Source organism: Oryctolagus cuniculus, chromosome 21 (genome assembly GCF_051225735.1).
Source record: "Oryctolagus cuniculus isolate XC-2025 breed Fujian yellow rabbit chromosome 21, ASM5122573v1, whole genome shotgun sequence".
In the NCBI taxonomy this organism is placed as follows: domain Eukaryota; kingdom Metazoa; phylum Chordata; class Mammalia; order Lagomorpha; family Leporidae; genus Oryctolagus; species Oryctolagus cuniculus.
In genome coordinates this window covers 48,192,073-48,768,788 of record NC_142887.1, presented here as the reverse complement: position 1 = coordinate 48,768,788, position 576,716 = coordinate 48,192,073, and the positions used below count along the sequence as shown (strand labels likewise).

At 40.3% G+C, this 576,716-nt stretch overlaps 2 long non-coding RNA genes and 4 pseudogenes across 25 annotated transcripts; 5 read left to right on the top strand and 1 right to left on the bottom strand.

Moving 5' to 3' along the window:
- Positions 1-132,869: 132,869 nt before the first annotated feature.
- LOC149119988 (uncharacterized) lies at positions 132,870-475,238 on the bottom strand. Of its 24 annotated transcripts, none has more exons than XR_016226965.1 (4): positions 412,209-412,469; positions 286,421-286,556; positions 136,394-136,529; positions 132,870-133,302 (listed from the first exon to the last, which is right to left on the bottom strand). It is a non-coding gene; the product is annotated as an uncharacterized LOC149119988 (long non-coding RNA). The 24 variants fall into 24 exon arrangements; XR_016226952.1 differs by lacking the exon at positions 412,209-412,469 and adding an exon at positions 393,557-393,624; XR_016226968.1 differs by lacking the exon at positions 412,209-412,469 and adding an exon at positions 392,978-393,162.
- LOC149119991 (U6 spliceosomal RNA) lies at positions 133,572-133,639 on the top strand (annotated as a pseudogene).
- On the top strand, positions 283,600-283,667 carry LOC149119990 (U6 spliceosomal RNA; annotated as a pseudogene).
- LOC149119989 (U6 spliceosomal RNA) lies at positions 357,363-357,430 on the top strand (annotated as a pseudogene).
- On the top strand, positions 472,285-472,352 carry LOC138848305 (U6 spliceosomal RNA; annotated as a pseudogene).
- A 30,889-nt stretch (positions 475,239-506,127) lies between the features above and the next one.
- Positions 506,128-507,034, top strand: LOC149119987 (uncharacterized). The gene is made up of 3 exons (XR_016227497.1): positions 506,128-506,199; positions 506,298-506,464; positions 506,875-507,034. It is a non-coding gene; the product is annotated as an uncharacterized LOC149119987 (long non-coding RNA).
- Positions 507,035-576,716: the final 69,682 nt, after the last annotated feature.

The following is a 576,716-nucleotide window of genomic DNA, read 5'->3' as shown; positions in this document are numbered from 1 at the left end:
ATATCAACATATTACTAGAGGAAAACATTGGGAAAACTCTGCAAGATATTGGCATAGGAAAGACTTCTTGGAAAAGACCCCAGAAGCACAGGCAATGAAAGCAGAAAGAGACAAAAGGGATTACATCAGGCTTAGAAGATTAGTGCTGCAAAGGAAACACCATGCAAAGTGAAGAGTGGTAGAAAATATTTGCAAACTATATAACTGATAAAAGGTTAATATCTTGAAGTAACACCTTAACAGTAGGGACTCCAGGTTGGAGCACTTGAGACTCCATTCTGGAAAGGTGCCCCCCTCACACACCATGAGATTCTGCTCTGAAACTATGATCTAAAACAGTTGAATAATAGCAGTCCACTACATCACACTTGGCAGAGCACAGAAACCCCCTAGCATGATCGATCAAGCTTGGAAGCAGATAGACTACACATAGATTAATGATAAAAATGTAATTTGTCTATGTTCTAAGTATGATTAAAATCAATACCTGGATTAATGTCAAGATTATAATTGGAATTGTTAAGATTGTAACTGGTATTGTCAATATTATAATTGATACTAGTTTACTGATACTAGATTATTGATACTAGCTTATAATTGATACCAGTTTCACATAGGTTTTAAGTCAGTAACCAGTAACCAGATCTTGGATTGAGATAGCCACAACACACCAGATATTTCTGCATTCCTCCAGGCATATCCGAACAAAGTGGTGTGGAATTTGGGTGAAATTTAACCAAAAAAATCACCGTCACAGTTGTTTTGGAGAAAAGCACAATCTTTCTCTTAGGCAAGTGGAACCACTGACATGTTTACAAACACAAATATCATGTTTCCTCGGGTTTCTGAAGCTTTCTGCCAGGAGAACTTGAATGTGTGGAGGATTTGACTCCATGTGGAATCAATTAGTGTTTGTGGGCAGAAAACAAAAAGTTACATGGTAAAATTCACTCAAAACCTAATGTCCCTATATGATGTCCAGAACACACATACAAATGCAACGGTTGTAGCAAGACCTAAGATTGACATAGCCACAACACACAGATATTTCTGCTTTCCTCCAGGCATATCCAGACAAACTGTTGTGGAATTCAGGTGAAATTTAACCAAAAAATCACCTTCAAAGTGGTTTTGGAGAAAAGCACAATCTTTCTCTTCGGCAAGTGGATCCAATGTCATGTGTACAAACAAAATATCCTGCTTACTCAGGTTTCTGAAGCTTTCTGCTAGAAAAACTCAAATGTACCGAGGATTTGAATCCATGTGGAACCAATTAGCCTTTCCTAGCAGAAAACCAAAGGTTACATGCTAATATTCTCTCAAAACCGTAAAGTCAGTAGATAATGTCCAGAAAACACAAACAAACACAGAGGCTGTAGCAAGATATGGGATGTATCCTCAACAGACCAGATATTTCTGCGTTCATCCATGCATATCCGGGCAAGGTGTGGAATTTGGGTGAAATTTAAGGAAAAAATCACCATCAACGTGGTTTTGGAGAAAAACACACTCTTTCTGTCCGGTGAATGGATCCAAAGTCATGTTTAGAAACACAAATAGCATGTTTGCTCAGGTGTCTGGAGCTTTCTGCCAGGAAAACTTGAATGTGTGAAGTATTTGACTCCATGTGGAACCAATTAGCGTTTGCCAGCAGAAAACTGAAAGATTATAAAATTCACTCAAAACTGTAAAGTCCATAGATAACATCCAGAAAACACAAACAAACACAGAGGCTGTAGCAAGATCTGGGAATGAGACAATCACAACACACCAGATATTTCTGCTTTCATCCAGGCATATCCAGACAAAATGTTGTGGAATTCTGGTGAAATTTAACCTAAAAATCACCGTCAAAGTGCTTTTGGAGAAAAGCACAATCTTTCTCTTCGGCCAGTGGATCTAATGTCATGTTTACACACAGAAATATCACCTTTGCTCAAGTTTCTGAAGCTTTCTGCCAGGAAAACTCCAATGTTTGGAGGATTTGACTCCATGTACAGCCAATTAGCGTTTGCCAGCAGAAAACTAAATGTTAGATTATAAAATTCATTCAAAACCTAAAGTTTATAGATAAAGTCCAGAAAACACAAAAAAACTCAGAGGCTGTAGGAAGATGAGGATTGAGATAGCCACAACACACCAGATATTTCTGCTAGCATCCAGGCATATCTGGAAAATGTGATGTGGAATATGGGTGAAATATAACCAAAAAATCACCATCCAAGCATATTTAGAGAAAATCACAATCTTCCTCTTCAGCAAGTGGATTTAATGTCATGTTTACTAACAGAAATAGCATGTTTTCTCAGGTTACTTAAGCTTTCTGTCTTAGAAAACTCGAATGTGTGGAGGATTTGACTCCATGTGGAACCAATTAGTGTTTGCCAGCAGATAACTGAAGGTTACATTCTAAAGTGCATTCAAAACCTTCATGTCGGTAGATAATGTCAAGAAAACACAAACAAACACAGAGGCTGCAGCAAGATCTGGGATTGACATAGCCACAACACACAGATATTTCTGCTTTCATACAGGCATATCTAGACAACGTGTTGTGGAATTCAGGTGAAATTTAACCAAAAATCACCTTCAAAGTGGTTTTGCAGAAAAGCACAATCTTTCTCTTCGGCAAGTGGATCCAATGTCATGTTTACAAACACAAATGTCATATTTTCACGGGTTTCTGAAGCTTTCTGCCAGGAAAATTCAAATGTGTGGAGGATTTGACTCCATGTGGAACCAATGAGCATTTGCCAGCAGAAAACTAAAAGTTAGATTATAAAATTCACTCAAAACCTTAATGTCCGTAGATGATGTCCAGAAAACACAAACACAGAGGCTGTAGCAAGATCTGGGATTGACACAGCTACAACACACCAGATATTTTTGCTTTCATACAGGCATATCTAGACAAAGTGTTGTGGAATTCAGGTGTAATTTAACCAAAAATCACCTTCAAAGTGGTTTTGCAGAAAAGCACAATCTTTCTCTTCGGCAAGTGGATCCAATGTCATGTTTACAAACACAAATGTCATATTTTCACGGGTTTCTGAAGCTTTCTGCCAGGAAAATTCAAATGTGTGGAGGATTTGACTCCATGTGGAACCAATGAGCATTTGCCAGCAGAAAACTAAAAGTTGCATTATAAAATTCACTCAAAACCTTAATGTCCGTAGATGATGTCCAGAAAACACAAACACAGAGGCTGTAGCAAGATCTTGGATTGACATAGCCACAACACACCAGATATTTCTGCTTTCATACAGGCATATCTGGACAATATGGGGTGGAATTTGGGTGAAATTGAACCAAAAAATCACCTTCCATGTGGTTTTGGAGAAAAGGACAATCTGTCCCTTCGGCAAGTGGATCCAATGTCATGTTTACAAACACACATGTCATATTTTCACGGCTTTCTGAAGCTTTCTGCCTAGAAAACCCAAATGTGTGGAGGATTGAATCCATGTGGAACCTACTAGTGTTTGCCAGTAGAAAACAAAATGTTACATTATAAAATTCATTCAAAACCTAAAGTTCGCAGATAATGTCCAGAAAACACAAACAAACACCGAAGCTGTAGCAAGATCAGGATTGCGATAGCCACAACACACAAGATATTTCTTCTTTCATCCAGGCATATCCGGACAATGTGGTGTGGAATTTGGGTGAAATTTAACCAAAAAATCACCGTCAAATTTTTGGAGAAAAGCACAATTTTCCCTAGAGCATACGCAAACACAGGGAGATTGAACAACATGCTCCTGAATGAACAATGGGTCATAGAAGAAATTAAAAGAGAAATCTAAATTTTTCTGGAAGTAAATGAGGATAACAGCACAACATACCAAAACTTATGGGATGCAGCAAAAGCAGGGTTAAGAGGAAAGTTTATTTCAATAGGTGCCTACATCAAGAAATTGGAAAGTTACCAAATAGATGAGCTTTCAATTCACCTCAAGGATCTAGAAAACCTACAGCAAACCAGACCCAAATCTAGTAGGAGAAGAGAAATAATTAAAATCACAGAAGAAATCAACAGGATAGAATAAAAAAAAAAACATTACAAAAAATCAGCCCAACGAGGAGCTGGTTTTTTGAAAAAATAAACACAATTGACACCCCTTTGGCCCAACTAACTGAAAAGACCCAAATCAATAAAATCAGAGATGAAAAAGGAAATGTAACAATAGACACCAAAGAAATAAAGAAGAATCATCAGAAATTACTACAAGGACCTGTATGCCAGCAAACAGGAAAATCTATCAGAAATGGATAGATTCCTGGACACATGCAACCTACCTAAATTGAACCAGGAAGACATCAAAAACCTAAACAGACCCATAACTGAGACAGAAATTGAAACAGTAATAAAGGCCCTCCCAACAAAGAAAAGCCCAGGACCAGATGGATTCACTGCTGAATTCTACCAGACATTTAAAGAAGAACTGACTCCAATTCTTCTCAAACTATTCAGAACAATCAAAAAAGAGGGAGTCCTCCCAAATTCTTTCTATGAAGCCAGCATCACCTTAATTCCTAAGCCGGAAAAAGATGCAGCACTGAAAGAAAATTACAGACCAATATCCCTGATGAACATAGATGCAAAAATCCTCAATAAAATTCTCGCCAATAGAATGCAACAACACATCAGAAAGATCATCCACCCAGACCAAGTGGGATTTATCCCTGGTATGCAGGGATTGTTCAACCTTCGCAAATCAATGTGATTCACCACATTAACAGACTGCAGAAGAAAAACCATATGATTATCTCAATAGATGCAGAGAAAGCATTTGATAAAATACAACACCCGTTCATGATGAAAACTCTAAGCAAACTGGGTTTGGAAGGAACATTCCTCAATACAATCAAAGCAATCTATGAAAAACCCACAGCCAACATCCTATTGAATGGGGAAAAGTTGGAAGCATTTCCACTGAGATCTGGTACCAGCCAGGGATGCCCACTCTCACCACTGCTATTCAATATAGTTCTGGAAGGTCTATCCAGAGCTGTTAGGCAAGAAAAAGAAATTAAAGGGATTCAAATTGGGAAGGAAGAACTCAAACTATCCCTCTTTGCAGATGATATGATTCTTTACTTAGAGGATCCAAAGAACTCTACTAAGAGACTATTGGAACTCATAGAAGATTTTGGCAAAGTAGCAGGATATAAAATCAATGCACAAAAATCAACAGTCTATATATACACAGGCAATGACACGGCTGAGAAAGAACTTCAAAGATCAATCCCATTCACAATAGCTACAAAAAACAATCAAATACCTTGGAATAAACTTAACCAAGGACGTTAAAGATCTCTACGATGAAAACTACAAAACCTTAAAGAAAGAAATAGAAGAGGATACCAAGAAATGGAAAAATCTTCCATGCTCATGGATTGGAAGAATCAATATCATCAAAATGTCCATTTTCCCAAAAGCAATTTATAGATTCAATGAGATACCAATCAAGATACTGAAGACCTTCTTCTCAGATCTGGAAAAAATGGTGCTGAAATTTATATGGAGTCACAGGAGACCTCGAATAGCTAAAGCAATCTTGTACAACAGAAACAAAGCCGGATGCATCACAATACCAGATTTCAGGACATACTACAGGGCAGTTGTAATCAAAACAGCATGGTACTGGTACAGAAACAGATGGATAGACCAATGGAACAGAATTGAAACACCAGAAATCAATCCAAACATCTACAGCCAACTCATATTTGATCAAGGATCCAAAACCAATCCCTGGAGTAAGGACAGTCTATTGAATAAATGGTGCTGGGAAAACTGGATTTCCACGTGCAGAATCATGAAGCAAGACCCCTACCTTACACCTTACACAAAAATCCACTCAACATGGAGTAAAGACTTAAATCTATGACCAGACACCATCAAATTATTAGAGAGCATTGGAAAAACCCTGCAAGGTATAGGTACCAGCAATTACTTCTTGGAAAACATCCCAGAAGCACAGGCAGTCAAAGCCAAAATCAACTATTGGGATTGCATCAAATTGAGAAGTTTCTGTACTGCAAAAGAAACAGTCAGGAGAGTTAAGAGACAACCGACAGAATGGGAAAAAATATTTGCAAACTATGCAACAGATAAAGGGTTAATAACCAGAATCTACAAAGAGATCAAGAAACTCCACAAGATCAAAACCAACAACCCACTTAAGAGATGGGCCAAGGACCTCAGTAGATGTTTTTCAAAAGAGGAAATCCAAATGGCCAACAGGCACATGAAAAAATGTTGAAGGTCATTAGTAATCAGGGAAATGCAAATCAAAACCACAATGAGGTTTCACCTCACCCCGGTTAGAATGGCTCACATTTAGAAATCTACCTACAACAGATGCTGGAGAGGATGTGGGGGAAAAGGGACACTAACCCACTGTTGGTGGCAATGCAAACTGGTGAAGCCACTATGGAAGTCAGTCTGGAGATTCCTCAGAAACCTGAATATAACCCTACCATTCTACCCAGCCATCCCACTCCTTGGAATTTACCCAAAGGAAATGAAATTGGCAAACAAACAAGCTGTCTGCACATTAATGTTTATTGCAGCTCAATTCACAATAGCTAAGACCTGGAACCAACACAAATGCCCATCAATAGTAGACTGGATAAAGAAATTATGGGACATGTACTCTATAGAATACTATACAGCAGTCAAAAACAACGAAACCCGGTCATTTGCAACAAGATGGAGGAATTTGGAAAACATCATGCTGAGTGAATTGAGCCATTCCCAAAGGGACAAATATCATATGTTCTCCCTGATCGGCGACTACTAACTGAGCACCAAGGGGGAAACTTGTTGAAATGAAATGGACAGTAAGAGAAACAGTGACTTGATCAGCTCTTGTCCTGACGGCTGATGTACAATGTAATACTTTATCCATTTTAGTATTTTTTTTTTGTTCTAGTACCATTGGTTGAACTCTGTAATTAACACACAACTATTCTTAGGTGTTTAAATTTTAACTGAAAAGTGATCCCTGTTAGGAATTTGGAAAACATTATGCTGAGAGTAATAAGCCAATCCCAAAGGGACAAATACCACTTGTTCTCCTTGATAGGTGACAACTAACTGAGCACCAAAAAGGAAACCTGTTAAAGTGAAATGAACACTAGGAGAAATGGTGACTTGATCAGCACTTACCCTGACTGTTGCTGAACAACTTTATATGTTATCCTTCTTAGTAATTTTTTGTTTGTTCTACTTAATACTTTTGGTTGAATACTGTAATCAATACACAGTTATTCTTACGTGTTGAAACTTAACTGAAAAGTGATTGCTGTTAAATATAAGAGTGGGAATAAGAGAGGGAAGAGATGTGCAATTTGGGACATGCTCAAGCTGAATTGCCCCAAACGGTAGAGTTAGAAACATAACAGGTTATTCCAATTCAATCCCATCAAGGTGGCATGTACCAATGCCATCTCACTAGTCCAAGTGATCAACTTCAGTTCACAATTGATCATAATGATACGACTAAGAGCCCAAAGGATCACAGAAACAAGACTAGTGTCTGCAAATACTAGCTGATAGAATCAAAAAGGGAGAGAACAATCCAACATGGGAGCGAGACACACAGTGTGTACAGTGATGTACAGTGTGATTTAATGCTATAACTAGTACTCAAACAGTATTTTTCACTTTGTGTTTCTGTGTGGGTGCAAACTGTTGAAACCTTTACTTAATATATGCTAAACTGACCTTCTGTATATAAAGAGAATTGAAAATGAATCTTAATGTGAATGGAAGGGGAGAGGGTGCAGGAAAGGGGAGGATTGTGCGTGGGAGGGAAGTCATTGAGGGGGAAGTCATTGTACTCCATAAGCTGAACTTTGGATTTTATATATATTTAATAAAAGTTAAAAAAAGACTAATGTCTGCTAATACTAACTGATAGAATAAAAAAGGGAGAGAATGATGCAATATGGGAAGCGGGATACACAACAGACTCATAGAATGGCAGATGTCCTAAACAGCACTCTGGCCTCACAATCAGCCCGTAAGGCATTTGGATCTGGCTGAAGAGCCCATGAGAGTATTTTAGGCATGGAAAGCCAAGACACTCTAGCAAAAAAAAAAGGACCTAAATGAAAAATCTCCTCTAGTGAGATCCCAGTAGAAAGAACAGGCCATCAAAGAAGAGGTACCTTTCTCTTAAGGTAGGAGTGAACTTCCACTTTGACTATGACTTTGTCTAAATAAGATCGAAGTTGAAGAACTCAAAACGCTTCCATAGCCTTGGCAGCTCATGACAAGAGCCTAAGGAGATTACTGACGCCATAAACAAGAGTGTCAATTTGTTAAGTCAACAACAGGAATCACTGTGCACTGACTCCCCATGTAGGATCTCTGTCCTTAATGTGCTGTACATTGTGATTTAATGCTATAACTAGTACTCAAACAGTAGTTTTCACTTTGTGTTTCTATGTGGGTGCAAACTGTTGAAATCTTTAATTAATATATGCAAAATTGATCTCCTATATAAAGAGAATTGAAAATGAATCTTGATGTGAATGGAATGGAGGGAGCAGGAGATGGGAGAGTTGCATGTGGGAGGGAAGTTATGGGGGGGAAGCCATTGTAATCCATAAGCTGTACTTTTTTACTAAATAAAAGTTTAAACAAACAAACAAAAAAAAACAAAAAGAAGTGGAACAGCCAGGTCTCAAACCGGCACCCTTTTGAGATGCCAGCACTTCAGGCCAGGGCATTAACCCACTGTGCCACAGTGCTGGCCCCAACTTTTTACTAGTTCAGTGTATATAACTATGTTGGTACTAAACCACCTCTACTATATCATCAATAAGACCAATAAATACAAATTCAGACTTTATGTTTTACAAAAATCTAGGAGATTCTATGTTCCAATTTGAATAACATGATAAACATGTTACTGTTATAGCAGCACAGAGACTAGAAACAAATTTGATTTCAGGCTTGATATTTCTAATGCTTTATAATCATAATTTTATGTTGTCAAATATTTATTTCACAATTTTAATGAAATACACTCATAAATCTGCTATATCACAATATAATGCAAACAAAAATAAACAACTTACTGGTGCTGTGTTCATTTTCTTTGACCTGGGAAGACCACCTATTCTTAGGTGTTTAAATTTTAACTGAAAAGTGATCCCTGTTAGGAATTTGGAAAACATTATGTTGAGTGAAATAAGCCAATCCCAAAGGGACAAATACCACTTGTTCTCCTTGATAGGTGACAACTAACTGAGCACCAAAAAGGAAACCTGTTAAAGTGAAATGAACACTAGGAGAAACGGTGACTTGATCAGCCCTCACCCTGACTGTTGATGAGCAACTTGATATGTTATCCCTCTTAGTATTTTTTTGTTTGTTCTACTTAATACTTTTGGTTGAATACTGTAAGCAATACACAATTCTTCTTAAGTGCTGAAACTTAACTGAAAAATGATCACTGTTAAATGTAAGTTTGGGAATAAGAGAGGGAAGAGATGTGCAATTCGGGACATGCTCAAGCTGACTTACCTCAAACGGTAGAGTTAGAAACATACCAGGGGATTCCAATTCAATCCCATCAAGGTGGCTTGTACCAATGCCATCTCACTAGTCCCAGTGATCAATTTCTATCCACAATTGATTATAATGATAGGACTAAGAACCAAAGGGATCACAGAAACAAGACTAGTGTCTGCAAATACTAGCTGATAGAATCAAAAAGGGAGAGAATGATCCAACATGGGAAGTGAGATACACAGCAGACCCATAGAATGGCAGATGTCCTAAACAGCACTCTGGCCTCACAATCAGCCCTTAAGTCATGTGGATCTGGCTGAAATGCACATGAGAGTATTTCAGGCATGGAAAGCCAAGACACTCTGTGGGAAAAAAAAAACTAAATGAAAGATCTCTGCGAGTGAGATCCCAGTGGAAAGAATGGGTCATCAAAGAAGGAGGTACCTTTCTCTGAAGGGAGGAGAGAACTTCCACTTTGACCATGGCCTTGTCTAAATAGGATCAGAGTCAGTGAACTCAGGGGGCTTCCATAGCCTTGGCAGCTCATGACAAGAGCCTAGGGTGATTACTGAGGCCATAAACAAGAGTGTCAATTTGTTAAGTCAACAACAGGAGTCACTGTGCACTTACTCCTCATGTAGGATCTTTGTCCTTAGTGTGCTGTACATTGAGATTTAATGCTATAACTAGTACTCAAACAGTATTTTTCACTTTATGTTTCTGTGTGGGATCAAACTGTTGAAATCTTTACTTAATGTATGCTAAACTTATCTTCTGTATATAAAGAGAAACAAAAATGAATCTTGATGTGAATGGAAAGGGAGAGGGAGTGGGAAAGGGGAGGGTTGTGGGTGGGAGGGACATTATGGGGGAAAAGCCATTGTAATCCATAAGCTGAACTTTGGAAATTTATATTCATTATATAAAAGCTTTAAAGCAAAAAAAAAAAAAAAACAAAACAAAACAAAAAGTTACATGCTAAAATGCATTCAAAAGCATAAAGTCTATAGATAATGTCCAGACAACAGAAACAAACACAGAGGCTCTAGCAAGATCTCGGACTGAGATATCCACAAGACACCAGATATTTCTGCATTCCTCCAGGCATAACACGACAATGTGGTGTGGAATTCAGGTGAAATTTAACCAAAAAAATCACAGTCAAAATGGTTTTGGTTAAAAGCACAATTTTTTATCTTCGGCAAGTGAAGCCAATGTCATATTTATAAACACAAACATGTTTGCTCCGGTTTCTAAAGCTTTCTGCCAGGAAAACTCTAATGTGTGGAGGAATTGACTCCATGTGGAACCAATTAGAGTTTGCCCGCAGAAAACAAAAAGGTACATGCTAAAATGCATTGAAAACCGTAAAGTCTGTAGATAATGTCCAGAAAACACACACAAACCCAGAGGCTGTAGCAAGATCTCCCATTGAAATAGCCACAACACACCAGATATTTCTGCTTTCCTCCAGGCATATCCGGACAAAGTGGTGTGCAATTTGGGTGAAATTTAATAGAAAAATCGACGTAAAAGTTGTTTTGGAGAAAAGCACAATCTTTCTCTTCAGCAAGTGTATCGAATGTCATGTTTATAAACACAAATATCATGTTTGCTCGGGTTTCTGAAGCTTTCTGCCAGGAAAACTTCAATGTGTGGAGGATATGACTCCATGTGGAACCAATTAGAGTTTGCCAGCAGAAAACAAAAAGTTACATGCTAAAATGCATTCAAAAGAGTAAAGGCCATAGTTAATGTCCAGAAAACACAAACAAACAAAAAGGCTGTGGCAAGATCTGGGACTGAGATAGCCACAACACACCAGATATTTCTGCTTTCCTGCATGAATATCTGGACAATGTATTGTGGCATTTGGGTGAAATGTAAGCCAAAAATTACCGTCAAAGTGGTTTTGGAGAAAAGCACAATCTTTCACTTCGGAAAGTGGATCCAATGTCATGTTTATAAACACAAATATCATGTTTGATTGGGTTTCTGAAGCTTTCTGTCAGGAAAACTAGAATGTGTGGAGGATTTGACTCCATGTGGAACCAATAAGCGTTACACACATTCGAGTTTTCCTGGAAGAAAGCTTAAGAAACCCGAGCAAACATGATATTTGTGTTTGTAAACATGACATTGGATCCACTTGCTCAAGAGAAAGATTGTGCTTTTCTCCAAAACCACTTTGAAGGTGATTTTTTGGTTCAATTTCACCTGTTTCCACAAAACTTTGTCTGGATATTTATGGAGGAAAACGGAAATATCTGGTGTGTTGTGGCAATATCAATCCGAGATCTTGCTATAGCCGCTGTGTTTGTTTGCGTTTTCTGGAAAAAACCTACAGACTTGTCGGTTTTGAATGCATTTTAGCATGTAACATTTTGTTTTCTGCCGGCAAATGCTAATTGGTTTCACATGGAGTCAAATCCTCCACACATTAGATTTTCCTGGGAGAAAGCTTCAGACACACGAGCAAACATGATATTTGCATTTATCAACTTGACATTGGATCCACTTTCCGAAGAGAAAGATTGTGCTTTACTCCAAAACCACTTTGACGGTGATTTTTTGGTTAAATTGTACACAAACCCCATACCACTTTTCGGGATATGCCTGGAGGAAAGCAGAACTATCTGGTGTGTTGTGGGTATCTCAATCCGAGATCTTGCTACAGCCTCTGTGTTTGTTTGTGTTTTCTGGACATTATCTATGGACTTTACAGTTTTGAATGTATTTTAGCATGTACCTTTTTGTTTTCTGCCGGCAAATGCTAATAGGTTCCAGATGGAGTCAAATCCTCCACACATTCGTGTTTTCCTGGCAGAAAGCTTCAGAAACCCGAGCAAACATGATATTTGTGTTTCTAAACATGACATTGGATCCACTTCCCGAAGAAAAAAATTGTGCTTTTCTCCAAAACCACTTTGACGACGTTGATTTTTTTGGTTAAATTTCACCCAAATTCCACACCACTTAGTCCGGATATGTCTGGAGGAAAGCAGAAATACCTGGTGTGTTGTGGCTATCTCAATCCGAGATATTGCTACAGCCTCTGTGTTTGTTTGTGTTTTCTGGGCTTTATCTATGGACTTGACGGTTTTGAATGCATTTTAGCATGTAAGTTTTTGTTTTCTACCGGCAAACGCTAATTGGTTCCACATGGAGTCAAATCCTCCACACATTCGAGTTTTCCTGGGAAAAAAACTTCTGAAACCCAAGCAAACATAATGTTTGTGTTTGTAAACATGGCATTGGATGCATTTGCCAAAGAGACAGATAGTGCTTTTCTCCAAAACCACTCTGACGGTGATTTGTTGGTTACATTTCACCCGAATTCCACAGCACTTTGTCTGGATATGCGTGGAGGAAAGCAGATATATCTGGTGTGTTGTGGCCATCTCAATCCCAGATCTTGCTACAGCCTCTGTGTTTGTTTGTGTTTTCTGGACATTATCCACAAACTTTACGGTTTTGAATGAATTTTAGATGGCAACTTTTTTTTTTCTACTGGAAAAGCTAATTATTTCCACATGGAGTGAAATCCTCCACACATTCGAGTTTTTTTGGCAGAAAGCTTAAGAAACCCGAGCAAACATGATATTTGTGATTGTAAACATGACACTGGATCCACTTGCTCAAGAGAAAGATTGTGCTTTTCTCCAAAACCACTCTGACGGTGATTTGTTGGTTCAATTTCACCTGTTTCCACAACACTTTGGATATTTCTGGAGGAAAACAGAAATAACTGGTGTGTTGTGGCAATATCAATCCGAGATCTTGCTATAGCCGCTGTGTTTGTTTGCGTTTTCTGGAAAAAACCTACAGACTTGTCGGTTTTGAATGCACTTTAGCATGTAACTTTCTGTTTTCTGCCGGCAAATGCTAATTGGTTTCACATGGAGTCAAATCCTCCACACATTAGATTTTCCTGGGAGAAAGCTTCAGAAACATGAGCAAACATGATATTTGCATTTACAAACATGACATTGGATCCACTTTCCGAAGAGAAAGATTGTGCTTTACTCCAAAACCACTTTGACGGTGATTTTTTGGTTAAATTGTACCTGAGAACCATACCACTTTTCGGGATATGCCTGGAGGAAAGCAGAACTATCTGGTGTGTTGTGGGTATCTCAATCCGAGATCTTGCTACAGCCTCTGTGTTTGTTTGTGTTTTCTGGACATTATCTATGGACTTTACGGGTTTGAAGGCATTTTAGCATGTACGTTTTTGTTTTCAGCTGGCAAACGCTAATTGGTTCCACCTGGAGTCTCATACGCCACACATTCGAGTTTTCTAGGAAGAAAGCTTCAGAAACCTGAGAAAACATGATATTTCTTTCTGTAAACATGACATTGGATGCATTTGCCGAACAGGAAGATTGTGCTTTTCTCCAACACCACTTTCCTGGTAATTTTTGGTTAAGTTTCACCGGGATACTACAACATTCTGTCCAGATACTCTGGATGAAAACAAAACTCTCTGGTGTGTTGCGGCTATCTCAAGCCCACATCTTGCTACAGCCTCTGAGTGTGTTTGTGTTTTCTGGACATTCTCTATGGACTTTACGGGTTTGAATGCATTTTAGCATGTAAGTTTTTGTTTTCAGCTGGCAAACGCTAATTGGTTCCACCTGGAGTCTCATACGCCACACATTCGAGTTTTCTAGGAAGAAAGCTTCAGAAACCTGAGAAAACATGATATTTCTTTCTGTAAACATGAGAGTGGATGCATTTGCCGAACAGGAAGATTGTGCTTTTCTCCAAAACCACTTTCCTGGTGATTTTTGGTTAAATTTCCCTGGATACTACAACATTTTGTCCAGATACTCTGGATGAAAACAAAACTCTCTGGTGTGTTGCGGCTATCTCAATCCCAGATCTTGCTACAGCCTCTGTGTGTGTTTGTGTTTCTGGACATTCTCTATGGACTTTACTGTTTTGAATGCATTTTAGCATGTAAGTTTTTGTTTTCAGCTGGCAAACGCTAATTGGTTCCACCTGGAGTCTCATACGCCACACATTCGAGTTTTCTAGGAAGAAAGCTTCAGAAACCTGAGAAAACATGATATTTCTTTCTGTAAACATGACAGTGGATGCATTTGCCGAACAGGAAGATTGTGCTTTTCTCCAAAACCACTTTCCTGGTGATTTTTGGTTAAATTTCCCCGGATACTACAACATTTTGTCCAGATACTCTGGATGAAAACAAAACTCTCTGGTGTGTTGTGGCTATCTCAATCCCACATCTTGCTACAGGCTCTGTGTTTGTTTGTGTTTTCTGGACATTCTCTATGGACTTTACGGGTTTGAATGCATTTTAGCATGTACGTTTTTGTTTTCAGCTGGCAAACGCTTATTGGTTCCACCTGGAGTCTAATACGCCACACATTCGAGTTTTCTAGGAAGAAAGCTTCAGAAACCTGAGAAAACATGATATTTCTTTCTGTAAACATGACATTGGATGCATTTGCCGAACAGGAAGCATGTGCTTTTCTCCAAAACCACTTTCCTGGTAATTTTTGGTTAAGTTTCACCGGGATACTACAACATTTTGTCCAGATACTCTCGATGAAAACAAAACTCTCTGGTGTGTTGTGGCTATCTCAAGCCCACATCTTGCTACAGCCTCTGAGTGTGTTTGTGTTTTCTGGACATTCTCTATGGACTTTACGGGTTTGAATGCATTTTAGCATGTAAGTTTTTGTTTTCAGCTGGCAAACGCTAATTGGTTCCACCTGGAGTCTAATACGCCACACATTCGAGTTTTCTAGGAAGAAAGCTTCAGAAGCCTGAGAAAACATGATATTTCTTTCTGTAAACATGACATTGGATGCATTTGCCGAACAGGAAGATTGTGCTTTTCTCCAAAACCACTTTCACAGTGATTTTTGGTTAAATTTCACCCGAAATCCACAACATTTTGTCCAGATACTCTCGATGAAAACAAAACTCTCTGGTGTGTTGTGGCTATCTCAATCCCACATCTTGCTACAGCCTCTGTGTTTGTTTGTGTTTTCTGGACATTCTCTATGGACTTTACGGTTTTGAATGCATTTTAGCATGTAAGTATTTGTTTTCAGCTGGCAAACGCTAATTGGTTCCACCTGGAGTCTAATACGCCACACATTCGAGTTTTCTAGGAAGAAAGCTTCAGAAACCTGAGAAAACATGATATTTCTTTCTGTAAACATGACAGTGGATGCATTTGACGAACAGGAAGATTGTGCTTTTCTCCAAAACCACTTTCCTGGTGATTTTTGGTTAAATTTCCCCGGATACTACAACATTTTGTCCACATACTCTGGATGAAAACAAAACTCTCTGGTGTGTTGCGGCCATCTCAATCCCAGATCTTGCTACAGCCTCTGTGTGTGTTTGTGTTTTCTGGACATTCTCTATGGACTTTACTGTTTTGAATGCATTTTAGCATCTAAGTTTTTGTTTTCAGCTGGCAAACGCTAATTGGTTCCACCTGGAGTCTCATACGCCACACATTCGAGTTTTCTAGGAAGAAAGCTTCAGAAACCTGAGAAAACATGATATTTCTTTCTGTAAACATGACAGTGGATGCATTTGCCGAACAGGAAGATTGTGCTTTTCTCCAAAACCACTTTCCTGGTGATTTCTGGTTAAATTTCCCCGGATACTACAACATTTTGTCCAGATACTCTGGATGAAAACAAAACTCTCTGGTGTGTTGTGGCTATCTCAATCCCACATCTTGCTACAGCCTCTGTGTTTGTTTGTGTTTTCTGGACATTCTCTATGGACTTTACGGTTTTGAATGCATTTTAGCATGTAAGTTTTTGTTTTCAGCTGGCAAACGCTAATTGGTTCCACCTGGAGTCTAATACGCCACACATTCGAGTTTTCTAGGAAGAAAGCTTCAGAAACCTGAGAAAACATGATATTTCTTTCTGGAAACATGACATTGGATGCATTTGCCGAACAGGAAGATTGTGCTTTTCTCCAAAACCACTTTCCTGGTGATTTTTGGTTAAGTTTCACCGGGATACTACAACATTTTGTCCAGATACTCTGGATGAAAACAAAACTATCTGGTGTGTTGTGGCTATCTCAAGCCCACATCTTGCTACAGCCTCTGAGTGTGTTTGTGTTTTCTGGACATTCTCTATGGACTTTACGGGTTTGAATGCATTTTAGCATGTAAGTTTTTGTTTTCAGCTGGCAAACGCTAATTGGTTCCACCTGGAATCTAATACGCCACACATTCGAGTTTTCTAGGAAGAAAGCTTCAGAAACCTGAGAAAACATGATATTTCTTTCTGGAAACAAGACATTGGATGCATTTGCCGAACAGGAAGCATGTGCTTTTCTCCAAAACCACTTTCACCCTGATTTTTAGTTAAATTTCACCCGAAATCCACAACATTTTGTCCAGATACTCTCGATGAAAACAAAACTCTCTGGTGTGTTGTGGCTATCTCAATCCCACATCTTGCTACAGCCTCTGTGTTTGTTTGTGTTTTCTGGACATTCTCTATGGACTTTACGGTTTTGAATGCATTTTAGCATGTACGTTTTTGTTTTCAGCTGGCAAACGCTAATTGGTTCCACCTGGAGTCTAATACGCCACACATTCGAGTTTTCTAGGAAGAAAGCTTCAGAAACCTGAGAAAACATGATATTTCTTTCTGTAAACATGAGAGTGGATGCATTTGCCGAACAGGAAGATTGTGCTTTTCTCCAAAACCACTTTCCTGGTGATTTTTGGTTAAATTTCCCCGGATACTACAACATTTTGTCCAGATACTCTGGATGAAAACAAAACTCTCTGGTGTGTTGCGGCTATCTCAATCCCAGATCTTGCTACAGCCTCTGTGTGTGTTTGTGTTTCTGGACATTCTCTATGGACTTTACTGTTTTGAATGCATTTTAGCATCTAAGTTTTTGTTTTCAGCTGGCAAACGCTAATTGGTTCCACCTGGAGTCTCATACGCCACACATTCGAGTTTTCTAGGAAGAAAGCTTCAGAAACCTGAGAAAACATGATATTTCTTTCTGTAAACATGACAGTGGATGCATTTGCCGAACAGGAAGATTGTGCTTTTCTCCAAAACCACTTTCCTGGTGATTTTTGGTTAAATTTCCCCGGATACTACAACATTTTGTCAGAGACTCTGGATGAAAACAAAACTCTCTGGTGTGTTGTGGCTATCTCAATCCCACATCTTGCTACAGGCTCTGTGTTTGTTTGTGTTTTCTGGACATTCTCTATGGACTTTACGGGTTTGAATGCATTTTAGCATGTACGTTTTTGTTTTCAACTGGCAAACGCTTATTGGTTCCACCTGGAGTCTAATACGCCACACATTCGAGTTTTCTAGGAAGAAAGCTTCAGAAACCTGAGAAAACATATTTCTTTCTGTAAACATGACATTGGATGCATTTGCCGAACAGGAAGATTGTGCTTTTCTCCAAAACCACTTTCCTGGTAATTTTTGGTTAAGTTTCACCGGGATACTACAACATTTTGTCCAGATACTCTCGATGAAAACAAAACTCTCTGGTGTGTTGTGGCTATCTCAAGCCCACATCTTGCTACAGCCTCTGTGTGTGTTTGTGTTTTCTGGACATTCTCTATGGACTTTACGGGTTTGAATGCATTTTAGCATGTAAGTTTTTGTTTTCAGCTGGCAAACGCTAATTGGTTCCACCTGGAGTCTAATACGCCACACATTCGAGTTTTCTAGGAAGAAAGCTTCAGAAGCCTGAGAAAACATGATATTTCTTTCTGTAAACATGACATTGGATGCATTTGCCGAACAGGAAGATTGTGCTTTTCTCCAAAACCACTTTCACAGTGATTTTTGGTTAAATTTCACCCGAAATCCACAACATTTTGTCCAGATACTCTCGATGAAAACAAAACTCTCTGGTGTGTTGTGGCTATCTCAATCCCACATCTTGCTACAGCCTCTGTGTTTGTTTGTGTTTTCTGGACATTCTCTATGGACTTTACGGTTTTGAATGCATTTTAGCATGTACGTTTTTGTTTTCAGCTGGCAAACGCTAATTGGTTCCACCTGGAGTCTAATACGCCACACATTCGAGTTTTCTAGGAAGAAAGCTTCAGAAACCTGAGAAAACATGATATTTCTTTCTGTAAACATGAGAGTGGATGCATTTGCCGAACAGGAAGATTGTGCTTTTCTCCAAAACCACTTTCCTGGTGATTTTTGGTTAAATTTCCCCGGATACTACAACATTTTGTCCAGATACTCTGGATGAAAACAAAACTCTCTGGTGTGTTGCGGCTATCTCAATCCCAGATCTTGCTACAGCCTCTGTGTGTGTTTGTGTTTCTGGACATTCTCTATGGACTTTACTGTTTTGAATGCATTTTAGCATCTAAGTTTTTGTTTTCAGCTGGCAAACGCTAATTGGTTCCACCTGGAGTCTCATACGCCACACATTCGAGTTTTCTAGGAAGAAAGCTTCAGAAACCTGAGAAAACATGATATTTCTTTCTGTAAACATGACATTGGATGCATTTGCCGAACAGGAAGATTGTGCTTTTCTCCAAAACCACTTTCCTGGTGATTTTTGGTTAAATTTCCCCGGATACTACAACATTTTGTCAGAGACTCTGGATGAAAACAAAACTCTCTGGTGTGTTGTGGCTATCTCAATCCCACATCTTGCTACAGGCTCTGTGTTTGTTTGTGTTTTCTGGACATTCTCTATGGACTTTACGGGTTTGAATGCATTTTAGCATGTACGTTTTTGTTTTCAACTGGCAAACGCTTATTGGTTCCACCTGGAGTCTAATACGCCACACATTCGAGTTTTCTAGGAAGAAAGCTTCAGAAACCTGAGAAAACATATTTCTTTCTGTAAACATGACATTGGATGCATTTGCCGAACAGGAAGATTGTGCTTTTCTCCAAAACCACTTTCCTGGTAATTTTTGGTTAAGTTTCACCGGGATACTACAACATTTTGTCCAGATACTCTCGATGAAAACAAAACTCTCTGGTGTGTTGTGGCTATCTCAAGCCCACATCTTGCTACAGCCTCTGAGTGTGTTTGTGTTTTCTGGACATTCTCTATGGACTTTACGGGTTTGAATGCATTTTAGCATGTAAGTTTTTGTTTTCAGCTGGCAAACGCTAATTGGTTCCACCTGGAGTCTAATACGCCACACATTCGAGTTTTCTAGGAAGAAAGCTTCAGAAGCCTGAGAAAACATGATATTTCTTTCTGTAAACATGACATTGGATGCATTTGCCGAACAGGAAGATTGTGCTTTTCTCCAAAACCACTTTCACAGTGATTTTTGGTTAAATTTCACCCGAAATCCACAACATTTTGTCCAGATACTCTCGATGAAAACAAAACTCTCTGGTGTGTTGTGGCTATCTCAATCCCACATCTTGCTACAGCCTCTGTGTTTGTTTGTGTTTTCTGGACATTCTCTATGGACTTTACGGTTTTGAAGGCATTTTAGCATGTAAGTTTTTGTTTTCAGCTGGCAAACGCTAATTGGTTCCACCTGGAGTCTAATACGCCACACATTCGAGTTTTCTAGGAAGAAAGCTTCAGAAACCTGAGAAAACATGATATTTCTTTCTGTAAACATGACAGTGGATGCATTTGACGAACAGGAAGATTGTGCTTTTCTCCAAAACCACTTTCCTTGTGATTTTTGGTTAAATTTCCCCGGATACTACAACATTTTGTCCAGATACTCTGGATGAAAACAAAACTCTCTGGTGTGTTGCGGCCATCTCAATCCCAGATCTTGCTACAGCCTCTGTGTGTGTTTGTGTTTTCTGGACATTCTCTATGGACTTTACTGTTTTGAATGCATTTTAGCATCTAAGTTTTTGTTTTCAGCTGGCAAACGCTAATTGGTTCCACCTGGAGTCTCATACGCCACACATTCGAGTTTTCTAGGAAGAAAGCTTCAGAAACCTGAGAAAACATGATATTTCTTTCTGTAAACATGACAGTGGATGCATTTGCCGAACAGGAAGATTGTGCTTTTCTCCAAAACCTCTTTCCTGGTGATTTCTGGTTAAATTTCCCCGGATACTACAACATTTTGTCCAGATACTCTGGATGAAAACAAAACTCTCTGGTGTGTTGTGGCTATCTCAATCCCACATCTTGCTACAGCCTCTGTGTTTGTTTGTGTTTTCTGGACATTCTCTATGGACTTTACGGTGTTGAATGCATTTTAGCATGTAAGTTTTTGTTTTCAGCTGGAAAAGGCTAATTGGTTCCAGCTGGAGTCTAATACGCCACACATTCGAGTTTTCTAGGAAGAAAGCTTCAGAAACCTGAGAAAACATGATATTTCTTTCTGTAAACATGACATTGGATGCATTTGCCGAACAGGAAGATTTTGCTTTTCTCCAAAACCACTTTCACCGTGATTTTTGGTGAAGTTTCACCCGAAATCCACAATTTGTCAGATACTCTGGATGAAAACAAAACTATCTGGTGTGTTGTGGCTATCTCAATCCCAGATCTTGCTACAGCCTCTGTGTGTGTTTGTGTTTTCTGGACATTCTCTATGGACTTTACGGTTTTGAATGCATTTTAGCATGTAAGTATTTGTTTTCAGCTGGCAAACGCTAATTGGTTCCACCTGGAGTCTAATACGCCACACATTCGAGTTTTCTAGGAAGAAAGCTTCAGAAACCTGAGAAAACATGATATTTCTTTCTGTAAACATGACAGTGGATGCATTTGACGAACAGGAAGATTGTGCTTTTCTCCAAAACCACTTTCCTGGTGATTTTTGGTTAAATTTCCCCGGATACTACAACATTTTGTCCAGATACTCTGGATGAAAACAAAACTCTCTGGTGTGTTGCGGCTATCTCAATCCCAGATCTTGCTACAGCCTCTGTGTGTGTTTGTGTTTTCTGGACATTCTCTATGGACTTTACTGTTTTGAATGCATTTTAGCATCTAAGTTTTTGTTTTCAGCTGGCAAACGCTAATTGGTTCCACCTGGAGTCTCATACGCCACACATTCGAGTTTTCTAGGAAGAAAGCTTCAGAAACCTGAGAAAACATGATATTTCTTTCTGTAAACATGACAGTGGATGCATTTGCCGAACAGGAAGATTGTGCTTTTCTCCAAAACCACTTTCCTGGTGATTTCTTGTTAAATTTCCCCGGATACTACAACATTTTGTCCAGATACTCTGGATGAAAACAAAACTCTCTGGTGTGTTGTGGCTATCTCAATCCCACATCTTGCTACAGCCTCTGTGTTTGTTTGTGTTTTCTGGACATTCTCTATGGACTTTACGGTTTTGAATGCATTTTAGCATGTAAGTTTTTGTTTTCAGCTGGCAAACGCTAATTGGTTCCACCTGGAGTCTAATACGCCACACATTCGAGTTTTCTAGGAAGAAAGCTTCAGAAACCTGAGAAAACATGATATTTCTTTCTGGAAACATGACATTGGATGCATTTGCCGAACAGGAAGCATGTGCTTTTCTCCAAAACCACTTTCCTGGTGATTTTTGGTTAAGTTTCACCGGGATACTACAACATTTTGTCAGATACTCTGGATGAAAACAAAACTATCTGGTGTGTTGTGGCTATCTCAATCCCAGATCTTGCTACAGCCTCTGTGTGTGTTTGTGTTTTCTGGACATTCTCTATGGACTTTACGGTTTTGAATGCATTTTAGCATGTAAGTATTTGTTTTCAGCTGGAAAAGGCTAATTGGTTCCAGCTGGAGTCTAATACGCCACACATTCGAGTTTTCTAGGAAGAAAGCTTCAGAAACCTGAGAAAACATGATATTTCTTTCTGTAAACATGACATTGGATGCATTTGCCGAACAGGAAGATTTTGCTTTTCTCCAAAACCACTTTCACCGTGATTTTTGGTGAAGTTTCACCCGAAATCCACAATTTGTCAGATACTCTGGATGAAAACAAAACTATCTGGTGTGTTGTGGCTATCTCAATCCCAGATCTTGCTACAGCCTCTGTGTGTGTTTGTGTTTTCTGGACATTCTCTATGGACTTTACGGTTTTGAATGCATTTTAGCATGTAAGTATTTGTTTTCAGCTGGCAAACGCTAACTGGTTCCACCTGGAGTCTAATACGCCACACATTCGAGTTTTCTAGGAAGAAAGCTTCAGAAACCTGAGAAAACATGATATTTCTTTCTGTAAACATGACATTGGATGCATTTGCCGAACAGGAAGATTGTGCTTTTCTCCAAAACCACTTTCACAGTGATTTTTGGTTAAATTTCACAAGGATACTACAACTTTTTGTCCAGATACTCTGGATGAAAACAAAACTCTCTGGTGTGTTGTGGCTATCTCAATCCCACATCTTGCTACAGCCTCTGTGTTTGTTTGTGTTATCTGGACATTCTCTATGGGCTTTACGGTTTTGAATGCATTGTAGCATGTAAGTTTTTGTTTTCAGCGGGCAAACGCTAATTGGTTCCACCTGGAGTCTAATTCGCCACACATGCGAGTTTTCTAGGAAGAAAGCTTCAGAAACCTGAGAAAACATATTTCTTTCTGTAAACATGACATTGGATGCATTTGCCGAACAGGAAGATTGTGCTTTTCTCCAAAACCACTTTCACGGTGTTTTTTGGTCAAGTTTCACCGGGATACTACAACATTTTGTCCAGATACTCTGGATGAAAACAAAACTCTCTGGTGTGTTGTGGCTATCTCAATCCCAGATCTTGCTACAGCCTCTGTGTGTGTTTGTGTTTTCTGGACATTCTCTATGGACTTTACGGATTTGAATGCATTTTAGCATGTAAGTATTTGTTTTCAGCTGGAAAAGTCTAATTGGTTCCAGCTGGAGTCTAATACGCCACACATTCGAGTTTTCTAGGAAGAAAGCTTCAGAAACCTGAGAAAACATGATATTTCTTTCTGTAAACATGACATTGGATGCATTTGCAGAACAGGAAGCATGTGCTTTTCTCCAAAACCACTTTCACCGTGATTTTTGGTGAAGTTTCACCCGAAATCCACAATTTGTCCAGATACTCTGGATGAAAACAAAACTCTCTGGTGTGTTGTGGCTATCTCAATCCCACATCTTGCTACAGCCTCTGTGTTTGTTTGTGTTTTCTGGACTTTCTCTATGGACTTTACGGTTTTGAATGCATTTTAGCATCTAAGTTTTTGTTTTCAGCTGGCAAACGCTAATTGGTTCCACCTGGAGTCTCATACGCCACACATTCGAGTTTTCTAGGAAGAAAGCTTCAGAAACCTGAGAAAACATGATATTTCTTTCTGTGAACATGAGAGTGGATGCATTTGCCAAACAGGAAGATTGTGCTTTTCTCCAAAACCACTTTCACGGTGATTTTTGGTTAAATTTCACCAGGATACTACAACATTTTGTCCAGATACTCTGGATGAAAACAAAACTCTCTGGTGTGTTGTGGCTATCTCAATCCCACATCTTGCTACAGCCTCTGTGTTTGTTTGTGTTTTCTGGACATACTCTATGGACTTTACGGTTTTGAATGCATTTTAGCAGGACCCATTTTGTATTCTGCTGGCAAACGCTAATTGGTTCCACCTGGAGTCTAATACGCCACACATTCGAGTTTCTGGAAGAAAGCTTCAGAAACCTGAGAAAACATGATATTTCTTTCTGTGAACCTGACATTGGATGCAGTGCCGAACAGGAAGATTGTGCTTTTGTCCAAAACCACTTTCACGGTGATTTTTGGTTAAGTTTCACCTGAAATCCACAACATTTTGTCCAGATACTCTGGATGAAAACAAAACTATCTGGTGTGTTGTGGCTATCTCAATCCCAGATCTTGCTACAGCCTCTGTGTGTGTTTGTGTTTTCTGGACATTCTCTATGGACTTTACGGTTTTGAATGCATTTTAGCATGTAAGTTTTTGTTTTCAGCTGGCAAATGCTAATTGGTTCCACCTGGAGTCTAATACGCCACACATTCGAGTTTTCTAGGAAGAAAGCTTCAGAAACCTGAGAAAACATGATATTTCTTTCTGGAAACATGACATTGGATGCATTTGCCGAACAGGAAGCATGTGCTTTTCTCCAAAACCACTTTCCTGGTGATTTTTGGTTAAGTTTCACCGGGATACTACAACATTTTGTCAGATACTCTGGATGAAAACAAAACTATCTGGTGTGTTGTGGCTATCTCAATCCCAGATCTTGCTACAGCCTCTGTGTGTGTTTGTGTTTTCTGGACATTCTCTATGGACTTTACGGTTTTGAATGCATTTTAGCATGTAAGTATTTGTTTTCAGCTGGAAAAGGCTAATTGGTTCCAGCTGGAGTCTAATACGCCACACATTCGAGTTTTCTAGGAAGAAAGCTTCAGAAACCTGAGAAAACATGATATTTCTTTCTGTAAACATGACATTGGATGCATTTGCCAAACAGGAAGATTTTGCTTTTCTCCAAAACCACTTTCACCGTGATTTTTGGTGAAGTTTCACCCGAAATCCACAATTTGTCAGATACTCTGGATGAAAACAAAACTATCTGGTGTGTTGTGGCTATCTCAATCCCAGATCTTGCTACAGCCTCTGTGTGTGTTTGTGTTTTCTGGACATTCTCTATGGACTTTACGGTTTTGAATGCATTTTAGCATGTAAGTATTTGTTTTCAGCTGGCAAACGCTAACTGGTTCCACCTGGAGTCTCATACGCCACACATTCGAGTTTTCTAGGAAGAAAGCTTCAGAAACCTGAGAAAACATGATATTTCTTTCTGTAAACATGACATTGGATGCATTTGCCGAACAGGAAGCATGAGCTTTTCTCCAAAACCACTTTCACGGTGATTTTTGGTTAAATTTCACAAGGATACTACAACTTTTTGTCCAGATACTCTGGATGAAAACAAAACTCTCTGGTGTGTTGTGGCTATCTCAATCCCACATCTTGCTACAGCCTCTGTGTTTGTTTGTGTTATCTGGACATTCTCTATGGGCTTTACGGTTTTGAATGCATTGTAGCATGTAAGTTTTTGTTTTCAGCGGGCAAACGCTAATTGGTTCCACCTGGAGTCTAATTCGCCACACATGCGAGTTTTCTAGGAAGAAAGCTTCAGAAACCTGAGAAAACATATTTCTTTCTGTAAACATGACATTGGATGCATTTGCCGAACAGGAAGATTGTGCTTTTCTCCAAAACCACTTTCACGGTGTTTTTTGGTCAAGTTTCACCGGGATACTACAACATTTTGTCCAGATACTCTGGATGAAAACAAAACTCTCTGGTGTGTTGTGGCTATCTCAATCCCAGATCTTGCTACAGCCTCTGTGTGTGTTTGTGTTTTCTGGACATTCTCTATGGACTTTACGGATTTGAATGCATTTTAGCATGTAAGTATTTGTTTTCAGCTGGAAAAGTCTAATTGGTTCCAGCTGGAGTCTAATACGCCACACATTCGAGTTTTCTAGGAAGAAAGCTTCAGAAACCTGAGAAAACATGATATTTCTTTCTGTAAACATGACATTGGATGCATTTGCAGAACAGGAAGCATGTGCTTTTCTCCAAAACCACTTTCACCGTGATTTTTGGTGAAGTTTCACCCGAAATCCACAATTTGTCCAGATACTCTGGATGAAAACAAAACTCTCTGGTGTGTTGTGGCTATCTCAATCCCACATCTTGCTACAGCCTCTGTGTTTGTTTGTGTTTTCTGGACTTTCTCTATGGACTTTACGGTTTTGAATGCATTTTAGCATCTAAGTTTTTGTTTTCAGCTGGCAAACGCTAATTGGTTCCACCTGGAGTCTCATACGCCACACATTCGAGTTTTCTAGGAAGAAAGCTTCAGAAACCTGAGAAAACATGATATTTCTTTCTGTGAACATGAGAGTGGATGCATTTGCCAAACAGGAAGATTGTGCTTTTCTCCAAAACCACTTTCACGGTGATTTTTGGTTAAATTTCACCAGGATACTACAACATTTTGTCCAGATACTCTGGATGAAAACAAAACTCTCTGGTGTGTTGTGGCTATCTCAATCCCACATCTTGCTACAGCCTCTGTGTTTGTTTGTGTTTTCTGGACATCCTCTATGGACTTTACGGTTTTGAATGCATTTTAGCAGGACCCATTTTGTATTCTGCTGGCAAACGCTAATTGGTTCCACCTGGAGTCTAATACGCCACACATTCGAGTTTCTGGAAGAAAGCTTCAGAAACCTGAGAAAACATGATATTTCTTTCTGTGAATCTGACATTGGATGCAGTGCCGAACAGGAAGATTGTGCTTTTCTCCAAAACCACTTTCACGGTGATTTTTGGTTAAGTTTCACCTGAAATCCACAACATTTTGTCCAGATACTCTGGATGAAAACAAAACTATCTGGTGTGTTGTGGCTATCTCAATCCCAGATCTTGCTACAGCCTCTGTGTGTGTTTGTGTTTTCTGGACATTCTCTATGGACTTTACGGTTTTGAATGCATTTTAGCATGTAAGTTTTTGTTTTCAGCTGGCAAATGCTAATTGGTTCCACCTGGAGTCTAATACGCCACACATTCGAGTTTTCTAGGAAGAAAGCTTCAGAAGCCTGAGAAAACATGATATTTCTTTCTGTAAACATGACATTGGATGCATTTGCCGAACAGGAAGCATGAGCTTTTCTCCAAAACCACTTTCACGGTGATTTTTGGTTAAGTTTCACCCGAAATCCACAACAATTTGTCCAGACACTCTGGATGACAACAAAACTATCTGGTGTGTTGTGGCTATCTCAATTCCAGATCTTGCTACAGCCTCTGTGTTTGTTTGTGTTTTCTGGACATTCTCTATGGACTTTGCGGTTTTGAATGCATTTTAGCAGGACCCTTTTTGTTTTCAGCTGGCAAACGCTAATTGTTTCCACCTGGAGTCTAATACGCCACACATTCGAGTTTTCTAGGAAGAAAGCTTCAGAAACCTGAGAAAACATGATATTTCTTTCTGTAAACATGACATTGGATGCATTTGCCGAACAGGAAGCATGTGCTTTTCTCCAAAACCACTTTCACGGTGTTTTTTGGTTAAATTTCACCGGGATACTACAACATTTTGTCCAGATACTCTGGATGAAAACAAAACTCTCTGGTGTGTTGCGGCTATCTCAATCCCAGATCTTGCTACAGCCTCTGTGTTTGTTTGTGTTTTCTGAACATTCTCTATGGACATTACGGTTTTGAATGCATTTTAGCAAGTAAGTTTTTGTTTTCAGCTGGCAAACGCTAATTGGTTCCACCTGGAGTCTAATACGCCACACATTCGAGTTTTCTAGGAAGAAAGCTTCAGAAACCTGAGAAAACATGATATCTCTTTCTGTAAACATGACATTGGATGCATTTGCCGAACAGGAAGATTGTGCTTTTCTCCAAAACCACTTTCACGGTGATTTTTGGTTAAATTTCACCAGGATACTACAAAATTTTGTCAGATACTCTGGATGAAAACAAAACTCTCTGGTGTGTTGTGGCTATCTCAATCCCAGATCTTGCTACAGCCTCTGTGTTTGTGTTTTCTGGACATACTCTATGGACTTTACGGTTTTGAATGCGTTTTAGCAGGACCCTTTTTGTATTCTGCTGGCAAACGCTAATTGGTTCCACCTGGAGTCTAATACGCCACACATTCGAGTTTCTGGAAGAAAGCTTCAGAAATCTGAGAAAACATGATATTTCTTTCTGTAAACCTGACATTGGATGCAGTGCCGAACAGGAAGATTGTGCTTTTCTCCAAAACCACTTTCACGGTGATTTTTGGTTAAGTTTCACCCGAAATCCAAAACATTTTGTCCAGATACTCTGGATGAAAACAAAACTATCTGGTGTGTTGTGGCTATCTCAATCCCAGATCTTGCTACAGCCTCTGTGTTTGTTTGTGTTTTCTGAACATTCTCTATGGGCTTTACGGTTTTGAATGCATTTTAGCATGTAAGTTTTTGTTTTCAGCTGGCAAATGCTAATTGGTTCCACCTGGAGTCTAATACGCCACACATTCGAGTTTTCTAGGAAGAAAGCTTCAGAAGCCTGAGAAAACATGATATTTCTTTCTGTAAACATGACATTGGATGCATTTGCCGAACAGGAAGCATGAGCTTTTCTCCAAAACCACTTTCACGGTGATTTTTGGTTAAGTTTCACCCGAAATCCACAACAATTTGTCCAGACACTCTGGATGACAACAAAACTATCTGGTGTGTTGTGGCTATCTCAATTCCAGATCTTGCTACAGCCTCTGTGTTTGTTTGTGTTTTCTGGACATTCTCTATGGACTTTGCGGTTTTGAATGCATTTTAGCAGGACCCTTTTTGTTTTCAGCTGGCAAACGCTAATTGTTTCCACCTGGAGTCTAATACGCCACACATTCGAGTTTTCTAGGAAGAAAGCTTCAGAAACCTGAGAAAACATGATATTTCTTTCTGTAAACATGACATTGGATGCATTTGCCGAACAGGAAGCATGTGCTTTTCTCCAAAACCACTTTCACAGTGTTTTTTGGTTAAATTTCACCTGGATACTACAACATTTTGTCCAGATACTCTGGATGAAAACAAAACTCTCTGGTGTGTTGCGGCTATCTCAATCCCAGATCTTGCTACAGCCTCTGTGTTTGTTTGTGTTTTCTGAACATTCTCTATGGACTTTACGGTTTTGAATGCATTTTAGCAAGTAAGTTTTTGTTTTCAGCTGGCAAACGCTAATTGGTTCCACCTGGAGTCTAATACGCCACACATTCGAGTTTTCTAGGAAGAAAGCTTCAGAAACCTGAGAAAACATGATATCTCTTTCTGGAAACATGACATTGGATGCATTTGCCGAACAGGAAGATTGTGCTTTTCTCCAAAACCACTTTCACGGTGATTTTTGGTTAAATTTCACCAGGATACTACAAAATTTTGTCAGATACTCTGGATGAAAACAAAACTCTCTGGTGTGTTGTGGCTATCTCAATCCCAGATCTTGCTACAGCCTCTGTGTTTGTGTTTTCTGGACATACTCTATGGACTTTACGGTTTTGAATGCGTTTTAGCAGGACCCTTTTTGTATTCTGCTGGCAAACGCTAATTGGTTCCACCTGGAGTCTAATACGCCACACATTCGAGTTTCTGGAAGAAAGCTTCAGAAATCTGAGAAAACATGATATTTCTTTCTGTAAACCTGACATTGGATGCAGTGCCGAACAGGAAGATTGTGCTTTTCTCCAAAACCACTTTCACGGTGATTTTTGGTTAAGTTTCACCCGAAATCCAAAACATTTTGTCCAGATACTCTGGATGAAAACAAAACTATCTGGTGTGTTGTGGCTATCTCAATCCCAGATCTTGCTACAGCCTCTGTGTTTGTTTGTGTTTTCTGAACATTCTCTATGGGCTTTACGGTTTTGAATGCATTTTAGCATGTAAGTTTTTGTTTTCAGCGGGCAAACGCTAATTGGTTCCACCTGGAGTCTAATTCGCCACACATTCGAGTTTTCTAGGAAGAAAGCTTCAGAAACCTGAGAAAACATGATATTTCTTTCTGTAAACATGACATTGGCTGCATTTGCCGAACAGGAAGCATGAGCTTTTCTCCAAAACCACTTTCACGGTGATTTTTGGTTAAGTTTCACCTGAAATCCACAACATTTTGTCCAGATACTCTGGATGAAAACAAAACTATCTGGTGTGTTGTAGCTATCTCAATCTCAGATCTTACTACAGCCTCTGTGTTTGTTTGTGTTTTCTGGACATTCTCTATGGACTTTACGGTTTTGAAGGCATTTTAGCATGTACGTTTTTGTTTTCAGCTGGCAAACGCTAATTGGTTCCACCTGGAGTCTCATACGCCACACATTCGAGTTTTCTAGGAAGAAAGCTTCAGAAACCTGAGAAAACATGATATTTCTTTCTGTAAACATGACATTGGATGCATTTGCAGAACAGGAAGCATGTGCTTTTCTCCAAAACCACTTTCACCGTGATTTTTGGTGAAGTTTCACCCGAAATCCACAATTTGTCCAGATACTCTGGATGAAAACAAAACTCTCTGGTGTGTTGTGGCTATCTCAATCCCACATCTTGCTACAGCCTCTGTGTTTGTTTGTGTTTTCTGGACTTTCTCTATGGACTTTACGGTTTTGAATGCCTTTTAGCATCTAAGTTTTTGTTTTCAGCTGGCAAACGCTAATTGGTTCCACCTGGAGTCTCATACGCCACACATTCGAGTTTTCTAGGAAGAAAGCTTCAGAAACCTGAGAAAACATGATATTTCTTTCTGTGAACATGAGAGTGGATGCATTTGCCAAACAGGAAGATTGTGCTTTTCTCCAAAACCACTTTCACGGTGATTTTTGGTTAAATTTCACCAGGATACTACAACATTTTGTCCAGATACTCTGGATGAAAACAAAACTCTCTGGTGTGTTGTGGCTATCTCAATCCCACATCTTGCTACAGCCTCTGTGTTTGTTTGTGTTTTCTGGACATCCTCTATGGACTTTACGGTTTTGAATGCATTTTAGCAGGACCCATTTTGTATTCTGCTGGCAAACGCTAATTGGTTCCACCTGGAGTCTAATACGCCACACATTCGAGTTTCTGGAAGAAAGCTTCAGAAACCTGAGAAAACATGATATTTCTTTCTGTGAACCTGACATTGGATGCAGTGCCGAACAGGAAGATTGTGCTTTTCTCCAAAACCACTTTCACGGTGATTTTTGGTTAAGTTTCACCTGAAATCCACAACATTTTGTCCAGATACTCTGGATGAAAACAAAACTATCTGGTGTGTTGTGGCTATCTCAATCCCAGATCTTGCTACAGCCTCTGTGTGTGTTTGTGTTTTCTGGACATTCTCTATGGACTTTACGGTTTTGAATGCATTTTAGCATGTAAGTTTTTGTTTTCAGCTGGCAAATGCTAATTGGTTCCACCTGGAGTCTAATACGCCACACATTCGAGTTTTCTAGGAAGAAAGCTTCAGAAGCCTGAGAAAACATGATATTTCTTTCTGTAAACATGACAGTGGATGCATTTGACGAACAGGAAGATTGTGCTTTTCTCCAAAACCACTTTCCTGGTGATTTCTGGTTAAATTTCCCCGGATACTAGAACATTTTGTCCAGATACTCTGGATGAAAACAAAACTCTCTGGTGTGTTGCGGCTATCTCAATCCCAGATCTTGCTACAGCCTCTGTGTGTGTTTGTGTTTTCTGGACATTCTCTATGGACTTTACTGTTTTGAATGCATTTTAGCATCTAAGTTTTTGTTTTCAGCTGGCAAACGCTAATTGGTTCCACCTGGAGTCTCATACGCCACACATTCGAGTTTTCTAGGAAGAAAGCTTCAGAAACCTGAGAAAACATGATATTTCTTTCTGTAAACATGACAGTGGATGCATTTGCCGAACAGGAAGATTGTGCTTTTCTCCAAAACCACTTTCCTGGTGATTTCTGGTTAAATTTCCCCGGATACTACAACATTTTGTCCAGATACTCTGGATGAAAACAAAACTCTCTGGTGTGTTGTGGCTATCTCAATCCCACATCTTGCTACAGCCTCTGTGTTTGTTTGTGTTTTCTGGACATTCTCTATGGACTTTACGGTTTTGAATGCATTTTAGCATGTAAGTTTTTGTTTTCAGCTGGCAAACGCTAATTGGTTCCACCTGGAGTCTAATACGCCACACATTCGAGTTTTCTAGGAAGAAAGCTTCAGAAACCTGAGAAAACATGATATTTCTTTCTGGAAACATGACATTGGATGCATTTGCCGAACAGGAAGATTGTGCTTTTCTCCAAAACCACTTTCCTGGTGATTTTTGGTTAAGTTTCACCGGGATACTACAACATTTTGTCAGATACTCTGGATGAAAACAAAACTCTCTGGTGTGTTGTGGCTATCTCAATCCCAGATCTTGCTACAGCCTCTGTGTGTGTTTGTGTTTTCTGGACATTCTCTATGGACTTTACGGTTTTGAATGCATTTTAGCATGTAAGTATTTGTTTTCAGCTGGAAAAGGCTAACTGGTTCCACCTGGAGTCTAATACGCCACACATTCGAGTTTTCTAGGAAGAAAGCTTCAGAAACCTGAGAAAACATGATATTTCTTTCTGTAAACATGACATTGGATGCATTTGCCGAACAGGAAGATTTTGCTTTTCTCCAAAACCACTTTCACCGTGATTTTTGGTGAAGTTTCACCCGAAATCCACAATTTGTCAGATACTCTGGATGAAAACAAAACTATCTGGTGTGTTGTGGCTATCTCAATCCCAGATCTTGCTACAGCCTCTGTGTGTGTTTGTGTTTTCTGGACATTCTCTATGGACTTTACGGTTTTGAATGCATTTTAGCATGTAAGTATTTGTTTTCAGCTGGCAAACGCTAACTGGTTCCACCTGGAGTCTCATACGCCACACATTCGAGTTTTCTAGGAAGAAAGCTTCAGAAACCTGAGAAAACATGATATTTCTTTCTGTAAACATGACATTGGATGCATTTGCCGAACAGGAAGATTGTGCTTTTCTCCAAAACCACTTTCACAGTGATTTTTGGTTAAATTTCACCAGGATACTACAACTTTTTGTCCAGATACTCTGGATGAAAACAAAACTCTCTGGTGTGTTGTGGCTATCTCAATCCCACATCTTGCTACAGCCTCTGTGTTTGTTTGTGTTATCTGGACATTCTCTATGGGCTTTACGGTTTTGAATGCATTGTAGCATGTAAGTTTTTGTTTTCAGCGGGCAAACGCTAATTGGTTCCACCTGGAGTCTAATTCGCCACACATGCGAGTTTTCTAGGAAGAAAGCTTCAGAAACCTGAGAAAACATATTTCTTTCTGTAAACATGACATTGGATGCATTTGCCGAACAGGAAGATTGTGCTTTTCTCCAAAACCACTTTCACGGTGATTTTTGGTCAAGTTTCACCGGGATACTACAACATTTTGTCAGATACTCTGGATGAAAACAAAACTCTCTGGTGTGTTGTGGCTATCTCAATCCCAGATCTTGCTACAGCCTCTGTGTGTGTTTGTGTTTTCTGGACATTCTCTATGGACTTTACGGATTTGAATGCATTTTAGCATGTAAGTATTTGTTTTCAGCTGGAAAAGTCTAATTGGTTCCAGCTGGAGTCTAATACGCCACACATTCGAGTTTTCTAGGAAGAAAGCTTCAGAAACCTGAGAAAACATGATATTTCTTTCTGTAAACATGACATTGGATGCATTTGCCGAACAGGAAGATTGTGCTTTTCTCCAAAACCACTTTCACCGTGATTTTTGGTGAAGTTTCACCCGAAATCCACAATTTGTCCAGATACTCTGGATGAAAACAAAACTCTCTGGTGTGTTGTGGCTATCTCAATCCCACATCTTGCTACAGCCTCTGTGTTTGTTTGTGTTTTCTGGACTTTCTCTATGGACTTTACAGTTTTGAATGCATTTTAGCATCTAAGTTTTTGTTTTCAGCTGGCAAACGCTAATTGGTTCCACCTGGAGTCTCATACGCCACACATTCGAGTTTTCTAGGAAGAAAGCTTCAGAAACCTGAGAAAACATGATATTTCTTTCTGTGAACATGAGAGTGGATGCATTTGCCAAACAGGAAGATTGTGCTTTTCTCCAAAACCACTTTCACGGTGATTTTTGGTTAAATTTCACCAGGATACTACAACATTTTGTCCAGATACTCTGGATGAAAACAAAACTCTCTGGTGTGTTGTGGCTATCTCAATCCCACATCTTGCTACAGCCTCTGTGTTTGTTTGTGTTTTCTGGACATCCTCTATGGACTTTACGGTTTTGAATGCATTTTAGCAGGACCCATTTTGTATTCTGCTGGCAAACGCTAATTGGTTCCACCTGGAGTCTAATACGCCACACATTCGAGTTTCTGGAAGAAAGCTTCAGAAATTTGAGAAAACATGATATTTCTTTCTGTGAACCTGACATTGGATGCAGTGCCGAACAGGAAGATTGTGCTTTTCTCCAAAACCACTTTCACGGTGATTTCAGGTTAAGTTTCACATGAAATCCACAACATTTTGTCCAGATACTCTGGATGAAAACAAAACTATCTGGTGTGTTGTGGCTATCTCAATCCCAGATCTTGCTACAGCCTCTGTGTGTGTTTGTGTTTTCTGGACATTCTCTATGGACTTTACGGTTTTGAATGCATTTTAGCATGTAAGTTTTTGTTTTCAGCTGGCAAATGCTAATTGGTTCCACCTGGAGTCTAATACGCCACACATTCGAGTTTTCTAGGAAGAAAGCTTCAGAAGCCTGAGAAAACATGATATTTCTTTCTGTAAACATGACATTGGATGCATTTGCCGAACAGGAAGCATGAGCTTTTCTCCAAAACCACTTTCACGGTGATTTTTGGTTAAGTTTCACCCGAAATCCACAACAATTTGTCCAGACACTCTGGATGACAACAAAACTATCTGGTGTGTTGTGGCTATCTAAATCCCCCATCTTGCTACAGCCTCTGTGCTTGTTTGTGTTTTCTGGACATTCTCTATGGACTTTACGGTTTTGAATGCATTTTAGCAGGACCCTTTTTGTTTTCAGCTGGCAAACGCTAATTGTTTCCACCTGGAGTGTAATACGCCACACATTCGAGTTTTCTAGGAAGAAAGCTTCAGAAACCTGAGAAAACATGATATTTCTTTCTGTAAACATGACATTGGATGCATTTGCCGAACAGGAAGCATGTGCTTTTCTCCAAAACCACTTTCACGGTGTTTTTTGGTTAAATTTCACCGGGATACTACAACATTTTGTCCAGATACTCTGGATGAAAACAAAACTCTCTGGTGTGTTGTGGCTATCTCAATCCCAGATCTTGCTACAGCCTCTGTGTTTGTTTGTGTTTTCTGAACATTCTCTATGGACTTTACGGTTTTGAATGCATTTTAGCAAGTAAGTTTTTGTTTTCAGCTGGCAAACGCTAATTGGTTCCACCTGGAGTCTAATACGCCACACATTCGAGTTTTCTAGGAAGAAAGCTTCAGAAACCTGAGAAAACATGATATCTCTTTCTGTAAACATGACATTGGATGCATTTGCCGAACAGGAAGATTGTGCTTTTCTCCAAAACCACTTTCACGGTGATTTTTGGTTAAATTTCACCAGGATACTACAAAATTTTGTCAGATACTCTGGATGAAAACAAAACTCTCTGGTGTGTTGTGGCTATCTCAATCCCAGATCTTGCTACAGCCTCTGTGTTTGTGTTTTCTGGACATACTCTATGGACTTTACGGTTTTGAATGCGTTTTAGCAGGACCCTTTTTGTATTCTGCTGGCAAACGCTAATTGGTTCCACCTGGAGTCTAATACGCCACACATTCGAGTTTCTGGAAGAAAGCTTCAGAAATCTGAGAAAACATGATATTTCTTTCTGTAAACCTGACATTGGATGCAGTGCCGAACAGGAAGATTGTGCTTTTCTCCAAAACCACTTTCACGGTGATTTTTGGTTAAGTTTCACCCGAAATCCAAAACATTTTGTCCAGATACTCTGGATGAAAACAAAACTATCTGGTGTGTTGTGGCTATCTCAATCCCAGATCTTGCTACAGCCTCTGTGTTTGTTTGTGTTTTCTGAACATTCTCTATGGGCTTTACGGTTTTGAATGCATTTTAGCATGTAAGTTTTTGTTTTCAGCGGGCAAACGCTAATTGGTTCCACCTGGAGTCTAATTCGCCACACATTCGAGTTTTCTAGGAAGAAAGCTTCCGAAACCTGAGAAAACATGATATTTCTTTCTGTAAACATGACATTGGCTGCATTTGCCGAACAGGAAGCATGAGCTTTTCTCCAAAACCACTTTCACGGTGATTTTTGGTTAAGTTTCACCTGAAATCCACAACATTTTGTCCAGATACTCTGGATGACAACAAAACTATCTGGTGTGTTGTAGCTATCTCAATCTCAGATCTTACTACAGCCTCTGTGTTTGTTTGTGTTTTCTGGACATTCTCTATGGACTTTACGGTTTTGAAGGCATTTTAGCAGGTAAGTTTTTGTTTTCAGCTGGCAAACGCTAATTGGTTCCACCTGGAGTCTCATACGCCACACATTCGAGTTTTCTAGGAAGAAAGCTTCAGAAACCTGAGAAAACATGATATCTCTTTCTGTAAACATGACATTGGATGCATTTGCCGAACAGGAAGATTGTGCTTTTCTCCAAAACCACTTTCACGGTGATTTTTGGTTAAATTTCACCAGGATACTACAAAATTTTGTCAGATACTCTGGATGAAAACAAAACTCTCTGGTGTGTTGTGGCTATCTCAATCCCAGATCTTGCTACAGCCTCTGTGTTTGTGTTTTCTGGACATACTCTATGGACTTTACGGTTTTGAATGCGTTTTAGCAGGACCCTTTTTGTATTCTGCTGGCAAACGCTAATTGGTTCCACCTGGAGTCTAATACGCCACACATTCGAGTTTCTGGAAGAAAGCTTCAGAAATCTGAGAAAACATGATATTTCTTTCTGTAAACCTGACATTGGATGAAGTGCCGAACAGGAAGATTGTGCTTTTCTCCAAAACCACTTTCACGGTGATTTTTGGTTAAGTTTCACCCGAAATCCAAAACATTTTGTCCAGATACTCTGGATGAAAACAAAACTATCTGGTGTGTTGTGGCTATCTCAATCCCAGATCTTGCTACAGCCTCTGTGTTTGTTTGTGTTTTCTGAACATTCTCTATGGGCTTTACGGTTTTGAATGCATTTTAGCATGTAAGTTTTTGTTTTCAGCGGGCAAACGCTAATTGGTTCCACCTGGAGTCTAATTCGCCACACATTCGAGTTTTCTAGGAAGAAAGCTTCAGAAACCTGAGAAAACATGATATTTCTTTCTGTAAACATGACATTGGCTGCATTTGCCGAACAGGAAGCATGAGCTTTTCTCCAAAACCACTTTCACGGTGATTTTTGGTTAAGTTTCACCTGAAATCCACAACATTTTGTCCAGATACTCTGGATGAAAACAAAACTATCTGGTGTGTTGTAGCTATCTCAATCTCAGTTCTTACTACAGCCTCTGTGTTTGTTTGTGTTTTCTGGACATTCTCTATGGACTTTACGGTTTTGAATGCATTTTAGCATGTACGTTTTTGTTTTCAGCTGGCAAACGCTAATTGGTTCCACCTGGAGTCTCATACGCCACACATTCGAGTTTTCTAGGAAGAAAGCTTCAGAAACCTGAGAAAACATGATATTTCTTTCTGTAAACATGACATTGGATGCATTTGCCGAACAGGAAGATTTTGCTTTTCTCCAAAACCACTTTCACCGTGATTTTTGTGAAGTTTCACCCGAAATCCACAATTTGTCAGATACTCTGGATGAAAACAAAACTATCTGGTGTGTTGTGGCTATCTCAATCCCAGATCTTGCTACAGCCTCTGTGTGTGTTTGTGTTTTCTGGACATTCTCTATGGACTTTACGGTTTTGAATGCATTTTAGCATCTAAGTTTTTGTTTTCAGCTGGCAAACGCTAATTGGTTCCACCTGGAGTCTCATACGCCACACATTCGAGTTTTCTAGGAAGAAAGCTTCAGAAACCTGAGAAAACATGATATTTCTTTCTGTAAACATGACAGTGGATGCATTTGCCGAACAGGAAGATTGTGCTTTTCTCCAAAACCACTTTCCTGGTGATTTCTGGTTAAATTTCCCCGGATACTACAACATTTTGTCCAGATACTCTGGATGAAAACAAAACTCTCTGGTGTGTTGTGGCTATCTCAATCCCACATCTTGCTACAGCCTCTGTGTTTGTTTGTGTTTTCTGGACATTCTCTATGGACTTTACGGTTTTGAATGCATTTTAGCATGTAAGTTTTTGTTTTCAGCTGGCAAACGCTAATTGGTTCCACCTGGAGTCTAATACGCCACACATTCGAGTTTTCTAGGAAGAAAGCTTCAGAAACCTGAGAAAACATGATATTTCTTTCTGGAAACATGACATTGGATGCATTTGCCGAACAGGAAGCATGTGCTTTTCTCCAAAACCACTTTCCTGGTGATTTTTGGTTAAGTTTCACCGGGATACTACAACATTTTGTCAGATACTCTGGATGAAAACAAAACTCTCTGGTGTGTTGTGGCTATCTCAATCCCAGATCTTGCTACAGCCTCTGTGTGTGTTTGTGTTTTCTGGACATTCTCTATGGACTTTACGGTTTTGAATGCATTTTAGCATGTAAGTATTTGTTTTCAGCTGGAAAAGGCTAATTGGTTCCAGCTGGAGTCTAATACGCCACACATTCGAGTTTTCTAGGAAGAAAGCTTCAGAAACCTGAGAAAACATGATATTTCTTTCTGTAAACATGACATTGGATGCATTTGCCGAACAGGAAGATTTTGCTTTTCTCCAAAACCACTTTCACCGTGATTTTTGGTGAAGTTTCACCCGAAATCCACAATTTGTCAGATACTCTGGATGAAAACAAAACTATCTGGTGTGTTGTGGCTATCTCAATCCCAGATCTTGCTACAGCCTCTGTGTGTGTTTGTGTTTTCTGGACATTCTCTATGGACTTTACGGTTTTGAATGCATTTTAGCATGTAAGTATTTGTTTTCAGCTGGCAAACGCTAACTGGTTCCACCTGGAGTCTCATACGCCACACATTCGAGTTTTCTAGGAAGAAAGCTTCAGAAACCTGAGAAAACATGATATTTCTTTCTGTAAACATGACATTGGATGCATTTGCCGAACAGGAAGATTGTGCTTTTCTCCAAAACCACTTTCACAGTGATTTTTGGTTAAATTTCACCAGGATACTACAACTTTTTGTCCAGATACTCTGGATGAAAACAAAACTCTCTGGTGTGTTGTGGCTATCTCAATCCCACATCTTGCTACAGCCTCTGTGTTTGTTTGTGTTATCTGGACATTCTCTATGGGCTTTACGGTTTTGAATGCATTGTAGCATGTAAGTTTTTGTTTTCAGCGGGCAAACGCTAATTGGTTCCACCTGGAGTCTAATTCGCCACACATGCGAGTTTTCTAGGAAGAAAGCTTCAGAAACCTGAGAAAACATATTTCTTTCTGTAAACATGACATTGGATGCATTTGCCGAACAGGAAGATTGTGCTTTTCTCCAAAACCACTTTCACGGTGATTTTTGGTCAAGTTTCACCGGGATACTACAACATTTTGTCAAATACTCTGGATGAAAACAAAACTCTCTGGTGTGTTGTGGCTATCTCAATCCCAGATCTTGCTACAGCCTCTGTGTGTGTTTGTGTTTTCTGGACATTCTCTATGGACTTTACGGATTTGAATGCATTTTAGCATGTAAGTATTTGTTTTCAGCTGGAAAAGTCTAATTGGTTCCAGCTGGAGTCTAATACGCCACACATTCGAGTTTTCTAGGAAGAAAGCTTCAGAAACCTGAGAAAACATGATATTTCTTTCTGTGAACATGAGAGTGGATGCATTTGCCAAACAGGAAGATTGTGCTTTTCTCCAAAACCACTTTCACGGTGATTTTTGGTTAAATTTCACCAGGATACTACAACATTTTGTCCAGATACTCTGGATGAAAACAAAACTCTCTGGTGTGTTGTGGCTATCTCAATCCCACATCTTGCTACAGCCTCTGTGTTTGTTTGTGTTTTCTGGACATTCTCTATGGACTTTACGGTTTTGAATGCATTTTAGCAGGACCCATTTTGTATTCTGCTGGCAAACGCTAATTGGTTCCACCTGGAGTCTAATACGCCACACATTCGAGTTTCTGGAAGAAAGCTTCAGAAATTTGAGAAAACATGATATTTCTTTCTGTGAACCTGACATTGGATGCAGTGCCGAACAGGAAGATTGTGCTTTTCTCCAAAACCACTTTCACGGTGATTTTTGGTTAAGTTTCACCTGAAATCCACAACATTTTGTCCAGATACTCTGGATGAAAACAAAACTATCTGGTGTGTTGTGGCTATCTCAATCCCAGATCTTGCTACAGCCTCTGTGTGTGTTTGTGTTTTCTGGACATTCTCTATGGACTTTACGGTTTTGAATGCATTTTAGCATGTAAGTTTTTGTTTTCAGCTGGCAAATGCTAATTGGTTCCACCTGGAGTCTAATACGCCACACATTCGAGTTTTCTAGGAAGAAAGCTTCAGAAGCCTGAGAAAACATGATATTTCTTTCTGTAAACATGACATTGGATGCATTTGCCGAACAGGAAGCATGAGCTTTTCTCCAAAACCACTTTCACGAATGATTTTTGGTTAAGTTTCACCCGAAATCCACAACAATTTGTCCAGACACTCTGGATGACAACAAAACTATCTGGTGTGTTGTGGCTATCTCAATCCCAGATCTTGCTACAGCCTCTGTGTTTGTTTGTGTTTTCTGGACATTCTCTATGGACTTTGCGGTTTTGAATGCATTTTAGCAGGACCCTTTTTGTTTTCAGCTGGCAAACGCTAATTGTTTCCACCTGGAGTCTAATACGCCACACATTCGAGTTTTCTAGGAAGAAAGCTTCAGAAACCTGAGAAAACATGATATTTCTTTCTGTAAACATGACATTGGATGCATTTGCCGAACAGGAAGCATGTGCTTTTCTCCAAAACCACTTTCACGGTGTTTTTTGGTTAAATTTCACCGGGATACTACAACATTTTGTCCAGATACTCTGGATGAAAACAAAACTCTCTGGTGTGTTGTGGCTATCTCAATCCCAGATCTTGCTACAGCCTCTGTGTTTGTTTGTGTTTTCTGAACATTCTCTATGGACTTTACGGTTTTGAATGCATTTTAGCAAGTAAGTTTTTGTTTTCAGCTGGCAAACGCTAATTGGTTCCACCTGGAGTCTAATACGCCACACATTCGAGTTTTCTAGGAAGAAAGCTTCCGAAACCTGAGAAAACATGATATTTGTATTTGTAAACATGACATTGGATGCATTTGCCGAACAGGAAGATTGTGCTTTTCTCCAAAACCACTTTCACGGTGATTTTTGGTTAAATTTCACCAGGATACTACAAAATTTTGTCAGATACTCTGGATGAAAACAAAACTCTCTGGTGTGTTGTGGCTATCTCAATCCCAGATCTTGCTACAGCCTCTGTGTTTGTGTTTTCTGGACATACTCTATGGACTTTACGGTTTTGAATGCGTTTTAGCAGGACCCTTTTTGTATTCTGCTGGCAAACGCTAATTGGTTCCACCTGGAGTCTAATACGCCACACATTCGAGTTTCTGGAAGAAAGCTTCAGAAATCTGAGAAAACATGATATTTCTTTCTGTAAACCTGACATTGGATGCAGTGCCGAACAGGAAGATTGTGCTTTTCTCCAAAACCACTTTCACGGTGATTTTTGGTTAAGTTTCACCCGAAATCCAAAACATTTTGTCCAGATACTCTGGATGAAAACAAAACTATCTGGTGTGTTGTGGCTATCTCAATCCCAGATCTTGCTACAGCCTCTGTGTTTGTTTGTGTTTTCTGAACATTCTCTATGGGCTTTACGGTTTTGAATGCATTTTAGCATGTAAGTTTTTGTTTTCAGCTGGCAAACGCTAATTGGTTCCACCTGGAGTCTAATACGCCACACATTCGAGTTTTCTAGGAAGAAAGCTTCAGAAACCTGAGAAAACATGATATTTCTTTCTGGAAACATGACATTGGATGCATTTGCCGAACAGGAAGCATGTGCTTTTCTCCAAAACCACTTTCCTGGTGATTTTTGGTTAAGTTTCACCGGGATACTACAACATTTTGTCAGATACTCTGGATGAAAACAAAACTCTCTGGTGTGTTGTGGCTATCTCAATCCCAGATCTTGCTACAGCCTCTGTGTGTGTTTGTGTTTTCTGGACATTCTCTATGGACTTTACGGTTTTGAATGCATTTTAGCATGTAAGTATTTGTTTTCAGCTGGAAAAGGCTAATTGGTTCCAGCTGGAGTCTAATACGCCACACATTCGAGTTTTCTAGGAAGAAAGCTTCAGAAACCTGAGAAAACATGATATTTCTTTCTGTAAACATGACATTGGATGCATTTGCCGAACAGGAAGATTTTGCTTTTCTCCAAAACCACTTTCACCGTGATTTTTGGTGAAGTTTCACCCGAAATCCACAATTTGTCAGATACTCTGGATGAAAACAAAACTATCTGGTGTGTTGTGGCTATCTCAATCCCAGATCTTGCTACAGCCTCTGTGTGTGTTTGTGTTTTCTGGACATTCTCTATGGACTTTACGGTTTTGAATGCATTTTAGCATGTAAGTATTTGTTTTCAGCTGGCAAACGCTAACTGGTTCCACCTGGAGTCTCATACGCCACACATTCGAGTTTTCTAGGAAGAAAGCTTCAGAAACCTGAGAAAACATGATATTTCTTTCTGTAAACATGACATTGGATGCATTTGCCGAACAGGAAGATTGTGCTTTTCTCCAAAACCACTTTCACAGTGATTTTTGGTTAAATTTCACCAGGATACTACAACTTTTTGTCCAGATACTCTGGATGAAAACAAAACTCTCTGGTGTGTTGTGGCTATCTCAATCCCACATCTTGCTACAGCCTCTGTGTTTGTTTGTGTTATCTGGACATTCTCTATGGGCTTTACGGTTTTGAATGCATTGTAGCATGTAAGTTTTTGTTTTCAGCGGGCAAACGCTAATTGGTTCCACCTGGAGTCTAATTCGCCACACATGCGAGTTTTCTAGGAAGAAAGCTTCAGAAACCTGAGAAAACATATTTCTTTCTGTAAACATGACATTGGATGCATTTGCCGAACAGGAAGATTGTGCTTTTCTCCAAAACCACTTTCACGGTGATTTTTGGTCAAGTTTCACCGGGATACTACAACATTTTGTCAGATACTCTGGATGAAAACAAAACTCTCTGGTGTGTTGTGGCTATCTCAATCCCACATCTTGCTACAGCCTCTGTGTGTGTTTGTGTTTTCTGAACATTCTCTATGGACTTTACGGTTTTGAATGCATTTTAGCAAGTAAGTTTTTGTTTTCAGCTGGCAAACGCTAATTGGTTCCACCTGGAGTCTAATACGCCACACATTCGAGTTTTCTAGGAAGAAAGCTTCCGAAACCTGAGAAAACATGATATCTCTTTCTGTAAACATGACATTGGATGCATTTGCCGAACAGGAAGATTGTGCTTTTCTCCAAAACCACTTTCACGGTGATTTTTGGTTAAATTTCACCAGGATACTACAAAATTTTGTCAGATACTCTGGATGAAAACAAAACTCTCTGGTGTGTTGTGGCTATCTCAATCCCAGATCTTGCTACAGCCTCTGTGTTTGTGTTTTCTGGACATACTCTATGGACTTTACGGTTTTGAATGCGTTTTAGCAGGACCCTTTTTGTATTCTGCTGGCAAACGCTAATTGGTTCCACCTGGAGTCTAATACGCCACACATTCGAGTTTCTGGAAGAAAGCTTCAGAAATCTGAGAAAACATGATATTTCTTTCTGTAAACCTGACATTGGATGCAGTGCCGAACAGGAAGATTGTGCTTTTCTCCAAAACCACTTTCACGGTGATTTTTGGTTAAGTTTCACCCGAAATCCAAAACATTTTGTCCAGATACTCTGGATGAAAACAAAACTATCTGGTGTGTTGTGGCTATCTCAATCCCAGATCTTGCTACAGCCTCTGTGTTTGTTTGTGTTTTCTGAACATTCTCTATGGGCTTTACGGTTTTGAATGCATTTTAGCATGTAAGTTTTTGTTTTCAGCTGGCAAACGCTAATTGGTTCCACCTGGAGTCTAATACGCCACACATTCGAGTTTTCTAGGAAGAAAGCTTCAGAAACCTGAGAAAACATGATATTTCTTTCTGGAAACATGACATTGGATGCATTTGCCGAACAGGAAGCATGTGCTTTTCTCCAAAACCACTTTCCTGGTGATTTTTGGTTAAGTTTCACCGGGATACTACAACATTTTGTCAGATACTCTGGATGAAAACAAAACTCTCTGGTGTGTTGTGGCTATCTCAATCCCAGATCTTGCTACAGCCTCTGTGTGTGTTTGTGTTTTCTGGACATTCTCTATGGACTTTACGGTTTTGAATGCATTTTAGCATGTAAGTATTTGTTTTCAGCTGGAAAAGGCTAATTGGTTCCAGCTGGAGTCTAATACGCCACACATTCGAGTTTTCTAGGAAGAAAGCTTCAGAAACCTGAGAAAACATGATATTTCTTTCTGTAAACATGACATTGGATGCATTTGCCGAACAGGAAGATTTTGCTTTTCTCCAAAACCACTTTCACCGTGATTTTTGGTGAAGTTTCACCCGAAATCCACAATTTGTCAGATACTCTGGATGAAAACAAAACTATCTGGTGTGTTGTGGCTATCTCAATCCCAGATCTTGCTACAGCCTCTGTGTGTGTTTGTGTTTTCTGGACATTCTCTATGGACTTTACGGTTTTGAATGCATTTTAGCATGTAAGTATTTGTTTTCAGCTGGCAAACGCTAACTGGTTCCACCTGGAGTCTCATACGCCACACATTCGAGTTTTCTAGGAAGAAAGCTTCAGAAACCTGAGAAAACATGATATTTCTTTCTGTAAACATGACATTGGATGCATTTGCCGAACAGGAAGATTGTGCTTTTCTCCAAAACCACTTTCACAGTGATTTTTGGTTAAATTTCACCAGGATACTACAACTTTTTGTCCAGATACTCTGGATGAAAACAAAACTCTCTGGTGTGTTGTGGCTATCTCAATCCCACATCTTGCTACAGCCTCTGTGTTTGTTTGTGTTATCTGGACATTCTCTATGGGCTTTACGGTTTTGAATGCATTGTAGCATGTAAGTTTTTGTTTTCAGCGGGCAAACGCTAATTGGTTCCACCTGGAGTCTAATTCGCCACACATGCGAGTTTTCTAGGAAGAAAGCTTCAGAAACCTGAGAAAACATATTTCTTTCTGTAAACATGACATTGGATGCATTTGCCGAACAGGAAGATTGTGCTTTTCTCCAAAACCACTTTCACGGTGATTTTTGGTCAAGTTTCACCGGGATACTACAACATTTTGTCAGATACTCTGGATGAAAACAAAACTCTCTGGTGTGTTGTGGCTATCTCAATCCCACATCTTGCTACAGCCTCTGTGTGTGTTTGTGTTTTCTGGACATTCTCTATGGACTTTACGGATTTGAATGCATTTTAGCATGTAAGTATTTGTTTTCAGCTGGAAAAGTCTAATTGGTTCCAGCTGGAGTCTAATACGCCACACATTCGAGTTTTCTAGGAAGAAAGCTTCAGAAACCTGAGAAAACATGATATTTCTTTCTGTAAACATGACATTGGATGCATTTGCAGAACAGGAAGATTTTGCTTTTCTCCAAAACCACTTTCACCGTGATTTTTGGTGAAGTTTCACCCGAAATCCACAATTTGTCCAGATACTCTGGATGAAAACAAAACTCTCTGGTGTGTTGTGGCTATCTCAATCCCACATCTTGCTACAGCCTCTGTGTTTGTTTGTGTTTTCTGGACTTTCTCTATGGACTTTACGGTTTTGAATGCATTTTAGCATCTAAGTTTTTGTTTTCAGCTGGCAAACGCTAATTGGTTCCACCTGGAGTCTCATACGCCACACATTCGAGTTTTCTAGGAAGAAAGCTTCAGAAACCTGAGAAAACATGATATTTCTTTCTGTGAACATGAGAGTGGATGCATTTGCCAAACAGGAAGATTGTGCTTTTCTCCAAAACCACTTTCACGGTGATTTTTGGTTAAATTTCACCAGGATACTACAACATTTTGTCCAGATACTCTGGATGAAAACAAAACTCTCTGGTGTGTTGTGGCTATCTCAATCCCACATCTTGCTACAGCCTCTGTGTTTGTTTGTGTTTTCTGGACATTCTCTATGGACTTTACGGTTTTGAATGCATTTTAGCAGGACCCATTTTGTATTCTGCTGGCAAACGCTAATTGGTTCCACCTGGAGTCTAATACGCCACACATTCGAGTTTCTGGAAGAAAGCTTCAGAAATTTGAGAAAACATGATATTTCTTTCTGTGAACCTGACATTGGATGCAGTGCCGAACAGGAAGATTGTGCTTTTCTCCAAAACCACTTTCACGGTGATTTTTGGTTAAGTTTCACCTGAAATCCACAACATTTTGTCCAGATACTCTGGATGAAAACAAAACTATCTGGTGTGTTGTGGCTATCTCAATCCCAGATCTTGCTACAGCCTCTGTGTGTGTTTGTGTTTTCTGGACATTCTCTATGGACTTTACGGTTTTGAATGCATTTTAGCATGTAAGTTTTTGTTTTCAGCTGGCAAATGCTAATTGGTTCCACCTGGAGTCTAATACGCCACACATTCGAGTTTTCTAGGAAGAAAGCTTCAGAAGCCTGAGAAAACATGATATTTCTTTCTGTAAACATGACATTGGATGCATTTGCCGAACAGGAAGCATGAGCTTTTCTCCAAAACCACTTTCACGAATGATTTTTGGTTAAGTTTCACCCGAAATCCACAACAATTTGTCCAGACACTCTGGATGACAACAAAACTATCTGGTGTGTTGTGGCTATCTCAATCCCAGATCTTGCTACAGCCTCTGTGTTTGTTTGTGTTTTCTGGACATTCTCTATGGACTTTGCGGTTTTGAATGCATTTTAGCAGGACCCTTTTTGTTTTCAGCTGGCAAACGCTAATTGTTTCCACCTGGAGTCTAATACGCCACACATTCGAGTTTTCTAGGAAGAAAGCTTCAGAAACCTGAGAAAACATGATATTTCTTTCTGTAAACATGACATTGGATGCATTTGCCGAACAGGAAGCATGTGCTTTTCTCCAAAACCACTTTCACGGTGTTTTTTGGTTAAATTTCACCGGGATACTACAACATTTTGTCCAGATACTCTGGATGAAAACAAAACTCTCTGGTGTGTTGTGGCTATCTCAATCCCAGATCTTGCTACAGCCTCTGTGTTTGTTTGTGTTTTCTGAACATTCTCTATGGACTTTACGGTTTTGAATGCATTTTAGCAAGTAAGTTTTTGTTTTCAGCTGGCAAACGCTAATTGGTTCCACCTGGAGTCTAATACACCACACATTCGAGTTTTCTAGGAAGAAAGCTTCCGAAACCTGAGAAAACATGATATCTCTTTCTGTAAACATGACATTGGATGCATTTGCCGAACAGGAAGCATGAGCTTTTCTCCAAAACCACTTTCACGGTGATTTTTGGTTAAATTTCACCAGGATACTACAAAATTTTGTCAGATACTCTGGATGAAAACAAAACTCTCTGGTGTGTTGTGGCTATCTCAATCCCAGATCTTGCTACAGCCTCTGTGTTTGTGTTTTCTGGACATACTCTATGGACTTTACGGTTTTGAATGCGTTTTAGCAGGACCCTTTTTGTATTCTGCTGGCAAACGCTAATTGGTTCCACCTGGAGTCTAATACGCCACACATTCGAGTTTCTGGAAGAAAGCTTCAGAAATCTGAGAAAACATGATATTTCTTTCTGTAAACCTGACATTGGATGCAGTGCCGAACAGGAAGATTGTGCTTTTCTCCAAAACCACTTTCACGGTGATTTTTGGTTAAGTTTCACCCGAAATCCAAAACATTTTGTCCAGATACTCTGGATGAAAACAAAACTATCTGGTGTGTTGTGGCTATCTCAATCCCAGATCTTGCTACAGCCTCTGTGTTTGTTTGTGTTTTCTGAACATTCTCTATGGGCTTTACGGTTTTGAATGCATTTTAGCATGTAAGTTTTTGTTTTCAGCGGGCAAACGCTAATTGGTTCCACCTGGAGTCTAATTCGCCACACATTCGAGTTTTCTAGGAAGAAAGCTTCAGAAACCTGAGAAAACATGATATTTCTTTCTGTAAACATGACATTGGATGCATTTGCCGAACAGGAAGCATGAGCTTTTCTCCAAAACCACTTTCACGGTGATTTTTGGTTAAGTTTCACCTGAAATCCACAACATTTTGTCCAGATACTCTGGATGAAAACAAAACTATCTGGTGTGTTGTAGCTATCTCAATCTCAGATCTTACTACAGCCTCTGTGTTTGTTTGTGTTTTCTGGACATTCTCTATGGACTTTACGGATTTGAATGCATTTTAGCATGTAAGTATTTGTTTTCAGCTGGAAAAGTCTAATTGGTTCCAGCTGGAGTCTAATACGCCACACATTCGAGTTTTCTAGGAAGAAAGCTTCAGAAACCTGAGAAAACATGATATTTCTTTCTGTAAACATGACATTGGATGCATTTGCAGAACAGGAAGATTTTGCTTTTCTCCAAAACCACTTTCACCGTGATATTTGGTGAAGTTTCACCCGAAATCCACAATTTGTCCAGATACTCTGGATGAAAACAAAACTCTCTGGTGTGTTGTGGCTATCTCAATCCCACATCTTGCTACAGCCTCTGTGTTTGTTTGTGTTTTCTGGACTTTCTCTATGGACTTTACGGTTTTGAATGCATTTTAGCATCTAAGTTTTTGTTTTCAGCTGGCAAACGCTAATTGGTTCCACCTGGAGTCTCATACGCCACACATTCGAGTTTTCTAGGAAGAAAGCTTCAGAAACCTGAGAAAACATGATATTTCTTTCTGTGAACATGAGAGTGGATGCATTTGCCAAACAGGAAGATTGTGCTTTTCTCCAAAACCACTTTCACGGTGATTTTTGGTTAAATTTCACCAGGATACTACAACATTTTGTCCAGATACTCTGGATGAAAACAAAACTCTCTGGTGTGTTGTGGCTATCTCAATCCCACATCTTGCTACAGCCTCTGTGTTTGTTTGTGTTTTCTGGACATTCTCTATGGACTTTACGGTTTTGAATGCATTTTAGCAGGACCCATTTTGTATTCTGCTGGCAAACGCTAATTGGTTCCACCTGGAGTCTAATACGCCACACATTCGAGTTTCTGGAAGAAAGCTTCAGAAATTTGAGAAAACATGATATTTCTTTCTGTGAACCTGACATTGGATGCAGTGCCGAACAGGAAGATTGTGCTTTTCTCCAAAACCACTTTCATGGTGATTTTTGGTTAAGTTTCACCTGAAATCCACAACATTTTGTCCAGATACTCTGGATGAAAACAAAACTATCTGGTGTGTTGTGGCTATCTCAATCCCAGATCTTGCTACAGCCTCTGTGTGTGTTTGTGTTTTCTGGACATTCTCTATGGACTTTACGGTTTTGAATGCATTTTAGCATGTAAGTTTTTGTTTTCAGCTGGCAAATGCTAATTGGTTCCACCTGGAGTCTAATACGCCACACATTCGAGTTTTCTAGGAAGAAAGCTTCAGAAGCCTGAGAAAACATGATATTTCTTTCTGTAAACATGACATTGGATGCATTTGCCGAACAGGAAGCATGAGCTTTTCTCCAAAACCACTTTCACGAATGATTTTTGGTTAAGTTTCACCCGAAATCCACAACAATTTGTCCAGACACTCTGGATGACAACAAAACTATCTGGTGTGTTGTGGCTATCTCAATCCCAGATCTTGCTACAGCCTCTGTGTTTGTTTGTGTTTTCTGGACATTCTCTATGGACTTTGCGGTTTTGAATGCATTTTAGCAGGACCCTTTTTGTTTTCAGCTGGCAAACGCTAATTGTTTCCACCTGGAGTCTAATACGCCACACATTCGAGTTTTCTAGGAAGAAAGCTTCAGAAACCTGAGAAAACATGATATTTCTTTCTGTAAACATGACATTGGATGCATTTGCCGAACAGGAAGCATGTGCTTTTCTCCAAAACCACTTTCACGGTGTTTTTTGGTTAAATTTCACCGGGATACTACAACATTTTGTCCAGATACTCTGGATGAAAACAAAACTCTCTGGTGTGTTGTGGCTATCTCAATCCCAGATCTTGCTACAGCCTCTGTGTTTGTTTGTGTTTTCTGAACATTCTCTATGGACTTTACGGTTTTGAATGCATTTTAGCAAGTAAGTTTTTGTTTTCAGCTGGCAAACGCTAATTGGTTCCACCTGGAGTCTAATACGCCACACATTCGAGTTTTCTAGGAAGAAAGCTTCCGAAACCTGAGAAAACATGATATCTCTTTCTGTAAACATGACATTGGATGCATTTGCCGAACAGGAAGCATGAGCTTTTCTCCAAAACCACTTTCACGGTGATTTTTGGTTAAATTTCACCAGGATACTACAAAATTTTGTCAGATACTCTGGATGAAAACAAAACTCTCTGGTGTGTTGTGGCTATCTCAATCCCAGATCTTGCTACAGCCTCTGTGTTTGTGTTTTCTGGACATACTCTATGGACTTTACGGTTTTGAATGCGTTTTAGCAGGACCCTTTTTGTATTCTGCTGGCAAACGCTAATTGGTTCCACCTGGAGTCTAATACGCCACACATTCGAGTTTCTGGAAGAAAGCTTCAGAAATCTGAGAAAACATGATATTTCTTTCTGTAAACCTGACATTGGATGCAGTGCCGAACAGGAAGATTGTGCTTTTCTCCAAAACCACTTTCACGGTGATTTTTGGTTAAGTTTCACCCGAAATCCAAAACATTTTGTCCAGATACTCTGGATGAAAACAAAACTATCTGGTGTGTTGTGGCTATCTCAATCCCAGATCTTGCTACAGCCTCTGTGTTTGTTTGTGTTTTCTGAACATTCTCTATGGGCTTTACGGTTTTGAATGCATTTTAGCATGTAAGTTTTTGTTTTCAGCGGGCAAACGCTAATTGGTTCCACCTGGAGTCTAATTCGCCACACATTCGAGTTTTCTAGGAAGAAAGCTTCAGAAACCTGAGAAAACATGATATTTCTTTCTGTAAACATGACATTGGATGCATTTGCCGAACAGGAAACATGAGCTTTTCTCCAAAACCACTTTCACGGTGATTTTTGGTTAAGTTTCACCTGAAATCCACAACATTTTGTCCAGATACTCTGGATGAAAACAAAACTATCTGGTGTGTTGTAGCTATCTCAATCTCAGATCTTACTACAGCCTCTGTGTTTGTTTGTGTTTTCTGGACATTCTCTATGGACTTTACGGTTTTGAAGGCATTTTAGCATGTACGTTTTTGTTTTCAGCTGGCAAACGCTAATTGGTTCCACCTGGAGTCTAATTCGCCACACATTCGAGTTTTCTAGGAAGAAAGCTTCAGAAACCTGAGAAAACATGATATTTCCTTCTGTAAACATGACATTGGCTGCATTTGCCGAAGAGGAAGATTGTGCTTTTCTCCAAAACCACTTTCTCGGTGATTTTTGGTTAAATTTCACCGGGATACTACAACATTTTGTCCAGATACTCTGGATGAAAACAAAACTCTCTGGTGTGTTGTGGCTATCTCAATCCCAGATCTTGCTACAGCCTCTGTGTTTGTTTGTGTTTTCTGAACATTCTCTATGGACTTTACGGTTTTGAATGCATTTTAGCAAGTAAGTTTTTGTTTTCAGCTGGCAAACGCTAATTGGTTCCACCTGGAGTCTAATACGCCACACATTCGAGTTTTCTAGGAAGAAAGCTTCAGAAACCTGAGAAAACATGATATTTCTTTCTGTAAACATGACATTGGCTGCATTTGCCGAACAGGAAGCATGAGCTTTTCTCCAAAACCACTTTCACGGTGATTTTTGGTTAAGTTTCACCTGAAATCCACAACATTTTGTCCAGATACTCTGGATGAAAACAAAACTATCTGGTGTGTTGTAGCTATCTCAATCTCAGATCTTACTACAGCCTCTGTGTTTGTTTGTGTTTTCTGGACATTCCCTATGGACTTTACGGTTTTGAAGGCATTTTAGCATGTACGTTTTTGTTTTCAGCTGGAAAACGCTAATTGGTTCCAGCTGGAGTCTAATACGCCACACATTCGAGTTTTCTAGGAAGAAAGCTTCAGAAACCAGAGAAAACATGATATTTCCTTCTGTAAACATGACATTGGCTGCATTTGCTGAATAGGAAGCATGAGCTTTTCTCCAAAACAACTTTGACGGTGATTTTTGGTAAAGTTTCACCTGAAATCCACAACATTTTGTCCAGATCCTCTGGATGAAAACAAAACTCTATGGTGTGTTGTGGCTATCTCAATCCCAGATCTTGCTACAACCTCTGTGTTTGTTTGTGTTTTCTGGACATTCTCTATGGACTTTACGGTTTTGAATGCCTTTTAGCATGCAAGTTTTTGTTTTCAGCTGGCAAACGCTAATTGGTTCCACCTGGTGTCTAATACGCCACACATTCGAGTTTTCTAGGAAGAAAGCTTCAGAAACCTGAGAAAACATGATATTTCTTTCTGTAAACATGACATTGGATGCATTTGCCAAACAGGAAGCATGAGCTTTTCTCCAAAACCACTTTCACGGTGATTTTTGGTTAAGTTTCACCCGAAATCCACAACATTTTGTCCAGATATTCTGGATGAAAAGAAAACAATCTGGAGTGTTGTGGCTATCTAAATCCCAGATCTTGCTACAGCCTCTGTGTTTGTTTGTGTTTTCTGGACATTCTCTATGGACTTTACGGTTTTGAATGCATTTTAGCATGTAAGTTTTTGTTTTCAGCTGGCAAACGCTAATTGGTTCCACCTGGAGTCAAATCCGCCACACATTCGAGTTTTCTAGGAAGAAAGCTTCAGAAACCTGAGAAAACATGATATTTGTATTTGTAAACATGACATTGGATGCATTTGCCGATCAGGAAGATTGTGCTTTTTTCCAAAACCACTTTCACGGTGATTTTTGGTTAAATTTCACCAGGATACTACAACATTTTGTCCAGATACTCTGGATGAAAACAAAACTCTCTGGTGTGTTGTGGCTATCTCAATCCCACATCTTGCTACAGCCTCTGTGTGTGTTTGTGTTTTCTTGACATTCTCTATGGGCTTTACGGTTTTGAATGCATTTTAGCATGTAAGTTTTTGTTTTCAGCTGGAAAAGGCTAATTGGTTCCACCTGGAGTCTAATTCGCCACACATTCGAGTTTTCTAGGAAGAAAGCTACAGAAACCTGAGAAAACATGATATTTCCTTCTGTAAACATGACATTGGATGCATTTGCCGAACAGGAAGCATGAGCTTTTCTCCAAAACCACTTTCACGGTGATTTTTGGTAAAGTTTCACCCGAAATCCACAACATTCTGTCCAGATACTCTGGATGAAAGCAAAACTATCTGGTGTGTTGTGGCTATCTCAATCCCAGATCTTGCTACAACCTCTGTGTTTGTTTGTGTTTTCTGGACATTCTCTATGGACTTTACGGTTTTGAATGCATTTTAGCAGGACCCTTTTTGTTTTCTGCTGGCAAACGCTAATTGGTTCCACCTGGAGTCTAATTCGCCACACATTCGAGTTTTCTAGGAAGAAAGCTTCAGAAACCTGAGAAAACATGATATTTCCTTCTGTAAACATGACATTGGCTGCATTTGCCGAAGAGGAAGATTGTGCTTTTCTCCAAAACCACTTTCTCGGTGATTTTTGGTTAAATTTCACCGGGATACTACAACATTTTGTCCAGATACTCTGGATGAAAACAAAACTCTCTGGTGTGTTGTGGCTATCTCAATCCCAGATCTTGCTACAGCCTCTGTGTTTGTTTGTGTTTTCTGAACATTCTCTATGGACTTTACGGTTTTGAATGCATTTTAGCAAGTAAGTTTTTGTTTTCAGCTGGCAAACGCTAATTGGTTCCACCTGGAGTCTAATACGCCACACATTCGAGTTTTCTAGGAAGAAAGCTTCAGAAACCTGAGAAAACATGATATTTCTTTCTGTGAACATGAGAGTGGATGCATTTGCCAAACAGGAAGATTGTGCTTTTCTCCAAAACCACTTTCACGGTGATTTTTGGTTAAATTTCACCAGGATACTACAACATTTTGTCAGATACTCTGGATGAAAACAAAACTATCTGGTGTGTTGTGGCTATCTCAATCCCAGATCTTGCTACAGCCTCTGCGTTTGTTTGTGTTTTCTGAACATTCTCTATGGGCTTTACGGTTTTGAATGCATTTTAGCATGTAAGTTTTTGTTTTCAGCGGGCAAACGCTAATTGGTTCCACCTGGAGTCTAATTCGCCACACATTCGAGTTTTCTAGGAAGAAAGCTTCAGAAACCTGAGAAAACATGATATTTCTTTCTGTAAACATGACATTGGCTGCATTTGCCGAACAGGAAGCATGAGCTTTTCTCCAAAACCACTTTCACGGTGATTTTTGGTTAAGTTTCACCTGAAATCCACAACATTTTGTCCAGATACTCTGGATGAAAACAAAACTATCTGGTGTGTTGTAGCTATCTCAATCTCAGATCTTACTACAGCCTCTGTGTTTGTTTGTGTTTTCTGGACATTCCCTATGGACTTTACGGTTTTGAAGGCATTTTAGCATGTACGTTTTCGTTTTCAGCTGGAAAACGCTAATTGGTTCCAGCTGGAGTCTAATACGCCACACATTCGAGTTTTCTAGGAAGAAAGCTTCAGAAACCAGAGAAAACATGATATTTCCTTCTGTAAACATGACATTGGCTGCATTTGCTGAATAGGAAGCATGAGCTTTTCTCCAAAACAACTTTGACGGTGATTTTTGGTAAAGTTTCACCTGAAATCCACAACATTTTGTCCAGATCCTCTGGATGAAAACAAAACTATCTGGTGTGTTGTGGCTATCTCAATCCCAGATCTTGCTACAACCTCTGTGTTTGTTTGTGTTTTCTGGACATTCTCTATGGACTTTACGGTTTTGAATGCCTTTTAGCATGCAAGTTTTTGTTTTCAGCTGGCAAACGCTAATTGGTTCCACCTGGTGTCTAATACGCCACACATTCGAGTTTTCTAGGAAGAAAGCTTCAGAAACCTGAGAAAACATGATATTTCTTTCTGTAAACATGACATTGGATGCATTTGCCAAACAGGAAGCATGAGCTTTTCTCCAAAACCACTTTCACGGTGATTTTTGGTTAAGTTTCACCCGAAATCCACAACATTTTGTCCAGATACTCTGGATGAAAAGAAAACAATCTGGAGTGTTGTGGCTATCTAAATCCCAGATCTTGCTACAGCCTCTGTGTTTGTTTGTGTTTTCTGGACATTCTCTATGGACTTTACGGTTTTGAATGCATTTTAGCATGTAAGTTTTTGTTTTCAGCTGGCAAACGCTAATTGGTTCCACCTGGAGTCAAATCCGCCACACATTCGAGTTTTCTAGGAAGAAAGCTTCAGAAACCTGAGAAAACATGATATTTGTATTTGTAAACATGACATTGGATGCATTTGCCGATCAGGAAGATTGTGCTTTTTTCCAAAACCACTTTCACGGTGATTTTTGGTTAAATTTCACCAGGATACTACAACATTTTGTCCAGATACTCTGGATGAAAACAAAACTCTCTGGTGTGTTGTGGCTATCTCAATCCCAGATCTTGCTACAACCTCTGTGTTTGTTTGTGTTTTCTGGACATTCTCTATGGACTTTACGGTTTTGAATGCATTTTAGCAGGACCCTTTTTGTTTTCAGCTGGCAAACGCTAATTGGTTCCACCTGGAGTCTAATTCGCCACACATTCGAGTTTTCTAGGAAGAAAGCTTCAGAAACCTGAGAAAACATGATATTTCCTTCTGTAAACATGACATTGGCTGCATTTGCCGAAGAGGAAGATTGTGCTTTTCTCCAAAACCACTTTCTCGGTGATTTTTGGTTAAATTTCACCGGGATACTACAACATTTTGTCCAGATACTCTGGATGAAAGCAAAACTGTCTGGTGTGTTGTGGCTATCTCAATCCCACATCTTGCTACAGCCTCTGTTTTTGTTTGTGTTTTCTGGACATTCTCTATGGACTTTACGGTTTTGAATGCATTTCAGCAGGACCCTTTTTGTTTTCAGGTGGCAAACGCTAATTCGTTCCACCTGGAGTCTAATTCGCCACACATTCGAGTTTTCTAGGAAGAAAGCTTCAGAAACCTGAGAAAACATGATATTTCCTTCTGTTAACATGACGTTGGCTGCATTTGCCGAACAGGAAGCATGAGCTTTTCCCCAAAACCACTTTCACGGTGATTTTTGGTTAAATTCACCCGAAATCCACAACATTCTGTCCAGATACTCTGGATGAAAACAAAACTCTCTGGTGTGTTGTGGCTATCTCAATCCAAAATCTTGCTACAGCCTCTGTGCTTGTTTGTGTTTTCTGGACATTCTCTATGGACTTTACGGTTTTGAATGCATTTTAGCATGTAAGTTTTTTTTTTCAGCTGGCAAACGCTAATTGGTTCCACCTGGAGTCTAATACGCCACACATTCGAGTTTTCTAGGAAGAAAGCTTCAGAAACCTGAGAAAACATGATATTTGTATTTGTAAACATGACATTGGATGCATTTGCCGAACAGGAAGATTGTGCTTTTCTCCAAAACCACTTTCACGGTGTTTTTTGGTTAAATTTCACCGGGATACTACAACATTTTGTCCAGATACTCTGGATGAAAACAAAACTCTCTCGTGTGTTGTGGCTATCTCAATCCCACATCTTGCTACAGCCTCTGTGTTTGTTTGTGTTTTCTGGACATTCTCTATGGACTTTACGGTTTTGAATGCATTTTAGCATGTAAGTTTTTGTTTTCAGCTGGCAAACGCTAATTGGTTCCACCTGGAGTCTAATACGCCACACATTGGAGTTTTCTAGGAAGAAAGCTTCAGAAACCTGAGAAAACATGATATTTCTTTCTGTAAACATGACATTGGATGCATTTGCCGAACAGGAAGCATGAGCTTTTCTCCAAAACCACTTTCACGGTGATTTTTGGTTAAATTTCACCCGAAATCCACAACAATTTGTCCAGATACTCTGGATGAAAACAAAACTATCTGGTGTGTTGTGGCTATCTAAATCCCACATCTTGCTACAGCCTCTGTGTTTGTTTGTGTTTTCTGGACATTCTCTATGGACTTTACGGTTTTGAATGCATTTTAGCATGCAAGTTTTTGTTTTCTGCTGGCAAACGCTAATTGGTTCCACGTGGAGTCTAATACGCCACACATTCGAGTTTTCTAGGAAGAAAGCTTCAGAAATCTGAGAAAACATGATATTTCTTTCTGTAAACATGACATTGGCTGCATTTGCCGAACAGGAAGCATGTGCTTTTTTCCAAAACCACTTTCACGGTGATTTTTGGTTAAGTTTCACCCGATATCCACAACATTTTGTCCAGATACTCTGGATGAAAGCAAAACTATCTGGTGTGTTGTGGCTATCTCAATCCCAGATCTTGCTACAACCTCTGTGTTTGTTTGTGTTTTCTGGACATTCTCTATGGACTTTACGGTTTTGAATGCATTTTAGCAGGACCCTTTTTGTTTTCTGCTGGCAAACGCTAATTGGTTCCACCTGGAGTCTAATTCGCCACACATTCGAGTTTTCTAGGAAGAAAGCTTCAGAAACCTGAGAAAACATGATATTTCCTTCTGTAAACATGGCATTGGCTGCATTTGCCGAACAGGAAGCATGAGCTTTTCTCCAAAACCAGTTTCACGGTGATTTTTGGTTAAATTTCACCCGAAATCCACAACATTCTGTCCAGTTACTCTGGATGAAAGCAAAACTATCTGGTGTGTTGTGGCTATCTAAATCCCCCATCTTGCTACAGCCTCTGTGCTTGTTTGTGTTTTCTGGACATTCTCTATGGACTTTACGGTTTTGAATGCATTTTAGCATGCAAGTTTTTGTTTTCAGCTGGCAAACGCTAATTGGTTCCACCTGGAGTCTAATACGCCATACATTCGAGTTTTCTAGGAAGAAAGCTTCAGAAACCTGAGAAAACATGATATTTGTATTTGTAAACATGACATTGGATGCATTTTCCGAACAGGAAGATTGTGCTTTTCTCGAAAACCACTTTCACGGTGATTTTTGGTTAAATTTCACCAGGATACTACAACATTTTGTCCAGATACTCTGGATGAAAACAAAACTCTCTGGTGTGTTGTGGCTATCTCAATCCCACATCTTGCTACAGCCTCTGTGTTTGTTTGTGTTTTCTGGACATTCTCTATGGACTTTACGGGTTTGAATGCATTTTAGCATGTAAGTTTTTGTTTTCAGCTGGCAAACGCTAATTGGTTCCACCTGGAGTATAATACGCCACACATTCGAGTTTTCTAGGAAGAAAGCTTCAGAAACCTGAGAAAACATGATATTTCTTTCTGTAAACATGACATTGGCTGCATTTGCCGAACAGGAAGATTGTGCTTTTCTCCAAAACCACTTTCACGGTGATTTTTGGTTAAGTTTCACCCGAAATCCACAACATTTTGTCCAGATACTCTGGATGAAAACAAAACTATCTGGTGTGTTGTAGCTATCTCAATCTCAGATCTTACTACAGCCTCTGTGTTTGTTTGTGTTTTCTGGACATTCCCTATGGACTTTACGGTTTTGAAGGCATTTTAGCATGTACGTTTTCGTTTTCAGCTGGAAAACGCTAATTGGTTCCAGCTGGAGTCTAATACGCCACACATTCGAGTTTTCTAGGAAGAAAGCTTCAGAAACCAGAGAAAACATGATATTTCCTTCTGTAAACATGACATTGGCTGCATTTGCTGAATAGGAAGCATGAGCTTTTCTCCAAAACAACTTTGACGGTGATTTTTGGTAAAGTTTCACCTGAAATCCACAACATTTTGTCCAGATCCTCTGGATGAAAACAAAACTCTATGGTGTGTTGTGGCTATCTCAATCCCAGATCTTGCTACAACCTCTGTGTTTGTTTTTGTTTTCTGGACATTCTCTATGGACTTTACGGTTTTGAATGCCTTTTAGCATGCAAGTTTTTGTTTTCAGCTGGCAAACGCTAATTGGTTCCACCTGGTGTCTAATACGCCACACATTCGAGTTTTCTAGGAAGAAAGCTTCAGAAACCTGAGAAAACATGATATTTCTTTCTGTAAACATGACATTGGATGCATTTGCCAAACAGGAAGCATGAACTTTTCTCCAAAACCACTTTCACGGTGATTTTTGGTTAAGTTTCACCCGAAATCCACAACATTTTGTCCAGATACTCTGGATGAAAAGAAAACAATCTGGAGTGTTGTGGCTATCTAAATCCCAGATCTTGCTACAGCCTCTGTGTTTGTTTGTGTTTTCTGGACATTCTCTATGGACTTTACGGTTTTGAATGCATTTTAGCATGTAAGTTTTTGTTTTCAGCTGGCAAACGCTAATTGGTTCCACCTGGAGTCAAATCCGCCACACATTCGAGTTTTCTAGGAAGAAAGCTTCAGAAACCTGAGAAAACATGATATTTGTATTTGTAAACATGACATTGGATGCATTTGCCGATCAGGAAGATTGTGCTTTTTTCCAAAACCACTTTCACGGTGATTTTTGGTTAAATTTCACCAGGATACTACAACATTTTGTCCAGATACTCTGGATGAAAACAAAACTCTCTGGTGTGTTGTGGCTATCTCAATCCCAGATCTTGCTACAACCTCTGTGTTTGTTTGTGTTTTCTGGACATTCTCTATGGACTTTACGGTTTTGAATGCATTTTAGCAGGACCCTTTTTGTTTTCAGCTGGCAAACGCTAATTGGTTCCACCTGGAGTCTAATTCGCCACACATTCGAGTTTTCTAGGAAGAAAGCTTCAGAAACCTGAGAAAACATGATATTTCCTTCTGTAAACATGACATTGGCTGCATTTGCCGAAGAGGAAGATTGTGCTTTTCTCCAAAACCACTTTCTCGGTGATTTTTGGTTAAATTTCACCGGGATACTACAACATTTTGTCCAGATACTCTGGATGAAAGCAAAACTGTCTGGTGTGTTGTGGCTATCTCAATCCCACATCTTGCTACAGCCTCTGTTTTTGTTTGTGTTTTCTGGACATTCTCTATGGACTTTACGGTTTTGAATGCATTTCAGCAGGACCCTTTTTGTTTTCAGGTGGCAAACGCTAATTCGTTCCACCTGGAGTCTAATTCGCCACACATTCGAGTTTTCTAGGAAGAAAGCTTCAGAAACCTGAGAAAACATGATATTTCCTTCTGTTAACATGACGTTGGCTGCATTTGCCGAACAGGAAGCATGAGCTTTTCCCCAAAACCACTTTCACGGTGATTTTTGGTTAAATTCACCCGAAATCCACAACATTCTGTCCAGATACTCTGGATGAAAACAAAACTCTCTGGTGTGTTGTGGCTATCTCAATCCAAAATCTTGCTACAGCCTCTGTGCTTGTTTGTGTTTTCTGGACATTCTCTATGGACTTTACGGTTTTGAATGCATTTTAGCATGTAAGTTTTTTTTTTCAGCTGGCAAACGCTAATTGGTTCCACCTGGAGTCTAATACGCCACACATTCGAGTTTTCTAGGAAGAAAGCTTCAGAAACCTGAGAAAACATGATATTTGTATTTGTAAACATGACATTGGATGCATTTGCCGAACAGGAAGATTGTGCTTTTCTCCAAAACCACTTTCACGGTGTTTTTTGGTTAAATTTCACCGGGATACTACAACATTTTGTCCAGATACTCTGGATGAAAACAAAACTCTCTCGTGTGTTGTGGCTATCTCAATCCCACATCTTGCTACAGCCTCTGTGTTTGTTTGTGTTTTCTGGACATTCTCTATGGACTTTACGGTTTTGAATGCATTGTAGCATGTAAGTTTTTGTTTTCTGCTGGCAAACGCTAATTGGTTCCACGTGGAGTCTAATACGCCACACATTCGAGTTTTCTAGGAAGAAAGCTTCAGAAATCTGAGAAAACATGATATTTCTTTCTGTAAACATGACATTGGCTGCATTTGCCGAACAGGAAGCATGTGCTTTTTTCCAAAACCACTTTCACGGTGATTTTTGGTTAAGTTTCACCCGATATCCACAACATTTTGTCCAGATACTCTGGATGAAAGCAAAACTATCTGGTGTGTTGTGGCTATCTCAATCCCAGATCTTGCTACAACCTCTGTGTTTGTTTGTGTTTTCTGGACATTCTCTATGGACTTTACGGTTTTGAATGCATTTTAGCAGGACCCTTTTTGTTTTCTGCTGGCAAACGCTAATTGGTTCCACCTGGAGTCTAATTCGCCACACATTCGAGTTTTCTAGGAAGAAAGCTTCAGAAACCTGAGAAAACATGATATTTCCTTCTGTAAACATGGCATTGGCTGCATTTGCCGAACAGGAAGCATGAGCTTTTCTCCAAAACCAGTTTCACGGTGATTTTTGGTTAAATTTCACCCGAAATCCACAACATTCTGTCCAGTTACTCTGGATGAAAGCAAAACTATCTGGTGTGTTGTGGCTATCTAAATCCCCCATCTTGCTACAGCCTCTGTGCTTGTTTGTGTTTTCTGGACATTCTCTATGGACTTTACGGTTTTGAATGCATTTTAGCATGTAAGTTTTTGTTTTCAGCTGGCAAACGCTAATTGGTTCCACCTGGAGTCTAATACGCCATACATTCGAGTTTTCTAGGAAGAAAGCTTCAGAAACCTGAGAAAACATGATATTTGTATTTGTAAACATGACATTGGATGCATTTTCCGAACAGGAAGATTGTGCTTTTCTCCAAAACCACTTTCACGGTGATTTTTGGTTAAGTTTCACCAGGATACTACAACATTTTGTCCAGATACTCTGGATGAAAACAAAACTCTCTGGTGTGTTGTGGCTATCTCAATCCCACATCTTGCTACAGCCTCTGTGTTTGTTTGTGTTTTCTGGACATTCTCTATGGACTTTACGGTTTTGAATGCATTTTAGCATGTAAGTTTTTGTTTTCAGCTGGCAAACGCTAATTGGTTCCACCTGGAGTCTAATACGCCACACATTCGAGTTTTGTAGGAAGAAAGCTTCAGAAACCTGAGAAAACATGATATTTCTTTCTGTAAACATGACATTGGCTGCATTTGCCGAACAGGAAGCATGTGCTTTTCTCCAAAACCACTTTCACGGTGATTTTTGGTTAAGTTTCACCCGAAATCCACAACATTCTGTCCAGATACTCTGGATGAAAGCAAAACAATCTGGTGTGTTGTGGCTTTCTCAATCCCAGATCTTGCTACAACCTCTGTGTTTGTTTGTGTTTTCTGGACATTCTCTATGGACTTTACGGTTTTGAATGCATTTTAGCAGGACCCTTTTTGTTTTCAGCTGGCAAACGCTAATTGGTTCCACCTGGAGTCTAATTCGCCACACATTCGAGTTTTCTAGGAAGAAAGCTTCAGAAACCTGAGAAAACATGATATTTCCTTCTGTAAACATGACATTGGCTGCATTTGCCGAACAGGAAGCATGAGCTTTTCTCCAAAACCACTTTCACGGTGATTTTTGGTTAAATTTCACCCGAAATCCACAACATTCTGTCCAGATACTCCTGGATGAAAACAAAACTGTCTGGTGTGTTGTGGCTATCTAAATCCCACATCTTGCTACAGCCTCTGTGCTTGTTTGTGTTTTCTGGACATTCTCTATGGACTTTACGGTTTTGAATGCATTTTAGCATGTAAGTTTTTTTTTTTCAGCTGGCAAACGCTAATTGGTTCCACCTGGAGTCTAATACGCCACACATTCGAGTTTTCTAGGAAGAAAGCTTCAGAAACCTGAGAAAACATGATATTTGTATTTGTAAACATGACATTGGATGCATTTTCTGAACAGGAAGATTGTGCTTTTCTCCAAAACCACTTTCACGGTGTTTTTTGGTTAAATTTCACCGGGATACTACAACATTTTGTCCAGATACTCTGGATGAAAACAAAACTCTCTCGTGTGTTGTGGCTATCTCAATCCCACATCTTGCTACAGCCTCTGTGTTTGTTTGTGTTTTCTGGACATTCTCTATGGACTTTACGGTTTTGAATGCATTTTAGCATGTAAGTTTTTGTTTTCAGCTGGCAAACGCTAATTGGTTCCACCTGGAGTCTAATACGCCACACATTGGAGTTTTCTAGGAAGAAAGCTTCAGAAACCTGAGAAAACATGATATTTCTTTCTGTAAACATGACATTGGATGCATTTGCCGAACAGGAAGCATGAGCTTTTCTCCAAAACCACTTTCACGGTGATTTTTGGTTAAATTTCACCCGAAATCCACAACAATTTGTCCAGATACTCTGGATGAAAACAAAACTATCTGGTGTGTTGTGGCTATCTAAATCCCACATCTTGCTACAGCCTCTGTGTTTGTTTGTGTTTTCTGGACATTCTCTATGGACTTTACGGTTTTGAATGCATTTTAGCATGCAAGATTTTGTTTTCAGCTGGCAAACGCTAATTGGTTCCACGTGGAGTCTAATACGCCACACATTCGAGTTTTCTAGGAAGAAAGCTTCAGAAATCTGAGAAAACATGATATTTCTTTCTGTAAACATGACATTGGCTGCATTTGCCGAACAGGAAGCATGTGCTTTTTTCCAAAACCACTTTCACGGTGATTTTTGGTTAAGTTTCACCCGAAATCCACAACATTTTGTCCAGATACTCTGGATGAAAGCAAAACTATCTGGTGTGTTGTGGCTATCTCAATCCCAGATCTTGCTACAGCCTCTGTGTTTGTTTGTGTTTTCTGGACATTCTCTATGGACTTTACGGTTTTGAATGCATTTTAGCAGGACCCTTTTTGTTTTCTGCTGGCAAACGCTAATTGTTTCCACCTGGAGTCTAATTCGCCACACATTCGAGTTTTCTAGGAAGAAAGCTTCATAAACCTGAGAAAACATGATATTTCCTTCTGTAAACATGACATTGGCTGCATTTGCCGAACAGGAAGCATGAGCTTTTCTCCAAAACCACTTTCACGGTGATTTTTGGTTAAATTTCACCCGAAATCCACAACATTCTGTCCAGTTACTCTGGATGAAAGCAAAACTATCTGGTGTGTTGTGGCTATCTAAATCCCACATCTTGCTACAGCCTCTGTGCTTGTTTGTGTTTTCTGGACATTCTCTATGGACTTTACGGTTTTGAATGCATTTTAGCATGTAAGTTTTTGTTTTCAGCTGGCAAACGCTAATTGGTTCCACCTGGAGTCTAATACGCCATACATTCGAGTTTTCTAGGAAGAAAGCTTCAGAAACCTGAGAAAACATGATATTTGTATTTGTAAACATGACATTGGATGCATTTTCCGAACAGGAAGATTGTGCTTTTCTCCAAAACCACTTTCACGGTGATTTTTGGTTAAATTTCACCAGGATACTACAACATTTTGTCCAGATACTCTGGATGAAAACAAAACTCTCTGGTGTGTTGTGGCTATCTCAATCCCACATCTTGCTACAGCCTCTGTGTTTGTTTGTGTTTTCTGGACATTCTCTATGGACTTTACGGTTTTGAATGCATTTTAGCATGTAAGTTTTTGTTTTCAGCTGGCAAACGCTAATTGGTTCCACCTGGAGTCTAATACGCCACACATTGGAGTTTTCTAGGAAGAAAGCTTCAGAAACCTGAGAAAACATGATATTTCTTTCTGTAAACATGCCATTGGATGCATTTGCCGAACAGGAAGCATGTGCTTTTCTGCAAAAGCACTTTCACGGTGATTTTGGGTTAAATTTCAGCAGGATACTACAACATTTTGTCCAGATACTCTGGATGAAAACAAAACTATCTGGTGTGTTGTGGCTATCTAAATCCCACATCTTGCTACAGCCTCTGTGTTTGTTTGTGTTTTCTGGACATTCTCTATGGACTTTACGGTTTTGAATGCATTTTAGCATGCAAGTTTTTGTTTTCAGCTGGCAAACGCTAATTGGTTCCACCGGGAGTCTAATACGCCACACATTCGAGTTTTCTAGGAAGAAAGCTTCAGAAACCTGAGAAAACATGATATTTCTTTCTGTAAACATGACATTGGCTGCATTTGCCGAACAGGAAGCATGTGCTTTTCTCCAAAACCACTTTCACGGTGATTTTTGGTTAAGTTTCACCCGAAATCCACAACATTTTGTCCAGATACTCTGGATGAAAGCAAAACTATCTGGTGTGTTGTGGCTATCTCAATCCCAGATCTTGCTACAACCTCTGTGTTTGTTTGTGTTTTCTGGACATTCTCTATGGACTTTACGGTTTTGAATGCATTTTAGCAGGACCCTTTTTGTTTTCAGCTGGCAAACGCTAATTGTTTCCACCTGGAGTCTAATTCGCCACACATTCGAGTTTTCTAGGAAGAAAGCTTCAGAAACCTGAGAAAACATGATATTTCCTTCTGTAAACATGACATTGGCTGCATTTGCCGAACAGGAAGCATGAGCTTTTCTCCAAAACCACTTTCACGGTGATTTTTGGTTAAATTTCACCCGAAATCCACAACATTCTGTCCAGATACTCTGGATGAAAGCAAAACTATCTGGTGTGTTGTGGCTATCTCAATCCCACATCTTGCTACAGCCTCTGTGCTTGTTTGTGTTTTCTGGACATTCTCTATGGACTTTACGGTTTTGAATGCATTTTAGCATGTAAGTTTTTGTTTTCAGCTGGCAAACGCTAATTGGTTCCACCTGGAGTCTAATACGCCACACATTCGAGTTTTCTAGGAAGAAAGCTTCAGAAACCTGAGAAAACATGATATTTGTATTTGTAAACATGACATTGGATGCATTTTCCGAACAGGAAGATTGTGCTTTTCTCCAAAACCACTTTCACGGTGATTTTTGGTTAAATTTCACCAGGATACTACAACATTTTGTCCAGATACTCTGGATGAAAACAAAACTCTCTGGTGTGTTGTGGCTATCTCAATCCCACATCTTGCTACAGCCTCTGTGTTTGTTTGTGTTTTCTGGACATTCTCTATGGACTTTACGGTTTTGAATGCATTTTAGCATGTAAGTTTTTGTTTTCAGCTGGCAAACGCTAATTGGTTCCACCTGGAGTCTAATACGCCACACATTGGAGTTTTCTAGGAAGAAAGCTTCAGAAACCTGAGAAAACATGATATTTCTTTCTGTAAACATGCCATTGGATGCATTTGCCGAACAGGAAGCATGTGCTTTTCTGCAAAAGCACTTTCACGGTGATTTTGGGTTAAATTTCAGCAGGATACTACAACATTTTGTCCAGATACTCTGGATGAAAACAAAACTATCTGGTGTGTTGTGGCTATCTAAATCCCACATCTTGCTACAGCCTCTGTGTTTGTTTGTGTTTTCTGGACATTCTCTATGGACTTTACGGTTTTGAATGCATTTTAGCATGCAAGTTTTTGTTTTCAGCTGGCAAACGCTAATTGGTTCCACCTGGAGTCTAATACGCCACACATTCGAGTTTTCTAGGAAGAAAGCTTCAGAAACCTGAGAAAACATGATATTTGTATTTGTAAACATGACATTGGATGCATTTGCCGAACAGGAAGATTGTGCTTTTCTCCAAAACCACTTTCACGGTGATTTTTGGTTAAATTTCACCAGGATACTACAACATTTTGTCCAGATACTCTGGATGAAAACAAAACTCTCTGGTGTGTTGTGGCTATCTCAATCCCACATCTTGCTACAGCCTCTGTGTTTGTTTGTGTTTTCTGGACATTCTCTATGCACTTTACGGTTTTGAATGCATTTTAGCATGTAAGTTTTTGTTTTCAGCTGGCAAACGCTAATTGGTTCCACCTGGAGTCTAATACGCCACACATTCGAGTTTTCTAGGAAGAAAGCTTCAGAAACCTGAGAAAACATGATATTTGTATTTGTAAACATAACATTGGATGCATTTTCCGAACAGGAAGATTGTGCTTTTCTCCAAAACCACTTTCACGGTGATTTTTGGTTAAATTTCACCAGGATACTACAACATTTTGTCCAGATACTCTGGATGAAAACAAAGCTCTCTGGTGTGTTGTGGCTATCTCAATCCCACATCTTGCTACAGCCTCTGTGCTTGTTTGTGTTTTCTGGACATTCTCTATGGACTTTACGGTTTTGAATGCATTTTAGCAGGACCCTTTTTGTTTTCTGCTGGCAAACGCTAATTGGTTCCACCTGGAGTCTAATTCACCACACATTCGAGTTTTCTAGGAAGAAAGCTGCAGAAACCTGCGAAAACATGATATTTGTATTTGTAAACATGACATTGGATGCATTTGCCGAACAGGAAGCATGAGCTTTTCTCCAAAACCACTTTCACGGTGATTTTTGCTTAAATTTCACCAGGATACTACAACATTTTGTCCAGATACTCTGGATGAAAACAAAACTCTCTGGTGTGTTGTGGCTATCTCAATCCCACATCTTGCTACAGCCTCTGTGTTTGTTTGTGTTTTCTGGACATTCTCTATGGACTTTACGGGTTTGAATGCATTTTAGCATGTAAGTTTTTGTTTTCAGCTGGCAAACGCTAATTGGTTCCACCTTGAGTCTAATACGCCACACATTCGAGTTTTCTAGGAAGAAAGCTTCAGAAACCTGAGAAAACATGATATTTGTATTTGTAAACATGACATTGGATGCATTTGCCGAACAGGAAGCATGTGCTATTCTCCAAATCCACTTTCACGGTGTTTTTTGGTTAAATTTCACCGGGATACTACAACATTTTGTCCAGATCCTCTGGATGAAAACAAAACTATCTGGTGTGTTGTGGCTATCTCAATCCCAGATCTTACTACAGCTTCTCTGTGTGTGTTTTCTGGACATTCTCTATGGACTTTACGGTTTTGAATGCATTTTAGCATGTAAGTTTTTGTTTTCAGCTGGCAAACGCTTATTGGTTCCACCTGGAGTCTAATACGCCACACATTCGAGTTTTCTAGGAAGAAAGCTTCAGAAACCTGAGAAAACATGATATTTCTTTCTGTAAACATGACATTGGATGCATTTGCCGAACAGGAAGCATGAGCTTTTCTCCAAAACCACTTTCACGGTGATTTTTGGTTAAATTTCACCCGAAATCCACAACAATTTATGCAGATTCTCTGGATGAAAGCAAAACTATCTGGTGTGTTGTGGCTATCTAAATCCCAGATCTTGCTACAACCTTTGTGTTTGTTTGTGTTTTCTGGACATTCTCTATGGACTTTACGGTTTTGAATGCATTTCAGCATGTAAGTTTTTGTTTTCAGCTGGCAAACGCTAATTGGTTCCACCTGGAGTCTAATTCGCCACACATTCGAGTTTTCTAGGAAGAAAGCTTCAGAAACCTGAGAAAACATGATATTTCCTTCTGTAAGCATGACATTGGCTGCATTTGCCGAACAGGAAGCATGAGCTTTTCTCCAAAACCACTTTCATGGTGATTTTGGTTAAATTCACCCGAAATCCACAACATTCTGTCCAGATACTCTGGATGAAAGCAAAACTATCTGGTGTGTTGTGGCTATCTAAATCCCACATCTTGCTACAGCCTCTGTGCTTGTTTGTGTTTTCTGGACATTCTCTATGGACTTTACGGTTTTGAATGCATTTTAGCATGTAAGTTTTTGTTTTCAGCTGGCAAACGCTAATTGGTTCCAACTGGAGTCTAATACGCCACACATTCGAGTTTTCTAGGAAGAAAGCTTCAGAAACCTGAGAAAACATGATATTTGTATTTGTAAACATGACATTGGATGCATTTGCCGAACAGGAAGATTGTGCTTTTCTCCAAAACCACTTTCACGGTGATTTTTGCTTAAATTTCACCAGGATACTACAACATTTTTTCCAGATACTCTGGATGAAAACAAAACTCTCTGGTGTGTTGTGGCTATCTCAATCCTAGATCTTGCTACAACCTCTGTGTTTGTTTGTGTTTTCTGGACATTCTCTATGGACTTTACGGTTTTGAATGCATTTTAGCAGGACCCTTTTTGTTTTCTGCTGGCAAACGCTAATTGGTTCCACCTGGAGTCTAATTCACCACACATTCGAGTTTTCTAGGAAGAAAGCTGCAGAAACCTGCGAAAACATGATATTTGTATTTGTAAACATGACATTGGATGCATTTGCCGAACAGGAAGCATGAGCTTTTCTCCAAAACCACTTTCACGGTGATTTTTGCTTAAATTTCACCAGCATACTACAACATTTTGTCCAGATACTCTGGATGAAAACAAAACTCTCTGGTGTGTTGTGGCTATCTCAATCCCACATCTTGCTACAGCCTCTGTGTTTGTTTGTGTTTTCTGGACATTCTCTATGGACTTTACGGGTTTGAATGCATTTTAGCAGGACCCTTTTTGTTTTCTGCTGGCAAATGCTAATTGGTTCCACCTGGAGTCTAATTCGCCACACATTCGAGTTTTCTAGGAAGAAAGCTTCAGAAACCTGAGAAAACATGATATTTCTTTCTGTAAACATGACATTGGATGCATTTGCCGAACAGGAAGCATGTGCTTTTCTCCAAAACCACTTTCACGGTGTTTTTTGGTTAAATTTCACCGGGATACTACAACATTTTGTCCAGATCCTCTGGATGAAAACAAAACTATCTGGTGTGTTGTGGCTATCTCAATCCCACATCTTGCTACAGCCTCTGTGTGTGTTTTCTGGACATTCTCTATGGACTTTACGGTTTTGAATGCATTTTAGCAGGACCCTTTTTGTTTTCAGCTGGCAAACGCTAATTGGTTCCACCTGGAGTCTAATTCGCCACACATTCAAGTTTTATAGGAAGAAAGCTTCAGAAACCTGAGAAAACATGATATTTGTATTTGTAAACATGACATTGGATGCATTTGCCGAAGAGGAAGATTGTGCTTTTCTCCAAAACCACTTTCACGGTGATTTTTGGTTAAATTTCACCAGGATACTACAACATTTTGTCCAGATACTCTGGATGAAAACAAAACTCTCAGGTGTGTTGTGGCTATCTCAATCCCACATCTTGCTACAGCCTCTGTGTTTGTTTGTGTTTTCTGGACATTCTCTATGGACTTTACGGTTTTGAATGCATTGTAGCATGTAAGTTTTTGTTTTAAGCTGCAAACGCTTATTGGTTCCACCTGGAGTCTAATACGCCACACATTCGAGTTTTCTAGGAAGAAAGCTTCAGAAACCTGAGAAAACATGATATTTCTTTCTGTAAACATGACATTGGATGCATTTGCCGAACAGGAAGCATGTGCTTTTCTCCAAAACCACTTTCACGGTGATTTTTGGTTAAATTTCACCGGGATACTACAACATTTTGTCCAGATCTCTGGATGAAAACAAAACTATCTGGTGTGTTGTGGCTATCTCAATCCCAGATCTTGCTACAACCTCTGTGTTTGTTTGTGTTTTCTGGACATTCTCTATGGACTTTACGGTTTTGAATGCATTTTAGCAGGACCCTTTTTGTTTTCTGCTGGCAAATGCTAATTGGTTCCACCTGGAGTCTAATTCGCCACACATTCGAGTTTTCTAGGAAGAAAGCTTCAGAAACCTGAGAAAACATGATATTTCTTTCTGTAAACATGACATTGGATGCATTTGCCGAACAGGAAGCATGAGCTTTTCTCCAAAACCACTTTCACGGTGATTTTTGGTTAAATTCACCCGAAATCCACAACATTTTGTCCAGATACTCTGGATGAAAACAAAACTATCTGGTGTGTTGTGGCTATCTCAATCCCACATCTTGCTACAGCCTCTGTGCTTGTTTGTGTTTTCTGGACATTCTCTATGGACTTTACGGTTTTGAATGCATTTTCGCAGGACCCTTTTTGTTTTCTGCTGGCAAACGCTAATTGGTTCCACCTGGAGTCAAATACTCCACACATTCCAGTTTTCTTGGAAGAAAGCTCCAGAAACATGAGAAAACATGATATTTGTATTTGTAAACATGACATTGGATGCATTTGCCGAACAGGAAGATTGTGCTTTTCTCCAAAACCACTTTCACGGTGATTTTTGGTTAAATTTCACCAGGATACTACAACATTTTGTCCAGATACTCTGGATGAAAACAAAACTATCTGGTGTGTTGTGGCTATCTAAATCCCACATCTTGCTACAGCCTCTGTGCTTGTTTGTGTTTTCTGGACATTCTCTATGGACTTTACGGTTTTGAATGCATTTTAGCATGTAAGTTTTTGTTTTCAGCTAGCAAACGCTAATTGGTTCCACCTGGAGTCTAATTCGCCACACATTCGAGTTTTCTAGGAAGAAAGCTTCAGAAACCTGAGAAAACATGATATTTCCTTCTGTAAACATGACATTGGCTGCATTTGCCGAACAGGAAGCATGTGCATTTCTCCAAAACCACTTTCACGGTGATTTTTGGTTAAATTCACCCGAAATCCACAACATTCTGTCCAGAGACTCTGGATGAAAGCAAAACTATCTGGTGTGTTGTGGCTATCTAAATCCCACATCTTGCTACAGCCTCTGTGCTTGTTTGTGTTTTCTGGACATTCTCTATGGACTTTACGGTTTTGAATGCATTTTAGCATGTAAGTTTTTGTTTTCAGCTGGCAAACGGTAATTGGTTCCACCTGGAGTCTAATACGCCACACATTCGAGTTTTCTAGGAAGAAAGCTTCAGAAACCTGAGAAAACATGATATTTGTATTTGTAAACATGACATTGGATGCATTTGCCGAACAGGAAGATTGTGCTTTTCTCCAAAACCACTTTCACGGTGTTTTTTGGTTAAATTTCACCAGGATACTACAACATTTTGTCCAGATACTCTGGATGAAAACAAAACTCTCTGGTGTGTTGTGGCTATCTCAATCCCACATCTTGCTACAGCCTCTGTGTTTGTTTGTGTTTTCTGGACATTCTCTATGGACTTTACGGTTTTGAATGCATTGTAGCATGTAAGTTTTTGTTTTCAGCTGGCAAACGCTAATTGGTTCCACCTGGAGTCTAATACGCCACACATTCGAGTTTTCTAGGAAGAAAGCTTCAGAAACCTGAGAAAACATGATATTTCTTTCTGTAAACATGACATTGGATGCATTTGCCGAACAGGAAGCATGTGCTTTTCTCCAAAACCACTTTCACGGTGATTTTTGGTTAAATTTCACCAGGATACTACAACATTTTGTCCAGATACTCTGGATGAAAACAAAACTATCTGGTGTGTTGTGGCTATCTCAATCCCACATCTTGCTACAGCCTCTGTGTTTGTTTGTGTTTTCTGGACATTCTCTATGGACTTTACGGTTTTGAATGCATTGTAGCATGTAAGTTTTTGTTTTCAGCTGGCAAACGCTAATTGGTTCCACCTGGAGTCTAATACGCCACACATTCGAGTTTTCTAGGAAGAAAGCTACAGAAACCTGAGAAAACATGATATTTCCTTCTGTAAACATGACATTGGATGCATTTGCCGAACAGGAAGCATGTGCTTTTCTCCAAAACCACTTTCACGGTGATTTTTGGTTAAGTTTCACCCGAAATCCACAACAATTTGTCCAGATACTCTGGATGAAAGCAAAACTATCTGGTGTGTTGTGGCTATCTAAATCCCACATCTTGCTACAGCCTCTGTGCTTGTTTGTGTTTTCTGGACATTCTCTATGGACTTTATGGTTTTGAATGCATTTTAGCATGTAAGTTTTTGTTTTCTGCTGGCAAACGCTAATTGGTTCCACCTGGAGTCTAATTCGCCACACATTCGAGTTTTCTAGGAAGAAAGCTTCAGAAACCTGAGAAAACATGATATTTGTATTTGTAAACATGACATTGGATGCATTTGCCGAACAGGAAGACTGTGCTTTTCTCCAAAACCACTTTCACGGTGATTTTGGCTTAAATTTCTCCAGGATACTACAACATTTTGTCCAGATACTCTGGATGAAAACAAAACCATCTGGCGTGTTGTGGCTATCTCAATACCACATCTTGCTACAGCCTCTGTGTTTGTTTGTGTTTTCTGGACATTCTCTATGGACTTTACGGTTTTGAATGCATTTTAGCAGGACCCTTTTTGTTTTCTGCTGGGAAACGCTAATTGGTTCCACCTGGAGTCTAATTCGCCACACATTCGAGTTTTCTAGGAAGAAAGCTTCAGAAACCTGAGAAAACATGATATTTGTATTTGTAAACATGACATTGGATGCATTTGCCGAACAGGAAGATTGTGCTTTTCTCCAAAACCACTTTAACGGTGATTTTTGGTTAAATTTCACCAGATTACTACAACATTTTGTCCAGATACTCTGGATGAAAACAAAACTCTCTGGTGAGTTGTGGCTATCTAAATCCCACATCTTGCTACAGCTTCTGTGTTTGTTTGTGTTTTCTGGACATTCTCTATGGACTTTACGGTTTTGAATGCATTTTAGCATGTAAGTTTTTGTTTTCAGCTGGCAAACGCTAATTGGTTCCACCTGGAGTCAAACACGCCACAGATTCGAGTTTTCTAGGAAGAAAGCTTCAGAAACCTGAGAAAACATGATATTTGTTTCTGTAAACACGACATTGGATGCATTTGCCGAACAGGAAGATTGCGCTTTTCTCCAAAACCACTTTCACGGTGATTTTTGGTTAAATTTCACCGGGATGCTACAACATTTTGTCCAGATACTCTGGATGAAAACAAAACCATCTGGTGTGTTGTGGCTATCTCAATCCCACATCTTGCTACAGCCTCTGTGTTTGTTTGTGTTTTCTGGACATTCTCTATGGACTTTACGGTTTTGAATGCATTTTAGCAGGACCCTTTTTGTTTTCTGCTGGCAAACGCTAATTGGTTCCACCTGGAGTCTAATTCGCCACACATTCGAGTTTTCTAGGAAGAAAGCTTCAGAAACCTGAGAAAACATGATATTTGTATTTGTAAACATGACATTGGATGCATTTGCCGAACAGGAAGATTGTGCTTTTCTCCAAAACCACTTTAACGGTGATTTTTGGTTAAATTTCACCAGATTACTACAACATTTTGTCCAGATTCTCTGGATGAAAACAAAACTCTCTGGTGTGTTGTGGCTATCTCAATCCCACATCTTGCTACAGCTTCTGTGTTTGTTTGTGTTTTCTGGACATTCTCTATGGACTTTACGGTTTTGAATGCATTTTAGCATGTAAGTTTTTGTTTTCAGCTGGCAAACACTAATTGGTTCCACCTGGATTCTAATTCGCCACACATTCGAGTTTTCTAGGAAGAAAGCTTCAGAAACCTGAGAAAACATGATATTTGTATTTGTAAACATGACATTGGATGCATTTGCCGAACAGGAAGATTGTGCTTTTCTCCAAAACCACTTTCACGGTGATTTTTGGTTAAATTTCACCAGATTACTACAACATTTTGTCCAGATTCTCTGGATGAAAACAAAACTCTCTGGTGTGTTGTGGCTATCTCAATCCCACATCTTGCTACAGCTTCTGTGTTTGTTTGTGTTTTCTGGACATTCTCTATGGACTTTACGGTTTTGAATGCATTTTAGCATGAAAGTTTTTGTTTTCAGCTGGCAAACGCTAATTGGTTCCACCTGGAGTCTAATACGCCACACATTCGAGTTTTCTAGGAAGAAAGCTTCAGAAACCTGAGAAAACATGATATTTCTTTCTGTAAACATGACATTGGACGCATTTGCCGAACAGGAAGATTGTGCTTTTCTCCAAAACCACTTTCACGGTGTTTTTTGGTTAAATTTCACCGGGATACTACAACATTTTGTCCAGATACTCTGGATGAAAACAAAACTATCTGGTGTGTTGTGGCTATCTCAATCCCACATCTTGCTACAGCCTCTGTGTTTGTTTGTGTTTTCTGGACATTCTCTATGGACTTTACGGTTTTGAATGCATTTTAGCATGTAAGTATTTGTTTTCAGCTGGCAAACGCTAATTGGTTCCACCTGGAGTCTAATTCACCACACATTCGAGTTTTCTAGGAAGAAAGCTTCAGAAACTTGAGAAAACATGATATTTCCTTCTGTAAACATGACATTGGCTGCATTTGCCGAACAGGAAGCATGAGCTTTTCTCCAAAACCACTTTCACAGTGATTTTTGGTTAATTTTCACCCGAAATCCACAACATTTTGTCCAGATACTCTGGATGAAAACAAAACTATCTGGTGTGTTGTGGCTATCTCAATCCCAGATCTTGTTACAACCTTTGTGTTTGTTTGTGTTTTCTGGACATTCTCTATGGACTTTACGGTTTTGAATGCATTTTAGCAGGACCCTTTTTGTTTTCAGCTGGCAAACGCTAATTGGTTCCACCTGGAGTCTAATTCGCCACACATTCGAGTTTTCTAGGAAGAAAGCTTCAGAAACCTGAGAAAACATGATATTTCCTTCTGTAAACATGACATTGGCTGCAATTGCCGAACAAGAAGCATGAGCTTTTCTCCAAAACCACTTTCACGGTGATTTTTGGTTAAATTCACCCGAAATCCACAACATTCTCTCCAGATACTCTGGATGAAATCAAAACTATCTGGTGTGTTGTGGCTATCTCAATCCCACATCTTGCTACAGCCTCTGTGCTTGTTTGTGTTTTCTGGACATTCTCTATGGACTTTACGGTTTTGAATGCATTTTAGCATGTAAGTTTTTGTTTTCAGCTGGCAAACGCTAATTGGTTCCACCTGGAGTCTAATACGCCACACATTCGAGTTTTCTAGGAAGAAAGCTTCAGAAACCTGAGAAAACATGATATTTGTATTTGTAAACATGACATTGGATGCATTTTCCGAACAGGAAGATTGTGCTTTTCTCCAAAACCACTTTCACGGTGATTTTTGGTTAAATTTCACCAGGATACTACAACATTTTGTCCAGATACTCTGGATGAAAACAAAACTCTCTGGTGTGTTGTGGCTATCTCAATCCCACATCTTGCTACAGCCTCTGTGTTTGTTTGTGTTTTCTGGACATTCTCTATGGACTTTACGGTTTTGAATGCATTGTAGCATGTAAGTTTTTGTTTTCAGCTGGCAAACGCTAATTGGTTCCACCTGGAGTCTAATACGCCACACATTCGAGTTTTCTAGGAAGAAAGCTTCAGAAACCTGAGAAAACATGATATTTCTTTCTGTAAACATGACATTGGATGCATTTGCCGAACAGGAAGCATGTGGTTTTCTCCAAAACCACTTTCACGGTGATTTTTGGTTAAATTTCACCGGGATACTACAACATTTTCTCCAGATACTCTGGATGAAAACAAAACTATTTGGTGTGTTGTGGCTATCTAAATCCCACATCTTGCTACAGCCTCTGTGTTTGTGTTTTCTGGACATTCTCTATGCACTTTACGGTTTTGAATGCATTTTAGCATGTAAGTTTTTGTTTTCAGCTAGCAAACGCTAATTGGTTCCACCTGGAGTCTAATACGCCACACATTCGAGTTTTCTAGGAAGAAAGCTTCAGAAACCTGAGAAAACATGATATTTCCTTCTGTAAACATGACATTGGCTGCATTTCCGAACAGGAAGCATGAGCTTTTCTGCAAAACCACTTTCACGGTGATTTTTGTTTAAATTCACCCGAAATCCACAACATTCTGTCCAGAGACTCTGGATGAAAGCAAAACTATCTGGTGTGTTGTGGCTATCTAAATCCCACATCTTGCTACAGCCTCTGTGCTTGTTTGTGTTTTCTGGACATTCTCTATGGACTTTACGGTTTTGAATGCATTTTAGCATGTAAGTTTTTGTTTTCAGCTGGCAAACGCTAATTGGTTCCACCTGGAGTCTAATACGCCACACATTCGAGTTTTCTAGGAAGAAAGCTTCAGAAACCTGAGAAAACATGATATTTGTATTTGTAAACATGACATTGGATGCATTTGCCGAACAGGAAGCATGTGCTTTTCTCCAAAACCACTTTCACGGTGATTTTTGGTTAAATTTCACCAGGATACTACAACATTTTTTCCAGATACTCTGGATGAAAACAAAACTCTCTGGTGTGTTGTGGCTATCTCAATCCCACATCTTGCTACAGCCTCTGTGTTTGTTTGTGTTTTCTGGACATTCTCTATGGACTTTACGGTTTTGAATGCATTGTAGCATGTAAGTTTTTGTTTTCAGCTGGCAAACGCTAATTGGTTCCACCTGGAGTCTTATACGCCACACATTCGAGTTTTCTAGGAAGAAAGCTTCAGAAACCTGAGAAAACATGATATTTCCTTCTGTAAACATGACATTGGATGCATTTGCCGAACAGGAAGATTGTGCTTTTCTCCAAAACCACTTTCACGGTGATTTTTGGTAAAATTTCACCGGGATGCTACAACATTTTGTCCAGATACTCTGGATGAAAACAAAACCATCTGGTGTGTTGTGGCTATCTCAATCCCACATCTTGCTACAGCCTCTGTGTTTGTTTGTGTTTTCTGGACATTCTCTATGGACTTTATGGTTTTGAATGCATTTTAGCATGTAAGTTTTTGTTTTCAGCTTGCAAACGCTAATTGGTTCCACCTGGAGTCTAATACACCACACGTTCGAGTTTTCTAGGAAGAAAGCTCAGAAACCTGAGAAAACATGATATTTCTTTCTGTAAACATGACATTGGATGCATTTGCCGAACAGGAAGCATGAGCTTTTCTCCAAAACCACTTTCACGGTGATTTTTGGTTAAGTTTCACCCGAAATCCACAACATTTTGTCCAGATACTCTGGATGAAAACAAAACTCTCTGGTGTGTTGTGGCTATCTCAATCCCACATCTTGCTACAGCCTCTGTGTGTGTTTGTGTTTTATGGACATTCTCTATGGACTTTACGGTTTTGAATGCATTTTAGCATGTAAGTTGTTGTTTTCAGCTGGCAAACGCTAATTGGTTCCACCTGGAGTCTAATACGCCACACATTCGAGTTTTCTAGGAAGAAAGCTTCAGAAACCTGAGAAAACATGATATTTCTTTCTGTAAACATGACATTGGATGCATTTGCCGAAGAGGAAGATTGTGCTTTTCTCCAAAACCACTTTCACGGTGATTTTTGGTTAAATTTCACCAGGATACTACAACATTTTGTCCAGATACTCTGGATGAAAACAAAACTCTCTGGTGTGTTGTGGCTATCTCAATCCCACATCTTGCTACAGCCTCTGTGTTTGTTTGTGTTTTCTGGACATTCTCTATGGACTTTATGGTTTTGAATGCATTTTAGCATGTAAGTTTTTGTTTTCAGCTGGCAAACGCTAATTGGTTCCACCTGGAGTCTAATACGCCACACATTCGAGTTTTCTAGGAAGAAAGCTTCAGAAACCTGAGAATACATGATATTTCCTTCTGTAAACATGACATTGGATGCATTTGCCGAACAGGAAGCAAGTGCTTTTCTCCAAAACCACTTTCACGGTGATTTTTGGTTAAGTTTCACCCAAAATCCACAACAATTTGTCCAGATACTCTGGATGAAAGCAAAACTATCTGGTGTGTTGTGGCTATCTAAATCCCACATCTTGCTACAGCCTCTGTGCTTGTTTGTGTTTTCTGGACATTCTCTATGGACTTGACGGTTTTGAATGCATTTTAGCAGGACCCTTTTTGTTTTCTGCTGGCAAACGCTAATTGGTTCCACCTGGAGTCTAATTCGCCACACATTCGAGTTTTCTAGGAAGAAAGCTTCAGAAACCTGAGAAAACATGATATTTGTATTTGTAAACATGACATTGGATGCATTTGCCGAACAGGAAGCATGTGCTTTTCTCCAAAACCACTTTCACGGTGTTTTTTGGTTAAATTTCACCGGGATACTACAACATTTTGTCCAGATACTCTGGATGAAAACAAAACTATCTGGTGTGTTGTGGCTATCTCAATCCCACATCTTGCTACAGCGTCTGTGTTTGTGTTTTCTGGACATTCTCTATGGGCTTTACGGTTTTGAATGCATTTTAGCATGTAAGTTTTTGTTTTCAGCTGGCAAATGCTAATTGGTTCCACCTGGAGTCTAATACGCCACACATTCGAGTTTTCTAGGAAGAAAGCTTCAGAAACCTGAGAAAACATGATATTTCTTTCTGTAAACATGACATTGGATGCATTTGCCGAACAGGAAGATTGTGCTTTTCTCCAAAACCACTTTCACGGTGTTTTATGGTTAAATTTCACCGGGATACTACAACATTTTGTCCAGATACTCTGGATGAAAACAAAACTATCTGGTGTTTGTGGCTATCTGAATCCCTGATCTTACTACAACTTCTCTGTTTGTGTTTTCTGGACATTCTCTATGGACTTTACGGTTTTGAATGCATTTTAGCATGTAAGTTGTTGTTTTCAGCTGGCAAACGCTAATTGGTTCCACCTGGAGTCTAATACGCCACACATTCGAGTTTTCTAGGAAGAAAGCTTCAGAAACCTGAGAAAACATGATATTTCTTTCTGTAAACATGCCATTGGATGCATTTGCCGAACAGGAAGCATGTGCTTTTCTCCAAAACCACTTTCACGGTGATTTTTGGTTAAATTTCACCGGGATACTACAACATTTTGTCCAGATACTCTGGATGAAAACAAAACTATCTGGTGTGTTGTGGCTATCTCAATCCCACATCTTGCTACAGCCTCTGTGTTTGTGTTTTCTGGACATTCTCTATGGGCTTTACGGTTTTGAATGCATTTTAGCATGTAAGTTTTTGTTTTCAGCTGGCAAATGCTAATTGGTTCCACCTGGAGTCTAATACGCCACACATTCGAGTTTTCTAGGAAGAAAGCTTCAGAAACCTGAGAAAACATGATATTTCTTTCTGTAAACATGCCATTGGATGCATTTGCCGAACAGGAAGCATGTGCTTCCTGACTGCCTGTGGAATTCTGACTGAATTAACCTGAAAATCACAGTGAAACTCAGCTGGGAACATCCAGGAGAAGAGAACTAATTAAAACCAGAGAAGAAATTAACAGGATTGAATCCAAAAAAACATTACAAAAAATCAGCCAAGCGAGAAGCTGGGTTTTTGAAAAAATCAACAAAATTGACACCCCATTGGCCCAACTAACTAAAAAAAAGAAGAGAAAAGACCCAAATCAATAAAATCAGAGATGAAAAAGGAAATGTAACAACAGACACCACAGAAATAAAAAGAATCATCAGAAATTACTACAAGGACCTGTATGCCAGCAAACAGGAAAACCTATCAGAAATGGATAGATTCCTGGACACATGCAATCTACCAAAATTGAACCATGAAGACATCGAAAACCTAAATAGACCCATAACTGAAACAGAAATTGAAACAGTAATAAAGGCCCTCCCAACAAAGAAAAGCCCAGGACCAGATGGATTCACTGCTGAATTCTACCAGACATTTAAAGAAGAACTAATCCCATTTCTTCTCAAACTATTCAGAACAATCGAAAAAGAGGGAATCCTCCCAAATTCTTTCCATGAAGCCAGCATCACCTTAATCCCTAAGCCAGAGAAAGATGCAGCACTGAAAGAAAATTACAGACCAATATCCCTGATGAACATAGATGCAAAAATCCTCAATAAAATTCTGGCCAATAGAATACAACAACACATCAGGAAAATCATCCACCCAGACCAAGTGGGATTCATCCCTGGTATGCAGGGATGGTTCAACATTCGCAAATCAATCAATGTGATTCACCACATTAACAGACTGCAGAAGAAAAACCATACGGTTATCTCAATTGATGCAGAGAAAGCATTTGATAAAATTCAACACCCTTTCATGATGAAAACTCTAAGCAAATTGGGTATAGAAGGAACATTCCTCAATATAATCAAAGCAATTTATAAAAAACCCACAGCCAGCATCCTATTGAATGGGGAAAAATTGGAAGTATTTCCACTGAAATCTGGCACCAGGCAGGGATGCCCACTCTCACCACTGCTATTTAACATAGTTCTGGAAGTTTTAGCCAGAGCCATCAGACAAGAAAAAGAAATCAAAGGAATACAAATCAAGAAGGAAGAAGTCAAACTATCCCTCTTTGCAGACGATATGATTCTGTACTTAGAGGATCCAAAGAACTCTACTAAGAGACTATTGGAACTCATAGAGGAGTTTGGCAAAGTGGCAGGATATAAAATCAATGCACAAAAATCAACAGCCTTTGTATACACAAGCAATGCCATGACTGAGAAAGAACTGCTAAGATCAATCCCATTCACAATAGCTACAAAAACAATCAAATACCTTGGAATAAACTTAACCAAGGACGTTAAAGATCTCTACGATGAAAATTACAAAACCTTAAAGAAAGAAATAGAAGAGGATACCAAAAAATGGAAAAATCTTCCATGCTCATGGATTGGAAGAATCAACATCATCAAAATGTCCATTCTCCCAAAAGCAATTTATAGATTCAATGCAATCCCAATCAAGATACCAAAGACATTCTTCGCAGATCTAGAAAAAATGATGCTGAAATTCATATGGAGGCACAAGAGACCTCGAATAGCTAAAGCAATCTTGTACAACAAAAACAAAGCCGGAGGCATCACAATACCAGACTTCAGGACATACTACAGGGCAGTTGTAATCAAAACAGCATGGTACTGGTACAGAAACAGATGGATAGACCAATGGAACAGAATTGAAACACCAGAAATCAACCCAAACATCTACAGCCAACTTATATTTGATCAAGGATCTAAAACTAATTCCTGGAGCAAGGACAGTCTATTCAATAAATGGTGCTGGGAAAACTGGATTTCCACGTGCAGAATCATGAAGCAAGACCCCTACCTTACACCTTACACAAAAATCCACTCAACGTGGATTAAAGACCTAAATCTACGTCCTGACACCATTAAGTTATTAGAGAACATTGGAGAAACCCTTCAAGATATTGGCACAGGCAAAGAATTTCTGGAAAAGACCCGGGAGGCACAGACAGTCAAAGCCAAAATCAACTATTGGGATTGCATCAAATTGAGAAGTTTCTGTACTGCAAAAGAAACAGTCAGGAGAGTGAAGAGACAACCGACAGAATGGGAAAAAATATTTGCAAACTATGCAACAGATAAAGGGTTAATAACCAGAATCTACAAAGAGATCAAGAAACTCCACAAAAACAAAACCAACAACCCACTTAAGAGATGGGCCAAGGACCTCAATAGACATTTTTCAAAAGAGGAAATCCAAATGGCCAACAGGCACATGAAAAAATGTTCAAGGTCACTAGCAATCAGGGAAATGCAAATCAAAAGCACAATGAGGTTTCACCTCACCCCGGTTAGAATGGCTCACATACAGAAATCTACCAACAACAGATGCTGGCGAGGATGTGGGGAAAAAGGGACACTAACCCACTGTTGGTGGGAATGCAAACTGGTCAAGCCACTATGGAAATCAGTCTGGAGATTCCTCAGAAACCTGAATATAACCCTACCGTTCGACCCAGCCATCCCACTCCTTGGAATTTACCCAAAGGAGTTTAAATTGATAAACAAAAAAGCGGTCTGCACCCTAATGTTTATTGCAGCACAATTCACAATAGCCAAGACCTGGAACCAATCTAAATGCCCATCAATGGTAGACTGGATAAAGAAATTATGGGATATGTATTCTTTAGAATACTATACCGCAGTAAGAAACAACGAAATCCAGTCATTTGCAACAAAATGGAGGAATCTGGAACACATCATGCTGAGTGAAGTAAGCCAGTCCCAAAGGGACAAATACCATATGTTCTCCCTGATCGGTGACAACTGACTGAACACCAAAAAGGAAACCTCCTGAAGTGAAATGGACACTATGAGAAATGGTGACTTGATCAGCATAGCCCTGACTGCTAATGGACAACTTAATACATTATCCCTCATAGTATTTTTTTTTGTCTGTTCTACTTAATATGACTGGTTTAATTCTGTAATTATCACACAGTTATTCTTAAGTGTTGAAAATTAACTGAAATGTGATCCCTGTTAAACATAAGAGTGGGAATAAGAGAGGGAAGAGATGTATAATTTGGGGCATGCTCAGGCTGACTTGCCCCAATTGGTAGAGTTGGAAACATACCAGGGGATTCCAATTCAATCCCATCAAGGTGGCATGTGCCAATGCCATCTCACTATTCCAAGTGATCAATTTCAGTTCACAATTGATCATAATGAAAGGACTAAGAGTCAAAGGGAGCACATAAACAAGTCTAGTATCTGCTAACACTAACCAATAGAATAAATAAAGGGGAGAGTGATCCAACATGGGAAGTGAGATACTCAGCAGACTCATAGAATGGCGGATGTCCTAAATAGCACTCTGGCCTCAGAATCAGCCCTAAAGGCACTCGCATCTGGCTGAAAAGCCCATGAGAGTATTTCAGGCATGGAAAGCCAAGACACTCTGGCAAAAAGATCTCTGTGAGTGAGATCCCAGTGGAAAGAACAGGTCTTCAAAGAGGGAGGTGCCTTTCTCTGAAGGGAGGAGAGAACCTCCACTTTGACTATGACCGTGTCTAAACAAGATAAGAGTCGGAGAACTCAAGGGGCTTCCATAGCCTTGGAAACTCATGACTGGTGCATAGGGAGATTACTGATGCCATAAACAGGAGTGTCAATTTGTAAAGTCAACAACAGGAGTCACTGTGCACTTACTCCTCATGTAGGATCTCTGTCCTTAATGTGCTGTACACTGAGGCTTAATGCTATAACGAGTACTCAAACAGTATATTTCACTTTGTGTTTCTATGGGGGTGCAAACGATTGAAATCTTTACTTAATGTACACTAAACTGATCTTCTGTTAAAAAAAAAAAAAAAGAAAGAAAGAAATTATCAATTCCCAACTTGACTCTCACTGGGATTAAACATGACAATAGGTCTGATCTGATTTCATCATCATTTAAAAAAAAATCATCTATTATTTTTCACTTTATGTTTCTGTGTGGGAGCAAACTGTTGAAATCCTTACTTAAGGTATACTGAGCTGATCTTCTGTATATTAAGATAATCGAAAATGAATCTTGATGTGAATGGACGGGGAGAGGGAGTGGGAAAGGGGAGGGTTGTGGGTGGGAGGGACGGTATGGGGGGGTAAGCCATTGTAATCCATAAGTCGTACTTTGGAAATTTATATTCATTAAATAAAAGATAAAAAAAAATTAAAAAAAAAAACAAATGCAAAAAAAAAAATAAAAGGATCTGTGCTATCAAAAAAAAAAAAAAAAAGGAGAAAAAAGCCAAAGAAATGCAAGAATCCATAATGATATTGGGCTTGATTCAGTCGCAAGGAAACCGGCTGTTCCCGGATTCATCCACCCTCCAGCTGACTGCTTGGGGAATTCTCACTGAATTAATCTGAAAATCGCAGTGAAACTCAGGTTGGAATCCATTAATATCTGTCACCTCAGCCAAAGTGTTCCATTTGATTTTGCAAAACACAAAAACTCACCTTGTTCATGTTACCTGTAGATTTATAAGCTTCAAATGCCTATTTGTTGTGTTTTTTATTTCATAATGGCTACTCTGCCCAAACTCTTGTTTGTATTGCGTCCGAATACAAAATTTTGGTAGGAGGAAGGCAAAACCAACTCAGACCCAGAAAAAATTTAGGAAATTGCCACTCAAGAAACCAAAGGTCAGCTGAGGCACCCAAAACAATGACAGCAAGCCAGAATTGGAGCAAGCCAACAATGTGCCCTGATGGAAAAAGAAACATCCTCTTGTGCTCTGAACTCAAAATGTCAGCCTCAAAAGCAAAGCTCACATCAGAAAATTCATTACAAAGCATGATAAATAAGAAAAATGAGAATAAATCTAAAGAAATGCAAGATTCCATAATGATATAAGGCTTGATTTAGTCGCAAGGAAACCGGTTGTTTACGGATTCATCCACCCCTCCAGCTGACTGCCTGTGGAATTCTGACTGAATTAACCTGAAAATCACAGTGAAACTCAGTTTGGAGGCAAATAATATCTGTCACCACAGCCAAAGTGTTCTATTTTATATTCCAAAACACAAAAACTCACCTTGGTCATGTTACCTGTAGATGTGTAAGCTTCAAATGCGTATTTGTTGTGTTTTTTATTTCATAATGGCTACTCTGTCCAAACTCTTGTTTGTATTGAGTCAGAAGACAACATTTGGGAAGGAAGAAGGCAAAACCAACTCAGACCCAGAAAACATTTAGGAAATTGCCGCTCAAGAAACCAAACTCAGCTGAGGCACCCAAACCAATGACAGTAAGCCAGAATTGGAGCAAGCAAAGATCCGTGCCCTGTTTGAATAAGACCCTTCTTCCGTTGCCCTGAACTCCATATTGCAGCCTGAAAAGCAAAGCTCACATCAGAAAATTCATTACAAACCATGATAAATAAGAAAAAGGAGAAAAAAGCCAAAGAAATGCAAGAATCCATAATGATATTGGGCTTGATCTAGTTGCAAGGAAATCGGGTCTTCCCAGATTCATCCCCCCCTCCAGCTGACTGCCTGTGGAATGCTGACTGAATTAACCTGAAAATCCCAGGGAAACTCAGTTTGGAGGCAATTAATATCTGTCACCTCAGCCAAAGTGTTCCATTTGATTTTCCAAAACACAAAAACTCACCTTGGTCGTGTTACCTGTAGATTTATAAGCTTCAAACGCCGATTTGTTGTGTTTTTTATTTCATAATGGCTACTCTGCCCCAACTCTTGTTTGTATTGTCAGAATACAACATTTGGGAAGGAAGAAGGGAAAACCAACTCAGACCCAGAAACATTTAGGTAATTGCCACTCAACAAACCAAAATTGAGCTGAGGCACCCAAAATAATGACAGCAAGCCAGAAGTGGAGCAAGCCAACAGCTGTGCCCTGATTGAAAAAGAACCTTCCTCTTGTGCCCTGAACTCAATATGCCAGCCCCAAAATTCAAAGCTCACATCAGAAAATTCATTACAACCCATGATAAATAAGAAAAAGGAGAAAAATCCAAAGAAATGCAAGAATCCATAATGATATTGGGCTTGATTCAGTCGAAAGGAAACCGGCTGTTCCCGGATTCATCCACCCTCCAGCTGACTGCTTGGGGAATTCTCACTGAATTAATCTGAAAATCGCAGTGAAACTCAGTTTGGAGTCAATTAATATCTGTCACCTCAGCCAAAGTGTTCCATTTGATTTTCCAAAACACAAAAACTCACCTTGGTCGTGTTACCTGTAGATTTCTAAGCTTCAAACGCCTATTTGTTGTGTTTTTTTTATTTCATAATGGCTACTCTGCCGAAACTCTTGTTAGTATTGCATCAGAATACAAAATTTGGGAAAGAAGAAGGCAAAACCAACTCAGACACAGAAAACATTCAGGAAATTGCCACTCAACAAACCAAAATTGAGCTGAGGCACCCAAAATAATGACAGCAAGCCAGAATAGGAGCAAGTCAACAGCTGTGCCCTGATTGAAAAAGAACCTTCCTCTTGTGCCCTGAACTCAATATGGCAGCCTCAAAACCAAAGCTCACATCAGAAAATTCATTACAAACCATGATAAATAAGAAAAATGAGAAAAAAGCCAAAGAATTCCAAGAATGCATAATGATATAGGGCTTGATTCAGTCGCAAGGAAACCAGCTGTTCCCGGATTCATCCACCCTCCAGCTGACAGCCTGTGGAATTCTGACTGAATTTACCTGAAAATCGCAGTGAAACTCAGTTTGGAGTCAATTAATATCTGTCACCTCAGCCAAAGTGTTCCATTTGATTTTCCAAAACACAAAAACTCACCTTGGTCGTGTTACCTGTAGATTTCTAAGCTTCAAACGCCTATTTGTTGTGCTTTTTATTTCATAATGACTACTTTAACCAAACACTTGTTTATATTGTGTCAGAATACAACATTTGGGAAGGAAGAAGGCAAAACCAACTCAGACTCAGAAATCATTTAGGAAATTGACGCTCAAGAAACCAAAACACAGCTGAGTTACCCAAACCAATGACATTAAACCAGATTGGAGCAAGCAAAGAGGTGTGCCCTGATTGAAAAAGAACCATGCTCTTCTGCCCTGAAGTCCATATTTGCAGCCTCAAAATAAAGCTCACATCAGAAAATTCATTACAAACCATGATAAATAATGGAAATGTGAAAAAGCCAAAGAAATGCAAGAGTCCTTTGTGATACTTGGCGGGATTAGAAACAAGGAAACTGGCTGTTTCCAGATTCATCCCCCCATCCACAGACTGACTTTGGACTTCTGATTGAATTCACCTCAAAATCCCACTCACATTCAATTTGGATAAATTAGTATCTGTCCCCTCAGCAGAAGGGTTCCATGTCATTTTCCAAACCATAGAAACTCATCTTGGTCATGTTGCCTGTAGATTTCTAATCATGAAAGGCCAATTTGCTGTGTTTTTTGTTTTCTTTCATAATGGCTACTCTGTCCACAATCTTGCTTGTATTGCATGAGAATACACAATTTGGGAAGGAAGAAGGAAAAACCAACTCAGACTTAGAAAATATTCAGCAAACTGACCCTCAAGAAACCAAAACTCAGCTGAGGCACCCAACAATGACAGCAAGCCAGAATTGGAGCAAGCCAACAGCTGTGCCCTGATTGAAAACGAACCTTCTTCTTGTGCCATGAACTCAATATGCCAGCCTCAAAACCAAAGCTGACATCAGAAAATTCATTACAAACCATGATAAATAAGAAAACTGAGAAAAAAGCTAAAGAAATGCAAGAATCCATAATGATATTGGGCTTGATTTAGTCGCAAGGAAACCGGCTGTTCCCGGATTCATCCACCCCTCCAGCTGACTGCCTGTGGAATTCTGAGTGAATTCACCTGAAAATCACAGTGAAACTCAGTTTGGAGGCAACTAATATCTGTCCCCTCAGCCAAAGTGTTCCATTTGATTTTCCAAAACACAAAAACTCACCTTGGTTGTGTTACCTGTGGATTTCTAAGCTTCAAATGCCTATGTGTTGTGTTTTTTATTTCATAATGGCTACTCTGCCCAAACTCGTGTTTGTATTGCATCAGAATACAACATTTGCGAATGAAGAAGGCAAAACCAACTCAGACCCAGAAAACATTTAGAAAATTGCCACTCAACAAACCAAAATTGAGCTGAGTCACCCAAAATAATGACAGCAAGCCAGAAGTGGAGCAAGCCAACAGCTGTGCCCTGATTGAAAAAGAACCTTCCTCTAGTGCCCTGAACTCAATATGGCAGCCTCAAAACCAAAGCTCACATCAGAAAATTCATTACAAACCATGATAAATAAGAAAAATGAGAAAAAAGCCAAAGCAATGCAAGAATCCATAATGATATTGGGCTTGATTTAGTCACAAGGAAATCGGCTCTTCCCAGATTCAACCCCCCCTCCAGCTGACAGCCTGTGGAATTCTGACTGAATTTACCTGAAAATCGCAGTGAAACTCAGTTTGGAGGCAACTAATATCTGTCCCCTCAGCCAAATTGTTCCATTTGATTTTCCAAAACACAAAAACTCACCTTGGTTGTGTTACCTGAAGATTTCTAAGCTTCAAACGCCTATTTGTTGTGTTTTTTATTTCATAATGGCTACTCTGTCCAAACTCTTGTTTGTGTTGCGTCAGAATACAGAATTTGGGAATGAAGACGGCAAAACCAACTCAGACCCAGAAAACATTTAGGAAATTGCCGCTCAACAAACCAAAAGTCAGCTGAGGCTCCCAAAACAATGACAGCAAGCCAGAATTGGAGCAAGCCAACAGCTGTGCCCTGATTGAAAAAGACCATTCCTCCCGTGCCCTGAACTCAATATTGCAACCTCAAAACCAAATTCACATCAGAAATTTCATTACAAACCATGATAAATAATGGAAATGTGAAAAAGCCAAAGAAATGCAAGAGTCCTTTGTGATACTTGGCGGGATTAGAAACAAGGAAACTGGCTGTTTCCGGATTCATCCCCCCATCCACAGACTGACTTTGGACTTCTGATTGAATTCACCTCAAAATCCCACTCACATTCAATTTGGATGAATTAGTATCTGTCCCCTCAGCAGAAGGGTTCCATGTCATTTTCCAAACCATAGAAACTCATCTTGGTCATGTTGCCTGTAGATTTCTAATCCTGAAAGGCCAATTTGCTGTTTTTTGTTTTCTTTCATAATGGCTACTCTGTCCACAATCTTGCTTGTATTGCATGAGAATACACAATTTGGGTATGAAGAAGGTAAAACCAACTCAGACTTAGAAAATATTCAGCAAACTGACCCTCAAGAAACCAAAACTCAGCTGAGGCACCCAACAATGACAGCAAGCCAGAATTGGAGCAAGCCAACAGCTGTGCCCTGATTGAAAACGAACCTTCTTCTTGTGCCATGAACTCAATATGCCAGCCTCAAAACCAAAGCTGACATCAGAAAATTCATTACAAACCATGATAAATAAGAAAACTGAGAAAAAAGCTAAAGAAATGCAAGAATCCATAATGATATTGGGCTTGAGTTAGTCGCAAGGAAACCGGCTGTTCCCGCATTCATCCACCCCTCCAGCTGACTGCCTGTGGACTTCTGACTGAATTAACCTGAAAATCGCAGTGAAACCAGTTTGGAGGCTATTAATATCTGTCACCTCAGCAAAGTGTTCCATTTGATTTTCCAAAACACAAAAACTCACCTTGGTAGTGTTACCTGTAGATTTCTAAGCTTCAAACGCCTATTTGTTGTGTTTTTTATTTCATAATGGCTACTCTGCCCAAACTCCTGTTTGTATTGCATCAGAATACAGAATTTGGGAAGGAAGACAGCAAAACCAACTCAGACCCAGAAACATATAAGAAATTGCCACTCAACAAACCAAAATTGAGCTGAGGCACCCAAAATAATGACAGCAAGCCAGAATAGGAGCAAGTCAACAGCTGTGCCCTGATTGAAAAAGAACCTTCCTCTAGTGCCCTGAACTCAATATGGCAGCCTCAAAACCAAAGCTCACATCAGAAAATTCATTACAAACCATGATAAATAAGAAAAATGAGAAAAAAGCCAAAGCAATGCAAGAATCCATAATGATATTGGGCTTGATTTAGTCACAAGGAAATCGGCTCTTCCCAGATTCATCCCCCCCTCCAGCTGACTACCTGTGGAATTCTGACTGAATTAACCTGAAAATCGCAGTGAAACTCAGTTTGGAGGCAACTAATATCTGTCCCCTCTGCCAAAGTGTTCCATTTGATTTTCCAAAACACAAAAACTCACCTTGGTTGTGTTACCTGTAGATTTCTAAGCTTCAAACGCCTATTTGTTGTGTTTTTTATTTCATAATGGTTACTCTGTCCAAACTCTTGTGTGTATTGTGTCAGAATACAAAATTTGGGAAGGAAGAAGGCAAAACCAACTCAGACCCAGAAAACATTTAGTAAATTGCCGTTCAGAAACACACATCAGCTGAGGCACCCAAAACAAGACAGCAAGCCAGAATGGGAGGAAGTCTGCAGCTGTGCCCTGATTGAAAAAGAATCTTCCTCTTGTGCCATGAACTCCATACTGCAGCCTCAAAACCAAAGCTCACATCAGAAAATTCATTACAAACCATGATAAATAAGAAAAATGAAAATAAAACCAAAGAAATGCAAGAATCCATAATGATATTGCGCTTGATTTACTTGCACGGAAACCAGTTGTTCCCAGATTTATCCACCCCTCCTGCTGACTGCCTGTGGAATTCTGACTGAATTAACCTGAAAGTCACAGTGAAACTCAGTTTGGAGGCAATTAATATCTGTCACCTCAGCCAAAGTGTTCCATTTGATTTTCCAAAACACAAAAACTCACCTTGGTCATGTTACCTGTAGATTTCTAAGCCTCAAACGCCTATTTGTTGTGTTTTTTATTTCATAATGGCTACTCTGCCCAAACTCTTGTTTGTATTGCATCAGAATACAACATTTGCGAATGAAGAAGGCAAAACAACTCAGACCCAGAAAACATTTAGGAAATTGCCACTCAACAAACCAAAATTGAGCTGAGTCACCCAAAATAATGACAGCAAGCCAGAATTGGAGCAAGTCAACAGCTGTGCCCTGATTGAAAAAGAACCTTCCTCTAGTGCCCTGAACTCAATATTGCAGCCTCAAAACCAAAGCTCACATCAGAAAATTCATTACAAACCATGATAAATAAGAAAAATGAGAAAAAAGCCAAAGCAATGCAAGAATCCATAATGATATTGGGCTTGATTTAGTCACAAGGAAATCGGCTCTTCCCAGATTCATCCCCCCTCCAGCTGACTACCTGTGGAATTCTGACTGAATTAACCTGAAAATTGCAGTGAAACTCAGTTTGGAGGCAACTAATATCTGCCCCCTCAGCCAAAGTGTTCCATTTTCTTTTCTTTTTTTTTCTTTTCTTTTTTTTTTAACTTTTATTTAATGAATATACGTTTCCAAAGTACGAATAATGGATTACTATGGCTTCCCCCCCATACCGTCCCTCCCACCCACAACCCTCCCCTTTCCCACTCCCTCTCCCCTTCCATTCACATCAAGATTCATTTTCGATTATTTTAATATACAGAAGATCAGCTTAGTATACCTTAAGTAAGGATTTCAACAGTTTGCTCCCACACAGAAACATAAAGTGAAAAATAATAGATGATTTTTTTTTAAATGATGATGAAATCAGATCAGACCTATTGTCATGTTTAATCCCAGTGAGAGTCAAGTTGGGAGTTGATAGTTCTTTCTTTTTTTTTTTTTATACAGAGGATCAGTTTAGTATGCATTAAGTAAAGATTGCAACAGTTTGCACCCCCATAGAAACACAAAGTGAAATATATTATTTGAGTACTCATTGTAGCATTAAATCTCAATGCACAGCACATTAAGGACAGAGATCCTACATGAGGAGTAAGTGCACAGTGACTCCTGTTGTTGACTTTACCAATTGACACTCCTGTTTATGGCATCAGTAATCTCCCTATGCAGCAGTCATGAGTTTCCAAGGCTATGGAAGCCCTCTGAGTTCTCCGACTCTTATCTTGTTTAAACAAGGTCATAGTCAAAGTGGAGGTTCTCTCCTCCCTTCAGAGAAAGGCACCTCCCTCTTTGAAGACCTGTTCTTTCCACTGGGATCTCACTCACAGAGATCTTTTTGCCAGAGTGTCTTGGTTACCTGTAGATTTATAAGCTTCAAATGCCTATTTTTTGTGCTTTTTATTTCATAATGGCTACTCTGTCCAAACTCTTGTTTCTATTGTGCCCAAATACAAAATTTGGGAAGGAAGACGGCAAAACCAACTCAGACCCAGAAAACATTTAGGAAATTGCCACTCAAGAAACCAAAAGTCAGCTGAGGCACCCAAAACAATGACAGCAAGCCAGAATTGGAGCAAGCCCACAGCTGTGCCCTGATGGAAAAAGAACCTTCCTCTTCTGCTCTGATCTCCAAATGCCATCCTCAACCAAAGCTCACATCAGAAAATTCATTACAAACCATGATAATTAAGAAAAATGAGAAAAATTCCAAAGAAATGCAAGAATCCATAATGATATAGGGCTTGATTCAGTCGCAAGGAAACCGGCTGTTCCCGGATTCATCCACCCCTCCAGCTGACTGCCTGTGGAATTCTGAATGAATTAACCTGAAAATCACAGTGAAACTCAGCTTGGATGCAATTAATCTCTGTCACCTCAGCCAAAGTGTTCCATTTTATTTTCCAAAACAAAAAACCTCACCTTGGTCATGTTCCCTGTAGATTTCTAACCTTCAAACGCCTATTTGTTGTGTTTTTCATTACAAAATGGCTACTCTGCCCAAACTCTTGTTTGTATGGCGTCAGAATACAAAATTTGGGAAGGAAGAAGGCAAAACCAACTCAGACCCAGAAAACATTTAGAGAATTACCGCTCAAGAAACCAAAAGTCAGCTGAGGCACCCAAAACAATGACAGTAAGCCAGAATTGGAGCAGGCCAACAGCTGTGACCTGTTTGAAAAAGACCATTCCTCTCTTGCCCTGAACTCCTTATTGCAGCCTCAAAACCAAAGCTCACATAAGAAAATTCATTACAAACCATGATAAATAAGAAAAAGGAGAAAAATGCCAAAGAAATGCAAGAATCCATAATGATATTGGGCTTGATTTAGTCGCAAGGAAACCGGCTGTTCCCGGATTCATCCACCCCTCCAGCTGACTGCCTGTGGAATTCTGACTGAATTAACCTGAAAATCACAGTGAAACTCAGCTTGGAGGCAATTAATATCTGTCACCTCAGCCAAAGTGTTCCATGTTATTTTCCAAAACACAAAACCTCACCTTGGTCATGTTACCTGTAGATTTGTAAGTTTCAAAGCCCTTTTTGCTATGGTTTTTATTTCATAATGGCTACTCTGCCCAAACTCTTGTTTGTATTGAGTCAGTTACAAAATTAGGGAAGGAAGAAGGCAAAAGCAACTCAGACTCAGAAAACATTTAGGAAATTGCCGCTCAAGAAACCACAAATTGGCTGAGGCACCCAAAACAATGATACTAAGAAAGAATTGGAGCAAGCCAACAGCTGTGCCCTGATTGAAAAAGAACCTTCCTCTTGTGCCCTGAACTCAATATGCCAGCCTCAAAACCAAAGCTCACATCAGAAAATTCATTACAAACCATGATAAATAAGAAAAATGAGAAATGAGCAAAGAAATGCGCCAGTTCTTAGTGATATTGGGTAGGATTTAGTCACAAAGAAACCGGCTATTCCCGGATTCATCCACCCCTCCAGCTGACTGCCTGTGGAATTCTGACTGAATTAACCTAAAAATCGCAGTGAAACTCAGTTTGGAGGCAATTACTATCTGTCACCTCAGCCAAAGTGTTCCATTTGATTTTCCAAAACAGAAAAACTCACATTGGTCGTGTTACCTGTAGATTTCTAAGCTTCAAATGCCTATTTGTTTTATTTTTTTCTTTCATAATGTCTACTCTGTCCAAACTCTTGTGTGTATTGCCTCAGAATACAAAATTTGGGAAGTAAGAAGGCAAAACCAACTCAGACCCACAAAACATTTACGAAATTGCCGCTCAAGAAAACACATCTGCTGAGGTACCGAAAACCTTGAAAGCAAGACAGAATTAGAGCAAGTCAACAGCTGTGCCTTTTTTGAAAAAGACCATTCCTCCCATGCCTTGAACTCCATATTCCAGCCTCGAAACCAAAGCTCACATCAGAAAATTCATTACAAACCATGATAAAGAAGAAAAATGAGAAAAAAGCCAAAGAAATGCAGGAGTTCTTAGTGATATTGGGCTTGATTAATTCCCATGATAACAGCTATTTCCAGATTCATCCACACCTCCCAGCTGATTGTCTGTGGTTTCTGACTGAATTAACATGAAAATCACAGTGAACCTCAGTTTGGAGGCAATTAATATCTGTCACCTCAGCCAAAGTGTTCCATTTGATTTTCCAAAACACAAAAACTCACTTGTTCGTGTTACCTGTAGATTTGTAAGCTCGAACGCTTTTTGTTGTGTTTTTTATTTCATAATGTCTACTCTGCCCAAACACTTGTTTGTGTTGCGTCAGAATAAAAAATGTGGGAAGGAAGAAGGCAAAACCAACTCAGACCCAGAAAACATTTAGGAAATTGCCACTCAAGAAACCAAACATCAGCTGAGGCACCCAAAGCAATGACAGCAAGCCAAAATTGTAACAAGCCAACAGCTGTGCCCTGATTGAAAAAGAACCTTCCTCTTGTGCCCTGAACTCCATATTCCAGCCTCAAAACCAAAGCTCACATCAGAAAATTCATAACAAACCATGATAAATAAGGGAAATGTGAAAAAGCCAAAGAAATGCAAGAGTTCTTTGTGATATTTGGCTTGATTTATACAAAAGGAAACTGACTGTTTCCAGATTCGTCCCCCCCTTCCACAGACTGACTTTGGAATTCTGATTGAATTCACCTCAAAATCGCACTCACACTCAATTTGGAGGGAATGAGAATCTGTCCCCTCAGCAGAAGGGTTCCATGTCATTTTCCAAAACACAGAAACTCATCTTCGTCGTGTTGCCTGTAGATATCTAATTCTGAAAGGGCAATTTGCTGTGTTTTTTTTTTTTTTCTTTCATAATGGCTACTCTGTCAAAATCTTGCTTGTATTGCATCAGAATGCAAAATTTGGGAATAAGAAGGCAAATCCTACTCAGACCCAGAAAACATTTAGGGAATTGCCACTCAAGAAACCACAAATATTCTGAGGCATCCAAAACAATGACAGCAAGCTGGAATTGGAGCAAGACAACAGCTGTGCCCTGATTGAAAAAGAACCTTCCTCTTGTGCCCTGAACTCAATATGCCAGCCTCAAAACCAAAGCTCACATCAGAAAATTCATTACAAACCATGATAAATCAGAAAAATGAGACAAAAGCCAAAGAAATGCACGAGTTCTTCCTGATATTTGGCTGGATTTAGACAAAAGGAAACTGGCTGTTTAAAGATTCATCACCCCTTCCACAGACAGACTTTGGAATTCTGATTTAATTCACCTCAAAATCGCACTCACACTCAATTTGGAGGGAATTAGAATCTGTCCCCTCAGCAGAAGGGTTCCATGTCATTTTCCAAAACACAGAAACTCATCTTGGTCGAGTTGCCTGTAGATTTCTAATCCTGAAAGGGCAATTTGCTGTGTTTTTTTTTCTTTCATAATGGCTACTCTGTCAAAATCTTGCTTGTATTGCATCAGAATACAAAATTTGGGAATAAGAAGGCAAAACCAACTCAGACCCAGAAAACATTTAGGAAATTGCCGCTCAAGAAACCACAAATTGGCTGAGGCACCCAAAACAATGACATCCAGCCAGAATTGGAGGAAGCCAACAGCTGTGCCCTGATTGAAAAAGAACCTCCCTCTTGTGCACAAAAATTCAATATGCCAGCCTCAAAACCAAAGCTCACATCAGAAAATTCATTACAAACCATGATAAATAAGAAAAATGAGAAAAAAGCCAAAGAAATGCAGGAATTCTTAGGGATATTGGGCTTGAATTATGGCCATGTAAACGGCTGTTTCCAGATTCATCCACACCTCCCAACTGAGTGTCTTTGGTTTCTGAATGAATTAACAAAAAAATCGCAGTGAAACTCGGTTTTGGAGGCAATTAATATCTGTCACCTCAGCCATAGTGTTCAATTTTATTTTCGAAAACACAAAAACTTACTTGCTCGTGTTACCTGTACATATATAAGCTTCAAACACATATTTGTTGTGTTTTTTATTTCATAATGGCTACTCTGTCCAAACTCTTGTTTGTATTACGTCAGAATACAAAATTTTGGAAGGAAGAAGGCAAAACCAACTCAGACCCAGAAAACATGTAGGAAATTGCCGCTAAAGAAACCAAAATCAGCTGAGGCACGCAAAACAATGACAGCAAGCCAGAATTGCAACAAGCCAACAGCTGTGTCCTGTTTGAAAAAGACCATTGATCCGGTCGTGTTGCCTATAGATTTCTAATCCGGAAAGGGCAATTTGCTGTGTTTTTTTTTTCTTTCATAATGGCTACTCTGTCCAAAATCTTGCTTATGTTGCGTCAGAATACAAAATTTGGGAATAAGAAGGCAAATCCGACTCAGACCCAGAAAACATTTAGGAAACTACAACACAAGAATCCACAAATCAGCTGAGGAACCCAAAACAATGACAGCAAGCAGAATTGGAGCACGCCAACAGCTGTGCCCTGATTGAAAAAGAACCTTCCTCTTGTACCCTGAACTCCATATTGCAGCCTCAAAACCAAAGGTCACATCAGAAAATTCATTACAAACCATGATAAATAAGAAAAATCAGAAAAAAAGCCAAAGAAATGCAAGAATCCATAATGATATTGGGCTTGATTTAGTCGCATGGAAGCCAGCAGTTCCCGGATTCATCCACGCCTAAAGCTGACTGCCTGTGGAATTCTCACAGAATTAACCCGAAAATCGCAGTGAAACTCGGTTTGGAGGCAATTAATATCTGTCACCTCAGCCAAAGTTTTCCATTTCATTTTCCAAAACAAAAAAACTCACTTTGGTCATGTTACCTGCAGATTTAAAATCTTGGAACGCTATTTGTTGTGCTGTTTATTTCATAATGACTACTCTGTACAAACTCTTCTTTGCATTGCATCAGAATACTAAATTTGGGAAGGAAGAAGGCAAAACCAACTCAGACCCAGAAAACATTTAGGAAATTGCCACTCAAGAAACCACAAATTAGCTGCGGCACCCAAAACCTTGAAAGCAAGACAGAATTGGAGCAAGACAACAGCTGTGCCCTGATTGAACAAGACCATTAATCCAGTGCCCAGAACTCCATATTGCAGCCTCAAAACCAAAGCTCCCATCAGAAAATTCATTACAAACCATGAAAAATAAGGGAAATCTGAGAAAGCCAAAGAAATTCAAGAGTCCTTTGTGATATTTGGCTGGATTTAGACAGAAGGAAATTGTCTGTTTCCGGATTCATCCCCCCCTTCCACAGACAGACTTTGGAATTCTGACTGAATTCACCTCAAAATCGCACTCTCACTCAATTTGGAGGGAATTAGAATCTGTCCCCTCAGCAGAAGGGTTCCATGTCATTTTTCAAAACACAGAAACTTATCTTGGTCGTGTTGCCTGTAGATTTCTAATCCTGAAAGGGCAATTTGCTGTGTTTTTTTTTTTTTTCCTTCATAATGGCTACTCTGTCCAAAATCTTGCTTGTATTACGTCAGAATACAAAATTTGGGAATAAGAAGGCAAATCCGACTCAGACACAGAAAACATTTAGGAAACTGCAGCACAAGAATCCACAAATCAGCTGAGGAACCCACAACAAGGACTGCAAGCAGAATTGCAGCAAGACAACAGCAGTGCCCTGATTGAAAAAGAACCTCCCTCTTGTGCACAAAAATTCAATATGCCAGCCTCAAAACCAAAGCTCACATCAGAAAATTCATTACAAACCATGATACATAAGAAAAATGAGAAAAAAGCCAAAGAAATGCAAGAATCCATAATGATATTGGGCTTGATTCAGTCGCAAGGATACGGGCTGTTCCCGGATTCATCCACCCCTCCAGATGACTGCCTGTGGAATTCTGACTGAATTAACCTGAAAATCGCAGTGAAACTCAGTTTGGAGGCAATTAATATCTGTCACCTCAGCCAAAGTGTTCCATTTGATTTTCATAAACACAAAAACTCACCTTGGTTGTGTTACCTGTAGATTTCCAAGCTTCAAACGCCTATTTGTTGTGTTTTTTATTTCATAATGGCTACTCTGTCCAAACTCTTGTTTGTATTGCATCAGAATACAAAATTTGGGAATAAGAAGGCAAATCCTACTCAGACCCAGAAAACATTTAGGGAATTGCCACTCAAGAAACCACAAATATTCTGAGGCATCCAAAACAATGACAGCAAGCTGGAATTGGAGCAAGCCAACAGCTGTGCCCTGATTGAAAAAGAACCTTCCTCTTGTGCCCTGAACTCCATATTGCAGCCTCAAAACCAAAGCTCACATCAGAAAATTCATTGCAAACCATGATAAATAAGAAAAATGAGAAAAAAGCCAAAGAAATGCAGGAGTTCTTAGTGATGTTGGGCTTGATTTATTCCCTTGTTAATGGCTGTTTCCAGATTAATCCACACCTCCCAGCTGAGTGTCTGTGGTTTCTGTCTGAATTAACACAAAAATCGCAGTGAAACTCAGTTTGGAGGCAATTAATATCTGTCACCTCAGCCAAAGTGTTCCACTTCATTTTCCAAAACACAAAAACTCACCTTGGTCGAGTTACCTGTAGACTTCTAAGCTTCAAACACCTATTTGTTGTGTTGTTTATTTCATAATGACTACTCTGCCCAAACTCTTGTTTTTATTGCGTCAGAATACAAAATTTGGAAAGGAAGAAGTCAAAACCAATTCAGACCCAGAAAACATTTAGGAATTGCCGCTCAAGAAACCAAAAGTCAGCTGAGGTACCCAAAACAATGACAGCAAGGCAAAATGGGAGCAAGGCAACAGCTGTGCCCTGGTTGAAAAAGACCATTTCTCCGGTGCCCTGAACTCCATATTCCAGCCTCAAAACCAAAGCTCACATCAGAAAATTCATTGCAAACCTTGATAAATAAGGGAAATGTGAAAAAGCCAAAGAAATGCAAGAGTCCTTTGTGATATTTGGCTGGATTTAGACAGAAGGAAACTGGCTGTTTAAAGATTCATCCCCCCCTTCCACAGACAGACTTTGGAATTCTGATTGAATTCTCCTCAAAATCGCACTCACACTCCATTTGGAGGGAATGAGAATCTGTCCCCTCAGCAGAAGGGTTCCATGTCATTTTCCAAAACACAGAAACTCATATTGGTCGAGTTGCCTGTAGATATCTAATCCTGAAAGGGCAATTTGCTGTGTTTTTTTTTTTTCTTTCATAATGGCTACTCTCCAAAATCTTGCTTGTATTGCATCAGAATACAAAATTTGGGAATAAGAAGGCAAAACCGACTCAGACCCAGAAAACATTTAGGAAATTGCCACTCAAGAAACCACAAATCGGCTGAGGCACCCAAAACAATGACAGCAAGCCAGAAGTGGAGCAAGCCAACAGCTGTGCCCTGATTGAAAAAGAACCTTCCTCTTGTGCCCTGAACTCAATATGCCAGCCTCAAAACCAAAGCTCACATCTGAAAATTCATTACAAACCATGATAAATAAGGGAAATGTGAAAAAGCCAAAGAAATGCAAGAGTCCTTTGTGATATTTGGCTGGATTTAGACACAAAGAAACTGGCTGTTTCCAGAATCATGCCCCCCTTCCACAGACTGACTTTGGAATTCTGATTGAATTCACCTCAAAATCGCTCTCACACTCCATTTGGAGGGAATTAGAATCTGTCACCTCAGCAGAAGCGTTCCATGTCATTTTCCAAAACACAGAATCTCATCTTGCTTGTGTTGCCTATGGATATCTAATCCTGAAAGGTCAATTTGCTGTGTTTTTTTTTTTTCTTTCATAATGGCTACTCTGTCCAAAATCTTGCTTGTATTGCATCAGAATACAAAATTTGGGAATAAGAAGGCAAAACCGACTCAGACCCAGAAAACATTTAGGAAATTGCCACACAAAAAACCACAAATCAGCTGAGGCACCCAAAACAATGACAGCAAGCCAGAAGTAGAGCAAGCCAACAGCTGTGCCCTGATTGAAAAAGAACCATCCTCTTGTGCCCTGAACTCAATATGCCAGCCTCAAAACCAAAGCTCACATCAGAAAATTCATTACAAACCATGATAAATAAGAAAAAAGAGAAAAAGCCAAAGAAATGCAAGAATCCATAATGATATTGGGTTTGATTTAGTTGCAAGGAAACCGGCTGTTCCCAGATTCATCCACCACTAAAGCTGACTGCCTGTGGAATTCTGACTGAATTAATCTGACAATCCCAGTGAAACTCAAGAAACCAAATTTCAGCTGAGGCACCCAAAAAAAAGACAATAGCCAGAATTGGAGCACACCAACAGCTGTGCCCTGTTTGAAAAAGACCATTCCTCCGGTGCCCTGAACTCTATATTACAGCCTCAAAACCAAAGCTCACATCAGAAAATTCATTACAAACCATGATAAATAAGGGAAATGTGAAAAAGCCAAAGAAATGCAAGAGTCCTTTGTGATATTTGGCAGGATTTAGACACAAAGAAACTGGCTGTTTCCAGATTCATCCCCCCCTTCCACAGACTGACTCTGGAATTCTGATTGAATTCACCTCAAAATCGCACTCACACTCCATTTGGAGGGAATTAGAATCTGTCACCTCAGCAGAAGCGTTCCATGTCATTTTCAAAACACAGAAACTCATCTTGGTCGTGTTCCCTGTAGATTTCTAATCCTGAAAGGTCAATTTGTTGTGTTTTTTTTTTTTTCTTTCATAATGGCTACTCTGTCCAAAATCTTGCTTGTATTGCATCAGAATACAAAATTTGGGAATAAGAAGGCAAAACCAACTCAGACCCAGAAAACATTTAGGAAATTGCCACACAAGAAACCACAAATCAGCTGAGGCACCCAAAACAATGACAGCAAGCCAGAAGTGGAGCAAGCCAACAGCTGTGCCCTGATTGAAAAAGAACCTTCCTCTTGTGCCCTGAACTCAATATGCCAGCCTCAAAACCAAAGCACACATCAGAAAATTCATTACAAACCATGATAAATAAGAAAAAAGAGAAAAAAGCCAAAAAAATGCAAGAATCCATAATGATATAGGGCTTGATTTAGTCGCTAGGAAACCGGCTGTTCCCGGATTCATCCACCCCTCCAGCTGACTGCCTGTGGAATTCTGAGTGAATTAACCTGAAAATCACAGTGAAACTCAGTTTGGAGGCAATTAATATCTGTCACCTCAGCCAAAGTGTTCCATTTTATTTTCATAAACACAAAAACTCACCTTGGTCATGTTACCTGTAGATTTCTAAGCTTCAAACGCCTATTTGTTGTGTTTTTTATTTCATAATGGCTATTCTGTACAAACTCTTCTTTGCATTGCATCAGAATAAAAAATTTGGGAAGGAAGAAGGCAAAGCCAACTCAGACCCGGAAAACATTTGGGAAATTGCCACACAAGAAACCACAAATCGGCTGAGGCACTCAAAAAAATGACAGCAAGCCAGAAGTGGAGCAAGCCAACAGCTGTGCCCTGATTGAAAAAGAACCATCCTCTTGTGCCCTGAACTCAATATGCCAGCCTCAAAACCAAAGCTCACATCAGAAAATACATTACAAACCATGATAAATAAGAAAAAAGAGAAAAAAGCCAAAGAAATGCAAGAATCCATAATGATATTGGGTTTGATTTAGTTGCAAGGAAACCGGCTGTTCCCAGATTCATCCACCACTAAAGCTGACTACCTGTGGAATTCTGACTGAATTAACCTGACAATCCCAGTGAAACTCAAGAAACCAAATTTCAGCTGAGGCACCCAAAACAAAGACAGTAGCCAGAATTGGAGCACACCAACAGCTGTGCCCTGTTTGAAAAAGACCATTCCTCCAGGGCCCTGAACTCTATATTGTAGCCTCAAAACCAAAGCTCACATCAGAAAATTCATTACAAACCATGATAAATAAGGGAAATGTGAAAAAGCCAAAGAAATGCAAGAGTCCTTTGTGATATTTGGCTGGATGTAGACACAAAGAAACTGGCTGTTTCCAGATTCATCCCCCCCTTCCACAGACTGACTTTGGAATTCTGATTGAATTCACCTCAAAATCGCACTCACACTCATTTTGGAGGGAATTAGAATCTGTCCCCTCAGCAGAAGCGTTCCATGTCATTTTCCAAAACACAGAAACTCATCTTGGTCGTGTTGCCTGTAGATTTCTAATCCTGAAAGGGCAATGCCCTGTGGATTTTTTTTTTCTTTCATAATGGCTACTCTCCAAAATCTTACTTGTATTACATCAGAATACAAAATTTGGGAATAAGAAGCCAAAACCGACGCAGACCCAGAAAACATTTAGGAAATTGGCACTCAAGAAACCACAAATCGGCTGAGGCACCCAAAACAATGACAGCAAGCCAGAATTGGAGCAAGCCAACAGCTGTGCCCTGATTGAAAAAGAACCTTCCTCTTGTGCCCTGAAGTCAATATGCCAGCCTCAAAACCAAAGCTCACATCAGAAAATTCATTACAAACCATGATAAATAAGAAAAATGAGAAAACAGCCAAAAAAATGCAAGAATCCATAATGATATTGGACTTGATTTAGTCTCAAGAATACCGAATGATCCCGGATTCATCCACCCCTGCAGCTGATGCCTGTGGAATTCTGACTGAATTAACCTGAAAATCGTAGTGAAACTCAGTTTGGAGGGAATTAATATCTGTCACCTCAGCCAAAGTGTTCCATTTTATTTTCCAAAACACAAAAACTCACCTTGGTCGTGTTACCTGTAGATTTCTAAGCTTCAAATGCCTATTTGTTGTGTTTTTTATTTCATAATGGCTACTCTGTCCAAACTCTTGGTTCTGTTGCGTCCGAATCACAAAATTTGGGAACGAAGAATGCAAAACCAACTCAGACCAAGAAAACATTTAGGAAATTGCCACAAAAGAAACCACAAATCGGCTGAGGCACCCAAAACAATGACAGCAAGCCAGAATTAGAGCAAGCCAACAGCTGTGCCCTGATTGAAAAAGAACCATCCTCTTGTGCCCTGAACTCAATATGCCAGCCTCAAAACCAAAGCTCACATCAGAAAATTCATTACAAACCATGAAAAAAAGAAAAATGAGAAAAAATCCAAAGAAATGCAGGAGTTCTTAGTGATATTGGGCTTGATTTAGTGGCAAGGAAACAGGCTGTTCCCAGATTCATCCAACCCTCCAGCCGACTGCCTGTGGAATTCTGACTGAATTAACCTGAAAATCGCAGTGAAACTCACTTTGGAGGCAATTAATATCTGTCACGTCAGCCAAATTGTTCCATTTTATTTTGCAAAACACAAAAACTCACCTTGGTAGTGTTACCTGTAGATTTCTAAGCTTCAAACGCCTATTTGTTGTGTTTTTTTATTTCATAATGGCTACTCTGCCGAAACTCTTGTTTGTATGGCGTCAGAATACAAAATTTGGGAAGGAAGAAGGCAAAGCCAACGCAGACCCAGAAAACATTTAGGAAATTGCCACACAACAAACCACAAATCGGCTGAGGCACCTAAAGCAATGACAGCAAGCCAGAATTGGAACAAGCCAACAGCTTTACCCTGTTTGAAAAAGACCATTCCTTCAGTGCCCTGAACTCCCTATTGCAACCTCAAAACCAAAGCTCACATCAGAAAATTCATTACAAACCATGATAAATAAGGGAAATGTGAAAAAACCAAAGAAATGCAAGAGTCCTTTGTGATATTTGGCAGGATTTAGACACAAGGAAACTGGCTGTTTCCAGATTCATCCCCCCCTTCCACAGACTGACTTTGGAATTCTGATTGAATTCACCTCAAATCACTCTCACACTCAATATGGAGGGAATTAGAATCTGTCACCTCAGCAGAAGCGTTCCATGTCATTTTCCAAAACACAGAAACTCATCTTGGTTGTGTTGCCTATAGATTTCTAATCCTGAAAGGGCAATTTGCTGTGTTTTTTTTTTTTCTTTCATAATGGCTACTCTGTCCAAATTCTTGCTTGTATTGCATCAGAATACAAAATTTGGGAATAAGAAGACAAAACCGACTCAGACCCAGAAAACGTTTTGGAAATTGCTGCTCAAGAAACCAAAAGTCAGCTGAGGCACCCAAAACAATGACAGCAAGCCAGAATTGGAGCAAGCCAACAGCTGTGCCCTGATTGAAAAAGAACCATCCTCTTGTACCCTGAACAAAATATGCCAGCCTCAAAACCAAAGCTCACATCAGAAAATTCATTACAAACCATGATAAATAAGAAAAAAGAGAAAAAGCCAAAGAAATGCAAGAATCCATAATGATATTGGGATTTTTTTAGTTGCAAGGAAACCGGCTGTTCCCAGATTCATCCACCAGTAAAGTTGACTGCCTGTGGAATTCTGACTGAATTAACCTGACAATCGCAGTGAAACTCAAGAAACCAAATTTCAGCTGAGGCACCCAAAACAAAGACAATAGCCAGAATTGGAGCACACCAACAGCTGTGCCCTGTTTGAAAAAGACCATTCCTCCGGTACCCTGAACTCTATATTGCAGCCTCAAAACCAAAGCTCACATCAGAAAATTCATTACAAACCATGATAAATAAGGGAAATGTGAAAAAGCCAAAGAAATGCAAGAGTCCTTTGTGATATTTGGCTGGATTTAGACACAAAGAAACTGGCTGTTTCCAGATTCATCCCCCCCTTCCACAGACTGACTCTGGAATTCTGATTGAATTCACCTCAAAATCGCACTCACACTCATTTTGGAGGGAATTAGAATCTGTCCCCTCAGCAGAAGCGTTCCATGTCATTTTCCAAAACACAGAAACTCATCTTCGTCGTGTTGCCTGTAGATTTCTAATCCTGAAAGGGCAATGCGCTGTGTTTTTTTTTTTTTTTTCTTTCATAATGGCTACTCTCCAAAATCTTGCTTGTATTGCATCAGAATACAAAATTTGGGAATAAGAAGGCAAAACCGACTCAGACCCAGAAAACATTTAGGAAATTGCCACTCAAGAAACCACAAATCGGCTGAGGCACCCAAAACAATGACAGCAAGCCAGATTGGAGCAAGCCAACAGCTGTGCCCTGATTGAAAAAGAACCTTCCTCTTGTGCCCTGAACTCAATATGCCAGCCTCAAAACCAAAGCTCACATCAGAATATTCATTACAAAGCATGATAAATAAGCGAAATGTAAAAAAGCCAAAGAAATGCAAGAGTCCTTTGTGATATTTGGCAGGATTTAGACACAAAGAAACTGGCTGTTTCCAGAATCATGCCCCCCTTCCACAGACTGACTTTGGAATTCTGATTGAATTCACCTCAAAATCGCTCTCACACTCCATTTGGAGGGAATTAGAATCTGTCACCTCAGCAGAAGCGTTCCTTGTCATTTTCCAAAACACAGAATCTCATCTTGCTTGTGTTGCCTATGGATTTCTAATCCTGAAAGGTCAATTTGCTGTGTTTTTCTTTTTTTTCTTTCATAATGGCTACTATGTCCAAAATCTTGCTTGTATTGCATCAGAATACAAAATTTGGGAAGGAAGAAGGCAAAACCAACTCAGACCCCGAAAACATTTAGGAAATTGCCACACAAGAAACCGCAAATCAGCTGAGGCACCCAAAACAATGACAGCAAGCCAGAATTGGAGCAAGCCAACAGCTGTGCCCTGATTGAAAAAGAACCTTCCTCTTGTGCCCTGAAGTCAATATTCCAGCCTCAAAACCAAAGCTCACATCAGAAAATTCATTACAAACCATGATAAATAAGAAAAAAGAGAAAAAGCCAAAGAAATGCAAGAATCCATAATGATATTGGGTTTTTTTTTTAGTTGCAAGGAAACCGGCTGTTCCCAGATTCATCCACCACTAAAGCTGACTGCCTGTGGAATTCTGACTGAATTAACCTGACAATCGCAGTGAAACTCAAGAAACCAAATTTCAGCTGAGGCACCCAAAACAAAGACAATAGCCAGAATTGGAGCACACCAACAGCTGTGCCCTGTTTGAAAAAGACCATTCCTTCAGTGCCCTGAACTCCTTATTGCAGCCTCAAAACCAAAGCTCACATCAGAAAATTCATTACAAAACATGATAAATAAGGGAAATGTGAAAAAGCCAAAGAAATGCAAGAGTCCTTTGTGATATTTGGCTGGATTTAGACACAAAGAAACTGGCTGTTTCCAGATTCATCCCCCCCTTCCACAGACTGACTCTGGAATTCTGATTGAATTCACCTCAAAATCGCACTCACACTCATTTTGGAGGGAATTAGAATCTGTCCCCTCAGCAGAAGCGTTCCATGTCATTTTCCAAAACACAGAAACTCATCTTCGTCGTGTTGCCTGTAGATTTCTAATCCTGAAAGGTCAATGCGCTCTGTTTTTTTTTTTTTTTCTTTCATAATGGCTACTCTCCAAAATCTTGCTTGTATTGCATCAGAATACAAAATTTGGGAATAAGAAGGCAAAACCGACTCAGACCCAGAAAACATTTAGGAAATTGCCACTCAAGAAACCACAAATCGGCTGAGGCACCCAAAACAATGACAGCAAGCCAGAAGTGGAGCAAGCCAACAGCTGTGCCCTGATTGAAAAAGAACCTTCCTCTTGTGCCCTGAACTCAATATGCCAGCCTCAAAACCAAAGCTCACATCAGAAAATTCATTACAAACCATGATAAATAAAAAAAAGAGAAAAAGCCAAAGAAATGCAAGAATCCATAATGATATTGGGTTTGATTTAGTTGCAAGGAAACCGGCTGTTCCCAGATTCATCCACCACTCCAGCTGACTGCCTGTGGAATTCTGAGTGAATTAACCTGAAAATCACAGTGAAACTCAGTTTGGAGGCAATTAATATCTGTCACCTCAGCCAAAGTGTTCCACTTATTTTTCCAAAACAAAAATCTCAACTTGGTCATTTTACCTGTAGATTTCTAAGCTTCAAATGCCTATTTGTTGTGTTTTTTATTTCATAATGGCTACTCTACACAAACTCTTCTTTGCATTGCATCAGAATACAAAATTTGGGAAGGAAGAAGGCAAAGCCAACTCAGACCCAGAAAACATTTGGGAAATTGCCACACAAGAAACCACAAATCGGCTGAGGCACTCAAAACAATGACAGCAAGCCAGAAGTGGAGCAAGCCAACAGCTGTGCCCTGATTGAAAAAGAACCATCCTCTTGTGCCCTGAACTCCATATTGCAGCCTCAAAACCAAAGCTCACATCAGAAAATTCATTAGAAACCATGATAAATAAAAAAAAAGAGAACAAAGCCAAAGAAATGCAAGAATCCATAATGATATTGGGTTTGATTTAGTTGCAAGGAAACCGGCTGTTCCCAGATTCATCCACCACTAAAGCTGACTGCCTGTGGAATTCTGACTGAATTAACCTGACAATCACAGTGAAACTCAAGAAACCAAATTTCAGCTGAGGCACCCAATCAAAGAAAATAGCCAGAATTGGAGCACACAAACAGCTGTGTCCTGTTTGAAAAAGACCATTCCTCTGGTGCCCTGAACTCTATATTGCAGCCTCAAAACCAAAGCTCACATCAGAAAATTCATTACAAACCATGATAAATAAGGGAAATGTGAAAAAGCCAAAGAAATGCAAGAGTCCTTTTTGATATTTGGCTGGATTTAGACACAAAGAAACTGGCTGTTTCCAGATTCATCCCCCTCTTCCACAGACTGACTCTGGAATTCTGATTGAATTCACCTCAAAATCACACTCACACTCATTTTGGAGGGAATTAGAATCTGTCCCCTCAGCAGAAGAGTTCTATGTCATTTTCCAAAACACAGAAACTCATCTTGGTCGTGTTGCCTGTAGATTTCTAATCCTGAAAGGTCAATGCGCTGTGTTTTTTTTTTTTTTTCTTTCATAATGGCTACTCTCCAAAACATGCGTGTATTGCATCAGAATACAAAATTTGGGAATAAGAAGGCAAAACCGACTCAGACCCAGAAAACATTTAGGAAATTGCCACTCAAGAAACCACAAATCGGGTGAGGCAACGAAAACAATGACAGCAAGCCAGAATTGGAGCAAGCCAACAGCTGTGCCCTGATTGAAAAAGAACCTTCCTCTTGTGCCCTGAACTCAATATGCCAGCCTCAAAATCAAAGCTCACATCAGAAAATTCATTACAAACCATGATAAATAAGAAAAATGAGAAAACAGCCAAAAAAATGCAAGAATCCATAATGATATTGGAGTTGATTTAGTCTCAAGAAAACCGAATGATCCCGGATTCATCCACCCCTGCAGCTGACGCCTGTGGAATTCTGACTGAATTAACCTGAAAATCGTAGTGAAACTCAGTTTGGAGGGAATTAATATCTGTCACCTCAGCCAAAGTGTTCCATTTTATTTTCCAAAACACAAAAACTCACCTTGGTTGTGTTACCTATAGATTTATATGCTTCAAATGCCTATTAGTTGTATTTTTTATTTCATAAAGGCTACTCTGTCCAAACTCTTGGTTGTGTTGCGTCAGAATCACAAAATTTGGGAATAAGAAGGCAAAACCAACTCAGACCCAGAAAACATTTAGGAAATTGCCACACAAGAAACCACAAATCGGCTGAGGCACCCAAAACAATGACAGCAAGCCAGAAGTGGAGCAAGCCAACAGCTGTGCCCTGATTGAAAAAGAACCTTCCTCTTGTGCCCTGAACTCAATATGCCAGCCTCAAAACCAAAGCTCACATCAGAAAATTCATTACAAACCATGAAAAAAAGAAAAATGAGAAAAAAGCCAAAGAAATGCAGGAGTTCGTAGTGATATTGGGCTTGATTTAGTGGCAAGGAAACAGGCTGTTCCCAGATTCATCCAACCCTCCAGCCAACTGCCTGTGGAATTCTGACTGAATTAACCTGAAAATCGCAGTGAAACTCACTTTGGAGGCAATTAATATCTGTCACCTCAGCCAAATTGTTCCATTTTATTTTGCAAAACACAAAAACTCACCTTGGTAGTGTTACCTGTAGATTTCTAAGCTTCAAACGCCTATTTGTTGTGTTTTTTTATTTCATAATGGCTACTCTGCCGAAACTCTTGTTTGTACTGCGTCAGAATACAACATTTGGGAAGGAAGAAGGCAAAGCCAACGCAGACCCAGAAAACATTTAGGAAATTGCCACTCAAGAAACCACAAATCGGCTGAGGCACCCAAAACAATGACAGCAAGCCAGAATTGGAGCAAGGAAACAGCTTTACCCTGTTTGAAAAAGACCATTCCTTCAGTGCCCTGAACTCCTTATTGCAGCCTCAAAACCAAAGCTCACATCAGAAAATTCATTACAAACCATGATAAATAAGGGAAATGTGAAAAAGTCAAAGAAATGCAAGAGTCCTTTTTGATATTTGGCTGGATTTAGACACAAAGAAACTGGCTGTTTCCAGATTCATCCCCCCCTTCCACAGACTGACTCTGGAATTCTGATTGAATTCACCTCAAAATCGCACTCACACTCATTTTGGAGGGAATTAGAATCTGTCCCCTCAGCAGAAGGGTTACATGTCATTTTCCAAAACACAGAAACTCATCTTGGTCGTGTTGCCTGTAGATTTCTAATCCTGAAAGGGCAATGCGCAGTGTTTTTTTTTTTTTTTTTTTTTTTTTCTTTCCTAATGGCTACTCTCCAAAATCTTGCTTGTATTGCATCAGAATACAAAATTTGGGAATAAGAAGGCAAAACCGACTCAGACCCAGAAAACATTTAGGAAATTGGCACTCAAGAAACCACAAATCGGCTGAGGCACCCAAAACAATGACAGCAAGCCAGAAGTGGAGCAAGCCAACAGCTGTGCCCTGATTGAAAAAGAACCTTCCTCTTGTGCCCTGAACTCAATATGCCAGCCTCAAAACCAAAGCTCACATCAGAAAATTCATTACAAACCATGACATATAAGGGAAATGTGAAAAAGCCAAAGAAATGCAAGAGTCCTTTGTGATATTTGGCAGGATTTAGACACAAAGAAACTGGCTGTTTCCAGATTAATCCCCCCCTTCCACAGACTGACTTTGGAATTCTGATTGAATTCACCTCAAAATCACTCTCACACTCAATATGGAGGGAATTAGAATCTGTCAACTCAGCAGAAGCGTTCCATGTCGTTTTTAAAAACACAGAAACTCATCTTGGTTGTGTTGCCTATAGATTTCTAATCCTGAAAGGGCAATTTGCTGTGTTTTTTTGTTTTTTTTTTTCTTTCATAATGGCTACTCTGTCCAAATTCTTGCTTGTATTGCATCAGAATACAAAATTTGGGAATAAGAAGACAAAACCGACTCAGACCCAGAAAACGTTTTGGAAATTGCTGCTCAAGAAACCAAAAGTCAGCTGAGGCACCCAAAACAATGACAGCAAGCCAGAAGTGGAGCACGCCAACAGCTGTGCCCTGATTGAAAAAGAACCATCCTCTTGTGCCCTGAACTCAATATGCCAGCCTCAAAACCAAAGCTCACATCAGAAAATTCATTACAAACCATGATAAATAAGAAAAAAGAGAAAAAGCCAAAGAAATGCAAGAATCCATAATGATATCGGGCTTAATATAGTCGCAAGGAAACCGGCTGTTCCCAGATTTATCCACCACTAAAGCTGACTGCCTGTGGAATTCTGACTGAATTAACCTGACAATCCCAGTGAAACTCAAGAAACCAAATTTCAGCTGAGGCACCCAAAACAAAGACAATAGCCAGAATTGGAGCACACCAACAGCTGTGCCCTGTTTGAAAAAGACCATTCCTCCGGTGCCCTGAACTCTATATTACAGCCTCAAAACCAAAGCTCACATCAGAAAATTCATTACAAACCATGATAAATAAGGGAAATGTGAAAAAGCCAAAGAAATGCAAGAGTCCTTTGTGATATTTGGCAGGATTTAGACACAAAGAAACTGGCTGTTTCCAGATTCATCCCCCCCTTCCACAGACTGACTCTGGAATTCTGATTGAATTCACCTCAAAATTGCACTCACACTCATTTTGGAGGGAATAAGAATCTGTCCCCTCAGCAAAAGCGTTCCATGTCATTTTCCAAAACACAGAAACTCATCTTGGTCGTGTTGCCTGTAGATTTCTAATCCTGAAAGGGCAATGCGCTGTGTTTTTTTTTTTTTCTTTCATAATGGCTACTCTCCAAAATCTTGCTTGTATTGCATCAGAATACAAAATTTGGGAATAAGAAGGCAAAACCGACTCAGACCCAGAAAACATTTAGGAAATTGCCACTCAAGAAACCACAAATCGGCTGAGGCACCCAAAACAATGACAGCAAGCCAGAATTGGAGCAAGCCAACAGCTGTGCCCTGATTGAAAAAGACCATTCCTTCAGTGCCCTGAACTCCATATTCCAGCCTCAAAACCAAAGCTCACATCAGAAAATTCATTACAAACCATGATAAATAAGGGAAATGTGAAAAAGTCAAAGAAATGCAAGAGTCCTTTTTGATATTTGGCTGGATTTAGACACAAAGAAACTGGCTGTTTCCAGATTCATCCCCCCCTTCCACAGACTGACTCTGGAATTCTGATTGAATTCACCTCAAAATCGCACTCACACTCATTTTGGAGGGAATTAGAATCTGTCCCCTCAGCAGAAGGGTTACATGTCATTTTCCAAAACACAGAAACTCATCTTGGTCGTGTTGCCTGTAGATTTCTAATCCTGAAAGGGCAATGCGCAGTGTTTTTTTTTTTTTTCTTTCCTAATGGCTACTCTCCAAAATCTTGCTTGTATTGCATCAGAATACAAAATTTGGGAATAAGAAGGCAAAACCGACTCAGACCCAGAAAACATTTAGGAAATTGGCACTCAAGAAACCACAAATCGGCTGAGGCACCCAAAACAATGACAGCAAGCCAGAAGTGGAGCAAGCCAACAGCTGTGCCCTGATTGAAAAAGAACCTTCCTCTTGTGCCCTGAACTCAATATGCCAGCCTCAAAACCAAAGCTCACATCAGAAAATTCATTACAAACCATGACATATAAGGGAAATGTGAAAAAGCCAAAGAAATGCAAGAGTCCTTTCTGATATTTGGCAGGATTTAGACACAAAGAAACTGGCTGTTTCCAGATTCATCCCCCCCTTCCACAGACTGACTCTGGAATTCTGATTGAATTCACCTCAAGATCGCTCTCACACTCAATATCGAGGGAATTAGAATCTGTCAACTCAGCAGAAGCGTTCCATGTCGTTTTTAAAAACACAGAAACTCATCTTGGTTGTGTTGCCTATAGATTTCTAATCCTGAAAGGGCAATGCGCAGTGTTTTTTTTTTTTTTTTTCTTTCATAATGGCTACTCTGTCCAAATTCTTGCTTGTATTGCATCAGAATACAAAATTTGGGAATAAGAAGACAAAACCGACTCAGACCCAGAAAACGTTTTGGAAATTGCTACTCAAGAAACCAAAAGTCAGCTGAGGCACCCAAAACAATGACAGCAAGCCAGAAGTGGAGCAAGCCAACAGCTGTGCCCTGATTGAAAAGGAACCATCCTCTTGTGCCCTGAACTCAATATGCCAGCCTCAAAACCAAAGCTCACATCAGAAAATTCATTACAAACCATGATAAATAAGAAAAAAGAGAAAAAGCCAAAGAAATGCAAGAATCCATAATGATATTGGGATTTTTTTAGTTGCAAGGAAACCGGCTGTTCCCAGATTTATCCACCACTAAAGCTGACTGCCTGTGGAATTCTGACTGAATTAACCTGACAATCCCAGTGAAACTCAAGAAACCAAATTTCAGCTGAGGCACCCAAAACAAAGACAATAGCCAGAATTGGAGCACACCAACAGCTGTGCCCTGTTTGAAAAAGACCATTCCTCCGGTACCCTGAACTCTATATTGCAGCCTCAAAACCAAAGCTCACATCAGAAAATTCATTACAAACCATGATAAATAAGGGAAATGTGAAAAAGCCAAAGAAATGCAGGAGTCCTTTGTGATATTTGGCTGGATTTAGACACAAAGAAACTGGCTGTTTCCAGATTCATCCCCCCCTTCCACAGACTGACTCTGGAATTCTGATTGAATTCACCTCAAAATCGCACTCACACTCATTTTGGAGGGAATAAGAATCTGTCCCCTCAGCAAAAGCGTTCCATGTCATTTTCCAAAACACAGAAACTCATCTTGGTCGTGTTGCCTGTAGATTTCTAATCCTGAAAGGTCAATGCGCTGTGTTTTTTTTTTTTTTCTTTCATAATGGCTACTCTGTCCAAAATCTTGCTTGTATTGCATCAGAATACAAAATTTGGGAATAAGAAGGCAAAACCGACTCAGACCCAGAAAACATTTAGGAAATTGCCACTCAAGAAACCACAAATCGGCTGAGGCACCCAAAACAATGACAGCAAGCCAGAAGTGGAGCAAGCCAACAGCTGTGCCCTGATTGAAAAAGAACCTTCCTCTTGTGCCCTGAACTCAATATGCCAGCCTCAAAACCAAAGCTCACATCAGAAAATTCATTACAAACCATGATAAATAAGAAAAAAGAGAAAAAAGCCAAAGAAATGCAAGAGTCCTTTGTGATTTTTGACTGGATTTAGACACAAAGAAACTGGCTGTTTCCAGATTCATCCCCCCCTTCCACAGACTGACTTTGGAATTCTCATTGAATTCACCTCCAAATCGCTCTCACACTCCATTTGGAGGGAATTAGAATCTGTCACCTCAGCAGAAGCGTTCCATGTCATTTTCCAAAACACAGAATCTCACCTTGGTTGTGTTGCCTATGGATTTCTAATCCTGAAAGGTCAATTTGCTGTGTTTTTTTTTTTTCTTTCATAATGGCTACTCTGTCCAAAAGCTTGCTTGTATTGCATCAGAAAACAAAATTTGGGAATAAGAAGGCAAAACCAACTCAGACCCGGAAAACATTTGGGAAATTGCCACACAAGAAACCACAAATCGGCTGAGGCACCCAAAACAATGACAGCAAGCCAGAATTGGAGCAAGCCAACAGCTGTGACCTGATTGAAAAAGAACCTTCCTCTTGTGCCCTGAACTCAATATGCCAGCCTCAAAACCAAAGCTCACATCAGAAAATTCATTACAAACCATGATAAATAAGGGTAATGTGAAAAAGTCAAAGAAATGCAAGAGTCCTTTTTGATATTTGGCTGGATTTAGACACAAAGAAACTGGCTGTTTCCAGATTCATCCCCCCCTTCCACAGACTGACTCTGGAATTCTGATGGAATTCACCTCAAAATCGCTCTCACACTCATTTTGGAGGGAATTAGAATCTGTCCCCTCAGCAGAAGGGTTACATGTCATTTTCCAAAACACAGAAACTCATCTTGGTCGTATTGCCTGTAGATTTCTAATCCTGAAAGGGCAATGCGCAGTGTTTTTTTTTTTTTTTTTCTTTCCTAATGGCTACTCTCCAAAATCTTGCATGTATTGCATCAGAATACAAAATTTGGGAAAAAGAAGGCAAATCCTACTCAGACCCAGAAAACATTTAGGAAATTGCCACTCAATAAACCACAAATCGGCTGAGGCACCCAAAACAATGACAGCAAGCCAGAATTGGAGCAAGCCAACAGCTGTGCCCTGATTGAAAAAGAACCTTCCTCTTGTGCCCTGAACTCAATATGCCAGCCTCAAAACCAAAGCTCACATCAGAAAATTCATTACAAACCATGATAAATAAGAAAAAAGAGAAAAAAGCCAAAGAAATGCAAGAGTCCTTTCTGATATTTGGCAGGATTTAGACACAAAGAAACTGGCTGTTTCCAGATTCATCCCCCCTTTCCACAGACTGACTTTGGAATTCTGATTGAATTCACCTCAAAATCACACTCACACTCCATTTGGAGGGAATTAGAATCTGTCACCTCAGCAGAAGCATTCCATGTCATTTTCCAAAACACAGAATCTCACCTTGGTTGTGTTGCCTATGGATTTCTAATCCTTAAAGGTCAATTTGCTGTTTTTTTTTTCTTTCATAATGGCTACTCTGTCCAAAATCTTGCTTGTATTGCATCAGAATACAAAATTTGGGAAGGAAGAAGGCAAAACCAACTCAGACCCCGAAAACATTTGGGAAATTGCCACACAAGAAACCGCAAATCAGCTGAGGCACCCAAAACAATGACAGCAAGCCAGAAGTGGAGCAAGCCAACAGCTGTGACCTGATTGAAAAAGAACCTTCCTCTTGTGCCCTGAACTCAATATGCCAGCCTCAAAACCAAAGCTGACATCAGAAAATTCATTACAAACCATGATAAATAAGAAAAATAGAAAAAAAGCCAAAGAAATGCAAGAATCCATAATGATATAGGGCTTGATTTAGTCGCTAGGCAACCGGCTGCTCCCGGATTCATCCACCCCTCCAGCTGAATGCCTGTGGAATTCTGACTGAATTAACCTGAAAATCACAGTGAAACTCAGTTTGGAGGCAGTTAATATCTGTCACCTCAGCCAAAGTGTTCCATTTTTTTTTTCCAAAACACAAAAACTCACCTTGGTCATGTTACCTGTAGATTTCTAAGCTTCAAATGCCTATTTGTTGTATTTTTTATTTCATAATGGCTACTCTGTACAAATTCTTCTTTGCATTGCATCAGAATACAAAATTTGGGAAGGAAGAAGGCAAAGCCAACTCAGACCCTGAAAACATTTGGGAAATTGCCACACAAGAAACCACAAATCGGCTGAGGCACTCAAAACAATGACAGCAAGCCAGAAGTGGAGCAAGCCAACAGCTGTGCCCTGATTGAAAAAGAACCATCCTCTTGTGCCCTGAACTCCATATTGCAGCCTCAAAACCAAAGCTCACATCAGAAAATTCATTACAAACCATGATAAATAAGAAAAAAGTGAAAAAGCCAAAGAAATGCAAGAATCCATAATGATATTGGGTTTGATTTGGTTGCAAGGAAACCGGCTGTTCCCAGATTCATCCACCACTAAAGCTGACTGCCTGTGGAATTCTGACTGAATTAACCTGACAATCCCAGTGAAACTCAAGAAACCAAATTTCAGCTGAGGCACCCAAAACAAAGACAATAGCCAGAATTGGAGCACACCAACAGCTGTGCCCTGTTTGAAAAAGACCATTCCTCTGGTGCCCTGAACTCTAAATTGCAGCCTCAAAAGCAAAGCTCACATCAGAAAATTCATTACAAACCATGATAAATAAGGGAAATGTGAAAAAGTCAAAGAAATGCAAGAGTCCTTTTTGATATTTGGCTGGATTTAGACACAAAGAAACTGGCTGTTTCCAGATTCATCCCCCCCCTTCCACAGACTGACTCTGGAATTCTGATTGAATTCACCTCAAAATCGCACTCACACTCATTTTGGAGGGAATGAGAATCTGTCCCCTCAGCAGAAGGGTTACATGTCATTTTCCAAAACACAGAAACTCATCTTGGTCGTGTTGCCTGTAGATTTCTAATCCTGAAAGGGCAATGCGCAGTGTTTTTTTTTTTTTTTTTTTTTTTTTCTTTCCTAATGGCTACTCTCCAAAATCTTGCTTGTATTGCATCAGAATACAAAATTTGGGAATAAGAAGGCAAAACCGACTCAGACCCAGAAAACATTTAGGAAATTGCCACTCAAGAAACCACAAATCGGCTGAGGCACCCAAAACAATGACAGCAAGCCAGATTGGAGCAAGCCAACAGCTGTGCCCTGATTGAAAAAGAACCTTCCTCTTGTGCCCTGAACTCAATATGCCAGCCTCAAAACCAAAGCTCACATCAGAAAATTCATTACAAACCATGATAAATAAGAAAAAAGAGAAAAAAGCCAAAGAAATGCAAGAGTCCTTTCTGATATTTGGCAGGATTTAGACACAAAGAAACTGGCTGTTTCCAGATTCATCCCCCCCTTCCACAGACTGACTTTGGAATTCTGATTGAATTCACCTCAAAATCGCACTCACACTCCATTTGGAGGGAATTAGAATCTGTGACCTCAGCAGAAGCATTCCATGTCATTTTCCAAAACACAGAATCTCATCTTGGTTGTGTTGCCTATGGATTTCTAATCCTTAAAGGTCAATTTGCTAGGGCTTCCGGCAAGATGGCGGAATAGGAAGGGAGCACACTGATAGTCTGGGGAGAGATAGTTTAATAAAAGTGGAGATACTGCAGGTTCAAGGAAGAGTAGGGGAGGAAACAGCAGAAGAAACTCTTCCGGAACGCGTGACTCACAGCGGACCTGCGTGGAGAGCGTGGGAGCCCACAGTTCGGGACATCAGCGGCAGACTCAACACACCAGCGCTGGAACGCGAGGTGAGCCGAACCTCAATAGCCCGAGACACCGGCAGGCAAGCGGAGAGAGGAGACTAGAGGGAACGACCCCCGGGGGGGGAAGTTCACAAGGCTAACTGGAAGAGAGAGAGAGAGAGAGAGAAAAAAAAAAGGGTGACTAGTACGGACACGGGTTTCTCTCTCTCCGCTCACCTCTCAAGGGCGAGCAAGACAAAGAGCAGGCGCCATCTTGGACATACGTCATAAGCAGAGCGACCTCAGGTCTGCACCGGCCCTGAGCCTAGCAGAAAAACCTGACTCTGGGCGGGGCGAATTAACAGGAGATTAGGAGCTAGTAAATTTGTGGTGCTACTGAACTGAGACTGTGAAAAAAGAGACGGTGGGGGAGAGAACTCACGGAATTCACGTGAGCACTCTCCAGAGACGCTACAATTCCGTAACTTTGGCAACCCAGTGGGAGGCTGAAGGAGAATTTGAGCCCATTCTGAGGGCTGAACAGATTCCCTGTGGGGATCTTGGGAAAGAGCTTCCGATCTCTGGCTCCTGTGGGTATATCATTTGCCTGCTAACTACCTCCAACTTCGTTCAGCTGTGCGGAATTACTTCCCTTTTTAATCAAAAAAAAAAAAAGAGAGAGAGAGAGAGAGAGAGAGATTTACCACGCCTAACCTGGGAGTGTCACCTTTGGCACAACAAACAGAGCTCTCAGGCCATACCCATCTCAAGCCCTAAGGCTCCATCAAAAACAGATAGTCCACTTAATCTAGAGTCATAGTATAACAAGAAAAAGCACCACAGTGAAGAAACCAAATATCTCCAATATGCCAAATAACAAACGCAAAAACCGAGGTAATAAAAACAAGGAAGTCACCATGACGCCCTCAAATGAAAAAGACACCCCAATTCAAGATTATGAAGATGATGACATAGAAGAAATGCAAGAAGCAGATCTCAAAAAATTGATAAGAACATTAAGAAGTTCTCAAAAACAAATTCTGGAACTACACAAATCCTTAATGGACAAGATAGAAAATCTCTCTCGTGAAAATGAAATATTAAGGAGGAATCAAAATGAAACAAAACAACTAGTACAACAGGAAACTGTGATAGTGACTGAAGTGAAGAATTCAATAGATCAAATGAAAAACACAATAGAGAGCCTTACAAACAGAATGGGTGAAGCAGAAGAGAGAATATCGGACTTAGAAGACAGAGAACAGGAAAGGATACAGTCAGACCAAAGAAAAGAAGAGGAAATTAGAAATCTGAAACATATTGTCGGGAATCTTCAGGATACTATTAAAAAACCCAACATTCGGGTTCTAGGAGTTCCTGAAGGCATGGAGAGGGAGAAAGGATTAGAAGGCCTTTTTAGTGAGATATTAGCAGAAAATTTCCCAGGTTTGGAGAAGGACAGAGAAATCCTAGTACAGGAAGCCCACAGAACCCCTAATAAACACGACCAAAAGAGATCCTCACCACGACACGTTGTAATTAAACTCTCCACAGTGAAACATAAAGAAAAGATCCTAAAATGTGCAAGAGAGAAACGTCAGATTACTCTCAGAGGATCTCCAATCAGACTCACAGCTGACTTCTCATCAGAAACTCTAAAAGCTAGGAGGGAATGGCGAGATATAGCCCAGGTACTAAGAGAGAACAACTGCCAGCCCAGAATATTATATCCTGCAAAGCTATCATTTGTGAATGAAGGTGAAATAAAGACTTTTCATTGCAAACAGAAATTGAAAGAATTTGTTGCCACTCGTCCAGCCCTGCAAAAGATGCTTAAAGATGTGTTACACACAGAAACACAGAAACACGGTCATCAATATGAAAGAAGGTAAAGGAAGGAAACCAAGGAAGGAAACCTCACAGCAAAAGATCACAGGGAATTCAAAGCATATATTAGAACTTATCTTTGGCAAATGGCAGGGCAAAGTTACCACTTATCATTAGTCACATTGAACGTGAATGGCCTGAACTGTCCAGTTAAAAGACACCGATTGGCTGATTGGGTTAAGGAACAAAACCCATCTATTTGCTGCTTACAAGAAACACATCTTTCCAACAAAGATCCATACAGACTGAAAGTGAAAGGCTGGAAAAAGATATACCATGCCAACAGAAATGAAAAAAGAGCGGGCGTAGCCATCTTAATATCGGACAACATAAACTTTACCACAAAAACTGTTAAGAGAGACAAAGAGGGACACTATATCATGATTAAGGGATCAATTCAACAGGAAGATATAACAATTATCAATGTATATGCACCTAACTACAGGGCACCAGTTTATCTAAAAGATTTATTAACGGACTTAAAGGGAGACTTAGACCCCAATACAGTAGTACTGGGGGACTTCAATACTCCACTCTCAGAAATAGACAGATCATCCGGACAGAAGATCAACAAGGATACAGTAGATTTAAACGACACTATAGCCCAAATGGATCTAACAGATATATACAGAACTTTCAATCCTACAGCTAAAGATTTTACATTCTTCTCAGCAGTACATGGAAGCTTCTCTAGGATTGACCACATACTAGGCCATAAAGCAAGTCTCAGAAAATTCAAAAGAATTAGAATCATACCATGCAGCTTCTCAGACCATAAAGGAATGAAGTTGGAAATTAGTAACTCAGGAATCCCTAGAGCACACGCAAACACATGGAGATTGAACAACATGCTCCTGAATGAACAATGGGTCATAGAAGAAATTAAACGAGAAATCAAAAACTTTCTGGAAGTAAATGAGGATAACAGCACAACATACCAAAACTTATGGGACACAGCAAAAGCAGTGTTAAGAGGAAAATTTATATCAATAGGTGCCTACATCAAGAAATTGGAAAGACACCAAATAGATGAGCTTTCAATTCACCTCAAGGATCTAGAAAACCTACAGCAAATCAGACCCAAATCTAGTAGGAGAAGAGAAATAATTAAAATCAGAGAAGAAATCAACAGGATTGAATCAAGAAAAACATTACAAAAAATCAGCCAAACGAAGAGCTGGTTTTTTGAAAAAATAAACAAAATTGACACCCCATTGGCCCAACTAACTAAAAAAAGAAGAGAAAAGACCCAAATCAATAAAATCAGAGATGAAAAAGGAAATGTAACAACAGACACCACAGAAATAAAAAGAATCATCAGAAATTACTACAACGACCTGTATGCCAGCAACAGGGAAACCTATTAGAAATGGATAGATTCCTGGACTCATGCAACCTACCTAAATTGAAACATGAAGACATCGAAAACCTAAACAGACCCATAACTGAGACAGAAATTGAAACAGTAATAAAGGCCCTCCCAACAAAGAAAAGCCCAGGACCAGATGGATTCACTGCTGAATTCTACCAGACGTTTAAAGAAGAACTAACTCCAATACTTCTCAAACTATTCAGAACAATCGAAGAAGAGGGAGTCCTCCCAAATTCTTTCTATGAAGCCAGCATCACCTTAATTCCTAAGCCGGAAAGAGATGCAGCACTGAAAGAGAATTACAGACCAATATCCCTGATGAACATAGATGCAAAAATCCTCAATAAAATTCTCGCCAATAGAATGCAACAACACATCAGAAAGATCATCCACCCAGACCAAGTGGGATTTATCCCTGGTATGCAGGGATGGTTTAATGTGCGCAAGACAATCAATGTGATACACCACATTAACAGACTGCAGAAGAAAAACCATATGATTATCTCAATAGATGCTGAGAAAGCATTTGATAAAATACAACACCCGTTCATGATGAAAACTCTAAGCAAACTGGGTTTGGAAGGAACATTCCTCAATACAATCAAAGCAATCTATGAAAAACCCACAGCCAACATCCTATTGAATGGGGAAAAGTTGGAAGCATTTCCACTGAGATCTGGAACTAGACAGGGATGCCCACTCTCACCACTGCTATTCAATATAGTTCTGGAGGTTCTAGCCAGAGCTATTAGGCAAGAAAAAGAAATTAAAGGGATACAAATTGGGAAGGAAGAACTCAAACTATCCCTCTTTGCAGATGACATGATTCTGTATTTAGGGGACCCAAAGAACTCCACTAAGAGACTATTGGAACTCATAGAAGAGTTTGGCAAAGTAGCAGGGTATAAAATCAATGCACAAAAATCAACAGCCTTTGTATACACAGACAATGCCATGGCTGAGGAAGAACTTCTAAGATCAATCCCATTCACAATAGCTACAAAAACAATCAAATACCTTGGAATAAACTTAACCAAAGACGTTAAAGATCTCTACGATGAAAATTACAAAACCTTAAAGAAAGAAATAGAAGAGGATACCAAGAAATGGAAAAATCTTCCATGCTCATGGATTGGAAGAATCAATATCATCAAAATGTCCATTCTCCCAAAAGCAATTTACAGATTCAATGCAATACCAATCAAGATACCGAAGACCTTCTTCTCAGATCTGGAAAAAATGGTGCTGAAATTTATATGGAGGCACAAGAGACCTCGAATAGCTAAAGCAATCTTGTACAACAAAAACAAAGCCGGAGGCATCACAATACCAGACTTCAGGACATACTACAGGGCAGTTGTAATCAAAACAGCATGGTACTGGTACAGAAACAGATGGATAGACCAATGGAACAGAATTGAAACACCAGAAATCAACCCAAACATCTACAGCCAACTTATATTTGATCAAGGATCTAAAACTAATTCCTGGAGCAAGGACGGTCTATTCAATAAATGGTGCTGGGAAAATTGGATTTCCACGTGCAGAATCATGAAGCAAGACCCCTACCTTACACCTTACACAAAAATCCACTCAACATGGATTAAAGACCTAAATCTACGACCTGACACCATCAAGTTACTAGAGAACATTGGAGAAACCCTTCAAGATATTGGCACAGGCAAAGAATTTCTGGAAAAGACCCGGGAGGCACAGGCAGTCAAAGCCAAAATCAACTATTGGGATTGCATCAAATTGAGAAGTTTCTGTACTGCAAAAGAAACAGTCAGGAGAGTGAAGAGACAACCGACAGAATGGGAAAAAATATTTGCAAACTATGCAACAGATAAAGGGTTAATAACCAGAATCTACAAAGAGATCAAGAAACTCCACAAAAACAAAACCAACAACCCACTTAAGAGATGGGCCAAGGACCTCAATAGACATTTTTCAAAAGAGGAAATCCAAATGGCCAACAGGCACATGAAAAAATGTTCAAGGTCATTGGCAATCAGGGAAATGCAAATCAAAACCACAATGAGGTTTCACCTCACCCCGGTTAGAATGGCTCACATGCAGAAATCTACCAACAACAGATGCTGGCGAGGATGTGGGGAAAAAGGGACACTAACCCACTGTTGGTGGGAATGCAAACTGGTCAAGCCACTATGGAAGTCAGTCTGGAGATTCCTCAGAAACCTGAAGATAACCCTACCGCTCGACCCAGCCATCCCACTCCTTGGAATTTACCCAAAGGAATTTAAATTGGCAAACAAAAAAGAGGTCTGCACCCTAATGTTTATTGCAGCTCAATTCACAATAGCTAAGACCTGGAACCAACCTAAATGCCCATCAACGATAGACTGGATAAAGAAATTATGGGATATGTACTCTTTAGAATACTATACCGCAGTAAGAAACAACGAAATCCAGTCATTTGCAGCAAAATGGAGGAATCTGGAACACATCATGCTGAGTGAAGTAAGCCAGTCCCAAAGGGACAAATACCATATGTTCTCCCTGATCGGTGACGACTGACTGAACACCAAGAGGGAAACCTGTTGGAGTGAGGTGGACACTATGGGAAATGGTGGCTTGATCAGCATAGCCCTGAATGTTAATGAACAACTTAATACATTATCCCTCTTAGTAGTTTTTTTATCTGTTCTACTTAATATGACTGGTTTAGATCTGTAATTGATGCACAGTTATTCTTAAGTGTTGAAAATTAACTGAAATGTGATCCCTGTTGAACATGGTGGTGGGAATGGGAGAGGGAAGAGATGTATAATTTGGGACATGCTCAGGCTGACTTGCCCCAAGTGGTGGAGTTGGAAGCATACCAGGGGATTCCAATTCAATCCCATTGAGGTGGCATGTACCAATGCCATCTCACTGTTCCAGGTGATCAGTTTCAGTTCACAGTTGGTCATGGTGAAGGGACTGGGAGTCTAAGGGAGCACATAGACAAGTCTAGTACCTCCTAATGCTAACTGATGGAGTAAATAAAGGGGAGAGTGATCCAACATGGGAAGTGAGATACTCAGCAGACTCATAGAATGGCAGATGTCCTAAATAGCACTCTGGCCTCAGAATCAGCCCTAAAGGCATTCAGAGCTGGCTGAAGAGCTCATGAGAGTATTTCAGGCATGGAAAGCCAAGACACTCTGGCAAAAGATCTCTGCGAGTGAGATCCCAGTGGAAAGAACAGGTCATCAAAGAAGGAGGTAGCTTTCTCTGAAGGGAGGAGAGAACCTCCACTTTGACTATGACCTTGTCTTGTCTAAACAAGATAAGAGTCGGAGAACTCAGAGGGCTTCCATAGCCTTGGAAACTCATGACTGGAGCATAGGGAGATTACTGATGCCATAGACAGGAGTGTCAATTGGTAAAGTCAACAACAGGAGTCACTGTGCACTTACTCCTCATGTAGGATCTCTATCCTTAATGTGCTGTACATTGAGATTTAATGCTATAACGAGTACTCAAACAATATATTTCACTTTGTGTTTCTATGGGGGTGCAAACTGTTGAAATCTTTACTTAATGCATGCTAAACTGATCTTCTGTAAAAAAAAAAAAGAAAAGAAAAAAAGAAATTATCAATTCCCAACTTGACTCTCACTGGGATTAAACATGACAATAGGTCTGCTCTGATTTCATCATCATTTAAAAAAAAATCATCTATTATTTTTCACTTTATGTTTCTGTGTGGGAGCAAACTGTTGAAATCCATACTTAATGTATACTAAGCTGATCTTCTGTATATTAAGATAATCGAAAATGAATCTTGATGTGAATGGAAGGGGAGAGGGAGTGGGAAAGGGGAGGGTTGTGGGTGGGAGGGACGGTATGGGGGGGAAGCCATTGTAATCCATAAGTCGTACTTTGGAAAATTATATACATTAAATAAAAGTTTAAAAAAAAAAAAAGGTCAATTTGCTGTTTTTTTTTTTTTTTCTTTCATAATGGCTACTCTGTCCAAAATCTTGCTTGTATTGCATCAGAATACAAAATTTGGGAAGGAAGAAGGCAAAACCAACTCAGACCCCGAAAACATTTAGGAAATTGCCACACAAGAAACCGCAAATCAGCTGAGGCACCCAAAACAATGACAGCAAGCCAGAAGTGGAGCAAGCCAACAGCTGTGCCCTGATTGAAAAAGAACCTTCCTCTTGTGCCCTGAACTCAATATGCCAGCCTCAAAACCAAAGCTCACATCAGAAAATTCATTACAAACCATGATAAATAAGAAAAATAGAAAAAAAGCCAAAGAAATGCAAGAATCCATAATGATATAGGGCTTGATTTAGTCGCTAGGCAACCGGCTGTTCCCGGATTCATCCACCCCTGCAGCTGAATGCCTGTGGAATTCTGACTGAATTAACCTGAAAATCACAGTGAAACTCAGTTTGGAGGCAGTTAATATCTGTCACCTCAGCCAAAGTGTTCCATTTTTTTTTCCAAAACACAAAAACTCACCTTGGTCATGTTACCTGTAGATTTCTAAGCTTCAAATGCCTATTTGTTGTGTTTTTTATTTCATAATGGCTACTCTGCCGAAACTCCTGTTTGTATGGCGTCAGAATGCAAAATTTGGGAAGGAAGAAGGCAAAGCCAACTGAGACCCTGAAAACATTTGGGAAATTGCCACACAAGAAACCACAAATCGGCTGAGGCACTCAAAAAAATGACAGCAAGCCAGAAGTGGAGCAAGCCAACAGCTGTGCCCTGATTGAAAAAGAACCATCCTCTTGTGCCCTGAACTCCATATTGCAGCCTCAAAACCAAAGCTCACATCAGAAAATTCATTACAAACCATGATAAATAAGAAAAAAGAGAAAAAGCCAAAGAAATGCAAGAATCCATAATGATATTGGGTTTGATTTAGTTGCAAGGAAACCGGCTGTTCCCAGATTCATCCACCACTAAAGCTGACTGCCTGTGGAATTCTGACTGAATGAACCTGACAATCCCAGTGAAACTAAAGAAACCAAATTTCAGCTGAGGCACCTAAAACAAAGACAATAGCCAGAATTGGAGCACACCAACAGCTGTGTCCTGTTTGAAAAAGACCATTCCTCAGGTGCCCTGAACTCTATATTGCAGCCTCAAAACCAAAGCTCACATCAGAAAATTCATTACAAACCATGATAAATAAGGGAAATGTGAAAAAGCCAAAGAAATGCAAGAGTCCTTTGTGATATTTGGCTGGATTTAGACACAAAGAAACTGGCTGTTTCCAGATTCATCCCCCTCTTCCACAGACTGACTCTGGAATTCTGATTGAATTCACCTCAAAATCGCACTCACACTCATTTTGGAGGGAATTAGAATCTGTCCCCTCAGCAGAAGCGTTCTATGTCATTTTCCAAAACACAAAAACTCATCTTGGTTGTGTTGCCTGTAGATTTCTAATCCTGAAAGGTCAATGCGCTGTGTTTTTTTTTTTTTTTCTTTCATAATGGCTACTCTCCAAAACATGCTTGTATTGCATCAGAATACAAAATTTGGGAATAAGAAGGCAAAACCGACTCAGACCCAGAAAACATTTAGGAAATTGGCACTCAAGAAACCACAAATCGGCTGAGGCACCCAAAACAATGATAGCAAGCCAGAATTGGAGCAAGCCAACAGCTGTGCCCTGATTGAAAAAGAACCTTCCTCTTGTGCCCTGAACTCAATATGCCAGCCTCAAAACCAAAGCTCACATCAGAAAATTCATTACAAACCATGATAAATAAGAAAAATGAGAAAAAAGCCAAAAAATGCAAGAATCCATAATGATATTGGACTAGATTTAGTCTCAAGAAAACCGAATGTTCCCGCATTCATCCACCCCTCCAGCTGATGCCTGTGGAATTCTGACTGAATTAACCTGAAAATCGTAGTGAAACTCAGTTTGGAGGGAATTAATATCTGTCACCTCAGCCAAAGTGTTCCATTTTATTTTCCAAAACACAAAAACTCACCTTGGTCGTGTTACTTGTAGATTTATATTCTTCAAATGCCTATTTGTAATGTTTTTTATTTCATAATGGCTACTCTGTCCAAACTCTTGTTTGTGTTGCGTCAGAATTACAAAATTTGGGAAGGAAGAAGGGAAAACCAACTCAGACCCAGAAACATTTAGGAAATTGCCACACAAGAAACCACAAATCGGCTGAGGCACCCAAAACAATGACAGCAAGCCAGAATTGAAGCAGGCCAACAGCTGTGCCCTGTTTGAAAAAGACCATTCCTCCTGTGCACTGAACTCTATATTGCAGCCTCAAAACCAAAGCTCACATCAGAAAATTCATTACAAACCATGAAAAAAAGAAAAAAGAGAAAGAAGCCAAAGAAATGCAAGAGTCCTTTGTGATATTGGGCTTGATTTAGTTGCAAGGAAACCAGCTGTTCCCGGATTCATCCACCCCTCCTAGCTGACTGGCTGTGGAATTCTGATTGAATTCACCTGAAAATCGCACTCACTCTCGATTTGGAGGAAATTAATATCTGCCCCTCAGTGGAAGGGTTCTATGTCATTTTCCAAAACCCAAAAACTCATCTTGGTCATGTTGCCTATGATTTCTAATCATGAAAACCCAATATGTTCTGTTTTTCAATTTCCTAATGGATCCTCGTTCTAAACCCTTGTTTGTATTGCATCAGAATACACAATTTGAAAAGGAAAAAGGCAAAACCAACTCAGACCAACAAAACATTTAGGAAAAAGTCGCTCAAAGTGAAAAATTGCCTGAGGCACCCAAAGCAATTACAGAAAGCCAGAATTGGAGAGAAACAACAGCTGTGCCCTAATTGAAAAAGACCATTCCTCTGGTTCCCTGAACTCCTTAAGCCAGCCTCAAAACCACAACCCACATCAGAAAATTTATTACAAACCATGATAAATAAGAAAATGTGAAAAATGCAAAAAAGAAAAAGAAATGCAAGAGTCCTTCGTGATATGGCGCTTGTTTTAGTACAAGGAAACCAGCTGTTTCCGGATTCATCCACCCCTCCCAGCTGACTGACTGTGGAATTCTGATTGTATTCACCTGAAAAGAGAGAACATTTATAAGTATATTGGGACTGTGGAACCTGTCATTTACCAATCACATGTTAGACTGAATCATAGACCAAATATAGGGAAGAAATCCTATGCATGTAAACCTTGTGGGAATTCATTCAGTATTAAATACCCTCCATCACAGCACTCATATTGTGGAAAACCCTCATGTGTGTAATGATTGTGTGGAAACCACTCACCAGAAGTCAGATCTCATTAGACATCAGAGAATTCACACAGGGTTGAAATCTTACAAATCTAATGACTGTGGGAAGTTCTTTGGCCAGAAGAAACACCTCATAAATCATCAGAGAATTCACACAGGTGAGAAACCTTTTGAATGTAATGACTGTGGAAAATCCTTTGGCCAGAAGGCAAACCTCATAAATCATCAGAGAATTCACACAGGTGAGAAACCTTATGAATGCAATTACTATGGAAAATCCTTTGGCCAGAAGGCAAACCTCATAAATCATCAGAGAATTCACAGAGGGGAGAAACCTTATGAATGCAATCATTGTGGAAAAGCCTTTGCTGAGAAATCAAAGCTCACAAAGCATCAGACAATTTGTACTGGGGGAAACCTTATGATTGCAATGACTGTGGAAAAACCTTTGCTGAGAAGTCAAACCTCAGAAAGTATCAGAGCCTTCACACCATGGAGAAAGCTTATAAATGAAATGACTGTGGAAAAGCCTTTGGTTCCATCCTTGCATACCAAGGATAAATCCCACTTGGTCTGGGTGGATGATCTTTCTGATGCATTGTTGGATTCAATTGGCCAGAATTCTGTTGCAGATCTTTGCATGTATGTTCATCAGGGAAATTGGTCTATAATTACTTTCTTTGTTGCACTTTTTTCAAGTTTAGGAATGAAGGTGATGTTGGCTTCATAGAAAGAATTTGGGAGAATCGCCTCTCTCTCAATTGTTTTGAATAACTTGAGAAGAATTGCAGTTAGTGCTTTAAATGTCTGTTAGAATTCAGCAGTGAAGCCTTCCAGTTTTGGGGTTTTCTTGGTAGTGATGGTCTTTATTACTGGTATCATTTCCATCTGGTTATGTGTGTGTTTAGGTTTTCTATATCTTTGTTGCTCAATTTAGGTAGGTTTTATGGATGGAAGGATGGTGGAAAGCCTCTTTGCTGTACTTCATAACTCATAAGATATCAGAGTATTCACACAGGGAATTTTCTACTTGACCTTTTTGTGCAAGTTATATCTCATGAAATATTAGAGAATTCACCAAGGGGAGAAATGCATGAATATAATACATGTGAATAGCCTTTGTGGTGCAAATCAGACCTCATCAAACATAAAAGAATTCTCATGGGGAGCAATTTTATGAATGTAATGACTCAGAGCCTTTTACCATAATTCAGCCCTCATTGTACATCATCAAATTCATATAGGGAAAAACTCCTTTGAAAGTAAAATCCCTTTAATTAGAAGCCATACCTCATAAGACAACAGGGAATTCACGTGGGAGAGAAACCTTATGGGTGTAATGAGTGTTGGAAAGCTCTGCCCAAATCTCTCCTTATATCAGAATGCACAACATATATATCTAATGAATGAAATAAATGTGAGAAAGTCATTTCACATAGGTAATGCCTCATAATCCATCATGGAATTTGAACAAGGGAGAGACCTTAACAATATAATGAATGTGGAAGAGCTTTTCTCCAAAATTCATGTAAGTATTGTGACAAAACCTTTTGCTGGAAATCACATCCTATCCAACAGAGACTCATGTAAAGGAGAAAGCTTATTAATATTATTAGAGTCAGAAGTCAATGGTACATCAGAGAATTGACACAGGTGGTTTCTTAGGCGTATACTGATTGTGCAAAAACATTTTCTTTATTTCAGGCTTGTATAGACACAGAATTCACAAAAGGTGATAGTCTTTGCATGCTGTAAATACAATAAAACCTTTAGCCAGAAATTAGACATCAACAGACTTCAGAGAATTCATAAGGAACAAAAGTCTATGCAATGAATTTGGAAAATGTATTTCTGTTATAAATCAGTCTTCAATTCCCATGAATAGACTCACAAATGAGAAAACATGCATGCATAGAAAAGTTTTGTACCATAAATTATCTCTAGATGGTAAACTAATATATCACACAAAAGAAAAATCATGAGTGTAATGGAATTGGGAAACCCTTTGCTATAAGGCAGATTTCCAGAAAGCTTAGCAAGATTACAGAAAAGTCTCTGAAAATGTAACATGTCTGAAAGATTTGTTGGCATCACAAACTGGAGGATAGCTCAAGTGCATGTGTTTTTGTGCCTGGCATCCAAATTGATATCTCTTTTTCTTTGATGAATTCCTTGTTTATTTATTTAGCAGATTTAGAGACAAAGGATTCCTGTCCATTGATTTACTACTATATGCCCACAATTGCCATGGTAAAGTATATGGCAAAAACTGAGTGCTGGGGGCTGTGAATCTGATTCATCACTGATAACATTGAAGACATTGGTTCCTGGTTCTTATGCTGCTATGCATGGAAATGTTTCTCTAATTTCATTTTCAAATAGTTCATTGTTAATATAAAGAAATGCTTCTAATTTTTAAAATTTCATTGAAATAATTTGTGATTAATGTGTCCTAGTCATGCATTATTACAGGGTGTAGTGCAATATTTGCACACATTTATGCAGTAAAAAGTGATCAAGCTAAGCAACTACAGTTTTATTAAGTTTTTAAAGAGTTATTTATTTGAAAGACAGAGTTACAGAGAGAAGTAGCAGCAGAGAGAGAGAGAGGTCTTCCTCTGCCGGTTCACTCCCCAGATGGCCACAATGGCCGGAGCTCTGCCAATCTGATTCCAGGAACCAGGAGCTTCTTCCAGATCTCCCACTTGGGTGCAGGGACCCAAGGACTTGGGCCATCTTCTACTGCTTTCCCAGGCCATAGCAGAGAGTTGGATCAGAAGAGGAGCAGCCAGGACTAGAACTGGTACCCACAGGGGATGCTGGTGCTTCAGGCCAGGGTGTTAGCCCACTGTGCCACAATGCTGGCCCCCAAGCAACTACAGTTTCTAATTCTTCTCCATGATTTGAGACTACCAGCTCCTCTCCTTCAGTTCTTTACACAGAACCTAATATGGTTGAATGTAGTCATCTCATTATATTATGGAACACCAGAAGTTCTTTCTGCCTCTTTGATTTTTGATACCTATTATCCAATCCCCCTCTATCCCTAGCTGCTTCCCTTCTCAGCCTCTAGTAATCACAGTTCTGTGTTCAGATCCATTATTTTCTTTCACTTCCACATGCGACAAGGACCAGGTGACATTTGTGTTCCTGCTTCTGGCTTATTTCAATTAATTTAATAATATTTTGTTCTTTTTTTGTATCTAAAAGAGGTTGCCCTGTCCATTGTTTTTCATTGATGGACAGCTAGATTGGTTTCACATCCTGGCTGCAGTGAACTGTGTTATAGTGGCTGTGTTATGGGAAAATTGCTGTATCTTTGATATGCTCTCCTCCTTTCCTTCTAATAAAATTTCCTTATTCTATATAGCCAAGAGCAAGATAACTCTCACATGGTAGGTCAATTTTTATCTTAGTTTAATTTTTGTTATTTATTTGAAAGAGTTACAATAGAGGTAGAGACACAGAGAGGTCCTCCATTAGCTGGTTCGCTCTACAGATGACTACAAAGGCCAGAGTTATGCCATTCTGAAACCTGGAGACAGGAGCTTCCTCTGGGTCTCCCTCATGGGTGCATGGGCCCAAGGACTTGGGCCATCTTCTACTGCTATCCCAGGAGATAGCAGAGAGCTGTATTGGAAGAAGAGCAGCTGGAACTAGAACTGGCACCCAAATGGGATGCTGGCCCTTCAGGCCAGGGCTTTAACTCACTGCACAACAGCGCCAGCCCCAATTTTTATCCTTTTTAAGGAATGACCATACTGTTCTGCATAACATCTGTACTAACTTGTGTTTTCACCCACCATATATGATGGTTTTCTTTTCCCATGTGCTCTCTAGCATTTGTTATTTTTTATCAGTTTGGCATAAAAATGATATAGTATTGTTCATGTTTTTGTGTATTTTGAAATCAGTTAATTTGTTTATTAAATCTTTATTATTTGAAAGGTGGATTTAGAGAGAGAGGGAAAGACATAGATAGCTTTCATCTGCTGGCTCACACCCAAGAGAGTTTCAACAGTTGAGCCTGGGGCATGCTGGAGTCAGGAGCTTCATCCAAGTCTCCCACATGAGTGGCAAGGACCTGAGTCCTTCGTCCATCTTCTGCTGGTTTCCCAGGTGTTTAGCAGTGAGCTAAATTGGAAGTGGAGATTCCTAAACTCAAAGTGGAACTCAGATGTTATGCTGGCCTCACAGATTGCAGCTTTCCCCACTTGGCCACAATGCCAGCCCCTCTATCAATTTAATTCCTCAAAAATAGCTCAGTAATGTTGGCATCTATCTCATTTTGTTTTTTCTCTGTTATTATTCAACTTATTGATGTCTTATTTTTGTTCACATTATTCCTCTCAATTGCTCTACCTGAGGTGAGTAGGGCTGCTGTGTTGCTTAAATGAAGTGTATGCTTTAGATTACTCATTTAATGAGTGCATGTCATTCACATAGCACTTCACTGAAGTTCTACTATGTCCCAAATCCTCTTCTAGGCACAGAATTTAGACCACTTTTCTCTTAGGCCCAGATCTTGCCTTTAACATACTACTTGGAATTTAGTAGCTCATGAAATCTGCAGACTGCATAAATGAATGAATATTTTGAGGGCTGTGCTTTTGTGGAGGAACTTCATAGGAGACCGAAGGAATAAAATAAATCAAAAGTATCCACAGTATATAGAATGTATACTATTTTACAAGTCACAGAGAAGAAGAAGAAGAAGGAAAGTAGTAAGACTAGAAAGTTTGTGGCAAGACTAACAGGCGCTGGTCAAGAACTTAATAAGCACATTAGGAAAGCAGTAAGGTTTCTTTTTTTTTTTTTTTTTGAGGAAAAGTTTTTATTTCTAGTGATGAAATTGGCTACAGAACATTATGAAAGTTTAAAAATACAAAGAGAAATTGTCTATAATTAATAGATTCAAAATTTGACAATCAGTGAATATCATTATTAGTCATTACCAACAACAGTTATTGATTTGAAAGGCAGAGTGACAGGAAGAGGGAACCACTGCTTCACTCCCCAGACACTTGCAATAGCCAAAGCTTGACCAAGCCAAAACCAGGAACTGGGAATTCATTCTGGATGTCCCATTTGGGTGCAGGGACCCAAGCACTTCTGCCATCCTCCGTCTCCTCCCAGGGTGCACACTAGCAGAAACTTGCCTCAAAGCAGAGAAGCTACCACTCAAGCCAGGCATTTGTATATGGGATGTGGGTGTGTGGTGGTGATAGCAAGCCCTCATGGATAAAAAAAAAAAAAAAAAAAAAAAAAAAAAAAAAAAAAAAAAAAAAAAAAAAAAAACACAAAGTTATTTCTATGCCAAGGAAATTACTCTGTAGTCTTTCTCTTATAAACTACGTATTGCTGAACCTAGATAATTTTTCCTTTATTTAACAATGACATGAAAATGTCAGTTGAGTTGGCTTTCCTGAAGACCTTGTTTCTTGAATATTAGTGGCTAGCTGAGATAAATTCTTTTCATCTCTTTCTCGCTTCGGCAGCACATGTGCTCGCTTCGGCAGCACATATACTAAAATTGGAATGATACAGAGAAGATTAGCATGCCCCTGCGCAGTAAGGTTTCTTTACCTCCCTGTAGGCTCTGCTCTCCAGAGGTGAACAGGGTCCTCTAAACCCACTTGCTGCACACACAAACACCTGAGTGTTGTATTCTCCCACAGGTGTTGGAGACTGATATGGTGTTCTGATTTATATTTACATAATGGCTAGTGACATCGGGCATATTCACATGTTTTGACCATGTACATTTCTTCTGAGAAATGTCTATTCAGATCCTTGCCTGTTTCTTCACTGTATTTTTTGGAGTTTTTCCAATTCATGTAAATGTTCTGGAAATCTGTAAACATTCAGAGTTTTAATTTTTCCTGCCATCTGTTCATTGTATCTACACTCTGATGTTTACTTTGTTGTGAAGAAGTATCTTAGTTGGATATACTCAAATGTCTCTGTTTTTATTTTTGTGACTATTGCTATTGGAATCTTACCCAAAAGCTATTGTGTGTTGACAATATTTAGAGTTTCCCTATGTGTACTTGGGTTTGGGTCTTATGATTACATTTTAATTCACTGTGAGTTCACTTTCACATAGTGTAAGAGATGTTGGAGTCTCTTTTCAGGCTTCTACATATGGATAATCAAGTTCCTCTGCACCACTTGTGAAAGAGATTCTTCTTTCTCCAGTTCATTTTAGTTCCTTTGTTAAATATGAGTTGCTGGTAGAAATTTGGGTTTATTTCTATGCTACCAAGTCTTTTCCATTGAACTATGTGTCTGTTATTATATCAGTGCTAACACTTCTTCTTTTTTTTTTTTTTTTTTGCAGTATATTTATTTGAAAGGCAGAGTTACAGAGAGGTAGAGGCAGAGAGAGAGAGAGGTCTTCCATCCACTGGTTTACTCCCCAAATGGTCACAATGGCCGGAGCTCTGTTGATCTGAATCCAAGTGTCAGGAGCTTCTTCCAGGTCTCTATGCAGGTGCAGGGGCCCAAAGACTTTGGCCATTTTCTACTTTTTTCTCAGGCTATACCAGAGAGGGGTATAAGAAGTGGAGCAGCTGGGAAACATACTGGCACCCATATGAGATGCCGGCACTGCAGACGGTGACTTTACCTGCTTTGTCATAGTGCTGACCCCTGTAATATGTCTTAAAATATGGTGTGATGTCTCCAGCTTTTTTTTGCTTTATAATATTGCTTTAGATGTTAAGCATCTCTCATGTTTCTATGTGAATTTTAGCATCATTTTTTCTAGCTCTGAGAACATCGTTGGTATGTTGATTGGGATTACATTGAATTTGCAAATTGCTTTTGGTAGTATGGATATTTTGGTATTATTCTTCCCATTCACAAACATAAGTTTTCTGTGAGACTGTCAAAAAGCCTTGACAAAAATTGGACTTTATTACACAAAAATTCATCACTTTTTGGGATCATTTAAATCCATAATTTTGCACTAATATTTGATAAATAATTAAAGACTTTGAGCATTTTAGTAGGAGAAATTAAAATATTTATCAATTTATTCAAATATTGTTTAGATGTGATATTCAAATATTGTTTAGAGCCATTGTCTATATTCCCTCTAAATTACGATCTTTTTGCTTTTTGCCTGTTAAACTTGTCCCTTGATTCAAGAACCCTTTTTAATGTAATGTAAACTGAAAATGTCATTTCATAAGCTAAAAAAAATGACAAAGAAGGAAAAAGAAGGGAGGGAGGTTGAGTATATAATTATGTTCTCCGAATTTTTTCTATAAAACATATTGAATCATTTAAAAGCTAATTAAAATTAAACTCAAAATTGGACCATTATGACCAATATTTAAAACAAGTGATTAAAAACTGTAGATGTCTTCAATTTTGATTATCATTCTTCTTTAGAATATCTGAAAGAAATCCGGCTTCTCACTTTAAAATATACCAGTGTGTTAGAATTCAGTATTAAATGACTTTGTTTAAAAGTTTTATTTAATCTATTGCTTTAAGTAGTAATACTATGGCCATTGTAAAACAAAATCCTTATCATTTTTCATAAAACAGAAAGGGCCTTTAAAGCATCATCACTAAAAATATTAAGAGACCTAAAATATAACATTCTTAAAACCCAAGTGATACCATTCAAAATTTTCAAATATGCAGGGATAGTTCATGTCAAGTAACTAAATAATTGTTAAGTGTATATATGGAATAGCTTCTATAAATTCTTTTGGCAAGGGCTGGCACTGTGGCATAGTGGGTGAGGCTGCCACCTGCAGTGCTGGTATTCCATAGGGGCATCAGTTCAAGACCTGGCTGCTCCACTTCCTATCCAGCTCTCTGCTATGGCCTGGGAAACACTATAAAATGGTGCAAGTCCTTGGGCCCCTGCACCTGCATAGGAGACCAGGAAGAGGCTCCTGGCTCCTGCCTTCCAGTCAGCACAGCTCCAGCCATGGAGGCCAACTGTGGAGTGAACCAGTGAATGGAAGACCACTCTCTCTGCCTGTCCTTCTCTCTCTGTGTAATTCTGACTTTCAAATAATATAAATAAATCTTTAAAAATTCTTTTGGCAAATAGATGAAGCTACTTGTTATACATTTCAAATAAATAGCAAACATACTAGAAAAATATATTGAATAAAATTTAAGCAACTCATAGCTATACACAGAAATTTCTCACCATAACAACATAGCAACCACTAAATTTCCAAATTCAATTTTCCACAACTTAGAATCTTTAACTCCAGAAGGAGTACAAAATTGACAGAACAGTGGCCTATGTATCAGGATACCTAATGCTAATACAGAATTATCCCTGCCACAACTTACCTATGTGACCTTGAACAATTCACTTTACTTCTCTGGGCTTGGCATTTAGCATCCTCATGTGATAAAGGAGGCTTGGATAAGATCAGTTGTACTCTGTCTTGAGACTTCAATGATCTCTCAGTTTCCAAACAGGCACCTTAAGGGAAAGTAAACCTTTAGATCAAAGCTTACATTTTTAAATATAAATATATTTTAAACTGTTTCTACAACTAGTACAAAACAACACATTCAAATGTGTACCATGCCACTTTTCAATATTTGGGAATAATTAATGCATCATTTTAGAGCATTGTCTTGAGGCCAGTGCTGTGGTGTAGCTAGTAAAGCCACTGCATGCAGTGGGGGCATCCCATATGGAGGCCGGTTCAAGTCCAGGCTGCTCCACTTTCCATTCAGCTGTCTGCTATAGCCTGGGAGAGCAGTAGGAAGTTGGCCCAAGTCCTTGGGCCCCTGAATCTGCATGGGAGACCCTGAAGAGGTCCTGGCTCCTGGTTTCAGATTGGCATATCTCTGACCTTTTAGGCCATCTGGGGAGTGAACCAGCAGATGGAGGACCTCTCTCTCTCTCTCTCTTCCTCTTGTTCACTATCTGTGTAACTCTGACTTCCAAATAAATAAATAAATAAATCTTTTAAAAAATCAAAAGAATATTGTCTGGCACACAGTGAACCACTAAGTACAAGATATTATTAGGAATATTAGATTGAAATATTGAAATAAACTAGGCAATAAGCCTTAAGATGCAAATTAATACCAAGAAATATAATCTCAAATTTCTGTGTTCAACAAGGTAGTCTCTTTTCACTACTAACTTTATACTAAATAAGATATTTTGATATTTTGTTAAGAGTAAATTTATCGGGGGCCAGCGCCGTGGCTCACTTGGTTAATTCTCCACCTGTGGTGCTGGTATCCCTTATGGGCAAAGTGTTCTAGTCCTGGTTGCTCCTCTTTCAGTCCAGCTTTCTGCTATGGCCCGGGAAGGCAGTAGAGGATGGCCCAAGTGCTTGGGCCCTGCACCCGGATGGGAGACCAGGAGAAAGCACCTGACTCCTGGCTTTGGATGGGCACAGCTCCAACTGTGGCAGCCATCTGGGGACTGAACCAATGGAAGGAAGACCTTTCTGATTTCTCACTGTATATAACTCTACCTGTCAAATAAAAAAAATTATTAGTTTTTCATAAAAACTGCAGTATTGAAAAAGTTCTAAAATCCCTCTAATTCTAAATGTCTGTGACTGCTAACTCATTAGCACATATTGCATTCTTTACATCTGGGTAATCATGACAATTCACTTTTAAATGATTAACAGATCTGCTGTTATATATAAATACATGCTTTTCCGAAAATCATACAATAAGCAGGCTACATACTTTACTTCAAGTAGAACTGCCATATCCAGTCCTACAATTGTAAATAAGACAGTTTCAATTGTTCAGCATTATCAATTATAAATTCCAATCGTGTAGCAATACTCATAAGAATTTAGGGGGCCGATGCTGTGGAGTAGCAAGTAGAGCTGTGGCTTGCAGTGCTGACATTCCAATTGGGTGCCAGTTCAAGTCCTGGCTACTCAAATTACTATCCATCTTTTTAGGCAAGTAAGACTTACTATCCAGCAGTAGAGGATGGCCCAGGCCCTTGGGCTCCTGCACCTGCATAGGAGACCCAAAAGAAGCTGCTGGCTCCTGGCTTTGGATTGGCAGAGCTCCAGCCATTGTGGCCAAATGGGGAGTGAACCAGCGGTTGGAAGACTGCTCTCTCTCTCTCTCTCTCCTTCTCTGTGTAACTCTGATTTTCAAGTAAAATAAATGAATCTTTTTTTAAAAAGGATGAAATAAAAAGGAAGATGAAGATTACAAAATTGTTTAATTTTTTTAATAAATATAAATTTCCAAAGTACAGCTTTTGGATTACAGTGGCTTCCCCTCCCCCAAAACATCCCTCCCACCCATAATCCTCCTATTTCCTGCTTCCTCTCCCATCCCAGAAGATTACAAAATTGTATGAAGGACATTTGTACAGTAAACAAATATACTGATTTCCAATGCAATATTTGAATACTTGAAGCAGGAAGGCTAAGTACTTCTTTGCCAAAATAACATGTTTTCTCCAGTGTAAAACCCATTTGCCATCCCAATACACAAAGGGATTTGGGGCAAGAAGGAAAAAAGAAGTCCACACATGCAGAAATTTTAAGCAAAACAAAATAGAGAATGTATTTAGTTTCATGTAAATCACATGAGAATTAATAGTATTCTACCAATTTGCAACAAATATTTTTAACTTTAATGAATGAATGAACTTTCAGTTACATAGCAGGAAACTTCTACCCTCTCCCATAAAACTGAAAGAGAAACTTTTTAAAAGTAAAAACTGATGAAAGAATTCTGCAATACATGTTAATGTTAAGTAGCCCAGCAGAGTTTATTTAGAAATACAAACACACACACAGAAAATAAATACATTAAAATCTTACTGAATAGTCCAGTAATAGTTCAGGATCCAATATGTGTGCAAAAGATTCTGGATTTCCCAGTCACTTTGTATAGGAAATGATGTGCTTTGCTATGTAGCATGTAACTTTAGATTCCTGAACACCTCCACTTTGCTTCTTACCCTGAGTCCCAGCAAATACAGGAACACAGCTGTTGAGTCATTCATTTTCTGGATTTGGGAATATCAAAGAATTAATGAGTATAGAAAGTTGTACAGCAAAGACCAAGAATATCCAAGGGAGGTCAGGAAAATCAATTGAACAAGTCAAAATACTATGAATGTATACTGAATGCTCTGTTTTTAATATGTCTTACTTACCTAAAAAGACATGAGGGCTATTGCTCTCTCTCTTAATACAACTAAGGAGAAGATATCACCAATGCTCAAGAAAAATGAATACACAGCAGAGCTAATACAAAATCCCCAAATTCCAAAATAGAAAAACTGGATATGCACTCCTTACACACACCCTGAAGTGGCAATGAAGTAGAACAAATCTAAAATTAGAAAAAAATCTTTTTTTAAAGATTTATTTATTTATTTGAAAGTCAGAGTTGCACAGAGAGAGGTAGAGAAGAGAGAGGGGTCTTCCATCCACTGGTTCTCTCCCCAGTTGGCTGCAATGGCCAGAGTTGTGCCAATCCAAAGCCAGGAGCAAGGAGCTTCTTCCAGGTCTCCCACATGGGTGCAGGGGCCCAGGACTTGGGCCATCTTCTACTGCTTTCCCAGGCTATAGCAGAGATCTGGATCCATATGAGCTGCCAGCACTGCAAGTGGTGGCTCTACCCACTATGCCACACCACTGGCCCCGAAAATTCTTGTCAAATTAAGAACATTTAACCTTTGTTTTAGAGTGCATTATTAAAATATCTAAACTGGGGGAATACATAATTTCTTTCTTTAGAAATCAGAAGAGAAAAAGAACACTTCAAGCCTACTGTGACACCACACAGAAGGAATGGAGAATCATGATCTCAATTAGCCTAGGGACAGAATAAAAGGGAGGGAAATAGGAACAACAGAATTAAGATGAATAAGCTTTGACAGCTGAGGGAATCTGAATGTAAAGAAAAGGCATGCAGTTAACTGAAACAATAGAGATAATTCTGAGAGGAAAAAACATTGTTAAGTCATATTAATGGGGCCAGAGCTGTGACTTAGTAAAGTAAAAAAAAAAAATCTAAAATTTGTTTTTAAATTATATAATTAAAAAAGATTAAAAAAAGATGTTCAATCTTAAGTCTCTACAGCATAAGATATACATCAATTTTCCCAGGTTCTATTTGCATTTATTAACAAAGTTTCATGGGTGTAATCACTAAAGTGGCTCCAATAAGTCTTTTTATAAAAATTATTTTTTATTTTGACAGGCAGAGTGGACAGTGAGAGAGACAGAGAGAAAGGTCTTCCTTTTTCTGTTGGTTTACCCCCTAGTGACCGCTGCCGCCAGTGTGCTGCAGCTGGCACATGGCACTGATCCAAAGCCAGGAGCCAAGTGCTTCCTCCTGGTCTCCCATGCAGGTACGGGGCCCAAGCACTTTGGCCATCCTCCATTGCACTCCTGGGCCATAGCAGAGAGCTGGACTGGAAGTGGAGCAACTGGGACAGAATCTGGCTCTCCCAGCAGGACTAGAACTTGGTGTGCCTGCACCGCAGGTGGAGGATTAGCTTATTGAGCCATGGAGCCTGCCTCCAATAAGTCTTAACCTGGGATGCAACTAAATTTAACAAGGATACTCAATAGGAATTTTAGAAGAATTCCAAAATATGTATCAGAATAAAAATAAATACTTTACTTGGTACATCTCATTTTAACTATACTATTGTCTAAATTTCCAAATGTCAGATGTACTAAAAAAATCCCCAAAGCAGCAGAGTTGGTCCGACATGATGAGGAATAAAATAAAGAAAATGAGAATTCGCAGATCCCAGATTAAAATAACCAAGAAGGCCCAATAAAAGAAAACTCAATGTCTTCATACACTAACATTTATTACCTCAGATTTATTTAACAAAAAGGTGATTATTCCAGCTACATCCTATTAGGTAGCCCAATTTTACCTGCTAAATCCATTTAAAAAAAGCACCTCATGATATATTACTAAAATCATATTGCTATATGCCATCCACCATGTCCACTGTACCTTATACCTAATGTTAACAGATCTGATGAAAATCAGTAGATAAATGATGTGTCTTAACCACGTGTGGGAAATGTCTTTTGTTCAACGTTTTTCCAAAAACCCCTCAGTCTCAGTTTGCCTTCACCTTGAAAAGACACTTCTGAGGTTTACTAATCAGTCCAGCTTCTTCGGGCCTCCCTCCAATGAAAGGGGCTAAAATCCATCAAAATAAACTCTAGGCACTGTCCTTGTGCTCCCAGTGACTTTTTCACTCTAGGGGCTCACAAACCTTCTAAATTCTTTAGATCACCTGTGATGTCCATTAGTTCTCAAAGACTATGATGCAAGTAATTTCCCCTCTTGGAACCTTGTTATTAACTGTGCTGTATGAGAAATGAAGTCTCCTACACACCTTGTGCTTATGATTCTCCAAACCATGTTGCCTGCTAGGACTTTGGCCATGAATATAGGACAGCAATACCTGAACATGATTACTGAGATCTCCTTAATAAAGGATAGACTGGGGCCAGCACTGTGGTGCAGTGGTGTAATCCTTTACCTGCAATGCTGGCACCCCATATGAGCACCAGTTCTAGTCCCCATTTCTCCTTTTCCCAGCCAGCTCTCTGCAATAGCCTGGGAAAGCAGTAGAAGCTGTTCCAAGTGCTTTGGTCCCTGCCAAAATATGGGAGACCTGGAAGCTCCTAGCTCAGATTGGCCCAGCTGCAGACATTGCAGTCATTAGGGGAGTAAATGAGCATATGGAAGACCTTTCTGTGTCTCTTCTTCTCACTCTCTGTAAGTAAACCTGTCAACTACATAAATAAATTCCTTATATATATATTTACATTTATTTATATATTTATGTATATAAATATATTCATATATAAAATATATTATAATTTATCATACAATATATTATATAATATATAATTATAAACAGATAATATTATATAATTTATTATATGTATTTTATATATATATATATATTATTGAGATGACTTCAATAGCCAGAGTGTGGCCAGGTTGAAACCAGGAGCTTTTCCTCTGATGTGTGTCCCAGGAACCCAGGTACTTGGAGCATCTTTCACTGCTTTTTCAATCCATTGGTAAGGAGCTGGATCAGAAATAATTATTTATATATAAATAACAAATTCATATATAATATATACAATTATATATTTATAATAATTATATGCAATTCTATATTATGTATAGAAATATATAGTATAATATATAATATATATTATAATATATAAATATATATATGATGGACCAAAATATGGTATTCTCCATTTGGCAGAAGGGACAGGCTCCAATATCTACTGTCTATGTCAGTATGTCAGCATAATGCAGGAGGTAACCCCTCTACCAAATAAGAAAAGCTATTTCAGTTCAGCTGGACATCATTCTGCTGACTGTTGACCTTATTACTGTTAGTCTGGATGCTTTCATTGGTTGCAATCCAGAGACCCAATTTTCCCATAGATATAAACATCAGCAAACATGAAAATTTGGTAAGAAAAGCTTAAACTGAGAGTTATGATTAATAACTATTTTTTTTTAATTTTTATTTAATGCATATAAATTTACAAAGTACGACTTATGGATTACAATGGCTTCCCCCCCATACCGTCCCTCCCACCCACAACCCTCCCCTTTCCCACTCCCTCTCCCCTTCCATTCACATCAAGATTCATTTTTGATTATCTTAATATACAGAAGATCAGCTTAGTATACATCAAGTATGGATTTCAACAGTTTGCTCCCACACAGAAACATAAAGTGAAAAATAATAGATGATTTTTTTTTAAAATGATGATGAAATCAGAGCAGACCTATTGTCATGTTTAATCCCAGTGAGAGTCAAGTTGGGAATTGATAATTTCTTTTTTTTTTTAACAGAGGATCAGTTTAGTATGCATTAAGTAAGGATTTCAACAGTTTGCACCCCCATAGAAACACAAAGTGAAATATATTGTTTGAGTACTCGTTATAGCATTAAATCTCAATGTACAGCACATTAAGGATAGAGATCCTACATGAGGAGTAAGTGCACAGTGACTCCTGTTGTTGACTTTACCAATTGACACTCCTGTCTATGGCATCAGTAATCTCCCTATGCTCCAGTCATGAGTTTCCAAGGCTATGGAAGCCCTCTGAGTTCTCCGACTCTTATCTTGTTTAGACAAGGTCGTAGATAACCCTACGGTTCGACCCAGCCATCCCACTCCTTGGAATTTACCCAAAGGAATTTAAATTGGCAAACAAAAAAGAGGTCTGCACCCTAATGTTTATTGCAGCACAATTCACAATAGCTAAGACCTGGAACCAACCTAAATGCCCATCAACGATAGACTGGATAAAGAAATTATGGGATATGTACTCTTTAGAATACTATACCGCAGTAAGAAACAACGAAATCCAGTCATTTGCAACAAAATGGAGGAATCTGGAACACATCATGCTGAGTGAAATAAGCCAGTCCCAAAGGGACAAATACCATATGTTCTCCCTGATCGGTGACGACTGACTGAACACCAAGAGGGAAACCTGTTGGAGTGAGGTGGACACTATGGGAAATGGTGGCTTGATCAGCATAGCCCTGACTGTTAATGAACAACTTAATACATTATCCCTCTTAGTAGTTTTTTTTATCTGTTCTACTTAATATGACTGGTTTAGATCTGTAATTGATGCACAGTTATTCTTAAGTGTTGAAAATTAACTGAAATGTGATCCCTGTTGAACATGGTGGTGGGAATGGGAGAGGGAAGAGATGTATAATTTGGGACATGCTCAGGCTGACTTGCCCCAAGTGGTGGAGTTGGAAGCATACCAGGGGATTCCAATTCAATCCCATTGAGGTGGCATGTACCAATGCCATCTCACTGTTCCAGGTGATCAGTTTCAGTTCACAGTTGGTCATGGTGAAGGGACTGGGAGTCAAAGGGAGCACATAGACAAGTCTAGTACCTGCTAACGCTAACCAATGGAGTAAAGGGGAGAGTGATCCAACATGGGAAGTGAGATACTCAGCAGACTCATAGAATGGCAGATGTCCTAAATAGCACTCTGGCCTCAGAATCAGCCCTAAAGGCATTCGGAGCTGGCTGAAAAGCTCATGAGAGTATTTCAGGCATGGAAAGCCAAGACACTCTGGCAAAAGATCTCTGCGAGTGAGATCCCAGTGGACAGAACAGGTCATCAAAGAAGGAGGTACCTTTCTCTGAAGGGAGGAGAGAACCTCCACTTTGACTATGACCTTGTCTAAACAAGATTAATAACTATTTTAACAAAATTTCTCAGAACCCATCTAATCCAAACCTTGGACAATTGGAAGACATTGTACTTGGCCCACCCATAATCAAAATGGATTCTAAATCCTTCAACTGCAAGGAGAGTATCATAGACATTAATGCTCCAAACGGATCCAGTTCTCTGCTAATGTGTCTGGAAAAGCAGCACAGGGTGACTCAAATATTGGGGCTCCAGCACCCTTGTGAGAGACCTGGAAGAAGCCCCTGGCTCCTGATATCAGTCTGGCCTAGCCGCAGTCATTGCAGCCATTTGAGGAGTGAACAAACCAGGAGGAAGATCAATCTCTCCCATTCTCTCCATCTAGTGCTGCCTTTCAAATTCATAAAAGGATCTTTAAGAAAATAGATCACTTCAATAAATTTGCCATTGCTCAGTCATGATGACTTTTACTACCTTCAGTTCTTTTTCAAAAGATTTATTTATTGGAAAGGCAGATAGAGGAGCTGGTGGTTGTGGTGCAGTGGACAAAGCTGCTATCTGTTACATTGGCATCCTGTATGTGCACCAGTTTAAGTACCAGCTATTCCATTTCTGATCCAGCTCCTTACCAATGGACTGAAAAAGCAGGGAAAGATGGCCCAAGTGCCTGGGATGCTGCCACGCACATTGCAGGAAAAGCTCCTTGCTGCCATGCACATCGGAGGGAAAGCTCCTGGCTTCAACCTGGCCACACTCTGGCTATTAAAGTCATCTCAAAAATGAATTAGGTGGTGGAAGATTTCTGTCTCTCCCTCTCTCTGTAACTCTTTCAAGTAAGTAATTAAATATTTTAACATGATAAAAAAGGCAGAGACACACAGAGACAAAGAGAGAAGGAAAGAGAAGCAGAGAGATCTCCCATCTGCTGGTTCACTTTCTATATGGCTACCACTGTGCAAGACCAGGTTCTCAAGTCCCCATTGAGGTTACAGTTCTCCAATTTGACGACAGGAATGAAAGAATTTGAGCTATTATACATTGCTTCCCAGGGATATTAACATGAAGCTGATTAGGAAGTGTAGTACCCAAAACTCAGATTAGCACTGCAATATAGGATGTGGGCATCTGTTGTGACTGCTAACAAATTGGAAATCCTAGAGTAAAAATCAACAGATTCCTGGACATACACAATATACCAAAATTGAGTCATGAAGACACATAGAAAAGCTAAACAAATCAAAAACCAAGACAGAGATTGGATGAGTAATAAAGACCCTCCCAACAAGCAAAAGTCCAGGATCAGACAGCCTCACTATTGAATTCTACAGGACTTTTAAAGAACTAATGCTTCTCAAACTATTCAACACAATTGAAAGAGAGACAATCCTCTCAAACTCCTTCTATTAATCCTGCATCACCTTAATTCTTCAACTAGAAAAAGATACAGTGGAGAGAGAGTACTATAGAAAAATATCCCTGATGGGGGCCAGTGCCATAGCACACTGGGTTGATCCTCCACCCGTGGAGACGGCATCCCATATGGGTGCCAGTTCTGGTCCCGGTTGCTGCTATTCCAGTCCAGCTTTCTGCACTGGACTGGGAGGGCAGTGGAGGATGGCCCAAGTGCCTGGGTCCCTGCACCCGCATGGGTGACCAGGGAGATGCTCCTGACTCTGGCTTCCGATTGGACCAGCACTACCTGTTGGGCCATATGGAGCATAAACAAGCAGATAAAATACTTCTGTCTCTCTGCCTCTGCCTCTCCATCTCTGTAACTCAATCTTTCAAATAAATAATTCTTTTGAAAAGGTCAACAAACAATAAAGGCTGGTGGAGAGGGAGAGAAAAAGGTACCCTAATCCACTGTTGGTGGGAATGAAGCTAGTGCAACCATTATGGAAGGCAGTATCAAAGTTCCTCAGAAATCTGAAAACAAACATACCATGTGATCCTGCCATCTGACTACTGGGAATTTATCCGCATGAAATGAAATAGAATATGCACAGGCATGAGTTATCTGTACCCTCATGTTTATTACAGCTCAATTCACAATAGCTAACATGGAATCAACCCAGATGTCCATCAACTGGTGACTGGAACAAAAATATGAGCTATATATACAGTGTAAAATACTATTCAACCATAATTGAGAATGAAATCCCATCTTCTGTAACTAAATGGATGAACTGGAAACAAGTATGCTTCATGAAAGAAGCCAGTCCCCAAAAGACAAATACCATATGTTTTCTCTGACTGGTGGTAATTAATATATAGACAACAAAAAGCAGCATATGAGTTAAATTGACATTTTGAGATTTGAATATTGTTCATAGCACTTTTCTGTACTCTTTGATAGAGTACACAACATATACTCATTGATATTTCTGCTACTACTTGCTGAATTCTTTATTTTGTAGAGGGTTAAAGCTTGTGATTCTAAAATAAAATCAAAGCATGCAGCTGTCAAAATTAAAAGAAAATAAAACAAGAAGGAGGGAGTTGGAAATATGAGAACAAGGGAAGATAGGATAGGATGTTATCAGTTTGCTCTTCAATCTGTATATATAAATTACATGAAATTTGTTCACTTAATATGCATTTAAAAATATAAACTTAACACTGGAAGAAAAAGACCTGAGATCAGTGTTTTCTGGATTACCACTAATAAAATTTAGTCTTCATTTATGTCTGACCATATTTAATTTCTTATTTATTTATTTTATAAGAAAATTAACATCACCATTCCTAACAAGTCCATCCTGCTTCATGCATATCTATCAGTTCCCACTATGCTAATAATTTCTCATGAACTTAAATCCATATCATCTTAAAAAGATGCAATGTGGGGCTGGCGCTGTGGCATAGCAGATAAAGTTGTTGCCTGCAGTGTTGGCAAGCCATATGGGTGCCAGTTCAAGTTGCGGCTGCTCCACTTCTGAACCAGCTCTCTGCTATGTCCTGGGAAAGCATTAGAAGGTGGCCCAAGTCCTTGGGGCCTTGCACACATGTGAAAGACCCTGAAGAAGCTCCTGGCTTCAGATTGACACAGACCAGTCATTGCGGCCAACTGGGAGTAAACCAGCCGATGGAAGACCTCTCTGTCTCTGTCTGTCTGTCTCTCTCTCTCTACCTCTTCTCTATTTGTGCAACTCTTTCAAATAAATAAATTAATATTTAAGAAAAAAGCCTGATTCATGTTATTATTTATGTGTTTTAGAGGCTTTGCAGATGTTGATTACATGTGCCATGAAAACCCATTAAAATGCAAATCCTATAAGAGGCAACTCCATGTGCACTAAACTGGTAAAATCCAGTGCATGTGTTGAGAAAAACACACTAGCAATACATTTCAAAAAGCTGTGAAATATTATAAGTGGCTGTCAAAAGCTAAAAATCTGACAATGACTCATTATGTCATTTATTTATATATAATGCTGAGAAAATCAGAAGTATTTGTTAAAACTTCTGCTAAAATGCACTAGATTTATAATTTTTAAATGCATCTTTCCTAGATGTAATGCAGTCCTGTACTACTTTAGAGTATCAGAAATTTAAAATGTTGGACCGGTGCTGTGGTGGAGCAGGTTAACACCCTGGTCTGAAGCGCCAGCATCCCATATGGGGGCCGGTTCAATACTCAGCTGCTCCACTTCTGATCCTGCTCTCTGCTATGGCCTGGCAAAGTAGTAGAAGATGGCCCAAGTCTTTGGGCCCCTGTACCCATCTGGGAGACCGGGAACTAGCTCCTGGCTCCTGGCTTCAGATCAGCACAGCTCTGGAAGTTGCAATCAATTAGGGAGTGAACACCAGATGGAAGACCTCTCTCTTTCTCTCTGTCTCTCCTCTCTGTCTGTAACTCGACTTGTACATAAATAAATAAATCTTTAAAACAATTAAGAAATTTAACATGTGAAAGGTTTTTAAAAAATGTATTTCTTTATTGTGAGGCAGAGTTACAGATATAGAGAGGAAGAGAAAGAGAGGTCTTCTATCGACTGGTTCACCCCTAAATGGCCAGAATGGCTGGAGCTGGGCCGATCTGAAGCCAGGTGCCAGAAGCCAGGAGTCAGCAGCTTCCTCCAGGTCTCTCACATGGGTGCAGGGGCCCAAGAACTCAGGGCATATTGCACTGCTTTCCTAGGCCATTAGTAAAGAGCTGGATTGGAAGTGCAGGAGCAGGGACTCAAACTGGTGCCCATGTGGGATGCTGGTGCTGCAGGTGGATGCTTAATCTACTATGCCACAGAGTGGGCCCAGTGAATGGTTTTAGGAAGACATCTTTCATGTAGACTAGGCTGCAATATTGCAAGGTAAGGTTTAGCTTTTATTCCCACACATCAGTATTCATCTTTTAGCAACTATAAATACTGAATATCATACATATAGACATAAATATAGGTAACTGAAGATTTTGTTGTCATTCTTTCTAATTCTCTTTTTAATGTCTGCTAATAGGCCATCTTATGGATTATTATATTGATGTTACCCGTACACAACCATCAGGCATTTCCACTGTTGAATGTGTTTATGAGTACAGGTAGATTTGTGTGTACATGAATGCACATTTGATGGAGATAGCACTGACAGTAATACTGTGAGAAATCCTAACGCTGATTCCAAACTTTCTGTCCTCCGCAGAGATGGCTGTCATTGAAGTAGACCACAGGGCCCCTTTTGCTGTTATGGACTGAAATGTGCCTCCCTAAAACTCTAACACGGAAGTGCTAACCAGCAACATGACTCTACCTGAAGAAAGTGCTTTTAAGCAGATCAAATGGTAGATGTGTCTGTCACATCGGAGAAAGGCTTCTGGAAAAATCGAGCCTATTTAAGCACCTTGATCTGATATTTTCAAGCTCTACAACTCTGAGAAGTAAAATTCCATGATTTAAATCATATTCTCTGTGGTATTTTCTTAGCAAATTAATATATCCTCATTTCTGCCAGCATTTTCTATTGTCATCCAGAAGGTCCTAGTGATTAGCAGAGAAATATAGAAACTAAAAACTGTGATTTTAGATTACCAAGTATCTACTAACACAAAAAGATCCCAGAAGCCACCTACTACCATCGTCCAGGACCCAGAAAAAAAACAGGAAGGAGTCAAGTTGCAGGGCAGTAGAAAAAAGTGAATAATGAAAGATCACAGCAGAAGTAAATAAGGAAGTGTTTGGTGCTGTGGTGTAGTGGATTAAAGCCTTGACCTGCTGTGCATGCATCCCATATGTTGCTGCTAGGAGACCAGGTGCTCCACTTCCAATCCAGCTCCCTACTAATGCACCTGGGAAATTGGTGGAAGATGGACCGTGTTCTACGGTGCTGGCACCCACATGAGAGACTTGGAAGAAGCATCTGGCCTTTCCAATAAATAAATAAATCTTAAAAATATAGAAACAGTGTTAGCACTGTTGGAAAACAGACTCATAGTTCAGTGTAAAAGTATAGGCAGCTGAAATAAACCGACTTTTCTACAGGCAACTCCTATTTAACAAAGGAAAGAAAACAAACAGGAGAAAGAAGAACCCCTTTAGCATATGGTTTAAAGGAAAGTGATTATCCATATGTAGAAGCCTGAAAATATACCCAAAACCTCATACACTATGTAAAAGCAACTCAAGGTGAATTAAAAGTCTAAATATAAAACCAGAAACTAAGTAAACATATGAGAAACTATAAAACATAAGCATAGATAACAGTTTTGGGTAAGATTCCAAAAGCACAAGTAACAAAAATAAAATATAGAAATTTGAGCATATCATATTAAGATACATCTTCACAACAAAGTAATCAACAGAGTGAACATACAATGGACAGAATGGCAGGAAACATTGAAAACTCTGATTATGACAAAAGATTGATAGCCAGAACATACATATATAGAACTGGGAAAATCTCCAAATAAGAAGCAAAATGTACAGCTAAGAAATGGGCAAGGATCAAAACAGATGTTTCTCAGAAGAAGAAATCTCAATGGTCAAGACATAGATGAACATGCCCAATATCACTAGCCATTAGGGAAATGTAAATCAAAACCAATAGCAGACTCCATCTGTGGGAGAAGACAATGCTTGGGTTTTCATTTGTGCAACAAGTGGGTTTAGAGGACCCTGTTCACCATAAGAGGGCAGAGTCTACATGGAAGTAAGGAAACCTTAATGTTTTCCTAATGGGCTTGTTAAATTCTTGACCAGTGCCTATTACCTTTGCCGCAAACTTTCCAGTCTCACTACTTTCCTGCTTCTTCCTCTTCGCTGTGGCTTGCAAAAACAGTGTACCTTCTATATACGGAGGATACTTTTGTTTTGTTTTATTCCTCCTATCTCATGATGTTCCTCTAAGAAATCACAACCCTCCAAGTATTCATTAATTTATGCAGTCTGCAGTTTTCATGGGCTACTACATGGCAAAGTACTAGGTTAAAGGAAAGGTATAGGTCAGGAACTGAGCAAAGTTCACAATGATGAAGCCATTGGGGAAATGAACCTGATGGAAGACCTCTCTCTCTCTCTCTCTCTCTCTCTCTGCCTCTCCTTCTCTCTCTGTGTAACTCTGATTTTCAAATAAATAAATAAATCTTTAAAAACTAACAAAATATACTAAAAACCTGGTGGCAACACCTTTCTATCAGAACATGTGAAGCACTCAAACACAGTTTGTCCCAGAAAGTCAACCATAAGGGCATATCGTCTACTGCACTTGTGGACATCTCTGAGGGAGGTAAGGGGCACTTATTTCTTCCCCTCTTCTTTCTTACCACTCTCACAGTTATAACTTCTATCGATGCTTCCAAAGACCAGTCTCTATGAAATTGTAGAACTAATATCCTCCCATGTCAAAAGTGTCATGGGTTTAAACACAGAACCCAAAATAAGATAAGTAACTGGCCTTCTTAATTACACAGTGTGGAATGTAAGATTCTCAGTGGAGCACTGGGTAATATAAAGTGCTGGGCAGAGAAAAACTGTTACTTATCTGTATTTATGATGCTGTAATTCTCCTCTTTATGCAAACTCAGATTAAAAGAGCTCCCGTTAGTGGGCAGCACTGTTGCATAGTGGGTAAAGCTACTGCTGCCTTGTCAGCATCCTATATGGGTGCCAGTTGGGATCCTGGCTGCTGCACTTCCCATCCAGCTCTCTGCTGTGGACTGGGAAAACAGTAGAAGTTGGCCCAAACCCCTCATCTCCTGCACCCACCTATGAGACCTGGACAGAGTTCTGCCTTTCAAATAAATAAATAGTTATTTAAAAAAACAGCTTCATCTCAGAAGGAGCTCCTGGCTACTGGCTCCAAATTGGCATACCTCCAGCTATTGCTGCCAATTGGGGAATGAACCATCGGATGGAAGACCTCTCTCTCTTTCTCTCTCTCTCTCTCTCCTCTCTGTGTAACTCTTTCAAATGAATAAATAAATCTTTAAAAAAGTAGCTCCAGTTATTGACAACACAGTAGACTTGCATTAATTTTGGTTCCCTTCTCACTTTGCAAAGGGATCAGTGGCAGGTCAAAACAGTTGACAGCCTTGCTAACAGGAGAAGAGATAGCTGAAGACAGAAAATGAAAAGCAGCCAAATACATCATCAAAGAAAGAGAAGTGGACCCCATCCAACACAAACCTTTAAAAGTGGATGCTCACAATTAATGAGTGAAACAGCTGCCCACTGAAATCTTGTCTAGGGAGGGAAGATGTCCTAAGTTCTGCTTTTGTAAACTCCAGTCATAAATCTGTCCTAATAAATCTGTCCCTGGCATCTCTTTTACAAACATACTGGACCCACTGACCATTGGAAATGTGGTTCTAATCATGTAGGCTGCCATTTAAACCCACCAATGCTGTAACAGCTAAGAAACTTGAATTTGATGCTCAATTCTCAGGAAATCATTCCAGCTGAGCCTAGGGCCATTAATAGAAACTCCTTGGATCCTCCACTGTCTCTGTGCCTGTTTGAAAGAAGGGAGATTTCCCACCCCATGTTTCTGGAACAGCTTCAAATTCCACATTGGAAAAATTTGATAATTAATACTTGAGAGGGATCAACACACAAAGCAGCTATTCACGCTTCACACTGCTCCCCACCAGGAAGATGAGGTGCAGGATGAGAGCAGTGGGGCAGATCCTAGACAGATCCTCCTGCCCACCCCTCTGCTGCCCCAGGCTCCCTCCTGAGGGCCATCCAGCCCCACCCTGCAGGAACCAGCCCAGGAAACATCAAGAGACCAGGCCAGACTGCATTCTGAGACCACCCACAGTGGGAACCCGGCTTATTTAACTGTGGAGATCAGGAGTCTTTCTGCCTTCCTTCCCTGTGAGTGCAGGTTCCCAGAACACTGCCCCCTCTCTCCTGTAACCACTAAATAAAGCACATTAGGGACAGTTTAGGTGAGGTACTGCAGGAGAGAGTCCGGGCACTTTGAGCCTGGGAAATAGAGGTGGGAGACAGAGCAGCCCGGGTCCCAGCCCTGACCTCGGGAGAAGCTGCCAGGATCACTGGCACACTTCTCCCACATGTGTCTCCGCCCCTTCCTGCATGCCAAACCTGCAGCAGAAAGTCCCTGGAGCAGGTACCCTTTCTTCCAGATATATGGGGAGTGAAATTGGGAGTGTGGAGAAGAGAGTCCCTGGCATGTGGGACCCACAGTTGGTGGATGAAGAGGGAAGAAGCAGCAGGAGGCAGGCTCAGGGTGAGCACTCGGAAACTGCCTGGGATCGCACGTGCAGAGCAGGAGTTGCAGTAAATGCCAGAGAAGGAGCAGCATAGCCCCCAGGGTTGACACTGATCAAGGAATGAACTCCCCTGGTCCAACTCTGAGCCCCAGGGACTGGCAGTGGCAGGTGCATGCCCACAGGTATTTGGAAAGCAGAATACCTCGGAGCTACTGGGAACTCTGGGAAATGGAGTCCAGGCTGCAGCATCCCTAGAGACACCAGCTGTTCCTCCAAAAAGCTGCAGTCAGGGGTGGGTGCCCACAACCAGAGGGCATTTGCTTTTGTTAAGTCCCTCCTTCCTTTCCTTCCCACACCAAAATCTCAGGGATCAGTTGCTGTTCCTTTCCTGCATCAAATCTGAAAGAGTGACACTCACTTCTGCTAACTGACCCCAAATCCTGGCTCCCTCATAACCTCTGTCTCTTCCAGAAAAATCTTATTTACTACTTTGGCCCTAGAAATCATAAATGACTATGATAGAATGTAACTTTTAACAGAGGTGTAGAAGGCATGGTTTAATATCCAGTTTTGAGAATACAATTTTCATTTGTGTTTTATTGATGTTTATACTTCTTTTAAGATTCATTTTTTTTATTTAGAAGTCAGAGTAACAGAGAAGGAGAGGCACAGAGAGAGAGAGAGAGAGAGAGAGAGAGGTGTTTTCCATCTCCTGCTTCACTCATCAATTGGCAGCAGCAGCACAGCGCTGACCCCTTATAGTTCTTTACAAATCATTTTACACTGTCTTTTTATTCATCTAGTAAAGAGACAGAAGAATGGACACAGAGCTAACTCTATCCAAAATCTTCCTTGTATTGCATCAGAATACAAAATTTGGGAAGGAAGAAGGCAAAACTGACTCAGACCCAGAAAACATGTAGGAAATTGCCACTCAAGAAACCAAAAGTCAGCTGAGGCACCCAAAACAAGGACAGCAAGCCAGAATTGGAGCAAGCCAACAGCTGTGCCCTGATTGAAAAAGACCATTCCTCTTGTGCCCTGAACTCAATATTGCCGCCTCAAAACAAAAGCTCACATCAAAAAATTCATTACAAACCATGATACATAAGAAAAAAGAGAAAAAAGCCAAAGAAATGCAAGAATCCATAATGATATTGGGCTTGATTTAGTCGCAGGGAAACCGGCCGTTCCCGGATTCATTCACCCCTCCAGCTGACTGCTTGTGGAATTCTGACTGAATTAACCTGAAAATCACAGTGAAACTCAGTTTGGAGGCAATTAATATCTGTCACCTCAGCCAAAGTGTTCCATTTGATTTTCCAAAACACAAAAACTCACCTTGGTCATGTTGCCTGTAAATTTCTAAGCTTCAAATACCTATTAGCTGTCTTTTTTAATTCATAATGGCTACTCTGTCCAAACTCTTGTTTGTATTGCGTCAGAATACAACATTTGGGAAGGAAGAAGGCAAAACAAACTCAGACCCAGAAAACATTTAGGAAATTGCCGCTCAAGAAACCACAAATTGGCTGAGGCACTCAAAACTACGACAGCAAGAGGCACCCAAAACATTTAGGAAATTGCCGCTCAAGAAGCCAAAAGTCACTGAGGCACCCAAAACAATGACAGCAAGCCAGAATTGGAGCAAGCCAACAGCTTTACCCTTTTTGAAAAAGAACCTTCCTCTTGTGCCCTGAACTCCATATTGCAGCCTCAAAACCAAAGCTCACATCAGAAAATTCATTACAAACCATGATAAATTAGAGAAAAGAGAAAAAAGCCAAAGAAATACAAGAAACCATAATGATATTGGGCTTGATTTAGTCGCAAGGAAACCGGCTGTTTCCGGATTCATCCACCCCTCCAGCTGATGGCCTGTGGATTTCTGACTGAATTAACCTGAAAATCGCAGGGAAACTCAGTTTGGAGGCAATTAATATCTGTCACCTCAGCCAAAGTGTTCCATTTGATTTTCCAAAACACAAAACCTCACCTTGGTCGTGTTACCTGTAGATTTCTAAGCTTCAAACGCCTATTTGTTTTGTGTTTTATTTCATAATGGCTACTCTGCCCACAGTCTTGTTTGTATTGCGTCAGAATACAAAATTTGGGAAGGTAGAAGGGAAAAGCAACTCAGACCCAGAAAACATTTAGGAAATTGCTGCTCAAGAAACCACAAATCGGCTGAGGCACCCAAAACAATGACAGCAAGCCAGAATTGAAGCAGGCCAACAGCTGTGCCCTGTTTGAAAAAGACCATTCCTCCGGTGCCCTGAAGTCCATATTGCAGCCTCAAAACCAAAGCTCACATCGGAAAATTCATTACAAACCATGATAAATAAGAAAAAGGAGAAAAAAGCCAAAGAAATGGAAGAATCCATAATGAAATCAGAGTTGATATAGTCGCAAGGAAACCGGCTGTTCCCGGATTCATCCACTGCTCCAGCTGACTGCCTGTGGAATTCTGACTGAATTAACCTGAAAATCGCAGTGAAACTCAGTTTGGAGGCAATTAATATCTGTCACTTCAGCCAAACTGTTCCATTTCATTTTCTAAAACACAAAAACTCACCTTGGTCGTGTTACCTGTAGATTTCTAAGCTTCAAACGCCTATTAGTTGTGTTTTATATTTCATAATGGCTACTCTGCCCAAACTCTTGTTTGTTTGGCGTCAGAATACAAAATTTCGGAAGGAATAAGGCAAAACCAACTCAGACCCAGAAAACATTTAGGAAATTGCCGCTCAAGAAACCAAAATTCAGCTGAGCCACCCAAAGCAATGACAGCAAGCCAGAATTAGAGCAAGCCAACAGCTGTGCCCTGTTTGAAAAAGAACCTTCCTCTTCTGCCCTGAACTCAATATGCCAGCCTCAGAACCAAAGCTCACATCAGAAAATTCATTACAAACCATGATAAATAAGAAAAAGGAGAAAAAACCAAAAGAAAAGCAAGAATCCATAATGATATTGGGCTTGATTTAGTCACAAGGAAACCGGCTGTTCCCGGAATCATCCACCCCTCCAGCTGACTGCCTGTGCAATTCTGACTGAGTTAACCTGAAAATCGCAGTGAAACTCAGTTTGGAGGCAATTAATATCTATCACCTCAGCCAAAGTGTTCCATTTGATTTTCCAAAACACAAAAACTCCCCTTGGTCGTGTTACCTGTAGATTTCTAAGCTTCAAAATCCTATTTGTTGTGTTTTTAATTTCATAATGGCTACTATGCCCACAGTCTTGTTTGTATGGCGTCAGAATAGAAAATTTGGGAAGGAAGAAGGCAAAACCAACTCAGACCCAGAAAACATTTAGGAAATTGCCGCTCACAAACCACATATCGGCTGAGGCACCCAAAACAATGACAGCAAGCCAGAATTGGAGCAGGCCAACAGCTGTGCCCTGTTTGAAAAAGACCATTCCCCCGGTGCCGTGAACTCCATATTGCCGCCATAAAACCAAAGCTCACATCAGAAAATTCGTTAGAAACCATGATAAATAAGAAAATTGAGAAAAAAGCCAAAGAAATGCAAGAATCCATAATGACATTTGGCCTTATTAGTCACAAGGAAACCGGCTGTCGCTGGATTCATCCTCTGCTCCAGCTCACTGCCTGTGGAATTCTGACTGAATTAACCTGAAAATCGCAGTGAACCTCAGTTTGGAGGCAATTAATATCTGTCACCTCAGCCAAAGTGTTCCATTTGATTTTCCAAAACACAAAAAGTCACCTTGATCGTGTTACCTGTAGATTTCTAAGCTTCAAATGCCTATTGGTTGTGTTTTTTATTTCATAATGGCTACTCTGCCCAAACTCTTGTTTGTATGGCGTCAGAATAGAAAATTTGGGAAGGAAGAAGGCAAAACCAACTCAGGCCCAGAAAATATTCAGGAAATTGCCACTCAAGAAACCAAAAGTTAGCTGAGGCACCCAAAGCAATGACAGCAAGCCAGAATTAGAGGCAGCCAACAGCTGTGCCCTGTTTGAAAAAGAACCTTCCTCTTCTGCCCTGAACTCAATATGCCAGCCTCAGAACCAAAGCTCACATCATAAAATTCATTACAAACCATGATAAATAAGAAAAAGGAGAAAAAAGAAAAGAAAAGCAAGAATCCATAATGATATTGGGCTTGATTCAGTCGCAAGGAAACCGGCTGTTCCCGGAATCATCCGCCCCTCCAGCTGACTGCATGTGTAATTCTGACTGAATTAACCTGAAAATCGCAGTGAAACTCACATTGGAGGCAATTAATATCTGTCACCTCAGCCAAAGTGTTCCATTTGATTTTCCAAAACACAAAAACTCACCTTGGTTGTGTTACCTGTAGATTTTGAAGGTTAAAACGCCTATTTGTTGTGTTTTTTATTTCATAGTGGCTACTCTGCTGAAACTCTTGTTTGTATGGCATCAGAATACAAAATTTGGGAAGGAAGAAGGCAAAACCAACTCAGACCCAGAAACATTTAGGAAATTGCCACTCAGAATACACAAATCGGCTGAGGCACCCAAAACAATGACAGCAAGCCAGAATTGGAGCAGGCCAACTTCTGTGCCCTGTTTGAAAAAGAGCCTTCCTCTTGCACCCTGAACTCCATATTGCAGCCTCAAACCAAAGCTCACATCAGAAAATTCATTACAAACCATGATAAATAAGAAAAAGGAGAAAAAAGCCAAAGAAATGCAAGAATCCATAATGATATTGGGCTTGATTCAGTCACAAGGAAACCGGCTGTTCCTGGATTCATCCACACCTCCAGCTGACTGCCTGTGGAATTCTGACTGAATTAACTTGAAAATCACAGTGAAACTCAGTTTGGAGGCAATTAATATCTGTCACCTCAGCCAAAGTGTTCCATTTGATTTTCCAAAACACAAAAACTCACCTTGGTCGTGTTACCTGTAGATTTCTAAGCTTCAAATGCCTATTTGTTGTGTTTTTCTATTTCATAATGGCTACTCTCCCCAAACTCTTTTTTGTATTGCGTCAGATTACAAAATTTGGGAAGGAAGAAGGCAAAACCAACTCAGACCCAGAAAACATTTATGAAATTGCCGCTCAGAATCCACAAATCGGCTGAGGTACTCAAAACAATGACAGGAAGCCAGAATTGGAGCAGGCCAACAGCTGTGCCCTGTTTGAAAAAGACCATTCCTCTGGTGCCCTGAACTCCATATTCAGCCACAAACCAAAGCTCACATCAGAAAATTCATTACAAACCATGATAAATAAGCAAACGGAGAAAAAAGCCAAAGAAATGCAAGAATCCATAGTGACATTTGGCCTTATTAGTCACAAGGAAACCGGCTGTTCCCGGATTCATCCTCTGCTCCAGCTCACTGCCTGTGGAATTCTGACTGAATTCACCTGAAAATTGCAGTGAAACTCAGTTTGGAGCCAATTACTATCTGTCACCTCAGCCAAAGTGTTCCATTTGATTTTCCAAAACACAAAAACTCACTTTGGTCAAGTTACCAGTAGATTTTGTAGGTTTAAACGCCTATTTCTTGTGTTTTTTTATTTCATAATGGCTAATCTGCCCAAACTCTTGTTTGTGTGCCATCAGAATACATAATTTGGGAAGGAAGAAGGCAAAACCATCTCAGACCCCGAAAACATTTAGGAAATTGCCGCTCAAGAAACCAAAAGTTAGCTGAGGCACCCAAAACAATGATAGCAAGCCAGAATTGGAGCAAGCCAACAGCTGTACCCTGATTGAAAAAGAACCTTCCTCTTGTGCCCTGAACTCAATATACCAGCCTCAAAACCAAAGCTCACATCAGAAAATTCATTACAAACCAGGATGAATAAGAAAAATGAGAAAAAAGACAAGGAAATGCAAGAATCCATAATATTGGGCTTGATTCAGTCGCAAGGAAACCGGCTATTCCCAGATTCATCCACCCCTCCAGCTGACTGCCTGTGCAATTCTGACTGAGTTAACCTGAAAATCGCAGTGAAACTCAGTTTGGAGGCAATTAATATCTGTCACCTCAGCCAAAGTGTTCCATTTGATTTTCCAAAACACAAAAACTCCCCTTGGTCATGTTACCTGTAGATTTATAAGCTTCAAAATCCTATTTGCTGTGTTTTTTATGTCATAATGGCTACTCTCCCCAAACTCTTGTTTGTAGAAATCAGAATACAAAATTTGGGAAGGTAGAAGGCAAAACCAACTCAGACGCAGAACACATGTAGGAAATTGCAGCTCAGGAAACCACAAATCGGCTGAGGCTCAAAACAATGACAGCAAGCCAGAATTGGAGCAGGCCAACAGCTTTGCCCTGTTTAAAAGGTCCATTCCCCCGGTGCCCTGAACTCCATATTGCAGCCTCAAAACCAAAGCTGACATCAGAAAATTCATTACAACCCATGATAAATAAGAAAAAGGAGAAAAATGCCAAAGAAATGCAAGAATCAATAATGATATTGGGCTTGATTTAGTTGCAAGGAAACTGGCTGTTCCCGGATTCATCCACCCCTCCAGCTGACTGCCTGTGGAATTCTGACTGAATTCACCTGAATATCGCAGTGAAACTCAGTTTGGAGGCAATTAATATCTGTCACCTCAGCCAAAGTGTTCCATTTTTTTTTCCAAAACACAAAAACTCACCTTGGTAATGTTACCTGTAGATTTCTAAGCTTCAATTGCCTATTTGTTGTGGTTTTTATTTCATAATTGCTACTCTGTACAAACTCTTGTTTGTGTTGCCTCAGAATACAAAATTAGGAAAGGAAGAAGGAAAAACCAACTCAGATGCACAATACATTTAGGAAATTGCCGCTCAAGAAACCACAAATTAGCTGAGGTATCGAAAACAATGACAGCAAGCCAGAATTGGAGCAAGACAACAGCTGTGCCCTGATTGAAATAGAACCTTCCTCTTGTGCCATGAACTCCATATTGCAGCCTCAAAACCAAAGCTCACATCAGAAAATTCATTACAAACCATAAAAAATAAGAAAAATGATAAAAAAGCCAAAGAAATGGAAGAATCCATAATGATATTGGGCTTGATTTAGTCGCAAGGAAACCGGCTGTTCCCAGATACATCCACCCCTCCAGCTGACAGCCTGTGGAATTCTGAGTGAATTAACCGGAGAAACACAGTGAAACTCAGTTTGGAGGCAATTAATATCTGTCACCTCAGCCAAAGTGTTCCATTTGATTTTCCAAAACACAAAACCTCACCTTGGTCGTGTTACCTGTAGATTTCAAAGCTTCAAATGCCTATTTGTTGTGTTTTTATTTCATAATGGCTACTCTCCCCAAACTCTTGTTTGTATGGCATCAGAATACAACATTTGGGAAGGAAGAAGGCAAACCCAATTCAGACCCAGAAAACATTTAGGAAATTGCCGCTCAAGAAACTAAAAGTCAGCTGAGGCACCCAAAACAATGACAGCAAGCCAGAATTGGAGCAGGCCAACAGCTGTGCCCTGTTTGAAAAAGACCATTCCTCCGTTACCCTGAACTCCATATTGCAGCCTCAAAACCAAAGCTCACATCAGAAAATTCATTACAAACCATGATAAATAATGGAAATGTGAAAAAGCCAAAGAAATGCAAGAGTCCTTTGTGATACTTGGCAGGATTAGACAAAAGGAACCTGGCTGTTTCCAGATTCATCCCCCCATCCACAGACTGACTTTGGACTTCTGATTGAATTCACCTCAAAATCCCACTCACATTCAATTTGGATGAATTAGTATCTCTCCCCTCAGCAGAAGGATTCCATATCATTTTCCAAACCACAGAAACTCATCTTGGTCATGTTGCCTGTAGATTTCTAATCCTGAAAGGCCAATTTGCTGTGTTTTTTGTTTTCTTTCATAATGGCTACTCTGTCGACAATCTTGCTTGTATTGCATGAGAATACACAATTTGGGTATGAAGAAGGGAAAACCAACTCAGACCCAGAAAATATTCAGCAAACTGACCCTCAAGAAACCAAAAGTCAGCTGAGGCACCCAACAATGACAGCAAGCCAGAATTGGAGCAAGCCAACAACTGTGCCCCAATTGAAAAAGAACCATTCTCTTGTGCCATGAACTCCATATTGCAGCCTCAAAACCAAAGCTCACATCAGAAAATTCATTACAAACCATGATAAATAAGGGAAATGTGAAAAAGCCAAAGAAATGCAAGAGTCCTTTGTGATATTTGGCTGGATTTAGACACAAGGAAACTGGCTGTTTCAGGATTCATCCCACCCTTAAACAGACTGACTTTGGAATTCTGATTGAATTCACCTCAAAATTGCACTCACACTCAATTTGGAGGAAATTAGTATCTGTCCCCTCGGCAGAAGGAGTCCAAGTCATTTTCCAAAACACAGAAACTCATCTTGATTGTGTTGCCTGTACAGTTCTAAACATGAAAGGCCAATTTGCTTTGTTTTTTTTTTTTTCTTTCATAATGGCTACTCTGTCAAAATCTTGCTTGTATTGCATCAGAATACAAAATTTGGGAATAAGAATGCAAAACTAACTCAGACCCAGAAAACATTTAGGATATTGCCACTCAAGAATCCACAAATCAGCTGAGGCACCCAAAACAATGACAGCAAGCCAGAATTGGAACAGGCCAACAGCTGTGTCCTGATTGAAAAACAACCTTCCTCTGGTGCCCTGAACTGAATATGCCAGCTTAAAACCAAAGCTCACATCAGAAAACTCATTACAAACCATGATACATAAGAAAAATGAGAAAAAAGCCAAAGAAACGCAAGAATCCATAATGATATTGGGCTTGATTTAGTCAAAAGGAAACCGGGTATTCCCAGATTCATCCACCCCTCCAGCTGACTGCCTGTGGAATTCTGACGGAATTATCCGGAAAATCGCAGGGAAACTCAGTTTGGAGGCAATTAATATCTGTCACCTCAGCCAAAGTGTCCCATTTTATTTTCCAAAATACAAAAACTCACCTTGGTCGTATTACCTGTGGATTTCTAAGCTTCAAACGCCTATTTATTGTTTTTTTTTTTTTATGGCAAAATGGCAAGTCTGTCCAAACTCTTGTTTGTATTGGGTCAGAATACAAAATTTTGGAAGGAAGAAGGAAAACCAACTCAGACGAACAAAACATTTAGGAAATTGATGCTCAAGAAACCTCAAATCGGCGGAGGCAACCAAAACAATGACAGTAAACCAGAATTGGAGTAACACAGCAGCTGTGCCCTGATTGAATAAGAACCTTCCTCTTGTGCCCTGAACTCCATATGCCAGCCTCAAAACCGAAGCTCACATCAGAAAATTCATTACAAACCATGATAAATCAGAAAAATGAGACAAAAGCCAAAGAAATGCAAGAATCCATAATGATGTTGGGCTGGATTTAGTTTCAAGGAAACCGGCTGTTCCCAGATTCATCCACCCCTCCAGCTGACTGCCTGTGGAATTCTGACTGAATTAACCGGAAAATCGCAGTGAAACTCAGTTTGGAGGCAATTAATATATGTCACCTCAGCCAAACTGTTCCATTTGATTTTCCAAAACACAAAAACTCACCTTGGTCATGTTGCCTCTGGATTTCTAAGCTTCAAAACCTATTTGTTGTGTTTTTTATTTCATAATGGCCACTCTGCCCAAACTCTTGTTTGTATTGCGTCAGAATACAAAATTTGGGAAGGAAGAAGGCAAAACCAACTCAGACCCAGAAAACTTTTAGGAAATTGCTGCTCAAAAAACCTCAAATAGGCGGAGGCACCCAAAACAATGACAGCAAGCCAGAATTGGAGCAGGCCAACAGCTGTGCTCTGTTTGAAAAAGACCGTTCCCCCGGTGCCCTGAACTCCATATTACAGCCTCAAAACAAAAGCTCACATCAGAAAATTCATTACAAACCATGATAAATAAGAAAAATGAGAAAAAAGCCAAAGAAATCAAGAATCCATAATGATATTGGGCTTCATTAGTCGCAAGAAAATGGGCTGTTCCCGGATTCATCCACCCCTCCTGCTGACTGCCTGTGGAATTCTGACTGAATTAACCTGAAAATCGCAGTGAAACTCAGTTTGGAGGCAATTAATATCTGTCACCTCAGCCAAAGTGTTCCATTTTATTTTCCAAAACACAAAAACTCACCTTTGTTGTGTTACCTGTAGATTTCTAACCTTCAAAAGCCTATTTGTGGTGTTTTTTATTTCATAATGGCTACCCTGCCGAAACTCTTGTTTGCATGGTGTCAGAATACAAAATTTGGGAAGGAGGAAGGCAAAACCAACTCAGACCCAGAAAACATTTAGGAAATTGCCGCTCAAGAAACCACAAATCGGCTGAGGCACTCAAAACAATGACAACAAGCCAGAATTGGTGCAGGCCAACAGCTGTGCCCTGTTTGAAAAAGACCATTCCTCAGGTGCCCTGAACTCCATATTGCAGCCTCAAAACCAAAGCTCACATCAGAAAATTCATTACACAGCATGCTATATCAGAAAAAGGAGAAAAAAGCCAAATAAATGCAAGAATCCATAATGATATTGGGCTTGATTTAGTCGCAAGGAAACCGGCTGTTCCCGGATTCATCCACACCTCCAGCTGACTGCCTGTGGATCTGACTGAATTCACCTGAAAATCGCAGTGAAACTCAGTTTGGAGGCAATTAATATCTGTCACCTCAGCCAAAGTGTTCCATTTTATTTTCCAAAACACAAAAACTCACCTTGCTCGTGTTACCTATGGATTTATAAGCTTCAAAACCTATTTGTTGTGATTTTATTGCATAATGGCTACTCTGCCGAAACTCTTGTTTGTATGGCGTCAGAATACAACATTTGGGAAGGAAGAAGGGAAAACCAACTCAGACCCTGAAAACCTTTAGGAAATTGTCGCTCAAAAGACCAATAATCGGCTGAGGCACCCAAAACAATGACAGCAAGGCAGAATAGGAGCAAGTCAACAGCTGTGCAATTTTTGAAAAATAACCATCCTCCGGTGCCCAGAACTCGATATTGCAGCCTCAAAACCAAAGCTCACATCAGAAAATTCATTACAAACCATGATAAATAAGAAAAATGAGACAAAAGCCAAAGAAATGCAAGAATCCATAATGATATTGGGCTTGATTGAGTCGCAAGGAAATTGGCTGTTCCCAGATTCATCCACCCCTCCAGCTGATGCCTGTGGAATTATGACTGAATTAACGGGAAAATCGCAGTGAACCTCAGTTTGGAGGCAATTAATATCTGTCACCTCAGCCAAAGTGTTCCATTTGATTTTTCAAAACACAAAAACTCACCTTGGTCGTGAACCTGTAGATTTCTAAGCTTCAAATGCCTATTTGTTGTGTTTTTTATTTCATAATCGCTACTCTGTCTGAACTCATGTTTGTATTGCGTCACAATACAAAATTTGGGAAGGAAGAAGGTAAAAACCTCTCAGACACAGAAAACATTTAGGAAATTGCCGCTCAAGAAACCAAAAGTCAGCTGAGGCACCCAAAACAATGACAGCAAGGCAGACTTGGAGCAAGTCAACAGCTGTGCCCTTTTTGAAAAATAACCTTCCTCTTGTGCCCTGAACTCCATATTGCAGCCTCAAAACCAAAGCTCACATCAGAAAATTCATTACAAACCATGATAAATAAGAAAAATGAGACAAAAGCCAAAGAAATGCTAGAATCCATAATGATATTGGGCTTGATTTAGTCGCAAGGAAATTGGCTGTTCCCAGATTCATCCACCCCTCCAGCTCACTGCCTGTGGAATTATGACTGAATTAACCTGAAAATCGCAGTGAACCTCAGTTTGGAGGCAATTAATATCTGTCACCTCAGCCAAAGTGTTCCATTTTATTTTCCAAAATCAAAAACTCACCTTGGTCTCGTTACGAGTAGACTTATAAGCTTCAAATGCCTATTTGTTGTGTTTTTTATTTCATAATGGCTACTCTACCCAAACTCTTCTTTGTATTCCATCAGAATACAAAATTTGGGAAGGAAGAAGGCAAAACCAACTCAGACCCAGAAAACATTTAGGACATTGCCGCTCAAGATACCAAAAGTCAGCTGAGGCTCCCAAAACAATGACAGCAAGCCAGAATTGGAGCAAGCCAACATCTGTACCCTGTATGAAAAAGACCATTTCTCAGGTGCCCTGAACTCAATATTGCAACCTCAAAACCAAAGCTCACATCAGAAAATTCATTACAAACCATGATAAATAAGAAAAATGAGAAAAAAGCCAAAGAAGTGCAAGAATCAAGAATGATATTGGGCTTGATGTAGTCGCAAGGAAACCGGCTGTTCCCGGATTCATCCACACCTCCATCTGACTGCCTGTGGACTTCTGACTGAATTCACCTGAAAATCGCAGTGAAACTCAGTTTGGAGGCTATTAATATCTGTGACCTCAACAAAGTGTTCCATTTTATTTTCCAAAACACAAAAACTCACCTTGGTCGTGTTACCTGTAGATTTCTAAGCTTCTAACACCTATTTGTTGTGTTTTTTTATTTCATAATGGCTGCTCTGTCCAAACTCTTGTTTGTAATGCGACAGAATACAAAATTTGGGAAGGAAGAAGGCAAAACCAACTCAGACCCAGAAAACATTTAGGAAATTGCCACTCAACAAACCAAAATTGAGCTGAGGCATGCAAAACAATGACAGCAAGCCAGAATTGGAGCAAGCCAAGAGCTGTGCCCTGTTTAAAAAAAAAAAACCTTCCTCTTGTGCCCTAAACTCCATATTGCAGCCTCAAAACCAAATCTCACATCAGAAAATTCATTACAAAGCAGGATAAATCAAAAAATGAGAAAAATGCCAAAGAAATACAGGAGACCTTTCTGATATTGGGCTGGATTTAGTCGCAAGGAAACCGGCTGCTCCCAGATTCATCCACCCCTCCAGCTGACTGCCTGTGGAATTCTCACTGAATTCACCTGAAAATCGCAGTGAAACTCAGTTTGGAGGCCATTAATATCTGTGACCTCAACAAAGTGTTCCATTTTATTTTCCAAAACACAAATACTCACCTTGGTCGTGTTTCGAGTAGACTTATAAGCTTCAAACGCCTATTTGTTGTGTTTTTTATTTCATAATGACTGCTCTGTCCAAACTCTTGTTTGTATTCCATCAGAATACAAAATTTGGGAAGGAAGAAGGCAAAACCAACTCAGACCCTGAAAACATTTAGGACATTGTGGCTCAAGAAACCACAAATTGGCTGAGGCACCCAAAACAATGACAGCAAGCCAGAATTGGAGCAAGCCAACATCTGTACCCTGTTTGAAAAAGACCATTCCTCCGGTGCCCTGAACGCCATATTGCCGCCTCAAAACCAAAGCTCACATCAGAAAATTCATTACAAACCATGATAAATAAGAAAAAGGAGAAAAAAGCCAAATAAATGCAAGAATCCATAATGATATTGGGCTTGATTTAGTCGCAAGGAAACCAGCTGTTCCCGGATTCATCCACCCCTCCAGCTGACTGACTGTGGAATTCTGACTGAATTAACCTGAAAATCGCAGGGAAACTCAGTTTGGAGGCAATTAATATCTGTCACCTCAGCCAAAGTGTTCCATTTGATTTTCCAAAACACAAAACTTCACCTTGGTCGTGTTACCTGTAGATTTCTAAGCTTCAAACGCCTTTTTGTTGTGTTTTTTATTTCCTAATGGCTACTCTGCTGAAACTCTTGTTTGTATTGCGTCAGAATACAAATTTGGGAAGGAAGAAGGCAAAACCAACTCAGAACCAGAAAACCTTTAGGAAATTGCCGCTCAAGAAACCACAAATCGGCTGAGGCACTCAAAACAATGACAGCAAGCCAGAATTGGAGCTGCACAACAGCTGTGCCCTGATTGAAAAAGACCATACCTCTGGTGCCCTGAATTCCATATTGCAGACTCAAAACCAAAGCTGACATCAGAAAATTCATTACAAACCATGATAAATAAGAAAAATGAGAAAAAATCCAAAGAAATGCAAGAATTCATAATGAAATTGGGCTTGATTCAGTCGCAAGGAAACGGGCTGTTCCCGGATTCATCCACCCCTCCAGCTGACTGCCTGTGGAATTCTGACTGAATTAACCTGAAAATCCCAGTGAAACTCAGTTTGGAGGCAATTAATATCTGTCACCTAGCCAAAGTGTTCCATTTGATTTTCCAAAACACAAAAACTCACCTTTGTTGTGTTACCTGTAGATTTCTAAGCTTCAAACGCCTATTTGTTGTGTTTTTTATTTCATAATGGCTACTCTGCCCAAACTCTTGTTTATATTGCGTCAGATTACAAAATTTGGGAAGGAAGAAGGCAAAACCAACTCAGACCCAGAAAACATTTAGGAAATTGCCGCTCAAGCAACAAAGGGCCGCTGAGGAACCCAAAACTTTGAAAGCAAGACAGAATTGGAGCAAGCCAACAGCTTTGCCCTGATTGAAAAAGACCATTCCTCCGGTGTCCTGAACTCGATATTGCAACCTCAAAACCAAACCTCAGATCAGAAAATTTATTACAAATCATGATAAATAAGAAAAATCAGAAAAAATCCAAAGAAATGCAGGAGTTCTTAGTGATATTGGGCTTGATTTATTCCCTTGTTAATGGCTGTTTCCAGATTCTTCTATACCTCCCAACTGAGTGTCTGTGGTTTCTGCTGAATTAAAATGAAATTCGCTGTGAAACTCGGTTTGGAGGCAATTAATATCTGTCACCTCAGCAAAAGTGTTCCATATCTTTTTCCAAAACACAAAATCTCACCTTGGTCGTGTTACCTGTAGCTTTCAAAAGCCTATTTGATGTGTTTTTTATTTCATAATGTCTATTCTGTCCAAACTCTTGTTTGTATTGCGTCACAATACAAAATTTGGGAAGTAAGAGGACAAAACCATCTGAGACTCAGAAAACGTTTAGGAAATTGCCACTCAAGAAACCTCAAATCAGCGGAGGCACCCAAAACAATGACAGCAAGCCAGAATTGGAGCAAGCCAGCAGCTCTGCCCTGATTGAAAAAGACCATTCCTCCGGTGCCCTGATCTCCATATTGCAGCCTCAAAACCAAAGCTCACATCAGAAAATTCATTACAAACCTTCATACATAAGAAAAATGAGAAAATACCCAAAAATGCAAGAATCCAGATTGATATTGGGCTGGATTTGTTCGCAAGGAAACCGGCTGTTCCCGGATTCATCCAACCCTGCAGCTGACTGCCTGTGGAATTCTGACTGAATTAACCGGAAAATCGCAGTGAAACTCAGTTTGGAAGCAATTAATAACTGTCACCTCAGCTAAAGTGTTCCACTTTATTTTCTAAAACACAAAAACTCACCTCGGTCGTGTTACCTGTAGATTTCTAAGCTTCAAACGCCTATTTGTTGTGTTTTTTGTTTCATAATGGCTACTCTGCCCAAACTCCTGTTTGTATTTGGGCAGAATACAAATATTGGGAAGGAAGAAGGCAAAACCAACTCAGACCCAGAAAACATTTAGGAAATTGCCGCTCAAGCAACAAAGGGCCGCTGAGGAACCCAAATCTTTGAAAGCAAGACAGAATTGGAGCAAGCCAACAGCTGTGCCCTGATTGAAAAAGACCATTCCTCCGGTGTCCTGAACTCGATATTGCAACCTCAAAACCAAACCTCAGATCAGAAAATTCATTACAAACCATGATAAAAAAGAAAAATCAGAAAAAATCCAAAGAAATGCAGGAGTTCTTAGTGATATTGGGCTTGATTTATTCCCTTGTTAATGGCTGTTTCCAGATTCTTCTACACCTCCCAGCTGAGTGTCTGTGGTTTCTGACTGAATTAAAATGAAATTCGCTGTGAAACTCGGTTTGGAGGCAATTAATATCTGTCACCTCAGCAAAAGTGTTCCATGTCTTTTTACAAAACACAAAATCTCACCTTGGTCGTGTTACCTGTAGCATTCAAAAGCCTATTTGATGTGTTTTTTATTTCATAATGTCTACTCTGTCCAAAGTCTTCTTTGTATGCCATCAGAAAAGAAAATTTGGGAAAGAAGACGGCAAAACCAACTCAGACCCAGAAAACATTTAGGAAATTGCCACTCAAGAAACCAAAAGTCAGCTGAGGCACCCAAATAAATGGCAGCAAGCCAGAATTGGAGCAGGCCAACAGCTGTGCCCTGATTGAAAAAGACCATTCCTCCGGTGCCCTGAACTCCATATTCCAGCCTCAAAACCAAAGATCACATCAGAAAATTCATTACAAACCATGATAAATAAGAAAAATGAGAAAAAAGCCAAAGAAATGCAAGAATTCATAATGATATTGGGCTTGATTTAGTCGCAAGGAAACCGGCTGTTCCCGGATTCATCCACCCCTCCAGCTGACAGCTTGTGGAATTCTGACTGAATTAACCTGAAAATCCCAGTGAAACTCAGTTTGGAGGCAATTAATATCTGTCACCTAGCCAAAGTGTTCCATTTGATTTTCCAAAACACAAAAACTCACCTTGGTTGTGTTACCTGTAGATTTCTAAGCTTCAAACGCCTATTTGTTGTGTTTTTTATTTCATAATGGCTACTCTGCCCAAACTTTTGTTTCTATTGCGTCAGATTACAAAATTTGGGAAGGAAGAAGGCAAAACCAACTCAGACCCAGAAAACATTTAGGAAATTGCCGCTCAAGAAACAAACGGCCGCTGAGGAACCCAAAACAATGACAGCAAGCCAGAATTGGAGGAAGCCAACAGCTGTGCCCTGTTTGAAAATGACCATTCCCCCAGTGGCCTGAACTCCATATTGCAGCCTCAAAACCAAAGATCACATCAGAAAATTTATTACAAAGCATGATAAATAACAAAAATGAGAAAAAAGCCAAATAAATGCAAGAATCCAGAATGATATTCGGCTTGATTTAGTTGCAAGGAAACCGGCTGTTCCCGGATTCATCCACCCCTCCAGCTGACTGCCTGTGGAATTCTCACAGAATTCACCTGAAAATCGCAGGGAAACTCAGTTTGGAGGCAATTAATATCTGTCACCTCAGCCAAAGTGTTCCATTTGATTTTCCAAAACACAAAAACTCACCTTGTTTGTGTTACCTGTAGATTTCTAAGCTTCAAACGCATATTTGTCGTGTTTTTTTATTTCATAATGGCTACTCTGCCCAAACTCTTGTTTGTATTGCGTCAGATTACAAAATTTGGGAAGGAAGAAGGCAAAACCAACTCAGACCCAGAAAACATTTAGGAAATTGCCGCTCAAGAAACAAAGGGCCGCTGAGGAAGCCAAAACCTTGAAAGCAAGACAGAATTGGAGCAAGCCAACAGCTGTGCCCTGATTGAAAAAGACCATTCCTCCGGTGTCCTGAACTCGATATTGCAGCCTCAAAACCAAAGCTCACATCAGAAAATTCATTACAAACCATGATAAATAAGAAAAATCAGAAAAAATCCAAAGAAATGCAGGAGTTCTTAGTGATATTGGGCTTGATTTATTCCCTTGTTAATGGCTGTTTCCAGATTCTTCTATACCTCCCAGCTGAGTGTCTGTGGTTTCTGACTGAATTAAAATGAAATTCGCTGTGAAACTCGGTTTGGAGGCAATTAATATCTGTCACCTCAGCAAAAGTGTTCCATATCTTTTTCCAAAACACAAAATCTCACCTTGGTCGTGTTACCTGTAGCTTTCAAAAGCCTATTTGATGTGTTTTTTATTTCATAATGTCTATTCTGTCCAAAATCTTGCTTGTATTACGTCAGAATACAAAATTTGGGAAGGAAGAGGACAAAAACAACTGAGACTCAGAAAACGTTTAGGAAATTGCCACTCAAGAAACCTCAAATCGGCGGAGGCACCCAAAACAATGACAGCAAGCCAGAATTGGAGCAAGCCGGCAGCTGTGCCCTGATTGAAAAAGACCATTCCTCCGGTGCCCTGAACTCCATATTGCAGCCTCAAAACCAAAGCTCACATCAGAAAATTCATTACAAACCATGATAAATAAGAAATATCAGAATAAAGCCAAAGAAATGCAAGAATCCATAATGATATTGGGCTTCATTTAGTTGCAAGGAAACCGGCTATTCCCGGATTCATCCACCCCTCCAGCTGACTGCCTGTGGAATTCTGACTGAATTAACCTGAACGGAGGCAGTTAATATCTGTCACCAAAGCCAACTTGTTCCATTTGATTTTCCAAAACACAAAATCTCACCTTGGTCGTGTTACCTGTAGCTTCAAAAGCCTATTTGTTGTGTTTTTTATTTCCTAATGGCTACTCTGTCCAAACTCTTGTTTGTATTGTGTCAGAATACAAAATTTGGGAAGGAAGAAGGAAAACCAACTCAGACCAAGAAAACATTTAGGATATTGATGCTCAAGAAACTTCAAATCGGCGGAGGCACCCAAAACAATGACAGCAAGCCAGAATTGGAGCAAGCCAACAGCTGTGACCTGATTGAATAAGAACCTTCCTCTTGTGCCCTGAACTCCATATGCCAGCCTCAAAACCAAAGCTCACATCAGAAAATTCATTACAAACCACTAAAATTAAGAAAAATGAGAAAAAGGCCAAAGAAATTCAAGAATTCATAATGATATTGGGCTTGATTTTGTCGCAAGGAAACCGTATATTCCCAGATTCATCCACCTCTCCAGCTGATGCCTGAGGAATATTGACTGAATTAACCTGAACGGAGGCAGTTAATATCTGTCCCCACAGCCAAAGTGTTCCATTTCATTTTCCAAAACAAAATCTCACCTTGGTCGTGTTACCTGTAGCTTTCAAAAGCCTATTTGATGTGTTTTTTATTTCATAATAGCTATTCTGTCCAAACTCTTTTTTCTGTTGCGTCAGAATACAAAATTGGGAATGAAGAGGACAAAACCAACTGAGACTCAGAAACCGTTTAGGAAATTGCCACTCAAGAAACCTCAAATCGGCGGAGGCACCCAAAACAATGACAGCAAGCCAGAATTGGAGCAGGCCAACAGCTGTACCCTGATTGAAAATGACCATTCCTCCGGTGCCCTGAACTCCATACTGCAGCCTCAAAACCAAAGCTCACATCAGAAAATTCATTACAAACCATGATAAATAAGAAAAATGAGAAAATAGACAAAGAAATGCAAGAATCAAGAATGATATTGGGCTGGATTTAGTTGCAAGGAAACCGGCTGTTCCCGGATTCATCCACCCCTCCAGCTGACTGCCTGTGGAATTCTGACTGAATTAACCTGAACGGTGGCAGTTAATATCTGTCAGCACAGCCAAAGTGTGCCATTTTATTTTCCAAAACACAAAATCTCACCTTGGTCGTGTTACCTGTATCTTCAAAAGCCTATTTGTTGTGTTTTTTATTTCCTAATGGCTACTCTGTCCAAACTCTTGTTTGTATTGTGTCAGAATACAAAATTTGGGAAGGAAGAAGGAAAACCAACTCAGACCCAGAAAACATTTAGGAAATTGCCACTCAAGAAACCACAAATCGGCTGAGGCACCCAAAACAATGACAGCAAGCCAGAATTGGAGCAAGCCAACAGCTGTGCCCTGATTGAAAAAGAACCTTCCTCTTGTGCCCTGAACTCAATATGCCAGCCTCAAAACCAAAGCTCACATCAGAAAATTCATTACAAACCATGATAAATAAGAAAAATGAGAAAAAAAGTCAAAGAAATGCAAGAATCCAGAATGATATTGGCCTTGATACTGTCGCAAGGAAACCGGCTGTTCCCAGATTCATCCACCCCTCCAGCTGACAGCCTGTGGAATTCTGACTGAATTAACCTGAATGAAGGCAGTTAATATCTGTCACCACAGCCTAAGTGTTCCATTTTATTTTTTCAAAACACAAAATCTCACCTTGGTCGTGTTACCTGTAGCTTAAAACACCTATTTGATGTGTTTTTTATTTCATAATGGCTACTCTGTCCAAACTCTTGTTTGTATTGCGTCAGAATACAAAATTTGGGAAGGAAGAAGGCAAAACCAACTCAGACCCAGAAAACGTTTAGGAAATTGCCATTCAAAAATCCAAATTCAGCTGAGGCACCCAAAACAATGACAGCAAGCCAGAATTGGAGCAGGCCAACAGCTGTGCCCTGTTTGGAACAGACCATTCCCCCGGTGGCCTGAACTCCATATTGCAGCCTCAAAACCAAAGCTCACATCAGAAAATTCATTACAAATCATGATAAATAACAAAAATGAGAAAAAAGGCAAAGAAATGCAAGAATCCAGAATGATATTGGGCTTGATTCAGTTGCAAGGAAACTGGCTGTTCCCGGATTCATCCACCCCTCCATCTGACTGCCTGTGGAATTCTGATTGAATTAACCTGAAAATCGCAGTGAAACTCTGTTTGGAGGCAATTAATATCTGTCACCTCAGCCAAAGTGTTCCATTTTATTTTCCAAAACACAAAAGCTCACCTTGGTCGTGTTACCTGTAGATTTCTAAGCTACAAATGCCTATTTGTTGTGTTTTTCATTACAAAATGGCTACTCTGTCCAAACTCTTGTTTCTACTGCGGCAGAATACAAAATTTGGGAAGGAAAAAGGCAAAACCAACACAGACCCAGAAAACTTTCAGGAAAATGCCACACAAGAAACCAAATTTGGAGTGAATTAGAATCTGTCCCCTCATCAAAAGGGTTCCATGTCATTTTCCAAAACACAGAAACACATCTTGTTCATATTGCCTACATTTCTCATTCTGAAAGGGCAATTTGATGTGTTTTTTTTTTTTTCTTTCATAATGGCTACTCTGTCCAAAATCTTGCTTGTATTGCATCAGAATACAAAATTAGGGAATAAGAAGGCAAAACCGACTCAGACCCAGAAAACATTTAGGAAATTGGCACTCAAGAAACCACAAATCTCCTGAGGCACCCAAACAATGACAGCAAGCCAGAATTGGAGCAGGCCAACAGCTGTGACCTGATTGAAAAAGAACCTTCCACTTGTGCCCTGAACTCAATATGCCAGCCTCAAAACCAAAGCTCACACCAGAAAATTCATTACAAACCATGATAAATAAGAAAGATGAGAAAAAAGCCAAAGAAATGCAAGAATCCATAATGATATTGGGCTTGATTTAGTCGCAAGGAAATCGGCTGTTCCCAGATTCATCCACAGCTCCAGCTGACTGCCTGTGGAATTCCGACTGAATTTATCAGAAAATCGCAGTGAAACTCAGTTTGGAGGCAATTAATATCTGTCACCTCAGCCAAAGTGTTCCATTTTATTTTCCAAAACAAAAAAAATCATATTGGCGTGTTACCAGCAGATTTATAATCTGTAAATGTCTATTTGTTGCATTGTGTCAGAATACAAAATTTGGGAAGGAATAAGGCAAAACTAACTCAGACCCAGAAAAAATTTAGAAAATTGCCGCTCAAGAAACCAAAAGTCAGCTGAAACCCCAAAACCAATGACAGCAACCCAGAATTGGAGCAAGCTAACAGCTGTGCCCTGTTTTAAAAAGACCATTCTTCCGGGGCCCAAAACTCCATATTGCCGTCTCAAAACCAAAGCTCACATCAGAATATTCATTACAAACCTTGATAATAAGGGAAATGTGAAAAAGTCAAATAAATGCAAGAGTCCTTTGTGATATTTGGCTGGATTTAGACAAAAGGAAACTGGCTGTTTCCAGATTCATCAACCCCTTCCACAGACTGACTTTGGAATTCTGATGGAATTCACCTCAAAATCGCACTCACACTCAATTGGAAGGTAATTAGAATCTGTCACCTCAGCAGAAGTGTTCCAAGTCATTATCCAAAACACAGAAACTCATCTTGCTCTTGTTCCCTGTAGCTTTTGAATCCTGAAAGGGCTTTTTGCCGTATTTTCTTTTTTTTCATAATAGCTACTCTGTCCAAAATCTTGCTTGTATTGCATCAGAATACAAAATTTGGGAATAACAAGGCAAAACCAACTCAGACCCAGAAAACATTTAGTAAATTACCACTCAAGTAACCACAAATCGGCTGAAGCACCCAAAACAATGACAGCAAGCCAGAATTGGAGCAAGCCAACAGCTGTGCCCTGATTGAATAAGAACCATCCTCTTGTGCCCTGAACTCAATATGCCAACCTCAAAAACAAAGCGCACATCAGAAAATTCATTACAAACCATCATACATAACAAAAATGAGAAAAAAGCCAAAGAAATGCAAGAATCCATAATGATATTGGGGTTGATTTAGTTGTAAGGAATCCGGCTATTCCTGGATTCGTCCACCCCTCGAGGTGACTGCCTGTGCAATTCTCACTGAATTAACCTGAAAATCACAGGGAAACTCAGTTTGGAGGCAATTAATATATGTCACCTGAGCCAAAGTGTTCCATTTTATTTTCCAAAACACAAAAACTCACCTTGGTCGTGTTACCTGTAGATTTCTAAGCTTCAAACGCCTATTTGTTGTGTTTTTTATTTCATAATGGCTACTCTGTCCAAACTCTTGTTTGTATTGTGTCAGAATACAAAATTTGGGAATAAGAAGAAAAAACCATGTCAGACCCAGAAAACATTTAGGAAATTGCCACTCAAGAAACCTCAAATTTGCTGAGGCACCCAAAACAATGACAGCAAGCCAGAATTAGAGCAAGCCAACGGCTGTGCCCTGATTGAAAAAGAACATTTCTCTTGTGCCCGGAAGTTCTTATTGCAGCCTCAAATCCAAAGCTCACATCAAAAATTCCTTACCAACCATGATAAATAAGAAAAAAGAGAAAAAAGCCAAAGAAATGCAAGAATCCATAATGATATTGGGCTTGATTTAGTCGTAAGAAATCTGGCTAGTCCTGGATTCATCCACCCCTCCAGGTGACTGCCTGTGCAATTCTCACTGAATTAACCTGAAAATCACAGTGAAACTCAGTTTGGAGGCAATTAATATCTGTCACCTCAGCCAAAGTGTTCCATTTGATTTTCCAAAACACAAAAACTCACCTTGGTCGTGTTACCTGTAGATTTCTAAGCTTCAAACGCCTATGTGTTGTGTTTTTTATTTCATAATGGCTACTCTGTCCAAACTCTAGTTTATATTGCGTCAGAATACAAAATTTGGGAAGGAAGAAGGCAAAACCAACTCCGACCAAGAAAACATTTAGGAAATTGCCGCTCAAGAAACCAAAAGTCAGCTGAGGCACCCAAAACAAGGACAGCAAGCCAGAATTGGAGCAAGCCAACAGCTGTGCCCTGATTGAAAAAGAACCTTCCTCTTGTGCCCTGAACTCAATATGCCAGCCTCAAAACCAAAGCTCACATCAGAAAATTCATTACAAACCATGATAAATAAGAAAAATGAGAAAAAAGCCAAAGAAATGCAGGAGTTTTTAGTGATATTGGGCTTCATGTATTCCCATGTAAACTGCTGTTGCCAGATTCTTCCACACCTCCCAGCTGAGTGAATGTGTATTCTGACTGAATTAACCTGGAAATCGCAGTGAAACTCACTTTGGAGGGAATTAGAAATTGTCCCCTCAGCAGAAGTGTTCCATGACACTTTCTAAAACACAAAAACTCACCTTGGTCGTGTTACCTATCGATTTCTAAGCTTCAAACGCGTAATGTTGTGTTTTTAATTTCATAATGGCTACTCTGTTCAAACTCCTGTTTGTATTGTGTCAGAATAGAAAATTTGGGAAGGAAGAAGGCAAAACCAACTCAGACCCAGAAAACCTTCAGAAAATGTGGATCAAAAAACAACAACGCTGAGGCACCCAAAACCTTTAAAGCAAGACAGAATTGTAGCAAACCAATAGCTGTGCCCTGATTGAAAAAGAACCTTCCTCTTGTGCCCTGAACCCAATATGCCAGCCTCATACCAAAGCTCACATCAGAAAATTCATTACAAACCATGATAAAAAGAAAAATGAGAAAATAGCCAAGGAAATGCAAGAATCCATAATGATATTGGGCTTGATTCAGTCACAACGAAAACGGCTGTTCCCAGATCCATCCACCCTTCCAGCTGACTGCCTGTGGACTTCTGAATGAATTAACCTGAAAATCACAGTGAAACTCAGTTTGGAGACTATTAATATCTGTCACCTCAGCCAAAGTGTTCCATTTTATTTTCCAAAACACAAAAACTCACCTTAGTCGTGTTACCTGTAGATTTCTAAGCTTCAAACACCTATTTGTTGTGCTTTTAATTTCATAATGGCTACTCTGTCTAAACTCTTGTTTATATTTCTTCAGAATACAAAATTTGGGAAGGAAGAAGGCAAAACCAACTCAGAACCAGTAAACATTTAGGAAATTGCCACTGAGGAAACGACAAATTGGCTGAGGCACCCAAACCAATGACAGCAAGCCGGAATTGGAGCAAGGCAACAGCTGTGCCCTGATTAAAAAAGACCATTCCTCAGGTTCCCTGAACTCCATATTGCAGCCTCAAAACCAAAGAACACATCAGCAAATTCATTACAAACCATGATAAATAATAAAAATGAGAAAATAGACAAAGACATGCAAGAATCCATAATGATATTGGGCTAGATTTAGTCGCAAGGAAACCGGCTGTTCCCGGATTCATCCACCCCTCCAGCTGACTGCCTGTGGAATTATGACTGAATTCACCTGAAAATCACAGTGAAACTCAGTTTGGAGGCAATTAATATCTGTCACCTCAGCCAAAGTCTTCCATTTCATTTTCCAAAACACAAAACCTCACCTTGGTTGAGTTACCTGTAGATTTCTAAGCTTCCAACGCCTATTTGTTGTGTTTTTTATTTCATAATGGCTACTCTGCCCAAACTCTTGTTTGTATGGCATCAGAATACAAAATTTGGGAAGAAGGCAAAACCAACTCAGACCCAGAAAACATTTAGGAAATTGCCGCTCAAGTAACCAAAAGTCAGCTGAGGCACCCAAAACAAGGACAGCAAGCCAGAATTGGAGTAAGCCAACAGCTGTGCCCTGATTGAAAAAGAACCTTCCTCTTCTGCCCTGAACTCAATATGCCAGCCTCAAAACTAAAGCTCACATCAGAAATTTCATTACAAACCATGATAAATAAGGGAAATGTGAAAAAGCCAAAGAAATGCAAGAGTCCTTTGTGATATTTGGCTGGATTTAGACAGAAGGAAAATGGCTGTTTAAAGATTCATTCCCCCCTTCCACAGACTGAGTTTGGAATTCTGACTCAATTCACCTCAAAATCGCACTCACACTCAATTTGGAGGGAATTACTATCTGTCCCCTCAGCAGAAGTGTTCCATGTCATTTCCCAAAACACAGAAACTCATCTTGCTCATGTTGCCTGTAGATTTCTAATCCTGAAAGGGTAATTTGGTGTTTTTTTTTTTCTTTCATAATGGCTACTCTGTCCAAAATCTTGCTTGTATTGCATCAGAATACAAAATTAGGGAATAAGAAGGCAAAACCAACTCAGACCCAGAAAACATTTAGGAAATTGCTGCTCAAGAAACCACAAATCGGCTGAGGCACCCAAAACAATGACAGCTAGCCAGAATTGGAGCAAGCGAACAGCTGAGCCCTGTTTGAAAAAGACCATTCCTCTGGTGCCCTGAACTTAATATGCCAGCCTCAAAACCAAAGATCACACAAGAAAATTCATTACAAACCATGATGAATAAGAAAAATGAGAAAAAAGCCGAAGAAATGCAAGAATCCATAATGATATTGGGCTTGATTTAGTCTCAAGGAAACCGGCTGTTCCCGGATTCATCCAACCCTAAAGCTGACTGCCTGTAGACTTCTGACTAAATTAACCTGAAATTCGCAGTGAATCTCAGTTTGGAGGCAATATATAACTGTCACCTCAGCCAAAGTGTTCCATTTGATTTTCCAAAACACAAAAACTCACCTTGTTCGTGTTACCTGTAGATTTATAAGCTTCAAATGCCTATGTGTTGTGTTTCTTATTTCATAATGGCTACTCTGTCCAAACTCTTGTTTGTATTGCGTCAGAATACAAAATTTGGGGAGGAAGAAGGCAAAACCAACTCAGACCCAAAAAACATTTAGGAAATTGCTGCTCAAGAAACCTCAAATCGGCTGGGGCACCTAAACCAATGACAGCAAGCCAGAATTGGAGCAAGCCAACAGCTGTGCCCTGATTGAAAAAGAACCATTCTCTTGTGCACTGAACTCCATATTGCAACCTCAAAACCAAAGCTCACATCAGAAAATTCATTATTCTGTCCAAACTCTTGTTTGTATTGAGTCAGAATACAAAATTTGGGAAGGAAGAAGGCAAAACCAACTCAGACCCAGAAAACATTTAGAAAATTGCCTCTCAAGAAACCAAACACCGCTGAGGCACCCAAAAACTTAAAACAAGACAGAATTGGAACAAGCCAACAGTTGTGCCCTGATTGAAAAAGAACCTTCCTCTTGTGCCCTGAACTCAATATGCCAGACTCAAAACCAAAGCTCACATCAGAAAATTCATTACAAAGCATGATAAATAAGAAAAATGAGAAAAAAGCCAAAGAAATGCAGGAGTTCTTAGTAATATTGGGCTTGATTTATTGCCATGTAAACGGCTGTTTCCAGATTCATCCACACCTCCCAGCTGAATGTCTGTGGTTTCTGACTGAATTAACCTGAAAATCGCAGTGAAACTCAGTTTGGAGGCAATTAATATCTGTCACCTCAGCCAAAGTGTTCCATTTTATCTTCCAAAACTCAAAAACTCACCTTAGTCTTCTTACCTGTAGATTTCAAAACTTCAAATGCCTATTTGTTTTGTTTTTTATTTCATAATGGCTACTCTGCCCAAGCTCTTGTTTGTATTGCGTCAGAATACAAAATTTGGCAAGGAAGAAGGTAAAACCGACTCAGACCCAGAAAACATTTAGGAAATTGCCACTCAAGAATCCAAAAGTCAGCGGAGGAACCTACAACAATGACAGCAAGCCAGAATTGGAGCAAGCCAACAGCTGTGCCCTGATTGAAAAAGAACCTTCCTCTTGTGCCCTGAGCTCAATATAGCAGATTCAAAACCAAAGCTCACATCAGAAAATTCATTACAAACCATTATAAATCAGAAAAATGAGAAAAAAGCCAAAGAAATGCAGGAGTTCTTAGTAATATTGGGCTTGATTTATTGCCATGTAAACGGCTGTTTCCAGATTCATCCACACCTCCCAGCTGAGTGTCTGTGGTTTCTGACTGAATTAACCTGAAAATCGCAGTGAAACTCGGTTTGGAGGCAATTAATATCTGTCACCTCAGCCAAAGTGTTCCATTTTATTTTTCAAAACTCAAAAACTCACCTTAGTATTCTTACCTGTAGATTTCTAAGCTTCAAATGCCTATTTGTTTTCTTTTTTATTTCATCATTGCTAGTCTGTCCAAACTCTTGTTTGTATTGCGTCAGAATACAAAATTTGGGATTAAGAAGGAAAAACCGTGTCAGACCCAGAAAACATTTAGGAAATTGCCACTCAAGAAACCAAAAGTCAGCTGAGGAACCCACAACAATTACAGCAAGCCAGAATTGGAGAAAGCCAACAGCTGTGCCCTGATTGAAAGAGAACCTTCCTCTTGTGCCCTGAACTCAATATGCCAGCCTCAAAAGCAAAGCTCACATCAGAAAATTCATTACAAACCATGATAAATAAGAAAAATGAGAAAAAAGCCAAAGAAATGCAGGAGTTCTTAGGGATATTGGGCTTGAATTATGGCCATGTAAATGGCTGTTTCCAGATTCATCCACACCTCCCAACTGAGTGTCTTTGGTTTCTGAATGAATTAACAAAAAAATCGCAGTGAAACTCGGTTTTGGAGGCAATTAATATCTGTCACCTCAGCCAGAGTGTTCAATTTTATTTTCATAAACACAAAAACTTACCTTGCTCGTGTTACCTCTACATATATAAGCTTCAAACGCATATTTGTTGTGCTTTTTATTTCATAATGGCTACTCTGTCCAAACTCTTGTTTGTATTACGTCAGAATAGAAAATTTGGAAAGGAAGAAGGCAAAACCAACTCAGACCCAGAAAACATGTAGGAAATTGCCGCTAAAGAAACCAAAAACAGCTGAGGCACGCAAAACAATGACAGCAAGCCAGAATTGCAACAAGCCAACAGCTGTGTCCTGTTTGAAAAAGACCATTGATCCGGTGCCCTGAACTCAATATGCCAGCCTCAAAACCAAAGCTCACATCAGAAAATTCATTACAAACCATGATAAATCAGAAAAATGAGACAAAAGCCAAAGAAATGCACGAGTTCTTAGTTATATTTGGCTGGATTTAGACACAAGGAAACTGGCTGTTTACAGATTCATCCCCCCTTCCACTGACTGACTTTGGAATTCTGATTGATTTCACCTCAAAATTGCACTCACACTCAATTGGGAGGGAATTAGAATCTGTCCCCTCAGCAGAAGGGTTCCATGTCATTTTCCAAAACACAGAAACTAATCTTGATCACGTTGCCAGTAGATTTCTAATCCTGAAAGGGCAATTTCTGTGTTATTTTTTTTTCTTTCATAATGGCTACTCTGTCCAAAATCTTGCTTGTATTGCATCAGAATACAAAATATGGGAATAAGAAGGCAAAACCGACTCAGACCCAGAAAACATTAAGGAAATTGCCGCTCAAGAAACCACAAATCGGCTGAGGTTCCCAAAACAATGACAGCAAGCCAGAATTGGAGCAAGCCAACAGCTGTGCCCTGATTGAAAAAGAACCTTCCTCTTGTGCCCTGAACTCAATATACCAGCCTCAAAACCAAAGCTCACATCAGAAAATTCATTACAAATTATCATAAATAAGAAAAAAGAGAAAAAAGCCAAAGAAATGCAAGAATCCATAATCATAGTGGCTTGAATTAGTTGCAAGGAAACCGGCTGTTCCCGGATTCATCCACCCCTCCAGCTGACTGCCTGTGGAATTCTGACTGAATTAACCTGAAAATCGCAGTAAGACTCAGTTTGGAGGCAATAATATCAGTCACCTCAGCCAAAGTGTTCCATTTGATTTTCCAAATCACAAAAACTCACCTTGGTCGTGTTACCCTTAGATTCATAAGCTTCAAACGCTAATTTGTTTTTTTTTTTTTTATTTCATGATGGCTACTCTGTCCAAACTCTTGTTTGTATTGCGTCAGAATACAAAATGTGGGAAGGAAAAGGGAAAACCAACTCAGACCCAGAAAACATTTAGGAAATTGCCGCTCAAGAAACCAAAAATCGGCTGAGGCACCCAAAACCTTGAAAGCAAGACAGAATTGGAGCAAGCCAACAGCTGTGCCCTGATTGAACAAGACCATTAATCCAGTGCCCTGAACTCCATATTCCATCCTCAAAACCAAAGCTCACATCAGAAAATTCATTAGAAACCATGATAAATAAGGGAAATCTGAGAAAGCCAAAGAAATTCAAGAGTCCTTTTTGGTATTTGGCTGGATTTAGACAGAAGGAAACTGGCTGTTTCCGGATTCATCCCCCCCTTCCACAGACAGACTTTGGAATTCTGATTGAATTCACCTCAAAATCGCACTCACACTCAATTTGGAGGGAATTAGAATCTGTCCCCTCAGCAGAAGGGTTCCATGTCATTTTCCAAAACACAGAAACTAATCTTGATCACGTTGCCAGTAGATTTCTAATCCTGAAAGGGCAATTTGCTGTGTTTTTTTTTTTTTCTTTCATAATGGCTACTCTGTCCAAATCTTGCTTATGTTGCATCAGAATACAAAATTTGGGAATAAGAAGGCAAATCCGACTCAGACCTAGAAAACATTTAGGAAACTGCAACACAAGAATCCACAAATCAGCTGAGGCACCCAAAACAATGACAGCAAGCAGAATTGCAGCAAGACAACAGCTGTGCCCTGATTGAAAAAGAACCTTCCTCTTGTGCCCTGAAGTCAATATTCCAGCCTCAAAACCAAAGCTCACATCAGAAAATTCATTACAAACAATGATAAATAAGAAAAATCAGAAAAAAAGCCAAAGAAATGCAAGAATCCATAATGTTATTGGGCTTGATTTAGTCGCAAGGAAGCCAGCAGTTCCCGGATTCATCCACGCCTAAAGCTGACTGCCTGTGTAATTCTCACAGAATGAACCCGAAAATCGCAGTGAAACTCCGTTTGGAGGCAATTAATATCTGTCACCTCAGCCAAAGTGTTCCATTTGATTTTCCAAAACAAAAAAACTCACTTTGGTCGTGTTACCTGCAGATTCAAAATCTTGAAACGCCTATTTGTTGTGTTGTTTATTTCATAATGGCTACTCTGTACAAACTCTTCTTTGCATTGTATCAGAATACTAAATTGGGGAAGGAAGAAGGCAAAACCAACTCAGACCCAGAAAACATTTAGGAAATTGCCGCTCAAGAAACCACAAATCAGCTGAGGCACCCAAAACCTTGAAAGCAAGACAGAATTGGAGAAAGCCAACAGCTGTGCCCTGATTGAACAAGACCATTAATCCAGTGCCCAGAACTCCACATTGCAGCCTCAAAACCAAAGCTCCCATCAGAAAATTCATTACAAACCATGATAAATAAGGGAAATCTGAGAAAGCCAAAGAAATTCAACAGTCCTTTGTGGTATTTGGCTGGATTTAGACACAAAGAAACTGGTTGTTTAAAGATTCATCCCCCCTTCCACAGACAGACTTTGGAATTCTGATTGAATTCACCTCAAAATCGCACTCACACTCAATTTGGAGGGAATTAGAATCTGTCCCCTCAGCAGAAGTGTTCCATGTCATTTTCCAAAACACAGAAACTCATCTTGGTCGAGTTGCCTGTAGATTTCTAATCCTGAAAGGGCAATTTGCTGTGTTTTTTTTTTTTCTTTCATAATGGCTACTCTGCCAAAATCTTGCTTGTATTGCATCAGAATACAAAATTTGGGAATAAGAAGGCAAAACCGACTCAGACCCAGAAAACATTTAGGAAATTGCCGCTCAAGAAACCACAAATCGGCTGAGGCACCCAAAACAATGACAGCAAGCCAGAATTGCAGCAAGCCAACATCTGTGCCCTGATTGAAAAAGAACCTTCCTCTTGTGCCCTGAGCTCAATATAGCAGATTCAAAACCAAAGCTCACATCAGAAAATTCATTACAAACCATGATAAATAAGAAAAATGAGAAAAAAGCCAAAGAAATGCAGGAGTTCTTAGTAATATTGGGCTTGATTTATTGCCATGTAAACGGCTGTTTCCAGATTCATCCACACCTCCCAGCTGAGTGTCTGTGGTTTCTGACTGAATTAACCTGAAAATCGCAGTGAAACTCGGTTTGGAGGCAATTAATATCTGTCACCTCAGCCAAAGTGTTCCATTTTATTTTCCAAAACTCAAAAACTCACCTTAGTCTTCTTACCTGTAGATTTCTAAGCTTCAAATGCCTATTTGTTGTGTTTTTTATTTCATCATTGCTACTCTGTCCAAACTCTTGTTTGTATTGCGTCAGAATACAAAATTTGGGAATAAGAAGGAAAAACCGTGTCAGACCCAGAAAACATTTAGGAAATTGCCACTCAAGAAACCAAAAGTCAGCTGAGGAACCCACAACAATTACAGCAAGCCAGAATTGGAGAAAGCCAACAGCTGTGCCCTGATTGAAAGAGAACCTTCCTCTTGTGCCCTGAACTCAATATGCCAGCCTCAAAAGCAAAGCTCACATCAGAAAATTCATTACAAACCATGATAAATAAGAAAAATGAGAAAAAAGCCAAAGAAATGCAGGAGTTCTTAGGGATATTGGGCTTGAATTACGGCCATGTAAATGGCTGTTTCCAGATTCATCCACACCTCCCAACTGAGTGTCTTTGGTTTCTGAATGAATTAACAAAAAAATCGCAGTGAAACTCGGTTTTGGAGGCAATTAATATCTGTCACCTCAGCCAGAGTGTTCAATTTTATTTTCATAAACACAAAAACTTACCTTGCTCGTGTTACCTCTACATATATAAGCTTCAAACGCATATTTGTTGTGCTTTTTATTTCATAATGGCTACTCTGTCCAAACTCTTGTTTGTATTACGTCAGAATAGAAAATTTGGAAAGGAAGAAGGCAAAACCAACTCAGACCCAGAAAACATGTAGGAAATTGCCGCTAAAGAAACCAAAAACAGCTGAGGCACGCAAAACAATGACAGCAAGCCAGAATTGCAACAAGCCAACAGCTGTGTCCTGTTTGAAAAAGACCATTGATCCGGTGCCCTGAACTCAATATGCCAGCCTCAAAACCAAAGCTCACATCAGAAAATTCATTACAAACCATGATAAATCAGAAAAATGAGACAAAAGCCAAAGAAATGCACGAGTTCTTAGTGATATTTGGCTGGATTTAGACACAAGGAAACTGGCTGTTTACAGATTCATCCCCCCTTCCACTGACTGACTTTGGAATTCTGATTGATTTCACCTCAAAATTGCACTCACACTCAATTGGGAGGGAATTAGAATCTGTCCCCTCAGCAGAAGGGTTCCATGTCATTTTCCAAAACACAGAAACTAATCTTGATCACGTTGCCAGTAGATTTCTAATCCTGAAAGGGCAATTTCTGTGTTATTTTTTTTTCTTTCATAATGGCTACTCTGTCCAAAATCTTGCTTGTATTGCATCAGAATACAAAATATGGGAATAAGAAGGCAAAACCGACTCAGACCCAGAAAACATTAAGGAAATTGCCGCTCAAGAAACCACAAATCGGCTGAGGTTCCCAAAACAATGACAGCAAGCCAGAATTGGAGCAAGCCAACAGCTGTGCCCTGATTGAAAAAGAACCTTCCTCTTGTGCCCTGAACTCAATATACCAGCCTCAAAACCAAAGCTCACATCAGAAAATTCATTACAAATTATCATAAATAAGAAAAAAGAGAAAAAAGCCAAAGAAATGCAAGAATCCATAATCATAGTGGCTTGAATTAGTTGCAAGGAAACCGGCTGTTCCCGGATTCATCCACCCCTCCAGCTGACTGCCTGTGGAATTCTGACTGAATTAACCTGAAAATCGCAGTAAGACTCGGTTTGGAGGCAATAATATCAGTCACCTCAGCCAAAGTGTTCCATTTGATTTTCCAAATCACAAAAACTCACCTTGGTCGTGTTACCCTTAGATTCATAAGCTTCAAACGCTAATTTGTTTTTTTTTTTTTTATTTCATGATGGCTACTCTGTCCAAACTCTTGTTTGTATTGCGTCAGAATACAAAATGTGGGAAGGAAAAGGGAAAACCAACTCAGACCCAGAAAACATTTAGGAAATTGCCGCTCAAGAAACCAAAAATCGGCTGAGGCACCCAAAACCTTGAAAGCAAGACAGAATTGGAGCAAGCCAACAGCTGTGCCCTGATTGAACAAGACCATTAATCCAGTGCCCTGAACTCCATATTCCATCCTCAAAACCAAAGCTCACATCAGAAAATTCATTACAAACCATGATAAATAAGGGAAATCTGAGAAAGCCAAAGAAATTCAAGAGTCCTTTTTGGTATTTGGCTGGATTTAGACAGAAGGAAACCGGCTGTTTCCGGATTCATCCCCCCCTTCCACAGACAGACTTTGGAATTCTGATTGAATTCACCTCAAAATCGCACTCACACTCAATTTGGAGGGAATTAGAATCTGTCCCCTCAGCAGAAGGGTTCCATGTCATTTTCCAAAACACAGAAACTAATCTTGATCACGTTGCCAGTAGATTTCTAATCCTGAAAGGGCAATTTGCTGTGTTTTTTTTTTTTTTCTTTCATAATGGCTACTCTGTCCAAATCTTGCTTATGTTGCATCAGAATACAAAATTTGGGAATAAGAAGGCAAATCCGACTCAGACCTAGAAAACATTTAGGAAACTGCAACACAAGAATCCACAAATCAGCTGAGGCACCCAAAACAATGACAGCAAGCAGAATTGCAGAAAGACAACAGCTGTGCCCTGATTGAAAAAGAACCTTCCTCTTGTGCCCTGAACTCAATATGCCAGCCTCAAAACCAAAGCTCACATCAGAAAATTCATTACAAACAATGATAAATAAGAAAAATCAGAAAAAAAGCCAAAGAAATGCAAGAATCCATAATGTTATTGGGCTTGATTTAGTCGCAAGGAAGCCAGCAGTTCCCGGATTCATCCACGCCTAAAGCTGACTGCCTGTGTAATTCTCACAGAATGAACCCGAAAATCGCAGTGAAACTCCGTTTGGAGGCAATTAATATCTGTCACCTCAGCCAAAGTGTTCCATTTGATTTTCCAAAACAAAAAAACTCACTTTGGTCGTGTTACCTGCAGATTCAAAATCTTGAAACGCCTATTTGTTGTGTTGTTTATTTCATAATGGCTACTCTGTACAAACTCTTCTTTGCATTGTATCAGAATACTAAATTGGGGAAGGAAGAAGGCAAAACCAACTCAGACCCAGAAAACATGTAGGAAATTGCCGCTAAAGAAACCAAAAACAGCTGAGGCACGCAAAACAATGACAGCAAGCCAGAATTGCAACAAGCCAACAGCTGTGTCCTGTTTGAAAAAGACCATTGATCCGGTGCCCTGAACTCAATATGCCAGCCTCAAAACCAAAGCTCACATCAGAAAATTCATTACAAACCATGATAAATCAGAAAAATGAGACAAAAGCCAAAGAAATGCACGAGTTCTTAGTGATATTTGGCTGGATTTAGACACAAGGAAACTGGCTGTTTAAAGATTCATCCCCCCTTCCACTGACTGACTTTGGAATTCTGATTGATTTCACCTCAAAATCGCACTCACACTCAATTTGCAGGGAATTACTATCTGTCCCCTCAGCAGAAGGGTTCCATGTCATTTTCCAAAACACAGAAACTAATGTTGATCATGTTGCCAGTAGATTTCTAATCCTGAAAGGGCAATTTCTGTGTTTTTTTTTTCTTTCATAATGGCTACTCTGTCCAAATCTTGCTTGTATTGCATCAGAATACAAAATATGGGAATAAGAAGGCAAAACCGACTCAGACCCAGAAAACATTTAGGAAATTGCCGCTCAAGAAACCACAAATCGGCTGAGGCACCCAAAACAATGACAGCAAGCCAGAATTGGAGCAAGCCAACAGCTGTGCCCTGATTGAAAAAGAACCTTCCTCTTGTGCCCTGAATTCAATATGCCAGCCTCAAAACCAAAGCTCACATCAGAAAATTCATTACAAACCATGATAAATAAGAAAAAAGAGAAAAAAGCAAAAGAAATGCAAGAATCCTTAATGATATTGGGCTTGATTTAGTCGCAAGGACACCGGCTGTCCCCAGATTCATCCATACCTCCAGCTGTCTGCCTGTGGAATTCTGACAGAATTACCCTGAAAATCGCAGTGAAACTCAGTTTGGAGTCAATTAATATCTGTGACCTCAGCCAAAGTGTAACATTTTTTTTTCCAAAACACAAAAACTCACCTTGGTCATGTAACCTGTAGATTTTTAAGCTTCAAATGCCCATTTGTTGTGTTTTGTATTTCATAATCGGTACTCTGCCCAAACTCATGTTTGTATGGCGTCAGAATACAAAATTTGGGAAGGAGGAAGGCAAAACCAAATCAGACCAAGAAAACATTTAGGAAATTGCCGCTCAACAAACCAAAATTGAGCTGAGGCACCCAAAACAATGACAGCAAGCCAGAATTGGAGCACGCCAACAGCTGTGCCCTGATTGAAAAAGAACCTTCCTCTTGTGCCCTAAACTCAATATGCCAGCCACAAAACCAAAGCTCACATCAGAAAATTCATTTCAAACCATGATAAATAGGAAAAATCTGAAAAAAGCCAAAGAAATGCAAGTTTTCTTAGTGATATTGGGCTTGATTTATTCCTAAGTAAACAGCTGTTTCCAGATTCATCCACAACTCCCAGCTGAGTGAATAGGGATTCTGACTGAATTAACCTCAAAATGGCAGTGAAATTCGGTTTGGAGACAATTAATATCTGTCACCTCAGCCAAAGTGTTCCATTTTATTTTCCAAAACAAAAAAACTCACTTTGGTCATGTTTCCTATAGATTTCAAAGCGTCAAACGCCTATTTGTTGTGTTTTTTATTTCATAATGGCTACTCTGTCCAAAATCTTGCTTGTATTGCATCAACATACAAAATTTCGGAAGGTAGAAGGCAAAGCCAACTCAGACCCAGAAAACATTTAGGAAATTGCCACTCAAGAAACCAAAAGTCAGCTGAGGCTCCCAAAACCATGACAGGAAGCCAGAATTGGAGCAGGCAATCAGCTGAGTCCTGATTGAAAAAGGCCATTCTTCCGGTACCCTGAACTCCATATTCCAGCCTCAAAACCAAAGCTCACATCAGGAAATTCATTACAAACCACGATACATAAGAAAAATGAGAAAAAAGCCAAGAAATGCAAGAAACCATAATGATATTGAGCTGGATTTAGTTGCAAGGAAACCGGCTGTTCCCGGATTCATCCAACACTCCAGCTGACTGCCTGTGGAATTCTGACTGAATTAACCTGAAAATTGCAGTGAAACTCAGTTTGGAGGCAATTAATATCTGTCACCTCAGCCAAAGTGTTCCATTTTATTTTCCAAAACACAAAAACTCACCTTGGTCTTGTTACCTGTAGATTTCTAAGCTTCGAATGCCTATTTGTTGTGTTGTTTATTTCAAAATGGCTACTCTGTCCAAACTCTTCTTTGCATTGCATCAGAATACAAAATTTGGGAATAAGAAGGCAAATCCAACTCAGACACAGAAAACATATATGAAATTGCCACTCAAGAAACCACGAATCTTCTGAGGCATCCAAAACAATGACAGCAAGCCGGAATTGGAGCAAATCAACAACTGTGCCCTGATTGAAACAGAACCATCCTCTTGTGCCCTGAAGTCAATATGCCAGCCTCAAAACCAAAGCTCACATCAGAAAATGCATTACAAACCATTACAAATAAGAAAAATGAGAAAAAAGCCAAAGAAATGCAAGAATCCATAATGATATTGGACTTGATTTAGTCGCAAGGAAACCGGATGTTCCTGCATTCATCCACCCCTACAGCTGACTGCCTGTGGAATTCTGACTCAATTAACCTGAAAAATGCAGTGAAACTCAGTTTGAAGGCAATTAATATCTGTCACCTCAGCCAAAGTGTTCCATTTGATTTTTCAAAACTCAAAAACTCACCTTGGTCATGATACCTGTAGAATCATAACCTTCAAACGCCTATTTGTTGTGTTTTTTATTTCATAATCGGTACTCTGTCTGAACACATGTTTCTATTGCGTCACAATACAAAATTTGGGAAGGAAGAAGGCAAAAACCTCTCAGACACAGAAAACATTTAGGAAATTGCCGATCAAGAAAAAAAAATTCAGCTAAGGCACCCAAAACAATGACAGCAAGGCAGAATTGGAGCAAGTCAACAGCTGTGCCCTTTTTGAAAAATAACCTTCCTCTTGTGCCCTGAACTCCAAATTGCAGCCTCAAAACCAAAGCTCACATCAGAAAATTCATTGCAAACCATGATAAATAAGAAAAATGAGAAAAAAGACAAGGAAATGCTAGAATCCATAATGATATTGGGCTTGATTTAGTCGCAAGGAAATTGGCTGTTCCCAGATTCATCCACCCCTCCAGCTGACTGCCTGTGGAATTCTGACTGAATTAACCTGAAAATCGCAGTGAAACTCAGTTTGGAGGCCATTAATACCTGTCACCTCAGCCAAAGTGTTCCATTTTATTTGCCAAAACACAAAACCTCATCTTGTCCTGTTACCTGTAGATTTCTGAGCTTCAAACGCCTATTTGTAGTGTTTTTTATTTCATAATGGCTACTCTGCCCAAACTCTTGTTTGTATTGCGTCAGAATACAAAATTTGGGAAGGAAGAAGGCAAAACCAACTCAGACCCAGAAAACATTTAGGAAATTGCCGCTCAAGAAACCACAAATCGGCTGAGGCACTCAAAACAATGACAGCAAGCCAAAATTGGAGCAGGCCAACAGCTGTGCCCTGTTTGAAAAAGACTATTCCTCCGGTGCCCTGAACTCCATATTGCAGCCTCAAAACCAAAGCTCACATCAGAAAATTCATTACAAACCATGATAAATAAGAAAAAGGAGAAAAAAGCCAAAGAAATGCAAGAATCCATAATGATATTGGGCTTGGTTCAGTTGCAAGGAAACCGGCTGTTCCTGGATTCATCCACCCCTCCAGCTGACTGCCTGTGGAATTGTGACTGAATTAACCTGAAAATCGCAGTGAAACTCCGTTTGGAGGAATTAAATAACTGTCACCTCAGCCAAAGTGTTCCATTTGATTTTCCAAAACACAAAAACTCCCCTTGGTCGTGTTACCTGTAGATTTCTAAGCTTCAAAATCCTATTTGTTGTGTTTTTTATTTCATAATAGCTACTCTGCCCAAACTCTTGTTTGTATTGTGTCAGAATACAACATTTGGGAAGGAAGAAGGCAAAACCAACTCAGACCCAGAAAACATTTTGGAAATTGCCGCTCAAGAAACCACTAATCGGCTGAGGCACTCAAAACAATGACAGCAAGCCAGAATTGGAGCAGGCCAACAGCTGTGCCATGTTTGAAAAAGACCATTGCCCCGGTGCCCTGAACTCCATATTGCAGCCTCAAAACCAAAGCTGACATCAGAAAATGCATTACAAACCATGATAAATAAGAAAAATGAGAAAAAAGCCAAAGAAATGCAAGAATCCATAATGATATTGGCTTTGAGTTAGTCGCAAGGAAACCGGCTGTTCCTGGATTCATCCACCCCTCCAGCGGACTGCCTGTGGAATTCTGACAGAATTAACCTGAAAATCGCAGTGAAACTCAGTTTGGAGGCAATTAATATCTGTCACCTCAGACCATTTTATTATCTAAAACACAAACACTCACCTTGCTCGTGTTACCTGTAGATTTCTAAGCTTCAAACGCCTATTTGTTGTATTTTTTATTTCATAATGTCTACTCTGTCCAGAAAACATTTAAAATTTCCGCTCAAGAAACCACAAATCGGCTGAGGTACTTAAAACAATGACAGCAAGGCAGAATTGGAGCAGGCCAACAGCTGTGCCCTGTTTGAAAAAGACCATTCCTCCGGTGCCCTGAACTCAATATGCCAGCCTCAAAACCAAAGCTCACATCAGAAAATTCATTACAAACCATGATAAATAAGAAAACGGAGAAAAAAGCCAAAAAATGCAAGAATCCATAATGATATTTGGCTTGATTTAGTCGCAAGGAAACCGGCTGTTCCCGGATTCATCCACCCCTTCAGCGGACTGCCTGTGGAATTCTGACTGAATTAACCTGAATATCGCAGTGAAACTCAGTTTGGAGGCAATTAATATCTGTCACCTAGCCAAAGTGTTCCATTGTATTTTCCAAAACACAAAAACTCCCCTTGGTCGTGTTACCTGTATATTTCTAAGCTTAAAACGCCTATTTGTAGTGTTTTTTATTTCATAATGGCTACTTTAAACAAACTCTTGTTTGTATTGCGTCAGAATACAAAATTTGGGAAGGAAGAAGGCAAAACCAACTCAGACCCAGAAAACATTTAAGAAATTGCCGCTCAAAAAACCACAAATCGGCTGAGGCACTCAAAACAATGACAGCAAGGCAGAATTGGAGCAGGCCAACAGCTGTGCCGTGTTTGAAAAAGACCATTCCTCCGGTGCCCTGAACTCCATATTGCAGCCTCAAAACCAAAGCTCACTTCAGAAAATTCATTACAAACCATGAAAAATAAGGAAAATGAGAAAAAAGCCAAAGAATTCCAAGAATGCATAATGATATTGGGCTTGATTTAGTCTCAAGGAAACCGGCTGTTCCTGGATTCATCGACCACTGCAGCTCACTGCCTGTGGAATTCTGACTGAATTAACCTGAAAATCGCAGTGAAACTCAGTTTGGAGGCAATTAATATCTCTCAAATCAGCCAAAGTGTTCCATTTTATTTTCCAAAACACAAAAACTCACCTTGGTCGTGTTACCTGTAGATTTCTAAGCTTCAAACGCCTATGTGTTGTGTTTTTTATTTCATAATGGCTACTCTACCCAAACTCTTCTTTCTATGGCGTCAGAATACAAAATTTGGGAAGGAAGGGGGCAAAACCAACTCAGACCTAGAAAACATGTAGGAAATTGCCGCTCAAGAATCCACAAATCGTCTGAGGTTCCCAAAACAATGACAGCAAGCCAGAATTGGAGCAAGCCAACAGCTGTGCCCTGTTTGAAAAAGACCATTCCTCCGGTGCCCTGAACTCCATCTTGCAGACTCAAAACCAAAGCTCACATCAGAAAATTCATTACAAACCATCATAAATAAGAAAAAATGAGAAAAAAGCCAAAGAAATGCAAGAATCCATAATGATATTGGGCTTGATTCAGTCGCAAGGAAACCGGCTGTTCCCAGATTCATCCACCCCTCCATCTGGCTACCTGTGGAATTCGACTGAATTAACCTGAAAATCGCAGTGAAACTCAGTTTGGAGGCAATTAATATCTGTCACCTCAGTCAAAGTGTTCCATTTGATTTTCCAAAACACAAAAACTCACCTTGGTCGTGTTTTCTGTACATGTATAACCTTGAAATGCTTGTTTGTTGTGTTTTTTATTTCATAATGGCTACTTTGACCAAACTCTTGTTTATATTGCATCAGAATACAAAATTTGGGAAGGAAGAAGGAAAAACCAACTCTGACCCAGAAAACATTTAGGAAAATGCCGCTCAAGAAACCACAAATCGGCTGAGGCACCCAAAACAATGACAGCAAGCCAGAATTGGAGCAAGCCAACACTTATGCCCTGATTGAAAATGCCATTCCTCTTGTGCCCTGAACTGCATATGCCAGCCTAAAAACCAAAGCGCACATCAGAAAATTCATTACAAACCATGATAAATAAGAAAAATAAGACCCAAAGAAATGCAAGAATCCATAATGATATTGGGCTTGATTTAGTCGCAAGGAAACCGGCTGTTCCCGGATTCATCTACCCCTCCAGGTGACTGCCTGTGGAATTCTGACTGAATTAACCTGAATATCGCAGTGAAACTCAGTTTGGAGGCAATTAATATCTGTCACCTAGCCAAAGTGTTCCATTTGACTTTCCAAAACACAAAAACTCACCTTGGTCGTGTTACCTGTAGATTTCTAAGCTTCAAATGCCTATTGGTTGTGTTTTTCATTCCATAATGGCTACTCTGTCCAAACTCTTGTTTGTATGCCGTCAGAATACAAAATTTGGGAAGGAAGAAGGCAAAACCAACTCAGACCCAGAAAACATTTAGGAAATTTCCACTCAAGAAACCAAAAGTCAGCTGAGGCTCCCAAAATAATGACAGCAAGCCAGAATTGGAGCAAGCCAACAGCTGTGCCCTGATGGAAAAAGGCCATTCCTCCGGTGCCCTGAACTCCATATTGCAGCTTCAAAACCAAAGCTGACATCAGAAAATTCATTACAAACCATGATAAATAAGACAAATGAGAAAAAAGACAAAGAAATGCAAGAATCCATAATGATATTGGGCTGGATTTATTCGCAAGGATACCAGCTGTTCCCAATTCATCCACCCCTCCAGCTGACTGCCTGTGGAATTGTGACTGAATTCACCTGAAAATCGCAGTGAAACTCAGTTTGGAGGCAATTTATATCTGTCACCTCAGCCAACGTGTTCCATTTGATTTTCCAAAACACAAAACCTCACCTTGGTCATGTTACCTGTAGATTTCTAAGCTTCAAATGCCTATTTGCTGTGTTTTTCATTACAAAATGGCTGCTCTGCCCAAACTCTTGTTTGTGTGGCGTCAGAATACAAAATTTGGGAAGGAAGAAGGCAAAACCAACTCAGACCCTGAAAACATGCTGGAAATTGCTGCTCAAGAAACCAAAAGTCAGCTGAGGCACTTAAAACAATGACAGCAAGCCAGAATTCGAGCAGGCCAACAGCTGTGCCCTGTTTGAAAAAGACCATTCCTCCGGTGCCCTGAACTGCATATTCAGCCACAAACCAAAGCTCACATCAGAAAATTCATTACAAACCATGATAAATAAGAAAACAGAGAAAAAAGCCAAAGAAATGCAAGAATCCATAGTGACATTTGGCCTTATTAGTCACAAGGAAACCGGCTGTTCCCGGATTCATCCTCTGCTCCAGCTCACTGCCTGTGGAATTCTGACTGAATTCACCTGAAAATCCCAGTGAAACTCAGTTTGGAGCCAATTACTATCTGTCACCTAAGCCAAAGTGTTCCATTTGTTTTTCCAAAACACAAAAACTCACTTTGGTCAAGTTACCAGTAGATTTTGTAGGTTTAAACGCCTATTTCTTGTGTTTTTTATTTCATAATGGCTAATCTGCCCAAACTCTTGTTTGTGTGCCATCAGAATACATAATTTGGGAAGGAAGAAGGCAAAACCAACTCAGACCCAGAAAACATTTAGGAAATTGCCGCTCAAGAAACCAAAAATCAGCTGAGGCACCCAAAACAATGACAGCAAGCCACAATTGAAGCAGGCCAACAGCTGTGCCCTGTTTGAAAAAGACCATTCCTCTGGTGCCCTGAACTCCATATTGCAGCCTCAAAACCAAAGCTCACATCAGAAAATTCATTACAATCCATGATAAATAAGAAAACATAGAAAATATCCAAAGAAATTCAAGAATCCATAATGACATTTGGCCTGAATAGTCACAAGGAAACCGGCTATTCCCGGATTCATCCACACCTCCAGCTGACAGCCTGTGGAATTCTGACTGAATTAACCTGAAAATCGCAGTGAAACTCAGTTTGGAGGCAATTACTATCTGTCACCTCAGCCAAAGTGTTCCATTTGATTTTCCAAAACACAAAAACTCACTTTGTTCATGTTACTGGTAGATTTTGAAGGTTTAAATGCCTATTTGTTGTCTTTTTTATTTCATAGTGGCTACTCTGCTGAAACTCTTGTTTCTATGGCATCAGAATACATAATTTGGGAAGGAAGAAGGAAAAACCAACTCAGACCCAGAAAACATTTAGGAAATTGCCACTCAAGAAACCAAAAGTCAGCTGAGGCACCCAAAACAATGATAGCAAGCCAGAATTGGAGCAAGCCAACAGCTGTACCCTGATTGAAAAAGAACCTACCTCTTCTGCCCTGAACTCCATATTGCAGCCTCAAAACCAAAGCTCACATCAGAAAATTCATTACAATCCATAAAAAATAAGAAAAATGAGAAAAAAGACAAGGAAATGCAAGAATCCATAATATTGGGCTTGATTCAGTCGCAAGGAAACCGGCTGTTCCCGAATTCATCAAGCCCTCCAGCTAACTGCCTGTGGATTTCTAACTGAATTAACCTGAAAATCACAGTGAAACTCCGTTTGGAGGCAATTACTATCTGTCACCTCAGCCAAAGTGTTCCATTTTATTTTCCAAAACACAAAAACTCACCTTGGTCATGTTACCTGTAGATTTCTAAGCTTCAAACGCCTATTTGTTGTGTTTTTTATTTCATAATGGCTATTCTGCCCAAACTCTTGTTTTATGGCAGCAGAAAAGAAAATTTGGATACGAAGACGGTAAAACCAACTCAGACCCAGAAAACATTTAAAAAATTGCCGCTCAAGAAACCAAAATCAGCTGAGGCAGCCAAAACAATGAAGGCAAGCCAGAATTGGAGCAAGCCACAGCTGTACCCTGTTTAAAATGACCATACTTCCAGTGCCGTGAACTCCATACTGCAGCCTCAAAACCAAAGCTCACATCAGAAAATTCATTACAACCCATGATAAATAAGAAAAAGGAGAAAAAAGCCAAAGAAATGCAAGAATCAATAATGATATTGGGCTTGATTTAGTTGCAAGGAAACTGGCTGTTCCCGGATTCATCCACCCCTCCAGCTGACTGCCTGTGGAATTCTGACTGAATTCACCTGAATATCGCAGTGAAACTCAGTTTGGAGGCAATTAATATCTGTCACCTCAGCCAAAGTGTTCCATTTTTTTTTCCAAAACACAAAAACTCACCTTGGTAATGTTACCTGTAGATTTCTAAGCTTCAAATGCCTATTTGTTGTGGTTTTTATTTCATAATGCCTACTCTGTCCAAACTCTTGTTTGTGTTGCCTCAGAATACAAAATTAGGGAAGGAAGAAGGAAAAACCAACTCAGATGCACAAAACATTTAGGAAATTGCCGCTCAAGAAACCAGAAATTAGCTGAGGTATCGAAAACAATGACAGCAAGCCAGAATTGGAGCAAGACAACAGCTATGCCCTGATTGAAATAGAACCTTCCTCTTGTGCCATGAACTCCATATTGCAGCCTCAAAACGAAAGCTCACATCAGAAAATTCATTACAAACCATAAAAAATAAGAAAAATGATACAAAAGCCAAAGAAATGGAAGAATCCATAATGATATTGGGCTTGATTTAGTCGCAAGGAAACTGGCTGTTCCCAGATACATCCACCCCTCCAGCTGACAGCCTGTGGAATTCTGAGTGAATTAACCGGAGAAACACAGTGAAACTCAGTTTGGAAGCAATTAATATCTGTCACCTCAGCCAAAGTGTTCCATTTGATTTTCCAAAACACAAAACCTCACCTTGGTCGTGTTACCTGTAGATTTCAAAGCTTCAAATGCCTATTTGTTGTGTTTTTATTTCATAATGGCTACTCTCCCCAAACTCTTGTTTGTATGGCATCAGAATACAACATTTGGGAAGGAAGAAGGCAAACCCAATTCAGACCCAGAAAACATTTAGGAAATTGCCGCTCAAGAAACTAAAAGTCAGCTGAGGCACCCAAAACCATGACAGCAAGTCAGAATTGGAGCAGGCCAACAGGTGTGCCCTGTTTGAAAAAGACCATTCCTCCGTTACCCTGAACTCCATATTGCAGCCTCAAAACCAAAGCTCACATCAGAAAATTCATTACAAACCATGATGAATAATGGAAATGTGAAAAAGCCAAAGAAATGCAAGAGTCCTTTGTGATACTTGGCGGGATTAGACAAAAGGAACCTGGCTGTTTCCAGATTCATCCCCCCATCCACAGACTGACTTTGGACTTCTGATTGAATTCACCTCAAAATCCCACTCACATTCAATTTGGATGAATTAGTATCTCTCCCCTCAGCAGAAGGGTTCCATATCATTTTCCAAACCACAGAAACTCATCTTGGTCATGTTGCCTGTAGATTTCTAATCCTGAAAGGCCAATTTGCTGTGTTTTTTGTTTTCTTTCATAATGGCTACTCTGTCGACAATCTTGCTTGTATTGCATGAGAATACACAATTTGGGTATGAAGAAGGGAAAACCAACTCAGACCCAGAAAATATTCAGCAAACTGACCCTCAAGAAACCAAAAGTCAGCTGAGGCACCCAACAATGACAGCAAGCCAGAATTGGAGCAAGCCAACAACTGTGCCCCAATTGAAAAAGAACCATTCTCTTGTGCCATGAACTCCATATTGCAGCCTCAAAACCAAAGCTCACATCAGAAAATTCATTACAAACCATGATAAATAAGGGAAATGTGAAAAAGCCAAAGAAATGCAAGAGTCCTTTGTGATATTTGGCTGGATTTAGACACAAGGAAACTGGCTGTTTCAGGATTCATCCCACCCTTAAACAGACTGACTTTGGAATTCTGATTGAATTCACCTCAAAATTGCACTCACACTCAATTTGGAGGAAATTAGTATCTGTCCCCTCGGCAGAAGGAGTCCAAGTCATTTTCCAAAACACAGAAACTCATCTTGATTGTGTTGCCTGTACAGTTCTAAACATGAAAGGCCAATTTGCTTTGTTTTTTTTTTTTTTCTTTCATAATGGCTACTCTGTCAAAATCTTGCCTGTATTGCATCAGAATACAAAATTTGGGAATAAGAAGGCAAAACTAACTCAGACCCAGAAAACATTTAGGATATTGCCACTCAAGAATCCACAAATCAGCTGAGGCACCCAAAACAATGACAGCAAGCCAGAATTGGAGCAGGCCAACAGCTGTGCCCTGATTGAAAAACAACCTTCCTCTGGTGCCCTGAACTGAATATGCCAGCTTAAAACCAAAGCTCACATCAGAAAACTCATTACAAACCATGATACATAAGAAAAATGAGAAAAAAGCCAAAGAAACGCAAGAATCCATAATGATATTGGGCTTGATTTAGTCAAAAGGAAACCGGCTATTCCCAGATTCATCCACCCCTCCAGCTGACTGCCTGTGGAATTCTGACGGAATTATCCGGAAAATCGCAGGGAAACTCAGTTTGGAGGCAATTAATATCTGTCACCTCAGCCAAAGTGTCCCATTTTATTTTCCAAAACACAAAAACTCACCTTGGTCGTATTACCTGTGGATTTCTAAGCTTCAAACGCCTATTTATTGTGTTTTTTTTTTATGGCAAAATGGCAAGTCTGTCCAAACTCTTTTTTGTATTGGGTCAGAATACAAAATATTGGAAGGAAGAAGGAAAACCAACTCAGACGAACAAAACATTTAGGAAATTGATGCTCAAGAAACCTCAAATCGGCGGAGGCAACCAAAACAATGACAGTAAACCAGAATTGGAGTAACCCAGCAGCTGTGCCCTGATTGAATAAGAACCTTCCTCTTGTGCCCTGAACTCCATATGCCAGCCTCAAAACCGAAGCTCACATCAGAAAATTCATTACAAACCATGATAAATCAGAAAAATGAGACAAAAGCCAAAGAAATGCAAGAATCCATAATGATGTTGGAATGGATTTAGTTTCAAGGAAACCGGCTGTTCCCAGATTCATCCACCCCTCCAGCTGACTGCCTGTGGAATTCTGACAGAATTAACCGGAAAATCGCAGTGAAACTCAGTTTGGAGGCAATTAATATCTGTCACCTCAGCCAAAGTGTTCCATTTTATTTTCCAAAACACAAAAACTCACCTTTGTTGTGTTACCTGTAGATTTCTAAGCTTCAAAAGCCTATTTGTGGTGTTTTTTATTTCATAATGGCTACCCTGCCGAAACTCTTGTTTGCATGGCGTCAGAATACAAAATTTGGGAAGGAAGAAGGCAAAACCAACTCAGACCCAGAAAACATTTAGGAAATTCCCGCTCAAGAAACCACAAATCGACTGAGGCACTCAAAACAATGACAGCAAGCCAGAATTGCTGCAGGCCAACAGCTGTGCCCTGATTGAAATAGAACCTTCCTCAGGTGCCCTGAACTCCATATTGCAGCCTCAAAACCAAAGCTCACATCAGAAAATTCATTACAAAGCATGCTGTATCAGAAAAAGGAGAAAAAAGCCAAAGAAATGCAAGAATCAATAATGATATTGGGCTTGATTTAGTCGCAAGGAAACCGGCTGTTCCCGGATTCATCCACACCTCCAGCTGACTGCCTGTGGATCTGACTGAATGCAACTGAAAATCGCAGTGAAACTCAGTTTGGAGGCAATTAATATCTGTCACCTCAGCCAAAGTGTTCCATTTTATTTTCCAAAACACAAAAACTCACCTTGCTCGTGTTACCTATGGATTTATAAGCTTCAAAACCTATTTGTTGTGATTTTATTGCATAATGGCTACTCTGCCGAAACTCTTGTTTGTATGGCGTCAGAATACAACATTTGGGAAGGAAGAAAGCAAAACCAACTCAGACCCTGAAAACATGTAGTAAATTGTCGCTCAAAAGTCCAATAATCGGCTGAGGCACCCAAAACAATGACAGCAAGGCAGAATAGGAGGAAGTCAACAGCTATGCACTTTTTGAAAAATAACCTTCCTCCGGTGCCCTGAACTCCATATTGCAGCCTCAAAACCAAAGCTCACATCAGAAAATTCATTACAAACCATGATAAATAAGAAAAATGAGACAAAAGCCAAAGAAATGCAAGAATCCATAATGATATTGGGCTTGATTGAGTTGCAAGGAAACCGGCTGTTCCCGGATTCATCAACCCCTCCAGCTGATGCCTGTGGAATTATGACTGAATTAACCGGAAAATCGCAGTGAACCTCAGTTTGGAGGCAATTAATATCTGTCACCTCAGCCAAAGTGTTCCATTTGATTTTTCAAAACACAAAAACTCACCTTGGTCGTGAACCTGTAGATTTCTAAGCTTCAAACGCCTATTTGTTGTGTTTTTTATTTCATAATCGCTACTCTGTCTGAACTCATGTTTGTATTGCGACACAATACAAAATTTGGGAAGGAAGAAGGTAAAAACCTCTCAGACCCAGAAAACATTTAGGAAATTGCCGCTCAAGAAACCAAAAGTCAGCTGAGGCACCCAAAACAATGACAGCAAGGCAGACTTGGAGTAAGTCAACAGCTGTGCCCTTTTTGAAAAATAACCTTCCTCTTGTGCCCTGAACTCCATATTGCAGCCTCAAAACCAAAGCTCACATCAGAAAATTCATTACAAACCATGATAAATAAGAAAAATGAGACAAAAGCCAAAGAAATGCTAGAATCCATAATGATATTGGGCTTGATTTAGTCGCAAGGAAATTGGCTGTTCCCAGATTCATCCACCCCTCCAGCTGACTGCCTGTGGAATTATGACTGAATTAACCTGAAAATCGCAGTGAACCTCAGTTTGGAGGCAATTAATATCTGTCACCTCAGCCAAAGTGTTCCATTTTATTTTCCAAAATCAAAAACTCACCTTGGTCTCGTTACGAGTAGACTTATAAGCTTCAAACGCCTATTTGTTGTGTTTTTTATTTCATAATGACTACTCTGTCCAAACTCTTGTTTGTATTCCATCAGAATACAATATTTGGGAAGGAAGAAGGCAAAACCAACTCAGACCCAGAAAACATTTAGGACATTGCCGCTCAAGATACCAAAAGTCAGCTGAGGCTCCCAAAACAATGACAGCAAGCCAGAATTGGAGCAGGCCAACAGCTGTACCCTGTTTGAAAAAGACCATACCTCTGGTGCCCTGAACGCCATATTACAGCCTCAAAACCAAAGCTGACATCAGAAAATTCATTACAAACCATGATAAATAAGAAAAATGAGAAAAAAGCCAAAGAAACGCAAGAATCCATAATGACATTGGGCTTGATTCAGTCGCAAGGAAATGGGCTGTTCCCGGATTCATCCACCCCTCCAGCTGACTGCCTGTGGAATTCTGACTGAATTAACCTGAAAATCGCAGTGAAACTCAGTTTGGAGGCAATTAATATCTGTAACCTCAGCCAAAGTGTTCCATTTGATTTTCCAAAACACAAAAACTCACCTTGGTCGTGTTACCTGTAGATTTCTAAGCTTCTAACACCTATTTGTTGTGTTTTTTATTTCATAATGGCTGCTCTGTCCAAACTCTTGTTTGTAATGCGACAGAATACAAAATTTTGGAAGGAAGAAGGCAAAACCAACTCAGACCCAGAAAACATTTAGGAAATTGCCACTCAACAAACCAAAATTGAGCTGAGGCATGCAAAACAATGACAGCAAGTCAGAATTGGAGCAAGCCAAGAGCTGTGCCCTGTTTAAAAAAAAAACCTTCCTCTTGTGCCCTAAACTCCATATTGCAGCCTCAAAACCAAATCTCACATCAGAAAATTCATTACAAAGCAGGATAAATCAAAAAATGAGAAAAATGCCAAAGAAATACAGGAGACCTTTCTGATATTGGGCTGGATATAGTCGCAAGGAAACCGGCTGCTCCCAGATTCATCCACCCCTCCTGCTGACTGCCTGTGGAATTCTGACTGAATTAACCTGAAAATCGCAGTGAAACTCAGTTTGGAGGCCATTAATATCTGTGACCTCAACAAAGTGTTCCATTTTATTTTCCAAAACACAAATACTCACCTTGGTCGTGTTTCGAGTAGACTTATAAGCTTCAAACGCCTATTTGTTGTGTTTTTTATTTCATAATGACTGCTCTGTCCAAACTCTTGTTTGTATTCCATCAGACTACAAAATTTGGGAAGGAAGAAGGCAAAACCAACTCAGACCCAGAAAACATTTAGGACATTGTGGCTCAAGAAACCACAAATTGGCTGAGGCACCCAAAACAATGACAGCAAGGCAGAATTGGAGCAAGCCAACATCTGTACCCTGTTTGAAAAAGACCATTCCTCCGGTGCCCTGAACGCCATATTGCCGCCTCAAAACCAAAGCTCACATCAGAAAATTTATTACAAACCATGATAAATAAGAAAAATGAGAAAAAAGCCAAAGAAATGCAAGAATCCATAATGATATTGGGCTTGATTTAGTCGCAAGGAAACCAGCTGTTCCCGGATTCATCCACCCCTCCAGCTGACTGCCTGTGGAATTATGACTGAATTAACCTGAAAATCGCAGGGAAACTCAGTTTGGAGGCAATTAATATCTGTCACCTCAGCCAAAGTGTTCCATTTGATTTTCCAAAACAGAAAACTTCACCTTGGTCATGTTACCTGTAGATTTCTAAGCTTCAAACGCCTTTTTGTTGTGTTTTTTATTTCCTAATGGCTACTCTGCTGAAACTCTTGTTTGTATTGCGTCAGAATACAAATTTGGGAAGGAAGAAGGCAAAACCAACTCAGACCCAGAAAACCTTTAGGAAATTGCCGCTCAAGAAACCACAAATCGGCTGAGGCATCCAAAACAATGACAGCAAGCCAGAATTGGAGCAGCACAACAGCTGTGCCCTGTTTGAAAAAGACCATACCTCTGGTGCCCTGAACTCCATATTGCAGACTCAAAACCAAAGCTGACATCAGAAAATTCATTACACAGCATGCTATATCAGAAAAAGGAGAAAAAAGCCAAAGAAATGCAAGAATCCATAATGACATTGGGCTTGATTCAGTCGCAAGGAAACGGGCTGTTCCCGGATTCATCCACCCCTCCAGCTGACTGCCTGTGGAATTCTGACTGAATTAACCTGAAAATCCCAGTGAAACTCAGTTTGGAGGCAATTAATATCTGTCACCTCAGCCAAAGTGTTCCATTTGATTTTCCAAAACACAAAAACTCACCTTGGTTGTGTTACCTGTAGATTTCTAAGCTTCAAACGCCTATTTGTTGTGTTTTTTATTTCATAATGGCTACTCTGCCCAAACTTTTGTTTCTATTGCGTCAGATTACAAAATTTGGGAAGGAAGAAGGCAAAGCCAACTCAGACCCAGAAAACATTTAGGAAATTGCCGCTCAAGAAACAAAGGGCCGCTGAGGAAGCCAAAACCTTGAAAGCAAGACAGAATTGGAGCAAGCCAACAGCTGTGCCCTGATTGAAAAAGACCATTCCTCCGGTGTCCTGAACTCGATATTGCAACCTCAAAACCAAACCTCAGATCAGAAAATTCATTACAAATCATGATAAATAAGAAAAATCAAAAAATCCAAAGAAATGCAGGAGTTCTTAGTGATATTGGGCTTGATTTATTCCCTTGTTAATGGCTGTTTCCAGATTCTTCTATACCTCCCAACTGAGTGTCTGTGGTTTCTGCTGAATTAAAATGAAATTCGCTGTGAAACTCGGTTTGGAGGCAATTAATATCTGTCACCTCAGCAAAAGTGTTCCATGTCTTTTTCCAAAACACAAAATCTCACCTTGGTCGTGTTACCTGTAGCATTCAAAAGCCTATTTGATGTGTTTTTTATTTCATAATGTCTATTCTGTCCAAACTCTTGTTTGTATTGCGTCACAATACAAAATTTGGGAAGTAAGAGGACAAAACCATCTGAGACTCAGAAAACGTTTAGGAAATTGCCACTCAAGAAACCTCAAATCGGCGGAGGCACCCAAAACAATGACAGCAAGCCAGAATTGGAGCAAGCCAGCAGCTGTGCCCTGATTGAAAAAGACCATTCCTCCGGTGCCCTGATCTCCATATTGCAGCCTCAAAACCAAAGCTCACATCAGAAAATTCATTACAAACCTTCATACATAAGAAAAATGAGAAAATACCCAAAAATGCAAGAATCCAGAATGATATTGGGCTGGATTTGTTCGCAAGGAAACCGGCTGTTCCCGGATTCATCCAACCCTGCAGCTGACTGCCTGTGGAATTCTGACTGAATTAACCTGAAAATCGCAGTGAAACTCAGTTTGGAAGCAATTAATAACTGTCACCTCAGCTAAAGTGTTCCACTTTATTTTCTAAAACACAAAAACTCACCTCGGTCGTGTTACCTGTAGATTTCTAAGCTTCAAACGCCTATTTGTTGTTTTTTTTCTTTCATAATGGCTACTCTGCCCAAACTCCTGTTTGTATTTGGGCAGAATACAAATATTGGGAAGGAAGAAAGCAAAACCAACTCAGACCCAGAAAACATTTAGGAAATTGCCGCTCAAGCAACAAAGGGCCGCTGAGGAACCCAAATCTTTGAAAGCAAGACAGAATTGGAGCAAGCCAACAGCTGTGCCCTGATTGAAAAAGACCATTCCTCCGGTGTCCTGAACTCGATATTGCAACCTCAAAACCAAACCTCAGAACAGAAAATTCATTACAAACCATGATAAAAAAGAAAAATCAGAAAAAATCCAAAGAAATGCAGGAGTTCTTAGTGATATTGGGCTTGATTTATTCCCTTGTTAATGGCTGTTTCCAGATTCTTCTACACCTCCCAGCTGAGTGTCCGTGGTTTCTGACTGAATTAAAATGAAATTCGCTGTGAAACTCGGTTTGGAGGCAATTAATATCTGTCACCTCAGCAAAAGTGTTCCATGTCTTTTTACAAAACACAAAATCTCACCTTGGTCGTGTTACCTGTAGCATTCAAAAGCCTATTTGATGTGTTTTTTATTTCATAATGTCTACTCTGTCCAAAGTCTTGTTTGTATGCCTCAGAAAAGAAAATTTGGGAATGAAGACGGGAAAACCAACTCAGACCCAGAAAACATTTAGGAAATTGCCACTCAAGAAACCGAAAGTCAGCTGAGGCACCCAAATAAATGGCAGCAAGCCAGAATTGGAGCAGGCCAACATCTGTACCCTGTTTGAAAAAGACCATTCCTCCGGTGCCCTGAACTCCATATTGCAGCCTCAAAACCAAAGATCACATCAGAAAATTCATTACAAACCATGATAAATAAGAAAAAAGAGAAAAAAGCCAAAGAAATGCAAGAATCCATAATGATATTGGGCTGGATTTAGTCGCAAGGAAACCGGCTGTTCCTGGATTCATCCACCCCTCCAGCTGACAGCTTGTGGAATTCTGACTGAATTAACCTGAAAATCGCAGTGAAACTCAATTTGGAGGCAATTAATATCTGTCACCTCTGCCAAAGTGTTCCATTTGATTTTCCAAAACACAAAAACTCACCTTGGTTGTGTTACCTGTAGATTTCTAAGCTTCAAATGCCTATTTGTTGTGTTTTTTATTTCATAATGGCTACTCTGCCCAAACTTTTGTTTCTATTGCGTCAGATTACAAAATTTGGGAAGGAAGAAGGCAAAACCAACTCAGACCCAGAAAACATTTAGGAAATTGCCGCTCAAGAAACAAAGGGCCGCTGAGGAAGCCAAAACCTTGAAAGCAAGACAGAATTGGAGCAAGCCAACAGCTGTGCCCTGATTGAAAAAGACCATTCCTCCGGTGTCCTGAACTCGATATTGCAACCTCAAAACCAAACCTCAGATCAGAAAATTCATTACAAACCATGATAAATAAGAAAAATCAGAAAAAATCCAAAGAAATGCAGGAGTTCTTAGTGATATTGGGCTTGATTTATTCCCTTGTTAATGGCTGTTTCCAGATTCTTCTATACCTCCCAGCTGAGTGTCTGTGGTTTCTGACTGAATTAAAATGAAATTCGCTGTGAAACTCGGTTTGGAGGCAATTAATATCTGTCACCTCAGCAAAAGTGTTCCATGTCTTTTTCCAAAACACAAAATCTCACGTTGGTCGTGTTACCTGTAGCTTTCAAAAGCCTATTTGATGTGTTTTTTATTTCATAATGTCTATTCTGTCCAAAATCTTGCTTGTATTACGTCAGAATACAAAATTTGGGAAGGAAGAGGACAAAAACAACTGAGACTCAGAAAACGTTTAGGAAATTGCCACTCAAGAAACCTCAAATCGGCGGAGGCACCCAAAACAATGACAGCAAGCCAGAATTGGAGCAAGCCAGCAGCTGTGCCCTGATTGAAAAAGACCATTCCTCCGGTGCCCTGAACTCCATATTGCAGCCTCAAAACCAAAGCTCACATCAGAAAATTCATTACAAACCATGATAAATAAGAAATATCAGAATAAAGCCAAAGAAATGCAAGAATCCATAATGATATTGGGCTTCATTTAGTTGCAAGGAAACCGGCTATTCCCGGATTCATCCACCCCTCCAGCTGACTGCCTGTGGAATTCTGACTGAATTAACCTGAACGGAGGCAGTTAATATCTGTCACCACAGCCAACTTGTTCCATTTGATTTTCCAAAACACAAAATCTCACCTTGGTCGTGTTACCTGTAGCTTCAAAAGCCTATTTGTTGTGTTTTTTATTTCCTAATGGCTACTCTGTCCAAACTCTTGTTTGTATTGTGTCAGAATACAAAATTTGGGAAGGAAGAAGGAAAACCAACTCAGACCAAGAAAACATTTAGGATATTGATGCTCAAGAAACTTCAAATCGGCGGAGGCACCCAAAACAATGACAGCAAGCCAGAATTGGAGCAAGCCAACAGCTGTGACCTGATTCAATAAGAACCTTCCTCTTGTGCACTGAACTCCATATGCCAGCCTCAAAACCAAAGCTCACATCAGAAAATTCATTACAAACCACTAAAATTAAGAAAAATGAGAAAAAGGCCAAAGAAATTCAAGAATTCATAATGATATTGGGCTTGATTTAGTCGCAAGGAAACCGTATATTCCCAGATTCATCCACCTCTCCAGCTGATGCCTGAGGAATATTGACTGAATTAACCTGAACGGAGGCAGTTAATATCTGTCACCTCAGCCAAAGTGTTCCATTTCATTTTCCAAAACAAAATCTCACCTTGGTCGTGTTACCTGTAGCTTTCGAAAGCCTATTTGATGTGTTTTTTTATTTCATAATGGCTATTCTGTCCAAACTCTTGTTTCTGTTGCGTCAGAATACAAAATTTGGGAAGGAAGAGGACAAAACCAACTGAGACTCAGAAAACGTTTAGGAAATTGCCACTCAAGAAACCTCAAATCGGCGGAGGCACCCAAAACAATGACTGCAAGCCAGAATTGGAGCAGGCCAACAGCTGTGCCCTGATTGAAAAAGACCATTCCTCCGGTGCCCTGAACTCCATACTGCAGCCTCAAAACCAAAGCTCACATCAGAAAATTCATTACAAACCATGATAAATAAGAAAAATGAGAAAATAGACAAAGAAATGCAAGAATCAAGAATGATATTGGGCTGGATTTAGTTGCAAGGAAACCGGCTGTTCCCGGATTCATCCACCCATCCAGCTGACTGCCTGTGGAATTCTGACTGAATTAACCTGAACGGAGGCAGTTAATATCTGTCACCACAGCCAAAGTGTGCCATTTTATTTTCCAAAACACAAAATCTCACCTTGGTCGTGTTACCTGTATCTTCAAAAGCCTATTTGTTGTGTTTTTTATTTCCTAATGGCTACTCTGTCCAAACTCTTGTTTGCATTGTGTCAGAATACAAAATTTGGGAAGGAAGAAGGAAAACCAACTCAGACCCAGAAAACATTTAGGAAATTGCCACTCAAGAAACCACAAATCGGCTGAGGCACCCAAAACAATGACAGCAAGCCAGAATTGGAGCAGGCCAACAGCTGTGCCCTGTTTGGAAAAGACCATTCCCCCGGTGGCCTGAACTCCATATTGCAGCCTCAAAACCAAAGCTCACATCAGAAAATTCATTACAAATCATGATAAATAACAAAAATGGGAAAAAAGGCAAAGAAATGCAAGAATCCAGAATGATATTGGGCTTGATTCAGTTGCAAGGAAACTGGCTGTTCCCGGATTCATCCACCCCTCCATCTGACTGCCTGTGGAATTCTGACTGAATTAACCTGAAAATCGCAGTGAAACTCTGTTTGGAGGCAATTAATATCTGTCACCTCAGCCAAAGTGTTCCATTTTATTTTCCAAAACACAAAAGCTCACCTTGGTCGTGTTACCTGTAGATTTCTAAGCTGCAGATGCCTATTTGTTGTGTTTTTCATTACAAAATGGCTACTCTGTCCAAACTCTTGTTTCTACTGCGGCAGAATACAAAATTTGGGAAGGAAAAAGGCAAAACCAAAACAGACCCAGAAAACTTTCAGGAAAATGCCACACAAGAAACCAAATTTGAAGGGAATTAGAATCTGTCCCCTCAGCAAAAGGGTTCCATGTCATTTTCCAAAACACAGAAACACATCTTGTTCATATTGCCTACATTTCTCATTCTGAAAGGGCAATTTGATGTGTTTTTTTTTTTCTTTCATAATGGCTACTCTGTCCAAAATCTTGCTTGTATTGCATCAGAATACAAAATTTGGGAATAAGAAGGCAAAACCGACTCAGACCCAGAAAACATTTAGGAAATTGGCACTCAAGAAACCACAAATCTCCTGAGGCACCCAAACAATGACAGCAAGCCAGAATTGGAGCAGGCCAACAGCTGTGACTTGATTGAAAAAGAACCTTCCACTTGTGCCCTGAACTCAATATGCCAGCCTCAAAACCAAAGCTCACACCAGAAAATTCATTACAAACCATGATAAATAAGAAAGATGAGAAAAAAGCCAAAGAAATGCAAGAATCCATAATGATATTGGGCTTGATTTAGTCACAAGGAAATCGGCTGTTCCCAGATTCATCCACAGCTCCAGCTGACTGCCTGTGGAATTCCGACTGAATTTATCAGAAAATCGCAGTGAAACTCAGTTTGGAGGCAATTAATATCTGTCACCTCAGCCAAAGTGTTCCATTTTATTTTCCAAAACAAAAAAAATCATATTGGCGTGTTACCAGCAGATTTATAATCTGTTAATGTCTATTTGTTGCATTGTGTCAGAATACAAAATTTGGGAAGGAATAAGGCAAAACTAACTCAGACCCAGAAAAAATTTAGAAAATTGCCGCTCAAGAAACCAAAAGTCAGCTGAAACCCCAAAACCAATGACAGCAACCCAGAATTGGAGCAAGCTAACAGCTGTGCCCTGTTTTAAAAAGACCATTCTTCCGGTGCCCTGAACTCCATATTGCCGTCTCAAAACCAAAGCTCACATCAGAATATTCATTACAAACCTTGATAATAAGGGAAATGTGAAAAAGTCAAATAAATGCAAGAGTCCTTTGTGATATTTGGCTGGATTTAGACACAAGGAAACTGGCTGTTTCCAGATTCATCAACCCCTTCCACAGACTGACTTTGGAATTCTGATGGAATTCACCTCAAAATCGCACTCACACTCAATTGGAAGGTAATTAGAATCTGTCCCCTCAGCAGAAGTGTTCCAAGTCATTATCCAAAACACAGAAACTCATCTTGGTCTTGTTCCCTGTAGCTTTTGAATCCTGAAAGGGCAATTTGCCGTATTTTCTTTTTTTTCATAATGGCTACTCTGTCCAAAATCTTGCTTGTATTGCATCAGAATACAAAATTTGGGAATAACAAGGCAAAACCAACTCAGACCCAGAAAGCATTTAGTAAATTACCACTCAAGTAACCACAAATCGGCTGAAGCACCCAAAACAATGACAGCAAGCCAGAATTGGAGCAAGCCAACAGCTGTGCCCTGATTGAAAAAGAACCATCCTCTTGTGCCCTGAACTCAATATGCCAACCTCAAAAACAAAGCGCACATCAGAAAATTCATTACAAACCATCATACATAACAAAAATGAGAAAAAAGCCAAAGAAATGCAAGAATCCATAATGATATTGGGATTGATTTAGTCGTAAGGAATCCGGCTATTCCTGGATTCGTCCACCCCTCGAGGTGACTGCCTGTGCAATTCTCACTGAATTAACCTGAAAATCACAGGGAAACTCAGTTTGGAGGCAATTAATATATGTCACCTGAGCCAAAGTGTTCCATTTTATTTTCCAAAACACAAAAACTCACCTTGGTCGTGTTACCTGTAGATTTCTAAGCTTCAAACGCCTATTTGTTGTGTTTTTTATTTCATAATGGCTACTCTGTCCAAACTCTTGTTTGTATTGAGTCAGAATAAAAAATTTGGGAATAAGAAGAAAAAACCGTGTCAGACCCAGAAAACATTTAGGAAATTGCCACTCAAGAAACCTCAAATTTGCTGAGGCACCCAAAACAATGACAGCAAGCCACAATTAGAGCAAGCCAACAGCTGTGCCCTGATTGAAAAAGAACATTTCTCTTGTGCCCGGAAGTTCTTATTGCAGCCTCAAATCCAAAGCTCACATCAAAAATTCATTACCAACCATGATAAATAAGAAAAAAGAGAAAAAAGCCAAAGAAATGCAAGAATCCATAATGATATTGGGCTTGATTTAGTCGTAAGAAATCCGGCTAGTCCTGGATTCATCCACCCCTCCAGGTGACTGCCTGTGCAATTCTCACTGAATTAACCTGAAAATCACAGTGAAACTCAGTTTGGAGGCAATTAATATGTGTCACCTCAGCCAAAGTGTTCCATTTGATTTTCCAAAACAGAAAAACTCACCGTGGTTGTGTTACCTATAGATTTCTAAGCTTCAAACGCCTATGTGTTGTGTTTTTTATTTCATAATGGCTACTCTGTCCAAACTCTAGTTTATATTGCGTCAGAATACAAAATTTGGGAAGGAAGAAGGCAAAACCAACTCCGACCAAGAAAACATTTAGGAAATTGCCACTCAAGAAACCAAATGTCAGCTGAGGCACCCAAAACAAGGACAGCAAGCCAGAATTGGAGCAAGCCAACAGCTGTGCCCTGATTGAAAAAGAACCTTCCTCTTGTGCCCTGAACTCAATATGCCAGCCTCAAAACCAAAGCTCACATCAGAAAATTCATTACAAACCATGATAAATAAGAAAAATGAGAAAAAAGCCAAAGAAATGCAGGAGTTCTTAGTGATATTGGGCTTCATTTATTCCCATGTAAACTGCTGTTTCCAGATTCTTCCACACCTCCCAGCTGAGTGTATGTGTATTCTGACTGAATTAACCTGGAAATCGCAGTGAAACTCACTTTGGAGGGAATTAGAAATTGTCCCCTCAGCAGAAGTGTTCCATGACACTTTCTAAAACACAAAAACTCACCTTGGTCGTGTTACCTATCGATTTCTAAGCTTCAAATGCGTAATGTTGTGTTTTTAATTTCATAATGGCTACTCTGTCCAAACTCTTGTTTGTATTGCGTCAGAAAATTTGGGAAGGAAGAAGGCAAAACCAACTCAGACCCAGAAAACATTCAGAAAATGTGGATCAAAAAACAACAACGCTGAGGCACCCAAAACCTTTAAAGCAAGACAGAATTGTAGCAAACCAATGGCTGTGCCCTGATTGAAAAAGAACCTTCCTCTTGTGCCCTGAACCCAATATGCCAGCATCAAAACCAAAGCTCACATCAGAAAATTCATTACAAACCATGATAAAAAGAAAAATGAGAAAATAGCCAAGGAAATGCAAGAATCCATAATGATATTGGGCTTGATTCAGTCACAATGAAACCGGCTGTTCCCAGATTCATCCACCCTTCCAGCTGACTGCCTGTGGACTTCTGAATGAATTAGCCTGAAAATCGCAGTGAAACTCAGTTTGGAGACTACTAATATCTGTCACCTCAGCCAAAGTGTTCCATTTTATTTTCCAAAACACAAAAACTCACCTTAGTCGTGTTACCGGTAGATTTCTAAGCTTCAAACGCCTATTTGTTGTGCTTTTAATTTCATAATGGCTACTCTGTCTAAACTCTTGTTTATATTAATTCAGAATACAAAATTTGGGAAGGAAGAAGGCAAAACTAACTCAGAACCAGTAAACATTTAGGAAATTGCCACTGAGGAAACGAAAAATTGGCTGAGGCACCCAAACCAATGACAGCAAGCCAGAATTGGAGCAAGGCAACAGCTGTGCCCTGATTAAAAAAGACCATTCCTCAGGTTCCCTGAACTCCATATTGCAGCCTCAAAACCAAAGAACACATCAGCAAATTCATTACAAACCATGATAAATAAGAAAAATGAGAAAATAGACAAAGACATGCAAGAATCCATAATGATATTGGGCTAGATTTAGTCGCAAGGAAACCGGCTGTTCCCGGATTCATCCAACCCTCCAGCTGACTGCCTGTGGAATTCTCACTGAATTCACCTGAAAATCGCAGTGAAACTCAGTTTGGAGGCAATTAATATCTGTTACCTCAGCCAAAGTCTTCCATTTCATTTTCCAAAACACAAAACCTCACCTTGGTTGAGTTACCTGTAGATTTCTAAGCTTCCAATGCCTATTTGTTGTGTTTTTTATTTCATAATGGCTACTCTGCCCAAACTCTTGTTTGTATGGCGTCAGAATACAAAATTTGGGAAGAAGGCAAAACCAACTCAGACCCAGAAAACATTTAGGAAATTGCCGCTCAAGTAACCAAAAGTCAGCTGAGGCACCCAAAACAAGGACAGCAAGCCAGAATTGGAGCAAGCCAACAGCTGTGCCCTGATTGAAAAAGAACCTTCCTCTTGTGCCCTGAACTCAATATGCCAGCCTCAAAACTAAAGCTCACATCAGAAATTTCATTACAAACCATGATAAATAAGGGAAATGTGAAAAAGCCAAAGAAATGCAAGAGTCCTTTGTGATATTTGGCTGGATTTAGACAGAAGGAAAATGGCTGTTTAAAGATTCATTCCCCCCTTCCACAGACTGAGTTTGGAATTCTGACTCAATTCACCTCAAAATCGCACTCACACTCAATTTGGAGGGAATTACTATCTGTCCCCTCAGCAGAAGTGTTCCATGTCATTTCCCAAAACACAGAAACTCATCTTGCTCATGTTGCCTGTAGATTTCTAATCCTGAAAGGGTAATTTGGTGTGTTTTTTTTTTCTTTCATAATGGCTACTCTGTCCAAAATCTTGCTTGTATTGCATCAGAATACAAAATTTGGGAATAAGAAGGCAAAACCAACTCAGACCCAGAAAACATTTAGGAAATTACCACTCAAGAATCCACAAATTGGCTGAGGGACACAAAAAAATGACAGCAAGCCAGAAGTGGAGCAAGCCAACAGCTGAGCCCTGTTTGAAAAAGACCATTCCTCTGGTGCCCTGAACTCAATATGCCAGCCTCAAAACCAAAGATCACACAAGAAAATTCATTACAAACCATGATGAATAAGAAAAATGAGAAAAAAGCCAAAGAAATGCAAGAATCCATAATGATATTGGGCTTGATTTAGTCTCAAGGAAACCGGCTGTTCCCGGATTCATCCAACCCTAAAGCTGACTGCCTGTAGACTTCTGACTAAATTAACCTGAAATTCGCAGTGAAACTCAGTTTGGAGGCAATTAATATCTGTCACCTCAGCCAAAGTGTTCCATTTTATTTTCCAAAACACAAAAACTCACCTTGGTCGTGTTACCTGTAGATTTATAAGCTTCAAATGCCTATGTGTTGTGTTTTTTATTTCATAATGGCTACTCTGTCCAAACTCTTGTTTGTATTGCGTCAGAATACAAAATTTGGGGAGGAAGAAGGCAAAACCAACTCAGACCCAGAAAACATTTAGGAAATTGCTGCTCAAGAAACCTCAAATCGGCTGGGGCATCTAAACCAATGACAGCAAGCCAGAATTGGAGCAAGCCAACAGCTGTGCCCTGATTGAAAAAGAACCATTCTCTTGTGCACTGAACTCCATATTGCAGTCTCAAAACCAAAGCTCACATCAGAAAATTCATTATTCTGTCCAAACTCATGTTTGTATTGCGTCAGAATACAAAATTTGGGAAGCAAGAAGGCAAAACCAACTCAGACCCAGAAAACATTTAGAAAATTGCCTCTCAAGAAACCAAACACCGCTGAGGCACCCAAAAACTTAAAACAAGACAGAATTGGAACAAGCCAACAGCTGTGCCCTGATTGAAAAAGAACCTTCCTCTTGTGCCCTGAACTCAATATGCCAGACTCAAAACCAAAGCTCACATCAGAAAATTCATTACAAACCATGATAAAGAAGAAAAATGAGAAAAAAGGCAAAGAAATGCAGGAGTTCTTAGTAATATTGGGCTTGATTTATTGCCATGTAAACGGCTGTTTCCAGATTCATCCACATCTCCCAGCTGAATGTCTGTGGTTTCTGACTGAATTAACCTGAAAATCGCAGTGAAACTCGGTTTGGAGGCAATTAATATCTGTCACCTCAGCCAAAGTGTTCCATTTTATCTTCCAAAACTCAAAAACTCAGCTTAGTCTTCTTACCTGTAGATTTCAAAACTTCAAATGCCTATATGTTTTGTTTTTTATTTCATAATGGCTACTCTGCCCAAGCTCTTGTTTGTATTGCGTCAGAATACAAAATTTGGCAAGGAAGAAGGCAAAACCGACTCAGACCCAGAAAACATTTAGGAACTTGCCGCTCAAGAATCCAAAAGTCAGCGGAGGAACCTACAACAATGACAGCAAGCCAGAATTGGAGCAAGCCAACAGCTGTGTCCTGCTTGAAAAAGACCATTGATCCGGTCCCCTAACTCAATATGCCAGCCTCAAAACCAAAGCTCACATCAGAAAATTCATTACAAACCATGATAAATCAGAAAAATGAGACAAAAGCCAAAGAAATGCACGAGTTCTTAGTGATATTTGGCTGGATTTAGACACAAGGAAACTGGCTGTTTAAAGATTCATCCCCCCCTTCCACTGGCTGACTTTGGAATTCTGATTGATTTCACCTCAAAATTGCACTCACACTCAATTTGGAGGGAATTAGAATGTGTCCCCTCAGCAGAAGGGTTCCATGTCATTTTCCAAAACACAGAAACTAATCTTGATCACGTTGCCAGTAGATTTCTAATCCTGAAAGGGCAATTTCTGTGTTTTTTTTTTTCTTTCATTATGGCTACTCTGTCCAAATCTTGCTTGTATTGCATCAGAATACAAAATATGGGAATAAGAAGGCAAAACCGACTCAGACCCAGAAAACATTAAGGAAATTGCCGCTCAAGAAACCACAAATCGGCTGAGATTCCCAAAACAATGACAGCAAGCCAGAATTGGAGCAAGCCAACAGCTGTGCCCTGATTGAAAAAGAACCTTCCTCTTGTGCCCTGAACTCAATATGCCAGCCTCAAAACCAAAGCTCACATCAGAAAATTCATTACAAATCATCATAAATAAGAAAAAAGAGAAAAAAGCCAAAGAAATGCAAGAATCCATAATCATAGTGGCTTGAATTAGTTGCAAGGAAACCGGCTGTTCCCGGATTCATCCACCCCTCCAGCTGACTGCCTGTGGAATTCTGACTGAATTAACCTGAAAATCGCAGTAAGACTCAGCTTGGAGGCAATAATATCAGTCACCTCAGCCAAAGTGTTCCATTTGATTTTCCAAATCACAAAAACTCACCTTGGTCGTGTTACCCTTAGATTCATAAGCTTCAAACGCTAATTTGTTTTTTTTTTTTTTATTTCATGATGGCTACTCTGTCCAAACTCTTGTTTGTATTGCATCAGAATACAAAATGTGGGAAGGAAGAAGGGAAAACCAACTCAGACCCAGAAAACATTTAGGAAATTGCCGCTCAAGAAACCACAAATCGGCTGAGGCACCCAAAACCTTGAAAGCAAGACAGAATTGGAGCAAGCCAACAGCTGTGCCCTGATTGAACAAGACCATTAATCCAGTGCCCTGAACTCCATATTCCATCCTCAAAACCAAAGCTCACATCAGAAAATTCATTAGAAACCATGATAAATAAGGGAAATCTGAGAAAGCCAAAGAAATTCAAGAGTCCTTTTTGGTATTTGGCTGGATTTAGACACAAAGAAACTGGCTGTTTCCAGATTCATCCCCCCCTTCCACAGACAGACCTTGGAATTCTGATTGAATTCACCTCAAAATCGCACTCACATTCAATTTGGAGGGAATTAGAATCTGTCCGCTCAGCAGAAGGGTTCCATGTCATTTTCCAAAACACAGAAACTCATCTTGGTCGTGTTGCCTATAGATTTCTAATCCTGAAAGGGCAATTTGCTGTGTTTTTTTTCTTTCATAATGGCTACTCTGTCCAAATCTTGCTTATGTTGCATCAGAATACAAAATTTGGTAAGGAAGAAGGCAAATCCGACTCAGACCTAGAAAACATTTAGGAAACTGGAACACAAGAATCCACAAATCAGCTGAGGCACCCAAAACAATGACAGCAAGCAGAATTGCAGCAAGACAACAGCTGTGCCCTGATTGAAAAAGAACCTTCCTCTTGTGCCCTGAACTCAATATGCCAGCCTCAAAACCAAAGCTCACATCAGAAAATTCATTACAAACCATGATAAATAAGGGAAATCTGAGAAAGCCAAAGAAATTCAAGAGTCCTTTGTGGTATTTGGCTGGATTTAGACACAAAGAAACTGGTTGTTTAAAGATTCATCCCCCCCTTCCACAGACAGACTTTGGAATTCTGATTGAATTCACCTCAAAATCGCACTCACACTCAATTTGGAGGGAATTAGAATCTGTCCCCTCAGCAGAAGGGTTCCATGTCATTTTCCAAAACACAGAAACTCATCTTGGTCGTGTTTCCTGTAGATTTCTAATCCTGAAAGGGCAATTTGCTGTGTTTTTTTTTTTTTTCTTTCATAATGGCTACTCTGCCAAAATCTTGCTTGTATTGCATCAGAATACAAAATTTGGGAAGGAAGAAGGCAAAACCGACTCAGACCCAGAAAACATTTAGGAAATTGCCGCTCAAGAAACCACAAATCGGCTGAGGCACCCAAAACAATGACAGCAAGCAGAATTGCAGCAAGACAACATCTGTGCCCTGATTGAAAAAGAACCTTCCTCTTGTGCCCTGAGCTCAATATACCAGCCTCAAAACCAAAGCTCACATCAGAAAATTCATTACAAACCATGATAAATAAGAAAATGGAGAAAAAGCCAAAGAAATGCAAGAATCCATAATGATAGTGGGCTTGATTTAGTTGTAAGGAAACCGGCTGTTCCCAGATTCATCCACAGTTCCAGCTGACTGCCTGTGGAATTCTGACTGAATTAACCTGAAAATCGCAGTAAGACTCAGTTTGGAGGCAATAATATCAGTCACCTCAGCCAAAGTGTTCCATTTGATTTTCCAAATCACAAAAACTCACCTTGGTCGTGTTACCCTTAGATTCATAAGCTTCAAACGCTAATTTGCTTTTTTTTTTTTTATTTCATGATGGCTACTCTGTCCAAACTCTTGTTTGTATTGCGTCAGAATACAAAATGTGGGAAGGAAGAAGGGAAAACCAACTCAGACCCAGAAAACATTTAGGAAATTGCCGCTCAAGAAACCACAAATCGGCTGAGGCACCCAAAACCTTGAAAGCAAGACAGAATTGGAGCAAGCCAACAGCTGTGCCCTGATTGAACAAGACCATTAATCCAGTGCCCTGAACTCCATATTCCATCCTCAAAACCAAAGCTCACATCAGAAAATTCATTAGAAACCATGATAAATAAGGGAAATCTGAGAAAGCCAAAGAAATTCAAGAGTCCTTTGTGGTATTTGGCTGGATTTAGACAGAAGGAAACTGGCTGTTTCCGGATTCATCCCCCCCCCTTCCACAGACAGACTTTGGAATTCTGATTGAATTCACCTCAAAATCGCACTCACACTCAATTTGGAGTGAAATAAAATCTGTCCCCTCAGCAGAAGGGTTCCATGACTTTTTCCAAAACACAGAAACTCATCTTGGTCGTGTTGCCTATAGATTTCTAATCCTGAAAGGGCAATTTGCTGTGTTTTTTTTTTTTCTTTCATAATGGCTACCCTGTCCAAAATCTTGCTTATGTTGCATCAGAATACAAAATTTGGGAATAAGAAGGCAAATCCGACTCAGACCCAGAAAACATTTAGGAAACTGCAACAGAAGAATCCACAAATCAGCTGAGGCACCCAAAACAATGACAGCAAGCAGAATTGCAGCAAGACAACAGCTGTGCCCTGATTGAAAAAGAACCTTCCTCTTGTGCCCTGAACTCCATATTGCAGCCTCAAAACCAAAGCTCACATCAGAAAATTCATTACAAACAATGATAAATGAGAAAAATCAGAAAAAAAGCCAAAGAAATGCAAGAATCCATAATGATATTGGGCTTGATTTAGTCGCAAGGAAGCCAGCAGTTCCCAGATTCATCCACGCCTAAAGCTGACTGCCTGTGGAATTCTCACAGAATGAACCCGAAAATCACAGTGAAACTCCGTTTGGAGGCAATTAATATCTGTCACCTCAGCCAAAGTTTTCCATTTTATTTTCCAAAACAAAAAAACTCACTTTGGTCGTGTTACCTGCAGATTTAAAATCTTGAAACGCCTATTTGTTGTGTTGTTTATTTCATAATGGCTACTCTGTACAAACTCTTCTTTGCATTGCATCAGAATACTAAATTTGGGAAGGAAGAAGGCAAAACCAACTCAGACCCAGAAAACATTTAGGAAATTGCCGCTCAAGAAACCACAAATCAGCTGAGGCACCCAAAACCTTGAAAGCAAGACAGAATTGGAGCAAGCCAACAGCTGTGCCCTGATTGAACAAGACCATTAATCCAGTGCCCAGAACTCCATATTGCAGCCTCAAAACCAAAGCTCCCATCAGAAAATTCATTACAAACCATGATAAATAAGGGAAATCTGAGAAAGCCAAAGAAATTCAAGAGTCCTTTGTGGTATTTGGCTGGATTTAGACAGAAGGAAACTGGCTGTTTCCAGATTCATCCCCCCCTTCCACAGACAGACCTTGGAATTCTGATTGAATTCACCTCAAAATCGCACTCACACTCAATTTGGAGGGAATTAGAATCTGTCCCCTCAGCAGAAGTGTTCCATGTCATTTTCCAAAACACAGAAACTCATCTTGGTCGAGTTGCCTGTAGATTTCTAATCCTGAAAGGTCAATTTGCTGTGTTTTTTTTTTTTTTCTTTTATAATGGCTACTCTGCCAAAATCTTGCTTGTATTGCATCAGAATACAAAATTTGGGAATAAGAAGGCAAAACCGACTCAGACCCAGAAAACATTTAGGAAATTGCCGCTCAAGAAACCACAAATCGGCTGAGGCACCCAAAACAATGACAGCAAGCCAGAATTGGAGCAAGCCAACAGCTGTGCCTTATAGAAAAAGACCATTCCTCTGGTGCCCTGAACTCAATATACCAGCCTCAAAACCAAAGCTCACATCAGAAAATTCATTACAAACCAGGATGAATAAGAAAAATGAGAAAAAAGCCAAAGAAATGCAGGAGTTCTTAGGGATATTGGGCTTGAATTATGGCCATGTAAACGGCTGTTTCCAGATACATCCACACCTCGCAACTGAGTGTCTTTGGTTTCTGAATGAATTAACAAAAAAATCGCAGTGAAACTCGGTTTTGGAGGCAATTAATATCTGTCACCTCAGCCAGAGTGTTCAATTTTATTTTCATAAACACAAAAACTTACCTTGCTCGTGTTACCTGTATATATATAAGCTTCAAACGCCTATTTGTTGTGTTTTTTATTTCATAATGGCTACTCTGTCCAAACTCTTGTTTGTATTACGTCAGAATAGAAAATTTGGAAAGGAAGAAGGCAAAACCAACTCAGACCCAGAAAACATGTAGGAAATTGCCGCTAAAGAAACCAAAAACAGCTGAGGCATGCAAAACAATGACAGCAAGCCAGAATTGCAACAAGCCAACAGCTGTGTCCTGTTTGAAAAAGACCATTGATCCGGTGCCCTGAACTCAATATGCCAGCCTCAAAACCAAAGCTCACATCAGAAAATTCATTACAAACCATGATAAATCAGAAAAATGAGACAAAAGCCAAAGAAATGCACGAGTTCTTAGTGATATTTGGCTGGATTTAGACACAAGGAAACTGGCTGTTTAAAGATTCATCCCCCCCTTCCACTGACTGACTTTGGAATTCTGATTGATTTCACCTCAAAATTGCACTCACACTCAATTTGGAGGGAATTAGAATGTGTCCCCTCAGCAGAAGGGTTCCATGTCATTTTCCAAAACACAGAAACTAATCTTGATCATGTTGCCAGTAGATTTCTAATCCTGAAAGGGCAATTTCTGTGTTTTTTTTTTTTCTTTCATTATGGCTACTCTGTCCAAATCTTGCTTGTATTGCATCAGAATACAAAATATGGGAATAAGAAGGCAAAACCGACTCAGACCCAGAAAACATTAAGGAAATTGCCGCTCAAGAAACCACAAATCGGCTGAGGTTCCCAAAACAATGACAGCAAGCCAGAATTGGAGCAAGCCAACAGCTGTGCCCTGATTGAAAAAGAACCTTCCTCTTGTGCCCTGAACTCAATATTGCAGCCTCAAAACCAAAGCTCACATCAGAAAATTCATTACAAATCATCATAAATAAGAAAAAAGAGAAAAAAGCCAAAGAAATGCAAGAATCCATAATCATAGTGGCTTGAATTAGTTGCAAGGAAACCGGCTGTTCCCGGATTCATCCACCCCTCCAGCTGACTGCCTGTGGAATTCTGACTGAATTAACCTGAAAATCGCAGTAAGACTCAGTTTGGAGGCAATAATATCAGTCACCTCAGCCAAAGTGTTCCATTTGATTTTCCAAATCACAAAAACTCACCTTGGTCGTGTTACCCTTAGATTCATAAGCTTCAAACGCTAATTTGCTTTTTTTTTATTTCATGATGGCTACTCTGTCCAAACTCTTGTTTGTATTGCGTCAGAATACAAAATGTGGGAAGGAAGAAGGGAAAACCAACTCAGACCCAGAAAACATTTAGGAAATTGCCGCTCAAGAAACCACAAATCGGCTGAGGCACCCAAAACCTTGAAAGCAAGACAGAATTGGAGCAAGCCAACAGCTGTGCCCTGATTGAACAAGACCATTAATCCAGTGCCCTGAACTCCATATTCCATCCTCAAAACCAAAGCTCACATCAGAAAATTCATTAGAAACCATGATAAAAAAGGGAAATCTGAGAAAGCCAAAGAAATTCAAGAGTCCTTTGTGGTATTTGGCTGGATTTAGACAGAAGGAAACTGGCTGTTTCCGGATTCATCCCCCCCTTCCACAGACAGACTTTGGAATTCTGATTGAATTCACCTCAAAATCGCACTCACACTCAATTTGGAGGGAATGAGAATCTGTCCGCTCAGCAGAAGGGTTCCATGTCATTTTCCAAAACACAGAAACTCATCTTGGTCGCGTTGCCTGTAGATTTCTAATCCTGAAAGGTCAATTTGCTGTGTTTTTTTTTTTCTTTTATAATGGCTACTCTGCCAAAATCTTGCTTGTATTGCATCAGAATACAAAATTTGGGAATAAGAAGGCAAAACCGACTCAGACCCAGAAAACATTTAGGAAATTGCCGCTCAAGAAACCAAAAGTCAGCTGAGGAACCCACAACATTGACAGCAAGCCAGAATTGGAGAAAGACAACAGCTGTGCCCTGATTGAAAAAGAACCTTCCTCTTGTGCCCTGAACTCCATATGCCAGCCTCAAAACCAAAGCTCACATCAGAAAATTCATTACAAACCAGGATGAGTAAGAAAAATGAGAAAAAAGCCAAAGAAATGCAGGAGTTCTTAGGGATATTGGGCTTGAATTATGGCCATGTAAACGGCTGTTTCCAGATACATCCACACCTCCCAACTGAGTGTCTTTGGTTTCTGAATGAATTAACAAAAAAATCGCAGTGAAACTCGGTTTTGGAGGCAATTAATATCTGTCACCTCAGCCAGAGTGTTCAATTTTATTTTCATAAACACAAAAACTTACCTTGCTCGTGTTACCTGTATATATATAAGCTTCAAACGCCTATTTGTTGTGTTTTTTATTTCATAATGGCTACTCTGTCCAAACTCTTGTTTGTATTACGTCAGAATAGAAAATTTGGAAAGGAAGAAGGCAAAACCAACTCAGACCCAGAAAACATGTAGGAAATTGCCGCTAAAGAAACCAAAAACAGCTGAGGCATGCAAAACAATGACAGCAAGCCAGAATTGCAACAAGCCAACAGCTGTGTCCTGTTTGAAAAAGACCATTGATCCGGTGCCCTGAACTCAATATGCCAGCCTCAAAACCAAAGCTCACATCAGAAAATTCATTACAAACCATGATAAATCAGAAAAATGAGACAAAAGCCAAAGAAATGCACGAGTTCTTAGTGATATTTGGCTGGATTTAGACACAAGGAAACTGGCTGTTTAAAGATTCATCCCCCCCTTCCACTGACTGACTTTGGAATTCTGATTGATTTCACCTCAAAATTGCACTCACACTCAATTTGGAGGGAATTAGAATGTGTCCCCTCAGCAGAAGGGTTCCATGTCATTTTCCAAAACACAGAAACTAATCTTGATCATGTTGCCAGTAGATTTCTAATCCTGAAAGGGCAATTTCTGTGTTTTTTTTTTTTCTTTCATTATGGCTACTCTGTCCAAATCTTGCTTGTATTGCATCAGAATACAAAATATGGGAATAAGAAGGCAAAACCGACTCAGACCCAGAAAACATTAAGGAAATTGCCGCTCAAGAACCACAAATCGGCTGAGGTTCCCAAAACAATGACAGCAAGCCAGAATTGGAGCAAGCCAACAGCTGTGCCCTGATTGAAAAAGAACCTTCCTCTTGTGCCCTGAACTCAATATGCCAGCCTCAAAACCAAAGCTCACATCAGAAAATTCATTACAAATCATCATAAATAAGAAAAAAGAGAAAAAAGCCAAAGAAATGCAAGAATCCATAATCATAGTGGCTTGAATTAGTTGCAAGGAAACCGGCTGTTCCCGGATTCATCCACCCCTCCAGCTGACTGCCTGTGGAATTCTGACTGAATTAACCTGAAAATCACAGTAAGACTCAGTTTGGAGGCAATAATATCAGTCACCTCAGCCAAAGTGTTCCATTTGATTTTCCAAATCACAAAAACTCACCTTGGTCGTGTTACCCTTAGATTCATAAGCTTCAAACGCTAATTTGTTTTTTTTTTTTTTGTATTTCATGATGGCCACTCTGTCCAAACTCTTGTTTGTATTGCGTCAGAATACAAAATGTGGGAAGGAAGAAGGGAAAACCAACTCAGACCCAGAAAACATTTAGGAAATTGCCGCTCAAGAAACCACAAATCGGCTGAGGCACCCAAAACCTTGAAAGCAAGACAGAATTGGAGCAAGCCAACAGCTGTGCCCTGATTGAACAAGACCATTAATCCAGTGCCCTGAACTCCATATTCCATCCTCAAAACCAAAGCTCACATCAGAAAATTCATTAGAAACCATGATAAATAAGGGAAATCTGAGAAAGCCAAAGAAATTCAAGAGTCCTTTTTGGTATTTGGCTGGATTTAGACAGAAGGAAACTGGCTGTTTCCAGATTCATCCCCCCCTTCCACAGACAGACCTTGGAATTCTGATTGAATTCACCTCAAAATCGCACTCACACTCAATTTGGAGGGAATTAGAATCTGTCCCCTCAGCAGAAGGGTTCCATGTCATTTTCCAAAACACAGAAACTCATCTTGGTCGTGTTGCCTATAGATTTCTAATCCTGAAAGGGCAATTTGCTGTGTTTTTTTTTCTTTCATAATGGCTACTCTGCCAAAATCTTGCTTGTATTGCATCAGAATACAAAATTTGGTAAGGAAGAAGGCAAAACCGACTCAGACCCAGAAAACATTTAGGAAATTGCCGCTCAAGAAACCACAAATCGGCTGAGGCACCCAAAACAATGACAGCAAGCCAGAATTGCAGCAAGCCAACATCTGTGCCCTGATTGAAAAAGAACCTTCCTCTTGTGCCCTTAGGTCAATATACCAGCCTCAAAACCAAAGCTCACATCAGAAAATTCATTACAAACCATGATAAATAAGAAAAATGAGAAAAAAGCCAAAGAAATGCAGGAGTTCTTAGTAATATTGGGCTTGATTTATTGCCATGTAAACGGCTGTTTCCAGATTTATCCACACCTCCCAGCTGAGTATCTGTGGTTTCTGACTGAATTAACCTGAATATCGCAGTGAAACTCGGTTTGGAGGCAATTAATATCTGTCACCTCAGCCAAAGTGTTCCATTTTATCTTCCAAAACTCAAAAACTCACCTTAGTCTTCTTACCTGTAGATTTCAAAACTTCATATGCCTATTTGTTTTGTTTTTTATTTCATAATGGCTACTCTGCCCAAGCTCTTGTTTATATTGCGTCAGAATACAAAATTTGGGAAGGAAGAAGGCAAAACCAACTCAGACCCAGAAAACATTTAGGAAATTGCCACTCAAGAATCCAAAAGTCAGCTGAGGAACCTACAACAATGACAGCAAGCCAGAATTGGAGCAAGCCGACAGCTGTGCCCTGATTGAAAAAGAACCTTCCTCTTGTGCCCTGAGCTCAATATACCAGCCTCAAAACCAAAGCTCACATCAGAAAATTCATTACAAACCATGATAAATAAGAAAAATGAGAAAAAAGCCAAAGAAATGCAGGAGTTCTTAGTAATATTGGGCTTGATTTGTTGCCATGTAAACGGCTGTTTCCAGATTCATCCACACCTCTCAGCTGAGTGTCTGTGGTTTCTGACTGAATTAACCTGAAAATCGCAGTGAAACTCGGTTTGGAGGCAATTAATATCTGTCACCTCAGCCAAAGTGTTCCATTTTATTTTCCAAAACTCAAAAACTCACCTTAGTCTTCTTACCTGTAGATTTCTAAGCTTCAAATGCCTATTTGTTTTGTTTTTTATTTCATCATTGCTACTCTGTCCAAACTCTTGTTTGTATTGTGTCAGAATACAAAATTTGGGAAGGAAGAAGGCAAAACCAACTCAGACCCAGAAAACATTTAGGAAATTGCCACTCAAGAAACCAAAAGTCAGCTGAAGAACCCACAACAATGACAGCAAGCCAGAATTGGAGAAAGCCAACAGCTGTGCCCTGATTGAAAAAGAACCTTCCTCTTGTGCCCTGAACTCAATATACCAGCCTCAAAACCAAAGCTCACATCAGAAAATTCATTACAAACCATGATAAATAAGAAAAATGAGAAAAAAACCAAAGAAATGCAGGAGTTCTTAGGGATATTGGGCTTGAATTATGGCCATGTAAACGGCTGTTTCCAGATTCATCCACACCTCCCAACTGAGTGTCTTTGGTTTCTGAATGAATTAACAAAAAAATCGCAGTGAAACTCGGTTTTGGAGGCAATTAATATCTGTCACCTCAGCCAGAGTGTTCAATTTTACTTTCGAAAACACAAAAACTTACCTTGCTCGTGTTACCTGTACATATATAAGCTTCAAACGCATATTTGTTGTGTTTTTTATTTCATAATGGCTACTCTGTCCAAACTCTTGTTTGTATTACGTCAGAATAGAAAATTTGGAAAGGAAGAAGGCAAAACCAACTCAGACCCAGAAAACATTTAGGAAATTGCCGCTCAAGAAACCACAAATCAGCTGAGGCACCCAAAACCTTGAAAGCAAGACAGAATTGGAGCAAGCCAACAGCTGTGCCCTGTTTGAAAAAGACCATTGATCCGGTGCCCTGAACTCCATATTGCAGCCTCAAAACCAAAGCTCCCATCAGAAAATTCATTACAAACCACGATAAATAAGGGAAATCTGAGAAAGCCAAAGAAATTCAAGAGTCCTTTGTGGTATTTGGCTGGATTTAGACACAAAGAAACTGGCTGTTTCCGGATTCATCCCCCCCTTCCACAGACAGACCTTGGAATTCTGATTGAATTCACCTCAAAATCGCACTCACACTCAATTTGGAGGGAATTAGAATCTGTCCCCTCAGCAGAAGTGTTCCATGTCATTTTCCAAAACACAGAAACTCATCTTGGTCGAGTTGCCTGTAGATTTCTAATCCTGAAAGGGCAATTTCCTGTGTATTTTTTTTTCTTTCATAATGGCTACTCTGCCAAAATCTTGCTTGTATTGATTCAGAATACAAAATTTGGGAATAAGAAGGCAAAACCGACTCAGACCCAGAAAACATTTAGGAAATTGCCGCTCAAGAAACCACAAATCGGCTGAGGCACCCAAAACAATGACAGCAAGCAAGAATTGGAGCAAGCCAACAGCTGTGCCCTGATTGAAAAAGAACCTTCCTCTTGTGCCCTGAGCTCAATATACCAGCCTCAAAACCAAAGCTCACATCAGAAAATTCATTACAAACCATGATAAAGAAGAAAAATGAGAAAAAAGCCAAAGAAATGCAGGAGTTCTTAGTAATATTGGGCTTGATTTTTTGCCATGTAAACGGCTGTTTCCAGATTCATCCACACCTCCCAACTGAGTGTCTTTGGTTTCTGAATGAATTAACAAAAAAATCGCAGTGAAACTCGGTTTGGAGGCAATTAATATCTGTCACCTCAGCCAAAGTGTTCCATTTTATCTTCCAAAACCCAAAAACTCACCTTAGTCTTCTTACCTGTAGATTTCAAAACTTCAAATGCCTATTTGTTTTGTTTTTTATTTCATAATTGCTACTCTGTCCAAACTCTTGTTTGTATTGCGTCAGAATACAAAATTTGGGAAGGAAGAAGGCAAAACCAACTCAGACCCAGAAAACATTTAGGAAATTGCCACTCAAGAAACCAAAAGTCAGCTGAGGAACCCACAACATTGACAGCAAGCCAGAATTGGAGAAAGACAACAGCTGTGCCCTGATTGAAAAAGAACCTTCCTCTTGTGATCTGAACTCCATATGCCAGCCTCAAAACCAAAGCTCACATCAGAAAATTCATTACAAACCATGATAAATAAGAAAAATGAGAAAAAAGCCAAAGAAATGCAGGAGTTCTTAGTAATACTGGGCTTGATTTATTGCCATGTGAACGGCTGTTTCCAGATTCATCCACACCTCCCAGCTGTCTGCCTGTGGAATTCTGACTGAATTACCCTGAAAATCGCAGTGAAACTCAGTTTGGAGTCAATTAATATCTGTGACCTCAGCCAAAGTGTAACATTTTTTTTTCCAAAACACAAAAACTCACCTTGGTCATGTAACCTGTAGATTTCTAAGCTTCAAATGCCCATTTGTTGTGTTTTGTATTTCATAATCGGTACTCTGCCCAAACTCATGTTTGTATGGCGTCAGAATACAAAATTTGGGAAGGAGGAAGGCAAAACCAAATCAGACCCAGAAAACATTTAGGAAATTGCCGCTCAACAAACCAAAATTGAGCTGAGGCACCCAAAACAATGACAGCAAGCCAGAATTGGAGCAAGCCAACAGCTGTGCCCTGTTTGAAAAAGACCATTCCTCCAGTACCCTGAACTCCATATTCCAGCCTCAAAACCAAAGCTCACATCAGAAAATTCATTACAAACCATGATAAATAAGGGAAATGAGAAAAAGCCAAAGAAATGCAAGCCTGTGAAATCCTAACTGAATTAACTGAATTAATCTGAAAATCGCAGTGAAACTCGGTTTTGGAGGCAATTAATATCCGTCACCTCAGCCAGAGTGTTCAATTTTAATTTCGAAAACAAAAAATCATACCTTGGTCTTGTGACCAGTACATATATAAGCTTCAAACGCCAAAGTGTTCCATTTGATTTTCCAAAACACAAAATCTCACCTTGGTCGTGTTACCTGTAGCTTCAAATGCCTATTTGTTGTGTTTTTTATTTCATAATGGCTACTCTGTCCAAACTCTTGTTTGTATTACGCCAGAATACAAAATTTGGGAAGGAAGAAGGCAAAACCTACTCAGAGCCAGAAAACATGTAGGAAATTGCCGCTCAAGAAACCACAAATGGGCTGAGGCACCCAAAACCTTGAAAGCAAGCCAGAATTGGAGCAAGCCAACAGCTGTGCCCTGATTGAACTAGACCATTAATCCAGTGCCCTGAACTCCATATTCCAACCTCAAAACCAAAGCTCACAAAAAAAAAAATCATTACAAACAATGATAAATAAGGGAAATCTGAGAAAGCCAAAGTAATTCAAGAGTCCTTTGTGGTATTTGGCTGGATTTAGACAGAAGCAAACAGACTGTTTCCGGATTCATCCCCCCCTTCCACAGACTGACTTTGGAATTCTGACTCAATTCACCTCAAAATCGCACTCACACTCAATTTGGAGGGAATTAGTATCTGTCCCCTCAGCAGAAGTGTTCCATGTCATTTTCCAAAACACAAAAACTCATCTTAGTCGTGTTGCCTGTAGACTTCTAATCCTGAAAGGGCAATTTACTGTGTTTTTTTTTTCTTTCATAATGGCTACTCTGTCCAAAATCTTGCTTGTATTGCGTCAGAATACAAAATTTGGGAATAAGAAGGAAAATCCGACTCAGACCCAGAACACATTTAGGAAACTGCAGAAAAAGAATCCACAAATCAGCTAAGGAATCCAAAACAATGACAGCAAGCAGAACTGGAGCACTCCAACAGCTGTGCCCTGATTGAAAAAGAACCTTCCTCTTGTGCCCTAAACTCAATATGCCAGCCACAAAACCAAAGCTCACATCAGAAAATTCATTTCAAACCATGATAAATAGGAAAAATCAGAGAAAAGCCAAAGAAATGCAAGTTTTCTTAGTGATATTGGGCTTGATTTCTTCCTAAGTAAACAGCTGTTTCCAGATTCATCCACAACTCCCAGCTGAGTGAATAGGGATTCTGACTGAATTCACCTCAAAATGGCAGTGAAATTCGGTTTGGAGACAATTAATATCTGTCACCTCAGCCAAAGTGTTCCATTTTATTTTCCAAAACAAAAAAACTCACTTTGGTCATGTTTCCTATAGATTTCAAAGCGTCAAACGCCTATTTGTTGTGTTTTTTATTTCATAATGGCTACTCTGTCCAAAATCTTGCTTGTATTGCATCAACATACAAAATTTCGGAAGGTAGAAGGCAAAGCCAACTCAGACCCAGAAAACATTTTGGAAATTGCCACTCAAGAAACCAAAAGTCAGCTGAGGCTCCCAAAACCATGACAGCAAGCCAGAATTGGAGCAGGCAATCAGCTGAGTCCTGATTGAAAAAGGCCATTCTTCCGGTACCCTGAACTCCATATTCCAGCCTCAAAACCAAAGCTCACATCAGGAAATTCATTACAAACCACGATACATAAGAAAAATGAGAAAAAAGCCAAAGAAATGCAAGAATCCATAATGATATTGGGTTTGATTTAGTTGCAAGGAAACCGGCTGTTCCCAGATTCATCCACCACTAAAGCTGACTGCCTGTGGAATTCTGACTGAATTAACCTGAAAAATGCAGTGAAACTCAGTTTGAAGGCAATTAATATCTGTCACCTCAGCCAAAGTGTTCCATTTGATTTTTCAAAACTCAAAAACTCACCTTGGTCATGATACCTGTAGAATCATAACCTTCAAACGCCTATTTGTTGTGTTTTTTATTTCATAATCGGTACTCTGTCTGAACTCATGTTTGTATTGCGTCACAATACAAAATTTGGGAAGGAAGAAGGCAAAAACCTCTCAGACACAGAAAACATTTAGGAAATTGCCACTCAAGAAACCAAAAGTCAGCTAAGGCACCCAAAACAATGACAGCAAGGCAGAATTGGAGCAAGTCAACAGCTGTGCCCTTTTTGAAAAATAACCTTCCTCTTGTGCCCTGAACTCCATATTGCAGCCTCAAAACCAAAGCTCACATCAGAAAATTCATTACAAACCATGATAAATAAGAAAAATGAGAAAAAAGCCAAAGAAATGCTAGAATCCATAATGATATTGGGCTTGATTTAGTCGCAAGGAAATTGGCTGTTCCCAGATTCATCCACCCCTCCAGCTGACTGCCTGTGGAATTCTGACTGAATTAACCTGAAAATCGCAGTGAAACTCAGTTTGGAGGCCATTAATATCTGTCACCTCAGCCAAAGTGTTCCATTTTATTTGCCAAAACACAAAACCTCATCTTGTCCTGTTACCTGTAGATTTCTGAGCTTCAAACGCCTATTTGTAGTGTTTTTTATTTCATAATGGCTACTCTGCCCAAACTCTTGTTTGTATTGCGTCAGAATACAAAATTTGGGAAGGAAGAAGGCAAAACCAACTCAGACCCAGAAAACATTTAGGAAATTGCCGCTCAAGAAACCACAAATCGGCTGAGGCACTCAAAACAATGACAGCAAGCCAGAATTGGAGCAGGCCAACAGCTGTGCCCTGATTGAAAAAGACTATTCCTCCGGTGCCCTGAACTCCATATTGCAACCTCAAAACCAAAGCTGACATCAGAAAATTCATTACAAACCATGATAAATAAGAAAAATGAGAAAAAAGCCAAAGAAATGCAAGAATCCATAATGATATTGGGCTTGGTTCAGTCACAAGGAAACCGGCTGTTCCCGGATTCATCCACCCCTCCAGCTGACTGCCTGTGGAATTCTGACTGAATTAACCTGAAAATCGCAGTGAAACTCCGTTTTGAGGCAGTAAATAACTGTCACCTCAGCCAAAGTGTTCCATTTGATTTTCCAAAACACAAAAACTCACCTTGGTCGTGTTACCTGTAGATTTCTAAGCTTCAAAAGCCTATTTGTTGTGTTTTTTATTTCATAATAGCTACTCTGCCCAAACTCTTGTTTGTATTGCGTCAGAATACAACATTTGGGAAGGAAGAAGGCAAAACCAACTCAGACCCAGAAAACATTTTGGAAATTGCCGCTCGAGAAACCAAAAACAGCTGAGGCATGCAAAACAATGACAGCAAGCCACAATTGCAACAAGCCAACAGCTGTGTCCTGTTTGAAAAAGACCATTGCCCCGGTGCCCTGAACTCTATATTGCAGCCTCAAAACCAAAGCTGACATCAGAAAATGCATTACAAACCATGATAAATAAGAAAAATGAGAAAAAAGCCAAAGAAATGCAAGAATCCATAATGATATTGGGCTTGATTTAGTCTAAAGGAAACCGGCTGTTCCTGGATTCATCCACCCCTCCAGCGGACTGCCTGTGGAATTCTGACAGAATTAACCTGAAAATCGCAGTGAAACTCAGTTTGGAGGCAATTAATATCTGTCACCTCAGACCATTTTATTATCTAAAACGCAAACACTCACCTTGCTCGTGTTACCTGTAGATTCCTAAGGTTCAAACGCCTATTTGTTGTATTTTTTATTTCATAATGGCTACTCTGTCAAGAAAACATTTAAAATTTCCGCTCAAGAAACCACAAATCGGCTGAGGTACTTAAAACAATGACAGCAAGCCAGAATTGGAGCAGGCCAACAGCTGTGCCCTTTTTGAAAAAGACCATTCCTCCGGTGCCCTGAACTCAATATGCCAGCCTCAAAACCAAAGCTCACATCAGAAAATTCATTACAAACCATGATAAATAAGAAAAAGGAGAAAAAAGCCAAAAAATGCAAGAATCCATAATGATATTGGGCTTGAGTTAGTCGCAAGGAAACCGGCTGTTCCCGGATTCATCCACCCCTTCAGCGGACTGCCTGTGGAATTCTGACTGAATTAACCTGAATATCGCAGTGAAACTCAGTTTGGAGGCAATTAATATCTGTCACCTAGCCAAAGTGTTCCATTGTATTTTCCAAAACACAAAAACTCCCCTTGGTCGTGTTACCTGTAGATTTCTAAGCTTAAAACGCCTATTTGTAGTGTTTTTTATTTCATAATGGCTACTTTAAACAAACTCTTGTTTGTATTGCGTCAGAATACAAAATGTGGGAAGGAAGAAGGCAAAACCAACTCAGACCCAGAAAACATTTAAGAAATTGCCGCTCAAAAAACCACAAATCGGCTGAGGCACTCAAAACAATGACAGCAAGGCAGAATTGGAGCAGGCCAACAGCTGTGCCCTGTTTGAAAAAGACCATTCCTCCGGTGCCCTGAACTCCATATTGCAGCCTAAAAAACAAAGCTCACATCAGAAAATTCATTTAAACCATGATAAATAAGAAAACGAAGAAAAAAGCCAAAGAAATGCAAGAATCCATAATGATATTGGGCTTGATTGAGTCGCAAGGAAATTGGCTGTTCCCAGATTCATCCACCCCTCCAGCAGACTGCCTGTGGAAATATGACTGAATTAACCAGAAAATCGCAGTGAACCTCAGTTTGGAGGCAATTAATATCTGTCACCTCAGCCAAAGTGTTCCATTTGATTTTTCAAAACACAAAAACTCACCTTGGTCATGTTACCTGTAGATTTCTAAGCTTCAAACGCCTATTTGTTGTGTTTTTTATTTCATAATCGGTATTCTGTCTGAACTCATGTTTATATTGCGTCACAATACAAAATTTGGGAAGGAAGAAGGCAAAAACCTCTCAGACACAGAAAACATTTAGGAAATTGCCGCTCAAGAAAACAAAAGTCAGCTAAGGCACCCAAAACAATGAGAGCAAGGCAGAATTGGAGCAAGTCAACAGCTGTGCCCTTTTTGAAAAATAACCTTCCTCTTGTGCCCTGAACTCCATATTGCAGCCGCAAAACCAAAGCTCACATCAGAAAATTCATTACAAACCATGATAAATAAGAAAAATGAGAAAAAAGCCAAAGAAATGCTAGAATCCATAATGATATTGGGCTTGATTTAGTCGCAAGGAAATTGGCTGTACCCAGATTCATCCACACCTCCAGCTGACTGCCTGTGGAATTCTGACTGAATTAACCTGAAAATCGCAGTGAAACTCGGTTTGGAGGCCATTAATATCTGTCACCTCAGCCAAAGTGTTCCATTTGATTTGCCAAAACACAAAACCTCATCTTGTCCTGTTACCTGTAGATGTCTGAGCTTCGAACGCCTATTTGTAGTGTTTTTTATTTCATAATGGCTACTCTGCCCAAACTCTTGTTTGTATTGCGTCAGAATGCAAAATTTGGGAAGGAAGAAGGCAAAACCAACTCAGACCCAGAAAACATTTAGGAAATCGCCGCTCAAGAAACCACAAATCGGCTGAGGCACTCAAAACAATGACAGCAAGCCAGAATTGGAGCAGGCCAACAGCTGTGCCCTGTTTGAAAAAGACTATTCCTCCGGTGCCCTGAACTCCATATTGCAGCCTCAAAACCAAAGCTGACATCAGAAAATTCATTACAAACCATGATAAATAAGAAAAAATGAGAAAAAAGCCAAAAAATGCAAGAATCCATAATGATATTGGGCTTGGTTCAGTCGCAAAGCAAACCGGCTGTTCCCGGATTCATCCACCCCTCCAGCTGACTGCCTGTGGAATTCTGACTGAATTAACCTGAATATCGCAGTGAAACTCCGTTTGGAGGCAGTAAATAACTGTCACCTCAGCCAAAGTGTTCCATTTGATTTTCCAAAACACAAAAACTCCCCTTGGTCGTGTTACCTGTAGATTTCTAAGCTTCAAAAGCCTATTTGTTGTGTTTTTTATTTCATAATAGCTACTCTGCCAAAACTCTTGTTTGTATTGTGTCAGAATACAACATTTGGGAAGGAAGAAGGCAAAACCATCTCAGACCCAGAAAACATTTTGGAAATTGCCGCTCAAGAAACCACTAATCGGCTGAGGCACTCAAAACGATGACAGCAAGCCAGAATTGGAACAGGCCAACAGCTGTGCCATGTTTGAAAAAGCCCATTGCCCCGGTGCCCTGAACTCCATATTGCAGCCTCAAAACCAAAGCTGACATCAGAAAATGCATTACAAACCATGATAAATAAGAAAAATGAGAAAAAAGCCAAAGAAATGCAAGAATCCATAATGATATTGGGCTTGATTTAGTCGCAAGGAAACCGGCTGTTCCTGGATTCATCCACCCCTCCAGCTGACTGCCTGTGGAATTCTGACTGAATTAACCTGAAAATCGCAGTGAAACTCAGTTTGGGGGCAATTAATATCTGTCACCTCAGACCATTTTATTATCCAAAACACAAAAACTCACCTTGCTCGTGTTACCTGTAGATTTCTAAGATTCAAACGCTTATTAGTTGTATTTTTTATTTCATAATGGCTACTCTGTCCAGAAAACATTTAAAATTTCCGCTCAAGAAGCTACAAATCGGCTGAGGTACTTAAAACAATGACAGCAAGCCAGAATTGGAGCAGGCCAACAGCTGTGCCCTGTTTGAAAAAGACCATTCCTCTGGTGCCCTGAACTCAATATGCCAGCCTCAAAACCAAAGCTCACATCAGAAAATTCATTACAAACCATGATAAATAAGAAAACAGAGAAAAAAGCCAAAAAATGCAAGAATCCATAATGATATTGGGCTTGAGTTAGTCGCAAGGAAACCGGCTTTTCCCGGATTCATCCACCCCTTCAGCTGACAGCTTGTGGAATTCTGACTGAATTAACCTGAATATCGCAGTGAAACTCAGTTTGGAGGCAATTAATATCTGTCACCTAGCCAAAGTGTTCCATTGTATTTTCCAAAACACAAAAACTCCCCTTGGTCGTGTTACCTGTAGATTTCTAAGCTTCAAAAGCCTATTTGTTGTGTTTTTTATTTCATAATAGCTACTCTGCCCAAACTCTTGTTTGTGTGGCGTCAGAATACAACATTTGGGAAGGAAGAAGGCAAAACCAACTCAGACCCTTAAAACATTTTGGAAATTGCCGCTCAAGAAACCACTAATCGGCTGAGGCACTCAAAATGATGACAGCAAACCAGAATTGGAGCAGGCCAACAGCTGTGCCGTGTTTGAGAAAGACCATTGCCCCGGTGCCCTGAACTCCATATTGCAGCCTCAAAACCAAAGCTGACATCAGAAAATGCATTACAAACCATGATAAATAAGAAAAATGAGAAAAAAGCCAAAGAAATGCAAGAATTTATAATGATATTGGGCTTGATTTAGTCGCAAGGAAACCGGGTGTTCCTGGATTCATCCACCCCTCCAGCTGACTGCCTGTGGAATTCTGACTGAATTAACCTGAAAATCGCAGTGAAACTCAGTTTGGGGGCAATTAATATCTGTCACCTCAGCCAAAGTGTTCCATTGTATTTTCCAAAACACAAAAACTCCCCTTGGTCGTGTTACCTGTAGATTTCTAAGCTTAAAACGCCTATTTGTAGTGTTTTTTATTTCATAATGGCTACTTTAAACAAACTCTTGTTTGTATTGCGTCAGAATACAAAATTTGGGAAGGAAGAAGGCAAAACCAACTCAGACCCAGAAAACATTTAAGAAATTGCCACTCAAAAAACCACAAATCGGCTGAGGCACTCAAAACGATGACAGCAAGGCAGAATTGGAGCAGGCCAACAGCTGTGCCCTGTTTGAAAAAGACCATTCCTCCGGTGCCCTGAACACCATATTGCAGCCTCAAAACCAAAGCTCACATCAGAAAATTCATTACAAACCATGAAAAATAAGGAAAATGAGAAAAAAGCCAAAGAATTCCAAGAATGCATAATGATATTGGGCTTGATTTAGTCTCAAGGAAACCGGCTGTTCCTGGATTCATCGACCACTGCAGCTGACTGCCTGTGGAATTCTGACTGAATTCACCTGAAAATCGCAGTGAAACTCAGTTTGGAGGCAATTAATATCTGTCACCTCAGACCATTTTATTATCCAAAACACATAACCTCACCTTGGTCGTGTTACCTGTAGATTTCTAAGCTTCAAACGCCTATATGCTATGTTTTTCATTACAAAATGGCTACTCTGCAAAAACTCTTGTTTGTATTGCCTAAGAATACAAAATTTGGGAAGGAAGAAGGCAAAATCAACTCAGACTCAGAAAACATGTAGGAAATTGCCGCTCAAGAAACCACAAATCGGCTGAGGCACTCAAAGCAATGACAGCAAGCCAGAATTAGAGCAGACTAACAGCTGTGCCCTGATTGAAAAAGACCATTCCCCCGGTGCCCTGAATTCCATATTGCAACCTCAAAACCAAAGCTGACATCAGAAAATTCATTACAAACCATGATAAATAAGAAAAATGCGAAAAATCCAAAGAAATGCAAGAATCCATAATGATATTGGGCTTGATTTAGTCGCAAGGAAACCGGTTGTTCCCGGATTCATCCACCCCTCCAGCTGACAGCCTGTGGAATTCTGACTGAATTAACCTGAAAATCGCAGTGAAACTCTTTTTGGAGGCAATTAATATCTGTCACCTCAGCCAAAGTGTTCCATTTGATTTTCCAAAACACAAAAACTCACCTTGGTCGTGTTACCTGTAGATTTCTAAGCTTCAAACGCCTATGTGTTGTGTTTTTTATTTCATAATGGCTACTCTACCCAAACTCTTCTTTCTATGGCGTCAGAATACAAAATTTGGGAAGGAAGGGGGCAAAACCAACTAAGACCCAGAAAACATGTAGGAAATTGCCGCTCAAGAATCCACAAATCGGCTGAGGCACTCAAAAGAATGACAGCAAACCAGAATTGGAGCAGGCCAACAGCTGTGCCCTGATTGAAAAAGACCATTCCCCCAGTGCCCTGAACTCCATATTGCAGCCTCAAAACCAAAACTCACATCAGAAAATTCATTAGAAACGATGATAAATATGGAAACGAAGAAAAAAGCCAAAGAAATGCAAGAATCCATAATGCTATTGGGCTTGATTGAGTCGCAAAGAAACCGGTTGTTCCCGGATTCATCCACCCCTCCAGCTGACAGCCTGTGGAATTCTGACTGAGTTAACCTGAAAATCGCATTGAAACTCTTTTTGGAGGCAATTAATATCTGTCACCTCAGCCAAAGTGTTCCATTTGATTTTCCAAAACACAAAAACTCACCTTGGTCGTGTTACCTGTAGATTTCTAAGCTTCAAATGCCTATTTGTTGTGTTTTTTATTTCATAATGGCTACTCTGTCTAAACTCTTGTTTGTATTGCGTCAGAATACAAAATTTGACAAGGAAGAAGGCAAAAGCAACTCAGACCCAGAAAACATTCAGAAAATTGCCGCTCAAGAAACCACAAATCGGCTGAGGCACTCAAAACAATGACAGCAAGCCAGAATTGGAGCAGGCCAACAGCTGTGCCCTGTTTGAAAAGGACCATTCCTCCGGTGCCCTGAACTCAAAATGCCAGCCTCAAAACCAAAGCTCACATCCGACAATTCATTACAAACCATGATAAATAAGAAAGATGAGAAAAAAGCCAAAGAAATGCAAGAATCCACAATGATATTGGGCTTGATTTAGTCTCAAGGAAACCGGCTGTTCCTGGATTCATCCACCCCTCCAGCTGAGTGCCTGTGGAATTCTGACTGAATTAACCTGAAAATCGCAGTGAAACTCAGTTTGGGGGCAATTAATATCTGTCACCTCAGACCATTTTATTATCCAAAACACAAAAACTCACCATGGTCGAGTTACCTGTAGATTTCTAAGCTTCAAAAGCATATTTGTTGTGGTTTTTATTTCATAATGGCTACTTTAACCAAACTCTTTTTTGTATTGCGTCAGAATACAAAATTTGACAAGGAAGAAGGCAAAACCAACTCAGACCCTTAAAACATTTAGGAAATTGCCGCTCAAGAAACCAAAAGTCAGCAGAGGTACCCAAACCAATTACATTAAACCAGAATTGGAGCAAGCAAAGAGCTGTGCCCTGATTGAAAAAGATTCATCCTCTTCTGCCCTGAACTCCATCTTCCAGACTCAAAACCAAAGCTCACATCAGAAAATTCATTACACACCATGATAAATAAGAAAAATGAGAATAAATCCAAAGAAATGCAAGATTCCATAATGATATTAGGTTTGATTTAGTCGCAAGGAAACCGGTTGTTCCCAGATTCATCCACCCCTCCAGCTGACTGCCTGTGGAATTCTGACTGAATTAACCTGAAAATCACAGTGAAACTCAGTTTGGAGGCAATTAATATTTGTCACCACAGCCAAAGTGTTCCATTTTATATTCCAAAACACAAAAACTCACCTTGGTCATGTTACCAGTAGATGTCTAAGCTTCAAACGCCTATTTGTTGTGTTTTTTATTTCATAATGGCTACTCTGTCTAAACTCTTGTTTGTATTGCGTCAGAAGCAACATTTGAAGGAAGAAGGCAAAACCAACTCAGACCCAGAAAACATTTAGGAACTTGCCGCTCAAGAAAGCAAACTCAGCTGAGGCCCCCAAACCAATGACAGTAAGCCAGAATTGGAGCAAGCAAAGGTCTGTGCCCTGATTGAATATGGCCATTCCTCCGGTGCCCTGAACTCCATCTTGCAGACTCAAAACCAAAGCTCACATCAGAAAATTCATTACAAACCATGATAAATAAGAAAAATGAGAAAAAAGCCAAAGAAATGCAAGAATCCATAATGATATTGGGCTTGATTCAGTCGCAAGGAAACCGGCTGTTCCCAGATTCATCCACCCCTCCATCTGGCTACCTGTGGAATTCGACTGAATTAACCTGAACATCGCAGTGAAACTCAGTTTGGAGGCAATTAATATCTGTCACCTCAGTCAAAGTGTTCCATTTGATTTTCCAAAACACAAAAACTCACCTTGGTCGTGTTTTCTGTACATGTATAACCTTGAAATGCTTGTTTGTTGTGTTTTTTATTTCATAATGGCTACTCTGCCGAAACTCTTGTTTGTATTGCATCAGAATACAAAATTTGGGAAGGAAGAAGGAAAAACCAACTCAGACCCAGAAAACATTTAGGAAAATGCCGCTCAAGAAACCACAAATCGGCTGAGGCACCCAAAACAATGACAGCAAGCCAGAATTGGAGCAAGCCAACAGCTATGCCCTGATTGAAAATGACCATTCCTCTTGTGCCCTGAACTCCATATGCCAGCCTAAAAACCAAAGCGCACATCAGAAAATTCATTACAAACCATGATAAATAAGAAAAATAAGAGCCAAAGAAATGCAAGAATCCATAATGATATTGGGCTTGATTTAGTCGCAAGGAAACCGGCTGTTCCCGGATTCATCCACCCCTTCAGCGGACTGCCTGTGGAATTCTGACTGAATTAACCTGAATATCGCAGTGAAACTCAGTTTGGAGGCAATTAATATCTGTCACCTAGCCAAAGTGTTCCATTTGACTTTCCAAAACACAAAAACTCACCTTGGTTGTGTTACCTGTAGATTTCTAAGCTTCAAACGCCTATTGGTTGTGTTTTTCATTCCATAATGGCTACTCTGTCCAAACTCTTGTTTGTATGCTGTCAGAATACAACATTTGGGAAGGAAGAAGGCAAAACCAACTCAGACCCAGAAAACATTTAGGAAATTTCCACTCAAGAAACCAAAAGTCAGCTGAGGCACCCAAAACAATGACAGCAAGCCAGAATTGGAGCAAGCCAACAGCTGTGCCCTGATGGAAAAAGGCCATTCCTCCGGTGCCCTGAACTCCATATTGCAGCTTCAAAACCAAAGCTGACATCAGAAAATTCATTACAAACCATGATAAATAAGACAAATGAGAAAAAAGACAAAGAAATGCAAGAATCCATAATGATATTGGGATGGATTTATTCACAAGGATACCGGCTGTTCCCAGTTCATCCACCCTCCAGCTGACTGCCTGTGGAATTGTGACTGAATTCACCTGAAAATCGCAGTGAAACTCAGTTTGGAGGCAATTTATATCTGTCACCTCAGCCAACGTGTTCCATTTGATTTTCCAAAACACAAAACCTCACCTTGGTCATGTTACCTGTAGATTTCTAAGCTTCAAACGCCTATTTGTTGTGTTTTTTATTTCATAATCGGTATTCTGTCTGAACTCATGTTTATATTGCGTCACAATACAAAATTTGGGAAGGAAGAAGGCAAAAACCTCTCAGACACAGAAAACATTTAGGAAATTGCCGCTCAAGAAAACAAAAGTCAGCTAAGGCACCCAAAACAATGAGAGCAAGGCAGAATTGGAGCAAGTCAACAGCTGTGCCCTGATTGAAAAAGACCATTCCCCCGGTGCCCTGAACTCCATATTGCAGCCGCAAAACCAAAGCTCACATCAGAAAATTCATTACAAACCATGATAAATAAGAAAAATGAGAAAAAAGCCAAAGAAATGCTAGAATCCATAATGATATTGGGCTTGATTTAGTCGCAAGGAAATTGGCTATACCCAGATTCATCCACACCTCCAGCTGACTGCCTGTGGAATTCTGACTGAATTAACCTGAAAATCGCAGTGAAACTCGGTTTGGAGGCAATTAATATCTGTCACCTCAGCCAAAGTGTTCCATTTGATTTGCCAAAACACAAAACCTCATCTTGTCCTGTTACCTGTAGATGTCTGAGCTTCGAACGCCTATTTGTAGTGTTTTTTATTTCATAATGGCTACTCTGCCCAAACTCTTGTTTGTATTGCGTCAGAATGCAAAATTTGGGAAGGAAGAAGGCAAAACCAAATCAGACCCAGAAAACATTTAGGAAATCGCCGCTCAAGAAACCACAAATCGGCTGAGGCACTCAAAACAATGACAGCAAGCCAGAATTGGAGCAGGCCAACAGCTGTGCCCTGTTTGAAAAAGACTATTCCTCCGGTGCCCTGAACTCCATATTGCAGCCTCAAAACCAAAGCTGACATCAGAAAATTCATTACAAACCATGATAAATAAGAAAACAGAGAAAAAAGCCAAAGAAATGCAAGAATCCATAATGATATTGGGCTTGGTTCAGTCGCAAAGGAAACCGGCTGTTCCCGGATTCATCCACCCCTTCAGCTGACAGCTTGTGGAATTCTGACTGAATTAACCTGAATATCGCAGTGAAACTCAGTTTGGAGGCAATTAATATCTGTCACCTAGCCAAAGTGTTCCATTGTATTTTCCAAAACACAAAAACTCCCCTTGGTCGTGTTACCTGTAGATTTCTAAGCTTCAAAAGCCTATTTGTTGTGTTTTTTATTTCATAATAGCTACTCTGCCCAAACTCTTGTTTGTATTGTGTCAGAATACAACATTTGGGAAGGAAGAAGGCAAAACCAACTCAGACCCTTAAAACATTTTGGAAATTGCCGCTCAAGAAACCACTAATCGGCTGAGGCACTCAAAACGATGAAAGCAAGCCAGAATTGGAGAAGGCCAACAGCTGTGCCGTGTTTGAAAATGACCATTGCCCCGGTGCACTGAACTCCATATTGCAGCCTCAAAACCAAAGCTGACATCAGAAAATGCATTACAAACCATGATAAATAAGAAAAATGAGAAAAAAGCCAAAGAAATGCAAGAATCCATAATGATATTGGGCTTGATTTAGTCGCAAGGAAACCGGCTCTTCCTGGATTCATCCACCCCTCCAGCTGACTGCCTGTGGAATTCTGACTGAATTAACCTGAAAATCGCAGTGAAACTCAGTTTGGGGGCAATTAATATCTGTCACCTCAGACCATTTTATTATCCAAAACACAAAAACTCACCTTGCTCGTGTTACCTGTAGATTTCTAAGATTCAAACGCCTATTAGTTGTATTTTTTATTTCATAATGGCTACTCTGTCCAGAAAACATTTAAAATTTCCGCTCAAGAAGCCAAAAATCGGCTGAGGTACTTAAAACAATGACAGCAAGCCAGAATTGGAGCAGCACAACAGCTGTGCCCTTTTTGAAAAAGACCATTCCTCCGGTGCCCTGAACTCAATATGCCAGCCTCAAAACCAAAGCTCACATCAGAAAATTCATTACAAACCATGATAAATAAGAAAACGGAGAAAAAAGCCAAAAAATGCAAGAATCCATAATGATATTGGGCTTGAGTTAGTCGCAAGGAAACCGGCTGTTCCCGGATTCATCCACCCCTTCAGTGGACTGCCTGTGGAATTCTGACTGAATTAACCTGAATATCGCAGTGAAACTCAGTTTGGAGGCAATTAATATCTGTCACCTAGCCAAAGTGTTCCATTGTATTTTCCAAAACACAAAAACTCCCCTTGGTCGTGTTACCTGTAGATTTCTAAGCTTCAAAAGCCTATTTGTAGTGTTTTTTATTTCATAATGGCTACTTTAAACAAACTCTTGTTTGTATTGCGTCAGAATACAAAATTTGGGAAGGAAGAAGGCAAAACTAACTCAGACCCAGAAAACATTTATGAAATTGCCGCTCAAAAAACCACAAATCGGCTGAGGCACTCAAAACAATGACAGCAAGGCAGAATTGGAGCAGGCCAACAGCTTTGCCGTGTTTGAAAAAGACCATTCCTCCGGTGCCCTGAACTCCATATTGCAGCCTCAAAACCAAAGCTCACATCAGAAAATTCATTACAAACCATGAAAAATAAGGAAAATGAGAAAAAAGCCAAAGAATTCCAAGAATGCATAATGATATTGGGCTTGATTTAGTCTCAAGGAAACCGGCTGTTCCTGGATTCATCGACCACTGCAGCTGACTGCCTGTGGAATTCTGACTGAATTCACCTGAAAATCGCAGTGAAACTCAGTTTGGAGGCAATTAATATCTGTCACCTCAGACCATTTTATTATCCAAAACACATAACCTCACCTTGGTCGTGTTACCTGTAGATTTCTAAGCTTCAAACGCCAATATGCTATGTTTTTCATTACAAAATGGCTACTCTGCAAAAACTCTTGTTTGTATTGCGTCAGAATACAAACTTTGGGAAGGAAGAAGGCAAAATCAACTCAGACACAGAAAACATGTAGGAAATTGCCGCTCAAGAAACCACAAATCGGCTGAGGCACTCAAAGCAATGACAGCAAGCCAGAATTAGAGCAGACTAACAGCTGTGCCCTGATTGAAAAAGACCATTCCCCCAGTGCCCTGAACTCCATATTGCAGCCTCATAACCAAAGCTGACATCACAAAATTCATTACAAACCATGATAAATAAGAAAAATGCGAAAAATCCAAAGAAATGCAAGAATCCATAATGATATTGGGCTTGATTTAGTCGCAAGGAAACCGGTTGTTCCCGGATTCATCCACCCCTCCAGCTGACAGCCTGTGGAATTCTGACTGAGTTAACCTGAAAATCGCATTGAAACTCTTTTTGGAGGCAATTAATATCTGTCACCTCAGCCAAAGTGTTCCATTTGATTTTCCAAAACACAAAAACTCACCTTGGTCGTGTTACCTGTAGATTTCTAAGCTTCAAACGCCTATGTGTTGTGTTTTTTATTTCATAATGGCTACTCTGTCTAAACTCTTGTTTGTATTGCGTCAGAATACAAAATTTGACAAGGAAGAAGGCAAAAGCAACTCAGACCCAGAAAACATTCAGAAAATTGCCGCTCAAGAAACCACAAATAAGCTGAGGCACCCAAAATAAAATGACAGCAAGCCAGAATTGGAGCAGGCCAACAGCTGTGCCCTGTTTGAAAAGGACCATTCCTCCGGTGCCCTGAACTCAAAATGCCAGCCTCAAAACCAAAGCTCACATCCGAAAATTCATTACAAACCATGATAAATAAGAAAGATGAGAAAAAAGCCAAAGAAATGCAAGAATCCACAATGATATTGGGCTTGATTTAGTAGCAAGGAAACCATCTTTCCCGGATTCATCCACCCCTCCAGCTGACTGCCTGTGGAATTCTGACAGAATTAACCTGAAAATCGCAGTGAAACTCAGCTTGGAGGCAATTAATATGTGTCACCTCAGCCAATGTGTTCCATTTGATTTTCCAAAACACAAAATCTCACCTTGGTCGTGTTACCTGTAGATTTCTAAGCTTCAAACTCCTATTTCTTGTGTTTTTTTTTTATTTCATAATGGCTACTCTGTCCAACCTCTTGTTTGTATGGCGTCAGAATACAACATTTGGGAAGGAAGAAGGCAAAACCAACTCAGACCCAGAAAACATTTAGGAAATTGCCACTCAACACACCAAAAATCAGCTGAGGCACCCAAAACAATGACAGCAAGCCAGAACTGGAGCAAGCAAATGGCTGTGCCCTGTTTGAAAAAGAACCTTCCTCTTGTGCCCTGAACTCCATATTGCAGACTCAAAACCAAAGCTCACATCAGAAAATTCACTACAAACCATGATACATAAGAAAAATGAGAAAAAAGCCAAAGAAATGCAAGAATCCATAATGATATTGGGCTTGATTTAGTCTCAAGGAAATCAGCTCTTCCCAGATTCATCCCCCCCTCCAGCTGACTACCTGTGGAATTTTGACTGCATTAACCTGAAAATCACAGTGAAACTCATTTTGGAGGCAATTAATATCTGTCACCTCAGCCAAAGTGTTCCATTTGATTTTCCAAAACACAAAAACTCACCATGGTCGAGTTACCTGTAGATTTCTAAGCTTCAAAAGCATATTTGTTGTGGTTTTTATTTCATAATGGCTACTTTAACCAAACTCTTTTTTGTATTGCGTCAGAATACAAAATTTGACAAGGAAGAAGGCAAAACCAACTCAGACCCAGAAAACATTTAGGAAATTGCCGCTCAAGAAACCAAAAGTCAGCAGAGGTACCCAAACCAATTACATTAAACCAGAATTGGAGCAAGCAAAGAGCTGTGCCCTGATTGAAAAAGATTCATCCTCTTCTGCCCTGAACTCCATCTTCCAGACTCAAAACCAAAGCTCACATCAGAAAATTCATTACAAACCATGAAAAATAAGGAAAATGAGAATAAATCCAAAGAAATGCAAGATTCCATAATGATATTAGGTTTGATTTAGTCGCGAGGAAACCGGTTGTTCCCAGATTCATCCACCACTCCAGCTGACTGCCTGTGGAATTCTGACTGAATTAACCTGAAAATCACAGTGAAACTCAGTTTAGAGGCAATTAATATCTGTCACCACAGCCAAAGTGTTCCATTTTATATTCCAAAACACAAAAACTCACCTTGGTCATGTTACCAGTAGATGTCTAAGCTTCAAACGCCTATTTGTTGTGTTTTTTATTTCAATATGGCTACTCTGTCTAAACTCTTGTTTGTATTGCGTCAGAAGCAACATTTGAAGGAAGAAGGCAAAACCAACTCAGACCCAGAAAACATTTAGGAACTTGCCGCTCAAGAAAGCAAACTCAGCTGAGGCCCCCAAACCAATGACAGTAAGCCAGAATTGGAGCAAGCAAAGGTCTGTGCCCTGATTGAATATGGCCATTCCTCCGGTGCCCTGAACTCCATCTTGCAGACTCAAAACCAAAGCTCACATCAGAAAATTCATTACAAACCATGATAAATAAGAAAAATGAGAAAAAAGCCAAAGAAATGCAAGAATCCATAATGATATTGGGCTTGATTGAGTCGCAAGGAAACCGGCTGTTCCCAGATTCATCCACCCCTCCATCTGGCTACCTGTGGAATTCGACTGAATTAACCTGAACATCGCAGTGAAACTCAGTTTGGAGGCAATTAATATCTGTCACCTCAGTCAAAGTGTTCCATTTGATTTTCCAAAACACAAAAACTCACCTTGGTCGTGTTTTCTGTACATGTATAACCTTGAAATGCTTGTTTGTTGTGTTTTTTATTTCATAATGGCTACTCTGCCGAAACTCTTGTTTGTATTGCATCAGAATACAAAATTTGGGAAGGAAGAAGGAAAAACCAACTCAGACCCAGAAAACATTTAGGAAAATGCCGCTCAAGAAACCACAAATCGGCTGAGGCACCCAAAACAATGACAGCAAGCCAGAATTGGAGCAAGCCAACAGCTATGCCCTGATTGAAAATGACCATTCCTCTTGTGCCCTGAACTCCATATGCCAGCCTAAAAACCAAAGCGCACATCAGAAAATTCATTACAAACCATGATAAATAAGAAAAATAAGAGCCAAAGAAATGCAAGAATCCATAATGATATTGGGCTTGATTTAGTCGCAAGGAAACCGGCTGTTCCCGGATTCATCTACCCCTCCAGCTGACTGCCTGTGGAATTCTGACTGAATTAACCTGAATATCGCAGTGAAACTCAGTTTGGAGGCAATTAATATCTGTCACCTAGCCAAAGTGTTCCATTTGACTTTCCAAAACACAAAAACTCACCTTGGTTGTGTTACCTGTAGATTTCTAAGCTTCAAACGCCTATTGGTTGTGTTTTTCATTCCATAATGGCTACTCTGTCCAAACTCTTGTTTGTATGCTGTCAGAATACAACATTTGGGAAGGAAGAAGGCAAAACCAACTCAGACCCAGAAAACATTTAGGAAATTTCCACTCAAGAAACCAAAAGTCAGCTGAGGCTCCCAAAATAATGACAGCAAGCCAGAATTGGAGCAAGCCAACAGCTGTGCCCTGATGGAAAAAGGCCATTCCTCCGGTGCCCTGAACTCCATATTGCAACTTCAAAACCAAAGCTGACATCAGAAAATTCATTACAAACCATGATAAATAAGACAATGAGAAAAAAGACAAAGAAATGCAAGAATCCATAATGATATTGGGCTGGATTTATTCGCAAGGATACCAGCTGTTCCCAGTTCATCCACCCCTCCAGCTGACTGCCTGTGGAATTGTGACTGAATTCACCTGAAAATCACAGTGAAACTCAGTTTGGAGGCATTTTATATCTGTCACCTCAGCCAACGTGTTCCATTTGATTTTCCAAAACACAAAACCTCACCTTGGTCATGTTACCTGTAGATTTCTAAGCTTCAAATGCCTATTTGCTGTGTTTTTCATTACAAAATGGCTGCTCTGCCCAAACTCTTGTTTGTATGGCGTCAGAATACAAAATTTGGGAAGGAAGAAGGCAAAACCAACTCAGACCCTGAAAACATGCAGGAAATTGCTGCTCAAGAAACCAAAAGTCAGCTGAGGCACTCAAAACAATGACAGCAAGCCAGAATTGGAGCAGGCCAACAGCTGTGCCCTGTTTGAAAAAGGCCATTCCTCCGGTTCCCTGAACTGCGTATTGCAGCCTCAAAACCAAAGCTCACATCAGAAAATTCATTACAAACCTTGATAAATAAAAAATGAGAAAAAAGCCAAAGAAATGCAAGAATCCATAATGATATTAGGCTTGTTTTATTCGCATGGAAACTGGCTGTTCCCAGATTCATCCACCCCTCCAGCTGACTGCCTGTGGAATTCTGACTGAATTAACCTGAATATCGCAGTGAAACTCAGTTTGGTAGCAATTAATATCTGTCACCTCAGCCAAAGTGTTCCATTTTATGTTCCAAAACACAAAAACTCACCATGGTCGTGCTACCTGTAGATTTCTAAGCTTCAAAATCCTATTTCTTGTGGTTTTTATTTCATAATGGCTACTCTGCCCAAACTCTTGTTTGTATGGCATCAGAAAAGATACTTTGGGAAGGCAGACAGCAAAACCAACTCAGACCCAGAAAACCCATAATGATATTGGGCTGGATTTATTCGCAAGGATACCGGCTGTGCCCAGATTCATCCACCCCTACAGCTGACTGCCTGTGGAATTGTGACTGAATTCACCTGAAGTCAGCCGCGGCACCCAAAACAATGACGGGAAGCAAGAATTGGAGCAGGCCAACAGCTGTGCCCTGTTTGAAAAAGACCATTCCTCTTGTGCCCTGAACTCCATATGCCAGCCTCAAAACCAAAGCTCACATCAGAAAATTCATCACGAACCATGATAAATAAGAAAAAGGAGAAAAAAGCCAAAGAAATGCAAGAATGCATAATGATATTCAGCTTGATTTCGACACAAGGAAACCGGCTGTTCCCGGATTCATCCACCCCTCCAGCGGACTGCCTGTGGAATTCTGACGGAATTCACCTGAAAATCGCAGTGAAACTCAGTTTGGAGGCAATTACTATCTGTAACCTCAGCCAAAGTGTTCCATTTGATTTTCTAAAACACAAAAACTCACCTTGGTCGTATTACCTGTAGATTTCTAAGCTTTAAACGCATATTTGTAGTGTTTTTTATTTCATAATGGCTACTCTGCCGAAACTCTTGTTTGCATGCCATCAGAAAAGAAAATTTGGGAAGGAAGAAGGCAAAACCAACACAGACCCAGCAAACATTTAGGAAATTGCCGCTCAAGAAACCAAAAGTCAGCTGAGGCACCCAAAGAAATGACAGCAAGCCAGAAGAGGAGCAAGCCAACAGCTGTGCCCTGTTTGAAAAAGAGTATTCCTCCGGTACCCTGAACTCCATATGCCAGCCTCAAAACCACAGCTCACATCAGAAAATTCATTACAAACCATGATAAATAAGTAAAATGAGAAAAAAGCCAAAGAAATGCAAGAATCCATAATGATATTGGGCTTGATTGAGTCGCAAGGAAACCGGCTGTTCCCAGATTCATCCACCCCTCCAGCTGACTGCCTGTGGAATTCTGACTGAATTAACCAGAAAATCGCAGTGAAACTCACTTTGGAGGCAATATATATCTGTGACCTCAGCCAAAGTATTCCATTTGATTTTTCAAAACATAAAAACTCACCTTGGTTATGTTACCTGTAGATTTCTAAGCTTCAAAGCCCTATTTGTAGTGTTTTTTAATTCATAATGGCAACTCTGTCCAAACTATTGGTTGTATCGTGTCAGAATACAATATTTGGGAAGGAAGAAGGCAAAACCAACTAAGATCCAGAAAACATTTAGTAAATTGCCACTCAAGAAACCAAAAGTCAGCTGAGGCACCCAAAACAATGACAGCAAGCCAGAATTGGAGCATGCCAACAGCTGTGCCCTGATTGAAAAAGAACCTTCCTCTGGTGACCTGAACTCAATATGCCAGCCTCAAAACCAAAGCTCACATCAAAAAATTCATTACAAACCATGATAAATAAGAAAAATGAGAAAAAAGCGAAAGAAATGCAAGAATCCATAATGATATTGGGCTGGATTTAGTCGCCAGGAAACCGGCTATTCCCGGATTCATCCACCGCTCCTGCTGATTGCCTGTGGAATTCTGACTGAATTCACCTGAAAATCGCAGTGAAACTCAGTTTGGAGGCAATTAATATCTGTCTCCTCAGGCAAAATGTTCCATTTGATTTTCCAAAACACAAAAACTCACCTTGGTCGTGTTACCTGTAGATTTCTAAGCTTCAAACGCCTATTTGCTGTGTTTTTCATTACAAAATGGCTACTCTGCCCAAACTCTTGTTTGTATTGTGGCAGAATACAAAATTTGGGAAGGAAGAAGGCAAAACCAACTCAGACGCAGAAAACATTTAGGATATTGCCGCTCAAGAAACCACAAATCGTCTGAGGCTCCCAAAACAATGACAGCAAGCCAGAATTGGAGCAGGCCAAGAGCTGTGCCCTGTTTGAAAAAGACCATTCCCAGCCGGCTCCGCGGCTCATTAAGCTAATCCTCCACCTAGCGGCCCCAGCACACCAGGTTCTAGTCCCGGTCTGGGTGCGGATTCTGTCCCGGTTGCCCCTCTTCCAGGCCAGCCCTCTGCTGTGGCCAGGGAGTGCAGTGGAGGATGGCCCAAGTGCTGGGGCACTGCACCCCATGGGAGACCAGGAAAAGCACCTGGCTCCTGGTTCCTGCAATCGGATCAGCGCGGTGCGCCCGCCGCAGCACACTGGCCGCGGCGGCCATTGGAGGGTGAACCAACAGCAAAGGAAGAAATTTCTCCCTGTCTCTCTCTCTCACTGTCCACTCTGCCTGTCAAGAAAAAAAAAAAAGGAAAAAGACCATTCCCCCCGGATCCTGAACTATATATTGCAGCTTCAAAACCAAAGCTCACCTCAGAAAATTCATTACAACCCATGATAAATAAGAAAAATAAGAAAAAGGCCAAAGAAATGCAAGAATCCATTATGATATTGGGCTTGATTCACTCGAAGGAAACACGCTGTTCCAGGATTCATCCACCCCTGCAGCTGACTGCCTGTGGTATTCTGACTGAATTAACCTGAAAATCACAGTGAAACTCAGTTTGGAGGCAATTAATATCTGTCACCTCAGCCAAAGTGTTCCATTTGATTTTCCAAAACACAAAAACTCACCTTGGTCGTGTTACCTGTAGATTTCTAAGCTTCAAACGGCTATTTGTTGTGTTTTTTATTTCATAATACCTACTCTGTCCAAACTCTTGTTTGTATTGCATCAGAATACAAAATTTGGGAAGGAAGAAGGCAAAACCAACACAGACCCAAAAAACATCTAGTAAATTGACACACTAGAATCCACAAATTTGCTGAAGCACTCAAAACATTGACAGCAAGCCAGAATTGGAGGAGGCCAACAGCTGTGCCCTGATTGAAAAGAACCATCCTCTTGTTCCCTGAACCCAATATGCCAGCCTTAAAACCAGAGCTCACATCAGAAAATTTATTACAAACCATGATACATAAGAGAAATGAGAAAAAGCCAAAGAAATGCAAGAATCCATAATGATATTGGGCTTGATTTAGTCGCAAGGAAACCGGCTGTTCCTGGATTCATCCACCCGTGCAGCTGAATGCCTGTGGAATTCTGATGGAATTAACCTGAAAATCGCAGGGAAACTCAGTTTGGAGGCAATTAATATCTGTCACCTCAGCCAAAGTGTTCCATTTTCTTTTCCAAAACACAAAAACTCACCTTGGTCGTATTACCTGTAGATTTCTGAGCTTCAAACGCCTATTTGTTGTACGTTTTATTTCATAATAGCTACTCTGTCCAAACTCTTGTTTGTATTGCATCAGAATACAAAATTTGGGAAGGAAGAAGGCAAAACCAACTCAGACCCAGAAAATATTTAGGAAATTACTGCTCAAGAAACCAAAAGTAAGCTGAGGCATGCAGAACAATGACAGCAAGACAGAATTGGAGCAAGCCAACAGCTGTGCCCTGATTGAAAAAGAACCTTCCTCTTGTGCACTGAACTCAATATGCCAGCCTCAAAACCAAAGCTCACATCAGAAAATTCATTACAAACCACGATAAATAAGGGAAATCTGAGAAAGCCAAAGAAATTCAAGAGTCCTTTGTGGTATTTGGCTGGATTTAGACACAAGGAAACTGGCTGCTTCAGGATTCATCCCACCCTTAAACAGACTGACTTTGGAATTCTGATTGAATTCACCTCAAAATTGCACTCACACTCAATTTGGAGGAAATTAGTATCTGTCCCCTCAGCAGAAGGGGTCCATGTCACTTTCCAAAACAAAGAAACTCATCTTGATTGTGTTGCCTGTAAAGTTCTAATCCTGAAAGGCCAATTTGCTTTGTTTTTTTTTTTCTTTCATAATGGCTACTCTGTAAAAATATTGCTTGTATTGCATCAGAATACAAAATTTGGGAATAAGAAGGCAAAAGTAACTCAGACCCAGAAAACATTTAGGATATTGCCACTCAAGAATCCACAAATCAGCTGAGGCACCCAAAACAATGACAGCAAGCCAGAATTGGAGCAACCCAACAGCTGTGCCCTGATTGAAAAACAACCTTCCTCTTGTGCCCTGAACTCAATATGCCAGCTTAAAACCAAAGCTCACATCAGAAAATTCATTACAAACCATGATAAATAAGAAAAATGAGAAAAAGCCAAAGAAATGCAAGAATCCATAATGATATTGGGCTTGATTTAGTCACAAGGAAATCGGCTCGTCCAAGATTCATCCCCCCCTCCAGCTGACTGCCTGTGGAATTCTGACTGAATTACTCTAAAATCGCAGTGACAATCAGTTTGGAGGCAATTACTATCTGTCACCTCAGCCAAAGAGTTCCACTTTATTTTCCAAAACACAAAAACTCACTTGGTCTTGTTACCTGTAGATGTATAAGCTTCAAACGCCTATTTGTTGTGTTTTTTATTTCATAATGGCTACTCTGTCAAAACTCTTGTTTGTATTGCCTCAGAATACAAAATTTGGGAAGGAAGAAGGCAAAACCAACTCAGACCCATAAAACATTTAGGAAATTGCCGCTCAAGAAACCAAAATCAGCTGAGGCACCCAAAACAATGACAGCAAGCCAGAATTGGAGCAAGCCAACAGCTGTGCCCTGTTTGAAATAGAACCATCCTCTTGTGCCCTGAACTCAATATGCCAGCCTCAAAACCAAAGCTCACATCAGAAAATTCATTACAAACCATGATACAAAAGAAAAATGAGAAAAATCCAAAGCAATGCAAGAATCCATAATGATATTGGGCTTGATTTAGTCACAAGGAAACCAGATGTTCCCGGACGCATCCACCCCTCCAGCTGACTGCCTGTGGAATTCCGACTGAATTAACCTGAAAATTGCAGTGAAACTCAGTTTGGAGGCAATTACTATCTGTCACCTCAGCCAAAGTGTTCCATTTTATTTTCCAAAACACAAAATCTCACCTTCGTCGTGTTACCTGTAGCTTCAAATGCCTATTTGTTGTGTTTTTTTATTTCATAATGGCTACTCTGTCCAAAATCTTGCTTGTATTGCATCAGAATACAAAATTTGGGAAGGAAGAAGGCAAAACCAACTGAGACCCAGAAAACATTTAGGAAATTGCCGCTCAAGAAACCACAAATCGGCTGAGGCACTCAAAACAATGACAGCAAGCCAGAATTGGAGCAGGCCAACAGCTGTGCCCTGTTTGAAAAAGTTCCTTCCTTTTGTGACCTCAACTCCATATTGCAGCCTCAAAACCAAAGCTCACATCAGAAAATTCATTACAAACCATGATAAATAAGAAAAATGAGAAAAAAGCCAAAGAAATGCAAGAATCCATAATGATATTGGACTTCATTTAGTCACAAGGAAACCGGCTGTTCCCGGATTCATCCACCCATCCAGCTGACTGACTGTGGAATTCTGACTGAATTAAGCTGAATGGAGGCAGTTAATATCTGTCACCACAGCCAAAGTGTTCCATTTTATTTTCCAAAACACAAAATCTCACCTTGGTCATGTTGCCTGTAGATTTCTAAGCTTCAAACGCCTATTTGTTGTGTTTTTTATTTCATAATGGCTACTCTGTCCAAACTCTTGTTTATATTGTGTCAGAATACAAAATTTGGGAAGAAAGCAGGCAAAACCAACTGAGACTCAGAAAACAATTAGGAAATTGCCGCTCAAGAAACCAAAAGTCAGCTGAGGCACCGAAAACAATGAAAGCAAGCCAGAACTTGAGCAAGCCAACAGCTGTGCCCTGATTGAAAAAGACCATTAATGCAGTGCCCTGAACTCCATATTGCAGTCTCAAAACCAAAGCTCACATCAGAAAATTCATTACAAACCATGATAAATAAGAAAAATGAGAAAAAAGCCAAAGAATTGCAAGAATCCATAATGATATTGGGCTTGATTTAGTCGTAAGGAAACCGGCTGTTCCCGGATTCATCCACCCCTCCAGCTGACTGCCTGTGGATTTCTGACTGAATTAACCTGAAAATCACAGTGAAACTCAGTTTGGAGGCAATTAATACCTGTCACCTCAGCCAAAGTGTTCCATTGTATTTTCCAAAACACAAAAACTCACCTTGGTCGTGTTACCTGTAGATGTATAAGCTTCAAACGCCTATTTGTTTTGTTGCTTATTTCATAATGCTACTGTAAACAAACCCTTGTTTGTATTGCGTCAGAATACAAAATTTGGGAAGAAAGAAGGCAAAATCAACTCAGACCCAGCAATCATTTAGGAAAATGCCGTTCAAGAAACCAAAAGTCAGCTGAGACAACCAAAACAATGACAGCAAGCCAGAAGTGGAGCAAGCCAACAGCTCTGCCCTGTTTGAAAAAGACCATTCCTCCGGTGCCCTGAACTCCATATTGCCGCCTCAAAAGCAAAGCTCACATCAGAAAATTCATTACAAACCAGGATAAATAAGGGAAATTTGAAAAAAAACAAAGAAATGCAAGAGTCCTTTGTGATATTTGGCTGGATTTAGACACAAGGAAACCGGCTGTTCCCGGATTCATCCACCACTCCAGCTGACTGCCAGTGGAATTCTGACTGAATTAACCTGAAAATCGCAGTGAAACTCAGTTTGGAGGCAATTAATATCTGTCACCTCAGCCAAAGTGTTTCATTTGATTTTCCAAAACACAAAAACTAACCTTGGTCGTGTTACCTGTAGATTTCTAAGCTTCAAACACATATTTGTTGTGTTTTTTACTTCATAATGGCTACTGTGCCCAAACTCTTGTTTCTATTGCGTAAGAATACAAAATTTGGGAAGGAAGAAGGCAAAACCAACTGAGAATCAGAAAACATTTAGGAAATTGCTACACAAGAAACGACAAATCGGCTGAGGCACCCAAAACAATGACAGCAAGCCAGAAGTGGAGCAAGCCAACAGCTGTGCCCTGATTGAAAAAGAACCTTCCTCTTGTGCCCTGAACTCAATATGCCAGCCTCAAAACCAAAGCTCAAACCAGAAAATTCATTACAAACCATGATAAATCAGGGAAATGTGAAAAAGCCAAAGAAATGCAAGAGTCCTTTGTGATAATTATCTGGAATTACACAATAGAAAACTGGCTATTTCCAGATTCATCCCCCCCCATCCACAGACTGACTTTGGAATTCTGATTGAATTCACCTCAAAATCGCACTCACACTCAATTTGGAGGGAATTAGAATCTGTCCCCTCAGCAGAAGGGTTCCATGTCATTTTCCAAAACACAGAAACTCATCTTGCTCATGTTGCCTGTAGATTTCTAATCCTGAAAGGGTAATTTGCTGTGTTTTTTTTTCTTTCATAATGGCTACTCTGTCCAAAATCTGCTTGAATTGCATCAGAATACAAAATTAGGGAATAAGAAGGCAAAACCAACTGAGACCCAGAAAACATTTAGGAAATTACCACCCAAGAATCCACAAATCGCCTGAGGGACACAAAAAAATGACAGCAAAGCAGAGTTGAAGTAAACCAACAGCTGTGCCCTCATTGAAAAATACCATTCCTCTGGTGCCTTGACCTCAACATGCCAGCCTCAAAACCAAAGGTCACATCAGAAAATTCATTACAAACTATGATAAATAAGAAAAATCAGAAAAAAGCCAAAGAAATGCAAGAATCCATAATGATATTGGACTTCATTTAGTCGCAAGGAAACCGGCTGTTCCCGGATTCATCCACCCCTCCATGGGAATGCCTGTGGACTTCTGACTGAATTATCCAGAAAATCGCAGTGAAACTCAGTTTGGAGACTATTAATATCTATCACCTCAGCCAAAGTGTTCCATTTGATTTTCCAAAACACTAAAACTCAACTTGGTCATGTTACCTGTAGCTTCAAATGCCTATTTGTTTTCTTTTTTATTTCATTATGGCTACTCTTTCAAACTATTGTTTGCATTGTGTCAGAATAAAAAATTTGGGAATAAGAAGGCAAAACCAACTCTGAACCAGTAAACATTTAGGAAATTGCCACTGAAGAAACCAGAAATCGGCTGAGGCACCCAAACCAATGACAGCAAGCCAGAATTGGAGCAAGGCAACAGCTGTTCCCTGATTAAAAAAGAACTGTCCTCTTGCACCCTGAACTCAATATGCCAGCCTGAAAACCAAAGCTAACATCTGAAAATTCATTACAAACCATAATTAATAAGAAAAATGAGAAAAAAAGCCAAAGAAATGCACGAGTTCTTAGTGATATTGTGCTGGATTTAGTCGCAAGGCAACCGGCTGTTCTCGGATTCATCCACCCCTCCAGCTGACTGCCTGTGGAGTTCTGACTGAATTATCCTGAAAATCGCAGTGAAACTCAGTTTGGAGGCAATTAATATCTGTCACCTCAGTCAAAGTTTCCATTGTATTTTCCAAAACAGAAAAACTCACCTTGGTCGTGTTACCTGTAGATTTCTAAGCTACAAACACCTATCTGTTGTGTTTTTTATTTCATAATGGCTACTGTGCCTAAACTCTTGTTTGTATTGTGGCAGAATACAAAATTTGGGAAGGAAGAAGGCAAAACCAACTCAGACCCAGAAAACATTTAGGAAATTGCCACACAAGAAACCACAAATTGGCTGAGGCACCAAAACCAATGACAGCAAGCCAGAATTGGAGCAAGGCAACAGCTGTGCCCTGATTGAAAAAGAACATCCTCTTGTGCCCTGAACTCAATATGCCAGCCTCAAAACCACAGCTCACATCAGAAAATTCATTACAAACCATGATAAATAAGGAAAATCAGAAAAAAGCCAAAGAAATGCAAGAATCCATAATGATATTGGGCTTGATTCAGTCACAAGGAAACCGGCTGTTCCCAGATGCATCCACCCCTCCAGCTGACTGCCTGTGGAATTCTGAGTGAATTAACCCGAAAATCGCAGTGAAACTCAGTTTGGAGGCAATTAATATCTGTCACCTCAGCCAAAGTGATCCATTTGATTTTCCAAAACACAAAAACTCACCTTGGTCGTGTTATCTGTAGATTTATATGCTTCGAACACCTTTTGTTGTGTTTTTTATTTCATAATGGCTACTCTGTCGAAACTCTTGTTTGCATTGTGTCAGAATGCAAAATTTGGGAAGGAAGAAGGCAAAACCAATTCAGACCCAGAAAACATTTAGGAAATTGCCACTCAGGAAACCTGAAGTCAGCTGAGGCACCCAAAACAATGACAGCAAGCCAGAATTGGAGCAAGCCAACAGCTGTATACTGTTTGAAAAAGACCATTCCTCCGGTGCCCTGAACTCCATATTGCAGCCTTAAAACCAAAGCTCACATCAGAAATTTCATTTCAAACCTTGATAAATAAGGGAAATGTGAAAGAGCCAAGGAAATGCAAGAGTCCTTTGTGATATTTGGCTGGATTTAGAGAAAAGGACACTGCCTGTTTCAACATTCATTCCCTCTTCCATAGACTGACTTTGGAATTCTGATTGAATTCACCTCAAAATCTCACTCACACTGTATTTGGAGGGAATTAGAATCTGTCCCCTCAGCAGAACGGTTCCATGTCATTTTCCAAAACACAGAAACTCATATTGGACATGTTGCCTGTAGAATTCTAATCCTGAAAGGGCAATATGCTGTTTTTTTTTTTTTTTCATAATGGCTACTCTGTCCAAACTCTGCTTGTATTGCATCAGAATACAAAATTTTTGAAGGTAGAAGGCAAAACCAACTCAGACCCAGAAAACATTTAGGAAATTGCTGCTGAAGAAACAAAAGTCAGCTGAGGCACCCAAACCAATGACAGCAAGCCAATTGGAGCTAGCCAACAGCTGTGCCCTGATTGAAAAAGTTCCTTCCTTTTGTGACCTCAACTCCATATTGCAGCCTCAAAACCAAAGCTCACATCAGAAAATACATTACAAACCATGATAAATAAGAAAAATGAGACAAAAGCCAAAGAAATGCAAGAATCCATAATGATATTGGGCTTTTTTAGTCTCAAGGAAACCGGCTATTCCCGGATTCTTCCATCCCTCCAGCTGACTGCCTGTGGAATTCTGACTGAATTAACCTGTAAATCGCAGTGAAACTCAGTTTGGAGGCAATTAATATTTGTCACCTCAGCCAAAGTGTTCCATTTGATTTTCCAAAACAAAAAAACTCACCTCGGTCTTGTTACCTGTAGATTTATAAGCTTCAAAGCCCTATTTGCTGTGGTTTTTATTTCATAATGGCTACTCTGTCCAAACTCTTGTTCGTATTGCGTCAGAATACAAAATTTGGCAAGGAAGACGGCAAAAGCAACTCAGACCCAGAAAACATTTAGGAAATTGCCACTCAAGAAACCACGAATTGGCTGAGGCACCCAAAACAATGATAGCAAGAAAGAATTGGAGCAAGCCAACAGCTGTGCCCTGTTTGAAAAAGAACCTTCCTCTTGTGTCCTGAACTCAATATGCCAGCCTCAAAATCGATGCTCACATCAGAAAATTCATTACAAACCAGGATAAATAAGAAAAATGAGAAATGAGCAAAGAAATGCCCCAGTTCTTAGTGATATTGGGTAGGATTTAGTTACAAGGAAACCGGCTGTTCCCGGATTCATCGAACCCTCCAGGTGACTGCCTGTGGAATTCTGACTGAATTAACCTGATATTCGCAGTGAAACTCAGTTTAGAGTCTATTGAAATCTGTCACCTCAGCCAAAGTGTTCCATTTGATTTTCCCAAACACAAAAACTCACCTTGTTCGTGTTACCTGTAGATTTCTTAGCTTCAAATGCCTATTTGTTTTCTTTTTTATTTCATGATGGCTACTCTGTCCAAACTCTTGTTTGTATTGCCTCAGAATACAAAATTTGGGAAGGAAGAAGGCAAAACCAACTCAGACCCAGAAAACATTTAGAAAATTTCCGCTCAATAAACCACACATCTGCTGAGGCACCCAATACCATGAAAGAAAGATAGAACTGGAGCTAGCCAACAGCTGTGCCATGTTTGAAAAAGACCATTAATCCAGTGTCCTGAACTCAACATGCCAGCCTCAAAACCAAAGCTCACATCAGAAAACTCATTACAAACCATGATAAATAAGAAAAATGCAAAAAAAGCCAAGAAATGCAAGAATCCATAATGATATTGGGCTTGATTTAGTCGCAAGGAAACCGTCTGTTTTTGTTGTGTTTTTTATTTCATACTGGCTACTGTGCCCAAACTCTTGTTTGCATTGTGTCAGAATACAAAATGTGGAAAGGAAGAAGACAAAACCAACTCAGACCCAGAAAACATTTATGAAATTGCCGCTTAAGAAACCAAAAGTCAGCTGAGGCACCGAAAGCAATGACAGCAAGCCAAAATTGGAGCAAGCCAACAGCTGTGCCCTGATTGAAAAAGAACCTTCCTCTTGTGCCCTGAACTCCATATTGCAGCCTCAAAACTAAAGCTCACATCAGAAAATTCATTACAAACCATGATAAATAAGGGAAATGTGAAAAAGCCAAAGAAATGCAAGAGTTCTTTGTGATATTTGGCTGGATTAGACACAAGGAAACTGACTGTTTCCAGATTTGTCCCCCCCTTCCACAGACTGACTTTGGAATTCTGATTGAATTTACCTCAAAATCGCACTCACACTCAATTTGGAGGGAATTAGAATCTGTCGCCTCAGCAGAAGGGTTCCATGTCACTTTCCAAAACAAAGAAACTCATCTTGATCATGTTGCCTGTAGATTTCTAATCCTGAAAGGGCAATTTGCTGTGTTTTTTTTTTTTTCTTTCATAATGGCTACTCTATCCAAAATCTTACAAACCTTGATAAATAAGAAAAATGAGAAAAAAGCCGAAGAAATACAAGAAGCTTTGTGGTATTTGGCTGGATTTAGTCGCAAGGAAACTGGCTGTTCCCAGATTCATCCACCCCTCCAGGTGATGGCCTGTGGAATTCTGACCTAACTAACCTGAAAATCGCAGTGAAACTCAGTTTGGAGGCAATTAATATCTGTCACCTCAGCCAAAGTGTTCCATTTGATTTTCCAAAACACAAAACCTCACCTTGCTCTTGTTACCTGTAGATTTCTAAGCTTCACAAGCCTATTTGTTATGTTTTTTATTTCATAATGGCTGCTCTCCCAAAAATCATGTTTGTATTGCGTCAGAATACAAAATTTGGGAAGGAAGAAGGCAAAACCAACTCAGACCCAGAAAACTTTTAGGAAATTGAGGCTCAAAAAGCAAAAGTCAGCTGAGGCATCCAAAACAATGACAGCAAGCCAGAATTGGAGCAAGCCAACAGCTGTGCCCTGATTGAAAAAGAACCTTCTTCTTGTGCCCTGAACTCCATATTGCAGCCTCAAAACCAAAGCTCACATCAGAAAATTCATTACAAACCATGAAAAATAAGGAAAATGAGAAAAAAGCCAAAAAAATGCAAGAATCCATAATGATATTGGGCTTGATTGAGTCGCAAGGAAACCGGCTGTTCCCGGATTCATCAACCCTCAGCTGACTGCCTGTGGAATTCTGACTGTATTATCCTGAAAATCGCAGTGAAACTCAGTTTGGAGGCAATTAATATTTGTCACCTCAGCCAAAGTGTTCCATTGTATTTTGCAAAACACAAAACCTCACCTTGGTCATGTTACCTGTAGATTTCTAAGCTTCACAAGCCTATTTGTAGTGTTTTTTATTTCATAATGGCTACTTTAAACAAACTCTTGTTTGTATTGCGTCAGAATACAAAATTTGGGAAGGAAGAAGGCAAAACCAACTGAGATTCAGAAAACATTTAGGAAATTGCCGCTCAAGAAACTGAAGGACACTGAGGCACCCAAAACCTTGACTGGAAGACAGAATTGGAGTAAGCCAACAGCTGTTACCTGATTGAAAAAGACCATTCCTCCGGTGCCCTGAACTCCATCTTGCAGGTTCAAAACCAAAGCTCACATCAGAAAATTCATTACAAACCATGAAAAATAAGAAAAATCCTAAAAAATCCAAAGAAATTCAGGAGTTCTTAGTGATATTGGGCTTGAATCATTCCCTTGTTAATGGCTGTTTCCAGATTCATCCATACCTCCCAGCTGAGTGTCTGTGGTTTCTGACTGAATTAACCTGAAAATCGCAGTGAAACTCGGTTTGGAGGCAATTACTATCTGTCACCTCAGCCAAAGTGTTCCATTTGATTTTCCAAAACACAAAAACTCACCTTGGTCGTGTTACCTGTAGATTTCTAAGCTTCAGATGCATATTTGTTGTGTTGTTTATTTCATAATGGCTACTCTGTCCAAACTCTTGTTTATATTGCGTCAGAATACAAAATTTGGGAAGGAAGAAGGCAAATCCAACTGAGACTCAGAAAACATTTTGGAAATTGCCGCTCAAGAAACCTAAAGTCAGCTGAGGCACCAAAAAAATGACAGCAATCCAGAACTTGAGCAAGCCAACAGCTGTGCCCTGATTGAAAAAGACCATTAATCCAGTGCCTGAACTCCATATTGCAGCCTCAAAACCAAAGCTCACATCAGAAAATTCATTACAAACCATGATAAATAAGAAAAATGAGAAAAAAGCCAAAGAAATGCAAGAGTCATTTGTGATATTGGGCTTGATTTAGTTGCAAGGAAACCAGCTGTTCCCGGATTCATCCACCCCTCCAGCTGACTGCCTGTGGAATTCTGACTGAATTAACCTGAAAATCACAGTGAAACTCAGTTTGGAGGCAATTAATATCTGTCACCTCAGCCAAAGTTTCCATTTTATTTTCCAAAACACAAAACCTCAGCTTGGTCGTGTTACCTGTAGATTTCTAAGCTTCAAACACCTATTTGTTGTGTTTTTTATTTCATAATGGCTACCGTGCCCAAACTCTTGTTTGTATTGTGGCAGAATACAAAATTTGGGAAGGAAGAAGCCAAAACCAACTCAGACCCATAAAACATTTAGGAAATTGCCGCTCAAGAAACCAAAAGTCAGCTGAGGCACCCAAAACAATGACAGCAAGGCAAAATGGGAGCAAGGCGACAACTGTACCCTGTTTGAAAAAGACCATTCCTCCTGTGCCCTGAACTCCATATTCCAGCCTCAAAACCAAAGCTCACAGCAGAAAATTCATTACAAACCATGATAAATAAGGGAAATGTGAAAAAGCCAAAGAAATGCAGGAGTCCTTTGTGATATTTGGCTGGATTCAGACACAAGGAAACTGGCTGTTCCCAGATTCATACCCCCTTCCACAGACAGACTTTGGAATTCTGATTGAATTCACCTCAAAATCGCTCTCACACTCAATTTGGAGGGAATTAGGATCTGTCCCCTCAGCAGAAGGGTATCATGTCATTTTCCAAAACACAGAAACTCATCTTGGTCGAGTTGCCTGTAGATTTCTAATCCTGAAAGGGCAATTTGCTGTGTTATTTTTTCTTTCATAATGGCTACTCTGTCAAAATCTTGCTTGTATTGCATCAGAATACAAAATTTGGGAAGGAAGAAGTTAAAACCGACTCAGACCCAGAAAATATTTAGCAAATTACCGCTCAAGAAACCACAAATCGGTTGACGCACCCAAAACAATGACAGCAAGCCAGAATTGGAGCAAGCCAACAGCTGTGCCCTGATTGAACAAAACCATTAATCCAGTGCCCTGAACTCCATCTTCCAGCCTCAAAACCAAAGCTCACAAAAAATAATCACTACAAACAATGATAAATAAGGGAAATCTGAGAAAGCCAAAGTAATTCAAGAGTCCTTTGTGGTATTTGGCTGGATTTAGACAGAAGGAAACAGGCTGTTTCTGGATTCATCCCCCCCTTCCACAGACTGACTTTGGAATTCTGACTCAATTCACCTCAAAATCGCACTCACACTCAATTTGGAGGGAATTAGTATCTGTCCCCTCAGCAGAAGTGTTCCATGTGAATTTCCAAGACACAGAAACTCATCTTGGTCGTGTTGCCTGTAGATTTCTAATCCTGAAAGGGCAATTTACTGTGTTTTTTTTTTCTTTCATAATGGCTACTCTGTCCAAAATCTTGCTTGTATTGCGTCAGAATACAAAATTTGGGAATAAGAAGGCAAATCCGATCAGAACCAGAAAACATTTAGGAAACTGCAGAAAAAGAATCCACATATCAGCTGAGGCACCCAAAACAATGACAGCAAGCAGAATTGGAGCACGCCAACAGCTGTGCCCTGATTGAAAAAGAACCTTCCTCTTGTGCCCTAAACTCAATATGCCAGCCACAAAACCAAAGCTCACATCAAAAAATTCTTTTCAAACCATGATAAATAGGAAAAATCAGAAAAAAGCCAAAGAAATGCAAGTTTTCTTAGTGATATTGGGCTTGATTTATTCCTAAGTAAACAGCTGTTTCCAGATTCATCCACAACTCCCAGCTGAGTGAATAGGGATTCTGACTGAATTCACCTCAAAATGGTAGTGAAATTCGGTTTGGAGACAATTAATATCTGTCACCTCAGCCAAAGTGTTCCATTTTATTTTCCAAAACAAAAAAACTCACTTTGGTCATGTTACCTATAGATTTCCAAGCTTCAAACGCCTATTTGTTGTGTTTTTTATTTCATAATGGCTACTCTGTCCAAAATCTTCCTTGTATTGCATCACATACAAAATTTGGGAAGGAAGAAGGCACAGCCAACTCAGACACAGAAAACATTTAGGAAATTGCCACTCAAGAAACCAAAAGTCAGCTGAGGCACCCAAAACCATGACAGCAAGCCAGAATTGGAGCAGGCAATCAGCTGAGTCCTGATTGAAAAAGGCCATTCTTCCGGGACCCTGAACTCCATATTCCAGCCTCAAAACCAAAGCTGACATCAGGAAATTCATTACAAACCACGATACATAAGAAAAATGAGAAAAAAGCCAAGAAATGCAAGAATCCATAATGATATTGAGCTGGATTTAGTCGCAAGGAAACGGGCTGTGCCCGGATTCATCCACCCCTCCAGCTGACTGCCTGTGGAATTCTGACTGAATTCACTTGAAAATCGCAGTGAAACTCAGTTTGGAGGCAATTAATATCTGTCACCTCAGCCAAAGTGTTCCATTTTATTTTCCATAACACAAAAACTCACCTTGGTCATGTTATCTGTAGATTTCTAAGCTTCAAACACCTATGTGTAGTGTTTTTTATTTCATAATGGCAGCACTGGCCAAACTCTTGTTTGTATTGTGTCAGAATACAAAATTTGGGAAGGAAGAAGGCAAAACCAACTCAGACCCAGAAAACATTTAGGAAATTGCCGCTCAAGAAATCACAAATCAGCTGAGGCACCCAAAAAAATGTCAGGATGCCAGATTTAGAACACGCCAACAGCTGTGCCCTGATTGAAAAAGAACCTTCCTCTTGTGCCCTGAACTCAATATGCCAGCCTCAAAACCAAAGCTCACAACAGAAAATTCATTACAAACCATGATAAATACGACAAAAGAGAAAAAAGCCAAAAAAATGCAAGAATCCATAATGATATTGGGTTTGATTTAGTTGCAAGGAAACCGGCTGTTCCCAGATTCATCCACCACTAAAGCTGACTGCCTGTGGAATTCTGACTGAATTAACCTGAAAATCACAGTGAAACTCAGTTTGGAGGCAATTAATATCTGTCACCTCAGCCAAAGTGTTCCATTTTATTTTCATAAACACAAAAACTCACCTTGGTTATGTTACCTGTAGATTTCTAAGCTTCAAACGCCTATTTGTTGTGTTTTTTATTTCATAATGGCTACTCTGTACAAACTCTTCTTTGCATTGCATCAGAATACAAAATTTGGGAAGGAAGAAGGCAAAGCCAACTCAGACCCAGAAAACATTTGGGAAATTGCCACACAAGAAACCACAAATCGGCTGAAGTACTCAAAATAAGGACAGCAAGCCAGAACTGCAGCCAGCCAACAGCTGTGCCCTGATTGAAAAAGAACCATCCTCTTCTGCCCTGAACTCAATATGCCAGCCTCAAAACCAAAGCTCACATGAGAAAATTAATTACAAACCATGATAAATAAGAAAAAAGAGAAAAAAGCCAAAGAAATGCAAGAGCACTTTGTGATATTTGGCTGGATTTAGACACAAGGAAACTGGCTGTTTCCAGATTCATCCCCCCCTTCCACAGACTGACTTTGGAATTCTGATTGAATTCACCTCAAAATCGCACTCACACTCATTTGGGAGGGAATTAGAATCTGTCCCCTCAGCAGAAGCGTTCTATGTCATTTTCCAAAACACAGAAACTCATCTTGGTCGTGTTTCCTGTAGATTTCTAATCCTGAAAGGGCAATGCGCTGTGTTTTTTTTTTTTTTTCTTTCTTTCATAATGGCTACTCTGTCCAAAATTTTGCTTGTATTGCATCAGAATACAAAATTTGGGAAGGAAGAAGATAAAACCAACTCAGACCACGAAAACATTTAGGAAATTGCCACACAAGAAACCACAAATCAGCTGAGGCACCCAAAACAATGACAGCAAGCCAGAAGTGGAGCAAGCCAACAGCTGTGCCCTGATTGAAAAAGAACCTTCCTCTTGTGCCCTGAACTCAATACGCCAGCCTCAAAACCAAAGCTCACATCAGAAAATTCATTACAAACCATGATAAATAAGGGAAATGTGAAAAAGCCAAAGAAATGCAAGAGTCCTTTGTGATATTTGGCAGGATTTAGACACAAAGAAACTGGCTGTTTCCAGATTCATCCCCCCCTTCCACAGAATGACTCTGGAATTCTGATTGAATTCACCTCAAAATCGCTCTCACACTCCATTTGGAGGGAATTAGAATCTGTCCCCTCAGCCGAAGCGTTCTATGTCATTTTCCAAAACACAGAATCTCATCTTGGTTGTGTTGCCTATGGATTTCTAATCCTGAATGGTAAATTTGCTGTGTTTTTTTTTTTCTTTCATAATGGCTACTCTGTCCAAAATTTTGCTTGTATTGCATCAGAATACAAAATTTGGGAAGGAAGAAGGCAAAACCAACTCAGACCCAGAAAACATTTAGGAAATTGCCACACAAGAAACCACAAATCAGCTGAGGACCCAAAACAATGACAGCAAGCCAGAAGTGGAACAAGCCAACAGCTGTGTCCTGATTGAAAAAGAACCTTCCTCTTGTGCCCTGAACTCAATATGCCAGCCTCAAAACCAAAGCTCACATCAGAAAATTCATTACAAACCATGATAAATAAGAAAAAAAGAAAAAAGCCAAAGAAATGCAAGAGTCCTTTGTGATATTTGGCAGGATTTAGACACAAAGAAACTGGCTGTTTCCAGATTCATCCCCCCCTTCCACAGACTGACTTTGGAATTCTGATTGAATTCTCCTCAAGATCGCTCTCACACTCCATTTGGAGGGCATTAGAATCTGTCACCTCAGCAGAAGCGTTCCATGGCATTTTCCAAAACACAGAATCTCACCTTGGTTGTGTTGCCTATGGATTTCTAATCCTGAAAGGTCAATTTGCTGTGTTTTTTTTTTTCTTTCATAATGGCTACTCTGTCCAAAATCTTGCTTGTATTGCATTAGAATACAAAAATTGGGAAGGAAGAAGGCAAAACCAACTCAGACCCCGAAAACATTTAGGAAATTGCCACACAAGAAACCACAAATCAGCTGAGGCACCCAAAACAATGACAGCAAGCCAGAAGTGGAGCAAGCCAACAGCTGTGCCCTGATTGAAAAAGAACCTTCCTCTTGTACCCTGAACTCAATATGCCAGCCTCAAAACCAAAGCTCACATCAGAAAATTCATTACAAACCATGATAAATAAGAAAAAAGAGAAAAAAGCCAAAAAAATGCAAGAATCCATAATGATATAGGGCTTGATTTAGTCGCTAGGAAACCGGCTGTTCCCGGATTCATCCACCCCTCCAGCTGACAGCCTGTGGAAAATGACTGAGTTAACCTGAAAATCACAGTGAAACTCAGTTTGGAGGCAATTAATATCTGTCACCTCAGCCAAAGTGTTCCATTTTATTTTCCAAAACACAAAAACTCACCTTGGTCATGTTACCTGTAGATTTCTAAGCTTCAAACGCCTATTTGTTGTGTTTTTTCTTTCATAATGGCTATTCTGTACAAACTCTTCTTTGCATTGCATCAGAATACAAAATTTGGGAAGGAAGAAGGCAAAGCCAACTCAGACCCTGAAAACATTTGGGAAATTGCCACACAAGAAACCACAAATCGGCTGAGGCACTCAAAACAATGACAGCAAGCCAGAAGTGGAGCAAGCCTACAGCTGTGCCCTGATTGAAAAAGAACCTTCCTCTTGTGCCCTGAACTCAATATGCCAGCCTCAAAACCAAAGCTCACATCAGAAAATTCATTACAAACCATGATAAATAAGAAAAAAGAGAAAAAAGCCAAAGAAATGCAAGAATCCAAAATGATATAGGGCTTGATTTAGTCGCTAGGAAACCGGCTGTTCCCAGATTCATCCACCACTAAAGCTGACTGCCTGTGGAATTCTGACTGAATTAACCTGACAATCGCAGTGAAACTCAAGAAACCAAATATCAGCTGAGGCACCCAAAACAAAGACAATAGCCAGAATTGGAGCAGGCCAACAGCTGTGCCCTGATTGAAAAAGACCATTCCTCAGGTGCCCTGAACTCTATATTGCAGTCTCAAAACCAAAGCTCACATCAGAAAATTCATTACAAACCATGATAATGCAAGAGTCCTTTGTGATATTTGGCTGGATTTAGACACAAAGAAACTGGCTGTTTCCAGATTCATCCCCCCCTTCCACAGACTGACTTTGGAATTCTGATTGAATTCACCTCAAAATCGCACTCACACTCATTTGGGAGGGAATTAGAATCTGTCCCCTCAGCAGAAGCGTTCTATGTCATTTTCCAAAACACAGAAACCCATCTTGGTTGTGTTGCCTGTAGATTTCTAATCCTGAAAGGGCAATGCGCTGTGCTTTTTTTTTTTTCTTTCTTTCATAATGGCTACTCTCCAAAATCTTGCTTGTATTGCATCAGAATACAAAATTTGGGAATAAGAAGGCAAAACCGACTCAGACCCAGAAAACATTTAGGAAATTGCCACACAAGAAACCACAAATCAGCTGAGGCACCCAAAACAATGACAGCAAGCCAGAAGTGGAGCAAGCCAACAGCTGTGCTCTGATTGAAAAAGAACCTTCCTCTTGTGCCCTGAACTCAATATGCCAGCCTCAAAACCAAAGCTCACATCAGAAAATTCATTACAAACCATGATAAATAAGGGAAATGTGAAAAAGCCAAAGAAATGCAAGAGTCCTTTGTGATATTTGGCAGGATTTAGACACAAAGAAACTGGCTGTTTCCAGATTCATCCCCCCCTTCCACAGACTGACTTTGGAATTCTGATTGAATTCACCTCAAAATCGCTCTCACACTCCATTTGGAGGGAATTAGAATCTGTCACCTCAGCAGAAGCGTTCCATGTAATTTTCCAAAACACAGAATCTCATCTTGGTTGTGTTGCCTATGGATTTCTAATCATGAATGGTAAATTTGCTGTGTTTTTTTTTTCTTTCATAATGGCTACTCTGTCCAAAATCTTGCTTGTATTGCATCAGAATACAAAATTTGGGAAGGAAGAAGGCAAAACCAACTGAGACCCCGAAAACATTTAGGAAATTGCCACACAAGAAACCACAAATCAGCTGAGGCACCCAAAACAATGACAGCAAGCCAGAAGTGGAGCAAGCCAACAGCTGTGCCCTGATTGAAAAAGAACCTTCCTCTTGTGCCCTGAACTCAATATGCCAGCCTCAAAACCAAAGCTCACATCAGAAAATTCATTACAAACCATGATAAATAAGAAAAAAGAGAAAAAAGCCAAAGAAATGCAAGAGTCCTTTGTGATATTTGGCAGGATTTAGACACAAAGAAACTGGCTGTTTCCAGATTCATCCCCCCCTTCCACAGAGTGACTTTGGAATTTTGATTGAATTCACCTCAAAATCGCTCTCACACTCCATTTGGAGGGAATTAGAATCTGTCACCTCAGCAGAAGCGTTCCATGTCATTTTCCAAAACACAGAATCTCACCTTGGTTGTGTTGCCTATGGATTTCTAATCCTGAAAGGTCAATTTGCTGTGTTTTTTTTTTTTTTCTTTCATAATGGCTACTCTGTCCAAAATTTTGCTTGTATTGCATCAGAATACAAAATTTGGGAAGGAAGAAGACAAAACCAACTCAGACCCCGAAAACATTTAGGAAATTGCCACACAAGAAACCACAAATCAGCTGAGGCACCCAAAACAATGACAGCAAGCCAGAAGTGGAGCAAGCCAACAGCTGTGCCCTGATTGAAAAAGAACCTTCCTCTTGTGCCCTGAACTCAATATGCCAGCCTCAAAACCAAAGCTCACATCAGAAAATTCATTACAAACCATGATAAATAAGAAAAAAGAGAAAAAAGCCAAAGAAATGCAAGAATCCATAATGATATAGGGCTTGATTTAGTCGCTAGGAAACCGGCTGTTCCCAGATTCATCCACCACTAAAGCTGACTGCCTGTGGAATTCTGACTGAATTAACCTGACAATTGCAGTGAAACTCAAGATACCAAATTTCAGCTGAGGCACCCAAAACAAAGACAATAGCCCGAATTGGAGCACACCAACAGCTGTGCCCTGTTTGAAAAAGACCATTCTTCCGGTGCCCTGAACTCTATATTGCAGCCTCAAAACCAAAGCGCACATCAGAAAATTCATTACAAACCATGATAAATAAGGGAAATGTGAAAAAGCCAAAGAAATGCAAGAGTCCTTTGTGATATTTGGCTGGATTTAGACACAAAGAAACTGGCTGTTTCCAGATACATCCCCCCCTTCCACAGATTGACTTTGGAATTCTGATTGAATTCACCTCAAAATCGCACTCACACTCATTTCGGAGGGAATTAGAATCTGTCCCCTCAGCAGAAGCATTCTATGTCATTTTCCAAAACACAGAAACTCATCTTGGTTGTGTTGCCTGTAGATTTCTAATCCTGAAAGGCAATGCGCTGTGTTTTTTTTTTTTTTTTCTTTCATAATGGCTACTCTCCAAAATCTTGCTTGTATTGCATCAGAATACAAAATTTGGGAAGGAAGAAGACAAAACCAACCCAGACCCAGAAAACATTTAGGAAATTGCCACACAAGAAACCACAAATCAGCTGAGGCACCCAAAACAATGACAGCAAGCCAGAAGTGGAGCAAGCCAACAGCTGTGCCCTGATTGAAAAAGAACCTTCCTCTTGTGCCCTGAACTCAATATGCCAGCCTCAAAACCAAAGCTCACATCAGAAAATTCATTACAAACCATGATACATAAGGGAAATGTGAAAAAGCCAAAGAAATGCAAGAGTCCTTTGTGATATTTGGCAGGATTTAGACACAAAGAAACTGGCTGTTTCCAGATTCATCCCCCCTTCCACAGACTGACTTTGGAATTCTGATTGAATTCACCTCAAGATCGCTCTCACACTCCATTTGGAGGGAATTAGAATCTGTCCCCTCAGCAGAAGCGTTCCATGTCATTTTCCAAAACACAGAATCTCATCTTGGTTGTGTTGCCTATGGATTTCTAATCCTGAAAGGTCAATTTGCTGTGTTTTTTTTTTTTCTTTCATAATGGCTACTCTGTCCAAAATCTTGCTTGTATTGCATCAGAATACAAAATTTGGGAAGGAAGAATGCAAAACCAACTCAGACCCCGAAAACATTTAGGAAATTGCCACACAAGAAACCACAAATCAGCTGAGGCACCCAAAACAATGACAGCAAGCCAGAAGTGGAGTAAGCCAACAGCTGTGCCCTGATTGAAAAAGAACCTTCCTCTTGTGCCCTGAACTCAATATGCCAGCCTCAAAACCAAAGCTCACATCAGAAAATTCATTACAAACCATGATAAATAAGAAAAAAGAGAAAAAAGCCAAAAAACTGCAAGAATCCATAATGATATAGGGCTTGATTTAGTCGCTAGGAAACCGGCTGTTCCCGGATCCATCCACCCCTCCAGCTGACTGCCTGTGGAATTCTGACTGAATTAACCTGAAAATCACAGTGAAACTCAGTTTGGAGGCAATTAATATCTGTCACCTCAGCCAAAGTGTTCCATTTTATTTTCATAAACACAAAAACTCACCTTGGTCATGTTACCTGTAGATTTCTAAGTTTCAAACGCCTATTTGTTGTGTTTTTTTTATTTCATAATGGCTATTCTGTACAAACTCTTCTTTGCATTGCATCAGAATACAAAATTTGGGAAGGAAGAAGGCAAAGCCAACTCAGACCTGAAAACATTTGGGAAATTGCCACACAAGAAACCAGAAATCGGCTGAGGCACTCAAAACAATGACAGCAAGCCAGAATTGGAGCAAGCCAACAGCTGTGCCCTGATTGAAAAAGAACCATCCTCTTGTGCCCTGAACTCAATATGCCAGCCTCAAAACCAAAGCTCACATCAGAAAATTCATTACAAACCATGATAAATAAGAAAAAAGAGAAAAAAGCCAAAGAAATGCAAGAATCCATAATGATATTGGGTTTGATTTAGTTGCAAGGAAACCGGCTGTTCCCAGATTCATCCACCACTAAAGCTGACTGCCTGTGGAATTCTGACTGAATTAACCTGACAATCACAGTGAAACTCAAGAAACCAAATTTCAGCTGAGGCACCCAAAACAAAGACAATAGCCAGAATTGGAGCACACCAACAGCTGTGCCCTGTTTGAAAAAGACCATTCCTCCGGTGCCCTGAACTCTATATTGCAGCCTCAAAACCAAAGCTCACATCAGAAAATTCATTACAAACCATGATAAATTAGAAAATGTGAAAAAGTCAAAGAAATGTAAGAGTCCTTTGTGATATTTGGCTAGATTTAGACACAAAGAAACTGGCTGTTTCCAGATTCATCCCCCCCTTCCACAGACTGACTTTGGAATTCTGATTGAATTCACCTCAAAATCGCTCTCACACTCATTTGGGAGGGAATTAGAATCTGTCCCCTCAGCAGAAGCGTTCTATGTCATTTTCCAAAACACAGAAACTCATCTTGGTTGTGTTGCCTGTAGATTTGTAATCCTGAAAGGGCAATGCATTTTTTTTTTCTTTCATAATAGCTACTCTCCAAAATCTTGCTTGTATTGCATCAGAATACAAAATTTGGGAATAAGAAGGCAAAACCGACTCAGACCCAGAAAATATTTAGGAAATTGGCACTCAAGAAACAACAAATCAGCTGAGGCACCCAAAACAATGACAGCAAGCCAGAATTGGAGCAAGCCAACAGCTGTGCCCTGATTGAAAAAGAACCTTCCTCTTGTGCCCTGAACTCTATATTGCAGTCTCAAAACCAAAGCTCACATCAGAAAATTCATTACAAACCATGATAAATAAGGGAAATGTGAAAAAGCCAAAGAAATGCAAGAGTCCTTTGTGATATTTGGCAGGATTTAGACACAAAGAAACTGGCTGTTTCCAGATTCATCCCCCCCTTCCACAGACTGACTTTGGAATTCTGATTGAATTCACCTCAAAATCGCTCTCACACTCCATTTGGAGGGAATTAGAATCTGTCCCCTCAGCAGAAGCGTTCCATGTCATTTTCCAAAACACAGAATCTCACATTGGTTGTGTTGCCTATGGATTTCTAATCCTGAAAGGTCAATTTGCTGTGTTTTTTTTTTTCTTTCATAATGGCTACTTTGTCCAAAATTTTGCTTGTATTGCATCAGAATACAAAATTTGGGAAGGAAGAAGACAAAACCAACTCAGACCACGAAAACATTTAGGAAATTGCCACACAAGAAACCACAAATCAGCTGAGGCACCCAAAACAATGACAGCAAGCCAGAAGTGGAGCAAGCCAACAGCTGTGCCCTGATTGAAAAAGAACCTTCCTCTTGTACCCTGAACTCAGTATGCCAGCCTCAAAACCAAAGCTCACATCAGAAAATTCATTACAAACCATGATAAATAAGAAAAAAGAGAAAAAAGCCAAAAAAATGCAAGAATTCATAATGATATAGGGCTTGATTTAGTCGCTAGGAAACCGGCTGTTCCCGGATTCATCCACCCCTCCAGCTGACTGCCTGTGAAATTCTGACTGAATTAACCTGAAAATCACAGTGAAACTCAGTTTGGAGGCAATTAATATCTGTCACCTCAGCCAAAGTATTCCATTTTATTTTCATAAACACAAAAACTCACCTTGGTCATGTTACCTGTAGATTTCTAAGCTTCAAACACCTATTTTTTGTGTTTTTTATTTCATAATGGCTATTCTTTACAAACTCTTCTTTGCATTGCATCAGAATCCAAAATTTGGGAATAAGAAGGCAAAACCGACTCACACCCAGAAAACATTTAGGAAATTTCCACTCAAGAAACCAGAAATCGGCTGAGGCATCCAAAACAATGACAGCAAGCCAGAATTGGAGCAAGCCAACAGCTGTGCCCTCATTGAAAAAGAACCTTCCTCTTGTGCCCTGAACTCAATATGCCAGACTCAAAACCAAAGCTCACATCAGAAAATTCATTACAAACCATGATAAATAAGGGAAATGTGAAAAAGCCAAAGAAATGCAAGAGTCCTTTGTGATATTTGGCAGGATTTAGACACAAAGAAACTGGCTGTTTCCAGATTCATCCCCCCCTTCCACAGACTGACTCTGGAATTCTGATTGAATTCACCTCAAAATCGCTCTCACACTCCATTTGGAGGGAATTAGAATCTGTCCCCTCAGCAGAAGCGTTCCATGGCATTTTCCAAAACACAGAATCTCACCTTGGTTGTGTTGCCTATGGATTTCTAATCCTGCAAGGTCAATTTGCTGTGTTTTTTTTTTTTCTTTCATAATGGCTACTCTGTCCAAAATCTTGCTTGTATTGCATCAGAATACAAAATTTGGGAAGGAAGAAGGCAAAACCAACTCAGACCCCGAAAACATTTAGGAAATTGCCACACAAGAAACCACAAATCAGCTGAGGCACCCAAAACAATGACAGCAAGCCAGAAGTGGAGCAAGCCAACAGCTGTGCCCTGATTGAAAAAGAACCTTCCTCTTGTGCCCTGAACTCAATATGCCAGCCTCAAAACCAAAGCTCACATCAGAAAATTCATTACAAACCATGATAAATAAGAAAAATGGAAAAAAGCCAAAAAATGCAAGAATCCATAATGATATAGGGCTTGATTTAGTCGCTAGGAAACCGGCTGTTCCCAGATTCATCCACCCCTCCAACTGACTGCCTGTGGACTTCTGACTGAATTATCCAGAAAATCGCAGTGAAACTCAGTTTGGAGGCAATTAATATCTGTCACCTCAGCCAAAGTGTTCCATTTCATTTTCATAAACACAAAAACTCACCTTGGTCATGTTACCTGTAGATTTCTAAGTTTCAAACGCCTATTTGTTGTGTTTTTTTTATTTCATAATGGCTATTCTGTACAAACTCTTCTTTGCATTGCATTAGAATACAAAATTTGGGAAGGAAGAAGACAAAACCAACCCAGACCCAGAAAACATTTGGGAAATTGCCACACTAGAAACCACAAATCGGCTGAGGCACTCAAAACAATGACAGCAAGCCAGAAGTGGAGCAAGCCAACAGCTGTGCCCTGATTGAAAAAGAACCATCCTCTTGTGCCCTGAACTCCATATTGCAGCCTCAAAACCAAAGCTCACATCAGAAAATTCATTACAAACCATGATAAATAAGGGAAATGTGAAAAAGCCAAAGAAATGCAAGAGTCCTTTCTGATATTTGGCTGGATTTAGACACAAAGAAACTGGCTGTTTCCAGATACATCCCCCCCTTCCACAGACTGACTCTGGAATTCTGATTGAATTCACCTCAAAATCACACTCACACTCATTTGGGAGGGAATTAGAATCTGTCCCCTTAGCAGAAGCATTCTATGTCATTTTCCAAAACACAGAAACTCATCTTGGTCGTGTTGCCTGTAGATTTCTAATCCTGAAAGGGCAATGCGCTGTGTTTTTTTTTTTCTTTCTTTCATAATGGCTACTCTCCAAAATCTTGCTTGTATTGCATCAGAATACAAAATTTGGGAATAAGAAGGCAAAACCGACTCAGACCCAGAAAACATTTAGGAAATTGGCACTCAAGAAACCACAAATCGGCTGAGGCACCCAAAACAATGACAGCAAGCCAGAAGTGGAGCAAGCCAACAGCTGTGCCCTGATTGAAAAAGAACCTTCCTCTTGCGCCCTGAACTCAATATGCCAGCCTCAAAACCAAAGCTCACATCAGAAAATTCATTACAAACCATGATAAATAAGAAAAAGAGAAAAAAGCCAAAGAAATGCAAGAATCCATAATGATATAGGGCTTGATTTAGTCGCTAGGCAACCGGGTGTTCCCGGATTCATCCACCCCTCCAGCTGACTGCCTGTGGAATTCTGACTGAATTAACCTGTAAATCACAGTGAAACTCAGTTTGGAGGCAGTTAATATCTGTCACCTCAGCCAAAGTGTTCCATTTTTTTTTTCAAAACACAAAAACTCACCTTGGTCATGTTACCTGTAGATTTCTAAGCTTCAAATGCCTATTTGTTGGGTTTTTTATTTCATAATGGCTATTCTGTACAAACTCTTCTTTGCATTGCATCAGAATACAAAATTTGGGAAGGAAGAAGGCAAAGCCAACTCAGACCCTGAAAACATTTGGGAAATTGCCACACAAGAAACCACAAATCGGCTGAGGCACTCAAAACAATGACAGCAAGCCAGAAGTGGAGCAAGCCAACAGCTGTGCCCTGATTGAAAAAGAACCATCCTCTTGTGCCCTGAACTCCATATTGCAGCCTCAAAACCAAAGCTCACATCAGAAAATTCATTACAAACCATGATAAATAAGAAAAAAGTGAAAAAGCCAAAGAAATGCAAGAATCCATAATGATATTGGGTTTGATTTAGTTGCAAGGAAACTGGCTGTTCCCAGATTCATCCACCACTAAAGCTGACTGCCTGTGGAATTCTGACTGAATTAACCTGACAATCCCAGTGAAACTCAAGAAACCAAATTTCAGCTGAGGCACCCAAAACAAAGACAATAGCCAGAATTGCAGCACACCAACAGCTGTGTCCTGTTTGAAAAAGACCATTCCTCCGGTGCCCTGAACTCTATATTGCAGCCTCAAAACCGAAGTTCACATCAGAAAATTCATTACAAACCATGATAAATAAGGGAAATGTGAAAAAGCCAAAGAAATGCAAGAGTCCTTTGTGATATTTGGCTGGATTTAGACACAAAGAAACTGGCTGTTTCCAGATTCATCCCCCCCTTCCACAGACTGACTCTGGAATTCTGATTGAATTCACCTCAATATCGCACTCACACTCATTTGGGAGGGAATTAGAATCTGTCCCCTCAGCAGAAGCGTTCTATGTCATTTTCCAAAACACAGAAACTCATCTTGGTTGTGTTGCCTGTAGATTTCTAATCCTGAAATGGCAATGCGCTGTGTTTTTTTTTTTTTTTTTTCTTTCATAATGGCTACTCTCCAAAATCTTGCTTGTATTGCATCAGAATACAAAATTTGGGAATAAGAAGGCAAAACCGACTCAGACCCAGAAAACATTTAGGAAATTGCCACACAAGAAACCACAAATCGGCTGAGGCACCCAAAACAATGACAGCAAGCCAGAATTGGAGCAAGCCAACAGCTGTGCCCTGATTGAAAAAGAACCTTCCTCTTGTGCCCTGAACTCAATATGCCAGCCTCAAAACCAAAGCTCACATCAGAAAATTCATTACAAACCATGATAAATAAGAAAAATGAGAAAAAAGCCAAAAAAATGCAAGAATCCATGATGATATTGGACTTGATTTAGTCTCACGAAAACCGAATGTTCCCGGATTCATCCACACCTCCAGCTGATGCCTGTGGAATTCTGACTGAATTAACCTGAAAATCACAGTGAAACTCAGTTTGGAGGCAATTAATATCTGTCACCTCAGCCAAAGTGTTCCATTTGATTTTCCAAAACACAAAAACTCACCTTGGTCGTGTTACCTGTAGATTTATATTCTTCAAATGCCCATTTGTAATGTTTTTTATTTCATAATGGCTACTCTGTCCAAACTCTTGTTTGTGTTGCGTCAGAATACAGAATTTGGGAATGAAGAAGGCAAAGCCAACTCAGACCCAGAAAACATTTAGGAAATTGCCACACAAGAAACCACAAATTGGCTGAGGCACCCAAAACAATGACAGCAAGCCAGAATTGAAGCAGGCCAACAGCTATGCCCTGTTTGAAAAAGACCATTCCTCCTGTGCACTGAACTCTATATTGCAGCCTCAAAACCAAAGCTCACATCAGAAAATTCATTACAAACCATGATAAAAAGAAAAAAGAGAAAGAAGCCAAAGAAATGCAAGAGTCCTTTGTGATATTGGGCTTGATTTAGTTGCAAGGAAACCAGCTGTTCCCGGATTCATCCACCCCTCCTAGCTGACTGGCTGTGGAATTCTGATTGAATTCACCTGAAAATCGCACTTACTCTCGATTTGGAGGAAATTAATATCTGCCCCTCAGTGGAAGGGTTCCATGTCATTTTCCAAAACCCAAAAACTCATCTTGGTCATGTTGCCTATGATTTCTAATCATGAAAACCCAATATGTTCTGTTTTTCAATTTCCTGATGGATCCTCGTTCTAAACCCTTGTTTGTATTGCATCAGAATACACAATTTGAAAAGGAAAAAGGCAAAACCAACTCAGACCAACAAAGCATTTAGGAAAAAGTCGCTCAAAATGAAAAATTGCCTGAGGCACCCAAAGCAATTACAGAAAGCCAGAATTGGAGAGAAACAACAGCTGTGCCCTAATTGAAAAAGACCATTCCTCTGGTTCCCTGAACTCCTTAAGCCAGCCTCAAAACCACAACCCACATCAGAAAATTTATTACAAACCATGATAAATAAGAAAATGTGAAAAATGCAAAAAAGAAAAAGAAATGCAAGAGTCCTTCGTGATATGGCGCTTGTTTTAGTACAAGGAAACCAGCTGTTTCCGGATTCATCCACCCCTCCCAGCTGACTGACTGTGGAATTCTGATTGTATTCACCTGAAAAGAGAGAACATTTATAAGTATATTGGGACTGTGGAACCTGTCATTTACCAATCACATGTTAGACTGAATCATAGACCAAATATAGGGAAGAAATCCTATGCATGTAAACCTTGTGGGAATTCATTCAGTATTAAATACCCTCCATCACAGCACTCATATTGTGGAAAACCCTCATGTGTGTAATGATTGTGTGGAAACCACTCACCAGAAGTCAGATCTCATTAGACATCAGAGAATTCACACAGGGTTGAAATCTTACAAATCTAATGACTGTGGGAAGTTCTTTGGCCAGAAGAAACACCTCATAAATCATCAGAGAATTCACACAGGTGAGAAACCTTTTGAATGTAATGACTGTGGAAAATCCTTTGGCCAGAAGGCAAACCTCATAAATCATCAGAGAATTCACACAGGTGAGAAACCTTATGAATGCAATTACTATGGAAAATCCTTTGGCCAGAAGGCAAACCTCATAAATCATCAGAGAATTCACAGAGGGGAGAAACCTTATGAATGCAATCATTGTGGAAAAGCCTTTGCTGAGAAATCAAAGCTCACAAAGCATCAGACAATTTGTACTGGGGGAAACCTTATGATTGCAATGACTGTGGAAAAACCTTTGCTGAGAAGTCAAACCTCAGAAAGTATCAGAGCCTTCACACCATGGAGAAAGCTTATAAATGAAATGACTGTGGAAAAGCCTTTGGTCCCATCCTTGCATACCAAGGATAAATCCCACTTGGTCTGGGTGGATGATCTTTCTGATGCATTGTTGGATTCAATTGGCCAGAATTCTGTTGCAGATCTTTGCATGTATGTTCATCAGGGAAATTGGTCTATAATTACTTTCTTTGTTGCACTTTTTTCAAGTTTAGGAATGAAGGTGATGTTGGCTTCATAGAAAGAATTTGGGAGAATCGCCTCTCTCTCAATTGTTTTGAATAACTTGAGAAGAATTGCAGTTAGTGCTTTAAATGTCTGTTAGAATTCAGCAGTGAAGCCTTCCAGTTTTGGGGTTTTCTTGGTAGTGATGGTCTTTATTACTGGTATCATTTCCATCTGGTTATGTGTGTGTTTAGGTTTTCTATATCTTTGTTGCTCAATTTAGGTAGGTTTTATGGATGGAAGGATGGTGGAAAGCCTCTTTGCTGTACTTCATAACTCATAAGATATCAGAGTATCCACACAGGGAATTTTCTACTTGACCTTTTTGTGCAAGTTATATCTCATGAAATATTAGAGAATTCACCAAGGGGAGAAATGCATGAATATAATACATGTGAATAGCCTTTGTGGTGCAAATCAGACCTCATCAAACATAAAAGAATTCTCATGGGGAGCAATTTTATGAATGTAATGACTCAGAGCCTTTTACCATAATTCAGCCCTCATTGTACATCATCAAATTCATATAGGGAAAAACTCCTTTGAAAGTAAAATCCCTTTAATTAGAAGCCATACCTCATAAGACAACAGGGAATTCACGTGGGAGAGAAACCTTATGGGTGTAATGAGTGTTGGAAAGCTCTGCCCAAATCTCTCCTTATATCAGAATGCACAACATATATATCTAATGAATGAAATAAATGTGAGAAAGTCATTTCACATAGGTAATGCCTCATAATCCATCATGGAATTTGAACAAGGGAGAGACCTTAACAATATAATGAATGTGGAAGAGCTTTTCTCCAAAATTCATGTAAGTATTGTGACAAAACCTTTTGCTGGAAATCACATCCTATCCAACAGAGACTCATGTAAAGGAGAAAGCTTATAAATATTATTAGAGTCAGAAGTCAATGGTACATCAGAGAATTGACACAGGTGGTTTCTTAGGCGTATACTGATTGTGCAAAAACATTTTCTTTATTTCAGGCTTGTATAGACACAGAATTCACAAAAGGTGATAGTCTTTGCATGCTGTAAATACAATAAAACCTTTAGCCAGAAATTAGACATCAACAGACTTCAGAGAATTCATAAGGAACAAAAGTCTATGCAATGAATTTGGAAAATGTATTTCTGTTATAAATCAGTCTTCAATTCCCATGAATAGACTCACAAATGAGAAAACATGCATGCATAGAAAAGTTTTGTACCATAAATTATCTCTAGATGGTAAACTAATATATCACACAAAAGAAAAATCATGAGTGTAATGGAATTGGGAAACCCTTTGCTATAAGGCAGATTTCCAGAAAGCTTAGCAAGATTACAGAAAAGTCTCTGAAAATGTAACATGTCTGAAAGATTTGTTGGCATCACAAACTGGAGGATAGCTCAAGTGCATGTGTTTTTGTGCCTGGCATCCAAATTGATATCTCTTTTTCTTTGATGAATTCCTTGTTTATTTATTTAGCAGATTTAGAGACAAAGGATTCCTGTCCATTGATTTACTACTATATGCCCACAATTGCCATGGTAAAGTATATGGCAAAAACTGAGTGCTGGGGGCTGTGAATCTGATTCATCACTGATAACATTGAAGACATTGGTTCCTGGTTCTTATGCTGCTATGCATGGAAATGTTTCTCTAATTTCATTTTCAAATAGTTCATTGTTAATATAAAGAAATGCTTCTAATTTTTAAAATTTCATTGAAATAATTTGTGATTAATGTGTCCTAGTCATGCATTATTACAGGGTGTAGTGCAATATTTGCACACATTTATGCAGTAAAAAGTGATCAAGCTAAGCAACTACAGTTTTATTAAGTTTTTAAAGAGTTATTTATTTGAAAGACAGAGTTACAGAGAGAAGTAGCAGCAGAGAGAGAGAGAGGTCTTCCTCTGCCGGTTCACTCCCCAGATGGCCACAATGGCCGGAGCTCTGCCAATCTGATTCCAGGAACCAGGAGCTTCTTCCAGATCTCCCACTTGGGTGCAGGGACCCAAGGACTTGGGCCATCTTCTACTGCTTTCCCAGGCCATAGCAGAGAGTTGGATCAGAAGAGGAGCAGCCAGGACTAGAACTGGTACCCACATGGGATGCTGGTGCTTCAGGCCAGGGTGTTAGCCCACTGTGCCACAATGCTGGCCCCCAAGCAACTACAGTTTCTAATTCTTCTCCATGATTTGAGACTACCAGCTCCTCTCCTTCAGTTCTTTACACAGAACCTAATATGGTTGAATGTAGTCATCTCATTATATTATGGAACACCAGAAGTTCTTTCTGCCTCTTTGATTTTTGATACCTATTATCCAATCCCCCTCTATCCCTAGCTGCTTCCCTTCTCAGCCTCTAGTAATCACAGTTCTGTGTTCAGATCCATTATTTTCTTTCACTTCCACATGCGACAAGGACCAGGTGACATTTGTGTTCCTGCTTCTGGCTTATTTCAATTAATTTAATAATATTTTGTTCTTTTTTTGTATCTAAAAGAGGTTGCCCTGTCCATTGTTTTTCATTGATGGACAGCTAGATTGGTTTCACATCCTGGCTGCAGTGAACTGTGTTATAGTGGCTGTGTTATGGGAAAATTGCTGTATCTTTGATATGCTCTCCTCCTTTCCTTCTAATAAAATTTCCTTATTCTATATAGCCAAGAGCAAGATAACTCTCACATGGTAGGTCAATTTTTATCTTAGTTTAATTTTTGTTATTTATTTGAAAGAGTTACAATAGAGGTAGAGACACAGAGAGGTCCTCCATTAGCTGGTTCGCTCTACAGATGACTACAAAGGCCAGAGTTATGCCATTCTGAAACCTGGAGACAGGAGCTTCCTCTGGGTCTCCCTCATGGGTGCATGGGCCCAAGGACTTGGGCCATCTTCTACTGCTATCCCAGGAGATAGCAGAGAGCTGTATTGGAAGAAGAGCAGCTGGAACTAGAACTGGCACCCAAATGGGATGCTGGCCCTTCAGGCCAGGGCTTTAACTCACTGCACAACAGCGCCAGCCCCAATTTTTATCCTTTTTAAGGAATGACCATACTGTTCTGCATAACATCTGTACTAACTTGTGTTTTCACCTACCATATATGGTGGTTTTCTTTTCCCATGTGCTCTCTAGCATTTGTTATTTTTTATCAGTTTGGCATAAAAATGATATAGTATTGTTCATGTTTTTGTGTATTTTGAAATCAGTTAATTTGTTTATTAAATCTTTATTATTTGAAAGGTGGATTTAGAGAGAGAGGGAAAGACATAGATAGCTTTCATCTGCTGGCTCACACCCCAGAGAGTTTCAACAGTTGAGCCTGGGGCATGCTGGAGTCAGGAGCTTCATCCAAGTCTCCCACATGAGTGGCAAGGACCTGAGTCCTTCGTCCATCTTCTGCTGGTTTCCCAGGTGTTTAGCAGTGAGCTAAATTGGAAGTGGAGATTCCTAAACTCAAAGTGGAACTCAGATGTTATGCTGGCCTCACAGATTGCAGCTTTCCCCACTTGGCCACAATGCCAGCCCCTCTATCAATTTAATTCCTCAAAAATAGCTCAGTAATGTTGGCATCTATCTCATTTTGTTTTTTCTCTGTTATTATTCAACTTATTGATGTCTTATTTTTGTTCACATTATTCCTCTCAATTGCTCTACCTGAGGTGAGTAGGGCTGCTGTGTTGCTTAAATGAAGTGTATGCTTTAGATTACTCATTTAATGAGTGCATGTCATTCACATAGCACTTCACTGAAGTTCTACTATGTCCCAAATCCTCTTCTAGGCACAGAATTTAGACCACTTTTCTCTTAGGCCCAGATCTTGCCTTTAACATACTACTTGGAATTTAGTAGCTCATGAAATCTGCAGACTGCATAAATGAATGAATATTTTGAGGGCTGTGCTTTTGTGGAGGAACGTCATAGGAGACCGAAGGAATAAAATAAATCAAAAGTATCCACAGTATATAGAATGTATACTATTTTACAAGTCACAGAGAAGAAGAAGAAGAAGAAGGAAAGTAGTAAGACTAGAAAGTTTGTGGCAAGACTAACAGGCGCTGGTCAAGAACTTAATAAGCACATTAGGAAAGCAGTAAGGTTTCTTTTTTTTTTTTTGAGGAAAAGTTTTTATTTCTAGTGATGAAATTGGCTACAGAACATTATGAAAGTTTAAAAATACAAAGAGAAATTGTCTATAATTAATAGATTCAAAATTTGACAATCAGTGAATATCATTATTAGTCATTACCAACAACAGTTATTGATTTGAAAGGCAGAGTGACAGGAAGAGGGAACCACTGCTTCACTCCCCAGACACTTGCAATAGCCAAAGCTTGACCAAGCCAAAACCAGGAACTGGGAATTCATTCTGGATGTCCCATTTGGGTGCAGGGACCCAAGCACTTCTGCCATCCTCCGTCTCCTCCCAGGGTGCACACTAGCAGAAACTTGCCTCAAAGCAGAGAAGCTACCACTCAAGCCAGGCATTTGTATATGGGATGTGGGTGTGTGGTGGTGATAGCAAGCCCTCATGGATAAAAAAAAAAAAAAAAAAAAAAAAAAAAGTTATTTCTATGCCAAGGAAATTACTCTGTAGTCTTTCTCTTATAAACTACGTATTGCTGAACCTAGATAATTTTTCCTTTATTTAACAATGACATGAAAATGTCAGTTGAGTTGGCTTTCCTGAAGACCTTGTTTCTTGAATATTAGTGGCTAGCTGAGATAAATTTTTTTCATCTCTTTCTCGCTTCGGCAGCACATGTGCTCGCTTCGGCAGCACATATACTAAAATTGGAATGATACAGAGAAGATTAGCATGCCCCTGCGCAGTAAGGTTTCTTTACCTCCCTGTAGGCTCTGCTCTCCAGAGGTGAACAGGGTCCTCTAAACCCACTTGCTGCACACACAAACACCTGAGTGTTGTATTCTCCCACAGGTGTTGGAGACTGATATGGTGTTCTGATTTATATTTACATAATGGCTAGTGACATCGGGCATATTCACATGTTTTGACCATGTACATTTCTTCTGAGAAATGTCTATTCAGATCCTTGCCTGTTTCTTCACTGTATTTTTTGGAGTTTTTCCAATTCATGTAAATGTTCTGGAAATCTGTAAACATTCAGAGTTTTAATTTTTCCTGCCATCTGTTCATTGTATCTACACTCTGATGTTTACTTTGTTGTGAAGAAGTATCTTAGTTGGATATACTCAAATGTCTCTGTTTTTATTTTTGTGACTATTGCTATTGGAATCTTACCCAAAAGCTATTGTGTGTTGACAATATTTAGAGTTTCCCTATGTTTACTTGGGTTTGGGTCTTATGATTACATTTTAATTCACTGTGAGTTCACTTTCACATAGTGTAAGAGATGTTGGAGTCTCTTTTCAGGCTTCTACATATGGATAATCAAGTTCCTCTGCACCACTTGTGAAAGAGATTCTTCTTTCTCCAGTTCATTTTAGTTCCTTTGTTAAATATGAGTTGCTGGTAGAAATTTGGGTTTATTTCTATGCTACCAAGTCTTTTCCATTGAACTATGTGTCTGTTATTATATCAGTGCTAACACTTCTTCTTTTTTTTTTTTTTTTTGCAGTATATTTATTTGAAAGGCAGAGTTACAGAGAGGTAGAGGCAGAGAGAGAGAGAGGTCTTCCATCCACTGGTTTACTCCCCAAATGGTCACAATGGCCGGAGCTCTGTTGATCTGAATCCAAGTGTCAGGAGCTTCTTCCAGGTCTCTATGCAGGTGCAGGGGCCCAAAGACTTTGGCCATTTTCTACTTTTTTCTCAGGCTATACCAGAGAGGGGTATAAGAAGTGGAGCAGCTGGGAAACATACTGGCACCCATATGAGATGCCGGCACTGCAGACGGTGACTTTACCTGCTTTGTCATAGTGCTGACCCCTGTAATATGTCTTAAAATATGGTGTGATGTCTCCAGCTTTTTTTTGCTTTATAATATTGCTTTAGATGTTAAGCATCTCTCATGTTTCTATGTGAATTTTAGCATCATTTTTTCTAGCTCTGAGAACATCGTTGGTATGTTGATTGGGATTACATTGAATTTGCAAATTGCTTTTGGTAGTATGGATATTTTGGTATTATTCTTCCCATTCACAAACATAAGTTTTCTGTGAGACTGTCAAAAAGCCTTGACAAAAATTGGACTTTATTACACAAAAATTCATCACTTTTTGGGATCATTTAAATCCATAATTTTGCACTAATATTTGATAAATAATTAAAGACTTTGAGCATTTTAGTAGGAGAAATTAAAATATTTATCAATTTATTCAAATATTGTTTAGATGTGATATTCAAATATTGTTTAGAGCCATTGTCTATATTCCCTCTAAATTACGATCTTTTTGCTTTTTGCCTGTTAAACTTGTCCCTTGATTCAAGAACCCTTTTTAATGTAATGTAAACTGAAAATGTCATTTCATAAGCTAAAAAAAATGACAAAGAAGGAAAAAGAAGGGAGGGAGGTTGAGTATATAATTACGTTCTCCGAATTTTTTCTATAAAACATATTGAATCATTTAAAAGCTAATTAAAATTAAACTCAAAATTGGACCATTATGACCAATATTTAAAACAAGTGATTAAAAACTGTAGATGTCTTCAATTTTGATTATCATTCTTCTTTAGAATATCTGAAAGAAATCCGGCTTCTCACTTTAAAATATACCAGTGTGTTAGAATTCAGTATTAAATGACTTTGTTTAAAAGTTTTATTTAATCTATTGCTTTAAGTAGTAATACTATGGCCATTGTAAAACAAAATCCTTATCATTTTTCATAAAACAGAAAGGGCCTTTAAAACATCATCACTAAAAATATTAAGAGACCTAAAATATAACATTCTTAAAACCCAAGTGATACCATTCAAAATTTTCAAATATGCAGGGATAGTTCATGTCAAGTAACTAAATAATTGTTAAGTGTATATATGGAATAGCTTCTATAAATTCTTTTGGCAAGGGCTGGCACTGTGGCATAGTGGGTGAGGCTGCCACCTGCAGTGCTGGTATTCCATAGGGGCATCAGTTCAAGACCTGGCTGCTCCACTTCCTATCCAGCTCTCTGCTATGGCCTGGGAAACACTATAAAATGGTGCAAGTCCTTGGGCCCCTGCACCTGCATAGGAGACCAGGAAGAGGCTCCTGGCTCCTGCCTTCCAGTCAGCACAGCTCCAGCCATGGAGGCCAACTGTGGAGTGAACCAGTGAATGGAAGACCACTCTCTCTGCCTGTCCTTCTCTCTCTGTGTAATTCTGACTTTCAAATAATATAAATAAATCTTTAAAAATTCTTTTGGCAAATAGATGAAGCTACTTGTTATACATTTCAAATAAATAGCAAACATACTAGAAAAATATTTTGAATAAAATTTAAGCAACTCATAGCTATACACAGAAATTTCTCACCATAACAACATAGCAACCACTAAATTTCCAAATTCAATTTTCCACAACTTAGAATCTTTAACTCCAGAAGGAGTACAAAATTGACAGAACAGTGGCCTATGTATCAGGATACCTAATGCTAATACAGAATTATCCCTGCCACAACTTACCTATGTGACCTTGAACAATTCACTTTACTTCTCTGGGCTTGGCATTTAGCATCCTCATGTGATAAAGGAGGCTTGGATAAGATCAGTTGTACTCTATCTTGAGACTTCAATGATCTCTCAGTTTCCAAACAGGCACCTTAAGGGAAAGTAAACCTTTAGATCAAAGCTTACATTTTTAAATCTAAATATATTTTAAACTGTTTCTACAACTAGTACAAAACAACACATTCAAATGTGTACCATGCCACTTTTCAATATTTGGGAATAATTAATGCATCATTTTAGAGCATTGTCTTGAGGCCAGTGCTGTGGTGTAGCTAGTAAAGCCACTGCATGCAGTGGGGGCATCCCATATGGAGGCCGGTTCAAGTCCAGGCTGCTCCACTTTCCATTCAGCTGTCTGCTATAGCCTGGGAGAGCAGTAGGAAGTTGGCCCAAGTCCTTGGGCCCCTGAATCTGCATGGGAGACCCTGAAGAGGTCCTGGCTCCTGGTTTCAGATTGGCATATCTCTGACCTTTTAGGCCATCTGGGGAGTGAACCAGCAGATGGAGGACCTCTCTCTCTCTCTCTCTTCCTCTTGTTCACTATCTGTGTAACTCTGACTTCCAAATAAATAAATAAATAAATCTTTTAAAAAATCAAAAGAATATTGTCTGGCACACAGTGAACCACTAAGTACAAGATATTATTAGGAATATTAGATTGAAATATTGAAATAAACTAGGCAATAAGCCTTAAGATGCAAATTAATACCAAGAAATATAATCTCAAATTTCTGTGTTCAACAAGGTAGTCTCTTTTCACGACTAACTTTATACTAAATAAGATATTTTGATATTTTGTTAAGAGTAAATTTATCGGGGGCCAGCGCCGTGGCTCACTTGGTTAATTCTCCACCTGTGGTGCTGGTATCCCTTATGGGCAAAGTGTTCTAGTCCTGGTTGCTCCTCTTTCAGTCCAGCTTTCTGCTATGGCCCGGGAAGGCAGTAGAGGATGGCCCAAGTGCTTGGGCCCTGCACCCGGATGGGAGACCAGGAGAAAGCACCTGACTCCTGGCTTTGGATGGGCACAGCTCCAACTGTGGCAGCCATCTGGGGACTGAACCAATGGAAGGAAGACCTTTCTGATTTCTCACTGTATATAACTCTACCTGTCAAATAAAAAAAATTATTAGTTTTTCATAAAAACTGCAGTATTGAAAAAGTTCTAAAATCCCTCTAATTCTAAATGTCTGTGACTGCTAACTCATTAGCACATATTGCATTCTTTACATCTGGGTAATCATGACAATTCACTTTTAAATGATTAACAGATCTGCTGTTATATATAAATACATGCTTTTCCGAAAATCATACAATAAGCAGGCTACATACTTTACTTCAAGTAGAACTGCCATATCCAGTCCTACAATTGTAAATAAGACAGTTTCAATTGTTCAGCATTATCAATTATAAATTCCAATCGTGTAGCAATACTCATAAGAATTTAGGGGGCCGATGCTGTGGAGTAGCAAGTAGAGCTGTGGCTTGCAGTGCTGACATTCCAACTGGGTGCCAGTTCAAGTCCTGGCTACTCAAATTACTATCCATCTTTTTAGGCAAGTAAGACTTACTATCCAGCAGTAGAGGATGGCCCAGGCCCTTGGGCTCCTGCACCTGCATAGGAGACCCAAAAGAAGCTGCTGGCTCCTGGCTTTGGATTGGCAGAGCTCCAGCCATTGTGGCCAAATGGGGAGTGAACCAGCGGTTGGAAGACTGCTCTCTCTCTCTCTCTCTCCTTCTCTGTGTAACTCTGATTTTCAAGTAAAATAAATGAATCTTTTTTTAAAAAGGATGAAATAAAAAGGAAGATGAAGATTACAAAATTGTTTAATTTTTTTAATAAATATAAATTTCCAAAGTACAGCTTTTGGATTACAGTGGCTTCCCCTCCCCCAAAACATCCCTCCCACCCATAATCCTCCTATTTCCTGCTTCCTCTCCCATCCCAGAAGATTACAAAATTGTATGAAGGACATTTGTACAGTAAACAAATATACTGATTTCCAATGCAATATTTGAATACTTGAAGCAGGAAGGCTAAGTACTTCTTTGCCAAAATAACATGTTTTCTCCAGTGTAAAACCCATTTGCCATCCCAATACACAAAGGGATTTGGGGCAAGAAGGAAAAAAGAAGTCCACACATGCAGAAATTTTAAGCAAAACAAAATAGAGAATGTATTTAGTTTCATGTAAATCACATGAGAATTAATAGTATTCTACCAATTTGCAACAAATATTTTTAACTTTAATGAATGAATGAACTTTCAGTTACATAGCAGGAAACTTCTACCCTCTCCCATAAAACTGAAAGAGAAACTTTTTAAAAGTAAAAACTGATGAAAGAATTCTGCAATACATGTTAATGTTAAGTAGCCCAGCAGAGTTTATTTAGAAATACAAACACACACACAGAAAATAAATACATTAAAATCTTACTGAATAGTCCAGTAATAGTTCAGGATCCAATATGTGTGCAAAAGATTCTGGATTTCCCAGTCACTTTGTATAGGAAATGATGTGCTTTGCTATGTAGCATGTAACTTTAGATTCCTGAACACCTCCACTTTGCTTCTTACCCTGAGTCCCAGCAAATACAGGAACACAGCTGTTGAGTCATTCATTTTCTGGATTTGGGAATATCAAAGAATTAATGAGTATAGAAAGTTGTACAGCAAAGACCAAGAATATCCAAGGGAGGTCAGGAAAATCAATTGAACAAGTCAAAATACTATGAATGTATACTGAATGCTCTGTTTTTAATATGTCTTACTTACCTAAAAAGACATGAGGGCTATTGCTCTCTCTCTTAATACAACTAAGGAGAAGATATCACCAATGCTCAAGAAAAATGAATACACAGCAGAGCTAATACAAAATCCCCAAATTCCAAAATAGAAAAACTGGATATGCACTCCTTACACACACCCTGAAGTGGCAATGAAGTAGAACAAATCTAAAATTAGAAAAAAATCTTTTTTTAAAGATTTATTTATTTATTTTAAAGTCAGAGTTGCACAGAGAGAGGCAGAGAAGAGAGAGGGGTCTTCCATCCACTGGTTCTCTCCCCAGTTGGCTGCAATGGCCAGAGTTGTGCCAATCCAAAGCCAGGAGCAAGGAGCTTCTTCCAGGTCTCCCACATGGGTGCAGGGGCCCAGGACTTGGGCCATCTTCTACTGCTTTCCCAGGCTATAGCAGAGATCTGGATCCATATGAGCTGCCAGCACTGCAAGTGGTGGCTCTACCCACTATGCCACACCACTGGCCCCGAAAATTCTTGTCAAATTAAGAACATTTAACCTTTGTTTTAGAGTGCATTATTAAAATATCTAAACTGGGGGAATACATAATTTCTTTCTTTAGAAATCAGAAGAGAAAAAGAACACTTCAAGCCTACTGTGACACCACACAGAAGGAATGGAGAATCATGATCTCAATTAGCCTAGGGACAGAATAAAAGGGAGGGAAATAGGAACAACAGAATTAAGATGAATAAGCTTTGACAGCTGAGGGAATCTGAATGTAAAGAAAAGGCATGCAGTTAACTGAAACAATAGAGATAAGTCTGAGAGGAAAAAACATTGTTAAGTCATATTAATGGGGCCAGAGCTGTGACTTAGTAAAGTAAAAAAAAAAATCTAAAATTTGTTTTTAAATTATATAATTAAAAAAGATTAAAAAAAGATGTTCAATCTTAAGTCTCTACAGCATAAGATATACATCAATTTTCCCAGGTTCTATTTGCATTTATTAACAAAGTTTCATGGGTATAATCACTAAAGTGGCTCCAATAAGTCTTTTTATAAAAATTATTTTTTATTTTGACAGGCAGAGTGGACAGTGAGAGAGACAGAGAGAAAGGTCTTCCTTTTTCTGTTGGTTTACCCCCTAGTGACCGCTGCCGCCAGTGTGCTGCGGCTGGCACATGGCGCTGATCCAAAGCCAGGAGCCAAGTGCTTCCTCCTGGTCTCCCATGCAGGTACGGGGCCCAAGCACTTTGGCCATCCTCCATTGCACTCCTGGGCCATAGCAGAGAGCTGGACTGGAAGTGGAGCAACTGGGACAGAATCTGGCTCTCCCAGCAGGACTAGAACTTGGTGTGCCTGCACCGCAGGTGGAGGATTAGCTTATTGAGCCATGGAGCCTGCCTCCAATAAGTCTTAACCTGGGATGCAACTAAATTTAACAAGGATACTCAATAGGAATTTTAGAAGAATTCCAAAATATGTATCAGAATAAAAATAAATACTTTACTTGGTACATCTCATTTTAACTATACTATTGTCTAAATTTCCAAATGCCAGATGTACTAAAAAAATCCCCAAAGCAGCAGAGTTGGTCCGACATGATGAGGAATAAAATAAAGAAAATGAGAATTCGCAGATCCCAGATTAAAATAACCAAGAAGGCCCAATAAAAGAAAACTCAATGTCTTCATACACTAACATTTATTACCTCAGATTTATTTAACAAAAAGGTGATTATTCCAGCTACATCCCATTAGGTAGCCCAATTTTACCTGCTAAATCCATTTAAAAAAAGCACCTCATGATATATTACTAAAATCATATTGCTATATGCCATCCACCATGTCCACTGTACCTTATACCTAATGTTAACAGATCTGATGAAAATCAGTAGATAAATGATGTGTCTTAACCACGTGTGGGAAATGTCTTTTGTTCAACGTTTTTCCAAAAACCCCTCAGTCTCAGTTTGCCTTCACCTTGAAAAGACACTTCTGAGGTTTACTAATCAGTCCAGCTTCTTCGGGCCTCCCTCCAATGAAAGGGGCTAAAATCCATCAAAATAAACTCTAGGCACTGTCCTTGTGCTCCCAGTGACTTTTTCACTCTAGGGGCTCACAAACCTTCTAAATTCTTTAGATCACCTGTGATGTCCATTAGTTCTCAAAGACTATGATGCAAGTAATTTCCCCTCTTGGAACCTTGTTATTAACTGTGCTGTATGAGAAATGAAGTCTCCTACACACCTTGTGCTTATGATTCTCCAAACCATGTTGCCTGCTAGGACTTTGGCCATGAATATAGGACAGCAATACCTGAACATGATTACTGAGATCTCCTTAATAAAGGATAGACTGGGGCCAGCACTGTGGTGCAGTGGTGTAATCCTTTACCTGCAATGCTGGCACCCCATATGAGCACCAGTTCTAGTCCCCATTTCTCCTTTTCCCAGCCAGCTCTCTGCAATAGCCTGGGAAAGCAGTAGAAGCTGTTCCAAGTGCTTTGGTCCCTGCCAAAATATGGGAGACCTGGAAGCTCCTAGCTCAGATTGGCCCAGCTGCAGACATTGCAGTCATTAGGGGAGTAAATGAGCATATGGAAGACCTTTCTGTGTCTCTTCTTCTCACTCTCTGTAAGTAAACCTGTCAACTACATAAATAAATTCCTTATATATATATTTACATTTATTTATATATTTATGTATATAAATATATTCATATATAAAATATATTATAATTTATCATACAATATATTATATAATATATAATTATAAACAGATAATATTATATAATTTATTATATGTATTTTATATATATATATATATATATATATATATTATTGAGATGACTTCAATAGCCAGAGTGTGGCCAGGTTGAAACCAGGAGCTTTTCCTCTGATGTGTGTCCCAGGAACCCAGGTACTTGGAGCATCTTTCACTGCTTTTTCAATCCATTGGTAAGGAGCTGGATCAGAAATAATTATTTATATATAAATAACAAATTCATATATAATAATTATATACAATTATATATTTATAATAATTATATGCAATTCTATATTATGTATAGAAATATATAGTATAATATATAATATATATTATAATATATAAATATATATATGATGGACCAAAATATGGTATTCTCCATTTGGCAGAAGGGACAGGCTCCAATATCTACTGTCTATGACAGTATGTCAGCATAATGCAGGAGGTAACCCCTCTACCAAATAAGAAAAGCTATTTCAGTTCAGCTGGACATCATTCTGCTGACTGTTGACCTTATTACTGTTAGTCTGGATGCTTTCATTGGTTGCAATCCAGAGACCCAATTTTCCCATAGATATAAACATCAGCAAACATGAAAATTTGGTAAGAAAAGCTTAAACTGAGAGTTATGATTAATAACTATTTTTTTAATTTTTATTTAATGCATATAAATTTCCAAAGTACGACTTATGGATTACAATGGCTTCCCCCCCATACCGTCCCTCCCACCCACAACCCTCCCCTTTCCCACTCCCTCTCCCCTTCCATTCACATCAAGATTCATTTTTGATTATCTTAATATACAGAAGATCAGCTTAGTATACATCAAGTATGGATTTCAACAGTTTGCTCCCACACAGAAACATAAAGTGAAAAATAATAGATGATTTTTTTTTTAAAATGATGATGAAATCAGAGCAGACCTATTGTCATGTTTAATCCCAGTGAGAGTCAAGTTGGGAATTGATAATTTCTTTTTTTTTTTTTTTAACAGAGGATCAGTTTAGTATGCATTCAGTAAGGATTTCAACAGTTTGCACCCCCATAGAAACACAAAGTGAAATATATTGTTTGAGTACTCGTTATAGCATTAAATCTCAATGTACAGCACATTAAGGATAGAGATCCTACATGAGGAGTAAGTGCACAGTGACTCCTGTTGTTGACTTTACCAATTGACACTCCTGTCTATGGCATCAGTAATCTCCCTATGCTCCAGTCATGAGTTTCCAAGGCTATGGAAGCCCTCTGAGTTCTCCGACTCTTATCTTGTTTAGACAAGGTCGTAGATAACCCTACGGTTCGACCCAGCCATCCCACTCCTTGGAATTTACCCAAAGGAATTTAAATTGGCAAACAAAAAAGAGGTCTGCACCCTAATGTTTATTGCAGCTCAATTCACAATAGCTAAGACCTGGAACCAACCTAAATGCCCATCAACGATAGACTGGATAAAGAAATTATGGGATATGTACTCTTTAGAATACTATACCGCAGTAAGAAACAACGAAATCCAGTCATTTGCAACAAAATGGAGGAATCTGGAACACATCATGCTGAGTGAAATAAGCCAGTCCCAAAGGGACAAATACCATATGTTCTCCCTGATCAGTGACGACTGACTGAACACCAAGAGGGAAACCTGTTGGAGTGAGGTGGACACTATGGGAAACGGTGGCTTGATCAGCATAGCCCTGACTGTTAATGAACAACTTAATACATTATCCCTCTTAGTAGTTTTTTTTATCTGTTCTACTTAATATGACTGGTTTAGATCTGTAATTGATGCACAGTTATTCTTAAGTGTTGAAAATTAACTGAAATGTGATCCCTGTTGAACATGGTGGTGGGAATGGGAGAGGGAAGAGATGTATAATTTGGGACATGCTCAGGCTGACTTGCCCCAAGTGGTGGAGTTGGAAGCATACCAGGGGATTCCAATTCAATCCCATTGAGGTGGCATGTACCAATGCCATCTCACTGTTCCAGGTGATCAGTTTCAGTTCACAGTTGGTCATGGTGAAGGGACTGGGAGTCAAAGGGAGCACATAGACAAGTCTAGTACCTGCTAACGCTAACCAATGGAGTAAAGGGGAGAGTGATCCAACATGGGAAGTGAGATACTCAGCAGACTCATAGAATGGCAGATGTCCTAAATAGCACTCTGGCCTCAGAATCAGCCCTAAAGGCATTCGGAGCTGGCTGAAAAGCTCATGAGAGTATTTCAGGCATGGAAAGCCAAGACACTCTGGCAAAAGATCTCTGCGAGTGAGATCCCAGTGGAAAGAACAGGTCATCAAAGAAGGAGGTACCTTTCTCTGAAGGGAGGAGAGAACCTCCACTTTGACTATGACCTTGTCTAAACAAGATTAATAACTATTTTAACAAAATTTCTCAGAACCCATCTAATCCAAACCTTGGACAATTGGAAGACATTGTACTTGGCCCACCCATAATCAAAATGGATTCTAAATCCTTCAACTGCAAGGAGAGTATCATAGACATTAATGCTCCAAACGGATCCAGTTCTCTGCTAATGTGTCTGGAAAAGCAGCACAGGGTTACTCAAATATTGGGGCTCCAGCACCCTTGTGAGAGACCTGGAAGAAGCCCCTGGCTCCTGATATCAGTCTGGCCTAGCCGCAGTCATTGCAGCCATTTGAGGAGTGAACAAACCAGGAGGAAGATCAATCTCTCCCATTCTCTCCATCTAGTGCTGCCTTTCAAATTCATAAAAGGATCTTTAAGAAAATAGATCACTTCAATAAATTTGCCATTGCTCAGTCATGATGACTTTTACTACCTTCAGTTCTTTTTCAAAAGATTTATTTATTGGAAAGGCAGATAGAGGAGCTGGTGGTTGTGGTGCAGTGGACAAAGCTGCTATCTGTTACATTGGCATCCTGTATGTGCACCAGTTCAAGTACCAGCTATTCCATTTCTGATCCAGCTCCTTACCAATGGACTGAAAAAGCAGGGAAAGATGGCCCAAGTGCCTGGGATGCTGCCACGCACATTGCAGGAAAAGCTCCTTGCTGCCATGCACATCGGAGGGAAAGCTCCTGGCTTCAACCTGGCCACACTCTGGCTATTAAAGTCATCTCAAAAATGAATTAGGTGGTGGAAGATTTCTGTCTCTCCCTCTCTCTGTAACTCTTTCAAGTAAGTAATTAAATATTTTAATATGATAAAAAAGGCAGAGACACACAGAGACAAAGAGAGAAGGAAAGAGAAGCAGAGAGATCTCCCATCTGCTGGTTCACTTTCTATATGGCTACCACTGTGCAAGACCAGGTTCTCAAGTCCCCATTGAGGTTACAGTTCTCCAATTTGACGACAGGAATGAAAGAATTTGAGCTATTATACATTGCTTCCCAGGGATATTAACATGAAGCTGATTAGGAAGTGTAGTACCCAAAACTCAGATTAGCACTGCAATATAGGATGTGGGCATCTGTTGTGACTGCTAACAAATTGGAAATCCTAGAGTAAAAATCAACAGATTCCTGGACATACACAATATACCAAAATTGAGTCATGAAGACACATAGAAAAGCTAAACAAATCAAAAACCAAGACAGAGATTGGATGAGTAATAAAGACCCTCCCAACAAGCAAAAGTCCAGGATCAGACAGCCTCACTATTGAATTCTACAGGACTTTTAAAGAACTAATGCTTCTCAAACTATTCAACACAATTGAAAGAGAGACAATCCTCTCAAACTCCTTCTATTAATCCTGCATCACCTTAATTCTTCAACTAGAAAAAGATACAGTGGAGAGAGAGTACTATAGAAAAATATCCCTGATGGGGGCCAGTGCCATAGCACACTGGGTTGATCCTCCACCCATGGAGACGGCATCCCATATGGGTGCCAGTTCTGGTCCCGGTTGCTGCTATTCCAGTCCAGCTTTCTGCACTGGACTGGGAGGGCAGTGGAGGATGGCCCAAGTGCCTGGGTCCCTGCACCCGCATGGGTGACCAGGGAGATGCTCCTGACTCTGGCTTCCGATTGGACCAGCACTACCTGTTGGGCCATATGGAGCATAAACAAGCAGATAAAATACTTCTGTCTCTCTGCCTCTGCCTCTCCATCTCTGTAACTCAATCTTTCAACTAAATAATTCTTTTGAAAAGGTCAACAAACAATAAAGGCTGGTGGAGAGGGAGAGAAAAAGGTACCCTAATCCACTGTTGGTGGGAATGAAGCTAGTGCAACCATTATGGAAGGCAGTATCAAAGTTCCTCAGAAATCTGAAAACAAACATACCATGTGATCCTGCCATCTGACTACAGGGAATTTATCCGCATGAAATGAAATAGAATATGCACAGGCATGAGTTATCTGTACCCTCATGTTTATTACAGCTCAATTCACAATAGCTAACATGGAATCAACCCAGATGTCCATCAACTGGTGACTGGAACAAAAATATGAGCTATATATACAGTGTAAAATACTATTCAACCATAATTGAGAATGAAATCCCATCTTCTGTAACTAAATGGATGAACTGGAAACAAGTATGCTTCATGAAAGAAGCCAGTCCCCAAAAGACAAATACCATATGTTTTCTCTGACTGGTGGTAATTAATATATAGACAACAAAAAGCAGCATATGAGTTAAATTGACATTTTGAGATTTGAATATTGTTCATAGCACTTTTCTGTACTCTTTGATAGAGTACACAACATATACTCATTGATATTTCTGCTACTACTTGCTGAATTCTTTATTTTGTAGAGGGTTAAAGCTTGTGATTCTAAAATAAAATCAAAGCATGCAGCTGTCAAAATTAAAAGAAAATAAAACAAGAAGGAGGGAGTTGGAAATATGAGAACAAGGGAAGATAGGATAGGATGTTATCAGTTTGCTCTTCAATCTGTATATATAAATTACATGAAATTTGTTCACTTAATATGCATTTAAAAATATAAACTTAACACTGGAAGAAAAAGACCTGAGATCAGTGTTTTCTGGATTACCACTAATAAAATTTAGTCTTCATTTATGTCTGACCATATTTAATTTCTTATTTATTTATTTTATAAGAAAATTAACATCACCATTCCTAACAAGTCCATCCTGCTTCATGCATATCTATCAGTTCCCACTATGCTAATAATTTCTCATGAACTTAAATCCATATCATCTTAAAAAGATGCAATGTGGGGCTGGCGCTGTGGCATAGCAGATAAAGTTGTTGCCTGCAGTGTTGGCAAGCCATATGGGTGCCAGTTCAAGTTGCGGCTGCTCCACTTCTGAACCAGCTCTCTGCTATGTCCTGGGAAAGCATTAGAAGGTGGCCCAAGTCCTTGGGGCCTTGCACACATGTGAAAGACCCTGAAGAAGCTCCTGGCTTCAGATTGACACAGACCAGTCATTGCGGCCAACTGGGAGTAAACCAGCCGATGGAAGACCTCTCTGTCTCTGTCTGTCTGTCTCTCTCTCTCTACCTCTTCTCTATTTGTGCAACTCTTTCAAATAAATAAATTAATATTTAAGAAAAAAGCCTGATTCATGTTATTATTTATGTGTTTTAGAGGCTTTGCAGATGTTGATTACATGTGCCATGAAAACCCATTAAAATGCAAATCCTATAAGAGGCAACTCCATGTGCACTAAACTGGTAAAATCCAGTGCATGTGTTGAGAAAAACACACTAGCAATACATTTCAAAAAGCTGTGAAATATTATAAGTGGCTGTCAAAAGCTAAAAATCTGACAATGACTCATTATGTCATTTATTTATATATAATGCTGAGAAAATCAGAAGTATTTGTTAAAACTTCTGCTAAAATGCACTAGATTTATAATTTTTAAATGCATCTTTCCTAGATGTAATGCAGTCCTGTACTACTTTAGAGTATCAGAAATTTAAAATGTTGGACCGGTGCTGTGGTGGAGCAGGTTAACACCCTGGTCTGAAGCGCCAGCATCCCATATGGGGGCCGGTTCAATACTCAGCTGCTCCACTTCTGATCCTGCTCTCTGCTATGGCCTGGCAAAGTAGTAGAAGATGGCCCAAGTCTTTGGGCCCCTGTACCCATCTGGGAGACCGGGAACTAGCTCCTGGCTCCTGGCTTCAGATCAGCACAGCTCTGGAAGTTGCAATCAATTAGGGAGTGAACACCAGATGGAAGACCTCTCTCTTTCTCTCTGTCTCTCCTCTCTGTCTGTAACTCGACTTGTACATAAATAAATAAATCTTTAAAACAATTAAGAAATTTAACATGTGAAAGGTTTTTAAAAAATGTATTTCTTTATTGTGAGGCAGAGTTACAGATATAGAGAGGAAGAGAAAGAGAGGTCTTCTATCGACTGGTTCACCCCTAAATGGCCAGAATGGCTGGAGCTGGGCCGATCTGAAGCCAGGTGCCAGAAGCCAGGAGTCAGCAGCTTCCTCCAGGTCTCTCACATGGGTGCAGGGGCCCAAGAACTCAGGGCATATTGCACTGCTTTCCTAGGCCATTAGTAAAGAGCTGGATTGGAAGTGCAGGAGCAGGGACTCAAACTGGTGCCCATGTGGGATGCTGGTGCTGCAGGTGGATGCTTAATCTACTATGCCACAGAGTGGGCCCAGTGAATGGTTTTAGGAAGACATCTTTCATGTAGACTAGGCTGCAATATTGCAAGGTAAGGTTTAGCTTTTATTCCCACACATCAGTATTCATCTTTTAGCAACTATAAATACTGAATATCATACATATAGACATAAATATAGGTAACTGAAGATTTTGTTGTCATTCTTTCTAATTCTCTTTTTAATGTCTGCTAATAGGCCATCTTATGGATTATTATATTGATGTTACCCGTACACAACCATCAGGCATTTCCACTGTTGAATGTGTTTATGAGTACAGGTAGATTTGTGTGTACATGAATGCACATTTGATGGAGATAGCACTGACAGTAATACTGTGAGAAATCCTAACGCTGATTCCAAACTTTCTGTCCTCCGCAGAGATGGCTGTCATTGAAGTAGACCACAGGGCCCCTTTTGCTGTTATGGACTGAAATGTGCCTCCCTAAAACTCTAACACGGAAGTGCTAACCAGCAACATGACTCTACCTGAAGAAAGTGCTTTTAAGCAGATCAAATGGTAGATGTGTCTGTCACATCGGAGAAAGGCTTCTGGAAAAATCGAGCCTATTTAAGCACCTTGATCTGATATTTTCAAGCTCTACAACTCTGAGAAGTAAAATTCCATGATTTAAATCATATTCTCTGTGGTATTTTCTTAGCAAATTAATATATCCTCATTTCTGCCAGCATTTTCTATTGTCATCCAGAAGGTCCTAGTGATTAGCAGAGAAATATAGAAACTAAAAACTGTGATTTTAGATTACCAAGTATCTACTAACACAAAAAGATCCCAGAAGCCACCTACTACCATCGTCCAGGACCCAGAAAAAAAACAGGAAGGAGTCAAGTTGCAGGGCAGTAGAAAAAAGTGAATAATGAAAGATCACAGCAGAAGTAAATAAGGAAGTGTTTGGTGCTGTGGTGTAGTGGATTAAAGCCTTGACCTGCTGTGCATGCATCCCATATGTTGCTGCTAGGAGACCAGGTGCTCCACTTCCAATCCAGCTCCCTACTAATGCACCTGGGAAATTGGTGGAAGATGGACCGTGTTCTACGGTGCTGGCACCCACATGAGAGACTTGGAAGAAGCATCTGGCCTTTCCAATAAATAAATAAATCTTAAAAATATAGAAACAGTGTTAGCACTGTTGGAAAACAGACTCATAGTTCAGTGTAAAAGTATAGGCAGCTGAAATAAACCGACTTTTCTACAGGCAACTCCTATTTAACAAAGGAAAGAAAACAAACAGGAGAAAGAAGAACCCCTTTAGCATATGGTTTAAAGGAAAGTGATTATCCATATGTAGAAGCCTGAAAATATACCCAAAACCTCATACACTATGTAAAAGCAACTCAAGGTGAATTAAAAGTCTAAATATAAAACCAGAAACTAAGTAAACATATGAGAAACTATAAAACATAAGCATAGATAACAGTTTTGGGTAAGATTCCAAAAGCACAAGTAACAAAAATAAAATATAGAAATTTGAGCATATCATATTAAGATACATCTTCACAACAAAGTAATCAACAGAGTGAACATACAATGGACAGAATGGCAGGAAACATTGAAAACTCTGATTATGACAAAAGATTGATAGCCAGAACATACATATATAGAACTGGGAAAATCTCCAAATAAGAAGCAAAATGTACAGCTAAGAAATGGGCAAGGATCAAAACAGATGTTTCTCAGAAGAAGAAATCTCAATGGTCAAGACATAGATGAACATGCCCAATATCACTAGCCATTAGGGAAATGTAAATCAAAACCAATAGCAGACTCCATCTGTGGGAGAAGACAATGCTTGGGTTTTCATTTGTGCAACAAGTGGGTTTAGAGGACCCTGTTCACCATAAGAGGGCAGAGTCTACATGGAAGTAAGGAAACCTTAATGTTTTCCTAATGGGCTTGTTAAATTCTTGACCAGTGCCTATTACCTTTGCCGCAAACTTTCCAGTCTCACTACTTTCCTGCTTCTTCCTCTTCGCTGTGGCTTGCAAAAACAGTGTACCTTCTATATACGGAGGATACTTTTGTTTTGTTTTATTCCTCCTATCTCATGATGTTCCTCTAAGAAATCACAACCCTCCAAGTATTCATTAATTTATGCAGTCTGCAGTTTTCATGGGCTACTACATGGCAAAGTACTAGGTTAAAGGAAAGGTATAGGTCAGGAACTGAGCAAAGTTCACAATGATGAAGCCATTGGGGAAATGAACCTGATGGAAGACCTCTCTCTCTCTCTCTCTCTCTCTCTCTGCCTCTCCTTCTCTCTCTGTGTAACTCTGATTTTCAAATAAATAAATAAATCTTTAAAAACTAACAAAATATACTAAAAACCTGGTGGCAACACCTTTCTATCAGAACATGTGAAGCACTCAAACACAGTTTGTCCCAGAAAGTCAACCATAAGGGCATATCGTCTACTGCACTTGTGGACATCTCTGAGGGAGGTAAGGGGCACTTATTTCTTCCCCTCTTCTTTCTTACCACTCTCACAGTTATAACTTCTATCGATGCTTCCAAAGACCAGTCTCTATGAAATTGTAGAACTAATATCCTCCCATGTCAAAAGTGTCATGGGTTTAAACACAGAACCCAAAATAAGATAAGTAACTGGCCTTCTTAATTACACAGTGTGGAATGTAAGATTCTCAGTGGAGCACTGGGTAATATAAAGTGCTGGGCAGAGAAAAACTGTTACTTATCTGTATTTATGATGCTGTAATTCTCCTCTTTATGCAAACTCAGATTAAAAGAGCTCCCGTTAGTGGGCAGCACTGTTGCATAGTGGGTAAAGCTACTGCTGCCTTGTCAGCATCCTATATGGGTGCCGGTTGGGATCCTGGCTGCTGCACTTCCCATCCAGCTCTCTGCTGTGGACTGGGAAAACAGTAGAAGTTGGCCCAAACCCCTCATCTCCTGCACCCACCTATGAGACCTGGACAGAGTTCTGCCTTTCAAATAAATAAATAGTTATTTAAAAAAACAGCTTCATCTCAGAAGGAGCTCCTGGCTACTGGCTCCAAATTGGCATACCTCCAGCTATTGCTGCCAATTGGGGAATGAACCATCGGATGGAAGACCTCTCTCTCTTTCTCTCTCTCTCTCTCTCCTCTCTGTGTAACTCTTTCAAATGAATAAATAAATCTTTAAAAAAGTAGCTCCAGTTATTGACAACACAGTAGACTTGCATTAATTTTGGTTCCCTTCTCACTTTGCAAAGGGATCAGTGGCAGGTCAAAACAGTTGACAGCCTTGCTAACAGGAGAAGAGATAGCTGAAGACAGAAAATGAAAAGCAGCCAAATACATCATCAAAGAAAGAGAAGTGGACCCCATCCAACACAAACCTTTAAAAGTGGATGCTCACAATTAATGAGTGAAACAGCTGCCCACTGAAATCTTGTCTAGGCAGGGAAGATGTCCTAAGTTCTGCTTTTGTAAACTCCAGTCATAAATCTGTCCTAATAAATCTGTCCCTGGCATCTCTTTTACAAACATACTGGACCCACTGACCATTGGAAATGTGGTTCTAATCATGTAGGCTGCCATTTAAACCCACCAATGCTGTAACAGCTAAGAAACTTGAATTTGATGCTCAATTCTCAGGAAATCATTCCAGCTGAGCCTAGGGCCATTAATAGAAACTCCTTGGATCCTCCACTGTCTCTGTGCCTGTTTGAAAGAAGGGAGATTTCCCACCCCATGTTTCTGGAACAGCTTCAAATTCCACATTGGAAAAATTTGATAATTAATACTTGAGAGGGATCAACACACAAAGCAGCTATTCACGCTTCACACTGCTCCCCACCAGGAAGATGAGGTGCAGGATGAGAGCAGTGGGGCAGATCCTAGACAGATCCTCCTGCCCACCCCTCTGCTGCCCCAGGCTCCCTCCTGAGGGCCATCCAGCCCCACCCTGCAGGAACCAGCCCAGGAAACATCAAGAGACCAGGCCAGACTGCATTCTGAGACCACCCACAGTGGGAACCCGGCTTATTTAACTGTGGAGATCAGGAGTCTTTCTGCCTTCCTTCCCTGTGAGTGCAGGTTCCCAGAACACTGCCCCCTCTCTCCTGTAACCACTAAATAAAGCACATTAGGGACAGTTTAGGTGAGGTACTGCAGGAGAGAGTCCGGGCACTTTGAGCCTGGGAAATAGAGGTGGGAGACAGAGCAGCCCGGGTCCCAGCCCTGACCTCGGGAGAAGCTGCCAGGATCGCTGGCACACTTCTCCCACATGTGTCTCCGCCCCTTCCTGCATGCCAAACCTGCAGCAGAAAGTCCCTGGAGCAGGTACCCTTTCTTCCAGATACACGGGGAGTGAAATTGGGAGTGTGGAGAAGAGAGTCCCTGGCATGTGGGACCCACAGTTGGTGGATGAAGAGGGAAGAAGCAGCAGGAGGCAGGCTCAGGGTGAGCACTCGGAAACTGCCTGGGATCGCACGTGCAGAGCAGGAGTTGCAGTAAATGCCAGAGAAGGAGCAGCATAGCCCCCAGGGTTGACACTGATCAAGGAATGAACTCCCCTGGTCCAACTCTGAGCCCCAGGGACTGGCAGTGGCAGGTGCATGCCCACAGGTATTTGGAAAGCAGAATACCTCGGAGCTACTGGGAACTCTGGGAAATGGAGTCCAGGCTGCAGCATCCCTAGAGACACCAGCTGTTCCTCCGAAAAGCTGCAGTCAGGGGTGGGTGCCCACAACCAGAGGGCATTTGCTTTTGTTAAGTCCCTCCTTCCTTTCCTTCCCACACCAAAATCTCAGGGATCAGTTGCTGTTCCTTTCCTGCATCAAATCTGAAAGAGTGACACTCACTTCTGCTAACTGACCCCAAATCCTGGCTCCCTCATAACCTCTGTCTCTTCCAGAAAAATCTTATTTACTACTTTGGCCCTAGAAATCATAAATGACTATGATAGAATGTAACTTTTAACAGAGGTGTAGAAGGCATGGTTTAATATCCAGTTTTGAGAATACAATTTTCATTTGTGTTTTATTGATGTTTATACTTCTTTTAAGATTCATTTTTTTATTTAGAAGTCAGAGTAACAGAGAAGGAGAGGCACAGAGAGAGAGAGAGAGAGAGAGAGAGAGGTGTTTTCCATCTCCTGCTTCACTCCTCAATTGGCAGCAGCAGCACAGCGCTGACCCCTTATAGTTCTTTACAAATCATTTTACACTGTCTTTTTATTCATCTAGTAAAGAGACAGAAGAATGGACACAGAGCTAACTCTATCCAAAATCTTCCTTGTATTGCATCAGAATACAAAATTTGGGAAGGAAGAAGGCAAAACTGACTCAGACCCAGAAAACATGTAGGAAATTGCCACTCAAGAAACCAAAAGTCAGCTGAGGCACCCAAAACAAGGACAGCAAGCCAGAATTGGAGCAAGCCAACAGCTGTGCCCTGATTGAAAAAGACCATTCCTCTTGTGCCCTGAACTCAATATTGCCGCCTCAAAACAAAAGCTCATATCAAAAAATTCATTACAAACCATGATACATAAGAAAAAAGAGAAAAAAGCCAAAGAAATGCAAGAATCCATAATGATATTGGGCTTGATTTAGTCGCAGGGAAACCGGCCGTTCCCGGATTCATTCACCCCTCCAGCTGACTGCTTGTGGAATTCTGACTGAATTAACCTGAAAATCACAGTGAAACTCAGTTTGGAGGCAATTAATATCTGTCACCTCAGACAAAGTGTTCCATTTGATTTTCGAAACACAAAAACTCACCTTGGTCATGTTGCCTGTAAATTTCTAAGCTTCAAATACCTATTAGCTGTCTTTTTTAATTCATAATGGCTACTCTGTCCAAACTCTTGTTTGTATTGCGTCAGAATACAACATTTGGGAAGGAAGAAGGCAAAACAAACTCAGACCCAGAAAACATTTAGGAAATTGCCGCTCAAGAAACCACAAAACGGCTGAGGCACTCAAAACTACGACAGCAAGAGGCACCCAAAACATTTAGGAAATTGCCGCTCAAGAAGCCAAAAGTCACTGAGGCACCCAAAACAATGACAGCAAGCCAGAATTGGAGCAAGCCAACAGCTTTACCCTTTTTGAAAAAGAACCTTCCTCTTGTGCCCTGAACTCCATATTGTAGCCTCAAAACCAAAGCTCACATCAGAAAATTCATTACAAACCATGATAAATTAGAGAAAAGAGAAAAAAGCCAAAGAAATACAAGAAACCATAATGATATTGGGCTTGATTTAGTCGCAAGGAAACCGGCTGTTTCCGGATTCATCCACCCCTCCAGCTGACGGCCTGTGGATTTCTGACTGAATTAACCTGAAAATCGCAGGGAAACTCAGTTTGGAGGCAATTAATATCTGTCACCTCAGCCAAAGTGTTCCATTTGATTTTCCAAAACACAAAACCTCACCTTGGTCGTGTTACCTGTAGATTTCTAAGCTTCAAACGCATATTTGTTTTGTGTTTTATTTCATAATGGCTACTCTGCCCACAGTCTTGTTTGTATTGCGTCAGAATACAAAATTTGGGAAGGTAGAACGGAAAAGCAACTCAGACCCAGAAAACATTTAGGAAATTGCTGCTCAAGAAACCACAAATCGGCTGAGGCACCCAAAACAATGACAGCAAGCCAGAAGTGAAGCAGGCCAACAGCTGTGCCCTGTTTGAAAAAGAGCCTTCCTCCGGTGCCCTGAAGTCCATATTGCAGCCTCAAAACCAAAGCTCACATCGGAAAATTCATTAGAAACCATGATAAATAAGAAAAAGGAGAAAAAAGCCAAAGAAATGGAAGAATCCATAATGAAATCAGAGTTGATATAGTCGCAAGGAAACCGGCTGTTCCCGGATTCATCCACTGCTCCAGCTGACTGCCTGTGGAATTCTGACTGAATTAACCTGAAAATCGCAGTGAAACTCAGTTTGGAGGCAATTAATATCTGTCACTTCAGCCAAACTGTTCCATTTCATTTTCTAAAACACAAAAACTCACCTTGGTCGTGTTACCTGTAGATTTCTAAGCTTCAAACGCCTATTAGTTGTGTTTTTTATTTCATAATGACTACTCTGCCCAAACTCTTGTTTGTTTGGCGTCAGAATACAAAATTTCGGAAGGAATAAGGCAAAACCAACTCAGACCCAGAAAACATTTAGGAAATTGCCGCTCAAGAAACCAAAATTCAGCTGAGCCACCCAAAGCAATGACAGCAAGCCAGAATTAGAGCAAGCCAACAGCTGTGCCCTGTTTGAAAAAGAACCTTCCTCTTCTGCCCTGAACTCAATATGCCAGCCTCAGAACCAAAGCTCACATCAGAAAATTCATTACAAACCATGATAAATAAGAAAAAGGAGAAAAAACCAAAATAAAAGCAAGAATCCATAATGATATTGGGCTTGATTTAGTCACAAGGAAACCGGCTGTTCCCGGAATCATCCACCCCTCCAGCTGACTGCCTGTGCAATTCTGACTGAGTTAACCTGAAAATCGCAGTGAAACTCAGTTTGGAGGCAAGTAATATCTGTCACCTCAGCCAAAGTGTTCCATTTGATTTTCCAAAACACAAAAACTCACCTTGGTCGTGTTACCTGTAGATTTCTAAGCTTCAAATGCCTATTTGTTGTGTTTTTTATTTCATAATGGCTACTATGCCCACAGTCTTGTTTGTATGGCGTCAGAATAGAAAATTTGGGAAGGAAGAAGGCAAAACCAACTCAGACCCAGAAAACATTTAGGAAATTGCCGCTCACAAACCACATATCGGCTGAGGCACCCAAAACAATGACAGGAAGCCAGAATTGGAGCAGGCCAACAGCTGTGCCCTGTTTGAAAAAGACCATTCCCCCGGTGCCGTGAACTCCATATTGCCGCCATAAAACCAAAGCTCACATCAGAAAATTCGTTACAAACCATGATAAATAAGAAAAATGAGAAAAAAGCCAAAGAAATGCAAGAATCCATAATGACATTTGGCCTTATTAATCACAAGGAAACCGGCTGTCGCTGGATTCATCCTCTGCTCCAGCTCACTGCCTGTGGAATTCTGACTGAATTAACCTGAAAATCGCAGTGAACCTCAGTTTGGAGGCAATTAATATCTGTCACCTCAGCCAAAGTGTTCCATTTGATTTTCCAAAACACAAAAACTCACTTTGGTCAAGTTACCAGTAGATTTTGTAGGTTTAAACGCCTATTTCCCGTGTTTTTTTATTTCATAATGGCTAATCTGCCCAAACTCTTGTTTGTGTGCCATCAGAATACATAATTTGGGAAGGAAGAAGGCAAAACCATCTCAGACCCCGAAAACATTTAGGAAATTGCCGCTCAAGAAACCAAAAGTTAGCTGAGGCACCCAAAACAATGATAGCAAGCCAGAATTGGAGCAAGCCAACAGCTGTACCCTGATTGAAAAAGAACCTTCCTCTTGTGCCCTGAACTCAATATACCAGCCTCAAAACCAAAGCTCACATCAGAAAATTCATTACAAACCAGGATGAATAAGAAAAATGAGAAAAAAGACAAGGAAATGCAAGAATCCATAATATTGGGCTTGATTCAGTCGCAAGGAAACCGGCTATTCCCAGATTCATCCACCCCTCCAGCTGACTGCCTGTGGAATTCTGACTGAATTAACCTGAAAATCGCAGTGAAACTCAGTTTGGAGGCAATTACTATCTGTCACCTCAGCCAAAGTGTTCCATTTGATTTTCCAAAACACAAAAACTCACCTTGGTCGTGTTACCTGTAGATTTTGAAGGTTAAAACGCCTATTTGTTGTGTTTTTTATTTCATAGTGGCTACTCTGCTGAAACTCTTGTTTGTATGGCATCAGAATACAAAATTTGGGAAGGAAGAGGCAAAACCAACTCAGACCCAGAAACATTTAGGAAATTGCCACTCACAATACACAAATCGGCTGAGGCACCCAAAACAATGACAGCAAGCCAGAATTGGAGCAGGCCAACTTCTGTGCCCTGTTTGAAAAAGAGCCTTCCTCTTGCACCCTGAACTCCAGATTGCAGCCTCAAACCAAAGCTCACATCAGAAAATTCATTACAAACCATGATAAATAAGAAAAAGGAGAAAAAAGACAAAGAAATGCAAGAATCCATAATGATATTGGGCTTGATTCAGTCACAAGGAAACCGGCTGTTCCCGGATTCATCCACCCGTCCAGCTGACTGCCTGTGGAATTCTGACTGAATTAACTTGAAAATCACAGTGAAACTCAGTTTGGAGGCAATTAATATCTGTCACCTCAGCCAAAGTGTTCCATTTGATTTTCCAAAACACAAAAACTCACCTTGGTCGTGTTACCTGTAGATTTCTAAGCTTCAAATGCCTATTTGTTGTGTTTTTCTATTTCATAATGGCTACTCTCCCCAAACGCTTGTTTGTATTGCGTCAGATTACAAAATTTGGGAAGGAAGAAGGCAAAACCAACTCAGACCCAGAAAACATTTATGAAATTGCCGCTCAGAATCCACAAATCGGCTGAGGTACTCAAAACAATGACAGGAAGCCAGAATTGGAGCAGGCCAACAGCTGTGCCCTGTTTGAAAAAGACCATTCCTCTGGTGCCCTGAACTCCATATTCAGCCACAAACCAAAGCTCACATCAGAAAATTCATTACAAACCATGATAAATAAGCAAACGGAGAAAAAAGCCAAAGAAATGCAAGAATCCATAGTGACATTTGGCCTTATTAGTCACAAGGAAACCGGCTGTTCCCGGATTCATCCTCTGCTCCAGCTCACTGCCTGTGGAATTCTGACTGAATTCACCTGAAAATTGCAGTGAAACTCAGTTTGGAGCCAATTACTATCTGTCACCTCAGCGAAAGTGTTCCATTTGATTTTCCAAAACACAAAAACTCACTTTGGTCAAGTTACCAGTAGATTTTGTAGGTTTAAACGCCTATTTCTTGTGTTTTTTTGTTTCATAATGGCTAATCTGCCCAAACTCTTGTTTGTGTGCCATCAGAATACATAATTTGGGAAGGAAGAAGGCAAAACCATCTCAGACCCCGAAAACATTTAGGAAATTGCCGCTCAAGAAACCAAAAGTTAGCTGAGGCACCCAAAACAATGATAGCAAGCCAGAATTGGAGCAAGCCAACAGCTGTACCCTGATTGAAAAAGAACCTTCCTCTTGTGCCCTGAACTCAATATACCAGCCTCAAAACCAAAGCTCACATCAGAAAATTCATTACAAACCAGGATGAATAAGAAAAATGAGAAAAAAGACAAGGAAATGCAAGAATCCATAATACTGGGCTTGATTCAGTCGCAAGGAAACCGGCTATTCCCAGATTCATCCACCCCTCCAGCTGACTGCCTGTGCAATTCTGACTGAGTTAACCTGAAAATTGCAGTGAAACTCAGTTTGGAGGCAATTAATATCTGTCACCTCAGCCAAAGTGTTCCATTTGATTTTCCAAAACACAAAAACTCCCCTTGGTCATGTTACCTGTAGATTTATAAGCTTCAAAATCCTATTTGCTGTGTTTTTTATGTCATAATGGCTACTCTACCCAAACTCTTGTTTGTAGAAATCAGAATACAAAATTTGGGAAGGTAGAAGGCAAAACCAACTCAGACGCAGAACACATGTAGGAAATTGCAGCTCAGGAAACCACAAATCGGCTGAGGCTCAAAACAATGACAGCAAGCCAGAATTGGAGCAGGCCAACAGCTTTGCCCTGTTTAAAAGGTCCATTCCCCCGGTGCCCTGAACTCCATATTGCAGCCTCAAAACCAAAGCTGACATCAGAAAATTCATTACAACCCATGATAAATAAGAAAAAGGAGAAAAATGCCAAAGAAATGCAAGAATCAATAATGATATTGGGCTTGATTTAGTTGCAAGGAAACTGGCTGTTCCCGGATTCATCCACCCCTCCAGCTGACTGCCTGTGGAATTCTGACTGAATTCACCTGAATATCGCAGTGAAACTCAGTTTGGAGGCAATTAATATCTGTCACCTCAGCCAAAGTGTTCCATTTTTTTTCCAAAACACAAAAACTCACCTTGGTAATGTTACCTGTAGATTTCTAAGCTTCAAATGCCTATTTGTTGTGGTTTTTATTTCATAATTGCTACTCTGTACAAACTCTTGTTTGTGTTGCCTCAGAATACAAAATTAGGGAAGGAAGAAGGAAAAACCAACTCAGATGCACAATACATTTAGGAAATTGCCGCTCAAGAAACCACAAATTAGCTGAGGTATCGAAAACAATGACAGCAAGCCAGAATTGGAGCAAGACAACAGCTGTGCCCTGATTGAAATAGAACCTTCCTCTTGTGCCATGAACTCCATATTGCAGCCTCAAAACCAAAGCTCACATCAGAAAATTCATTACAAACCATAAAAAATAAGAAAAATGATAAAAAAGCCAAAGAAATGGAAGAATCCATAATGATATTGGGCTTGATTTAGTCGCAAGGAAACCGGCTGTTCCCAGATACATCCACCCCTCCAGCTGACAGCCTGTGGAATTCTGAGTGAATTAACCGGAGAAACACAGTGAAACTCAGTTTGGAGGCAATTAATATCTGTCACCTCAGCCAAAGTGTTCCATTTGATTTTCCAAAACACAAAACCTCACCTTGGTCGTGTTACCTGTAGATTTCAAAGCTTCAAATGCCTATTTGTTGTGTTTTTATTTCAAAATGGCTACTCTGCCCAAACTCTTGTTTGTATGGCATCAGAATACAACATTTGGGAAGGAAGAAGGCAAACCCAATTCAGACCCAGAAAACATTTAGGAAATTGCCGCTCAAGAAACTAAAAGTCAGCTGAGGCAACCAAAACAATGACAGCAAGCCAGAATTGGAGCAGGCCAACAGCTGTGCCCTGTTTGAAAAAGACCATTCCTCCGTTACCCTGAACTCCATATTGCAGCCTCAAAACCAAAGCTCACATCAGAAAATTCATTACAAACCATGATAAATAATGGAAATGTGAAAAAGCCAAAGAAATGCAAGAGTCCTTTGTGATACTTGGCGGGATTAGACAAAAGGAACCTGGCTGTTTCCAGATTCATCCCCCCATCCACAGACTGACTTTGGACTTCTGATTGAATTCACCTCAAAATCCCACTCACATTCAATTTGGATGAATTAGTATCTCTCCCCTCAGCAGAAGGATTCCATATCATTTTCCAAACCACAGAAACTCATCTTGGTCATGTTGCCTGTAGATTTCTAATCCTGAAAGGCCAATTTGCTGTGTTTTTTGTTTTCTTTCATAATGGCTACTCTGTCCAAAATCTTGCTTGTATTGCATCAGAATACAAAATTTGGGAATAACAAGGCAAAACCAACTCAGACCCAGAAAGCATTTAGTAAATTACCACTCAAGTAACCACAAATCGGCTGAAGCACCCAAAACAATGACAGCAAGCCAGAATTGGAGCAAGCCAACAGCTGTGCCCTGATTGAAAAAGAACCATCCTCTTGTGCCCTGAACTCAATATGCCAACCTCAAAAACAAAGCGCACATCAGAAAATTCATTAGAAACCATCATACATAACAAAAATGAGAAAAAAGCCAAAGAAATGCAAGAATCCATAATGATATTGGGGTTGATTTAGTTGTAAGGAATCCGGCTATTCCTGGATTCGTCCACCCCTCGAGGTGACTGCCTGTGCAATTCTCACTGAATTAACCTGAAAATCACAGGGAAACTCAGTTTGGAGGCAATTAATATATGTCACCTGAGCCAAAGTGTTCCATTTTATTTTCCAAAACACAAAAACTCACCTTGGTCGTGTTACCTGTAGATTTCTAAGCTTCAAACGCCTATGTGTTGTGTTTTTTATTTCATAATGGCTACTCTGTCCAAACTCTTGTTTGTATTGAGTCAGAATAAAAAATTTGGGAATAAGAAGAAAAAACCGTGTCAGACCCAGAAAACATTTAGGAAATTGCCACTCAAGAAACCTCAAATTTGCTGAGGCACCCAAAACAATGACAGCAAGCCACAATTAGAGCAAGCCAACAGCTGTGCCCTGATTGAAAAAGAACATTTCTCTTGTGCCCGGAAGTTCTTATTGCAGCCTCAAATCCAAAGCTCACATCAGAAAATTCATTACAAACCATCATAAATAAGAAAAAAGAGAAAAAATCCAAAGAAAAGCAAGAATCCATAATGATATTGGGCTTGATTTAGTCGTAAGAAATCCGGCTAGTCCTGGATTCATCCACCCCTCCAGGTGACTGCCTGTGCAATTCTCACTAAATTAACCTGAAAATCACAGTGAAACTCAGTTTGGAGGCAATTAATATCTGTCACCTCAGCCAAAGTGTTCCATTTTATTTTCCAAAACACAAAAACTCACCTTGGTCGTGTTACCTGTAGATTTCTAAGCTTCAAACGCCTATGTGTTGTGTTTTTTATTTCATAATGGCTACTCTGTCCAAACTCTAGTTTATATTGCGTCAGAATACAAAATTTGGGAAGGAAGAAGGCAAAACCAACTCCGACCAAGAAAACATTTAGGAAATTGCCGCTCAAGAAACCACAAATTAGCTGAGGTATCGAAAACAATGACAGCAAGCCAGAATTGGAGCAAGCCAACAGCTGTGCCCTGATTGAAAAAGAACCTTCCTCTTGTGCCCTGAACTCAATATGCCAGCCTCAAAACCAAAGCTCACATCAGAAAATTCATTACAAACCATGATAAATAAGAAAAATGAGAAAAAAGCCAAAGAAATGCAGGAGTTCTTAGTGATATTGGGCTTCATTTATTCCCATGTAAACTGCTGTTTCCAGATTCTTCCACACCTCCCAGCTGAGTGAATGTGTATTCTGACTGAATTAACCTGGAAATCGCAGTGAAACTCACTTTGGAGGGAATTAGAAATTGTCCCCTCAGCAGAAGTGTTCCATGACACTTTCTAAAACACAAAAACTCACCTTGGTCGTGTTACCTATCGATTTCTAAGCTTCAAATGCGTAATGTTGTGTTTTTAATTTCATAATGGATACTCTGTCCAAACTCTTGTTTGTATTGCGTCAGAAAATTTGGGAAGGAAGAAGGCAAAACCAACTCAGACCCAGAAAACATTCAGAAAATGTGGATCAAAAAACAACAACGCTGAGGCACCCAAAACCTTTAAAGCAAGACAGAATTGTAGCAAACCAATAGCTGTGCCCTGATTGAAAAAGAACCTTCCTCTTGTGCCCTGAACCCAATATGCCAGCATCAAAACCAAAGCTCACATCAGAAAATTCATTACAAACCATGATAAAAAGAAAAATGAGAAAATAGCCAAGGAAATGCAAGAATCCATAATGATATTGGGCTTGATTCAGTCACAACGAAACCGGCTGTTCCCAGATCCATCCACCCTTCCAGCTGACTGCCTGTGGACTTCTGAATGAATTAACCTGAAAATCACAGTGAAACTCAGTTTGGAGACTATTAATATCTGTCACCTCAGCCAAAGTGTTCCATTTTATTTTCCAAAACACAAAAACTCACCTTAGTCGTGTTACCTGTAGATTTCTAAGCTTCAAACGCCTATTTGTTGTGCTTTTAATTTCATAATGGCTACTCTGTCTAAACTCTTGTTTATATTTCTTCAGAATACAAAATTTGGGAAGGAAGAAGGCAAAACCAACTCAGAACCAGTAAACATTTAGGAAATTGCCACTGAGGAAACGACAAATTGGCTGAGGCACCCAAACCAATGACAGCAAGCCGGAATTGGAGAAAGGCAACAGCTGTGCCCTGATTAAAAAAGACCATTCCTCAGGTTCCCTGAACTCCATATTGCAGCCTCAAAACCAAAGAACACATCAGCAAATTCATTACAAACCATGATAAATAATAAAAATGAGAAAATAGACAAAGACATGCAAGAATCCATAATGATATTGGGCTAGATTTAGTCGCAAGGAAACCGGCTGTTCCCGGATTCATCCACCCCTCCAGCTGACTGCCTGTGGAATTATGACTGAATTAACCTGAAAATCACAGTGAAACTCAGTTTGGAGGCAATTAATATCTGTCACCTCAGCCAAAGTCTTCCATTTCATTTTCCAAAACACAAAACCTCATCTTGATTGAGTTACCTGTAGATTTCTAAGCTTCCAACGCCTATTTGTTGTGTTTTTTATTTCATGATGGCTACTCTGCCCAAACTCTTGTTTGTATGGCGTCAGAATACAAAATTTGGGAAGGAAGAAGGCAAAGCCAACTCAGACCCACAAAACATTTAGGAAATTGCCACTCAAGAATCCACAAATCAGCTGAGGCACCCAAAACAATGACAGCAAGCAGAATTGCAGCAAGCCAACATCTGTGCCCTGATTGAAAAAGAACCTTCCTCTTGTGCCCTGAACTCAATATGCCAGCCTCAAAACCAAAGCTCACATCAGAAAATTCATTACAAACCATGATAAATAAGGGAAATCTGAGAAAGCCAAAGAAATTCAAGAGTCCTTTGTGGTATTTGGCTGGATTTAGACACAAAGAAACTGGTTGTTTAAAGATTCATCCCCCCCTTCCACAGACTGAGTTTGGAATTCTGATTGAATTCACCTCAAAATCGCACTCACACTCAATTTGGAGGGAATTAGAATCTGTCCCCTCAGCAGAAGTGTTCCATGTCATTTTCCAAAACACAGAAACTCATCTTGGTCGAGTTGCCTGTAGATATCTAATCCTGAAAGGGCAATTTGCTGTGTTTTTTTTTTTTTCTTTCATAATGTCTACTCTGCCAAAATCTTGCTTGTATTGCATCAGAATACAAAATTTGGGAAGGAAGAAGGCAAAACCGACTCAGACCCAGAAAACATTTAGGAAATTGCCGCTCAAGAAACCACAAATCGGCTGAGGCACGCAAAACAATGACAGCAAGCCAGGATTGCAGCAAGCCAACATCTGTGCCCTGATTGAAAAAGAACCTTCCTCTTGTGCCCTGAGCTCAATATACCAGCCTCAAAACCAAAGCTCACATCAGAAAATTCATTACAAACCATGATAAATAAGAAAAATGAGAAAAAAGCCAAAGAAATGCAGGAGTTCTTAGTAATATTGGGCTTGATTTATTGCCATGTAAACGGCTGTTTCCAGATTCATCCACACCTCCCAGCTGAGTATCTGTGGTTTCTGACTGAATTAACCTGAATATCGCAGTGAAACTCAGTTTGGAGGCAATTAATATCTGTCACCTCAGCCAAAGTGTTCCATTTTATCTCCAAAACTCAAAAACTCACCTTAGTCTTCTTACCTGTAGATTTCAAAACTTCAAATGCCTATTTGTTTTGTTTTTTATTTCATAATGGCTACTCTGTCCAAGCTCTTGTTTGTATTGCGTCAGAATACAAAATTTGGCAAGGAAGAAGGCAAAACCGACTCAGACCAAGAAAACATTTAGGAAATTGCCACTCAAGAATCCAAAAGTCAGCTGAGGAACCTACAACAATGACAGCAAGCCAGAATTGGAGCAAGCCAACAGCTGTGCCCTGATTGAAAAAGAACCTTCCTCTTGTGCCCTGAGCTCAATATACCAGTCTCAAAACCAAAGCTCACATCAGAAAATTCATTACAAACCATGATAAATAAGAAAAATGAGAAAAAAGCCAAAGAAATGCAGGAGTTCTTAGTAATATTGGGTTTGATTTATTGCCATGTAAACGGCTGTTTCCAGATTCATCCACACCTCCCAGCTGAGTGTCTTTGGTTTCTGAATGAATTAACAAAAAAATCGCAGTGAAACTCAGTTTGGAGGCAATTAATATCTGTCACCTCAGCCAAAGTGTTCCATTTTATTTTCCAAAACTCAAAAACTCACCTTAGTCTTCTTACCTGTAGATTTCTAAGCTTCAAATGCCTATTTGTTTTGTTTTTTATTTCATCATTGCTAGTCTGTCCAAACTCTTGTTTGTATTGCGTCAGAATACAAAATTTGGGATTAAGAAGGAAAAACCGTGTCAGACCCAGAAAACATTTAGGAAATTGCCACTCAAGAAACCAAAAGTCAGCTGAGGAACCCACAACAATGACAGCAAGCCAGAATTGGAGAAAGCCAACAGCTGTGCCCTGATTGAAAAAGAACCTTCCTCTTGTGCCCTGAACTCAATATGCCAGCCTCAAAAGCAAAGCTCACATCGGAAAATTCATTACAAACCATGATAAATAAGAAAAATGAGAAAAAAGCCAAAGAAATGCAGGAGTTCTTAGGGATATTGGGCTTGAATTATGGCCATGTAAACGGCTGTTTCCAGATTCATCCACACCTCCCAACTGAGTGTCTTTGGTTTCTGAATGAATTAACAAAAAAATCGCAGTGAAACTCGGTTTTGGAGGCAATTAATATCTGTCACCTCAGCCAGAGTGTTCAATTTTATTTTCATAAACACAAAAACTTACCTTGCTCGTGTTACCTGTACATATATAAGCTTCAAACGCATATTTGTTGTGTTTTTTATTTCATAATGGCTACTCTGTCCAAACTCTTGTTTGTATTACGTCAGAATACAAAATTTGGGAAGGAAGAAGGCAAAACCAACTCAGACCCAGAAAACATGTAGGAAATTGCCACTAAAGAAACCAAAAACAGCTGAGGCACGCAAAACAATGACAGCAAGCCAGAATTGCAACAAGCCAACAGCTGTGTCCTGTTTGAAAAAGACCATTGATCCGGTGCCCTGAACTCAATATGCCAGCCTCAAAACCAAAGCTCACATCAGAAAATTCATTACAAACCATGATAAATCAGAAAAATGAGACAAAAGCCAAAGAAATGCACGAGTTCTTAGTGATATTTGGCTGGATTTAGACACAAGGAAACTGGCTGTTTAAAGATTCATCCTCCCCTTCCACTGACCAACTTTGGAATTCTGATTGATTTCACCTCAAAATTGCACTCACACTCAATTTGGAGGGAATTAGAATCTGTCCCCTCAGCAGAAGGGTTCCATGTCATTTTCCAAAACACAGAAACTAATCTTGATCATGTTGCCAGCAGATTTCTAATCCTGAAAGGGCAATTTCTGTGTTTTTTTTTCTTTCATAATGGCTACTCTGTCCAAATCTTGCTTGTATTGCATCAGAATACAAAATATGGGAATAAGAAGGCAAAACCGACTCAGACCCAGAAAACATTAAGGAAATTGGCACTCAAGAAACCACAAATCGGCTGAGGCACCCAAAACAATGACAGCAAGCCAGAATTGGAGCAAGCCAACAGCTGTGCCCGGATTGAAAAAGAACCTCCCTCTTGTGTCCTGAACTCAATATTGCAGCCTCAAAACCAAAGCTCCCATCAGAAAATTCATTACAAACCATGATAAATCAGAAAATGGAGAAAAAGCCAAAGAAATTCAAGAATCCATAATGATAGTGGGCTTGATTTAGTTGCAAGGAAACCGGCTGTTCCCAGATTCATCCACAGTTCCAGCTGACTCCCTGTGGAATTCCGACTGAATTAACCTGAAAATCGCAGTAAGACTCAGTTTGGAGGCAATAATATCAGTCACCTCAGCCAAAGTGTTCCATTTTATTTTCCAAATCACAAAAACTCACCTTGTTCATGTTACCCTTAGATTTATAAGCTTCAAACGCTAATTTGTTGTTTTTTTTTTTTTTTATTTCATAATGGCTACTCTGTCAAAACTCTTGTTTGTATTGCGTCAGAATACAAAATGTGGGAAGGAAGAAGGGAAAACCAACTCAGACCCAGAAAACATTTAGGAAATTGCCGCTCAAGAAACCACAAATCGACTGAGGCACCCAAAACCTTGAAAGCAAGATAGAATTGGAGCAAGCCAACAGCTGTGCCCTGATTGAACAAGACCATTAATCCAGTGCCCAGAACTCCATATTGCAGCCTCAAAACCAAAGCTCACATCAGAAAATTCATTAGAAACCATGATAAATAAGGGAAATCTGAGAAAGCCAAAGAAATTCAAGAGTCCTTTTTGGTATTTGGCTGGATTTAGACAGAAGGAAACTGGCTGTTTCCGGATTCATCCCCCCCCTTCCACAGACAGACTTTTGAATTCTGATTGAATTCACCTCAAAATCGCACTCACACTCAATTTGGAGGGAATTAGAATCTGTCCCCTCAGCAGAAGTGTTCCATGTCATTTTCCAAAACACAGAAACTCATCTTGGTCGTGTTGCCTATAGATTTCTAATCCTGAAAGGGCAATTTGCTGTGTTTTTTTTTCTTTCATAATGGCTACCCTGTCCAAAATCTTGCTTATGTTGCATCAGAACACAAAATTTGGGAATAAGAAGGCAAATCCGACTCAGACCCAGAAAACATTTAGGAAACTGCAACACAAGAATCCACAAATCAGCTGAGGCACCCAAAACAATGACAGCAAGCAGAATTGCAGCAAGACAACAGCTGTGCCCTGATTGAAAAAGAACCTTCCTCTTGTGCCCTGAACTCAATATGCCAGCCTCAAAACCAAAGCTCACATCAGAAAATTCATTACAAACAATGATAAATAAGAAAAATCAGAAAAAAAGCCAAAGAAATGCAAGAATCCATAATGATATTGGGCTTGATTTAGTCGCAAGGAAGCCAGCAGTTCCCAGATTCATCCACGCCTAAAGCTGACTGCCTGTGGAATTCTCACAGAATAAACCCGAAAATCACAGTGAAACTCCGTTTGGAGGCAATTAATATCTGTCACCTCAGCCAAAGTTTTCCCTTTTATTTTCCAAAACAAGAAAACTCACTTTGGTCGTGTTACCTGCAGATTTAAAATCTTGAAACGCCTATTTGTTGTGTTGTTTATTTCATAATGGCTACTCTGTACAAACTCTTCTTTGCATTGCATCAGAATACTAAATTTGGGAAGGAAGAAGGGAAAACCAACTCAGACCCAGAAAACATTTAGGAAATTGCCGCTCAAGAAACCACAAATCGACTGAGGCACCCAAAACCTTGAAAGCAAGATAGAATTGGAGCAAGCCAACAGCTGTGCCCTGATTGAACAAGACCATTAATCCAGTGCCCAGAACTCCATATTGCAGCCTCAAAACCAAAGCTCACATCAGAAAATTCATTAGAAACCATGATAAATAAGGGAAATCTGAGAAAGCCAAAGAAATTCAAGAGTCCTTTTTGGTATTTGGCTGGATTTAGACAGAAGGAAACTGGCTGTTTCCGGATTCATCCCCCCCCTTCCACAGACAGACTTTTGAATTCTGATTGAATTCACCTCAAAATCGCACTCACACTCAATTTGGAGGGAATTAGAATCTGTCCCCTCAGCAGAAGTGTTCCATGTCATTTTCCAAAACACAGAAACTCATCTTGGTCGTGTTGCCTATAGATTTCTAATCCTGAAAGGGCAATTTGCTGTGTTTTTTTTTTCTTTCATAATGGCTACCCTGTCCAAAATCTTGCTTATGTTGCATCAGAACACAAAATTTGGGAATAAGAAGGCAAATCCGACTCAGACCCAGAAAACATTTAGGAAACTGCAACACAAGAATCCACAAATCAGCTGAGGCACCCAAAACAATGACAGCAAGCAGAATTGCAGCAAGACAACAGCTGTGCCCTGATTGAAAAAGAACCTTCCTCTTGTGCCCTGAACTCAATATGCCAGCCTCAAAACCAAAGCTCACATCAGAAAATTCATTACAAACAATGATAAATAAGAAAAATCAGAAAAAAAGCCAAAGAAATGCAAGAATCCATAATGATATTGGGCTTGATTTAGTCGCAAGGAAGCCAGCAGTTCCCAGATTCATCCACGCCTAAAGCTGACTGCCTGTGGAATTCTCACAGAATAAACCCGAAAATCACAGTGAAACTCCGTTTGGAGGCAATTAATATCTGTCACCTCAGCCAAAGTTTTCCCTTTTATTTTCCAAAACAAGAAAACTCACTTTGGTCGTGTTACCTGCAGATTTAAAATCTTGAAACGCCTATTTGTTGTGTTGTTTATTTCATAATGGCTACTCTGTACAAACTCTTCTTTGCATTGCATCAGAATACTAAATTTGGGAAGGAAGAAGGGAAAACCAACTCAGACCCAGAAAACATTTAGGAAATTGCTGCTCAAGAAACCACAAATCAGCTGAGGCACCCAAAACCTTGAAAGCAAGACAGAACTGGAGCAAGCCAACAGCTGTGCCCTGATTGAACAAGATCATTAATCCAGTGCCCAGAACTCCATATTGCAGCCTCAAAACCAAAGCTTCCATCAGAAAATTCATTACAAACCATGATAAATAAGGGAAATCTGAGAAAGCCAAAGAAATTCAAGAGTCCTTTGTGGTATTTGGCTGGATTTAGACACAAAGAAACTGGCTGTTTCCAGATTCATCCCCCCCTTCCACAGACTGAGTTTGGAATTCTGATTGAATTCACCTCAAAATCGCTCTCACACTCAATATGGAGGGAATTAGAATCTGTCCCCTCAGCAGAAGTGTTCCATGTCATTTTCCAAAACACAGAAACTCATCTTGGTCGCATTGCCTGTAGATTTCTAATCCTGAAAGGGCAATTTGCTGTGTTTTTTTTTTTCTTTTATAATGGCTACTCTGCCAAAATCTTGCTTGTATTGCATCGGAATACAAAATTTGGGAATAAGAAGGCCAAACCGACTCAGACCCAGAAAACATTTAGGAAATTGCCGCTCAAGAAACCACAAATCGGCTGAGGCACCCAAAACAATGACAGCAAGCCAGAATTGGAGCAAGCCAACAGCTGTGCCCTGATTGAAAAAGAACCTTCCTCTTGTGCCCTGAACTCAATATACCAGCCTCAAAACCAACGCTCACATCAGAAAATTCATTACAAACCATGATAAAGAAAAATGAGAAAAAAGCCAAAGAAATGCAGGAGTTCTTAATAATATTGGGCTTGATTTTTTGCCATGTAAACGGCTGTTTCCAGATTCATCCACACCTCCCAGCTGAATATCTGTGGTTTCTGACTGAATTAACTTGAAAATCGCAGTGAAACTCGGTTTGGAGGCAATTAATATCTGTCACCTCAGCCAAAGTGTTCCATTTTATCTTCCAAAACTCAAAAACTCACCTTAGTCTTCTTACCTGTAGATTTCAAAACTTCAAATGCCTATTTGTTTTGTTTTTTTTTTTTCATAATTGCTACTCTGTCCAAACTCTTGTTTGTATTGCGTCAGAATGCAAAATTTGGGAAGGAAGAAGGCAAAACCAACTCAGACCCAGAAAACATTTAGGAAATTGCCGCTCAAGAAACCACAAATCAGCTGAGGCACCCAAAACAATGACAGCAAGCCAGAAGTGGAGCAAGCCAACAGCTGTGCCCTGATTGAAAAAGAACCTTCCTCTTGTGCCCTGAACTCAATATGCCAGCCTCAAAACCAAAGCTCACATCAGAAAATTCATTACAAACCATGATAAATAAGAAAAAGGAGAAAAAAGACAAAGAAATGCAAGAATCCGTAATGATATCGGGCTTGATATAGTCGCAAGGAAACCGGCTGCTCCCGGATTCATCCACCCCTCCAACTGGCAGCCTGTGGAATTCTGACTGAATTAACCTGAAAATCGCAGTGAAACTGAGTTTGGAGGCAATTAATATCTGTCACCTCAGCCAAAATGTTCCATTTCATTTTCCAAAACACAAAAACAACTTGGTCATGTTACCTGTAGATTTGTATGCTTCAAACACCTATTTGTTGTGTTTTTTATTGCATAATGGCTACTCTGTCCAAAATCTTGCTTGTATTGCATCAGAATACAAAATTTGGGAAGGAAGAAGGCAAAGCCAACTCAGACCCAGAGAACATTTAGGAAATTGCCACACAAGAAACCACAAATTAGCTGAGGCACCCAAAACAATGACAGTAAGCCAGAAGTGGAGCAAGCCAACAGCTGTGCCCTGATTGAAAAAGAACCTTCCTCTTCTACCCTGAACTCAATATGCCAGCCTCAAAACCAAAGCTCACATCAGAAAATTCATTACAAACCATGATAAATAAGAAAAAAGAGAAAAAAGCCAAAAAAATGCAAGAATCCATGATGATATAGGGCTTGATTTAGTCGCTAGGAAACCAGCTGTTCACGGATTCATCCACCCCTCCAGCTGACTGCCTGTGGAATTCTGACTGAATTAACCTGAAAATCGCAGTGAAACTCAGTTTGGAGGCAATTAATATCTGTCACCTCAGCCAAAGTGTTCCATTTTATTTTCCAAAACACAAAAACTCACCTTGGTCATGTTACCTGTTGATTTCTAAGCTTCAAACGCCTATTAGTTGTGTTTTTTATTTCATAATGGCTACTCTGTCGAAAATCTCGCTTGTATTGCATCAGAATACAAAATTTGGGAAGGAAGAAGGCAAAGCCAACTCAGACCCAGAGAACATTTAGGAAATTGCCACACAGGAAACCACAAATTGGCTGAGGAACCCAAAACAATGACAGCAAGCCAGAATTGCAGCAAGCCAACAACTGTACCCTCTTTGAAAAAGACAGGTCCTCCAGTACCCTGAACTCCATATTGCAGCCTCAAAACCAAGCTCACATCAGAAAATTCATTACAAACCATGATAAATCAGGGAAATGTGAAAAAGCCAAAGAAATGCAAGAGTTCTTTTTGATATTTGGCTGGATTCAGATAAAAGGAAACTGGCTGTTTCCAGATTCATCCCAACCTTCCACAGACTGACTTTGGAATTCTGATTGAATTCACCTCAAAATCGCACTCACACTCAATTTGGAGGGAATTAGAATCTGTCCCCTCAGCAGAAGGGTTCCTTGTCATTTTCCAAAACACAGAAACTCATCTTGGTCGTGTAGCCTGTAGATTTATAATCCTGAAAGGGCAATTCGCTGTGTTTTTTTTTTCTTTCTTTCATAATGGCTACTCTCCAAAATCTTGCTTGTATTGCATCAAAATACAAAATTTGGAAATAATTTGGGAAGGCAAAACCGACTCAGACCCAGAAAACATTTAGGAAATTGGCACTCAAGAAACCACAAATCGGCTGAGGCACCCAAAACAATGACAGCAAGCCAGAATTGGAGCAAGCCAACAGCTGTGCCCTGATTGAAAAAGACCCTCCTCCGGTTCCCTGAACTGCATATTGCAGCCTCTAAACCAAAGCTCACATCAGAAAATTCATTACAAACCATGATAAATAAGAAAAAAGAGAAAAAAGCCAAAGAAATGCAAGAATCCATAATGATATTGGGTTTGATTTAGTTGCAAGGAAACCGGCTGTTCCCAGATTCATCCACCACTAAAGCTGACTGCCTGTGGAATTCTGACTGAATTAACCTGACAATCGCAGTGAAACTCAAGAAACTAAATTTCAGCTGAGGCACCCAAAACAAAGACAATAGCCAGAATTGGAGCACACCAACAGCTGTGCCCTGATTGAAAAAGACCATTCCTCCAGTGCCCTGAACTCTATATTGCAGCCTCAAAACCAAAGCTCACATCAGAAAATTCATTGCAAACCATGATAAATCAGGGAAATGTGAAAAAGCCAAAGAAATGCAAGAGTTCTTTTTGATATTTGGCTGGATTCAGATAAAAGGAAACTGGCTGTTTCCAGATTCATCCCAACCTTCCACAGACTGACTTTGGAATTCTGATTGAATTCACCTCAAAATCGCACTCACACTCAATTTGGAGTGAAATAAAATCTGTCCCCTCAGCAGAAGGGTTCCATGACTTTTTCCAAAACACAGAAACTCATCTTGGGCGTGTTGCCTGTAGATTTCTAATCCTGAAAGGGAAATGCGCTGTGTTTTTTTTTTTTTTCTTTCATAATGGCTACTCTCCAAAATCTTGCTTGTATTGCATCAGAATACAAAATTTGGGAATAAGTAGGCAAAACCGACTCAGACCCAGAAAACATTTAGGAAATTGGCACTCAAGAAACCACAAATCAGCTGAGACACCCAAAACAATGACAGCAAGCCAGAATTGGAGCAAGCCAACAGCTGTGCCCTGATTGAAAAAGAACCTTCCTCTTGTGCCTGAACTCAATATGCCAGCCTCAAAACCAAAGCTCACATCAGAAAATTCATTACAAACCATGATAAATACGACAAAAGAGAAAAAAGCCAAAAAAATGCAAGAATCCATAATGATATAAGGCTTGATTTAGTCACAAGGAAACCGGCTGTTCCCGGATTCATCCACCCCTCCAGCTGACTGCCTGTGGAATTCTGACTGAATTAACCTCAAAATAGCAGTGAAACTCATATAGGAGACAATTAATATCTGTCACCTCAGCCAAAGTGTTCCATTTTATTTTCATAAACACAAAAACTCACCTTGGTTATGTTACCTGTAGATTTCTAAGCTTCAAACGCCTATTTGTTGTGTTTTTTATTTCATAATGGCTATTCTGTACAAACTCTTCTTTGCATTGCATCAGAATACAAAATTTGGGAAGGAAGAAGGCAAAGCCAACTCAGACCCAGAAAACATTTGGGAAATTGCCACACAAGAAACCACAAATCGGCTGAGGTACTCAAAATAAGGACAGCAAGCCAGAACTGCAGCCAGCCAACAGCTGTGCCCTGATTGAAAAAGAACCATCCTCTTCTGCCCTGAACTCAATATGCCAGCCTCAAAACCAAAGCTCACATCAGAAAATTAATTTCAAACCATGATAAATAAGAAAAAAGAGAAAAAAGCCAAAGAAATGCAAGAGTACTTTGTGATATTTGGCTGGATTTAGACACAAGGAAACTGGCTGTTTCCAGATTCTCCCCCCCTTCCACAGACTGACTTTGGAATTCTGATTGAATTCACCTCAAAATCGCACTCACACTCATTTGGGAGGGAATTATAATCTGTCCCCTCAGCAGAAGCGTTCTATGTCATTTTCCAAAACACAGAAACTCATCTTGGTCGTGTTGCCTGTGGATTTCTAATCCTGAAAGGGCAATGTGCTTTTTTTTTTTTTTTTCTTTCATAATGGCTACTCTCAAAAATCTTGCTTGTATTGCATCAGAATACAAAATTTGGGAATAAGAAGGCAAAACCGACTCAGACCCAGAAAACATTTAGGAAATTGCCACTCAAGAAACCACAAATCGGCTGAGGCACCCAAAACAATGACAGCAAGCCAGAAGTGGAGCAAGCCAACAGCTGTGCCCTGATTGAAAAAGAACCTTCCTCTTGTGCCCTGAACTCAATATGCCAGACTCAAAACCAAAGCTCACATCAGAAAATTCATTACAAACCATGATAAATAAGGGAAATGTGAAAAAGCCAAAGAAATGCAAGAGTCCTTTGTGATATTTGGCAGGATTTAGACACAAAGAAACTGGCTGTTTCCAGATTCATCCCCCCCTTCCACAGACCGACTTTGGAATTCTGATTGAATTCACCTCAAAATCGCTCTCACACTCCATTTGGAGGGAATTAGAATCTGTCCCCTCAGCAGAAGCGTTCCATGTCATTTTCCAAAACACAGAATCTCACATTGGTTGTGTTGCCTATGGATTTCTAATCCTGAAAGGTCAATTTGCTGTGTTTTTTTTTTTTTCTTTCATAATGGCTACTCTGTCCAAAATCTTGCTTGTATTGCATCAGAATACAAAATTTGGGAAGGAAGAAGGCAAAACCAACTCAGACCCTGAAAACATTTAGGAAATTGCCACACAAGAAACCACAAATCAGCTGAGGCACCCAAAACAATGACAGCAAGCCAGAAGTGGAGCAAGCCAACAGCTGTGCCCTGATTGAAAAACAACCTTCCTCTTGTGCCCTGAACTCAATATGCCAGCCTCAAAACCAAAGCTCACATCAGAAAATTCATTACAAACCATGATAAATAAGAAAAAAGAGAAAAAAGCCAAAAAAATGCAAGAATCCATAATGATATAGGGCTTGATTTAGTCGCTAGGAAACCGGCTGTTCCCGGATTCATCCACCCCTCCAGCTGGCAGCCTGTGGAATTCTGACTGAATTAACCTGAAAATCACAGTGAAACTCAGTTTGGAGGCAATTAATATCTGTCACCTCAGCCAAAGTGTTCCATTTTATTTTCATAAACACAAAAACTCACCTTGGTCATGTTACCTGTAGATTTCTAAGCTTCAAACGCCTATTTGTTGTGTTTTTTCTTTCATAATGGCTATTCTGTACAAACTCTTCTTTGCATTGCATCAGAATACAAAATTTGGGAAGGAAGAAGGCAAAGCCAACTCAGACCCTGAAAACATTTGGGAAATTGCCACACAAGAAACCACAAATCAGCTGAGGCACTCAAAACAATGACAGCAAGCCAGAAGTGGAGCAAGCCAACAGCTGTGCCCTGATTGAAAAACAACCTTCCTCTTGTGCCCTGAACTCAATATGCCAGCCTCAAAACCAAAGCTCACATCAGAAAATTCATTACAAACCATGATAAATAAGAAAAAAGAGAAAAAAGCCAAAAAAATGCAAGAATCCATAATGATATTGGGTTTGATTTAGTTGCAAGGAAACCGGCTGTTCCCAGATTCATCCACCACTAAAGCTGACTGCCTGTGGAATTCTGACTGAATTAACCTGACAATCCCAGTGAAACTCAAGAAACCAAATTTCAGCTGAGGCACCCAAACAAAGACAATAGCCAGAATTGGAGCACACCAACAGCTGTGCCCTGTTTGAAAAAGACCATTCCTCAGGTGCCCTGAACTCTATATTGCAGTCTGAAAACCAAAGCTCACATCAGAAAATTCATTACAAACCATGATAAATAAGGGAAATGTGAAAAAGCCAAAGAAATGCAAGAGTCCTTTGTGATATTTGGCTGGATTTAGACACAAAGAAACTGGCTGTTTCCAGATTCATTCCCCCCTTCCACAGACTGACTTTGGAATTCTGATTGAATTCACCTCAAAATCGCTCTCACACTCCATTTGGAGGGAATTACAATCTGTCCCCTCAGCAGAAGCGTTCTATGTCATTTTCCAAAACACAGAAACGCATCTTGGTCGTGTTGCCTGTAGATTTCTAATCCTGAAAGGGCAATGCGCTTTTTTTTTTTTCCTTTCATAATGGCTACTCTCCCAAATCTTGCTTGTATTGCATCAGAATACAAAATTTGGGAATAAGAAGGCAAAACCGACTCAGACCCAGAAAACATTTAGGAAATTGGCACTCAAGAAACCACAAATCGGCTGAGGCACCCAAAACAATGACAGCAAGCCAGAATTGGAGCAAGCCAACAGCTGTGCCCTGATTGAAAAAGAACCTTCCTCTTGTGCCCTGAACTCAATATGCCAGACTCAAAACCAAAGCTCACATCAGAAAATTCATTACAAACCATGATAAATTAGAAAAAAAGAAAAAGCCAAAGAAATGCAAGAGTCCTTTGTGATATTTGGCAGGATTTAGACACAAAGAAACTGGCTGTTTCCAGATTCATCCCCCCCTTCCACAGACCGACTTTGGAATTCTGATTGAATTCACCTCAAAATCGCTCTCACACTCCATTTGGAGGGAATTAGAATCTGTCCCCTCAGCAGAAGCGTTCCATGTCATTTTCCAAAACACAGAATCTCACCTTGGTTGTGTTGCCTATGGATTTCTAATCCTGAAAGGTCAATTTGCTGTATTTTTTTTTTTCTTTCATAATGGCTACTCTGTCCAAAATCTTGCTTGTATTGCATCAGAATACAAAAATTGGGAAGGAAGAAGGCAAAACCAACTCAGACCCCGAAAACATTTAGGAAATTGGCACTCAAGAAACCACAAATCAGCTGAGACACCCAAAACAATGACAGCAAGCCAGAAGTGGAGCAAGCCAACAGCTGTGCCCTGATTGAAAAAGAACCTTCCTCTTGTGCCCTGAACTCAATATGCCAGCCTCAAAACCAAAGCTCACATCAGAAAATTCATTACAAACCATGATAAATAAGAAAAAAGAGAAAAAAGCCAAAAAAAATGCAAGAATCCATAATGATATAGGGCTTGATTTAGTCGCTAGGAAACCGGCTGTTCCCAGATACATCCACCCCTCCAGCTGACAGCCTGTGGAATTCTGACTGAATTAACCTGAAAATCACAGTGAAACTCAGTTTGGAGGCAATTAATATCTGTCACCTCAGCCAAAGTGTTCCATTTTATTTTCATAAACACAAAAACTCACCTTGGTCATGTTACCTGTAGATTTCTAAGCTTCAAACGCCTATTTGTTGTGTTTTTTCTTTCATAATGGCTATTCTGTACAAACTCTTCTTTGCATTGCATCAGAATACAAAATTTGGGAAGGAAGAAGGCAAAGCCAACTCAGACCCTGAAAACATTTGGGAAATTGCCACACAAGAAACCAGAAATCGGCTGAGGCACTCAAAACAATGACAGCAAGCCAGAAGTGGAGCAAGCCAACAGCTGTGCCCTGATTGAAAAAGAACCTACCTCTTGTGCCCTGAACTCAATATGCCAGCCTCAAAACCAAAGCTCACATCAGAAAATTCATTACAAACCATGATAAATAAGAAAAAAGAGAAAAAAGCCAAAAAAAATGCAAGAATCCATAATGATATTGGGTTTGATTTAGTTGCAAGGAAACCGGCTGTTCCCAGATTCATCCACCACTAAAGCTGACTGCCTGTGGAATTCTGACTGAATTAACCTGACAATCGCAGTGAAACTCAAGAAACCAAATTTCAGCTGAGGCACCCAAAACAAAGACAATAGCCAGAATTGGAGCACACCAACAGCTGTGCCCTGTTTGAAAAAGACCATTCCTCAGGTGCCCTGAACTCTATATTGCAGCCTCAAAACCAAAGCTCACATCAGAAAATTCATTACAAACCATGATAAATTAGGGAAATGTGAAAAAGCCAAAGAAATACAAGAGTCCTTTGTGATATTTGGCTGGATTTAGACACAAAGAAACTGGCTGTTTCCAGATTCATCCCCCCCTTCCACAGACTGACTTTGGAATTCTGATTGAATTCACCTCAAAATCGCTCTCACACTCCATTTGGAGGGAATTACAATCTGTCCCCTCAGCAGAAGCGTTCTATGTCATTTTCCAAAACACAGAAACTCATCTTGGTCGTGTTGCCTGTAGATTTCTAATCCTGAAAGGGCAATGCGCTGTTTTTTTTTTTTTTTTTCTTTCTTTCATAATGGCTACTCTCCAAAATCTTGCTTGTATTGCATCAGAATACAAAATTTGGGAATAAGAAGGCAAAACCGACTCAGACCCAGAAAACATTTAGGAAATTGGCACTCAAGAAACCACAAATCGGCTGAGGCACCCAAAACAATGACAGCAAGCCAGAAGTGGAGCAAGCCAACAGCTGTGCCCTGATTGAAAAAGAACCTTCCTCTTGTGCCCTGAACTCAATATGCCAGCCTCAAAACCAAAGCTCACATCAGAAAATTCATTACAAACCATGATAAATAAGGGAAATGTGAAAAAGCCAAAGAAATGCAAGAGTCCTTTGTGATATTTGGCAGGATTTAGACACAAAGAAACTGGCTGTTTCCAGATTCATCCCCCCCTTCCACAGACCGACTTTGGAATTCTGATTGAATTCACCTCAAAATCGCTCTCACACTCCATTTGAAGGGAATTAGAATCTGTCACCTCAGCAGAAGCGTTCCATGTCATTTTCCAAAACACAGAATCTCATCTTGGTTGTGTTGCCTATGGATTTCTAATCCTGAAAGGTCAATTTGCTGTGTTTTTTTTTTTTTTTCTTTCATAATGGCTACTCTGTCCAAAATCTTGCTTGTATTGCATCAGAATACAAAATTTGGGAAGGCAGAAGGCAAAACCAACTCAGACCCCGAAAACATTTAGGAAATTGCCACACAAGAAACCAGAAATCGGCTGAGGCACCCAAAACAATGACAGCAAGCCAGAAGTGGAGCAAGCCAACAGCTGTGCCCTGATTGAAAAAGAACCTTCCTCTTGTGCCCTGAACTCAATATGCCAGCCTCAAAACCAAAGCTCACATCAGAAAATTCATTACAAACCATGATAAATAAGGGAAATGTGAAAAAGCCAAAGAAATGCAAGAGTCCTTTGTGATATTTGGCAGTATTTAGACACAAAGAAAGTGGCTGTTTCCAGATTCATTCCCCCCTTCCACAGACTGACTTTGGAATTCTGATTGAATTCACCTCAAGATCACTCTCACACTCCATTTGGAGGGAATTAGAATCTGTCCCCTCAGCAGAAGCGTTCCATGTCATTATCCAAAACACAGAATCTCATCTTGGTTGTGTTGCCTATGGATTTCTAATCCTGAAAGGGCAATGCGCTGTGTTTTTTTTTTTTCTTTCATAACGGCTACTCTGTCCAAAATTTTGCTTGTATTGCATCAGAATACAAAATTTGGGAAGGAAGAAGGCAAAACCAACTCAGACCCAGAAAACATTTAGGAAATTGCCACACAAGAAACCACAAATCAGCTGAGGCACCCAAAACAATGACAGCAAGCCAGAAGTGGAGCAAGCCAACAGCTGTGCCCTGATTGAAAAAGAACCTTCCTCTTGTGCCCTGAACTCAATATGCCAGCCTCAAAACCAAAGCTCACATCAGAAAATTCATTACAAACCATGATAAATAAGAAAAAAGAGAAAAAAGCCAAAGAAATGCAAGAATCCATAATGATATAGGGCTTGATTTAGTCGCTAGGAAACCGGCTGTTCCCAGATACATCCACCCCTCCAGCTGACAGCCTGTGGAATTCTGACTGAATTAACCTGAAAATCACAGTGAAACTCAGTTTGGAGGCAATTAATATCTGTCACCTCAGCCAAAGTGTTCCATTTGATTTTCCAAAACACAAAAACTCACCTTGGTCATGTTACCTGTAGATTTCTAAGCTTCAAACGCCTATTTGTTGTGTTTTTTCTTTCATAATGGCTATTCTGTACAAACTCTTCTTTGCATTGCATCAGAATACAAAATTTGGGAAGGAAAAAGGCAAAGCCAACTCAGACCCTGAAAACATTTGGGAAATTGCCACACAAGAAACCACAAATCGGCTGAGGCACTCAAAACAATGACAGGAAGCCAGAAGTGGAGCAAGCCAACAGCTGTGCCCTGATTGAAAAACGACCTTCCTCTTGTGCCCTGAACTCAATATGCCAGCCTCAAAACCAAAGCTCACATCAGAAAATTCATTACAAACCATGATAAATAAGAAAAAAGAGAAAAAAGCCAAAGAAATGCAAGAATTCATAATGATATTGGGTTTGATTTAGTTGCAAGGAAACCGGCTGTTCCCAGATTCATCCACCACTAAAGCTGACTGCCTGTGGAATTCTGACTGAATTAACCTGACAATCGCAGTGAAACTCAAGAAACTAAATTTCAGCTGAGGCACCCAAAACAAAGACAATAGCCAGAATTGGAGCACACCAACAGCTGTGCCCTGTTTGAAAAAGACCATTCCTCAGGTGCCCTGAACTCTATATTGCAGTCTCAAAACCAAAGCTCACATCAGAAAATTCATTACAAACCATGATAAATTAGGGAAATGTGAAAAAGCCAAAGAAATGCAAGAGTCCTTTGTGATATTTGGCTGGATTTAGACACAAAGAAAGTGGCTGTTTCCAGATTCATCCCCCCCTTCCACAGACTGACTTTGGAATTCTGATTGAATTCACCTCAAAATCGCACTCACACTCATTTGGGAGGGAATTAGAATCTGTCCCCTCAGCAGAAGTGTTCTATGTCATTTTCCAAAACACAGAAACTCATCTTGGTCGTGTTGCCTGTAGATTTCTAATCCTGAAAGGGCAATGCGCTGTGTTTTTTTTTTTTTCTTTCTTTCATAATGGCTACTCTCCAAAATCTTGCTTGTATTGCATCAGAATACAAAATTTGGGAAGGCAGAAGACAAAACCAACTCAGACCCCGAAAACATTTAGGAAATTGCCACACAAGAAACCACAAATCAGCTGAGGCACCCAAAACAATGACAGCAAGCCAGAATTGGAGCAAGCCAACAGCTGTGCCCTGATTGAAAAAGAACCTTCCTCTTGTGCCCTGAACTCAATATGCCAGCCTCAAAACCAAAGCTCACATCAGAAAATTCATTACAAACCATGATAAATAAGGGAAATGTGAAAAAGCCAAAGAAATGCAAGAGTCCTTTGTGATATTTGGCAGGATTTAGACACAAAGAAACTGGCTGTTTCCAGATTCATCCCCCCCTTCCACAGACTGACTTTGGAATTCTGATTGAATTCACCTCAAGATCGCTCTCACACTCCATTTGGAGGGAATTAGAATCTGTCACCTCAGCAGAAGCGTTCCATGTCATTTTCCAAAACACAGAATCTCATCTTGGTTGTGTTGCCAATGGATTTCTAATCCTGAATGGTAAATTTGCTGTGTTTTTTTTTTTTCTTTCATAACGGCTACTCTGTCCAAAATTTTGCTTGTATTGCATCAGAATACAAAATTTGGGAAGGAAGAAGGCAAAACCAACTCAGACCCAGAAAACATTTAGGAAATTGCCACACAAGAAACCACAAATCAGCTGAGGCACCCAAAACAATGACAGCAAGCCAGAAGTGGAGCAAGCCAACAGCTGTGCCCTGATTGAAAAAGAACCTTCCTCTTGTGCCCTGAACTCAATATGCCAGCCTCAAAACCAAAGCTCACATCAGAAAATTCATTACAAACCATGATAAATAAGAAAAAAGAGAAAAAAGCCAAAAAAATGCAAGAATCCATAATGATATAGGGCTTGATTTAGTCGCTAGGAAACCGGCTGTTCCCAGATACATCCACCCCTCCAGCTGACAGCCTGTGGAATTCTGACTGAATTAACCTGAAAATCACAGTGAAACTCAGTTTGGAGGCAATTAATATCTGTCACCTCAGCCAAAGTGTTCCATTTGATTTTCCAAAACACAAAAACTCACCTTGGTCATGTTACCTGTAGATTTCTAAGCTTCAAACGCCTATTTGTTGTGTTTTTTCTTTCATAATGGCTATTCTGTACAAACTCTTCTTTGCATTGCATCAGAATACAAAATTTGGGAAGGAAAAAGGCAAAGCCAACTCAGACCCTGAAAACATTTGGGAAATTGCCACACAAGAAACCACAAATCGGCTGAGGCACTCAAAACAATGACAGGAAGCCAGAAGTGGAGCAAGCCAACAGCTGTGCCCTGATTGAAAAACGACCTTCCTCTTGTGCCCTGAACTCAATATGCCAGCCTCAAAACCAAAGCTCACATCAGAAAATTCATTACAAACCATGATAAATAAGAAAAAAGAGAAAAAAGCCAAAGAAATGCAAGAATTCATAATGATATTGGGTTTGATTTAGTTGCAAGGAAACCGGCTGTTCCCAGATTCATCCACCACTAAAGCTGACTGCCTGTGGAATTCTGACTGAATTAACCTGACAATCGCAGTGAAACTCAAGAAACTAAATTTCAGCTGAGGCACCCAAAACAAAGACAATAGCCAGAATTGGAGCACACCAACAGCTGTGCCCTGTTTGAAAAAGACCATTCCTCAGGTGCCCTGAACTCTATATTGCAGTCTCAAAACCAAAGCTCACATCAGAAAATTCATTACAAACCATGATAAATTAGGGAAATGTGAAAAAGCCAAAGAAATGCAAGAGTCCTTTGTGATATTTGGCTGGATTTAGACACAAAGAAAGTGGCTGTTTCCAGATTCATCCCCCCCTTCCACAGACTGACTTTGGAATTCTGATTGAATTCACCTCAAAATCGCACTCACATTCATTTGGGAGGGAATTAGAATCTGTCCCCTCAGCAGAAGTGTTCTATGTCATTTTCCAAAACACAGAAACTCATCTTGGTCGTGTTGCCTGTAGATTTCTAATCCTGAAAGGGCAATGCGCTGTGTTTTTTTTTTTTTCTTTCTTTCATAATGGCTACTCTCCAAAATCTTGCTTGTATTGCATCAGAATACAAAATTTGGGAAGGCAGAAGACAAAACCAACTCAGACCCCGAAAACATTTAGGAAATTGCCACACAAGAAACCACAAATCAGCTGAGGCACCCAAAACAATGACAGCAAGCCAGAATTGGAGCAAGCCAACAGCTGTGCCCTGATTGAAAAAGAACCTTCCTCTTGTGCCCTGAACTCAATATGCCAGCCTCAAAACCAAAGCTCACATCAGAAAATTCATTACAAACCATGATAAATAAGGGAAATGTGAAAAAGCCAAAGAAATGCAAGAGTCCTTTGTGATATTTGGCAGGATTTAGACACAAAGAAACTGGCTGTTTCCAGATTCATCCCCCCCTTCCACAGACTGACTTTGGAATTCTGATTGAATTCACCTCAAGATCGCTCTCACACTCCATTTGGAGGGAATTAGAATCTGTCACCTCAGCAGAAGCGTTCCATGTCATTTTCCAAAACACAGAATCTCATCTTGGTTGTGTTGCCAATGGATTTCTAATCCTGAATGGTAAATTTGCTGTGTTTTTTTTTTTTTCTTTCATAATGGCTACTCTGTCCAAAATCTTGCTTGTATTGCATCAGAATACAAAATTTGGGAAGGAAGAAGGCAAAACCAACTCAGACCCAGAAAACATTTAGGAAATTGCCACACAAGAAACCACAAATCAGCTGAGGCACCCAAAACAATGACAGCAAGCCAGAAGTGGAGCAAGCCAACAGCTGTGCCCTGATTGAAAAAGAACCTTCCTCTTGTGCCCTGAACTCAATATGCCAGCCTCAAAACCAAAGCTCACATCAGAAAATTCATTACAAACCATGATAAATAAGAAAAAAGAGAAAAAAGCCAAAGAAATGCAAGAGTCCTTTGTGATATTTGGCAGGATTTAGACACAAAGAAACTGGCTGTTTCCAGATTCATCCCCCCCTTCCACAGACTGACTTTGGAATTCTGATTGAATTCACCTCAAGATCGCTCTCACACTCCATTTGGAGGGATTTAGAATCTGTCACCTCAGCAGAAGCGTTCCATGTCATTTTCCAAAACACAGAATCTCATCTTGGTTGTGTTGCCTATGGATTTCTAATCCTGAATGGTAAATTTGCTGTGTTTTTTTTTTCTTTCATAATGGCTACTCTGTCCAAAATCTTGCTTGTATTGCATCAGAATACAAAATTTGGGAAGGAAGAAGACAAAACCAACTCAGACCCCGAAAACATTTAGGAAATTGCCACACAAGAAACCACAAATCAGCTGAGGCACCCAAAACAATGACAGCAAGCCAGAAGTGGAGCAAGCCAACAGCTGTGCCCTGATTGAAAAAGAACCTTCCTCTTGTGCCCTGAACTCAATATGCCAGCCTCAAAACCAAAGCTCACATCAGAAAATTCATTACAAACCATGATAAATAAGAAAAAAGAGAAAAAAGCCAAAGAAATGCAAGAGTCCTTTGTGATATTTGGCAGGATTTAGACACAAAGAAAGCGGCTGTTTCCAGATTCATCCCCCCCTTCCACAGACTGACTTTGGAATTCTGATTGAATTCACCTCAAGATCGCTCTCACACTCCATTTGGAGGGAATTAGAATCTGTCACCTCAGCAGAAGCGTTCCATGTCATTTTCCAAAACACAGAATCTCATCTTGGTTGTGTTGCCTATGGATTTCTAATCCTGAATGGTAAATTTGCTGTGTTTTTTTTTTCTTTCATAATGGCTACTCTGTCCAAAATCTTGCTTGTATTGCATCAGAATACAAAATTTGGGAAGGAAGAAGGCAAAACCAACTCAGACCCAGAAAACATTTAGGAAATTGCCACACAAGAAACCACAAATCAGCTGAGGCACCCAAAACAATGACAGCAAGCCAGAAGTGGAGCAAGCCAACAGCTGTGCCCTGATTGAAAAAGAACCTTCCTCTTGTGCCCTGAACTCAATATGCCAGCCTCAAAACCAAAGCTCACATCAGAAAATTCATTACAAACCATGATAAATAAGAAAAAAGAGAAAAAAGCCAAAGAAATGCAAGAGTCCTTTGTGATATTTGGCAGGATTTAGACACAAAGAAACTGGCTGTTTCCAGATTCATTCCCCCCTTCCACAGACTGACTTTGGAATTCTGATTGAATTCACCTCAAGATCGCTCTCACACTCCATTTGGAGGGAATTAGAATCTGTCACCTCAGCAGAAGCGTTCCATGTCATTTTTCAAAACACAGAATCTCACCTTGGTTGTGTTGCCTATGGATTTCTAATCCTGAAAGGTCAATTTGCTGTGTTTTTTTTTTTTTTCTTTCATAATGGCTACTCTGTCCAAAATCTTGCTTGTATTGCATCAGAATACAAAATATGGGAAGGAAGAAGACAAAACCAACTCAGACTCCGAAAATATTTAGGAAATTGCCATACAAGAAACCACAAATCAGCTGAGGCACCCAAAACAATGACAGCAAGCCAGAATTGGAGCAAGCCAACAGCTGTGCCCTGATTGAAAAAGAACCTTCCTCTTGTGCCCTGAACTCAATATGCCAGCCTCAAAACCAAAGCTCACATCAGAAAATTCATTACAAACCATGATAAATAAGGGAAATGTGAAAAAGCCAAAGAAATGCAAGAGTCCTTTGTGATATTTGGCAGGATTTAGAAACAAAGAAACTGGCTGTTTCCAGATTCATCCCCCCCTTCCACAGACTGACTTTGGAATTCTGATTGAATTCACCTCAAGATCGCTCTCACACTCCATTTGGAGGGAATTAGAATCTGTCCCCTCAGCAGAAGCGTTCCATGTCATTTTCCAAAACACAGAATCTCATCTTGGTTGTGTTGCCTATGAATTTCTAATCCTGAATGGTAAATTTGCTGTGTTTTTTTTTTCTTTCATAATGGCTACTCTGTCCAAAATTTTGCTTGTATTGCATCAGAATACAAAATTTGGGAAGGAAGAAGGCAAAACCAACTCAGACCCAGAAAACATTTAGGAAATTGCCACACAAGAAACCACAAATCAGCTGAGGCACCCAAAACAATGACAGCAAGCCAGAAGTGGAGCAAGCCAACAGCTGTGCCCTGATTGAAAAAGAACCTTCCTCTTGTGCCCTGAACTCAATATGCCAGCCTCAAAACCAAAGCTCACATCAGAAAATTCATTACAAACCATGATAAATAAGAAAAAAGAGAAAAAAGCCAAAGAAATGCAAGAGTCCTTTGTGATATTTGGCAGGATTTAGACACAAAGAAACTGGCTGTTTCCAGATTCTTCCCCCCCTTCCACAGACTGACTTTGGAATTCTGATTGAATTCACCTCAATATCGCTCTCACACTCCATTTGGAGGGAATTAGAATCTGTCACCTCAGCAGAAGCGTTCCATGTCATTTTCCAAAACACAGAATCTCATCTTGGTTGTGTTGCCAATGGATTTCTAATCCTGAATGGTAAATTTGCTGTGTTTTTTTTTTTTCTTTCATAATGGCTACTCTGTCCAAAATCTTGCTTGTATTGCATCAGAATACAAAATTTGGGAAGGAAGAAGGCAAAGCCAACTCAGACCCAGAGAACATTTAGGAAATTGCCACACAAGAAACCACAAATTTGCTGAGGCACCCAAAACAATGACAGTAAGCCAGAATTGGAGCAAGCCAACAGCTGTGCCCTGATTGAAAAAGAACCTTCCTCTTGTACCCTGAACTCAATATGCCAGCCTCAAAACCAAAGCTCACATCAGAAAATTCATTACAAACCATGATAAATAAGAAAAAAGAGAAAAAAGCCAAAAAAATGCAAGAATCCATGATGATATAGGGCTTGATTTAGTCGCTAGGAAACCAGCTGTTCACGGATTCATCCACCCCTCCAGCTGACTGCCTGTGGAATTCTGACTGAATTAACCTGAAAATCGCAGTGAAACTCAGTTTGGAGGCAATTAATATCTGTCACCTCAGCCAAAGTGTTCCATTTTATTTTCCAAAACACAAAAACTCACCTTGGTCATGTTACCTGTTGATTTCTAAGCTTCAAACGCCTATTAGTTGTGTTTTTTATTTCATAATGGCTACTCTGTCGAAAATCTCGCTTGTATTGCATCAGAATACAAAATTTGGGAAGGAAGAAGGCAAAGCCATCTCAGACCCAGAGAACATTTACGAAATTGCCACACAGGAAACCACAAATTGGCTGAGGAACCCAAAACAATGACAGCAAGCCAGAATTGCAGCAAGCCAACAACTGTACCCTCTTTGAAAAAGACAGGTCCTCCAGTACCCTGAACTCCATATTGCAGCCTCAAAACCAAGCTCACATCAGAAAATTCATTACAAACCATGATAAATCAGGGAAATGTGAAAAAGCCAAAGAAATGCAAGAGTTCTTTTTGATATTTGGCTGGATTCAGATAAAAGGAAACTGGCTGTTTCCAGATTCATCCCAACCTTCCACAGACTGACTTTGGAATTCTGATTGAATTCACCTCAAAATCGCACTCACACTCAATTTGGAGGGAATTAGAATCTGTCCCCTCAGCAGAAGGGTTCCTTGTCATTTTCCAAAACACAGAAACTCATCTTGGTCGTGTAGCCTGTAGATTTATAATCCTGAAAGGGCAATTCGCTGTGTTTTTTTTTTTCTTTCTTTCATAATGGCTACTCTCCAAAATCTTGCTTGTATTGCATCAAAATACAAAATTTGGAAATAATTTGGGAAGGCAAAACCGACTCAGACCCAGAAAACATTTAGGAAATTGGCACTCAAGAAACCACAAATCGGCTGAGGCACCCAAAACAATGACAGCAAGCCAGAATTGGAGCAAGCCAACAGCTGTGCCCTGATTGAAAAAGACCCTCCTCCGGTTCCCTGAACTGCATATTGCAGCCTCTAAACCAAAGCTCACATCAGAAAATTCATTACAAACCATGATAAATAAGAAAAAAGAGAAAAAAGCCAAAGAAATGCAAGAATCCATAATGATATTGGGTTTGATTTAGTTGCAAGGAAACCGGCTGTTCCCAGATTCATCCACCACTAAAGCTGACTGCCTGTGGAATTCTGACTGAATTAACCTGACAATCGCAGTGAAACTCAAGAAACCAAATTTCAGCTGATGCACCCAAAACACTGACAGGAAGCCAGAATTAGAGCACGCAAACAGCTGTGCCCTGATTGAAAAAGACCATTCCTCCAGTGCCCTGAACTCTATATTGCAGCCTCAAAACCAAAGCTCACATCAGAAAATTCATTGCAAACCATGATAAATCAGGGAAATGTGAAAAAGCCAAAGAAATGCAAGAGTTCTTTTTGATATTTGGCTGGATTCAGATAAAAGGAAACTGGCTGTTTCCAGATTCATCCCAACCTTCCACAGACTGACTTTGGAATTCTGATTGAATTCACCTCAAAATCGCACTCACACTCAATTTGGAGTGAAATAAAATCTGTCCCCTCAGCAGAAGGGTTCCATGACTTTTTCCAAAACACAGAAACTCATCTTGGGCGTGTTGCCTGTAGATTTCTAATCCTGAAAGGGAAATGCGCTGTGTTTTTTTTTTTTTTTCTTTCATAATGGCTACTCTCCAAAATCTTGCTTGTATTGCATCAGAATACAAAATTTGGGAATAAGTAGGCAAAACCGACTCAGACCCAGAAAACATTTAGGAAATTGGCACTCAAGAAACCACAAATTAGCTGAGGCACCCAAAACAATGACAGCAAGCCAGAATTGGAGCAAGCCAACAGCTGTGCCCTGATTGAAAAAGAACCTTCCTCTTGTGCCTGAACTCAATATGCCAGCCTCAAAACCAAAGCTCACATCAGAAAATTCATTACAAACCATGATAAATAAGAAAAAAGAGAAAAAAGCCAAAAAAATGCAAGAATCCATAATGATATAAGGCTTGATTTAGTCACAAGGAAACCGGCTGTTCCCGGATTCATCCACCCCTCCAGCTGACTGCCTGTGGAATTCTGACTGAATTAACCTCAAAATAGCAGTGAAACTCATATAGGAGACAATTAATATCTGTCACCTCAGCCAAAGTGTTCCATTTTATTTTCATAAACACAAAAACTCACCTTGGTCATGTTACCTGTAGATTTCTAAGCTTCAAACGCCTATTTGTTGTGTTTTTTCTTTCATAATGGCTATTCTGTACAAACTCTTCTTTGCATTGCATCAGAATACAAAATTTGGGAAGGAAGAAGGCAAAGCCAACTCAGACCCAGAAAACATTTGGGAAATTGCCACACAAGAAACCACAAATCGGCTGAGGTACTCAAAATAAGGACAGCAAGCCAGAACTGCAGCCAGCCAACAGCTGTGCCCTGATTGAAAAAGAACCATCCTCTTCTGCCCTGAACTCAATATGCCAGCCTCAAAACCAAAGCTCACATCAGAAAATTAATTTCAAACCATAATAAATAAGAAAAAAGAGAAAAAAGCCAAAGAAATGCAAGAGTACTTTGTGATATTTGGCTGGATTTAGACACAAGGAAACTGGCTGTTTCCAGATTCTCCCCCCCTTCCACAGACTGACTTTGGAATTCTGATTGAATTCACCTCAAAATCGCACTCACACTCATTTGGGAGGGAATTAGAATCTGTCCCCTCAGCAGAAGCGTTCTATGTCATTTTCCAAAACACAGAAACTCATCTTGGTCGTGTTGCCTGTGGATTTCTAATCCTGAAAGGGCAATGTGCTTTTTTTTTTTTTTTTTCTTTCATAATGGCTACTCTCAAAAATCTTGCTTGTATTGCATCAGAATACAAAATTTGGGAATAAGAAGGCAAAACCGACTCAGACCCAGAAAACATTTAGGAAATTGGCACTCAAGAAACCACAAATCGGCTGAGGCACCCAAAACAATGACAGCAAGCCAGAATTGGAGCAAGCCAACAGCTGTGCCCTGATTGAAAAAGAACCTTCCTCTTGTGCCTGAACTCAATATGCCAGCCTCAAAACCAAAGCTCACATCAGAAAATTCATTACAAACCATGATAAATAAGGGAAATGTGAAAAAGCCAAAGAAATGCAAGAGTCCTTTGTGATATTTGGCAGGATTTAGACACAAAGAAACTGGCTGTTTCCATATTCATCCCCCCCTTCCACAGACCGACTTTGGAATTCTGATTGAATTCACCTCAAAATCGCTCTCACACTCCATTTGGAGGGAATTAGAATCTGTCCCCTCAGCAGAAGCGTTCCATGTCATTTTCCAAAACACAGAATCTCACATTGGTTGTGTTGCCTATGGATTTCTAATCCTGAAAGGTCAATTTGCTGTGTTTTTTTTTTTTTCTTTCATAATGGCTACTCTGTCCAAAATCTTGCTTGTATTGCATCAGAATACAAAATTTGGGAAGGAAGAAGGCAAAACCAACTCAGACCCAGAAAACATTTAGGAAATTGGCACTCAAGAAACCACAAATCGGCTGAGGCACCCAAAACAATGACAGCAAGCCAGAATTGGAGCAAGCCAACAGCTGTGCCCTGATTGAAAAAGACCCTCCTCCGGTTCCCTGAACTGCATATTGCAGCCTCTAAACCAAAGCTCACATCAGAAAATTCATTACAAACCATGATAAATAAGAAAAAAGAGAAAAAAGCCAAAGAAATGCAAGAATCCATAATGATATTGGGTTTGATTTAGTTGCAAGGAAACCGGCTGTTCCCAGATTCATCCACCACTAAAGCTGACTGCCTGTGGAATTCTGACTGAATTAACCTGACAATCGCAGTGAAACTCAAGAAACCAAATTTCAGCTGATGCACCCAAAACACTGACAGGAAGCCAGAATTAGAGCACGCAAACAGCTGTGCCCTGATTGAAAAAGACCATTCCTCCAGTGCCCTGAACTCTATATTGCAGCCTCAAAACCAAAGCTCACATCAGAAAATTCATTGCAAACCATGATAAATCAGGGAAATGTGAAAAAGCCAAAGAAATGCAAGAGTTCTTTTTGATATTTGGCTGGATTCAGATAAAAGGAAACTGGCTGTTTCCAGATTCATCCCAACCTTCCACAGACTGACTTTGGAATTCTGATTGAATTCACCTCAAAATCGCACTCACACTCAATTTGGAGTGAAATAAAATCTGTCCCCTCAGCAGAAGGGTTCCATGACTTTTTCCAAAACACAGAAACTCATCTTGGGCGTGTTGCCTGTAGATTTCTAATCCTGAAAGGGAAATGCGCTGTGTTTTTTTTTTTTTCTTTCATAATGGCTACTCTCCAAAATCTTGCTTGTATTGCATCAGAATACAAAATTTGGGAATAAGTAGGCAAAACCGACTCAGACCCAGAAAACATTTAGGAAATTGGCACTCAAGAAACCACAAATTAGCTGAGGCACCCAAAACAATGACAGCAAGCCAGAATTGGAGCAAGCCAACAGCTGTGCCCTGATTGAAAAAGAACCTTCCTCTTGTGCCTGAACTCAATATGCCAGCCTCAAAACCAAAGCTCACATCAGAAAATTCATTACAAACCATGATAAATAAGAAAAAAGAGAAAAAAGCCAAAAAAATGCAAGAATCCATAATGATATAAGGCTTGATTTAGTCACAAGGAAACCGGCTGTTCCCGGATTCATCCACCCCTCCAGCTGACTGCCTGTGGAATTCTGACTGAATTAACCTCAAAATAGCAGTGAAACTCATATAGGAGACAATTAATATCTGTCACCTCAGCCAAAGTGTTCCATTTTATTTTCATAAACACAAAAACTCACCTTGGTTATGTTACCTGTAGATTTCTAAGCTTCAAACGCCTATTTGTTGTGTTTTTTCTTTCATAATGGCTATTCTGTACAAACTCTTCTTTGCATTGCATCAGAATACAAAATTTGGGAAGGAAGAAGGCAAAGCCAACTCAGACCCAGAAAACATTTGGGAAATTGCCACACAAGAAACCACAAATCGGCTGAGGTACTCAAAATAAGGACAGCAAGCCAGAACTGCAGCCAGCCAACAGCTGTGCCCTGATTGAAAAAGAACCATCCTCTTCTGCCCTGAACTCAATATGCCAGCCTCAAAACCAAAGCTCACATCAGAAAATTAATTTCAAACCATGATAAATAAGAAAAAAGAGAAAAAAGCCAAAGAAATGCAAGAGTACTTTGTGATATTTGGCTGGATTTAGACACAAGGAAACTGGCTGTTTCCAGATTCTCCCCCCCTTCCACAGACTGACTTTGGAATTCTGATTGAATTCACCTCAAAATCGCACTCACACTCATTTGGGAGGGAATTATAATCTGTCCCCTCAGCAGAAGCGTTCTATGTCATTTTCCAAAACACAGAAACTCATCTTGGTCGTGTTGCCTGTGGATTTCTAATCCTGAAAGGGCAATGTGCTTTTTTTTTTTTTTTTCTTTCATAATGGCTACTCTCAAAAATCTTGCTTGTATTGCATCAGAATACAAAATTTGGGAATAAGAAGGCAAAACCGACTCAGACCCAGAAAACATTTAGGAAATTGGCACTCAAGAAACCACAAATCGGCTGAGGCACCCAAAACAATGACAGCAAGCCAGAATTGGAGCAAGCCAACAGCTGTGCCCTGATTGAAAAAGAACCTTCCTCTTGTGCCTGAACTCAATATGCCAGCCTCAAAACCAAAGCTCACATCAGAAAATTCATTACAAACCATGATAAATAAGGGAAATGTGAAAAAGCCAAAGAAATGCAAGAGTCCTTTGTGATATTTGGCAGGATTTAGACACAAAGAAACTGGCTGTTTCCATATTCATCCCCCCCTTCCACAGACCGACTTTGGAATTCTGATTGAATTCACCTCAAAATCGCTCTCACACTCCATTTGGAGGGAATTAGAATCTGTCCCCTCAGCAGAAGCGTTCCATGTCATTTTCCAAAACACAGAATCTCACATTGGTTGTGTTGCCTATGGATTTCTAATCCTGAAAGGTCAATTTGCTGTGTTTTTTTTTTTTTTCTTTCATAATGGCTACTCTGTCCAAAATCTTGCTTGTATTGCATCAGAATACAAAATTTGGGAAGGAAGAAGGCAAAACCAACTCAGACCCAGAAAACATTTAGGAAATTGCCACACAAGAAACCACAAATCAGCTGAGGCACCCAAAACAATGACAGCAAGCCAGAAGTGGAGCAAGCCAACAGCTGTGCCCTGATTGAAAAAGAACCTTCCTCTTGTGCCCTGAACTCAATATGCCAGCCTCAAAACCAAAGCTCACATCAGAAAATTCATTACAAACCATGATAAATAAGAAAAAAGAGAAAAAAGCAAAAAAAAATGCAAGAATCCATAATGATATAGGGCTTGATTTAGTCGCTAGGAAACCGGCTGTTCCCGGATTCATCCACCTCTCCAGCTGGCAGCCTGTGGAATTCTGACTGAATTAACCTGAAAATCACAGTGAAACTCAGTTTGGAGGCAATTAATATCTGTCACCTCAGCCAAAGTGTTCCATTTTATTTTCATAAACACAAAAACTCACCTTGGTCATGTTACCTGTAGATTTCTAAGCTTCAAACGCCTATTTGTTGTGTTTTTTCTTTCATAATGGCTATTCTGTACAAACTCTTCTTTGCATTGCATCAGAATACAAAATTTGGGAAGGAAGAAGGCAAAGCCAACTCAGACCCTGAAAACATTTGGGAAATTGCCACACAAGAAACCACAAATCAGCTGAGGCACTCAAAACAATGACAGCAAGCCAGAAGTGGAGCAAGCCAACAGCTGTGCCCTGATTGAAAAACAACCTTCCTCTTGTGCCCTGAACTCAATATGCCAGCCTCAAAACCAAAGCTCACATCAGAAAATTCATTACAAACCATGATAAATAAGAAAAAAGAGAAAAAAGCCAAAAAAATGCAAGAATCCATAATGATATTGGGTTTGATTTAGTTGCAAGGAAACCGGCTGTTCCCAGATTCATCCACCACTAAAGCTGACTGCCTGTGGAATTCTGACTGAATTAACCTGACAATCGCAGTGAAACTCAAGAAACCAAATTTCAGCTGAGGCACCCAAACAAAGACAATAGCCAGAATTGGAGCACACCAACAGCTGTGCCCTGTTTGAAAAAGACCATTCCTCAGGTGCCCTGAACTCTATATTGCAGTCTGAAAACCAAAGCTCACATCAGAAAATTCATTACAAACCATGATAAATAAGGGAAATGTGAAAAAGCCAAAGAAATGCAAGAGTCCTTTGTGATATTTGGCTGGATTTAGACACAAAGAAACTGGCTGTTTCCAGATTCATTCCCCCCTTCCACAGACTGACTTTGGAATTCTGATTGAATTCACCTCAAAATCGCTCTCACACTCCATTTGGAGGGAATTACAATCTGTCCCCTCAGCAGAAGCGTTCTATGTCATTTTCCAAAACACAGAAACTCATCTTGGTCGTGTTGCCTGTAGATTTCTAATCCTGAAAGGGCAATGCGCTTTTTTTTTTTTTCTTTCATAATGGCTACTCTCCCAAATATTGCTTGTATTGCATCAGAATACAAAATTTGGGAATAAGAAGGCAAAACCGACTCAGACCCAGAAAACATTTAGGAAATTGCCACTCAAGAAACCACAAATCAGCTGAGGCACCCAAAACAATGACAGCAAGCCAGAATTGGAGCAAGCCAACAGCTGTGCCCTGATTGAAAAAGAACCTTCCTCTTGTGCCCTGAACTCAATATGCCAGACTCAAAACCAAAGCTCACATCAGAAAATTCATTACAAACCATGATAAATTAGAAAAAAAGAAAAAGCCAAAGAAATGCAAGAGTCCTTTGTGATATTTGGCAGGATTTAGACACAAAGAAACTGGCTGTTTCCAGATTCATCCCCCCCTTCCACAGACCGACTTTGGAATTCTGATTGAATTCACCTCAAAATCGCTCTCACACTCCATTTGGAGGGCATTAGAATCTGTCCCCTCAGCAGAAGCGTTCCATGTCATTTTCCAAAACACAGAATCTCACCTTGGTTGTGTTGCCTATGGATTTCTAATCCTGAAAGGTCAATTTGCTGTATTTTTTTTTTCTTTCATAATGGCTACTCTGTCCAAAATCTTGCTTGTATTGCATCAGAATACAAAATTTGGGAAGGAAGAAGGCAAAACCAACTCAGACCCCGAAAACATTTAGGAAATTGCCACACAAGAAACCAGAAATCGGCTGAGGCACCCAAAACAATGACAGCAAGCCAGAAGTGGAGCAAGCCAACAGCTGTGCCCTGATTGAAAAAGAACCTTCCTCTTGTGCCCTGAACTCAATATGCCAGCCTCAAAACCAAAGCTCACATCAGAAAATTCATTACAAGCCATGATAAATAAGAAAAAAGAGAAAAAAGCCAAAAAAATGCAAGAATCCATAATGATATAGGGCTTGATTTAGTCGCTAGGAAACCGGCTGTTCCCAGATACATCCACCCCTCCAGCTGACAGCCTGTGGAATTCTGACTGAATTAACCTGAAAATCACAGTGAAACTCAGTTTGGAGGCAATTAATATCTGTCACCTCAGCCAAAGTGTTCCATTTGATTTTCCAAAACACAAAAACTCACCTTGGTCATGTTACCTGTAGATTTCTAAGCTTCAAACGCCTATTTGTTGTGTTTTTTCTTTCATAATGGCTATTCTGTACAAACTCTTCTTTGCATTGCATCAGAATACAAAATTTGGGAAGGAAAAAGGCAAAGCCAACTCAGACCCTGAAAACATTTGGGAAATTGCCACACAAGAAACCACAAATCGGCTGAGGCACTCAAAACAATGACAGCAAGCCAGAAGTGGAGCAAGCCAACAGCTGTGCCCTGATTGAAAAACGACCTTCCTCTTGTGCCCTGAACTCAATATGCCAGCCTCAAAACCAAAGCTCACATCAGAAAATTCATTACAAACCATGATAAATAAGAAAAAAGAGAAAAAAGCCAAAGAAATGCAAGAATTCATAATGATATTGGGTTTGATTTAGTTGCAAGGAAACCGGCTGTTCCCAGATTCATCCACCACTAAAGCTGACTGCCTGTGGAATTCTGACTGAATTAACCTGACAATCGCAGTGAAACTCAAGAAACTAAATTTCAGCTGAGGCACCCAAAACAAAGACAATAGCCAGAATTGGAGCACACCAACAGCTGTGCCCTGTTTGAAAAAGACCATTCCTCAGGTGCCCTGAACTCTATATTGCAGTCTCAAAACCAAAGCTCACATCAGAAAATTCATTACAAACCATGATAAATTAGGGAAATGTGAAAAAGCCAAAGAAATGCAAGAGTCCTTTGTGATATTTGGCTGGATTTAGACAAAAAGAAAGTGGCTGTTTCCAGATTCATTCCCCCCTTCCACAGACTGACTTTGGAATTCTGATTGAATTCACCTCAAAATCGCACTCACACTCATTTGGGAGGGAATTAGAATCTGTCCCCTCAGCAGAAGTGTTCTATGTCATTTTCCAAAACACAGAAACTCATCTTGGTTGTGTTGCCTGTAGATTTCAAATCCGGAAAGGGCAATGCGCTGTGTTTTTTTTTTTTTTTTCTTTCATAATGGCTACTCTCCAAAATCTTGCTTGTATTGCATCAGAATACAAAATTTGGGAAGGCAGAAGACAAAACCAACTCAGACCCCGAAAACATTTAGGAAATTGCCACACAAGAAACCACAAATCAGCTGAGGCACCCAAAACAATGACAGCAAGCCAGAAGTGGAGCAAGCCAACAGCTGTGCCCTGATTGAAAAAGAACCTTCCTCTTATGCCCTGAACTCAATATGCCAGCCTCAAAACCAAAGCTCACATCAGAAAATTCATTACAAACCATGATAAATAAGGGAAATGTGAAAAAGCCAAAGAAATGCAAGAGTCCTTTGTGATATTTGGCAGGATTTAGACACAAAGAAACTGGCTGTTTCCAGATTCATCCCCCCCTTCCACAGACTGACTTTGGAATTCTGATTGAATTCACCTCAAGATCGCTCTCACACTCCATTTGGAGGGAATTAGAATCTGTCACCTCAGCAGAAGCGTTCCATGTCATTTTCCAAAACACAGAATCTCATCTTGGTTGTGTTGCCTATGGATTTCTAATCCTGAATGGTAAATTTGCTGTGTTTTTTTTTTTTCTTTCATAATGGCTACTCTGTCCAAAATCTTGCTTGTATTGCATCAGAATACAAAATTTGGGAAGGAAGAAGGCAAAACCAACTCAGACCCCGAAAACATTTAGGAAATTGCCACACAAGAAACCACAAATCAGCTGAGGCACCCAAAACAATGACAGCAAGCCAGAAGTGGAGCAAGCCAACAGCTGTGCCCTGATTGAAAAAGAACCTTCCTCTTGTGCCCTGAACTCAATATGCCAGCCTCAAAACCAAAGCTCACATCAGAAAATTCATTACAAACCATGATAAATAAGAAAAAAGAGAAAAAAGCCAAAGAAATGCAAGAGTCCTTTGTGATATTTGGCAGGATTTAGACACAAAGAAACTGGCTGTTTCCAGATTCATCCCCCCCTTCCACAGACTGACTTTGGAATTCTGATTGAATTCACCTCAAGATCGCTCTCACACTCCATTTGGAGGGAATTAGAATCTGTCACCTCAGCAGAAGCGTTCCATGTCATTTTCCAAAACACAGAATCTCATCTTGGTTGTGTTGCCTATGGATTTCTAATCCTGAATGGTAAATTTGCTGTGTTTTTTTTTTCTTTCATAATGGCTACTCTGTCCAAAATCTTGCTTGTATTGCATCAGAATACAAAATTTGGGAAGGAAGAAGGCAAAACCAACTCAGACCCAGAAAACATTTAGGAAATTGCCACACAAGAAACCACAAATCAGCTGAGGCACCCAAAACAATGACAGCAAGCCAGAAGTGGAGCAAGCCAACAGCTGTGCCCTGATTGAAAAAGAACCTTCCTCTTGTGCCCTGAACTCAATATGCCAGCCTCAAAACCAAAGCTCACATCAGAAAATTCATTACAAACCATGATAAATAAGGGAAATGTGAAAAAGCCAAAGAAATGCAAGAGTCCTTTGTGATATTTGGCAGGATTTAGACACAAAGAAAGCGGCTGTTTCCAGATTCATCCCCCCCTTCCACAGACTGACTTTGGAATTCTGATTGAATTCACCTCAAGATCGCTCTCACACTCCATTTGGAGGGAATTAGAATCTGTCACCTCAGCAGAAGCGTTCCATGTCATTTTCCAAAACACAGAATCTCATCTTGGTTGTGTTGCCTATGGATTTCTAATCCTGAATGGTAAATTTGCTGTGTTTTTTTTTTTCTTTCATAATGGCTACTCTGTCCAAAATCTTGCTTGTATTGCATCAGAATACAAAATTTGGGAAGGAAGAAGGCAAAACCAACTCAGACCCAGAAAACATTTAGGAAATTGCCACACAAGAAACCACAAATCAGCTGAGGCACCCAAAACAATGACAGCAAGCCAGAAGTGGAGCAAGCCAACAGCTGTGCCCTGATTGAAAAAGAACCTTCCTCTTGTGCCCTGAACTCAATATGCCAGCCTCAAAACCAAAGCTCACATCAGAAAATTCATTACAAACCATGATAAATAAGAAAAAAGAGAAAAAAGCCAAAGAAATGCAAGAATCCACAATGATATACGGCTTGATTTAGTCGCTAGGCAACCGGCTGTTCCCGGATTCATCCACCCCTCCAGCTGACTGCCTGTGGAATTCTGACTGAATTAACCTGAAAATCACAGTGAAACTCAGTTTGGAGGCAGTTAATATCTGTCACCTCAGCCAAAGTGTTCCATTTTTTTTCCAAAACACAAAAACTCACCTTGGTCATGTTCCCTATAGATTTCTAAGCTTCAAATGCATATTTGTTAGGTTTTTTATTTCATAATGGCTACTCTATACAAACTCTTCTTTGCATTGCATCAGAATACAAAATTTGGGAAGGAAGAAGGCAAAGCCAACTCAGACCCTGAAAACATTTGGGAAATTGCCACACAAGAAACCACAAATCGGCTGAGGCACTCAAAACAATGACAGCAAGCCAGAAGTGGAGCAAGCCAACAGCTGTGCCTTGATTGAAAAAGAACCATCCTCTTGTGCCCTGAACTCCATATTGCAGCCTCAAAACCAAAGTTCACATCAGAAAATTCATTACAAACCATGATAAATAAGAAAAAAGTGAAAAAGCCAAAGAAATGCAAGAATCCATAATGATATTGGGTTTGATTTAGTTGCAAGGAAACTGGCTGTTCCCAGATTCATCCACCACTAAAGCTGACTGCCTGTGGAATTCTGACTGAATTAACCTGACAATTGCAGTGAAACTCAAGATACCAAATTTCAGCTGAGGCACCCAAAACAAAGACAATAGCCAGAATTGGAGCAAACCAACAGCTGTGTCCTGTTTGAAAAAGACCATTCCTCCGGTGCCCTGAACTCTATATTGCAGCCTCAAAACCAAAGCTCACATCAGAAAATTCATTACAAACCATGATAAATAAGGGAAATGTGAAAAAGCCAAAGAAATGCAAGAGTCCTTTGTGATATTTGGCTGGATTTAGACACAAAGAAACTGGCTGTTTCCAGATTCATCCCCCCCTTCCACAGACTGACTCTGGAATTCTGATTGAATTCACCTCAAAATCGCACTCACACTCATTTTGGATGGAATTAGAATCTGTCGCCTCAGCAGAAGCGTTCTATGTCATTTTCCAAAACACAGAAACTCATCTTGGTTGTGTTGCCTGTAGATTTCTAATCCTGAAATGGAAATGCGCTGTGTTTTTTTTTTTTTCTTTCATAATGGCTACTCTCCAAAACATGCTTGTATTGCATCAGAATACAAAATTTGGGAATAGGAAGGCAAAACCGACTCAGACCCAGAAAACCTTTAGGAAATTGGCACTCAAGAAACCACAAATCGGCTGAGGCACCCAAAACAATGATAGCAAGCCAGAAGTGGAGCAAGCCAACAGCTGTCCCCTGGTTGAAAAAGAACCTTCCTCTTGTGCCCTGAACTCAATATGCCAGCCTCAAAACCAAAGCTCACATCAGAAAATTCATTACAAACCATGATAAATAAGAAAAATGAGAAAAAAGCCAAAAAAATGCAAGAATCCATGATGATATTGGACTTGATTTAGTCTCAAGAAAACCGAATGTTCCCGGATTCATCCACACCTCCAGCTGATGCCTGTGGAATTCTGTCTGAATTAACCTGAAAATCATAGTGAAACTCATTTTGGAGGCAATTAATATCTGTCACCTCAGCCAAAGTGTTCCATTTTATTTTCCAAAACACAAAAACTCACCTTGGTCGTGTTACCTGTAGATTTATATTCTTCAAATGCCCATTTGTAATGTTTTTTATTTCATAATGGCTACTCTGTCCAAACTCTTGTTTGTGTTGCGTCAGAATACAGAATTTGGGAATGAAGAAGGCAAAGCCAACTCAGACCCCGAAAACATTTAGGAAATTGCCACACAAGAAACCACAAATCAGCTGAGGCACCCAAAACAATGACAGCAAGCCAGAATTGAAGCAGGCCAACAGCTATGCCCTGTTTGAAAAAGACCATTCCTCCTGTGCACTGAACTCTATATTGCAGCCTCAAAACCAAAGCTCACATCAGAAAATTCATTACAAACCATGATAAAAAGAAAAAAGAGAAAGAAGCCAAAGAAATGCAAGAGTCCTTTGTGATATTGGGCTTGATTTAGTTGCAAGGAAACCAGCTGTTCCCGGATTCATCCACCTCTCCTAGCTGACTGGCTGTGGAATTCTGATTGAATTCACCTGAAAATCGCACTCACTCTCGATTTGGAGGAAATTAATATCTGCCCCTCAGTGGAAGGGTTCTATGTCATTTTCCAAAACCCAAAAACTCATCTTGGTCATGTTGCCTATGATTTCTAATCATGAAAACCCAATATGTTCTGTTTTTCAATTTCCTGATGGATCCTCGTTCTAAACCCTTGTTTGTATTGCATCAGAATACACAATTTGAAAAGGAAAAAGGCAAAACCAACTCAGACCAACAAAGCATTTAGGAAAAAGTCGCTCAAAATGAAAAATTGCCTGAGGCACCCAAAGCAATTACAGAAAGCCAGAATTGGAGAGAAACAACAGCTGTGCCCTAATTGAAAAAGACCATTCCTCTGGTTCCCTGAACTCCTTAAGCCAGCCTCAAAACCACAACCCACATCAGAAAATTTATTACAAACCATGATAAATAAGAAAATGTGAAAAATGCAAAAAAGAAAAAGAAATGCAAGAGTCCTTCGTGATATGGCGCTTGTTTTAGTACAAGGAAACCAGCTGTTTCCGGATTCATCCACCCCTCCCAGCTGACTGACTGTGGAATTCTGATTGTATTCACCTGAAAAGAGAGAACATTTATAAGTATATTGGGACTGTGGAACCTGTCATTTACCAATCACATGTTAGACTGAATCATAGACCAAATATAGGGAAGAAATCCTATGCATGTAAACCTTGTGGGAATTCATTCAGTATTAAATACCCTCCATCACAGCACTCATATTGTGGAAAACCCTCATGTGTGTAATGATTGTGTGGAAACCACTCACCAGAAGTCAGATCTCATTAGACATCAGAGAATTCACACAGGGTTGAAATCTTACAAATCTAATGACTGTGGGAAGTTCTTTGGCCAGAAGAAACACCTCATAAATCATCAGAGAATTCACACAGGTGAGAAACCTTTTGAATGTAATGACTGTGGAAAATCCTTTGGCCAGAAGGCAAACCTCATAAATCATCAGAGAATTCACACAGGTGAGAAACCTTATGAATGCAATTACTATGGAAAATCCTTTGGCCAGAAGGCAAACCTCATAAATCATCAGAGAATTCACAGAGGGGAGAAACCTTATGAATGCAATCATTGTGGAAAAGCCTTTGCTGAGAAATCAAAGCTCACAAAGCATCAGACAATTTGTACTGGGGGAAACCTTATGATTGCAATGACTGTGGAAAAACCTTTGCTGAGAAGTCAAACCTCAGAAAGTATCAGAGCCTTCACACCATGGAGAAAGCTTATAAATGAAATGACTGTGGAAAAGCCTTTGGTCCCATCCTTGCATACCAAGGATAAATCCCACTTGGTCTGGGTGGATGATCTTTCTGATGCATTGTTGGATTCAATTGGCCAGAATTCTGTTGCAGATCTTTGCATGTATGTTCATCAGGGAAATTGGTCTATAATTACTTTCTTTGTTGCACTTTTTTCAAGTTTAGGAATGAAGGTGATGTTGGCTTCATAGAAAGAATTTGGGAGAATCGCCTCTCTCTCAATTGTTTTGAATAACTTGAGAAGAATTGCAGTTAGTGCTTTAAATGTCTGTTAGAATTCAGCAGTGAAGCCTTCCAGTTTTGGGGTTTTCTTGGTAGTGATGGTCTTTATTACTGGTATCATTTCCATCTGGTTATGTGTGTGTTTAGGTTTTCTATATCTTTGTTGCTCAATTTAGGTAGGTTTTATGGATGGAAGGATGGTGGAAAGTCTCTTTGCTGTACTTCATAACTCATAAGATATCAGAGTATCCACACAGGGAATTTTCTACTTGACCTTTTTGTGCAAGTTATATCTCATGAAATATTAGAGAATTCACCAAGGGGAGAAATGCATGAATATAATACATGTGAATAGCCTTTGTGGTGCAAATCAGACCTCATCAAACATAAAAGAATTCTCATGGGGAGCAATTTTATGAATGTAATGACTCAGAGCCTTTTACCATAATTCAGCCCTCATTGTACATCATCAAATTCATATAGGGAAAAACTCCTTTGAAAGTAAAATCCCTTTAATTAGAAGCCATACCTCATAAGACAACAGGGAATTCACGTGAGAGAGAAACCTTATGGGTGTAATGAGTGTTGGAAAGCTCTGCCCAAATCTCTCCTTATATCAGAATGCACAACATATATATCTAATGAATGAAATAAATGTGAGAAAGTCATTTCACATAGGTAATGCCTCATAATCCATCATGGAATTTGAACAAGGGAGAGACCTTAACAATATAATGAATGTGGAAGAGCTTTTCTCCAAAATTCATGTAAGTATTGTGACAAAACCTTTTGCTGGAAATCACATCCTATCCAACAGAGACTCATGTAAAGGAGAAAGCTTATAAATATTATTAGAGTCAGAAGTCAATGGTACATCAGAGAATTGACACAGGTGGTTTCTTAGGCGTATACTGATTGTGCAAAAACATTTTCTTTATTTCAGGCTTGTATAGACACAGAATTCACAAAAGGTGATAGTCTTTGCATGCTGTAAATACAATAAAACCTTTAGCCAGAAATTAGACATCAACAGACTTCAGAGAATTCATAAGGAACAAAAGTCTATGCAATGAATTTGGAAAATGTATTTCTGTTATAAATCAGTCTTCAATTCCCATGAATAGACTCACAAATGAGAAAACATGCATGCATAGAAAAGTTTTGTACCATAAATTATCTCTAGATGGTAAACTAATATATCACACAAAAGAAATATCATGAGTGTAATGGAATTGGGAAACCCTTTGCTATAAGGCAGATTTCCAGAAAGCTTAGCAAGATTACAGAAAAGTCTCTGAAAATGTAACATGTCTGAAAGATTTGTTGGCATCACAAACTGGAGGATAGCTCAAGTGCATGTGTTTTTGTGCCTGGCATCCAAATTGATATCTCTTTTTCTTTGATGAATTCCTTGTTTATTTATTTAGCAGATTTAGAGACAAAGGATTCCTGTCCATTGATTTACTACTATATGCCCACAATTGCCATGGTAAAGTATATGGCAAAAACTGAGTGCTGGGGGCTGTGAATCTGATTCATCACTGATAACATTGAAGACATTGGTTCCTGGTTCTTATGCTGCTATGCATGGAAATGTTTCTCTAATTTCATTTTCAAATAGTTCATTGTTAATATAAAGAAATGCTTCTAATTTTTAAAATTTCATTGAAATAATTTGTGATTAATGTGTCCTAGTCATGCATTATTACAGGGTGTAGTGCAATATTTGCACACATTTATGCAGTAAAAAGTGATCAAGCTAAGCAACTACAGTTTTATTAAGTTTTTAAAGAGTTATTTATTTGAAAGACAGAGTTACAGAGAGAAGTAGCAGCAGAGAGAGAGAGAGGTCTTCCTCTGCCGGTTCACTCCCCAGATGGCCACAATGGCCGGAGCTCTGCCAATCTGATTCCAGGAACCAGGAGCTTCTTCCAGATCTCCCACTTGGGTGCAGGGACCCAAGGACTTGGGCCATCTTCTACTGCTTTCCCAGGCCATAGCAGAGAGTTGGATCAGAAGAGGAGCAGCCAGGACTAGAACTGGTACCCACATGGGATGCTGGTGCTTCAGGCCAGGGTGTTAGCCCACTGTGCCACAATGCTGGCCCCCAAGCAACTACAGTTTCTAATTCTTCTCCATGATTTGAGACTACCAGCTCCTCTCCTTCAGTTCTTTACACAGAACCTAATATGGTTGAATGTAGTCATCTCATTATATTATGGAACACCAGAAGTTCTTTCTGCCTCTTTGATTTTTGATACCTATTATCCAATCCCCCTCTATCCCTAGCTGCTTCCCTTCTCAGCCTCTAGTAATCACAGTTCTGTGTTCAGATCCATTATTTTCTTTCACTTCCACATGCGACAAGGACCAGGTGACATTTGTGTTCCTGCTTCTGGCTTATTTCAATTAATTTAATAATATTTTGTTCTTTTTTTGTATCTAAAAGAGGTTGCCCTGTCCATTGTTTTTCATTGATGGACAGCTAGATTGGTTTCACATCCTGGCTGCAGTGAACTGTGTTATAGTGGCTGTGTTATGGGAAAATTGCTGTATCTTTGATATGCTCTCCTCCTTTCCTTCTAATAAAATTTCCTTATTCTATATAGCCAAGAGCAAGATAACTCTCACATGGTAGGTCAATTTTTATCTTAGTTTAATTTTTGTTATTTATTTGAAAGAGTTACAATAGAGGTAGAGACACAGAGAGGTCCTCCATTAGCTGGTTCGCTCTACAGATGACTACAAAGGCCAGAGTTATGCCATTCTGAAACCTGGAGACAGGAGCTTCCTCTGGGTCTCCCTCATGGGTGCATGGGCCCAAGGACTTGGGCCATCTTCTACTGCTATCCCAGGAGATAGCAGAGAGCTGTATTGGAAGAAGAGCAGCTGGAACTAGAACTGGCACCCAAATGGGATGCTGGCCCTTCAGGCCAGGGCTTTAACTCACTGCACAACAGCGCCAGCCCCAATTTTTATCCTTTTTAAGGAATGACCATACTGTTCTGCATAACATCTGTACTAACTTGTGTTTTCACCTACCATATATGGTGGTTTTCTTTTCCCATGTGCTCTCTAGCATTTGTTATTTTTTATCAGTTTGGCATAAAAATGATATAGTATTGTTCATGTTTTTGTGTATTTTGAAATCAGTTAATTTGTTTATTAAATCTTTATTATTTGAAAGGTGGATTTAGAGAGAGAGGGAAAGACATAGATAGCTTTCATCTGCTGGCTCACACCCCAGAGAGTTTCAACAGTTGAGCCTGGGGCATGCTGGAGTCAGGAGCTTCATCCAAGTCTCCCACATGAGTGGCAAGGACCTGAGTCCTTCGTCCATCTTCTGCTGGTTTCCCAGGTGTTTAGCAGTGAGCTAAATTGGAAGTGGAGATTCCTAAACTCAAAGTGGAACTCAGATGTTATGCTGGCCTCACAGATTGCAGCTTTCCCCACTTGGCCACAATGCCAGCCCCTCTATCAATTTAATTCCTCAAAAATAGCTCAGTAATGTTGGCATCTATCTCATTTTGTTTTTTCTCTGTTATTATTCAACTTATTGATGTCTTATTTTTGTTCACATTATTCCTCTCAATTGCTCTACCTGAGGTGAGTAGGGCTGCTGTGTTGCTTAAATGAAGTGTATGCTTTAGATTACTCATTTAATGAGTGCATGTCATTCACATAGCACTTCACTGAAGTTCTACTATGTCCCAAATCCTCTTCTAGGCACAGAATTTAGACCACTTTTCTCTTAGGCCCAGATCTTGCCTTTAACATACTACTTGGAATTTAGTAGCTCATGAAATCTGCAGACTGCATAAATGAATGAATATTTTGAGGGCTGTGCTTTTGTGGAGGAACTTCATAGGAGACCGAAGGAATAAAATAAATCAAAAGTATCCACAGTATATAGAATGTATACTATTTTACAAGTCACAGAGAAGAAGAAGAAGAAGGAAAGTAGTAAGACTAGAAAGTTTGTGGCAAGACTAACAGGCGCTGGTCAAGAACTTAATAAGCACATTAGGAAAGCAGTAAGGTTTCTTTTTTTTTTTTTGAGGAAAAGTTTTTATTTCTAGTGATGAAATTGGCTACAGAACATTATGAAAGTTTAAAAATACAAAGAGAAATTGTCTATAATTAATAGATTCAAAATTTGACAATCAGTGAATATCATTATTAGTCATTACCAACAACAGTTATTGATTTGAAAGGCAGAGTGACAGGAAGAGGGAACCACTGCTTCACTCCCCAGACACTTGCAATAGCCAAAGCTTGACCAAGCCAAAACCAGGAACTGGGAATTCATTCTGGATGTCCCATTTGGGTGCAGGGACCCAAGCACTTCTGCCATCCTCCGTCTCCTCCCAGGGTGCACACTAGCAGAAACTTGCCTCAAAGCAGAGAAGCTACCACTCAAGCCAGGCATTTGTATATGGGATGTGGGTGTGTGGTGGTGATAGCAAGCCCTCATGGATAAAAAAAAAAAAAAACACAAAGTTATTTCTATGCCAAGGAAATTACTCTGTAGTCTTTCTCTTATAAACTACGTATTGCTGAACCTAGATAATTTTTCCTTTATTTAACAATGACATGAAAATGTCAGTTGAGTTGGCTTTCCTGAAGACCTTGTTTCTTGAATATTAGTGGCTAGCTGAGATAAATTCTTTTCATCTCTTTCTCGCTTCGGCAGCACATGTGCTCGCTTCGGCAGCACATATACTAAAATTGGAATGATACAGAGAAGATTAGCATGCCCCTGCGCAGTAAGGTTTCTTTACCTCCCTGTAGGCTCTGCTCTCCAGAGGTGAACAGGGTCCTCTAAACCCACTTGCTGCACACACAAACACCTGAGTGTTGTATTCTCCCACAGGTGTTGGAGACTGATATGGTGTTCTGATTTATATTTACATAATGGCTAGTGACATCGGGCATATTCACATGTTTTGACCATGTACATTTCTTCTGAGAAATGTCTATTCAGATCCTTGCCTGTTTCTTCACTGTATTTTTTGGAGTTTTTCCAATTCATGTAAATGTTCTGGAAATCTGTAAACATTCAGAGTTTTAATTTTTCCTGCCATCTGTTCATTGTATCTACACTCTGATGTTTACTTTGTTGTGAAGAAGTATCTTAGTTGGATATACTCAAATGTCTCTGTTTTTATTTTTGTGACTATTGCTATTGGAATCTTACCCAAAAGCTATTGTGTGTTGACAATATTTAGAGTTTCCCTATGTTTACTTGGGTTTGGGTCTTATGATTACATTTTAATTCACTGTGAGTTCACTTTCACATAGTGTAAGAGATGTTGGAGTCTCTTTTCAGGCTTCTACATATGGATAATCAAGTTCCTCTGCACCACTTGTGAAAGAGATTCTTCTTTCTCCAGTTCATTTTAGTTCCTTTGTTAAATATGAGTTGCTGGTAGAAATTTGGGTTTATTTCTATGCTACCAAGTCTTTTCCATTGAACTATGTGTCTGTTATTATATCAGTGCTAACACTTCTTCTTTTTTTTTTTTTTTTTTTGCAGTATATTTATTTGAAAGGCAGAGTTACAGAGAGGTAGAGGCAGAGAGAGAGAGAGGTCTTCCATCCACTGGTTTACTCCCCAAATGGCCACAATGGCCGGAGCTCTGTTGATCTGAATCCAAGTGTCAGGAGCTTCTTCCAGGTCTCTATGCAGGTGCAGGGGCCCAAAGACTTTGGCCATTTTCTACTTTTTTCTCAGGCTATACCAGAGAGGGGTATAAGAAGTGGAGCAGCTGGGAAACATACTGGCACCCATATGAGATGCCGGCACTGCAGACGGTGACTTTACCTGCTTTGTCATAGTGCTGACCCCTGTAATATGTCTTAAAATATGGTGTGATGTCTCCAGCTTTTTTTTGCTTTATAATATTGCTTTAGATGTTAAGCATCTCTCATGTTTCTATGTGAATTTTAGCATCATTTTTTCTAGCTCTGAGAACATCGTTGGTATGTTGATTGGGATTACATTGAATTTGCAAATTGCTTTTGGTAGTATGGATATTTTGGTATTATTCTTCCCATTCACAAACAAGTTTTCTGTGAGACTGTCAAAAAGCCTTGACAAAAATTGGACTTTATTACACAAAAATTCATCACTTTTTGGGATCATTTAAATCCATAATTTTGCACTAATATTTGATAAATAATTAAAGACTTTGAGCATTTTAGTAGGAGAAATTAAAATATTTATCAATTTATTCAAATATTGTTTAGATGTGATATTCAAATATTGTTTAGAGCCATTGTCTATATTCCCTCTAAATTACGATCTTTTTGCTTTTTGCCTGTTAAACTTGTCCCTTGATTCAAGAACCCTTTTTAATGTAATGTAAACTGAAAATGTCATTTCATAAGCTAAAAAAAATGACAAAGAAGGAAAAAGAAGGGAGGGAGGTTGAGTATATAATTATGTTCTCCGAATTTTTTCTATAAAACATATTGAATCATTTAAAAGCTAATTAAAATTAAACTCAAAATTGGACCATTATGACCAATACTTAAAACAAGTGATTAAAAACTGTAGATGTCTTCAATTTTGATTATCATTATTCTTTAGAATATCTGAAAGAAATCCGGCTTCTCACTTTAAAATATACCAGTGTGTTAGAATCCAGTATTAAATGACTTTGTTTAAAAGTTTTATTTAATCTATTCCTTTAAGTAGTAATACTATGGCCATTGTAAAACAAAATCCTTATCATTTTTCATAAAACAGAAAGGGCCTTTAAAACATCATCACTAAAAATATTAAGAGACCTAAAATATAACATTCTTAAAACCCAAGTGATACCATTCAAAATTTTCAAATATGCAGGGATAGTTCATGTCAAGTAACTAAATAATTGTTAAGTGTATATATGGAATAGCTTCTATAAATTCTTTTGGCAAGGGCTGGCACTGTGGCATAGTGGGTGAGGCTGCCACCTGCAGTGCTGGTATTCCATAGGGGCATCAGTTCAAGACCTGGCTGCTCCACTTCCTATCCAGCTCTCTGCTATGGCCTGGGAAACACTATAAAATGGTGCAAGTCCTTGGGCCCCTGCACCTGCATAGGAGACCAGGAAGAGGCTCCTGGCTCCTGCCTTCCAGTCAGCACAGCTCCAGCCATGGAGGCCAACTGTGGAGTGAACCAGTGAATGGAAGACCACTCTCTCTGCCTGTCCTTCTCTCTCTGTGTAATTCTGACTTTCAAATAATATAAATAAATCTTTAAAAATTCTTTTGGCAAATAGATGAAGCTACTTGTTATACATTTCAAATAAATAGCAAACATACTAGAAAAATATATTGAATAAAATTTAAGCAACTCATAGCTATACACAGAAATTTCTCACCATAACAACATAGCAACCACTAAATTTCCAAATTCAATTTTCCACAACTTAGAATCTTTAACTCCAGAAGGAGTACAAAATTGACAGAACAGTGGCCTATGTATCAGGATACCTAATGCTAATACAGAATTATCCCTGCCACAACTTACCTATGTGACCTTGAACAATTCACTTTACTTCTCTGGGCTTGGCATTTAGCATCCTCATGTGATAAAGGAGGCTTGGATAAGATCAGTTGTACTCTGTCTTGAGACTTCAATGATCTCTCAGTTTCCAAACAGGCACCTTAAGGGAAAGTAAACCTTTAGATCAAAGCTTACATTTTTAAATCTAAATATATTTTAAACTGTTTCTACAACTAGTACAAAACAACACATTCAAATGTGTACCATGCCACTTTTCAATATTTGGGAATAATTAATGCATCATTTTAGAGCATTGTCTTGAGGCCAGTGCTGTGGTGTAGCTAGTAAAGCCACTGCATGCAGTGGGGGCATCCCATATGGAGGCCGGTTCAAGTCCAGGCTGCTCCACTTTCCATTCAGCTGTCTGCTATAGCCTGGGAGAGCAGTAGGAAGTTGGCCCAAGTCCTTGGGCCCCTGAATCTGCATGGGAGACCCTGAAGAGGTCCTGGCTCCTGGTTTCAGATTGGCATATCTCTGACCTTTTAGGCCATCTGGGGAGTGAACCAGCAGATGGAGGACCTCTCTCTCTCTCTCTCTTCCTCTTGTTCACTATCTGTGTAACTCTGACTTCCAAATAAATAAATAAATAAATCTTTTAAAAAATCAAAAGAATATTGTCTGGCACACAGTGAACCACTAAGTACAAGATATTATTAGGAATATTAGATTGAAATATTGAAATAAACTAGGCAATAAGCCTTAAGATGCAAATTAATACCAAGAAATATAATCTCAAATTTCTGTGTTCAACAAGGTAGTCTCTTTTCACGACTAACTTTATACTAAATAAGATATTTTGATATTTTGTTAAGAGTAAATTTATCGGGGGCCAGCGCCGTGGCTCACTTGGTTAATTCTCCACCTGTGGTGCTGGTATCCCTTATGGGCAAAGTGTTCTAGTCCTGGTTGCTCCTCTTTCAGTCCAGCTTTCTGCTATGGCCCGGGAAGGCAGTAGAGGATGGCCCAAGTGCTTGGGCCCTGCACCCGGATGGGAGACCAGGAGAAAGCACCTGACTCCTGGCTTTGGATGGGCACAGCTCCAACTGTGGCAGCCATCTGGGGACTGAACCAATGGAAGGAAGACCTTTCTGATTTCTCACTGTATATAACTCTACCTGTCAAATAAAAAAAATTATTAGTTTTTCATAAAAACTGCAGTATTGAAAAAGTTCTAAAATCCCTCTAATTCTAAATGTCTGTGACTGCTAACTCATTAGCACATATTGCATTCTTTACATCTGGGTAATCATGACAATTCACTTTTAAATGATTAACAGATCTGCTGTTATATATAAATACATGCTTTTCCGAAAATCATACAATAAGCAGGCTACATACTTTACTTCAAGTAGAACTGCCATATCCAGTCCTACAATTGTAAATAAGACAGTTTCAATTGTTCAGCATTATCAATTATAAATTCCAATCGTGTAGCAATACTCATAAGAATTTAGGGGGCCGATGCTGTGGAGTAGCAAGTAGAGCTGTGGCTTGCAGTGCTGACATTCCAACTGGGTGCCAGTTCAAGTCCTGGCTACTCAAATTACTATCCATCTTTTTAGGCAAGTAAGACTTACTATCCAGCAGTAGAGGATGGCCCAGGCCCTTGGGCTCCTGCACCTGCATAGGAGACCCAAAAGAAGCTGCTGGCTCCTGGCTTTGGATTGGCAGAGCTCCAGCCATTGTGGCCAAATGGGGAGTGAACCAGCGGTTGGAAGACTGCTCTCTCTCTCTCTCTCTCCTTCTCTGTGTAACTCTGATTTTCAAGTAAAATAAATGAATCTTTTTTTAAAAAGGATGAAATAAAAAGGAAGATGAAGATTACAAAATTGTTTAATTTTTTTAATAAATATAAATTTCCAAAGTACAGCTTTTGGATTACAGTGGCTTCCCCTCCCCCAAAACATCCCTCCCACCCATAATCCTCCTATTTCCTGCTTCCTCTCCCATCCCAGAAGATTACAAAATTGTATGAAGGACATTTGTACAGTAAACAAATATACTGATTTCCAATGCAATATTTGAATACTTGAAGCAGGAAGGCTAAGTACTTCTTTGCCAAAATAACATGTTTTCTCCAGTGTAAAACCCATTTGCCATCCCAATACACAAAGGGATTTGGGGCAAGAAGGAAAAAAGAAGTCCACACATGCAGAAATTTTAAGCAAAACAAAATAGAGAATGTATTTAGTTTCATGTAAATCACATGAGAATTAATAGTATTCTACCAATTTGCAACAAATATTTTTAACTTTAATGAATGAATGAACTTTCAGTTACATAGCAGGAAACTTCTACCCTCTCCCATAAAACTGAAAGAGAAACTTTTTAAAAGTAAAAACTGATGAAAGAATTCTGCAATACATGTTAATGTTAAGTAGCCCAGCAGAGTTTATTTAGAAATACAAACACACACACAGAAAATAAATACATTAAAATCTTACTGAATAGTCCAGTAATAGTTCAGGATCCAATATGTGTGCAAAAGATTCTGGATTTCCCAGTCACTTTGTATAGGAAATGATGTGCTTTGCTATGTAGCATGTAACTTTAGATTCCTGAACACCTCCACTTTGCTTCTTACCCTGAGTCCCAGCAAATACAGGAACACAGCTGTTGAGTCATTCATTTTCTGGATTTGGGAATATCAAAGAATTAATGAGTATAGAAAGTTGTACAGCAAAGACCAAGAATATCCAAGGGAGGTCAGGAAAATCAATTGAACAAGTCAAAATACTATGAATGTATACTGAATGCTCTGTTTTTAATATGTCTTACTTACCTAAAAAGACATGAGGGCTATTGCTCTCTCTCTTAATACAACTAAGGAGAAGATATCACCAATGCTCAAGAAAAATGAATACACAGCAGAGCTAATACAAAATCCCCAAATTCCAAAATAGAAAAACTGGATATGCACTCCTTACACACACCCTGAAGTGGCAATGAAGTAGAACAAATCTAAAATTAGAAAAAAATCTTTTTTTAAAGATTTATTTATTTATTTTAAAGTCAGAGTTGCACAGAGAGAGGCAGAGAAGAGAGAGGGGTCTTCCATCCACTGGTTCTCTCCCCAGTTGGCTGCAATGGCCAGAGTTGTGCCAATCCAAAGCCAGGAGCAAGGAGCTTCTTCCAGGTCTCCCACATGGGTGCAGGGGCCCAGGACTTGGGCCATCTTCTACTGCTTTCCCAGGCTATAGCAGAGATCTGGATCCATATGAGCTGCCAGCACTGCAAGTGGTGGCTCTACCCACTATGCCACACCACTGGCCCCGAAAATTCTTGTCAAATTAAGAACATTTAACCTTTGTTTTAGAGTGCATTATTAAAATATCTAAACTGGGGGAATACATAATTTCTTTCTTTAGAAATCAGAAGAGAAAAAGAACACTTCAAGCCTACTGTGACACCACACAGAAGGAATGGAGAATCATGATCTCAATTAGCCTAGGGACAGAATAAAAGGGAGGGAAATAGGAACAACAGAATTAAGATGAATAAGCTTTGACAGCTGAGGGAATCTGAATGTAAAGAAAAGGCATGCAGTTAACTGAAACAATAGAGATAATTCTGAGAGGAAAAAACATTGTTAAGTCATATTAATGGGGCCAGAGCTGTGACTTAGTAAAGTAAAAAAAAAAATCTAAAATTTGTTTTTAAATTATATAATTAAAAAAGATTAAAAAAAGATGTTCAATCTTAAGTCTCTACAGCATAAGATATACATCAATTTTCCCAGGTTCTATTTGCATTTATTAACAAAGTTTCATGGGTATAATCACTAAAGTGGCTCCAATAAGTCTTTTTATAAAAATTATTTTTTATTTTGACAGGCAGAGTGGACAGTGAGAGAGACAGAGAGAAAGGTCTTCCTTTTTCTGTTGGTTTACCCCCTAGTGACCGCTGCCGCCAGTGTGCTGCGGCTGGCACATGGCGCTGATCCAAAGCCAGGAGCCAAGTGCTTCCTCCTGGTCTCCCATGCAGGTACGGGGCCCAAGCACTTTGGCCATCCTCCATTGCACTCCTGGGCCATAGCAGAGAGCTGGACTGGAAGTGGAGCAACTGGGACAGAATCTGGCTCTCCCAGCAGGACTAGAACTTGGTGTGCCTGCACCGCAGGTGGAGGATTAGCTTATTGAGCCATGGAGCCTGCCTCCAATAAGTCTTAACCTGGGATGCAACTAAATTTAACAAGGATACTCAATAGGAATTTTAGAAGAATTCCAAAATATGTATCAGAATAAAAATAAATACTTTACTTGGTACATCTCATTTTAACTATACTATTGTCTAAATTTCCAAATGCCAGATGTACTAAAAAAATCCCCAAAGCAGCAGAGTTGGTCCGACATGATGAGGAATAAAATAAAGAAAATGAGAATTCGCAGATCCCAGATTAAAATAACCAAGAAGGCCCAATAAAAGAAAACTCAATGTCTTCATACACTAACATTTATTACCTCAGATTTATTTAACAAAAAGGTGATTATTCCAGCTACATCCCATTAGGTAGCCCAATTTTACCTGCTAAATCCATTTAAAAAAAGCACCTCATGATATATTACTAAAATCATATTGCTATATGCCATCCACCATGTCCACTGTACCTTATACCTAATGTTAACAGATCTGATGAAAATCAGTAGATAAATGATGTGTCTTAACCACGTGTGGGAAATGTCTTTTGTTCAACGTTTTTCCAAAAACCCCTCAGTCTCAGTTTGCCTTCACCTTGAAAAGACACTTCTGAGGTTTACTAATCAGTCCAGCTTCTTCGGGCCTCCCTCCAATGAAAGGGGCTAAAATCCATCAAAATAAACTCTAGGCACTGTCCTTGTGCTCCCAGTGACTTTTTCACTCTAGGGGCTCACAAACCTTCTAAATTCTTTAGATCACCTGTGATGTCCATTAGTTCTCAAAGACTATGATGCAAGTAATTTCCCCTCTTGGAACCTTGTTATTAACTGTGCTGTATGAGAAATGAAGTCTCCTACACACCTTGTGCTTATGATTCTCCAAACCATGTTGCCTGCTAGGACTTTGGCCATGAATATAGGACAGCAATACCTGAACATGATTACTGAGATCTCCTTAATAAAGGATAGACTGGGGCCAGCACTGTGGTGCAGTGGTGTAATCCTTTACCTGCAATGCTGGCACCCCATATGAGCACCAGTTCTAGTCCCCATTTCTCCTTTTCCCAGCCAGCTCTCTGCAATAGCCTGGGAAAGCAGTAGAAGCTGTTCCAAGTGCTTTGGTCCCTGCCAAAATATGGGAGACCTGGAAGCTCCTAGCTCAGATTGGCCCAGCTGCAGACATTGCAGTCATTAGGGGAGTAAATGAGCATATGGAAGACCTTTCTGTGTCTCTTCTTCTCACTCTCTGTAAGTAAACCTGTCAACTACATAAATAAATTCCTTATATATATATTTACATTTATTTATATATTTATGTATATAAATATATTCATATATAAAATATATTATAATTTATCATACAATATATTATATAATATATAATTATAAACAGATAATATTATATAATTTATTATATGTATTTTATATATATATATATATATATATATATATATATATATATTATTGAGATGACTTCAATAGCCAGAGTGTGGCCAGGTTGAAACCAGGAGCTTTTCCTCTGATGTGTGTCCCAGGAACCCAGGTACTTGGAGCATCTTTCACTGCTTTTTCAATCCATTGGTAAGGAGCTGGATCAGAAATAATTATTTATATATAAATAACAAATTCATATATAATAATTATATACAATTATATATTTATAATAATTATATGCAATTCTATATTATGTATAGAAATATATAGTATAATATATAATATATATTATAATATATAAATATATATATGATGGACCAAAATATGGTATTCTCCATTTGGCAGAAGGGACAGGCTCCAATATCTACTGTCTATGACAGTATGTCAGCATAATGCAGGAGGTAACCCCTCTACCAAATAAGAAAAGCTATTTCAGTTCAGCTGGACATCATTCTGCTGACTGTTGACCTTATTACTGTTAGTCTGGATGCTTTCATTGGTTGCAATCCAGAGACCCAATTTTCCCATAGATATAAACATCAGCAAACATGAAAATTTGGTAAGAAAAGCTTAAACTGAGAGTTATGATTAATAACTATTTTTTTTTAATTTTTATTTAATGCATATAAATTTCCAAAGTACGACTTATGGATTACAATGGCTTCCCCCCCATACCGTCCCTCCCACCCACAACCCTCCCCTTTCCCACTCCCTCTCCCCTTCCATTCACATCAAGATTCATTTTTGATTATCTTAATATACAGAAGATCAGCTTAGTATACATCAAGTATGGATTTCAACAGTTTGCTCCCACACAGAAACATAAAGTGAAAAATAATAGATGATTTTTTTTTAAAATGATGATGAAATCAGAGCAGACCTATTGTCATGTTTAATCCCAGTGAGAGTCAAGTTGGGAATTGATAATTTCTTTTTTTTTTTTTAACAGAGGATCAGTTTAGTATGCATTAAGTAAGGATTTCAACAGTTTGCACCCCCATAGAAACACAAAGTGAAATATATTGTTTGAGTACTCGTTATAGCATTAAATCTCAATGTACAGCACATTAAGGATAGAGATCCTACATGAGGAGTAAGTGCACAGTGACTCCTGTTGTTGACTTTACCAACTGACACTCCTGTCTATGGCATCAGTAATCTCCCTATGCTCCAGTCATGAGTTTCCAAGGCTATGGAAGCCCTCTGAGTTCTCCGACTCTTATCTTGTTTAGACAAGGTCGTAGATAACCTACGGTTCGACCCAGCCATCCCACTCCTTGGAATTTACCCAAAGGAATTTAAATTGGCAAACAAAAAAGCAGTCTGCAGCCTAATGTTTATTGCAGCACAATTCACAATAGCTAAGACCTGGAACCAACCTAAATGCCCATCAACGATAGACTGGATAAAGAAATTATGGGATATGTACTCTTTAGAATACTATACCGCAGTAAGAAACAACGAAATCCAGTCATTTGCAACAAAATGGAGGAATCTGGAACACATCATGCTGAGTGAAATAAGCCAGTCCCAAAGGGACAAATACCATATGTTCTCCCTGATCAGTGACGACTGACTGAACACCAAGAGGGAAACCTGTTGGAGTGAGGTGGACACTATGGGAAACGGTGGCTTGATCAGCATAGCCCTGACTGTTAATGAACAACTTAATACATTATCCCTCTTAGTAGTTTTTTTTATCTGTTCTACTTAATATGACTGGTTTAGATCTGTAATTGATGCACAGTTATTCTTAAGTGTTGAAAATTAACTGAAATGTGATCCCTGTTGAACATGGTGGTGGGAATGGGAGAGGGAAGAGATGTATAATTTGGGACATGCTCAGGCTGACTTGCCCCAAGTGGTGGAGTTGGAAGCATACCAGGGGATTCCAATTCAATCCCATTGAGGTGGCATGTACCAATGCCATCTCACTGTTCCAGGTGATCAGTTTCAGTTCACAGTTGGTCATGGTGGAGGGACTGGGAGTCAAAGGGAGCACATAGACAAGTCTAGTACCTGCTAACGCTAACCGATGGAGTAAATAAAGGGGAGAGTGATCCAACATGGGAAGTGAGATACTCAGCAGACTCATAGAATGGCAGATGTCCTAAATAGCACTCTGGCCTCAGAATCAGCCCTAAAGGCATTCGGAGCTGGCTGAAAAGCTCATGAGAGTATTTCAGGCATGGAAAGCCAAGACACTCTGGCAAAAGATCTCTGCGAGTGAGATCCCAGTGGACAGAACAGGTCATCAAAGAAGGAGGTACCTTTCTCTGAAGGGAGGAGAGAACCTCCACTTTGACTATGACCTTGTCTAAACAAGATTAATAACTATTTTAACAAAATTTCTCAGAACCCATCTAATCCAAACCTTGGACAATTGGAAGACATTGTACTTGGCCCACCCATAATCAAAATGGATTCTAAATCCTTCAACTGCAAGGAGAGTATCATAGACATTAATGCTCCAAACGGATCCAGTTCTCTGCTAATGTGTCTGGAAAAGCAGCACAGGGTGACTCAAATATTGGGGCTCCTGCACCCTTGTGAGAGACCTGGAAGAAGCCCCTGGCTCCTGATATCAGTCTGGCCTAGCCGCAGTCATTGCAGCCATTTGAGGAGTGAACAAACCAGGAGGAAGATCAATCTCTCCCATTCTCTCCATCTAGTGCTGCCTTTCAAATTCATAAAAGGATCTTTAAGAAAATAGATCACTTCAATAAATTTGCCATTGCTCAGTCATGATGACTTTTACTACCTTCAGTTCTTTTTCAAAAGATTTATTTATTGGAAAGGCAGATAGAGGAGCTGGTGGTTGTGGTGCAGTGGACAAAGCTGCTATCTGTTACATTGGCATCCTGTATGTGCACCAGTTTAAGTACCAGCTATTCCATTTCTGATCCAGCTCCTTACCAATGGACTGAAAAAGCAGGGAAAGATGGCCCAAGTGCCTGGGATGCTGCCACGCACATTGCAGGAAAAGCTCCTTGCTGCCATGCACATCGGAGGGAAAGCTCCTGGCTTCAACCTGGCCACACTCTGGCTATTAAAGTCATCTCAAAAATGAATTAGGTGGTGGAAGATTTCTGTCTCTCCCTCTCTCTGTAACTCTTTCAAGTAAGTAATTAAATATTTTAATATGATAAAAAAGGCAGAGACACACAGAGACAAAGAGAGAAGGAAAGAGAAGCAGAGAGATCTCCCATCTGCTGGTTCACTTTCTATATGGCTACCACTGTGCAAGACCAGGTTCTCAAGTCCCCATTGAGGTTACAGTTCTCCAATTTGACGACAGGAATGAAAGAATTTGAGCTATTATACATTGCTTCCCAGGGATATTAACATGAAGCTGATTTGGAAGTGTAGTACCCAAAACTCAGATTAGCACTGCAATATAGGATGTGGGCATCTGTTGTGACTGCTAACAAATTGGAAATCCTAGAGTAAAAATCAACAGATTCCTGGACATACACAATATACCAAAATTGAGTCATGAAGACACATAGAAAAGCTAAACAAATCAAAAACCAAGACAGAGATTGGATGAGTAATAAAGACCCTCCCAACAAGCAAAAGTCCAGGATCAGACAGCCTCACTATTGAATTCTACAGGACTTTTAAAGAACTAATGCTTCTCAAACTATTCAACACAATTGAAAGAGAGACAATCCTCTCAAACTCCTTCTATTAATCCTGCATCACCTTAATTCTTCAACTAGAAAAAGATACAGTGGAGAGAGAGTACTATAGAAAAATATCCCTGATGGGGGCCAGTGCCATAGCACACTGGGTTGATCCTCCACCCGTGGAGACGGCATCCCATATGGGTGCCAGTTCTGGTCCCGGTTGCTGCTATTCCAGTCCAGCTTTCTGCACTGGACTGGGAGGGCAGTGGAGGATGGCCCAAGTGCCTGGGTCCCTGCACCCGCATGGGTGACCAGGGAGATGCTCCTGACTCTGGCTTCCGATTGGACCAGCACTACCTGTTGGGCCATATGGAGCATAAACAAGCAGATAAAATACTTCTGTCTCTCTGCCTCTGCCTCTCCATCTCTGTAACTCAATCTTTCAAATAAATAATTCTTTTGAAAAGGTCAACAAACAATAAAGGCTGGTGGAGAGGGAGAGAAAAAGGTACCCTAATCCACTGTTGGTGGGAATGAAGCTAGTGCAACCATTATGGAAGGCAGTATCAAAGTTCCTCAGAAATCTGAAAACAAACATACCATGTGATCCTGCCATCTGACTACTGGGAATTTATCCGCATGAAATGAAATAGAATATGCACAGGCATGAGTTATCTGTACCCTCATGTTTATTACAGCTCAATTCACAATAGCTAACATGGAATCAACCCAGATGTCCATCAACTGGTGACTGGAACAAAAATATGAGCTATATATACAGTGTAAAATACTATTCAACCATAATTGAGAATGAAATCCCATCTTCTGTAACTAAATGGATGAACTGGAAACAAGTATGCTTCATGAAAGAAGCCAGTCCCCAAAAGACAAATACCATATGTTTTCTCTAACTGGTGGTAATTAATATATAGACAACAAAAAGCAGCATATGAGTTAAATTGACATTTTGAGATTTGAGTATTGTTCATAGCACTTTTCTGTACTCTTTGATAGAGTACACAACATATACTCATTGATATTTCTGCTACTACTTGCTGAATTCTTTATTTTGTAGAGGGTTAAAGCTTGTGATTCTAAAATAAAATCAAAGCATGCAGCTGTCAAAATTAAAAGAAAATAAAACAAGAAGGAGGGAGTTGGAAATATGAGAACAAGGGAAGATAGGATAGGATGTTATCAGTTTGCTCTTCAATCTGTATATATAAATTACATGAAATTTGTTCACTTAATATGCATTTAAAAATATAAACTTAACACTGGAAGAAAAAGACCTGAGATCAGTGTTTTCTGGATTACCACTAATAAAATTTAGTCTTCATTTATGTCTGACCATATTTAATTTCTTATTTATTTATTTTATAAGAAAATTAACATCACCATTCCTAACAAGTCCATCCTGCTTCATGCATATCTATCAGTTCCCACTATGCTAATAATTTCTCATGAACTTAAATCCATATCATCTTAAAAAGATGCAATGTGGGGCTGGCGCTGTGGCATAGCAGATAAAGTTGTTGCCTGCAGTGTTGGCAAGCCATATGGGTGCCAGTTCAAGTCGCGGCTGCTCCACTTCTGAACCAGCTCTCTGCTATGTCCTGGGAAAGCATTAGAAGGTGGCCCAAGTCCTTGGGGCCTTGCACACATGTGAAAGACCCTGAAGAAGCTCCTGGCTTCAGATTGACACAGACCAGTCATTGCAGCCAACTGGGAGTAAACCAGCCGATGGAAGACCTCTCTGTCTCTGTCTGTCTGTCTCTCTCTCTCTACCTCTTCTCTATTTGTGCAACTCTTTCAAATAAATAAATTAATATTTAAGAAAAAAGCCTGATTCATGTTATTATTTATGTGTTTTAGAGGCTTTGCAGATGTTGATTACATGTGCCATGAAAACCCATTAAAATGCAAATCCTATAAGAGGCAACTCCATGTGCACTAAACTGGTAAAATCCAGTGCATGTGTTGAGAAAAACACACTAGCAATACATTTCAAAAAGCTGTGAAATATTATAAGTGGCTGTCAAAAGCTAAAAATCTGACAATGACTCATTATGTCATTTATTTATATATAATGCTGAGAAAATCAGAAGTATTTGTTAAAACTTCTGCTAAAATGCACTAGATTTATAATTTTTAAATGCATCTTTCCTAGATGTAATGCAGTCCTGTACTACTTTAGAGTATCAGAAATTTAAAATGTTGGACCGGTGCTGTGGTGGAGCAGGTTAACACCCTGGTCTGAAGCGCCAGCATCCCATATGGGGGCCGGTTCAATACTCAGCTGCTCCACTTCTGATCCTGCTCTCTGCTATGGCCTGGCAAAGTAGTAGAAGATGGCCCAAGTCTTTGGGCCCCTGTACCCATCTGGGAGACCGGGAACTAGCTCCTGGCTCCTGGCTTCAGATCAGCACAGCTCTGGAAGTTGCAATCAATTAGGGAGTGAACACCAGATGGAAGACCTCTCTCTTTCTCTCTGTCTCTCCTCTCTGTCTGTAACTCGACTTGTACATAAATAAATAAATCTTTAAAACAATTAAGAAATTTAACATGTGAAAGGTTTTTAAAAAATGTATTTCTTTATTGTGAGGCAGAGTTACAGATATAGAGAGGAAGAGAAAGAGAGGTCTTCTATCGACTGGTTCACCCCTAAATGGCCAGAATGGCTGGAGCTGGGCTGATCTGAAGCCAGGTGCCAGAAGCCAGGAGTCAGCAGCTTCCTCCAGGTCTCTCACATGGGTGCAGGGGCCCAAGAACTCAGGGCATATTGCACTGCTTTCCTAGGCCATTAGTAAAGAGCTGGATTGGAAGTGCAGGAGCAGGGACTCAAACTGGTGCCCATGTGGGATGCTGGTGCTGCAGGTGGATGCTTAATCTACTATGCCACAGAGTGGGCCCAGTGAATGGTTTTAGGAAGACATCTTTCATGTAGACTAGGCTGCAATATTGCAAGGTAAGGTTTAGCTTTTATTCCCACACATCAGTATTCATCTTTTAGCAACTATAAATACTGAATATCATACATATAGACATAAATATAGGTAACTGAAGATTTTGTTGTCATTCTTTCTAATTCTCTTTTTAATGTCTGCTAATAGGCCATCTTATGGATTATTATATTGATGTTACCCGTACACAACCATCAGGCATTTCCACTGTTGAATGTGTTTATGAGTACAGGTAGATTTGTGTGTACATGAATGCACATTTGATGGAGATAGCACTGACAGTAATACTGTGAGAAATCCTAACGCTGATTCCAAACTTTCTGTCCTCCGCAGAGATGGCTGTCATTGAAGTAGACCACAGGGCCCCTTTTGCTGTTATGGACTGAAATGTGCCTCCCTAAAACTCTAACACGGAAGTGCTAACCAGCAACATGACTCTACCTGAAGAAAGTGCTTTTAAGCAGATCAAATGGTAGATGTGTCTGTCACATCGGAGAAAGGCTTCTGGAAAAATCGAGCCTATTTAAGCACCTTGATCTGATATTTTCAAGCTCTACAACTCTGAGAAGTAAAATTCCATGATTTAAATCATATTCTCTGTGGTATTTTCTTAGCAAATTAATATATCCTCATTTCTGCCAGCATTTTCTATTGTCATCCAGAAGGTCCTAGTGATTAGCAGAGAAATATAGAAACTAAAAACTGTGATTTTAGATTACCAAGTATCTACTAACACAAAAAGATCCCAGAAGCCACCTACTACCATCGTCCAGGACCCAGAAAAAAAACAGGAAGGAGTCAAGTTGCAGGGCAGTAGAAAAAAGTGAATAATGAAAGATCACAGCAGAAGTAAATAAGGAAGTGTTTGGTGCTGTGGTGTAGTGGATTAAAGCCTTGACCTGCTGTGCATGCATCCCATATGTTGCTGCTAGGAGACCAGGTGCTCCACTTCCAATCCAGCTCCCTACTAATGCACCTGGGAAATTGGTGGAAGATGGACCGTGTTCTACGGTGCTGGCACCCACATGAGAGACTTGGAAGAAGCATCTGGCCTTTCCAATAAATAAATAAATCTTAAAAATATAGAAACAGTGTTAGCACTGTTGGAAAACAGACTCATAGTTCAATGTAAAAGTATAGGCAGCTGAAATAAACCGACTTTTCTACAGGCAACTCCTATTTAACAAAGGAAAGAAAACAAACAGGAGAAAGAAGAACCCCTTTAGCATATGGTTTAAAGGAAAGTGATTATCCATATGTAGAAGCCTGAAAATATACCCAAAACCTCATACACTATGTAAAAGCAACTCAAGGTGAATTAAAAGTCTAAATATAAAACCAGAAACTAAGTAAACATATGAGAAACTATAAAACATAAGCATAGATAACAGTTTTGGGTAAGATTCCAAAAGCACAAGTAACAAAAATAAAATATAGAAATTTGAGCATATCATATTAAGATACATCTTCACAACAAAGTAATCAACAGAGTGAACATACAATGGACAGAATGGCAGGAAACATTGAAAACTCTGATTATGACAAAAGATTGATAGCCAGAACATACATATATAGAACTGGGAAAATCTCCAAATAAGAAGCAAAATGTACAGCTAAGAAATGGGCAAGGATCAAAACAGATGTTTCTCAGAAGAAGAAATCTCAATGGTCAAGACATAGATGAACATGCCCAATATCACTAGCCATTAGGGAAATGTAAATCAAAACCAATAGCAGACTCCATCTGTGGGAGAAGACAATGCTTGGGTTTTCATTTGTGCAACAAGTGGGTTTAGAGGACCCTGTTCACCATAAGAGGGCAGAGTCTACATGGAAGTAAGGAAACCTTAATGTTTTCCTAATGGGCTTGTTAAATTCTTGACCAGTGCCTATTACCTTTGCCGCAAACTTTCCAGTCTCACTACTTTCCTGCTTCTTCCTCTTCGCTGTGGCTTGCAAAAACAGTGTACCTTCTATATACGGAGGATACTTTTGTTTTGTTTTATTCCTCCTATCTCATGATGTTCCTCTAAGAAATCACAACCCTCCAAGTATTCATTAATTTATGCAGTCTGCAGTTTTCATGGGCTACTACATGGCAAAGTACTAGGTTAAAGGAAAGGTATAGGTCAGGAACTGAGCAAAGTTCACAATGATGAAGCCATTGGGGAAATGAACCTGATGGAAGACCTCTCTCTCTCTCTCTCTCTCTCTCTCTCTGCCTCTCCTTCTCTCTCTGTGTAACTCTGATTTTCAAATAAATAAATAAATCTTTAAAAACTAACAAAATATACTAAAAACCTGGTGGCAACACCTTTCTATCAGAACATGTGAAGCACTCAAACACAGTTTGTCCCAGAAAGTCAACCATAAGGGCATATCGTCTACTGCACTTGTGGACATCTCTGAGGGAGGTAAGGGGCACTTATTTCTTCCCCTCTTCTTTCTTACCACTCTCACAGTTATAACTTCTATCGATGCTTCCAAAGACCAGTCTCTATGAAATTGTAGAACTAATATCCTCCCATGTCAAAAGTGTCATGGGTTTAAACACAGAACCCAAAATAAGATAAGTAACTGGCCTTCTTAATTACACAGTGTGGAATGTAAGATTCTCAGTGGAGCACTGGGTAATATAAAGTGCTGGGCAGAGAAAAACTGTTACTTATCTGTATTTATGATGCTGTAATTCTCCTCTTTATGCAAACTCAGATTAAAAGAGCTCCCGTTAGTGGGCAGCACTGTTGCATAGTGGGTAAAGCTACTGCTGCCTTGTCAGCATCCTATATGGGTGCCGGTTGGGATCCTGGCTGCTGCACTTCCCATCCAGCTCTCTGCTGTGGACTGGGAAAACAGTAGAAGTTGGCCCAAACCCCTCATCTCCTGCACCCACCTATGAGACCTGGACAAAGTTCTGCCTTTCAAATAAATAAATAATTATTTAAAAAAACAGCTTCATCTCAGAAGGAGCTCCTGGCTACTGGCTCCAAATTGGCATACCTCCAGCTATTGCTGCCAATTGGGGAATGAACCATCGGATGGAAGACCTCTCTCTCTTTCTCTCTCTCTCTCTCTCCTCTCTGTGTAACTCTTTCAAATGAATAAATAAATCTTTAAAAAAGTAGCTCCAGTTATTGACAACACAGTAGACTTGCATTAATTTTGGTTCCCTTCTCACTTTGCAAAGGGATCAGTGGCAGGTCAAAACAGTTGACAGCCTTGCTAACAGGAGAAGAGATAGCTGAAGACAGAAAATGAAAAGCAGCCAAATACATCATCAAAGAAAGAGAAGTGGACCCCATCCAACACAAGCCTTTAAAAGTGGATGCTCACAATTAATGTGTGAAACAGCTGCCCACTGAAATCTTGTCTAGGGAGGGAAGATGTCCTAAGTTCTGCTTTTGTAAACTCCAGTCATAAATCTGTCCTAATAAATCTGTCCCTGGCATCTCTTTTACAAACATACTGGACCCACTGACCATTGGAAATGTGGTTCTAATCATGTAGGCTGCCATTTAAACCCACCAATGCTGTAACAGCTAAGAAACTTGAATTTGATGCTCAATTCTCAGGAAATCATTCCAGCTGAGCCTAGGGCCATTAATAGAAACTCCTTGGATCCTCCACTGTCTCTGTGCCTGTTTGAAAGAAGGGAGATTTCCCACCCCATGTTTCTGGAACAGCTTCAAATTCCACATTGGAAAAATTTGATAATTAATACTTGAGAGGGATCAACACACAAAGCAGCTATTCACGCTTCACACTGCTCCCCACCAGGAAGATGAGGTGCAGGATGAGAGCAGTGGGGCAGATCCTAGACAGATCCTCCTGCCCACCCCTCTGCTGCCCCAGGCTCCCTCCTGAGGGCCATCCAGCCCCACCCTGTAGGAACCAGCCCAGGAAACATCAAGAGACCAGGCCAGACTGCATTCTGAGACCACCCACAGTGGGAACCCGGCTTATTTAACTGTGGAGATCAGGAGTCTTTCTGCCTTCCTTCCCTGTGAGTGCAGGTTCCCAGAACACTGCCCCCTCTCTCCTGTAACCACTAAATAAAGCACATTAGGGACAGTTTAGGTGAGGTACTGCAGGAGAGAGTCCGGGCACTTTGAGCCTGGGAAATAGAGGTGGGAGACAGAGCAGCCCGGGTCCCAGCCCTGACCTCGGGAGAAGCTGCCAGGATCGCTGGCACACTTCTCCCACATGTGTCTCCGCCCCTTCCTGCATGCCAAACCTGCAGCAGAAAGTCCCTGGAGCAGGTACCCTTTCTTCCAGATACACGGGGAGTGAAATTGGGAGTGTGGAGAAGAGAGTCCCTGGCATGTGGGACCCACAGTTGGTGGATGAAGAGGGAAGAAGCAGCAGGAGGCAGGCTCAGGGTGAGCACTCGGAAACTGCCTGGGATCGCACGTGCAGAGCAGGAGTTGCAGTAAATGCCAGAGAAGGAGCAGCATAGCCCCCAGGGTTGACACTGATCAAGGAATGAACTCCCCTGGTCCAACTCTGAGCCCCAGGGACTGGCAGTGGCAGGTGCATGCCCACAGGTATTTGGAAAGCAGAATACCTCGGAGCTACTGGGAACTCTGGGAAATGGAGTCCAGGCTGCAGCATCCCTAGAGACACCAGCTGTTCCTCCGAAAAGCTGCAGTCAGGGGTGGGTGCCCACAACCAGAGGGCATTTGCTTTTGTTAAGTCCCTCCTTCCTTTCCTTCACACACCAAAATCTCAGGGATCAGTTGCTGTTCCTTTCCTGCATCAAATCTGAAAGAGTGACACTCACTTCTGCTAACTGACCCCAAATCCTGGCTCCCTCATAACCTCTGTCTCTTCCAGAAAAATCTTATTTACTACTTTGGCCCTAGAAATCATAAATGACTATGATAGAATGTAACTTTTAACAGAGGTGTAGAAGGCATGGTTTAATATCCAGTTTTGAGAATACAATTTTCATTTGTGTTTTATTGATGTTTATACTTCTTTTAAGATTCATTTTTTTATTTAGAAGTCAGAGTAACAGAGAAGGAGAGGCACAGAGAGAGAGAGAGAGAGAGAGAGGTGTTTTCCATCTCCTGCTTCACTCCTCAATTGGCAGCAGCAGCACAGCGCTGACCCCTTATAGTTCTTTACAAATCATTTTACACTGTCTTTTTATTCATCTAGTAAAGAGACAGAAGAATGGACACAGAGCTAACTCTGTCCAAAATCTTGCTTGTATTGCATCAGAATACAAAATTTGGGAAGGAAGAAGGCAAAACTGACTCAGACCCAGAAACATGTAGGAAACTGCCACTCAAGAAACCAAAAGTCAGCTGAGGCACCCAAAACAAGGACAGCAAGCCAGAATTGGAGCAAGCCAACAGCTGTGCCCTGATTGAAAAAGACCATTCCTCTTGTGCCCTGAACTCAATATTGCCGGCTCAAAACAAAAGCTCACATCAGAAAATTCATTACAAACCATGATACATAAGAAAAAAGAGAAAAAAGCCAAAGAAATGCAAAAATCCATAATGATATTGGGCTTGATTTAGTCGCAGGGAAACCGGCCGTTCCCGGATTCATTCACCCCTCCAGCTGACTGCTTGTGGAATTCTGACTGAATTAACCTGAAAATCACAGTGAAACTCAGTTTGGAGGGAATTAATATCTGTCACCTCAGCCAAAGTGTTCCATTTGATTTTCCAAAACACAAAAACTCACCTTGGTCATGTTGCCTGTAAATTTCTAAGCTTCAAACACCTATTAGTTGTCTTTTTTAATTCATAATGGCTACTCTGTCCAAACTCTTGTTTGTATGGTGTCAGAATACAACATTTGGGAAGGAAGAAGGCAAAACCAACTCAGACCCAGAAAACATTTAGGAAATTGCCGCTCAAGAAACCAAAAGTCAGCTGAGGCACCCAAAACAATGACAGCAAGCCAGAATTTGAGCAAGCCAACAGCTGTGCCCTGTTTGAAAAAGACCATTCCTCTGTTACCCTGAACTCCATATTGCCGCCTCAAAACCAAAGCTCATATCAGAAAATTCATTACAAACCATGATAAATAAGGGAAATGTGGAAAAACCAAAGAAATGCAAGAGTCCTTTGTAATATTGGACTGGATTTAGACACAAGGAAACTGGCTGTTTCCAGATTCGTCCCCCTTCCACAGACTGACTTTGGAATCTGATTGAATTCATCTCAAAATCACACTCACACTCAATTTGGAGGGTATTAGTATCTGTCCCCTCAGCAGAAGGGTTCCATATAATTTTCCAAAACACAGAAACTCATCTTGGTCGTGTTGCCTGTAGATTTCTAATCCAAAAAGGACAATGCGCTGTATTTTTTTTTTTTTGCTTTCATAATGTCTACTCTGTCCAAAATCTTGCTTCTATTGCATCAGAATACAAAATTTGGGAATAAGAAGGCAAAACCGACTCAGACCCAGAAAATATGTAGGAAATTGCCACTCAAGAAACCACAAATCGGCTGAGGCACCCAAAACAATGACAGGAAGCCAGAATTGGAGCAAGCCAACAGCTGTGCCCTGTTTGAAAAAGACCATTCCTCTTGTGCCCTGAACTCAATATTGCCACCTCAAAACCAAAGCTCACATTAGAAAATTCATTACAAACCATGATAAATAAGGGAAATGTGAAAAAGCCAAAGAAATGCAAGAGTCCTTTGTGATATTTGGCTGGATTTAGACACAAGGAAACTGGCTGGTTCCAGATTCTGCCCCTTTCCACAGACTGACTTTGGAATTCTGAGTGAATTGACCACAAAATCGCACTCACACTCAATTTTTAGGGAGTTAGAATCTGTCCCCTCAGGAAAAGGGTTCCATGTCATTTCCCAAACACAGAAACTCATATTGGTCGTGCTGCCTGTAGATTTCTACTCCCGAAAGGGCAATTTTCTGTGTTTTTTTTTTTCTTTCCTAATGGCCGAGGCACCCAAAACAAGGACAGCAAGCCAGAATTGGAGCAAGCCAACAGCTGTGCCCTGATTGAAAAAGACCATTCCTCTCGTGCCCTGAACTCAATTTGCCAGCCTCAAAACCAAAGCTCACATCAGAAAATTCATTACAAACCATGATAAATAAGAAAAAAGAGAAAAAAGCCAAAGAAATACAAGAAACCATAATGATATTGGGCTTGATTTAGTCGCAAGGAAACCGGCTGTTTCCGGATTCATCCACCCCTCCAGCTGACGGCCTGTGGATTTCTGACTGAATTAACCTGAAAATCGCAGGGAAACTCAGTTTGGAGGCAATTAATATCTGTCACCTCAGCCAAAGTGTTCCATTTGATTTTCCAAAACACAAAACCTCACCTTGGTCGTGTTACCTGTAGATTGCTAAGCTTCAAACGCCTATTTGTTTTGTGTTTTATTTCATAATGGCTACTCTGCCCAAAGTCTTGTTTGTATGGCGTCAGAATACAAAATTTGGGAAGGTAGAAGGGAAAAGCAACTGAGACCCAGAAAACATTTAGGAAATTGCTGCTCAAGAAACCACAAATCGGCTGAGGCACCCAAAACAAAGACAGCAAGGCAGAATTGGAGAAAGACAACAGCTGTGCCCTGCTTGAAAAAGACCATTCCTCCGGTGCCCTGAAGTCCATATTGCAGCCTCAAAACCAAAGCTCACATCGGAAAATTCATTACAAACCATGATAAATAAGAAAAAGGAGAAAAAAGCCAAAGAAATGGAAGAATCCATAATGAAATCAGAGTTGATATAGTCGCAAGGAAACCGGCTGTACCCGGATTCATCCACTGCTCCAGCTGACTGCCTGTGGAATTCTGACTGAATTAACCTGAAAATCGCAGTGAAACTCAGTTTGGAGGCAATTAATATCTGTCACCTCAGCCAAAGTGTTCCACTTGATTTTCCAAAACACAAAAACTCACCTTGGTCGTGTTACCTGTATATTTCTAAGCTTCAAACGCCTATTAGTTGTGTTTTTTATTTCATAATGGCTGCTCTGCCCAAACTCTTGTTTGTATGGCATCAGAATACAAAATTTGGGAAGGAATAAGGCAATACCAACTCGGACCCAGAAAACATTTAGGAAATTGCCGCTAAAGAAACCAAAATTCAGCTGAGGCACCCAAAGCAATGACAGCAAGCCAGAATTAGAGCAAGCCAACAGCTGTGCCCTGTTTGAAAAAGAACCTTCCTCTTCTGCCCTGAACTCAATATGCCAGCCTCAGAACCAAAGCTCACATCAGAAAATTCATTACAAACCATGATAAATAAGAAAAAGGAGAAAAAACCAAAAGAAAAGCAAGAATCCATAATGATATTGGGCTTGATTCAGTCGCAAGGAAACCGGCTGTTCCCGGAATCATCCACCCCTCCAGCTGACTGCCTGTGTAATTCTGACTGAATTAACCTGAAAATCACAGTGAAACTCAGTTTGGAGGCAATTAATATCTGTCACCTCAGCCAAAGTGTTCCATTTGATTTTCCAAAACACAAAAACTCACCTTGGTCGTGTTACCTGTAGATTTCTAAGCTTCAAATGCCTATTTGTTGTGTGTTTCATTTCATAATGGCTACTCTCCCCAAACTCTTGTTTGTATGCCCTCAGAATAGAAAATTTGGGAAGGAAGAAGGCAAAACCAACTCAGACCCAGAAAACATGTAGGAAATTGCTGCTCAAGAAACCACAAATCGGCTGAAGCACCCAAAACAATGACAGCAAGCCAGAATTGGAGCAGGCCAACAGCTTTGCCCTGTTGAAAAAGTCCATTCCCCCGGTGCCCTGAACTCCATATTGCCGCCATAAAACCAAAGCTCACATCAGAAAATCGTTACAAACCATGATAAATAAGAAAAATGAGAAAAAAGCCAAAGAAATGCAAGAATCCATAATGACATTTGGCCTTATTAGTCACAAGGAAACCGGCTGTAGCTGGATTCATCCTCTGCTCCAGCTCACTGCCTGTGGAATTCTGACTGAATTAACCTGAAAATCGCAGTGAAACTCAGTTTGGAGGCAATTAATATCTGTCACCTCAGCCAAAGTGTTCCATTTGATTTTCCAAAACACAAAAACTCACCTTGGTCATGTTACCTGTAGATTTCTAAGCTTCAAATGCCTATTTGTTGTGTTTTTTATTTCATAATGGCTACTCTGCCGAAACTCTTGTTTGCATGGCGTCAGAATACAAAATTTGGGAAGGAAGAAGGCAAAACCAACTCAGACCCAGAAAACATTTCGCAAATTGCCACTCAAGAAACCAAGTCAGCTGAGGCACCCACAACAATGACAGCAAGCCATAATTGGAGCAAGCCAACAGCGGTACCCTGTTTGAAAAAGAACCTTCCTCTTTTACCCTGAACTCAATATGCCAGCCTCAGAACCAAAGCGCACATCAGAAAATTCATTACAAACCATGATAAATAAGAAAAATGAGAAAAAAGCCAAAGAAATGCAAGAATCTGTAATGATATCGGGCTTGATATAGTCGCAAGGAAAACGGCTGTTCCCGGATTCATCCACCCATCCAGCTGACTGCCTATGGAATTCTGACTGAATTAACCTCAAAATAGCAGTGAAACTCATATAGGAGACAATTAATATCTGTCACCTCAGCTAAAGTGTTCCATTTTATTTTACAAAACTCAAAAACTCACCTTGGTCGTGTTACCTGTAGATTTCTAAGCTTCAAACGCCTATTTGTTGTGTTTTTTATTTCATAATGGCTATTCTACCCAAACTCTTGTTTGTATGGCGTCAGAATACAAAATTTGGGAAGGAAGAAGGCAAAACCAACTCAGACCCAGAAAACATTTCGCAAATTGCCACTCAAGAAACCACAAATCAGCTGAGGATCCCAAAACAATGAAAGCAAGCCAGAATTGGGGCAGGCCAATAGCTGTGCCCTGTTTGAAACAGAACCTTCCTCTTGCTCCCTGAACTCCATATTGCAGCCTCAACCAAAGCTCACATCAGAAAATTCATTACAAACCATGATAAATAAGAAAAAGGAGAAAAAAGCCAAAGAAATGCAAGAATCCGTAATGTTATTGGGCTTGATTTAGTCACATGGAAGCCGGCTGTTCGCGGATTCATTCACCCCTCCAGTTGACTGCCTGTGGAATGCTGACTGAATTAACCTGAAAATCGCAGTGAAACTCAGTTTGGAGGCAATTAATATCTGTCACCTCAGCCAAAGTGTTCCATTTGATTTTCCAAAACACAAAAACTCACCTTGGTCATGTTACCTGTAGATTTCTAAGCTTCAAATGCCTATTTGTTGTGTTTTTCATTTCATAATGGCTACTCTGCCCAAACTCTTGTTTGTTTGGCGTCAGAATATAAAATTTGGGAAGGAAGAAGGCAAAACCAACTCAGACCCAGAAAACATTTAGGAAATTGCCACTCAAGAAACCAAGTCAGCTGAGGCACCCAAAGCAATGACAGCAAGCCAGAATTGGAGCAAGCCAACGGCTGTGCCCTGTTTGAAAAAGAACCTTCCTCTTCTGCCCAGAACTCAATATTCCAGCCTCACAACCAAAGCTCACATCAGAACATTCATTACAAACCATGATAAATAAGAAAAAGGAGAAAAAAGCAAAAGAAAAGCAAGAATCCATAATGATATAGGGCTTGATTTAGTCGCTAGGAAACCGGCTGTTCCAGGAATCATCCACCCCTCCAGCTGACTGCCTGTGGAATTCTGACAGAATTATCCTGAAAATCGCAGGGAAACTCAGTTTGGAGGCAATTAATATCAGTCACCTCAGCCAAAGTGTTCCATTTGATTTTGCAAAACACAAATCTCACCTTGGTCGTGTTACCTGTAGATTTCTAAGCTTCAAACCCCTTTTGTTGAGTTTTTCTATTTCATAATGCCTACTCTGCTGAAACTCTTATTTGTATGGCATCAGCATACAAAATTTGGGAAGGAAGAAGGCAAAACCAACTCAGACCCAGAAAACATTTAGGAAATTGCCACTCACAAACCACATATCGGCTGAGGCACCCAAAACAATGACAGCAAGCCAGAATTGGAGCAGGTCAACAGCTGTGCCCTGTTTGAAAAAGACCATTCCCCGGTGCCCTAAACTCCATATTGCAGCCACAAAACCAAAGCTCACATCAGAAAATTCATTACAAACCATGATAAATAGGAAATCAGAGAAAAAAGCCAAAGAAATGCAAGAATCCATAATGACATTTGGCCTTATTAGTCACAAGGAAACCGGCTGTTCCCGGATTCATCCTCTGCTCCAGCTGACTGCCTGTGGAATTCTGACTGAATTAACCTGAAAATCGCAGTGAAACTCAGTTTGGAGGCAATTTCTATCTGTCACCTCAGCCAAAGTGTTCCATTTTATTTTCCAAAACACAAAAACTCACTTTGGTCATGTTACCTGTAGATTTTGAAGGTTTAAACGCCTATTTGTTGTGTTTTTTATTTCATACTGGCTACTCTGCTGAAACTCTTGTTTCTATGGCATCAGAATACAAAATTTGGGAAGGAAGAAGGCAAAACCAACTCAGACCCAGAAACATTTAGGAAATTGCCGCTCAGAATACACAAATCGGCTGAGGCACCCAAAACAATGACAGCAAGCCAGAATTGGAGCAGGCCAACTTCTGTGCCCTGTTTGAAAAAGAGCCTTCCTCTTGCACCCTGAACTCCAGATTGCAGCCTCAAAACCAAAGCTCACATCAGAAAATTCATTACAAACCATGATAAATAAGAAAATGGAGAAAAAAGCCAAAGAAATGCTAGAATCCATAATGATATTGGGCTTGATTCAGTCACAAGGAAACCGGCTGTTCCCGGATTCATCCACACCTCCTGCTGACAGCCTGTGGAATTCTGACTGAATTAACATGAAAATCGCAGTGAAACTCAGTTTGGAGGCAATTAATATCTGTCACCACAGCCAAAGTGTTCCATTTTATATTCCAAAACACAAAAACTCACCTTGGTCATGTTACCTGTAGATTTCTAAGCTTCAAATGCCTGTTTGTTTTGTGTTTCATTTCATAATGGCTACTCTCCCCAAACTCTTGTTTGTATGCCGTCAGAATACAAAATTTGGGAAGGAAGAAGGCAAAACCAACTCAGACCCAGAAAACATTTAGGAAATTGCCGCACAGAATCCACAAATCGGCTGAGGTACTCAAAACAATGACAGGAAGCCAGAATTGGAGCAGGCCAACAGCTGTGCCCTGTTTGAAAAAGACCATTCCTCTGGTGCCCTGAACTCCATATTCAGCCACAAACCAAAGCTCACATCAGAAAATTCATTACAAACCATGATAAATAAGAAAACAGAGAAAAAAGCCAAAGAAATGCAAGAATACATAATGATATTCGGCTGGATTTAGTCACAAGTAAACCGGCTGTTCCCGGATTCATCCTCTGCTCCAGCTCACTGCCTGTGGAATTCTGACTGAATTCACCTGAAAATCCCAGTGAAACTCAGTTTGGAGCCAATTACTATTTGTCACCTCAGCCAAAGTGTTCCATTTGTTTTTCCAAAACACAAAAACTCACTTTGGTCAAGTTACCAGTAGATTTTGTAGGTTTAAACGCCTATTTCTTGTGTTTTTTATTTCATAATGGCTAATCTGCCCAAACTCTTGTTTGTGTGCCATCAGAATACATAATTTGGGAAGGAAGAAGGCAAAACCAACTCAGACCCCGAAAACATTTAGGAAATTGCCGCTCAAGAAACCAAAAATCAGCTGAGGCACCCAAAACAATGACAGCAAGCCAGAATTGAAGCAGGCCAACAGCTGTGCCCTGTTTGAAAAAGACCATTCCTCTGGTGCCCTGAACTCCATATTGCAGCCTCAAAACCAAAGCTCACATCAGAAAATTCATTACAATCCATGATAAATAAGAAAACATAGAAAAAATCCAAAGAAATGCAAGAATCCATAATGACATTTGGCCTGAATAGTCACAAGGAAACCAGCTGTTCCCGGATTCATCCACACCTCCTGCTGACAGCCTGTGGAATTCTGACTGAATTAACCTGAAAATCGCAGTGAAACTCAGTTTGGAGGCAATTACTATCTGTCACCTCAGCCAAAGTGTTCCATTTGATTTTCCAAAACACAAAAACTCACTTTGGTCATGTTACTGGTAGATTTTGAAGGTTTAAATGCCTATTTGTTGTGTTTTTTATTTCATAGTGGCTACTCTGCTGAAACTCTTGTTTCTATGGCATCAGAATACATAATTAGGGAAGGAAGAAGGCAAAACCAACTCAGACCCAGAAAACATTTAAGAAATTGCCACTCAAGAAACCAAAAGTCAACTGAGGCACCCAAAACAATGATAGCAAGCCAGAATTGGAGCAAGCCAACAGCTGTACCCTGATTGAAAAAGAACCTACCTCTTCTGCCCTGAACTCCATATTGCAGCCTCAAAACCAAAGCTCACATCAGAAAATTCATTACAAACTATAAAAAATAAGAAAAATGAGAAAAAAGACAAGGAAATGCAAGAATCCATAATATTGGGCTTGATTCAGTCGCAAGGAAACCGGCTGTTCCCGGATTCATCCAGCCCTCCAGCTGACTGCCTGTGGATTTCTAACTGAATTAACCTGAAAATCACAGTGAAACTCGGTTTGGAGGCAATTACTATCTGTCACCTCAGCCAAAGTGTTCCATTTCATTTTCCAAAACACAAAAACTCACCGTGGTCATGTTACCTGTAGATTTCTAAGCTTCAAACGCCTATTTGTTGTGTTTTTTATTTCATAATGGCTATTCTGCCCAAACTCTTGTTTGTATGGCAGCAGAAAAGAAAATTTGTATACGAAGACGGTAAAACCAACTCAGACCCAGAAAACATTTAAAAAATTGCCGCTCAAGAAACCAAAATCAGCTGAGGCACCCAAAACAATGAAGGCAAGCCAGAATTGGAGCAAGCCACAGCTGTACCCTGTTTAAAATGACCATACTTCCAGTGCCATGAACTCCATACTGCAGCCTCAAAACCAAAGCTCACATCAGAAAATTCATTTAAACCATGATAAATAAGAAAGATGAGAAAAAAGCCAAAGAAATGCAAGAATTCATAATGATATTGGGCTTGATTCAGTCGCAAGGAAACCGGCTGTTCCCGGATTCATCCACCCCTCCTGCTGACTGCCTGTTTAATTCTGACTGAAGTAACCTGAAAATCGCAGTGAAACTCAGTTTGGAGGCAATTAATATCTGTCACCTCAGCCAAAGTGTTCCATTTGATTTTCCAAAACACAAAAACTCCCCTTGGTCATGTTACCTGTAGATTTATAAGCTTCAATATCCTATTTGCTGTGTTTTTTATGTCATAATGGCTACTCTCCCCAAACTCTTGTTTGTAGAAATCAGAATACAAAATTTGGGAAGGTAGAAGGCATAACCAACTCAGACGCAGAAAACATGTAGGAAATTGCAGCTCAGGAAACCACAAATCGGCTGAGGCTCAAAACAATGACAGCAAGCCAGAATTGGAGCAGGCCAACAGCTTTGCCCTGTTTAAAAGGTCCATTCCCCCGGTGCCGTGAACTCCATATTGCAGCCTCAAAACCAAAGCTGACATCAGAAAATTCATTAGAACCCATGATAAATAAGAAAAAGGAGAAAAAAGCCAAAGAAATGCAAGAATCAATAATGATATTGGGCTTGATTTAGTTGCAAGGAAACTGGCTGTTCCCGGATTCATCCACCCCTCCAGCTGACTGCCTGTGGAATTCTGACTGAATTCACCTGAATATCGCAGTGAAACTCAGTTTGGAGGCAATTAATATCTGTCACCTCAGCCAAAGTGTTCCATTTTTTTTTCCAAAACACAAAAACTCACCTTGGTAATGTTACCTGTAGATTTCTAAGCTTCAAATGCCTATTTGTTGTGGTTTTTATTTCATAATTGCTACTCTGTCCAAACTCTTGTTTGTGTTGCCTCAGAATACAAAATTAGGGAAGGAAGAAGGCAAAACCAACTCATACCCAGAAAACATTTAGGAAATTGCCGCTCAAGAAACCACAAATTAGCTGAGGTATCGAAAACAATGACAGCAAGCCAGAATTGGAGCAAGACAACAGCTATGCCCTGATTGAAATAGAACCTTCCTCTTGTGCCATGAACTCCATATTGCAGCCTCAAAACCAAAGCTCACATCAGAAAATTCATTACAAACCATAAAATATAAGAAAAATGATAAAAAAGCCAAAGAAATGGAAGAATCCATAATGATATTGGGCTTGATTTAGTCGCAAGGAAATTGGCTGTTCCCAGATACATCCACCCCTCCAGCTGACAGCCTGTGGAATTCTGAGTGAATTAACCGGAGAAACACAGTGAAACTCAGTTTGGAGGCAATTAATATCTGTCACCTCAGCCAAAGTGTTCCATTTGATTTTCCAAAACACAAAACCTCACCTTGGTCGTGTTACCTGTAGATTTCAAAGCTTCAAATGCCTATTTGTTGTGTTTTTATTTCATAATGGCTACTCTCCCCAAACTCTTGTTTGTATGGCATCAGAGTACAACATTTGGGAAGGAAGAAGGCAAACCCAATTCAGACCCAGAAAACATTTAGGAAATTGCCGCTCAAGAAACTAAAAGTCAGCTGAGGTACCCAAAACAATGACAGCAAGCCAGAAGTGTAGCAGGCCAACAGCTGTGCCCTGTTTGAAAAAGACCATTCCTCCGTTACCCTGAACTACATATTACAGCCTCAAAACCAAAGCTCACATCAGAAAATTCATTACAAACCATGATGAATAATGGAAATGTGAAAAAGCCAAAGAAATGCAAGAGTCCTTTGTGATACTTGGCGGGATTAGACAAAAGGAACCTGGCTGTTTCCAGATTCATCCCCCCATCCACAGACTGACTTTGGACTTCTGATTGAATTCACCTCAAAATCCCACTCACATTCAATTTGGATGAATTAGTATCTCTCCCCTCAGCAGAAGGGTTCCATATCATTTTCCAAACCACAGAAACTCATCTTGGTCATGTTGCCTGTAGATTTCTAATCCTGAAAGGCCAATTTGCTGTGTTTTTTGTTTTCTTTCATAATGGCTACTCTGTCGACAATCTTGCTTGTATTGCATGAGAATACACAATTTGGGTATGAAGAAGGGAAAACCAACTCAGACCCAGAAAATATTCAGCAAACTGACCCTCAAGAAACCAAAAGTCAGCTGAGGCACCCAACAATGACAGCAAGCCAGAATTGGAGCAAGCCAACAACTGTGCCCCAATTGAAAAAGAACCATTCTCTTGTGCCATGAACTCCATATTGCAGCCTCAAAACCAAAGCTCACATCAGAAAATTCATTACAAACCATGATAAATAAGGGAAATGAGAAAAAGCCAAAGAAATGCAAGAGTCCTTTGTGATATTTGGCTGGATTTAGACACAAGGAAACTGGCTGTTTCAGGATTCATCCCACCCTTAAACAGACTGACTTTGGAATTCTGATTGAATTCACCTCAAAATTGCACTCACACTCAATTTGGAGGAAATTAGTATCTGTCCCCTCGGCAGAAGGAGTCCAAGTCATTTTCCAAAACACAGAAACTCATCTTGATTGTGTTGCCTGTACAGTTCTAAACATGAAAGGCCAATTTGCTTTGTTTTTTTTTTTTTCTTTCATAATGGCTACTCTGTCAAAATCTTGCTTGTATTGCATCAGAATACAAAATTTGGGAATAAGAAGGCAAAACTAACTCAGACCCAGAAAACATTTAGGATATTGCCACTCAAGAATCCACAAATCAGCTGAGGCACCCAAAACAATGACAGCAAGCCAGAATTGGAGCAGGCCAACAGCTGTGCCCTGATTGAAAAACAACCTTCCTCTGGTGCCCTGAACTGAATATGCCAGCTTAAAACCAAAGCTCACATCAGAAAACTCATTACAAACCATGATAAATAAGAAAAAAGAGAAAAAAGCCAAAGAAACGCAAGAATCCATAATGATATTGGGCTTGATTTAGTCAAAAGGAAACCGGCTATTCCCAGATTCATCCACCCCTCCAGCTGACTGCCTGTGGAATTCTGACGGAATTATCCGGAAAATCGCAGGGAAACTCAGTTTGGAGGCAATTAATATCTGTCACCTCAGCCAAAGTGTCCCATTTTATTTTCCAAAACACAAAAACTCACCTTGGTCGTATTACCTGTGGATTTCTAAGCCTCAAACGCCTATTTATTGTGTTTTTTTTTTATGGCAAAATGGCAAGTCTGTCCAAACTCTTTTTTGTATTGGGTCAGAATACAAAATTTTGGAAGGAAGAAGGAAAACCAACTCAGACGAACAAAACATTTAGGAAATTGATGCTCAAGAAACCTCAAATCGGCGGAGGCAACCAAAACAATGACAGTAAGCCAGAATTGGAGTAACCCAGCAGCTGTGCCCTGATTGAATAAGAACCTTCCTCTTGTGCCCTGAACTCCATATGCCAGCCTCAAAACCAAAGCTCACATCAGAAAATTCATTACAAACCATGATAAATCAGAAAAATGAGACAAAAGCCAAAGAAATGCAAGAATCCATAATGATGTTGGGCTGGATTTAGTTTCAAGGAAACCGGCTGTTCCCAGATTCATCCACCCCTCCAGCTGACTGCCTGTGGAATTCTGACTGAATTAACCGGAAAATCGCAGGGAAACTTAGTTTGGAGGCAATTAATATATGTCACCTCAGCCAAACTGTTCCATTTGATTTTCCAAAACACAAAAACTCACCTTAGTCATGTTACCTCTGGATTTCTAAGCTTCAAAACCTATTTGTTGTGTTGTTTATTTCATAATGGCCACTCTGCCCAAACTCTTGTTTGTATTGCATCAGAATACAATATTTGGGAAGGAAGAAGGCAAAACCAACTCAGACCCAGAAAACTTTTAAGAAATTGCTGCTCAAAAAACCTCAAATTGGCGGAGGCACCCAAAACAATGACAGCAAGCCAGAATTGGAGCAGGCCAACAGCTGTGCTCTGTTTGAAAAAGACCGTTCCCCCGGTGCCCTGAACTCCATATTACAGCCTCAAAACCAAAGCTGACATCAGAAAATTCATTACAAACCAGGATAAATAAGAAAAATGAGAAAAACGCCAAAGAAATCAAGAATCCATAATGATATTGGGCTTCATTTAGTCGCAAGAAAACGGGCTGTTCCCGGATTCATCCACCCCTCCTGCTGACTGCCTGTGGAATTCTGACTGAATTAACCTGAAAATCGCAGTGAAACTCAGTTTGGAGGCAATTAATATCTGTCACCTCAGCCAAAGTGTTCCATTTGATTTTCCAAAACACAAAAACTCACCTTTGTTGTGTTACCTGTAGATTTCTAAGCTTCAAAAGCCTATTTGTGGTGTTTTTTATTTCATAATGGCTACCCTGCCGAAACTCTTGTTTGCATGGCGTCAGAATACAAAATTTGGGAAGGAAGAAGGCAAAACCAACTCAGACCCAGAAAACATTTAGGAAATTGCCACTCAAGAAACCACAAATCGGCTGAGGCACTCAAAACAATGACAGCAAGCCAGAATTGGTGCAGGCCAACAGCTGTGCCCTGTTTGAAAAAGACCATTCCTCAGGTGCCCTGAACTCCATATTGCAGCCTCAAAACCAAAGCTCACATCAGAAAATTCATTACAAAGCATGCTATATCAGAAAAAGGAGAAAAAAGCCAAAGAAATGCAAGAATCAAGAATGATATTGGGCTTGATTTAGTCGCAAGGAAACCGGCTGTTCCCGGATTCATCCACACCTCCAGCTGACTGCCTGTGGATCTACCTGAATTCACCTGAAAATCGCAGTGAAACTCAGTTTGGAGGCAATTAATATCTGTCACCTCAGCCAAAGTGTTCCATTTTATTTTCCAAAACACAAAAACTCACCTTGCTCGTGTTACCTATGGATTTATAAGCTTCAAAACCTATTTGTTGTGATTTTATTGCATAATGGCTACTCTGCCGAAACTCTTGTTTGTATGGCGTCAGAATACAACATTTGGGAAGGAAGAAGGCAAAACCAACTCAGACCCAGAAAACCTTTAGGAAATTGTCGCTCAAAAGACCAATAATCGGCTGAGGCACCCAAAACAATGACAGCAAGGCAGAATAGGAGCAAGTCAACAGCTGTGCACTTTTTGAAAAATAACCTTCCTCCGGTGCCCTGAACTCCATATTGCAGCCTCAAAACCAAAGCTCACATCAGAAAATTCATTACAAACCATGATAAATAAGAAAAATGAGACAAAAGCCAAAGAAATGCAAGAATCCATAATGATATTGGGCTTGATTTAGTTGCAAGGAAATTGGCTGTTCCCAGATTCATCCACCCCTCCAGCTGATGCCTGTGGAATTATGACTGAATTAACAGGAAAATCGCAGTGAAACTCAGTTTGGAGGCAATTAATATCTGTCACCTCAGCCAAAGTGTTCCATTTGATTTTTCAAAGCACAAAAACTCACCTTGGTCGTGAACCTGTAGATTTCTAAGCTTCAAACGCCTATTTGTTGTGTTTTTATTTCATAATCGCTACTCTGTCTGAACTCTTGTTTGTATTGCGTCACAATACAAAATTTGGGAAGGAAGAAGGTAAAAACCTCTCAGACACAGAAAACATTTAGGAAATTGCCGCTCAAGAAACCAAAAGTCAGCTGAGGCACCCAAAACAATGACAGCAAGGCAGACTTGGAGCAAGTCAACAGCTGTGCCCTTTTTGAAAAAGACCATTCCTCCGGTGCCCTGAACTCCATATTGCAGCCTCAAAACCAAAGCTCACATCAGAAAATTCATTACAAACCATGATAAATAAGAAAAATGAGAAAAAAGCCAAAGAAATGCTAGAATCCATAATGATATTGGGCTTGATTTAGTCGCAAGGAAATTGGCTGTTCCCAGATTCATCCACCCCTCCAGCTGACTGCCTGTGGAATTCTGACTGAATTAACCTGAAAATCGCAGTGAACCTCAGTTTGGAGGCAATTAATATCTGTCACCTCAGCCAAAGTGTTCCATTTTATTTTCCAAAATCAAAAACTCACCTTGGTCTCGTTACGAGTAGACTTATAAGCTTCAAACGCCTATTTGTTGTGTTTTTTTTTTCATAATGACTACTCTGTCCAAACTCTTGTTTGTATTCCATCACAATACAATATTTGGGAAGGAAGAAGGCAAAACCAACTCAGACCCTGAAAACATTTAGGACATTGTGGCTCAAGAAACCAAAAGTCAGCTGAGGCTCCCAAAACAATGACAGCAAGCCAGAATTGGAGCAAGCCAACATCTGTACCCTGTTTGAAAAAGACCATTCCTCAGGTGCGCTGAACTCAATATTGAAACCTCAAAACCAAAGCTCACATCAGAAAATTCATTACAAACCATGATAAATAAGAAAAAGGAGAAAAAAGCCAAAGAAATGCAAGAATCAAGAATGATATTGGGCTTGATTTAGTCGCAAGGAAACCGGCTGTTCCCGGATTCATCCACACCTCCAGCTGACTGCCTGTGGACTTCTGACTGAATTCACCTGAAAATCGCAGTGAAACTCAGTTTGGAGGCTATTAATATCTGTCAGCTCAACAAAGTGTTCCATTTTATTTTCCAAAACACAAAAACTCACCTTGGTCGTGTTACCTGTATTTTTCTAAGCTTCAAACGCCTTTTTGTTGTGTTTTTTATTTCATAATGGCTACTCCGCCCAAACTCTTTTTTGTATTGCGTCAGAATACAACATTTGGGAAGGAAGAAGGCAAAACCAATTCAGACCCAGAAAACCTTTAGGAAATTGCCGCTCAAGAAACCACAAATCGGCTGAGGCACTCAAATCAATGACAGCAAGCCAGAATTGGAGCAGCACAACAGCTGTGCCCTGTTTGAAAAAGACCATACCTCTGGTGCCCTGAACGCCATATTACAGCCTCAAAACCAAAGCTGACATCCCAAAATTCATTACAAACCATGATAAATAAGAAAAATGAGAAAAAAGCCAAAGAAACGCAAGAATCCATAATGACATTGGGCTTGATTTAGTCGCAAGGAAACCAGCTGTACCCGGATTCATCCACCCCTCCAGCTGACTGCCTGTGGAATTCTGACTGAATTAACCTGAAAATCGCAGTGAAACTCAGTTTGGAGGCAATTAATATCTGTCACCTCAGCCAAAGTGTTCCATTTCATTTTCCAAAACACAAAAACGCACCTTGGTCGTGTTACCTGTAGATTTCTAAGCTTCTAACACCTATTTGTTGTGTTTTTTATTTCATAATGTCTGCTCTGTCCAAACTCTTGTTTGTAATGCGACAGAATACAAAATTTGGGAAGGAAGAAGGCAAAACCAACTCAGACCCAGAAAACATTTAGGAAATTGCCACTCAACAAACCAAAATTGAGCTGAGGCATGCAAAACAAGGACAGCAAGCCAAAATTGGAGCAAGCCAAGAGCTGTGCCCTGTTTAAAAAAAAAACCTTCCTCTTGTGCCCTAAACTCCATATTGCAGCCTCAAAACCAAATCTCACATCAGAAAATTCATTACAAAGCAGGATAAATCAAAAAATGAGAAAAATGCCAAAGAAATACAGGAGACCTTTCTGATATTGGGCTGGATTTAGTCGCAAGGAAACCGGCTGCTCCCAGATTCATCCACCCCTCCTGCTGACTGCCTGTGGAATTCTCACTGAATTAACCTGAAAATCGCAGTCAAATTCAGTTTGGAGGCCATTAATATCTGTGACCTCAACAAAGTGTTCCATTTTATTTTCCAAAACACAAATACTCACCTTGGTCGTGTTTCGAGTAGACTTATCAGCTTCAAACGCCTATTTGTTGTATTTTTTATTTCATAATGACTGCTGTTCCATGTCTTTTTTCAAAACACAAAATCTCACCTTGGTCGTTTTACCTGTAGCTTTCAAAAGCCTATTTGATGTGTTTTTTATTTCATAATGTCTACTCTGTCCAAAGTCTTGTTTGTATGCCATCAGAAAAGAAAATTTGGGAAGGAAGATGGCAAAACCAACTCAGACCCAGAAAACATTTAGGAAATTGCCACTCAAGAAACCAAAAGTCAGCTGAGGCACCCAAATAAATGGCAGCAAGCCAGAATTGGAGCAAGCCAACAGCTGTGCCCTGATTGAAAAAGAACCATCCTCTTGTGCCCTGAACTCAATATGCCAGCCTCAAAAACAAAGCGCACATTAGAAAATTCATTACAAACCATCATACATAACAAAAATGAGAAAAAAGCCAAAGAAATGCAAGAATCCATAATGATATTGGGATTGATTTAGTCGTAAGGAATCCGGCTATTCCTGGATTCGTCCACCCCTCGAGGTGACTGCCTGTGCAATTCTCACTGAATTAACCTGAAAATCACGGGGAAACTCAGTTTGGAGGCAATTAATATATGTCACCTGAGCCAAAGTGTTCCATTTTTTTTTCCAAAACACAAAAAATCACCTTGGTCGTGTTACCTGTAGATTTCTAAGCTTCAAACGCCTATTTGTTGTGTTTTTTATTTCATAATGGCTACTCTGTCCAAACTCTTGTTTGTATTGAGTCAGAATAAAAAATTTGGGAATAAGAAGAAAAAACCGTGTCAGACCCAGAAAACATTTAGGAAATTGCCACTCAAGAAACCTCAAATTTGCTGATGCACCCAAAACAATGACAGCAAGCCACAATTAGAGCAAGCCAACAGCTGTGCCCTGATTGAAAAAGAACATTTCTCTTGTGCCCGGAAGTTCTTATTGCAGCCTCAAATCCAAAGCTCACATCAAAAATTCATTACCAACCATGATAAATAAGAAAAAAGAGAAAAAAGCCAAAGAAATGCAAGAATCCATAATGATATTGGGCTTGATTTAGTCGTAAGAAATCCGGCTAGTCCTGGATTCATCCACCCCTCCAGGTGACTGCCTGTGCAATTCTCACTGAATTAACCTGAAAATCACAGTGAAACTCAGTTTGGAGGGAATTAATATCTGTCACCTCAGCCAAAGTGTTCCATTTTATTTTCCAAAACACAAAATCTCACCTTGGTCGTGTTACCTGTAGATTTCTAAGCTTCAAACACCTATGTGTTGTGTTTTTTATTTCATAATGGCTACTCTGTCCAAACTCTAGTTTATATTGCGTCAGAATACAAAATTTGGGAAGGAAGAAGGCAAAACCAACTCAGACCCAGAAAACATTCAGAAAATGTGGATCAAAAAACAACAACGCTGAGGCACCCAAAACCTTTAAAGCAAGACAGAATTGTAGCAAACCAATAGCTGTGCCCTGATTGAAAAAGAACCTTCCTCTTGTGCCCTGAACCCAATATGCCAGCATCAAAACCAAAGCTCACATCAGAAAATTCATTACAAACCATGATAAAAAGAAAAATGAGAAAATAGCCAAGGAAATGCAAGAATCCATAATGATATTGGGCTTGATTCAGTCACAACGAAACCGGCTGTTCCCAGATCCATCCACCCTTCCAGCTGACTGCCTGTGGACTTCTGAATGAATTAAGCTGAAAATCGCAGTGAAACTCAGTTTGGAGACTATTAATATCTGTCACCTCAGCCAAAGTGTTCCATTTTATTTTCCAAAACACAAAAACTCACCTTAGTCGTGTTACCTGTAGATTTCTAAGCTTCCAACGCCTATTTGTTGTGCTTTTAATTTCATAATGGCTACTCTGTCTAAACTCTTGTTTATATTTCTTCAGAATACAAAATTTGGGAAGGAAGAAGGCAAAACCAACTCAGACCCAGAAAACATTTAGGAAATTGCCGCTCAAGTAACCAAAAGTCAGCTGAGGCACCCAAAACAAGGACAGCAAGCCAGAATTGGAGCAAGCCAACAGCTGTGCCCTGATTGAAAAAGAACCTTCCTCTTGTGCCCTGAACTCAATATGCCAGCCTCAAAACTAAAGCTCACATCAGAAATTTCATTACAAACCATGATAAATAAGGGAAATCTAAGAAAGCCAAAGAAATGCAAGAGTCCTTTGTGATATTTGGCTGGATTTAGACAGAAGGAAACTGGCTGTTTAAAGATTCATCCCCCCCTTCCACAGACTGAGTTTGGAATTCTGACTCAATTCACCTCAAAATCGCACTCACACTCAATTTGGAGGGAATTACTATCTGTCCCCTCAGCAGAAGTGTTCCATGTAATTTTCCAAAACACAGAAACTCATCTTGCTCATGTTGCCTGTAGATTTCTAATCCTGAAAGGGTAATTTGGTGTGTTTTTTTTTTCTTTCATAATGGCTACTCTGTCCAAAATCTTGCTTATATTGCATCACAATACAAAATTTGGGAATAAGAAGGCAAAACCAACTCAGACCCAGAAAACATTTAGGAAATTGCTGCTCAAGAAACCTCAAATCAGCTGGGGCACCTAAACCAATGACAGCAAGCCAGAATTGGAGCAAGCCAACAGCTGTGCCCTGATTGAAAAAGAACCTTCCTCTTGTGCCCTGAACTCAATATACCAGCCTCAAAACCAAAGCTCACATCAGAAAATTCATTACAAACCATGATAAATAAGAAAAAAGAGAAAAAAGGCAAAGAAATGCAGGAGTTCTTAGTAATATTGGGCTTGATTTATTGCCATGTAAACGGCTGTTTCCAGATTCATCCGCACCTCCCAGCTGAGTATCTGTGGTTTCTGACTGAATTAACCTGAATATCGCAGTGAAACTCGGTTTGGAGGCAATTAATATCTGTCACCTCAGCCAAAGTGTTTCATTTTATCTTCCAAAACTCAAAAACTCACCTTAGTCTTCTTACCTGTAGATTTCAAAACTTCAAATGCCTATTTGTTTTGTTTTTTATTTCATAATGGCTACTCTGCCCAAGCTCTTGTTTGTATTGCGTCAGAATACAAAATTTGGCAAGGAAGAAGGCAAAACCAACTCAGACCCAGAAAACATTTAGGAAATTGCCACTCAAGAATCCAAAAGTCAGCGGAGGAACCTACAACAATGACAGCAAGCCAGAATTGGAGCAAGCCAACAGCTGTGCCCTGATTGAAAAAGAACCTTCCTCTTGTGCCCTGAGCTCAATATAGCAGATTCAAAACCAAAGCTCATATCAGAAAATTCATTACAAACCATGATAAATAAGAAAAATGAGAAAAAAGCCAAAGAAATGCAGGAGTTCTTAGTAATATTGGGCTTGATTTATTGCCATGTAAACGGCTGTTTCCAGATTCATCCACACCTCCCAGCTGAGTGTCTGTGGTTTCTGACTGAATTGACCTGAAAATCGCAGTGAAACTCGGTTTGGAGGCAATTAATATCTGTCACCTCAGCCAAAGTGTTCCATTTTATTTTCCAAAACTCAAAAACTCACCTTAGTCTTCTTACCTGTAGATTTCTAAGCTTCAAATGCCTATTTGTTGTGTTTTTTATTTCATCATTGCTACTCTGTCCAAACTCTTGTTTGTATTGCGTCAGAATACAAAATTTGGGATTAAGAAGGAAAAACCGTGTCAGACCCAGAAAACATTTAGGAAATTGCCACTCAAGAAACCAAAAGTCAGCTGAGGAACCCACAACAATGACAGCAAGCCAGAATTGGAGAAAGCCAACAGCTGTGCCCTGATTGAAAAAGAACCTTCCTCTTGTGCCCTGAACTCAATATGCCAGCCTCAAAACCAAAGCTCACATCAGAAAATTCATTACAAATCATCATAAATAAGAAAAAAGAGAAAAAAGCCAAAGAAATGCAAGAATCCATAATCATAGTGGCTTGAATTAGTTGCAAGGAAACCCGCTGTTCCCGGATTCATCCACCCCTCCAGCTGACTGCCTGTGGAATTCTCACTGAATTAACCTGAAAATCGCAGTAAGACTCAGTTTGGAGGCAATAATATCAGTCACCTCAGCCAAAGTGTTCCATTTGATTTTCCAAATCACAAAAACTCACCTTGGTCGTGTTACCCTTAGATTCATAAGCTTCAAACGCTAATTTGTTGTTGTTTTTTTTTTTTTATATCATGATGGCTACTCTGTCCAAACTCTTGTTTGTATTGCGTCAGAATACAAAATGTGGGAAGGAAGAAGGGAAAACCAACTCAGACCCAGAAAACATTTAGGAAATTGCCGCTCAAGAAACCACAAATCGGCTGAGGCACCCAAAACCTTGAAAGCAAGACAGAATTGGAGCAAGCCAACAGCTGTGCCCTGATTGAACAAGACCATTAATCCAGTGCCCTGAACTCCATATTCCATCCTCAAAACCAAAGCTCACATCAGAAAATTCATTAGAAACCATGATAAATAAGGGAAATCTGAGAAAGCCAAAGAAATTCAAGAGTCCTTTGTGGTATTTGGCTGGATTTAGACACAAAGAAACTGGCTGTTTCCGGATTCATCCCCCCCTTCCACAGACAGACTTTGGAATTCTGATTGAATTCACCTCAAAATCGCACTCACACTCAATTTGGAGGGAATTAGAATCTGTCCCCTCAGAAGAAGTGTTCCATGTCATTTTCCAAAACACAGAAACTCATCTTGGTCGTGTTGCCTATAGATTTCTAATCCTGAAAGGGCAATTTGCTGTGTTTTTTTTTCTTTCATAATGGCTACTCTGTCCAAATCTTGCTTATGTTGCATCAGAATACAAAATTTGGGAATAAGAAGGCAAATCCGACTCAGACCTAGAAAACATTTAGGAAACTGCAACACAAGAATCCACAAATCAGCTGAGGCACCCAAAACAATGACAGCAAGCAGAATTGCAGCAAGACAACAGCTGTGCCCTGATTGAAAAAGAACCTCCCTCTTGTGCACAAAAATTCAATATGCCAGCCTCAAAACCAAAGCTCACATCAGAAAATTCATTACAAACCATGATAAATAAGGGAAATCTGAGAAAGCCAAAGAAATTCAAGAGTCCTTTGTGGTATTTGGCTGGATTTAGACACAAAGAAACTGGTTGTTTAAAGATTCATCCCCCCCTTCCACAGACAGACTTTGGAATTCTGATTGAATTCACCTCAAAATCGCACTCACACTCAATTTGGAGGGAATTAGAATCTGTCCCCTCAGCAGAAGTGTTCCATGTCATTTTCCAAAACACAGAAACTCATCTTGGTCGAGTTGCCTGTAGATTTCTAATCCTGAAAGGGCAATTTGCTGTGTTTTTTTTTTTTTTTCTTTCATAATGGCTACTCTGCCAAAATCTTGCTTGAATTGCATCAGAATACAAAATTTGGGAATAAGAAGGCAAAACCAACTCAGACCCAGAAAACATTTAGGAAATTGCCGCTCAAGAAACCACAAATCGGCTGAGGCACCCAAAACAATGACAGCAAGCCAGAATTGCAGCAAGCCAACAGCTGTGCCCTGATTGAAAAAGAACCTTCCTCTTGTGCCCTGAGCTCAATATACCAGCCTCAAAACCAAAGCTCACATCAGAAAATTCATTACAAACCATGATAAATAAGAAAAATGAGAAAAAAGCCAAAGAAATGCAGGAGTTCTTAGTAATATTGGGCTTGATTTATTGCCATGTAAACGGCTGTTTCCAGATTCATCCACACCTCCCAGCTGAGTATCTGTGGTTTCTGACTGAATTAACCTGAATATCGCAGTGAAACTCGGTTTGGAGGCAATTAATATCTGTCACCTCAGCCAAAGTGTTCCATTTTATCTTCCAAAACTCAAAAACTCACCTTAGTCTTCTTACCTGTAGATTTCAAAACTTCAAATGCCTATTTGTTTTGTTTTTTATTTCATAATGGCTACTATGCCCAAGCTCTTGTTTGTATTGCGTCAGAATACAAAATTTGGCAAGGAAGAAGGCAAAACCGACTCAGACCCAGAAAACATTTAAGAAATTGCCACTGAAGAATCCAAAAGTCAGCGGAGGAACCTACAACAATGACAGCAAGCCAGAATTGGAGCAAGCCAACAGCTGTGCCCTGATTGAAAAAGAACCTTCCTCTTGTGCCCTGAGCTCAATATACCAGTCTCAAAACCAAAGCTCACATCAGAAAATTCATTACAAACCATGATAAATAAGAAAAATGAGAAAAAAGCCAAAGAAATGCAGGAGTTCTTAGTAATATTGGGCTTGATTTATTGCCATGTAAACGGCTGTTTCCAGATTCATCCACACCTCCCAGCTGAGTGTCTGTGGTTTCTGACTGAATTAACCTGAAAATCGCAGTGAAACTCGGTTTGGAGGCAATTAATATCTGTCACCTCAGCCAAAGTGTTCCATTTTATTTTCCAAAACTCAAAAACTCACCTTAGTCTTCTTACCTGTACATTTCTAAGCTTCAAATGCCTATTTGTTTTGTTTTTTATTTCATCATTGCTAGTCTGTCCAAACTCTTGTTTGTATTGCGTCACAATACAAAATTTGGGAATAAGAAGGAAAAACCGTGTCAGACCCAGAAAATATTTAGGAAATTGCCACTCAAGAAACCAAAAGTCAGCTGAGGAAACCACAACAATGACAGCAAGCCAGAATTGGAGAAAGACAACAGCTGTGCCCTGATTGAAAAAGAACCTTCCTCTTGTGCCCTGAACTCCATATGCCAGCCTCAAAAGCAAAGCTCACATCGGAAAATTCATTACAAACCATGATAAATAAGAAAAATGAGAAAAAAGCCAAAGAAATGCAGGAGTTCTTAGGGATATTGGGCTTGAATTATGGCCATGTAAACGGCTGTTTCCAGATTCATCCACACCTCCCAACTGAGTGTCTTTGGTTTCTGAATGAATTAACAAAAAAATCGCAGTGAAACTCGGTTTTGGAGGCAATTAATATCTGTCACCTCAGCCAGAGTGTTCAATTTTACTTTCGAAAACACAAAAACTTACCTTGCTCGTGTTACCTGTACATATATAAGCTTCAAACGCATATTTGTTGTGTTTTTTATTTCATAATGGCTACTCTGTCCAAACTCTTGTTTGTATTACGTCAGTATACAAAATTTGGGAAGGAAGAAGGCAAAACCAACTCAGACCCAGAAAACATGTAGGAAATTGCCACTAAAGAAACCAAAAACAGCTGAGGCACGCAAAACAATGACAGCAAGCCAGAATTGCAACAAGCCAACAGCTGTGTCCTGTTTGAAAAACACCATTGATCCGGTGCCCTGAACTCAATATGCCAGCCTCAAAACCAAAGCTCACATCAGAAAATTCATTACAAACCATGATAAATCAGAAAAATGAGACAAAAGCCAAAGAAATGCACGAGTTCTTAGTGATATTTGGCTGGATTTAGACACAAGGAAACTGGCTGTTTAAAGATTCATCCCCCCCTTCCACTGACTGACTTTGGAATTCAAATTGATTTCACCTCAAAATTGCACTCACACTCAATTTGGAGGGAATTAGAATCTGTCCCCTCAGCAGAAGGGTTCCATGTCATTTTCCAAAACACAGAAACTAATCTTGATCATGTTGCCAGCAGATTTCTAATCCTGAAAGGGCAATTTCTGTGTTTTTTTTTTTCTTTCATAATGGCTACTCTGTCCAAATCTTGCTTGTATTGCATCAGAATACAAAATATGGGAATAAGAAGGCAAAACCGACTCAGACCCAGAAAACATTAAGGAAATTGCCGCTCAAGAAACAACAAAACGGCTGAGGCACCCAAAACAATGACAGCAAGCCAGAATTGGAGCAAGCCAACAGCTGTGCCCTGATTGAAAAAGAACCTCCCTCTTGTGCCCTGAACTTAATATTGCAGCCTCAAAACCAAAGCTCACATCAGAAAATTCATTACAAACCATGATAAATAAGAAAATGGAGAAAAAGCCAAAGAAATGCAAGAATCCATAATGATAGTGGGCTTGATTTAGTTGCAAGGAAACCGGCTGTTTCCAGATTCATCCACAGCTCCAGCTGACTGCCTGTGGAATTCCGACTGAATTAACCTGAAAATCGCAGTAAGACTCAGTTTGGAGGCAATAATATCAGTCACCTCAGCCAAAGTGTTCCATTTTATTTTCCAAATCACAAAAACTCACCTTGGTCATGTTACCCTTAGATTTATAAGCTTCAAACGCTAATTTGTTGTTGTTGTTTTTTTTTTTTATTTCATAATGGCTACTCTGTCAAAACTCTTGTTTGTATTGCGTCAGAATACAAAATGTGGGAAGGAAGAAGGGAAAACCAACTCAGACCCAGAAAACATTTAGGAAATTGCCGCTCAAGAAACCACAAATCAGCTGAGGCACCCAAAACCTTGAAAGCAAGATAGAATTGGAGCAAGCCAACAGCTGTGCCCTGATTGAACAAGACCATTAATCCAGTGCCCTGAACTCCATATTCCATCCTCAAAACCAAAGCTCACATCAGAAAATTCATTACAAACCATGATAAATAAGGGAAATCTGAGAAAGCCAAAGAAATTCAAGAGTCCTTTGTGGTATTTGGCTGGATTTAGACAGAAGGAAACTGGCTGTTTCCGGATTCATCCCCCCCTTCCACAGACTGACTTTGGAATTCTGACTCAATTCACCTCAAAATCGCACTCACACTCAATTTGGAGGGAATTAGAATCTGTCCCCTCAGCAGAAGGGTTCCATGTCATTTTCCAAAACACAGAAACTCATCTTGGTCGTGTTGCCTATAGATTTCTAATCCTGAAAGGGCAATTTGCTGTGTTTTTTTTTTCTTTCATAATGGCTACTCTGTACAAAATCTTGCTTATGTTGCATCAGAATACAAAATTTGGGAATAAGAAGGCAAATCCGATTCAGACCCAGAAAACATTTAGGAAACTGCAACACAAGAATCCACAAATCAGCTGAGGCACCCAAAACAATGACAGCAAGCAGAATTGCAGCAAGACAACAGCTGTGCCCTGATTGAAAAAGAACCTTCCTCTTGTGCCCTGAACTCCATATTGCAGCCTCAAAACCAAAGCTCACATCAGAAAATTCATTACAAACAATGATAAATAAGAAAAATCAGAAAAAAAGCCAAAGAAATGCAAGAATCCATAATGATATTGGGCTTGATTTAGTCGCAAGGAAGCCAGCAGTTCCCGGATTCATCCACCCCTCCAGCTGACTGCCTGTGGAATTCTCACAGAATGAACCCGAAAATCACAGTGAAACTCCGTTTGGAGGCAATTAATATCTGTCACCTCAGCCAAAGTTTTCCATTTTATTTTCCAAAACAAAAAAACTCACTTTGGTCGTGTTACCTGCAGATTTAAAATCTTGAAACGCCTATTTGTTGTGTTGTTTATTTCATAATGGCTACTCTGTACAAACTCTTCTTTGCATTGCATCAGAATACTAAATTTGGGAAAGAAGAAGGCAAAACCAACTCAGACCCAGAAAACATTTAGGAAATTGCCGCTCAAGAAACCACAAATCAGCTGAGGCACCCAAAACCTTGAAAGCAAGACAGAATTGGAGCAAGCCAACAGCTGTGCCCTGATTGAACAAGACCATTAATCCAGTGCCCAGAACTCCATATTGCAGCCTCAAAACCAAAGCTCCCATCAGATAATTCATTACAAACCATGATAAATAAGGGAAATCTGAGAAAGCCAAAGAAATTCAAGAGTCCTTTGTGGTATTTGGCTGGATTTAGACAGAAGGAAACTGGCTGTTTCCAGATTCATCCCCCCCTTCCACAGACAGACTTTGGAATTCTGATTGAATTCACCTCAAAATCGCACTCACACTCAATTTGGAGGGAATTAGAATCTGTCCCCTCAGCAGAAGTGTTCCATGTCGTTTTCCAAAACACAGAAACTCATCTTGGTCGCGTTGCCTGTAGATTTCTAATCCTGAAAGGGCAATTTGCTGTGTTTTTTTTTTTTTCTTTTATAATGGCTACTCTGCCAAAATCTTGCTTGTATTGCATCAGAATACAAAATTTGGGAAGGAAGAAGGCAATACCGACTCAGACCCAGAAAACATTTAGGAAATTGCCGCTCAAGAAACCACAAATCGGCTGAGGCACCCAAAACAATGACAGCAAGCCAGAATTGGAGCAAGCCAACAGCTGTGCCCTGATTGAAAAAGAACCTTCCTTTTGTGCCCTGAACTCAATATACCAGCCTCAAAACCAAAGCTCACATCAGAAAATTCATTACAAACCATGATAAAGAAGAAAAATGAGAAAAAAGCCAAAGAAATGCAGGAGTTCTTAGTAATATTGGGCTTGATTTATTGCCATGTAAACGGCTGTTTCCAGATTCATCCACACCTCCCAGCTGAATGTCTGTGGTTTCTGACTGAATTAACCTGAAAATCGCAGTGAAACTCGGTTTGGAGGCAATTAATATCTGTCACCTCAGCCAAAGTGTTCCATTTTATCTTCCAAAACTCAAAAACTCACCTTAGTCTTCTTACCTGTAGATTTCAAAACTTCAAATGCCTATTGGTTTTGTTTTTTTTTTCATAATTGCTACTCTGTCCAAACTCTTGTTTGTATTGCGTCAGAATACAAAATTTGGGAAGGAAGAAAGCAAAACCAACTCAGACCCAGAAAACATTTAGGAAATTGCCACTCAAGAAACCAAAAGTCAGCTGAAGAACCCACAACAATGACAGCAAGCCAGAATTGGAGAAAGACAACAGCTGTGCCCTGATTGAAAAAGAACCTTCCTCTTGTGCCCTGAACTCAATATACCAGCCTCAAAACCAAAGCTCACATCAGAAAATTCATTACAAACCATGATAAAGAAGAAAAATGAGAACGAAGCCAAAGAAATGCAGGAGTTCTTAGGGATATTGGGCTTGAATTATGGCCATGTAAACGGCTGTTTCCAGATTCATCCACACCTCGCAACTGAGTGTCTTTGGTTTCTGAATGAATTAACAAAAAAATCGCAGTGAAACTCGGTTTTGGAGGCAATTAATATCTGTCACCTCAGCCAGAGTGTTCAATTTTACTTTCGAAAACACAAAAACTTACCTTGCTCGTGTTACCTGTACATATATAAGCTTCAAACGCATATTTGTTGTGTTTTTTTTATTTCATAATGACTACTCTGTCCAAACTCTTGTTTGTATTACATCAGAATACAAAATTTGGAAAGGAACAAGGCAAAACCAACTCAGACCCAGAAAACATTTAGGAAATTGCCGCTCAAGAAACCACAAATCAGCTGAGGCACCCAAAACCTTGAAAGCAAGACAGAATTGGAGCAAGCCAACAGCTGTGCCCTGATTGAACAAGACCATTAATCCAGTGCCCAGAACTCCATATTGCAGCCTCAAAACCAAAGCTCCCATCAGAAAATTCATTACAAACCACGATAAATAAGGGAAATCTAAGAAAGCCAAAGAAATTCAAGAGTCCTTTGTGGTATTTGGCTGGATTTAGACACAAAGAAACTGGCTGTTTCCAGATTCATCCCCCCCTTCCACAGACTGAGTTTGGAATTCTGATTGAATTCACCTCAAAATCGCACTCACACTCAATTTGGAGGGAATTAGAATCTGTTCCCTCAGCAGAAGTGTTCCATGTCATTTTCCAAAACACAGAAACTCATCTTGGTCGCGTTGCCTATAGATTTCTAATCCTGAAAGGGCAATTTGCTGTGTATTTTTTTTTCTTTCGTAATGGCTACTCTGCCAAAATCTTGCTTGTATGGCATCAGAATACAAAATTTGGGAATAAGAGGCCAAACCGACTCAGACCCAGAAAACATTTAGGAAATTGCCGCTCAAGAAACCACAAATCGGCTGAGGCACCCAAAACAATGACAGCAAGCCAGAATTGGAGCAAGCCAACAGCTGTGCCCTGATTGAAAAAGAACCTTCCTCTTGTGCCCTGAGCTCAATATACCAGCCTCAAAACCAAAGCTCACATCAGAAAATTCATTACAAACCATGATAAAGAAGAAAAATAAGAACAAAGGCAAAGAAATGCAGGAGTTCTTAGTAATATTGGGCTTGATTTTTTGCCATGTAAACGGCTGTTTCCAGATTCATCCACACCTCCCAACTGAGTGTCTTTGTTTTCTGAAAGAATTAACAAAAAAATCGAGGTGAAACTCGGTTTGGAGGCAATTAATATCTGTCACCTCAGCCAAAGTGTTCCATTTTATCTTCCAAAACCCAAAAACTCACCTTAGTCTTCTTACCTGTAGATTTCAAAACTTCAAATGCCTATTTGTTTTGTTTTTTATTTCATAATTGCTACTCTGTCCAAACTCTTGTTTGTATTGCGCCAGAATACAAAATTTGGGAAGGAAGAAGGCAAAACCAACTCAGTCCCAGAAAACCTTTAGGAAATTGCCGCTCAAGAAACCAAAAGTCAGCTGAGGAACCCACAACAATGACAGCAAGCCAGAATTGGAGAAAGACAACAGCTGTGCCCTGATTGAAAAAGAACCTTCCTCTTGTGCCCTGAACTCAATATGCCAGCCTCAAAACCAAAGCTGACATCAGAAAATTCATTACAAACCATGATAAACAAGAAAAATGAGAAAAAAGCCAAAGAAATGCAAGAATCCTTAATGATATTGGGCTTGATTTAGTCGCAAGGAAACCGGCTGTCCCCAGATTCATCCATACCTCCAGCTGTCTGCCTGTGGAATTCTGACTGAATTACCCTGAAAATCGCAGTGAAACTCAGTTTGGAGTCAATTAATATCTGTGACCTCAGCCAAAGTGTAACATTTTTTTTTCCAAAACACAAAAACTCACCTTGGTCATGTAACCTGTAGATTTTTAAGCTTCAAATGCCCATTTGTTGTGTTTTGTATTTCATAATCGGTACTCGGCCCAAACTCATGTTTGTATGGCGTCAGAATACAAAATTTGGGAAGGAGGAAGGGAAAACCAAATCAGACCCAGAAAACATTTAGGAAATTGCCGCTCAACAAACAAAAATTGAGCTGAGGCACCCAAAACAATGACAGCAAGCCAGAATTGGAGCAAGCCAACAGCTGTGCCCTGTTTGAAAAAGACCATTCCTCCAGTACCCTGAAGTCCATATTCCAGCCTCAAAACCAAAGCTCACATCAGAAAATTCATTACAAACCATGATAAATAAGGGAAATGAGAAAAAGCCAAAGAAATGCAAGCCTGTGGAATCCTAACTGAATTAACTGAATTAATCTGAAAATCGCAGTGAAACTCGGTTTTGGAGGCAATTAATATCTGTCACCTCAGCCAGAGTGTTCATTTTTAATTTCGAAAACAAAAAATCATACCTTGTTCTTGTGACCAGTACATATATAAGCTTCAAACGCATATTTGTTGTGTTTTTTTATTTCATAATGGCTACTCTGTCCAAACTCTTGTTTGTATTACGCCAGATTACAAAATTTGGGAAGGAAGAAGGCAAAACCTACTCAGAGCCAGAAAACATGTAGGAAATTGCCGCTCAAGAAACCACAAATGGGCTGAGGCACCCAAAACCTTGAAAGCAAGCCAGAATTGGAGCAAGCCAACAGCTGTGCCCTGATTGAACTAGACCATTAATCCAGTGCCCTGAACTCCATATTCCAGCCTCAAAACCAAAGCTCACAAAAAAAAAATCATTACAAACAATGATAAATAAGGGAAATCTGAGAAAGCCAAAGTAATTCAAGAGTCCTTTGTGGTATTTGGCTGGATTTAGACAGAAGGAAACAGGCTTTTTCCGGATTCATCCCCCCCTTCCACAGACTGACTTTGGAATTCTGACTCAATTCACCTCAAAATCGCACTCACACTCAATTTGGAGGGAATTAGTATTTCTCCCCTCAGCAGAAGTGTTCCATGTCATTTTCCAAAACACAAAAACTCATCTTAGTCGTGTTGCCTGTAGACTTCTAATTCTGAAAGGGCAATTTACTGTGTTTTTTTTTTTTTTTTCTTTCATAATGGCTACTCTGTCCAAAATCTTGCTTGTATTGCGTCAGAATACAAAATTTGGGAATTATAAGGCAAATCCGACTCAGACCCAGAAAACATTTAGGAAACTGCAGAAAAAGAATCCACAAATCAGCTAAGGAATCCAAAACAATGACAGCAAGCAGAACTGGAGCACACCAACAGCTGTGCCCTGATTGAAAAAGAACCTTCCTCTTGTGCCCTAAACTCAATATGCCAGCCACAAAACCAAAGCTCACATCAGAAAATTCATTTCAAACCATGATAAATAGGAAAAATCAGAAAAAAGCCAAAGAAATGCAAGTTTTCTTAGTGATATTGGGCTTGATTTATTCCTAAGTAAACAGCTGTTTCCAGATTCATCCACAACTCCCAGCTGAGTGAATAGGGATTCTGACTGAATTCACCTCAAAATGGCAGTGAAATTCAGTTTGGAGACAATTGATATCTGTCACCTCAGCCAAAGTGTTCCATTTTATTTTCCAAAACAAAAAAACTCACTTTGGTCATGTTTCCTATAGATTTCAAAGCGTCAAACGCCTATTTGTTGTGTTTTTTATTTCATAATGGCTACTCTGTCCAAAATCTTGCTTGTATTGCATCAACATACAAAATTTCGGAAGGTAGAAGGCAAAGCCAACTCAGACAAAGAAAACATTTAGGAAATTGCCACTCAAGAAACCAAAAGTCAGCTGAGGCTCCCAAAACCATGACAGCAAGCCAGAATTGGAGCAGGCAATCAGCTGAGTCCTGATTGAAAAAGGCCATTCTTCCGGTACCCTGAACTCCATATTCCAGCCTCAAAACCAAAGCTCACATCAGGAAATTCATTACAAACCACGATACATAAGAAAAATGAGAAAAAAGCCAAGAAATGCAAGAAAACATAATGATATTGAGCTGGATTTAGTTGCAAGGAAACCGGCTGTTCCCGGATTCATCCAACACTCCAGCTGACTGCGTGTGGAATTCTGACTGAATTAACCTGAAAATTGCAGTGAAACTCAGTTTGGAGGCAATTAATATCTGTCACCTCAGCCAAAGAGTTCCATTTTATTTTCCAAAACACAAAAACTCACCTTGGTCTTGTTACCTGTAGATTTCCAAGCTTCAAATGCCTATTTGTTGTGTTGTTTATTTCATAATGGCTACTCTGTCCAAACTCTTCTTTGCATTGCATCAGAATACAAAATTTGGGAATAAGAAGGCAAATCCAACTCAGACGCAGAAAACATTTATGAAATTGCCACTCAAGAAACCACGAATCTTCTGAGGCATCCAAAACAATGACAGCAAGCCGGAATTGGAGCAAACCAACAACTGTGCCCTGATTGAAACAGAACCATCCTCTTGTGCCCTGAACTCAATATGCCAGCCTCAAAACCAAAGCTCACATCAGAAAATATATTACAAACCATTACAAATAAGAAAAATGAGAAAAAAGCCAAAGAAATGCAAGAATCCATAATGATATTGGGCTTGATTTAGTCTAAAGGAAACCGGCTGTTCCTGGATTCATCCACCCCTCCAGCGGACTGCCTGTGGAATTGTGACTGAATTCACCTGAAAATCGCAGTGAAACTCAGTTTGGAGGCAATTTATATCTGTCACCTCAGCCAACGTGTTCCATTTGATTTTCCAAAACACAAAACCTCACCTTGGTCATGTTACCTGTAGATTTCTAAGCTTCAAATGCCTATTTGCTGTGTTTTTCATTACAAAATGGCTGCTCTGCCCAAACTCTTGTTTGTATGGCGTCAGAATACAAAATTTGGGAAGGAAGAAGGCAAAACCAACTCAGACCCTGAAAACATGCAGGAAATTGCTGCTCAAGAAACCAAAAGTCAGCTGAGGCACTTAAAACAATGACAGCAAGCCAGAATTCGAGCAGGCCAACAGCTGTACCCTGTTTGAAAAAGGCCATTCCTCCGGTGCCCTGAACTGCATATTGCAGCCTCAAAACCAAATCTCACATCAGAAAATTCATTACAAACCTTGATAAATAAAAAATGAGAAAAAAGCCAAAGAAATGCAAGAATCCATAATGATATTAGGCTTGTTTTATTCGCATGGAAACCGGCTGCTCCCAGATTCATCCACCCCTCCAGCTGACTGCCTGTGGAATTCTGACTGAATTAACCTGAAAATCGCAGTGAAACTCAGTTTGGTAGCAATTAATATCTGTCACCTCAGCCAAAGCGTTCCATTTTATGTTCCAAAACACAAAAACTCACCATGGTCGTGCTACCTGTAGATTTCTAAGCTTCAAAATCCTATTTCTTGTGGTTTTTATTTCATAATGGCTACTCTGCCCAAACTCTTGTTTGTATGGCATCAGAAAAGATACTTTGGGAAGGCAGACAGCAAAACCAACTCAGACCCAGAAAACCCATAATGATATTGGGCTGGATTTATTCGCAAGGATACCGGCTGTGCCCAGATTCATCCACCCCTACAGCTGACTGCCTGTGGAATTGTGACTGAATTCACCTGAAGTCAGCCGCGGCACCCAAAACAATGACGGGAAGCAAGAATTGGAGCAGGCCAACAGCTGTGCCCTGTTTGAAAAAGACCATTCCTCTTGTGCCCTGAACTCCATATGCCAGCCTCAAAACCAAAGCTCACATCAGAAAATTCATCACAAACCATGATAAATAAGAAAAAGGAGAAAAAACCCAAAGAAATGCAAGAATCCATAATGATATTCAGCTTGATTTCGTCACAAGGAAACCGGCTGTTCCCGATTCATCCACCCCTCCATCGGACTGCATGTGGAATTCTGACGGAATTCACCTGAAAATCGCAGTGAAACTCAGTTTGGAGGCAATTACTATCTGTAACCTCAGCCAAAGTGTTCCATTTGATTTTCTAAAACACAAAAACTCACCTTGGTCGTATTACCTGTAGATTTCTAAGCTTTAAACGCATATTTGTAGTGTTTTTTATTTCATAATGGCTACTCTGCCGAAACTCTTGTTTGCATGCCATCAGAAAAGAAAATTTGGGAAGGAAGAAGGCAAAACCAACTCAGACCCAGCAAACATTTAGGAAATTGCCGCTCAAGAAACCAAAATTCAGCTGAGGCACCCAAAGAAATGACAGCAAGCCAGATTTGGAGCAGATCAACAGCTATGCCCTGTTTGAAAAAGAGTATTCCTCCGGTACCCTGAACTCCATATGCCAGCCTCAAAACCAAAGCTCACATCAGAAAATTCATTACAAACCATGATAAATAAGTAAAATGAGAAAAAAGCCAAAGAAATGCAAGAATCCATAATGATATTGGGCTTGATTTAGTCGCAAGGAAACCGGCTGTTCCCAGATTCATCCACCACTCCTGCTGACTGCCTGTGGAATTCTGACTGAATTAACCAGAAAATCGCATTGAAACTCACTTTGGAGGCAATATATATCTGTGACCTCAGCCAAAGTATTCCATTTGATTTTGCAAAACACAAAAACTCACCTTGGTCATGTTACCTGTAGATTTCTAAGCTTCAAACGCCTATTTGTTGTGTTTTTTCTTTCATAATGGCAACTCTGTCCAAACTATTGGTTGTATCGTGTCAGAATACAATATTTGGGAAGGAAGAAGGCAAAACCAACTAAGATCCAGAAAACATTTAGTAAATTGCCACTCAAGAAACCCAAAGACAGCTGAGGCACCCAAAACAATGACAGCAAGCCAGAATTGGAGCAAGCCAACAGCTGTGCCCTGATTGAAAAAGAACCTTCCTCTGGTGACCTGAACTCAATATGCCAGCCTCAAAACCAAAGCTCACATCAAAAAATTCATTACAAACCATGATAAATAAGAAAAATGAGAAAAAAGCGAAAGAAATGCAAGAATCCATAATGATATTGGGCTGGATTTAGTCGCCAGGAAACCGGCTGTTCCCAGATTCATCCACCACTCCTGCTGACTGCCTGTGGAATTCTGACTGAATTAACCAGAAAATCGCATTGAAACTCACTTTGGAGGCAATATATATCTGTGACCTCAGCCAAAGTGTTCCATTTGATTTTCCAAAACACAAAAACTCACCTTGGTCGTGTTACCTGTAGATTTCTAAGCTTCAAACGCCTATTTGCTGTGTTTTTCATTACAAAATGGCTACTCTGCTCAAACTCTTGTTTGTATTGCATCAGAATACAAAATTTGGGAAGGAAGAAGGCAAAACCAACTCAGACGCAGAAAACATTTAGGATATTGCCGCTCAAGAAACCACAAATCATCTGAGGCTCCCAAAACAATGACAGCAAGCCAGAATTGGAGCAGGCCAAGAGCTGTGCCCTGTTTGAAAAAGACCATTCCCAGCCGGCTCCCTGGCTCATTAAGCTAATCCTCCACCTAGCGGCCCCAGGACACCAGGTTCTAGTCCCGGTCTGGGTGCGGATTCTGTCCCGGTTGCCCCTCTTCCAGGTCAGCCCTCTGCTGTGGCCAGGGAGTGCAGTGGAGGATGGCCCAAGTGCTGGGGCACTGCACCCCATGGGAGACCAGGAAAAGCACCTGGCTCCTGGTTCCTGCAATCGGATCAGCGCGGTGCGCCCGCCGCAGCCCACTGGCCGCGGCGGCCATTGGAGGGTGAACCAACGGCAAAGGAAGAAATTTCTCCCTGTCTCTCTCTCTCACTGTCCACTCTGCCTGTCAAGAAAAAAAAAAAAAAGGAAAAAGACCATTCCCCCGGATCCTGAACTCCATATTGCAGCTTCAAAGCCAAAGCTCACCTCAGAAAATTCATTACAAACCATGATAAATAAGAAAAATAAGAAAAAGGCCAAAGAAATGCAAGAATCCATTATGATATTGGGCTTGATTCACTCGAAGGAAACAGGCTGTTCCAGGATTCATCCACCCCTCCAGCTGACTGCCTGTGGTATTCTGACTGAATTAACCTGAAAATCACAGTGAAACTCAGTTTGGAGGCAATTAATATCTGTCACCTCAGCCAAAGTGTTCCATTTGATTTTCCAAAACACAAAAACTCACCTTGGTCGTGTTACCTGTAGATTTCTAAGCTTCAAACGGCTATTTGTTGTGTTTTTAATTTCATAATACCTACTCTGTCCAAACTCTTGTTTGTATTGCGTCAGAATACAAAATTTGGGAAGGAAGAAGGCAAAACCAACACAGACCCAAAAAACATCTAGTAAATTGACACACTAGAATCCACAAATTTGCTGAAGCACTCAAAACATTGACAGCAAGCCAGAATTGGAGGAGGCCAACAGCTGTGCCCTGATTGAAAAGAACCATCCTCTTGTTCCCTGAACCCAATACGCCAGCCTTAAAACCAGAGCTCACATCAGAAAATTTATTACAAACCATGATACATAAGAGAAATGAGAAAAAGCCAAAGAAATGCAAGAATCCATAATTATATTGGGTTGATTTAGTCGCAAGGAAACCGGCTGTTCCTGGATTCATCCACCCCTGCAGCTGAATGCCTGTGGAATTCTGATGGAATTAACCTGAAAATCGCAGGGAAACTCAGTTTGGAGGCAATTAATATCTGTCACCTCAGCCAAAGTGTTCCATTTTCTTTTCCAAAACACAAAAACTCACCTTGGTCGTGTTACCTGTAGATTTCTGAGCTTCAAACGCCTATTTGTTGCACTTTTTATTTCATAATAGCTACTCTGTTCAAACTCTTGTTTGTATTGCATCAGAATACAAAATTTGGGAAGGAAGAAGGCAAAACCAACTCAGACCCAGAAAATATTTAGGAAATTACTGCTCAAGGAACCAAAAGTAAGCTGAGGCATGCAGAACAATGACAGCAAGACAGAATTGGAGCAAGCCAACAGCTGTGCCCTGATTGAAAAAGAACCATTCTCTTGTACCCTGAAATCCATTTTGCAGCCTCAAAACCAAAGCTCACATCAGAAAATTCATAACAAACCATGATAAATAAGGGAAATGTGAAAAAGCCAAAGAAATGCAAGAGTCCTTTGTGATATTTGGCTGGATTTAGACACAAGGAAACTGGCTGTTTCAGGATTCATCCCACCCTTAAACAGACTGACTTTGGAATTCTGATTGAATTCACGTCAAAATTGCACTCACACTCAATTTGGAGGAAATTAGTATCTGTCCCCTCAGCAGAAGGGGTCCATGTCACTATCCAAAACAAAGAAACTCATCTTGATTGTGTTGCCTGTACAGTTCTAATCCTGAAAGGCCAATTTGCTTTTTTTTTTTTCTTTCATAATGGCTACTCTGTAAAAATCTTGCTTGTATTGCATCAGAATACAAAATTTGGGAATAAGAAGGCAAAAGTAACTCAGACCCAGAAAACATTTAGGATATTGCCACTCAAGAATCCACAAATCAGCTGAGGCACCCAAAACAATGACAGCAAGCCAGAATTGGAGCATGCCAACAGCTGTGCCCTGATTGATAAACAACCCTCCTCTTGTGCCCTGAACTCAATATGCCAGCTTAAAACCAAAGCTCACATCAGAAAATTCATTACAAACCATGATAAATAAGAAAAATGAGAAAAAGCCAAAGAAATGCAAGAATCCATAATGATATTGGGCTTGATTTAGTCGCAAGGAAATCGGCTCGTCCAAGATTCATCCCCCCCTCCAGATGACTGCCTGTGGAATTCTGACTGAATTAACCTGAAAATCACAGTGAACCTCAGTTTGGAGGCAATTACTATCTGTCACCTCAGCCAAAGTGTTCCACTTTATTTTCCAAAACACAAAAACTCACTTGGTCTTGTTACCTGTAGATGTATAAGCTTCAAACGCCTATTTGTTGTGTTTTTTATTTCATAATGGCTACTCTGTCAAAACTCTTGTTTGTATTGCCTCAGAATACAAAAATTGGGAAGGAAGAAGGCAAAACCAACTCAGACCCCGAAAACATTTAGGAAATTGCCGCTCAAGAAACCAAAATCAGCTGAGGCACCCAAAACAATGACAGCAAGCCAGAAGAGGAGCAAGCCAACAGCTGTGCCCTGATTGAAAAAGAACCTTCCTCTTGTGCCCTGAACTCAATATGCCAGCCTCAAAACCAAAGCTCACATCAGAAAATTCATTACAAACCATGATACAAAAGAAAAATGAGAAAAATCCAAAGCAATGCAAGAATCCATAATGATATTGGGCTTGATTTAGTCACAAGGAAACCAGATGTTCCCGGATGCATCCACCCCTCCAGCTGACTGCCTGTGGAATTCTGACTGAATTAACCTGAAAATTGCAGTGAAACTCAGTTTGGAGGCAATTACTATCTGTCACCTCAGCCAAAGTGTTCCATTTGATTTTCGAAAACACAAAATCTCACCTTGGTCGTGTTACCTGTAGCTTCAAATGCCTATTTGTTGTGTTTTTTATTTCATAATGGCTACTCTGTCCAAACTCTTGTTTGTATTGCGTCAGAATACAAAATTTGGGAAGGAAGAAGGCAAAACCAACTGAGACCCAGAAAACATTTAGGAAATTGCCGCTCAAGAAACCACAAATCGGCTGAGGCACCCAAACCAATGACAGCAAGCCAGAATTGGAGCAACCCAACAGCTGTGCCCTGATTGAAAAAGTTCCTTCCTTTTGTGACCTCAACTCAATATGCCAGCCTAAAAACCAAAGCTCACATCAGAAAATTCATTACAAACCATGATAAATAAGAAAAATGAGAAAAAAGCCAAAGAAATGCAAGAATCCATAATGATATTGGACTTCATTTAGTCACAAGGAAACCGGCTATTACCGGATTCATCCACCCATCCAGCTGACTGACTGTGGAATTCTGACTGAATTAAGCTGAATGGAGGCAGTTAATATCTGTCACCACAGCCAAAGTGTTCCATTTTATTTTCCAAAACACAAAATCTCACCTTGGTCATGTTGCCTGTAGATTTCTAAGCTTCAAATGCCTATTTGTTGTGTTTTTTATTTCATAATGGCTACTCTGTCCAAACTCTTGTTTATATTGTGTCAGAATACAAAATTTGGGAAGAAAGCAGGCAAAACCAACTGAGACTCAGAAAACATTTACCGAATTTCCGCTCAAGAAACCAAAAGTCAGCTGAGGCACCGAAAACAATGAAAGCAAGCCAGAACTTGAGCAAGCCAACAGCTGTGCCCTGATTGAAAAAGACCATTAATCCAGTGCCCTGAACTCCATATTGCAGTCTCAAAACCAAAGCTCACATCAGAAAATTCATTACAAACCATGATAAATAAGAAAAATGAGAAAAAAGCCAAAGAATTGCAAGAATCCATAATGATATTGGGCTTGATTTAGTCGAAAGGAAACCGGCTGTTCCCAGATTCATCCACCCCTCCAGCTGACTGCCTGTGGATTTCTGACTGAATTAACCTGAAAATCACAGTGAAACTCTGTTTGGAGGCAATTAATATCTGTCACCTCAGCCAAAGTGTTCCATTTGATTTTCCAAAACACAAAAACTCACCTTGGTCGTGTTACCTGTAGATGTATAAGCTTCAAACGCCTATTTGTTTTGTTGCTTATTTCATAATGGCTACTGTAAACAAACTCTTGTTTGTATTGCATCAGAATACAAAATTTGGGAAGAAAGAAGGCAAAATCAACTCAGACCCAGTAATCATTTAGGAAAATGCCGTTCAAGAAACCAAAAGTCAGCTGAGACACCCAAAACAATGACAGCAAGCCAGAAGTGGAGCAAGCCAACAGCTCTGCCCTGTTTGAAAAAGACCATTCCTCCGGTGCCCTGAACTCCATATTGCCGCCTCAAAAGCAAAGCTCACATCAGAAAATTCATTACAAACCAGGATAAATAAGGGAAATGTGAAAAAAACAAAGAAATGCAAGAGTCCTTTGTGATATTTGGCTGGATTAAGACACAAGGAGACCGGCTGTTCCCGGATTCATCCACCACTCCAGCTGACTACCTGTGGAATTCTGACTGAATTAACCTGAAAATCGCAGTGAAACTCAGTTTGGAGGCAATTAATATCTGTCACCTCAGCCAAAGTGTTTCATTTGATTTTCCAAAACACAAAACCTCACCTTGGTCATGTTACCTGTAGATTTCTAAGCTTCAAATGCCTATTTGCTGTGTTGTTTACTTCATAATGGCTACTGTGCCCAAACTCTTGTTTCTATTGCATAAGAATACAAAATTTGGGAAGGAAGAAGGCAAAACCAACTGAGAATCAGAATACATTTAGGAAATTGCCGCTCAAGAAACTGAAGGACACTGAGGCACCCAAAACCTTGAAAGGAAGACAGAATTGGAGTAAGCCAACAGCTGTTACCTGATTGAAAAAGACCATTCCTCTGGTGCCCTGAACTCCATCTTGCAGGTTCAAAACCAAAGCTCACATCAGAAAATTTATTACAAACCATGAAAAATAAGAAAAATCCTAAAAAATCCAAAGAAATTCAGGAGTTCTTAGTGATATTGGGCTTGAATCATTCCCTTGTTAATGGCTGTTTCCAGATTCATCCATACCTCCCAGCTGAGTGTCTGTGGTTTCTGACTGAACTCAGCTGAAAATCGCAGTGAAACTCGGTTTGGAGGCAATTAATATCTGTCACCTCAGCCAAAGTTTTCATTTTATTTTCCAAAACACAAAAACTCACCTTGGTCGTGTTACCTGTAGATTTCTAAGCTTCAAACACCTATTTGTTGTGTTTTTTATTTCATAATGGCTACCGTGCCCAAACTCTTGTTTGTATTGTGGCAGAATACAAAATTTGGGAAGGAAGAAGCCAAAACCAACTCAGACCCATAAAACATTTAGGAAATTGCCGCTCAAGAAACCAAAAGTCAGCTGAGGCACCCAAAACAATGACAGCAAGGCAAAATTGGAGCAAGGCGACAACTGTGCCCTGTTTGAAAAAGACCATTCCTCCTGTGCCCTGAACTCCATATTCCAGCCTCAAAACCAAAGCTCACAGCAGAAAATTCATTACAAACCATGATAAATAAGGGAAATGTGAAAAAGCCAAAGAAATGCAGGAGTCCTTTGTGATATTTGGCTGGATTCAGACACAAGGAAACTGGCTGTTCCCAGATTCATACCCCCTTCCACAGACAGACTTTGGAATTCTGATTGAATTCACCTCAAAATCGCACTCACACTCAATTTGGAGGGAATTAGGATCTGTCCCCTCAGCAGAAGGGTATCATGTCATTTTCCAAAACACAGAAACTCATCTTGGTCGAGTTGCCTGTAGATTTCTAATCCTGAAAGGGCAATTTGCTGTGTTATTTTTTCTTTCATAATGGCTACTCTGTCAAAATCTTGCTTGTATTGCATCAGAATACAAAATTTGGGAAGGAAGAAGGTAAAACCGACTCAGACCCAGAAAACATTTAGGAAATTACCGCTCAAGAAACCACAAATCGGCTGAGGCACCCAAAACAATGACAGCAAGCCAGAATTGGAGCAAGCCAACAGCTGTGCCCTGATTGAACAAAACCATTAATCCAGTGCCCTGAACTCCATATTCCAGCCTCAAAACCAAAGCTCACAAAAAATATTCATTACAAACAATGATAAATAAGGGAAATCTGAGAAAGCCAAAGAAATTCAAGAGTCCTTTGTGGTATTTGGCTGGATTTAGACAAAAGGAAACTGGCTGTTTAAAGATTCATCCCCCCCTTCCACAGACTGACTTTGGAATTCTGACTCAATTCACCTCAAAATCGCACTCACACTCAATTTGGAGGGAATTAGTATCTGTCCCCTCAGCAGAAGTGTTCCATGTGAATTTCCAAAACACAGAAACTCATCTTGGTCGTGTTGCCTATAGATTTCTAATCCTGAAAGGGCAATTTACTGTGTTTTTTTTTTTCTTTCATAATGGCTACTCTGTCCAAAATCTTGCTTGTATTGCGTCAGAATACAAAATTTGGGAATAAGAAGGCAAATCCGATCAGAACCAGAAAACATTTAGGAAACTGCAGAAAAAGAATCCACAAATCAGCTGAGGCACCCAAAACCATGACAGCAAGCCAGAATTGGAGCAAGCCAACAGCTGTGCCCTGATTGAAAAAGAACCTTCCTCTTGTGCCCTAAACTCAATATGCCAGCCTCAAAACCAAAGCTCACATCAAAAAATTCTTTTCAAACCATGATAAATAGGAAAAATCAGAAAAAAGCCAAAGAAATGCAAGTTTTCTTAGTGATATTGGGCTTGATTTATTCCTAAGTAAACAGCTGTTTCCAGATTCATCCACAACTCCCAGCTGAGTGAATAGGGATTCTGACTGAATTCACCTCAAAATGGTAGTGAAATTCGGTTTGGAGACAATTAATATCTGTCACCTCAGCCAAAGTGTTCCATTTTATTTTCCAAAACAAAAAAACTCACTTTGGTCATGTTACCTATAGATTTCCAAGCTTCAAACGCCTATTTGTTGTGTTTTTTCTTTCATAATGGCTACTCTGTCCAAAATCTTCCTTGTATTGCATCACATACAAAATTTGGGAAGGTAGAAGGCAAAGCCAACTCAGACACAGAAAACATTTAGGAAATTGCCACTCAAGAAACCAAAAGTCAGCTGAGGCACCCAAAACCATGACAGCAAGCCAGAATTGGAGGAGGCAATCAGCTGAGTCCTGATTGAAAAAGGCCATTCTTCCGGGACCCTGAACTCCATATTCCAGCCTCAAAACCAAAGCTGACATCAGGAAATTCATTACAAACCACGATACATAAGAAAAATGAGAAAAAAGCCAAGAAATGCAAGAATCCATAATGATATTGAGCTGGATTTAGTCGCAAGGAAACGGGCTGTTCCCGGATTCATCCACCCCTCCAGCTGACTGCCTGTGGAATTCTGACTGAATTAACCTGAAAATCGCAGTGAAACTCAGTTTGGAGGCAATTAATATCTGTCACCTCAGCCAAAGTGTTCCATTTTATTTTCCATAACACAAAAACTCACCTTGGTCGTGTTATCTGTAGATTTCTAAGCTTCAAACAACTATGTGTAGTGTTTTTTATTTCATAATGGCTGCTCTGGCCAAACTCTTGTTTGTATTGTGTCAGAATACAAAATTTGGGAAGGAAGAAGGCAAAACCAACTCAGACCCAGAAAACATTTAGGAAATTGCCGCTCAAGAAATCACAAATCAGCTGAGGGACCCAAAAAAATGTCAGGATGCCAGAATTGGAACACGCCAACAGCTGTGCCCTGATTGAAAAAGAACCTTCCTCTTGTGCCCTGAACTCAATATGCCAGCCTCAAAACCAAAGCTCACATCAGAAAATTCATTACAAACCATGATAAATAAGAAAAATCAGAAAAAAGCCAAAGAAATGCAGGAGTTCTTAGTGATATTGGGCTTGATTTATTCTCTTTTTGCTGGCTGGTTGCAGATTCATCAACCACTCCCAGCTGAGTGTCTGTGGTTTCTGACTGAATTAACATGAAAATCGCAGTGAAACTCGGTTTGGAGGAAATTAATATCTGTCACCTCAGCCAAAGTGTTCCATTTTATTTTCCAATACACAAAAACTCACCTTGGTCATGCTACCTGCAGATTCCTAAGCTTCAAACGCAATTTGTTGTGTTGTTTATTTCATAATGGCTACTGTGCCCAAACTCTTGTTTGTATTGTGTCAGAATGCAAAATTTCAAAAGGGAGAAGGCAAAACCAACTCAGACCCAGAAAACATTTAGGAAATTTTCACTCAAGAAACCAAAAGTCAGCTGAGGTACCCAAAACAATGACAGCAAGCCAGAATTGGAGCACGCCAACAGCTGTGCCCTGATTGAAAAAGAACCTTCCTCTTGTGCCCTGAACTCAATATGCCAGCTTCAAAACCAAAGCTCACATCAGAAAATTCATTACAAACCATGATACATAAGAAAAAAGAGAAAAAAGCCAAAGAAATGCAAGAATCCCTAATTATATTGGGCTTGATTTAGTCGCAAGGAAACCGGCTGTTCCCGGATTCATTCGCCCCTCAAGCTGACGGCCTGTGGAATTCTGACTGAATTAACCTGAAAATCGCAGTGAAACTCAGTTTGGAGGCAATTAATATCTGTCACCTCAGCCAAAGTGTTCCATTTGATTTTCCAAAACAGAAAAACTCACCTTGGTTGTTTTACCTGTAGATGTCTAAGTTTCAACATCCTATTTGTTGTGTGTTTTATTTCATAATGGCTACTCTGTCCAAACTCTTGTTTGTATTGCATCAGAATACAAAATTTGGCAAGGAAGAAGGCAACACCAAATCAGACCCAGAAAACATTTAGGAAATTGCCGCTCAAGAAGCCAAAAGTCACTGAGGCACCCAAAACAATGACAGCAAGCCAGAAGAGGAGCAAGCCAACAGCTGTGCCCTGATTGAAAAAGAACCTTCCTCTTGTGCCCTGAACTCAATATGCCAGCTTCAAAACCAAAGCTCACATCAGAAAATTCATTACAAACCATGATAAATAAGAAAAAAGAGAAAAAAGCCAAAGAAATGCAAGAGTACTTTGTGATATTTGGCTGGATTTAGACACAAGGAAACTGGATGTTTCCAGATTCATCCCCCCCTTCCACAGACTGACTTTGGAATTCTGATTGAATTCACCTCAAAATCGCACTCACAATCATTTGGGAGGGAATTAGAATCTGTCCCCTCAGCAGAAGCGTTCTATGTCATTTTCCAAAACACAGAAACTCATCTTGGTCGTGTTGCCTGTAGATTTCTAATCCTGAAAGGGCAATGCGCTTTTTTTTTTTCTTTCATAATGGCTACTCTCCAAAATCTTGCTTGTATTGCATCAGAATACAAAATTTCGGAATAAGAAGGCAAAACCGACTCAGACCCAGAAAACATTTAGGAAATTGGCACTCAAGAAACCACAAATCGGCTGAGGCACCCAAAACAATGACAGCAAGCCAGAAGTGGAGCAAGCCAACAGCTGTGCCCTGATTGAAAAAGAACCTTCCTCTTGTGCCCTGAACATAATATGCCAGCCTCAAAACCAAAGCTCACATCAGAAAATTCATTACAAACCATGATAAATAAGGGAAATGTGAAAAAGCCAAAGAAATGCAAGAGTCCTTTGTGATATTTGGCAGGATTTAGACACAAAGAAACTGGCTGTTTCCAGATTCATCCCCCCCTTCCACAGACCGACTTTGGAATTCTGATTGAATTCACCTCAAGATCGCTCTCACACTCCATTTGGAGGGCATTAGAATCTGTCCCCTCAGCAGAAGCGTTCCATGTCATTTTCCAAAACACAGAATCTCACCTTGGTTGTGTTGCCTATGGATTTCTAATCCTGAAAGGTCAATTTGCTGTGTTTTTTTTTTTTTCTTTCATAATGGCTACTCTGTCCAAAATCTTGCTTGTATTGCATCAGAATACAAAAATTGGGAAGGAAGAAGGCAAAACCAACTCAGACCCCGAAAACATTTAGGAAATTGCCACTCAAGAAACCACAAATCTGCTGAGGCACCCAAAACAATGACAGCAAGCCAGAAGTGGAGCAATCCAACAGCTGTGCCCTGATTGAAAAAGAACTTTCCTCTTGTGCCCTGAACTCAATATGCCAGCCTCAAAACCAAAGCTCACATCAGAAAATTCATTACAAACCATGATAAATAAGAAAAAAGAGAAAAAAGCCAAAAAAATGCAAGAATCCATAATGATATAGGGCTTGATTTAGTCGCTAGGAAACCGGCTGTTCCCGGATTCATCCACCCCTCCAGCTGACTGCCTGTGGAATTCTGACTGAATTAACCTGAAAATCACAGTGAAAATCAGTTTGGAGGCAATTAATATCTGTCACCTCAGCCAAAGTGTTCCATTTTATTTTCATAAACACAAAAACTCACCTTGGTCATGTTACCTGTAGATTTCTAAGCTTCAAACGCCTATTTGTTGTGTTTTTTCTTTCATAATGGCTATTCTGTACAAACTCTTCTTTGCATTGCATCAGAATACAAAATTTGGGAAGGAAGAAGGCAAAGCCAACTCAGACCCAGAAAACATTTGGGAAATTGCCACACAAGAAACCACAAATCGGCTGAGGTACTCAAAATAAGGACAGCAAGTCAGAACTGCAGCCAGCCAACAGCTGTGCCCTGATTGAAAAAGAACCATCCTCTTCTGCCCTGAACTCAATATGCCAGCCTCAAAACCAAAGCTCACATCAGAAAATTCATTACAAACCATGATAAATAAGAAAAAAGAGAAAAAAGCCAAAGAAATGCAAGAGTACTTTGTGATATTTGGCTGGATTTAGACACAAGGAAACTGGATGTTTCCAGATTCATCCCCCCCTTCCACAGACTGACTTTGGAATTCTGATTGAATTCACCTCAAAATCGCACTCACAATCATTTGGGAGGGAATTAGAATCTGTCCCCTCAGCAGAAGCGTTCTATGTCATTTTCCAAAACACAGAAACTCATCTTGGTCGTGTTGCCTGTAGATTTCTAATCCTGAAAGGGCAATGCACTTTTTTTTTTCTTTCATAATGGCTACTCTCCAAAATCTTGCTTGTATTGCATCAGAATACAAAATTTGGGAATAAGAAGGCAAAACCGACTCAGACCCAGAAAACATTTAGGAAATTGGCACTCAAGAAACCACAAATCGGCTGAGGCACCCAAAACAATGACAGCAAGCCAGAAGTGGAGCAAGCCAACAGCTGTGCCCTGATTGAAAAAGAACCTTCCTCTTGTGCCCTGAACATAATATGCCAGCCTCAAAACCAAAGCTCACATCAGAAAATTCATTACAAACCATGATAAATAAGGGAAATGTGAAAAAGCCAAAGAAATGCAGGAGTCCTTTGTGATATTTGGCAGGATTTAGACACAAAGAAACTGGCTGTTTCCAGATTCATCCCCCCCTTCCACAGACCGACTTTGGAATTCTGATTGAATTCACCTCAAGATCGCTCTCACACTCCATTTGGAGGGCATTAGAATCTGTCCCCTCAGCAGAAGCGTTCCATGTCATTTTCCAAAACACAGAATCTCACCTTGGTTGTGTTGCCTATGGATTTCTAATCCTGAAAGGTCAATTTGCTGTGTTTTTTTTTTTTTTCTTTCATAATGGCTACTCTGTCCAAAATCTTGCTTGTATTGCATCAGAATACAAAAATTGGGAAGGAAGAAGGCAAAACCAACTCAGACCCCGAAAACATTTAGGAAATTGCCACTCAAGAAACCACAAATCTGCTGAGGCACCCAAAACAATGACAGCAAGCCAGAAGTGGAGCAATCCAACAGCTGTGCCCTGATTGAAAAAGAACTTTCCTCTTGTGCCCTGAACTCAAAATGCCAGCCTCAAAACCAAAGCTCACATCAGAAAATTCATTACAAACCATGATAAATAAGAAAAAAGAGAAAAAAGCCAAAAAAATGCAAGAATCCATAATGATATAGGGCTTGATTTAGTCGCTAGGAAACCGGCTGTTCCCGGATTCATCCACCCCTCCAGCTGACAGCCTGTGGAATTCTGACTGAATTAACCTGAAAATCACAGTGAAACTCAGTTTGGAGGCAATTAATATCTGTCACCTCAGCCAAAGTGTTCCATTTTATTTTCATAAACACAAAAACTCACCTTGGTCATGTTACCTGTAGATTTCTAAGCTTCAAACGCCTATTTGTTGTGTTTTTTCTTTCATAATGGCTATTCTGTACAAACTCTTCTTTGCATTGCATCAGAATACAAAATTTGGGAAGGAAGAAGGCAAAGCCAACTCAGACCCAGAAAACATTTGGGAAATTGCCACACAAGAAACCACAAATCGGCTGAGGTACTCAAAATAAGGACAGCAAGCCAGAACTGCAGCCAGCCAACAGCTGTGCCCTGATTGAAAAAGAACCATCCTCTTCTGCCCTGAACTCAATATGCCAGCCTCAAAACCAAAGCTCACATCAGAAAATTAATTTCAAACCATGATAAATAAGAAAAAAGATAAAAAAGCCAAAGAAATGCAAGAGTACTTTGTGATATTTGGCTGGATTTAGACACAAGGAAACTGGATGTTTCCAGATTCATCCCCCCCTTCCACAGACTGACTTTGGAATTCTGATTGAATTCACCTCAAAATCACACTCACAATCATTTGGGAGGGAATTAGAATCTGTCCCCTCAGCAGAAGCGTTCTATGTCATTTTCCAAAACACAGAAACTCATCTTGGTCGTGTTGCCTGTAGATTTCTAATCCTGAAAGGGCAATGCACTTTTTTTTTTCTTTCATAATGGCTACTCTCCAAAATCTTGCTTGTATTGCATCAGAATACAAAATTTGGGAATAAGAAGGCAAAACCGACTCAGACCCAGAAAACATTTAGGAAATTGGCACTCAAGAAACCACAAATCGGCTGAGGCACCCAAAACAATGACAGCAAGCCAGAAGTGGAGCAAGCCAACAGCTGTGCCCTGATTGAAAAAGAACCTTCCTCTTGTGCCCTGAACATAATATGCCAGCCTCAAAACCAAAGCTCACATCAGAAAATTCATTACAAACCATGATAAATAAGGGAAATGTGAAAAAGCCAAAGAAATGCAGGAGTCCTTTGTGATATTTGGCAGGATTTAGACACAAAGAAACTGGCTGTTTCCAGATTCATCCCCCCCTTCCACAGACCGACTTTGGAATTCTGATTGAATTCACCTCAAGATCGCTCTCACACTCCATTTGGAGGGCATTAGAATCTGTCCCCTCAGCAGAAGCGTTCCATGTCATTTTCCAAAACACAGAATCTCACCTTGGTTGTGTTGCCTATGGATTTCTAATCCTGAAAGGTCAATTTGCTGTGTTTTTTTTTTTTTTCTTTCATAATGGCTACTCTGTCCAAAATCTTGCTTGTATTGCATCAGAATACAAAAATTGGGAAGGAAGAAGGCAAAACCAACTCAGACCCCGAAAACATTTAGGAAATTGCCACTCAAGAAACCACAAATCTGCTGAGGCACCCAAAACAATGACAGCAAGCCAGAAGTGGAGCAATCCAACAGCTGTGCCCTGATTGAAAAAGAACTTTCCTCTTGTGCCCTGAACTCAATATGCCAGCCTCAAAACCAAAGCTCACATCAGAAAATTCATTACAAACCATGATAAATAAGAAAAAAGAGAAAAAAGCCAAAAACATGCAAGAATCCATAATGATATAGGGCTTGATTTAGTCGCTAGGAAACCAGCTGTTCCTGGATTCATCCACCCCCCCAGCTGACAGCCTGTGGAATTCTGACTGAATTAACCTGAAAATCACAGTGAAACTCAGTTTGGAGGCAATTAATATCTGTCACCTCAGCCAAAGTGTTCCATTTTATTTTCATAAACACAAAAACTCACCTTGGTCATGTTACCTGTAGATTTCTAAGCTTCAAACGCCTATTTGTTGTGTTTTTTCTTTCATAATGGCTATTCTGTACAAACTCTTCTTTGCATTGCATCAGAATACAAAATTTGGGAAGGAAGAAGGCAAAGCCAACTCAGACCCGGAAAACATTTGGGAAATTGCCACACAAGAAACCACAAATCGGCTGAGGCACTCAAAACAATGACAGCAAGCCAGAAGTGGAGCAAGCCAACAGCTGTGCCCTGATTGAAAAACAACCTTCCTCTTGTGCCCTGAACTCAATATGCCAGCCTCAAAACCAAAGCTCACATCAGAAAATTCATTACAAACCATGATAAATAAGAAAAAAGAGAAAAAAGCCAAAAAAATGCAAGAATCCATAATGATATTGGGTTTGATTTAGTTGCAAGGAAACCGGCTGTTCCCAGATTCATACACCACTAAAGCTGACTGCCTGTGGAATTCTGACTGAATTAACCTGACAATCGCAGTGAAACTCAAGAAACCAAATTTCAGCTGAGGCACCCAAAACAAAGACAATAGCCAGAATTGGAGCACACCAACAGCTGTGCCCTGTTTGAAAAAGACCATTCCTCCGGTGCCCTGAACTCTATATTGCAGCCTCAAAACCAAAGCTCACATCAGAAAATTCATTACAAACCATGATAAATTAGGGTAATGTGAAAAAGCCAAAGAAATGCAAGAGTCCTTTGTGATATTTGGCTGGAATTAGACACAAAGAAACTGGCTGTTTCCAGATTCATCCCCCCTTCCACAGACTGACTTTGGAATTCTGATTGAATTCACCTCAAAATCGGACTCACACTCATTTGGGAGGGAATTAGAATCTGTCCCCTCAGCAGAAGCGTTCTATGTCATTTTCCAAAACACAGAAACTCATCTTGGTCGTGTTGCCTGTAGATTTCTAATCCTGAAAGGGCAATGCGCTGTGTTTTTTTTTTTTTTCTTTCTTTCATAATGGCTACTCTCCAAAATCTTGCTTGTATTGCATCAGAATACAAAATTTGGGAATAAGAAGGCAAAACCGACTCAGACCCAGAAAACATTTAGGAAATTGGCACTCAAGAAACCACAAATCGGCTGAGGCACTCAAAACAATGACAGCAAGCCATAATTGGAGCAAGCCAACAGCTGTGCCCTGATTGAAAAAGAACCTTCCTCTTGTGCCCTGAACTCAATATGCCAGCCTCAAAACCAAAGCTCACATCAGAAAATTCATTACAAACCATGATAAATAAGAAAAAGGAGAAAAAAGACAAAGAAATGCAAGAATCCGTAATGATATCGGGCTTGATATAGTCGCAAGGAAACCGGCTGCTCCCGGATTCATCCACCCCTCCAGCTGACTGCCTATGGAATTTTGACTGAATTAACCTCAAAATAGCAGTGAAACTCATTTTGGAGACAATTAATATTTGTCACCTCAGCTAAAGTGTTTATTTTGCAAAACAGAAAAACTCACCTTGGTCGTGTTACCTGTAGATTTCTAAACTTCAAATGCCTATTTGTTGTGTTTTTTATTTCATAATGGCTATTCTAACAAAACTCTTGTTTGTATGGCGTCAGAATACAAAATTTGGGAAGGAAGAAGGGAAAAACAAATCAGACCCAGAAAACATTTAGCAAATTGCCACTCAAGAAACCACAAATCAGCTGAGGATCCCAAAACAATGAAAGCAAGCCAGAATTGAGGCAGGCCAATAGCTGTGCAATGTTTGAAACAGAACATTTCTCTTGCTCCCTAAACTCCATTTTGCAGACTCAAAACCAAAGCTCATATCAGAAAATTCATTACAAACCATGATAAATAAGAAAAAGGAGAAAAAAGCCAAAGAAATGCAAGAATCCGTAATGTTATTGGGCTTGATTTAGTCACATAGAAGCCGGCTGTTCGCGGATTCATCCACACCTCCAGCTGACAGCCTGTGGAATTATGACTGAATTAACCTGAAAATCACAGTGAAACTCAGTTTGGAGGCAATTAATATCTGTCACCTCAGCCAAAGTGTTCCATTTTATTTTCCAAAACACAAAAAATCACCTTGGTCATGTTACCTGTAGATTTCTAAGCTTCAAACGCCTATTTGTTGTGTTTTTTATTTCATAATGGCTACTCTGCCCAAACTCTTGTTTGTTTGGTGTCAGAATACAAAATTTCAGAAGGAAGAAGGCAAAACCAACTCAGACCCAGAAAATATTCAGGAAATTGCCGCTCAAGAAACCAAAAGTTAGCTGAGGCACCCAAAGCAATGACAGCAAGCCAGAATTAGAGCAAGCCAACAGCTGTGCCCTGTTTGAAAAAGAACCTTCCTCTTCTGCCCTGAACTCAATATGCCAGCCTCAGAACCAAAGCTCACATCAGAAAATTCATTACAAACCATGATAAATAAGAAAAAGGAGAAAAAAGAAAAGAAAAGCAAGAATCCATAATGATATTGGGCTTGATTCAGTCGCAAGGAAACCGGCTGTTTCCGGAATCATCCGCCCCTCCAGCTGACTGCCTGTGTAATTCTGACTGAATTAACCTGAAAATCACAGTGAAACTCACTTTGGAGGCAATTAATATCTGTCACCTCAGTCAAAGTGTTCCATTTGATTTTGCAAAACACAAATCTCACCTTGGTCGTGTTACCTGTAGATTTCTAAGCTTCAAACGCCTATGTGTTGTGTTTTTTATTTCATAATGGCTACTCTGCTGAAACTCTTGTTTGTATGGCGTCAGAATACAAAATTTGGGTAGGAAGAAGGCAAAACCAACTCAGACCCAGAAAACATTTAGGAAATTGCCGCTCACAAACCACATATCGGCTGAGGCACCCAAAACAATGACAGCAAGCCAGAATTGGAGCAGGCCAACTGCTGTGCCCTGTTTGAAAAAGACCATTCCCCCGGTGCTCTGAACGCCATATTGCAGCCATAAAACCAAAGCTCACATCGGAAAATTCATTACAAACCATGATAAATAGGAAATCAGAGAAAAAAGCCAAGGAAATGCAAGAATCCATAATGACATTTGGCCTTATTAGTCACAAGGAAACCGGCTGTAGCTGGATTCATCCTCTGCTCCAGCTGACTGCCTGTGCAATTCTGACTGAATTAACCTGAAAATCGCAGTGAAACTCAGTTTGGAGGCAATTAATATCTGTCACCTCAGCCAAAGTGTTCCATTTTATTTTCCAAAACACAAAAACTCACCTTGGTCATGTTACCTGTAGATTTCTAAGCTTCAAATGCCTATTTGTTGTGTTTTTTTATTTCATAATAGCTACTCTGCCCAAACTCTTGTTTGTATGGCGTCAGAATACAAAATTTGGGAAGGAAGAAGGCAAAACCAACTCAGACCCAGAAAACATTTAGGAAATTGCCACTCAAGAAACCAAGTCAGCTGAGGCACCCACAACAATGACAGCAAGCCATAATTGGAGCATGCCAACAGCGGTACCCTGTTTGAAAAAGAACCTTCCTCTTTTACCCTGAACTCAATATGCCAGCCTCAGAACCAAAGCTCACATCAGAACATTCATTACAAACCATGATAAATAAGAAAAAGGAGAAAAAAGCAAAAGAAAAGCAAGAATCCATAATGATATCGGGCTTGATATAGTCGCAAGGAAACCGGCTGTTCCCGGATTCATCCACCCATCCAGCTGACTGCCTATGGAATTCTGACTGAATTAACCTCAAAATAGCAGTGAAACTCATATAGGAGACAATTAATATCTGTCACCTCAGCTAAAGTGTTCCATTTTATTTTGCAAAACACAAAAACTCACCTTGGTCGTGTTACCTGTAGATTTCTAAGCTTCAAACGCCTATTTCTTGTGTTTTTTATTTCATAATGGCTATTCTACCCAAACTCTTGTTTGTATGGCGTCAGAATACAAAATTTGGGAAGGAAGAAGGCAAAACCAACTCAGACCCAGAAAACATTTTGCAAATTGCCACTCAAGAAACCACAAATCAGCTGAGGATCCCAAAACAATGAAAGCAAGCCAGAATTGGGGAAGGCCAATAGCTGTGCCCTGTTTGAAACAGAACCTTCCTCTTGCTCCCTGAACTCCATATTGCAGCCTCAAAACCAAAGCTCCCATCAGAAAATTCATTACAAACCATGATAAATAAGAAAAAGGAGAAAAAAGCCAAAGAAATGCAAGAATCCGTAATGTTATTGGGCTTGATTTAGTCACATGGAAGCCGGCTGTTCGCGGATTCATTCACCCCTCCAGTTGACTGCCTGTGGAATTCTGACTGAATTAACCTGAAAATCGCAGTGAAACTCAGTTTGGAGGCAATTACTATCTGTCACCTCAGCCAAAGTGTTCCATTTTATTTTCCAAAACACAAAAAATCACCTTGGTCGTGCTACCTGTAGATTTCTAAGCTTCAAATGCCTATTTGTTGTGTTTTTCATTTCATAATGGCTACTCTGCCCAAACTCTTGTTTGTTTGGCGTCAGAATACAAAATTTGGGAAGGAAGAAGGCAAAACCAACTCAGACCCAGAAAACATTTAGGAAATTGCCACTCAAGAAACCAAGTCAGCTGAGGCACCCAAAGCAATGACAGCAAGCCGGATTTGGAGCAAGGCAACAGCTGTGCCCTGATTAAAAAAGAACCTTCCTCTTCTGCCCAGAACTCAATATGCCAGCCTCAGAACCAAAGCTCACATCAGAACATTCATTGCAAACCATGATAAATAAGAAAAAGGAGAAAAAAGCAAAAGAAAAGCAAGAATCCATAATGATATAGGGCTTGATTTAGTCGCTAGGAAACCGGCTGTTCCAGGAATCATCCACCCCTCCAGCTGACTGCCTGTGGAATGCTGACAGAATTATCCTGAAAATCGCAGGGAAACTCAGTTTGGAGGCAATTAATATCTGTCACCTAGCCAAAGTGTTGCATTTGACTTTCCAAAACACAAAAACTCACCTTGGTCGTGTTACCTGTAGATTTCTAAGCTTCAAACCCCTTTTGTTGAGTTTTTCTATTTCATAATGCCTACTCTGCCGAAACTCTTATTTGTATGGCGTCAGAATACAAAATTTGGGAAGGAAGAAGGCAAAACCAACTCAGACCCAGAAAACATTTAGGAAATTGCCACTCACAAACCACATATCGGCTGAGGCACCCAAAACAATGACAGCAAGCCAGAATTGAAGCAGGCCAACAGCTGTGCCCTGTTTGAAAAAGACCATTCCTCTCGTGCCCTGAACTCCATATTGCAGCCTCAAAACCAAAGCTCACATCAGAAAATTCATTACAATCCATGATAAATAAGAAAACATAGAAAAAATCCAAAGAAATGCAAGAATCCATAATGACATTTGTCCTGAATAGTCACAAGGAAACCGGCTGTTCCCGGATTCATCCACACCTCCAGCTGACTGCCTGTGCAATTCTGACTGAATCAACCTGAAAATCGCAGTGAAACTCAGTTTGGAGGCAATTACTATCTGTCACCTCAGCCAAAGTGTTCCATTTGATTTTCCAAAACACAAAAACTCACTTTGGTCATGTTACCTGTAGATTTTGAAGGTTTAAACGCCTATTTGTTGTGTTTTTTTATTTCATAGTGGCTACTCTGCTGAAACTCTTGTTTGTATGGCATCAGAATACAAAATTTGGGAAGGAAGAAGGCAAAACCAACTCAGACCCAGAAACATTTAGGAAATTGCCGCTCAGAATACACAAATCGGCTGAGGCACCCAAAACAATGACAGCAAGCCAGAATTGGAGCAGGCCAACAGCTGTGCCCTGTTTGAAAAAGAGCCTTCCTCTTGCATCCTGAACTCCAGTTTGCAGCCTCAAAACCAAAGCTCACATCAGAAAATTCATTACAAACCATGATAAATAAGAAAAAGGAGAAAAAAGCCAAAGAAATGCAAGAATCCATAATGATATTGGGCTTGATTCAGTCACAAGGAAACCGGCTGTTCCCGGATTCATCCACCCCTCCAGCTGACTGCCTGTGGAATTCTGACTGAATTAACATGAAAATCGCAGTGAAACTCAGTTTGGAGGCAATTAATATCTGTCACCACAGCCAAAGTGTTCCATTTTATATTCCAAAACACAAAAACACACCTTGGTCATGTTACCTGTAGATTTCTAAGCTTCAAATGCCTGTTTGTTTTGTGTTTCATTTCATAATGGCTACTCTCCCCAAACTCTTGTTTGTATGCCATCAGAATACAAAATTTGGGAAGGAAGAAGGCAAAACCAACTCAGACCCAGAAAACATTTAGGAAATTGCCGCCGAGAATCCACAAATCGGCTGAGGAACTCAAAACCATGACAGGAAGCCGGAATTGGAGCAGGCCAACAGCTGTGCCCTGTTTGAAAAAGACCATTCCTCTGGTGCCCTGAACTCCATATTCAGCCACAAACCAAAGCTCACATCAGAAAATTCATTACAAACCATGATAAATAAGAAAACAGAGAAAAAAGCCAAAGAAATGCAAGAATCCATAGTGACATTTGGCCTTATTAGTCACAAGGAAACCGGCTGTTCCCGGATTCATCCTCTGCTCCAGCTCACTGCCTGTGGAATTCTGACTGAATTCACCTGAAAATCCCAGTGAAACTCAGTTTGGAGGCAATTACTATCTGTCACCTCAGCCAAAGTGTTCCATTTGTTTTTCCAAAACACAAAAACTCACTTTGGTCAAGTTACCAGTAGATTTTGTAGGTTTAAACGCCTATTTCTTGTGTTTTTTATTTCATAATGGCTAATCTGCCCAAACTCTTGTTTGTGTGCCATCAGAATACATAATTTGGGAAGGAAGAAGGCAAAACCAACTCAGACCCCGAAAACATTTAGGAAATTGCCGCTCAAGAAACCAAAAATCAGCTGAGGCACCCAAAACAATGACAGCAAGCCGGAATTGAAGCAGGCCAACAGTTGTGCCCTGTTTGAAAAAGACCATTCCTCTGGTGCCCTGAACTCCATATTGCAGCCTCAAAACCAAAGCTCACATCAGAAAATTCATTACAATCCATGATAAATAAGAAAACATAGAAAAAATCCAAAGAAATGCAAGAATCCATAATGACATTTGGCCTGAATAGTCACAAGGAAACCAGCTGTTCCCGGATTCATCCACACCTCCAGCTGACAGCCTGTGGAATTCTGACTGAATTAACCTGAAAATCGCAGTGAAACTCAGTTTGGAGGCAATTACTATCTGTCACCTCAGCCAAAGTGTTCCATTTGATTTTCCAAAACACAAAAACTCACTTTGGTCATGTTACCTGTAGATTTTGAAGGTTTAAACGCCTATTTGTTGTGTTTTTTTATTTCATAGTGGCTACTCTGCTGAAACTCTTGTTTGTATGGCATCAGAATACAAAATTTGGGAAGGAAGAAGGCAAAATCAACTCAGACCCAGAAACATTTAGGAAATTGCCGCTCAGAATACACAAATCGGCTGAGGCACCCAAAACAATGACAGCAAGCCAGAATTGGAGCAGGCCAACAGCTGTGCCCTGTTTGAAAAAGAGCCTTCCTCTTGCACCCTGAACTCCAGTTTGCAGCCTCAAAACCAAAGCTCACATCAGAAAATTCATTACAAACCATGATAAATAAGAAAAAGGAGAAAAAAGCCAAAGAAATGCAAGAATCCATAATGATATTGGGCTTGATTCAGTCACAAGGAAACCGGCTGTTCCCGGATTCATCCACCCCTCCAGCTGACTGCCTGTGGAATTCTGACTGAATTAACATGAAAATCGCAGTGAAACTCAGTTTGGAGGCAATTAATATCTGTCACCACAGCCAAAGTGTTCCGTTTTATATTCCAAAACACAAAAACTCACCTTGGTCATGTTACCTGTAGATTTCTAAGCTTCAAATGCCTGTTTGTTTTGTGTTTCATTTCATAATGGCTACTCTCCCCAAACTCTTGTTTGTATGCCGTCAGAATACAAAATTTGGGAAGGAAGAAGGCAAAACCAACTCAGACCCAGAAAACATTTAGGAAATTGCCGCACTGAATCCACAAATCGGCTGAGGTACTCAAAACAATGACAGGAAGCCAGAATTGGAGCAGGCCAACAGCTGTGCCCTGTTTGAAAAAGACCATTCCTCTGGTGCCCTGAACTCCATATTCAGCCACAAACCAAAGCTCACATCAGAAAATTCATTACAAACCATGATAAATAAGAAAACAGAGAAAAAAGCCAAAGAAATGCAAGAATCCATAGTGACATTTGGCCTTATTAGTCACAAGGAAACCGGCTGTTCCCGGATTCATCCTCTGCTCCAGCTCACTGCCTGTGGAATTCTGACTGAATTCACCTGAAAATCCCAGTGAAACTCAGTTTGGAGGCAATTACTATCTGTCACCTCAGCCAAAGTGTTCCATTTGTTTTTCCAAAACACAAAAACTCACTTTGGTCAAGTTACCAGTAGATTTTGTAGGTTTAAACGCCTATTTGTTGTGTTTTTTATTTCATAATGGCTAATCTGCCCAAACTCTTGTTTGTGTGCCATCAGAATACATAATTTGGGAAGGAAGAAGGCAAAACCAACTCAGACCCCGAAAACATTTAGGAAATTGCCGCTCAAGAAACCAAAAATCAGCTGAGGCACCCAAAACAATGACAGCAAGCCGGAATTGAAGCAGGCCAACAGTTGTGCCCTGTTTGAAAAAGACCATTCCTCTGGTGCCCTGAACTCCATATTGCAGCCTCAAAACCAAAGCTCACATCAGAAAATTCATTACAATCCATGATAAATAAGAAAACATAGAAAAAATCCAAAGAAATGCAAGAATCCATAATGACATTTGGCCTGAATAGTCACAAGGAAACCAGCTGTTCCCGGATTCATCCACACCTCCAGCTGACAGCCTGTGGAATTCTGACTGAATTAACCTGAAAATCGCAGTGAAACTCAGTTTGGAGGCAATTACTATCTGTCACCTCAGCCAAAGTGTTCCATTTGATTTTCCAAAACACAAAAACTCACTTTGGTCATGTTACCTGTAGATTTTGAAGGTTTAAACGCCTATTTGTTGTGTTTTTTTATTTCATAGTGGCTACTCTGCTGAAACTCTTGTTTGTATGGCATCAGAATACAAAATTTGGGAAGGAAGAAGGCAAAACCAACTCAGACCCAGAAACATTTAGGAAATTGCCGCTCAGAATACACAAATCGGCTGAGGCACCCAAAACAATGACAGCAAGCCAGAATTGGAGCAGGCCAACAGCTGTGCTCTGTTTGAAAAAGAGCCTTCCTCTTGCACCCTGAACTCCAGTTTGCAGCCTCAAAACCAAAGCTCACATCAGAAAATTCATTACAAACCATGATAAATAAGAAAAAGGAGAAAAAAGCCAAAGAAATGCAAGAATCCATAATGATATTGGGCTTGATTCAGTCACAAGGAAACCGGCTGTTCCCGGATTCATCCACCCCTCCAGCTGACTGCCTGTGGAATTCTGACTGAATTAACATGAAAATCGCAGTGAAACTCAGTTTGGAGGCAATTAATATCTGTCACCACAGCCAAAGTGTTCCGTTTTATATTCCAAAACACAAAAACTCACCTTGGTCATGTTACCTGTAGATTTCTAAGCTTCAAATGCCTGTTTGTTTTGTGTTTCATTTCATAATGGCTACTCTCCCCAAACTCTTGTTTGTATGCCGTCAGAATACAAAATTTGGGAAGGAAGAAGGCAAAACCAACTCAGACCCAGAAAACATTTAGGAAATTGCCGCACTGAATCCACAAATCGGCTGAGGTACTCAAAACAATGACAGGAAGCCAGAATTGGAGCAGGCCAACAGCTGTGCCCTGTTTGAAAAAGACCATTCCTCTGGTGCCCTGAACTCCATATTCAGCCACAAACCAAAGCTCACATCAGAAAATTCATTACAAACCATGATAAATAAGAAAACAGAGAAAAAAGCCAAAGAAATGCAAGAATCCATAGTGACATTTGGCCTTATTAGTCACAAGGAAACCGGCTGTTCCCGGATTCATCCTCTGCTCCAGCTCACTGCCTGTGGAATTCTGACTGAATTCACCTGAAAATCCCAGTGAAACTCAGTTTGGAGGCAATTACTATCTGTCACCTCAGCCAAAGTGTTCCATTTGTTTTTCCAAAACACAAAAACTCACTTTGGTCAAGTTACCAGTAGATTTTGTAGGTTTAAACGCCTATTTCTTGTGTTTTTTATTTCATAATGGCTAATCTGCCCAAACTCTTGTTTGTGTGCCATCAGAATACATAATTTGGGAAGGAAGAAGGCAAAACCAACTCAGACCCCGAAAACATTTAGGAAATTGCCGCTCAAGAAACCAAAAATCAGCTGAGGCACCCAAAACAATGACAGCAAGCCAGAATTGAAGCAGGCCAACAGCTGTGCCCTGTTTGAAAAAGACCATTCCTCTTGTGCCCTGAACTCCATATTGCAGCCTCAAAACCAAAGCTCACATCAGAAAATTCATTACAATCCATGATAAATAAGAAAACATAGAAAAAATCCAAAGAAATGCAAGAATCCATAATGACATTTGGCCTGAATAGTCACAAGGAAACCGGCTGTTCCCGGAGTCATCCACAACTCCAGCTGACAGCCTGTGGAATTCTGACTGAATTAACCTGAATATCGCAGTGAAACTCAGTTTGGAGGCAATTACTATCTGTCACCTCAGCCAAAGTGTTCCATTTGATTTTCCAAAACACATAAACTAACTTTGGTCATGTTACTGGTAGATTTTGAAGGTTTAAACGCCTATTTGTTGTGTTTTTTATTTCATAGTGGCTACTCTGCTGAAACTCTTGTTTCTATGGCATCAGAATACATAATTTGGGAAGGAAGAAGGCAAAACCAACTCAGACCCAGAAAACATTTAGGAAATTGCCACTCAAGAAAACAAAAGTCAGCTGAGGCACCCAAAACAATGATAGCAAGCCAGAATTGGAGCAAGCCAACAGCTGTACCCTGATTGAAAAAGAAACTACCTCTTCTGCCCTGAACTCCATATTGCAGCCTCAAAACCAAAGCTCACATCAGAGAATTCATTACAAACCATAAAAAATAAGAAAAATGAGAAAAAAGACAAGGAAATGCAAGAATCCATAATATTGGGCTTGATTCAGTCGCAAGGAAACCGGCTGTTCCCGGATTCATCCAGCCCTCCAGCTGACTGCCTGTGGAATTCTGACTGAATTAACTTGAAAATCGCAGTGAAACTCAGTTTGGAGGCCATTAATATCTGTCACCTCAGCCAAAGTGTTTCATTTTATTTTCCAAAACACAAAAACTCACCTTGGTCATCTTACCTGTAGATTTCTAAGCTTCGAACGCCTATTTGTTTTGTTTTTTATTTCATAATGGCTATTCTGCCCAAACTCTTGTTTGTATGGCAGCAGAAAAGAAAATTTGGATACGAAGACGGTAAAACCAACTCAGACCCAGAAAACATTTAAAAAATTGCCGCTCAAGAAACCAAAATCAACTGAGGCAGCCAAAACAATGAAGGCAAGCCAGAATTGGAGCAAGCCACAGCTGTACCCTGTTTAAAATGACCATACTTCCAGTGCCGTGAACTCCATACTGCAGCCTCAAAACCAAAGCTCACATCAGAAAATTCATTACAAACCATGATAAATAAGAAAAAGGAGAAAAAAGCCAAAGAAATGCAAGAATTCATAATGATATTGGGCTTGATTCAGTCGCAAGGAAACCGGCTGTTCCCGGATTCATCCACCCCTCCAGCTGACTGCCTGTGCAATTCTGACTGAATTAACCTGAAAATCGCAGTGAAACTCAGTTTGGAGGCAATTAATATCTGTCACCTCAGCCAAAGTGTTCCATTTGATTTTCCAAAACACAAAAACTCCCATTGGTCATGTTACCTGTAGATTTATAAGCTTCAAAATCCTATTTGCTGTGTTTTTTATGTCATAATGGCTACTCTCCCCAAACTCTTGTTTGTAGAAATCAGAATACAAAATTTGGGAAGGTAGAAGGCAAAACCAACTCAGACGCAGAAAACATGTAGGAAATTGCAGCTCAGGAAATCACAAATCGGCTGAGGCTCAAAAAAATGACAGCAAGCCTGAATTGGAGCAGGCCAACAGCTTTGCCCTGTTTAAAAGGTCCATTCCCCCGGTGCCCTGAACTCCATATTTCAGCCTCAAAACCAAAGCTGACATCAGAAAATTCATTACAACCCATGATAAATAAGAAAAAGGAGAAAAAAGCCAAAGAAATGCAAGAATCAATAATGATATTGGGCTTGATTTAGTTGCAAGGAAACTGGCTGTTCCCGGATTCATCCACCCCTCCAGCTGACTGCCTGTGGAATTCTGACTGAATTCACCTGAATATCGCAGTGAAACTCAGTTTGGAGGCAATTAATATCTGTCACCTCAGCCAAAGTGTTCCATTTTTTTTTCCAAAACACAAAAACTCACCTTGGTAATGTTACCTGTAGATTTCTAAGCTTCAAATGCCTATTTGTTGTGGTTTTTATTTCATAATTGCTACTCTGTCCAAACTCTTGTTTGTTTTGCCTCAGAATACAAAATTAGGGAAGGAAGAAGGAAAAACCAACTCAGATGCACAAAACATTTAGGAAACTGCCGCTCAAGAAACCACAAATTAGCTGAGGTATCGAAAAAAATGACAGCAAGCCAGAATTGGAGCAAGACAACAGCTGTGCCCTGATTGAAATAGAACCTTCCTCTTGTGCCATGAACTCCATATTGCAGCCTCAAAACCAAAGCTCACATCAGAAAATTCATTACAAACCATAAAAAATGAGAAAAATGATAAAAAAGCCAAAGAAATTGAAGAATCCATAATGATATTGGGCTTGATTTAGTCGCAAGGAAACTGGCTGTTCCCAGATACATCCACCCCTCCAGCTGACAGCCTGTGGAATTCTGAGTGAATTAACCGGAGAAACACAGTGAAACTCAGTTTGGAGGCAATTAATATCTGTCACCTCAGCCAAAGTGTTCCATTTGATTTTCAAAAACACAAAACCTCACCTTGGTCGTGTTACCTGTAGATTTCAAAGCTTCTATGCCTATTTGTTGTGTTTTTATTTCATAATGGCTACTCTCCCCAAACTCTTGTTTGTATGGCATCAGAATACAACATTTGGGAAGGAAGAAGGCAAACCCAATTCAGACCCAGAAAACATTTAGGACATTGCCGCTCAAAAGACCAATAATCGGCTGAGGCACCCAAAACAATGACAGCAAGGCAGAATAGGAGCAAGTCAACAGCTGTGCACTTTTTGAAAAATAACCTTCCTCCGGTGCCCTGAACTCCATATTGCAGCCTCAAAACCAAAGCTCACATCAGAAAATTCATTACAAACCATGATAAATAAGAAAAATGAGACAAAAGCCAAAGAAATGCAAGAATCCATAATGATATTGGGCTTGATTGAGTCGCAAGGAAATTGGCTGTTCCCAGATTCATCCACCCCTCCAGCTGATGCCTGTGGAATTATGACTGAATTAACCGGAAAATCGCAGTGAACCTCAGTTTGGAGGCAATTAATATCTGTCACCTCAGCCAAAGTGTTCCATTTGATTTTTCAAAACACAAAAACTCACCTTGGTCGTGAACCTGTAGATTTCTAAGCTTCAAACGCCTATTTGTTGTGTTTTTTATTTCATAATCGCTACTCTGTCCGAACTCATGTTTGTATTGCGTCACAATACAAAATTTGGGAAGGAAGAAGGTAAAAACCTCTCAGACCCAGAAAACATTTAGGAAATTGCCGCTCAGGAAACCAAAAGTCAGCTGAGGCACCCAAAACAATGACAGCAAGGCAGACTTGGAGCAAGTCAACAGCTGTGCCCTTTTTGAAAAATAACCTTCCTCTTGTGCCCTGAACTCCATATTGCAGCCTCAAAACCAAAGCTCACATCAGAAAATTCATTACAAACCATGATAAATAAGAAAAATGAGACAAAAGCCAAAGAAATGCTAGAATCCATAATGATATTGGGCTTGAATTAGTCGCAAGGAAATTGGCTGTTCCCAGATTCATCCACCCCTCCAGCTGACTGCCTGTGGAATTATGACTGAATTAACCTGAAAATCGCAGTGAACCTCAGTTTGGAGGCAATTAATATCTGTCACCTCAGCCAAAGTGTTCCATTTTTTTTTCCAAAACACAAAAACTCACCTTGGTAATGTTACCTGTAGATTTCTAAGCTTCAAATGCCTATTTGTTGTGGTTTTTATTTCATAATGACTACTCTGTCCAAACTCTTGTTTGTATTCCATCAGAATACAATATTTGGGAAGGAAGAAGGCAAAACCAACTCAGACCCAGAAAACATTTAGGACATTGCCACTCAAGATACCAAAAGTCAGCTGAGGCTCCCAAAACAATGACAGAAAGCCAGAATTGGAGCAAGCCAACATCTGTACCCTGTTTGAAAAAGACCATTCCTCAGGTGCCCTGAACTCAATATTGCAACCTCAAAACCAAAGCTCACATCAGAAAATTCATTACAAACCATGATAAATAAGAAAAAGGAGAAAAAAGCCAAAGAAATGCAAGAATCAAGAATGACATTGGGCTTGATTCAGTCGCAAGGAAATGGGCTGTTCCCGGATTCATCCACCCCTCCAGCTGACTGCCTGTGGAATTCTGACTGAATTAACCTGAAAATCGCAGTGAAACTCAGTTTGGAGGCAATTAATATCTGTCACCTCAGCCAAAGTGTTCCATTTCATTTTCCAAAACACAAAAACTCACCTTGGTCGTGTTACCTGTAGATTTCTAAGCTTCTAACACCTATTTGTTGTATTTTTTATTTCATAATGGCTGCTCTGTCCAAACTCTTGTTTGTAATGTGACAGAATACAAAATTTGGGAAGGAAGAAGGCAAAACCAACTCAGACCCAGAAAACATTTAGGAAATTGCCACTCAACAAACCAAAATTGAGCTGAGGCATGCAAAACAATGACAGCAAGCCAGAATTGGAGCAAGCCAAGAGCTGTGCCCTGTTTAAAAAAAAAAAAAAAACCTTCCTCTTGTGCCCTAAACTCCATATTGCAGCCTCAAAACCAAATCTCACATCAGAAAATTCATTACAAAGCAGGATAAATCAAAAAATGAGAAAAATGCCAAAGAAATACAGGAGACCTTTCTGATATTGGGCTTGATTTAGTCTCAAGGAAACCGGCTGCTCCCAGATTCATCCCCCCCTCCTGCTGACTGCCTGTGGAATTCTCACTGAATTAACCTGAAAATCGCAGTCAAACTCAGTTTGGAGGCCATTAATATCTGTGACCTCAACAAAGTGTTCCATTTTATTTTCCAAAACACAAATACTCACCTTGGTCGTGTTTCGAGTAGACTTATAAGCTTCAAACGCCTATTTGTTGTGTTTTTTATTTCATAATGACTGCTCTGTCCAAACTCTTGTTTGTATTCCATCAGAATACAAAATTTGGGAAGGAAGAAGGCAAAACCAACTCAGACCCTGAAAACATTTAGGACATTGTTGCTCAAGAAACCACAAATCGGCTGAGGCACCCAAAACAATGACAGCAAGCCAGAATTGGAGCAAGCCAACATCTGTACCCTGTTTGAAAAAGACCATTCCTCCGGTGCCCTGAACGCCATATTACCGCCTCAAAACCAAAGCTCACATCAGAAAATTTATTACAAACCATGATAAATATGAAAAAGGAGAAAAAATCCAAAGAAATGCAAGAATCCATAATGATATTGGGCTTGATTTAGTCGCAAGGAAACCAGCTGTTCCCGGATTCATCCACACCTCCAGCTGACTGCCTGTGGAATTATGACTGAATTAACATGAAAATCGCAGTGAAACTCAGTTTGGAGGCAATTACTATCTGTCACCTCAGCCAAAGTGTTCCATTTGATTTTCCAAAACACAAAACTTCACCTTGGTCGTGTTACCTGTAGATTTCTAAGCTTCGAACGCCTTTTTGTTGTGTTTTTTATTTCCTAATGGCTACTCTGCTGAAACTCTTGTTTGTATTGCGTCAGAATACAAATTTGTGAAGGAAGAAGGCAAAACCAACTCAGACCCAGAAAACCTTTAGGAAATTGCCGCTCAAGAAACCACAAATCGGCTGAGGCACTCAAAACAATGACAGCAAGCCAGAATTGGAGCAGCACAACAGCTGTGCCCTGTTTGAAAAAGACCATACCTCAGGTGCCCTGAACTCCATATTGCAGACTCAAAACCAAAGCTGACATCAGAAAATTCATTACAAACCATGATAAATAAGAAAAATGAGAAAAAAGCAAAGAAATGCAAGAATCCATAATGACATTGGGCTTGATTCAGTCGCAAGGCAACGGGCTGTTCCCGGATTCATCCACCCCTCCTGCTGACAGCCTGTGGAATTCTGACTGAATTAACCTGAAAATCCCAGTGAAACTCAGTTTGGAGGCAATTAATATCTGTCACCTCAGCGAAAGTCTTCCATTTCATTTTCCAAAACACAAAAACTCACCTTTGTTGTGTTACCTGTAGATTTCTAAGCTTCAAACGCCTATTTGTTGTGTTTTTTAATTCATAATGGCTACTCTGCCCAAACTTTTGTTTCTATTGCGTCAGATTACAAAATTTGGGAAGGAAGAAGGCAAAACCAACTCAGACCCAGAAAACATTTAGGAAATTGCCGCTCAAGAAACAAAGGGCCGCTGAGGAACCCAAAACTTTGAAAGCAAGACAGAATTGGAGCAAGCCAACAGCTGTGCCCTGATTGAAAAAGACCATTCCTCCAGTGTCCTGAACTCGATATTGCAACCTCAAAACCAAACCTCAGATCAGAAAATTCATTACAAATCATGATAAATAAGAAAAATCAAAAAATGCAAAGAAATGCAGGAGTTCTTAGTGATATTGGGCTTGATTTATTCCCTTGTTAATGGCTGTTTCCAGATTCTTCTATACCTCCCAACTGAGTGTCTGTGGTTTCTGCTGAATCAAAATGAAATTCGCTGTGAAACTCGGTTTGGAGGCAATTAATATCTGTCACCTCAGCAAAAGTGTTCCATGTCTTTTTCCAAAACACAAAATCTCACCTTGGTCGTGTTACCTGTAGCTTTCAAAAGCCTATTTGATGTGTTTTTTATTTCATAATGTCTATTCTGTCCAAACTCTTGTTTGTATTGCGTCACAATACAAAATTTGGGATGTAAGAGGACAAAACCATCTGAGACTCAGAAAACGTTTAGGAAATTGCCACTCAAGAAACCTCAAATCGGCGGAGGCACCCAAAACAATGACAGCAAGCCAGAATTGGAACAAGCCAGCAGCTGTGCCCTGATTGAAAAAGACCATTCCTCCGGTGCCCTGATCTCCATATTGCAGCCTCAAAACCAAAGCTCACATCAGAAAATTCATTACAAACCTTCATACATAAGAAAAATGAGAAAATACCCAAAAATGCAAGAATCCAGAATGATATTGGGCTGGATTTGTTCGCAAGGAAACCGGCTGTTCCCGGATTCATCCAACCCTGCAGCTGACTGCCTGTGGAATTCTGACTGAATTAACCTGAAAATCGCAGTGAAACTCAGTTTGGAAGCAATTAATAACTGTCACCTCAGCTAAAGTGTTCCACTTTATTTTCTAAAACACAAAAACTCACCTCGGTCGTGTTACCTGTAGATTTCTAAGCTTCAAACGCCTATTTGTTGTGTTTTGTGTTTCATAATGGCTACTCTGCCCAAACTCCTGTTTGTATTTGGGCAGAATACAAATATTGGGAAGGAAGAAAGCAAAACCAACTCAGACCCAGAAAACATTTAGGAAATTGCCGCTCAAGCAACAAAGGGCCGCTGAGGAACCCAAATCTTTGAAAGCAAGACAGAATTGGAGCAAGCCAACAGCTGTGCCCTGATTGAAAAAGACCATTCCTCCGGTGTCCTGAACTCGATATTGCAACCTCAAAACCAAACCTCAGATCAGAAAATTCATTACAAACCATGATAAAAAAGAAAAATCAGAAAAAATCCAAAGAAATGCAGGAGTTCTTAGTGATATTGGGCTTGATTTATTCCCTTGTTAATGGCTGTTTCCAGATTCTTCTACACCTCCCAGCTGAGTGTCTGTGGTTTCTGACTGAATTAAAATGAAATTCACTGTGAAACTCGGTTTGGAGGCAATTAATATCTGTCACCTCAGCAAAAGTGTTCCATGTCTTTTTACAAAACACAAAATCTCACCTTGGTCGTGTTACCTGTAGCTTTCAAAAGCCAATTTGATGTGTTTTTTATTTCATAATGTCTACTCTGTCCAAAGTCTTGTTTGTATGCCATCAGAAAAGAAAATTTGGGAAGGAAGACGGCAAAACCAACTCAGACCCAGAAAACATTTATGAAATTGCCACTCAAGAAACCAAAAGTCAGCTGAGGCACCCAAATAAATGGCAGCAAGCCAGAATTGGAGCAGGCCAACAGCTGTGACCTGTTTGAAAAGGACCATTCCTCCGGTGCCCTGAACTCCATATTCCAGCCTCAAAACCAAAGATCACATCAGAAAATTCATTACAAACCATGATATATAAGAAAAATGAGAAAAAAGCCAAAGAATTGCAAGAATCCATAATGATATTGGGCTGGATTTAGTCGCAAGGAAACCGGCTGTTCCCGGATTCATCCACCCCTCCAGCTGACAGCTTGTAGAATTCTGACTGAATTAACCTGAAAATCACAGTGAAACTCAATTTGGAGGCAATTAATATCTGTCACCTCAGCCAAAGTGTTCCATTTGATTTTCCAAAACACAAAAACTCACCTTGGTTGTGTTACCTGTAGATTTCTAAGCTTCAAACGCCTATTTGTTGTGTTTTTTATTTCATAATGGCTACTCTGCCCAAACTTTTGTTTCTATTGCGTCAGATTACAAAATTTGGGAAGGAAGAAGGCAAAACCAACTCAGACCCAGAAAACATTTAGGAAATTGCCGCTCAAGAAACAAAGGGCCGCTGAGGAAGCCAAAACCTTGAAAGCAAGACAGAATTGGAGCAAGCCAACAGCTGTGCCCTGATTGAAAAAGACCATTCCTCCGGTGTCCTGAACTCGATATTGCAGCCTCAAAACCAAAGCTCACATCAGAAAATTCATTACAAACCATGATAAATAAGAAAAATCAGAAAAAATCCAAAGAAATGCAGGAGTTCTTAGTGATATTGGGCTTGATTTATTCCCTTGTTAATGGCTGTTTCCAGATTCTTCTATACCTCCCAGCTGAGTGTCTGTGGTTTCTGACAGAATTAAAATGAAATTCGCTGTGAAACTCGGTTTGGAGGCAATTAATATCTGTCACCTCAGTAAAAGTGTTCCATATCTTTTTCCAAAACACAAAATCTCACCTTGGTCGTGTTACCTGTAGCTTTCAAAAGCCTATTTGATGTGTTTTTTATTTCATAATGTCTATTCTGTCCAAAATCTTGCTTGTATTACGTCAGAATACAAAATTTGGGAAGTAAGAGGACAAAAACAACTGAGACTCAGAAAACATTTAGGAAATTGCCACTCAAGAAACCTCAAATCGGCGGAGGCACCCAAAACAATGACAGCAAGCCAGAATTGGAGCAAGCCAGCAGCTGTGCCCTGATTGAAAAAGACCATTCCTCCGGTGCCCTGAACTCCATATTGCAGCCTCAAAACCAAAGCTCACATCAGAAAATTCATTACAAACCATGATAAATAAGAAATATCAGAATAAAGCCAAAGAAATGCAAGAATCCATAATGATATTGGGCTTCATTTAGTTGCAAGGAAACCGGCTATTCCCGGATTCATCCACCCCTCCAGCTGACTGCCTGTGGAATTCTGACTGAATTAACCTGAACGGAGGCAGTTAATATCTGTCACCACAGCCAACTTGTTCCATTTGATTTTCCAAAACACAAAATCTCACCTTGGTCGTGTTACCTGTAGCTTCAAAAGCCTATTTGTTGTGTTTTTTATTTCCTAATGGCTACTCTGTCCAAACTCTTGTTTGTATTGTGTCAGAATACAAAATTTGGGAAGGAAGAAGTAAAACCAACTCAGACCAAGAAAACATTTAGGATATTGATGCTCAAGAAACTTCAAATCGGCGGAGGCACCCAAACCAATGACAGCAAGCCAGAATTGGAGCAAGCCAACAGCTGTGACCTGATTGAATAAGAACCTTCCTCTTGTGCCCTGAACTCCATATGCCAGCCTCAAAACCAAAGCTCACATCAGAAAATTCATTACAAACCACTAAAATTAAGAAAAATGAGAAAATAGCCAAGGAAATGCAAGAATCCATAATGATATTGGGCTTGATTTAGTCGCAAGGAAATCGGCTGTTCCCAGATTCATCCACAGCTCCAGCTGACTGCCTGTGGAATTCCGACTGAATTTATCAGAAAATCGCAGTGAAACTCAGTTTGGAGGCAATTAATATCTGTCACCTCAGCCAAAGTGTTCCATTTTATTTTCCAAAACAAAAAAAAATCATATTGGCGTGTTACCAGCAGATTTATAATCTGTAAATGTCTATTTGTTGCATTGTGTCAGAATACAAAATTTGGGAAGGAATAAGGCAAAACTAACTCAGACCCAGAAAAAATTTAGAAAATTGCCGCTCAAAACCAATAGTCAGCTGAAACCCCAAAACCAATGACAGCAACCCAGAATTGGAGCAAGCTAACAGCTGTGCCCTGTTTTAAAAAGACCATTCTTCCGGTGCCCTGAACTCCATATTGCCGTCTCAAAACCAAAGCTCACATCAGAATATTCATTACAAACCTTGATAATAAGGGAAATGTGAAAAAGTCAAATAAATGCAAGAGTCCTTTGTGATATTTGGCTGGATTTAGACACAAGGAAACTGGCTGTTTCCAGATTCATCAACCCCTTCCACAGACTGACTTTGGAATTCTGATGGAATTCACCTCAAAATCGCACTCACACTCAATTGGAAGGTAATTAGAATCTGTCCCCTCAGCAGAAGTGTTCCAAGTCATTATCCAAAACACAGAAACTCATCTTGGTCTTGTTCCCTGTAGCTTTTGAATCCTGAAAGGGCAATTTGCCGTATTTTCTTTTTTTTCATAATGGCTACTCTGTCCAAAATCTTGCTTGTATTGCATCAGAATACAAAATTTGGGAATAACAAGGCAAAATCAACTCAGACCCAGAAAGCATTTAGTAAATTACCACTCAAGTACCCACAAATCGGCTGAAGCACCCAAAACAATGACAGCAAGCCAGAATTGGAGCAAGCCAACAGCTGTGCCCTGATTGAAAAAGAACCATCCTCTTGTGCCCTGAACTCAATTGCCAACCTCAAAAACAAAGCGCACATCAGAAAATTCATTACAAACCATCATACATAACAAAAATGAGAAAAAAGCCAAAGAAATGCAAGAATCCATAATGATATTGGGGTTGATTTAGTTGTAAGGAATCCGGCTATTCCTGGATTCGTCCACCCCTCGAGGTGACTGCCTGTGCAATTCTCACTGAATTAACCTGAAAATCACAGGGAAACTCAGTTTGGAGGCAATTAATATATGTCACCTGAGCCAAAGTGTTCCATTTTATTTTCCAAAACACAAAAACTCACCTTGGTCGTGTTACCTGTAGATTTCTAAGCTTCAAACGCCTATTTGTTGTGTTTTTTATTTCATAATGGCTACTCTGTCCAAACTCTTGTTTGTATTGAGTCAGAATAAAAAATTGGGGAATAAGAAGAAAAAACCGTGTCAGACCCAGAAAACATTTAGGAAATTGCCACTCAAGAAACCTCAAATTTGCTGATGCACCCAAAACAATGACAGCAAGCCACAATTAGAGCAAGCCAACAGCTGTGCCCTGATTGAAAAAGAACATTTCTCTTGTGCCCGGAAGTTCTTATTGCAGCCTCAAATCCAAAGCTCACATCAAAAATTCATTACCAACCATGATAAATAAGAAAAAAGAGAAAAAATCCAAAGAAATGCAAGAATCCACAATGATATTGGGCTTGATTTAGTCGTAAGAAATCCGGCTAGTCCTGGATTCATCCACCCCTCCAGGTGACTGCCTGTGCAATTCTCACTGAATTAACCTGAAAATCACAGTGAAACTCAGTTTGGAGGCAATTAATATCTGTCACCTCAGCCAAAGTGTTCCATTTTATTTTCCAAAACACAAAAACTCACCTTGGTCGTGTTACCTGTAGATTTCTAAGCTTCAAACGCCTATGTGTTGTGTTTTTTATTTCATAATGGCTACTCTGTCCAAACTCTAGTTTATATTGCGTCAGAATACAAAATTTGGGAAGGAAGAAGGCAAAACCAACTCCGACCAAGAAAACATTTAGGAAATTGCCGCTCAAGAAACCAAATGTCAGCTGAGGCACCCAAAACAAGGACAGCAAGCCAGAATTGGAGCAAGCCAACAGCTGTGCCCTGATTGAAAAAGAACTTTCCTCTTGTGCCCTGAACTCAATATGCCAGCCTCAAAACCAAAGCTCACATCAGAAAATTCATTACAAACCATGATAAATAAGAAAAATGAGAAAAAAGCCAAAGAAATGCAGGAGTTCTTAGTGATATTGGGCTTCATTTATTCCCATGTAAACTGCTGTTTCCAGATTCTTCCACACCTCCCAGCTGAGTGAATGTGTATTCTGACTGAATTAACCTGGAAATCGCAGTGAAACTCACTTTGGAGGGAATTAGAAATTGTCCCCTCAGCAGAAGTGTTCCATGACACTTTCTAAAACACAAAAACTCACCTTGGTCGTGTTACCTATCGATTTCTAAGCTTCAAATGCGTAATGTTGTGTTTTTAATTTCATAATGGCTACTCTGTCCAAACTCTTGTTTGTATTGCGTCAGAAAATTTGGGAAGGAAGAAGGCAAAACCAACTCAGACCCAGAAAACATTCAGAAAATGTGGATCAAAAAACAACAACGCTGAGGCACCCAAAACCTTTAAAGCAAGACAGAATTGTAGCAAACCAATAGCTGTGCCCTGATTGAAAAAGAACCTTCCTCTTGTGCCCTGAACCCAATATGCCAGCATCAAAACCAAAGCTCACATCAGAAAATTCATTACAAACCATGATAAAAAGAAAAATGAGAAAATAGCCAAGGAAATGCAAGAATCCATAATGATATTGGGCTTGATTCAGTCACAACGAAACCGGCTGTTCCCAGATCCATCCACCCTTCCAGCTGACTGCCTGTGGACTTCTGAATGAATTAAGCTGAAAATCGCAGTGAAACTCAGTTTGGAGACTATTAATATCTGTCACCTCAGCCAAAGTGTTCCATTTTATTTTCCAAAACACAAAAACTCACCTTAGTCGTGTTACCTGTAGATTTCTAAGCTTCCAACGCCTATTTGTTGTGCTTTTAATTTCATAATGGCTACTCTGTCTAAACTCTTGTTTATATTTCTTCAGAATACAAAATTTGGGAAGGAAGAAGGCAAAACCAACTCAGAACCAGTAAACATTGAGGAAATTGCCACTGAGGAAACGACAAATTGGCTGAGGCACCCAAACCAATGACAGCAAGCCGGAATTGGAGCAAGGCAACAGCTGTGCCCTGATTAAAAAAGACCATTCCTCAGGTTCCCTGAACTCCATATTGCAGCCTCAAAACCAAAGAACACATCAGAAAATTCATTACAAACCATGATAAATAAGAAAAATGAGAAAATAGACAAAGACATGCAAGAATCCATAATGATATTGGGCTAGATTTAGTCGCAAGGAAACCGGCTGTTCCCGGATTCATCCACCCCTCCAGCTGACTGCCTGTGGAATTATGACTGAATTAACCTGAAAATCACAGTGAAACTCAGTTTGGAGGCAATTAATATCTGTCACCTCAGCCAAAGTGTTCCATTTCATTTTCCAAAACACAAAACCTCATCTTGATTGAGTTACCTGTAGATTTCTAAGCTTCCAACGCCTATTTGTTGTGTTTTTTATTTCATAATGGCTACTCTGCCCAAACTCTTGTTTGTATGGCGTCAGAATACAAAATTTGGGAAGGAAGAAGGCAAAGCCAACTCAGACCCAGAAAACATTTAGGAAATTGCCGCTCAAGTAACCAAAAGTCAGCTGAGGCACCCAAAACAAGGACAGCAAGCCAGAATTGGAGCAAGCCAACAGCTGTGCCCTGATTGAAAAACAACCTTCCTCTTGTGCCCTGAACTCAATATGCCTGCCTCAAAACCAAAGCTCACATCAGAAAATTCATTACAAACCATGATAAATCAGAAGAATGAGAAAAAAGCCAAAGAAATGCAGGAGTTCTTAGTAATATTGGGCTTGATTTATTGCCATGTAAACGGCTGTTTCCAGATTCATCCACACCTCCCAGCTGAGTGTCTGTGGTTTCTGACTGAATTAACCTGAAAATCGCAGTGAAACTCGGTTTGGAGGCAATTAATATCTGTCACCTCAGCCTGAAAGGAGCCAAGAGCCACCATAAAAAAAAAATGGGGCTCCTGAGACAAACTGTTCCAGAGACGGCCTTGGAAAATGGGGAGTAAACCGGTTCACAGAGAAAGCAGTCAGCTACTGACCAGAGATACGCAGAACACCTGCCTTGTAGATAAGCCCCCTTCCCTACGCTTGCTCAAGGTTAACTAAGAAAGTTACAAGGCACATAGCAACCTACTCCTGTCTCCTAGAAACCCCCTCCCCTAATGTATCCCTTTGACCTAGTACTTTTCCACCGACATTAGCACTTCAGTAGCCTGCTACTGAAAATTATCCAATGAACTTACGCCAGCCTATAATATGTTAATTTTGTGGTTTTGCCCTTTAAAAGCTGTGTAAGATAGCTGCTCAGGGCTCCTCTCGCTTGCTTGCTGCTTGCAGCAGTAGAGGGCCCATTTGTACAAATGAAATAAATTACCTCCTGTTCTATTGCATCGTCTGGTCCGGAGTCTGTGTTTCTGGGGTCATCACAAGAGGACACCGCTTTTGGGGTCCTACATATGGGGGCTCGTCCGGGATTTGGGGGACCCCAGACTCCCACACTCCATCGGCCAGACGGAGGTAAGTTTGCTTACTTGTGTATTATTGTAACTGTGGTTTGTACTGTTTGTCCTTGTCTGCCAGGACGACGTGGAATCCGTCCTGGGGCGCCTGTACAGGCTCAGTACTGACTGGACCAAAGGGGAAGACAGACGTGTCGTGAGGCCCCTGGTCCAACCCTGGAGGACGCTCCAGTGGTGGTCTGGGAAGGAGGGAAAGAGGGCATTTCCCTTCTTCAAAGGGAGAGCCTGGCCAAACGGCCGCTCCCTTCTGAAATTCTGGTTTTGGTTTTGTCTCGGTCTGTTGCTGCGCGGCTTGTGATTTCAGACGTGTCCTGAGACCCCTGGTTCAACCCTGGAGAACGCTCCAGTGGTGGTCTGGGAAGGAGGGAAAGAGGGAATTTCCTTTCTTCCAGGGGAGAGCCTGGCTAGACTGCCGCTCCCTTCTGATAGTTTCGGTTTTGTCTCGGTCTGTTGCCGTGCGGCTTGTGATTTGTGTTCTGTGTGTCACTGTTTTTGTTGTCCTTTATCTCTTACTGTCTCCCCCATCTGTTTTTATTGTTGTGTTTGATTGCTAGATGTATACTTGTATGAAAAATGTAGATTGTATTCTTATGATGTGTTAATTATGTCTACTTCTCAATGCAACTCTAGGGCCAAATGTAGGGACAAATTTTTGGGCTGGAGAGGCTTGTACCTAGATTTGGCTCTGGTAACCAAGAAACTTTGCTGCCGAATGACCTTCTCCTGCTCCTTGGGAGCCTGGCCAGTTCCCGGGGAGGAGGATAAAGGAATGTTTTCTGATAAACAGGTGGGCATGCTTCATGTCTCGGCTCTCTGGCCAAGACCCGAGATGGGACGCACTGCTTGCCTAAAATCTTGGCAATGAGCCACCCTTGTCCTTGGAGGCTTTAGGGGGGAGCCGGAGCAAGCCTCTGCTGCTGCTGTTTCATTTTGGGGGGAACACGCAGTCAAGCTGAATGTTAAATGTGCCCATAATGATTACATGATCAATTGGCTACTGTGATTGAGGTGTTCTGTGACAGTCCCTTTAATGAAAAATTAACAAAATGGATTAATAACAGGACATTCAGGACCTGACGCTCTGCTTGGTATGTCATTACAAAAATCATCAAGGAGGGCTATGCCTGATAAATGAGGGTGCTATAAATGTGGGCAACAGGGACATGTACAAAAATTGTCCAGAAGTCAAAAATCAAAATAAGGCTCTTCCTGGGATTTGCTTCCAGTGCTAAAGGGAAAGGCATTGGGCCAATAAGTGTCACTCCAAAACTGATAAAGAAGGTAATTCATTAAAAAACAGAGTTCAGGAAACTGGAAGCGGGGCCAGCCTCAGGCCCACCCTACAGGGATCAGTGGACCATCTTGCTATAGTATCATTAAAGCAATGGAGCCATGTTTATTGCAACATTCTGTTAATCTATGCTCCTTTACCATCTTTCCTGTAAATAATTTTAGTGTGCACTACAAGGCTTGCAGCGTATTTCTTGCAGATTAAAAGTAACTAAGTCTGTGCACAGCAGACAGCTAAAAAGTAATTTACTGTCACAAATTGGCGTAGTTGGCAGGATCTGCAGGTATGCAAAGCAATGCCTTTCTTTAAAAGAAAAACTGAAGTTGCATGTGTAACCTGTGATGTTCCTGGCTGAAAAGACCTTCAGTTCGCCTCTTTGGTGAAGGAATGGGCTCTCTGCTCAGAATCGAGTGAGAATTGGGATGGCAAGTTACAGAGTGCACAGCCTCCACAAGTTATTGAGGTTTTGCTATCAGTGCCGGTGGAAAAGGGGGATGAACTATAGGCTTTGGGGAGGTGAGAATGGATTTTGTTATCTGCATACTGATGCATGTATAAGCAATTGGAAAAATAAGTACAGGATAAATGTAAATTGAAAAAAAAAAATGCTGCCCTTTAGAGTCAAACTGCTAGATAGTGGTAAAAAAAAATTATATCAAGCTCCTGTACTGCTGCCAGGGCCAACTAAGGTTATTCAGTGTAAACAATACAGAATTCCAGGTGGATATGAGGAAATATCTAAAACAGTAAAAAATTATCTTAAGAATTCAGATGAAACCTAAAAAATGACTGTAAATTACAGGGAATTAAACAAAGTTACTCTCCCATTGACTGCTACAGTCCCAGATACCATCATTTTAATGTAAAAGGTCACAAACATAAAAGCGTGTTCTTAATAAGGAAAAAAAAAAGAGATACTTTTAAAAGGATATAATTTGTAAAAATTGTTTATCTTAATGGCTGGTTTATACTGGAATGAAAAAAAGGGGGGGGAGAAGAGAAAGGTTTGAGCAAGTTACAGAAGGTGTAAGAAAGTCGCAAAATGTTATAAAAAAAATCTTTGGTTATTTTCTTTGACATAAAATCAAAATCTGATCCTCTGTTAAAGCAATAAGTTAAAGTAATCTATTATGTTCTCTTGATGTCTCTGTTAAATTCTAACTGCTTAAAAACAGCTGTAAAAAGAGCAGTGGTGAAATGGAGGGATCCTATCACCAATCAATGAAATGGACATGATCCAGTACTGGTATGGGACATGGGCTCCTAAGGGATGAGTTTTTCTATGTAACCAACATGCTTTTCTGCAATTGCTCCCTGGGCCGTGTGGCCCTGATGTTAACATCTGTATTTACAGCAGCGGATAGAGCACGTCAGTGGCGTGCTTTACCTGAAGACTACAATAACAACGTCATCCTAATAGGAGAGGACACTGCCCTTGCCATGGCTGCATCAGTAGTAAGTGTTCCTGGACTGGCTTTTGAAAATAATCGTGGACTATAAAGGCTTACATGTTTGGTGACCAAAGCAATCAATCTTACTGCTACTGTGCTATCCAATATAGCCAAAGAACTGGATCAAGGTCACTCAGGAGTGCTTTTAAGCCATGCAGCTAACAATTACTTGCTGTTAAAAAGATCATTTAAGTTGTAAACCTGTACCTGGGGGATATTGCTTTAACATTACTAACAATGTGCCATATATAGAGTCTGTTATTGATAAACTTAAGAGTAAAATGCAACATATGTTTATTACTAACCCACTATTCATTTGAAGGGTTTCAATGGATTCATTGGTTATTAATGTTGGCTGGACTGCTACTGCTTTTCCCACTTTGTATGGGATGTCTTCCGTGTGTTCTGCATTTTATGCTGACTTCGCTACAGTATGAATGGACTGAGATTCATCATTTAAAACTTCGTACCAAGCCTCCATTGTAATCAAAATAATTGATATTTGGCTGTATGTTTCATCTCTCACCTAATGTTGGGCTGGAATGGTACTCAAAGACGGGTAAGACGCTCAGCATCCTGTACCAACCTAAGACAGGGCTCTAGGCCAAGCTGCCAGAGTTACCGATGACGGGTAAGGACAGAGATGACTGAGGGCAACCTAAGACAGAGGCCATTCTCAATTTAATAAAAAAAAGGAGGAGATGTGGGGACCCATGGCTGGCCATGGGCCCACATGCTAAGGCCTGGCTTGCTGATCATTGGCATTAGTCCTAACGCAACAGTATCAAGCCCTGGCCACCAGTGACCGTATTAAAACCCCTCATTAACGGCACACAATTTTAGGATTAAAATTAGTTCAAAGAGAAAATGGGGGAATGAAAGGAGCCAAGAGCCACCATAAAAAAAAAAATGGGGCTCCTGAGACAAACTGTTCCAGAGACGGCCTTGGAAAATGGGGAGTAAACCGGTTCACAGAGAAAGCAGTCAGCTACTGACCAGAGATACGCAGAACACCTGCCTTGTAGATAAGCCCCCTTCCCTACGCTTGCTCAAGGTTAACTAAGAAAGTTACAAGGCACATAGCAACCTACTCCTGTCTCCTAGAAACCCCCTCCCCTAATGTATCCCTTTGACCTAGTACTTTTCCACCGACATTAGCACTTCAGTAGCCTGCTACTGAAAATTATCCAATGAACTTACGCCAGCCTATAATATGTTAATTTTGTGGTTTTGCCCTTTAAAAGCTGTGTAAGATAGCTGCTCAGGGCTCCTCTCGCTTGCTTGCTGCTTGCAGCAGTAGAGGGCCCATTTGTACAAATGAAATAAATTACCTCCTGTTCTATTGCATCGTCTGGTCCGGAGTCTGTGTTTCTGGGGTCATCACAAGAGGACACCGCTTTTGGGGTCCTACAAGCCAAAGTGTTCCATTTTATTTTCCAAAACTCAAAAACTCACCTTAGTATTCTTACCTGTAGATTTCTAAGCTTCAAATGCCTATTTGTTGTGTTTTTTATTTCATCATTGCTAGTCTGTCCAAACTCTTGTTTGTATTGCGTCAGAATACAAAATTTGGGAATAAGAAGGAAAAACCGTGTCAGACCCAGAAAACATTTAGGAAATTGCCACTCAAGAAACCAAAAGTCAGCTGAGGAACCCACAACAATGACAGCAAGCCAGAATTGGAGAAAGACAACAGCTGTGCCCTGATTGAAAGAGAACCTTCCTCTTGTGCCCTGAACTCAATATACCAGCCTCAAAACCAAAGCTCACATCAGAAAATTCATTACAAACCATGATAAAGAAGAAAAATGAGAAAAAAGCCAAAGAAATGCAGGAGTTCTTAGTAATATTGGGCTTGATTTATTGCCATGTAAACGGCTGTTTCCAGATTCATCCACACCTCCCAGCTGAGTATCTGTGGTTTCTGACTGAATTAACCTGAATATCGCAGTGAAACTCGGTTTGGAGGCAATTAATATCTGTCACCTCAGCCAAAGTGTTCCATTTTATCTTCCAAAACTCAAAAACTCACCTTAGTCTTCTTACCTGTAGATTTCAAAACTTCAAATGCCTATTTGTTTTGTTTTTTATTTCATAATGGCTACTCTGCCCAAGCTCTTGTTTGTATTGCGTCAGAATACAAAATTTGGCAAGGAAGAAGGCAAAACCGACTCAGACCCAGAAAACATTTAGGAAATTGCCACTCAAGAATCCAAAAGTCAGCTGAGGAACCTACAACAATGACAGCAAGCCAGAATTGGAGCAAGCCAACAGCTGTGCCCTGATTGAAAAAGAACCTTCCTCTTGTGCCCTGAGCTCAATATACCAGTCTCAAAACCAAAGCTCACATCAGAAAATTAATTACAAACCATGATAAAGAAGAAAAATGAGAAAAAAGCCAAAGAAATGCAGGAGTTCTTAGGGATATTGCGCTTGAATTATGGCCATGTAAACGGCTGTTTCCAGATTCATCCACACCTCCCAACTGAGTGTCTTTGGTTTCTGAATGAATTAACAAAAAAATCGCAGTGAAACTCGGTTTTGGAGGCAATTAATATCTGTCACCTCAGCCAGAGTGTTCAATTTTATTTTCATAAACACAAAAACTTACCTTGCTCGTGTTACATGTACATATATAAGCTTCAAACGCATATTTGTTGTGTTTTTTATTTCATAATGGCTACTCTGTCCAAACTCTTGTTTGTATTACGTCAGAATACAAAATTTGGGAAGGAAGAAGGCAAAACCAACTCAGACCCAGAAAACATGTAGGAAATTGCCACTAAAGAAACCAAAAACAGCTGAGGCACGCAAAACAATGACAGCAAGCCAGAATTGCAACAAGCCAACAGCTGTGTCCTGTTTGAAAAAGACCATTGATCCGGTGCCCTGAACTCAATATGCCAGCCTCAAAACCAAAGCTCACATCAGAAAATTCATTACAAACCATGATAAATCAGAAAAATGAGACAAAAGCCAAAGAAATGCACGAGTTCTTAGTGATATTTGGCTGGATTTAGACACAAGGAAACTGGCTGTTTAAAGATTCATCCTCCCCTTCCACTGACTGAATTTGGAATTCTGATTGATTTCACCTCAAAATTGCACTCACACTCAATTTGGAGGGAATTAGAATCTGTCCCCTCAGCAGAAGGGTTCCATGTCATTTTCCAAAACACAGAAACTAATCTTGATCATGTTGCCAGCAGATTTCTAATCCTGAAAGGGCAATTTCTGTGTTTTTTTTTCTTTCATAATGGCTACTCTGTCCAAATCTTGCTTGTATTGCATCAGAATACAAAATATGGGAATAAGAAGGCAAAACCGACTCAGACCCAGAAAACATTAAGGAAATTGCCGCTCAAGAAACCACAAATCGGCTGAGGCACCCAAAACAATGACAGCAAGCCAGAATTGGAGCAAGCCAACAGCTGTGCCCTGATTGAAAAAGAACCTCCCTCTTGTGCCCTGAACTCAATATTGCAGCCTCAAAACCAAAGCTCACATCAGAAAATTCATTACAAACCATGATAAATAAGAAAATGGAGAAAAAGCCAAAGAAATGCAAGAATCCATAATGATAGTGGGCTTGATTTAGTTGCAAGGAAACCGGCTGTTCCCAGATTCATCCACAGTTCCAGCTGACTGCCTGTGGAATTCCGACTGAATTAACCTGAAAATCGCAGTAAGACTCAGTTTGGAGGCAATAATATCAGTCACCTCAGCCAAAGTGTTCCATTTTATTTTCCAAATCACAAAAACTCACCTTGGTCGTGTTACCCTTAGATTTATAAGCTTCAAACGCTAATTTGTTGTTGTTTTTTTTTTTTTATTTCATAATGGCTACTCTGTCAAAACTCTTGTTTGTATTGCGTCAGAATACAAAATGTGGGAAGGAAGAAGGGAAAACCAACTCAGACCCAGAAAACATTTAGGAAATTGCCGCTCAAGAAACCACAAATCGGCTGAGGCACCCAAAACCTTGAAAGCAAGACAGAATTGGAGCAAGCCAACAGCTGTGCCCTGATTGAACAAGACCATTAATCCAGTGCCCATAACTCCATATTGCAGCCTCAAAACCAAAGCTCCCATCAGAAAATTCATTACAAACCATGATAAATAAGGGAAATCTGAGAAAGCCAAAGAAATTCAAGAGTCCTTTGTGGTATTTGGCTGGATTTAGACACAAAGAAACTGGCTGTTTCCAGATTCATCCCCCCCTTCCACAGACAGACCTTGGAATTCTGATTGAATTCACCTCAAAATCGCACTCACACTCAATATGGAGGGAATTAGAATCTGTCCCCTCAGCAGAAGTGTTCCATGTCATTTTCCAAAACACAGAAACTCATCTTGGTCGCGTTGCCTGTAGATTTCTAATCCTGAAAGGGCAATTTGCTGTGTTTTTTTTTTCTTTTATAATGGCTACTCTGCCAAAATCTTGCTTGTATTGCATCAGAATACAAAATTTGGGAGTAAGAAGGCAAAACCGACTCAGACCCAGAAAACATTTAGGAAATTGCCGCTCAAGAAACCACAAATCGGCTGAGGCACCCAAAACAATGACAGCAAGCCAGAATTGGAGCAAGCCAACAGCTGTGCCCGGATTGAAAAAGAACCTTCCTCTTGTGCCCTGAACTCAATATACCAGCCTCAAAACCAAAGCTCACATCAGAAAATTCATTACAAACCATGATAAAGAAGAAAAATGAGAAAAAAGCCAAAGAAATGCAGGAGTTCTTAGTAATATTGGGCTTGATTTATTGCCATGTAAACGGCTGTTTCCAGATTCATCCACACCTCCCAGCTGAATGTCTGTGGTTTCTGACTGAATTAACTTGAAAATCGCAGTGAAACTCGGTTTGGAGGCAATTAATATCTGTCACCTCAGCCAAAGTGTTCCATTTTATCTTCCAAAACTCAAAAACTCACCTTAGTCTTCTTACCTGTAGATTTCAAAACTTCAAATGCCTATTTGTTTTGTTTTTTTTTTTCATAATTGCTACTCTGTCCAAACTCTTGTTTGTATTGCATCAGAATGCAAAATTTGGGAAGGAAGAAGGCAAAACCAACGCAGACCCAGAAAACATTTAGGAAATTGCCGCTCAAGAAACCACAAATCAGCTGAGGCACCCAAAACAATGACAGCAAGCCAGAAGTGGAGCAAGCCAACAGCTGTGCCCTGATTGAAAAAGAACCTTCCTCTTGTGCCCTGAACTCAATATGCCAGCCTCAAATCTAAGCTCACATCAGAAAATTCATACAAACCATGATAAATAAGGGAAATGTGAAAAAGCTGAAGAAATGCAAGCCTGTGGAATCCTAACTGAATTAACTGAATTAACCTGAAAATCGCAGTGAAACTGAGTTTGGAGGCAATTAATATCTGTCACCTCAGCCAAAATGTTCCATTTCATTTTCCAAAACACAAAAACAACTTGGTCATGTTACCTGTAGATTTGTATGCTTCAAACACCTATTTGTTGTGTTTTTTATTGCATAATGGCTACTCTGTCCAAAATCTTGCTTGTATTGCATCAGAATACAAAATTTGGGAAGGAAGAAGGCAAAGCCAACTCAGACCCAGAGAACATTTAGGAAATTGCCACACAAGAAACCACAAATTAGCTGAGGCACCCAAAACAATGACAGTAAGCCAGAATTGGAGCAAGCCAACAGCTGTGCCCTGATTGAAAAAGAACCTTCCTCTTGTACCCTGAACTCAATATGCCAGCCTCAAAACCAAAGCTCACATCAGAAAATTCATTACAAACCATGATAAATAAGAAAAAAGAGAAAAAAGCCAAAAAAATGCAAGAATCCATGATGATATAGGGCTTGATTTAGTCGCTAGGAAACCAGCTGTTCACGGATTCATCCACCCCTCCAGCTGACTGCCTGTGGAATTCTGACTGAATTAACCTGAAAATCGCAGTGAAACTTAGTTTGGAGGCAATTAATATCTGTCACCTCAGCCAAAGTGTTCCATTTTATTTTCCAAAACACAAAAACTCACCTTGGTCATGTTACCTGTTGATTTCTAAGCTTCAAACGCCTATTAGTTGTGTTTTTTATTTCATAATGGCTACTCTGTCGAAAATCTCGCTTGTATTGCATCAGAATACAAAATTTGGGAAGGAAGAAGGCAAAGCCAACTCAGACCCAGAGAACATTTAGGAAATTGCCACACAGGAAACCACAAATTGGCTGAGGAACCCAAAACAATGACAGCAAGCCAGAATTGCAGCAAGCCAACAACTGTACCCTCTTTGAAAAAGACAGGTCCTCCAGTACCCTGAACTCCATATTGCAGCCTCAAAACCAAGCTCACATCAGAAAATTCATTACAAACCATGATAAATCAGGGAAATGTGAAAAAGCCAAAGAAATGCAAGAGTCCTTTTTGATATTTGGCTGGATTCAGATACAAGGAAACTGGCTGTTTCCAGATTCATACCCCCCCTTCCACAGACTGACTTTGGAATTCTGATTGAATTCACCTCAAAATCGCACTCACACTCCATTTGGAGGGAATTAGAATCTGTCCCCTCAGCAGAAGGGTTCCTTGTCATTTTCCAAAACACAGAAACTCATCTTGATCATGTTGCCAGCAGATTTCTAATCCTGAAAGGGCAATTCGCTGTGTTTTTTTTTTTTTTCTTTCTTTCATAATGGCTACTCTGCCAAAATCTTGCTTGTATTGCATCAAAATACAAAATTTGGAAATAATTTGGGAAGGCAAAACCGACTCAGACCCAGAAAACATTTAGGAAATTGGCACTCAAGAAACCACAAATCGGCTGAGGCACCCAAAACAATGACAGCAAGCCAGAATTGGAGCAAGCCAACAGCTGTGCCCTGATTGAAAAAGACCCTCCTCCGGTTCCCTGAACTGCATATTGCAGCCTCTAAACCAAAGCTCACATCAGAAAATTCATTACAAACCATGATAAATAAGAAAAAAGAGAAAAAAGCCAAAGAAATGCAAGAATCCATAATGATATTGGGTTTGATTTAGTTGCAAGGAAACCGGCTGTTCCCAGATTCATCCACCACTAAAGCTGACTGCCTGTGGAATTCTGACTTAATTAACCTGACAATCGCAGTGAAACTCAAGAAACCAAATTTCAGCTGAGGCACCCAAAACACTGACAGGAAGCCAGAATTAGAGCACGCAAACAGCTGTGCCCTGATTGAAAAAGACCATTCCTCCAGTGCCCTGAACTCTATATTGCAGCCTCAAAACCAAAGCTTACATCAGAAAATTCATTACAAACCATGATAAATCAGGGAAATGTGAAAAAGCCAAAGAAATGCAAGAGTTCTTTTTGATATTTGGCTGGATTCAGATAAAAGGAAACTGGCTGTTTCCAGATTCATCCCAACCTTCCACAGACTGACTTTGGAATTCTGATTGAATTCACCTCAAAATCACACTCACACTCAATTTGGAGTGAAATAAAATCTGTCCCCTCAGCAGAAGGGTTCCATGACTTTTTCCAAAACACAGAAACTCATCTTGGGCGTGTTGCCTGTAGATTTCTAATCCTGAAAGGGAAATGCGCTGTGTTTTTTTTTTTTTTCTTTCATAATGGCTACTCTCCAAAATCTTGCTTGTATTGCATCAGAATACAAAATTTGGGAATAAGTAGGCAAAACCGACTCAGACCCAGAAAACATTTAGGAAATTGGCACTCAAGAAACCACAAATCAGCTGAGACACCCAAAACAATGACAGCAAGCCAGAATTGGAGCAAGCCAACAGCTGTGCCCTGATTGAAAAAGAACCTTCCTCTTGTGCCTGAACTCAATATGCCAGCCTCAAAACCAAAGCTCACATCAGAAAATTCATTACAAACCATGATAAATAAGACAAAAGAGAAAAAAGCCAAAAAAATGCAAGAATCCATAATGATATAAGGCTTGATTTAGTCACAAGGAAACCGGCTGTTCCCGGATTCATCCACCCCTCCAGCTGACTGCCTGTGGAATTCTGACTGAATTAACCTGAAAATCACAGTGAAACTCAGTTTGGAGGCAATTAATATCTGTCACCTCAGCCAAAGTGTTCCATTTTATTTTCATAAACACAAAAACTCACCTTGGTTATGTTACCTGTAGATTTCTAAGCTTCAAACGCCTATTTGTTGTGTTTTTTATTTCATAATGGCTATTCTGTACAAACTCTTCTTTGCATTGCATCAGAATACAAAATTTGGGAAGGAAGAAGGCAAAGCCAACTCAGACCCAGAAAACATTTGGGAAATTGCCACACAAGAAACCACAAATCGGCTGAGGTACTCAAAATAAGGACAGCAAGCCAGAACTGCAGCCAGCCAACAGCTGTGCCCTGATTGAAAAAGAACCATCCTCTTCTGCCCTGAACTCAATATGCCAGCCTCAAAACCAAAGCTCACATGAGAAAATTAATTACAAACCATGATAAATAAGAAAAAAGAGAAAAAAGCCAAAGAAATGCAAGAGTACTTTGTGATATTTGGCTGGATTTAGACACAAGGAAACTGGCTGTTTCCGGATTCTCCCCCCCTTCCACAGACTGACTTTGGAATTCTGATTGAATTCACCTCAAAATCGCACTCACACTCATTTGGGAGGGAATTATAATCTGTCCCCTCAGCAGAAGCGTTCTATGTCATTTTCCAAAACACAGAAACTCATCTTTGTCGTGTTGCCTGTGGATTTCTAATCCTGAAAGGGCAATGTGCTTTTTTTTTTTTTTTCTTTCATAATGGCTACTCTCCAAAATCTTGCTTGTATTGCATTAGAATACAAAATTTGGGAATAAGAAGGCAAAACCGACTAAGACCCAGAAAACATTTAGGAAATTGGCACTCAAGAAACCACAAATCGGCTGAGGCACCCAAAACAATGACAGCAAGCCAGAATTGGAGCAAGCCAACAGCTGTGCCCTGATTGAAAAAGAACCTTCCTCTTGTGCCCTGAACTCAATATGCCAGACTCAAAACCAAAGCTCACATCAGAAAATTCATTACAAACCATGATAAATAAGGGAAATGTGAAAAAGCCAAAGAAATGCAAGAGTCCTTTGTGATATTTGGCAGGATTTAGACACAAAGAAACTGGCTGTTTCCAGATTCATCCCCCCCTTCCACAGACCGACTTTGGAATTCTGATTGAATTCACCTCAAAATCGCTCTCACACTCCATTTGGAGGGAATTAGAATCTGTCCCCTCAGCAGAAGCGTTCCATGTCATTTTCCAAAACACAGAATCTCACCTTGGTTGTGTTGCCTATGGATTTCTAATCCTGAAAGGTCAATTTGCTGTATTTTTTTTTTCTTTCATAATGGCTACTCTGTCCAAAATCTTGCTTGTATTGCATCAGAATACAAAATTTGGGAAGGAAGAAGGCAAAACCAACTCAGACCCCGAAAACATTTAGGAAATTGCCACACAAGAAACCACAAATCAGCTGAGGCACCCAAAACAATGACAGCAAGCCAGAAGTGGAGCAAGCCAACAGCTGTGCCCTGATTGAAAAAGAACCTTCCTCTTGTGCCCTGAGCTCAATATGCCAGCCTCAAAACCAAAGCTCACATCAGAAAATTCATTACAAACCATGATAAATAAGAAAAAAGAGAAAAAAGCCAAAAAAATGCAAGAATCCATAATGATATAGGGCTTGATTTAGTCGCTAGGAAACCGGCTGTTCCCGGATTCATCCACCCCTCCAGCTGACAGCCTGTGGAAAATGACTGAGTTAACCTGAAAATCACAGTGAAACTCAGTTTGGAGGCAATTAATATCTGTCACCTCAGCCAAAGTGTTCCATTTGATTTTCCAAAACACAAAAACTCACCTTGGTCATGTTACCTGTAGATTTCTAAGCTTCAAACGCCTATTTGTTGTGTTTTTTCTTTCATAATGGCTATTCTGTACAAAGTCTTCTTTGCATTGCATCAGAATACAAAATTTGGGAAGGAAGAAGGCAAAGCCAACTCAGACCCTGAAAACATTTGGGAAATTGCCGCACAAGAAACCACAAATCGGCTGAGGCACTCAAAACAATGACAGCAAGCCAGAAGTGGAGCAAGCCAACAGCTGTGCCCTGATTGAAAAACAACCTTCCTCTTGTGCCCTGAACTCAATATGCCAGCCTCAAAACCAAAGCTCACATCAGAAAATTCATTACAAACCATGATAAATAAGAAAAAAGAGAAAAAAGCCAAAAAAATGCAAGAATCCATAATGATATAGGGCTTGATTTAGTCGCTAGGAAACCGGCTGTTCCCGGATTCATCCACCCCTCCAGCTGACAGCCTGTGGAATTCTGACTGAATTAACCTGAAAATCACAGTGAAACTCAGTTTGGAGGCAATTAATATCTGTCACCTCAGCCAAAGTGTTCCATTTGATTTTCCAAAACACAAAAACTCACCTTGGTCATGTTACCTGTAGATTTCTAAGCTTCAAACGCCTATTTGTTGTGTTTTTTCTTTCATAATGGCTATTCTGTACAAACTCTTCTTTGCATTGCATCAGAATACAAAATTTGGGAAGGAAGAAGGCAAAGCCAACTCAGACCCTGAAAACATTTGGGAAATTGCCACACAAGAAACCACAAATCGGCTGAGGCACTCAAAACAATGACAGCAAGCCAGAAGTGGAGCAAGCCAACAGCTGTGCCCTGATTGAAAAAGAACCTTCCTCTTGTGCCCTGAACTCAATATGCCAGCCTCAAAACCAAAGCTCACATCAGAAAATTCATTACAAACCATGATAAATAAGAAAAAAGAGAAAAAAGCCAAAAAAATGCAAGAATCCATAATGATATTGGGTTTGATTTAGTTGCAAGGAAACCGGCTGTTCACAGATTCATCCACCACTAAAGCTGACTGCCTGTGGAATTCTGACTGAATTAACCTGACAATCGCAGTGAAACTCAAGAAACCAAATTTCAGCTGAGGCACCCAAACAAAGACAATAGCCAGAATTGGAGCACACCAACAGCTGTGCCCTGTTTGAAAAAGACCATTCCTCAGGTGCCCTGAACTCTATATTGCAGTCTGAAAACCAAAGCTCACATCAGAAAATTCATTACAAACCATGATAAATAAGGGAAATGTGAAAAAGCCAAAGAAATGCAAGAGTCCTTTGTGATATTTGGCTGGATTTAGACACAAAGAAACTGGCTGTTTCCAGATTCATTCCCCCCTTCCACAGACTGACTTTGGAATTCTGATTGAATTCACCTCAAAATCGCTCTCACACTCCATTTGGAGGGAATTACAATCTGTCCCCTCAGCAGAAGCGTTCTATGTCATTTTCCAAAACACAGAAACTCATCTTGGTCGTGTTGCCTGTAGATTTCTAATCCTGAAAGGGCAATGCGCTTTTTTATTTATGTTTTTTATTTCATAATGGCTACTCTGTCCAAACTCTTGTTTGTGTTGCGTCAGAATACAGAATTTGGGAATGAAGAAGGCAAAGCCAACTCAGACCCCGAAAACATTTAGGAAATTGCCACACAAGAAACCACAAATCGGCTGAGGCACCCAAAACAATGACAGCAAGCCAGAATTGAAGCAGGCCAACAGCTATGCCCTGTTTGAAAAAGACCATTCCTCCTGTGCACTGAACTCTATATTGCAGCCTCAAAACCAAAGCTCACATCAGAAAATTCATTACAAACCATGATAAAAAGAAAAAAGAGAAAGAAGCCAAAGAAATGCAAGAGTCCTTTGTGATATTGGGCTTGATTTAGTTGCAAGGAAACCAGCTGTTCCCGGATTCATCCACCCCTCCTAGCTGACTGGCTGTGGAATTCTGATTGAATTCACCTGAAAATCGCACTCACTCTCGATTTGGAGGAAATTAATATCTGCCCCTCAGTGGAAGGGTTCTATGTCATTTTCCAAAACCCAAAAACTCATCTTGGTCATGTTGCCTATGATTTCTAATCATGAAAACCCAATATGTTCTGTTTTTCAATTTCCTGATGGATCCTCGTTCTAAACCCTTGTTTGTATTGCATCAGAATACACAATTTGAAAAGGAAAAAGGCAAAACCAACTCAGACCAACAAAGCATTTAGGAAAAAGTCGCTCAAAATGAAAAATTGCCTGAGGCACCCAAAGCAATTACAGAAAGCCAGAATTGGAGAGAAACAACAGCTGTGCCCTAATTGAAAAAGACCATTCCTCTGGTTCCCTGAACTCCTTAAGCCAGCCTCAAAACCACAACCCACATCAGAAAATTTATTACAAACCATGATAAATAAGAAAATGTGAAAAATGCAAAAAAGAAAAAGAAATGCAAGAGTCCTTCGTGATATGGCGCTTGTTTTAGTACAAGGAAACCAGCTGTTTCCGGATTCATCCACCCCTCCCAGCTGACTGACTGTGGAATTCTGATTGTATTCACCTGAAAAGAGAGAACATTTATAAGTATATTGGGACTGTGGAACCTGTCATTTACCAATCACATGTTAGACTGAATCATAGACCAAATATAGGGAAGAAATCCTATGCATGTAAACCTTGTGGGAATTCATTCAGTATTAAATACCCTCCATCACAGCACTCATATTGTGGAAAACCCTCATGTGTGTAATGATTGTGTGGAAACCACTCACCAGAAGTCAGATCTCATTAGACATCAGAGAATTCACACAGGGTTGAAATCTTACAAATCTAATGACTGTGGGAAGTTCTTTGGCCAGAAGAAACACCTCATAAATCATCAGAGAATTCACACAGGTGAGAAACCTTTTGAATGTAATGACTGTGGAAAATCCTTTGGCCAGAAGGCAAACCTCATAAATCATCAGAGAATTCACACAGGTGAGAAACCTTATGAATGCAATTACTATGGAAAATCCTTTGGCCAGAAGGCAAACCTCATAAATCATCAGAGAATTCACAGAGGGGAGAAACCTTATGAATGCAATCATTGTGGAAAAGCCTTTGCTGAGAAATCAAAGCTCACAAAGCATCAGACAATTTGTACTGGGGGAAACCTTATGATTGCAATGACTGTGGAAAAACCTTTGCTGAGAAGTCAAACCTCAGAAAATATCAGAGCCTTCACACCATGGAGAAAGCTTATAAATGAAATGACTATGGAAAAGCCTTTGGTCCCATCCTTGCATACCAAGGATAAATCCCACTTGGTCTGGGTGGATGATCTTTCTGATGCATTGTTGGATTCAATTGGCCAGAATTCTGTTGCAGATCTTTGCATGTATGTTCATCAGGGAAATTGGTCTATAATTACTTTCTTTGTTGCACTTTTTTCAAGTTTAGGAATGAAGGTGATGTTGGCTTCATAGAAAGAATTTGGGAGAATCGCCTCTCTCTCAATTGTTTTGTATAACTTGAGAAGAATTGCAGTTAGTGCTTTAAATGTCTGTTAGAATTCAGCAGTGAAGCCTTCCAGTTTTGGGGTTTTCTTGGTAGTGATGGTCTTTATTACTGGTATCATTTCCATCTGGTTATGTGTGTGTTTAGGTTTTCTATATCTTTGTTGCTCAATTTAGGTAGGTTTTATGGATGGAAGGATGGTGGAAAGCCTCTTTGCTGTACTTCATAACTCATAAGATATCAGAGTATCCACACAGGGAATTTTCTACTTGACCTTTTTGTGCAAGTTATATCTCATGAAATATTAGAGAATTCACCAAGGGGAGAAATGCATGAATATAATACATGTGAATAGCCTTTGTGGTGCAAATCAGACCTCATCAAACATAAAAGAATTCTCATGGGGAGCAATTTTATGAATGTAATGACTCAGAGCCTTTTACCATAATTCAGCCCTCATTGTACATCATCAAATTCATATAGGGAAAAACTCCTTTGAAAGTAAAATCCCTTTAATTAGAAGCCATACCTCATAAGACAACAGGGAATTCACGTGGGAGAGAAACCTTATGGGTGTAATGAGTGTTGGAAAGCTCTGCCCAAATCTCTCCTTATATCAGAATGCACAACATATATATCTAATGAATGAAATAAATGTGAGAAAGTCATTTCACATAGGTAATGCCTCATAATCCATCATGGAATTTGAACAAGGGAGAGACCTTAACAATATAATGAATGTGGAAGAGCTTTTCTCCAAAATTCATGTAAGTATTGTGACAAAACCTTTTGCTGGAAATCACATCCTATCCAACAGAGACTCATGTAAAGGAGAAAGCTTATAAATATTATTAGAGTCAGAAGTCAATGGTACATCAGAGAATTGACACAGGTGGTTTCTTAGGCGTATACTGATTGTGCAAAAACATTTTCTTTATTTCAGGCTTGTATAGACACAGAATTCACAAAAGGTGATAGTCTTTGCATGCTGTAAATACAATAAAACCTTTAGCCAGAAATTAGACATCAACAGACTTCAGAGAATTCATAAGGAACAAAAGTCTATGCAATGAATTTGGAAAATGTATTTCTGTTATAAATCAGTCTTCAATTCCCATGAATAGACTCACAAATGAGAAAACATGCATGCATAGAAAAGTTTTGTACCATAAATTATCTCTAGATGGTAAACTAATATATCACACAAAAGAAATATCATGAGTGTAATGGAATTGGGAAACCCTTTGCTATAAGGCAGATTTCCAGAAAGCTTAGCAAGATTACAGAAAAGTCTCTGAAAATGTAACATGTCTGAAAGATTTGTTGGCATCACAAACTGGAGGATAGCTCAAGTGCATGTGTTTTTGTGCCTGGCATCCAAATTGATATCTCTTTTTCTTTGATGAATTCCTTGTTTATTTATTTAGCAGATTTAGAGACAAAGGATTCCTGTCCATTGATTTACTACTATATGCCCACAATTGCCATGGTAAAGTATATGGCAAAAACTGAGTGCTGGGGGCTGTGAATCTGATTCATCACTGATAACATTGAAGACATTGGTTCCTGGTTCTTATGCTGCTATGCATGGAAATGTTTCTCTAATTTCATTTTCAAATAGTTCATTGTTAATATAAAGAAATGCTTCTAATTTTTAAAATTTCATTGAAATAATTTGTGATTAATGTGTCCTAGTCATGCATTATTACAGGGTGTAGTGCAATATTTGCACACATTTATGCAGTAAAAAGTGATCAAGCTAAGCAACTACAGTTTTATTAAGTTTTTAAAGAGTTATTTATTTGAAAGACAGAGTTACAGAGAGAAGTAGCAGCAGAGAGAGAGAGAGGCCTTCCTCTGCCGGTTCACTCCCCAGATGGCCACAATGGCCGGAGCTCTGCCAATCTGATTCCAGGAACCAGGAGCTTCTTCCAGATCTCCCACTTGGGTGCAGGGACCCAAGGACTTGGGCCATCTTCTACTGCTTTCCCAGGCCATAGCAGAGAGTTGGATCAGAAGAGGAGCAGCCAGGACTAGAACTGGTACCCACATGGGATGCTGGTGCTTCAGGCCAGGGTGTTAGCCCACTGTGCCACAATGCTGGCCCCCAAGCAACTACAGTTTCTAATTCTTCTCCATGATTTGAGACTACCAGCTCCTCTCCTTCAGTTCTTTACACAGAACCTAATATGGTTGAATGTAGTCATCTCATTATATTATGGAACACCAGAAGTTCTTTCTGCCTCTTTGATTTTTGATACCTATTATCCAATCCCCCTCTATCCCTAGCTGCTTCCCTTCTCAGCCTCTAGTAATCACAGTTCTGTGTTCAGATCCATTATTTTCTTTCACTTCCACATGTGACAAGGACCAGGTGACATTTGTGTTCCTGCTTCTGGCTTATTTCAATTAATTTAATAATATTTTGTTCTTTTTTTGTATCTAAAAGAGGTTGCCCTGTCCATTGTTTTTCACTGATGGACAGCTAGATTGGTTTCACATCCTGGCTGCAGTGAACTGTGTTATAGTGGCTGTGTTATGGGAAAATTGCTGTATCTTTGATATGCTCTCCTCCTTTCCTTCTAATAAAATTTCCTTATTCTATATAGCCAAGAGCAAGATAACTCTCACATGGTAGGTCAATTTTTATCTTAGTTTAATTTTTGTTATTTATTTGAAAGAGTTACAATAGAGGTAGAGACACAGAGAGGTCCTCCATTAGCTGGTTCGCTCTACAGATGACTACAAAGGCCAGAGTTATGCCATTCTGAAACCTGGAGACAGGAGCTTCCTCTGGGTCTCCCTCATGGGTGCATGGGCCCAAGGACTTGGGCCATCTTCTACTGCTATCCCAGGAGATAGCAGAGAGCTGTATTGGAAGAAGAGCAGCTGGAACTAGAACTGGCACCCAAATGGGATGCTGGCCCTTCAGGCCAGGGCTTTAACTCACTGCACAACAGCGCCAGCCCCAATTTTTATCCTTTTTAAGGAATGACCATACTGTTCTGCATAACATCTGTACTAACTTGTGTTTTCACCTACCATATATGGTGGTTTTCTTTTCCCATGTGCTCTCTAGCATTTGTTATTTTTTATCAGTTTGGCATAAAAATGATATAGTATTGTTCATGTTTTTGTGTATTTTGAAATCAGTTAATTTGTTTATTAAATCTTTATTATTTGAAAGGTGGATTTAGAGAGAGAGGGAAAGACATAGATAGCTTTCATCTGCTGGCTCACACCCCAGAGAGTTTCAACAGTTGAGCCTGGGGCATGCTGGAGTCAGGAGCTTCATCCAAGTCTCCCACATGAGTGGCAAGGACCTGAGTCCTTCGTCCATCTTCTGCTGGTTTCCCAGGTGTTTAGCAGTGAGCTAAATTGGAAGTGGAGATTCCTAAACTCAAAGTGGAACTCAGATGTTATGCTGGCCTCACAGATTGCAGCTTTCCCCACTTGGCCACAATGCCAGCCCCTCTATCAATTTAATTCCTCAAAAATAGCTCAGTAATGTTGGCATCTATCTCATTTTGTTTTTTCTCTGTTATTATTCAACTTATTGATGTCTTATTTTTGTTCACATTATTCCTCTCAATTGCTCTACCTGAGGTGAGTAGGGCTGCTGTGTTGCTTAAATGAAGTGTATGCTTTAGATTACTCATTTAATGAGTGCATGTCATTCACATAGCACTTCACTGAAGTTCTACTATGTCCCAAATCCTCTTCTAGGCACAGAATTTAGACCACTTTTCTCTTAGGCCCAGATCTTGCCTTTAACATACTACTTGGAATTTAGTAGCTCATGAAATCTGCAGACTGCATAAATGAATGAATATTTTGAGGGCTGTGCTTTTGTGGAGGAACTTCATAGGAGACCGAAGGAATAAAATAAATCAAAAGTATCCACAGTATATAGAATGTATACTATTTTACAAGTCACAGAGAAGAAGAAGAAGAAGGAAAGTAGTAAGACTAGAAAGTTTGTGGCAAGACTAACAGGCGCTGGTCAAGAACTTAATAAGCACATTAGGAAAGCAGTAAGGTTTCTTTTTTTTTTTTTTTTGAGGAAAAGTTTTTATTTCTAGTGATGAAATTGGCTACAGAACATTATGAAAGTTTAAAAATACAAAGAGAAATTGTCTATAATTAATAGATTCAAAATTTGACAATCAGTGAATATCATTATTAGTCATTACCAACAACAGTTATTGATTTGAAAGGCAGAGTGACAGGAAGAGGGAACCACTGCTTCACTCCCCAGACACTTGCAATAGCCAAAGCTTGACCAAGCCAAAACCAGGAACTGGGAATTCATTCTGGATGTCCCATTTGGGTGCAGGGACCCAAGCACTTCTGCCATCCTCCGTCTCCTCCCAGGGTGCACACTAGCAGAAACTTGCCTCAAAGCAGAGAAGCTACCACTCAAGCCAGGCATTTGTATATGGGATGTGGGTGTGTGGTGGTGATAGCAAGCCCTCATGGATAAAAAAAAAAAAAAAAAAAAAAAAAAAAAAAAAAGACAAAGTTATTTCTATGCCAAGGAAATTACTCTGTAGTCTTTCTCTTATAAACTACGTATTGCTGAACCTAGATAATTTTTCCTTTATTTAACAATGACATGAAAATGTCAGTTGAGTTGGCTTTCCTGAAGACCTTGTTTCTTGAATATTAGTGGCTAGCTGAGATAAATTCTTTTCATCTCTTTCTCGCTTCGGCAGCACATGTGCTCGCTTCGGCAGCACATATACTAAAATTGGAATGATACAGAGAAGATTAGCATGCCCCTGCGCAGTAAGGTTTCTTTACCTCCCTGTAGGCTCTGCTCTCCAGAGGTGAACAGGGTCCTCTAAACCCACTTGCTGCACACACAAACACCTGAGTGTTGTATTCTCCCACAGGTGTTGGAGACTGATATGGTGTTCTGATTTATATTTACATAATGGCTAGTGACATCGGGCATATTCACATGTTTTGACCATGTACATTTCTTCTGAGAAATGTCTATTCAGATCCTTGCCTGTTTCTTCACTGTATTTTTTGGAGTTTTTCCAATTCATGTAAATGTTCTGGAAATCTGTAAACATTCAGAGTTTTAATTTTTCCTGCCATCTGTTCATTGTATCTACACTCTGATGTTTACTTTGTTGTGAAGAAGTATCTTAGTTGGATATACTCAAATGTCTCTGTTTTTATTTTTGTGACTATTGCTATTGGAATCTTACCCAAAAGCTATTGTGTGTTGACAATATTTAGAGTTTCCCTATGTTTACTTGGGTTTGGGTCTTATGATTACATTTTAATTCACTGTGAGTTCACTTTCACATAGTGTAAGAGATGTTGGAGTCTCTTTTCAGGCTTCTACATATGGATAATCAAGTTCCTCTGCACCACTTGTGAAAGAGATTCTTCTTTCTCCAGTTCATTTTAGTTCCTTTGTTAAATATGAGTTGCTGGTAGAAATTTGGGTTTATTTCTATGCTACCAAGTCTTTTCCATTGAACTATGTGTCTGTTATTATATCAGTGCTAACACTTCTTCTTTTTTTTTTTTTTTTGCAGTATATTTATTTGAAAGGCAGAGTTACAGAGAGGTAGAGGCAGAGAGAGAGAGAGGTCTTCCATCCACTGGTTTACTCCCCAAATGGCCACAATGGCCGGAGCTCTGTTGATCTGAATCCAAGTGTCAGGAGCTTCTTCCAGGTCTCTATGCAGGTGCAGGGGCCCAAAGACTTTGGCCATTTTCTACTTTTTTCTCAGGCTATACCAGAGAGGGGTATAAGAAGTGGAGCAGCTGGGAAACATACTGGCACCCATATGAGATGCCAGCACTGCAGACGGTGACTTTACCTGCTTTGTCATAGTGCTGACCCCTGTAATATGTCTTAAAATATGGTGTGATGTCTCCAGCTTTTTTTTGCTTTATAATATTGCTTTAGATGTTAAGCATCTCTCATGTTTCTATGTGAATTTTAGCATCATTTTTTCTAGCTCTGAGAACATCGTTGGTATGTTGATTGGGATTACATTGAATTTGCAAATTGCTTTTGGTAGTATGGATATTTTGGTATTATTCTTCCCATTCACAAACATAAGTTTTCTGTGAAACTGTCAAAAAGCCTTGACAAAAATTGGACTTTATTACACAAAAATTCATCACTTTTTGGGATCATTTAAATCCATAATTTTGCACTAATATTTGATAAATAATTAAAGACTTTGAGCATTTTAGTAGGAGAAATTAAAATATTTATCAATTTATTCAAATATTGTTTAGATGTGATATTCAAATATTGTTTAGAGCCATTGTCTGTATTCCCTCTAAATTACGATCTTTTTGCTTTTTGCCTGTTAAACTTGTCCCTTGATTCAAGAACCCTTTTTAATGTAATGTAAACTGAAAATGTCATTTCATAAGCTAAAAAAAATGACAAAGAAGGAAAAAGAAGGGAGGGAGGTTGAGTATATAATTATGTTCTCCGAATTTTTTCTATAAAACATATTGAATCATTTAAAAGCTAATTAAAATTAAACTCAAAATTGGACCATTATGACCAATATTTAAAACAAGTGATTAAAAACTGTAGATGTCTTCAATTTTGATTATCATTCTTCTTTAGAATATCTGAAAGAAATCCAGTTTCTCACTTTAAAATATACCAGTGTGTTAGAATTTAGTATTAAATGACTTTGTTTAAAAGTTTTATTTAATCTATTGCTTTAAGTAGTAATACTATGGCCATTGTAAAACAAAATCCTTATCATTTTTCATAAAACAGGAAGGGCCTTTAAAACATCATCACTAAAAATATTAAGAGACCTAAAATATAACATTCTTAAAACCCAAGTGATACCATTCAAAATTTTCAAATATGCAGGGATAGTTCATGTCAAGTAACTAAATAATTGTTAAGTGTATATATGGAATAGCTTCTATAAATTCTTTTGGCAAGGGCTGGCACTGTGGCATAGTGGGTGAGGCTGCCACCTGCAGTGCTGGTATTCCATAGGGGCATCAGTTCAAGACCTGGCTGCTCCACTTCCTATCCAGCTCTCTGCTATGGCCTGGGAAACACTATAAAATGGTACAAGTCCTTGGGCCCCTGCAACTGCATAGGAGACCAGGAAGAGGCTCCTGGTTCCTGCCTTCCAGTCAGCACAGCTGCAGCCATGGAGGCCAACTGTGGAGTGAACCAGTGAATGGAAGACCACTCTCTCTGCCTCTCCTTCTCTCTCTGTGTAATTCTGACTTTCAAATAATATAAATAAATCTTTAAAAAATTCTTTTGGCAAATAGATGAAGCTATTTGTTATACATTTCAAATAAATAGCAAACATACTAGAAAAATATATTGAATAAAATTTAAGCAACTCATAGCTATACACAGAAATTTCTCACCATAACAACATAGCAACCACTAAATTTCCAAATTCAATTTTCCACAACTTAGAATCTTTAACTCCAGAAGGAGTACAAAATTGACAGAACAGTGGCCTATGTATCAGGATACCTAATGCTAATACAGAATTATCCCTGCCACAACTTACCTATGTGACCTTGAACAATTCACTTTACTTCTCTGGGCTTGGCATTTAGCATCCTCATGTGATAAAGGAGGCTTGGATAAGATCAGTTGTACTCTATCTTGAGACTTCAATGATCTCTCAGTTTCCAAACAGGCACCTTAAGGGAAAGTAAACCTTTAGATCAAAGCTTACATTTTTAAATCTAAATATATTTTAAACTCTTTCTACAACTAGTACAAAACAACACATTTAAATGTGTACCATGCCACTTTTCAATATTTGGGAATAATTAATGCATCATTTTAGAGCATTGTCTTGAGGCCAGTGCTGTGGTGTAGCTAGTAAAGCCACTGCATGCAGTGGGGGCATCCCATATGGAGGCCGGTTCAAGTCCAGGCTGCTCCATTTTCCATTCAGCTGTCTGCTATAGCCTGGGAGAGCAGTAGGAAGTTGGCCCAAGTCCTTGGGCCCCTGAATCTGCATGGGAGACCCTGAAGAGGTCCTGGCTCCTGGTTTCAGATTGGCATATCTCTGACCTTTTAGGTCATCTGGGGAATGAAAAAGCAGATGGAGGAACTCTCTCTCTTCCTCTTGTTCACTATCTGTGTAACTCGGACTTCCAAATAAATAAATAAATAAATCTTTTAAAAAATCAAAAGAATATTGTCTGGCACACAGTGAACCACTAAGTACAAGATATTATTAGTAATATTAGATTGAAATATTGAAATAAACTAGGCAATAAGCCTTAAGATGCAAATTAATACCAAGAAATATAATCTCAAATTTCTGTGTTCAACAAGGTAGTCTCTTTTCACTACTAACTTTATACTAAATAAGATATTTTGATATTTTGTTAAGAGTAAATTTATCGGGGGCCAGCGCCGTGGCTCACTTGGTTAATTCTCCACCTGTGGTGCTGGTATCCCTTATGGGCAAAGTGTTCTAGTCCTGGTTGCTCCTCTTTCAGTCCAGCTTTCTGCTATGGCCCGGGAAGGCAGTAGAGGATGGCCCAAGTGCTTGGGCCCTGCACCCGGATGGGAGACCAGGAGAAAGCACCTGACTCCTGGCTTTGGATGGGCACAGCTCCAACTGTGGCAGCCATCTGGGGACTGAACCAATGGAAGGAAGGCCTTTCTGATTTCTCACTGTATATAACTCTACCTGTCAAATAAAAAAAATTATTAGTTTTTCATAAAAACTGCAGTATTGAAAAAGTTCTAAAATCCCTCTAATTCTAAATGTCTGTGACTGCTAACTCATTAGCACATATTGCATTCTTTACATCTGGGTAATCATGACAATTCACTTTTAAATGATTAACAGATCTGCTGTTATATATAAATACATGCTTTTCCGAAAATCATACAATAAGCAGGCTACATACTTTACTTCAAGTAGAACTGCCATATCCAGTCCTACAATTGTAAATAAGACAGTTTCAATTGTTCAGCATTATCAATTATAAATTCCAATCGTGTAGCAATACTCATAAGAATTTAGGGGGCCGATGCTGTGGAGTAGCAAGTAGAGCTGTGGCTTGCAGTGCTGACATTCCAATTGGGTGCCAGTTCAAGTCCTGGCTACTCAAATTACTATCCATCTTTTTAGGCAAGTAAGACTTACTATCCAGCAGTAGAGGATGGCCCAGGCCCTTGGGCTCCTGCACCTGCATAGGAGACCCAAAAGAAGCTGCTGGCTCCTGGCTTTGGATTGGCAGAGCTCCAGCCATTGTGGCCAAATGGGGAGTGAACCAGCGGTTGGAAGACTGCTCTCTCTCTCTCTCTCTCCTTCTCTGTGTAACTCTGATTTTCAAGTAAAATAAATGAATTTTTTTAAAAAAAGGATGAAATAAAAAGGAAGATGAAGATTACAAAATTGTTTAATTTTTTTAATAAATATAAATTTCCAAAGTACAGCTTTTGGATTACAGTGGCTTCCCCTCCCCCAAAACATCCCTCCCACCCATAATCCTCCTATTTCCTGCTTCCTCTCCCATCCCAGAAGATTACAAAATTGTATGAAGGACATTTGTACAGTAAACAAATATACTGATTTCCAATGCAATATTTGAATACTTGAAGCAGGAAGGCTAAGTACTTCTTTGCCAAAATAACATGTTTTCTCCAGTGTAAAACCCATTTGCCATCCCAATACACAAAGGGATTTGGGGCAAGAAGGAAAAAAGAAGTCCACACATGCAGAAATTTTAAGCAAAACAAAATAGAGAATGTATTTAGTTTCATGTAAATCACATGAGAATTAATAGTATTCTACCAATTTGCAACAAATATTTTTAACTTTAATGAATGAATGAATTTTCAGTTACATAGCAGGAAACTTCTACCCTCTCCCATAAAACTGAAAGAGAAACTTTTTAAAAGTAAAAACTGATGAAAGAATTCTGCAATACATGTTAATGTTAAGTAGCCCAGCAGAGTTTACTTAGAAATACAAACACACACACAGAAAATAAATACATTAAAATCTTACTGAATAGGTCAGTAATAGTTCAGGATCCAATATGTGTGCAAAAGATTCTGGATTTCCCAGTCACTTTGTATAGGAAATGATGTGCTTTCCTATGTAGCATGTAACTTTAGATTCCTGAACACCTCCACTTTGCTTCTTACCCTGAATCCCAGCAAATACAGGAACACAGCTGTTGAGTCATTCATTTTCTGGATTTGGGAATATCAAAGAATTAATGAGTATAGAAAGTTGTACAGCAAAGACCAAGAATATCCAAGGGAGGTCAGGAAAATCAATTGAACAAGTCAAAATACTATGAATGTATACTGAATGCTCTGTTTTTAATATGTCTTACTTACCTAAAAAGACATGAGGGCTATTGCTCTCTCTCTTAATACAACTAAGGAGAAGATATCACCAATGCTCAAGAAAAATGAATACACAGCAGAGCTAATACAAAATCCCCAAATTCCAAAATAGAAAAACTGGATATGCACTCCTTACACACACCCTGAAGTGGCAATGAAGTAGAACAAATCTAAAATTAGAAAAAAATCTTTTTTTAAAGATTTATTTATTTATTTGAAAGTCAGAGTTGCACAGAGAGAGGCAGAGAAGAGAGAGGGGTCTTCCATCCACTGGTTCTCTCCCCAGTTGGCTGCAATGGCCAGAGTTGTGCCAATCCAAAGCCAGGAGCAAGGAGCTTCTTCCAGGTCTCCCACATGGGTGCAGGGGCCCAGGACTTGGGCCATCTTCTACTGCTTTCCCAGGCTATAGCAGAGATCTGGATCCATATGAGCTGCCAGCACTGCAAGTGGTGGCTCTACCCACTATGCCACACCACTGGCCCCGAAAATTCTTGTCAAATTAAGAACATTTAACCTTTGTTTTAGAGTGCATTATTAAAATATCTAAACTGGGGGAATACATAATTTCTTTCTTTAGAAATCAGAAGAGAAAAAGAACACTTCAAGCCTACTGTGACACCACACAGAAGGAATGGAGAATCATGATCTCAATTAGCCTAGGGACAGAATAAAAGGGAGGGAAATAGGAACAACAGAATTAAGATGAATAAGCTTTGACAGCTGAGGGAATCTGAATGTAAAGAAAAGGCATGCAGTTAACTGAAACAATAGAGATAAGTCTGAGAGGAAAAAACATTGTTAAGTCATATTAATGGGGCCAGAGCTGTGACTTAGTAAAGTAAAAAAAAAAAATCTAAATTTTGTTTTTAAATTATATAATTAAAAAAGATAAAAAAGATGTTCAATCTTAAGTCTCTACAGCATAAGATATACATCAATTTTCCCAGGTTCTATTTGCATTTATTAACAAAGTTTCATGGGTGTAATCACTAAAGTGGCTCCAATAAGTCTTTTTATAAAAATTATTTTTTATTTTGACAGGCAGAGTGGACAGTGAGAGAGACAGAGAGAAAGGTCTTCCTTTTTCTGTTGGTTTACCCCCTAGTGACCGCTGCGGCCAGTGTGCTGCAGCTGGCACATGGCGCTGATCCAAAGCCAGGAGCCAAGTGCTTCCTCCTGGTCTCCCATGCAGGTACGGGGCCCAGGCACTTTGGCCATCCTCCATTGCACTCCTGGGCCATAGCAGAGAGCTGGACTGGAAGTGGAGCAACTGGGACAGAATCTGGCTCTCCCAGCAGGACTAGAACTTGGTGTGCCTGCACCGCAGGTGGAGGATTAGCTTATTGAGCCATGGAGCCTGCCTCCAATAAGTCTTAACCTGGGATGCAACTAAATTTAACAAGGATACTCAATAGGAATTTTAGAAGAATTCCAAAATATGTATCAGAATAAAAATAAATACTTTACTTGGTACATCTCATTTTAACTATACTATTGTCTAAATTTCCAAATATCAGATGTACTAAAAAAATCCCCAAAGCAGCAGAGTTGGTCCGACATGATGAGGAATAAAATAAAGAAAATGAGAATTCGCAGATCCCAGATTGAAATAACCAAGAAGGCCCAATAAAAGAAAACTCAATGTCTTCATACACTAACATTTATTACCTCAGATTTATTTAACAAAAAGGTGATTATTCCAGCTACATCCCATTAGGTAGCCCAATTTTACCTGCTAAATCCATTTAAAAAAAGCACCTCATGATATATTACTAAAATCATATTGCTATATGCCATCCACCATGTCCACTGTACCTTATACCTAATGTTAACAGATCTGATGAAAATCAGTAGATAAATGATGTGTCTTAACCACGTGTGGGAAATGTCTTTTGTTCAACATTTTTCCAAAAACCCCTCAGTCTCAGTTTGCCTTCACATTGAAAAGACACTTCTGAGGTTTACTAATCAGTCCAGCTTCTTCGGGCCTCCCTCCAATGAAAGGGGCTAAAATCCATCAAAATAAACTCTAGGCACTGTCCTTGTGCTCCCAGTGACTTTTTCACTCTAGGGGCTCACAAACCTTCTAAATTCTTTAGATCACCTGTGATGTCCATTAGTTCTCAAAGACTATGATGCAAGTAATTTCCCCTCTTGGAACCTTGTTATTAACTGTGCTGTATGAGAAATGAAGTCTCCTACACACCTTGTGCTTACGATTCTCCAAACCATGTTGCCTGCTAGGACTTTGGCCATGAATATAGGACAGCAATACCTGAACATGATTACTGAGATCTCCTTAATAAAGGATAGACTGGGGCCAGCACTGTGGTGCAGTGGTGTAATCCTTTACCTGCAGTGCTGGCACCCCATATGAGCACCAGTTCTAGTCCCCATTTCTCCTTTTCCCATCCAGCTCTCTGCAATAGCCTGGGAAAGCAGTAGAAGCTGTTCCAAGTGCTTTGGTCCCTGCCAAAATATGGGAGACCTAGAAGCTCCTAGCTCAGATTGGCCCAGCTGCAGACATTGCAGTCATTAGGGGAGTAAATGAGCATATGGAAGACCTTTCTCTCTGTCTCTTCCTCTCACTGTCTGTAAGTACACCTGTCAAATACGTAAATAAATTCTATATATATATATATTTACATTTATTTATATATATTTATGTATATAAATATATTCATATATAAAATATATTATGCTTTATCATATATTATATAATATATAATAATTATAAACAGATAATATTATATAATTTATTATAACTATTATATATATCATATATATATATTATTGAGATGACTTCAATAGCCAGAGTGTGGCCAGGTTGAAGCCAGGAGCTCCTCCTCCAATGTGTGTGGCAGCAACCCAGGCACTTGGACCATCTTTCACTGGTTTTTCAATCCATTGGTATGGAGCTGGATCAGAAATAATTATATATTTATATATAAATAAATTCATATATAATATTTATATATAATTATATATTATATATTTATGATAATTATATGTAATTCTATATTATGTATAGAAATATATAATATATATTATAATATATAAATATATATATGATGGATCAAAATGCGGCATTCTCCATTTGGCAGAAGAGACAGGCTCCAATATCTACTGTCTATGTCAGTATGTCAGTATAATGTAGGAGGTAACCCCTCTACCAAATAAGAAAAGCTATTTCAGTTCAGCTGGACATCATTCTGCTGACTGTTGACCTTATTACTGTTAGTCTGGATGCTTTCATTGGTTACAATCCAGAGACCCAATTTTCCCATAGATATAAACATCAGCAAACATGAAAATTTGGTAAGAAAAGCTTAAACTGAGAGTTATGATTAATAACTATTTTAACAAAATTTCTCAGAACCCATCTAATCCAAACCTTGGACAATTGGGAGCTGTTGTACTTGGCCCACCCATAATTGAAATGGATTCTAAATCCTTCAACTGCAAGGAGAGTATCATAGACATTAATGCTCCAAACGGATCCAGTTCCCTGCTAATGTGTCTGGAAAAGCAGCACAGGGGGACTCAAATATTGGGGCTCCTGCACCCATGTGAGAGACCTGGAAGAAGCCCCTGGCTCCTGATATCAGTCTGGCCTAGCCACAGTCACTGCAGCCATTTGAGGAGCGAACAAACCAGGAGGAAGATCCATCTCTCCCACTCTCTCTTTCTAGTGCTGCCTTTCAAATTCATAAATAGACCTTTAAGAAAGTCGATCACTTCAATAAATTTGTCATTGCTCAGTCATGATTACTTTTACTACCTTAAATTCTTTTTCAAAAGATTTATTTATTGGAAAGGCAGAAAGAGGAGCTGGTGGTTGTGGTGCAGTGGACAAAGTTGCTATCTGTTACATTGGCATCCTCTACGTGCACCAGTTCAAGTACCAGCTATTCCATTTCTGATCCAGCTCCTTACCAATGGACTGAAAAAGCAGGGAAAGTTGGCCCAAGTGGCTGGGATGCTGCCACGCACATTGCAGGAAAAGCTCCTGGCTTCAACCTGGCCACACTCTGGCTATTAAAGTCATCTCAAAAATGAATTAGGTGGTGGAAGATTTCTGTCTCTCCCTCTCTCTGTAACTCTTTCAAATAAGTAATTAAATATTTTAATATGATAAAAAATGGCAGAGAGACACAGAGACAAAGAGAGAAGGAAAGAGAAGCAGAGAGATCTCCCATCTGCTGGTTCACTTTCTATATGGCTACCACTGTGCAAGACCAGGTTTCAAGTCCCCATTGAGGTTACAGTTCTCCAAATTAGATGACAAGAAGGAAAGAATTTGAGCTATTATCCATTGCTTCCCAGGGATATTAACATGAAACTGATTTGGAAGTGGAGTACCCAAAACTCAGATTAGCACTGCAATATATGATGCGGGCATCTGTTGTGATGGTTAACAAATTGGAAAACCTAGAGGAAAAATCAACAGATTCCTGGACATACACAATATACCAAAATTGAGTCATGAAGACACATAGAAAAGCTAAACAAATCAAAAACCAAGACAGAGATTGGATGAGTAATAAAGACCCTCCCAACAAGCAAAAGTCCAGGATCAGACAGCCTCACTATTGAATTCTACAAGTCTTTTAAAGAACTAATGCTTCTCAAACTATTCAACACAATTGAAAGAGAGACAATCCTCTCAAACTCCTTCTATTAATCTGACAATGACTCATTCTATCATTTATTTATACATAATGTTGAGAAAATCAGAAGTATTTGTTAGGACTTCTGCTAAAATGCACTAGATTTATAATTTTTAAATACATCTTTCCTAGATGTAATGCAGTCCTTTGCTACTTTAGAGTATCAGAAATTTAAAATGTTGGACTGGTGCTGTGGTGGAGCAGGTTAACACCCTCGCCTGAAGCTCCAGCATCCCATATGGGGGCCGGTTCAATACTCAGCTGCTCCACTTCTGATCCTGCTCTCTGCTATGGCCTGGCAAAGTAGTAGAAGATGGCCCAAGTCCTTGGGCCCCTGTACCGATCTGGGAGACCTGGAACTAGCTCCTGGCTCCTGGCATCGGATCAGCACAGCTATGGCAGTTGCAATCAATTAGGGAGTGAACATCAGATGAAAGACCTCTCTCTTTCTCTCTGGCTCTCCTCTCTGTCTGTAACTCGACTTGTAAATAAATAAATAAATAAATCTTTAAAACAATTAAGAAATTTAAAAAGGGAAAAGTTTTTAAAAAATGTATTTATTTATTGTGAGGCAGAGTGACAGATATAGAGAGCAAGAGAAAGAGAGGTCTGCTATCCACTGGTTCACCCCTAAATGGCCAGAATGGCTGGAGCTGGGCCGATCTGAAGCCAGGTGCCAGAAGCCAGGAGTCAGCAGCTTCCTCCAGGTCTCTCACATGGGTGCAGGGGCCCAAGCACTCAGGGCATATTCCACTGCATTCCTAGGCCATTAGCAAAGAGCTGGATTGGAAGTGCAGGAGCAGGGACTCAAACTGGTGCCCATGTGGGATGTTGGTGCTGCAGGTGGATGCTTAATCTACTATGCCACAGAGTGGGCCCAGGGAATGGTTTTAGGAAGACATCTTTCATGTAGACTAGGCTGCAATATTGCAAGGTAAGGTTTAGCTTTTATTTCCACACATCAGTATTCATCTTTTAGCAACTATAAATACTGAATATCATACATATAGACATAAATATAGGTAACTGCAGATTTTGTTGTCATTCTTTCTAATTCTCTTTTTAATGTCTGCTAATAGGCCATATTATGGATTATTATATTGATGTTATCTGTACACAACCATCAGGCATTTCCACTGTTGAATGTGTTTATGTGTACAGGTAGTTTTGTTTGTGTGTACATGAATGCACATTTGATGGAGATAGCACTGACAGTAATAATGTGAGAAATCCTAATGCTGATTTCAAACTTTCTATCCTCCGCAGAGATGGCTGTCATTGAAGTAGACCACAAGGCCCCTTTGCTGTTGTGGACTGAAATGTGCCTCCCTAAAACTCAAACACTGAAGTGCTAACCACCAACATAACTCTACCTGAAGAAAGTGCTTTTAAGCAGATCAAATGATAGATGTGTCTGTCACATCAGAGAAGGGCTTCTGGAAAAATCGAGCCTATTAGCACCTTGATCTGATATTTTCAAGCTCTACAACTCTGAGAAGTAAAATTCCATGATTTAAATCATATTCTCTGTGGTATTTTCTTAGCAAATTAATATATCCTCATTTCTGCTAGCATTTTCTGCTGTCATCTAGAAGGTCCTCGTGATTAACAGAGAAATATAGAAAGTAAAAACTATGATTTTAGATTACCAAGTACCTACTAACATAAAAAAGATATCCCAGAAGCAACCTACTACCATCCTCCAGGACCCAGAAAAAAAAAAAAAAACAGGAATGAGTCAAGTTGTGGGGCAGTAGAAAAGTGAATAATGAAAGATCACAGCAGAAGTAAATAAGGAAGGGTTTGATGCTGTGGTGTAGTAGGTTAATGCCTTGTCCTGCTGTGCATGTATCCCATATGTTGTTGCTCGAAGACCAGGTTCTCCACTTCCAATCCAGCTCCCTACTAATGCACCTGGGAAATTGGTGGAAGATGGACCATGTTCTTGGGTGCTGGCACCCACATGAGAGACTTGGAAGAAGCATCTGGCCTTTCAAATAAAGAAATCTTAAAAAAAATAGAAGCAGTGTTAGCACTGTTGGAAAAACAGACACATAGTTCAATGGAAAAAATAGGCAGCTGAAATAAACTGACTTTTCTACAGCCAACCCCTATTTAATAAAGGAAAGAAAACAAACAGGAGAAAGAAGAATCCCCTTAGCAAATGGTTTAAAGGAAAGTGATTATCCATATGTAGAAGCCTGAAAAGATACCCCAACACCTCATACACTATGTAAAAGCAACTCAAGGTTAATTAAAAGTCTAAATATAAAACCAAAACCTTGAGAGCTTGTTTTGAGGTTCTAGCAGGGGAGCGCAGCTACTCGTATACCCTTGACCGAAGACCGGTCCTCCTCTAGCGGGGAAGGTCGTCCTCTTCGACCCAGCACGCAGCTTCAGGAGGGACGCACATGGAGTGGTGAGGGAGGAAGGGGACACCCGCCTAGCCAGCCAGATCAGCCGAATCAACCCTGGCGATCAATGGGGTGACAGATGTCGCAGCCAGATCGCCCTCACATCCTGAGTTCATGCCGGAGCTGAGGGAAGGAAGCAATGCCGTCGGATCTGGCCGCTCTGCGGGAGTCTGAGGAACAACTCACACCAGGTGGCCGCCATTCCGTCGTCATGGGTAAAGGAGACCCCAACAAGCCAAGGGGCAAAATGTCCTCCTATGCCTTCTTTGTGCAGACGTGCCGGGAAGAGCACAAGAAGAAACACCCTGACTCTTCGGTCAATTTCGCAGAATTCTCTAAGAAATGCTCGGAGAGATGGAAGACCATGTCTGCAAAGGAAAAGTCCAAGTTTGAAGATATGGCAAAAAGTGAAAAAGCTCGTTATGACAGGGAGATGAAAAATTACGTTCCTCCCAAGGGTGATAAGAAGGGAAAGAAAAAGGATCCCAGTGCTCCTAAAAGACCACCATCTGCCTTCTTTCTCTTTTGCTCTGAACATCGCCCAAAGATCAAAAGTGAACACCCTGGCCTGTCCATTGGGGACACTGCAAAAAAATTGGGTGAGATGCGGTCTGAACACTCAGCCAAAGATAAACAACCATATGAACAGAAAGCAGCTAAGCTAAAGGAGAAATATGAAAAGGATATTGCTGCATACCGTGCCAAGGGCAAAAGTGAAGCGGGAAAGAAGGGCCCTGGTAGGCCCACAGGCTCAAACAAGAAGAATGAACCTGAAGATGTGGAGGAAGAAGAGGAAGAAGAAGAAGATGAAGATGATGAGGAAGAGGATGAAGATGAAGAATAAATGGCTATCCTGTAATGATGAGTGTGGAGTGTGCGTGTGTGCTCAGGCAGTTGTTTTGCTAAGAATGTGAATTCAAGTGCAGCTCAATATTAGCTTCAGTATAAAAAAACTGTACAGATTTTTGTATAGCTGATAAGATTCTTTGTAGAGAAAATACTTTTTTTAAAAAATGCAGGTTGTAGCTTTTTGAGGGGCTACTACATACAGTTAGATTTTAAAGCTTCTGATGTTGAATGTTCCTAAATATTTAATGGTTTCTTTAATTTCTTGACTTGTGTATGGTAGCGCAGCAAAGTTGTAGGAATTAGTATCATTTGTAAATTTGGATTTTTTGTTAGGATGTTGCATTCTGTGTTGTTTTTTTAAAAAAAATTTTGTAATAAAATTATGTATGTTAAAAAAAAAACCCAAAACCTAAGTAAACATATGAGAAACTGTAAAACATTAGCAGAGACAACAGTTTGCATAAGATTCCAAAAGCACAAGTAACAAAAATAAAATATACAAATTTGAGCATATCAAATTAAGATACATCTTCACAACAAAGTAATCAACAGAGTGAAGATACAATGGACGGAATGGCAGGAAACATTGAAAACTCTGACTATGACAAAAGATTGATAGCCAGAACATACATATATAGAACTGGAAAAACTCCAAACAAGAAGCAAAATGTACACGTAAGAAATGGGCAATGATCAGAATAGATGTTTCTCAGAAGAAGAAATCTCAATGGTCAAGACATAGATGAACATGCCCAATATCACTAGCCATTAGGGAAATGTAAATCAAAACCAATAGCAGACTCCATCTGTGGGAGAAGACAATGCTTGGGTTTTCATTTGTGCAACAAGTGGGTTTAGAGGACCCTGTTCACCATTAGAGGGCAGAGTCTACATGGAAGTAAAGAATCCTTAATACTTTCCTAATGGGAGAAGAGGAAGCCTGAGACCTCGCAAGCGGGAAGTGGTCCAGAAACTGCTCAGGTGTGGGTGTAGGTGGCTGAGCAACAGGCAGTCCTGCCTTGATTCCCCACAAAGATACAGGGGAAACCCTTCTGGATGGAGCAGGCGTGAATCGGAGGACCTACTGGGAGAACAAGGTCACCCACCGCGCGGAAGCCAAGTCGCGGGACCCAGACGCAGAAGCCCCAGGGTCTGCGCGACAGTGCTCCAAGGGGAGTGCATGCCACACAGACAACAGCGGGGAGACTTGGGACGCTCAGGGCTCTGAGTCCACACATCGGCGCTGGAAGGGGAGGTGAGCTCAATAACCCGAGACATTGGTGGGGAAACGGGGGTCAGAATCTAGAGGGGGGCCGGAAAGTGCAGCAAACTCACTACCGGAAAGAAGGAAAAAAAAAAGCTTTGGGGTTTCTCTTCCCCCTAACCTTGCAAAGGTTACAAGGCTGCAAGGCTTGAAGAATTCCCAAGAGACAAAGAGCAGGCCTCCTCTTTGGATTTACATATCAATGGGGGAGAGTTAAGGAACTGAGTCACTACAATTCAGTAGCCTAGCCAACCCAGTGGGAGTCCAGAGGAGCCAAAGACTGGAAGCTAAATACCATCAATTCTGCACAGCCCTGCCCTGCGGTGTTACTTACCCCCTGAATAAATAAAATAAATAAATAAATAAATAAAAAGAGAGAGATTTACCACGCATAACCTGAGGGTGTCACCTTTGCACACCCTTAACCAGAAAGAACCAGGCAGCTCTCTCAGGCCGCACCCATCTCAAGCCTCCAAGGCTCCTCCAACAGCAGGCAGTCCACTTAACACAGACACAGTATAAAAAAAAAAAAAAGAAAAAAAACGCACAGTGACGCAAGAAGAATTAACTATGCCGAGTAACAAACACAGAAATAGAGGGAGCAAGATCAACGATGACACTATGATGCCTCCAAATAAGCAAAACACCCCAAGCCAAGAGTATGAAGATGATGAGATAGAAGAAATGCAAGATACGGATTTCAAAAAATTTATGATAAGAACATTTAGAAGTTTTCAAAAGCAAATCCTTGAACTACAGAAATCCTTAATGGACAAGATTGAAAATCTCTCTCGTGAAAATGAAATTTTAAGGAAGAGTCAAAATGAAACTCAGAAACTAGTAGAACAGGAAAGTGTAATAGTCAAGAGAAATCAAAATGAAATGAAGAGCTCAATAGATCAAATGACAAACACATTAGAAAGCCTTAAAAACAGAATGGGTGAAGCAGAAAAGAGAATATCGGACTTAGAAGATAGAGCACAGGAAAACATACAGTCAAACCAAAGAAAAGAAGAGGAAATTAGAAACCTAAAAAATATTGTTGGGAATCTACAGGATACTATTAAAAAAAACAACATTCGAGTTCTAGGAGTTCCTGAAGGCATGGAGAGAGAGAAAGGATTGGAAGGCCTTTTTAGTGAGATACTAGCAGAGAACTTTCCAGGTTTGGAGAAGGACAGAGATATCCTAGTACAGGAAGCTCATAGAACCCCCAATAAACATGACCAAAAGAGATCCTCACCACGACACGTGGTAATTAAACTTACCACAGTGAAACATAAAGAAAAGATCCTAAAATGTGCAAGAGAGAAACGTCAGATTACTCTCAGAGGATCTCCAATCAGACTCACAGCTGACTTCTCATCAGAAACCCTACAAGCTAGGAGGGAATGGCGAGACATAGCATAGGTGCTAAGAGAGAAAAATTGCCAGCCCAGAATATTATATCCTACCAAGCTCTCATTTGTGAATGAAGGTGAAATAAAGACCTTTCATAGCAAACAGAAATTGAAAGACTTTGTGGCCACTCGTCCGGCCCTGCAAAAGATACTTAAAGATGTGCTACACTCAGAAACACAGAAACACGGCCATCAATATGAAAGAAGGGAAAGGAAGAACACCTACCAGTAAAAGAGCATGGGAAGCTCAAAGCATATACTAGAAAATATTTCCGGGAAAATGGCAGGGCAAAGTCATTACGTATCAATTGTCACATTGAACATTAACGGTCTGAATTCTTCAGTTAAAAGACACCGTTTGGCTGACTGGCTCACAGAACACAACCCAACTATTTGTTGCCTACAAGAAACACATCTCTCTAACAAAGAGGCATGCAGACTGAAAGTGAAAGGTTGGAAAAAGATATTCCATGCCAACAGAAACCAAAAAAAAAGCAGGTGTAGCCATATTAATATCAGACAAAATAAACTTTAATACAAAAACTGTTAAGAGAGACAAAGAGGGACACTATATAATGATTAAGGGTTCAATTCAACAGGAAGATGTAACTATTATAAATGTATATGCACCTAATTACAGGGCACCGGTCTATTTAAAAGATATGTTAAGGGACTTAAAGGGAGATTTAGATTCCAATACAATAGTACTGGGGGACTTCAATACTCCACTCTCAGAAATAGACAGATCATCTGGACAGAAGATCAACAAGGAAACAGCAGATTTAATTGACACTATTGTCCAAATGGATCTAACAGATATCTACAGAACTTTCAACCCTACATCTACAGACTTCACATTCTTCTCAGCAGCGCATGGAACCTTCTCTAAGATTGATCACATACTAGGCCATAAAGCAAGTCTCAGCAAATTTAAAAGAATTAGAATCATACCATGCAGCTTCTCAGACCACAGTGGGATGAAGCTGGAAATTAGCAACTCAGGAAACCCCAGAAAGTATGCAAACACATGGAGACTGAACAACATGCTCCTGAATGAACACTGGGTCATTCAAGAAATCAAAAGAGAAATCAAAAACTTTCTGGAAGTAAATGAAGACAACAACACAACATATCAAAACTTATGGGATACAGCAAAAGCAGTATTGAGAGGCAAATTTATAGCAATAGGTGCCTACACCAAGAAATTGGAAAGGTACCAAATAAATGAGCTTTCAGCACACCTCAAGGACCTAGAAAAACTGCAGCAAACCAAACCCAAATCTAGAAGGAGAAGAGAAATAATTAAAACCAGAGAAGAAATTAACAGGATTGAATCCAAAAAAAACATTACAAAAAATCAGCCAAGCGAGAAGCTGGTTTTTTGAAAAAATAAACAAAATTGACACCCCATTGGCCCAACTAACTAAAAAAAAGAAGAGAAAAGACCCAAATCAATAAAATCAGAGATGAAAAAGGAAACGTAACAACAGACACCACAGAAATAAAAAAGAATCATCAGAAATTACTACAAGGACCTGTATGCCAGCAAACAGGAAAACCTATCAGAAATGGATAGATTCCTGGACACATGCAATCTACCAAAATTGAACCATGAAGACATCGAAAACCTAAATAGACCCATAACTGAAACAGAAATTGAAACAGTAATAAAGGCCCTCCCAACAAAGAAAAGCCCAGGACCAGATGGATTCACTGCTGAATTCTACCAGACATTTAAAGAAGAACTAATCCCATTTCTTCTCAAACTATTCAGAACAATCGAAGAAGAGGGAATCCTCCCAAATTCTTTCTATGAAGCCAGCATCACCTTAATCCCTAAGCCAGAGAAAGATGCAGCACTGAAAGAGAATTACAGACCAATATCCCTGATGAACATAGATGCAAAAATCCTCAATAAAATTCTGGCCAATAGAATACAACAACACATCAGGAAAATCATCCACCCAGACCAAGTGGGATTCATCCCTGGTATGCAGGGATGGTTCAACATTCGCAAATCAATCAATGTGATTCACCACATTAACAGACTGCAGAAGAAAAACCATACGGTTATCTCAATTGATGCAGAGAAAGCATTTGATAAAATTCAACACCCTTTCATGATGAAAACTCTAAGCAAATTGGGTATAGAAGGAACATTCCTCAATATAATCAAAGCAATTTATAAAAAAACCCACAGCCAGCATCCTATTGAATGGGGAAAAGTTGGAAGCATTTCCACTGAAATCTGGCACCAGGCAGGGATGCCCACTCTCACCACTGCTATTTAACATAGTTCTGGAAGTTTTAGCCAGAGCCATCAGACAAGAAAAAGAAATCAAAGGAATACAAATCAAGAAGGAAGAAGTCAAACTATCCCTCTTTGCAGACGACATGATTCTGTACTTAAAGGATCCAAAGAACTCTACTAAGAGACTATTGGAACTCATAGAGGAGTTTGGCAAAGTGGCAGGATATAAAATCAATGCACAAAAATCAACAGCCTTTGTATACACAAGTAATGCCATGACTGAGAAAGGACTGCTAAGATCAATCCCATTCACAATAGCTACAAAAACAATCAAATACCTTGGAATAAACTTAACCAAGGACGTTAAAGATCTCTACGATGAAAATTACAAAACCTTAAAGAAAGAAATAGAAGAGGATACCAAAAAATGGAAAAATCTTCCATGCTCATGGATTGGAAGAATCAACATCATCAAAATGTCCATTCTCCCAAAAGCAATTTATACATTCAATGCAATCCCAATCAAGATACCAAAGACATTCTTCGCAGATCTAGAAAAAATGATGCTGAAATTCATATGGAGGCACAAGAGACCTCGAATAGCTAAAGCAATCTTGTACAACAAAAACAAAGCCGGAGGCATCACAATACCAGACTTCAGGACATACTACAGGGCAGTTGTAATCAAAACAGCATGGTACTGGTACAGAAACAGATGGATAGACCAATGGAACAGAATTGAAACACCAGAAATCAATCCAAACACCTACAGCCAACTTATATTTGATCAAGGATCTAAAACTAATTCCTGGAGCAAGGACAGTCTATTCAATAAATGGTGCTGGGAAAACTGGATTTCCACGTGCAGAAGCATGAAGCAAGACCCCTACCTTACACCTTACACAAAAATCCACTCAACGTGGATTAAAGACCTAAATCTACGTCCTGACACCATTAAGTTATTAGAGAACATTGGAGAAACCCTTCAAGATATTGGCACAGGCAAAGAATTTCTGGAAAAGACCCGGGAGGCACAGACAGTCAAAGCCAAAATCAACTATTGGGATTGCATCAAATTGAGAAGTTTCTGTACTGCAAAAGAAACAGTCAGGAGAGTGAAGAGACAACCGACAGAATGGGAAAAAATATTTGCAAACTATGCAACAGATAAAGGGTTAATAACCAGAATCTACAAAGAGATCAAGAAACTCCACAAAAACAAAACCAACAACCCACTTAAGAGATGGGCCAAGAACCTCAATAGACATTTTTCAAAAGAGGAAATCCAAATGGCCAACAGGCACATGAAAAAATGTTCAAGGTCACTAGCAATCAGGGAAATGCAAATCAAAAGCACAATGAGGTTTCACCTCACCCCGGTTAGAATGGCTCACATACAGAAATCTACCAACAACAGATGCTGGCGAGGATGTGGGGAAAAAGGGACACTAACCCACTGTTGGTGGGAATGCAAACTGGTCAAGCCACTATGGAAATCAGTCTGGAGATTCCTCAGAAACCGTTCGACCCAGCCATCCCACTCCTTGGAATTTACCCAAAGGAGTTTAAATTGATAAACAAAAAAGCGGTCTGCACCCTAATGTTTATTGCAGCACAATTCACAATAGCCAAGACCTGGAACCAACCTAAATGCCCATCAATGGTAGACTGGATAAAGAAATTATGGGATATGTATTCTTTAGAATACTATACCGCAGTAAGAAACAACGAAATCCAGTCATTTGCAACAAAATGGAGGAATCTGGAACACATCATGCTGAGTGAAGTAAGCCAGTCCCAAAGGGACAAATACCATATGTTCTCCCTGATCAGTGACAACTGACTGAACACCAAAAAGGAAACCTCCTGAAGTGAAATGGACACTATGAGAAATGGTGACTTGATCAGCATAGCCCTGACTGCTAATGGACAACTTAATACATTATCCCTCATAGTATTTTTTTTGTCTGTTCTACTTAATATGACTGGTTTAATTCTGTAATTATCACACAGTTATTCTTAAGTGTTGAAAATTAACTGAAATGTGATCCCTGTTAAACATAAGAGTGGGAATAAGAGAGGGAAGAGATGTATAATTTGGGGCATGCTCGGGCTGACTTGCCCCAATTGGTAGAGTTGGAAACATACCAGGGGATTCCAATTCAATCCCATCAAGGTGGCATGTGCCAATGCCATCTCACTATTCCAAGTGATCAATTTCAGTTCACTATTGATCATAATGAAAGGACTAAGAGTCAAAGGGAGCACATAAACAAGTCTAGTATCTGCTAACACTAACCGATAGAATAAATAAAGGGGAGAGTGATCTAACATGGGAAGTGAGATACTCAGCAGACTCATAGAATGGCGATGTCCTAAATAGCACTCTGGCCTCAGAATCAGCCCTAAAGGCACTCGCATCTGGCTGAAAAGCCCATGAGAGTATTTCAGGCATGGAAAGCCAAGACACTCTGGCAAAAAGATCTCTGTGAGTGAGATCCCAGTGGAAAGAACAGGTCTTCAAAGAGGGAGGTGCCTTTCTCTGAAGGGAGGAGAGAACCTCCACTTTGACTATGACCTTGTCTAAACAAGATAAGAGTCGGAGAACTCAAGGGGCTTCCATAACCTTGGAAACTCATGACTGGTGCAAAGGGAGATTACTGATGCCATAAACAGGAGTGTCAATTTGTAAAGTCAACAACAGGAGTCACTGTGCACTTACTCCTCATGTAGGATCTCTGTCCTTAATGTGCTGTACACTGAGGCTTAATGCTATAACGACTACTCAAACAGTATATTTCACTTTGTGTTTCTATGGGGGTGCAAACGATTGAAATCTTTACTTAATGTACACTAAACTGATCTTCTGTAAAAAAAAAAAAGAAAGAAATTATCAACTCCCAACTTGACTCTCACTGGGATTAAACATGACAATAGGTCTGATCTGATTTCATCATCATTTAAAAAAAAATCATCTATTATTTTTCACTTTATGTTTCTCTGTGGAAACAAACTGTTGAAATCCTTACTTAAGGTATACTAAGCTGATCTTCTGTATATTAAGATAATCAAAAATGAATCTTGATGTGAATGGAAGGGGAGAGGGAGTGGGAAAGGGGAGGGTTGTGGGTGGGAGGGACGGTATGGGGGGGAAAGCCATTGTAACCCATGAGTCGTACTTTGGAAATTTATATTCATTAAATAAAAGATAAAAAAAAGAAAATAAAAAAATAAAAAAAAATACTTTCCTAATGGGCTTGTTGAATTCTTGACTAGTGCCTATTACCTTTGCCACAACCTTTCCAGTCTCACTACTTTCCTTCTTCTTCCTCTTCTCTATAGCTTGCAAAAACAGTATATCTTCTATATACGGAGGATACTTTTGTTTTGTTTTATTCCTTCTGTCTCATGATGTTCCTCTAAGAAATCACAACCCTCCAAATATTCATTCATTTATGCAGTCTGCAGTTTTCATGGGCTACTACATGGCAAAGTACTAGGTTAAAGGAAAGGTATAGGTCAGGAACTGAGCAAAGTTCACAATGATGTAGTATTATCTGGGGAAATGAACCTGATGGAAGACATCTCTCTCTCTCTCTCTCTCTCTCTCTCTCTCTCTCTCTCTCTCCTTCTCTCTCTGTGTAGCTCTGATTTTCAAATAAATAAAGAAATCTTTAAAAACTAACTAAATAAATATACTAATAACCTGGTGGCAACACCTTTCTATAAGAACATGTGAAGCACTCAAACACAGTTTGTCCCAGAAAGTCAGCCATAGTTTTCAAGGGCACATCTTCTACTCCATTTGTGGACATCTCTGAGTGGAGTAAGGGGCACTTATTTCTTCCCCTCTTCTTTCTTACCACTCTCACAGTTATAACTTCTATTGATGCTTCCACAGAGCAGTCTTTATGAAATTGTAGAACTAATATCCTCCCATTTTAAAAATGTCATGGGTTTAACCACAGAACCCAAAATAAGACAATTAACTGACCTTCTTAATTACACAGTGTGGAATGTAAGATTCTCAGTGGATCACTGGGTAACTGTAAAGTACTGGGCAGAGAAAAAGATGTTACTTATCTGTATTTATGATGTTGTAATTCTCCACTTTATGCAAACTCAGATTAAAAGGGCTCCAGTTAGTGGGCAACACTGTTGCATAGTGGGTAAAGCTACTGCCTGCAGTGTCAGCATCCTATATGGGTGCCGGTTGGGATCCTGGCTGCTGCACTTCCCATCCAGCTCTCTGCTGTGGCCTGGGAAAACAGTAGAAGATGGCCCAAATCCCTCATCTCCTGCACCCACCTATGAGACCTGGACAAAGCTCCTGGCTTCTGGTTGTGGATCCAAACAGCTCCAACCATTGATTTCTGTTTCTACCACTCTGTAACTCTGCCTTTCAAATAAATAAATAATTATTTTAAAAAACAGCTTCATCCCAGAAGAAGCTCCTGGCTTCAGACTGGCACAGCTCCAGCTGTTGCTGCCAATTGGGGAGTGAACCATCGGACAGAAGACGTCTCTCTCTCTTTCTCTCTCTCTCCTCTCTCTGTGTAACTCTTTCAAATGAATAAATAAATCTTTAAAAAAGTAGCTCCAGTTATTGACAACACAGTAGACTTGCATTAATTTTAGTTCCCTTCTCACTTTGCAAAGGGATCAGCGTCAGGTCAAAACAGTTGACAGCCTTGCTAACAGGAGAAGAAATAGCTGAAGACAGAAAATGAAAAGCAGCCAAATAAATCATCAAAGAAAGAGAAGTGGACCACATCCAACACAAACCTTTAAAAGTGGATGCTCACAATTAACGAGTGAAACAGCTGCCCACTGAAATCTTATCTAGGGAGGGAAGATGTCCTAAGTTCTGCTTCTGTAAACTCCAGTCATAAATCTATCCTAATAAATCTGTCCCCGGCATCTCTTTTACAAACATACTGGACCCACTGACCATTGGAAATGTGGACCTAAGTCATGAAGGCTGCCATTTAAACCCACCAATGCTGTAACAGCTAAGAAACTTGAATTTGATGCACAATTCTCAGGAAATCATTCCAGCTGAGCCTAGGGCCATTAATAGAAACTCCTTGGATCCTCCACTGTCTCTGTGCCTGTTTGAAAGAAGGGAGTTTTCCCACCCCAGGTTTCTGGAACAGCTTCAAATTCCACATTGGAAAAGTCTGATAATTAATACTTGAGAGGGATCAATGCACACTTCACACTGCTCCCCACCAGGAAGATGAGGTGCAGGATGAGAGCAGTGGGGCAGAACCTAGTCAGATCCTCCTGCCCACCCCTCTGCTGCCCCAGGCTCCCTGCTGAAGGCCACCCAGACCCACCCTGCAGGAACCAGTCCAGTAAACATCAAGAGGCCTGGCCAGACTGCATTCTGAGACCACCCACAGTGGGAACCCAGCTTATTTAACTGTGGAGAGCTGGAGTCTTTCTGCCTTCCTTCCCTGCGTGTGCATGTTCCCAGAATGCTGCCCCCTCTCTCCTGTAACCACTAAATAAAGCGCATTAGGGACAGTTTGGGTGAGGTCCTGCAGGAGAGATTCCAGGCACTGGGAGCCTGGGAAGTGGAGGTGGGAGACAGAACAGCCCGGGTCCCAGTCCTGACCTCGGGGGAAGCTGCCATGATCTATGGCTCCCTGGCACCCACCCTTCTCCCACACATGTCCTGCCCCTTCCTGCATGCCAAACCTGCAGCAGAAAGTCCCTGGAGGAGGTACCCTTTCTTCTGGACACACGGGGAGCGATTCGGGGAGTGGCGGGAAGAGACTCCCTGGTAAGTGGGACCCACAGGTGAATGATGAAGAGGGAAGATGCAGCAGGAGGCAGGCTCGGGGTGAGCACTTGGAAACTCCCTGGGATCGCACGTGCAGAGCAGGAGATGCAGTAAATGCCAGAGAAGGAGAAGCACAGCCCCCAGGGCTGACCCTGATCAGGGAATGAACTCCCTCTGTTCCAACTCAGGCCCCAGGGAATGGCAGCAGCATGCACATGTGCACAGGCATTCAGAAGGCATAATACATCTGAGCTCCTGGGAACTCTGGGAAATGGAGTACAGGCCACATCATCCATAGAGACACCAGCTGGCCCTCCCAAAGGCTGTAGTCAGGGGTGGGTGCCCACAACCAGAGGGCCTTTGCTTTTATTCAGTCCCTCCTTCCTTTCCTTCCCCCCACCAAAATCTCAGGGATCAGTTGCTTTCTTCCTTTCCTGAATCAAATCTGAAAGAGTGACACTCACTGCTGCTAACTGACCCCAAATCCTGGCTCCCTCATAACCTCTGTCTCTTCCAGAAAAATCTTATTTACTACTTTGGCCCTAGAAATCATAAATGACTATGATAGAATGTAGCTTTTAACAGAGGTGTAGAAGGCATGGTTTAATATCCAGTTTTGAGAATACAATTTTCATTTGTGTTTTATTGATGTTTATAGTTCTTTTAAGATTTATTGATTTATTTGGAAGTCAGAGTTACAGAGAAGGAGAGGCAGAGACAGAGAGAGAGAGAGAGGTTTACCATCTGCTGGTTCACTCCCCAATTGGCAGCAGCAGCACAGCACCGACCCCTTATAGTTCTTTTCAAATCATTTTAAACTGTCTTTTTATTCATCTAGTACAGAGACAGAAGAATGGACACAGAGCTAACATAGCTGCGTATTCAAAGAGACAGGTTAAGGGTTTAAATGCCTTATATCATAGCATTTATACCTTAGATTAATTCTGGGGACAGTATTATCTGGAGTTTACAAAATAGAAACTGAATGGAAAGAGCTTAGAAAAGCATGGTGTTTTTTAATATCATAAAAAAGTCTAAGTTAAAGGCCAATCAAGGGGCCAGCACTGTGGCATAGCATGTAAAGCATTGACATTCCATATGGGTGGAGGTTGAACCCGGCTACTCTGCTTTCGATCCAACTCTCTGCTATGGCCAGGGAAAGCGGTGGAAGATGGCCCAAGTCCTTGGGCAGCTGCATCTGTGTGGGAGACCCAGAAGAAGCTCCTGACTGCTGGCATTGGAGCTGTACAGCTCCAGCCATTGTGACCAATTGGTGAGTGAACCAAAAGATGGAAGATGCTTCTCTCTCTCTCTATCTCTCCCCTTCCTCTCTGTGTAACTGTGACTTTCAAATAAATAAATAACTGTTTTTTAGAATGTCAATCAATATATAATACTAGCTTAAAGATATTTCTTTTGTCTTGTGTCTCAGTTTTTAAAATCTGATTTATCAAATGGAAAAATGTGAGAGAGATGAAGAGTACCTACAAAAATAATTTACTGTAATTATTTACTGTAATAATTTACTGTAATGATGTACTGTAATTTATGGTAATAATGTACTGTAAAGAACCACATAGGATTATAACTTGTCTAGAAAACAAAGGAGATTCAAAGTTGCTATTTTTCATGGTTATTTGTTCTTATTTTTAATATCAAGATAGTATATAAATATTATGCACTCCTAGGTATTTGTGTGTTGTTTGATATGTTTTATTTTTTAATCAGAAATTCAAAGAGATAACTGGGTAACATGGAGTTCTGTGTTTCTGATTACTTCTCTCAATTAGAGATCATGGGATTAGAGTTAGTGCTAGATTAAGAATGCTTCAATCTTTATCCACTGACTTCACCCCAGCATTTACTATGTTAAACAATATTCTTTGGGTAGATGGCTCTTTCTTGCCAGACTGTAAACTTCATGGGGTCTAGAAACATATTTGCTTTGACACTAAAACTCAGCATCTTGACAGTCAGTCTTTTAGTTGAATAAATACATGATATACAAAATAAATATTTCTGCCCCTCAAGAACTGCCTAAGAGAGAAGAAAATAGAAATCAATTTGATGACTCTCAGTATTAGGTGAATATATAATTTGTCATTCTGACATAAGCCTTGTCATAAAAAGGGCATATGAATAATCACACAGAGTTGAAGTGTATGAACACCTAGGGCCAAGTGGATTAAAAGTTCAGCCTAGCTATGTAAGGCATTCCATGTCAATAGGAGAGGAAGGAGGAAGAGGGGAGGGAGTGAAGGTGGGAAGGTGGTTACGGTGGGAAGAATCACCATGCTCATTACTTAGCAGCAAAGAGAGAATCTGTGATCATTTGTTGCTTAAGAAAGGGTGATAGGCATTATTTAATTATAATGCAGGCATCAGTGTTCTTCTGTCTCTGAAATAGGAAGTCTATAACTCAGAATTCCTTGCTGTTTCATCAAAAACAATTCAAAACAAAAACCTAATTAAGCATAAGTGGAAGTTACGCATTAGAAGTCTATTCCAATCTCTAGGAGGTTCAGGGGTTGGAAAATTCATCTAAAATCTTGCTGAAAAATGTCCCACACATTTTCCATGAACACTACCCTTAAGCATAAGCTTTTTTTTAAAAAAAAGATTTATTTATTTGAAAGTCAGAATTACAGAGAGAGGAGAGGCAGAGAGAGAGAGAGAGAGAGAGAGAGAGAGAGAGAGAGAATCGTCCATCTGCTGGTTTACTCCCCAATTGGATGCAATGGCCAGAGCAGAGCTGATCCAAAGCCAGGAGCTAGGAGCTTCTTCCAGGTCTCCCATGTGGGTTCAGGGGTCCAAGGACATGGGCCATTTTCTACTGCTTTCTCAGGCCACAGCACACCTGGATTGGAAGTGGAGCAGGCTGGACTCCAACCGGTGACCATATGGGATGCTGGCACTGCAGGAGGCAGCCTCACCTGCTATACCACAGCACCAGCCCCCATAAGCCCTATCTTCTGCAGAACCAGCACCCCAGACACCAGCCACCACATGGCATCCCATGGCACATTCAACCCTGGCAATGTTCTGCAGCTCTTGCTCCTCTCCACTTTCACTGGAAGAATCTGCAACTCCTTGTTTTCATGCAAGTAATTCTGATTCAGATGATGCCCCTGACACAATTGGCTGGCAAGTGCCATGGCATGTGTCCACGGCCTAGCTAAATGCAAAGCTGGAACATTTCACTGCCATGGTGAGACACGGACTCCATCTAATGAAGTAGGGGATTTTTCAGGGAGTCTAGAGAATCAAATATGACAAAATGACAAATCTTAACCAAAGAGTGCCGTGGTACAGATGAAGAGAACCCAAAACGTATTTTTCTATCTTTTCTTTTCTGAGTTAAGTGCCTAAAAACAAAGCCAATGAGGGTTAAACAGACCCATTCTGAAAATTCCTTAACATCTTCATTTTCATCCAAATTAATATATTACTTGAAGGAAATAAATTTTACATAAATGAAAATGCAGCACCACAGACAATTGTACAGAACATAGCCCTTCAGTTAGCTTCAAACCATCTGGGTGCATTAATGTGTTCTTCCAGAACCCAAGCTGCAGTACAATAGAACCACAGCCTCTGACATTCCTCCTCCACCCCGATGGATCTTGGGTTTTCCTCCCACCTCCCCTCTCCTGTGAATACATCAGTAGCAGGACAAATGGAATCCAAAGATACGATGATGTTATTTAACATGGAATAAACATAGTGTTTTAGTCAGTACAATCCTCAATACTACAATAATAATTCCGAGTTCACTGATTATGAAAGTAAGTATATGAAATGTATTCCTAAGTAATCACACCATCGAGAGCTGAATGTAGACTTTCAGAGGGAAAGAAACAGAGAATTGTGTAGAGATGTGTATCTCTATAATACAGATCTACCGCTGTACTTTATAGACAGTACACCATGTTTGTATTTTCTTGTTTTTTGTGGTTTTTTTTTTTTTGCAGTCTGGAATAGTTTATTACATCCAGCTTGTCACTTTGGAAATTTTATGATTAGACACTAATATACAACAAATTTTGAATCCTTACAGACAATATAGAGCACCCTAGGCCCTCCCAAGGGCAGAAAACAGACCAAGAGCTCATAGACTAGCTGCAACTGCAAGAAGCAGATGAAGATATCGTCAGAAAGATACATATTCCTGCAGTGTGGCTGCTGAGCAGTTCTGCCCTTATGGATCTCATCTCTGTTTCAGATCATTAAAGAAAGTTACATGCTTTCTGACATTTCTAAAGATTTCAATAATGAGAATCTAATATATGTTCACTATGCTAAGAGCTTCAGAACAGCCCAAAGATGTGGGCCATCTATTGCTTTCCCAGGCCATAGCAGAGAGCTGGATCAGAAGAGGAGCAGCTGGGACTAGAACCGGAGCCCATATGGGATGCTGGCACTTGAGACCAGTGCTTTAACCTGCTGTGCCACAGCACTGGCCACAACGTAGTATTTCTAATAGAAGAGATGGTTAAGTCATTAACTCCTCTAAAATACAAGTTAAGTATTAGTTTTGAAACTCTGATTCATTCATGAGAAAAACAAAAGGTTAATTTTCACTCTTTGCTTCTGGGTATGTAAATTTTCTTCTAAGAAATTAATCATGACTTTTACATTTCAGACCCTATTATGAGTAAGTAGAGAATATTGTGGGGTCATACGCTCATTCTATCAAAGGAACATTTCTCCAATTAAAGAAAACATTATGGGCATCCCATATGGGCACTGGTTTGAGTCCTTGCTGCTCCACTTCTGATCTAGCTCCTGGCTATGTCCTGAGAAAGCAGTAGAAAATGTCCCAAGTGCTTGGGCCCATGCACATGCATGGGAGAACTTGAAGCTTTTAGCTCCTGGCTTCAGATCAGCGCAGCTCCAGCCATTGCAACCAGCTGGGGAGTAAACCATCAGATGGAAGACCTCTCTCTCTCTGTGTGTGTGTGTGTGTGTGTGGGTGGGTGTTTGTAACTCTTTCAAATAAATAAACAAATCTTTAAAAAAAAAAAGCCAGGGGTCAGGGAAATTTCATCGAGGTCTCTCGCTTGGGTGCAAGACTCAAGGATTTCTACCATATTCTACTGTTTTCCCAGTATGTTTTCAGAGACCTGCATCAGAAGTAGAACATGCAATGGTGCCCATAGAGGATGCTAGTGCTGCAGGTGTTGCTATAACCCATTTTGCCACAGTGCTGGCCCTGTAACAATTTTTAATTCCTAGGAATTAACAGGGAAGAAAGAAGTATGGCAGGATACCTTTTTTAAAAAAATATTTTATTCATTTGAAAAAGTTATATGGAGAGGTAGAGAGTGAGCTGATCAGAAGCCAGGAGCCAGGAGCTTTTTCTGGGTCTCCACATGAGCAAAAGGGCCCAAGGACTTGGGCCATCCTATAATGTTTTCCCAGGTGCATTAGCAGGAGGCTGGACTGGAAGTGGAGCAGCTGGGACTCTACCAGCACTCATATGGGATGCCTGTATTTCAGGCCAGGGCTTTAACCTGATGTGCCATAGTGCTAGCTCCAACAGGTGACCTTTTACGCTCAATAATCTCTTCTTGGTATTGGCAGCAGTTTGTAATTTTTTGTTTATTTGCCTTCTTCTTAATCTATATTTTTAAAAAAATTACAAAAAGTTCCAGCACCCTGAGAACCTCCATCACAAGGGCATACAATCAGATGTTTGTCCAGAAAAGGGTGGTGTAGATGCAACGTGGAAAATGCAAGGTGAGTTGATTCATCTTTCTCAGGCTGTGGTTTCCATGGGCAACTTTTACAACCAACTGCCTTATTTGTTCCTCTTCCACAGAGTGGAAAACACGTTAAGTCATCCTATTTAGCCAAAAGCCAGTGGCAGCACTTCAATATGTCATCAATCCAGGGCCAGCGTTGTGGCACAAAGGAGTAAGTTGCCAACTGCAACAGCAGCATGCCTTATGGCACTGCTTTGAGACTCACCTCCTTCACTTCTCGTCCAGCTCTTTGCTTGGGAAAGCAGCAAAGATTGCCCAAGTGTTTGGGTTCCTGCACCCCCATGGGGGACTGGGGCAGACTTCCAGGGTCCTGGCTTCGGCCTGGCTCAGCCCCAGCTATTGTGGCCATCTGGAAGTGAGCCAGCAGATGAAAGATAGATCTCTCTCTCTCTCTCTCTCTCTTCCTTTTACCTAAACATACATTACATACATAAATGAAGATGCATCAATGTAGCAACTTTTTGAGGAAAAGTCTTCTGATTATTGCAGGTACTGTCTCAATGCATAAAAATATTCAGACACAAAAATTATAAACTGATTTATATTTATATTTCTCAACCACATACTTTTCAGAAAAAATTGTCTGCCACTCAGCATCAGGTATCAGTCTGAAAGCATTCATTAAAAAATCAAGTAATTTAACTAAACACAAAAACCTCTAGTATAGGCTGCATATAAACCAGTGGCTTCCATGGGTATACACAGATTGATTTTTGTTAATTTACAGGGATCACTGCACTTCCCTGGCACGGAGCTGTCTGAAGAGTTTAAACACTGATGGGTGTGGCATTATTTCTGATATTTGCTTATTATCCAGAGTGCATTTATTCAATATCTATCATGAACTCCACACTCTATATATAAATCTATTTCAAATATGTTGATATTTAATGGTACTTACACACTTAAAAACTGAGCTAATCCTCCTAACTTCTCTCTGGAATAGCTATGCCTTTGACATTGCCTTTTTTCACACATATGGAAATGCATATATGCTTCTGTATGGTACTTCAGAATTTATAAAAGGCTTTTCAGGTAAAATTTACATAACATCATGTGAAAGTGGCCAAAGGACACAGTCTTCTCATTACAGAGGGGAGAGGTATGAAGTCACTCTCTGAACAGTTACTCAGATTCTGTCAATCAGGTTCAGAACCTTATTAGGTATCAGATACACATCTAGATTTTTTCCCTACTGTATCTTTTTCAGAATTCCCAGCTTATGAGTGAACTTCAGTCTGAATGAATGCTAATATTCAAGGTTCTAAGTGAAAAAATTACTGAGGTTTGTATTGGTGAGGAAAGCATGTATCTAAATGTTACTTGTATTTAATAATAAGTATTGAATCATGAAACTGAATATAAGATTATGCAAATTTTTAAGATGAAGAGCATATATTTAAAACCACATTCTTACATTTTGCAAACGTGTTGAAACAGCTTACTGGAGCATGTGTTTGGCATAGTGGTAAAGCCTTCCACATCCCAGTCAGAATGCCCAGGGCTCAAGCCCTAGCCCTGCTTCTGCTTCTGGCTTCCTGCTAACAGAACCCTGGGAGGCAGCAGCTGATGGCTCAAGTACTTGAGTCCCTGCCACCTGTGTGGGAGACCCACACTGAGTTCCTGGCTTCAGCCTGACCCAGCTCTGGTTGGTGCAGACATTTGAGGAATGAGCAATAAATGGAAGGGCTCTCTCTGCCTTGCAAATAAACAAAAATAACTATACAGACATTTCCTTAAGGTGTCTTGCTCACTTTTAAATGATTTCCCTTTTCACAGTAAAATGCCTTACTGTCCTCTTTAGTTACAATGCATGTTTTGCTCTCCATGTCCACTCCTGAGCTCCAAGTACTGGCAGCTCACCCTAGCATGCTGACTGGTTCCAATGTTCAAGTACTCATCTCCCATTCTCTTTTGGTGGGTCTACTGGAAAGAAAGGAGAGTATCTACAGTAGTTAATATCTTACTGTTGCTCTTGCTGTCCACCTGCAGGCCTGAAGGATGATCAGCTGAATACACACTGTGATGTTCTGGACGTAGTTTCCAAACTTCAGTCACTTTGCAGTGGAGGGACTCTGTCCTCGTCAATCACCTGAAAGCCTGCAGGAGTAGGGAGAAGCTGTGTTTGAAGAATTCACAAATACAGTGCATTGAAGCCAACCACTACCACCCCCACCACACCCCTACTTCAGGTTCTGGAAAATCCCAAACCAGGAGTTTGGGACCAGCAGTGGTTCAGGAGGTGACCTCAACTCCTTACTCTGAACAGCTCCAAAGTGCCTGGTGCACCCAGCGGGAGCTCAGCGCCTCGACCTCCCACCCTCCTGCCCTTGCCACCAGGACGCCCAGCTCCCAGAGCCTCCAGGAGGCCTGCAGCAGACCAGCAGGTCCAGGCGCGCTGGGTTGTGCATCCAGAGCAAACCCAAAATACAGGCCCAGCTCAAGTGTCACCTCCCCACAAAGTCTCTGTATCCTACTCCCTCCCGGAAGGCTGCGGGCCAGCACTCAGAACTGGGAGTCGCGGCATTTGGGGTTCACCCATGCTCCCATGAAGGAAGATGCCCCCATGGGAACCCCGCTCCACCTGTGGGCAGGGCTGGGGAAGGAGGGCTGAGTAAGCCTCCACCCTAGGACTGCAGCCTGGGAAAGTCCAGGGCCCCAGCGCCCTTGCCGGGCATGGGGTCTCACTAAGTGTGCTCTGAGCCAGGGCCTCAGCCATCAGCAGCTCTCTTGCTTCCAGAATCTGCTGCAGGACAGCTCAGGCTCCACCCAGCGGGGAACCTCGGGCCAATCCTTCCTGCCCTGGGGCAGGACCAGTGCTGCCAGACCCGCCCCATGTAGGCTGGCTATAAAGGCGGTGGTCATTGTTGGGCAGCTGGTAGTTGCCACCTCTCCCGCTGGCCCTGCTGGCTGAGGCTTGCAGCACGTGCTGCGCTTGGGGAAGTAATGAAGGCCAAGTCTCATCAGGAAAACCAAGTGTGCGGTGCTGATTTACTCACTGACACAGCATCTGTGTGGTCTGTATGGGCAGACAGGGGGAAGGGTTTCGTAGGAGGGCGCTGTTGGCACACTGGGCCTCATGCAGCTGCCTGCTATAGGCATCCAGGGCAGCAGAGTCCTGCAGGATCCCTAGAGTCCTGGCCATGCTGTGCCTTCCATCATCCACCCTCCTGCACTGATGCTGGGGGAAGTGCTTCTGCGGTTGATATCTCATTTGAATCCATGGTCATTTTCTCATGATGGGCTGATCTCACACAGTGACAATCATGGGACAAATCACTGTTCTGCAGCATCTTCCTACCAGGAGCATTGCAGGTAGACAGGGGGCCACGGGTGACCAATGGCACCTCCTGTGCATGGTCTCTGGCCCATCCAGGACTAAAGGTGGAAAGGGAAGGAGAGGAGTAGGCTCAAGGCAGTACTGCTGCAGGTTCCATCAGGTGCAAAATGTCTCCCAATTGTGATTAACCTTGCAGGGAAACTGTCTCCTTTTGTGGGCCAGAGACAGCATCTGCCTTATTAGCTGTGCAGTGTATTGATAATTAAAATTTGGGCAGTCCTATCTTTAGTGCTCACAGCATAGTTACATTCTGAGGAACTGATGAAACTGCTTAGTACTTCGGGGCTGAGTGTAATATTAGGTGGGTAAGCCTGTTGTTGGCTTTTGGTTTATAGCTATTGGGCGACTTTATTTGGTAAAAATGCTTTCAGGCTCAGTAGTGTATTCAAGGATGACCACTTACTGAATTGTCTTTTTTTTTTTTTTTGTAAGAATAAGAGTACTGAAGACCGGGTTGAGCTACCTATGGCAAAACTCCACCATTCCTGGGAAGGCCACAATTGGCAAGAAAAGCAGGTAGCAAGCTTTCATCAAGTAAGTTGAGATTCCTGTGTTTGCAATCTGAAGAGCTCACTGCTGAGCTGGGAGGGGAACTGCTCTGAGCACAACTCATTAGAGAACTGCTCTTGCAGACCTTCCCCGAAGGAAGCACTGTTGTGGTCAGAAGCATTCCAGGAGCTGCTGGCCAGCAATTGTGAATTAGGCTTGAATTGAATCCATTGCAAGTATCACAAGAGTGCAGAAAGGCTGTGTCCTCAAATCAGCAGCTCAACAGGGAGAATTTGACTTAACCTAGAAGGTCTGTTTATCTCCGCTTATTTTGCAGCATATTCACACCAGGTGGGGAAGATAAATCACCCTTCAGCTCTGCAATGGCAGTGCTCTTGGTTGAGGCTGAGGATGCTTTTCATTGCATGCAGTATTTGCAAGAGACTTAGTTCCCTGAGGATTTATGCCTCTCCTGTAAATACATTTTTGGCACTAAAACAAACTGAAGTATTTCTGTTTTAGTAGTATGGAACCAATGAAGTATTTTGCCTACAGGCATCTTTGTCTTTAAAGAGCTAAATCCGCAGGATTACAGGATTGAGTAAAAACGAGAATAGCTAATCCTAGTACTAGAAAAGTACAAGGGATTATTTGATCATTAGCTTCCTCATATTCCTCATGTTTCTTTTTATTTTTCTGCCTGCTCTTCCCTACATACAGATGGTCTGGCTGTATTGGAGGCTTTTCTAAAAACTGAATTCTGTGAAGAAAATATAGGCTACTGGCTGGCTTGTGAAAACTTCCAAGAAAGATCCACCCACCCCAGAAGCCATCCTTATATGCAAGAAAAATATATACACTCTTCTTAGAAAAAGGCCCAAAAGAGGTAAGACACAATTCCTCATTTCAGCATAAAGAGTACACTCTTGACATCAAGATGCAACAAAAGAAGTAAAGACATAAGACTAAAGCAAGGGCCAGGGAATCTGTAAAGCTTCCTCTCCTGGTATCCTGTCTTTCAAATAAGTCTCCCCAGACCTGGCAGGTGGAGCTCATCACACATTACCGCTTCTAATTTTCACTTTCAAAGAGCAGAGCCCCCTTCTCTAACAAAGGATAATGAGTGATCTTTGTCTCAGATGAACATGCTTTCAAACCAGAACTCTTATTATCCAAAATATAAAAGAAGCTATGACTCCCAGCTTTACAACTGCCTGGAAAAGGGTGTATTACTTGATGGAGAATAACTTTTTGAAGTTGTATTTATTTGCAAGGCATAGTTACAGAGAGAAAAAGAGAGGAAACACAGAGGTCCATCTGCTGACTCACTCCCTAAATGGCCACAATGGCCAGGGCTGGGCCAGGCTGAAGCCAGCAGCTTCCTCCAGGTCTCCCATGTGGGGGCAGAGGACCAAGTGCTTGGGACATTCTCTGCTGCTTTACCCAGCAAGGAGCTAGGGAAGAAGTAGAGCAGCTGGGAGTCAAACTGGCATCCATGTGGGATGTTAGTGCTGCAGGCAGCAGTGTAACTTGCTATGCCACAACACCAGCCCCCAGAAAGAACTCTTATCCCTGGTCTTTCTTTTGAGTCAGAATGCTACCAGGATTTGTGTTGAAAACCACAGATCACCACAGAACCCCATGAGAAGAAAAAGGAGCCCCAGAGTAGAGGACATGTTCTGTTTCCTAAGGCAGAAGTTTTTGACTGCCAGAGACGAACATTCAGTTCAGCCTGGGTGTTTGGGAAACATCCCTCACAACTGTTGATTCCAGTTCAGGTAGTAAATCAGGAAGCTGGTGACTATCCAGGAGATGCCTGTATCAGAACAGCTTCCACCACCGTGAAGACACAGGCAGGAAATACATGGTCTGAGTGGGGTGGGTCTCACTGGAAAAGCAGGACTCTGAGATGGAAGATAATGCAATGGAATGCTGTTGTTCCAGACTCACTTAAAATCAATAGGTCTGGGATTCTGTGGCCTTAGCTACCTAGCTCTACATCTTTCCTTAAATCCATCCATATTACCACATGGTTTTAGTTCTAGGTTTTAAGTCCAAACTAATGTAACATGTTTATTATGTAGAATCATCCATTCTATTGTTGTGTATTGCTGAAGCTGAAGTGATGTTTGAATTGTTAAATGGTATATAAAATAGTGAGTGCTCATGTGTAGAAAACCACAGTGGCTGTTCCAGTGCCAAAAACTCTTGAAGGCAGTTAAGCTTTGAAGTGGTCTTTGAATATTTGAATACATTTATTTTGATAACTAATGTCATTGAATACTCAGAGTCCAGGTGTGAGTTGATTTGATTTTGGTAACTGGAAATATGACCAACATAAGATCTTTGTAGTAGAGAAGAAGCATGCATTACTGAATCTGTTCAGGGATCACAAAGTGACCTGAATTGACCAGTTTGGGGTGGAAATACCTGAGGCACCACTGGAGCCTGGGCCGGGCTGCTGTGGGTGGGGCAGAAGGAGAGGGGAGATGCCTGGGACCTGCGGGCCAAGGCTGCAGGTGTTCCTATTGGCCCCTGGTCACCCGTGGGGCCTCAGACCCTCTCACAATGGAACCGCACATGCACCTCAGATCGTTTTTACCCCTAATTCCACTTTAAAGAAAAGTTTATCAAGGCTGGCACCATGGTTTGGGGGTGCAACCAGAACTGCAAGGCCTGCATCACAGTTGCTGATTCAAATCCCTGCCGCCCAAATTCCTGTCCCACTCCAGCCAACAGGTGCAGTGGTGATGGACAGGTGCTTGGACCCCACACCACATGGGAGAACTGGAAGGGGGCTCATCGGCCTTCGGCCTCACCCAAACATTGGGGGATCAAACCAGCAGATGGAAGACCCCTGTCTCTATGCCTTTCAAATAAATCTCTTAAAATAAATAAAAAAGAAATGCAAAAATAAAAAAGAACCAGCTAAATAGAAGTGAACTGTATGGAGACAAACACCAATATTACATTACTCAACTCTCCACTGCTCCAATGAACAAAGAAGACAAATAAGAGGGATATAGGCCTCCCCTTTTTTGTTATGCTTCCCTTGGTTCTAACTAGCATGGGCTTCCAGAAAATGCACAAGGAATCCATTCTCTTCTGTGGTCAATACATGATCTCAGAATTTCCCTTATTCATTTGCCTAACAGATTTTGATTATGTTACTCTAAGGAAAGGGAAGGCAACAAAACTGCCCTTTTCCCCCATTTTAAAAATCTATTATTTATTTGAAAGGCAGAGTTACAAAGAAGTGGTAGAGACAGATCTTCCATCTGCTGGTTCACTTCCCAAATTGACCTCAGCTGAGCCAATCTAAAGCCAGGTGCTTCTTGTAGGCCTCCCACATGAATGCAGTAGTTCAAGCACTTGGGCCACCTTCTGATGCTTTCCCAGGCACATTAGCAGGGAGCTAGATTGTAGGTGGAGCAGCTGGGACTTGAATCAGCACCCATATGGGATGCTGGCACAGCAGGCCATGGCTTTACCCACTGTGTTGGTACTGTGTGTGTTTGTGTGTGTGTATGTATTTTTATTTCAAAGACTCATTTATTTATTTGAAAGGCAAGGTTAGAGAGGGAGAGACATAAGAAAAGAGATCTTTCAACCTCTGGTTCACTCCCCAAATGTCCACAACAGCAGAGGCTGGGCCAAGCCAAAGCCTGGAGGCTGAACAGCAGATAATCTTTAGTTATTAATTTAAAATGAATAGGCTGTAGCTGGTGCTGTGGCATATAAGGTGAAGCCACCACCTGCAGTGCTGGCATCCCCTATGGGCACTGGTTCATATCCCAGCTGCTCTGCTTCTAATCTAGCTCCCTGCTAATGTGCCTGGGAAAGCAGCAGGAGATGGCCCAAATACTTGGGCCCCTGAATCCATGTGGGAGAACTGGAAGAAGCACCTGGCTTTGGATTAGCCCAGCTCCAGCTGCTTGCAGCCACGTGGGGAGTAAAACAGCAGACAGAACATCTCTGTCTATTTCTGTGTCTCTCTCTATAATTCTGTCTTTCAAATTAATAAATAAATCTTTAAAAAGGGTTTATTAACATATACTATAATCCAATCCAGGAACAGTAAGAGAAGCATTAAATATTGCTACCTATATTTTTATTTATTTTTTTATTTTTAAATTTTTTAAACTTTTATTTAGTAAATATAATTTTCCAAAGTACAGTTTATGGATTACAAAGGCTTCCCCCCCATAACTTCCCTCCCAACAGCACCCCTCCCATCTCCCACTCCCTCTCCCATTCCATTCATATCAAGATTAATTTTCAATTATCTTTATACACAGAAGATCGATTTAGTTTATATTCAGTTAAGATTTCATCAGTTTGCAGAACACAGAACATAAAGTGTAAAATACTGTTTGAGTACTAGTTATAGCATTACTTCACATTGGACAACACATTAAGGACAGAGATCCCACATAAGGAGTAAGCACACAGTTATTCCTGTTGTTGACTTAACAATCTGACACTCTTGTTTATGGCATCCGAAATCTCCCTGGGCTCTAGTCATGAGTTGCCAAGGCTATGGAAGCCTCTTGAGTTCACTGAGTTCGATCTTACTTAGACAAGGTCATAGTCAAAGTGGAAGTTCTCTCCTCCCTTCAGAGAAAGGTACCTCCTTCTTTGATGGCCTGTTCTTTCTACTGGGATCTCACTCACAGAGATCTTTTATTTAGGTCCTTTTTTTTTTCTTTTTTGCCAGAGTGGCTTTCTGCTGCTCCTCCGCACGCGGAGGAGCCACACCGGACCGGACGCTTGTTGTTCCCTTTTTTTTACAAGTCCTTTCTATAGTAAAGTAAGAATAAGTAAACAGCAAACTCCCAAAGCAAGAATGAGTAGAGAGAAGTGAGAAAGAATGAAGTAACGAACTTCCCCGCGAACTCTCCAATGCACTCTCCAACCAACCCACACCACCATGCCATCTCTCTCCTCCTATATAGTCCTCTCCACCAATCCGTGCTCTGCTACCCACACGCCGAGCGTGCCGCTCTCCTCCAATCAGGAGCGGCTCTTGCAGCTTATCAAGTTGGTAAGGGGCAGCTGGGTAGAAGCTGTACGCTCCTCTCCCAGCACCACATTGTGGGAGAGCAGATGCATAGAATAAGTCTTAATTCCAGTAACAGTATAGTCCGAGTTGCTCCCCACAGATCCCCCTTTCTTTTTAATTTTTTGGCGTTGATACGCGCCTGTGTAAAGTTCAGCGTGATCTTCATGCTATTGACTGTCTTGTTTGTCATGCTACTTCAGAGTTCCTTGAAAAATGTCCCATATTCAAGATCCCAGGGATTGGTTATTCATTGTTTTTCTTCCTCAAATAGAGTTTTTTTCTTCTAGCTCTTCTGCTGGTAGGTTTACCAACCGAATTCTTCTCTCAGGGGTCCATATTGGTTGTGCCGCACCCTGTGGAAAAAAACAAACGGCGCCTCGTATTCTTCTGAGTAAGGGGAACGGGCCTTTCCATTGGTTGTCCTGTAAATCCTTCCACATTATCCACTGTATTGATTCCTTATCAGCTGATTGAGCATGCATTTCTGCAGGTGTTTTACCGTTCTTTTTCTTGTTCAAAAAATTAATTGTATAAAGAGCTAGGGCCAAGGCATCCTTGTTGGATGTGGCCATTTCCCCTATTCCCCCTTTTTGTTTAATTATTAAATTTTTTAAATATAAGTGAGTGCGTTCTACCACAGCTTGCCCTTGTGGATTGTATGGAATACTGGTAATATGGGAGATTCCGAATTCTTTCAAAAATGCAGCAAAACGAGTTGATGTATACGCTGGGCCATTATCCATTTTGATCACATGAGGAACTCCCCAGGCTGCAAAAGCCTGCAAGCAGTGTTGGATTACTTGTTGTACTCCTTCTTTATTCATGGTTGTGGCCATAACTACACCTGAATATGTATCTACAGTGACGTGAACACAGCTTTGTCGCCCAAAAGAGGGGATATGTGTAACGTCCATCTGCCAGATATGTCCTGGTTTAAGGCCACGGGGATTGGCTCCCGCAGGAATCTTTGGAACTATGGTAACAACGCACTTTTCACAGGATCTAATAATATCTTCTGCTTGCTTGCAGGGAATATTAAATTTAAAACTTAAAGTGTGGGTGTTAACATGCCATTTAGAGTGATATTCTTTAGCTTGTTCCAAAGCGGTGCATGCAAGCAAGAATCTTGAATAATGATCTGCCATCATGTTTCCTCGAGTAAGTGGGCCAGGTAAATTAGAATGAGCTCTTATGTGGCCTATGTAAATAGCATGCTCTCTTTGATTTAATAACCCCTGAATTTCACTTAAATAAGAATAGACTGAGGAGGATTTAAGAATAAGGCACTGTGTAGCAAGCATCTGAACTGCATTCACCACATATGCACTATCAGACAAAATATTCATGGGTGCGCTCTCTCTGCGTAATACTGTTGCGATAATAGCTAATTCTGCATGTTGTGGAGAAGGGGATGCTGTTAAGACAAAATATCGTTGATTGTTAAATATAGCTGTTCCTGTTCCGCCTTTAGCTCCATCCATAAATATGGTAACTGCCCCTTGAATTGGATCCCTTCGCACCTTCTGCACCCGTTTTATTGAAACCTGTGTGCAGAAGTTAACAAATGGATGGCGAGGGTAGTGATTGTCAATCTCTATTTGTAGAATGAGAACTATGTATGCCCATTGCCAGCATTCCCTTGTAAAGGCTTCTACTGCCTCTTGAGCAAAGGGAACTACACATCGCTTTGGAGTCTTCCCCGCCATTTCTGTCACCTTTTTTATTGCTGTTAATATCAAATCAGCCACTGCTATGCCTTGGGTGTATAGTACACGCGGTGCATGTGAATGTGGGTATACAAACAACAAGGGTTCTCCTTGCCAAATGACTGCAAAGGGATACAGCTGTTCCATAAAAATTAATATTTCTAGGGCTTGTTGTGGATCACATCTTTCCATCTGCATTGCTTTAATTTGTTTTTCGATTTTCTGTAACGCCAAGCGGGCTTCTTTTGTCAATCTACGAGGGGAATCAAGCTGGGCATCTCCTTCTAAAATATTGAATAATGGCATCATATCTTCGGTGGTTAATTTACAATAGGGCCTCAACCAATTTAAATTGCCACATAATTTTTGGAAGTCATTAAGGGTCTGCAACCCATCTATTGCAATTTCAAATTCTAATGGGGTCACCTTTTCAGAAGTTACTTTAAGCCCTAAGTACTGTACTACTTCCCCTTTTTGTATCTTCTCTGGCGCTACTTGTAACCCAACTTTTTCCAAATATAATAGCAGCAGCTTATATGCTTCCATAAGGTGACTTTCACTTTCAGCCGTTATTAACAAGTCATCCATGTAGTGTAAAATTTGTACTTTTGGGCACTGTTGTCGAACCGGCTCTACTGCCTGGTCAACATATAGCTGGCATATGGCAGGACTGTTAGTCATTCCTTGGGGAAGCACCTTCCATTCATATCTTTTGTCGGGACCTTGATGATTAATGGAAGGTACGGTGAAAGCAAACCTCTGAATGTCTTGTTCATGTAGAGGTATGCTAAAAAAGCAGTCCTTCAGATCGAGTACTATTAATGGCCAATGCTTTGGGATCATAGTAGGAACCGGGAGTCCAGGTTGTAATGCCCCCATGGGTTGCATCTGCTGATTAACAGCCCGTAAATCATGCAACAACTGGTATTTCCCCGATTTTTTCTTTATCACGAATACTGGCGTATTCCATGGGGAGGTTGATGGTTGCAAATGGCCTGCCTCTAATTGTTGTAACACTATATCATTTACCGCAGCCAACTTTTCCTGGGTAAGGGGCCACTGTGGTATCCACTTTGGCTTGTTGTCCAGCCATGACAATGGTAGCGGCTGCATCTCAGTGGCCCCCACGAAAAACCCGTGTCCTGTCTTTTAAAATCGCCTTTGGGCTGGGCTAGGTCCCTTCTGCCTTCTCTGGAGCCTAATCCTCTCTCCTGATATCCCTTTTTATACATAATACGCCGTCCTGTAGAACTCTCCAATTGGTCCTCATTTGTTAATGTCAGTCCCAATTGTTCTAAAATGTCTCTTCCCCATAATGTGATGGGGAGTGCACTAACATAAGGTTGCACATTTCCCTTGTTCCCTTCTTGATCCTGCCAATGAAGCACCTGAGCACTTCTTGATGGTGTCATGGCCGCACCTAGGCCTACTAAAGTATTATCTCCTGGCTGAAGGGGCCATGACTTCGGCCAATCATTTTCTGAAATTATACTTACATCTGCACCTGTATCTAGCAGGCCCTGAATCGACTTTCCTCTAATGGTTAAGGTCCACAGAGGTCGATCTGCTAAAGATAGGGACAAGGCTGTAAATTTCTCCCCTTGGGGTCCATGAACATCCTGCGCTCCAATCATGATCAGCATTTGAGCCACAGGTTCTTCTGGCTTGATTTGAATAATACCCTTTGTAGATTGTATTAGCACTTTTAACTTATCAAAAGGTAATTGAATGACTCCGGTAATGACCATTAGGCCTCTTAAAGCATTTGTTTCTTTTCCTATGATTATTCCAAGTCCCTTATGCTCCGCTGAAATTGTTTCTGCCCTCGCCTCTATGGCTTGTGGCCCCATTTGAGGTGTTAGTACCGAATATTCGGTGGCTCGTAACTCTGCACAGTAAATATTTGGTTTTTGTATTGTTGGGACCGTGGCACCCACCAATTGTTTTGGCCCCAGGGTGCAGGGGCCCACATTCCGTTTTTTTGCTGCTGTCCATATACACCTGATCTTCTTATGGGGCCCGGCTCATTTGGCATCCTCAGGGGATTGCCTGCGCTATTCATTTTAAAGTAACATTCACTGACCCAATGATTCCCTCTTCTACAGCGTGGGCAAAGGCCTGGTCTTCTCGAGTTCTCTATGCCCTGCCGATCTCGGGCTGGAAATTTCACCCTACATTCCCTCATTAGATGCCCTTCTCAACCACATCTAAAGCATATTCGTCCCCTCATGTTCTGTCTAAATTGTCGGGTTACAGCTACTGCAGCATGTGATCCAGAAGCTACATCATCCATGACATCCCTACAGATTTTCAAAAAGGTAGGGATGTCTTTATGCTGCCATGGTCTAAGAGCTTCACGACATGTTTTATTGGCCTGTTCATACGCCAATCTTCTGACTAAGGGCATTGCTTCTTCCACAGTTTCAAAAATGTTTCCTGCTGCTTCCATTAATCTGTTCACGAAGTCAGCGTAAGGTTCAGTAGGGCCCTGTACTATCTTAGTTAGGCTGTGTCTTATTTCTCCTTTTCTGGGTATCACCTTCCAGGCTCTTCTTGCTATCTCTCTCACTTGTAAGAGGACAGCTGTTGGTAATCGGGCCTGCTCATCAGGATTGGCAAATCGCCCTTCTCCATTTAACATTTCCTCATCCCATGCTTGATTCCCTGCTTGATAGTTCTGCTTTGAATATTCTCGCGCGAATTCTTTATAAGCAGCTAACCATAAGAGGAAGTCACCCCCACCCAACACCGCCTTTACTAAGTTTCTCCAATCCTCGGGTATTAGGCCTTGCTGCCCAATGTTATCAAGGATTGCCTGAGTGTAACTTGCATGGGGCCCATACAATTGTACTGATTGTTGCAACTCTTTAAGTAATTTATGGTCAAGAGGTGTCCAACCCCTGTTTTCCTGTTGATCCTGAATTACAGGAAACACCTGGCCTGGTTCCTGGTACTGCTCCCAAGCAGGTTTTCTATAAACAGCTCCCCTTTGCTTGCTTTCGGTTCTCGGCCTTTCTATCTCCTCCTGCATACCTACTCCCTCCATCACTCCTTTTTCCTCCTCCCACTCTTCTTCAATCTCATGTGGAAAAAAGGGGCTTTTCTTTACAGGAGGAAACTTTGGTAGTACTAATGGGCGATACCGGGGTGGTGATTCATCCTTTATGGTTGAATTTGCCAGCCTTGTAGGGCCAGGATATATTCTTGGCATCTCTCTCGGGGGCGAGGTTCCCTCTTCAGCTTCCTTCTCCCCCACGTAAGCTTCCTGGCTCTCTAAATCCTTCTTTGATTTTCTTCTCACCTGTTCATTACAATAGCTGCTCTCCTGGCTGCCCTGCCATAATTCTTCCTGCAATTCACTCCCCTCATTAAGCAACAACTCGATCCCTTCCGTGGGGTCCTGAAGCACCTGATCAACGAGTTGCCACAGCTTCAGCACTTCTATCGATTCCCCAGCCTCGCGTAATTTCCATCCCACCTGCCTCCACTGCTGTAGAAACCAGGGGGACATCTCCACGACTGCTCTTACGAAAGCATGAATTTTCCTCCCCCCTCGTTTCCCTCGCTTAGAAGAAAAGCTGCGAGGAGGTGGGGAGTAGGAAGAGAGAGAAACCACATTCAGCCCACAATGGATGATCTTTAGGGAGAAATAGAGAATGGTGCCTAGCAGGAGGAAGAGGTAGCCAGTGGGCAAAGAGTAGCCAAAGAACTCCATTGTCTGTACCGTCTGTGACATGTTGGAGCGGTGGGCGTAATGGAAGACTGAGTCTCCCAGACGTTCCCAGTTAATACCTCTTTCCTAGCTTCTAATTTTCTTCCCCCACGGCTTTTTTCCTGGGTTCTAACTAGCTTTTCACCGGCACTCTTTCCGTCTGGCCTTCCCCTAGGCTCTTTGCTAGTCTCTCTCTCCGGTAATTTCCCACTTCTTCCCGTTTTTTCCCTCCTAGGTTTCCTATCTGAGTCACGGCACCATTTGCTGCTCCTCCGCATGCGGAGGAGCCACACCGGACCGGACGCTTGTTGTTCCCTTTTTTAACAAGTCCTTTCTATAGTAAAGTAAGAATAAGTAAACAGCAAACTCCCAAAGCAAGAATGAGTAGAGAGAAGTGAGAAAGAATGAAGTAACGAACTTCCCCGCGAACTCTCCAACGCACTCTCCAACCAACCCACACCACCATGCCATCTCTCTCCTCCTATATAGTCCTCTCCACCAATCCGTGCTCTGCTACTCACATGCTGAGCCCGCCGCTCTCCTCCAATCAGGAGCGGCTCTTGCAGCTTATCAAGTTGGTAAGGGGCAGCTGGGTAGAAGCTGTACGCTCCTCTCCGAGCGCCACATTGTGGGAGAGCAGATGCATAGAATAAGTCTTAATTCCAGTAACAGTATAGTCCGAGTTGCTCCCCACAGCTTTCCATACCTAAAATACTCTCATGGGCTCTTCAGCCAGATCTGAGTGCCTTAAGGGCTGATTCTGAGGCCAGAGTGCTGTTTAGGACATCTGCTATTCTACGAGACTGCTGTGTATCGCACTTCCCATGCTACCTATATTTTATATAGTCTAAGTATTGTATAAACTAAAATATACAACACTAGGAGTATGCTATCAGTAATTACACTACCAATCTCAGTGATTATAAATAAGAATGTTAGCAACTATACTGATTCTGAACAGTGATTCAATGTTTCTGTTTTTAAATTTAAAAATGCCCATGAACTTGAATGTTTCTGTGTAGCTCCTAATAGAACTACAAGCCTTAGAAGTTCTATGCTGTTTAACATTTCATCTTCAGTGCCAACTTGATTATTACACTGCCAGTTTATAAAACACTTCACAGTCATGTGAACCTTACCATAAGATAGGACTGTGTAGAATAAATCCTTTAACTACAAAGACAATCTTATCTCACAAGGGAGGAAGATCCAGAGGGGTCAAATGACTTGCTAATGTCACTTAGCTCTGTTGGCACAGAAACAAGGAAAGCTCTCAGCTTCCTGCCACCTCCCCTTACACCACCTGCCTCAACTAGACGAGCCTGTAATTTTAAGGATGCTCAGGTCCCATGAGTTTAAATGAATTTTTCAAGGTTACATGACAAGTACCAAAGCCAGAAGCAAAAATTATTGCTTCCATCTTTCTCTTCCTTGTCCACAATGGAAGTTTGATGTACACTTATGCATTATTCAAATATCATTTACAACCAAGAAGCATTATTTTTCCCCAAAAATAACAATGACACTACTTTTTCCATTGAGGAAGTTATTTTAATGGATGATGCAAACATACTTGTTTTGTTTTTTACTTTGAGATGCAAAGAAATGAACAAGTAGACAGAGAAGTGGTATTCACCCTCTAGTTAACTGCTGAAATGTCCACAGCGGTCAGGGCTGGCCCAGGAGCAGGGAACCTAATCATCTGAACCATCACTTGCTAGCTACCAGGGTCTACATTATCTGAAAGTTGGAGTCAGGGGCTGGAACCGGGAATCAAACCCAAAAACTCCAATGTGGGACACAGACATCTGAACCATAAGGCTGCACCCTGGCTTCCAGACTTGTTTTTTCACCAGTCCTCTGAAAAGGAAAGTTAATTACAACCTGAAATCCAAGACTCTGGAGTCCTCAGGTGTGTGTGTCTATGCATGAGAGTTAGTTGGGTAGATCAAGAGTCTGCAGTTTAGAGAGAACAGAAGAGTGAAACATGTGTCAGAGGATGTCAGCATTGGAGAGGTGGCTGTGCTCTAGTCAGAGGCTGAGGAGGACAAGTCCACAGAGAGCAGCAGCACCAAGGGAGAATGCTATACTAGCAAGTAAGGAGAAAAAATGTTGAAAAATAAATATGTGAAAAGGATTTATTTATCTGGAAGATGGAGTTATAAAGAAGGAGAGACAGGGAGGGGGAGAGAGAGATCTTCCATCTGCAGGTCAACCCACCAAATGGACACAATGTCTGGGACTGGGTCAGATCAAAGCCAGGATCTGGAACTCCACCCAAGTCTCCCTCATGGGTGGCAGGGACTCAAGAACTTGGGTTGTCTGCTGCTTTCTCAGATGCATTGCCAGAGAGCTGGATGGGAAGTACAGCAGCTGAGACACAAACAGTGGCCATATGGGATGCCAGCATCAGTGGCAACAGATTATCCTAATGCATCACAACACTGGCTCCAACAAATGAACTTAGGTAAACAAGTCCAAATGCCAGGGAAACATCAGATAAAATGCCAAGGATGAGCATTGTGGTGCAGCAGGGTAAACCACTACTTAGGAGGCATACCTCATTCTTAAGTATGAGGATGTCTTTTAACCACTTTTGTACAAGAGAGTACAAGCCAGAACACCATAGCATCTTCCAGATTCGGCACTGCCTGTTCTCAGGGGGCCCCCCACAAACTCCTGTGCTTCCCCTGGGCAGTTTGTTTTGGCTGAAGCCAGCCAGAACCCTGGGGTCATTGGAGTAGGAAATGGGATTAAAGGATTTCATGCTGCAAAACTGCTCCAAGCCAGTTTTTTCACTGAGAGACAGAGACCCAGAATGACCTCCCCGGAGCTCACAAGACCATGCCTGGACACCTGCCAGGGAAAAAGTTGGAAAAAAAAATCCAGATTCTGGAATCTTCTGGAACATTCTAGAATATTCTAGAATTTTCCCAGAATGTCCTAGAGATTTTGTAGGATGTTCCAGAATGTTCCAAAATGCCACCTAGTTATCCTAGGGGGATTCTGGGATGCAGGTCTGAGTGGAAATTCCCCAGCCAGGTGCAGCGGGTGTCCTGGTGCTGTGCCCAGCCCGGCTGACATTTACACAGCGCACATAGCCTAAGCACCTGCACACATGGGAGGGGAGTCAAGGGGGTGTGGCCACTCCAGGACATCCTGTGCTGATCTCTGGGGGCCGTAGTAATTTCCAGCCCATCAGAAGAGGTTCTCGGCCCCCCAAGATGGTCACTGGGCAATCTGGAATGTTCTAGGACATTCTACAAAAATCTAGAAATACTGAGAACATTCTAAAAAATTCCAGGACCCCCAAAGACTTTCACTGCATGTTCTGGGAACATTCTAGAAAATTCTGAGAATATTCACCATTGTTTCTAGAACATTTCTAAAACCCCAATGATGCCTACCTGGTGTTCAGGAAAAATTCCAAGAACATTCTGGAAACATTCTGGAAAAATTTCTGAGAGCATTCTTGAAAATTCTGAGTGTATTCTAGAACGTTTTAGTAAATTCTATGACCCCCGAAGACACTCAGCAGGTATTCTAGAAAAAGTTCTAAGAACATTCTAGAAAGTTCTAAAAAAAAAACTCCATAAAATTCTAGAATATTCTAAGACCTGAGAAACACTCGCCTAGTGTCCTTGAAACATTCTAGAAAATTCTGGAAAATCCCTAGCCCCAGAGAATCCATAATGGAAGCTCATGGAAGCTCCTGGAACATTCTGGAATGCCCCGGGACCTCATCCCATCCCAGTGCCACCTGGATGTTTGCACAACCTCAGCCCTGCCCACTTCTCCCAAGCCCTGGCTATAAAGAGATGCCTGGTAGCAGCCGGTTCCAGACGACGAAAAGACGATGATGATGAAGGCTCTCATTCTTGCCCTTGTGGTGGGCGTGGCCTGTGCCCAGGTATCAATTACTCGCATCATTTGTGCAATGTTCCATAATGTCCTAGAATGTTCCAGAATGTTCCAGATGATTGCAATAGACTCTCTAGCAGGCCCTACGGGAGCAACTGGAATGTTCCAGAATATTCCAGGATGTTCTAGAACACATCCAGACAATTCCACAATGTTCTAGAATGTTCCAGAATCTTTCCAATTTTGTTTCTAACAATTCTAGGATGTTCTGGAATGTTCTAGAATCTCTCCCCCAGAATATTACAGAACATTCTGGAATGTTACAGACAGTCCCAGTAGACTCTAGCAGGCCCTAGGGAAGCATCCAGAGTGTTCCAGAAAAATTCCATAATGTTCTAGAATGTTCCAGAATGTTCTAGAAAATGCCTCTGGAACGTCCCAGCATGCCCCAGGATGTCCCAGCATGCTCCACAATGCCCTGAAACATTCCACCATGTTCCAGCATGCCCTGGCACACCCTGAATGCCCACTTCTCCCCCTGAAGTTGAAGGCCAGAACTACTTCAAGTTCCTGGTGCAGGAGAATGGCCACATCTTCTTTCTCAATCAGAATGTGGGCACCGATGGCACTGCCACCTGCGTCACCCTTACTGCTGGTGAGCCCCCTGCACACACATGTGGATACAGCCAGCACCTGCTAGAAAGAGAGTCTGACCCTGACTGTATACACAGACCCTGAGTGTATGCAACCAGTCCAGAGCTTGACCCTGACTGTATACATGGATCCTGAGTGTATACAGTCGGCTCCTACTAGGGACACACATTGCAACCTGAAAGCCTGACCCTGCTGTATACAGTTAGCACCCACTAGAGAGAGATACATTCTGACCGTGACCGTATACAATCAGTGCCTACTATGCAGAATAACTTTGACCCTGGTGCATCCTAGAGGGGCTTGGCCAGCTGTATACTGGTGGCACACACTAGAGAGAGAGCCTGACCCTGGCTGTGTTCAGGCAGCACCTACTAAATACAAGATCCTCAACCCCAGCACACCCTAGAGGGGGGCTCGGCCAGCTGTATACAGTCAGTGCATACTAAGTAGATCCCATCCTGTCCGGGGTGGGCTTGGCTGACTGTATACAGTCAGCACCCACTAGATGGGGCAAGCACATACAGTCAGCACCTACTAGATATCTGGGGCAGGTTTTGCTGAATGTATACAGTCAGTGCTTACTGAACAGAACCATCCCAGCCCCATCCTATCCTGGGTGATTTTGGTTGACTGTATACAGTCAGCACACACTAGAAGGAGCCATCCTGACTGTGACTGTATACAGTTGGTGCAGACCCAGTGGTAGTTAGTGGGCACCCTCTAGACAGAGGCACCCTCGGTGTACACAGCACGGAGCCCATGCTGCCTGAGGTGCGTCTGGCTGGCTGTATACAGTCAGCGCCCACTAGACAGGGCAAGTGTATACAGCTGGCGCCACCCACAGCCCAGGACCAGGAGCTGAGCGATAAGCACCTGGCACAGTTCTTGGTGTTAATGAAGGAGAACGGGATCCCCGGGAGAACATGGAGTGTGTGGCCAGCATGGGTGAGCTGGGGGTGTGGCCAGTGTGGAGGGTTCATGGCCAGGATGGGCATGGCTGTCACGAGTGAGCCAGGGGTGTGGCCAGGGTGGAGGCATGGCTGTGAGCTGGGGGCATGGCTGACATGGATGAGAATCAGGTGTGGTCTGGGTGGAGGGGAATGAACTGGTGGGTGTGGCCTGGGTGGAACATTCCAGGGGGTTCCAGAAAAATCTAGAAAACTCTAGAACGTTCCATGGAGCCACCAGGCCATCCCATGCTGACTCAGCCAATTTCTCCTCCCTGACAGACACCTGTCCCCAGTGATGATGCTGACGCCCAGGTGAGCAGTGTGGTGCCAGCCAGTCCTCACACCTTCCCAGGGGAACATTCTAGAGTGTTTCCGAAATATCCCAGAATGTTCTAGATGTTCAGGCAACAGGAATATTCTGGAACATTCCAGAGCATTCTGCGACATTTCCAGAATGCTCCACATTTTTTTTCTCCTCCCCAACAGGTAAAAAGCCAACGTCTCCCTGCCCCTCACTTGCAATCTCTGCTGGAAGCTTCTGGAATGTTCTGGGATGTTTTCAGAATGTTCCAGAATGTTCTGGAATGTCCCATAAGCCTCTGTCCCCAGCTCGCTCTCAGTTTCTCTTTCTCATTGATGTCATAAACTGATTGCACACGACTGTGGATTCTGTGATCTCTCTGGAATGCTCCCACATCTGGCTCCCAGAGGCCCTTGGGGCCCCCATGTCTGGCTCAGAATCCCCTGGGAGAAACCACGCCCTCACTTCTGGCTCCCAGAAACCCCTAGGTCCCCTACTCCAGCGCCATCTTCCCCACCACCCACACCTTGTGGGAACATGGGGTTGGGGATCAGGACTATCAATCACCATAGCCCTGCCCATTTCCAGGCCCCAAGCCTGCACCAGGGGCTGCATTGGTGTCTCTAAAGCTCCATACAGGTCTCCATCTGGGTCTCAAAGGCTCCATATGGGTCCCCAGGGGCTCCATACGGGTCTCTAGGGCTTCATCCGGGTCTCCAGAGCTCTATCCAAGTCCCCATGGCTCCATCCATATCTCCAGGGGCTCCATCCAGATCTCTAAGGCTCCATCCAGGTCTCTAGCAGGTGCATGGGCCCACCAGGAGCTCCATCCAGGTCTCTAGGGCTCCATCTGGGTCTCGGGGGCTACAACCAGTTCTCTAACAGGTGCACAGGGCTCCATCCGGGTCCCCATGGCTCCATCCATATCTCTAGAGGCTCCATCTGAGTCTCTAGCAGGTGCCTGGGGCTCCCAGGAGCCCCATCTGGGTCTTTAGGGCTCCATCTGGGTCTCCAGGGGCTGCATCTGGGTCTCTAACAAGTGCACAGGGGCTCCATCTGAGTCTCTAGGGGCTCCATCTGGGTCTCCAGGGATCCATCCAGGTCTCTAAGGCTCCATTTGGGTCCCCAAGGCTCTACCCATATCTCTAGGGGCTCGATCTGGGTCTCTAGGGGCTCCACCCAGATCTCTAACAGGTGCATTGGGCCCCAAGGAGCTCCATCCAGGTCTCTAGGGCTCCATCTGGGTCTCTAGCAAGTGCCTGGGGCTCCCAGGAGCTCCATCCAGGTCTTTAAGGCTCCATCCGAGTCTGCAGGAGCTCCATCTGGGTCTCCAGGGATTCATCCAGGTCTCTAAGGCTCCATCTGGGTCCCCAAGGCTCTACCCATATCTCTAGGGGCTCCATCTGGGTCTCTAGAGGCTCCATCTGGGTCTCTAGCAGGTGCCGGGGGCTCCCAGGAGCTCCTTCCAGGTCTTTAGGGCTCCATACAGGTCTCCAGGGCTCCATTGGGTCTCCAGGGGTTGCATCCAGGTCTCTAGCAAGTGCACCGGGCCTCCATCTGGGTCCCCAGGGCTTCATCCAGGTCCCCAGCAGGTGCCCAGGGCCCCCAGGAGCTCCATTTCCAGTCCAGCTGGAACCCTCCCCCCAAAGCTGGGGACCCCCAAGGCCCCTGGGCCAGAACCGTGGAAAATGCAGAGACTGTGGGAACATGGCTAGGCAACTCCATGAAGGCATCCTCCACGCCTCTGGCTTTCTCTCGTTGCTACGCAACCCCGTGCAGGCTTGCCCGGGGCTGCGGGGCTTAACCCAGTTGCTAGGCAATCCCTCAAAGGTGCGTTCAGGGCCTCTGGCTTAAGCAAGTTGCTAGGCAATCCCACTCATGCACACTAATTATTTAATTATTTTTAAATTAATTTTAAAAGAATTTTAATGAATTTTTTTTTTATTTTTTGACAGGCAGAGTGGGCAGCGAGAGAGTGAGACAGAGAGAAAGGTCTTCCTTTGCCATTGGTTCACCCTCCAATGGCTGCTGCCGCCAGCGCGCTGCGGCCAGTGCACCACGCTGATCCGATGGCAGGCGCCAGGTACTTCTCCTGGTCTCCCATGGGGTGCAGGGCCCAAGCACTTGGGCCATCCTCCACTGCACTCCTGGGCCACAGCAGAGAGATGGACTGGAAGAGGGGCAACTGGGACAGAATCCGGTGCCCCGACTGGGACTAGAACCCGGTGTGCTGGTGCTGAAAGGCGGAGGATCAGCCTAGTGTGCCGCGGCGCCGGCCAATTTTAATGAATTTTTAAATGGAATTTGAATGTCTTTTTACATTTTTAATTTTTACTTAATTTTTAATTTTTAATGAATTTTTAAATGAAATTTTTAAGAAATGTATTTTTAGATTTTCTGATGACAGCCATATTGGAGTCTGGCAAATTCTCGTTCTGACATCAGCAGCAGAATGTTGGATCCTGGCAAATTCTCATTATGACAGGAATGACAGGCATCTTGGAGGCTGGCAAATTTTTCTGACAGGAGTGGCAGCCATGTTGGAGTCTGGCAGTGTGTTTTCTGATGTCAGTGGTGGCCATCTTGGATTCTGGCAATTGTTTTGACAGGAGCTATAGCCATATTGGATCCTGACAAAATTTCTCTGACAAAAACTCAAGGGAGTCCCTGTAAGAAAAGGTGTCTTTCGGACCCAGGACCAATTTGCTGAGAGAAACTTGTATGAGAATTAAAATGTTTTTCCTGAGTGACAGGTCTATTCTGAGTGATGGACAGGTTTCTGAGTGATGGACAAGGGTGACTGGGTGATGGACAGGTGTCCCCGCCAAGAGCCCTGGGACCCCCAGAGACCCTCAGAGACCCCCAGAGATGCTGAAAGACCCTGAGAGAACCCCAGAGACAACTGGGACCCACAGAGACCCCCAGGGACCAACAGAGACCCTCTGGGAAGTGACTATAAGAACCTGGAAGTACACCAGAAGTACCCAAAAATGGGTATAAACAGAACCAAAGTGACTGAAAATGGGTATACAATGGCCGGAAGTGGACCGGAAGTGACTTAGGAACCCAGAAGTAGACTAAAGTGAGTCTGAGAACCCTGAAGTGACATAAATTAGCTGGAAGTTAGTGACTGTAGGAATCGGGAAGTTGACTGGAATTGACTCTGGGAATGCAGAAGTGGACTGGAAGTGGGTCTAGAATGACCAGAAGTGGGTTTAGGAAATTGAAAGTGGACCAGAAATGAATGCAAAGAGGGGAGGGAAGGAAGGAAGGGATGAGTCATGCTGAGACTCCTGCTGAGTCATCAGGAAATTCTGCTGAATCATCACTAGCACACACCTTGTGAGCCATCATTATACATACCCACTTAATCCTCATTATCCCAGACCTGGTGAGTCATTGAGAAACTTCTGCTGAGTCACCATTTTATACCTGCTGAGTCATTATTACCTACCAGGCATCCTTACCCACAAAGGTAGACAACTACACCTGCCAAGTCATACTCTTAGGCCAGTGAGTCGCACTTCTAAAATTGCTGAATCATGCTTCCAGACCTCCTGAGTTGTGCTTCTAAACTTGGTGAGTCATGCTTCAAACATGAACCCTAACCCAAATCCCATCCCCACCCTAACCTTGACATCAAACCTAACCTGCTGAGTCATGGCACCAGGCCAGCTGAGTCATGCTTCTACCCCTAAATCTAACCCAAGGTTGCAACGAAGGAAGGAGGGGCCCCTTGCACCTGCTGGGACTGGATGGAGGTCCTGAGCACCCCATGCACCTGCTGGAAACCAGGATGGAGCCCCTGGGGACCCAAATTGAGCTCTGGAGACCCAGATGGAGCACTGAAGAACCAGATGGAGCCATGGAAACCCAGATGAGGCTCCTAGAGACTGTATGGATCCCTGTGCACCTGCTAGAGACCCAGATGGAGCCCTAGAGACCTGGACGGAGGCCCCGGCACTTGGATGGAGGACCTGGGGACTTGGCTGGTGGCCTGGAGACCCGGATGGAGACCAGGAGATCTGTATGAAGGCCCTAGAGACTGAATGGAGCCCTGGGGACCCAGATGGGGCAATGTATACCTGCTAGAGACTAGGATGGAGCTGCTGGGGACCACCCTATCTCTCAGGACCCCTTGACAGGGCTCAGGTCTCTAAAGAGAACATGTGGGGACCAGGGAGGTGGTAATGATGAGTCAGCAGAAATTTCATGATGACTCAGAAGGTATGGTAATGATGACCCAGCAGAAATTTCATGATGACTCAGCATAAATGGATGGTGCTGACTCAGGAGCGAGGAAATGGATGGACAGGAGGAAGTGGTGGCCCTTTGTGAACTTCTGGCTGTGGGAGACCCTGAGGAAGTGTGCTCCCAGCACTGAAGGATGCAGGATCTCTGTACTTGCAAACTCCAGATAGCTGGGTCTGGGGAGAGTGCAGGGGTGACCTGCGCAGGCCCTGCTGCAGCCACCCTGGGACCTTGAGGCCAACCCATGGGTGCCACAGGGCCCCTCAGGGTCTCTCCCAGCCAGTGCTGTGCCAATCCTCCCTTCTTATCTCTGGCTCTCAACTGATTCTGGGATTTTTCCAACCCGGAGGTGGAGGCACCAGACCAGAGGTCAGGGAATGGTGGGGGGTGAGGGCCACCAGGTGCCCCGTGCACCCTGTGGGAGCCAACCCATGACCCCACCACATGGCTGTGGAGGAAGGCTGGCTGCAGGGTTTCTGGAGGCCCCAGGGCTGGGAGTGAACCCTGGTACACATGACTGCTAGAGGGCACAGAGAATGCAGCTACTCCCCCTCAGTGTGGGGTGACCCTGGCACTTCCCTGCCAAGGGTGGAAGCAGATGCTGAGCTAGTCTTAGAGCACTGCTCTCTCCAGTCCTGTTATCCATGGGTTCTCAGTCTGGGAAGACAGGTTTCAAAGTGTTTTCAGAAGACTTGGCATCCTAAGAACTGCTGGAAACTCACAGTCACAGTCAGTGTCATTCTAGAGCAAAGGTGCATTCGATGTGAATAACCAGGTTTGTGTTTTGAGTCTGCAATCCTTTCAGTCTATATGTTAGGTCCCTATGTTGTTACCTGTTTCCAAGTGATTGCAAGACATTGCTGTGAAAATTAAAAAAAAAAAAGAAGTGATAGGAAATAAATTGAGATATTAAATTTTGTGTTTTTTATTTTTATTTTTTGGCAAAGTTAGACAGTGAGAGACAGAAAGATCTTCCTTCCATTGGTTCACCCCCCAAATGGCTGCTACGGCCAGTGTGCAGCACTGATCCAAATCCAGCTGCCAGATACCTCCTCATGGTCTCTCATATGGGTGCAGGGCCCAGGCAGTTCGGCCATCTTCCATTGCCTTCCCAGGCCACAGCAGAGAGCTGGACTGCAAGAGGAGCAGCCAGGACTAGAACCCGGTGCCCATATAAGATGCTGGCACTACATGTGGAGGATTAACCAAGTGAGCCACGGCACTGACCCCAATTTTGTGTTTTTCCACACCCCCTGGTCCCTCAGTCTTCCAGAGGCAGTCACAGATTTTGTTATGATTATCTGTACTTCTTACTTCTAAAGTAGGCTTTACGGACACATATTAGCCTCAGAGACAAGGAGTCTGTCACGTGGCATCTTTAAATGGTGGTTGCTCAAAGGGAGGCTTTATCATGACAAACAGACAGTGGAGAAGTAGAATTCTGATGCATGAATGGCCTCCCTAGACACAGTCTTATTCCATGTGCCTTCATAAGTCTCCATCCCCTGTGTCTCCAGCACCTCTTTTTAAAAAAGATTTATTTGAAAATTACATAGAGGGCCAGTGCCATGGCTCACTAGGCTAATCCTCTGGCTGTGGCACTGGCACTCTAGGTTCTAGTCTTGCTTGCTCCACTTCCAGTCCAGTTCTCTGCTGTGGCCCGGGAAGGCAGTGGAGGATGGCTCAACTTACTTGGACCCTGCACCCGCATGGAGACCAGGAGGGAACACCTGGCTCCTGGCTTTGGATTGCCACTATGCACTGGCCGTGGCAACCATTTGGGGTGTGAATCAATGGAAGGAAGATCTTTATCTCTCTCTCGCTGCCTAACTCTGTCCAAAAAAACCCCATGAAATTTAATATCTCAAGTTATTTCCTTATCACATAGAGGGAGAGACAGAGGCATAGAGAGACAGAAAGAGCTTCCATCCTCTGGCTCACTCCCCAATTGGTTGCAATGGCCAGGGTTGGGCCCATCTGAAGCCAGGAGTCAGGCCTTTGGAGCTTCTTCTGGGTCTCCTACGTGGGTGGCAGAGGACAAAACAGTAAGGCCATCTTCCACTGCTTTCCCAGGTCTTTGGCAGGGAGCTGGATCTGAACGGGAACAGCCAGCATACAAACCAGCACCCATATGGAATGCCAACATTATAGGTAGTGGTGTAACCCACTGCACCACAATGCCAGACCCTCCATCACATCTTTCCTTGAGTGTCCATCTGTGCCTGCATCCCAAGCCAGCTGTCAGGTCCTCCAGCCCCTCTGCATGAAGCTGTGATCTCCCATCAGTTATCTGCATCTCTACTCCAGAGTATTATCCTGCTACCCTGGAGTGACTTCATAGCCTGAGCCTTCAGCTCATGGCAGCCTTCAGATACCTCTCTGCCCTTTGCTTGAAGTCATTGTCTTCCTTGGGCTTCTAGATCCCCTATGACTTCAGCCTTGGCTTTTTTCTTGTGTCCCCATGCTAAATGCCTGCACCCTAAACATCTCATGTGTCTTCATCTCCTGTTCTCTTCCCAGGGTCTCCACGCACTTTGAAGGTTTGGTTATGTGGTTAACTGTTGAGGAACAATGTGGTTTTCTATGAGCTTTAGCCATTGTGAATAAAGCTGCTATATATATTTTCATGTCAGCTTTTATCAAGGCATACTTTTTCACACCAGCTTTGTAAATATATTAGAACATGTATGGTGTATGACACGGTATTGGATTCCTAATAACATGCCAAGATGTCTGATAAAGCATCTACCCCATGATGCATTCTCACCAGGAATGAATGAGATGTCATGCTACTCTATCCTTGAAAGCATTTGTAATGTGTGTTTTTAAGTGTAACCATCCTGATACACAGTGTATCCATCTTGTTGCTGTCTAAATGTGCTCTTCCTTTATGTACAGTACATTTCTTTTTCTCAGAATTCTCTAATATTCAGATTGGTTTATATGCTTTTTTATTTATTTGACAGAGTTAGACAGTGAGAAAGAAAGAGACAGAGAGAAAGGTCTTCCTTCCATTGGTGCATCCCCCAATGGCCACTATGGCTGGAACTATGCTGATCCGAAGCCAGGAGCCAGGTGCTTCCTCCTGGTCTCTGATGTGGGTGCAGAGCCCAAGCACTTGGGCCATCCTCCACTGCACTCCCAGGCCACAACAGAGAGCTGGACTGGAAGAGGAGCAACTGGGACTAGAACCCTGTGCCCATATGGGATGCCAGCACTACAAGTGGAGGATTAACCAAGTGAGCCATGGTGCCAGCCCCATATATGTTTATTTTATTATGCATTTTACGTGTGTCTCTATGTATTCTGGCAGTATTTAAATTTGAAGGCATTTATTTTCCTGTTACTGAGTTCTCCAAGTTTTTGTTAAATTTGCATACAATTCCTTCAAGTGTGTATTTTTCTTTTTTATACGATTAATTTATTTATTTGAAAGGAACAGTTACAAAGAGGGAGACACATAGTGAGACAGAGAGACAGATCTTTCATCACTGGTTCACTCTAAAAATGACCACAATGGCTAGTTCTGTGCCAGACTGAAGCCAGAAGCCTGGAACTCCATCTGGGTCTCCCATGTGGATGACAGGGGCCCAAGCACTTGGGTCACCTTCTGCTGCTTCCCCAGACACATTAGCAGGGAGCTGGATGGGATGTGGAGTTGAACTAGTGCTCATATGGGATGCCAGTGTCACAGAGCATGGCTTAACCTGCTGTGTGACAATACCAGCCACTGTTTTGCCTTTGATAATAGGCATTCTAACTGGAGTAACTTGGTGTCTAATTGTGGTTTTGATTTGTATTTGTATTTCCCTGTTAATTAGTGATGCTGAACATTTTTCATGTACTTCTTGGCCATTTGTATGCCTTTCTTTGACAAATGAGCATTTAGATCTAATGCCAATTTTAAAATCTGTTCATTTTTCATTGAGTTTTTAAAATGTCTTAAAGGGTGTATACACCTTAATAGGTGTATATTTTCTAAATATTTTCTCCAATGTCATATTGTCTCTTTGTTATGTTGATTATTTTGTTTGCTTTGCAGAAGTTTTTTAATTTGGTAAAATTCCAGGGCCAGTGCCGTGGCTCACTTGCTGCAGTGCCGGCATTCCATATGGGCACTGGGTTCTAGTCCCAGTTGCTCCTCTTCCAGTCCAGCTCTCTGCTGCATCCCAGAATGGCAGTGGAGGATGGCCCAAGTGCTTGGGCCCTGCACCCATATGGGAGACCACAAGGAAGCACCTTGCTCCTGGCTTTGCTCCTGGCACAGCGCCAGCCATAGTGGCCATTTGGGGAGTGAACCAATGGAAGGAAGATCTTTCTCTTTGTCTCTGTCTCTCACTGTCTATAACTCTACCTGTTAAATAAATAAAAAAGTGCATTTGACTATTTTTGCTTTTTTCTTCTAGTGCTTTGTTGTCGTATCCTTCAAATACTTACTCAATCCAATGTCCTGAAGCATTTTTTTCCTAGTACTTTCAGATCTTACATTTAAGTCTTTAAATAATTTTGAATTGAGTGTAAAATTATTTATTTGAGAGCAGATAAACAAAAAGAGAGAGCTCTCATGTTGATTGACTCCACAAATGCCCACAAAGGACAGGACTGGGCCAAACAGAAGCCAATAGTGTGGAATTCAACCCAGCTTTCCTGCATGGTGGAAGGAACCCAGTACTTGAGTTATCCCTACTCCCTCCCAGTATCTGCATTAGCAGGAAACTAGAGTCAGGAGTCAGAGCTGGGTATCTACTAGGTACTTTGATATGAGACACTAGCATCTTAACTGACATCTTAATGCCTAGGGTAAATGAACACCTTTGAGTTCAGTTTTGTATATGATGAGAGATAAAGTTTAAATCTTCTATGTGTGAATATTCAATATTCAAAGCACCATTCATTGAAAAGACTGTCCTTTCTGCAGTGAATATTCTTAGCATTTCTGCTGAAGATCAGCTCGTAGGAGATGTTTACCTTTAGGCTCTCCAAAATTTTTTATTAATATAAAGAGAACAGATATCATGTATTTTATAAATACAATGCTAAGAAGATATCCATAGTCCCCTCACTCCCTCCATCAATCCCCACTCACCTTTCCTTTTTCTCTATAAGTTTTGCAAAAACATAAATTCAAAAAAACATGATTTCACAATTTTCTTTTGAACCTTGGGTTTAGTGCACCACTAACCATACTATTCAACAAATAAAAAAAAATCCAAAACCACAGTTTGACTAGAGTATTCACAAGGGCTAAAAACAATAATCAAATCATAAATCTATTTCATTCTTATTTATTCTTGTATCCTATATTAATCAGAACTTATCAGGGAAGAAATGACATTCATCTTTCTTGAATTGCTCATTTCAATAAGCATAATGGTTTGCAGTTGCATTCATGTATTGCAAAGACAGGGTTTCATTCTTTTTTATGACTGAGCAGTATTCCATACTACTCATTTTCTTTTTCCAGACATCAGTTAATGGGAATCTGATTTGATTGCTTATCTTAATTATTGCCAATTGAGGTGCAGTAAACATGGGGGTTATAAATAACTCTTCCAAAGCCTGATTTCATCTAGTTTGGATAAATTCCCATGGGTGGGATTGCTGGGTCATATAGTAGATCTATTTTCAGATTTCTGAGGAATATCCTTACTGTCTTCCATAATGGTTGTACTACTTTACATTCCTATGAACAGCGTATAAGTGTGCCTTTTCTCCAACATCCTTACCAGCATTTATTATTTTTTTTCATTTTTGGATGATAGACATTCTAACTGGGATGAGATGAAACTTTATGGTGTTTTTGCATTTCCCTGATGGTTAGTGATGCTGAGTATCTTTTCATGTGTCTGTAGGCCATTTGTATTGATTGCATCCTTTGAAAATTTTCTGTGCATGTCCTTTGCCCATTTCTTAACTGCATTATTTTATTGAAGTTGAGTCTCTTAAGATCTTTATGAACATCAGATTGTTGTACCTGAGTGAGTGCAAACAAAAGAGCTCCACAGATTGATAAAATTTGGTGGTCCTTTATTGCGGGTGGTGGAGAGTGGGCTCATGCCCTAAAGAACTCTCGACCCTGAAGCCCAAAGCAACAGGGTTTACAAAGGCAAAAACCACAAAATCGGGAGGGGAATTCATGCTTGCTAGGAATAGGGGGGAATACATGGTTACTGGTTACTGGTTACTGACCTAAAACCTATGTGAAACTAGTATCAATTATAATCTAGTATCAATAAGCTAGTATCAATAAGCTAGTATCAATTATATTGACAACACCAGTTACAATCTTAACAATTCCAATTATAATCTTGACATTAATCCAGGTATTGGTTTTAATCATACGTAGGACTTAGACAAATTACAGTTTTTATCATTAACCCAGGTGTAGTCTATCCACTTCCAAGCTTGAGCGATCATGCTAGGGGGTTTCTGTGCTCTGCCAAGTGAGATGTAGTGGACTGCTATTATTCAACTGTTTTAGATCATAGTCTCAGACCAGAGTCTCATGGTGTGGGGGGGGCACCTTCCCAGAATGGAGTCTCAAGTGCTCCAAAATGGAGTCCCTACTGTCAAGGTGTTACGTCAAGATATTAACCCTTTATCAGTTATATAGTTTGCAAATATTTTCTACCACTCTTCACTTTGCTTAGTGTTTCCTTTGCAGCACAAATCTTCTAAGCTTGATGTAATCCCTTTTGTCTCTTTCTGCTTTCATTGCCTGTGCTTCTGGGGTCTTTACCAAGAAGTCTTTCCTATGCTAATATCTTGCAGTTTTCCCAATATTTTCCTCTAGTAATTTGTTGATATCAGGCCATAGATTTAGAGTCATGATCAGTTGTGAGTTGATTTTTGTATGGGTGTAAGTACAGGTTTTGTTTCATATGTCTGCATGTTGAGATCCAATTTTCCCAACACTATTTGTTGAAGAGACTGTCCTTTCTCCAGGGATTGATTTTAGCTCATTTGTCAAAGACTAGTTGGTTGTAGCTGCATGGATTAATTTTTTTGGTTTATATTTTGTTTCATTGGTATACATGTCTTTTTCTGTTCCAGTCCCAGGCTGTTTTGTTTGTAACTGCCCTGTAGTATGTCTTGAAATCTGGTCTTCTGATACTTCCAACTTTTTCTTGTTTAATGTTGCTTTAGTTATTTGGGGGTCTCTTGTGTTTCTACACAAATTTAAGCATTCTTTTTTTCTAGATCTGAGAAGAATGTTCTTGGAGTTTTGATTGGGGTCTCATTGAATCTATAAATCGCTTTGGGTAGTATGAACATTTTGATGATATTATTTTTTCCAGTGCACAAACATGAAATATTTTTCCATTTTTGTGTGTGTTCTTCTATTTCTTCCTTTAATGTTTTTCAATTTTCATTGTGAAGATCTTTCAAATTCTTAGTTAAATTTATTCCAAGGTATTTAATTTTTTAGTAGGTATTATGGTTGGTATTGTACTTACAAGTTCTCAGCCTGAATTCATCAAATACAAATATATTTAGCTTATCCAATTCCCAAAGGATTCAAAGTTCACTTTTTTGGTACATTATAAAAATTGTATAAGGAGTTGTTAATTATCCATCCCAGATAATAATTCCTGTCAGATCCTTCATAGAAAGATACAATTATAAATGTGGATGTTAGTTATAAGTGTAGGTGTTGATGAATCTGCCATAGTTTACTGTGGTATTTTTGGTTAAATTTTAAGTCATTCCTGATTACAAACTGATGAGTATCATAACATTTGTGGCAGTGAAGTGTGCTCATAACTTAACATTCCTACTTTCTCTGAATTCTGAATGGTTCAAGCTGGACATGGAAAGAAGTCAAAATGTAAGCTTTCTAGCCCACAGAGTTGTTGGTCTTGGTGCTTAGCAACAAAGATTCCTTTCCATTGCCCTAGTACATTACATTGCATCCTTACCTAGTCACTTACAGAGCACAGGTTTTTTGCTAAATTTACAGTATAAAAAAGGGCAGACAAGAACCCATGTTCTCATAGGCATCCTAGAAAAGTGCTAAATAAAGAAAAAGGGGGGTGGTAGCTCATTGCCTCTTTCATCTCTCCATTCATGCAAGTCATTCATAAATCCCACATAGAGGAACAAGTGAGCAGGGGTCAGGAGCAGTGCTCTAATGTTTAGGCATTTTACTTTGTGGAGGGGGTTGTATCCTTGTCAGCCTACATTCAAAAAAGATACTCTGTCCCAGGAAAACAAGAAGACTAGGAAAGTCAGCATACCCAAATTGTTTCTTTTAATTTTAAAGACTCTCTTGTGTCCAACTGTGGTCACTATGTTAAAAGGAATATTTAGAAGACTGTGAACATTTTGAATGTTGAGCAAGGAGTTGCTCTCCTATGACATGGGTGAATCTATTGTAAGAACAACATGCATGAGTACATTCTTATAGAATATTTCTGCAGTGGTTTTTGAGTTCTTACAGATTTGAGTTTTATAAAATGATGCCAAATCATTATATTTACTTGTTTACTCAAGAGACACAAATATTTTTCTTTAAAGTGAAGAAACAAATTGTAAATGTTGAGAAGCAATTAATTTTGGGATGTGTTAATTTGGAATAACCAGTAAGGATGGCTAATATATATATATATACATATATATATGTACAAATTTAAAATGCAAACCAAGAAGTGAAAAATGTTTTTGTTACTTTAAAAATGAACGTTATAAATTCTCTCCTTAAACTATATTTCACCAGGTACGTGGCTCACAAGGCTAATCCTCCGCCTGCAGTGCTGGCACCCCAGGTTCTAGTCCCGGTTGCTCCTCTTCCAGTCCATCTCTGCTGTGGCCCAGGAGAGCAATGGAGGATGGCCCAAGTGCTTGGGCCCTGCACCCACATGGGAGATCAGGAGGCCATAGTGGCCATTTGGTGGGTGAACCAATGGAAGGAAGACCTTTCTCTCTGTCTCTCTCACTGTCTAACTCTGCCTGGCAAAAAATAAATAAATAAATAAATAAATAAATAAATAAATTTTGCCTTGTACACTCTCAGTTCTTATTCTGAAGATGTTAAAGTGTATCACATTTTTATTGAGAAGCAAAGAAAAATGTTCCACTTTAGAATATTAAAAACATACAATTTAAATTTTGCTGAACAGCTTGTAATAGTTGAATTTGTATTTTTAGGCATAAATGTGTTTTCTTCTTGATGTATTATGACAGATATATTATTTTCATGGTAGTGGAATGTATGAGGTAAATGATCCAACAGATTTGTTTTCATTAGATCAAACTTTCCATGGGGTACCTAAACTTAGAATGAGTTTGATATCACAACACTATTTACATTCTCTGTAAGAAAAATAAAGGACATTTGTCCCTAGATTTCAAATCACAGAATGAGATAGTCCAATTTATTTTTGGTTCTCAGTGAGGTATTGCTGTGTTTTATAACACCATGCTTTCATGAAAGATAGATTTTTATTCAAAAGTTCACATTTGTACCACATTTTTTTTCTGTAGGTCTAAAATTTTTCTAAAGGTCAATCTTTCTATAAAAAAGTTCATATGTGTTGCCTGATGTAATCAATTTCTTTTTTTCTAGATTTATTTTTATTTATTTGAAAGACAGAGTTATATAGAGAGGTAGAGACAGAGAGAAAAGTCTTCAATCTGCTGGTTCACTTCCCAATTGGCTGCAAAAGCCGGAGCTGAGCTGATCTGAAGCCCGGAGCCAGGAGCTTTTCTCAGGTCTCCCACATGGGTGCAGGGGCCCAAGGACTCGAGCCATCCTCTGATGCTTTCCCAGGTGCATTAGCAAGGAGCCAGATCAGAAGTGGAGCAACTGGAACTCAAACCAGCACCCATATGGGATGCTGGCACCCTAGGTTGGGGTTTTAACATGCTGTGCCCTGTAATCAATTTCTAAAGTGTATACACTGACAAGAAGAATTACACAAAGTACACTCATCTAACAAGGCATATCTTTGCTAAATTTAAAGACAATGGCTTTACCTGCTACACGTAATGCTAGCCTCAAGTATTTGCTTTGGAGCAATACTCATCTGCAGTTTTCATAGGTTTTATCAGAAAGTATCATTTGATAGTAAATCCTTTTAGTGAATATATGAAATAGATCAAACATTGAATTTGTGAAAAAAAATGGCTGCCATTCAGATCATGCCAAGTCTAAGGCTTTGCCACTTCATGATTATATATCCTTGGGCAAACCAGTTACTTACCTCTTCATGCCTCAGTTGCATTTTCTTTAAAGTTAAAATAACAGGAGCTACCTCCATTTTTCTGGAAACATAAAATTCAGGAAACATCACCTGGTATAAAATAAATGTTAGCAATTATTATTATTATCTATTCACATTTTCCTAAATAAAGGTATTTAAATATCTGTGCCTTTATGCTTAATGTTGTAGTGTACACATTTAGATACAACTCAAAATTTATTTGAAATTATATACATTCAAGTTTTGTAAAACTTCATATTTTGCTTGACATGGTAACTCAAACTAGATTCAATTCCTTTTAATTTGATGAGTGAGCCATTTCTTATCTAATTCCCTGGATAATGTAACTTATTCACTCATTTGTGCTTTGTGATGATACCTGCCTCTTTGTCAAAACAGTAACTAAACTGCATCCTTTTTGGTCAAAAATAAATCAATAGAGTAAATTGGTATTTAAAGAAAGGGACTATTCTTTGGCAGTAATCTTAAACTAGCACATTGATGCACTTTGGTAAGTGCATTGGAGACTTGCTGATTGTGTATGTACATTTGTGAATGTATGTATGGTACATGGGTATGTGTGTGTGTGTGTGTGTGTGTGTGCTCAATTTAAAGCTACAATAAAATTGTAGCATTATCCAAAGAAATAATTCTAGAAAATCATAGTTTGCAATGATTTTTGCTCTTTGGAGATTATGATGTTTAGATGATGCCTAAAGTTTCTGTGAATTTTTTTCAGAATTCTAGTAATATACAACACTGAAATTCATAAAGAAGGGGAAAATAGTTGGGTTCAAAGATATCATTAGACTACAGAACCAATCAGCCATAATTCAGGCCTCCAAATTAAACTACTTGTATGAGAAAATTTAAGTAGTTGTACTGATGTCACATATTGTTTGCAAACAAATGTATCTTTTTAAAAATTATTTATCTATTTACTTATTTATTTGAAAGCCAGAGTTACACAGAGAGAGAAGAAGAGGCAGAAAGAAGAGAGATAGGTCTTCCATCTGCTGGTTCACTCCCCAATTGGCTGCAATGACTAGAGCTGCACTGACCCAAAGCCAGGAGCCAGGAGCATCTTCTGGGTCCCCCATGCGAGTTCTGGGGCTCATGGACTTAGACCATCTTGCATTGCTTTCCCAGGCCTTAGCAGAGAGCTGGCTCAGAAATGGAGCAGCCGGGACTCAAACCGGCATCCATTTGGGATGCTAGCACTGCCAGGCTGCAGCTTTACCCGCTATGCCACAGTGCCAACCCCAAATGTATATTAATATTACTGTATTTGGTAAACACATAACATTAGTGTTAAAAGAATAAATAATTATAAACCTCAGTGAAGGCAATTTGTCATTAGGTAACAAAACCATGCAATGCATTCAATTGATTTCTAGTCTAGATATTTTTTCATAAAGAAATTTTAAACAAAATTATATTGATGCCAAAATATTCACAATAGAATGATTCCCTGAAGTGCAAACATATGGTAATCATTTACATTGGATGATTGCTTGATAAAATACATCGATAAATTTCATGTAGTCTATCATTTAATAAATCCTTTAAATTAATTGAATTAGTTTGAGGATATGCTTTGAAGAGCGTCTATAAAATGTGTAGGGCAATAATTTATACTGACAATCATAACTTCCCCCACCCACCCATAACCCTCCTATTTCCTGCTCCCTCTCCCATCCCAGAAGATTACAAAATTGTATGAAGGACATTTGTACAGTAAACAAATATACTGATTTCCAATGCAATATTTGAATACTTGAAGCAGGAAAGCTAAGTACTTCTTTGCCAAAATAACATGTTTTGTCCAGTGTAAAACCCATTTGCCATCCCAATACACAAAGGGATTTGGGGCAAGAAGGAAAAAAGAAGTCCACACATGCGGAAATTTTAAGCAAAACAAAATAGAGAATGTATTTAGTTTCATGAAAATCACACAAGAATTAATAGTATTCCACCCATTTCCAACAAATATTTTTAACTTTAATGAATGAATGAATTTTCAGTTACATAGCAGAAAGCTTCTACCCTCTCCCATAAAACTGAAAGAGAAATTTTTTAAAAGTAAAAACTGATGAAAGAATTCTGCAATACATGTTAATGTTAAGTAGCCCAGCAGAGTTTATTTAGAAATACAAACACACACACAGAAAATAAATACATTAAAATCTTACTGAATAGTCCAGTAATAATTCAGGATCCAATATGTGTGCAAAAGATTCTGGATTTCCCACTCACTTTGTATAGGAAATGATGTGCTTTGCTATGTAGCATGTACCTGTAGATTCCTGAACACCTCCACTTTGCTTCTTACCCTGAGTCCCAGCAAATACAGGAACACAGCTGTTGAGTCATTCATTTTCTGGATTTGAGAATATCAAAGAATTAATGAGTATAGAAAGTTGTACAGCAGAGACCAAGAATGTCCAAGGGAGGTCACGTAAATCAATTGAACAAGTCAAACTACTATGAATGTATACTGAATGCTCTGTTTTTAATATGTCTTACTTACCTAAAAAAGACATGAGGGCTATTGCTCTCTCTCTTAATACAACTAAGGAGAAGATATCACCAATGCTCGAGAAAAATGAATACACAGCAGAGCTAATACAAAATCCCAAAAATCCAAAATAGAAAAACTGGATATGCACTCTTTACACACACCCTGAAGTGACAATGAAGTAGAACAAATCTAAAATTTGAAAAAAATCTTTTTTTAAAGATTTATTTATTTATTTTAAAGTCAGAATTACACAGAGAGAGGCAGAGAAGAGAGAGGGGTCTTCCATCCACTGGTTCACTCCCCAGTTGGCTGCAATGGCCAGAGTTGTGCCAATCCAAAGCCAGGAGCAAGGAGCTTCTTCCAGGTCTCCCACATGGGTGCAGGGGCCAAGGACTTGGGCCATCTTCTACTGCTTTCCCAGGCTATAGCAGAGATCTGGATCCATATGAGCTGCCAGCACTACAAGTGGTGGCTCTACCCACTATGCTACACCACTGGCCCCGAAAATTCTTGTCAAATTAAGAATATTTAACCTTTGTTTTAGAATGAATAATTAAAATATCTAAACTGGGGGAATACATCATTTCTTTCTTTAGAAATCAGAAGAGAAAAAGAACACTTCAAGGCTACTCTGACACCACACAGAAGGAATGGAGAATCATGACCTCAATTAGCCTAGGGACAGAATAAAAGGGAGGGAAATAGGAACAACAGAATTAAGATGAATAAGCTTTGACAGCTGAGAGAATCTGAATGTAAAGAAAAGGCATCCAGTTAACTGAAACAATAGAGATAAGTCTGAGAGGAAAAAACATTGTTAAGACATATTAATGGGGCCAGAGCTGTGGCTTAGTAAAGTAAAAAAAAATCTAAAATTTGTTTTTAAATTATATAATTAAAAAAGATAAAAAAGATGTTCAATCTTAAGTCTCTACAGCATAAGATATACATCAATTTTCCCAGGTTCTATTTGCATTAATTAACAAAGTTTCATGGGTATAATCACTAGAGTGGCTCCAATAAGTCTTTTTTATAAAAATTATTTTTTATTTTGACAGGCAGAGTGGACAGTGAGAGACAGAGAGAAAGGTCTTCCTTATTCTGTTGGTTTACCCCCCCAGTGGCCACTGCGGCCAGTGTGCTGTGGCTGGCACACTGCGCTGATCCAAAATCAGGAGCCAGGTGCTTCCTCCTGATCTCCCATACAGGTGCAGGGCCCAAGCACTTGTGCATCCTCCACTGCACTCCTGGGCCATAGCAGAGAGCTGGACTGGAAGAGGAGCAACTGGGACAGAATCTGGCTCTCCCAGCAGGACCAGAACTCAGTGTGCCTGCGCTGCAGGTGGAGGATTAGCCTATTGAGCCATGGCACCTGTCTCCAATAAGTCTTAACCTGGGATGCAAGTAAATTTAACAAGGATACTCAATAGGAATTTTAGAAGAATTCCAAAATATGTATCTGAATAAAAATAAGTACTTTATTTGGTACATCTCATATTAACTATACTATTGTCTAAATTTCCAATTTTCAGATGTACTAAAAAAATCCCAGAAGCAGCAGAGTTGGTCCAACATGATGAAGAATAAAATAAAATTTTTCAGTTAAAACTTGCCTAGAGAAAATGAGAATTCACAAATCCCAGATTAAAATAACCAAGAAGGCCCAATAAAAGAAAACTCAATGTCATCATACACTAACATTTATTACCTCAGATTTATTTAGTAAAAAGGTGATTATTCCAGCTATATCCCATTAGGTAGCCCAATTTTACCTGCTAAATCCATTAAAAGAAAAAGCACCTCATGATATATTACTAAAATCATATTGCTATATGCCATCCACCATGTCCCCTGTATCTTATACTTAATGTTAACAGATCTGATGAAATCAATAAATAAATGATGTGTCTTAACCAAGTGTGGGAAATGCATTTTGCTCCAAGTTTTTCCAAAAACCCCTCAGTCTCAGTTTGCCTTCACCTTGAAAAGACACTTCTGAGGTTTACAAATCAGTCCAGCTTCATTGGGCCTCCCTCCAATGAAAGGGGCTAAAATCCATCAAAATAAACTCTAGGCACTGTCCTTGTGCTCCCAGCAGTCATTAGGGGAGTAAATGAGCATATGGAAGACCTTTCTCTGTCTCTTCCTCTCACAGTCTGTAAGTACACCTGTCAAATACATAAATAAATAATTTATATATATACATTTATTTATATATTTATGTATATAAATATATTCAATATAAAATATATTATAGTTTAACATACAATATATTATATAATATATAATAATTATAAACAGATTTTATATAATTTATTATTAATATTATATATAATATACATATATATTATTGAGATGACTTCAAAAACCAGCGTGTGTCCAGTTTGAAACCAGGAGCTTCTCCTCCGCTCTGTGTCGCAGCAACCCAGGCACTTGAACCATCTTTCACGGCTTTTTCAATCCATTGGTAAGGAGCTGGATCAGAAATAATTATATATTTATATATAAATAATAAATTCATATATAATTATATATTTATAATAATTATATGTAATTCTATATTATGTATAGAAATATATAATATATATTATAATATATAAATATATATATGATGGATCAAAATGCGGCATTCTCCATTTGGCAGAAGGGACAGGCTCCAACATCTACTGTCTATGTCAGTATGTCAGCATAATGCAGGAGGTAACCCCTCTACCAAATAAGAAAAGCTATTTCAGTTCAGCTGGACATCATTCTGCTGACTGTTGACCTTATTACTGTTAGTCTGGATGCTTTCATTGGTTGCAATCCAGAGACCCAATTTTCCCATAGATATAAACATCAGCAAACAAGAAAATTTGGTAAGAAAAGCTTAAGCTCAGAGTTATGATTAATAACTATTTTAACAAAATTTCTCAGATCCCATCTAATCCAAACCTTGGACAATTGGGAGCTGTTGTACTTGGCCCACCCATAATTGAAACGGATTCTAAATCCTTCAACTGCAAGGAGAGTATCATAGACATTAATGCTCCAAATGGATCCAGTTCCCTGCTAATGTGTCTGGAAAAGCAGCACAGGGTGACTCAAATATTGGGGCTCCTGCACCCATGTGAGAGACCTGGAAGAAGCCCCCAGCTCCTGATATCAGTCTGGCCTAGCCACAGTCACTGCAGCCATTTGAGGAGTGAACAAACCAGGAGGAAGATCCATCTCTCCCACTCTCTCTTTCTAGTGCTGCCTTTCAAATTCATAAATAGATCTTTAAGAAAATAGATCACTTCAATAAATTTGCCATTGCTCAGTCATGATGACTTTTACTACCTTCAGTTCTTTTTCAAAAGATTTATTTATTGGAAAGACAGAAAGAGGAGCTGGTGGTTGTGGTGCAGTGGACAAAGTTGCTATCTGTTACATTGGCATCCTGTATGTGCACCAGTTCAAGTACCAGCTATTCCATTTCTGATCCAGCTCCTTACCAATGGACTGAAAAAGCAGGGAAAGATGGCCCAAGTGCCTGGGATGCTGCCACACACATCAGAGGAAAAGCTCCTGGCTTCAACCTGGCCACACTCTGGCTATTAAAGTCATCTCAAAAATGAATTAGGTGGTGGAAGATTTCTGTCTCTCCCTCTCTCTGTAACTCTTTCAAATAAGTAATTAAATATTTTAACATGATAAAAAAGGCAGAGAGACACAGAGAAAAAGAGAGAAGGAAAGAGAAGCAGAGAGGTCTCCCACCTGCTGGTTCACTTTCTATATGGCTACAACTGTGCAAGACCAGGTTCTCAAGTCCCCATTGAGGTTACAGTTCTCCAAATTAGATGACAGGAAGGAAAGTATTTGAGCTATTATCCGTTGCTTCCTAGGGGTATTAACATGAAGCTGATTTGGAAGTGTAGTACCCAAAACTCAGATTAGCACTGCAATATAGGATGTGGGCATCTGTTGTGACTGCTAACAAATTGGAAAACCTAGAGGAAAAATCAACAGATTCCTGGACATATACAATATACCAAAATTGAGTCATGAAGACACATAGAAAAGCTAAACAAACCAAAAACCAAGACAGAGATTGGATGAGTAATAAAGACCCTCCCAACAAGGAAAAGTCCAGGATCAGACAGCCTCACTATTGAATTCTACAGGACTTTTAAAGAGCTAATGCTTCTCAAACTATTCAACTCAATTGAAAGAGAGACAATCCTCTCAAACTCCTTCTATTAATCCTGCATCACCTTAATTCTTCAACTAGAAAAAGATACAGTGGAGAGAGAGTACTATAGAAAAATATCCCTGATGGGGGCCAGTGCCATGGCACACTGGGTTGATCCTCCACCCGTGGAGCCAGCATCCCCTATGGGTGCCAGTTCTGGTCCCGGTTGCTCCTCTTCCAGTCCAGCTTTCTGCTCTGGACTGGGAGGGCAGTGGAGGATGGCCCAAGTGCCTGGGTCCCTGCACCCACTTGGGTGACCAGGGAGATGCTCCTAACTCTGGCTTCCGATTGGGCCAGCACCACCTGTTGTGCCATATGGAGCATAAACAAGCAGATAAAATACTTATGTCTCTCTGCCTCTGCCTCTGCCTCTCCCTATAAGTAACTCTACCTTTCAAATAAATAATTCTTTGGAAAAAGTCAACAAACAATAAAGGATGGTGGAGAGGGAGAGAAAAAGGTACCCTAACCCACTGTTGGTGGGAATGAAGCTAGTACAGCCATTATGGAAGGCAGTATCAAAGTTCCTCAGAAATCTGAAAACAAACATACCATATGATCCTGCCATCTGACTCCTAGGAATTTATCCACATGAAATGAAATAGAATATGCATAGGCATGAGTTATCTGTACCTCATGTTTATTACAATTCAATTCACAATAGCTAACATGGAATCAACCCAGAAGTCCATCAACTGGTGACTGGAAAAAGAATATGAGCTATAAATACAGTGTAAAATACTATTCAGCCATAATTGTGAATGAAATCCTATCTTTTGTAACTAAATGGATGAACTGGAAAAAAGTATGCTTCATGAAAGAAGCCAGTCCCCAAAAGACAAATACCATATGTTTTCTCTGACTGGTGGTAATTAATATATAGACAACGAAAAGTAGCATATGAGTTAATATGACATTTTGAGATTTGAGTATTGTCCATAGCACTTTTCTGTACTCTTTGATAGAGTACACAACATATACTCATTGATATTTCTGCTACTACTTGCTGAATTCTTTACTTTGTAGAGGGTTAAAGCTTGTGATTCTAAAATAAAATCAAAGCATGCAGCTGTCAAAATTAAAAGAAAATAAAACGAGAAGGAGGGAGTTGGAAATATGAGACCAAGGGAAGATAGGATAGGATGTTATCAGTTTGCTCTTCAAACTGTATATATAAATTACATGAAATTTGTTCACTTAATATGCATTTAAAAATATAAACTTAACACTGGAAGAAAAAACCTGGGATCTGTGTTTTCTGGATCACCACTAATAAATTTTAGTCTTCATTTATGTCTGACCATATTTAATTTCTTATTTATTTATTTTATAAGAAAATTAACATCACCATTCCTAACAAGTCCATCCTGCTTCATCCATATCTATCAGTTCCCACTATGCTAATAATTTCTCATGAACTTAAATCCATATCATCTTAAAGTGATGTAATGTGGGGCTGGTGCTGTGGCATAGCAGATAAAGTTGCTGCCTGCAGTGCTGGCAAGCCATATGGGTGCCAGTTCAAGTCGTGGCTGCTCCACTTCTGAACCAGCTCTCTGCTATGGCCTGGGAAAGCAGTAGAAGGTGGCCCAAGTCCTTGGGGCCTTGCACACATGAGAGATCCGGAAGTAGCTCCTGGCTTCGGATTGACACAGACCAGCCATTGCGGCCAACTGGGAGTAAACCAGCAGATGGAAGACCTCTCTGTCTCTGTCTGTCTGTCTGTCTGTCTCTTTCTCTACCTCTCCTCTATTTGTGCAGCACTTTCAAATAAATAAATAAATCTTTAAGAAAAAAACCTGATTCATGTTATTATTTATGTGTTTTAGAGGCTTTCCAGATGTTGATTTCATGTGCCATGGAAACCCATTAAAATGCAAATCCTATAAGAGGCAACCCTTATAGGTAAAATCCAGTGGATGTGTTGAGAAAAACACACTAGCAATACATTTCAAAAAGCTGTAAAATGTTATAAGTTGCTGTCAAAAGCTAAAAATCTGACAATGACTCATTATGTCATTTAGTACATAATGCTGAGAAAATCAGAAGTATTTGTTAAAACTTCTGCTAAAATGCACTAGATTTATAATTTTTAAATGCATCTTTCCTAGATATAATGCAGTCCTGTACTACTTTAGAGTATCAGAAATTTAAAATGTTGGACTGGTGCTGTGGTGGAGCAGGTTAACACCCTGGACTGAAGTGCCAGCATCCCATATGGGGGCCGGTTCAATACTCAGCTGCTCCACTTCTGATCCTGCTCTCTGCTATGGCCTGGCAAAGTAGTAGAAGATGACCCAAGTCCTTGGGCCCCTGTACCCATCTGGGAGACCTGGAACTAGCTCCTGGCTCCTGGCTTCAGATCAGCACAGCTCTGGCAGTTGCAATCAATTAGGGAGTGAACATCAGATGGAAGACCTCTCTCTTTCTCTCTGGCTCTCCTCTCTGTCTGTAACTCAACTTGTAAATAAATAAATAAATGAATCTTTAAAACAATTAAGAAATTTAACATGTGAAAGGTTTTTAAAAAATGTATTTCTTTATTGTGAGGCAGAGTTACAGATATAGAGAGGAAGAGAAAGAGAGGTCTTCTATCGACTGGTTCACCCCTAAATGGCCAGAATGGCTGGAGCTGGGCCGATCTGAAGCCAGGTGCCAGAAGCCAGGAGCCAGCAGCTTCCTCCAGGTCTCTCACATGGGTGCAGGGGCCCAAGCACTCAGGGCATATTCCAGAGCTTTCCTAGGCCATTAGCAAAGAGCTGGATTGGAAGTGCAGGAGCAGGGACTCAAACTGGTGCCCATGTGGGATGCTGGTGCTGCAGGTGGATGCTTAATCTACTATGCCACAGAGTGGGCCCAGGGAAAGGTTTTAGGAAGACATCTTTCATGTAGACTAGGCTGCAATATTGCAAGGTAAGGTTTAGCTTTTATTTCCACACATCAGTATTCATCTTTTAGCAACTATAAATACTGAATATCATACATATAGCCATAAATATAGGTAATTGCAGATTTTGTTGTCATTCTTTCTAATTCTTTTTTTAATGTCTCCTAATAGGCCATCTTATGGATTATTATATTGATGTTACCTGTACACAACCATCAGGCATTTCCACTGTTGAATGTGTTTATGTGTACAGGTAGTTTTGTTTGTGTGTACATGAATGCACATTTGATGGAGATAGCAGACAGTAATACTGTGAGAATTCCTAACGCTGATTTTAAACTTTCTGTCCTCTGCAGAGATGGCTGTCATTGAAGTAGACCACAGGGCCCCTTTTGCTGTTGTGAACTGAAATGTAGATTAAATGATAGATGTGTCTGTCACATCGGAGAAATACTTCTGAAAAAATCGAGCCTATTTAAGCACCTTGATCTACATTTTCAACCTCCACAACTCTGAGAAGTAAAATTCCATGATTTACATCATATTTTCTGTGGTATTTTCTTAACAAATTTATATATCCTCATTTCTGCCAGCATTTTCTGCTGTCATCTAGAAGGTCCTTGTGAGTAGCAGAGAAATATAGAAACTAAAAACTGTGATTTTAGATTACCAAGTATCTACTAACACAAAAAAGATATCCCAGAAGCAACCTACTACCATCCTCCAGGACCCAGAAAAAAAAAAAAGGAATGAGTCAAGATGCAGGGCAGTAGAAAAAAGTGAATAATGAAAGATCACATCAGAAGTAAATAAGGAAGGGTTTGATGCTGTGGTGTAGTGGGTTAAATCCTTGACCTGCTGTGCATGCATCCCATATGTTGCTGCTAGGAGACCAGGTGCTCCACTTCCAATCCAGCTCCCTACTAATGCACCTGGGAAATTGGTGGAAGATGGACCGTGTTCTTGGGTGCTGGCACCCACATGAGAGACTTGGAAGAAGCATCTGGCTTTTCCAATAAATAAATAAATCTTAAAAAAATAGAAGCAGTGTTAGCACTGTTGGAAAAACAGACACATAGTTCAATGGAAAAGAAAAGGCAGCTGAAATTTACCGACTTTTCTACAGGTAACTCCTATTTAACAAAGGAAAGAAAACAAACAGGAGAAAGAAGAATCCCTTTCGCAAATGGTTTAAAGGAAAGTGATTATCCATATGTAGAAACCTGAAAAGATACCCCAACACCTTATACACTATGTAAAAGCAACTCAAGGTGAATTAAAAGTCTAAATATAAAACCAAAAACTAAGTAAACATATGAGAAGCTGTAAAACATTAGCATAGACAACAGTTTTGGGTCAGATTCCAAAAGCACAAGTAACAAAATAAAATATACAAATTTGAGCATATCAAATTAAGATACATCTTCACAACAAAGTAATCAACAGAGTGAAGATACAATGGACAGAATGGCAGGAAACATTGAAAACTCTGACTATGACAAAAGATTGATAGCCAAAACATACTTATATAGAACTGGAAAAACTCCAAACAAGAAGCAAAATGTACAGTTCAGAAATGGAGAATGATCTGAATAGATGTTTCTCAGAAGAAGAAATCTCAATGGTCAAGACATAGATGAACATGCCCAATATCACTAGCCATTAGGGAAATGTAAATCAAAACCAATAGCAGACTCCATCTGTGGGAGAAGACAATGCTTGGGCTTTCATTTGTGCAACAAGTGGGTTTAGAGGAACCTGTTCACCATTAGAGGGCAGAGTCTACATGGAAGTAAGGAAACCTTAATGTTTTCCTAATGGGCTTGTTAACTTCTTGACCAATGCCTATTACTTTTGCCACAAACTTTCCAGTCTCACTACTTTCCTGCTTCTTCCTCTTCGCTGTGGCTTGCAAAAACAGTATACCTTCTATATACGGATGATACTTTTGTTTTGTTTTATTCCTTCTGTCTCATGATGTTCCTCTAAGAAATCACAACCCTCCAAGTATTCATTCATTTATGCAGTCTGCAGTTTTCATGGGCTACTACATGGCAAAGTACTAGGTTAAAGGAAAGGTATAGGTCAGGAACTGAGCAAAGTTCACAATGATGAAGCCATTGGGGAAATGAACCTGATGGAAGACCTCTCTCTCTCTCTCTCTCTCTCTCTCTCTCTGCCTCTCCTTCTCTCTCTGTGTAACTCTGATTTTCAAATAAATAAATAAATCTTTAAAAACTAACTAAATATACTAATAACTTGGTGGCAACACCTTTCTATCAGAACATGTGAAGCACTCAAACACAGTTTGTCCCAGAAAGTCAGCCATAGTTTTCAAGGGCATGTCTTCTACTCCATTTGTGGACACCTCTGTGTGGCGTAAGGGCACTTATTTCTTCCCTTCTTCTTTCTTACCACTCTCACAGTTATAACTTCTATCGATGCTTCCACAGACCAGTCTCTATGAAATTGTAGAACTAATATCCTCCCATGTCAAAAATGTCATGGGTTTAAACACAGAACCCAAAATAAGACAAGTAACTGACCTTCTTATTTACACAGTGTGGAAAGTAAGATTCTCAGTGGATCACTGGGTAACTGTAAAGTACTGCGCAGAGAAAAACTGTAACTTATCTGTATTTATGATGCTGTAATTCTCCACTTTATGCATACTCAGATTAAATGAGCTCCCGTTAGTGGGCAGCACTGTTGCATAGTGGGTAAAGCTACTGCCTGCAGTGTCAGCATCCTATATGGGTGCCGGTTATGATCCTGGCTGCTGCACTTCCAATCCAGCTCTCTGCTGTGGCCTGGGAAAACAGTAGAAGATGGCCCAAATCCCTCATCTCCTGCACCCACCTATGAGACCTGGACAAAGCTCCTGGCTTCTGGTTGTGGATCCAAACAGCTCCAGCCATTGATCTCTGTTTCTGCCACTCTGTAACTCTGCCTTTCAAATAAATAAATAATTATTTAAAAAAACAGCTTCATCCCAGAAGAAGTTCCTGGCTACTGGCTTCAGACTGGCACAGCTCCAGCTGTTGCTACCAATTGGGGAGGGAACCATCGGATGGAAGATGTCTCTCTCTTTCTCTCTCTCTCTCTCTCCTCTCTCTGTGTAACTCTTTCAAATGAATAAATAAATCTTTAAAAAAGTAGCTCCAGTTATTGACAACACAGTAGACTTGCATTAATTTTAGTTCCCTTCTCACTTTGCAAAGGGATCAGTGGCAGGTCAAAACAGTTGAGAGCCTTGCTAACAGGAGAAGAAATAGCTGAAGACAGAAAATGAAAAGCAGCCAAATACATCATCAAAGAAAGAGAAGTGGACCTCATCCAACACAAACCTTTAAAAGTGGATGCTCACAATTAACGAGTGAAACAGCTGCCCACTGAAATCTTATCTAGGGAGGGAAGATGTCCTAAGTTCTGCTTCTGTAAACTTCAGTCATAAATCTGTCCTAATAAATCTGTCCCCAGCATCTCTTTTACAATCATACTGGACCCACTGACCATTGGAAATGTGGTCCTAAGTCATGTAGGCTGCCATTTAAACCCACCAATGCTGTAACAGCTAAGAAACTTGAATTTGATGCTCAGTTCTCAGGAAATCATTCCAGCTGAGCCTAGGGCCATTAATAGAAACTCCTTGGATCCTCCACTGTCTCTGTGCCTGTTTGAAAGAAGAGAGTTTTCCCACCCCAGGTTTCTGGAACAGCTTCAAATTCCACATTGGAAAAATCTGATAACTAATATGAGAGGGATCAACACACAAAGCAGCTATTCATGCTTCACACTGCTCCCCACCAGGAAGATGAGATGCAGGATGAGAGCAGTGGGGCAGATCCTAGTCAGATCCTTCTTCCCACCCCTCTGCTGCCCCAGGCTCCCTGCTGAAGGCCATCCTGCCCCACCCTGCAGAAACCAGCCCAGGAAACATCAAGAGGCCCAGCCCAACTGTATCCTAAGACCACCCACAGTGGGAACCCAGCTTATTTAACTGTGGAGAGCCAGAGTCTTTCCGCCTTCCTTCTCTGCGTGTGCAGGTTTCCAGAACGCTGCCCTCTCTCTCCTGTAACCACTAAATTAAGCACATTAGGGACAGTTTGGGTGAGGTTCTGCAGGAGAGAGTCCAGGCACTGGGAGCCTGAGAAGCAGAGGTGGGAGACAGAACAGCCCAGGTCCCAGCCCTGACCTCGGGGGAAACTGCCAGGATCTCTGGTGCCCTGGCACCCACCCTTCTCCCACACATGTCCCCACCCCATCCTGCACACCAAACCTGCAGCAGAAAGTCCCCGAGCAGGTAAGCTTTCTTCCAGAAACACGGGGAGCAAAGCAGGGAGTGTGGGGAACAGAGTCCCTGGTAACTGGGACCCACAGGTGGACAATGAAGAGGGAAGAAGCAGCAGGAGGCAGGCTCAGGTGAGCACTTGGAAACTGCCTGGGATTGCACGTGCAGAGCAGGTGATGCAGTAAATGAGAGAGAAGGAGCACCACAGCCCCCAGGGCTGACCCTGATCAGGGAATGAACTCCCTCTGGTCCAACTCAGACCCCCAGGGACTGGCAGTTTTACACACATGTGCACAGGCATTCGGGAAGCAGAATATGTTGGAGCTCCTGGGAACTCTGGGAAATGGAGTCCAGTCCGCAGCATCCATAGAGACACCAGCTGGCCCTCCCCAAAGGCTGCAGTCGGGGGTGGGTGCCCACAACCAGAGGGCATTTCCTTTTGTTCAGTCCCTCCTTCCTTTCCTTCCCAACCCAAAATCTCAGGGATCAGTTGCTGTTCTTCCTTTCCTGAATCAAATCTGAAAGAGTGACACTCACTGCTGCTAACTGACCCCAAATCCTGGCTCCCTCATAACCTCTGTCTCTTCCAGAAAAATCTTATTTACTACTTTGGCCCTAGAAATCATAAATGACTATGATAGAATGTAACTTTTAACAGAAGTGAGGAAGGCATGGTTTAATATCCAGTTTTGAGAATACAATTTTCATTTGTGTTTTATTGATGTTTATAGTTCTTTTAAGATTTGTTGATTTATTTGGAAGTCAGAGTTACAGAGAAGGAGAGGCAGAGAGAGAGAGAGAGAGAGAGAGAGAGAGGTGTTTTCCATCTGCTGGTTCACTCCCCAATTGGCAGCAGCACCACAGCGCTGACCCCTTATAGTTCTTTTCAAATCATTTTACACTTTCTTTTTATTCATCTAGTACAGAGACAGAAGAATGGACACAGAGCTAACATAGCTGAGTATTCAAGGAGACAGGTTAAGGGGTTAAATGCCTCATATCATATCATTTATACCTTAGATTAATTCTGGGGACAGTATTATCTGGAATTTACAAAGTAGAAACTGAATGGAAAGAGCTTAGAAAAATACGGTGTTTTTTAATATCATTAAAAAGTCTAAGATAAAGGCTAATCAAGGGGCCAGCACTGTGAAATAGCAGGTAAAGCTACTGCCAGCATGGACATTCCATATGGGTGGAGGTTGAGCCCGGCTAGTCTGCTTTCAATCCAACTCTCTGCTATGGCCAGGGAAAGTGGTGGAAGATGGCCGAAGTCCTTGGGCAGCTGCACCTGTGTGGGAGACCCAGAAGAAGCTCCTGGCTGCTGGCATTGCAGCAGTACAGCTCCAGCCATTGTGACCAACTGCTGAGTGATCCAAAAGATGGAAGATGTCTCTCTCTCTCGCCTTCTACTCTGTGTAACTCTGACTTTCAAATAAATAAATAAATCTTTTTTAGAGAGCCAATCAACATATAACACTAGCATAAAAATCTTTCTTTTGTCTTGGGTCTCAGTTTTTATAATCTGATTTCTCAAATGGAAAAATGTGAGAGAGATGAAGTGTACCTACAAAAATAATTTACTATAGTTATTTACTGTAATAATTTACTGTAATGATGTACTGTAATTTACTGTAATAATTTACTGTAAAGAACCACATAGGATTATAACTTGTCTAGAAAACAAAGGAGATTCAAAGTTGCTATTATTTAATGGTTATTTTTTCTTATTTTTAATATCAAGATAGTATATAAATATTATGCACTCCTGGGTATTTCTGTGTTGTTTGATATGTTTTATTTTTAAGCAGAAATTCAAAGAGATAACTGGCTAACATGGAGTTCTGTGTTTCTGATTACTTCTCTCAATTAGAGATCATGGGATTAGAGTTGGTGCTAGATTAAGAATGCTTCAATCTTTATCCACTGGCTTCACACCAGCATTTACTATGTTAAAAAATATTCTTTGGGTAGATTGCTCTTTCTTGCCAGACTGTAAACTTCATGGGGTCTAGAAACATATTTGCTTTGACACTAAAACTCAGCATCTTGACAGTCAGTCTTTTAGTTGAATAAATACATGATATACAAAATAAATATTTCTGCCCCTCAAGAACTGCCTAAGAGAGAAGAAAATAGAAATCAATTTGATGACTCTCAGTATTAGGTGAATATATAATTTGTCATTCTGACATAAGCTTGGTCATAAAAAGGGAATATGAATAATTACACACAGTTGAAGTGTATGAACACCTAGGGCCAGCGGGTTAAATGTTCACCCTAGCAATGTAAGGCATTCCATGTCAATAGGAGAGGAAGGAGGAAGAGGGGAGGGGGTGTAGGTGGGAAGGTGGTTACGGAGGGAAGAATCACCATGCTCATTACTTAGCAGCAAAGAGAGAATCTGTGATCATTTGTTGCTTAAGAAAGGGTGATAGGCATTATTTAATTATAATGCAGGCATCAGTGTTTTCCTGTCTCTGAAATAGGAAGTCTATAACTCAGAATTCCTTGCTGTTTCATCAAAAACAATTCAAAACAAAAACCTAATTAAGCATAAGAGGAAGTTACGCATTAGAAGTCTATTCTAATCTCTAGGAGGTTCAGGGGTTGGAAAATTCATCCAAAATCTTGCTGCCAAATGTCCCATACATTTTCCATGACCACTACCCATCAGCATAAGCTCTTTTAAAAAAAAGAAAGATTTATTTATTTGAAAGTCAGAGTTACACAGAGAGAAGAGAGGCAGAGAGAGAGAGAGAGAGAGAGAGAGAGAATCTTCCATCTGCTGGTTTACTCCCCAATTGGATGCAATGGCCAGAGCTGAGCTGATCCAAACCCAGGAGTTAGGAGCTTCTTCCAGGTCTCCCATGTGGGTTCAGGAGTCCAAGGATGTGGGCAATATTCTAATGCTGTCTCAGGCCATAGTAGAGCTGGATCAGAAATGGAGCAGCGGGACTTGAACCAGTGACCATATGGGATGCTGGCACTGCAGGCGGCAGACTTACCTGCTACACCACAGCACCAGCCCCCATAAGCCCTATCTTCTGCAGAACCAGCACCCCAGACACCAGCCACCACATGGCATCCCATGGCACACTCACCCCTGGCAATGTGCTGCAGCTCCTGCTCCTCTCCACTTTCACTGGAAGAATCTGCAACTCCTTTTTTTCATGCAAGTAATTCTGATTCAGATGATGACCCTGACACAATTGGCTGGCAAGTGCCATGGCATGTGTCCATGGCCTAGCTAAATGCAAAGCTGGAACATTTTAAACTTTTCACTGCCATGGTGAGACACGGACTCCATCTAATGAAGTAGGGGATTTTTCAGGGAGTCTAGAGAATCAAATATGACAAAATGACAAATCTTAACCAAAGAGTGCCGTGGTACAAATGAAGAGAACCCAAAATGTATTTTTCTATCTTTTCTTTTCTGAGTTAAGTGCCTAAAAACAAAGCCAATGAGGGTTAAACAGACCCATTCTGAAAATTCCTTAACATCTTCATTTTCATCCAAATTAATATATTGCTTGAAGAAAATAAATTTTACATAAATGAAAATGCAGTACCACAGACAAGTGTACAGAACATAGGCCCTCAGTTAGCTTCAAACCATCTGGGTCCATTAATGTGTTCTTCCAGAATCAAAGCTGCAGTACAATAGAACCACAGCCTCTGACATTCCTCCTCCACCCCAATGGATCTTGGGTTTTCCTCCCACCTCCCCTCTCCTGTGAATACATCAGTAGCAGAACAAATGGAATCCAAAGATACGATGATGTTATTTAACATGGAATAAACACAGTGTTTTAGTCAGTATAATCCTCAATACTACACTAATAATTCCGAGTTCACTGATTATGAAAGTAAGTATAAGAAATCTCTTCCTAAGTAATCATAACATCGAGAGCTGAATGTAGACTTTCAAAGTGAAAGAGAGAATAGTGTAGAGATGTGTATCTCTATAATAGAGATTTACTGCTGTAATTTATAGACAGTACACCATGTTTGTATTTTTTTTGTAGTCCTGCATATTTTATTACATGCAGCTTGTCACTTTGGAAATTTTATGATTAGACACTAATATGCAACAAATTTTGAATCCTTACAGATAATATAGAGCACCCTAGGCCCTCCCAAGGGCAGAAAACAGACCAAGAGCTCATAGACTGGCTGCAACTGCAAGAAGCAGATGAAGATATCGTCAGAAAGATACATATTCCTGCAGTGTGGCTGCTGAGCAGTTCTGCCCTTATGGATCTCATCTCTGTTTCAGATCGTTAAAGAAAGTTACATGCTTTCTGACATTTCTAAAGATTTCACTAATGAGAATCTAAGATATCTTCACTACGCTAAGAGCCTCAGAACAGCCCAAAGACTTGGGCCATCTTCTACTGCTTTCCCAGGCCATAGCAGAGAGCTGGATCAGAAGAGTAGCAGCCGGGACTAGAACCGGAGCCCATATGGGATGCTGGCATTCAGGCCAGTGCTTTAACCTACTGTGCCACAGCACTGGCCACAACATAGTATTTCTAATAGAAGAGATGGTTAAGTCATTAACTCCTCTAAAATACAAGTTAAGTATTAGTTTTGAAACTCTGATTCATTCATGAGAAAAACAAAAGGTTAATTTTCTCTCTTTGCTTCTGGGTATGTAAATTTTCTTCTAAGAAATTAATCATGACTTTTACATCTCAGACCCTATTATGAGTAAGTAGAGAATATTGTGGGGTCATACGCTCATTCTATCAAAAGAACATTTCTCCAATTAAAGAAAACATTATGGGAATCCCATATGGGAACTGGTTTGAGTCCTTGCTCCTTGCTGCTCCACTTCTGATCCAGCTACTTGCTATGGCCTGGGAAAGCAGTAGAAAATGGCCCAAGTGCTTGGGCCCATGCACATGCATGGGAGGCCAGAGCTATGGCCCAGCAGATTAACACCCTGGCCTGAAGCACTGTCATCCCATAAGGGCACTGGTTCAAGACCGGGCTGCTCAACTTCTGATCAAGCTTTTAGCTTATGGCCTGGGAAAGCAGTAGGAGAAGGCCCAAGTCCTTGGGCCCAAGCCTAAGTGGGAGACATGGAAGAAGTTCCTCGTTCCTGGCTTCAGATCAGTACAGCTCCAGCCATTACAACCAGTTGGGGAGTAAACCATCAGATGGAAGACTTCCCTCCCTCTCTCTCTCTTTCTCTCTCTCTCTCTCTCTGTGTGTGTGTAACTCTTTCAAATAAATAAACAAATCTTTAAAAAAAAAAAGCCAGGAGTCAGGGAAATTTCATCCAGGTCCCTTGCTTGGGTGCAGGACCCAAGGATTTACCATATTCTGCTGCTTTCCCAGGTATGTTAGCAGGGAGCTGGATCAGAAGTAGAACATGCAATTGGTGCCCATAGAGGATGCTAGTGCTGCAGTTGTTGGTATAACCCATTTTGCCACAGTGCTGGCCCCATAACAATTTATAATTCCTAGTAATTAACAGGGAAGAAAGAAGTATGGCAGGATACCTTTTTTTTAGAAAAATTATTTTATTTATTTGAAAAAGTTATATAGATAGGGAGAGAGAGAGAGAGAGAGAGAGAGAGAGAGAGAGAATCTTCTGTCTGCTGGTTCACTGCCCAAATGGCTACAATGGACAGAGCTGAGCTGAACTGAAGCCAGGAGCAAGGAGTTTCTTCTGGGTCTCCCACATGTGCAAAAGGTCTCAAGGACTTGGACCATCCTCTACTGCTTTCCCAGGTGCATTAGCAGAAGGCTGGACTGGAGGTGGAGCAGCCGGAACTCTACCAGCACTCATATGGGATGCCTGTATTTCAGGCCAGGGCTTTAACCTGATGTGCCACAGTGCTGGCTCCAACAGGTGACCTTTTACTCTCAATAATCTCTTCTTGCTATTGGCAGCAGTTTGTAATTTTTTGTTTATTTGCCTTCTTCTTAATCTATATTTTTAAAAAATTACAAAATGTTCCAGCACCCTGAGAACCTCCATCACAAGGGCATACCATCAGATGTTTGTCCAGAAAAGGGTGGTGTAGATGCAAGGTGGAAAATGCAAGGTGAGTTGATTCATCTTTCTCAGGCTGTGGTTTCCATGGGCAACTTTTACAACCAACTGCCTTATTTGTTCCTCTTCCACAGAGTGGAACACATGTTAAGTCATCCTATTTAGCCAAAAGCCAGTGGCAGCACTTCAATATGTCATCAATCCAGGGACAGCATTGTGGTACAAAGAGGTAAGTTGCCAACTGCAACAGCAGCATGCCTTATGGCACTGCTTTGAGACTCACCACCTTCACTTCTCATTCAGCTCTTTGCTTGGGAAAGCAACAAAGATTGCCCAAGAGTTTGGGTTCCTGCACCCCCATGGGGGACTGGGACAGAGTTCCAGGGTCCTGGTTTCAGCCTGGCTCAGCCCCAGCTATTGTGGCCATCTGGAAGTGAGCCAGCAGATGGAAGATAGAGATCTCTCTCTCTATTACTTTTACCTAAGCATACATTACATACATAAATGAAGATGCATCAATGTAGCAACTTGTTGAGGAAAAGTCTTCTGATTATTGCAGGTTTTGTTTCAATGCAGAAAAATCTTCAGACACAAAAATTATAAACTGATTTATATTTATATTTCTCAACCACATACTTTTCAGAAAAAATTGTCTGCCACTCAGCATCAGGTATCAGTCTGAAAACATTCATTAAAAAATCAAGTAATTTTACTAAGCACAAAAACCTCTAGTATAGACTGCATATAAACCAGTGGCTTCCATGGGTATACACAGATTGATTTTTGTTAATTTACGGGGATCACTGCACTTCCCTGGCATGGAGCTGTCTGAAGAGTTTAAACACTGATGGGTGTGGCATTATTTCTGATATTTGCTTATTATCCAGAGTGCATTTATTAAATATCTATCTTGAACTCCACACTCTATAAATCTATTTCAAATATGTAGATATTTAATGGTACTTACACATTTACAAACTGAGCTAATCCTCCTAACTTCTCTCTGGAATAGCTATGCCTTTGACATTGCCTTTTTTCACACATATGGAAATGCATAATATGCTTCTGTATGGTACTTCAGAATTTATAAAAGGCTTTTCAGGTAAGATTTACATAACATCATGTGAAAGTGGCCAAAGGACACAGTCTTCTCATTACAGAGGGGAGAGGTATGAAGTCACTCTCTGAACAGTTACTCAGATTCTATCAGTCAGGTTCAGAATCTTATTAGGTATCAGATACACATCTAGATTTTTTTCCCTACTGTCTCTTTGTCAGAATTCCCAGCCTATGAGTGAACTTCATCTGAATGAATGCTAATATTCAAGGTTCTAAGTGAAAAAATTACTGAGGTTTGTATTGGTGAGGAAAGCATGTGTCTAAATGTTACTTGTATTTAATAATAAGTATTGAATCATATGAAACTGAATATAAGATTATGCAAATTTTTAAGATGAAGAGCATATATTTAAAACCACATTCTTACATTTTGCAAACGTGTTGAAACAGCTTACTGGAGCATGTGTTTGGCATAGTGGTAAAGCCTTCCACATCCCAGTCAGAATGCTCAGGGCTCAAGCCCTAGCCCTGCTTCTGCTTCTGGCTTCCTGCTAACAGAACCCTGGGAGGCAGCAGCTGATGGCTCAAGTACTTGAGTCCCTGCCACCTGTGTGGGAGACCCACACTGAGTTCCTCGCTTCAGCCTGACCCAGCTCTGGTTGGTGCAGACATTTGAGGAATGAGCAGGAAATGGAAGGGCTCTCTCTGCCTTGCAAATAAACAAAAATAACTATACAGACCTTTTCTTAAGGTGTCTTGTTCACATCTAAATGATTTCCCTTTTCACAGTAAAATACCTAGCTGTCCTCTTTAGTAACAATGCATGTTTTGCTCTCCATGTCCACTCCTGAGCTCCAAGTACTGGCAGCTCACCCTAGCATGCTGACTGGTTCCAATGTTCAAGTACTCATCTCCCATTCTCTTTTGGTGGGTCTACCAGAAAGAAAGGAGAGTATCTACAGTAATTAATATCTTACTGTGGCTCTTGCTGTCCACCTGCAGGCCTGAAGGATGACCACCTGAATACACACTGTGATGTTCTGGACGTAGTTTCCAAACTTCAGTCACTTTGCAGCAGAGGGACTCTGTCCTCGTCAATCACTTGAAAGCCTGCAGGAGTAGGGAGAAGCTGTGTTTGAAGAATTCACAAATACAGTGCATTGAAGCCAACCACTACCACCCCCACCACACCCCTACTTCAGGGTTCTGGCAAATCCCAAACCAGGAGTTTGGGACCAGCAGTGGTTCAGGAGGTGACCTCAACTCCTTACTCTGAACAGCTCCAAAGAGCCTGGTGCACCCAGAGGGAGCTCAGCACCTTGAACTCCCACCCTCCTGCCCTTGCCTCCAGGATGCCCGGCTCCCAGAGCCTCCAGGAGGCCTGCAGCAGACCCGCAGGTCCAGGTGCACTGGGATGTGCGTCCAGAACTAACCCAAAATACAGGCCCAGCTTAAGTGTCACCTCCCCACAAAGTCACTGTCACCTACTCCCTCCCGGAAGGCTGCAGGCCAGCACCCGGCACCGGGTGTCATGGCATTTGGGGTTCACCCGCTCTCCCTCAAAGGAAGATGCCCCCGTGGGAACCCCGCTCCACCTGTGGGCAGGGCTGGGGGTGGAAGGGCCGAGCCAGCCTCCACCCTAGGACTGCAGCCTGGGAAAGTCCAGGGCCCCAGTGCCCTTGCCAGGCATAGGGTCTCTCTAAGTGTACTCTGAGCCAGGGCCTCAGCCATCAGCAGCTCTCTTGCTTCCAGAATCTGCTGCAGGGCAGTTCAGGCTCAGTCCAGCAGGGGGCCTCAGGACAATCGTTGCTGCCCTGAGGCAGGACCAGTGCTGCAAGACCCGCCCCATGCTAGGCTGGCTATAGAGGCGGTGGACATTGGTGGGCAGCTGGTAGTTGCAGTGTGTGCGCATGACATGGGTGGTGTTAGGTTCTTGGCTGTCCCGTTTCGTGCCTTGGGGCTAAAATGCCGGTGGTGGCCCCTGAGTCAGGAGGGGCAGGAGAAGAAGAGACAGACCTGGTGAGTGTGACTGCCCACCTCTCCTGCCAGCCCTGCTGGCTGAGGCTTGCAGCACGTGCTGCATTGGGGAAGCAATGAAGGCCAAGTCTCAGCAGGAAAACCAAGTGCGCGGTGCTGATTTACTCACTGACACAGCATCTGTGTGGTCTGCATGGGCAGACAGGGGGAAGGGTTTGGTAGAAGGGTGCTGGAGGTGCACTGGGCCTTTGTGCTGCTGCCTGCTGTAGGCATCCAGGGCAGCAGAGTCCTGCGGGGTCCCTAGAGATCCTGGCCATGCTGTGCCTTCCATCATCCACCCTCCTGCACTGATGCTGGGGGAAGTGCTTCTGTGGTTGATATCTCATTGGAATCCATGGTCATTTTCTCATGATGGGCTGATCTCACACAGTGACAATCATGGAACAAATCACTGTTCTGTGGCATCTGCCTCCCAGGAGCATTGCAGGTGGACAGGGGGAAACGGGTGACTGGTGGCACCTCCTGTGCATGGTCTCTGTCCCATCCTGGACCGAAGGTGGAAAGGGAAGGAGAGGAGCTGGCTCAAAGCAGTCCCGCTGCGGGTTCCATTAGGTGCAAAATGTCTCCCGATTGCGGTTAACCTTGCAGAGAAACTGTCTCCTTTTGTGGGCAAGTGACAGCATCTGCTTTATTAGCTGTGCAGTGTATTGATAATTAAAATTTGGGCATCCCTATCTATAGTCCTCACAGCATAGTTACATTCTGAGGAAGTGATGAAACTGCTCAGTACTTCGGGGCTGAGTGTAATATTAGGTGGGCAAGCCTGTTGTTGGCTTTTGGTTTATAGCTATTGGGCGACTTTATTTGGTAAAAATGCATTCAGGCTCAGTAGTGTATTCAAGGATGACCACTTAGTGAATTGTCTTTTTTTTTTTTTTTTTGTAAGAATAAGAGTATTGAAGACTGGGTTGAGCTACCTATGGCAAAACTCCACCATTCCTGGGAAGGCCACAATTGGCAAGAAAAGCAGGTAGCAAGCTTTCACCAAGTAAGTTGAGATTCCTGTGTTTGCAATCTGAAGAGCTCACTGCTGAGCTGGGAGGGGAACTGCTCTGAGCACAACTCATTAGAGAACTGTTCTTGCAGACCTTCCCCGAAGGAAGCACTGTTGTGGTCAGAAGCATTCCAGGAGCTGCTGGCCAGCAATTGTGAATTAGGCTTGAATTGAATCCATTGCAAGTATCACAAGAGTGCAGAAAGGCTGTGTCCTCAAATCAGCAGCTCACCAAGGAGAATTTGACTTAACCTAGAAGGTCTGTTTATCTCCGCTTATTTTGCAGCATATTCACACCAGGTGGGGAAGATAAATCACCCTTCAGCTCTGCAATGGCAGTGCTCTTGGTTGAGGCTGAGGATGCTTTTCATTGCATGCAGTGTTTGCAAGAGACTTAGTTCCCTGAGGATTTATGCCTCTCCTGTAAATACATTTTTGGCATTAAAACAAACTGAAGTATTTCTGTTTTAGTAGTATGGAACCAACTTAAGTATATTGCCTACTGGCATCTTTGTCTTTAAAGAGCTAAATCCACAGGATTACAGGATTGAGTAAAAACAAGAGAATAGCTAATCCTAGTACTAGAAAAGCACAAGGGAATGTTTGATCATTAGCTTCCTTATATTCCTCATGTTTCTTTTTATTTTTCTGCCTGCTCTTCCCTACATACAGATGGTCTGGCTGTATTGGAAGCTTTTTTAAAAACTGAATTCTGTGAAGAAAATATAGGCTACTGGCTAGCTTGTGAAAACTTCCAAAAAAATCCACCCACCCCAGAAGCTATCCTTATATGCAAGAAAAATATATACACTCTGCTTAGAAAAAGGCCCAAAAGAGGTTAGACACAATTCCTCATTTCAGCATAAAGTGTACACTCTTGACATCAAGAAGCAACAAAAGAAGTAAAGACATAAGACTAAAGCAAGGGCCAGGGAATCTGTAAAGCTTCCTCTCCTGGTATCCTGTCTTTCAAATAAGTCTCCCCAGACCTGGCAGGTGGAGCTCATCACACATTACAGCTTCTGATTTCCACTTTCAAAGAGCAGAGCCCCCTTTTCTAACAAAGGATAATGAGTGATCTTTGTTTCAGATGAACATGCTTTCAAACCAAAACTCTTATTATCCAAAATATAAGAGAAGCTATGACTCCCAGCTTTACAACTGCCTCGAAAAGGGTGTATTGCTTGATGGAGAATAACTTTCTGAAGTTGTATTTATTGGCAAGGCAGAGTTACAGAGAGAAAAAGAGAGGGAAAGACAGCGGTCCATCTGCTGGCTCACTCCCTAAATGGCCACAATGGCCAGGGCTGGGCCAGGCTGAAGCCAGCAGCTTCCTCCAGGTCTCCCATGTGGGGGCAGAGGACCAAGCGCTTGGGCCATTCTCTGCTGCTTTACCCAGCAAGGAGTTGTGGAAGAAGTAGAGCAGCTGGGAGTCAAACTGGCATCCATGTGGGTTGTTAGTGCTGCAGGCAGCAGTGTAACTTGCTATGCCACAACACCAGCCCCCAGAAAGAACTCTTATCCCTGGTCTTTCTTTTGAGTCAGAATGCTCCCAGGACTTGTGTTGAAAACCACAGATCACCACAGAACCCCATGAGAAGAAAAAGGAGTCCCAGAGTAGAGGACATGTTCTGTTTCCTACGGCAGAAGTTTTTGACTGCCAGAGACGAACATTCAATTCAGCCTGGGTGTTTGGGAAATATACCTCGCAACTGGGGATTCCAGTTCAGGTAGTAAATCAGGAAGCTGGTGAATGTCCAGGAGATGCCTGTATCAGAACAGCTTCCACCACCGTGAAGACACAGGCAGGAAATACGTGGTCTGAGTGGGGTGGGTCTCACTGGAAAAGCAGGACTCTGAGATGGAAGATAATGCAATGGAATGCTGTTGTTCCAGACTCACTTAAAATCAATAGGTCTGGGATTCTGTAGCCTTAGCTACCTAGCTCTACATCTTTCCTTAAATCCATCCATATTACCACATGGTTTTAATTCTAGGTTTTAAGTCCAAACTAATGTAATATGTTTATTATGTAGAATCATCCATTCTATTGTTGTGTATTGCTGAAGCTGAAGTGATGTTTGAATTGTTAAATGGTATATAAAATAGTGAGTGCTCATGTGTAGAAAACCACAGTGGCTGTTCCAAGTGCCAAACACTCTTGAAGGCAGTTAAGCTTTGAAGTGGTCTTTGAATATTTGAATACATTTATTTTGATAACTAATGTCATTGAATACTCAGAGTCCAGGTGTGAGTTGATTTGATTTTTGTAACTGGAAATATGACCAACATAAGATCTTTGTAGTAGAGAAGAAGCATGCATTACTGAATCTGTGCAGGGAGAACTGACAGCCCCCAGAGCTGAGATGAGGGTGGCAAGGAAGATGCTCTTTTCTAAACCTAAGTCACAGCACATCTTTAGAACGACCCAGGGTTAAAATTACTAACAGAATCTTTAATTAAACATTAAGGTATTTGATGAGAATAGAACATTGACCTAAATCCCTTCTTGAGGATTAAGAACCAGCTAAATAGGAGGCTGCGGTGGTGACCTCGAAGGGGTTGGAGCCTGGGGTCAGGGGTCGTGGGTCCCAATGGCTGGTCCAGAATCATCACGGGCTACCTGGGTCGTGGGCCAGCACCATGGCTCGGGGCTCCAGAGGTCGGGGGAAGCCTGCTGGGCCCCTTCTTGCTTCCTTCTTTGGGCAGAAGTCAGGCATCACAAAGTGACCTAAAGTGACCAGTTTGGTGCCGAAATCCCTGAGGCACCACTGGAGCCCGGGGCCAGGCCTGCAGGCAGGGCAGAAGCAGAGGGGAGACACCGGGACCTGGGGGCCAAGGCTTCAGGTGTTTCTGTTGGCCCCCAGGCACCCACGGGGCCTCAGCCTCTCTCACAACAGAAACGTGCATGCACCTCAGACCATTTTTACCCTTAATTCCACTTTAAAGAAAGGTTCATCGAGGACGGACTCATGGCATGGGGGTGCAACCACAGCCTGCATGGCCCACATCATGGGCACCAGTTCCATTCCCTGACGCCCTACTTCCTCTCCAACTCCAGCCAACGAGTGCAGTGGTGATGGACAGGTGCTTGGACCCCACACCACATGGAGATGGGAGGGGGCTCATGGGCCTTCAGCCTCACCCAAACATTGGAGAATCAAACCAGCAGATCGAAGACCCCTGTCTCTATGCCTTTCAAATAAATCTCTTAAAATAAATAAAAAAGAAATGCAAATAAAAAGAACCAGCTAAATAGACATGAACTGTATGGAGACAAACACCAATATTACATTACTCAACTCTCCACTGCTCCAATGAACAAAGAAGACAAATAAGAGGGATATAGGCCTCCCCTTTTTTGTTATCCTTCCCTTGGTTCCAACTAGCATGGGCTTCCAGAAAATGCGCAAGGAATCCATTCTCTTCTATGGTCAATACATGATCTCAGAATTTCCCTTATTCATTTGCCTAACAGATTTTGATTATGTCACTCTAGGTAAAGGGAAGGCAAGAAAACTGCCCTTTTCCCCCATTTTTAAAATCTATTATTTATTTGAAAGGCAGAGTTATAGAGAAGGGGTAGAGACAGATCTTCCATCTGCTGGTTCACTTCCCAAATTGGCCTCAGCTGAGCCAATCTAAAGCCAGGCGCTTCTGCCAGGCCTCCCACATGAATGCAGTGGTTCAAGCACTTGGGCCACCTTCTGATGCTTTCCCAGGCACATTAGCAGGGAGCTAGATTGGAAGTGGAGCAGCTGGGACTTGAATCAGCACCCATATGGGATGCTGGCACAGCAGGCCATGGCTTTACCCACTGTGTTGGTACCGTGTGTTTGTGTGTGTGTATGTGTGTGTGTGTATGTATGCATGTATTTTTATTTCAAAGACTCATTTATTTATTTGAAAGGCAAGGTTAGAGAGGGAGAGACATAAGAAGAGAGATCTTTCAACCTCTGGTTCACTCCCCAAATGTCCACAACAGCAGAGGCTGGGCCAAGCCAAAGCCTGGAGGCTGAACAGCAGATAATCTTTAGTTATTAATTTAAAATGAATAGGCTGTAGCTGGTACTGTGGCATATAAGGTAAAGCCACCACCTGCAGTGCTGGCATTCCCTATGGGCACTGGTTCATGTCCCAGCTGCTCTGCTTCTAATCTAGCTCCCTGCTAATGTGCCTGGGAAAGCAGCAGGAGATGGCCCAAATACTTGGGTGCCTGAATCCATGTGAGAGAGCTGGAAGAATCACCAGGCTTTGGATTAGCCCAGCTCCAGCTGCTTGCAGCCACATGGGGATTAAAACAGCAGACAGATCATCTCTATTTATGTGTCACTCTTTATAAATAAATAAATAAATAAACCTTTAAAAAAGGTTTATTAATGTATGCTATAATCCAATCCAGGAACAGTAAGAGAAGCATTAAATATTGCTACCTATATTTTTATTTTTTAATTTTTTTAAACTTTTATTTAGTGAATATAATTTTCCAAAGTACAGTGTATGGATTACAAAGGCTTCCCCCCATAACTCCCCTCCCACCAGCACCCCGCCCATCTCCCACTCCCTCTCCCATTCCATTTACATCAAGATTCTTTTTCAATCATCTTTATACAAAGAAGATCGATTTAGTTTATATTAAGTTTTCATCAGTTTGCAGCACACAGAACATAAAGTGTAAAATACTGTTTGAGTACTAGTTATAGCATTACTTCACATTGGACAACACATTAAGGACAGAGATCCCACATAAGGAGTAAGCACACAGTGATTCCTGTTGTTGACTTAACAATCTGACACTCTTGTTTATGGCATCAGAAATCTCCCTGGGCTCTAGTCATGAGTTGCCAAGGCTATGGAAGCATCTTGAGTTCACTGACTTCGATCTTATTTAGACAAGGTCATAGTCAAAGTGGAAGTTCTCTCCTCCCTTCAGAGAAAGGTACCTCCTTCTTTGATGGCCCGTTCTTTCTACTGGGATCTCACTCACAGAGATCTTTTATTTAGGTCCTTTTCTTTTCTTTTTTTCTTTTTTTGCCAGAGTTTCTTTCCATACCTAAAATACTCTCATAGGCTCTTCAGCTAGATCTGAGTGCCTTAAGGGCTGATTCTGAGTCCAGAGTTCTGTTTAGGACATCTGCCATTCTACAAGACTGCTGTGTATCGCACTTCCCATGCTACCTATATTTTATATAGTCTGAGTATTGTATAAACTAAAATATACAACACTAGGAGTATGCTATCAGTAATTACACTGCCAATCTCAGTGATTATAAATAAGAATTTTAGCAACTATACTGATTCTGAACAGTGATTCAATGATTCTGTTTTTAAATTTAAAAATGCCCATGAACTTGAATGTTTCTGTGTAGCTCCTCATAGAACTACAAGCTTTAGAATTTCTATGCTGTTTAGCATTTCATCTTCAGTGCCAACTTGATTATTACACTGCCAGTTTATAAAACACTTCACAGTCATGTGAGCCTAACCATAAGATAGGACTGTGTAGAATAAATCCTTTAACTATAAAGACAATCTTATCTCACAAGGGAGGAAGATCCAGAGGGGTCAAATGACTTGCTAATGTCACTTAGCTCTGTCAGCACAGAAACAAGGAAAGCTCTCAGCTTCCTGCCACCTCCCCTTACACCACCTGCCTCAACTAGATGAACCTGTAATTTTAAGGACACTCAGGCACCATGAGTTTAAATGAATTTTTCAAGGTTACATGACAAGTACCAAAGCCAGAAGCAAAAATTATTGCTTCCATCTTTCTCTTCCTTGTCCACAATGGAAGTCCGATGTACAGTTATGCATTATTCTAATATCACAACCAAGAAGCATTATTTTTCCCCAATTTAACAATGAAACTTTTTTCCATTGAGGAAGTTATTTTAATGGATGATACAAACATACTTTTTTGTTTTTTAATTGGAGATGCAAAGAAATGAACAAGTAGACAGAGAAGTAGTATTTACCCTCTAGTTCACTGCTGAAATGTCCCCAGTGGCCAGGGCTGTCCCAGGAGTAGGGAACCCAATCATCTGAGCCATTTCTTGCTAGCTCCCAGGGTCTACATTATCAGGAATTTGGAGGCAGGTACTGGAACCAGGAATCAAACCAAGAAACTCCAATATGAGACATAGGCATTTGAACCACAAGGCTACACCCTGGCTTCCAGACTTGTTTTTTCACCAGTCCTCTGAAAAGGAAAGTTAATTACAACCTGAAATCCAAGACTCTGGAGTCCTCAGGTGTGTGCTTCTATGCAAGTTGATGCATTAGAGTTACATATGTTGCCCAAGAGTCTGCAGTTTAGAGAGAACAGAAGAGTGAAACATGTGTCAGAGGATGTCAGCATTGGAGAGGTGGCTGTGCTCTAGTCAGAGGCTGAGGAGGACAAGTCCACAGGGAGCAGCAGCTTGATTTAGTCACAAGGAAACCGGCTGTTTCTGGATTCATCCACCCCTCCCAGCTGACTGGCTGTGGAATTCTGATTGAATTCACCTGAAAATCACAGTCAAACTCGATTTGGAGGGAATTAATATCTGTCCCCTAAGTAAAAGGGTTCCATTTCTTTTTCCAAACCACAAAAAATCATGTTGGTTGCGTTGCCTGTAAATTTCTAAGCATGAAACACCAATTTTTTTTTTTTTAATTTCATAATAGCTACTCTGTGTGAACTCTTGTTTGTATTGCATCAGAATACAAAATCTTGGGAGGAAGAAGGCAAAACCAACTCAGACCCAGAAAACATTTAGAAAATTGCTGCTTAAGTACCAAAATTAGCAGAGGCACACAAAACAGTGACAGAAAGCCAGAATTGGAGCAAGCCAACAGCTATGCCCTGATTCAAAAAGACGGTTCCTGCTGTACCCTGAACTCCTTATTCCAGCCTCCAAACCAAAGCTAACATCAGAAAATTCATTACAAACCATGATAAATAAGAAAACTGTGAAAAAAGCCAAAGAAATGCAAGAGTCCTTAGTGATATTGGGCTTGATTTAGTCACAAGGAAACCGGCTGTTTCTGGATACATCCACCCCTCCCAGCTGACTTGCTGTGGAATTCTGATTGAATTAACCTGAAAATCACAGTCAAACTCGATTTGGAGGAAATTAATATCTGTCCCCACAGCAAATTGGTTCCATTTCATTTTCCAAAACACAAAAATTCATCTTAGTTATCCTGCCTGTAGATTTCTAAGCCTGAAAAGCCAATTTATTATGTTTTTTATTTCATAATGGATCCTCTGTCTAACTTCTTGTTTGTACTGCATCAGAATACAAAATTTGGGATGGAAGAAGGCAAAAGAAACTCAGACCAAGAAAACATTTAGAAAATTGCTGCTCAAAACCAAAAATTGGCTGAGGCACCCAAAACAATGACAGCAAGCCAGAATTGGAGCAAGCCAACATCTGTGCCCTGATTGAAAAAGACCATTCCTCCCGTGCCCTGGACTCCATATTCCAGTCTGAAAACTAAAGCTCACATCAGAAAATTCATTACAAATCATGATAAATAAGACAAATGTGAAAAAAGCCAAAGAAATGCAAGAGTCCTTTGTGATATTAGGCTTGATTTAGTCCCATGTAAACTGGCTGTTTCTGGATTCATCCACCCCTCCCAGCTGAATGGCTGTGGAATTCTGATTGAATTCACCTGAAAATCGCACTCACACCTGATTTGGTGGGAATTAATATCTGGTGCTGGTTCTGCGGGCTGGGGCTTTAACCCACTGTGCGATAGCACTGGCCCCTGTAAGTGGTTTTCTTAATTATTCCCAGCTTTCTGTCTGTTTTGTTTTTAGATTTATAATAATTTCTTAATGAAAATGGATGTAGGAAGGTAAATTTTATTCTCAGGGAATATATAGAAACAAGATGTATGATGAATTTGTCATGACTATCAATCATTGCATTTATCCAAGAAAAGGCAATGTCATCTCTCATTTTCTGTTGCCATAGCAAAATATATATTTGTTATATGATTTCAATTGAAGTCAAGGATAATATTCTAAATTTGGGGGTCATAATGTCCAACACATTCTTTAGTGTTATACAGATGATGTAGTGGGCAGTGTTTTAGTTCCACCCTGGAAATAAACACTTAGCATTCTGCAAGAGAATTACTTACCTAGGGCTAAACCACAAATCAGTGACATTTATTATTTTTTTTGACAGGCAGAGTGGACAGTGAGAGAGAGAGAGACAGAGAGAAAGGTCTTCCTTTGCCGTTGGTTCACCCTCCAATGGCCACCATGGCCGGTGCACAGCAGCCGGCCCACTGTGCTGATCTGATGGCAGGAACCAGGTACTTATCCTGGTCTCCCATGGGATGCAGGGCCCAAGGACTTGGGCCATCCTCCACTGCACTCCCTGGTCACAGCAGAGAGCTGGCCTGGAAGAGGGGCAACTGGGACAGAATCTGGCACCCCGACTGGGACTAGAATGAAGTGTGCCAGCGCCACAAGGTGGAGGATTAGCCTAGTGAGCCGCGGCGCTGGCTGCATTTATTTTTTTTAATTGTTAGAGTAATGCAGTCCTTAATAGTTTGAGGAGATGAACTTGATTCCCAGCTAGAGTAAGAACACTGTGGGGAAAATAATCTACTGCATGTTCTTTCACGTTTTAAGATTGTATTTAACAATTTATTTATTTATTTAAAAGAGTTACACAGAGAGAGGAGAGGCAGAGAGAAAGAGACAGAGGAGAGATCTTTCATTCAACATTTCACTCTCCAATTGGCTGCACTGGCCGGGCTGCACCCATCTAAAGCCAGGAGCCAGGAGAATTTTCTGGGTATCCCACACGGCTTCAAAGGCCCAAATCCTTGGGCCTTCTTCTACTGCTTTCCCAGGTCATAGCAGAGAGCTGGATCAAAATTAGAGCAGCTGGGTCTTGAAACGGTGCCCATATGGGATGCTGGTGCTTTAGGCCAGGGCATTAACCCACTGTGCCACAGTGCCAGCCCCAAGGTTTATTTATTAACTTATTTGAAAGGCAGAGTAATAGAGATAGGGAGAGATGGGTAGTGAGAAAGAGATATCTTCCATCTGCTGGTTCATTCAACAAATGGCCACAATGGTTGGCCAGGCCAAAGCCAGGAGTCTGGAACTCTATCTGGGTCTCCCATATTTGTGGAATTGGCCCAAATACTCAGGCCATCTTTCACTGCTCTTTCAGCCACTTTAGCAGGGAACTCAATTGGAAGTGGAGCACCAAGGACTCAAATTGTCTGTCCACATGGGATGCCTGAATTGCAGGTGGAGATCTACCTGCTGTACCACAATGCTGGTGCCTACTGCAGGTTCTCAAAGCTCTCTGTATTTCCCTCAGTCACAAATGCAGATTATAGTACAGAATTTCTCAGGTTCTGTTCTTGGGTAAATAACTCCATAGCTTTTACTTTAATTTGTTATCATGTTATTTCAGTTCTTTAAATGTTTATGAGTAGAATAATTATAGAAAAAGCAAAAGCTACTTTCTATTCTTTCTTGAATCTCCTCCCTTACTTAAAATATTTATGAGCCTGATAGAGAAAGAAATTGATGGAGTGAGAGAAAGCTAGAAAGCTCCCATGCACTTCTTCACTGCCTAAATAAAAATATCAAACAGAGGTGGGGCACAACTGAAGCCAAGAGTCAGGAATGGAATCTAGGCCTCCCTCTTGGTTGGCATCACCATTGCTTCCCCTGGTCTGCATTAGCTGGGAGCTGGAAACTGGAGCTGGCACTGAAATCCAACTTTGGAAATTTGATGCAGAGAGAGAGTATCTGAGCTGGCATCATAAACACTAAGTTAAATGCCTACTGTCTCTTTTAAAAATTTTTTTCTCTGCCATAATTGCATTGACTGTGTATAGTGTTTTTCTGGAAATTCTTCATTGTTCAATCCCTTCATAACTTCCCTGATGGTTTCTTGTCTTTTTTCCTGAATACTTCTACATTCTTCTGAACACTGCTCATTCCAGAGTGACTCTTGTCCCCCTTTCAGCCTACTGTGCAATTGCCCTTGACATAGTCTGGCCTTTGTGAACAGAAATTCCTGTTTCCCTCCAGCTTGGGCAATTTTCACAGCCTTTATACCATAGGTTTGATCCCCTGTGGAATGCTTCTGTGTGGCTGCCCAAATGCTCATAAATCTGAAATGAAATGGCATTCTTGCTTCTTCATCCATACCCATGTAGAAGATATACAACTGCCATTGTTTGTTAGGTGACAGAGTTGACATGTTGACCAGGAGTGTTCTGTCACAGGGGATGATAGCATTTGAAGACCTGGCTGTGTACTTTACCTGGGAGGAATGGCAGAACATGAACCAAGCTCAGAAAATCCTGTACAGGGATGTGATGCTGGAGACCTACAGCAGCCTGTTCTCCCTGGGTGAGTGACACTCATCACATGCCCAATGGTAACATTTTCTTGCTATTTGACAACTAAGTGAGCACTATTCATAAAGTTGAATGAGGGACAGGTATAGAATTTGAGTCCATGAAGAATCTGAATATCTATCACCTGGGAAGGATTTCACATTGGAACATTTGTTGCATAGCTCCTGGACCAAGCTGTACTCCTTTCATTAACCCAAGATAGTGATTTCACAAAGTCTATATTGTTTCCATTAGTAGGGCACTGCAGGACCAAACCTGACTTGATCTTCAAGTTGGAGCAAGGAGCAGAGCCATGGATGGGGGAAGAATGCCTACATCAGAGCCTTCCATATCAGTGTGTACATAACGGGCAGGGAGGCCAAAGCAGAAGCAGTGCAACAGATATTGACTGGTGTTCTTTCCACGAGTTTTTCCCAAGTCTTACTCCTGAAGACAGCTGGTCCTGTGATTCAGACACAGACATTCTACAGTATCTATGGAGATCAGTATCTCTGGTAAAGGCAAAGGAAATGAAGTTTTCTGTGAAAATCAACAAACCTCCAGAAACTCAAATTATCACAGAGGAGTGTTTATAGAAAGAAACAAGAGGAGGCAACCAGGGCTGATGTCTTCACAATGAGTTAGAAATCAATTTTCAATAATTGAGCAGACTCTGGGTTGCAGGAATAAATTATTTCAACTGGTGGGAATGTATAGCCAAGGTGGTATATTGGAACTTTCTGTAACTGTTGTAGTTATTAGAAGATTAGGATGTCAGGTTTCCTTAGAAATATGGGGAAACTATAATAGTGCAGATAAAACAGAGATTTTCATTAGAAAAATCCCACAAATGCTGTTTGCCTGGGAAGACAGAACACAAGACAACCACATATTCAAATCTTGTCCCATGAATGTGATCCTGCTTAGAGTATAGACACATTTCACTCTTTACCTTCAAGGAAATGATCTAGTAAAACTTCCCCATATTTATGGTTGAAATATCACAGAAGTACAAAACCCACAATTTTTCTAAAAATGAATTGAAAAAGGGGCTGGCACCGTGGCTCACATGGTTAATCCTCCCCCTGCAGCACCAGCATCCCATATGGGCCCCGGGTTCTAGTCCTGGTTGCTCCTCTTCCAGTCCAGCTCTCTGCTGTGGCCCGGGAGGGCAGTGGAGGATGGCCCAAATGCTTGGGCCCCTGCACCTACAATGGAGATAAGGAGGAAGCACCTGGCTCCTGGATTTGGATTGGCATAGATCCAAATGTATTTGCCATTTGAGGGGTGAGCCAATGGAAGGAAGATCTTTGTCTCTGTCTCTCACAGTCTAACTCTCACAAATAAAGAAATAAAAATACATTAAAAAATGAACTGAAGAAATGGACAGGGAAAAATTGGTTTCTAGATTACAGGTGAATATATTTATTAAATATTAGTCCATTCTGTGAAGTCTTATTCATTTTTGTGAAAGTAGAAAGTGAGAGAGAAACAGTGAGGAATAGATTTTCTATTAACTCTCTCCCCAAATACTATCAACAGTTATGACTAATCTGAAGCCAGAAGCCTGGAATTTCACCTACTCATCTCTATCACAGGGTCCCAAGCACATGAACCATTATCTGCTGCTTTCCAGTATCTATTATCTCAGAGCTGTATTGGAAGCAGAGTAGCCTCGGCTTAAACTGGCACTGTTTTGAGATACAGGCATCCCAAGCAGTGATTTAAGACATCTTACCACAAAAACCATTCAATCATACTTGGAAAAAATTCTGGTAGTAAACAGGATCATGGATGAACATTGGAAAATCTATGGATACAATTTAATATATTAATGTATAATGGAGAAAACCTGTATATTCATAAATATGTATCTTCTAATCATTTTTTGAAAATCTTATGATGGAATGAGGATATAAGCCTGAGCCATTCTCCCTCATTGCCCAAAGTAGATAAACTTTGGAATGTATTCCTTGCCCTTGAAACTCAATTGGGTCTCACAGCCTATTGCCTTCATACCCCACCCTGCATTATTTTCCAGGTTCCTAAGGCCCCCACCCAGTTCCTGGAATTCCCCTCCACTGCTGCCCCCTACCCTCATGCCCAGCCTTAGCCCTCCTCAAAAAGGTCTGGCCCCTGGGAATTGGGGCCTTCATGCTCCATCTTGTACAGGCAGTTGGTCACCCACCTCTGTGGATTAATTTTCTCTGAATAAATTCTGTCTGGCTGTAAATTCATACACTTTCTCCTCTATTCTACAACTCTTTTCCTAACATTTTGGTGCCCTGTGTGAGGAGGCACAAATGCAGAACTTTTCCTAACATCTTATCCCTCTTAAATACAAGTAACTTCATTCCTTTTACACGAGTATGCTAGAAGAAACAATTATATTTGATGTAGTGACATCATTTTTTTCTCACTTCAGTTGCCATGAAACTGGATGAACTGATTAAGACCAACCAGAAAAGTCTGGAGAAAAATCTGCATCAGGATGTTATGACAAATAATAAGACATTAACTCCCAAGGGAGTTGAATTCAGAAAAACACTTAATTTAAGTATAAGCCATATTCCAAAACTGAGTATCAAAAAGAGAAACTATTCAGGAATAAAACCTGAAGAATGCAGTATATGTCACAATATGTGTCCCCATTGTGGGCCTGATCAACTACAAGCTGGAGAGAAATTTTGTGCTACTAAGGTACCTGGGAACACTCTCCAGTTCTGTGAACCTCTTAATCAACAGCACAATATTCAGATCAAGGAGCAGGCACTTGAACAAATTGGACAAGGGAAAGTCTTCAAAAGCAAGAATATATTCTGTGAATCTGAGAAGCTTTTTATGGTAGAAACCTGTAATAAGTCAATTGCCACTATTGGCAAGACAACTCAAATAGTACAAGATTTCCATAAGAATTCTAACCTCAGTATACATCAACAAAGTCCCAAAAGAGAGAACGTTTATAAGTATATTGGGCCTGTGGAACCTGTTATTTACCAATCACATGTTAGACTGAATCATAGACCAAATATAGGGAAGAAATCCTATGCATGTAAACCTTGTGGGAAGTCATTCAGTATTAAATTCTGCCATACCCTCCATCACAGCACTCATATAAGTGGAAAACCCTCATGTGTGTAATGATTGTGGAGAAACCACTCACCAGAAGTCAGATCTCATTAGACATCAGAGAATTCACACAGGGTTGAAATCTTATAAATGTAATGACTGTGGGAAGTTCTTTGGCCAGAAGAAACACCTCATAAATCATCAGAGAATTCACACAGGGGAGAAACCTTATGAATGTAATGACTGTGGAAAATCCTTTGGCCAGAAGGCAAACCTCCTAAATCATCAGAGAATTCACACAGGGGAGAAACCTTATGAATGTAATCATTGTGGAAAAGCTTTTGGCCAGAAATCAACACTCACAAATCATCAGAGAAGTCACACAGGGGAGAAACCTTATGAATGCAATGACTGTGGAAAAACCTTGGGCCAGAAGTCAAACCTCATAAATCATCAGAGAAGTCACACAGGGGATAAGCGTTTATGAGTGCAATGACTATGGAAAACTCTTTGGCCAGAAGCCACACCTCATAAATCATCAGAGAATTCACACAGGGGATACGCCTTATGAATGCAGTGACTGCAGAAAAGCCTTTGGCCAGAAGGCAAACCTCAGAAAGCATCAGAGAATTCACACAGGGGAGAAACCTTATGAATGCAATTACTGTGGAAAAACCTTAGGCCAGAATTCAAACCTCAGAAAGCATCAGAGAATTCACACAGAAGACAAGCATTATGAATGCAATGCCTGCGGAAAAAGCTTTGGCCAGAAATCACAACTCAAAATGCATCAGAGAAGTCACACAGGGGAGAAACCTTATGAATGCAATAATTGTGGAAAAGCCTTTGCTGAGAAGTCAAAGCTCACAAAGCATCAGACAATTTGTACTGGGGGAAACCTTATGAGTGCAATGACTGTGGAAAAACCTTTGCTGAGAAGTCAAACCTCAGAAAGTATCAGAGCCTTCACACCATGGAGAAAGCTTATAAATGAAATGACTGTGGAAAAGCCTTTGGTCCCATCCTTGCATACCAAGGATAAATCCCACTTGGTCTGGGTGGATGATCTTTCTGATGCATTGTTGGATTCAATTGGCCAGAATTCTGTTGCAGATCTTTGCATGTATGTTCATCAGGGAAGTTGGTCTATAATTACTTTCTTTGTTGCACTTTTTTCAGGTTTAGGAATGAAGGTGATGCTGGCTTCATAGAAAGAATTTTGGAGAATCACCTCTCTCTCAATTGTTTTGAATAACTTGAGAAGAATTGCAGTTAGTGCTTTAAATGTCTGTTAGAATTCAGCAGTGAAGCCATCCAGTCCTTGGGTTTTCTTGGCGGCGAGGATCTTTATTACTGATATCATTTCCATCCGGTTATGTGTGTGTTTAGGTTTTCTATATCTTTGTTGCTCAATTTAGGTAGGTTTTATGGATGGAAGGATGGTGGAAAGCCTCTTTGCTGTACTTCATAACTCATAAGATATCAGAGAATCCACACAAGGAATTTTCTACATGACCTTTTTGTGCAAGTTATATCTCATGAAATATTAGAGAATTCACCAAGGGGAGAAATGCATGAATGTAATACATGTGAATAAGCCTTTGTGGTGCAAATCAGACCTCATCAAACATAAAAGAATTCTCATGGGGAGCAATTTTATGAATGTAATGACTCAGAGCCTTTTACCATAATTCAGCCCTCATTGTACATCATCAAATTCATATAGGGAAAAACTCCTTTGAAAGTAAAATCCCTTTAATTAGAAGCCATACCTCATAAGACAACAGGGAATTCACATGGGAGAGAAACCTTATGGGTGTAATGAGTGTTGGAAAGCTCTGCCCAAATCTCTCCTTATATCAGAATGCACAACATATATATCTAATGAATGAAATAAATGTGAGAAAGTCATTTCACATAGGTAATGCCTCATAATCCATCATGGAATTTGAACAAGGGAGAGACCTTAACAATATAATGAATGTGGAAGAGCTTTTCTCCAAAATTCATGTAAGTATTGTGACAAAACCTTTTGCTGGAAATCACATCCTATCCAACAGAGACTCATGTAAAGGAGAAAGCTTATAAATATTATTAGTGTGAAAAGGTTGTTTGTCAGAAGTCAATGGTACATCAGAGAATTGACACAGGTGGTTTCTTAGGAGTATACCGATTGTGTAAAAACATTTTCTTTATTTCAGGCTTGTATAGATACAGAATTCACAAAAGGTGATAGTCTTTGCATGCTGTAAATACGATAAAACCTTTAGCCAGAAATTAGACATCAACAGACTTCAGAGAATTCATAAGAAACAAAAGTCTATGCAATGAATTTGGAAAAAGTATTTCTGCTATAAATCAGTCTTCAATTCCCATGAATAGACTCACAAATGAGAAAACATGCATGCATACAAAAG